General features: G+C 41.5%; 2 protein-coding genes, 1 non-coding gene and 1 pseudogene across 5 annotated transcripts; 2 read left to right on the forward strand and 2 right to left on the reverse strand.

Annotated features, from left to right (window-relative positions):
• The first annotated feature begins 107,579 nt into the window (after positions 1–107,579).
• On the forward strand, positions 107,580–228,860 carry DPYSL3 (dihydropyrimidinase like 3). 3 transcript variants are annotated; one of them, XM_055428831.2, is made up of 15 exons: positions 158,334–158,506; positions 158,861–158,966; positions 188,740–188,828; positions 194,832–195,016; positions 197,699–197,863; positions 200,172–200,233; positions 201,316–201,396; positions 207,842–207,910; positions 212,246–212,366; positions 216,198–216,354; positions 217,034–217,175; positions 219,035–219,205; positions 220,628–220,807; positions 224,101–224,263; positions 225,664–228,860. In XM_055428831.2, exons 2-15 carry the CDS (start codon positions 158,928–158,930, stop codon positions 225,750–225,752), a joined length of 1,713 nt encoding a protein of 570 aa, XP_055284806.1. In that variant the 5' UTR covers positions 158,334–158,506; positions 158,861–158,927; the 3' UTR covers positions 225,753–228,860. The 3 variants fall into 3 exon arrangements, with proteins under 3 accessions (XP_055284804.1, XP_055284806.1, XP_055284805.1); XM_055428830.2 differs by having other exon boundaries at positions 158,334–158,502; XM_055428829.2 differs by lacking the exons at positions 158,334–158,506; positions 158,861–158,966 and adding an exon at positions 107,580–108,163.
• Positions 228,861–234,646: 5,786 nt separating this feature from the next.
• Positions 234,647–380,411, reverse strand: STK32A (serine/threonine kinase 32A). The gene is made up of 13 exons (XM_055428832.2): positions 380,033–380,411; positions 375,514–375,661; positions 338,930–338,985; positions 337,741–337,892; positions 299,679–299,852; positions 270,300–270,337; positions 262,493–262,582; positions 255,168–255,265; positions 248,303–248,419; positions 245,522–245,647; positions 243,735–243,863; positions 235,261–235,325; positions 234,647–234,866 (listed from the first exon to the last, which is right to left on the reverse strand). Exons 2-13 carry the CDS (start codon positions 375,563–375,565, stop codon positions 234,773–234,775), a joined length of 1,191 nt encoding a protein of 396 aa, XP_055284807.1. The 5' UTR covers positions 375,566–375,661; positions 380,033–380,411; the 3' UTR covers positions 234,647–234,772.
• LOC148777059 (ubiquitin-conjugating enzyme E2 H pseudogene) lies at positions 309,531–309,866 on the reverse strand (annotated as a pseudogene).
• LOC129559700 (U6 spliceosomal RNA) lies at positions 358,045–358,151 on the forward strand. The gene has a single exon (XR_008686630.1). It is a non-coding gene; the product is annotated as a U6 spliceosomal RNA (small nuclear RNA).
• Positions 380,412–576,716: the final 196,305 nt, after the last annotated feature.

A 576,716-nucleotide genomic window follows, 5' to 3' on the forward strand; every position in this document is an offset into this window, starting at 1 on the left:
AGGGCACAAGGTCTTGAGTGCCAAACACTTCCATCTTGTTCAACTGCTTTGTCATTTCTATATAATATACTGTCTTAAGACTGAGCCTCAGGCATTGTGGCAGGAAGATTCAGACACAATAGAAGCTGGAATTCGTCCTCTTTGATCCCATTTCAGTACTGGGCAGAGCAGATTCACATTCCTTTACAGCCTTTAGTTCGGCAGTTTAGTTCTTTCTAAATAAGTCTTTTATTATTGAGAGTTTAAGTCCAATGTTTAGCCAAAATCACTAAAGATAAACTTCAAGGAGCAATGTGGCAAAAATAGAAGGATTATGATTAGCTATATTCAACTTAGTATATCAAACTCAGAAGTACAGGTAGTTGGTTGGGTGAAGTTCCCTATTTTTATCTTTGTAGTTTTGCACTGAGGTCTTTCTTCCCATGCTTATATTTCCATCCTTGTGATATCAAAGTTCTGTAGGGTGAGAGTGCTGTAGATGAACAACTTGGAGTCTAAATTTGCCTACAGTCAAGCCTCCATGAACTCACTGTAGTGTGGATGAAGCAGTTTCCCAAAACAAGGTCCCCAGCATCCGGTGATAATAGCAGTCACTTATATTTGATTGATAAGTCACAAAATGTGCCTATTTTCCTCCATTAACCATAACTTCCCACAATGAGGCAGATCACAATCCAAACACTTTTATAAATATGTGATGTAGATATATACACATATATATTCTGTATATAGTATGATGGTGTGAGTGCTTACAGAATGTGTACTTCTGTCCTAGGATTGAGGAACTGGGAAGGGGTTTTCTGAGGCTGCTGGGTAACTCATGTTTTTGTTCAGCGTCTGATATCTGTGTTCTTTGCCTCCTTGCTTGTCTCTCCTCCCTTTTCTCCACCTTCTGTGCATTACGACTACTCTCTGTTTCTGACTGAAGCAAAGAACTACTCACTGGTTTTCCAATTACTCAGACCTGCCAACTAGCCTTCTAATAATTCCGGTGGTCTTCTGGAAAGAGCAACAGAATCCAGCACAATCTACAGTATTAACATTAGTCCAAAGTCTCATATTTGTATCAGCTAACAATCTCATTTCAAAAAGAGTTCATGCCCACTTGAACCTTCAAGATCCAATTTTGCAGGGACTCAGTAGGACTTAAGTAGTAGGGTAAGGTAGAGCCAATGCACAGGAATACATAATTCCCCAGGTAGCTACTGTGTTAATACAGCCAGGGGAGTCAGTTTCTCAGAGCTTTCATTCAATCATCTGCTTCAGTTGGGATTCTTTCTTCCCATCTCATTAGCATGACTCCATTGATTGTTTCAGTGCTTGTTTATTAATGGAAGAAAAATATAAACTGAGTTTCACCAGAATGATCCTTTGAAGTACGCTGAACATGTACATGTACTGTATGTATTACCGTAGAGATTGGAACCAATTTATTGTATGTAAAGTTTTATGAATGGTTATTTTATAATTTATGTATTTAATATAGGAATCAATAAGCTCTGGTGTTTTAGTTTATATAAAAATAAAAAAACTGCATTTTTAAAAGCTTTATCTTCATTGTCCATATGTTTTCATTTTATGTGTGTGTGTGCACACTCAGTCATGTCTTACTCGGCGACTCCATGGACTATGACCCACCAGACTGCTCTGTCCATGGAATTTTCCAGGCAAGAATACTGAAGCGAATTGCCATTTCTTTGGGGGATCTTCCCAACCCAAAGATCCAACTTGCGTATATTGCATCTCCCACATTAGCATGTGGGTTCTTTACTTAAGCTAGTTTTGAAAAACGGGGTGAGGGAAATCAGGGTTATCCCTATAATGCCAGAGAACAAACTCTATATCAAAGATGGTAAATAGATTTCTTCTCATCTATCCACTCTGAACTTTTTATTGTACCTGCGAAGGAGCACTGTGGTGAGGAGCCCAAGGCAGAATTTACACTCACAAGGATAGGTTTATGGTCATTAGCGTGCCTGCTCTGAATACAGTTGGGGGAAGAATCTAGCCAGCTATTTGTCATTCTTATCTAGCTATTACTTCTTTTCCTTTATCAACATTTTTCTCTACCTTGTAGACCCACTAGATATAACAAGTTAACTGGAGTCTGTTATATGAGCATCCCTCATGTTTCCATCCCTGTGGTTGGGTATGAATGGTTGACACTCAAAGACCTTACAGTTTGTGTGAGAAACAACCCATGCATACATGAAACAAACAATAGTGTACAACAGTTACAGTTAAGTCGCTCAGTCATGTCCAGCTCTTTGAGATCCCATGAACCGCAGCACGCCAGGTCTCCGTGTCCATAACCAACTCCCAGAGTTTACTCAAACTCACGTCCATTGAGTCAGTGATGCCATCCAACCATCTCATTCTCTGTCGTCCCCTTCTCCACATGCCCTCAATCCCTCCCAGCATCAGGGTCTTTTCAAGTGAGTCAGCTCCTCGCATCAGGTAGCCAAAGTATTAGAGTTTCAGCTTTAGCATGAGTCCTTCCAATGAACACCCAGGATTGATCTCCTCTAGAATGGACTGGTTGGATCTCCTTGCAGTCTGAGGGACTCTCAAGAGTCTTCTCCAACACCACAGTTCAAAAGCATCAATTCTTCGGTGCTCAACTTTCTTTATAGTCCAACTCTCACATCCATCCATGACCACTGGAAAAACCATAGCCTTGACTAGACGGACCTTTGTTGATAAAGTAATGTCTACTTTTTAATATGCTGTCTAGGTTGGTCATAACTTTCCTTCCAAGGAGCAAGCGTCTTTTAATTTCATGGCTGCAATCACCATCTTCAATCATTTTGGAGACCCCCAAAATAAAGTCTTGCACTGTTTCCAGTGTTTCCCCATCTATTTCCCATGAAGTGATGGGTCCGGATCCCATGGTCTTAGTTTTCTGAATGTTGAGCTTTAAGCCAACTTTTTCACTCTCCTCTTTCACTTTCATCAGGAGAGTGAAAAGTTCTTCTTCACTTTCTGCCATAAGGGTGGTGTCATCTGCATATCTGAGATTATTGATATTTCTCCCAGCAATCTTGATTCCAACTTGTGCTTCTTCCAGACCAGCATTTCTCATGATGTACTCTGCATATAAGTAAATAAGCAGGATGACAATATATAGCCTTGACATACTCTTTTTCCGATTTGGAACCAGTCTGTTGTTCCATGTCCAGTTCTAACTGTTGCTTCCTGACCTGCATACAGGTTTCTCAAGAGACAGGTCAGGTGGTCTGGTATTCCCATCTCTTTCAGAATTTTCCACAGTTTTGTAACTCTCTTGCTTTTTCCATGATCCAGTGGATGTTGGCAATTTGGTCTCTGGTTTCTCTGCCTTTTCTAAAACCAACTTGAACATCTGGAAGTTCACAGTTGACATATTGCTGAAGCCTGGCTTGGAAAATTTTGAGCATGACTTTACTAGTGTGTGAGATGAGTGCAATTGTGCAGTAGTTTGAGCATTCTTTGGCATTGCCTTTCTTTGGGATTGGAATGAAAACTGACATTTTCTAGTCCTGTGGCCACTGCTGAGTTTTCCAAATTTGCTGACATATTGAGTGCAGCACTTTCACAGCGTCATCTTTTAGGATTTGAAATAGCTCAAATGGAATTCCGTCACAAAGTGAAGTATAATTTTATAGGTCACTATGAGAACAATTAAAATTAAGATTAATCTTTAAGGGTTGTCTTGAAAAATCCTTGCTAAGAATGGTTCTCCTTTCTGTTGCAACCTCTTATCTTTAACTGGCAAAAATTGTCACTCATCAGTTCATTACCAAGTCCTGTTACCTGTCCATAGGAACCATCCCCCGTGCCATTTCAAATCCCTAAAACAGAGAATAAGACATTACTGCCATCCTCAAGACATCACGTGTACCATCACCTGATGAAGACTTACAACTGCCTGAGTCTGTGAGAAAGGCACCAAGCATATCAACATGCCATGATTCTGTTTTGTTATGAATTCTGTCTAACGTTGTAAATGAAAACCTCTGTTTTGATTAACTCCAATATCACTCATATATACTATCATGTCAACAGCTCAGCTGACTTCTTCTAGCTCCAGAATTTGGAAGTACCCCATGTTTGAGTATTCACTCCATTATTCCTGCTTGGAAAACTCCATAGACAGAGAAGCCTGGCGGGCTGCACTTCATGGGATCACAGAGAGTCAGATACAAATGAGCAACTGAGTTTGCATGCACGCAGTGTCTTTTGGAGACATTAATAGGGGTAAGGACACTTCTTCCATTCCGTTCCGTTCAGTCGCTCAGTAGTTTCCGACTCTTTGCGACCCCATGGACTGTAGCCTATGAGGCTTCTCCGTCCATGGGATTCAATACTGGAGTGGGTTACCTAGTGCCAATTAGACAACATCCGCTCAGTTCTTACATATACCACAAAAAGAGACTTCTCTTGCAGGCTCAGTCCACACAGCTCTGCCTCTGACCTACAGGTGAGCCGCTGTCATAGGGGTGCAGATATGTGTTCAAGTGCTTACCCACCCCATGGGTAGAGACTTGTGCCCAGCGGCTGATAAAGAATGCTTCTTTTACTCAAGCTAGTTTGTAATTACATATAGAATGTGAGAGTGGATGATGAAGACTTTCTTACTCACTGAAAATGTTCCAAATAAAGATGTGTTTAACAAGTGCATTTTTGCATGCAGATACACATATAAATAGGACATCATTGGCTTTAATCAGTAGGCTGTATAACAAAGAGGTATTGGGAATCTGTACCTGTAATTACTGTAAAAATATTGAGAACAAGGGCCACTGCATCTTTATCGTCTTCATAAAGCTCCATATGACACTTATTTTGGAATTTAGAAGGAGAAGGAGGAAACATAAAAAACAGACACTTCAGGAACTGGATTCTTCTTCATTTTAATAATTTAGATCAAATTACCAAAATCCGCTGGATCATGGAAAAAGCAAGAGAGTTCCAGAAAAACATCTATTTCTGCTTTATTAACTATGCCAAAGCCTTTGACTGTGTGGATCACAATAAACTGTGGAACATTCTGAAAGAGATGGGAATCCCAGACCACCTGACCTGCCTCTTAAGAAACCTATATGCAAGTCAGGAAGCAACAGTTAGAACTGGACATGGAACAACAGACTGGTTCCAAATAGGAAAATGAGTACGTCAAGGCTGTATATTGTCACCCTGCTTATTTAACTTCTATGCAGAGTACATCATGAGAAACGCTGGGCTGGAAGAAGCACAAGCTGGAATCAAGATTGCTGGGAGATATATCAATAATCTCAGATATGCAGATGACACCACCCTTATGGCAGAAAGTGAAGAAGAACTTTTCACTCTCCTGATGAAAGTGAAAGAGGAGAGTGAAAAAGTTGGCTTAAAGCTCAACATTCAGAAAACTAAGACCATGGCATCCGGTCCCATCAATTCATGGGAAATAGATGGGGAAACACTGGAAACAGTGCAAGACTTTATTTTGGGGGTCTCCAAAATGATTGAAGATGGTGATTGCAGCCATGAAATTAAAAGACGCTTGCTCCTTGGAAGAAAAGTTATGACCAACCTAGATAGCATATTAAAAAGCAGAGATATTACTTTGACAACAAAGGTCCATCTAGTCAAGGCTATGGTTTTTCCAGTGGTCATGTATGGATGTGAGAGTTGGACTGTGAAGAAAGCTGAGCACCGAAGAATTGATGCTTTTGAACTGTGGTGTTGGAGAAGACTCTTGAGAGTCCCTTGGTCTGCAAGGAGATCCAACCAGTCCATCCTAAAGGAGATCAGTCCTGGGTGTTCATTGGAAGGACTGATGCTAAAGCTGAAACTCCAATACTTTGGTCACCTCATGTGAAAAGTTGACTCATTTGAAAAGACTCTGATGCTGGGAGGGATCGGGGGCAGGAGGAGAAGGGGACAACAAAGAATGAGGTGGCTGGATGGCATCACTGACTCGATAGACATGAGTTTGAGTGAACTCCAGGAGTTGGTGATGGACAGGGAGGCCTGGTGTGCTGAGATTCATGGGGTCACAAAGAGTCGGAAATGACTGAGCAACTGAACTGAACTGAAATTACTTTGCCCTGACTGACTAGAAATTAATAAACAAATCTAATATTCGATTATGGAATCATCAATTATTTCTATTTTCTTTATTGATTTTTACTCTTTTGCCTTTAATTTACATTACCTCAAATGTATTTTTGTACAGACACAGGATATAAATTCAATATTTCTTAAATGCACATTAAATATTCTTAGAGCCACTATAGGAAAATATGTAGAAAATATTCGAAACTTGGAAATAAAGCAAAATGTTGAGTATTTGTCTTTATAATTTCATTTCAGGATGGTTTCTGTCAGTTGAGAAAAGGTCTTTTGACTCTGGGGAAATGCATCAATTGATGACAGCCCAGGTGTTTACAGCCCTGTAAATTTAGAAGCTAACTTGCAGAAAATTGATAAGGTAAGATTTTTTCTTGTTTTTTTTTTTTCTTTTCTCTTGATAAAAAACTCAAAGATTAGGGATCTGCCTTACATGCAAACTGACCACTTTGGTTTTTAGCATTTCATTTCTCCATATTTGCCCCATTCTTCAAATCTTTTTGAATCAGGTCATTCTACTGGTTTCTTTATATAATGAAGTACATAAAACTTGGATGTGCTCATTAATTTTTATGAGAATGACATTTTTAACAACTTGAAAGGAGTGTTTTTCAAAAGCCATCCTAAGGAATATGAGACAAGATATGTTCCTTGTTCTCAGTGGCCTTCTGGTAAATAAAACAGTTAAATCCCAGAAATAATGAAATAGCAATCAGTATAGGAGGGTTACGGAGAAGGCAATGGCAAGCCACTCCAGTACTCTTGCCTAGAAAATCCCATGGATGGAGGAGCCTGGTAGGCTGCAGTCCGTGGGGTCACTAAGGGTCGTACACGACTGAGCGACTTCACTTTCACTTTTCACTTTCACACATTGGAGAAGGAAATGGCAACCCACTCCAGTGTTCTTGCCTGGAGAATCCCAGGGAAGGGGGAGCCTGGTGGGCTTCTGTCTATGGGGTCACACAGAGTCGGACACGACTGAAGTGACTTAGCAGCAGCAGCATAGGAGGGTTAAAAGCTTTAGGGGTACCACCATCCACTATGTATCCTGAATTAATCTTTCATTCCAGATCCACTCCCTCTCCTAGTTCTCCCAATCAGGGAGAGATGTTAGATGGAGTTATGATAGATTCGTGGGCTTAACTCTCTCCTGCCTTTCCCTCACCCTCCATATCCAATCCTTCACAGGTTCTATTGATTTTAGTTCTCCCACCTATCTTCTATTCTCCATCACTTCTATTAAGAGCTTCTCAGCTGAATGAACCCTTGCAGCAACTTCCTAGTTACATTAACTGCTTCTAGTTGTATCCTCTTTGTGTACACCCAGCTTGCTTCCAGCTTGATTTTATGTGGCAATCATAGCTGCTTGTTCTCATCTTTGAAATTACTCCTTGCTTTCCCTTGCCTAACCTGGGGTTAACTCTGAAATGCTTACGGAACTAAACTCATAACATAAATGTGGGACTTGGGAATTAGATGAGACCCTACAGCCAATACAAGGCTCTTATTTTGTCTAACCCAGCTGTAGGAAATAAGCATGGCCATTTATGTCCTGGATATATCTTCTAATCCTTTAAGTTTCAGCTTAGCTATTATCCTCCTCATTAGTTGGACACAATATCCTTTGTTTTCCCAAAGCATTCTGCATGTACTCATCTTGTCATTTTACCAGGTAATTATGATTATTTGTTCTGTTCATTCCCACTTATACACCCAATGAAATCTGAGTTATTTGAGAGATAATATGCATTTCCCAGTTTTCAATCTTTGGCATCTAATACATTTCCTAATACCTAGCAGAATCTCACTAAATTATCTTAATTCTATTGTTTATATATTAGGTGGTGGAGGGAGTTCTTTTTCCATTTTCTTTATTGAAGTAGAGTTGACTTACATTATGTTTCAGGCATATAAGAGACTTAATACTTCATAGATTATAGGCCTTTTAAAGTTATTAGAAATATTGAGGGGGCGGTCCTAAGATGGCGGAGGAATAGGATGGGAAGACCACTTTCTTCCTCACAAATTCATCAAAAGAACATTTGAACGCTGAGTAAATTCCACAAAACAACTTCTGAATGCTGGCAGAGGACATCAGGCACCCAGAGAAGCAGCCCACTGTCTTCGAAAGGAGGTAGGAAAAAATATAAAAGATAAAAAGAGAGACAAAAGAGGTAGGAATGGACATCTGTCCCAGGAAGGTAGGCTTAAAAAAGAAAGAAGTTTCCAAACACCAGGACACACTATCACTGGCGAGTCTGTGGCGAGCCTTGGAACCTCAGAGGGCAACATAAACGGGAGGGAAAATAAATAAATAATTAAAACCCACAGATTATGCACCCAATGGTAACTCCCAGCAGAGAAGCAGCGCAGACGCCCAGATCCGCCACTAGCAAGTGGAGGCTGGGCAGGGAGGTGCGGGGTGCATTGCTTAGAGTGAGGACCGGGCCTGAATGCCCCGAGGGCAATCTGAGGGAGCTAACTTGAGATAGCAAAGCAGAGTGTGGGATAGCTACCCCGAGAAAAGCCGAAAAGCCCTAACCTAAGACACCACCAGACCCACTCACAGAACAAAGAACTGAGCAGAGCTAGCCAGCTGTGGACAGCCTATCCCCCATCCCATGCCGGGGACAGGCAGGAGAGGGCAGCCAGAGCTGGAAGGGGGAAATTGCGGCCCCAGAGAGGCATCATCTACCAAACTGCAAGCAAGCTTGGTTGCTAACCAATACTTCTTGGGATTCTGGACGATAGACATCCACCTGAGAAGGTGCACCGGTTGTACACCCAGAAAACTGAGCAGCAGGGACCAGGGAGGCAATAAGTCGCAGTGACCACGCTTGCCAAACACCTGATCACCTGAGCTGCTCAGACCAGGGAAGGGCACAAAACGCAGGTCCAACCAAGTCTGTACCTTTGTGGAGTACCTGGCAAGAATACACAGAAGAACTGTACAAAAAAGATCTTCACGACGAAGATAATCACGATGGCATGATCACTCACCTGGAACCAGACAGTTTGGAATGTGAAGTAAAGTGGGCCTTAGAGAGCATCACTACAAACAAAGCTAGTGGAGGTGATGGAATTCCAGTTGAACTATTTCAAATCCTGAAAGATGATGCTGTGAAAGTGCTGCACTCAATATGCCAGCAAATTTGGAAAACTCAGCAATGGCCACAGGACTGGAAAACGTCAGTCTTCATTCCAATCCCAAAGAAAGTCAATGCCAAAGTATGCTCAAACTACCACACAATTGCACTCATCTCACACGCTAGTAAAATCATACTCAAAATTCTCCAAGCCAGGCTTCAGCAATATGTGAACCGTGAACTTCTAGATGTTCAAACAGGTTTTAGAAAAGGCAGAGGCACCAGAGATCAAATTGCCAACATCCGCTGGATCATGGAGAAAGCAAGAGAGTTCCAGAAAAACATCTATTTCTGCTTCCTTGACTATGCCAAAGCCTTTGACTGTGTGGATCACAATTAACTGTGGAAAATTCTGAAAGAGATGGGAATACCAGACCTCCTGACCTGCCTCTTGAGAAACCTGTATGCAGGTCAGAAGCAACAGTTAGAACTGGACATGGAACAACAGACTGGTTCCAAATAGGAACAGGAGTACGTCAAGGTTGTATATTGTCACCCTGCTTATTTAACTTATATACAGAGTACATTATGAGGAATGCTGGGCTGGAAGAAACACAAGCTGGAATCAAGATTGCCGGGAGAAATATCAATAACCTCAGATATGCAGATGACACTACCCTTATGGCAGAAAGTGAAGAGGAACTCAAAGGCCTCTTGATGAAAGTGAAAGAGGGGAGTGAAAAGTTTGGCTTGAAGCTCAACATTCAGAAAACGACGATCATGGCATCTGGTCCCATCACTTCATGGGAAATAGATGGGGAAACAGTGGAAACAGTGTCAGACTTTATTTTTTGGGGGCTCCAAAATCACTGAAGATGCTGATTGCAGCCAGGAAATTAAAAGAAGCTTACTCCTTGGAAGGAAAGTTATGACCAACCTAGATAGCATATTAAAAAGCAGAGACATTACTTTGCCAACAAAGGTCCATCTAGTCAAGGCTATGGTTTTTCCAGTGGTCATGTATGGATGTGAGAGTTGGACTGTGAAGAAAGCTGATCGCCAAAGAATTGATGCTTTTGAACTGTGGTGCTGGAGAAGATTCTTGAGAGTCCCTTGGACTGCAAGGAGATCCAACCAGTCCATTCTAAAGGAGATCAACCCTGGGTGTTCATTGGAGGGACTGATGCTAAAGCTGAAACTCCAGTACTTTGGCTACCTCATGTGATGAGTTGACTCACTGGAAAAGAGTCTGATGCTGGGAGGGATTGGGGGTAGGAGGAGACAGGGACGACAGAGAATGAGATGGCTGGATGGCATCACCGACTCGATGGACATGAGTTTGAGTGAACTCCGAGAGTTGGTGATGGACAGGGAGGCCTGGAGTGCTGTGATTCATGGGGTCGCAAAGAGTCGGACACGACTGAGTGACTGAACTGAACTGAACTGAGTACCTGAACCTGATCAGCTTTGACCTGGAAAGTGCATGCAACCCGGGGCCCACCTCAGATGGTTCCTGGCAGAGTAACCTAGAGCCTGAGCAGTATAGACAGGGAAAGCACACACTCTGTGAGTGGGGGCAAACCCAGTGTGGCCAAGACACTGCGAGCACTCCCCACAGACGCCAATGATATTTGTTTGCAGAGTTTCTCCCTCCCTTCAACACGACTGAACAAGTGAGCCTTAAAAAAGTGACCACCACTGCCCTCTTGTGTCAGGATTGAAATTAGACACTGAAGAGACCAGCAAACAGAAGAAGCTAAAACAGAAGGAACCGCATTGGAAGTGACAGATGGAGAAGTCTTGAGGCTACTGCAAGAATAAGACTGAAAACCAGAGACAGAGGCTTAAATCCAAATCCTGAGAACACCAGAGAACTGACTGCAGGGAACATTAATCGATAGGAGCTCATTAAATGCCTCCATACCTACACTGAAACCAAGCACCACCCAAGGGCCAACAAGTTCCAGAGCAAGACATATCTTGTAAATTCTCCAGCATCACAGGAACATAGCCCTGAGCTTCAATATACAGGCTGCTCAAAGTCACTCCAAACCCATTGACATCTCATAACTCATTACTGGACATTTCATTGCACTCCAAAGAAAAGAAATCCAGCTCAACCCATCAGAACACCGACACAAGCTTCTCTAACCAGGAAACCTTGACAAGCCACCTGTCCAACCCCACCCACAGCAAGGAAACTCCACAATAAAAAGAACTCCACAAACTGCCAGAAGACGGAAAGGCCACTCCAAACACAGAAATATAAGCAAGATGAAGAGGCATAGAAATACCCAGCAGGCAAAGGAACAGGATAAATGCCCACCAACCCAAACAAAAGAGGAAGAGATAGGGAATCTACCTGATAAAGAATTCCGAATAATGATAGTGAAAATAATCCAAAATCTTGAAAACAAAATGGAGTTACAGATAAATAGTCTGGAGATAAGGATTGAAAAGACACAAGAAAGGTTTAACAAAGACCTGGAAGAAATAAAAAAGAGTCAACATATAATGAATAACGCAATAAATGAGATAAAAAACACTGTGGAGGGAACCAACGTTAGAATAAAGGAGGCAGAAGATAGGATAAGTGAGATAGAAGATAGAATGGTAGAAATAAATGAAACAGAGCGGAAAAAAGAAAAACAAATTAAAAGAAATGAGGACAATCTCAGAGACCTCTGGGACAATGTTAAATGCCCCAACATTCAAGTCATAGGAGTCCCAGAAGAAGAAGACAAAAAGAAGGACCATGAGAAAATACTTGAGGAGATAATAGTTGAAAACTTCCCTAAAATGGGGAAGGAAATAGTCACCCAAGTCCAAGAAACGCAGAGAGTCCCAAACAGGATAAACCCAAGGCAAAATACTTCAAGACACATACTAATAAAATTAACAAAGATCAAACACAAAGAACAAATATTAAAAGCAGCAAGGGAAAAACAACAAATAACACACAAGGGGATTCCCATAAAGATAACAACTGATCTTTCAATAGAAACTCTTCAGGCCAGGAGGGAATGGCAGGACATACTTAAAGTGATGAAAGAAATAACCTACAGCCCAGATTACTGTACCCAGCAAGGATCTCTTTCAAATATGAAGGAGAAACCAAAAGCTTTACAGACAAGCAAAAGCTGAGAGAATTCAGCATCACCAAACCAGCTCTCCAACAAATGCTAAAGGACCTTCTCTAGACAGGAAACACAGAAAGGGTGTATAAACTCGAACCCAAAACAATAAATTAAATGGAAATGGGATCATACTTATCAATAATCACCTTAAACGTAAATGGATTGAATGCCCCAACCAAAAGACAAAGACTGGCTGAACGGATACAAAAACAAGACCCCCATATAGGTTGTCTACAAGAGACAAGGGACACATGTTGAGGTCCTTTAATGGACCGGAACCTGGTGGTCTGGAGTCAACCGACAAGTAAGTAAAGGAGAGAGAAAGAGGTTGATATTCCTTGGTTTATGCAGAAAGCCAATAAAGCCCCTGCACGGGGCTTGCTCTGTTCACGAAGGCCTCAGGCGCCCTCTCGATGGGGTGAAAGCGCAGAGCACCTTCTCGAGAGGGTCTTAGAAGCCCAGGCAGGAAAGTGAACCCAGAGGACCTCTGCGCTCCAAGAATTAGCCTAAAGAGAGAGAGAGAAAGCAAGACACTGGGACCAAAGCTCTGATGGAGCAAAGGTGTTTTATTCAACATAGTGTAGGTATTTATACTTTCTTACAAGATAGCTATTTTTAGCAGAGATAAAATCAAAACTTACAAGTTATCAAGGAAACATGAGGTCATCCATATGAAAGAGAGTTGTAAATAATCACTTTTACCATATGGTTCATAAAAAGGAAGAGGGTACTTATCACGGTATAGAAAATCTAACGAAGGAAATGCCTGGATTCGTCAGCCCCCACCCCCACCCCCGGGAGAGGCTTGCCTCTCCACTTAATTCCTGAATATTCATGAATTAATAAGGAACAGAGAATTCCTGACAGGTCCAAAACAGCACACAGGAAGCCTCCTGTTATGCTTCCTGACAGACACATACAGACTGAAAGTGAAGGGCTGGAAAAAGATATTCCATGCAGATAGAGACCAAAAGAAAGCAGGAATAGAAATATTCATGTCAGAATAAATAGACTTTAAAACAAAGACTGTGAAAAGAGACAAAGAAGGAAACTACATAATGATCAAAGGATCAATCCAAGAAGAAGACATAACAATTAAAAATATATATGCACCCAACATAGGAGCACGGCAAAATGTAAGACAATTGCTAACAAGTATGAAAGGGGAAATTAACAACAACACAATAATAGTGGGAGACTTTAATACCCCAATCACACGTATGGATAGATCAACTAAACAAAAAATTAACAAGGAAACACAAACTTTAAATGATACAATAGACCAGTTAGACCTAAGTGATATTTATAGAACACTTCACCCCAAAACAGTCAATTTCACCTTTTTCTCAAGTGCACACGGAACCTTCTCCAGGATAGATCACATCCTGGGCCATAAATCTAGCCTTGGTAAATTCAAAAAATCTGAAATCATTCCAAGCATCTTTTCTGACCACAATGCAGTAAGATTAGATCTCAATTACAGGAGAAAAACTATTAAAAATTCCAACATATGGAGGCTGAACAACACGCTGCTGAATAACCAACAAATCATAGAAGAAATCAAAATATGCATAGAAATGAATGAAAATGAAAACACAACAACCGAAAACCTGTGGGGCACTGTAAAAGCAGTGCTAAGGGGAAGGTTCATAGCAATACAGGCACACCTCAAGAAACAAGAAAAAAATCAACTAAATAACCTAACTCTACAACTAAAGCAACTAGAAAAGGAAGAAATGAAGACCCCAGGGTTAGTAGAAGGAAAGAGATCTTAAAAATTAAGGCAGAAATAAATGCTAGAGAAACAAAAGAGACCATAGCAAAAATCAACAAAGCCAAAAGCTGGTTCTTTGAGAGGATAAATAAAATTGATAAACCACTAGCCAGACTCATCAAGAAACAAAGGGAGAAAAATCAAGTCAATAAAATTAGAAATGAAAATGGAGAGATCACAACAGACAACACAGAAATACAAAGGATCATAAGAGAATACTATCAGCAATTAAATGCCAATAAAATGGACAACTTGGAAGAAATGGACAAATTCTTAGAAAAGTACAACTTTCCAAAACTGAACCAGGAAGAAATAGAAAATCTTAACAGACCCATCCCAAGCACGGAAATTGAAACTGTAATCAGAAATCTTCCAGCAAACAAAAGCCCAGGTCCAGATGGCTTCACAGCTGAATTCTACCAAAAAATTAGAGAAAAGCTAACACCTATCCTACTAAAACTCTTTCAGAAAATTGCTGAGGAAGGGAAACAGCCAAACTCATTCTATGAGGCCACCATCACCCTAATACCAAAACCTGATAAAGATGCCACAAAAAAAGAAAACTACAGGCCAATATCATTGATGAACATAGATGCAAAAATCCTTCACAAAATTCTAGCAATCAGAATCCAACAACACATTAAAAAGATCATACATCATGACCAAGTGGGCTTTATCCCAGGGATGCAAGGATTCTTCAATATCGGCAAATCAATCAATGTAATACACCACATTAACAAATTGAAAAATGAAAGCCATCTCAATAGATGCAGAGAAAGCCTTCGACAAAATTCAACATCCATTTATGATAAAAACCCTCCAGAAAGCAGGAATAGAAGGAATATACCTCAACATGATAAAAGCTATATATGACAAACCCACAGCAAACATTATCCTCAATCATGAAAAATTGAAAACGTTTCCCCTAAAGTCAAGAACAAGACAAGGGTGCCCACTCTCACCACTAATATTCAACATAGTTTTGGAAGTTTTGACCACAGCAATCAGAGCTTAAAAAGAAATAAAAGGAATCCAAACTGGAAAAGAAGAAGTAAAACTCTCACTGTTTGCAGATGACATGATCCTTTACATAGAAAACCCTAAAGACTCCACCAGAAAATTACTAGAGCTAATCAATGAATATAGTAAAGTTGCAGGATATAAAATCAGCACACAGAAATCCCTTGCATTCCTATACACTAACAATGAGAAAACAGAAAGAGAAATTAAGGAAACAATTCCATTCACCATTGCAACACAAAGAATAAAATACTTAGGAATATATCTACCTAAAGAAACAAAAGACCTATATATAGAAAAATATAAAACACTGGTGAAAGAAATCAGAGAGGACACTAATAGATGGAGAAATATACCGTGTTCATGGATCTGAAGAATCAATATAGTGAAAATGAGTATACTAAACAAAGTAATCTATAGATTCAATGCAACCCCTATCAAGCTACCAACAGTATTTTTCACAGAGCTAGAACAAATAATTTCACAATTTGTATGGAAATACAAAAAACCTTGAATAGCCAAAACAATCTTGAGAAAGAAGAATGGAACTGGAGGAATCAACATGCCTGACTTCAGGCTCTACTACAAAGCCACAGGCTCTACTACAAGCCACATCAAGACAGTATGGTACTGGCACAAAGACAGAAATATAGATCAATGGAACAAAATAGAAAGCCCAGAGATAAATCCATGCACCTATGGACACCTTATCTTTGGCAAAGGGGGCAAGAATATTCAATGGAGAAAAGATAATCTCTTTAACAAGTAGTGCTGGGAAAACTGGTCAACTACTTGTAAAAGAATGAAACTAGAACACTTTCTAACACCATACACAAAAATAAACTCAAAATGGATTAAAGATCTAAATGTAAGACCAGAAACTATAAAACTCCTAGAGAAGAACATAGGCAAAATACTCTCCAACATAAATCACAGCAGGATCCTCCATGACCCACCTCCCAGAATGTTGGAAATAAAAGAATTAAACAAATGGGACCTAGTTAAAATTAAAAGCATCTGCACAACAAAGGAAACTATAGGCAAGGTGAAAAGAGAGACATCAGAATGGGAGAAAATAATAGCAAATGAAGCAACTGACAAAGAATTAATCTCAAAAATATACAAGCAACTCCTGCAGCCCAATTCAGAAAAATAAACGACCCAATCAAAAAATGGGCCAAAGATCTAAACAGACATTTCTCCAAAGAAGACATACAGATGACTAACAAATACATGAAAAGATTCTCAATATCACTCCTTATCAGAGAAATGCAAATCAAAACCACAATGAGGTACCATTTCACGCCAGTCAGAATGACTGCTATCCAAAAGTCTACAAGCAATAAATGCTGGAGAGGATGTGGAGAAAAGGGAACCACTTACAATGTTGGTGGGAATGCAAACTAGTACAACCACTATGGAGAACAGCTTCCTTAAAAAACTGGAAATAGAACTGCTATACGACCCAGCAATCCCACTTCTGGCCATACACACCAAGGAAACCAGAATTGAAAGAGACACGTGTACCCCAATATTCATCGCAGCACTGTTTAGAATAGCCAGGACATGGAAGCAACCTAGATGTCCATCAGCAGACGAATGGATAAGAAAGCTGTGGTACATTTACACAATGGAGTATTACTCAGCCATTAAAAAGAATGCATTTGAATCAGTTCTAATGAGGTGGATGAAACTGGAGCCTATTATACAGAGTGAAGTAAATCAGAAAGGAAAACACCAATACGGTATACTAACACATATATATGGAATTTAGAAAGATGGTAATGATAACCCTGTATATGAGACAGCAAAAGAGACACAGATGTATAGAACTGTCTTTTGGACTCTGTGGGAGAGGGTGAGGGTGGGATGATTTGGGAGAATGGCATTGAAACATGCATATCATCATATGTGAAATGAATCACCAGTCCAGGTTCGATGCATGATACAGGATGCTCGGGACTGGTGCACTAGGATGACCCAGAGGGATGGGATGGGGAGAGAGGTGGGAGGGGAGGTTTAAGAAGGGGAACACATGTACACCTGGGGTGGATTCAAATCAATGTATGGCAAAACCAATACAATATTGTAAAGTAATTAGCCTCCAATTAAAATTTAAAAAAATAAAGTTATTAGGAAATATTTGCTATATTCCCTGTGCTGTACATTACATCCCTGTGTCTTATTTACTTTATACCTATTTATATTAATCTATATTATATTTATTTATTTTTTACCTCTTCCTTTATGTTGCCCCTCCCTCATCTCTTTCCCCACTTGCAACCACTAACTTGCGCTCTGTGAGACCGTTTCTGTTTTTTTATGTTCATTTGTTTTATTTTTTAGAATAGTATCACTTCCCATTTGGACAGTAAAAGAGGGCTCCATGAGCATGGAAATAGGTAAACTGGGCCATTTTTTTGAAAGTTATTTTATTGTTGTTGCTTCGTTTTTGTTGGTTCTTTTTGTTATTTCTTCTTCCTTTTGTTACCTTATTTTTTGAACAATAATTCTGGCCCATAAACCAAACACTCTTCAGAAAACAGGCAAAAAGACAAAAACATTCCCTACTCATTTCCCTTATCTTCCTGCTGAAGGTCTCTATTCCCCTGTATTCTACTCTCTGCCCACAGGAGGGAAGCATTCGTCTAGAAGTCCAGGGGAAAAGTGTCAGCGCAAAGAAAATCTGAAGTTAATTTTATGGGGCATTTTAACCCTTGGTTGTGTCTTTCTCTTCCACATGTCCATATGAAAGCAATAATCTAAATATAAATACTGTCTTGTCCACTCTTCTGACATGGTTTTTTACTATCTTGGGTTTTTTTCAGTCTTTACTTCAGAGAAGCTGAGTTGTTGTCTTTCCCTGAGGCAGCAAATTCATTTGCAAACACAAAGGCTCAGGGAAATTTGCGCCCTATTACACAGTCTCCAAATATTCCAGACTTGCTAAGACTCCAGACGAAAAGGGTCAAGGCAGTTCATCAGATTCACTTCCTAATTCTCAACTTCCAAAGCAAGTTCTTCCCAGAGCACAGACAAAAGGAAGGTATGTTATTGTGTCTAGAGTTACTCGATATGAATGCACTTGAATTTTTTTAAATAACAGTGTTATATTTAAATGTCTTTGCTAAAACATGTCTCCTAAAGAAATTTTTAAGGAAAAACATAGAGATTTATCCTTCAAAAATATTTACCACCCAAGAAGCACAAGAATGGAAAAAAGCAATAATTTCTGATTGTTTGTACAAAATATTGGCTAGATAAGTTTTTATTCCTTTGGTCTGCCATTCTTAACTATATATGGCATATTATATGTCACTATGTAATTGACAAAAGATCCCTGCTTAGTGCTGGCGTCCGTCTCCCCAGTTCTGCCGGGACTGCTGTTGGAAAGGATAGTTCGAAACAAGCCAGGTACTTCCATTTTATTTACCAAGGGAAGTAAAGCAGAATCCCAGTTATGTTGGTCTTTTCTCTTTCTGGCCTACTTTTCTTTCTACTCTGTTATGAGAGATAATATGTGTTTAGAAGACAATGGGCTTCCCTAATGGCTTAGTGGGTAAAGAATCTGCCTGCAATCCAGCAGACAGGAGACACAGGTTTGATCTCTGAGTTGAGAAGATCCCATGGAAGAGGAAATGGCTACCCACTCCAGTATTCTTGCCTGGAGAATTCCATGGACAGAGGAGTCTGGCGGGTTACAGTCCATGGGGTCACAGAGTCAGACATGACTGAGCGACTAAGCATACACGCCTGTGCTTAGAAGGCAGTCTGAGTCCCAGCCCTAGCTCTGCCAGTCAGTATGTGTCACTGAGTTACTGAAACATTTGAAGCCTTCCTTTCCTTTTTGTAAATGGGATAAATAAGATAATTTCTCTTGTTGAGCTGTTGTGAGGACTACATGTAGCAGAATTCAGTTCAGTTCAGTTCAGTTCAGTCGCTCAGTCATGTCCGACTCTTTGCGACCCCATGAATCACAGCACGCCAGCCCTTCCTGTCCATCACCAACTCCCAGAGTTCACTCAAACTCATGTCTGTCGAGTGGGTGATGCCATCCAGACATCTCACTCTCCGTCGTCCCCTTCTCCTCCCGCCCCCAATCTTTCCCAGCATCAGAGTCTTTTCCAGTGAGTCAACTCGTCGCATGAGGTGGCCACAGTATTGGAGTTTCAGCTTTAGCATCAGTCCCTCCAATGAACACCCAGGATTGATCTCCTTTAGGATGGACTGGTTGGATCTCCTTGCAGTCCAAGGGACTCTCAAGAGTCTTCTCCAACACTACAGTTCAAAAGCATCAATTCTTCGGCGATCAGCTTTCTTCACAGTCCAACTCTCACATCCATCCATGACCACTGGAAAAAACCATAGCCTTGACTAGATGGACGTTTGTTGGCAAAGTAATGTCTCTGCTTTTTAATATACTATCTAGGTTGATAGCAGGATTAGTACCAAAAGTTTCAATGTGTGGCTTGAGATAAAAGGACTGGATCAACAGCAGGCTTCATACGTGACACTTTAATTATTTGTAATGTTTTCAGTTCATTTATAAGTATAAAAGGATATAGTTCAAAAGGTCAGTATAAGACCATAAATTGTGAAAGAACAGTATACGCATCTTACACTCAGACATCACTGCCTTCAAGATCTTTCCTGACTGTTGGCACTCTAAACCCAGCAAAATGTATTCTGCCATAGCATTGCAATATTATGTGGGTAAGCAGGCATTCAGGTAGAGGACTATGCCAAAATCTTACTCCTCAGTCTAAGGTTAGTAGGCTGCAGAGGAGGAGCAAAGACAGGGCAAGGCAAATCCTGGGCATTACTAGGAAGCCTGTGCAATAACCCTTGCAGTACCCCCTAATCACCACAGTAGGTCGCTATAAGGAACCGCTGTGTTCTGGGATACCTCTGACTCGGACTACTGACAAGGAGGTTTTCTTTTGAGCATTAACGAATTTTTCAGTACAATGAGAGTCATTTTTTAAGGCCCAGAAGAGACAAACATTTGCTCTTTTATTTGTTTATTCATTCGTTTATTTCTTCATTTTTCAACAAATATTTACTGAACAGTTACCATGTCTCACTCATGCCTGGGTCGGTGAATTGTATGTGAGTGACTTGCCTTTGGCAGAGCTAACAAAGAGCAGAGCCAGACTGTGGGTCAGATCATCCAGCTCCAAGTTTAGTCAACTTTCCACTTAAAATATGTATAATCAATTCATGTAATTAATGCATTCTATAACGTATTACATAACCCTATATATTATGATACATAATTGTATTAACATAATTATCAATATAGCTGCTGCTGATGCTGCTAAGTCGCTTCAGTCGTGTCCGACTCTGTGCGACCCCATAGACAGCTGCCCACCAGGCTCCCCCATCCCTGGGATTCTCCAGTCAAGAACACTGGAGTGGGTTGCCATTTCCTACTCCAATGCATGAAAGCGAAAAGTGAAAGTGAAGTTGCTCAGTCGTGTCCGACTCTTAGCGACCCCATGGACTGCAGCCTACCAGGCTCCTCTGCCCATGGGATTTTCCAGGTAAGAGTACTGGAGTGGGTTGCCATTGCCTTCTTCATCAATATAGCTAACCTGTAATTGATTATATATTAAGTGAATAATGACATGACAATGACTGAGCTCCTACCAAGTGTCTGAATTTTTTAATACATTTTTTCATAGACTATATGGACTCCAGAGTGGTATTTGGAATCCCAGTTCTATTCCCCATTCTCTCTATGACCTTTATCAAGTTCATGAATGTCTCTAAGGCTCAATTTTCCCATCCATAAAATGGAAATGATACAACCTGCCTGGCAGGGTTATGGAAAGGATTAAATTTAAATAAAGTAAAATATAACAGTATAAAAATAGACACAAAATGCATGGTACAGGATAGGGGCCCAGTTCTTATGGTTTGTACTTTTAATAACTTTGTATTTAGTAATACTAATGAGTGAACCAACACATAAAAGTTTGGTAACTTTCCCAAGTTTATTCAGCTAGTAAGTCATCAAGCTAGGATTTGAACTCAGATCTCACTTGAAAGTATGTGCTCTTTTCATGGTCCTGGGTTGCCAGTGTGCTCTTTATCTCTAGTTAGTGGGTCCTTGAGGTGAGAGAACATTTAATACTTCCCCACAGTGCCAGTGTTAGACTATACAAGTTAACAGTCCACACAAGTCTGCTAAGTAAGCAGCATACTTAGACAAGGGGAGAAGACAGAACAGCAAAGTTTCGTTTTTGATTCTATTCTTTTTCTGTCTACAAGTAAATTTACTAAGGGCACCAGGAAACATAGCACACTTGTTGACTAATGATGAAAGGATATGGCCCTTCACTATATACATAAAAGCTTATGAAGCCACTGTGAAATCTGCAAAGAAACGTTTTGCCTTTTGACCCATTTTCAAGTGGAAAGCAAAGTTCTCTTCCCGGTTCCCATCATCTGCCTCAAGAGAAAGAATTACTGACCTCCCATCGCCTATAGAGAAAAAGATGGGACCGGAGGAGTCAAGGCAGTGCTGACCCCAAGTGTGGGTGAGTCCTCACTGCCTGCTGGGTGAGAATGGACAGGGCACTCCAGACCCTTTTTCTATCTCCACTACCCCTTCCACACTGCCTGTCTCTCTCACTCCCCTAAATACTCTCTTGGAGTTAAAAATAAATACATATTCCAGAAAGTCCCTAGGCAAAATGAAAGTGAGTTACCGAGAATGGTCATAATTAAGGTATTAGAATCCATTAACAGAAAATTCTTTTTTTTTTTTTTTTTAAGACTATCTGGCTGCCTAGTCTACAGCCCTGAGGACAAAAGCATCATCCGTGACAAGAAGTCCTGCTGGCAAGTAAGATTTTACCAAGACCCAATTGAGGAGACATATGTGGGGAACTTGGATCATCTGAGACAAGCTGTCAATGCCAGGCAAGCAGCGATGTGCAGTAAGCAGGCTCAGGGAAGAGAGAGTGAGCTTTGGCTTACACTCTTTGCAGATGTCTCTGAGGCAAATGCTTCCACCATGGCTGATTTCAAGCTACCAATGATGAAATGCTTGACTATTTAACAGTTGGCCTTCAGGGGTGGTACAAGCCAGCTCAAGCACATCCAGACCAGTCATTTTGGAAGGATGAGGTCACTTCCTGTCAATTTGTTACCATATGAGTGATGATGAGCCTTTTCAAAGTAGGTACGTGGTCATCCCTATGAAGTGCAGTATGCTCTGTACCCTAACTCCACCCCTATAATAGCAGTGCTCACTGAAGACTAAATAGAATTAAGATGAGGAGTCACCACAAATCAATGCATGTCAAAACTGGTGAAATTGGAATCGAGCGTGTAGTTCCTATCGTACCGAGTCAGTTTCCTGGCTTTGCTATTATACTATAGTCGTAAGTTGTTGCCATAGGGAGAAGTTATGTGGGGTTCCTATTTTCCCAACTTTGTGTTTATAATTATTTTATTTTAAACTATTTATATTTATTTATTGGCTATGCTAGATTTTACTTGCAGCACATGGAATCTTCAATCTTCATGGCAGCATGCTGGATCTCTAGCTGGGGTTACAAACTCTTAGTTGCAACATGTGGGATCTAGTTCCGTGACCAGGGATCACACCCAAGCCCCCTGCATTGGAAGCATGGAATCTTAGTCACTGGGCCACCAGGGAAGTCTCTATAATTATTTTAAAATAAAAAGTTTGAGGGGAATCCTCAAAAATATAGGAAAATATATAGGTGAGAGTAAAATTTCCCCCAAAATTATACCGCACAGAATTATCATCTCATTAGGTGACCATCATCTTAGACATTTTTCTTTGTAAATATTCAGGTGGAAGGAGAAGGGTTGAGGCTATTTTAAGGAAAATAGAGTCCTTTGTGTGTGTCAGTCACTCAGTCATGTCCGACTCTTTGCAACCCAGAAATACCTACTCCAATATTTTTGCCTGGAGAAGTCCATGGACAGAGGAACCTGGTGGACTATAGTAGGTAGCCATTCCCTTCTCCAGGGGATCTTTCCAAGCCAGGGATCAAACCCATGTCTCCTATGTCTCCTGCATTTCAGACAGATTCTTCACCATCTGAGCCACCAGGGAAGTCCAATAGAGTCTATGAAAGATCCTATTTTTAAACACATTTGAATAATTTAATTGTATTTGAATGTAGCAAAAGAACCTGATGTCAAACTGTAAGGATTAGTGAATTTCAAATACATTTGCTGTGACTATGCACATACGCATTGCACACACATACACACACAATGGAGTATCAGATTTCTTAAATGACCAGGCCAAAGCCCGTGGGACCATTTCTTTGGCCCTAAAATTAAGGCCCTTAAAATTATGAGTTCATCTATTTCCTGTTACTGAAGATCAAGCAACTAAGAAAGCGAGCATTGAGAAAGCCATCCCACTAAGATTTTAGAACAGAATGTAAAAACACTGAGCATTAACCTTTCAAAACATCTTAAAGCCTTGAACCACAGCTGTGCATTCTGAATTTGACTCCCTGCTTTGTTTCACACCCAGAGCTTGTGACCTTCAGTTCAGTCACTCAGTCGTGTCTGACTCCTTGTGACCCCACGGACTGCAGCATGCCAGGCTTCCCTGTCCATCACCAACTCCAGGAGTTTGCTCAAACTCATGACCATCAAGTTGGTGATGCCATCCACAGTGATGTGACCTTACTGTCCTCTTTATATCTCTTAAGAGTAGTACAGTATAAATGAAAAAAAAATTTTTTTTAATGATATTTTGTCAGAGTTCACTGCTTGTGAACTGTGGGTTGCCATTTCCTTCTCCAGGGGATCTTCCCAACCCAGGGATCGAACCTGGGTTTCCCACATTGCAGGTAGATGCTTTACCCTCTGAGCCACCAGGGAAGCCCATAAAATAATACAGGTCATCTCATATATAGCAAAGTTCACAGTTTTAAGTTCTGCACAGTCTTTACCTCCTTCCAATATCACAGCAACTCTGTACAACAGTCCGGGCTGATATATTACTCCCATTTTACAAGTGGTGACAGCGAAGCTCACAGAAGGTGAGCAGCTTGCCTAAGGTCATAGCAAGTAGATGGAAGGGCCACAGGGCTTCACAGATTCCTGGACTTTCTCCCTTTCTATCATTTGATAATAGAAGCTTAGTATTACTTTAGAACCCTTAAAACCCCCAAATATTAAATGAAATTTAATACAGCTTGTAATACACACAGGAAATTAAGGCACACAAGAAAGCTGAAATATTCACTACTCCCTCAAAGAAAAATATGTCAAACCTATGAAGAGGTGAGTAGGATTTTTTTTTCAATCATATTAGCAGATTATCCCATCTTACAGAGCAGAATTCAAGGGAATACAACACAGGACAGATAAGGTTTTATTTTGGATAGAGAAAATAATAATGGTTAATATTTTAACATACCATAGCAGTGCTATGTATTATTTGTATTACCTAATGCCTGGTAGGCTGTAGTCCGTGGAGTCGCTAAGGGTCGGACTCGACTGAGCGACTTCACTTTCACGCATTGGAGAAGGAAATGGCAACCCACTCCAGTGTTCTTGCCTGGAGAATCCCAGGTACGGGGGAGCCTGGTGGGCTTCCGTCTATGGGGTCACACAGAGTCGGACACGACTGAAGTGACTTAGCAGCAGCAATGCTCAAACAATCCATTAAGGTAGACAAAATTTTCATTCTGATTTTGCAAAAGAAGAAGCTGAGATTGAAGAGATCAAACAGGTAGGAAGCAACAAAAGATCTGGGACTGGATCCCCTGTTTATCTAATGCCAAACCCTGCATTTTTAGCCAGAGTGAAGCCATATTATACTCTGGAGAATAGAGGGAGGCCAGAAGAACAAACAAAACCCAAGACCAATTAAAGATACAACTGAAAAAATAATGATGATCTTTAGGATTGTCATGTATATATTCTTGGTCCATTTCTCCTATTCACTTCTCCCCATAGTTATCCAAAGAAGCCACTGGGTATTTCCTCTCCAGATCTAAAGTTACTCTCTAAAAAGTGCCTGGATCTCATTTAACATAAAGGACAAGTGACTCTTCATGGTTTTAAAAGTCCTTGCTCCTGAAGCTTTAGATCAAGCTTCAGTTAATCCTCTGGAAGCTTAAATTGCTTAATTTAATTTAATTAATTTAATACTGGAGTTTGGGGATAGGGAAAAACAAAAAAACAAAATTCTAAAATATATGGCATGCAGTCAGTTGATTTGATAAGAATGCCAAGACAGAATTCCCTGGTGCTCCAGTGGTTGGGACTTTGCACTTTCACTGCCAAGGGACTGGGTTCAATACCTGGTCTAAGGGAACTAAGATACCACAATCAGCACAGCCAAAAAGAAAGAAAAAAATGCCAAAACAATTAGACAGAGGGGAAATAGCCTTTTTAAAAAATGGTGCGGGAACAACTGGATATCCACATGTAAAAGAATGAATCTGGATTCCTATCTCGCACCACATACAAAAATCAACTCAAAATCTTTCATAGTCTTAAGTGTAAGAGCTGAAAGTGTCAACTCTTAAAGATGTAAATCTTCATGTTCTTGGATTAGGCAATATTTTCTTAGATACGATACCAAAAGCATAAGCAACAAAGGAAAAAAAGAGTGAAACTGGACATGATCAGAATTAAAAACCGTGCTTCAAAAAACAGTCTCAAGTGAAAAGATGATCCACAGAATAAGAGAAAACTCAGAAAATCGTGTATCTGATAAAGGACATGTATCTGAAATATATAAACATGTCTTCAAACCCAGTAGTGAACAGCATATAGCCAATTAACAAGTGACCAAAGTATCAAAATCACTCACTAAAGGACCTATGTTGTTGTTTGGTCACTAAGTTGTGTCTAGCTCTTTTTTGACCCCATGGACTGTAGCCTGCCAGGCTCTTCCATCCATGGGAATTGCCAGGCAAGAATACTGGAGTAGGTTGCCATTTCCTTCTCCAGGGGATCCTCCTGACTCAGGGAGACTATGTAAATGGCCAATGAAGCTATGAAAAGATGTTCATCATCATTAGAAATCGAGGAAATGCAAATCACAATGAGATACCAAGTAGGATGACATTCATCAAAAAGAAAGATAATAATAACTTTAGGCAAGGATGTGAGAGAAACTGGAACCGTTATAAACTGCTGCTGCTGCTAAGTCACTTCAGTTGTGTCCGACTCTGTGCGACCCCATAGACGGAAGCCCACCAGGCTCCCTTGTCCCTGGGATTTTCCAGGCAAGAACACTGGAGTGGGTTGCCATTTCCGTCTCCAATGCATGAAAATGAAAAGTGAAAGTGAAGGCGCTCAGTCGTGTCTGACTCTTAGTGATCCCATGGACTACACCCTACCCGGCTCCTCCGTCCATGGGATTTTCCAGGCAAGAGTACTGGAGTGGGGTGCCATTGCCTTCTCTGTATAAACTGCTAGTGAGAACATAAAATAGTGCAGCCATTTTGGAAAACAGTTTGCAGTTCCTCAGATGGTTAAACATACAGTTACCGTGTGACCTAGAGATTTTTCCCTTTGGTGTACACCCAAGAGAATTTATAACATATCCACACAAAAACCTGCACACAAATGTTCTTAGTAGCATTGTTAATAATATCCCCAAAGTGAAAAATCCCAAATACCTATCAACTGATTAATGGATAAACAAAACATAGTATAACCATACATTGGAGCATTAGTTGGCAATAATCAAGTGATAATGCACACTACAACTTGGATGGAGCTTGAAAACACTGTGCTAAGTGAAAGATGCAAGTCACAAAGGACCACGTATTATATTATATGATAATTATAATACACTATATTATTCCATTTATATAAAAACTTCAAAATAGATAAATCTATTGAGGGGGTAAATAGTGTCCTAGGACTGGGAAGAGGTGGAACGTCTGAAGGTAATGGCTAAGGAATAAGGAGTCTCTCTTGAGGGTAATAAAAACATTCTAAAATATCCAGTACTGTACTGGATATAATACTCTGTGAGTAAACTAAGAGCCACTGAATTGTACACTTTAAAAGTGTGAATTACATGGTATTGAATTATATTCCAATAAGGGTGTTTAAATATAGCAATGCAACTGTAGGAATACAAATCAAGACCATGATGCCACTGCTAACCTATTGGAATTGATAGAATAAAACATAGTGACAATACCAAATACTGTCATGGATGTAGAGAAACTGCATCTCTCAGCTCTTGCTGGTAGAAATGTAAAGTAGTATCATCAATCTGGAAAATAATTTGGTGCTTTCTTAAACCTATACATGCACTTACCATACAACCTAACAACAATGCTTCTGAGTGTTAACCCCAGAGCAATGAAAACTTATATCCAAATGAATCCCATACTTGATTGTTCATAGCAGTTCTGTTTGTAATTTCAAAAAACTGAAATAATCAAAATGTCCTTTCAAAAGGACAATTTACTTGAAAAGATTATGGTACAACCACACCATAGAATATTACTCAGCATAAAAAGTAATGGACTATTGATACGTGCAACTTGGGTGGATCTCAAGGGCATTGCACTGAATGAAAAGAGCCAATCTCATGAGGTTACCTATGTGATTCCATTTATACAAGATTCTCAAAATGTCAAAATTATAGAGAACAGATTACTGGTAATGTTAGAAATGCCAGGGGTTAGAAATGGTGGAGGGAAGGGAATGGATGTGGCTGTAAAGGGATAGCATGGGAAAAATCTTTGTGGTGATAGAATAGCTCTGTATCGAGTCAGGGAGTGGTTATAAATGTAACAAAATGACATAGAATTATGCATACCATGTACCAATATTAGTTTTATGGTTTTGATATCACATTATCATTAGGTAAGATATAATCACTGGAGAAAATTGGGTGAAGTGTACACAGAAACCTCCCTATACTATCTTTGAAATGTCTTCAGTTCAGTTCAGTCGCTCAATCGTGTCCGACTCTTTGCAACCCCATGGACTGCAGTATGCCAGGCTTCCCTGTCCATCACCAACTCTCAGAGCTTACTCAAATTCATGTCCATTGAGCCAGTGATGCCATCCAAACATCTCATTCTCTGTTGTCCCCTTCTCCTCCCACCACCAATCATTCCCAGCATCAGGGTCTTTTCAAATGAGTCAGTTCTTTGCATAAGGTGTCCAAAGTTTCAGCTTCCGCATCAGTCCTTCCAATAAATATTCAGGACTGATTTCCTTTAGGATGCACAGGTTCGATCTCCTTGCAGTCCAAGGAACTCTCAAGAGTCTTCTCCAACACCACAGTTCAAAAGCATCAATTCTTCAGCATTCATCTTTTTTATAGTATCACATATATACATGACTACTGGAAAAACCAAAGCTTTGACTAGATGAACCTTTGTTGGCAAAGTAATGTCTCTGCTTTTCAATATGCTGTCTAGGTTGGTCATAACTTTTCTTCCAAAGAGCAAATATCTTTTAATTTCATGGCTGCAGTCACCATCTGCAGTGATTTTGGAGCCCAGGAAAATAAAGTCTGACACTGTTTCCATTATTTCCCCATCTATTTGCCATGAAGTGGTGGGACCAGATGCCAAGATCTTCGTTTTCTGAATGTTGAGTTTTAAGCCAACTTTTTCACTCTCCTCTTTCACTTTCATCAAGAGGCTCTTTAGTTCTTCACTTTCTGCCATAAGGGTGGTGTCATCTGCATATCTGAGGTTATTGATATTTCTCCTGGCAATCTTGATTCCAGCTTGTGCTTCCTCCATCCCAGCATTTCTCATGATGTACTCTGCATATAAGTTAAATAAGCAGGGTGACAATATACAGCCTTGATGTACTCCTTTCCCAATTTGGAACCAGTCTGTTGTTCCATGCCCAGTTTTAACTGTTTCTTCTTGATCTGCATACAGTCCTGTAGATCTGTAATTATTTCAAAATAAGTTAAATACATGTATGTGTGTTTCTATCTACCTATCACAATATACATAAACACATTGCCATAAATATGTATATATTTATCTATTACAATGCAGTTGGCAGACAGTAACTATTAACTAAGCTATTTCTTGAGGATATGTGTATAAATGTACAGGAAATGGAAGAAAATTTATTAAAATTAAGTACAGTATTCCTCACTACTCTTAGACAATGCCCAAGATAAAAAGCAGGAGAAATGAGTCATCTTTTGGAGAACTTATAATACCTTATGTTCCTTGTCTACATTGAAAATGTGTGCAAATAAATGATCAACATGCCACATTCCCTAAATTTTGCCAGCTTCTAAATATACATTATAATAGTAAAGCTGTCTAAGTCATGGCTCTGTTCCCCCAATCTGGAGGAAATGCTATGCTTATAAGAGCTATGACTTCATTTCCTTCCAGAGCAAGTTCCCTGCTTTTAGGTTCTTGGACATGTGAAATTCCCTCATCTTTCACTCCATGGGGCAGCTGGTTTCCAGGCTTGGAGTAAATTCAAATGTTGTGGTTCAGAACATGGCAGCAGCTGCCAGAAGGATCCTAATTTTTTAGTTTCTCGGCCATTGTGAGAAAGGCTTGTTGGCCAAGGTAATCAGAGACTGACTCCACTTCTCAACACAAACCAGACAGCCAGGGTGGAGGGCTTCCCCTTGGGAGCCAGGCTCAGCTTCTCATCCATACACACTTCTTTCACAGAGTCTCGGCTGCATGAACCTCATCTCTCACTGGTCACGCCCCTTCCCAGCAGGAGTGGAACAAAGCTCTGTGAACTTGGTGGCCACACACAAACATGTGCTCCATCTCTTAGGCTGCCAAGGCCCACCAGGCCAGAATGGCCCCAACAAGGATGCCATCACTACACAGGAAGCCATCTCCAATTATCTTTTTATCTGTGATTACAATCCCTCAAGCCTTCTACCCAATTCTCAAACTTTCTGCTATACTCCGCGTTGTTATGTATGTTTTCTTGTCTACTACAAAGCCTGATACCACTTACATCACAGTTCAGTTATATTCTACCGTTAACATTATTACTGACAGTCACCATTTCAAAAAGTTTATTATGTTCTAGGACCTTTGGCAACCCACTCCAGTGTTCTTGCCTAGAGAATCCCAGGGACGGGGGAGCCTGATGGGCTTCCGTCTATGGGGTCGCACAGAGTCGGACACGACTGAAGTGACTTAGCAGGACCTTATATACACTATTTAATTTAGTTATTACAACGACCGTTCATGGTAGACAATTATTTTCTCAATTTTCTGAACAAACTTAAAACAACATCAGCAACAATTGAGGTCTGAATATTTCCAAAGTCTTTTCTTATCATGTTGCCACCATAGGTCTCCTTGTGATATGGAAGAACCTGTCTTTCCATGGTCCATGCTATGAAGCTCGGAATATGAGACAATTGACCTTGAATGCTGTTAGGTGACTCTTGATCAGTGACTCTCATACAGCACATAGGCTTCTGAGCCCATTTCCTCATTCATGAAAATTGAAGATGAAAATAATGCCTGCCTCACTAGACTGTTGTGTGCATTAAAATGAGATAATAGTGTTCATAAACTACTCAGTTTAGAGTAGTTATGATACCTGACAAAATATGGACCCCCGTGACTGTCTCTCAGGTGAATTAAGGAATGAGCCTATAGTAATTAGCATGAATAGGCGTGCTGTGATTCATGGGGTCGCAAAGAGTCGGACACGACTGAGCTACTGAACTGAACTGAACTGAGGGGAAAAGAGAGACGCAAAGTGCCAATGACTAACAGGACTCAAAGTCATATTTGCTTTGTGACACTGGTCAGACACATTTAGATGAGGAAGCCCATGGCTCTCTCTCAATTCTATGTCTGTTGCTGCCTGTGAAGAGTTAGTGCTAATCAGGCTGTACCAAGCCCTTGGGAGCAATTTACTTTGGCTCTGTAAGCACCAATGACATCTCTAGGGCAGCTGTTCAAAAGCACTGTTTTTTTTTTTAAGTGAAGTATATAATGACTTACAATGTCATGATGGTGTGATCACTCACCTAGAGCCAGACATCCTGGAATGTGAAGTCAAGTGGGCCTTAGGAAGCATCACTACGAACAAAGCTAGTGGAGGTGATGGAATTCCAGTTGAGCTATTTCAAATCCTGAAAGATGATGCTATGAAAGTGCTGCACTCAATATGCCAGCAAATTGGGAAAACTCAGCAGTGGCCACAGGACTGGAAAAGGTCAGTTTTCATTCCAATCCCAAAGAAAGGCAATGCCAAAGAATGTTCAAACTACAGCACAGTTGCACTCATCTCACACGCTAGTAAAGTCATGCTCAAAATTCTCCAAGCCAGGCTTCAGCAATACGTAAACCGTGAAATTCCAGATGTTCAAGCTGGTTTTAGAAAAGGTAGAGGAACCAGAGATCAAATTGCCAACATGCGCTGATCATTGAAAAAGCAAGAGAGTTACAGAAAAGCATCTATTTCTGCTTTATTGACTATGCTAATGCCTTTGACTTGTGGATCACAACAAAATGTGGAAAATTCTGAGAGATGGGACTACCAGACCACCTGACCTGCCTCTTTAGAAACCTGTATGCAGGTCAGAAGCAACAGTTAGAACTGGACATGGAATAACAGACTAGTTCCAAATAGGAAAAGGAGTGTGTCAAGGCTGTATATTGTCACCCTGCTTATTTAACTTATATGCGGAGTACATTATGAGGAACGCTGGGCTGGAAGAAGCACAAGCTGGAATCAAGATTGCCAGGAGAAATATCAATAACCTCAGATATGCAGATGACACCACCCTTATGGCAGAAAGTAAAAAAGAACTGAAGAGCCTCTTGATGAAAGTGAAAGAGGAGAGTGAAAAAGTTGGCTTAAAACTCAACATTCAGAAAACAAAGATCATGGCATCTGGTCCCATCACTTCATGGCAAATAGATGGGGAAACAGTGTCAGACTTTATTTTCCTGGGCTCCAAAATCACTGCAGATGGTGATTGCAGCCATGAAATTAAAAGACGCTTGCTCCTTGGAAGGAAAGTCATGACCAACCTAGATAGCATATTAAAAAGCAGAGATATTACTTTGACAACAAAGGTCCATCTAGTCAAGGCTATGGTTTTTCCCGTGGTCATGTATGGATGTGAGAGTTGGACTTGAAGAAATCTGCACCAAAGAATTGATGCTTTTTACTGTGGTGCTGGAGAAGACTCGAGAGTCCCTTGGACTGCAAAGAGATCCAATCAGTCCATCCTAAAGGAGATCAGTCCTGGGTGTTCACTGGTAGGACTGATGTTAAAGTTGAAACTCCAGTACTTTGGCCACCTGATGCGAAGAGCTGACTCATTGGAAAAGACCCTGATGCTGGGAAAGATTGAGGGCAGGAGGAGAAGGGGACGGCAGAGGATAAGATGGTTGGATAGCATCACCAATCGATGGACATGGGGTTGGGTGGACTCTGGGAGTTGGTGATGGACAGGGAGGCCTGGAATGCTGTGGTCATGAGGTCACAAAGAGTTGGACAAAACTGAGCGACTGAACTGAACTGAACTGAATGTTGTATTAGTTTCTGGTATATAGCAAAATGATTCAGCTATCTAGATGTAGATATTCTTTTCCTTATTCTTTTCTATTATGATTATCACAGCATATTTAATATAGTTCCCTGTTCTATACAGTAGGACCTTGTTGTTTATTCATTCTACTTAAAATTGTTTCATCTACTAATCCCCAAATGCAATCCATCTCTCTCCCCACCCTCCTTAGCAACCACTAGTCTGTTTTCTATGTCTGTGAGGAGTCTGTTTTGTGGGTAAGTTCACTTGTATCATATTTTAGACTCCATATATAAGTGATTTGTCTTTCTCTTTCTGATTTATTTCACTTAGTATAATCTCTAGGTACATCCATGTTGCTGTAAATGGCATTATTTGATTCTTTTTTATGGCTGAGTAGTATTTCATTATATGTGTACCACATCTTTTTTATCCATTCACCTGTCAATGGACATTTAGGTTGTTTCCATGTCTTGGCTATTGTGAATAGTGCTGCTATGAACATACGAGTTCATATATCTCAGAATTATAGTTTTGCTCAGGAGTGGGATTGTTGGATCATATGACAACTCTATTTTTAGCTTTTTGAGAAACTTCCATACTGTTTTCCATAGTGTCTATACCAACTTACATTCCCACCAACAGTGTAGGAGAGTTCCCTTTTCTCCACACCCTCTCCAGCATTTTTTCATTTGTAGACTTTTTATCACTGGACATTCTGACCAGTATGAGGTGGTACCTCATTGTAATTCTGATTTGCATTTCTTTAATGCTAGTGGTACAGAACCCACATACCAATGCAGGAGATATAAGAGACACAGGTTTGATCCCTGGGTGGGGAAGGTCCCCTGGAGGAGGGCATGGCAACCCATTTCAGTATTCTTGCCTGGAGAATCCCATGGACAGAGAAGCCTGGTGGGCTACAGTCCATAGGGTCACAAAGAGTTGGACATGACTGAAGTGATTTAGCATGCAGCAATGATTAGCAATGTTGAACATCTCTTTTTATGCCTGTTGGCTTGCTCTATGTCTTCTTTGGAGAAACATCTACTTAGATCTTCTGCCCATTTTTTGATTGGATTGTTTGTTTTTTTGTTGTTGAGTTATATGACTTGTTTGTATATTTTGGAAATAAAGCCCTTGTCGGTTGCATCATTTGCAAATATTTTCTCCCAGTCCGTGGGTTCTCTTTTTGTTTTGTTTATGGTTTCCTTTGCTATGCAAAACCTTATGTTTTGATTAGGTCCCATTTGTTTATTTTTGCTTTTATTTCTATTGCCTTAGGAGATGACCTAAGAAAACATTGGTACAGTTTATGTCAGAGAATGTTTTGCCTATATTCTCTTCTAGGAGTTTCATGGTGTCCTGTCTTATATTTAAGTCTTTAAGCCATTTTGAGCTTATTTTTGTGTATGACGAGAGGGTGTGTTCTAACTTCATTGATTTATATGTGGCTATCCAGCTCCAATACTTTGGCCACCTCATGCGAAGAGTTGACTCACTGGAAAAGACTCTGATGCTGGGAAGGATTGGGGGCAGGAGGAGAAGGGGACGACAGAGAATGAGATGACTGGATGGCATCACCAACTTGATGGACATGAGTTTGAGTGAACTCCAGGAGTTGGTGACGAACAGGGAGGCCTGGTGTGCTGTGATTCATGGGGTCGCAAAGAGTCGGACACGACTGAGCGACTGAACTGAACTGAACTGATCCAGCTTTTACAGTACCTCTTGCTGAAGAGACCGTCCTTTCTCTATTGTATAGACTTCCCATCTTTGTTGAAGATTTATTGACTCTAAGTGTGTAGGTTTATTTCTGAGCTTTCTATTCTGTTCAGTTGATCTATATATCTGTTTTTGTGCCAATATCATACTGTTTTGATTACTGCAGCTTGAAGTATTGTCTGAAGTCTGGGAGGGTTATACCTGTAGGTTTGTTCTTTTTCCTCAGGGTTGCTTTGGCAATTCTGGTCACTCATGCTTCCATACAAATTTTATGATTCTTTGTTCTAGTTCTGTGGACAGTGTCATGGATAATTTGATAATGACTGCATCAAATCTGTAGATTGCTTTGGGTAGTATGGCAATTTTAACAATATTAATTCTTCCAGTCCAAGAGCACCGGATATCTTTCCATTTATTTGAATCACCTTCAGTTTCCTTTATCAATATTTAATAGTTCTCAGCATATAAGTCCTTCACCTCTTTGGTCAAATTATTCCTTAGTATTTTTTCTGTGATTTTAAAACTTATTTTAAAATTATTTTTTAAACTTTCCTTTTCTGATATTTCATTGTTAGCGTAAAGAAATAAAGCCGATTTCTATATGTTACTCTTGTATCCTTCTGCCTTGCTGACTTTATCAGCTCTGGTAGTTTTTTAATTAAAATGTTTATTATTTATTTACTTGGTTGCACCAGGTCTTGGTTGCATTACGTGAATCTTTGATCTTCATTGCAGCATGCAGGATCTTTAGTTGCAGCATGCTAACCCTTAGTTCTCACATGTGAAAGTCTAGTTCCCTGACCAGAGATCAAACCCAGGCCCCCTGTTTCGGGAGCGTGGAGTCTTAACCACTGAACCACCAGGGAAGTCCCTCAAGTAATTTTTGTGTGGAGTCTCTAGAGTTTTCTATATGTAGTATCATGTCATCTGCATATACTGAAAATTTTAACTCTTCCAAATTAGATACCTTTTATTTCTATTTCTTGTGTGATTGCTGAGACTAGGACTTTTAATATTATGTTGAATGAAAGTGGTAAGAGTGGGCATCCTTGTCTTATTACAGATTTTAGTGGGAAGGCTTTCAGCTTTTTCCCATTGACAAAAACACTGTGTTTCAGAAGGACTCACCCAAAAATGTTATATCTGAAGAGCTCTCTTTCTCTCTACTGCTAGGCACAGGGATAACTTCATACAATAGCACAATTCATTTGTACACTGACTCATTGGTGTCAGTTGTAACCAGTGTTTCTATGTCGTCAGCTCACCAATCCTGGAACTTTGAGATTTTACTTACTAGTGAAATGGTGTGGGGGAGGGGGTGAGCAAGGGACTGGAGAAACCTCAAAAAGGTATTTTGTAAAATAAATAAAATTTTAAACCAAAAGTATAGAAAGACTTTATCTCCATTTTTTAAAAAATGTACAAAATTTTAATAGCACTCACCACAGTGATCTTTTTTTTCTTATTCTACTGTATACCCATGAAAATATTGTTGTTGAACCAACGTCAATATATGGAGAGGTTTTTAGGAATGACTTCAGTATATTATTAAAAATATACTTCATAAACATCCAGAAGCACTGTTACTATTTTCAGTTTACATAAGAATAAACTAAAGAATACTTAAGGTAAAGAGATTTTCCAAAGACACAGTGTATTAGACTCAGTGGGTGGACTCAGAACCAAAAAGCTCAGAATTATGATGTTCCCATGATGTAGTACCAGAAACCTATGAAATGCTAAGTAATTCACAAAATCTTAGTCACAGCAAATTTTAGGCTACAGTTATGTAGCTGTAAATACATAAAAGAAAACTGAAATTTTCATCAATTATATTTAGTTTTTCTACTCCCCCAAAAACCAAATCATATCTGATAACCTAAAAATATGGTTACCAATTCATTATAAAAAAATAATATTAATCTCTATATTGCATACATATATGCAAATTGAGAGAACACAGCTTCATCATGCTTTCTTTATGTCTTCCTATCTACCTCTCATTTTTTCCAGCATGTAACATATACTCCCCTACATTCTCAATGCTACCTAATGCCTTGACCTTTCATATACTCTGCATACTACAGTAGGAAAGTATTGGGGTAAGTAAAGTTTTTATAAGTTTGTATATGGTTTTAGAAACAATTTGATAATTAAAACATCTTGGAAACTCAGCTAATTATCAGCCACTCAAACTTTGCTACCAGGTCCCAACATTATGATAAGGTATTTCCTCCTGAGATAAGATTACCTGGTTCAACCTGCTAAGACTTCTCAGCTCAAGTCTTCAGATTTCCTGCCCTTTAGAGTCACTATTTTATTTTACTTTTCATTTTGATATATATTTTATTGATTTGACTTTTGCCAATTTAGTAAAGAGCAAAATACTTAAGTTTTAAAATTATGCAGCCTTCCTACCATAGACCTTATCATATTGTTCCCTAAAATTGCACAATTTAGTTCTCAATGCACTCAGCCTGTCTTGGCACTCTTTCTCTAAACCAGCATGCAAGCCTGTGGTTTATCTCCTAAATTATCAAATTTATAGTAAAATGCATGTAAATTCTCATCACAGTTTGTAGAGCCTTGGCTTTCTGACATGTAACAATCCATTTTTAAATTTGCTCAAAAATCTATTTAAAAGATATACATTTGCTCAATATCTAAAATAATACTTCAGCTTGATCAATTGCTGCTTCAGTTGGAAAAACATAGGAAAGGAATATGTTCAAAAGTCAGTAGGTGGGTTTCAAAAATTTTTTTTAACTTTTTATTTTATATTGGAGTTTAGCTGATTATGGGCTTCCCTGGTGGCTCAGTGGTAAAGAATTCACGTGCCAATGCAGGAAATATTATTCAATCCCTCAGTCAAGGCAATCCCCTGGAAAAAGAAATGGCAACCGACTCTACTCCCAGGTATTCTTGCCTGGGAAATCCCATGGACAGAGGAGCCTGGAGGGCTATAGTCCATGGGGTCGCAAAAGAGTCGGAGATGACTGAGTGACTAAACAACAACAGTAGCCAATTAAGAATGCTGTGATAGTCTCAGGTGGACAGTAAAGGGACTCAGCCATATGTATACATGTATCCATTCTCCCCTAAACTCCCCTCCCATCCAGGCTGTCACATAACAGTAAGCAGAGTTTCCTGTGCTATACAGTAGGACTTGTTGGTTATCCATTTTAAATGTAGTAGTGTGTACATCGGAGAAGGTAATGGCAACCCACTCCAGTGTTCTTGCCTGGAGAATCCCAGGGACGGCGGAGCTTGGTGGGCTGCCATCTATGGGGTTGCACAGAGTCGGACACGACTGAAGTAACTTAGCAGCAGCAGCAGCAGTGTGTACATGTCCATCCCAGACTCCCTAACTCTCCCTTCGCCTCATTCTCCCCTTCTAAGAGCCACTATTTTTGAACAATGCCTAGTGTCACTATCATTGTTACAAAGAACATTTTTTGATGGACTAGACACTCTGCATGCAAACACTTGAACTGACAGCACACATCTGAGTGAGACAGCTTAACATCAGTTCCACTCTTGGGAATAATCTGGAGAGCTTCCAAATCAAGTCCCATGGACCTCCACTCTCCAAGGTGTGGTTATGTGCACCCTTCTGCTCCCTCACTGCCAAGAACAACAGCAGCAGTAGAGACAGCACTGTTTCATTTTCAAATTAATTTGGCCAATGCTGAATTATGTTATTTTCATATAGGCCTGGTCAGAGACTGTATGCGAACATTCATTATGAATTTTCAAATACACTGATTTTTTTCAAATACATTTAACCAAAGTACCCATTTTTATAGGATTCAAGGAGGTAACATTAAAAAAAAAATTCCTGGACTATTATTTATGGGAAATGTGTGGGAAATAAGTTCAAGCATCAATGTGTTAAATTCGTGTAGTTTACTTGAAACTTTTCAGATTTGTAAAATATTTCACTAACTATATACCCTAGAGTGAAAAGATAAATTGCAGATGCCTTTATTCTCCAAATGTCATGACTCCCTGGACTTGGGCCTGAAACATTCTATAATTTTTCTCCTTTCCAGGACCCAAGGCCACCTCCCTCCATAAATCTATCCTCAGCTATAGTTATAAAAGTGAGAGTTTAAGAAAAGCACAAAGTGTTCCAATTAACATGCTGCATGCAGTGTTTCACTTAATTCTCTGATTAGTGCTGTGAAATACCTATAATAATTGTTCCCATTTACATATGAGGGATCTAAGTCTTGCTAGGTGAAAGCATTTTCGAGATCACTTTTATAATTTTTGGAACGGAGGTGTACTCTCTGCAGAGCCAGCATCTTTCAACACCGTTCTGTGCTGTGTTCATCCTAGTGCCTAAATTGATTCTTGGTACCTTGTAAAAAACCTGCACATGACTCTTTCCACTTCTGCGGCCCCTAGTGCCTTAACAGCATATTTAAGTGCCTTAAGTAAAAAAGTGCTGTTTTATCAAAAGGATCAAGACATCTGCGGAGGGGCAGAGGGAACTGACTGGCTGTCCCTTCTCAGACAAAGGCTGTGTCCATTTTAGTTCCTTTGTGAGCTTCTCCACACTTGAGGACCCTCAGGGAACACAAAAGACTTGGGAAAAGCAAAGAGCAGTACAGCTGACTGATAAAAAGCCTTCTCTGTGTCCTGTCTTCTGACTTGGACCCTAGTGAATACCATTTGTTTAAATAATGATGAGAACACAATAGAAACGATGAGGTTGCCAAGAGCCCATCCATTCAGCCTCTATTTGGCTAAGGGAAAAACAAAAGAAAAAGAAGAAAACCTGATGTGGTTATGACATGGTTCATTGGGCTCAGAGTTCTCCAAACTGAAGTTTGAACTGGAATCCCAGGATCCATCAGTTCTAAGGAATAAAGAAGTTGGCAGATGAACAGGACCTGCCTCCTCCCTTAAAACAAAAGTTGGAGGAGACAGCTGGTGACTACTTAGGAATAACTGTCAGAGCAGCAGACCTCAGTGATACTCCTTTCCTGTTACTGCCCCAGTTGGGTGTGGGGTGGGTAATAGGTGAAGGGTTTTGGATGGCAGAACAAGGTAAGATACTGATGTATGGTGTCTCTGGATAGAGGTTGGAGGTGTAGCTCTTTCTCGCTCAGATTATATGCTCTCTCTCTCTTTTTTTTTTTCTTTTTGGTTGTGCTGGGTCTTTGTTGCTGCACGTGGGCTTTCTCTAGTTGCGGCAAGCAGGGGTGGGGGCTTATTGTGATGGCTGCTCTTGCCATGGAGGACAGACTCTAGGCATGCAGGCTTCAGTAGTTGCAGCACGCCGGCTCAGTAGTTGCGGCTTCCAGGCTATACAGCGTGGGCTCAGCAGTTGTGGTGGACTGGCTTAGTTGCTCCGCGGTGTGTGGGATCTTCCCAGACCAGGGATCAAACCTGAATCCCCTGCACTGGCGGGTGGATTCCCATCCACTGCACCAATAGGGAAGTCCAGATTATGTGCTCTTGATCAGGTTAATAGTAGTTCTCTAAGATTTCATTTCCATCACTGGAAGAAGTAGAGAAAAAACAACCAACAAGTTTTATGAAAATGGAAAACTTTTGCTCCTCATTGAAAGAAGAATGCCCACCATTGAAACTAGGCATGATGCACTAATCTCTTCCCATTTCTCCTTTCACCCAAGAGCCCTAAACTCTCCTCCCTATTTTAGCCACATGCCACATAAAATTTTAAAAAGGAGCATGTAGTGCTTGAAATTGAGAACAGCAGATAATGAAAGAAACAGAGATGCCGGTGAAGCCATTATGTTTCGAGCTATCCATGAGGATTGGTCATCCAGGGAAGAAAGGGGGATATTGTTACAATTCATCATGCACTGAAGTTCACAGCTATCCCCATTGTACCCTGAAGCCTGACATCCTAACTTACAGAGGCATCAGCACACCTCCGTGGCCTCCAGCACAGGGAACTCAGAACTGCCCATTGAGGAAAGGCCACTGAATACTGTTCTTGCAAGTGGAGACTGTTGTGACCCAGACTTCTCTGGGCAGGAATGCTGTAGCCCAGCTAGCAAATCTTGTATTTCATAGTGTTGCCAATTTCATTTCCCTTCAGCCATTTCTCTGTGTAACCAACAGGAGGCACCAGATGGTGGTATTAAATTTTCCCATTGATTGGAATCCTACACACCTCAGAAACTACACTCACTATCTACATGGTGAGTGTTACCAAACCTCCGGCTACTGGAAAATCAATACCCAAGAAGCAGTTGGTGGAAAGGAATGTTGCTTTTAATCAGAATGCCACTAATCTGGGGAGATGGACTCAATCTCTCCCAAAAACTGTTTCCCAAGATTCTGCTTGGCCATGAAAGTTTTAAAGGGAAAAAGAGAAGTAATCCTAATTAATCATTGAGATGGGGGTCAGAATTCTCACTCTCCCCCACTGGGTGCAGGCTTGTTGACTTCTTGTGATCTTTATTTTTTTCCACTTTTATTTTTTTTTCCTGTTTTTGACTGCACCGTGCAGCATGCAGGACCTTAGTTCCCTGACCAGGGATCAAACTCACACGCCTCACAGTGGAAGCATTTATCTTAGCTGCTGAACTGCTAGGGAAGTCCCTTGTGATCTTTCTTTAGATGCCATCTTGTTCACACAGTTTGTTTGCAAGATCACTGAAGGGGAAGCTAGAGAAGAGGTCTGATCATCTGTTAATCACTCATTCTTCATTTCTACTTCTTTGATCTGTTGAAAGAACCAGTAAGTGGGGCAAGATATTGTATGGTCAAAAAATGTGAAAGGTATGCTAGGGTCAGGAATGAGTAGAATATTGCGGCCCCTGATTTAAAAGTTAGCTCCAATGTAGCTTTGCTTAAATTGACAAGAAAAGTGTTTTACTGCTGAGAGTGATTTCCTGCAAAGACTTGCTTGCAAATGTACTCAATAAATGGAACCACCTTTATAACACCAGTGGAGTGAGAAACTTCTTTCCAAAATAGGAAGAATTTATAACCATGTATAGATTATCAACTCGAGGCGAGGATACTATCCTAACAATGCCCAGAAATATCATCTAATCTCTGTCAGCTTTGTCCAGACTTTAATTTTCTTTAAACTCAGTCTCCTTAAGCTGATTCCTAATTGTTATTCTTCAAAATATCTTCTTTGTCAACTTCTTCCTCATTGTTCCCGTAGGGGAGGAAAAGTAATTTTCCCTCTACTCTTTTAGGTTCTTGGCTGAGAATTCCTGTAATTGAGGCCAATTAGCAGCAGAAAACCGAAAAAAGTTTGATAGTATGTATGGATTCCCAGGTGGTTCAGTGGTAAAGAATCTACCTGCCAATGCAGGAGACACAGGTTTGATCCCTGGGTTCGGAAGATTCCTTGGAAAAGGAAATGGCAACCTGCTCCCGTATTCTAGCTTAGAGAATCCCATGGACAAAAGAGCCTAGCAGGCTCTAGTCCTTGGGGTCACAAAGTGTCAGACACAACTGATCGCACACATATACACAAGCACGAAAGAAAGATGTTGTGTTGGGTGGGAGGAGGGCACTTATGGAAGGTTTACATGCAAAGCACAGTAAACAAAGCTATGGTTGTTATGCAGATATAAGTTGATGTCTTCTCCACTGATAAGAATTTCTGCAGATTTGACCATCCTCCTCTTCTGGTATAGAGACATCTTCAGTTCAGTTCAGTTCAGTCGCTCAGTTGTGTCCGACTCTCCGCGACCCCATGAATCACAGCACGCCAGGCCTCCCTATCCATCACCAACTCCCTGAGTTCACTCAAACTCATGTCCACAGAGTCGGTGATACCATCCAGCCATCTCATTCTCGGTCGTCCCCTTCTCCTCCCGCCCCCAACCTTTCCCAGCATCAGAGTCTTTTCCAGCGAGTCAACTCATCGCATGAGGTGGCCAAAGTATTGGAGTTTCAGCTTTAGCATCAGTCCTTCCAATAAACACCCAGGACCGATCTCCCTTAGAATGGACTGGTTGGATCTCCTTGCGGTACAAGGGACTCTCAAGAGTCTTTTCCAACACCACAGTTCAAAAGCATCAATTCTTCGGCGATCAGCTTTCTTCACAGTCCAACTATCACATCCATACATGACCACGGGAAAAACCATAGCCTTGACTAGACGGACCTTTGTTGGCAAAGTAATGTCTCTGCTTTTTAATATATTATCAAGGTTGGTCATAACTTTCCTTCCAAGGAGTAAGCGTCTTTTAATTTCATGGCTGCAATCAGCATCTGCAGTGATTTTGGAGCCCAAAAAATAAAGTCTGACACTGTTTCCACTGTTTTTCCATCCATTTCCCATGAAGTGATGGGACCAGACGCCATGATCTTTGTTTTCTGAATGTTGAGCTTCAAGCCAACCTTTTCACTCTCCTCTTTCACTTTCATCAAGAGGCTTTTGAGTTCCTCTTCACTTTCTGCCATAAGGGTAGTGTCATCTGCATATCTGAGGTGACTGATATTTCTCCCAGCAATCTTGATTCCAGCTTGTGCTTCTTCCAGCCCAGCGTTCCTCATGATGTACTCTGCATATAAGTTAAATAAGCAAGGTGACAATATACCGCCTTGACGCACTCCTTTTCCTATTCGGAACCAGTCGGTTGTTCCATGTACAGTTCTAACTGTTGCTTCCTGACCTGCATACAGGTTTCTCAAGAGGCAGGTCAGGTGGTCTGGGATTCCCATCTCTTTCAGAATGTTCCACAGTTTATTGTGATCCACACAGTCAAAGGCTTTGGCATAGTCAATAAAGCAGAAATAGATGTTTTTCTGGAACTCTCTTGCTTTCTCCATGATCCAGCGGATGTTAGCAATTTGATCTCTGGTGCCTCTGCCTTTTCTAAAACCTGCTTGAACATCTGGGAGTTCATGGTTCACATATTGCTGAAGCCTGGCTTGGAGAATTTTGAGCATGACTTTACTAGCGTGTGAGATGAGTGCAATTGTGCGGTAGTTTGAGCATTCTTTGGCATTGCCTTTCTTTGGGATTGGAATGAAGACTGACCTTTTCCAGTCCTGTGGCCCCTGCTGAGTTTTCCAAATTTGCTGGCATATTGAGTGCAGCACTTTCACAGCATCATCTTTCAGGATTTGAAATAGCTCAACTGGAATTCCATCACCACCACTAGCTTTGTTTGTAGTGATGCTTTCTAAGGCCCACTTGACCTCACATTCCAAGATGTCTGGCTCTAGGTCAGTGATCACGTTATCGTGACTATCTTGCTCGTGAAGATCTTTTTTGTACAGTTCTTCTGTGTATTCCTGCCACCTCTTCTTAATATCTTCTGCTTCTGTTAGGTCCCTACAATTTCTGTCCTTTATCAAGCCCATCTTTGCATGAAATGTTCCCTTGGAATCAGGAGAGATAAGAAAGCCTTCCTCAGTGATCAATGCAAAGAAATAGAGGAAAACAACAGAATAGGAAAAACAAGAGTCATCTTACAAATAGAGATTTCCCTTGTTAATATAAAGGCTATCCTCTGCTTGATTTGCAGAGATTCTCCTGTGTCTTCAACCTGTCAAATATAATCAACCCCAAATAATCTATATGCCAAAGAGGAGTATTTTTGTTACCAAGTCCAAGCTCACTCTGCTCACTACACGATAGGCTGATGAATCTGAGAGATGAGGTGTTGAGGCAAGGAAGAAATTTTAATCGGGGAGCTGGCAGACTGAGAAGATGGCAGACTAGCACCTCAAAATAACCATCTTATTGGGGTCTGGATGCCAGGGTCTTTTACAGATTAGAGAGAAAGAAGCAATGAGAAACTAAAGTCAAAAGGCAGAATAGAGAGGAAGATGGAGTGAGGAAGTAAAGTGAAAGGGTCTTCAGTCTTGTAAAACATCTCCAAGGGAATGTCTTCAGAAGGAGTGTGTTCAGTTCAGTTGTTCAGTCATGTCTGACTGTTTGCAACCCCATGGACTGTAGCACACCAGGCTTCCCTGTCCATCACCAACTCTTGGAGCTTGCTAAAACTCATGTCCATCGAGTTGGTGATGACATCCAACCATCTCATCTTCTGTCGTCCCCTTCTCCTCCTGCCTTCAATCTTTCGCAGCATCAGGGTCTCTTCAAATGAGTTAACTGTTCACATCAGGTGGCCAAAGTATTGGAGATCCAACTTTAGCATCAGTCCTTCCAATGAATATTCAGGACTGATTTCCTTTAGGACTGACTGGTTTGATCTCCTTGCAGTCCAAGGAACTCTCAAGAGTCTTCTCCAACACCACAGTTCAAAAGCATCAATTCTTCAGCACTCAGCTTTTTTATAGTCCAACTCTCACATCCATACATGACTACTGGAAAAACCATAGCCTTGACTAGATGGATCTTTGTTGACAAAATGATGTCTCTGCTTTTTAGTATGCTCTCCAGGTTTGTCATAGCTTTTCTTCCAGGGAAAGCTTCTATTCACAGGTGGGCAGAGACAAACTATCTCTCCATGAGCTGAACAAAGGCACTTTAGTTTACAGTCAAACAGAGGGGCAGGGTCCTCCAGGCAAGCCTTTGAGTATGATTATAATAATTAAAGCTAGTCAAAGAAACAGTTTCCAACGTGGAGTCAGACTTGGCTTCCTCCCTGCAACGTTTTGAGGCGGCATGTTTCCCTTACCTTCACTCCATTCTCTTTCCACTGTTGCATTATCCCCCTTCTATATATGTGGATTCTTTATCAAAAGTATACCCAAATTATCCTCGAAAGGACTTGAGTTATCTCATGTTATTTAAGTGAAACATGATCCCCCACCAACAGACACACAAACACATACAAAAAAAATTATTATGTAAAATCATGAGTCAGAGGTAAACAATGACCAGGTCACAACAAAGAAACCAGCCATTTCCTGCCCCTCCCCCACTGCTGTGGGTTTACAGAGAAGGATTTGCAGTTCTCACACTAAGAAACTGGAGAGCATGCTAGGCTCCATGAGAATAAACAAGAAAATCGCAACCAAGGGAATTAGACCTAAGTACCTAAATAATTCAAGTAAAGGACAGCATTTGCTCATTAAGTATCTGAACATGTAAGCACTGTAAATTTTATCTTGGCCTGATTTGATCAATTAAGCTATTTTAGTTCACTCGTTTCTGTTTGCCTAACTATCTGTCCCCAAGCTAGGCCCACCCAGGGTGGTATTTCAAGAGAATATAATTCCCCAATTTTGATCTCAGCATGAGGCCCTTCAGAATTTAATCACTGGGGTCCAGAATGAAACAGCACTTAAGAATCCGCTCTTTCAGTTTTCATACAAAAAACTTCCTGGGGCAAAAGCAGGTACCCGACTGACTCAGCCTGCCATCTTCACCCACTATCGCCCCCACCCTCAAGAAACTAGACCACCAAGCCTTCAAAGGGCTCCCAGTAAAGGCAGAACAAGTCATTTTTCCCAGGACAGTCATGACTCCCTCTACCCCTAACCTGGTAAGGGAAGCCACAATGAGTGAGTAAGGGTCTGTCCTTGTTTAAAAAGTTATTATCAAGGATTAGCTGGCAATGATATAGCTGGCAAGTTCCTCAGCTGAAAAGAGAAGCAGAGAAGTCTAATTCTATACCCTGTGTTTGTATGCCAGTTTAAAAAAATTCAAATTATAATGATTATGCAAGAAAAACACAAGGTCCTACCAGACTCCTAGAAATGAATATGAAGATACAAACTAAAGAAGCCAAGAACTTCCTAAGAAAAGGCATCTGAAGGGATCCAAAAGGAACATCTTGACGGGAAAAGAAGATAAAGCCAGCAGATTAGGTGATGCTGAAAACTCGTCCTCTGTGCTCCAGTGCCAAATCGAATCTCAGAGACAGAGTTTTGGGTGAAGTAGAAAAGAATAGCTTTATTGTTTTGCCAGCCAAACAGGGATACAGTGGGCTCATGCCCCCCACCCCAAAACTGTGTGTCCCAACTGGGAGAATTTGGTAAGGGGTTTTATAGAAATGGTTCCAGAATGGGGTTGTTGGTAAGGATCAGGGATTGTGATTGAGGGTGGGGGTTTGTAAACAATGCATATATACAACTGTGGACATACTATGTGTCCACAAAGGAACTTTGGATACACAATACATATATATATATGTGTATGTGTGTTAGTTGCTCAGTCATGTCTGACTCTTTACGACTCCATGGACTATAGCCCACCAGGCTACTCTGTCCTTGGAATTCTCCAGGCAGGAATACTGGAGTGGGTAGCCATACCCTTCTCCAGGAGATCTTCCCTACTCAGGGATGGAATCTAGGTCTCCTACACTGCAGGCAGATTCTTTGCCATCTGAGCCACCAGGGAAGCCCCATACGCTACAGTGGACAGAATATGTTTCCACAAAGGAAACATAACTATGGTTGCCACTTATTTCTCCAGGGGATCTTCCCAACCCAGGGATCAAATCTGCATCTCCTGTATCTCCTGCATTGCAGGCAGATTCTTTACCTGCTAAGCCACTGGGGAGGCCATATAACCAGACATATGTAACTATTCGACATAAGTGTAAACACATATTTCATGCTAAGTGTATTCAGATTTTTATGAACTTTTGTTTATATAAAAAAATAAAGAAGCTTAGAAATTTACCCACAATCCATAGCCAAGATCTGAAGGTGTGTTTTTGGCTCCTAGATTGAAGTTCTTTCCACCACACCTGTGTGGTTCTCAAAGTGTGGGCCTCAGACGAGTCACATCAGCATCACCACCAGGGCATGTGTTAGAAATGCAGACTCTCAAGTCCTACGTGCAGGTCTCCTAAATCTGAATCTGTATTTTAACAAGACCCCCAGATGATCTCCAAACATACTTCCATTTGAGAAGGTGGCATTCCACCATGTCACCTACTTCAACTAGAGCGCATTCATTTCTAGCTATGGCATTACTCTGGATATGAAATAGTTGAGAAAAGTTCTGTATGAAATTTGAAAAAAATCTATGCTGTTTAAGACACCATATGGGATGAAAGAGTAAGCTACAAAGCAGTGTGTATAGAATAATTGCATTTTAAAATAAACTTTATATAAATAAGCATGTATATCTATGCAGAGAATAATGACTGGAAAGATTTAGATGAAAGTATTCTCTCTGGTGATGGAATTATGGGCAATGTTTTTCTTTTTTTGTTGTTGTTTTCTTTAAGAAATACCTCTTAAGTTTTAAAAGTTAGTTTATGGTAATCTTCACTGAATCTAGACAGCTAAGGGAAGATTAAAGTAAGGCATAGAAAAACCATAAGTAGGCAAAAAAGAGCCCAATACACTGTCACTACTGAAGTATTCTGGGGTAAACCCACCAAGCACACAGCCTCTCAAGCATTCTCACCTTTTAGCCTCCTGCAACCCCTCCATTCCCTGCCAGAAGGGGCTCATTCTTCTGGCCCCCAGGGGGCAGCCCTGTGTAGGTTTCTCCAAACCCAATCCCTCTTCACCCCCCCACCCCCATCCCTCTCCAGTGTGAATAATCAGGCATCATGTTAGCCAAAACTCATCTAAAAGCAGGGTATGAAAGATTCTGGGCACATTAACAGCAACAACAAATACTATAGAGACAGCAAGATAATATTTTACACATAGAGGCAAAATCCCCAAACAAACAGAGAAGAAACAAAACAGGAACCACCCAACATTGCTCAGCCCTAGCACCAAAGAATCTCTAGCTATAATGATATCCTTTTTGTGGAAGGTAGGTAGAGATGGGAAAGGTAAATACAGCAAAGACACTAGATGTAGGTCACATTGCTTGAGGAAAGGCTGAGTTCTGCTTCCTACTGTTTAACCTTGGGCAAGTCCCTTCATTCCTGTTTCTCTATTTCATGCCATTGCCAGTTTCCCAATCCCCAGCTTTCAGAATTGAAGGAGTGCTTTGCTAACTGTCAAGTTTATAATTGTGAGAGTTTCCCTGCTGTTTTGGTCTAAAGAAAATCACATTCCTGTGTGTCTCCTCTCCCCTCAGTTGCCTTCTACAACGCTATTTCCTTTCTGATACCAGACCTGTGGCTTTTTCACACATCAAGCGATTCTGCAATGCCACTGGGTATCATACAATTTAACTCTATTCTGACACTGTCTACCTGGAGAGAGCATCAGATCCCACAGAGTAAGGGCTCAGTCATATAAGAAGTTCTCCCCCTCCTGTCAATGGAAATCTCATGTCCCAGGTTCCACCTTCTAACCTAGGGGCTTTGAATCCGTGGTTCCTACAATGCCCACCTTGCTTTCAATTTATTAATATTTGCTAGAGCAGTTCTTGGAACTCAGGAAAACATAATAACTGCCAGTTTATTATGAAAGGATATAGTCCAGGAGCAGCCAGATGGAAGGGCTAAATGCACAAGGCAAGTTGTATGGAAAGGTCTATGGAGCGTTCATGCATTTTCTAGACACACCACTCTCCCACTGCCTCCAAGTGTTCATCAACCCAGAAACTCATCAGATCTTGCTGTTCTCAAATTTTTGTACAGCTTTTACTCTCCAACACCCCTCCCCTTCCCAGAAGTCAATGGGTAGGACTAAAAGTTCCAATTACATGATCTTTTTGGTGACCAGCCCCATCCTGAGGTTTTGTTGGGACCTCACTCTAAATCACCTCATTAGCATAAACTCAGGTCTGATTGAAAGGACTTGTCATGAATAACAAAGGATAATCTTATCACTTAGGAAATTACAAGGGTTTGGGGGGCTTTGTGCCAAGAAGCTAGGACAAAGATTGGATATATTTCTTATTTACACACATTGGCCCCACTAGATCCATTCTATACCCTTCTCTGAGCTAGTCTGTGCCTTGAGATGCTGTTGTCTTTAGATTGTGTTGTCCAGACTCCCTCACTAATTGACTTCTGTTGGGTTTGGCCCATGGGAAGGAGCAATAGGACGTGATAAAGGTAGAGGTGAGGATATTTGCTCCTTCACTCCCACTCCCTTATCAGAAACCTATGTTACTGTTAAGAATCCTCAAGAGCATGTTGTTCAGTCGCTCAGTCGTGTCCGACTTTTGCGACCCCATGGACTGTAGCATGCCAGATTTCCCTGTCCTTCACCAACTCCCGGAGCATGCTTAAACTCATATCCATTGAGTCGGTGATGCCATCTAACCATCTCGTCCTTTGTCATCCCTTTCTCCTTCTGCCTTCAACCTTTCCCAGCATCAGGGTCTTTTCCAATGAGTCGGCTTTTCACATCATGTGGCCAGAAGCACAGAGGCCATTATCTACTTGCAGTACTGAAGGCTAGAAGGCATCTTCAAGATTTTGGTTGTACTAATCACTGAGTAGTAAGTCTTCTTATTTACTTGCTGCCACACACTGAACATATAAACCTCAGAACTTTAGGGAACAGTTGGCATAAGTCTAGTTCCCAGACTGTGAGTGACAGTGCTTGGTATCCAAGCAGCTATGGAAAAGAACACCAAGTGTGTGTGCTTGTCTGCAAATAGGCTAAATTACATGTCATGTGCAGAAACTCTGTTATTTTCCAAATGTGTATAAATAGAACTGAAACTAAAACCATGGAACTCATATTGGGGCTTGAACCCATGGTCCTTTAATTGAGATCACACATCTAGGTTTAGGACCTGATGAAGCTCAGTTTATTGATGTCTTATCATAGAAAGAATTCAGTGTGAGGCAAAGTGATAGATAAATGGGTTTATTTAGAGAAAAACATACTCCATAGACAGAGTGTGAGTCATCTCAGGAGTGAGAGGCCCCAAAATATGGAGTCATTAATTTTTATGGAGGGTATAATCTCATAGGCTAATGAGAATTATTATTATATTATGTTATATTATATCATAATAATAATTATTCAAATTATTTGGGGGAAGGGGTGGAAAGTCCCCAGAATTGGACCACTGCCCAGTTTTTGGCCTTTTATGGTTAGCCTGAGAACTGACTTGGTGCATGTCACTTAGATGCTAATTTATTATAATAAGCATATTACAATGAGGCTCAAGATACATTGAAAGCAGAATATTCAGCCATCTTGGACATAGTTGGTCCTGACCAGTTTTTGTCATGTCCTGTGGTCATGTCATTCTTTTAAAGGTTGTTTCTGCCCCTTTCCCTGCTGTTTTCAGAACCACAACAAAATACAAAACCTTATAAAGGTATGACTGAATTCACAGGGGCTTGGAAATCATCACACACTTTCCCAGAGTAATTAAAATTTTAGCTTCTATCTTAAATGACCATTTTTTAAATATCAAACTTAAGGAAATGATTTTATCTAGACTCACTTTCAGTGATTTTACTCTTTTTATTGTTTTGGGTTTTTTTTTTATTATTTTAGGTAAATTATCTTCCCTTCTGTCAAATCATTCAGTAAAACCTAACTGACATCTTCACATATGTTCAGCATTGAAATAAACATTTAGATTCCTTCAAAAAGTGAAAGGACAAGCATCATCTCCTGGACCTTATGTTGCAGTACAGAGATATTCATTAATGAATTTTTAACCAAATAATCGTTTAAATTACATTTGTGACAAATGCTGTGAATGAAACTTAGAGGGTGAGAGTGTGGATATTAACATATCAAGGGACAGTGCCCAGTCTGAAGTATCAGGGGTATCCTCCCTAAAGAAGAGACATTTAATTTGAAACTTCTTCATACTCTTGGAAAAAACCACTTTCCCCACCTAGCCCTTCACCAAGCCAGTGATCACCCCATGAGATATCTTCACCAAGTGTATCTGAATATGTAAACTGTGTAATAGCTCCTCAATGAGTATTTATTATTATTATTATTGAGGTATAGTTGATGTACAGTATTGTATGTTTCAGGTGTACAATATATTGATTCACAAATTTTAAAGGTTATACTCCATTTATAGTTATTATATAATATTGGCTATATTCCCTGTGTTGTACATATTTATATCCTCTTAGCTTATTTATTTTATACATAGTAGTTTGTGCCTTTAATCCTCCACGCCAATATGCCCCTGCCCCTTCCTTCTCTCCACTGGTAACCTCTAGTTTGTTCTTTGTGTCTGTGAGTCTGTCTGTGTTATATTCTTTCATTTGTTTTATATTTTAGATTCTACAGGAAATGATGTCATGGATTCATTTCTGTTTCTACTTCTCTGTCTTATTTCACCTAACATAATACCCTCTAAGTCCATTTATGTTGTTAGAGATGGCAAAATTTCATTATTATGGTTGAGTAATATTCCATTTCATATATATGCCACATCTTATTTATCCATTCCTCTGTTAATAAAACATGGGTACTTGAAAATGATCAATATATCACTTTGTACTCTTGTTACAGATGGGCATTCTACTTCTTGTCTTGCATATACTTTGAAGATGCTCATTTTAAGACCCCCTTCTGCTAGACTATAAAAGAAGATGATCATATAAAAGTTCTTATTGTTGTGCTTTACAGCATTTTTTCTTTACTACTGGAAAATTAACTGGGAGCAGATGGCAAGTGTGGACATGTTTGTTTATCTTAAAAATAGTTCTGGGTTATGTTGAATATGTTAGCCTTTGAAAATCAGGATAGTTTCATCAGATTTTAAGTGTGTATGCATCATTTTGATTCAGAATCTGGTTCTGGCACATGGATATTGTGATTCTATGAAGTCATCACAGACTGGGAGAAAGGGAGTGCTCACTCTGCTAAATACAGGTAGTCAAAGCTATGAGATTGGAACTTAGTTTTGCACTGGATCTTGAAACATTCTTGAAATCCTCCAATGTTTGAGAAAAAGAAAACTTTTGCATATAAAACTGTCTAGTCCCTGCTATTTCAGAATGGCAGTATCCTTTCTTGTTATTGCTCAAATCACATCACACGTAACAATGAGTCCCTACACCAGTGAAGCCCCAGCTTGCTAATCTATGAAATTAGGATAACACTAATACTTTCCGTGATTGCTAAGAGGTTTAAGTGAGATATAATTTAAAAATCTGTGATGTTCAGAGTTTAGAATTTGGAATGATAGAAGGTCCCTTTTCAATTTTTACTGCTCACATCCAAAAATCCAGTTAGAGAACACAACCTTACTATGATTCTGAGAAAAGGGGAAAATTCAGTGGTTTTATTGTAAACAACAACAGAAAGAATGTGTTTCTAATTAAAGGGGAAAATACCTTGACCACCAGCTTCCAAACATCAGCTTCCTGAAAGAAAGTGGAAAAATCCAAATCTAAATAAAAATCTGCAGCTTCTCCAAGACCCACGCTCAGGGCCATATCAACTAATACTCTGGGAGGGAGTCTTTTTCATCTACCAATGAAATAAGCTTCCCTTTGCAAATCCCCATTTATAGGCAGAATTCCTTTTCTATTTCCTTGTGGTTTTATTTCACTTTGTGGGCTGTTAGCAATATTCCAGTTTGAGGGAGCAAAAGGGGGAGAGGGGCAAAATGCAGGGTGAGTTCCTCCAAATGTCAGGCTGGGTAGTGCCAAACAGCTGGGCCTGAAACCCAGCACCCAAGGAGGGGCACTGTTGTGGCTGGGAAGGATGTGAGCTCAGCCTCATCTGGTTTCTTTTAATGCTCACAGCAAAGGCCCTGAGTTATTGCATTCTTTCTCGATGTCTTACATAAAATCAGATTATTAAGTGCAGAGACAGTCAACTGTTCTCTGTCCTCCTGGCTAGCCTTTTAGCATCACCATAGCAACATCAATAAACAGAGAAGTAAATTAACCTCTGAAGAAGTTCACTGGCTTTACTGTCCAAGTTGCTTTTACTTTCCCTGCTTAAGTACACACGCACACACACATACACGCACGCACACACACACGCACGCACACACACACGCACGTACACACACATACACTATTGTTGTTTTTCTGGTTAAATTTATGAGCTTTTTGACCCAATGGTGACAAGACCAAGAATTCAGCTTGGTTTCTATCACCCTTTTGTTTAAAAAAAGCTTCAGTCACTCCCCATTGCCTACAGAATTAAGTCTGATTCCTTTGCAGCAAGTGTTCACCATTTTGATCTCTTTCAAAGCCACAGCTCCATCATGTGCTTGTCAATGGCCCTCTTAAATCATTCAAGGAGAACAAAGCCTCATTTCCTTATAAGCCTCTTGCCTGACTTGGCACTTTGGTCCATGCCTCCAAGGCCGTCTTCAAGCCCACCTGCAACATTAAATCCTAAACTTTTCCTCCTTTCTATTTCTACTGCCACCAGCCTGGAGCAAGACATCCCCAAGTCCAACCTGAGTGACATCTGCAGGAGCTTCAGCACTGGCTCAGACCTCCTGCTCCCATCCTGCATGGACTATTTTTGTTACAGCAGTTGGAATGAACTTTTAACACATAAATTATATTAGTTCATTCTCTTGCTTAAAACCTTCCAGTGACTTTTCTGGTACAAAGATTAAGTCCAAAGGCCTTACTGGGTGGGAGGTCCACTGGGTCCTTTGTGACCTGGCCCGAGCCCATGCATCTGACTTCATTGCATAGCCTTCTTCCATCTCTGGCTCTTACTCTGCAGAATCACTGGCTTATTTCCATTCATTAAAAGTGCAAGCCCTTCCCCTATTTGTGGTCTTCGCATTTTCTCTTAGTCTCGGATCATTATGGGGTAGACACATTCTTATCACAGTTTGTTCTCTTTAGAGAATTTCATGATCACCCTGTCCACAGCCATAAACCTAATCCCACCTAGACACTCTATTGTTATCTTTTGTTTCCTTGGTAATGCTTACCACTCTCTTATGTTATCTTGCTTATTAATTTGATAAATTAATGTATATATCATTGTCTTTCTTTTAGCGTATAAGAAGGGCAGGGACTATTTTTGTTTGCTCACCACAGAATCCCTAGCTCCTAGAAAAGTGACTGGTGCACAAAGGGCTATCAATAAGTATTTTTTGACTGAATCAACAAATAAACCTCATTTTCAAGACCCAGCTTGCCTATGATCTTTCTTGTGAAACATCTATTACTCATTACCAGAAACCTCTTCCTTCTGTACCTATCTCCTGCATGACATTGATCACTTCCTTTCTTTTATAAAATATATAAATATATATATTCAATTTTTTTCAATTATAGTTTATTACAAAACATTGAACAAGATTCCTGTGCTATATAGGAAATGCTTGTTTCTCTATTTTATATGTAGTGGTATGTATCTGTTAATCCCATACTCCCAATTTATCCCTCCTCTACCTCTTCCCCTTTGGTAAACGTAAGTTTGTTTTCTATATTTGTGAGTCTGTTTCTGTTTTGGAAATAAGATCATTTGTACTATTTTTTAGATTCCACATATAAATGACATCATGATATTTGTGTTTGTCTGACTTACTTCACTTAGTTTGATAATCTCTAGGTCTGTCCATGCTGCTACAAAGAGCACTTTTTCATTCTTTTTATGGCTGAGTAATATTTAATATTCCATTTTATATATACACCACATGATCTTTATCCATTCATCTGTTAATGGACCCTTAGGCTGTGTCCATGTCTTGCCTACTGTAAATAGTGCTGCTATGAACCAAGCCTCTATCATTTATGCAGCAACCTCCATAATATACCTTTATCCAGGATTTTTATCCTTCCTTGCATCAATCTTCCTTTTTCCTCATGCCTGCTTCCTGAGATTGATCGTTTGAAAATAAGCTATCTATAAATAAGTTCTTGCTACAGGCTCTGCTTCAAAGGACCTAAAAAAAAAATCAGCTTTTCCTTTAAGAATTTCCTTTGCTTTCAACATTGGTGTTGAAAGAACTGGATACACACATGCAAAATATGAAGTTGGACCCTTATCTTATATTATACAGAAATTAACTCAAAATGGGTCAAAATCCTGAACATAAGAGCTAAAACTATAACACCCTTAGAAGAAAACACAGAGGGAAACTTTATGACATTGGTTCTGGTAACAATTTCTTAGATATAACACCAAAAGCAGAGGCAATGGAAGAAAAAATAGGTAAATTGGACTGCAGAAAAATTTTAAAATTTCATGACTTGTAGGGGTCTATTGTAGCAAAAAGGCAACCTATGAAATAGGAGGAAATATTTGCAAATCATATATCTGATATGGTATTAATATCCAGAATATATCAATAATTCCTACAACTCAGCAACAACAAAAACTGAACAATGTGATTTAAAAATGGGCAAAGGACTTGAATAACTATTTCTCCAAAAAAGATGTACAAATAGTCAGTAAGTGTATGAAAATATGATCAACATCACTAATCGTTGCTGCTGCTGCTAAGTCACTTCAGTCATGTCTGACTCTGTGTGACCCCATAGATGGAAGCCCACCAGGCTCCCCCATCACTAATCGTTAGGGAAATGTAAATAAAATTAAAATCATAATGACATACCCCTCTAAGACCCATTAGGATGGCTATTACCAAAAAAAATTCAAAAGAATATGACAAGTGTTATATGCTAAAGCTGAAACTCCAATACTTTGGCCACCTCATGCGAAGAGTTGACTGACTGGAAAAGACTCTGATGTTGGGAGGGATTAGGGGCAGGAAGAGAAGGGGACGACAGAGAATGAAATGGCTGGATGGCATCACCGACTCAATGGACATGAGTTTGAGTGAACTCCAGGAGTTGGTGATGGACAGGGAGGCCTGGCGTGCTGTGATTCATGGGGTCGCAAAGAGTCAGACACAACTGAGCGACTGAACTGAACTGATCAAGGATGTGGAGAAATTGGAACCTTTGTTCATTGCTGCTAGAATGAAAAATGGTGTGGCCTTTATGGAAATCAGTACAGAAGTTCCTAAAAAACTAAATGTAAAATTAACATATAATCCAGCCATTTCATTTATGAGCATATACCAGAAAGAACTGAAAGCCAAATCTCAAACAGGTATTTGTATGCCTGTGTTCATAGCACCATTATTCATAATAGCCAAAAGATGAAAACAACCCAAGTGTCTATTGGCAGATGACTGAATAAGCAAAATGTAGTGGCAAGCCACTCCAGTACTATTGCCTAGAAAATCCCATGGATGGAGGAGCCTGGTAGGCTGCAGTCCGTGGGGTCGCTAGGGGTCGGACACGACTGAGCGACTTCACTTTCACTTTTCACTTTCCACTTTCACACATTGGAGAAGGAAATGGCAACCCACTCCAGTGTTCTTGCCTGGAGAATCCCAGGGACGGGGGAGCCTGGTGGGCTTCCGTCTATGGGGTCACACAGAGTCGGACACGACTGAAGTGACTTAGCAGCAGCAGCAGCAGCAGTGTATCCATGCACATTATTAAACCTTGAAAAGGAGAGAAATTCTGGCACATACTACAACACGAATGAATTCTGAAGATGTTATGCTCAGTGAAATAAGTCAGTCACAAAAGAACAAATGCTGTCTGATTCCACTTTTAGGATGTACCTAAAGTAGTCAAATCCATAGAGACAGAAAATAGAATAGTGGTTGCCAAGGCCAAAGGCTAGAGAAGGGATGGGAGTTATTGTTTAAAAGGTATGGAGTGTTAGTTTGGGAAGATGAAAAATCCTGGAGTTGAATGGTCATGATTGAGCAACAATGTGAATGTACTTAGTGCAACTGCACTGTATACATAAACGTGGTTAAAATAATAAAATAAAATTTAAAAAACCAAATGAAACCCAAACTCCTTTGCTGCAAATTACAGAGACAGACAGTAGGTTATTGGCTGTCTAACACTGCAGAGGATTGGGGAAAATAGGAAGTAAATACTAATGAATAAAAGGCTTCTTTGGGGGGGTGATGAAAATGTTCTAAAATTAATTGGGGTGACGACTGCACAATTCTGTGAAATGCTAAAAGCTATAGGGTTATATACTTGAAATGGGTGAACTATGTAATATGTATGAATTATATAAATGAGACTGTTTATATTTTTTTAAAAAAGAAATCTCCTTTGCTGATTGACAGCCCCCTTAGGCATCTAATAATGATCCTGGCTGTCCATCACATTCCTCCTCATTATATCCAAAAAATCACATTTCTTTCTTCTTCTCCATCAAAATTAACTATACCCCATTTCCTTTTCATTGTTGTCTAAAAACTAATATGAAATATTTTTATGTTTTTTAAAAGGCCTAATGAGTTCCTGTGAATAAATACCTTTGATAAAGAGCCTCTGAGACTTAAAAGATTGAATTCATGTGGAAAGCCTGGGAAACCTGGCAGACTTAGGAGGATATATTTAGAGAGGTGTCCCAGCAAACACTTTGTAAGCTGCCCATGAGTCCTTCTCTTTTTGCTGCCAAGAGGGGTAGAAACTCTTGTCACTGCACTAAGCTTTCACTTTCCAGAAAGGACAAAGAGAGAAAAGCGAGTAGAAAGTCCCAGCAGCCTGAGTCACTGGACTCAACATGACAGTAGTGCTTTGGGTTAATGCTGGTCCCCAAAGATAACATCCTGGGGTTCATTGAAGGGCTCAGGATTAGAAAGGGCAACCTGGGTTCTAGGGCAGCTCTGTTCTTTGTCACCGATAAGCCTAACACTAGTTAAAGTGGTAAGGACAGATTTTAGTCAGTAATAGCCTACTGCAATAGGAAGACTCCACTGTGAGAAGGAAGGCATGGCAACCCATTCCGGTATTCTTGCCTGGAGAATCCCATGGACAGAGAAAAAACCTGGCAGGCTACAGTCCATGGGGTCACAAAGGGTCCGACACGACTGAGCGACTATCACACCCAAAGTGTGAACTAAATTCAGCTTTGGTTTGTACAGAGGAGACTGAGGGTTTGAAAGGGAGGATGAGGGGATAAGGAGGGTAGTGAGCAGGGGCCCAGTAGAGCCAGGGAAGTGAAACATTACAAAAACTGAGAAGGTAGGGTTGGTCCAGGTGAAACCCACGTGGTTTGTTAATGAGCTATGTATAGAAGTGCGACTCCTCCCCTCCCACAGAGGGTGGGAACAGGGACCCTATCTTCAGGTGTTGATGAAACAAACAGTAAGTTCTTTTGTCAGCCGTACGTTTTCTCACGCAGTCACTTTAAAGGGGCTAGGGTCATCCTAAGGGTGAGACCTTGAGCTTGTAGAAACAATGTTAGTGTTTTGTTCATGTCTTATTTTTAAGGTTTTTTTTTTTTTTTATGTGAGTCATTTTTAGAGTCTTTGTTGAATTTGTTACAATATTGTTTCTGGTTTATGTTTTGGTTTTTTTGGTCACAAGGCATGTGAAATCGTAGCTCCCACACCAGGGATGGAAGGAGAAGCCAATGTAGGTGCATGAACATCTTTTCATATTATTTTAATATCCATCATTAATATTTGTTCTTACCAACATATAGTTTAAAATCTTCAAACTATTCCTTTGTTTTCTATACCCGAATAAAGAGTCAACAAATTTAGTGAGGGGGAGAGAGCGTATTTGAAAGTCAGGAAAGTGTTGCTCTCCACCTGCTTCTTATCTCCCCTGCCCTCTGATAATCTGAGTGAGAGCCATGTCTATAGATAGAAAGTGAAAGTGAAGTCACTCAGTCGTGTCCTACTCTTTGTGAGCCCATGGACTACTGTAGCCTACCAGGTTCCTCCATCCATGGAATTTTCCAGGCAAGAATACTGGAGTGGGTTGCCATTTCCTTTTCCGGAAGATCTTCCTGATCCAGGGATTGAACCCGGGTCTCCCGCATTGTAAGCAGAGGTTTTACCATCTAAGCCACCAGGGAAGTCCTCTGTAAATACAGCCTTTTGAGCCAGTGAACTTGGTGTTGAAGAGTAAAAATGGGAATGCAAAAGACAAAAAACGTTTTTAACTGCTTGAAGACAAAAAGAGTAGTTTAAGTGGAATACAAAATTTGTCAGTTATTCAGCATGCTCCAAAAAGAAATAGTTTTAAAAGATGATAAGAAAATGTCAGCTCCCTTTGGGTCAAATCCCATCAACTTTCTCAGCAAAGAGCATGGAGTTAGCCATAGAAAAGAAAGAGGGACTTGGGGCTCAAGCATAACCCCTTGATGCGTGCACACACACACACACACACACGCACACACACACAGAGTATTTAGTCATACACAAAATGAACAAGGAAGCTTAGACTCTTGTCCAGAGTCCCTTATTGCATGACATCAACCTGTTTGAAAGTCGCATTTCCCTGGCTTGTGAAATCACATCCTTCCTACTTTATCTCTCACAAGCAACAATTGCAAAGTTGAGTGCTTTGAACTCAAAGGATTTATAAATAGAAGGCAAGATAAAGGCACAGTAATACCCGGGGGCCACTGATGCAGGTAGACTGCTCTTCTTTTCCCCCTTTTCCTCTTTCTGGTCCATAGGAACCTTGATCTCCTGCTTCTGCCCCTTCCCTGGTCCTATTGCATCTGAAGTCACTCAAAACCTATTTCATGGCACATTCCCTCTTGTATGTTTAATCAGAGGACAGGTTTCCTAACATCTCAAAATCACAGAAACTGCATCTGCTTCCATCATTTAAGCAACTTTTTGTTTCCCTCATTTTGATATAAGAGAGATGACCCAATTCATAGCAAAAGAGAATAGAGTTCCATCTTGCCCAGGGGCAGAGACTGCAAGTCAGTCTCCAGAATCGTATTCTCTTCTTTAGGGTCTGCAGCTAGAAAATGTTTTCCAGGCTGCCTTGTGGTTACATGTGATTAGCTTATAAAAATCTCCCAGCTCTCATCTTCTTTGCTCTTCTCCTTCTCTTGACTTAATGCTGAAAAAGGACAGCAATCTGAGAAGCCATGTGTTGAAGGTAATTCCCTGGTGGCTCAGAGGTTAAAGCGTCTGCCTCCAATGCGGGAGACCCGGGTTCGATCCCTGGGTCGGGAAGATCCCCTGGAGAAGGAAACGGTAACCCACTCCAGTATTCTTGCCTGGAGAATCCCATGGACGGAGAAGCCTGGTTAGGCTACAGTCTATGGGGTCGCAAAGAGTCGGACACGACTGAGCGACGGAACGGAAGAAGAGACACCTATTGGGGGTTTTATATGGGCAAGAAATTAACATCTTTTTTATTTGAGCCATTATGCATTTTGTGGTTTCTTTGTTAAAGCATCTCTTGTCACTTAATACATGCCTTTGTCCACTTAAAGAAAGACTGGTATGAAGAAGCAATGGCTAAGAATTTGATCAGGTTAATAGAAGACTGCGATGTTAGCAAAACACCATGATCATCCATTTGGTTTGGGAAAACAAAGACCCCAAGAGATAGACTAAAAGGCCAAGGAATCATCAAAAGAACTAAATAATTCTCCATCCAAAAGAAGAACTTTTAAAAGTTTTCTAGAGCAATCTGAAAAAGTAAAGTAATGGAGAAAAAGCTCAGAAATGCACATATGGGGTTTGACTATGTAGATTGAAGAAATGAAAAGAATATACTAAAGAGAAGATAAAATGGAGTAACGAGTGGTGGCAGTGTGAACACCTGCAGAGAAATTGGCTGGTGACCATTGCTAGTGGCCTGACCAGCAATAGGATTTTAAGAACATGAAAATCTTACATTAATTTTTAAATATTTGCTTTTTTAATTATTTGGCTGCACCGGGCCCTAGTTGTGGCACACAGGACCTTTGATCTCCATTGTGACATGGGAGACTTTTAATGGAGTCTTTAATGGAGACTTTTAATGAGGTCCTTTAATGGGCCTGATGGTCCAGAGGTGACAGTAAGAAAGTGAAAGAGAGAGCCAGAGGGAGGGAGAGAGAGAGAGAGAAAGAAGGAAAGAAAGACTCAGGGACCCAAGCTCTGATGGAGCAAATGTGTTTTAATGATTTCTCTGTGAGTATATATAGGCTGTAGTACAAGAAATTTCTTTCATCAATGATAAAGATCAGAAAACCAAATTACAGTAACCGTTACCAAGGGAACAAGGGATCATAATGGTCACAAGGTCAAAAGACAATCCATATCTCAAGAAAGGGGGTAGAGACTAAGCAGTTTTGTCATAAAGAGAATGTTTACTAACGGGGATTCAAGCCTGTCTCACACAATGACCTCAGTTCCTGGTAGTAGTGTGCTACTCCACTTGAAAAGAAACAAAGGACTTGTGAGAAATAGCACGTAGGAATCCTCCTGTTAAACACTCCCCGACAATGTATTTGGCTGCACCAGGTCCCAGTGTGGCACACAGGATCTTTGATCTTCATTGTGACATGGAAGACCTTTAGTTGTGGCATATGAGCTCTTGTTCCCCGACCAGGAATTGAACACCAGGCCCCCTGGGTTGGGAGTGCAGAGTCTTAGACACTAGACCATCAGGGAAGTCCCTATGTTCAATTTTATATCATTAGCTTTGTTATGTGACATAACTCTCTTTAGCTAATATAGTACATTTCCTCGTATCAGGATATTTTGAGACAATCAAGGAAAATATGTTGAAGGTATGTCTGGGTGATACCTAGCATACAGGAAAATAAGATAAGTAGATAAGAGTGGATTCCTTTTCTTTCTTTTTCTTCTCTGATTGCCATGGCTCAGTTCAGTTCAGTTCAGTTCAGTCGCTCAGTCGTGTCCGACTCTCCGCGACCCCATGAATCACAGCACACCAGGCCTCCCTGTCCATCACCAACTCCCGGAGTACACTCAAACTCATGTCCACAGAGTTGGTGATGTCATCCAGCCATCTCATTCTCCGTCATCCCCTTCTCCTCCCGCCCCCAACCTTTCCCAGCATCAGAGTCTTTTCCAGTGAGTCAACTCGTCGCATGAGGTGGCCAAAGTATTGCAGTTTCAGCTTCAGCATCAGTCCCTCCAATGAACATCCAGGATTGATCTCCTTTAGAATGGACTGGTTGGATCTCCTTGCAGTTTAAGGGACTCTCAAGAGTCTTCTCCAACACCACAGTTCAAAAGCACCGATTCTTTGACGATCAGCTTTTTTCACAGTCCAACTCTCACATCCATACATGACCACGGGAAAAACCATTGCCTTGACTAGATGGACCTTGGGTGGCAAAGTAATGTCTCTGCTTTTTAATATGCTATCAAGGTTGGTCATAACTTTCCTTCCAAGGAGCAAGCGTCTTTTAATTTCATGGCTGCAATCACCATCTGCAGTGATTTTGGAGCCCCAAAAAATAAAGTCTGACACTGTTTCCACTGTTTTTCCATCTATTTCCCATGAAGTGATGGGACCAGATGACATCATCTTTGTTTTCTGAATGTTGAGCTTCAAGCCAACCATTTCACTCTCCTCTTTCACTTTCATCAAGAGGCTTTTGAGTTCCTCTTCACTTTCTGCCATAAGGGTGGTGTCATCTGCATATCTGAGGTTATTGATATTTCTCCCAGCAATCTTGATTCCAGCTTGTGCTTCTTCCAGCCCAGCGTTCCTCATGATGTACTCTGCATATAAGTTAAATAAGCAGGGTGACAATATACAGCCTTGACGTACACCTTTTCCTATTTGGAACCAGTCTGTTGTTCCCTGTCCAGTTCTAACTGTTGCTTCCTGACCTGCATACAGGTTTCTCAAGAGGCAGGTCAGGTGGTCTGGGATTCCCATCTCTTTCAGAATGTTCCACAGTTTATTGTGATCCACACAGTCAAAGGCTTAGATTGTCATGGCTAGGGCTTCCAAAGCTAAGTTGAGTAAGAGTGGTGGGAGTGAGTATCCTTCTCTTGTTCCTGATCTTGGAGGAAATACTTTCAAGATTTTGCCATCGAGTTTGATGTTAACTGTAGGTTTGTCACATATGGCCTTGATCATGTGGCATCATTTCCCTTTATGCCCACTTTCTGGAGAGGTGTTTTTTTTTTAATCATTAATGGGTATTGAATTTTGTCAAAATCTTTTTATGCATCTATTAGGATGATCATACTGTTTTCATTCTTCAATCTGTTAATGTGGTATATCTCACTGATTGGTATACGTATATTGAAGAAACTTTGCATCCCTGGGATAAATCCTACTTAATCAAATACTTTGGCCACTTCATGCAAAGAGTTGACTCACTGGAAAAGACTCTGATGCTGGGAAGGATTTGGGGTGGGAGGAGAAGGGGATGATAGAGAATGAGATCGCTGGATGGCATCACCGACTCGATGCACATGAGTTTGAGTGAGCTCCAGGAGTTGGTGATGGACAGGGAGGCCTAGTGTGCTGTGATTCATGGGGTCACAAAGAGTCGGTCACGACTGAACGACTGAACTGAACTGAACTGAACCCTTTTAATGAATAGCTGAATTTGAATTGTATTTTGTTGAGGATTTTTGCATGTATGTTCATCAGTGATATTGGCCTGTGATTTTCTGTGTGTGTGTGTGTGTGTGTGTGTGTGTGTAGTATCTTTGTCTGGTTTTGGTATCAGGCTGCTGGTGGCCTCATTGAATGAGTTTGGGAATATTCTTTCCTCTGCAATTTTTGAAATAGTTTCAGAAGGACAGGAATTAACTCTTCTCTAAATGTTTGATAGAATTGGTGGTGAAATCATCTAGTCCTGAACTTTTGTTTGTTGGGAATTTTTTAATTACAAATTCAATTTCAGTGCTTGTAATTGGTCTGATCATATTTTCTATTTCTTCCTGGTCCAGCCTTGGGAGAGTGTACCTTTTTAAGAATTTGACTATTTCTTCTAGATTGTCCATATTATTGGCATATAGTTGCTTGTAGGAATCTATAGATGTAAGAGTGGACTGAAGAGGATTAAAAATTTAGGAGTCATGAGCCTGTCAAAAAGTGAAAGATCCTGCTGGGAGGTCAAATAAGATTACAACTGAAAATACAGCATTGGATTTAGCAGTATGGAGATGAATGGTGATCATGACAGTTCAGTTCAATCACTCAGTCATGTCCAACTCTTTGCAACCCCATGGACTGAAGCGTGCCAGGCCTGCCTGTCCATCACTAACTCCCGGAGTCTACTCAAACTCATGTCCATTGAGTTGGTGATGTCATCCAACCATCTCATCCTCTGTCGTCCCTTCTCCTCCCGCCTTCAATCTTTCCCAGCATCAGGGTCTTTTCCAATGAGTCAGCTCTTCTCATCAGGTGGCCAAAGTATTGGAGTTTCAGCTTTAGCATCAGTCCTTCTAATGAATATTAAGGACTGATTTTGTTTAGGATGGACTAGTTGGATCTCCTTGCAATCCAAGGGACTCTCAAAAATCTCCAACACCACAGTTCAAAAGCATCGATATTGCGGTGCTCAGCTTTCTTCATAGTCCACCTGTCACATCCATACATGACTACTGAAAAAACCATAGCTTTGACTAGATGGACCTTTGTTGGCAAAGTAATGTCTCTGCTTTTTAATAAGCTATCTAGTTTGGTCATAACTTTTCTTTCAAGGAGTAAACATCTTTTAATTTCATGGCTGCAATCACCGTCTGTAGTGATTTTGGAGCCCAAAAAAATAAAGTCTGTCACTGTTTCCCCATCTATTTCCCATGAAGTGATGGGACCAGATGCCATGATCTTAGTTTTCTGAATGTTGAGTTTTAAACCAACTTTTTCACTCTCTTCTTTCACATTCATCAAGTGGCTCTTTAGTTCTTTGCTTTCTGCCATAAGGGTTGTGTCATCAGCATATCTGAGGTTATTGATATTTCTCCCACCAATCTTGATTCCAGCTTTTGCTTGTGCTTCATCCAGCCTAGCGTTTCTCATGATGTACTCTGCATATAAGTTAAATAAGCAGGGTGACAATATACAGCCTTGACATACTCCTTTCCTAATTTGGAACTAGTCTGTTGTTCCATGTCCATTTCTAACTGTTGCTTCCTGGCCTGCATACAGATTTCTTAAGAGACAGGTCAAGTGGTCTGGTATTCCCATCTCTTTCAGAATTTTTCACAGTTTGTTGTGATCCACACAGTCAAAGGCTTTGGCATAGTCAATAACGCAGAAGTAGATGATGTTTTTCTGGAACTCTCTTGCTTTTTTGATGATCCAACAGATGTTGAAAATTTGACCTCTGGTTCTTCTGCCTTTTCTAAAGCCAACTTGAACATCTGAAAGTTCACAGTTCATGTACTGTTGCAGCCTGGCTTGGAGAATTCTGAGCATTACTTTACTAGCATGTGAGATGAGTGCAGTTGTGTGGTAGTTTGAACATTCTTTGGCATTGCCTGTCTTTGGGATTGGAATGAAAACTGACCTTTTCCAGTCCTGTGGCCACTGCTGAGTTTTCCAAATTTGCTGGCATATTGAGTGTAGCACTTTCAGAGCATCATCTTTTAGGATTTGAAATCCTTTTCTATCAGAGGGCAGGCAGACTGAAAACCACAATCACAGAAAACTAACCAATCTGATCACTTGGACCACAGCCTTGTCTAACTCAATGAAACTATGAGCCATGCCATAGTTTCCTGATTTGGAAGTTTCATGTCATCTGTAGGGCCATCCAAGATGGATGGGTGATAGTGAAGAGTTCTGACAAAATGTGGTCCACTGCAGAAGGGAATGGAAAACCACTTCAGTATTCTTGCCTTGAGAACCCTGTGAACACTGAAAAGGCAAAAATAGAGGACACTGAAAGATGAACTCCCCAGGTTGGTAGATGCCCAGTATGCTACTGGAGATCAGTGGAGAAATAACTCCAGAAAGAATGAAGAGACAGAGCCAAAGCAAAAACAACACCCAGTTCTGGATGTGACTGGTGATAGAAGCAAAGTCCAATGTTGTAAAGAGCAATATTGCATTAGAACCTGGAATCTTAAGTCCATGAATCAAGGCAAATTGGAAGTGTTCAAACAGGAGATGGCAAGAGTGAACATCGACATTTTAGGAATCAGCGAACTAAAATGGACTGGAATGGGTGAATTTAACTCAGATGACCATTATATCTGCTACTGTGGACAAGTAGTAGAAATGGATCATTTAATCCCTTAGAAGAAATGGAGTAGCCATCATAGTCAACAAAAGAGTCTGAAATGCAGTACTTGGATGCAATCTCAAAAAAGACAGAATGATCTCTGTTCGTTTCCAAGGCAAACCATTCAATATCACAGTAATTCAAGTCTATGCCCTGACCAGTAATGCTGAAGACGCTGAAGTTGAACAGTTCTATGAAGACCTACAAGACCTTCTAGAATAAACATCCCCCCACAAAATGTGCTTTTCATTATAGGGGACTGGAATGCAAAAGTAGGAAATCAAGGGATACCTGAAGTAACAGGCAAATTTGGCCTTGGAGTACAGAATGAAGCAGGACAAAGGCTAATAGAGTTTTACCAAGAGAATGCACTGGTCATTGCAAACACCCTCTTCCAACAACACAAAAGGAGACTCTACACATGGATGTCACCAGATGGTCAATACTGAAATCAGATTGATTATATTCTTTGCCGCCAAAGATGGAGAAGTTCTATACAGTCAACAAAAACAAGACTGGGAGCTGACTGTGGCTCAGATCATGAACTCCTTATTGCCAAATTCAGACTTAAATTGAAGAAAGTAGGGAAAACCACTAGACCATTCAGGTATGCCCTAAATCAAATCCCTTATGCTTATACAGTGGAAGTGGGAAATAGATTCAAGAGATTAGATCTGATAGACAGAGTGCCTTATGAACTATGGATGGAGGTTCATGACATTGTACAGGAGACAGGGATCAAAACCATCCTGAAGAAAAAGAAATGCAAAAAAGCAAAATGGCTGTCTGAGGAGGCCTTACAAATAGATGTGAAATAAGAGAAGTGAAAAGCAAAGGAGAAAAGGAAAGAGACACCCATCTGAATGCAGAGTTCCAAAGAATAGCAAGGAGAGATAAGAAAGCCTTCCTCCGTGGTCAGTGCAAAGAAATAGAGGAAAACAATAAAATGGGAAAGACTAGAGATCTCTTCAAGAAAATTAGAAATACCAAGGGAACACTTCATGCAAAGATGGGTACAATAAAGGACAGAAATGGTATGGACCTAACAGAAGCAGAAAATATTAAGAAGATGGCAAGAATACAGAGAACAATACAAAACAGAACTTCATGACCCAGGTAATCATGATGGCGTGATCACTCTCCTAGAGCCAGACATCCTGGAATGTGAAGTCAAGTGGGCCTTAGGAAGCATCACTACGAACACAACTGGTGGAGGTGATAGAATTCCAGTTGAGCTGTTTCAAATCCTGAAAGATCATGACGGGAGGAGGTTTAATGGAGTGATTTAGAGGAAAAGATGCAATAGACAGTTTACAAAGAAAGCCTCTACTCTTTCTTTCTTCCCTGTACATGAATATTGTTCCTCACATCAAGAGGGAAGTCTAATATTCCTCTCTTTGAACTTCTGTGACTTGTTTTGACCAATAGAAGTAATGTTCTGGGAAGTAACAATATACCCAGGCTCCTTCAACACTTATATTTGGAATGTTCTCACTTGGGACCCAGTGGCCACAGTGAGAGAAACCCAAGTCATGTGGAAAGGCTACGTTTAGATATTCCAGTTCATAGTCCCATTTGATAGTCAGGATCAACTGCCAGCCATGTGAGTAAGGCATTGTAGATGTCTGACCCGGCCAACCTGTTCGATGACTCCAGCCTCAAGCACCATCTGAGTGCAATCATGTTGTAGGTTGGGTTCCCCAGAAAGTAGATTCTTAGACAGAAAAGTTCCATTAGGGAGTGCCCTGGGGATATGCTGTGGAATGTATGTAAGGGAAGGGCGGGAGGCAGGCTTGACAAAGGGAGAAACCAAACTGTCAAGCAATTCCCTCAGGACCTCAACTGATGCTTTCAGGGAGCTCTGAGGATGAGATGATCCCTTGTATCTGTCCTAAGTTGGGGTGAAGGGGTTGTGCTTTATAGTCCCTATATTAATCAGTCCTTTGGTATAGACTACTCAGGAAAGCGTGTGAGACCTTGGGTGAGGTGACCCCCATAAACTGAGGCTTTCCCCGAAAAAGACTGCCCACAAGAGCTATAATAAGGTCTTCATTTCTGAAGCAGGATCTGATCGACACATCACAGGGTTCACCACATACTTCATGAGAGATCTCAAGAGAACGCTACCCAGCTGAGCCCAGTCAACCCACAGAATCACAAGAGGTGACCATATTTGTTACTCCAAACAATTTAGGATTTGGGGGTGAGTTTGTTAAGCATTCAGGGATAGGTAGAAGAGAAAGTGGAACACGGACTGAGTTTTGGAGAACCTCACTGTTAAAAGGGCAGAGAGAAGAAGAGGAGCCAGTAGAAACACAGAGAAGGAGTTGCTCAGAAAGCAGGGGATGAAGCAATCTGTGGTGGCAGCCTTGGCCCCACTGACCCTCGTTCATTTCTCCTCCCCTTCTTCTTCAATCTGTATGGTAGTGGAATTGACCGCTGCGAGCTGCTTTTCCACAGTTCTGATGTTAGTTTGTTTCCAGCAGAGATTAGTTTATGAAGAGCACTGATGGAAAATTGGAGGGAAGGAGAAACCAGGGACTTCCTCTCCTTCTCGGGGGCGGGGGTGGTGTCTCTGGTTGTGGCCATACCTGTGTCCTGGCTCCAGCTTTTTTCCAGACAAACCCTCCAGGATGCTAGCTTCTCCAGGGTCCCTCAAGCTCCTCCTCTCCTCTTTGTTTCTCCAGCCAAGTTTGGTACTGTGTTTCTTCTGTTGCCCATCTCTGGTTTTATCACTTTCTCCTTTTCAGCTCTTTGGTCACCTATGTTATGAAGGCCCTGAATTAAATTCCCTCTTGTCAAATAGTAAGAATAGTTTCTGTTTTCTTGATTAGATCCTGACTTGATTTGATCCTACAAGCCAAGTGAAGGAAGTATGTCAAAATGGAAGCAGTAATTAACTATGCTAAATGCTACTGAGAGGTCAAGCAAGATGAGGGTCAAGAATTGCTTATTAGATTTAACAAAATGGAGGTCAATGGTGACATGACCAGAGTGGTTTCAACAGCGTGGTGGACAGAAAGAAGGTCAATTATGTTCAATCAGGGACCACCTCTGCAGCTTTGGTAGCAGGTCCAGTCCCCCAAAGGATTTATACAGAAAAGACACAGAATAGTTGTGAGGAAATAATCACAGTATCCACCTTTCACCCTCACTGAGAGGAGGCAGAAGGCTAAAGCCACGAGAGAAAATTAATCATTGTGGAAAGAACCCACTATCGAAGTCAGAACTTTGCAGTGAATAAACTCCAAGACTTAAGTTCATGACAGAAATGCATGCCAAAGCAAGAAGGTAAAGTTACATGTGGAAATTTCAGAAACTGGTTAAAGCACCAGGAGAATTTAGAATTCCTTCAGGGAACAGTGGCTTTCTGCTTTCCAGACCTTATCTTTGGAATTGGACAAACCAATTAACAGTGTGTTTTTGGTGAATTTATTGCGGGAAGTTAATATAAGCTGATAAAATATGCATATCTGCAATAAACTTTAGAATACAACATTTTTGAGTAGTGATTCCATTTGAGGGAAGCTAATCGACGAGTTGACTCACTGGAAAAGACTGATGCTGGGAAGGATTGGGGGTGGGAGGAGAAGGGGACGACAGAGAATGAGATGGCTGGATGGCATCACCAACTCGATGGAGGTGAGTTTGAGTGAACTCCGGGAGTTGGTGATGGACAGGCAGGCCTGGCGTGCTGTGATTCATGGGGTCGCAAAGAGTCGGTCACGACTGAGCGACTGAACTAAACAACTGAATCCAAAGAAATAATCCTATAAAAGGAAAATGTTTAGGCATAAAGGTGAATACTGAGCTAATATTTATTAGAATTGAAAAGTTGGAAACATTGTTAGTTTAAAAATCTGGTAATATGTAGTTAAATTATAGAGCATCCACTCAGATTACTACGAAAACCATTAAAACTAACAGTTTTATACACAGACATACAATTTAATGTTCAGTTTTTAAAATGAAGAATGTGGCATTTGTATGCTGAGCATACTTATAACTAAATAGAAGTATTATCAACAGTGTGAAAGTAGTGAGACCCTGGGTAATCTTTCTACTTTTCTCTGTTTTCATTGATAATGTATAAATTTTTAATAGTAGAAAAATACATTCTTTAAAAGGAAAAAAAATTCAGGTGATAGGAGACAAGTAATTTCTTATTGGAGAAATTCTGTATTTAGAAGGAGACACAATAGAAATGATTTTTTTTTTTACTCTTAAGATAGGCTATATTTTAGCTAATTAAAGTCTTAATCTGAAACTCCAATACTTTGGCCACCTCATGCGAATAGTTGACTCACTGGAAAAGACTCTGATGCTGGGAAGGATTGGGGGCGGGAAGAGAAGGGGACGACAGAGAATGGGATAGCTGAATGGCATCACCGACTCGATGGACATGAGTTTGAGTGAACTCCAGGAGTTGGTGATGGACAGGGAGGCGGCGTGCTGTGATTCATGGGGTTGCAAAGAGTCGGTCACGACTGAGCGACTGAACTAAACTGAACTGACTGAAAGTCTTAATCTCAGTTTCAATTTCTCTGCTGCTAAGTCGCTTCAGTCGTGTCCGACTCTGTGCGACCCCATAGACGGCAGCCCACCAGGCTCCCCCGTCCCTGGGATTCTCGAGGCAAGAACACTGAGGTTCTTGCCTCAATTTCTCTAGTTGTTTGTAATTATCACAATATTTAGTTCGTGTCAACGCTACCTCCCTTGCAATCTTTCTTATTCCATTACCAATGTTTTCAATGTCATGTCATGATGCTTGAACTGACAAAATTGGTTATATGCGAATGTCACAGCCAACTGCTGCAAGTTTCTGGGATCCTAATTATATAGATGAAAGCTTGTGTTGCATACAAATGGATTGAAAACCTTCACAGAGAGGAGTAAGAAAAAAATATGCTGCAATAAAAATATCTTTAACACAGTCTTTAGGAGGAAAAATGGGGGTTTGAATCTGAAATGAATATATGCTGTTCAAATACATTACAAGTTCTCAGGCTCAGATCTGAAAGTTCTGTCTACAAATCTCCCTATCCAGAACCAACACCCTTTTCAAACCACTCTGTTATTTAAAAACCTAAATGGATAGATTACGTGTTATGCTTTCTTTGCATTGTTGGAGAGTACATGCTAACAAAAGATAAGGGAGCTCTCAGACATTAAGCTCAGAAGAATGTCAATGTCAACCAGTACAGTACTTCCAACAAACCCCAAGAACAAAGAAATAGTTGGGATTCCATTGGAAATGAGGAAAATCTGACAGTTATTTTTGTTTCTTCTTAAGGTTAACCAAGAAGCATCAATCAACATTATCTGCTTGGCTTTGATCATACCAACAAAACATTCCAGATATCTTATGCAGGCAAAATCTAGAGGTCTAACCTTCAATTCCCCTACATTTCCCTTGCATTCCTCAAATTATTCTAAAAGATGAGTAAACAATGGATATGTTGTTTAAGAGATTCTGAGCAGGTATATAAATGTTTTCTCCAAAATTTAGCATTCTTCCTTCCCTCAGGTCAGGCATTATATCTTTTCCTACTCACAGTAGTTCAGATTCCTCTGCACCCACTTATAGATTATTGACAAGCCTAATCCATTCAAGTTTTAACATCACCTTGGGTCAGAAACAGGGTATAGTACAGGTCAATGGGTATAGTGTAGTTTTAAAAGCATAGGCCTTTGGGCCAATGTTCCTCATTCAAATCCTGCCTTTACCACTTTCTAGCTGAGTGACTTCATTCCTGCAAAAGGATAACATTAGCACCTTCCTTCAAGGAGTATCGCGGGACTCAACGAATTAATACACAGGAAGTACTTATAGAGGCGCTGGGTACATTGTGTGTACTTCATAAAGCGTTAACTGTAATTATAATCAGCAACCTTTGTGTCCAGCTTCAGGAAATTCCTTGAAGATGATTATACCCACCCTTCAAGATAATGTGGTAGGACTGATAATTAATCTCTCTAGCTCATTTAAGTGAACATCTGGTAAAGTTTTCATTCCAAACAATGTCAATGGGAATGACTCAGCCAGACCATGACTAAATAAGGCAAACATTCTCTAATTCTCCTGTATTGCTGACCAAAAAGGTTTCCCCCCTCTGCTTTAAGCCAGAGACAATATTAAGGCATGGTGGTAATTCATTTCATTTTACAGACAAGGGAGTGGTTAAGTTAAATACATGGATTCCAACTACAAATATCTGGGTTAAATATTTTTTTTAAGAGCAAACTCTTACAACACCACTTTTATTCTCCAGGAATGTGACCACAAAATCTTGGTTATTTAGTGTGATAATTTCTCTCTTATGGAGAGAAAAGGTAAAGGTAATATAGCTGATTGACAAATGGCAGTCTTCACCAAAGTTGTATGTTGCTCTGTAAAATGTAACACCTTCTTAGCACAAAACCTTAATGCCCCAATGGTTCTAAAGCTAGCAAAAGACTCCTTATTCCATAAGAATAATAGAGATGAGGAGATCTTTGCTGTCTTTTGTTGAATCATCAGAGTTTAGACAGGGGCTAATTTAAGAGTGAAGCAGAAAGCTGACTTATTTAAGGCCACGTGGCAAGTTTAGGACAAGTCTGGAACTAGAATTAGGTCACTTAACTCCAAGAGCAGTTCTTTTCACATCTTTCCTGAGCTTCCCCAAAATCCACTGACCGCAATTATGTGTAAGAGGGTCTTGGCACCTTGACTTCCAGAAAGATATCAGTGTAGATTTTCTTCTTTTATTGTCTTTTTTTGCAAGTTGAAACCAAAATTCCTTTCCATCCTGGCTACCTGGGCTTCATATATAGCATTTTTTGCTTTTTTAAAAAAAACAATTTTGTTGATTTACAGTGTTGTGTTAATTTCTGCTGTACAATAAATTGACTCAATTATACATATATATTCCTTCCCATCCTATGTTTTTTAAAAAATTTTATTGAAGTTGATTTAATATTGTATTAATTTCTGCTGTGTATTTTGTCTCTTTAAGCTGTTTAGTTCACTTCAGTTTAGTCACTCAGATGTGTCTGACTCTTTGCGACCCTATGGACTGCAGCATGCCAGGCCTCCCTGTCTAAAACCAACTCCCGGAGTTTACTCAAACTCATGTCCATTGAGTCGGTGATGTTATCCAACCATCGCATCCTCTGTCGTCCCCTTCTCCTCCCACCTTCAATCTTTCCCAGCATCAGGGTCTTTTCAAATGAGTCAGTTCTTCACATCAGATGGCAAAAGTATTGGAGTTTCAGCTTCAGCATCAGTCCTTCCAATGAATATTCAGGACTGATTTTGTTTAGGATGGACTGGTTGGATCTCCTTGCTGTCCAAGCTTTCTCAAGGGTCTTCTCCAACACTACAGTTTAAACGCATCAATTCTTCGGTGCTCAGCTCTCCTTATAGTCCAACTCTCACATCCATGCATGACAGAGGATGAGCCAAAAAAATCTCACACATTGTACCTGGGAAGGTTCTAACGATTATTGAAGATGCAAAATGGACCAGGTCCTGGGTTAAATGCTTCATAGGGATGATCTGAAGGGATGGTAAGAACTCTATGATAGAGATGATATGAACCCAATAATATAGTTAATATTATTAATAGTCTTTGACAGATGAGGATAGTGAGGCTTAAGTATTAAGTCAATTGCCTAAAGTCAAACAGGAATGAACTATCAAGAGTTCAGTCAGACACTGATAATCTTACCCCCAAACCTGTAAGGGTTTTTTTTTTTCCAGTTTTGGAACTCTCACTACCATACACAGATCTCTCACTATCTGACTGTTCTATTTCTTGCTTTGAAGTTCACATGAATATCCTCTAGATTTGTTTTCCTGATGCTATTTTTTCCAGTAATTTATTTATTTCACAAGAATTTATACAATAGTTAAGTGCCTGTTATTGTTCTAAACAATATATAGATAAATAGACTGATCGATAGATGTAGATAGATATGAATATATATACCTCACATATATTTCATCTTTATCACAACCCAATGAGTTTAGTAAAATTAGTAATTAGTAGTCTCATTTTATAGGCAAGGAAACTCAGGCATGTGTGTAATTGCCCAAGGTCACACAGCTAAAAAATGAGAGTCTACCATAAAAGTTGCATCATTTAATTTTGTACTTTGTTCTCTTCCTTTATTTCTTTTTTATTAAGAGCATATTTTCAAAAGAAAACTCCAAGAGAACTGTTTTGATAGAAGGAAATTTAGATCGTCCCAGATTTCTCCCCAACTCCCATTCCATGAAATCTTTGGGGTACACCAAGGATCAGAATCCAAAAACTACTTTAGAATGTGCTTAAATAATTTTTTTCTTGCTCAGTTATTTCACGTAGTTGTTACCTGTCCTTAACCCAAAAGAATTTTGTTGCCACAAGCAGTAGCTTGCACATGATTACAAAACCATTTAAAAAGTGATCATTATAAGGTCTATGTACTAACATAGCAAGATGACTATAGTGTAATATTAAGCAGAAAAAAGAACGGAACTGCGTGCATTGTATATAAAGCTATGTAAATTCTATAAAGCTGTGTAAGAATCTATGATCCATATACCTTTGAGTGGCTGTGTTAGAGCAGTGGGATTATGGGTGATTTTTTTTCTTTTCAAAATTTCATCTGAGGCTATTCTATTACCTAAATGAAAATATCCCCAACAAAATACCAAAATAAAGAGATATTCCTGAGAAATGACATGTTTTTTAAGTTAAAGTAAAGACTTAGCTGTAGGTGAAAGATAAGGATGGTGATTCTTCTCCAGATTATGTTTTGGGGCTATCTGTCTCATAATGGTCTTCTAGCATTTGGGAGATTATGTTAAAGACATTGTTCCGGAAAATAAACCAAGAGACTGATACACTGAATTATGTCCTTCCTCTTAAATTTCATGTAGCCATTAAACATATTATTTATGGTGAATATGTTATGATGTAGGAACATGTTCAGGTTTTTTAAAAAGTGATATGATGTAGTATACATATATAGTATGACAGTTATAATACAAAGAAATAAATGCAGGAAAAGAAATACAAAGGAATATTAAGATTATTTGAATTGGAGAGAAACCAGTTGGATCATTTTTCTTCTCTTATTTTTCTGTATTGTTTCAAATATTTTATAATAACCATGAATTATAATGTAGAACTGGCAACTGCAGTTTTAAGATGAATTAAGAATGGGAAGTCAAAAGTGAAAGAAGTCAACATCTTCACCAAGGATTCTGAGAGTAGCAGAAATTGTCCAGAGTTTCATTTCCCATCTCTCTCCCTCCATGAGGGATGAGAGACCAGAGGGAAATGGAAGCTCATTCAGTCTGAATATAGCTTTCAAATTTCTGAAAACTAGATGTGTAGCTGGTGGTTTGTCCCTGGGGTCTTGGACAAAAGTCAGTCTTTAAAAGAGAACGCAACTTAGGAAATTTTAATTTAATTTAAATTGCTGTCTACCTTCTCATGGAAACTTTTTGTTTTTAAATACAACTCAACTTCAACGATATTACAAAAACTAGAAAAAGGAAATACTATATCAATTGCATTTTCCACTTGAGACTAATAGAAAAAATTCTATTTACAAGGTTGTAGGATCTCCAAAACTCCCAAACCTGGCTGGTGATCAGAGCAACCTTGGAAGCTTTTAAAAATATTAAATGACTAGGCTCATAGGAGTCTGTGACTCAGCAGACAAGTGGTGGGGGTTTGCTCTGGTTTGTCTAAGCAAAGACCTGTAACTAGGCCAAAAAAAAAAAAAAACAACACCATCTTTGTGTGACCAACCACATTCTGATTCTCTGGGGCATGTTCTGATTTTAGCACTAAACATCCTGCATCCCAGGAAACTCCTCTGTACTGGACAAACGGGGCCATTAGGTCATTCTAAATCATCTTTGCAGATTCCTAACCATGACACACACTGGAATCACTTTTAGTCAAGGTGCAGGTGGAGAGAAACGAACAGAAAGAATGAGTGAGATTTTTGAAATGAATAAGTTATCTTTCTTGGACCATGGACGTCATAAAACTGATCACATTAGAAAAAAGAAAAATCATCTAGTTTTTAATCTTCTAACTTCCTGAATATTTCTCCTTTCCAATGGGTATTTTATTTAAGAGAGTATGGCAGGGATTCTTAGCTGTTGTGCCTCCATTTTAAAATGCAACTCTTAGGAAGAGGCCAAAAGTATGACAATTTTATCCAAAATGTAGGTCCAATCCTTGGCCATCATGGGTAAACATTGACTTTATTTTTGTTTCTTTTTTCTAATGTTCCAGTGGTAAGATAATGAACTCAAACGTTAACTAAAATGGCTTCCTTTCAAAGTTTGGACTGGAATTAAAATGTTTGGGTCATTTGTTCTCTCTGTTGAAGTTGGAATGGGTAGCATAGAAATTCTTGCACTGTTACCCTCTTCAGACTTTGTTCAGTAGCAATATAATAGGAGATGTGGAATAAGAACTTGAGCATCAACAATGAGAAGAGTGCTGTGCAGTATTATTAGAGATTTATTCTATTATGAGGAACGCTGAGAAATTATACAACTTTAAGTAACCTCTTAAACATGTAATGAAGAGTTAATTTTTGCCCTTTCTGTGCCAAATCATAGTGTGGAAGAAAAAACTGACCAGTTAGTTTTCAATCATTGTCCCAAATAAAGACATAGCATTTTTCCCAGGAAAAACAAAACACTGTTATTTTTACCTTTCTTAACTCTATGTTAAGTAGAAAGAAATTAAATGGAAGTGCTAAAAAATATTTTCTAGCAAGTCCTTTTGACATTCATCCCCAATGCAGAATCTTCAAGAAAGCTGGCTTATAAAACTTTAATAGCTTTGGCTCTGCTTTCCAAGTGTCTTATTTACTTTAACAACAGGCTTCCTAACCAGGATCACAGAGCAAGGAATCTATTGCTAAATCAGTCTGTCATCTAGCTGGGGCCAAGGAAAATTCAAGGGATGGCCATGCTTGGGAGAAGCTGACATGATCTGTGTGCAATGTGTAGGGGCTTAGCCTACTTGCTCTGGAAGCCAAGTGGTTAGGTTCAGGCTTTCCCTCTTACTAGCTCTATAGCCAACAGGCAAGATATTTTAACTTTAAGACTTAGTCCCCATCTGTAAAATGGAGTAAAAAAATACTGACCCTGGGATATTTTGTGGCTTGAATGAGATAAGCAACGCATGTAGCATGGTGTGGGAAGTGAGGCATGTGCTCTGTAAGGGCTGGTGGCTGATGGAATTCTCTCTCCCTCATTCTTTCTGTTCCCACCACATCGGATAGATTCAGTTCAGTTCAGTTCAGTTCAGTCGCTCAGTCGTGTCCGACTCTTTGCGACCCCATGAATCACAGCACGCCAGGCCTCCCTGTCCAGCACCAACTCCCAGAGTTCACTCAAACTCATGTCCATCGAGTCGGTGATGCCATCCAGCCATCTCATTCTCTGTCGTCCCCTTCTCCTCCCACCCCAATCCCTCCCAGCATCAGACTCTTTTCCAGTGAGTCAACTCGTTGCATGAGGTGGCCAAAGTATTGCAGTTTCAGTTCCCACAATGAACTACACCATTCAGTTTCAACCATAGACCTTCACAGATTCCCTTGAAGCTACAGGAAGCTCTAGCCCTTCACCTTACCAGATCTCATCATCCTTCCAGGCTCAGGTATTGAGGAAGACTCACGCAACTCACCTAAACCTTAGTCTGGTCATAATATCTTCCTGAACCTTTCTTTTGTCAGGACTGGCACAAAACAAATGATAATTATTTACTAATATCGTTGTTTTTTTTTTTTTGGCTGCTCTGGGTCTTTGTAACTCTCATTGCAGTTTCTTCTGTTGCTAAGCTCGGGCTCTAGGGTGTGCAGGTTTTGGTAGTTGCAGCACATGGGCTTAGCTGTTCCATGGCCTGTGGGATCTTCCCCTGCATTGGCAGGCAGATTCTTAACCGCTGGACCACCAGCGAAATCTCTCATTCTTATTTAGAAACTTTTTGTCAAAAATCAAATAAATGGGGTAAAGACAACTTTACAAAATCATGGACTCTCCCACCTCTTGTTGCACATAATCAGTTTACAGCAAAAGGTACCATATAGCATTTGCCAAACTTCAGTAATTCTTACACTAACATTGTGGCTTTTGCCATATCTCTATAATATCTATACTATTTACCCAGAATTTCTTGGTTATACTGGTTCACTTTTCGTTCACATTAGTTTGTTTTGCGGAAATATTAAATCACAGCCCCTAATGAGAAACCAGAATTTGGGAACAACTAGTCTTTCATCTCACTCCTGTTCCAGGAGACTGAGGCCTGGGGAAGGGCAGGAACTTTCCTGCAGTCTTTTACCAAGTATGCTTATCAGTGAAGATAGCTCAGAGTTCACACTTTTAGCCTGCATCCATCCTCTAGAGTAGGGGTGGAGGTAGATTGGGAGAGGTTAGATCCCACCCTCCAGAATCTAATGCCTGATGATCTGAGGTGGAGCTGATGTAATAATAATTGAAATAAAATGCACAATAAATGTAATGTGCTTGGATCCTCCTGAAACCACTCCCCACCCCCAGTCTGTGAAAACTGTCTTCCACAAAACCGGTCCCCAGTGCCGAAAAGGTTGGGGACTGCTGTTCTAGAGTATTCCACACTGTCTCATGTGAGTTTCATTCCAGAAGGTCCTGTGTTAGTGTGGTTGACACATTTGGAGGGGACTGAGAATAACCTATGCTTATTTTTGATAACTTACAAAGCTAACCAAAGAGCATACTAGCTAACATAAAATAATGCCCTGACTCAAAGAAGTAATTTATGTTTCAGAAACCATGACTGGTGATTTCCTTTCTTATCTCTTAAGATTCACTCCAGTAGCTTCTACCTACTTTTGAAAAGAAGGAAAGAAAGTGAAGGTGCTCAGTTGTATCTGACTCTTTTGCGACCCCATAAACTGTAGCCTGCCAGGCTCCTCCATCCATGGGATTTTCCAGGCAAGAGTACTGGAGTGGGTTGCCTTACCAACAAATAAAAACAATATGATTAGAACAAATTTCATTATTGCAATGACACTATTATAATGGAAAAGCTGCTGATTCTTTATAAAAAGTTTTATTGAGATTAATTCACATTTCATATAATTAAAGTGTACTACTCAATGTTTTTCATATGATTGTGCAACTATCACCACAATATAATTATAAAGTAATTTTTCCTCCTAAAAGAAACCAGTTTCCACTACCAGAAAATCCCCATCACCCTTCCTTCCTGCTCCCAGTCCCCTCAGCACTAAGTGATCACTGATCTACCTAACCTACTTTCTGTCTCCAGGACTTTTCATATAAGTGGTCCCTGGTGCCACATCATACAATATGTGGTCTTTTGTGACTGCTTCTTTCACATAGCAGAATGTTTTCAAAGTTAATCATATTGTTGCTTCTCTCAGTACTCTTTTTTTTTTTCTGCAGAAAGCTCTATTGTTTCCATATTGTCCAAGGCTTGGGAGAGGGCTCCAGGGGAGTTAAAAAACTGCCTAGTGGTTGGAGAGAGAGTTTTCGGGCAGAAGCAATGACACCAGAGGGGCTCCTCAAAAGTCAGTTGGGGGGCTTCCCTGGTAGTCCAATAGTTAAGAACCCACCTTGCAATGCAGGGGACACTAGTTCAACCCCTGGTCCAGGAAGATACCACAGGCTGTGGAGCAACTAACCCTGTGAGCCACAACTTCTGAGCCCGTGCTCTAGAGCCCACAAGCTGCGACTACTGAACCCACGTGCTTAGAGCCTGTGCTCTGCATCAAGAGGATCCACCGCAATAAGAAGCCCGCACACCAGAACTGGAGAGTGGTCCCATGTAGCAACGAAGACCCAGCATAGCCATTAAATAAATAATAATAAATATACACATATAAAAGCTAGTGGACTTTGAAAGATCAAAATTTACTCTCAATATTTGGGCTTAAGGATGAGGTTTTAGAAGAGATACTTGCACAGCCCTGCCTGGGGACCAGCCAGCCTGTGGAGATGGGTTATGTGGTTGCCGTCTCCTTGATGAGTTTCACCTCTCCTCTAGGAAGTGGCTGTCCCAGAAGACACAGAGCTGGGGGTACCATGCGGGCAGAACCCATGGGACATAGAGACCCAAAGGGGCCTGCTTCAAGTTCTTCTCCACAAGAAGGGTGGCTTCACTAGTGTCCTGGGTTTTACCCCACTCGTCTTGAGATGACATCTGCACATCCTAGAAGAGGGCGCTGCCACCGAGCTGGGTTTGCATTTTTCAAAAGATGCTGGGTGCCCTCATGCTTCTCCTCAGCCAATTTGAGGAAAAAGTGACGTGGTCAAAATAGAAGTCCCGAGAAAGGTAGGTGTAGGAGGCCTGTTGATGTAGTTTGATCAGGTGGTTGACAGAATAATTCTGACAAATTTGGGAGTTTGTGGTTGCTCTGTAATAAGGAACATGAACGTGTTAGTCACTCAGTCATGTCTGACTCTTTGTGACCCCATGGGCTATAGCCCACCAAACTCCTCTGTCCTTGGAATTCTCCAGGCAAGAATACTGGAGTGAGTTGCCATCCCCTTCTCCAGGGGATCTTCCTGACCCAGGAATCGAACACAGGTCTCCCGCATTGTAGGCAGATTCTTTACCATGTGAACTACCAGGGAAGCTGTAGGAACTGAGCTCAAAAACCAGTGTCAGCTGGTCCTGGATGCAAGGACAGCCAAGTGGCTGATTCAAAAGGTTGCGAATGTGGGTGGTGGTTGGAGGCTTGGAACCAGGGGCAACCCTGGGTCTGTTTCATCAAAGGCTGATGAAGAAAGAAAGAGACAGACCCATGGGGACTGCATTGCGCACTGTGGTCCTTTTTGTAGCTGAAAAATATTCTGTTATATGAATACATACTCATTAGTTGGTGGACTTTTGGATTTCCCACTTTACGGTTATTACAAAGTATTACAAAGATCTAGGTAAAAGTTTTATGTGGATGTATGTTTTTATTGCTCTTGGGTATAGAATCACTGAATTATGTGGTAATTCTATGTAAAGCTATGGTTTGCCTTCCCCAAACCCTTGACTCTTCCCTTTTCTAACAGTCCTTCCCACCTTCCATTTTGCTGTATAATATCTCCCACCTTGGCTACAGTTTTGGTGGAACTGTCAAACAACTCATCAGGACTGAGCTGCCTCCGCCAGGAGGTGAGCTTGTGATCCAAGTTCTGTCAATCAGATGCCCTCTCCTTGGAATTTGATTCTCTGGCAGAGCAACAGTGAGGCTGAAGGGGGAAGGAACTCATTCATCACTGTCTTTTTACTTTCTACCGTCTCTTTCTATCACAGAGCTGTACTCGTACTTCAACTTTTTCTTCAAGTATTGAGTTATACTGAATCTTTCCAATAAATCCCTTGATTTTTCTTTTCCTTAAGCAAGTGGGTGGTAGCTTTGTTGTTTGCATCCACCTGTAGCCATATCTTGAATATCTTCTTTGGATAAATAAAAATACATTCCTATTTCTTGCCCCAAACTAGTCTTTCTTTTCATGCTACTTTAGTCAGCTCAAATCTTCTCCCAACCCCAGTCCCTCATCCAAGAGGGAAAGAAAAAACACTCCATTATTTGCTCTAATCCCCCAAATGAGGAATTCACACAAGCCCCTGAATTCACCCTGTGTCCCAAAGACAAAAATACATATGCCAACACTAACAGAAACGGTGTCTTTTCTCTTGGTCACGTTATACTCTGAGGGTTTCACAGCAGTCTGGTCCCTGTTTCTTGTATATAAGGAGATTGCAATTGAAACAAATTGAAGGTTTGTATGCCTTCATCCTGTATCAAACCACAGACCCACAGGAGGGTTCTTCAGATCCAGAGATTAGATTCTGAATGCTTCTTTCCCTCTGTGAAAGACAAAATGCACAGGACAATTAAAGAGATTATTTTATTCAAGCTGTTGCAATAGGGAAAATGTTCATTAATGAGCAGCATCTCAGAGGAAAGAGGAAAGGACAGGGACCTGTGGTTTACAGAGGGAAGCAGACAAGGAATCCGGAGGCAGAGTGGAGGTGGGTCTTAAATGAGTCATCTGGGAAGGGTGGTCCTTGTGGTTAGGTCTGCCCCGCAACAGCAAAGTGTGAAGGACAATTAGATAAGGTTCAGTGTAGCCCTTTCCTTCCATCCCTCTTTCCTTCCCTCCTTCCTTCAATCTCCCTCCCTCCCTTCCTACCCTCTTTCTTTTTCTTTCCGTATTTTTGTTCACTCAGAAAATATGTACATATGGACTATCTACTTTCATGTTGGGACTAGAGCTCTGGGCTGAAGATAGAGGATCCTGCTGTCAGGTCCTTATGAAAGAAAACAGGCGAGCAGGTGCCTTGATCTGCATGGGCTGAGGAGGCTCTGGGCTCTGAGGCACACTTCCCCGCTTACTGCCTCTTTCTTATCATTCCCCTCCCCATGGCTCCTCCCCAATCTCGGTTTCTGTGTCTTGGATCCACCCCGGGCTCTGTAACAACCTAGAGGTGTGGGATGGGGAGTGGGAGGGAGGTTCGGGGGGAAGAGGACACAGTATTTATCTATGGCTGATTCACGTTGATGTCTGGCAGAAACCAGCACAATATTGTTGAGGAATTATCCTTCAATTAAAAATAATGTTTACAAAATGTTGAGAAAACATTTGCTGTTTTGACAAAAACAACAAAATTCTGTAAAACAATAATCCTTCAATTAAAAAATAAATTAATTAAAAAACTTCAAAAATGTAAAAAAAAAAAAACCTTTTTGTCTGGTTAGCACCACTTTTGTACTTCTTCCCAGGTCAAGCTACATACCTTTTTCACCAAGGAATTTTTTTCTAGATTTCAAATGAAGTCCCTGAAATGGCTTTAATGGCTCCTACCAAACCCCGTGGAACTCTTTAACAGAAATGATGTACTTTTTTGTACTTTTATGTAAATGGTATCTAAAAGCAGCATTAGGAGAGCCTCCAGTCTCCTCTTCCAACTAGACTGCCTTTCCTAAATGCCTCACATAGAAATTCTGATAGGTTCTCGAGCTGAATGAATCTCTCCTTCCCTTATTTACATTTAACAATCTGCCTTGTTGAAAGCATTTATGAGTGTCTGCTCTGGTAGTTTGTAAGTCATTTTTTATTCATATGTCTGTCTCCCAAAATGCCTTTACACCTATCAGTTGTAAATCTTCCTGGGTTTGAGGCACAAGTGTGAAATGTACTTATTATAAGAAAAAAAAAACCACTGTACTTCAGTGGAAAACCATACATTGGCTATAGCACATCCTTCCAATGTTACTTTACTCTGATTCAATGGGAGTCAAAATTCTGTAAGCTGTAAATAACTGTTAGCAAGGTAAAATAATTCTCTCCACAGATGTATATTCCACCCAGTGGAGGAAGTCCAACTGACTTCCGGCTCCCATTGTGGAAGAGTCCTGTTTCACCCCCATTTCAGGTTCATTTCAATATTCCTGATCTATAAATGTGTCTCTTTTTTAGTGGTGTTTTTAATGCATACCTAGTTTTCTCATTAACGACTTAATAAAACCTCTGACACGTGTTAATATTTATATCTGTAGGAGAGTCATAATTTAACCTCTTTTTGAAAATTGTACTTTGTCAAGATTGAGTTGCATTAAATTGCTGTCATCAAGGTTCACCAAGCTGATGGGTTCAGGGGAAATAGAGTGCACTAGTTAAGAGTACAGGATTTGCAGTGAGACTTCCTGTGTTCAAGCTCTACCCAGATATATCGCTTTTTTCCCCTAAGACCTCTGACATCAGGCATGCTATTTAACCTCTTGGTGCCTCAGCAGAGACAATAGAACTGATTTTACAGGACTGTTGTAAGGACTACATGAACTTTTCAGACAATGTGTGGCATATAATGCGTGCTCAGTCACTTCAGTCGTGTTCGACTCTTTGCGACCCTACGGACTGTAGCCTCCCAGGCTCCTCTGTCCATGGGATCCTCCCGGCAAGAATACTGGAGTGGGTGGCCATGCCCTCTTCCAGGGGATCTTCCCAACCCAGGGATCAAACCCATGTCTCTTACATCTCCTGCATTGGCAGGTGGGTTCTTTACCATTTCATGCCACCTGGGAAGCCCATATATTAGGGGTCAATAAATCCCAGCTATTGATATTACTATTTAATTAATAAGGAGACTTATAAGTAAATTCTGGGTCCCAGTAAATCTAAGCAGGTTAAAGACAGAAAATTTTTCCAGTCACATGTCTTAAGTATTCACAGTCACAGTTCCATGTATAGGAAGACAAACTGAGGTGACAGGTGGACTCTACTTACTTGAGCTATTGTTCTGCAGTCTTATCTCACTTTGCAAATAAAGCATCGAACTGTTAGTCCTGGGAATTTCAAAACAAAACCTCTTACTTAAGACAGACAATAGGCCCTTCCTTTTTCTCTCTTTTAGACTACCTCCCACACCCTCACTCTCCCAGGATTTCTTAATAAATCTCTTTTCAGACTCAAAATAGAAAATGGGCAGAGGCTGCAGTAATCAGGGTTATTTTGGTCTCAGGAGACCCATTTTCAAGGTACCAATTTAGAAACCTTTTCTAGCCAATTCCTGCTAATGTATTTTCTGAGACATTTTTGAGTCCTCTGACCTTACATTTTACCATCTCTCTTTTTGGCCAGATAATATCAGAGCTCTTTCATGAGTATCTCTGTCTCAGGAAGACAAAGGCAAAAAGAAGATAGAGAACCCAGAAAGAGTAGGGTAGAGAGAGGAAGTGTCAGATTGAACTGGAAAGCCAGCTTGAGAGAAGCAGTCTTTATATGCACACACATGGCAATTTGTGAACTGCACTCAGGAGGAGGAAATTATATCTCAGGGAAGCAAACACAGTGCTTAGGTTGTTGTTGTTCTTTTTATTTTTAGGAGGAAAGGTTTTTGTTTGTTTTGTTTTTGAAGCACAGTTTGTCTTGAAGCTTCTGGTTTTCTACTATGTGCTTGCTCATCTGCATAGGTAAAAGATGAAAGCCACAATTATTTTTTTTCTTAAAGTCCCAAATTTCTCAATTACAAATTCACGGACCCTTAAGCGGTTAAGATAGGTGAACATTCGAAGCATATATGCTTTAATACATTCTTCTGGAAGCCTTACTTTTATTAGCTACTTAAAAGGGCTGAAGATTAACCCAAATCGAAGACTTACTGCTTTAGAGGATTTTGAAAGAATGGAATCATTTTATCATTCCTTCCAGTCAGTAGGCAATGGGGACATGCACATGAAGAAGAGATTTTAACTTGACCTTTGTTCCATCTTTGTCAAGGCCCAGCACTTTGCGTGAGTATAATTCAGGGAGGGAGAGAGGGATTACAAGAAGCTACAGAGTGTGTGATCATTGCAATTTCACAGACTAGCAAGGGACCACTTTTCAAGATTCTTGTCTCTTCCATGCCACGAAAACAAGAAAGCAAAATGGGTTCATCTTTCCTTTGCAGAACTAAGCCTTCAAGGTCAACTGGTTAAGTGCTGTGACCAAGTTCACTCCAGTAGTAAATAATGTTCTGATTATTTAGAATGTTTGAAGGGGTTTGTTCTCTAATGAGACTGAAAAATCACCACACTGAGGGTATCAGTGACTCATCACAGAGGTCAGGGGGGAAGATCTACCCCCTACCCTCAGTATGGCATAAATGGCTGAATTCATTCTCCCAGCTTTCAACCTGCTTCTGAAATATCCTTAACTGGGTAAAGCAGAGGGGCATGGGAGGAGGAAGGGAAAGTCCACTGATTGTTCAGCTTCCTTCCTCAGTAGGCAGCACATTTTTAAATATTTTAAATCATGTATTTAGCAAGACTTAACAAAAGAGGCTGCTTTTCACCAACAAGTTTCACTTTTAGGAATTGTTTACCTCTGAACAGCTCCATAACATCTCTAAAAGTAGACCCTGACCATCATTAGTTTAAAAAAGTTCTTAAAGTGATCTTAATGTGAAACGAGAACTGAGAATCATTGGTTAGAGTCATAAAACTCTGGATTTTTAAACACCATTTTACAATAAATCACTTCAAACTCAAAGTCTATTTCCTTATCTGTAAAGTGGGAATATGCAACAAATATTATATAGTAGACTTCAATGAATATGGAAAAAGGAAAAAAAGGAGAGCACACTCTTAAAATTATGTTAATCCCTTTCCACCCTACAACAGGCACTCTCCCCCACAAAGAGTTATAAAAGTGACAAATGTCTCATTACCATATTCAAATGTAATGAATCTAAAATAACTGGGTTTTTTAAGGTGATTAATTCTGACCAAGCACTTTTTCCCTCTTTGCTGGGTGCATAATAATAATTAATTTACAGTAAGCAGGTGATTCACATTCTACTCACACTCCAGAGATTTCCTGGCTAGAGCTAGTGTGGAAGATCAAGCCATCTTGGCTGTCTGCCTATTCATCCATGGGATTATTCTTTACAACAGACCTAGCCACAGCAAGATGGATTTATGCCCAGTGGACACAGTTGTCCTTATCACCATGCATCTTCTGGGAATGTTCTCCAATCACTGCCACATGTCCTTTGCCTCCTTTTGTAATAATCTGAGCAGCCACTTTGAGTGCTGTCTCTCTGTCAATTTGTGCTAATTATTTTACATATAGTATTGCATTTAATCCTCACAACAGCTTTGTGAATGAAGTATATTATCTCCATTTTGCAGATGAGGAAATAGGCTTAGAGAGGTTAAAAACCTGCCCATGGGCACAGAGCTAATATTTAACACCTGGATTGGAATTCAAGTCTGTCTGGCTATTGACCACTACACTAAATTTCTGTTTGGCCTGCCCAGATTCTGTCCTTTGTTCTAGCTCAAATCAGAGAACAAATAAGGTATCCATCTCAGAAAACAACTGCTTTGTAGTTTTATTTCTCTAATAACTGACATTTTTGAGGGCTTACCAGGCACCAGATACTTTTTATGCCTTCTTCTTTCCTTTTAGCCACCTCTGGCAAATTTTAAACTAATGAACTTTTTACACATTGACAGTTAGGTATAGGTACTTACATGCACAGATCATGTTTACTCCTGTTAGTACTCGCACGCCCTGCTCCTCCCCCTCTGCTCATAGGAAACTATTTGCAGCTCTAAGTACCAGCTGCACTGTCTCTTACTTCTGGTCTTTTGCTTATAATCTTCTTCTGCAAGATGCTCCTTTAAGTTAATTTTCCTTCTCTTTACTCATTCTTCAGAACTCGATTTCCTACACCATCTGATGGCTTTACCTGGCCCATGTCTCTCTCAGCTGATCTACTTGGTAGCACAAAATATATTTGTCTCCTCCATGTTGTTGGGAGTTCCTGCTGTTCATAGCAAAGTGCTCGCATATGGTAGACCTTTGGGGAAAAAAGTTTTCTTAATAACGGAATTCATTCCAATTTCTGTAATCCACACTAAACCACCTAGGCAGCACCACAGGCCATATTTCAAATCACTGCCTTTCTAGCTTTGAAGAAGGGAACCAAAAGTTACTTATAGCAGGAATATGTAGGACTGCTTTACTTGCTCAATCACTTTCTCTTTTCTTTTTTCACTTATTAGTTTTTCCTGGGCCATTCTCAGATTTTGCATTTTGATAAATATTAGCTGAAATCAGCCTGTTGCAGATTTAGAAAGAGGACTAAGGAACAATTAGATTAATTGAATTGATAGTCTCAGCCCAGATATTTTTGTTCGTTTGTTTTTCTTGACACCTGAAACATAATTTCAACTCTTTGGAATTAATGTTAAAATTTAAAGCAAAGTGTTTTGGCTTAAAAAAAAAAAATAAAGTGCAAAGAGGATGGTGTGGTATAGGTGCAAGATTTTTTTCCTGACTGTGAAACTGTAAGTCTTTGACTCCTGATAGAAGGTCAAAGCTCCCTTAAAAAAAAAAAAAATCTTAGGTCATTCAGTCATGTCAGACGTTTTGCAACCCCATAGACTGTAGCCCACTGGGCTCCTCTGTCCAAGGGATTCGCCATACCAGAATACTGGAGTGGGTGGCAATTCCCTTCTCCAGGGGATCTTCCCTATCCAGGGATCGAAACCCTTGTCTCCTGCATGGCAGACAGATTCTTTACCGCTGAGCCACCAGGGAAGCCCAATCAGTATGAGCTATTGCCACTTAATCTAGGGAATCCTGAGAATTCTGAGGATTTGCTCTTTGAAAGATCGATCAGTTTCAAGCTGAACTCAGGTGTGTGAAAGGCCTTTGACAGGACCGATGAGGTGTGGTGCTGAAAGAACAGTTCCTAGGGAAGCTCTTTCACCTACACCAGCACAGACAGGAAAGTGGGATCTGGCAATCTTCTCCAAGTTAGGAAGCATCAGTAATGTGAAGCAGAGAGAGTTTCAGGGACATGGTATTCAGTTAGACACAACGGAGGACACTATTTCTCAGAAAGGGCCCTGACTCATAACCACTTGCAGCAGAAATAACTGGAAGATAATGCAGATTTCTTGAATATATTGGGACTCTTGCTTAGCTATTGTCAAACTGCCTTTTAAAAGTGCTGCACCTCTTACACTGTTGGTGGGAATGCAAACTAGTACAGCCACTATGGAGAACAGTGTGGAGATTCCTTAAAAAACTAGAAATAGAACTGCCATACGACCCAGCAATCCCACTGCTGGGCATACACACCGAGGAAACCAAAATTGAAAGAGACACGTGTACCCCAATGTTCATCACAGCACTGTTTATAATAGCCAGGACATGGAAGCAACCTAGATGTCCATCAGCAGACGAATGGATAAGAAAGCTGTGGTACATATACACAATGGAGTATTACTCAGCCATTTAAAAGAATACATTTGAATCAGTTCTAATGAGGTGGATGAAATTGGAGCCTATTATACAGAGTGAAGTAAGCCAGAAAGAAAAACACCAATATGGTATACTAACACATATATATGGAATTTAGAAAGATGGTAATGATAACCCTGTATGTGAGACAGCAGAAGAGACACAGATGTATAGAACAGTCTTTTGGACTCTGTGGGAGAGGGCGAGGGTCGGATGATTTGGGAGAATGGCATTGAAACATGTATATTATCATATGTGAAATGAATCACCAGTCCAGGTTGGATGCATGATACAGGATGCTCGGGGCTGGTGCACTGGGATGACCCAGAGGGATGGGATGGGGAGGGAGGTGGGAGGGGGGTTCAGGATGGGGAACAAGTGTACACTCATGGTAGATTCATGTTGATGTATGCAAAACCAATACAATATTGTAAAGTAATTAGCCTCCAATTAAAATAAATACATTTATATTAAAAAAATAAAATAAAAGTCAACTATAAAAAAATAAATAAAATAAAAGTGCTGCACCTACAAGCATTCCCAGAAGTGATGAGAACATATCTTGCTTTACATTCACCAGCCTGAACCCACCATAAATCAAGGGTTGGCAAACTCTTACAGTGAAGGGCCAGAGAGCAAATATTTTCAGTTTTGTGAACTGTGCAGTCTCTGTTGCAATTTTTCAGTTCTGTAGTTGCAGTGCAAAAGCTATACAACACAGGCTATAGGTAAATAAATGAGTATGACTGTTTTCCAAAAAGACTTTATCTATAGACATTGAAAATTGAGTTATATAATTTTCACAGCTTAAAATGTTTTCTGATTTTTTTGCTGCTTATTTTATTTTTTATTGAGATTAAAAAATCACATAACATAAAATTCACCATTTTAATCATTTTAAAGTGTATAATTCAGTGTTTTTAGTATATTCACAATGGTGTGCCACCATTACCGTTCTTTAAAAACATTCCTTTTAAAAAAAAAAATGAGGTATAATTGACATACAACATTAGATTAGTTTCAGGTGGACAAGATGTGATATTTGTGTGCATTGCAAAATGACCATTATAATAGGTCTTGTTACTAATATCCATCATCATATATGGTTACAATTTTTTTTCCTTTTTTTCTTGTGTTGAGGACTTTTAAGATCAACTCTTTTAGTTTTTTTCATACTATTTAAAAAATGCAGAAAACACTTTTTTTGTGTGCCACAGAAAAGTAGACATTGAGCTTGGATTTGGTCTATAGACTGTAATTTGCTAACTGCCAGATACATGCCACTAAATTAGCTGTGGTGGTAATTAGAGAAATTATTTTTGGATTTGCAGTTAACTTTCACAACAAGTATAAAAGGTAAAACTCCTAAAGCTTTCCCTATGCACTTCCATCATTCCCTTTTAGAGACAGAAGAAGGGAAAAAACTTTTATTTCGACTCAATAGAAAAGGCCCCACAAGGGTAACTCCTGCAGAGGAGCTGGCTGACTTAGTCATGTGCACATAAATTAAGTCCTTAAGTATCCAACTTTAGACCACTTCTAAGCCTCCTCATGAGGCTTATAAATATCTACATTTATAAGCACTGAAGTCTTCAGTAATAGGAACAGAGGTCCTAAACATTATTTTCAGACAGCAATGTGAAGACAGGAGAAACCTGGGCAGAAGTAACTGACATCTGAAATCAGTTCCAGGAACTCACCGCTGGCTGTGTGTGTGCTCAGTCTCGTCCGACCCTATGGACTGTAGCCCGCCAGGCCCCTCTGTCCGTGGGGAGTTTTCAGTCAATACTGGAGTGGGTTGCCATTTCCTCTTCCAGGGGATCTTCCTGAACCAGGGATTTTACCTGTGTCTCCTGTGCCTCCTGCACCGGCAGACATATTCTTTTACCACCGGGCCATCTGGGAAGCCCCGTGGCTGGACTGGTCCACTTTTAAACAGCTTTCCAGAAGGAATAAGAGCATTAGTATGAAATCCTCACCTATTAAAGATTCTGGCGTTTGTCTCTTTGTGGCAAGCAGAATTCTAAAATGGCCTCCAGCAGTCCTGCTACCCTTGTTGTATGTACACTTCTCTCAGTTCTTTGCCGTGCTGTGCTTAGTCGCTCAGTCATGTCCGACTCTTTGTGACCCCATGGACTATAGCCCACCAGGCTCCTCTGTCCATGGGGATTCTCCAGGCCAGAATACTGGAGTGCTTTAATCAAATATTAATCTAAGTGCTGCTCTGAAGGGATTTTGCAGATGTAATTAAGGTCATTAATCATTTGATTTTTAAGTTAGGGGGCTTATCCTGGGTTGTTGTTGTTATTTAGTTGCTAAGTTGTGTCTGACTCTTTTGAGACCCTATGGACTGTCGCACACCAGGCTCCTCTGTCCATGGGATTTCCCAGGCAAGAATACAGCAGTGGGTTGCCATTTCCTTCTCTAAGGGATCTTCCTGACCCAGGGATTGAACCCACATATCCTGAATTGGCAGGTGGCTTCTTTACTACTGAGCCACCAGGGAAGCCTGGCCTATCCTGGGTGGACCTTACTTAATCAGGTGAGACTTGAAAAGCACTCAGAGACTGAAAGCAGCAGAGGTTCTCCTGCTGATCATGAAGCAGTTAACAGCTGTGCTGTGAACTGCCTGGGAAGGGGAATCACATGGCAAAGACATGAAGGTGGCCTCTGGGAGCTTGGACTGGTCTCTGTGTGACAGGAAGTCAAAATAGGGCTGGTGGACTTGCAACTGTAAAGAACTGAATTCTGCCACCAACCAGTGAGTTTGGAAGAGAAGCCCAAGACTGAGATGAGATCTTGGCCTTAATGGACACTCTGAGTTCAGCTTGGTGAGATCTGAGCAGAGGACCCAGCTAAACCTGTCCCCAAATTTCTGAACCTTTAAAACTCTGAGATAGCAAATGTGTGTTGTTTGTGCTGCTTAATTTGTCATATAGCAACAGAATAGTAATACAGTGTCATACAGGGAGAATTAAAACCTTTTTTCAGGTGCCCATGTGTGTTATTTACTCTTATATTTCATCCCCCACCCTGCCTCCCAGTGAGACAGAAATCTGCTCATCTCATCAGTTACAGCTCTAAGCTTTTTGCTTTGCCGTTGAATCACTCTTTATTTCCCACAACTAGTCTCATCCCTTGACAAAAATGTTTAACTCTCTTCTTAAACACACTGCAGACTCATTTAGAAACTGTCCCTTTCCATGTTGAAAATTTGCCTTTCAGTTCTAAGCCTTTCTCCAAATACTCCTGCACTTCACATTGAGATTTCATGCTGTAACATTCTCTTCACCTCCCAGACCCACTCAACGAGGGGTGGGAAATCTCTATGCTAAGAACTGGAGGAGTTATCCTTGTCACGAGGATTTCAGTACTTTTCTACAAAAGCCTTGAAGTCTTCAGTAATAGCAACAGAGGTCCTAAAAATTATTTTCAGATAGCAATGTGAAGACAGGAGAAGTCTGGGCAGAAGGTTTATGCAGAAGTAATTGACATCCAAAATCAGTTTCAGGCTGACTTGAGTGCATGTGTGCTCAGTCATGTCTGACTCTTTGGACTGTAGCCTGACAGGCTCCTCTGTCCGTGGGATTTTTCAGGCAATACTGGAGTGGGTTGCCATTTCCTCTTCCAGGGGATCTTCTGGACCCAGGGATTTAACTGGTGTCTCCTGCACCTCCTGCATTGGCAGGCAGATTCTTTTGCCTCTGAGCCACCTGGGAAGCCCATTGGCTGGCTAGGTAAGATTAATACTGCAAAGCAAGTCAGACCCAGCGCATTGCCTCTCATTCAGGGACCCCACATTCAAACCCGCTTCAGTCCTCCTGGCCTTACCCATTACCACCCTGCAAGCCCTGTGCTCTCCAGCCAAGTGGGACTGCTCACTGTTTCCCCCATCTCTCCCTCTGCCAGAAGTGACCTCACCCATCTTTCTCTGTCAAAATCCCCCTCACCCTTTGTGACTTGCGGTTTGCTTTTCAGAAGGCTTTTGCTGATCTGTAGCTCGCTTTCCCTCTTGTTGACACTTCTTATAATCTAAGCAGCGTTATATTTGAAGACTTGTCTTATCTCTTGCATTATAAACTCCTGCAATACCTTGAATATTCCTTGGCACAAAATGAGTACTCAATAAATATGTAATGAGTTGAATTGATTAAACAGACTGCTTCTCTTTTGTCACTCCAGAGAGTTCTCCCCACTTAGCTGAGGGAGAGTGGACTTGGCTCAGATATTGTCTCCTCTGCATTTGAATTATTTTAGGACAACAAACAGAACTGGTCTCTAGATTAGAAAAAAAGAAGATGAATAGGCTAATTCAAGAATTCACAGTCTTTTACAAGGACAAGTTCCAACGTGGTTTCTTAGACATTATTCAATGTCTTCAAAGGTTAAAAAAAAAAAACAAAAAACAAGCAAGCTTGATTTCTGTATCATCAGGTATTCTGGAACTTGGGAAAGAGTACTTACAGATCTACGGAAACAGTTACATTTCTAATAAAATTGAATCTGCCTTCCCCATGAGGATTTTTCATTTATGCCTTGTCCTAAATTAAAGACTTCTCAGGATCCAGATGTAAAAAACACTAGTGGTAAAAATCAAAATGGAAAAATTAATCATCATTATATGATTTAAGATTATATTCTAATTATTGACTATTAAATTTTTAAGCAAGTAGTAGGACTTGCTGGCCAATGTCAAAAATTGTTTCCATAACAAAGAATAATCCAGCTAACAATATTACATTCTTATTTTATTTTGTTACAAGGGTAATTGCCAAGTTCTACATTCACTGGAATTATCACAGTACTATAGACATTTTATAAATCCTATTCAAATCTTGAGTCAGTCATATTTTTTAAATTCTAGAATTAATTTTTATTTAAAATTAAACTATAAATAATTTATTAAAGATAAAATTCTTCACTAGGTAATTAATCTACAAATAATATAATTTTTGCATGGTATTTAACCTCAGAGTTTCTTTTGAAAACCTGCCTAAATTTTGTAGTCAATAAATGTATAGTTTTGAGAATTGTAGTTTAGTCCATCTTGATATACTCTAGTTATTCCTAGAACAAGTCAGTCAATCTTATTGCAAAAGACTGCAATGTGTATTTTTGTAGGTATAATTTTATAGCCCCCAAATTCATTCTTTCTGATATGTAATACTAATGATTTTGTAGTGTATTATTAGAGTATTATATAAAAATATTATACTCATCCTGAATACTTTTTAAAAGAAATAAATAATGCTGCAATTCCTAGTTAGTCATCATGTAGTCAATAAGAGTAAATTTTTATATAAGCTCTCCTTTAACAATGTTTAAGGAGTCCCTTGGTCTGCAAGGAGATCCAACATGTCCATCCTAAAGGAAATCAGTCCTGAATATTCATTGGAAGAAGTGATGCTGAAGCCGAAACTCCAATACTATGGCCACCTGATGGGAAGAACCGACTCATTGGAAAAGACCCTGTTGCTGGGGAAGATTGAAGGCAGGAGGAGAAGGGGACGACAGAGGATGAGTTGGTTAGATGGCATCACCGACTCAATGGACATGAGTTTGAGCAAGCTCTGGGAGTTGGTTTTGGACAGGGAGGCCTGGTGTGCTGCAGTCCATGGGGTCGCAAAGAGTCGAACCCAACTGAGCAACTGAACTGACTGACTGAAAAACTTCTATCTGTATCTTATTGTTTTTAGTGTATTTTTAAAAATTGTTTATTTATTCTTTTGACTGCACTGGGTCTTTGTTGCTGAGTGGGCTTTTCTCCAGTTGTGAGCGGGGACCACTCTAGTTGTGGCGTGTGGTCTCACTGCAGTGGCTTCTCTTGTTGCAGAGCATGGGCTCTAGGGCACTTGAGCTTCAGTAGTTGTGGCACATGGGCTCGGTATTTATGGCTCTCAGGCCCCAGAACACAGGCTTAGTAGCTGTGGCACACGGCTTAGCTGCTCCGTGGCATGTGGGATCGTCCTGGACCAGGGATAAAACCCGTGTCTCCTGCATTGGCAGAAGGACTCTTAACTGTTGAGCCACGAGGGAAGCCCAGTGTATTTTTATATAACAAGTTTTACATATACATCTGATTGTATCTTTGGTTTAGTATACCTTTGGAGACAAATATCTTAAGAGTTTTAGGGTTAGAATAGAAGGTAATATGACTTGGTTTCCCATAATATATTTTCACTTTGGTTATGACTAAGATTGATTAGTAATTATTAGTTATATACTATATACAGTTCTATCTACAATTAAAAACAAAAGTTTTAGATACCATTAATTCACCATGTGTTTATTGTGTATCTGTTGAATCACAGAAATTGGTGCCAGGCATTGAAGGAAATCAAGCAACAACATTTATAGAGAGTAGTTTTCGTATTGGAGAAGGAAATGGCAACCCACTCCAGTACTCTTGCCTGGAAAATCCCATGGACGAAGGAGCCTAGTAGGCTATAGTCCATGGGGTCGAGAAGAGTCCTACAGGACTGAGCGACTTCACTTTCACTTTTCACTTTCACATATTGGAGACGGAAATGGCAACCCACTCCAGTGTTCTTGCCTGGAGAATCCCAGGGACAGGGGAGCCTGGTGGGCTGCCGTCTATGGGGTCGCACAGAGTTGGACACGACTGAAGTGACTTAGCAGCAGCAGCAGTTTTAGTATACTACACTTCGTTGTTGTTTTTTTTTCCCCCCTAACACCACAGATTTTTATTCCCATTTCGTTGAGAAGGGAACATTAATAGTTTATGCAGTTCTCCCAAATTCAGTAAGCTAGTGGTGGACGGGTTCTGACTTCAGATCCCACGCCTTTCTCAAACATGCCACACTCCACATGAATACTCTGATATTTCTTAATCAGGGATGGAAATTGGGGCTATATAATTCATCTAATTCTCTTTCTACATTTTTCTTCATGTTTCAAAAAAAATCACTATAAAAACTCAAAATATTGAAGGGATCCTGTTTCCTATCGATTCATCTTAATTTTGAAAGAACTGGAAGAATAAAACATTCTAAGGAACTGCCTAAACAAGGAGTTATTTATTAACAGGAAAAATGAAATGAGACAAAAGCCCTGAGATGTGAAGGCATTGCCAATACACTGATGTTTTCTGAATCTAGACATAGATATAAAGTTCTCAATGAAAGAATTATTCATCACTTTTCCATTTTGTTCTCCCATATCTCTTAATATCTGTCATTCATACTCTTGACTGTCAGCTATTTAAGTTGGAGCCAGGATGTTTCCTAGTCTTGCGGAGCCAGCAAATTTCTGTCTGGAATGAAAGGAGCTTCTCTTTTTAGATTGTCATTTTTTGGACTACCTTTCTTTGTACTTTACTTCATTTAGGCTCAAGGGAAAACTGAAATAAATTCATTGTTTTACATATTAAGTCTACGTTTCATGTCTGGGGTCCTTGAACCACTCAAATTATGATAACAATATTTCCAATTAGAGTGAAATGGTTGGTTTTTGAGCCTGTCTCTAACAGAGATAGTGTTGATTGATTGAGAAACCCAGTCTTCTGAAGACACACACTTTCTGAGAGTTTGAGTTGTATATATTCTGCCTTGATACATGAATTATGATCACCTTTGTTTTAGCAAGAAATCTCTAATGTTATTCTTGCAAGTCTTGGCTTTCTAGGAGAGAGGGGCTTCTATATATTATTTCTAACTGGTGGTTATTTTTTAAAGCAAATAATTAAACTGGAACAGTAGTTCATTTAATAAGAAAAAGGTATAAAAATTTTAATTAAAAGAGCAGGTTCCAAAAGATAGCAGGCCCTAGGAGAATATGAGAGATTAATAAAGGTTAGTGGTTCATTTTCATTTGAAGAAAGAGAGTAAGAACAGGTAAGGGATACACAGGGCATTTCAACTCTTATGTTTTATTGCTTAAAATAGATGTCATTAAAATATGATGAAAAGTTCACATTTATAAAGTCTAGGTGGTGCATTCACAGGCATTTGTTAAACTACCCTCCGCTTTTCTGTAGTTTGAAGTTTTCATTGAAAAGGAAGGAAGGAAGGGAGGGAGGGAAGGAGGGTGAGAGAAACAAATAATTCATTATGGTTATATTTTTCTCTGGCAAAAAGCAAAAGAGAATTATTTTATTCTAAATAATAGGAGTAAGATTGTTAAATAATGTAAAACCAATGAGATTAAGTTGTAAATGAGCAAAAAAACAGGAAGAGTAACTGGAAAAACAATAAAATAAGTACCTTTTTTAAAACCTTGGAAATATATTATGAACATTGTGACTTCTAAAGAGGATGGACAGGTTATAAGTTTTTTTTTTTTTCTGTTTCATCCTCTAACTCGATTTATGTCTGGCCCTTACTTAGAGATTTTCATTGAGGAGATTAAGTTGCACCTGTGAATTTGCAACAAGGAAATTAGAGCATTGGAGCATTCAGCATATCTGTTTTATCATCTTAGTCAGCAACTACTTCAACATTTGTCTCCTTCCCACTTAAGGCAAGAGAAACTTCTGTAATTGGGAATGACTTTCAAATATTTGAGAATAGTAGTGTCAAAGAGAGATGATTTGTGTGTGAAATGGGGAAGGGAACCCCAACAACTCCACACTAGGAAGGTGATTATGTCTTGTCTTATTAACTAATCCTTTGGTGGAAAGGATTTGCCTCGAGGACACTTTATAAGTCCTCATTTCACACTCTGATTGTAATGATTCTTTTTCTCACTCAACTGCCCAACTGTTGAGATGTTTTCCATGAAATGACAACTTGACTCTGATGAGAAGCCTAATTCCCTTTGTTTTGTTTTTTTTTTCGTTTTCAATAAAAAATCTTCATAATATAGACGTAACAGCTTCATTCAATAATTCTCCATCAGCAATTTTCAACATGCTCAATAAATATATTTTGATCTAAGATAGCATCCATGCATTTAAAAAATCACAAACTTTATAATTATAAAAGGCTAATACACTTATAGAGATCTTGAGATAATCCCAATTGTGTACACAGAAAAAAATTCCTGCTCTTTCATGAATATCTACATGTATGGGGAAAACTATAAGAATATATATTAAAATATTAATAGAGGATGAGTTGTACCTACAACTGCCATTCATCTGCCTCTGCATGGTTGTGCACTAAAGAGGAAATGTTTACTTTTATTAATCTAAATAGCGACTAGAACAGAAAGCTTACAGCCACCTGATTTCTGAAGAGGGGTAAAGGTTGTACCTACAACTCATCCTCTATTAATATTTTAATATATATTCTTATAGTTTTCCCCATACATGTAGATATTCATGAAAGAGCAGGAATTTTTTTCTGTGTACACAATTGGGATTATTAAAATGGCTTTAGCATTGTGCATATGTTTGAAAAATAATCTGTTTTTAGGTTTCTAATGAACACTTTGGTCACCAAATATTGAGCTAAAACTGCTAGTGGCCTGCCAGGAAAATTCTTAGGGTGCGACGAAGGTATATTGAAAATATTAGTCATTTTAATATATATATATGAACCATTATTACTGTGTCGATTTTCTCCATAAACCCCTACAAAACTAAACTTGTAGGATGTGGTCAAGCTCATTATTACAAATTCTGTGTGACATAAAGTGAAAAGTGAAAGTGTTAGTTGCTCAGGCATGTCCGACTATTTGTGACCCCGCGGACTGTAGCCCTCCAGGCCCCTCTGTCCATGGGATTCTCCAGGCAAGAACACTGGAGTAGGCTGCCATTCCCTTTTCCACGGGATCTTTTTGACCCAGAGACTGAGCCCAGGTTTCCTAAATTGCAGGCAGATTTCTTACTGTCTGAGCCACTATTAATGATGTATCTAAATATACTCTGAAAAAATGGGGAGCTAATGTTTATTGAGCAAATATTGTGTGTCAGGTAGAGTGCTGAGTGTTTTGCAAAGATTGTCTCATTCATATATGACATTTATAGGGTGAAAATGAGGTATTTAATGTTTGTACACATAAAGTAGGAAAGAGATAATATAGGTTCAAATTACTGCAGCTCAAGGAAGGAAAAGTCAGAGGGGGGGTTTTGATCAGAGATATTTAAATTCTCTGTTGAGTCAAAGTAAACTGCATAAAGTTCTCTATTTTCTCCTTGTTTTGAGTATGGCGGCACAGCCTTAGTGACTATTAAAATTTTGTCTTCTGTTGGGTAGATTTTTGCTTTATAAGACTAGAATGCATGACATATATGCACTACCATGTGTAAAACAGATGGCTAGTGGGAAGCTGCTGTATAGCACACGGAGCTCAGCTTCATGCTCTGTGATGACCTAAAGGGGTGGGATGAGGTGGGGGAGGGAGGCTCAAGACAGGATGTAGGTATATTTATAGCTGGTTCAGTAGCATGTTGGGCACCTACCGACCTGGGGACTTCATCTTTCAGTGTCCTATCTTTTTGCCTTTTCATACTGTTCATGGGGTTCTCAAGGCAAGAACACTGAAGTGGTTTGCCATTCCCTTCTCCAGTGGACCACATTTTGTCAGAACTCTTCACCATGACCCGTTTGTCTTGGGTGGCCCTACATGGCATGGTTCATAGTTTCATTGAATTAGACAAGGCTGTGGTCCATGTGATTAGACTAGTTAGTTTTCTGTGATTGTGGTTTCTGTCTGTCTGGCTACTGATGCCTTCTCTCATTGCCTACCGACTTACTGGGGTTTCTCTGATTTTGGACGTGGGCTATTTCCTCATGGCCCTGCTCCTGACCTTGGATGTGGAGTATCTCCTCTTGGCCTCTTGCTGCTCCAGCGCCATACAGCCGCCACTTGCTTCCAGTATCGCGGAACAACACCCACTTGTGGATGTGACTGGTGATGGAAGCAAGGCCTGATGCTGTAAAGAGCAATATTGCATAGGAACCTGGAATGTTAGGTCCATGAATCAAGGCAAATTGGATGTGGTCAAACAGGTGATGGCAAGGGTGAACTCGACATTTTAGGAATCAGTGAACTAAAATGGACTGGAATGTGTGAATTTAACTCAGATGACCATTATATCTACTACTGTGGGCAAGAATCCCTTAGAAGAAATAGAGTAGCCATCATAGTCAACAAAGAGTCTGAAATGCAGTACTTGGATGCAATCTCAAAAATGACAGAATGATCTCTGTTCGTTTCCAAACCAAACCATTCAATATCATGGTAATCCAAGTCTATGCCCTGACCAGTAATGCTGAAGACGCTCAAGTTGAACAGTTCTATGAAGACCTATAAGACCTTCTAGAACTAACGCCCAAGAAAGATGTTCTTTTCATTACAGGGGACTGGAATGCAAAAGTAGGAAGTCAAGAAACACCTGGAGTAACAGGCAGATTTGGCCTTGGAGTACAGAATGGAGCAGGACAAAGGCTAATAAAGCTTTGCCAAGAGAACACAATGATCATAGCAAACACCCTCTTCCAACAACACAGGAGAAGACTCTACATATGGATATCACCAGATGGTCAACACCGAAATCAGATTGATTATATTCTTTGTAGCCAAAGATGGAGAAACTCTATACAGTCAGCAATAACAAGACCAGGAGCTGACTGTGGCTCAGATCATGAACTCCTTATTGCCAAATTCAGACTTTAAGAAAGTAGGGAAAACCACTAGACCATTCAGGTATGACTTAATCAAATCCCTTATGATTATACAGTGGAAGTGAGAAATAGATTCAAGGGATTAGATGTGATAGGCAGAGTGCCTGATGAACTATGGACAGAGGTTCGTGACATTGTACAGGAGACAGGGACCAAGACCATCCCCATGAAAAAGAAATGCAAAAAAGCAAAATGGCTGTCTGAGGAGGCCTTACAAATAGATGTGAAAAGAAGAGAAGCGAAAAGCAAAGGAGAAAAGGAAAGATACAAGCATCTGAATGCAGATTTCCAAAGAATAGCAAGGAGAGATAAGAAAGCCTTCCTCTGTGATCAGTGCAAAGAAATAGAGGAAAACAACAGAAAGGGAAAGACTAGAGATCTCTTTAGGAAAATTAGAGATACCAAGGGAGCATTTCATTCCATAGATGGGCTCAATAAAGGACAGAAATGGTGTGGACCTAAGAGAAGCTGAAGATATTAAGCTGGCAAGAATATACAGAAGAACTGTACAAAAAAGATTTTCATGACCCCTATGATCACGATGGTATGATCACTCACCTAGAGCCAGACATTCTGGAATGTGAAGTCAAGTGGGCCTTAGGAAGCATCACTATGAACACAGCTGGTGGAGGTGATAGAATTCCAGTTGAGCTATTTCAAATCCTGAAAGATGATGCTGTGAAAGTGCTGCACTCAATACACCAGCAAACTTGGAAAACTCAGCAGTGGCCACAGGACTGGAAAAAGTCAGTTTTCATTCTAATCCCCAAAAAAGGCAATGCCAAAGAATATTCAAACTACTCCACAATTGCACTTGTCTCACATGCTAGTAAAGTAATGCTCAAAATTCTCCAAGCCAGGCTTCAACAGTACCTGAACCATGAACTTCCAGATGTTCAAGTTGGTTTTACAAAAGGCAGAAGAACCAGAGATCAAATTGCCAACATCCCCTGGATCATCGAAAAAGCAAGTTCCAGGAAAACATCTATTTCTGCTTTATTGACTATGCCAAAGCCTTTGACTGTGTGGATCACAATAAACTGTGGAAAATTCTGAAAGTCATGGGAATACCAGACCACCTGGCCTGCCTCTTGAGAAACCTGTATGCAGATCAGGAAGCAACAGTTAGAACTGGACATGGAACAACAGACTGGTTCCAAATTATGAAAGGAGTATGTCAAGGCTGTATATTGTCACCCTGTTTATTTAACTTATATGCAGAGTACATCATGAGAAACACTGGACTGGACGAAGCAAAAGCTGCAATCAAGATGGCTAGGAGAAATATAAGTAACCTTAGATATGCAGATGACACCACCCTTATGGCAGAAAGTGAAGAAGAACTAAAGAGCTTCTTGATGAAAGTGAGAGAGAAGAGTGAAAAAGTTGGCTTAAATCTCAAAATTCAGAAAACTAAGATCATGGCATCTGGTCCCATCACTTCATGGGAAATAGATGGGGAAACAGTGGCAGACTTTATTTTTCTGGGCTCCAAAATCACTGCAAATGGTGACTGCAGCCATGAAATTAAAAGATGTTTACTCCTTGGAAGGAAAGTTATGACCAACCTAAACAGCATATTAAAAAGCAGAGACATTAGTTTGCCAGCAAAGGTCCGTCTAGTCAAGGCTATGGTTTTTCCAGTGGTCATGTATGGATGTGAGAGTTGAACTATAAAGAACGCTGAGCACCAAAGAATTGATGCTTTTGAACTGTGGTGTTGGAGAAGACTCTTGAGAGTCCCTGGGTCTGCAAGGAGATACAACAAGTCCATCCTAAAGGAGATCAGTCCTGAGTGTTCACTGGAAGGACTCATATTGAAACTGAAACTCCAATACTTTGGCCACCTCATGCGAAGAGTTGACTCATTGGAAAAGACTCATGCTGGGAGGGTTTGGGGGCAGGAGGAGAAAATGACGACAGAGAATGAGATGGTTGGATGACATCACCGACTCAATGGACATGAGTTTGGGTAAACTCCAGGAGTTGGTCATGGACAGGGAGGCCTGGCGTGCTGCAGTCCATGGGGTTGCAAAGAGTCAGACGCAACTGAGCGATTGAACTGAACTGAAACCTGGTTCATTTTGTTGTTTGGCAGGAACTACTGTAATATTGTAGAGCAATTATACTTCATTAAAAAAATTTGATAACACCATTGCAAGTTTAGCAAAAAAGAGAAACGTACTCATAACCTAAACAGAATTGTTAAAGTTTTTGTTTATCCCTTGTTAATAGTCAGCATATTTAACAGTCATAAACATGACATATGACCACTTTTACATCCTGCTTCTTCACTTAACCTGCCGTTGTTCACATTTTCCCATATTTGTTGAGAGTATATGACTTTTTAAAATTGCAGTATAGTATATTTATTGTATTATATTAGTTTCAGGTGTACAACATAGTGATTCAAAATTTTTATAGATTATATTTCATTTGTGGTTATTATAAAATATTGCCTGTATTCCCCATGCTGTCCAATATATGCTGTGCTGTGCTTAGTCACTCAGTCGTGTTTGACTCTATGACCCCATGGACTTTAGCCCACTAGGGTCCTTTGTCCATGGAATTCTCCAGGCAAGAATACTGGAGTGGGTTTCCATGCCTTCCTCCAGGGGATCTTCCCAACCCAGGGATCAAACCTAGGTTTCCTACTTTGCAGGTGGATTCTTTACCATCTGAACCACCAGAGAAGCCCAAGTATACTGGAGTGGGTAGCCTATCCCTTTTCCAGGGGAACTTCCTCATGCAGTAATCAAGCCGGGGTCCCCTGCATTGCAGGCAGATTCTTAACCAGCTGAGCCACTGGGGAAGCCGGTCCAATATATCCTCATAGTTTGTTTCATACATAGTAATTTGTGTCTCTTAACCCCTATCCCTATCTTATCCTTCCCCCATCTTTATAAAATGCTCCCTTCCCAAGACAAAACAAACAAAAAATACTGCAGCGCAGTTTATTTCACATAAAAGATGTCCTAGGCAATGCTATGTCCGGATTGCTCCGCGCATGCCATGTCCGGATTGCTCCGCGCATGCCATTGCTTACCATCCAGGAATCTCTGCCTTCTGCTGATCTGTAGGTAATAGAAGATGGTGCCAGAATACATTTCCCTGAAGTTATAATCAGATACCCTATGGGCACACTTCACAGGTCATCTCAATGTAAACTGGCAAGTCATTTACTACAGTTACAGAAAATGCAAATCTGATCAGGTAAGTGACAAGTGGAAAGCTCCATTTTGTTGCTTGGCTAGAGAAATAGCTGGCTGTTTGTATGTAGTTTTGGATAACTTTTTCACCAGGAAGTAACTTAAGGTGGCCACAGACATAATGGTTCTCTTATGTTTGTGACTGTCCTAAGTAATGTCTCCTCTACCTCTCTAGGGAGAGATGTGACAAAATCACTGTGTGTTCATGGGGCTGTGTCCTCTGTTAGCTTGACACTGGTAGGATGTTTCTTTATGTGAATGTTTGTCCTGATGAAAGTTAACCTCTGCCCCAAAACAACTGGATATTGTTTAGATATTATTAGAATAATTTTCTTTGTTAACATCTCACTTTTAGTCTTTCCTTTTATTCTCCCTTTGGATCCTTACATCAGAACTCTGTTGTGGGGTGTTATTTAAGAGCATAGGCTCTGAGTTAGCTGGTGAAGGATTTGAATTCTAGCTTGAAGTGCTAGGTGTGATACTTTGGGCAAGAAACGTAACTTGTCCAGGCCTTGTGTTCTCCACCGGTCAAATGCGAATAATCACACCAAATTTATGGGGTTGTTATGAAGGTTAAGGCCATGCATGTGGAGTTCTCAGCACAATGTCTTACTCAAGGAATGAAGTCCTTAATAATCCTGTTAAGTGGGTGAGGCAAATAAGAAGAAGAAAGACATCTAGAAGTTAAGTAAGATGCTTGGCCAGAGGCCACATAGTTGCAGAACTGGAGTCAGATCAGCCATTCCCATTTCAGTCTTCATTTCAGGACTGCTTGGCTTTCTTAATTAAACAGATATGTGTATATGCTGCTGTTGACTCTTAAAGGTGATGTTTTGTCAACAAATGTAATTATGGAGCACGCACATTGCAACAGTCACAGTGGTGAGGCAATATAACTCTAACAATGGAGCATATCTACACCCACACATGGGAAAACAGACAAGCCTGGTCTGCCTTCAGAATGAGCTCCTCTCAAAGGAAACCTTGGACTCTTGGCACATATTTTGCTTCCAGTTACCATTCTGTCATAGCTTGGGCACTTAAGAGCCTCAGCTTCTTCGCTAGTAAAATGATGGCGCTTGACTCACAGTGCCATTAAGATTAATCAAGACACAGTGGAAATCCTTAGCACTGAACTTGGCACAGAATTCCTAATAAATGTTAGCAGGTATCTTTATTGTTGCCGCTGCTGATGGTGAACGTGCCAGTGGTGTTTATAGAAAGTCAGAGAGGGAAGACTCCAAGTCTTTCCTGGCTGGTCAATTAAAACACTGGCTATCTTACTTTCTTCATAGTTCTTGTGACTATCTGACCTAATCTTTCTTACTGTCAGTTCCCTGCCACTCATCTTGTATTCCACCAGGGAAGGAACCCAGGACAATGCTGGACACATAGCAAGTGTCCTCCTAACAGTCTGAAGATGAATTAATGAAAGGAGGAGAGATGAAAGCAATGGGAAAGGAGAGGAAGGTAATCTATAGGAGCAAAAAGGGAGGGAATGGCCTGTTTTATGGATATTTCACATGAATTTCTTTTTTATATATACATTTCTTTTAAAAAATATTTATTTCTATTTGGCTGTGTTGGGTCTTCATTGCTGTGTGCAGGCTTTCTCTAGCTGCATGGGTTTCACATTGTGGTGGCTTTTCTTTTTGCAGAGCACAGCCTCTAGGGTGCACAGCCTTCAGCAGTTACGGTAGACAGGCTTAGTTGCCCCGCAGAATGTGGAATCTTCCTGGACCAGAGATCAAACCCGTGACCCCTGCACTGGCAGATAGAGTCTTAACCACTGGGCCACCAGGGAAGTCCTTCACATAAATTTCTGAGTCCAACATCAACCAGCATTTGTTAAAAAGGAGCAGCTGCCCAAAGGAAGTCAGTAATTTTGATGGAGTACAGACAGTTTTTAAGGTCCTTTCTCCTCATTGTGGGGTAAGTATAACTGGTGTCAACGTACTTGTCTTTAATTTGAGTTTATGTCAACTTCTATCCTTCAAACCACCAAGGCTGTTACAGGCCTGCCACTGAGATCCCATTTCCCACAATCCCAATTTCCCCCCAAATTGATGTTCACAGTTTCAGTTCATGAACTTCAGTGTAGATGCCTTTAAAGATCAACTGTACCAATGAATGTTCCCTACTGTTTTTAATATTATCATCATCATCCTTTCATTCAAAAGAGATTTACGGAGTACTTTAAGTGCCAACAGATGCTCTCGACTCAAGATATTCAAAGGTAGACTAAACAGATCAAATATCTGCCTTCATGGAGCTTATGATGTAGTGGAGAATTCAGAAGGTGAAGTTGGACAGGCCAGTGAATGACTGAGCTACCCAGAATGGGTGGTTGCAGTCTATACTCTCAGTGGGGACAGGCCCTCATCTGCCTTCTTTAACACTGTCTCTCCAGGACCTTCTGAAGAGCAGGGTGGGCGTGCAGTTCATGTTTGATGACTAAGTAACTGCAAGAGTGAATTTCCAAGAAGGGGTCCAGTGGAAGGTGGGCATTACAGGTTTGCAGCTTAGGCAGGGTATGCACATACAGTGTGCGCTCTGAGTCTGTGAACTCAGTGTTCATGGTGCAGTCTGGCAAAGGGTGTGTGTGGGTAGACATGGAAGAGGCTGCGGATGTGAGAGTGTGCATATGCTTGAGTAATACTGTGTGTGTGTCCGCTAATAGGAATGGCAAAGTCTTTGGTTCTCAATTTTGAGGTAAATCTGGACTTGTGTGTGGGGCCAAGTGTAGGGTTCCGACCTCGGTATGTGAGGTATCAGCCGATGAGGACAAAGTGTTAACAGTACTTTGCAAGGCTTGTCTGATCAGTAGTGTAACTGTGCGTGATGCAAATCAAGGGTGGATAGGGAGCTCCCTGGTGGGCCAGTGGTTAAGACTCTTGGCTTCCACTGAAGGAGGCATGGGATCCATCCCTAATCAGGGGAACTAAGATCCCTCATGGCTGGAGGTTCGACCAAAAACAAACAAACAATAAAACCCCTGACACCTTAAAAAAAAAGACAAATAGATGTGGTTTTCATCTTTTACCTATTTAGGTAAGCACATAGTAGAAAACCAGACAATTCAAACCAAAACTATACTAAAAAAAATCTTTTAAGTGACTTCCTTGGTGGTCCAGTGATTGAGCCTCCATTTTCCAATGCCGTGGGTGCGGGTTTGATCTGTGGTCTGGGAACTAAGATCCCACATGCCAGCAAGTCATGGCCAAAAGTAAATAAATTAAGGGTGGATAAAAAGTGAAATCTAGGGTGAAACATATGAAGTAAGAATAGGTTGAAGTGGGACTTCCCTGGTGGTCCAGTGGTTAAGACTTCCCCTTCCAATGCAGGGGGTGTCCTTGGATCCCTGGTTGGGGAGCGGTCCACATCAAAGAAAAATTAAAAGAATAAGTTGAAATGTGTGAGTCTGTTACAGGTTTCTTGTGATTGTCAGTAAGATGATGTGTCTGTAGAGGTCTGTAAGCCAATAATTCAGGAGTTCATTATGTGAGGGTGCAGGTTTGTGACGCAAATTATAGAAGCAAGAGCAATTGTGAGACAATTCTAAGATTAGGATGAAACAGAGTCTGGGATTATTGGTGAACAAAGTCTGAAATTGTGAGTCTGGTAAATCTGAGTTTGTGTGTGTGTGTTGCTGTAAATCAAGGGGAACTTAAGAGTTTATATCAACCCACCTGAGTCAACAAAGTTTCCTTACCTGAGTGGGGCAGACACTTGTGTTTGGCAGGCCAACTTGGGAGTGAGTGTGGGTAAAACAGGGTTTAGGCTCACATGTGAATGAGGCGAGCTCTTGAGTGTCAACCTGGGGGTTGTTGGGCGAGCTGGAACCGTGCCTGTGTGTGTGTGCGCGCGCCAAGTTGGGTTTCTCCTTTGGATGGGCGGCAGGGACGCGTGATCGCAGGAGGCCACGTTAGGGTCCCGGCGCGCAGGAGGTGCGGCCGGCTGGGCGGGCAAGGCTGGCGAGCGGAACACGCCGCCGCTCCGGCACAAGCGCTGCGCTCGCTGGCTCGGGGCTCGCAGGGGACTGGCAGGAACCGGAGCAGCACTGCCGCCTCTGGCGCGAAGGCTCAGGCGCCTCCTCCCGCCCCAGTCACTGTGGCTCGGCGCACGCTGCCGGCTGCTGCCCTTTCCGCCTTTGGGGAAGAGAACCCACGGGCCGCTGTCGCGATCCAACCATGGCCTCGGGCCGCAGAGGCTGGGACAGCTCCCATGAAGACGATCTGCCCGTGTACCTGGCCAGGCCGGGCACCACCGACCAGGTCCCGCGGCAGAAGTACGGCGGCATGTTCTGCAACGTGGAGGGCGCCTTCGAGAGCAAGACGCTGGATTTCGATGCCCTGAGCGTGGGGCAGCGCGGCGCGAAGACTCCCCGGAGCAGCCAGGGCAGCGTCCGAGGCTCGGGGAGCCGACCTGGCGCCGAGGGGGATACCCCGCACCGGGGCCAAGGCCGGGAGGAGAGCCGGGAGCCCGCGCCCGCGCCGCCCGCGCCCGCTGGGGTGGAGATCCGGAGCGCCACCGGCAAGGAGGTTTTGCAAAACCTCGGCCCCAAGGACAAGGTAAGGGGACCCGGGGTTCCTCTCCGCCTGGCCTCGCTCCCTTTCCAGGCCCGGGGCGCCTTGGCCCGGGAACAACTTTCTCTCGTTCACTTTGTGGGGGGAATGGAGGACTAGGGGGAGGAAACGGGCACCCTCCGCCGAGTGCATCGAGACCTTCCAGCCTGGATCTGGATTATTCACGCGTGTCCCCACTGCAGCATCTTTGTGCGCGCGGGACACGGGGTGCGTGGGTCCCCTCCCCTCCCTGCCGCATCCCCGGGCCATCGGTTCTGAGTGGGTGTGTCAGCCCGGCCAGTGCAAGAAGGCTGAGTGACTTCTAGCCCTTCTCTCGGTCTGAGTACCCACCAGCACAATTGTCTTCTTGATCTCCCTTCTGACTCAAGATTAAATCTCAACCCAGGTCACCAGGGCAGAGGGCAAACTGGTCCCAGGAAAACAGAGTTATCTCCATAGTACCGGATGAAAGTACAGGCTGGGCGGTTTCCCCTCTCACTCTTCCAACATCAGCTCTGCTTCTGAAACTTTTCAGTGTGGAGCTACCAGACTAAACACCCCAAACCCCATGCTTCTCTTCTGCCCTAGGTCGACATTTCACATCTGTGTTTGTTAAGTGTATATTTGTGTAGGTAGCTTGGCAGGAGGCTGGGGAGCCAGCTGTCTGGGGAAGAGTGGTATTGTATTTTTGAAAATAGGCAAGAGTTTTAAGGGCGCATATTAAACTAGTACAGCTGCAAGTTCCCTACTGCTCTTCCATGTGCCAAAGCCAGTTTTTTTCTGTGTGTATTTTTCAGAAACTCATGTCACACTGAGCTTAAGATATGGCACTTAAGATGTGGCACTGAAACTCAGCTTGCCCTCATTTATTTATTTCATAAAAAATCAGGACCATAGTTCAGAAAACTCAGGGCCTGGGCGGGAGGGATTGGAGTATTCAGGAGTTCAAACTGACCCTTTTTGAGTTGGGGAACAATAGTAATCAGATACCTCACCCTTGTCTAGATAATGGCTGCAAAATCCAGCCTGCATATATTATACTGGACTAATACGGTTATGAATCATAACCTGAAATGGAAATGTTTGCCTCAGAGCAATTAAAGTTAATGCTAACCCAAGTTTTAGATGTTTTTCCATTAAAATGCAGCGAGCCAGTGAAAGGAGAGAAATTCTCTGTGCTGCTTGATTTTTGGAAGTTTAAAAAAAATAAACTAAGTTTTAAGAATTGATAACAGGAAAGAAAGTACCAAAATGAGTATGGTTTTAGGGTGCCTTTGGGGAACAACGTCACTGTGTCTTGGAATCACTCGGTTTGTGATTTTCACATCATCCTTAGAGTATGGGATTCCTCTAGGTCCCACTCAAATACCCTTTTAGGAAAAGCTTCTGATCTTTTGGGAAGGATTTGGCTGATTTTGAAACTGAAGAATGGCCCTAGGGACAGATTATTGCCTCTTTTCAGGTCTGATTTTGATCAGTATTGAAATGTCCCCTTCCTGATTCGAAGGGATGGGAGAGGTGATGGAAAAGGTCGGTAACAATTGTGAGTCAGTGCTATTCCCTTTGCTGGAACACCCCTGATGTAAGCCAGATAATATGCCTGGTTTGCAGGATTTAAGAATGGTAACTAGAGAAAGGAAAAATGTTCCTCTTTTAAACCCAACATGTCTTTCTTTTTCTTTCTTTTTGCAAACCCTGTACTTTTGGCTCTTAATTGAAAAATAATAATACAACCAGGATTTGTAGTGCTACATGCATATTTCTAAGTTCGGGCTTGCTGTCAGCTTTATCCAGACCATGTTATTATCTCTAATTTAGTTGAATCACACTGATCGAAGAGACATCAGAGGTTATCTACTTCTGAACTTATTTCCTCGAGGAGGAAGATAGGGTGTCTGGATTTATCTTTGTGGCTGAAATGCCTGGTACATTGGAGGTGCTGGATAAAAGTTTGATAAAACCCCCTTAATGGAGCCATCTCTTTGGCTATGTAGGTACAAAATCATCATCTGGTCTCTGTTTATATACTGTCATTTTCAGGGAGCAACACTTCTTCACATGAAGCAATTTTGGAGGATTTTACATTAAAAAAAAGTCCAAGTCTACCTACCTTAGTTTCTACAAACTGTTCTTAGTTCTGGGAATATAAGAATAACAATGTTTCCTTATGGCGAGATATTTTAATGAGTTTAAGCATGTAGGCTTGTGTATCTGTCAGAAAAGCTGAGATAATGCCACAGTAACAAACAGTCCTCAAATCCCAGTGGCTTAATCGAACAATAATGGTTTGGCTTTTGCTCCTGCCTCTTGTCTATCATGGATCTGCAGGACAACTGTTAATCATTGACCTTCGGAGACCTAGACTGATGGAGGTTCCGTGTCCTCACATCCAAGGTAGGAAAAGCATGTGGGAAATTGCTCATAGACTCTTAAACTCCCACACTAAAGTCATGCATATGACTTATGGCCGTATTTCCTGGGCCAGAGCAAATCATCAGTTCATGTTCAGCTTCAAAAAAATTGAGAAAGTTAACAGTCTTATTAGGATTCTGTAAAATGGAGATTAGAAATATTTGGGAAACAGCTTTAATCTCTCTCCCAGATCTAGGGGTGGATTAGTGGATGAAAACTGCCTCAACCATTATAAATTATGTGGCCATAGATGTGTATTCTCCGTGCCTCAATTTTCCTCTTTTGCAAAATGCAGATAACAGTGACTACTTTGCATATGGTACTCAATACATGTTAATTATTATTACCCTTTGCTTTTACTGCCTTTTATATGTTTTAGGGCAATTATCACCTTCTCCCTAAAATTCTCCTTTTTAGTCTCATTATTCCTAGTTTCTTCAGCTCTCCCTTCTATGAGCCTTTCATCACTTGGATTTCCTTTTCAGATTATATTATTAATATACTTTATAAATATTCTTTCAAAAATATAATGTCCAAAACTGAACACAGTGTTCTACAAGGGATATGGCCATGCACAAGTGCATTAGGCTAGTTACTTTCCCTGATTTATATACAACTTATGATTCTATAGCAAAGGTTACACACAATAATTCAGTAATCCATGTCCCGCTGTTGTCTCCATAGTAAATTCTATGTCATTCAAGCCTTCAGAAACTTTTCCACATAAGCCAGGATGTTGTTTTTCAGTTGCTAAGTCGTATCCAACTCGTTGTGACCTCATGGACTACAGCATTCCAGGCTCCTCTGTCCTACTATCTCCTGGAGTTTGCTCAGATACATGTGATTGAGTCAGTGATTCTGTCTATCCATCTCATCCTCTGTCGTCCCCTGCTCCTCTTGCCTTCCATCTTTCCCAGCATGAGGGTCTTTTCCAATGAGTCAACTCTTCGCATCAGGTGACCAACCTATTGGAGCTTCAGCTTCAGCATCAGTCCTTCCAATGGATATTCAGGGTTGATTTCCTTTAGGACTGATTGGTTTGATCTCCTTGAAGTCCAGGGTACTCTCAAGAGTCTTCTCCAGCCCACAATTTTAAGGCATCATCTCTTTGGAGCTCAGTCTTCTTATGGTCCAACTCTCACATCCATACATGATTACTGGAAAAACCATAGATTTGACTATATGAACCTCTGTCAGCAAAGTGATAGCTCTTCTTTTTAATAATGCAGTCTAGGTCTGTCATAGCTTTCCTTCCAAGGAGTAAGTGTCCTTTAATTTCATGGCTGCAGTCACTGTTCACAATGATTTTGGAGCCCAAGAAAAGAAAATTTGTCATTGCTTCTACTTTCCCCCTTCTATTTGCCATGAAGTGATGGTACTGGATGCCATGATCTTAGTTTTTAAATGTTGAGTTTTAAGCCAATTTTTTCACTGTCCTCTTTCACCTTTATCCAGAGGCTCTTTAGTTCCTCTTTACTTTCTGCCATTAGAGTAGTATTATCTGCATATCTGAAGTTGTTGATATTTCTCCCAGCAATCTTGATTCCAGCTTGTGATTCATCCAGCCAGGCATTTGTCATGATGTACTCTGCATAGAAGTTAAATAAGCAGGGTGTCAATGTACAGCCTTGTACTATTTTCCCAATTTTGAATCAGTCCATTGTTCTATGTACAGTTCTAACTCTTGCTTCTTAAACCAGGATATCTGCATACTATGTTGCTACAGTTGAACTTAAAACCAAAGGGAAAGAAAAACCCTTTAACTGTAGGATTTTAATTTTTTCCCCTCTATAATATTCATCACCTTTAATAAACTTTAGCTTATTTTTCTACTATCAGGATAATTTTTGAAGCTTAATTCTGTAATAAAATATCCCTTATTCCAGATTTGGACTGTCTATAGATTTGATAATATCTCTTTTTGAACATTTTCTATGTGCTTGACATAGATAGTAGGAATATCTGCCCTTGCCCTACATTATGGTTACATGTCAAAAACAGACAGACATACACACACACCCCCGACACACACAGATCTTCCCACTACATGCACCTTAAAAACCATCTACCTCTCCCTGCTAGCCCATTATTCAGTATTCTTGGAGCTCAGTTGCTCAATCTTTGATAAGTCTTTGCTGCAAAATCCTTATTCTTGCAAGTTAATTCCGCAGCTATCAAAAGAGTTTTTTTAAAAAATCATGATAAAATTAAAATATGCTTTATCTCTAGCATATGTAGTTATTAATTCCCACCTAAAGGAAATCCGTTTGGTTAATAAATGAATACCTTATGAAAGGATTAAATAACAAAAGTGTTTTTCCAGAATAAAAATGTAAATAATGTCACTGAATTCTCCTCCAAATGCCAAGTTCCAAGTTTGAGATCTCCCTGGGTATTTCTTTTGTGGTTCTGGACCTATTTGTAAACATTTTGTTAAATTGCATATTTACATTTTTCTCATGCTAGGCATTCATATTGCCAAAATTCTCCACACAACTTTTTGTTTATAATTTCTGACAGTATATAAAAAGGCAATTCTAAGTGAAAAGAAAATATTTTTTCACCATTTGTCGAGATGGTTTCCACATATGCAGAATTTTCTCTAGCAGTGAAGAAATTACTAAAGGGAGGAGAATTATGATATATGGCCTGCCAAGAGCAAATGATTCTGCAAAGACTGTCATCTGTAAAAACAAAGTAATGACATTATGATTACATAGGTCTGTTGATTACTCCCTTTTGGAAATGGGGGGTCCTTTCTAGTTCCCAGCTTCTCACATGGGCCACTTTTGTGCAAAATGTTTCCTTTTGAATTCAGCAGGGCTTTTGGTTCTAAGAGGAGAGAATTTTGAAACAAATGAGATGTACTTCTTACCATTTACCATTTGCCTTTTTTTTTTTTTTTAATCCTGGGTGATGGTTTTCAAAGTGATTCAAAGGAATTGAAGTCTTTCTCCTTACCCTCCACAAAGGAAGACAGCTGGCAATAGAATTCTAGGTCTCTCTGGTCATCCGCATCCATACTCTGTAGTGTAAAGGCATTTTACAGGGCTGCTCTGACAAACTAAAGTATGCACTCAGGCTGGGGAAAAAAGTTCTTACCTGGCCCTCAGGCCACACTTGAATTTGAGAGTATATTTACTTAGCCAAACCTGGAAGTGTTTGAAACCATTCAAAACTTTAGCTTAGTTTGACAGTAGGCATTTGAAGAATATAAAAACTGTGCCTTCTAAGTAATGCTATGATTGGCCGAGTTCCCTCAAAGTAATGGTCCCTGGAGACAGGGTTTTGCTGACAATGCTTGTTAGTAATGTTTTAGAAGACCAGAGGACTGTCTGTGATGCTTTTCTGTTAGTGATTTCTATAGCTGATTCTCTCTGTGATTAGTTTCCACTGAGCATTATCCCTGCAAATAATGTTCCTGTGAGACAGCGGGTAAAGCTTTCGAGGAAGAAGAAATCTGGCTGAGAAGAGTGTCATCCTTGAATGCAAGTTCAGCCCTCCTTTTGCAGGATGAGGGAAAAGGTCCATTTGGATGTGTAAGCACAGTTTTAAAATTAAACTTTTAGAAAAATGTTAAAATTTATCTCATATGATATTAAAAAACAGTTCAACTCCATCAAAATCAGTAAAATGAGGCAGAAAAAAAAGACGACTGGGCAAAGCATTGCCTTCCTTTTACCATTAGTTTTCTTTAGCTATACAGTTTAGGTAAGTTGTTAAATTTGCTTCCCAGGTGGCTCAGATGGTAAAGTGTCTGCTTGCAATGCAGGAGACCTGGGTTTGAGTCCTGGGTCAGGAAGATCCCCTGGAGAAGGGCATGGCAACCCACTCCAGTATTCTTGCCTGGAGAATCCCATGGACAGAGGAGCCTGATGGGCTACAGTCCATGGGATCACAGAGTCAGACAAGACTGAGCGACTAACAGTTAGGCAAGTTACCTCACTTTTCTGAGTTTTAGTTTCATCCTTTCTTATTGTGTACCTTTATGCAGAAAATTTTAGAGCATGCTCTCTTTCTGTATATATATATATTATATATATGTATATGTGTACACAGATGTGCATATATATAAATTACATATATATATTATGTATATAAATATATTAATATCTTATGGCATTATTGAATTTAAAACTACATATAGATGTTATTGTTGTTGTTTAGTCACTAAGTCATGTCCAACTCTTTTGTGACCCCATGGATTGTAGCCCACCAGGCTTCTCTGTCCATGGGATTTCCCAGGCAAGAATACTGGAGTGGGTTGCCATTCCCTTCTTGAGGGGATCTTCCCAACCCAGGGACTGAACTCATGTTTCCTGCTTGGCAGGCCATGCATATATGTAAGTTACATAAACAAATAGTGTATTAATATCTTATGACATTATTAAATACAAAGAAAAAGTACAAACTAAAAAAGAGATATTCTCAGAGATACAAGTATATCCTGATATTTTTTTCTGGTACTCTGGTGGCTTCTTTTGCCCACCCAGTTGGGTGAGTACCTGTACGTCTGTGATCTTTGGAACAATGCTGTAGCAGTCAGTGGTTCCAATGTTATAGTCATTAGTGAATTCATTGTCAGCCTGAGTTCTTCAGGGACGTATCCTCTTTTATGGACTAGTAAGGGAGATCAATCCTGGGTGTTCATTGGAAGGACTGATGCTAAAGCTGAAACTCCAATACTTTGGCCACCTCATGCGACGAGTTGACTCACTGGAAAAGACTCTGATGCTGGGAAAGGTTGGGGACGGGAGGAGAAGGGGATGACAGAGAATGAGATGGCTAGATGGCATCACCGACTTGATGGATATGAGTTTGAGTGAACTCCGGGAGTTGGTGATGGACAGGGAGGCCTGGCGTGCTGTGATTCATGGGGTCGCAGAGAGTCAGACACGACTGAGGGACTGAACTGAACTGAACTAGAGAAAAGTTCACAGCCCTTGAAGGTTTGTGATGAGGCTGCAGGCCAGGTGCTGGTTAGTGCTCAGTATACTTTATAAATGTATGTGTGGGATTGGGCCAGTGGGATATGGATAACAAGGGTCATCATAAATATAATGAGAAGTCCCCAGATCTCCCTTTATGCACTAATTTTCTGTTTTCTCATTGATTCAAAAACATTTTCTAAGCACTAGTTATGTAGGTGCACAATCAAAAACTAGTATTGGAGGAACAAAGATGAATGAAATAGATAAACCTTAGGAAAACATAAACTGCCTTTCATCATAATCTCCCAGAAAAAACTGCCGTTAACAGGAATGTACTTTGTCCATTTCAAAATATAAGTGGGAACATGCAGCATTATCTGTTTTTAAGCAGTTTTTTTTTACCACTTTTTTAAGCATTTATTAAACTTTATTTCTGAGAGTAAGTTTAGGTTCATAGCAAAATTGGGTGTAAAGTACAGAGATTTCCCGTATTTCTCCTGCATAACCTCTTCCATTACCAACATCAGAGTTTGTTGCAATTGAGAATCTGTTGACACATTCTCATCACTTGAGGTCCATGGTTTACATTAGGGTTCACTCTTGGTGTTGTGCATCCTCTGGATTTTGACAAATGTATTGTGACATGTATCCATCATTATTGGATCATACAGAGTATTTTCACTGCCCTAAAACTCCTTCGTGCTGTATATATCCCTCTCTTTCCTCTAACCCTTGGCAACTACATTTTTAAAAAACTGTTTCCATAGTTTTGCCTTTTCCAGAATGTCATACAGTTGGAATCATATAGTATCCAATCTTTTGGGGTTGTTTTATCAGTAATATGGATTTAAATTTCCTCCGCATCTTTTCATTTTAGCACTGAATATTCCATTGTCTAAATTACTACAGTTTACTTATCCATTCACTTACTGAAGGACATCTTGGTTGTGTCCAAGTTTTGGCAGTTAGGATTAAAGCTGTTGTAAACTTTCATTTGAAGCTTTTTGTGTGGACATAAATTCTTAATTTGCTTGAGTAAGTCTAGTGTGATTGTTGGATCATATGATAAGAATATGTTCTGTTTTGTAAAATAATCTCTAAATTGTCTCTTAAAGTTTTGAATTCCCATCAGCAATGAATAAGAATCCCTGGTGCTCCACACCCTTGTCAGCATTTGTTATGATCACTGTTTTGGATTTTAGCCATTCTAATAGGTATGTAGTCATATCTCATTGTTGCCTTAGTTACAACTATGTTGCAGCTCCCTAATGACACAACATGCTGAACATGTTTGTATATGCTTACTTGTCATCTGTGTATTTTCTTCTTGTGAGGTGTCTGTTCAACTCTTTTGCTCATTTTTAAATTGAGATGTTCATTTTATTATTGTTTTAAACATTCTTTTATATTTTATACAAGGATCCTTTATCATTTGTGTATCTTGCAAGTATTTCTCTCAGTCTGTGGCTTGTCTTCTGATTGTCTTGTCATTTTGTTGTATGGAGCAGAAGTTTTAAAATTTCAATCAAGTTCACCTTATTCGTTATTTCTTTTGTGAACTGTACCTCTGTTGTATCTAAAAAGTCATTGCCATACCCAAAGTCGTTTAGATTTTCTTCTATGTTATCTTCTAGGGATTTAGAGTTTTGCATTTTACATTTAGATTTGTGATCCATTTTGAATTAAATTTTGTAAAGGGTGTAAGATCTGTGTCTAGATTCATTTTTTGCTTGTGGATGTCCAGTTGTTCCAGCACCATTTGTAGAAAGACTATCTTTGTTCCACTGTATTCCCTTCACTCCTTTGTCCAAGATCAGTTGACTATATTTATATGGATCTATTTCTAGGCTCTCTATTCTAATCTATTAAACTATTTGCTTATCCACTTGGCAATACCACACTGTCTTGATTACTGTAGCTTTATAATAAGTGAAGTTGAATAATATTGGCTCCTTAGTTTCTTATCATCAAATATTCAGATTGTCCATTTCTTCTTGTGTGAGTTTTAGTGGATTGTGTCTTTCAAGGAATGAGTCCATTTCATCTGGGTTATCAAATTTATGGGCATAGAGTTTTTCATAATACTCCTTTATTCTTTTTAATGTATATGGAATTTATGATGATAGCCCCTCTTTTTTCAGATATATGTAATTTATACATATAATTTATGTCTTCTCTTTTTTCTTTAACTATCCTGCCTAGATACTTATTAATTTTATTGATTTTTTTTGAAAAATCAAGCTTTTGGTTTTAATTTTCTCTGTTGTTTTTTTGTTTTCAATTGAATGGATTTGTATTTTGATTTTTACTTTCTTTTGGTCTGCTTAATTTGGATCTAATTTGTCTTTCTTTTCTAGTTTCCTAAGATGAAAACTTAGACTTGATTTTAGATCTCTCTGCCTTTCTAATATATGCATTCAATGTTATACATTTTCCTCTGAGCACTGCTTTAATTTCATTCCATGAATTTTGGTATGTTGTGGTTTCACTTTTATTTTCTCAAAATATTTTAAAATTTCTTTTGATATTTCTTCTTTGCCCTGTGTGTTACTTAGAAGGGTGCTATTTAATCTCTAAGTATTTGGGGGGTATTCCGGCTATCTTTCTCTTATTGAACTGTAGTTTAATTCTGTTGTGGTCTGAGAATAAATATTATGTGATTTCTATTCTCTTAAATTTAGTTAAAGTATGTTTTATAGCCCAGAATGTGGTATATCTTGGTGAATGTTTTGTGTGACCTTGAGGAGAATGTAAAGCCTGCTGTAGTTGGATGAAATAGTATGTAGATATCAGTTATATCTAGTTAATTGATAGTTCTGTTGCATTCAACTACCTCTTTATTGCTTTTCTGCCTAATGGATTTGTCCATTTTCAATAGGGGGGTATAAAATCTATAAGTGTAACAGTGGATTTATCTTTTTCTATTTGAAGTTCTATCAGATTTTGCCTCACATACTTTAATGCTCTGTTTTTAAGTACGTATACATTTAGAATTGTTATACCTTCCTGGGGAATTAATCCCTTTATCATTAAGTAATACCCCTCTTCGGAGAAGGCAATGGCACCCCACTCCAGTACTCTTGCCTGGAAAATCCCATGGATGGAGGAGCCTGGTAGGCTGCAGTCCATGGGGTCGCTAAGAGTCGGACACGACTGAGCGACTTCACTTTCACTTTTCACTTTCATGCCTTGGAGAAGGAAACGGCAGCCCACTCCAGTGTTCTTGCCTGGAGAATCCCAGGGATGGGGGAGCCTGGTGGGCTGCCGTCTATGGGGTCACACAGAATCAGACACTGAAGCGACTTAGGAGCAGCAGTAATACCCTTCTTTATACCTGATGACTCTATTTCTGATGTTCATTCAATCTCGTCAAACTGTGGAGTGTGTTTTGGTTTTTTTGCTTTTAGTATAGTTTGTTATTTTTTTTGTTGAAAGCTAGACACATTGGAGAAGGAAATGGCAACCCACTCCAGTGTTCTTGCCTGGAGAATCCCAGTGACGGGGGAGCCTGATGGGCTTCTGTCTATGGGGTCACACAGAGTCGGACACGACTGAAGTGACTTAGCAGCAGCAGCAGCAGACACAATGTACTAGGTAAAAGAAACTCCAGTAAATAGACCTTCACTAACTGTGGTGGTAAGATGTGGGCGGAGGGGAAGCATTCTGCAGTGCCATGATTAGGTCTCAAGTCTTTTGATGAGCCTGTACCTCTGAAATTCGAACACAACCAACTTCACAGTCCTTCCCTGTCACCATTAGGTCGGACAGGATGGCTGGAGGGGACTGGAGTTGTGTACTTTCCTTCTCCCACATGGAAGGCTAGAAGTTGTTAGTACTGGATATTTTCTCCCCTCCATCAGGTAGATTAGACTCTGATCTAACTCCAGCAAGTGAGGCTCTGGTGAAGTAGTTTCTTCTGAAGGCAGGCCTTATTCAGAACAGAATGCTCTGGTATATATAAAAATACTCCTCTCCCAGCAAGAAGCTACAGGGCTTTTTCTCTAATATTCACTCTAAGGACGAGATAGAACTGTTGGAGGCAACAGTCGCAGAACTTTTAGGGTTCTCTGATAACTGGATAACTGGGTCCCCTGGCATTTTTAACTCTCCAAGTTGTCCATGTTGTGCCTCCAGCAATTCATCAATCCCAGTTCAGGTTTTCTTACCTCAGCAGTGTCTCCTCTGGGAGTGTTTGCCTCTGACTTTCTGCTCAGGTAAGGTGTGATTCTGCATTCACCCCTCTGTTTTCCCCAATTTGGGAGGCAGTGGTTTTCTCCGTGTCCTCTCCTTTCTGCTGGATCTAAGAACTGGTAAATTTTTTCAGCTTTTTACTTGTTAGGATAAGTGGCAACTTCTTAGCTCCTTACATGCTGGATCTGAAATCCTAAACTATTTTTTTTTAATCTAAGTTATTATGGTACCTTCACAGAGCATCAAAGATTCTTTCAAAATATAACTTACAATAGCAATGTAGTACTCTGCTGTGAAACATTATGTATTTAATTACTTATTCCTTCTAATTGGACCATTTAAATTTATGTTTTTGTTTTCAATTTTGACTTCATTTTTACTTTCCCTTTTTTTGCTGTTGTAAATAAGGAAGTGGTAGACCTCCTTCTAGCTAAATCTTTTTGTATATCCATTTCATTACCATTTGTCTGTGGGAATTTTCTGGAAATGGACACTTGTGGTATGGTCATTTTCATGCTGCAGGATTACTGAGCATGGGGTGGTTGCTTCCGATGTGGAACTCCATGGGCAACATTCTACAGTGTATAAAGCCAGGAAAGTGTTCTGTGTAAATTCTGTAAGAAAGACAGATACAATCTAGGCCAAATTGCTCAATAGCAGATGAAATTAAGGAAACACAAAGCCAGGTAAATGCAGACAAAGTAAGACAGGAGAAGAAGAAGATTTTAAGTCTTCAGTTCCGTTCCATTCAGTTCAGTCGCTCAGTCGTGTCCGACTCTTTGCGACCCCATGAATCACAGCACGCCAGGCCTCCCTGTCCATCACCAGATAAAAACCAACAAAGAAAGAAATTTGTAAAGGGCGAGCCACCAAAATTCTCCTTGGTAGAGAATTTTTCTCTACCAAAGTAGTTCCCACCCTAATCTATAGTAGTTTTACTTTTCTTTGAGTTTAGAGTACAAATATGAGCTTCAAGGTATATTCTAATGAAAAGATCATTTATGGAATACTAATTGATGCAAGGTGCTGCTGTTTCTAATCCTCACAATAGCTCTACAAAATAGATATTAACAGCTCCATAGTCTGGAAGAGAAACTGAATCTCAGAGAGATGATTTGACTTCCTGTCGTAAAACAAAACTAAAAATGAACAAGGTAGAATTTAAGCTCTCAGGTGATCCAATTGCTTTCTATACACCACTTTGCTGTCCCCTTAATGTATGTTGGCAGTTAAGAGATAGTACTGAATAGGGCCCAGCACCTAGAACTGGCTTGGTTAAGAGGATTATCCAAAATAGACTGTCTATTGGTGAGACTTATGGGAGAATAAGAGGATTGTACTCCTAGAATCAAAAGAGTTTGCTGCTGCTGCTAAGTCACATCAGTTGTGTCCAACTCTGTGTGACCCCATAGACGGCAGCCCAACAGGCTCCTCTGTCCCTGGGATTCTCCAGGCAAGAACACTGGAGTGGGTTGCCATTTCCTTCTCCAAGGGATGAAAATGAAAAGTGAAAGTGAAGTTGCTCAGTCATGTCCGACTCTTAGCGACCCCATGGACTGTAGCCCACCAGGCTCCTCCGTCCATGGGATTCTCCCGGCAAGAGTACTGGAGTGGGTTGCCATTGCCGAAGTGAAGTGGCCCTAAAAAGAGACCAGGAGATAGAACCAGGGAAGGAATGAGTAAACAGGGACTCAGATAGATCATGAAATGCTACAAATGCCTAATAGTTATTTTTTAAATTTTATTTTATTGTAGTATAGCTTATTTATAATTTCCATTAACTTCTGCTGTATAGCAAAATGATTCAGTTATACATATACGTGAAGTGAAGTGAAGTTGTTCAGTCGTGTCCGACTCTTTGCGATCCCATGGACTGTAGCCTACCAGGCGCCTCTGTCAATGGAATTTTCCATGCAAGAATACTGGAGTGGGTTGCCATTTCCTTCTCCAATACATATATACTCTTTTTAATATTATTTTCCGTTATAGTTTATCACAGGATATTTAATGCAGTTCCCTGAGCTATATAATAGGACCTTGTTGTTTATCCATTTTATATGTGATATTGTAGTTTGCATTTGCAAATCCAAAACTCCCAATCCATACCTCCCCTACCCCATCTCCCCCTTGGCAACCACAAGTCTGTTCTTTATGTCTATGTGTCTGCTTCTGTTTCCTAGGTAAGTTCATTTGTGTCATATTTTGGATTCCACTGTAAGTGATATCATATGGTATTTGTCTTTCTGACTTACTTCACTTAGTATGAAAATCTCTTAAGTCCATCCATGTTGCTGCAATGGCATTATGTCATTCTTTTTGATGGCATATACTGGCAATAGTGAGTAGTATTTCATTGTATATATGTACAACTTTTTCTTTATCCTTTCATCTGTTGATGGACATTTTAAGTTGTTTCCATGTCTTGGCTGTGGTGAATAGTGCTGCTCTGAACATAAGAGTGCGTGCATCTTTTTGAAATACATTTTTGTCTGGGTATACATCCAGCACTCGGAGTATTGGGTCATATGGCAACATCATTTTTTTGTTTTTTGAAGAACCTGCATACTGTTTTCCACAGTGGCTGCACCAATTTACATTCCTACCAAAAATGTAGGAGGGTTCCTTTTTCTCCATACCTGCTCCAGTATTTGTTATTTATAGACATTTTAATGATGGCCTTTCTGACTGGTATGAGATGGTACCTCATTGTAGTTTTGGTTTGCATTTATCTGATAATTAACAATGTTGAGCATCTTTTCATGTGTCTGTTGACCATCTGGAAGTCTTTTTGGAGAAATGTCCATTTAGGTATAATACCCATTTTTTGATTGGATTGTCTGGGTTTTTTGGTTGAGTTGTGTGAGCGGGTTGTATATTTTGGAAATTAAGCTCTTGTCGGTCACATCTTTTACAAATATTTTCTCCCGGTCTATAAGTTGTCTTTTCATTTTGTTTATGACTTCCTTGTTGTACAGAAGCTTATAAGTTTGAATAAGTTTGAATCGGTCCCATTTGTTTGCTTTTGCTTTTGTCTTATAATTATTTTCATTGGGTGCTGTGGCTTGCTGGTTGCTTGACCTGATTTAAAGTTGCTTGCTAAGGGCAGATAGTATTTAAAGGATGGTGGCAGAGATGGAGCTCAGATCCAGGTCTGCAGACTCCAGAGCCCATGCACCACTATTAATGACCGTCTCTTCTGAGAGCAGAATCACTTGGTTTATTTATAAGAAGCTGGACTATATCCATACAGAAAAGCTGCAGTCCTTACATGGAATTGGAAGTGGGTGATGGAGGAGCTGTTTTCCTCTGACTATATCCTGTCACTTAGATAGAAATAAATAAAGTCAGTGAGGTGGAAAGTTGTGTGATAAATGGATACTGAGAATGAAAAAAATACTGTTGATGAATGGTGGTATCTCACACAATTGGTAGGCAGGGAAAACCTCTCCAGAGAAATGGTTTTCTCCTACACACCACCAAGGGAGTCAGGAAAGCCAGTGAGATTACAGGTGGGGAGCAAGGAGTGGGAAATAGGTGGAAGTGATTTAAAATGAGGACAGTTTCTGGCAATTCTTGTTTTCAGCTAAGTGTCTGAAAATAAAAGGATGAGGTGTCACTGAATTGTCTATAATAAGAGTTTGTAAACTTTATCTGTAAAGGTCCAGGTATTAATAGTAAACATTTTAGGCCTTTCAGGCTATGAGGTATCTGTCCTAGCTACTAAACTCTATACCACAAAGCCATCCATAGACAGTGTGTAAATAAATGGATGTGGCTGTGTACCAATAAATTCTTAGTTGCAAAATCAGGTGGTACGCTGGATTAGACCCAAGAGCAATAGTTGGTCAATACCTGATCTTGAGTACAATAAAAGGGACATGGGTGTGTGTGTGTGTGTATGTGTTGGAATGGCAAAATGAGTCATGGCAATTTGTCAATATGAAAAGATTTAGAAATTTGAAAGAAGTATAGGAACTATGGAAGATAATCTAAAAGTCTCAAAAACACCTGTCCACCTTTCAGGATGTCTGAGATTGAGGGAGGATTAAAAATAAATGTGTATCTGAGCATAAAGAGGAAAACAGTGCAAGCCATTTTTGAAAATATTTTATTTACTTATCTATTTACTTTTGGCGGCACTGGGTCTTCATTGTTGCATGCAGACTTTCTCTAGTTGCGGTGCGCCAGCTTCTCTTTGTGGGGGTTTTTCTTGTTGGAGAGCACAGACTCTCGCCATGCTGGCTGTAGCAGTTGTAGTGTGTGGGCTTAGCTGCCTCATGGCATGTGTGGTCTTAGTTCCTGGGTCAGGAATTGAACCTGCATTGGCAGGCGGATTCTTAACCACCGGACCACCAGGGAAGTCCCAATGCAAACTATTTCAGAGAATGAAATACAAAGTGGAGGTAAGGCTTTGTAAAGAACAGACAAGAGAAAGAGGGGAGGGTAAAGAGGATGACCTGCAAATGACAGTGAGAAGGGAAGAAAGGAAGTCTGAGCAATAGGAAGGAGGAGGAGGTCACGCTTTGCTGGGTTGCTCGAAATAGGAGAGGTGTGAGGGCAGCAAACATCCTGGAGCTGCAGAGCAGAGAGGGGCTGGGGGAAAAGACCTCTTGGCAACTGTGAACAGAACTCAGCAGTACTAAGTGAACAGGGAGGAGGCTAGACTCACTCACTCTTTTTTAAAATTTTCTTCTGCCTACTTGAACCAGTTTAAAAAGAACCACCCTCCTACGCTTAAGACATGTCAACAGATTGAAAATAAGGAGCTTTGGGAATGGACATAATGGCTCATCCAATAGTGTCTTTAGAAATTTTCAGGGAAAGTGTCCTTGGGTGAGTATTTATTACCTCTTGGAAGATGTATGCTCACCATTCAGGAAACCTGACTTTGGGGTCAGATTTGCAGCCGATTATGCAGGAGGCCTGCTGTCAATCAGTGGTTTTCCACTCATTCCTTCCTTCATTGATCCTCTCATCCATCCGTGCGTCCAACAGATATTTACTGAGAGTCCACCATGAGCCTCTTCCGGATCACCAACAGTCAGGGATCTGTCAGGTACTTGAAGGCACTGTGTGGAAGAGGTGATGGCAACTTCAAAAATGAGTGTTCTGAAGCAGGGAGCAGGTCAGAGGAGAGGAGGGCAGGAAATGGATATTAGCGAAAAGAGTTTTCCATCACTAGACAAATTCATCCAACTAGACTGTGGAATCTCAGAGCTAGAAGCAGTTTCAAAGATCATTTTGTCTCTTTCACTTTAGAAACAGGAAAATTGAGACCTCAAGAGAATAAGAGACCTCAAGAGAATAAGAGACCTCAAGAGAATTCCCTCAAGGGAATAAGGATGAAAAATAAAATTTATTGAGTATTTATTATATGCAGGCACCATTTTTTTAAACAGTGGTAAAATATGACATAAAAGTTATCATTTTTAAACATTTTCTGGACATTTGCCAGACATCTTGAAATGTGAAGGCAAGTGGGCCTTAGAAAGCATCACTACGAACAAAGCTAGTGGAGGGGATGGGATTCCAGTTGAGCTATTTCAAATCCTGAAAGATGATGCTGTGAAAGTGCTGCACTCAATATGCCAGCAAATTTGGAAAACTCAGCAGTGGCCACAGGACTGGAAAAGGTCAGTCTTCATTCCAATTCCAAAGAAAGGCAATGCCAAAGAATGCTCAAACTACCGCACAATTGCACTCATCTCACACGCTAATAAAGTCATGCTCAAAATTCTCCAAGCCAGGCTTCAGCAATATGTGAACTGTGAACTTCCAGATGTTCAAGCTTGTTTTAGAAAAGGCAGAGGAACCAGAGATCAAATTGCTAACATCCGCTGGATCATGGAGAAAGCAAGAGAGTTCCAGAAAAACATCTATTTCTGCTTCATTGACTATGCCAAAGCCTTTGACTGTGTGGATCACAATAAACTGTGGAACATTCTGAAAGAGATGGGAATCCCAGACCTCCTGACCTGCCTCTTGAGAAACATGTATGCAGGTCAGGAAGCAACAGTTAGAACTGGACATGGAACAACAGACTGGTTCCAAATAGGAAAAGGAGTATGTCAAGGCTGTATATTGTCACCCTGCTTATTTAACTTATATGCAGAGTACATCATGAGGAACGCTGGGCTGGAAGAAGCACAAGCTGGAATCAAGATTGCTGGGAGAAATATCAATAATCTCAGATATGCAGATGACACCACCCTTATGGCAGAAAGTGAAGAGGAACTCAAAAGCCTCTTGATGAAATTGAAAGAGGAGAGTGAAAAGATTGGCTTGAAGCTCAACATTCAGAAAACGAAGATCATGGCATCTGGTCCCATCTCTTCATGGGAAATAGATGGGGAAACAGTAGAAAGAGTGTCAGACTTTATTTTTTTGGGCTCCAAAATCACTGCAGATGCTGATTGCAGCCATGAAATTAAAAGACGCTTACTCCTTGGAAGGAAAGTTATGACCAACCTAGATAGTATATTAAAAAGCAGAGACATTACTTTGCCAACAAAGGTCCATCTAGTCAAGGCTATGGTTTTTCCCGTGGTCATGTATGGATGTGAGAGTTGGACTGTGAAGAAAGCTGATCACCGAAGAATTGATGCTTTTGAACTGTGGTGCTGGAGAAGACTCTTGAGAGTCCCTTGGACTGCAAGGAGATCCAACCAGTCCATTCTAAAGGAGATCAATCCTGGGTGTTCACTGGTAGGACTGATGCTAAAGCTGAAACTCCAATCCTTTGGCCACCTCATGCGACAAGTTGACTCACTGGAAAAGACTCTGATGCTGGGAGGGATTGGGGGTGGGAGGAGACAGGGACGACAGAGAATGAGATGTCTGGATGGCATCACCGACTTGATGGACATGAGTTTGAGTGAACTCCGGGAGTTGGTGATAGACAGGGAGGCCTGGTGTGCTGCGATTCATGGGGTCGCAAAGAGCGGACACAACCTCGTGACTGAACTGAATGGAACTGAACTGAAGTACATTTACAAGGTTGTACAGTTATTGCCACTCTGTAGTTTCAGAACTTTTCTATCACCCCAAAAGGAAACTCTCCACCCATTAAACAGTCACTCCCCATTCCCCCCTCTTTCCAGTCCTTGGCTATCACTATTCAGCTTTCTGTCTCTGTAGATTTATCTGTAATGGACATTTCATATAAATGGAATTGTACAATATGAGGCCCTTTGGTTCCTGACTTCGGTCACTGAGCATAATGTTTTCAGGGTTCATCCATGTGTAGCACCCATCAGTACTTCATTCCTTTTTTATTTTACTTTTTTCCAACTCTGATGTCCAAAGTGGTCTTTTTCTACCTTCTCCCTCTTGCCTCTACTCTATAATACTTAAAAATCTAGTAGCTGCATATTTTTAAAAGTAACACTCCGTGTGTAAACTTTACAAATGAACCACCCCACTTTATTCCTTTCTGTGGCAGGATAACGTTCCATTTTCAGTTCAGCTCAGTCTCTCAGTTGTGTTCAGCTCTTTGCGACCCCATGGACTGCAGCACACCAGGCCTCCCTGTCCATCACCAACTCCTGGAGTTTACTCAGACTCATGTCCATTTAGTCAGTAATGCCATCCAACCATCTCATCCTGCATTGTCCCCTTCTCCTCCCACCTTCAATCTTTCCCAGCATCAGGGTCTTTTCAGATGAGTCAGTTCTTTGCATCAGGTGGCCAAATATTGGAGTTTCAGCTTCAGCATCAGTCCTTCCAATGAACACCCAGGACTGATCTCCTTTAGAATGGACTGGTTGGATCTCCTTGCAGTCCAAGGGACTCTGAAGAGTCTTCTCCAACAGCACAGTTCAAAAGCATCAATTCTTTGGCTCTCAGCTTTCTTCACAGTCCAACTCTCACATCCATACATGACTACTGGAAAAACCATAGCTTTGACTAGACAGACCTTTGTTGGCAAATCCATTTATCATGTGTTTTTTTCCATCTACCTGTTGATGAACATTTGGGATGTTACTTCTTTTTTGGCTGTTGTGAATGGTGCTGTGCCAGGCACTTTTAAAAGCATTTCACATTTCTTAATTCTGTTCACAAAACCCTGGAGAGTATTACACAGATTTTATAAATGAGAAAAGAGAGATTAAGTCACATGTTCAGGTCACGCACTTAGAAGAAGGGAGTTGATAGGGTGGAGCCAAGACCCTAATTTCCTATTTCCCTAGGTCGTGCTCTTTCCACTCTGCTCACGAGCTCAGCTCTGTGAGGGCACGACCTGCCACTTGCTCCTGACTGCTCTTCCTTACTTCCTCCACAGTCACATGTGCTCAGTGTATTTGCTGTAAACCAGGTGGACTGAACCTCTCTAATGAGTAACATATAGGAAGCAAAGGAAGGACGGGGCTTCCCTGCTGGCTCAGTGGTAAAGAACCCCCCTGCCAGTGCAAGAGATGCAGGTTCGATCCCTGAGTTGGCAGTGTCCCCTGGAGGAGGAAATGGCAATCCACTCCAGTATTCTTTTTTTTTCCACTCCGGTATTTTTGCCAGAAGAATCCCATGGACTGAGAAGCCTGGTGGGCTACAGTCCATGGGGTCACAAAAAGGTCGGACACAACTTAGCAACTAAACAACAACAACAAAGGAATGACTGGAGATTTTTTATAGGAAGTTACTTTTTATTTCAACATTAAATGTATAGAACATCTGATTCAATAGCAGGATACTGTAAATATTTATGTCCTATTCATAGGACAGAATACTATGGAGCCATTAAGAACAATGCTATGGAAACACAGTGGGTGAGAAAGTGTTCCTGGGTTAGTTAGGCCCACCACCCTCTAAAGGAAGCCACCATCAACAACTCAAGTAGAAAAACACATTTACAGAGGTTCAAGAATCCGCATGAGCAAAGACAGCTTGCAAAGCCAGAATTCTGTCTAAATCCCCAAACCCACACTGTCAGCCACAATAAAAAAATTAAACAGAAATTTAACAAAATCTTAGCAGTGAGATAATTTGGTTTTCTTCTATTTCTTCAGAACATTTTTCACATTTTTTTTTATCTTTTGGCTAGGCCGCACGGATCTTAGCTCCCTAACCAGGGATCAAGCCCATGCTCCCTGTGGTAGAAACAGAGTCTTAACCACTAGACAGCCAGAGAAGTCCCAAGAACATTTTTCACATGTTTTTTTTACAGTGAACTTGCATTGCTTTTGAAATTGAGTAAAAGCATTGCATTTTCTCAAAGAAAAGATTCCTGCTTAAATGAACTTCAAAATGTAATTGATGAAAAAAAAGATTAAACCTCTCATGGAGGAAAATATGGGCCACAAGGAAAGTAAGGAACAGTGCTGGCAAGAAACCCTCCGTGGAGGTCTGGTTTTATGGTTGCTTTATCATCTCAACATTTGGGAACTATTAATGGGTGCTGACCACTCCTTTTCCTTAAATAAGCATTTTTATTTCCCAGTTCCTTGCAAAGCTCTTCTGATGACTTGAGAGAGTAGTTAACAAACCACACCAAATCAGATGCAGTTGTAGCCTGGCAGAAATTGGACATATTCAGTTACTCAAGCTACATGCTTCAGTTCTCTAACCTATCTAAAATTTTACCTTGCTCTCACTTCTTTTTTTTTTTTCAGAATTTTTTTCTTAATGATGAAAACTTTGAAGATCTACTGTATTAGCAATTTTCAAGCATACAATATAGGATTATTAGCTGTAGTTACCATGCTATATATTACATTCCATGACTTACTTATTTTACAACTAGAAGTTTGTACCTTTTGACCCCCTTCACCCAGTTTGCCCTCCCCTGCCTGTGGCAACAACCACATGTATCTATGAGGTTTTTTGTTTTTGTTTGTTTTGGGGGTTTTTTTGAGTCCACATATAAGTGAGACTCTCATTTCTGGTTGCCAGTAAGCACTGTCTTGGGGCAACCTGATTTTTATCTTCTCTGTGTCATCTCCACCAGGGATTTGAGAAATAAACCTTCTTCACACTATTAGTACAAGAACAATACCAGTTTGTTATTGTTTCTTTCTGTGGGTAGGAACCACATTACGAAAAACAAGTCATTGTCGCTAAGGACTTAGGTTGTTGATATTTAATTCCAGATTTCCCCTTTCAAGTCCAGTCTCCTCATTCAATCGGCAGTGATGTGGCTCCACAATAGCTGTAATATTGTCATAATTTCCATAGAAACCGTCGGTAAAGCTGCAAACACAGGATTACACCCTCGCTGCAGGCTGAGGCAGGAAGGCCAGATGGGCTCTGAAGGGGAAAAGGCCCTCAATGGGACATAAATCACTCAGTGCAGGGGTGAGAGTGGGGAGGGGATGGGGGCGGGGTGGGGAGGAGGTGGCAGTGGGGAGGGGATCCAGTGGGGAGGGGGAGGGAACCACTTCAGGAGAAAATCTGCATTGGTGCAATCTGCCACAGGGTGAAATTCCCAAATGAAGTGGCCAGCCGTGCAGGCTCCTGTCCAAGGCCAGTGTCTGGGCCTGGTTATTTGTTTGGACCCAGATGCTAAGGAAGCTGGAGACAGATTTCTTCCTGTGTCGGCTGCTGACTTCCTTGGTCTTCAGCCACAGACAGACAGACATCAGTTCCTGGTCTGCTCCTGTGTATATGAAGATAGGGATAGAAGTAACATGCCATCCCTGTGTGCCAGGCTGGACTGTTCGCATGAATATCTCTTTGGACTTTCACAGCATCTCTGAGGGGAGGATATTATTATTGTTTCCATTTTACACGTGAGGTAACTGGGTTACTCTCACTCCCTCTCTTTCAGATCTCAGCTTCATCTTGAGTGTTTCCAGGACCTTTTTCTGGGCCCTCAAAGCCAGATGAGGTGTACTTGTGTACTCACCAGTGTAACTCTATTGGATACTTATCATTCTTGTATTACAAATTCTTATTTACCTCTTTCCACTAGCCTGGAACCCACTGAGGGCAGTGCCTTTGCACAGCGGTTAACTCATAGTTACATATTTTTGAATGAATGAATAAGATCTGGTAACTTAATCAAAATTTATCTTTTTCACAGTAGTAGTCTTGGCAGTTAACATAATCCCTGGTATATAAATCACTTGGCCTTTGTGGGCCTTAGTTTTTCTGTTTTTAAATAAAATTTTAGTTGAGTTAAATCTGAGATTTTCTCAGAGTGTGAAAGTGAAAGTGAAGTCGCTCAGTTGTGTCTGACTCTTTGCGACCCTGTGGACTATAGTCCACCAGGCACCTCCGTCCATGGGATTCTCCAGGCAAGAATACTGGAGTGGGTTGCCATTTCCTTCTGCAGGGATCTTCCCGACCCAGAGATCAAACCCAGGTCTCCCGCATTGCAGGCAGATGCTTTAACCTCTGAGTCACCAGGGAAGCCCCCTCTCAGAGTGTACCTCTCCTTAAAAAAAAGGTCACAAGCAATCTTATCATCACCCCAGTAAAAGTGGAGCTGCTTGGATAGAGGCTCCTCCAACTGTCCTTTCATGCGTCCCACCTCCACTCTTGATATCCTCTGAGAAAGCTCAGTGGACACTAGGTCTCTGGTAAACACAGCCGGGGATCCACAAGAATAGCTTGTATTTAGAGCCCCTCTGCTTCTAAAGTTCAAGAATTCTAGACATATGGGCTCTGAGTCCCACAGAAACTGTATGTAGCCAGTCCTGGGCTGATGGTATGTGCCACCTGTCTTTACCAATAGGCTTTGTGCTGGTGAGGACTGGACGTGGGATTTATGGGCTCTTGATTCTGATTTTTGGACCCATAACCACCACTTCCCCAAAGGGTATTATCATTGAGTAAGTTATTTCATGTCTCTGAGCCATTTTCCTCAACTCTAAATTGGAACAAATATTCCATCATGATTGGGTTTTATGAGACACAGAGTGATAACGACCACTCAATGTGTAATTACTAAGTAAATACTTAGTATGTTTTGTTGGGAGCAGCTATCCACCATGGGTTTTGAGTATCACTGCATGTTCGTGCTGGCTCTGCCCCAAATGCAAGGCTCTGAACACTCCCGGATCATTTCTCATGGCTATGTTTTCAAGGAGCAAGCTTGAGAGATGAGGTAACCTTTTCCCCAGACAAAGAGTCGTCTTACTTCAGCTTCCTATAAAAGTAGCGAATCCCCCAAGCACAGAATTCCCCCATAACACAATCCACTGTGTGTATAGGCATCCACAATGGACTCTTGGTATCATCCCTGAGAGACCTGAGGTGTAAGCTCTCCATGAAAACTGACACAAAACTGTCTAATGCTATTGTCATGAGTAATAACACCCTTTGTCTCTGACCCAGGAATCTCCTGTCTTCTACCAGCATGCAGGAAATAGTAACAAGTTAGCTTATTAGGCTGTAAGCAGGATAAAATCTCAGACTCCACACAGTGCTTAGCACACATTAATGTCATATATGACATTAATTAAATATCACAATAGCCACAGGTGGTAGGTAGTTCAAGTAACCATATTTCACAGATAACAAAAGTTAGTTTCGGAACAAAGTTCAGAAACTTTCCAGAGATCATGCAGCTATTATATGGCAGAACCAAGATATTAAACTAATATCTATCCTACTCTAAAAGTTATACCTTTGATTATATTTTCTTCCTAAAGCATATGAAGTAATGGCTAGGAAATCCCTTCCAAACTCTAAAGCATTATGCACATATGTTATTGTTATTAATGAAAATATAATTATGATGTGAGCTCTAGGAAATTGACTCATGTCAACACATTTGTATTGATTATCTGCTATGGCCCTAGCTCCCCACGGCAGACAGAGCTGCCTATTTAAACTTCTTTGGAGAACCTGGGCTGTGTAATCTTCATTCTGCTTACTGGCTGTGTGACGTTGGACAGATAGTTGACATCTTTGTATAAGTCCAGACTCAGTTACAGAAATAGACACCATAATCGGTACTTTGGAAAGAAGGAAGTTAATCCAGAGAACTGAGGATACACATGTTGGAAGCTGCCAGAGCAAAAAGGAACATGGCAGTTACTTCAGAGATAACTAGAGGAAATACCAGCCATCCAAGGCGGAGGGAACACGGAGATGGGGCTGCCAGAATTGGCGTGGGGTGGGGGCGGTGTGCTCAGAGTGGCTGCCCTGCAGGATTGGCTCTCAGAGTTCTGAGGAGAGAGCTCCACCTGGCTGCGCCCGCTGCCCCTGAGAGGGTGTGGCAAACCAGACTACTGTGTATAAAATAGACAAGGACTAACTGCCTAGCACAGGGAACTCTATTCAGTATCTACTAATAATTTATAATGGAAAAGAATCTGAAAAAAAAAGTATGTATAACGGAATCACTTTGCTGTACACCTGAACTGTGAGTCAACTGTACTTCAGTAAAACACCTAAACGAACACACACGGGGAGTGGGAGAGTGGAGACAGGCTGGAGGCTGGAGGTGACTGCAGCTACGGGAGTCATGCTGCAGGAGCAGGGGAGCACAGAAGAAACTCCGTTTCCCTTTCTTTGGCTTTCTCTTCTCCATTGTCTGCCTTCTACTTGCTGAATGGGAAACCAGATGGTTAAGGGTCCCAGGTGATGTATCTTGCAGACTTCCGGCTGCATAGGGATTAGAGAGCATGCAAGGTGGAAGGATGGATGTGGGGCTGAGAGGCGGTAGACATGTAACAGACACAGTTGCTTCCCCTCGTCCCCTGTCTGTAAAATGGGGATAATATCTGTCTCGTTATGTTCTTTTGGAGGATTAAATGAAATAATCTGTTGCTTGAGACTGATCGCAAGTGCCCAGTAAATGTAAGCAATTATTACTCTTATGCTAAGCTTGCTTTCTGAATAATCTGCCACCTTTGTCTGTATTGGGGGAGGAGGGGGGAGCTTGGGTGTTATGCTTGCTTCAGGAATTATCAGGCCAGCTGGGAAGCTGGTTTTGCTAAGCCCCATGTGGAGAACAGGCTTCAGAACTCAGCACTCACCCTCGAGAGTCAAGATGGGAACCCTCTCCCCAGAGATCTTTAATTATCTGGTTGTCGGGATGGTGTTGATAGATGAAATGCCTGTCTGAGATGGGCTCTGTGGTTGTTCTGATGTGGGATTCTTAGTTTACTTCATTTGTCATCCTGCTTCCTCTCTTTCCCAACATAAAGGCCCCCTAGCCTTTCACTTCCCTCTCTTACAAGTCTCTCTTCACAGAAGATAAAATGTCCTTGGCAAAGTCAGCCAGATTTGCATTAACACCCAGCTCCTCAGTGCTTCCTTCTGGAGAACCCTCTCTGAGTATACAGCCAGCTTCAGTTAGCCTGATAATTCAGGATGTAGATGGTCAAGTAGAAACAACAGAATTTCACATCCCTACACCATGTTTTATCAACTCTGTGACCTTAGGCAAATCACCTCTCTGAGCCTCGATTTCCTCATCTGTAAAATGAGCATGGGAATTGTATATGTATCATAGGGTTTCTGGGAAAATCAAGGACCCTAATTCATGTAAAACCCTAAACCCAGCATGCCTCACATATATCTTATGGCTTTGTCTAACCAATACTCAACTGTCTTCTAAGACAGCCCTGACTTTGTTGAGGAAGGCGGTGTGCCCAGCTTGAAAAACTACATTTCAAGCTTCCCTTACAGAGGGAAATATGCATAGCTAAATGCCGGTCTTCACTGACACTGATATGTACAGCCTTGGGGTACGATGACCATAAAAAGTCAGAGTATGTATTAATAAGATCTGTGACCCACTTCTGAAAGATCAGTAATAACAAACACTTGAAGCTTTGAGAGATGTGTTATCTTATGCAGTGGTTAACTCAGGATCAGTTCAGTTCAGTTCAGTTCAGTCGCTCAGTCGTGTCCAACTCTTTGGAACCCCATGAATCACAGCACGCCAGGCCTCCCTGTCCATCACCAACTCTCGGAGTTCACTCAAACTCATGTCCATCAAGTCGGTGATGCCATCCAGCCATCTCATTCTCTGTCGTCCCCTTATCCTCCTGCCCCCAGTCCTTCCCAACATCAGAGTCTTTTCCAGTGAGTCAACTCGTCGCATGAGGTGGCTTTATTGAAAAACATTTTTATAAGAGCAGTAATTAAAGAGAGAGTGCAAAATGGTAGGACACAAGAGACATGAATTCTGGTCCCAGCTCTAAAAAGTCTAATTGTAATTCTGAATGAGCATTAGCTATCAAATCATACAGTTCCCTGGGAAAGTGGAAACAAAGTCTCTACTGTAGCACTATTGTGAAGATCAAATGGAATATGGTAATAGTAATGATGCTAGGTAATAGTCATTGAGTCTTGCATCTATTTCAGGCAGTGTTTTAAGCATTTTACATGTATCATTTCACTTAAAACACAAAACATTATAATAATCTATGAATGCTACCATTTTATAGATACATGAAATGAAACAGAGAGACTAAATCACTCTGATAAAGTCAGAGCTTCTACCCAGTTACAATCTCTGCCATCTGACACTGGAGCCCAAGATTACATTCTTAAGACTAATCTCATCATGTAGTAGAGATTTTGAAAAGCTGTATACTACATCCAAAGGGAAAGATTGTTGTCATTTTCACGTGTGACTTGCATGGGCCACTGAGAATCAGAGCAAATAAAATATGCTAAAACATTCACCTTGTTAATGATGCAAGGGTTCAGTCTTTCAAAATCTGATATAGTTTCAGATTTTGAGTTCTTTTGTAGTCATCTTTCTTTCTCTCTGCTTGCCTTTAGCATCTTTGACTTCGAGTTCTGCGATTTTAATAAAGATTTTTCATCTCTGAATTCCACATATTTTGGAATCTGAGGAATCATATCTTTTAAATAATTCTGGAAATGTCTTAGCCATTACCTATGGAGAATAATCTCTATTTCTATCTGAAATGCCTGCTAATTATGATGAACCACCTCACTGATGTCTTGTTTCTTAACCCCTCTGTTGTATTTTCCATTTCTTTTCATTCTTCACCACAATTAGTTATTTGATCATATTTAAATTCCAGCTCACAAACTTTCTCTACAGAAACTTTCTTAATCTACTTGATAACTGTCTATTAAGTATTTCATTTCACTATTTATTTCCAAAAGATATTTTCCCTTCCCCCCTTTTAAAATTTGCATTTTCTGTTTTGATAGTGTCTAAGAGTCGGACACGACTGAGCGACTGAATTGAACTGAACTGAATTCTGTTCCTATACTTAAATGTTATTTTAACTGGGGATTTCATCAATTTAAATATACTGATTTTATTGTATCTATTTTATTATATGAAGTTTTCAGTTTTCTACTATACTTGCTGTATCTGCTAAATCTTGCTCATGATACATTATTTTCTTACATGTTTTGCAATTTCTAATTGTGAATTCATGTTAGGTAATATTTTTCTGAAAGAGTCTAATGAACCTGGATCCAGGGTATCTCTTTTTGAGTGGTTTTGCTTTTGCCAGATACCCCAGTGCTTTCTTTGCCATGGTCATTTTTAAAGTTAATATCCCACTTTAAGAATTCCTACTGGTTTAAAGTAAAATCTAAACTGGTGTGAATATCCTCTCACCGACAAATCCTGAGGAGACTCACCCACAATACCCCATCAAGAGCATGGGCCAAGGTGAAAGAGCTCCATGTCACCATCCTTCATTAATAAGAAGATTTTCCTATTTTGTTTTTTTCATGGAAGGACCAAAATGTATGTGTGTAGGGGGGTGTCCGTTCTAATCGCTCTGTCTTTGGTGAGGACCAGATGGCCTCCTTTTTTGTCTTCCCAGAGCTTTAAAACCCAGACCCTTAGTTACCAAGATGGGCAGCTTCCCATAAAGCAGCCAGAGTGTCGGCTCTTCTTCTCCTTACTTCTGTTTTCAGTTCCCATGTCTCTGCCCCTAACTGTGCATTTATACTTTGTGTTGGAAAGGTTAGCCTATCTAATATGCCATACTGCTGTCCTCATCATTATAAACGTCAATTGTTTTGTAGTCATAGAAATTGTTCTCTGATTGGACCCTTGATAACAGAAAGTTTAGGTTAATTCTAATAAAATCAATTTGTTTCTTCCTTTGTTAGGTGATTGAAGGACTAATTAGCATTATGGAGTAATTTTCTGTGCTAGAAATTATAGACTAATTCATACCCTTTATTTAATGTTGCATGTTAAAATGGGATTTATGACCATTTGTAGCTATATCAATTTCAGTCTAGGTCCACCACTTACTTGCTAGGTGAGTTTGGTCAAGTTCCATATATTCATTGGTCCTCTGTTTTGTCATTGTAAAGAGGGCCGTGCTAATAGTATCAATCCTACCAGGTTGTTATGAGAATTATGCAGTAGATACAAAGCACTTAGGAAAGGTCTTGGGCGCATAGCATATAACAATTGTACTTCGTATCATTATTATTACTGTCTATAGACACAGTATAGTCATCATACATTCATTTCTGAGGATGTATACATTGATGCTACTTTGTGTCCATACTACTTTGTATACATGCTTTTAATCCAAATAAATTAACTTCAGATTTTTTTTTCACTATAATTTTCCTGTCTAAAACCTTTAGGAGTGTTTTCAAGAGTTTGAGTCATCTTCTTCATTATGATAACACGTTAAGACGGTCCTTGATGTAGGATTTCTTCTGTAGTTTCTAATTACTTAGATATTTCCACCCTTCCTAAGGAAGCTTTTACTTGTTTTTAAATTGAACTTATATTTATAAACTAGCTCTGAGGCTCTGCTTTCATCTCTTTGTTCCAGGTGTTCTTTCCGCTCTCTTGAATGATTTTCCATTATGAGCAATTTGGTTTGTGATTTAGATCTTTGTGTCAGGTCTTTACATCAGTAACAACGATGAACAATGTACCCATGTTAGTTTTCTGGTCTTGGCATTGTACTTCTGTTACATAAGACAGACAAAAGCTGAGTCGAGTGTTCAAAGAACTCTCTGTACCATTTTTGCAACTTCCTGTGAACCTATAATCATTTCAAAATAAAAAGTGAAAATAACCGTGTTTCAAAAGGAAAGTCAAAATGAGTTTTAAAGAAGATACCCAGGGACTTCCCTGGCGGTCCAGTTGTTAGGATTCCTCACTTCCAATGCAGGGGCTGCCGGTTCGATCCCTGGTCAGGGAATTTAGATTCCACACACTACATAGTCGTGGAATTTAGATTCCACATGCTACATAGTTGATTATGATGTGTATAATTCTATGCAGTTTTATTCTATGCATATTCATATAAGCATCATGATGCAAAATATAGAATTGTTTCATCACTACAAAGGAGCTCCCACATGCTACCATTTTATTGTCTACCTACCTCATCCCTGTCCCCTGGCAACTACTGATCTGTTTTCCATCTCTATGGTTTTGTTTTGTTGAAGGTGTTATATAAGTGGGATTGTTATAGTATGTTACCTTGTGAAATTATTTTTGTTTATTAAGTGCAATTCCCTTAAGATCCATCCTAGTTTTTCACCTTTTATCTATAATTTGACCCTTTTTATTGATGGAGTGGTACTGCATCATGTAAATATACCAGACTTTATTTTTCCACTCCCCTAGTGAAGGATACTTGGGTTGTTTCCACTTTCTGGCAATTAGAAATAGGACTACTATGAACATTGCTGTACAACTTTTCATGTGAAAGTAAGTTTTCATTTTTTTTTTTGATAAATGCCCCAAAGTACAATTGCTGAGTAGAATAGTTGATACATAGTTAGTCTTTTTTAAAAAATTGAAATGTAGCTGACATACATTTATGTTAATAAATATTTAGTCTTATAGGAAACAGCCCAATTATTTTCTAGAGTGACTGTGAATTCCTCAACCAACAATGTAAAAGAGAACTGCTATTTTTGATACAATGATATTTTCTCCTTTAAGAAATCTCTGAAAATCCAGATTTTAAAAAATAAAGGACCTGTCTGGCAATGAAAACATTCTCCACTTAGATTGTGGTGATGTTTGTATAGCTCTGAATATACTAAAAATCCCACCGAATTGGGTACTTAAATGGTGAACTTTACGGCTTGTGAGTTATAGCTCAATAAAGATGGTAAAAAAGTAAAAGGATATTATAAGAAGGTATCTAATTATATTACCAAAAAACCCTCATTCCTTCACTAAATCTCTAGTATTAAGAATTGACCATGTGGCAGGCATTACATGGAATGCTTAACAGTATACACATCAACTCCTCACTTATCTCTTGACAGCTAGCATGTCATTTAACCATTCTCAACATCTGCATCCTTTTCTGTAGTAAAATTACCTTCCTTTGTGAGGATTAAATGAAATAATGCATATAAAGTCATTTAGAATGCTGTCTGCATAGTATCATCATTCTCATATTAAATTCATGAAAAGACATTTTCATCCTAGCAGTTCATGACAGTCTGGTAACAGTATTATGAGAAGAAAGAGCCATGTGTATTAATAAAAGATGACATATTTTCCCATTGTATATACAGGAGGACAAAGGAAGCAGCTGGTGTTTACTGATCACCTACTATGCACCAGGGACAGTATTTATGAGCCACTCTTCTGTGCCTTTAATACAAACATTGCTCCAGTGTGGGAGTAGTAGTATCTCCATGGAATGGAAGAGGAAACAAACTCAAAAAGCTTAAGAAAACTTTCCAGTTTCTTAAAGCAAGTACTTGATGTAACCAAGGTAGCGAGCCAGGTCTGTGCCCCAAGTTCATGTTTTTCTACTTTTCATGGATGAAAGGAATTACTATAAATTAGACTTTTCTTCAAACACTGCTATTAACTTAGGGTATGTAGTCCTTGTAGCTTTTCTTTCCTATTTATTCAGAAACTAAAACTCAGCATAAATTGTTGGTTGTTGGGGTCTCAGATATTTTTAACATCTTTAATTTGGACAAAATTTGTATATCCTTATGGGAGTTCAGAAAAAGTACCAAGGTTTTGTTCATTTTTGGATTTCCAACTGTTTGGAGCTTGAATCCAGGGTTAAAGTGCAAAAAACAGAAGTGCTAGTGGGAAAGCCCATGGCCAGAAGTGCTCAGGAAGAAGTGAAGAGAGAGATCATGGAGACTGGAAAAAGGCAAAGCACCCCCTGCCAAACTGAATTAAAAAATGAAACAAAAACAAAAACAGAATCCCACGCTAAGAAGAAAAGAAAATTGTTTGTAATAGTATGACAGTGAAGCCATTTCTCAGGTTTATTCACCCGTGGATTAGTCTTGAGTTCTTTCTCTTTCTTCTGTAAATGCCTTTGTCTTCAGAAGCTGCCAAGTGTTGTAATGGAAGCAAAGACAGGACTCTAATGTCAGCCAATTTATTGAGGAAAGACAACAAAGAGAAGCTGTTTCTTTGTAGTGAGCCTCAAAGATTATACCACCCATTCCTCAGGTTTATGGAGGAACTTGGCTGCAGTTTTCTGCTGAAAAGAAACAAGTGCTTGGAATTCCACTTGGAAAACTTAGATCTTCCTGATTTCTGGATCAACACAGGAGCAAAAATCCCAGTGAGCACTTTCATCAATGTGAGACAGAAGATCTTTGGTTGCTGTTGCTGCTAAGTCACTTCAGTTGTGTCCGACTCTGTGTGACCCCATAGACGGAAGCCCACCAGGCTCCCCGTCCCTGGGATTCTCCAGGCAAGAACACTGGAGTGACTTGCCATTTCCTTCTCCAATGTGTGAAAGTGAAAAGTGAAAGTGAAGTCGCTCAGTCGTGTCCGACTAGCGACCCCACGGACTACAGCCTACCAGGCTCCTCCATCCATGGGATTTTCTAGGCAAGAGTACTGGAGTGGCTTGCCATTGTCTTCGGAACCCACTAATTGATTTTCAGGTCTCTAAGTGCCTGCTTTTGTGTGTTGGCATGTTATAACTTATCTTATTTTCCATTATTTTATTTACTGTGAGCAGGAGAAATGAGGTCTGGTTCTCGTGATTCAAAAAGCCAAACCAAACAGTCTTGGATTGGGTTAGGAAGTTCTCTGAACCATGAGAAATGACCTCAAAAGTGGCCGAAAAACCCAACAAGAATGAAAAATGGCATGCTGCAATTTCCAGGAGGATACTGGAGAGATCGGCTTTAGACGCATTTTATTTTGCATTGTTATTAATGGCTTGGAAAGAGGATGTAAACCTATTATGGCAATTATAGCTACAGATGAGGGTAAATAGGATGGTGTTAGAGACACTAGTGAGGAAGAGACATAATACAGAGCAACCTAGAGAGATTAGAAATATGGACAGGAAATGAACAAATGAGATCAGCCTGGAAAAGCAGAAACATGCGTCTGGAGAAATACGTAATTTGAAAAACAGAGAGGTACTTAAAGGAAGGGCCATACTTGGAAAGCAACAGTGGTAAATGAGCTTTGGAGCGGATATCAATTTGGGATATGTTTGTAACATAATGGAAAAATAATATGAAGGCCTGGTGTTCAGATAGCCTTTTGGAGTGCTTTTTTTTAAAAAAAAAATAAAACAAAAAGGGGGCATTTCCATTATCTCATTTGATCATCAGCCCAAAGAAGTTGGAAGCAAATAATTCATTCTCCATTAAAGACATAAAGAGAGGTTAAGTGAGTTGCTTAAAGTCAAGCAATTTGTTCATAAAATAGACTTGGCTAAAAGGTGGATATCTTGACTCGTCGTTGTATTTTTTCTCTTTTCATGACAACACCTTGTTATTATATCTTAGAGCTCAGAATAGTAATTGTTTCTGGCTTAGCATTTACCCATCTCTTTCTGATATTGTACATGATTTAATTTCATCTGAGACTGAGCTTAATGTTACTAAAGCTTTAGACAGGGCATGAACCCCACCCTCCCCCACACCCCTACCTGTCTTTCCAGGATGAAGTGCTGCAGTGTGGGATGGACGATGGATCTCTGGCTTAGGAGGCAGAACCCTACACTAACAGTGTAGGTTTCCAGGTGGGCAAACCGTGTGCCTTCTCTACTTGTGTGTGTTTTACCGGTAGGACTGAGTGGGTTGATTGCTTCTGTAGTCTTATGGAATTTATCTCTTTGAAGATCTGAAAAAACTGAAAAAAAGAATGAAACTAGTGCAAGTAGACAAAGACAGAGAAGCCTGAGAGGCGGCGGGGAGAGGGGGAGAGATCTTGACACAGATGCATGTGATGTGTGGACTGTGGACAGTTATTAGCATATGGCAAGCAGGCAGATTTGCATTTTCAAGGATCGTCATTGCAAAACATACCTCGGGCTCCTCTCTCGTGCTCTTGTTAGTTCTTCTCTTAAAGTTGACTGTCATTTTCTTTTCTTCAGTAATGCAGTGTGAGTTTTGGGGCACCCTCATCTGCCCCTTTTTGTGGATGGCAGGTAGCAAGCACTTACCTTTCTGGGTTCTGCCAAGGTCACGATGGTCTCTACACACATGGGTGGGCTCCTTGCAGCCAAGGAGCTGATCCCTTCATCCCATCTCCTTAGTTGATTAGACTGTAGGGTGTGGTTCAAACAGAGCCAGCTCCTTCCAGCTGGGAATTAGAATCAAGAGAAACTCCTTTGATTCTCTCAGTGTGATTAGAACAAAGAAGTATGGAGTGACTGAATGTTTAGAGAAGTGTGGCTGATGTTAACAGTGAATGTCTGTGAGGCCTCAGAAAGTAAGGAGGTGCTTGCTGACAGATCCTGATTCTAGTCTGGCTGCTTACACTGAATCTTTTTAATACAGTCTCTCCCCTCCGCCCACCACCACCACTTTAAAAAATTATTTTATTGAGGTATGCTGTAACTTTTCAACAAGATGTTTTCACTAAGAGTCAACCAAATTGACATTTGTTCATGTATGTGTGTGTGCATGGATGCATATATGTATGTATGTATGTTGGTATGTATCCATCCAAGGTGATCATTTAACAAGTTTCTCATGAGTGCCTTTATGTGCTAGGCACTGTGCTGGCACCAGGACACAGTAATGAATAAACAGAGCCCGACCCTCAAGGATCATGAGGAAGATGGCAAACAAAACAGATAATCGTAACACACCTTGTAAGCACGGAGCTGCAATCTGGCAGAGGCTCAGGGGAGCACCAGGGGTCACTGGATAGGAGTCAGGGGAACCTTTCTGGAGAAGATAGGGCCTGAGTTGATCTTAAAGGATTATTTGAAGATTCCCAGTTTAAGAAGGGGATGGTTGCTTCAGGCAGAAAATATGACATGGGCCAGCACTTGTAGACAGCCGCATGACGTGAGAGGAACTCCTGGTTCTTAGAGTGATGGGAACATAAAGGACAATCAGGACTGAAGAATGATGAAGCCCAGAGACGAGCAGAGAGCCCAAGGAAGAAGTTTGGGAAGCTCTGTCCATCATGTTTGGAATCTTAGACTTTAAGAGGAGGGGACTGGGGAATGATCGGAGGCTTCCATACAAGTAAGTGAAGAGAGGACATTTAGGTGAGACTGGAATGGTAAGAAGGACCCAAACTGGTTGAGGCTGATCAAGCAGAGGGAGCAGACAGTGCAGAAGCACCAAGGGCTAAGACTCAGGTTTCTGGTTAAAGACTTGGTGAAGTGAGGTATCACTAGCTAGGTTACAAAGCATTGGAGAAAGTGCAGAAGGTTCTGGAAGCTACTTGAGACATGAGTGTTTCAGTTTCCCTGGGAATCAGATCATAAGACAAGATTAGCATGCAGAAAGGTTTCTATGGGATGCCCTTGCGATCAACAATAGTGGATGGAAAAGATGAGGAAGGGAAGGAAGCAGAATTGAGTAGAGGGAAAACGCAGCATCAACAGAAACCAGAACTGTCCCTGCCAGGAGGTCTAGAAAGAGGATGAACCTTCAGCTCTGAGTCAAGTTGGGCTCAGAGGGCTAGGCCTCAACTTCTCATCTGTGTCCTTGGATGTGGGCCACCCCCTAGGCTATGTCATCTTGGGCAAGGTGGACTGCCTTAGGTGAAGTGACATGCAAAGGTGGCTGACGAGTGAGAACCTCTGCTGGTGGCGCCTGTGTAGCTGGAATCATAAGCCCTTTCCTGCTGAAGAGGGATCTGGGTGGTGGACCGCAGGGCCCACCGCAGGGGTGTGGAGGTTCTGGTGGCTTCTAAGGTAGAGACACCCCTTTTGCTTTTGGATGTTAGAGCTTGAAGCCAAGAGAGAAGGTCTGGCTGGAGAGAAGACTGGGAGGCAGTGTCATATCAGTGATGAGAATGCTTGCTTGACCTTTGGGGGGGTCATATGCACCCTTTTGAGAATCTGAAGAAAACCAGAGACTCACCCTCTACTGGAAAAAAATGTGCCAAAATATATACCCACAGAATTTTTTGGCTTTCTTTGAGTCTGTTTCTGTCTTGTATGTGAGTTTCATTTGTTTCATTTCTTTTTATATTCCGCATGTAAGGGATGCCGTGTGATATTTCGCCCTTCTCCGTCTGACTTACTTCACTCAGTATGACACAATCTAGGTTGTTTGGCTTTCCTTGGACTAGGTTCACTCAATAACACTCTCTACCCTGAGTAACAGCATGCAGTATTTCAATTAATCAGATTAATCAATCCCATTTCTTGGAGCATTCAGAGAATATCAGATACTGTCCCTTTAACTCACATAAAATGAAAGTGTTAATTGCTCAGTCATATTCAACTCTTAGTGACCCCATGGACTCCTCTGTCCATGAAATTCTCCAGGCAAGAATATTGGAGTGGATAGCCATTCCCTTCTCCAAGGAATCTTCCCAACCCAGGGATTAAACCCAGGTCTCCTGCATTGCAGGCAAGCTCTTAGCCATCTAAGCCACCAGGAAAACCCATTTTACATAATCCTCATACCATATAAGTTAACCATATTGACCCATTTTACAGAGGCAGAAACTGAGTTTAAATAAACTTATCTGGAGGCACCGTTGTTAGCAGACACCATAGAGCTTAGAATTGCAGTCTATGTCACTAGCATTGTTGGATTCCATTTCTGAGCTCCATAGTTGGCTTTCTGTACACCCAATGGCCATTATCGGGATAACAGTGGATTCTTGCCACAGTGGGGAGGAAACCCAGCATCACTGGGGACCAGTCATTAGGTTTATGGACAGACACTACCTTCCAGCAACTGTCAGGGTGCAGAGCTGCATTCCTGGGAAGGAGAATCTACCGCTGGCATCAGGCAGATGGCTCCAGAGTGCAGGGGAGGGCGGCACTGGCCAAGACTCCCAGGGTGATGTTAGCTTGAAGGTGGTTCAAGGTCATAGGAGTTTGGCAAGGGAGGGGGCCCAGCCATCCCCTCACTCTGTCCCTAGTGGTGGGCAATTGGCTGCCTCAGATGGTTTTCTCTTGTATGGACGTTGTGATGGAAAATAGCCCACCTTATGGTCTCAAGTTCACCGGCTAGTTACTTTCTATGTTACTTGAAAAAAAATGCCATAGAGGTGTCATTAGTTCTGCCCTTACTTCTAAGAGCCTTTACCATCTTTTTATACTAATTAATGAGAAGTCATTTAGCAAGACCATAGCAAATCAGTCATCACAAAGTGAATGTGTCAAACTGGCCTTCTGTGGCAAATGTATTCAGTTCAGTTCAGTTCAATCGCTCAGTCGTGTCCGACGCTTTGCGACCCCATGAGTCACAGCATGCCAGGCCTCCCTGTCCATCACCAACTCCTGGAATTCACTCAAACTCATGTCCATCGAGTCGGTGATGCCATCCAGACATCTCGTTCTCTGTCGTCCCCATCTCCTCCCGCCCCCAATCCCTCCCAGCATCAGAGTCTTTTCCAGTGAGTCAACTCGTCACATGAGGTGGCCAAAGTATTGGAGTTTCAGCTTCAGCATCAGTCCTTCCAATGAACACCCAGGACTGATCTCCTTTAGAATGGACTGGTTGGATTTTGGGTTGGTCAAAAAGTTCATTTAGGTTTTTGTGTTACATCAAGTGGGAAAACCTGAACCAACCTTTATCTGAGTAGGATCTTTTACAGCAAACTTTGTGATAAAGTAGTTTCCTATGAGAACCTTTCATAGTCCCAAGGTTTTAAGTGAGGAGACCTTGCATTAAAACAGTAGAAAAGCTTGAGGATTTAGAGAGAAACTCAACTTGATGCTGATAAAATAGACACTATATATTCACCTTAAATTTTATTCTAAATGTATCAAATATTCAGTAATCTTTTCCCTTAAAGCTGCCCCTATGAGTGATTTGCAGAACTCCTGCTTAGAAAAAGAAAATGGCCCTAATTTTAACTTTAATTTTAATCAAAGCTGAGTCAAGGCTATGTGGATATTTATGTACTTGTTTTCCACAATGGCATTAACTTAAAACCCTCATTACCACAGATCCATTGCCCCACTGTCCAACATCTCATTATACATTACTTTCCCTCTTGCTATAGAGAATCCCCATCAAATATATAAAGTAGCCAAGTGTCAATAACAAAATGTCTTTATCCCTCTTGTCAGCAATACTTTAGGGTTTTTGGAGGTCACTGGAAATTATTTGTGGCTATAAAATCATGAAAACAGGACTTGGTTACATTTAAAAATACGTATTAATTAAGTATGCATACCTTGGGAGATGCTCAGTAGATAGTACTGTAAGTCCAGACAGTCCTTATTGGTTTTGTTTATGATTACAGCAAAGAAGCAAGAATCGAATTTGACTGGGGCCTAGGGTAATCAGGGGTTCTCCATTTTCATCCACTCACCAATATAGGGACTCCAAAACCTGTTCTTTTAATCATTCTGTGCCACCATGATGATTTGCACCAGCAACTGGTTTTAATGAATCAATTCATCTTTTTGTTTCGTCGGACGTGTTCTTTCATGGTTGTGTCAACCTATCCGCTCAGCTCTTCTACTGATCCATTTTACAGATGAGGCAAACTTAGAAGATGTTCAGACTCATTCCAAAGTCAACTAAATGGAAATGAATTTGGAAAATCTAAGTTTTTCCTCTATTTCACTCTCTGGCTCTCACCTCTTATGTTTACTATCTCCAATAAAAAATGAGTGCCTGGACCTTAAAAAGTGTCGAGGCACTCTGCCTGGGGCCAGGTCAGCATTTGTCTGGAGTCAGAAATCCAGGATTTCACTTGGGATCAGTGCACACAGGTGACCAGTCCAAGAAAGAAATGCTCGTTCATTGACATACCAGTGAGATGCGAGAGGAGCCTCTTTTCCACTCCACTGTTCCTTTGGGGATTTGCTCAGAGAAACCTGTGACTGCACCCTTGGGGATATGTGTCTGCCATTCCTATTTCTCTGAAAAGATAGGGAGCCAGAGGTTATTGAGGCCTTAGAGCATTTGCTACAGCCAAGTACAGGAAACCGGAGGGGAAAAAAAACACACAAAAGACACGCAGCCAAAGTCCCTTCCTGGAGACGGGTGGGAAACCTGGAAAATACAAGCTGGGGTTGCAGCCTTGCACTTGGGGGATTGGCTTGCTCTTTTGAGCCTCTGTCCAAGAGTGAGTCTCACATCCCTCATCTGGGGGTGAGCTGTTGTGCTGGGCCCAGAGAGATATAAATTCAGTCACATATGTTTCCATTCAACCCAGAGGTGAAACTGATTGAATGTAACCAGGGATCTTGCAGCATCAGCCCAGGCTCTCAAACTGACTTTTAGCAGAGGGTCAGGGAGTTCCAGGACTCAAGTCTTGTGGCTTAGGGCCCCCATGGGGGTAGAGTGAGGGTGTGTGGGGAGGAGATGTTTCCCTGGAGATAACTCATTGCTCTCTCAGTCCTGAACAGGCATCAAACTCTGCTTTGGGAAAGAACAGTCCTCACCTTTGAGACCAGAGTCCCCATTCCTTAATGCCTAAATAACTCAGTTTCCAAGTGTCCTGAAATTCAAGGACTTTGAGCCAGGGAGGTGGCATAAAAATATGGAAGCCAACCCTACGTGAAGGATGAGGAAGCAGCAGACATTATAGCTGATTGGGGAAATATTCTCTCCCTACATGTGAACGGGTTCCATTCCAAGAGCACGTGCATAAGTTCGGTTTGTTCATAAGTCCAACAAAGTTAGCCTAGGTACCCAACTAACACAATCGTCTATATAGTACTGTAGTGTAATAGGTTTATAATACTTTTCACACAAATACTGCATAAAAAGTAAACACAAAAAATAAAACATTTAAAATCTTATAGTATAGTACCTTGATAATGAAAGACAGGGAAACTTGGTGCGCTGCAGTCCGTGGAGTCAGTAAGAGTCAGGTATGACTTAACAACTCAACAACAACAATAGTACCTTGACAAGTATAGTAGTACAGCATAACAGCTGATGCTTCCTAGCAGTACTGGCTACTTCAGTGCAGATCTCATGCTTGCATCCAGACGTCCTGGTCTTGAAATAAAGATACTGCCCTGCTCTGTACAGTTGTCATTGCTTAGTTGCCGAGTCGTGTCTGACTCTTTTGCAACCCCGTGGGTTGTAGCCCATCAGGCTCCTCTGTCAGTGGGGATTTTCCCAGGCAAGAATATTGGAGAGGGTTGCCATTTCCTCCTCCAGGGGATCTTCCCAACCCAGGGACCGAATCCATGGTTCCTGCATGGGCAGGTTGATTCCTTACCACTAAACCACCAGGGAAGCCTACTCTATACAGTTCTGTACAGTAAAGTATACAAAAGCAGAACCACTTACAGAGGATGCATGCACATGACAATGTACGCCAGAGACATGAACCAGCATGTGATTGGGCATGCGAACACACGTTCGTAACATTGAAAGTTCTTAGGTAGGGGACTTATTGTACATGTTTGTTCCAAAGAACAGCCTGTCTTCAGCTCTAGTTGACAGACACCAGTGTGTGTCTATGAGCTCAGAATTGCCAAATGCTCCAATTAAAAAAAAAAAAAATCTAAATTTGAATATGAAATCTATACATTTAAAAATATTGGCTAAATGAAAAAAGTCACTCCACATATTCACCTAATACCAGTCTGAGAAGAATAAAATGCGGGAAGTGTATTAGGGAGTGCACTTAGGCTCTACACCTGTGGAAGGGAAGGGAAGGGAAAGGCAGGAATGGGCAGAAGGGGAAGCTGTGATGTGGTCTTGACAAAGGCTTCAGTTGACCTGATAGACCTGAAACCAGGCCCTTAGAGTTGTTGCCCTTTTGTATCTGGGAGGCCAGGCCTTTATATGCTCACATTAGCAATCACTGGATCAGGCTGCCCTTGTGGGGGTGGGTACACTAGACAAGGACAGTTTCCAGGAAAGGGTTGGGAGCATCTTAGCTGGAGGCAAGGGCTGAGTCCTTCAGCCCTGAATTGGGGGCTGGGTTGAGATTCATATATCTATGCAGATTCCTCCTTGCCCTGCTCAGATTGACCTCTTTGTATAATCTCTGGAAGCAAAGACTCTAGGATGTGAGTGTGCCTCTCTTCTTGGCGTCTTGAGGCCTCTTTTCCCCCAGCTGGTCTTAGGGCCACACTAATACTCATTAATGTCCTCTCCTAACCACTCTAGATTCTCCGTGAGCATGTACGTGCTAAATCTCTTCAGTTGTGTCCGAATCTTTGTGACCCTATGGACTGTAGCCCGGCAGGCTCCTCTGTCCCTGGGATTCTCCAGGCAAGAAGACTGGAGTGGGTTGCCATCTCCTTCTCCAGGGGATCTTGCCAACCCAGGAGTCAAACCCTGGTCTCTTGCATTGTAAGCACATTCTTCACCATCTGAGTTACCAGGGAAGCCCCTGGGAGTGAAAGTAAAAGGGGTCACTCCTGCTTCTTTCCCTAGGTTCTTGGATCCACATGTTCTTCCTTTTGAGACGCAGCAGTGTATAAAGGGCATTGATTTACAATGCACAGGACATCCCGGAGGATGGTGCCTTATCCTTGCAAGCGGTCGTCTCTGAATTGGTGCCTCAGTTGTGCCTTCGGTAGGTCATTCCTAGATCATTCCTCCTCGCTCAGGTTGGCAGCTTCAGGGTGATGTGGTATTTGACGTAACTGGTGGATCCTGCAGTCAAGTGGCTTTTCTTGCATCTTCCGTTCCGTCGCTCAGTCGTGTCCGACTCTATGCGACCCGTGGACTGTAGCCTACCAGGCTTCTCCGTCCATGGGATTCTCCAGGCAAGAATACTAGAGTGGGTTACCATTTCCTTCTCCAGGGGATCTTCCCGACCCAGGGATCGAACCCTGGTCTCCCGCATTGGAGGCAGACGCTTTAACCTCTGAGCCACCAGGGAAGCCCTTGTCAAACAAGTCCCTTGATCTGATTGCTATGTGAATCCTTGCCAGTGTATCAAAATCTCCTTAAGTCCTCAGATAGGGTTGACTGAGGCCATGGCTGCAGAAGGTGCACATCCATGTCTAGAATATGTGTTCGTTTCTATAAAAATGAATCACCGTGCTTTCCAGTGTGAAAGGGGTCTAAGGTTATCTACATCTGTGTGTATCTTTGAGGGATGGTGCCATCTTGGGGCGGCATCTGTTCCTGGCAGGCATGACATTTGAGAGTACCAGTAGTGGGGTCAACACTGGTGTGTGGACATTCTCTGCATGGCCTCCATCCCTGTCCCCGTGTCTTATCTCCTCCATTCTTGTGCCCATTCTGTGCCAACATTGGGTGGAGGATAGCTGATGTCAGCTAACTGAGACATTCTGTCTGCCTCATTGTTTCATGCCTCTTTTGTGATGGATGCTTTCTGGAGGACATTGAGATAGAACATATATACACACCCCCATATATATCTTCACTCTTTATGCCCACTCCCATAGGTCTCCCATGTGCTTCTAGCTAAGGCTACCTTTTCCTTGATCTTTAATCCTTCCCCTTACCACCTCAGAATGCTTCAACACTATACATAATCTTGAACCAATTTTCTTTGCAAAGTGGATGGCTAAGTGTACTGTCTGAAGCTCTGGCCATTTGGGAAAAGATCTCTTCACTACTGTCTTTCAACGCCACCCCTGAGTGGGACTGTCAAGTGGCCATGGTCAGACTTCAATGTGATCTACATACCGAGCCAACCCTTCTAGAAATCAGGCTCAGGTGTTCTCCTCCTCCATCAGCTGATCCTAAGGACCATAGGTGTGTGCTAACAAAAGGTACTGGCGCAGCAGTAGTGAATAACATGGGAGATGGGGCCCACTTGCTCGGATAGTTTACTTGTGCCCTTTAGCCCTTCTCACAGTCAATTGCTGCTTGGCCAATTGCTGCTTGGCCAACTTAATCTTATGACTTGGCGGGTCTGATAGAACCCAGCTCATGGTGGACATTTCTGACTGCATGACCACTTCTTGACCCAGGTCAAGTCTTCTGTCTCTATTTTTCAAATACTGCATAATTCTCTTACCCCAGAGCTCTAAGAGTGTCACCTGTGAACTCCTGTTGGAAGTGCATGACCTTCACGGGGTGACTTTTCCCAGCACAAACACCTCCAGTGCAGTAGAATGTATTGGGGCATATGGCTAAAGGGGCAGGGCCATTTGTATTGCATCCTGGACATTCTGTAGAGCCCTTTCCTGCCCTAGGTGCCACTCAGAACTGACAGCCTTTGATGTATATGTGCTGTAAAACTGTCTCCAGGTATGAATTAAGTTGTCTTTAAAACCTAAAGAGGCCACACAGGCTTTGGAAAAAGCCAGAGGCCTGCAGAATCATCCTCCACTGAGGAAATCAACAAGGATGTCCATCTGGGAGGAAGTAGGTTTGGTGGCTCATTGGTAAAGAATACGCCTGAAATGCAGGAGAAGCAGGTTTGGTCCCTGGGTTGGGAAGATCCCCTGGAGATGGAAATGACAATCCACTGGAGATTGTGCCTGGAGAATCCCGTGGACAGGGGAGCCTGGTGGGTACAGTTCATGGGGTTGCACAGAGTTGGACATGACTGAGCGACTACAGGTTTGCACACCACCACAGGTTTGCACACCTTGCTCATGTTAATAGAAGTTTGATTTGGAATAAGCCCCTGAGAATACTTTTCTTTGGCTATCACGTTTTGTTTTTTTTTTCTTTTTTTGGCTTATGAGTTTCAAGGATAGGATTGTTTGTCAGGTTATTTCTGTGTATTTAATGTGTAAACATCTAATAATAGCGGGTGAATCACTGCTTCGATTTTCATTCTGTGATACTGAAAGTACATGACAGAGGTTTCCTTTGTTTGAAATGTAGGTAAAATTAATGGATCCAGATGACTTAATGGGCAGTTCTGAGATTAAATGTTTATTCACATTGGAATAGCCTGTATATTTCACAAAAGCCTTGTGTGTGGCTTTTGCTCCTTCACAGCTCTTCTCTGTTTTGGGACTATGTTTTTCTTCATCCTTCAAATCAGGACCAAGGGGAATATTTACCCGTTATATAGCAAAATATAAATGTATTTTTTAAAAGTAGAATTTTTCAATAGTCAAAACTGTAAATTTCCAAGTATTTATTTGACATATTTGGGGGATTAAAGGAAAGACAGAATATTCTTGACTTCCCCCCCTCATTCAATTAATTTTCCCTCATTGATTCTACTCTTCCAAGCCTTATAGCAGAGTTGGAGACTACAAAGATAAATAAGACATAGTCCCTGACACAAATGAGTTCAGCAAATAGTAACCAGAACATTAAAAAATAATGGTAGGAATGTTGTTGTGCTTAAGTCGCTCAGTTGTGTCTGACTCTGCAACCTCATGTACTGCAGCCCACCTGGCTCCTTTGTCCATGGAATTCTCCAGGCAAGAATACTGGAGTGGGTTGTCATGCCCTCCTCCAGGGAATCATCCCAACCCGGGGATCGAACCCAGGTCTCCCTCACTGCAGCCGGATTCTTTACTGTCTGAGCCATCAGGGAAGCCAGCTGCCATCTAATTAATTTAGTTTGTGCTAAGAGCTTTGCATGAATAATCTTATTGAATATTCAATATATCTTCTGTCCTTTGCCCACCCCACCCCCCATACTTGTGCCCGGCTTTCTCTCACAACCAGCTTAGATCCCATGCTTTACCCTCAATTCCCTGAGTTTCCTTCCCCTTCTCAGCACTCAGCAAAACCATGGTGAAATTCCACAGGCTGCCTGCTGCAAGACTGCATGCATACAGCTGTATATGACTAGAGGCGTACTTCCTGGTCTCTCTTGAAATTTATGACTGCTACCTGGGATGGGGGAGATCCTTAGTCCTCCCAGGGAATCATACCGTATTTCTGTTGTCCCTTTATTCTCCTAAAAACTGATTTTATCCCAGCTCCTCACCCCTCTTAACTTTCAGTACCTTTTCTCCCAGACTGTCTTGGCTGATGGCAGAGAAAACAGACACAGTTAGAAGAGAACTGCTGTAAACTCCCTCCATGAAATTTACCCAGCTGCCCTTCTCTGTGCCAGTGTACTCTAACCCTCTGGTGGAGGAACAGTCTTTGCTCTTGAGTAAGGGCACGCCCTCCATCTGAACACTAGATGTCACCTGTGCCGTCCCATTTCTCTCCTGTATCGTGAAGTGACCCCTTCTTTCTGAATCAGCCCCACTGACATTAAACCATGCTGAGCTATTTCCTTCATATGGATTCCACTTTCTCTACTAGTTACTGCTCTATATCTTTGTCCCTGTTTACAAAATACCCCTTGAAAGTGTTGCTTATATTTGGGATTTCCCAGTTACACTTTGATTTTTCTGTTGGAAATGCTCTAATCAGACTTTTTTTTTAAGAATAGTCTTCATTCATTCTTTTTTTTTTTGGCGGGGGGGGGCTACATTAGGACTTCGTTGTGACTCACAGGATCTTCACTGTGGCTAGCGGGCTATCCAGTTGTGGTGCTCACTCAGTATTTGCAGACTTAGTTGCCCTGCAACATGTGGGATCTTAGTTCCCAGACCAGGGATCAAATAGCATCCTCTGCACTGGAAGGCAGATTCTTAGCTTACTGGACCACCCGGGAAATCCTTCCAATCAGATCTCATCCCCACAGCTTCGTTAAGACTGCTCTGACACCACACACACACACTCATACATAGTGGATGCACAGTAAATATTACCTGAGTAATTTACTACTTGCTCACACACACACGTAAAACACTGTAAGATAGGTATGGAGATTCTCATTCAGTAGGTGCTCTGGACAAGGCCCTTGGTGATTTCATGCACTGATGAATTCTCAGCTCCCCATGGTGCTTGACCTTTCAACAGCACGTGAACACTTCTTCTAATTTGAAATAATTTTTATTTCTTGACCTTCACAGCACTGTACTTTTTCATGGTGTCCAGGCTGTCTCATTGACTTCTGTCCCTGCTGGTTCTTCTGTTAGCCTCAGGATGCTCACTTACCTCAGAGCTCCATTTCTGCTCATGTCCTTGGCCAGCTCATCCAGAGTCGTTACTTTAAATAACACTCAGAGGTTAACCGCTCCCAAATTTGTATCTCTGGCCTAACTCTTCCCTTCGATTTCTGATTTCGAATATCAACCTGCCTGCTCCACATCTCACTTAGGTGTTGAATAAGAATGTCCATAAACATAATCCTGACTTTCCCTCCCAATCCCATTTCTCCTAAAATTTCCCCTTCATCTTTCCAGTAGCCCAGGCCAATACGTTTAGTATAATCTTTGATTCCTCTTTTTCTCATACCCCAATCAAATCCAGCAGCAAATGTTATTGGCTTTACCTTGAACTATATCTAATACCTGACCATTTGTCACTGCTTCCACTGTTACCTTTATTCTAAGAGAACAGATCACCATCTCACCTGACTTTCTGTGACCCCTGATATGGAAAATTCCCTCAAGACACTGGAATGACTTTCACTTCCCCATCCCTATCTTATTCCCAGTGTACTTGCTACCATTTTAAACACATTTTAAAGTGTTTTTTAAAAAACACTATATAATTTTTTATTCTTGATTTATCCCTTCCCTAGGATGGAAGCTTCATTAGGGCATTTTGTCTATTTTATTCAAATATTTGTATCCCTAGTGCCTGGAACCCATAATAGGTACTCAATAAATATTAGTTGAATGAATTAATAAATCATCACAAAAATACTATGTGGTAGGTCATAAGATACTAATTTAGAGATGAGGTAGCCAAGACTCAGAAGGTTGAAATACTCTGCTGAAGATCATAGAAATAGGAACTGGATGACTTGGAATATGGACTGAGGTTCCTCTATTTCCAAGTCCAGATCTTTAAGCAGTACAACTTCCTGGGTTCTAGTCCATAGTTTTCTTATGAACTCAGTATCAATTTTTAAAAAAGAAATTCTTTAAATTAACATAAGGCTTTTGATCTTCTCTTACACTTTGATGGCAACTCATTTCAAAGTCACAGCTCTCTAATCACTGTTCAGGTACCAAATCTATTTTGTAGTCATTCCTTGGCCCATATATTGCCTTGGATTTAGCAAAATGATTCCTCACCATCTTGAATTCAGTTGCGCTGAAATCTAGAATCAGGAAACCCTAAGAAGGCTTAGAGGAACAAAAATAGATCTTCTTAAATGCCCTTTAAGGACATTTTAAGAACAGGACACTCTAAGAACTTTAAGAGCAGGAAAGTTCTTCTTCCATCTATTTACTCTTTCTTCAGACACAATTTGAAACATCTTTACATTCACTCACCTAAGAATTATTGAGCAATTTCTGTGGGCATGGCCCTATTTCACACACTCAGGACCCAGCGGTAAATAAAACACAGACATTCCTTGCCCTCAGGGAGTTTACATTCTAGTGACAAGAAGGAAGATAATAATTAATATATCATGTGATCAAAAGTACTGTGAAGATAAATAAAGCATAGAAAGGAACTAACAGGTGGCACATGGTGTTCTCTTGAATAAGGGTATAAAATAAATTCCCTGAGATCCAGGATATTATTATTATCTTTTTTAAAAAATTATTTATTTGGCTCCATCAGGTCTTAGTTATGGCACACGGGATCTCTTCATGGCGGCACCCAGACTCTCAGGTTGTGGTGTGGGCTCCAGAGAACACAGGCTAAGCAGTTGTGCATGGGCTTAGTGCTCCAAGCACATGGGACCTTAGTTTCCGGACCAGGGACTGAACTGGTGTCCCCTGCATTGCAAGGCAGACTCTTAACCCTTGGGCCACCAGGGAATACTTCTCATCATCAGTATTATTATCACTCATATCTGTAGCACTAGATCCTAGGAAAATAAGTAGTATACACAGGATAAATGCTGAGTATTGTGAGAATGAGCGAATGCATAACCATGAAGATGAGAGTCCGGTTAGAAGGTTACAGCAGCAGCTCAGGTGGTAGCTGGTGGTGCCTAAACACAGAGGGAAGCTTTGTAGATGGAGAGAAGAGGTCACAGTGTGTACGTATGTAATAAACCCAAGACTATTTCCAACCTTAAGGCTGGACGTGAACTGCAAATTGAATTGTACTGAGGAAGAGAAGTCAAGGTTTGGACAATGCCAATCAGGCTTTGGCCTGAGCAATAAGAATAAAGCAGCCTTGACTGAGGTGTGGAAATCTATGGTTGTGGTGTTTGGTGGTCAAAACTAAGTTTCTTTGGGACCATAAATTAAGTCGCTCTGTGTCTCCCTCTCATTCTCTCATAGTTTCCTGAGATACCTAAAGCCAAGTACTGCTGTGTATCCAGGGAAAACCATTCAGAGCCATTCTACTGTGGAAAAGAGCAAAAATCCATGCTGGTTCCACCCCTCACTCTCTTGGCCAGACACAGAGGCATCTTGTGTTGATCGCTGCCTTTCTTCTTACTGCTTGAATAAGAAGGGCACAGCCAACAACGGCTTTTCCTTTCAAACTCATCTCAGACACTTGATTTTGATTTAAAAAAAGAGAAAGATGATTGAAGGGGATGAAAGAGGGGGGAAAAAATAGGGCTTGTTGTACATTTCTGCTCATGGCAACAGCTTGAACCGATTAGCTGGTTATTATGCATTCTTGTGCATGGCTTTTCACAGCAGTCTGATCCAGAGAAACATCTCAAGTCCTTTTCTGCATGGCTTCTTGCAGGCAAACCTGACCTCAAAGAGATTAACCAAGCCTTGTAATTTGAAAGAACAGACGCACCCACAATCATCAAGTGATCAAAAATATGGTATAAATAAATCTATTTAGCAGAGAGTGTTCTGGATTCTAATGACGGTAACAGAGGAGATAATTAGCATGCAAGAAAGGAAAATAAAACCAGATAAACCCGCTAAATTAAAAAAAAAATGGAAGGCAGTGGCATTTCTCTAGGACTATAAATGTCCCCTACATATATATATATATTTTTTTTTTATTGTTGTTTGTCTGTTTTTCCTAAGAAGAACTTGCAAGATCCCTTTAAACAAGTTTGGGGGAATAAAATCAATGGGAAAGATTCAGACCTCTGCAGGGTTGCATAGTATGTAGTTAATTCTCTTTTTACTCCGTTCTAAATATAATCCTGCTCATTTGCATGCCAATCCCCAGAATGCTTTGTAATTTCACAACTCTTGGCTAGTGGTCTCAGCACTTATGCTTTCAGAACAAAGCAAAATGTTTAGGGCGTGTCTTTGGCTTTAGTCTTTTTCTTTTTTTCCCCGTGCTTTGCAAAGAGTACAGAGAGGTGACCTTTTCTTGGCATTCATCCTGCAAACCAAAGGATAACAGAAGTAAAGTGGAGAATGCTGTGGACTTTTCCTGTGAAGACTGCATTCAGTCTAGTTACCCATGAATAACCAGCCACTTGGATTAACTCACTCGAGTGAGTTTCAGGGGGGTTTGGCCTGCCCTTTAATTATGTGCCACAGGCTGGTTCATTTTAGGTTTACGGAAAGCCTAAACCAGAGTATTCTGTACCCTCATTCTGCGGATGCTTTATGTAGTTTCTTTATTGCAAAGGAAGCCTTTAACTTAGTGAAAAGATGTCCCAAATTGTGGTTGGTGGCCTGCCTTATAGAAATGTGAATTCAAGCTTCCTAACACAGACCTAGTCGTGCTCACTGATAATCTGCGGAATTTCTGGGGCGGGGATTAGGATTCATAAGGGGTGAAGTGATCATAAGAGACTTGAGAGGGCGGCTTTATGATTGTTGCATAGCAAGCCATTGTTGTTGTTATTCAAATGGTGTATTTGGGTGTGTCTTTTTTTTTTCCTGGAGAGTTTAGAAAGCTCCCCCATCTGACCATCCCTCAGCCCCCAGCCTGTTTCCTCCAAACATGCCTTCCTTGGCCGTTTAATTGAAGCATATAGCAAAATAAGAAATATTCCAGCAGCGACAGGTCGTGTCTTTTGCTCCTAATAGAACACTTACCTTTGTCTCTCAGCCCTGCCTAAAGTAAACTCGGGATTGTGACCAGCACACATCGGACGGCTCACAAAAGCCACGGCTGCGCAGTAACGCGCCAGAGCTTTTGCTTTCTCACTACAGGTGTTTTCTGCTCCTTTCTCCCAGGGCAGCGTTACTGCTGTTTCATCGATTCTGAGAGCCAGACAGTGGAATTCCTTTAAAGCACATTATTTCGAGAATTATGTTTACAATACAGAGAACGGCTAATGGTAGCCGACACGGGCACCCCTCGCAACCCTCCAAGAGTGAGGGTTCCTTCGCATTTTTGGATCCCCATTTTCATGGTCTCGGGATAGCAGCGGCTGGCCAGGCTGCACAAAGTGGCGCGGTTCTCGGCTTTCTAAGCGATCGCGCCGGCTGTTTATACACTCGGCGACCAGCAGAGGCGGCGCCCGGCCTCCGCGGTAACAAAGGCGGCGGCTGCGGCATTCAGCCCGCAGGGTGGCGGAGGAGAGCGGGTGCCGGAGGAGAAGCCCGGAGCCGCCGTCTTTCTGAAACGAGGGTGGGGAAGGTGGGAGAGCGGGTGAGAGTCAGGTCGGAGGCTCGGGCTTGGCCCGCGGGGACGAGAGGGCGACGCCGGCGCCCCGCTGCCGACACTGGGGACTGCAGTGTCCCCGCCCCGAACAGTCCCTCGCGCCCCCTGGTGGCGGTGGAGCAGGCTGGCTCTGCTGCACTCGCGAGTCACCAGAAGGAAAAAAAGGAAGAAAAAGAAAAAGTGGGTGAGGCAGATGCAAAGAGGAAAATCAATAGGGATAAGAGAGAAGAGGGAGGAGTCGCGGATCAGCCATTCTTGTCTTACGGGGTCCCAGCTGGTACCGCAAAAGAAAAAAAAAAAAAATAGCCCGGGCGTGAACGCGAGTGAGGAGGGTGTGTGTGTGTGTGTGTGTGTGTGTGTGTGTGTGTGTGTGGAGCGGGGGGGAGGTCGGGGGTGAAAGGGGGACCAGGGAGATTTACTATTGTCTCCGGCAGCCGCCGCGGGAGCCGGGGAGGGGGGCGGAGGCGAGAGGAGGCGGCGGCCGCGGCCGGCGCACCATTCGCTCCACCTGATCTCGGGGCGCTGTGCGCTGAGGCAGGCGCGGGCGAGCAGGAGCAGGAGGAGGAGGGAGGCAGGCAGCCGCTGCAGCCACCGCCGCCGCCACCATGTCCTACCAAGGCAAGAAGAACATCCCGCGCATCACGGTGAGTCGGGCGCCGCTCCGGCTCGCTCGCTCGCTCCCGGCCGCTCTGCAGGGGCTCGGATCCCGCCGGCTTCCCCGGGCCAGTCCCCAGGGAGGCACCGGGACCCGGGGTCCGAGGGGGTGGAGAGCGGCGGTCAGTCCAGCCGGCGCGGCGGGGCGCCACCCAGACGGAGCGACCCTGGGGTTTGGGGAAAACCAAACAAAGAGGAAACCCAAACAGGGACAGTGGCGTGGAGAACTTTGGGTTATTTATCTTCCTTTCCCACCGCTCGGTAGTTCCCGGATAACAGGCCCTCCGTCGACCCCCGGGCCACCTGGGTCGTCCGTGTGAGTTGCCCCAGGCGAGACGTGATTTTTTTGGTAGAAGGTTCCTTTTTGGCTGGGTGGAGCATGGAGAAATGACACCTTTCCCCAGAGGTCTTGGTTAGCCCGACCGCGCCCATCTCTGAGCTCCAGCCCCGTGGCTCTGATGGGCTGCCTGACCATCCGTCCTCACCTTGGCCACCGCTTGCTTGCATTAACCCTGGTTCATATCTCATTGCGTCATACTCGGGACTGGACAGCTAAAGTGGCTGTAGTGAAAATGACCAACTTTTTTTTTTTTTGGCTCTTGGTGCATTTGCATTTTTCCCTGTAATTTCTCCCCTTCACCCCAAGAAAAGGCTGAGATTTTAGAGCACATTTTAGTTTGCGGTGGCAGGCGCGTGCTGTGTGCATGCCGCGTCCAACTGCCATTGTGTCCAGAGCCGAGCCCCTGCGGCCAGCGGGTGTCAGACGCGCTGGGCGAGCCCCTAGGGCAGGGTGGAGCGGGGATGTGCCATTACCAGGTAGAGAAGCCTCATTTTCGTTGGCGTCCAGCAAGCAGCTCTCGCGGCAAAAATACCGCGCCCGGGTCTGGGATTTCTCCAGAATGCGCTGAAATGACGCCCCCCCTGGAAAGGACAGACGACAGGCTGGAATGGGCAGTTTTAAAAAAGAGCAAGACAAAAGCAACAGAAAACCCACTGACATTTGTTAGTTGAGCACGAAGCAGTGCGGTTGTGCTTTGTCTGTAGCGAGTGAGTTTTGTGTGTGTGTGTGTGTGTAGTGTGTAGTAGGGGAACGTGTGGCAACTCCATCTTTGCAAGACGAACAAAGGAAGTGATGAGCTGGCCCCTGGGACGCTCTGCAGCTGCCCTAAGGCAGTGATGTACCGGCTGCTGTAGTTCATTTGCCCCATCCACTAGGTTTTGCTGTAGGCACGAGTGTGTTTGCACTTGTTCCTATTAGGCTTGGAACAACCTCATTGCCGTCCAGGACCTTCCCCTCTGCAGGCAGGAGGAAGCTCTTCTTGTTTTTAGTGCACTTTATTGTCAGGTGGTTTCTTTCTCTTGCAGTATTCTACCTTTTCATACACCTGAGCTTCACTGGACACACATGCGCCACACCCCTACCTGCTGTCCACCTGGTCCCAGGGGAGGCACACTCTCCAAGGCGATGGAGTTGGGATGGGTAGGGATTCTTTCCCCAGGTAGAGGCACTGGGCTTAAGCCCATCCTCTTTGACCACTACCTGATAGTGTTGACTTCACATTATTATAAAAACATTGTGAGTCTTTTATAATAATTCACAGTATTTTCTCGGTGCCGCTTGGCTTTGCAAAAAACTGTGGTGATACTTTTTTTTAAACTGATTTGGACAAAAGCACCGTTTTTCTACTTATTTCTCTAACTCTGGAGAGATGAACCACCACTCTCATGCTATGACATGTGACAGCTATGCTGTAAATATGCCACTTGCTGTATATCCAGTGTGCACTTGCCGTTTCTGTTTGGGATAAGCAGAGAACAGGTTATTTTTTTCTTGACCGCAGTGGTTCTTCTTAGATTCAGCCTGTGCCCTGGTATTGAGGGCCACGCCCATTCTTCTGGGTATCACTTAAGCCACCTTTAAGGTGTTTAGCCCATAGGGTAATAGCCTTACAAGCCCCTGTAAATGTGTCTGTGCCCCCATCCCAGGGCCCGGTTTGCAGGGGCTCCCTTTTGTTCCCGCTTGGATGCTCTTCCCTGGGGCACATCCTTCATTTTCAGTGTGGCTTCCATCCTTTCTCTGCGCGTGGGGCGTGGCGCTGCATAGCAGCCTCCACCGCGAAACCCGGGCTGTGCCTACGGCAACTGAACGGCAGTAGACGGCGGTTGTGAATTTCTTTGAGCCAGCCTGCCTTGCATTCATTGTTGAGAGGGATGTGGGGTGGGGAGAGGCAAAAGGGCAAGACAGGAGGGGGCTTTTGATCTTTGGGGGAAAGAATTCATTTGTCGAGTTTTCTCATGTTTTGTGTTTGTATTTCTTAGAATACAGATTCTATTTTAGAAGAAAACGTTGTAATTCTTGTACTCATGTCCAAAGAAGAGTATGGTTATGTACATACTACCAGAGGCTAACTAGATAGATATAGGTAAAAACATAAAAATATGGACATAGGTCTATATATTCACAAAAAATATGATTAAAGATCTAAATATAACATATATCCCCTACTGTCAAGTCTAGTCCAAATTTTAAATGGTAAGATTGTGGAATTTGACTTAATTTCCTATCCTCTATATTCCTTTCTGTGCAAACTGCCCCACCCAGTAGCTAAAATGTCACTGTAATCTGAGACCGATGGGGGCAGTCTTTCTTGCCAAGCACCTCTGCTTCCACAGGCACCACCCTCTGCCACAATTTGGGGGACATAGGAAGGTTTTGTTTGTTTGCTTGTTTTCTGTTTTTCCTTCCTTCTTGCTGCCCTCCTGAGAGGAAAGCGTTGCTATTATCCTGTGTTTATCAGTTTCCTGGAAGGGGTTATTTCTCTGTCGCTGGTATAACTGGCTGGGGCTTTCCCTGGAAGTAGCTCCAGCCCCAGATCTCATTGTTCATCTCAGGTCATCCTCCTGCGTGACCTGCATGTACTTATCCCAACACTAGTCCTTGCTTCTAAATGTCAGAGACAGCGGTTTGGGTGGTCCCGCCAGTCAGCGCAGGGACCTGGGATTGTCATCCACCTCTCTGTCTCACACAGCTCCGGGCATACGGATGCCTAATGAGAATCGGTTAAATCAATACATGAATTAAAAATTGCTCCTTCCCGGAACAGCTCATACCTACTGTTTCTTTGGTTTCAGATATTGTCCCTTACATGCATTGTTTCGTTTAATCCCTCAAATCGACACTGTCTGAGAGGTACTATCGTTATCTCTGTTTTATAGATTTTTTTTTTCCTTCTGCCCAGGATCAGAGATATAACAAGTATTCTGGGCAGGACTCAAACCTCCACACCTGACTGAAATCAAAGTGCCTCACTGCCACACTGGTCTTGGTGGCTCCACCCTGACCATCATTCTGAGAAGGTGACAGTGGGGCAAATGGTTTAGATCCTGTAACATGGTCTCTCTTATTTTTTACATTGAATAAATGTCAACTTGAGGGATGGTACCTGACCGTGTCGACTCTGCAGGTAGAAAGTTTGCTAGTTACACTCTCTGTTTTCTTCTGAGAGAGGCTGCAACTTGAAGGTGGCCACAAGAGTGGGTGGAGATCTAATGCTTAAGTTCCAGTGCTTTCCAGGTATTCTCTCATCAGGGACTCTGCAAAAACCCACTTTACAGTTAAGGAGATTGAGACCTAGAGAGAGGAAGTCAGTTATCCAGAGTCACACACAGAGGATAGGAGGCAGTGCTGGAAATCAAACATAGGTCTCGTCTGACCTCACAGCCTCAACTGCCTGCCTCGCAGAGGCACCTGCAGTGGGGATTTTGAAAGGTGTGGATTAAGAGCTCCAGAATTCCCTCTAGGAGACAAATCACCGAGAAGTGCCTTTTTGCAAATACTAATTGGATTTCTGTAAATACAACCTTGCAGCTAATGCATTTCTACCACATTGGAAATTGGGGTGTGTTTCTGTGACTTTTGAGAATTGCTGGAAGGCACATACTCTGTCTGGAGCATGACCTGGAAGGTTTGACCTCTAGGGTGTGTAGTCAGGGCCCTATGATCTCATTCGAAAGGTGTCATTGTGAGTGTCATGGGAATTTTTCATTTGGGAGGGAAGTGAAGGAGCTGTGTGAACTGGAGGAATATCTAGATCTCTGCAGCGCTTGAGCTGGGGGCCTTAGGCTAGACTACAACCCGGGGAAGGGGCCAGTGAAACCCCATCCCTGGATCTGTTTCTGCCTCTTGCTTCAAGGAGTGTTACTTTGGATTGGGAGCAAATATTAGGAGATGCAGAACAAGAGTTTGCGAGACCAAAAGAAGAAATGTCACCCGAAACCAGCTTGATCTGTGTAAGGTGTAGTGGAAGGGAAGTTCCAGAGAAAAGATAGGAAAAAGATCAAAGACTTAGAAATGGGAAGCATCTTAAATATCTGATCATGATATTTAATCATGGGTTGTTCATGTGTTACTTTATTTTTTGGACAGGTTTGTGGTGACTCGCAGCCAGGATATTCTTGCTCAAACACTAGTGAAATGCCTCAGGTGGATAAAGAGAGCTCTGACTATGAGTAGCTGTGACTGAGCCAGCTGGGCACTTGGGGGAATTCTGGAGAAATAGATTTTCTGAGAGGATTCAAGTCTATGTAGTCAAACTGTCAATTTACAAATAAAAATCCTCCCTTCTTATCTCACTGGGATCTTGAAAGGCTCAGATGAAGGAGTAACTGTGGACAATGGTCCACAGATGTATTCAAGCTGGGAAACATTTATTTTAAAGTCTTAACTACTTTAGAATGGGGAAATTAATAAAGGAAGATTGACAAAGGTCTAGCTTATTAAGAGACTACTTTAGGAATCAATGTTTCAATAAAAATTTTCAAAAGCGAAAATCAGCACAATGTTTTAAACAAAGTGTGTTTTCTGGTTTAGTTATGTTATGGTGTTTCTCAGAATTATGTTTACCTTTCATTTCTGACAAGCTACTCGAGGCTATTAGACTGCCTTTGGATTTTGACATGGAGTTTCTCTGTTAACCTAAAGAAAGGGCATTGGAAATGGCAACCCACTCCAGTATTCTTGCCTGGAGAATCCCATGGACAGAGCAGCCTGGTAGGCTACAGTCCACGGGGTCGCAAAGAGTCAGGACACGAAACTGAGCGACTTCACTTCTTCTTCTTCATCTATATTGCTTTCAGTCCTAATCAGCTTCTAGCCTACACTGACACAGGTTATGGATACCCTTTCTAGCAATTTCTTCACAACTCCCAGTTGAATGGCTTTTTCTCTGTCCTTTGTCCTTAATTAGGGAAAAAATTGTAAAGTTGAGAAAGAACTGAAAAAGTCTTCATGTCTTAAAGGGCTCTCTCTTCTTTACCCATTGACATATGTCCTAGAACTGTTTGTCTGCTTATTATATTTGAAAAAAAAAAAACCACAAAATGCTTACAACAGTAGGAATGTCTCCCTAGGAGGTAAATGGGCCTCTCTGTGATTAAATCACTGCTTGTAATCATGAAAGAAGTGGGAATGTAAATATGCCATCCCCTCTAAGGACAGATGCTAATCGAAGGTCTGGCCTCTCCCTGGGCACTCCCTCCTCAAGTCAGTGCTGTTTTTCTTTTCTCCCACTTTCTGGAGCTGCTGCTGCTGCCAAGTCACCTCAGTCGTGTCCGACTCTGTGTGACCCCATAGACGGAAGCCCATCAGGCTCCCCCGTCCCTGGGATTCTCCAGGCAAGAACACTGGAGTGGGTCGCCATTTCCTTCTCCAATGTGTAAAAGTGAAAAGGGAAAGTGAAGTCACTCAGTCATGTCCGACTCATAGCGACCCCATGGACTGCAGCCTACCAGGCTCCTCCGTCCATGGGATTTTCCAGGCAAGAGTACTGGAGTGGCTTGCCATTGCCTTCTCCGTTTCTGGAGCTAGAGGGAAATAAATGAGAATGACCCTGGACAACCCAGAGAAAGAGGTTCCTCTGTTTTCAGACTCTTCTACTGTGAAATCCCCCTTTCATCAGATTCCATATGTGTCTATTTCATATATACTCATTGTGAAATAGATGAAGATGCATATGTAATGCACCAAAAGATAGTTTGGTAGAATAGGATGAGCCCTTCAATTTGGCCTCTTTGGCCCTAGTCTGTACGGGGAACATTTCTCCTGTTGACTCGATTATAGGGGACTTAGTGCTTGGACTTGGAGAAGGAAATGGCAACCCACTCAGTGTTCTTGCCTGGAAAATCCCATGGACAGAGGAGCCTCGTAGGCTGCAGTCCATGGGGTCGTGAAGAGTCGGACACGACTGAGCGACTTCCCTTTCACTTTCATGCATTGGAGAAGGAAATGGCAACCCACTCCCGTGTTCTTGCCTGGAGAATCCCAGGGACGGGGGAGCCTGGTGGGCTGCCGTCTAAGGGGTCGCACAGAGTCGGGCACGACTGAAGTGACTTAGCAGCATTAGCAGCAGTGCTTGGACTAAGCCTAGTGGAGCTATTCTATATTTATCATTACCATTTATTGAGAGCCTTAGCACAAGTGACATGGATTATCTCATTTGACTCACAACAGCTTCTATAGCTCCAATGGTTAACCATCATTCTGTGTTCTGGATTGAAGCTCTGAGAGATTAAGTAACTTGACCAAAGTCACACAGCCATAAAGGCAAGATTCTGGGATTGATCCCTCCAGGGATGAGTCAGTTCACAGGCGGGAAAGCAGTAATTCCGTATTCACAGATTACTGTCCCCACCCCCTTGCCACCAGCTAGCCACACCTGTTAGCTCACTAATGGGGGCCAGTGTTCAGAGTGGAAGGGGTGGGGATGGTCAGGCCAAGACCTCTTATATCTCAATTGGAACAACTGAGTCCACGTCCCCCTGGTAGTGATTCGTGCATTGCTCTGCCCGCTGTCTGTGTTAGCTTCTGGCTTTCCCCCAGGAGCATGTGTGAGTGTAGGGTGGAACCCATCTTGCGTAAGTACAGATCTGGGCCCAAGGTTCCTTCTCACTGTCTGTCCCTGTCCTCTTCCCAGACATAGAAGGAGCCAGGCTCTCTGTTCTCCTTCAGCAGGGCCCGGGAACATAGCACACGCCCAGCACTCTAAGCCAGATGGGGAGCTCTGCTTAGGAATGGTCCAGGAACGTAGGGGACATCTGGAATTCAAGGGCACAGTTCTCTTGGCTAAGTTAGTCTTTTTTTCTTTGGAAGGGCTGGGAAGTGAGCTTTCAACGATAAAATGAGATTTGGTTTTTTAAGAGAGGGGTTCCTCTGATGGGTAGAGCAGAGGATGACGCAGGACAAGGCAGGAAGCCCCTGATGAAGTGTTGGCACATTGTGGTTCAGGCTGCCCTTACCTCTGATTTCTCTGTGACTCTGGGAAAACCTTATTATCCCTCTCAGACTCTGCATCAGTCAGATGAGGGCATCGAACTAGATAGTCTTTGAGTCCCTGCCAGTGCAAATGACCCTGTGAACCTTTATTTTGTCTTCTGTTTTCTCCTGAGATTATGGTCAGCCGTCTGTGCTGTGTTCTAAATTGGAAGAGAGGAGTTCTGATCCCTCCCCAGAAAGGAAGAGAAAGCAGTGAGAAAGTGAATGAGGGCAGTAGTCGTTGGCTTAAATTTAGTGCGAGCAGCCAACATCTGTGTTGGATAGAAGGGTCTTTGGTTGCTTTTTCTCCTTAAAACCTTAGCCTGTTTCTCATTCAGAGAGTAAACTTGGTTAATAGACTGTGCAAGAGAGCAATGGAATGATGAAGTCCTTTCCTTAGCAGAGCTTTAGTATTCATTCCAATGAGTATTATTAAAATGATACCATGATTCATTTGCTGGCATGTATGGTGTCTCTTCTGGATAAGGCTGCCATTGATGAGGGCACAAAGGCGCCAGTTGCCCCAAAACTAGACTGGTCAGATAAACAAGCAAACCAACAGGGAACAGCTCTGAGTCTATAGATGCTCTGCAAGCTCTTTTCACTTGCTCCTGCCAGTATCTGAAATGCGGTGGCTCCCGTCCAATGGAAATAGCCTCCTGCCCAAAGGCCAAATAATGTCGTGGATGCTCCTTCAGGTAGGGGTGTGTTTTAGTTTCATTGTCACTGAATTTCTATCACTTTTCCTTTGGCTGGCACATTTTAAGCCCTCTGTAAACACTTATTGAATGAGTGGGTACATTTATTTAACATTTACTTTGCAGGAATAATGTCAAGTGAGCAGATGATCAGAACGTGTGTACATTTGTGCTTCTACATCATCTTCTCTTTCACTGACAACTTTATAGAATATTAACTTTTATTTATCTGTTGGCTGCATCGACATGTGGGATCTTTGTTGCAGCATTAGAGATCTTTTTTGTTGCAATGCACGGGCTTCTCTCTAGTTGTGGTTTGTGGGCTTAGTTGCCCTGAGGCATGTAGGATCTTAATTCTTTAACCAGGGGTTGAATTTTCAACCCTTGCATTGGAAGGTGGATTCTTAACCACTGGACCACCAGGGAAGTCCCTTTTCACTTCCTTATGTTTTTGTTATTAGCTTTTATTCTAAAATTCATTTTTGGTTTGAGGGGTGGGGATGGTTAAAACACATTTTTCCGAGCTTATCTCTGGCTGTAAGTCATACAATCGATAGTCTCAATGATCTAAGTGTAATTATAATCATTAGATCCTTTAAAGGGGAGCATCTGTAAGGGAAGGTAGAAGGGGAGAATTAAAGTATATTCATACAATCTAAAATACTGCATTTGAAGTACCATATGTATAAAGATGTGTCGTATATAGTTAATCAGGTATGATAATACCTTTTCCCTTTTTGAATGAATATTTTGCCGACGATCATCTCTTTGCTTAGCAATGTGATGCTTGTCACAGGCGCATCTGAAAATAATAAGAATTAGCATTTATTTATCCTGTATTATGGCTTCCCTGGTGGCTCAGTGGTAAAGACTCTGCCTCTTATGTAGGTGCCTCGGGTTGGATCCCTGGGTTGGGAAGATCTGGAGAATGAAAAGGCAACCCGCAACCCAAATTGGAGTTAGTTAGCGAAGGCGTGGTTAGGTCCGTCTCCACACCTCTTTCCTGAGGGGCAGGTTATGAGAGCTCGGAGGCATAGTCAGTTGGTCCCCTTCTCTGTGTGGGTTTGGACGCCGGAGCCCTGTCTGGTTCTGTAAGCTCCCCCGCCTTCCCCTTGGAGCGGCCTCGCTTCCAGGTTTGTTAGGAGGAGCCCCTCACGGTTGTGCTTAAACACAGCCAGCTTTCCAGGGAGGTGGCCGCCATGCTCAGCACTCAAGGCTGTTGTGCGTTGAATAGCAAAGGCTATTCATGGGGGTGGGGGGGCTCTTCTTCAGGAGGACTAGAATCCCTCCCTCTCATTCTGTGGCCCATGCTGCTGCCCACCCCACCGCAGCTTCTCTAATAAATCCTAAGCAAGATTCCGCCGAAATGCTGACTTAGTCGGGCTATGTGAAACTCAGAGAATCAGAAGATCCTAGGAGAATTTTTCAGTCTAGTCTCCCCTTACAGATGAGGAAACTAAAACCCAAGTCTCAATTTGAGACTGAATTAGAGCTTTTTCTACTCTCTGGTTTACTGTAGGACACTAAAATTTACAAAATGAGTAGGTTTTTCCCCCCAGTGGTGACCAAAAAACCATGATGTTTGTAGAAAAATTTACCAAAAAAAAAAAAGAGGACAATAAAAATAAGTGAAATTCTAAAGTCTGAGTATACCCATTTAAAGTGTTTTCTTCATATTGTATATACTGTTTATTAAAATAGCACAGCATCTTATTCATCCTATTTTATGTCCTGCTTTTCATTCTACAGTGTATTATGACGTGACATCTTTCCATGTTTTAAATATGCTTTCATGCCATAATTTTATTCTTTTTTAAAATTGAAGTATAGTTGTGTTATAATGTGTTAATTTCTGCTGTACAGCACAGTGATTCAGTTATACACAGATGTATGCATGTGTATATATATATCTTTTTAATATTCTTTTCCATTATAGTTTATCACTGGTTACTGAATATAGTTTCCTGTGCTGTACAGTAGGGCCTTGTTAATCCATCCTATATATAGTAGTTTGCGTCTGCTAATCCCAGACTCCTAATCTCTCCCTCCCCACACTTCTCCCCTCTGCCTTGTCAGCCACAAGTTTGTTCTCTGTTGTCTGTGAGTCTCTTACTGTTTGTAAATACGTTCATTTGTGTCATATTTTAGATTCCACATATAAACATATGGTATTTGTCTTTCTCTTTCTGACTTACTGCGCTTAATATAAGTGAAGTCGCTCAGTCGTGTCTGACTCTTTGCGACCCCATGGACTGTAGCCCACCAGGCTCCTCCATCCATGGAATTTTCTAGACAAGAATACTGGAGTGGGTTGCCATTTCCTTCTCCAAGGGATCTTCCCAACCCAGGGATCAAACCCGGGTCTTCCGCATTGTGGGCAGACGCTTTACTGTCTGAGCCACCAGGGAATCCCCCTATGATAATCTCTAAATCCATCCATGTTGCTGCAGATGGCATAATTTCATTCTTTTTATGGTTGAGTAATATTTCATCGTATGTATGTACCACATCTTCTATACCCATTCATTGTTTTCATGTCTTGGTTATTGTGATTAGTGCTGCTATGAACATTGGGGGTGCCCGTATCTTCTTGAATTACAGTTTTCTCCAAATATATGCCTGAGAATGGGATTGCTGGATCACATGGCAACTGTTTTTACATAGCATAATTTCAAATATCTACATATTGTTCCCAGTGCTTCAGCCAATTCTGTTTTGTTTGAATTTTCTATTGTTTCCGAGATCTTGTGTTCAACGTCAGAAAATGAAATGGTGGGTGTGTTTTCAGTTGCTGTTTTTTAGCTGAAGTTAAAAGTTACCCCGTGCTACGTTGAGTACCTTGCCCACAGTTGCCCAGCTTGTGTTAGAATCTGGTTTGAGTCCCAGTATCTTTGAGGTTAGTCTTATATTCTTGTCATCACTCTACTTGATCCAGCAGTTTTGCCATTTTCAGGGGGGAACCTCTACTGTCCCTCTCTATTTTCTCCTGCTCTCCCCATGAGCACGTGTTTGTCCTTCACTACCACCCGCTTACCCCCCGGTCTTGCTGAGGCTGCTGACATCTGTACAGATACGCCGTGTCTCAGGACCAAAAGCTACACAGCTGGAGAGGAAATATGCCTGTTCTCCTTTCCCCTCCTCCTCCTTAATGGCTTAACCTATAAGCTTGGAAGCTGGTTTTAATTTTACATTTTCTGTGTATATGTGTGTTTGTTTTTAAAAAAATTTCACCCTTAATTCTTTCAAGGAGAACTTATTTGAAATTATACTCTCTTTCCCTCCCAAGACAATCTGTGTCCCATATCTTGATGCGATTACTTTGTTTGGGGAGACTGATAAATTCAGAGTGGAGTTTCTGGTTTATCCAACTAAGTTGGTTTAAACTATGGCCTTAGAAAGGGCTGGCTTGAAACAACCTAAAACATTTTAGAACAGTTGAATGTAATCCTCTTCTGCTTCTGGAAAAATCCATCCTAGGTTTATTCCACAAAGAAGGTATGTTTTTGTTTTGTTGTGTTGTCATTCCAGTTATTTCTCTGCATGCTCTATCTCAGATTCTTTGCTGTGAGAAATCAACTTAGCTTTGCTTGGTTAAGGCCAGGAAGAGAAATAAGAGATGCATTATTCCAACCCTCTTATTTTAAGGATTAAGAAAATGTGGACCAAAGAGGGAAGATAACTTGCCAGAGGTCATGCAGAGAAATGGTTTTTGAAAACACGAGGCAAAGGACTCATTTCCTTTGCTCTGGTTCAGTGCTTTTCTCACAATTTTTTTTTCAGGGGTAAAATGTGAAGGGTGTGTTACAAGCAGATTTGTATCCACTTGAAATTCATATGTTAAAGTTCTAGCCCCCTAGTACCTCAAAATGTGACTGTGTTTGGAGATAGGGTCTTTAAAAGAGTAATTAAGTGAAATGAATTCGTCAGAGTGGGCTCTGATCTGGTGTGTTGGGTGTCTTACAAGAACAGATTAGGACATGGACACCCAGAGGACACAGGCAGGAGAAACTGGGCAAGCCAAGGAGGGTGGCCTCAGAAGGAGCTAACCCTGCTGACATCTTGACCTTGGACTTGTAGCCTGCAGGACGGTGAGAAGGTAAACGTGTGTTGTTTAAGACAACCAGTCTGTGGCACTTTGTTGTGACAGAGCAGACTAATATGGAGGGAAGTTAAGAACAATGACATTTAAAATTCAGAATTTCAGATTTGTAAAGCTCTTAGTGAACAGGAAAGGGAAACCCAGGTTATTAGTTTTTTAAGGAAATAATGCCATGCCAAAGCCTGTACTAACTTGAATTTCAATCATAATTTTATATATGGCATCTCGTTTCATGCTATAATATGCCTAAAGTATAGTTATTACTAGCTCCACCTTATAGATGAGGAAACTGAGGCTCAGACATTCATCTTATCTAAAGGTATGTATTTATTAACTAAGTGGTGAAGGTTCGTCCAAATTCATCTCCTTACCTGACTTGAAAACCTTCATCCATTACACTGAAGTTGACCTGAGCTATTTAGTAACCATTGTTAGGAAGTTGCTTAAAGATAGGAAGGGAAACATTTCAGTCACCTGGAGTCCACTTGATTGATTGATCAGGAAATATTTGGCCATTGATTTTAGGATAAAAATGGAGATCAGGGAAATTTTAAGATAACATATTTGAGTATCACTGCACTCTTCCCAATGGGTTCATATGTCAAAATGAAACCACATTCTCCACATAATGAAAAGTTCATGTTCACAGTGATGGACCCTAGGCCCTAAAGAACTCTGACCCATCAGAAGAGAATCAGTTACCCATGCTGGGTCACATTTGCTAAGACAGGAAACCAGACCCGTACATACAACACGAGGGGGCATGGAAACAGTCTATGCCAGAGTTTTGCCACTGCATATTTTACTTTTATTTTATTTTTATTATTTACTTACTTATTTTGGTATGGCACTTAGGGTCCCAGCTCCCCAGCCAGGAATCAAATCTGCATCCCCTGCAGTGGAAGTGTGGAGTCTTAACCACTGGTCCGCCAGGTCTTATTGCTGAAAAAAAACCTGATAAATGTGTAGTCAACCAAAAAAATCAAATGAACTTGAGCTGCTGGTAAAATCACTTGTTAGGATATGGGAAATAGAAGGTGCTTTAACTATTGAACATTGACAACTCTCCTACAGCAGTGTCATCCCTGTTTTAAGGTAGTGTGGTCTATCATTCTTAAACATATGGGTTAAACTTATTTTCATGTCCCCCTGGCAACTCACATGGGTTAAGAATCTGTCTGCAATGTGGGAGACCTGGGTTCTATCCCTGATTGAGAAGACCCCCTGGAGAAGGGAATGGCAACCCACTCTAGTATTCTTGCCTGGAGAATCCCATGGACAGAGAAGCCTGGCGGGCTACAGTCCATGGGGTCGCAGAGAGTTGGACATGATTGAGCGACTAACACTTTCAAACTTACTTGGACTTTATCAGTGAGAAGATACAAGCAAGTTGAAAGGTGGCTGGGCTTTGCTTACAGCAGATCCTGGGGATAAGGCCCAGCCCAGCTGTATACCCGCTGTGTAACTTATTGGGCTCTATCTTTCGAAGACACTGTTAATCCAGCCACTTTTCCCCATTTTTTCATCCCTGCCACCACCACCTTGCTAGAGCTTCCATCACCTTACTGCAGGAACCCTCCACTGGTCTCAGTGCCCCCGCGTTGCTAGCCATCAGGTCATTTCTTAATGCATGAGCGAAGTGATCTTTTAAATTGTAAATCAGATCAAGTCACTCCCCAGGTCAAAAATTTGTTTCGGAGACTTCCCTGGTGGTCCAGTGGTAAAGAATTTGACTTCCAGTGCAGGGGACATGGGTTCGATTCCTGGTCAGGGAATTAAGATCCCCTGTGCCTCAGGGCAACTAAGCCCACGTAATGCAGTGAAGACCCAACATAACCAAAACAAACTCTGTTGCACTTGGAATAGCACCCAGATCACGGCGCTCAAGGTTCCACGTGGCTTGGCCCCTACTATCTCCACTTCCTCTGGTGTCTTGGCATCAGCCATCCACCCTTCTCTCTCTCTCTCACCTAATAACATGTGCAGCTCAGAGCTCCTGCACTCCCTGCACCCTTGGAGAGGGGAGCAGTCTTTTCTAGGAGTCTTTATTTGTGAAGCTCAGTTCCGCAGACAACTTCTTAGATGTGCCTTTTCTTGAAAACCTAGTCAGAAGCAGTCCCAGACCATTCCAAGCCTCCACCACCCCCTCACCTTCTTTCTAAATGTCACTTATCGCTGTTGAAATTACACTACTTAGTTAGTAGCTGACTTAATCTTTGCTGTTTCAACTGCTACAGTTGTAACGTCAGGGATTTAATTTTGGTCACTCGTGTGTCCCTAGTACTGTGAATGGGAGGCACTTACGAACATTACACGAAGGAATGAATAGATAAATGAATGAGTGAGTGAAAAGGCACCTGTTCCTTTGCCTTAAACTCGTATGCTTTTCCACAGTGAGCAGTCTGGGGAGGACAGGTGTCCAGGAAACAGGGTTATCAGAAGACAGCTATGTCTGTGAATCTGTTTCTGTTTTTATATAGATGCATTTGTATTATTTTTTAGGTTCTATAAGTGATATCATCTGTTTATCCTTCTCTGACTTATTTCACTAAGCATAGTATTTTCTAGGTCCATCCATGTTGCTGCAAATGACAATATTTCATTCCTTTAAGGCTGAATAATATTCCATTGAATAAATGTACCACATCTTTTAAAAAAAATTATTGATGTATAGTTGCGTGTTACATTGTGTTGTTTTCTGCTATGTAGCAAAGTGAATCACTTATGCTATATGCCCATAACTAACTCAATATTTTGAATCAATTATAGTTCAATTAAAAATTAAAAAAAAGACAGTTAAACTATCTGTCTCATGGTCTAATCTCAAGTGAATGAAATGATCAATGAAAGATGAAAAGACTTGGGATAATGGACACAAGTAGTAACACATAGATGAAAACCTGCTGCTTCTGAGATGACTTGTAAAGACTCCCAAATAAAAATAACTTGTGTTATTTTTTAGACACAATTTAATACATGTCACAATGTATATCTTACTCTAGTATGCAGAAGATACCTGTAACTGTACACTTCAGCAGCCCAGGCACTTTTGGAAGCATTCCTGAGCAGAGACGTGTCATAAAAGAGTGGACTAGTGTGGAACTATTCCAAAGTCTGTTCTCTGGTGTTAGAATCACAGAATGTGAGCTAGTGACCAGTGGGAAGAGAAGCTTGTAACTCATGGCTTCACAGGTAGGGATGAAGTCGGCGGGCCCCCAGGCACAGAGAATCAGTTCCTGTAAGGTCAGCATGGCATTTCCAAATAGAAAGCAGTCTTGAGTATATTCCAGGAGGTACCTTTTGGGTAAGCCTTGGATCTACCTTGAAGGTGAAGAATCCTTTTCTTATAGTATTAACTGCCTACTCATCTCATATTTGAGTTCTAGTCATTTTCAAGTGGTGCCTCAGTTGTATTTATTTCAGAGTTTCATTTCACTCAAGGTCTGCCTGGTCTCTTGAAGTCTTTGTTTTCAGGAGTGTCTGCAGTTTTCTCTGTCAATAGAACTTGGAGAAATTTGGGGCTTCAAAAATAATCAAAGAGTCAAAAATAGTGCTTAACCACCTATTGATCAAATGAAAGCAGAGCTGTGGGTTTGCAGGTTCCTAGGCAGTCAGAAGGCATGACCCAGAGAGTCAGTCATCACCATTGTCATCTTCTTGTGTCAAGAAAGAGTCAGAAAAAAAGAGAAAGTGCCTCATCCCCTTTGTTTCCCATACTTCTTAGGAAGTGTGTTTGGGTTCTGATAGGAAGATAGTTAAGACATATATGTAAAAAGAGGTGGAAAGTCAGGCTACTTTTCAAAGATAGAGACAAAAGTGGGTAGTCATCCAGCTGAGAGATATTGACCTGAGATCTGAGTTCACCTTTTAAAGAAACATGCATTTCTTGAGCACCTACCATGCACTGGGATTTGGGCTAGACTCCTGACCTTAGTCCTTTGGGACAGATATTATTCCCCTCATTTTACAGCCAGTGCTGTGACTCCAAATCTCTTCTCATTTTCATCATTCCATTGAGCTGCCCTGGCACTGACTCACCACCTGGACTTCACGACAGAGCAAACTGGGAGCATCTCGGCTCTTTGAAACGGCTCCTCCCTCCCACACTCTCTCTCCAAGGGCCCTTTCCACGACAGTGTGGTGTGAGCTACAACACAGTAGCTGTACATTCTTGACACATCCGCCACGGGCCAGTTTTCGGAAGCTGCAGAAGCCAGTGGTTGTGTGCTTGCAACCGTAATCGCCAGGCAGCCCCCGCCAATTTTAGAAGTACAGGGTCAGACTTGGAGGAGAATCCCCGTAACCTCCACAAATAGATGGGGAGCAATTGCCTGTCATTTGCAGGTGCTGCTCACACATTCCCAGGCCCAAGCATGATTGCTCCTCTTGGAATTGCATTTTGTCTGGCTTTCAGCTTTACAGAAAGAGTTTTTTGTTTCTGAGAAGCAATAGGGTGGGGATTCACTAGGCTTCCCTGTCAGTCCAAAGACCCAGTCAAGCCAGCTGCCAGACCCCCGTGATCAAAGTGGAGAGAGAACTGCTTCTAAAAGAGGGAAGTGGGTCCCATTCAGCGGACAGCAGCCCCAAGAGGTGAAGTGCTTTGCTCAGTCCCAGAGCTGGGGCCAGAATCCAGGTCCTGACTCCCATTTCAGGAGCCTGGACTATCCTTCATTCCCATTCAGTTGGTATAGCCATCTTAGTGTGGAGTTAACTCAATTCCAGCCATCAGCTTCTGACCAGTCTCTTAAATCTCAGGTCCTTTTTCCTACCTATCTGGTGTGTGACTGACAGCACCTCAAAATTATTCTGCATGTTCTTGCACCCCAACTTCATGACTCTCCTTTCAGTTCTCCACTTTTATTAAAGGGTTCTTTCTGACCAACTTGTCTTGATATGTCATTCACCTTTGGCACATCATTTCCTATTTGTCTGTCTATCAAAATATAGTTAAGTTACAATGTTGTGTTAGTTGCAGGTGTCAGCAAAGTGATTCAGACATACCTGCATATATATACACACATATATATTATTTTCAGATTATTTTCCATTATAGTTTATTACAAGATATTGAGTACAGTTCCCTGTGTTGTACATTAAGACCTTGCTGTTTATCTGTTGTGTATATAGTAGTTTGTATCTGCTAATACCAAACTCCTAGTTTATCTCTCCCGCACCCCTTTCTCCTTTGGTAACAATAAGCTTGTTCTCTATGTCTCTGAGTCTGTATCTGTTTTGTAAATAAGTTCACTTATGTCATTTTTTTAGATTCCACATATGAGTGATATCATATGGTATTTGTCTTTCTCTGCCTTTACTTCGCTTAGTATGACAGTCTCTAGATCCATCCATGTTGTTGCAAATGGCATTATTTCATTCTCTTTGATAACTGAATATTGTTCCATTGTGTGTGTGTGTGTATATATATATATATGTATATATCCACCACATCTTCTTTATTCATTCATCTGTCAGTGGGCATTTAGGTTACTTCCTGGCTACTGTAAATAGTGGCACATCACTTTCTATTACCCTTCCTTGCTAAGCAGATTCCAGCTTTTCTCTGAAGTGTACCATCTGTGTTCTAATCCATGTTCTTCCTGTTACCTGGAGCACAGCAAACTCCTTGTTCTCTTTTCCTTTGTATAATTTTCTGTATTAAATCACTTTTGAAAGTTATAAAATGACATATGCATTGTGCAACTAGTGAAATAATGTATAAATAGAGGAAAAAGAGAAAAGAAAGAAAGTTTCTCTACCTTCGCCCTTTGACTCTCTTGCCATTCCTAATGTCGATGAATTGATATGCATCCCTCCAGACCTTTCTGCTGCTCACATAGAAACGTAATAAACATATTTACATGTAGTATATTTGTTTGCTTTAGTAAGAACAGTATCGTATTTTACACTTTGAAATGTACTTATGTTAGATATTTCTTCAGTTTAGGATTAAATTTAACCTGTTTAAAAGTATCTGCGTCATAATCCCCAGTGTGGCTGTGTTCAGTTTATTAAATCGTGTCCCATGGTTGACTGTTCAGGGACTGGACTGGATGTTTTCTGTCTGCCTCTCCAGCTGCCATCTCCAGGATTTTCTGTCTTGCTCCATGCCCTGGGCCTGTCTGGGCTGCATCAGTAGGTCCTTTACCCTTGGGCTCCGGGTTGGATTTCGTTCATGTGGTGCCGCTCGGTGTTGAGGGAGGGTGGACAATGAAGTTAGGGTATTTCCCCCTGATTCCATGCTTCTGGGTTACTGTGGAGTGGCGGTGTGCCCCTGCTGCAGGTCACATCTCCTGGTAGCGCCCTCTCTGTATATCTGCCCCCACTTTGACTCCGGTGATCACTCCTCTGGCCTTGTTGGGCCTGGGGATAGTGTGACTCCCTGTTGTTGGTGGGCCCTGGGGGCTGTCCATCCATTTAATCTCCCTAGAGCCTGCCCATGCTTTGTTAAATAATCCCTTTGTTAAATGCTCTTTAATAATCCACTCTGAGTCTTCCATCTGTGTCCTGGCATCCTGAGAAATAAAGATTCTTTCTTTCTCTTCCTTTTTTTTCCCCTTGTCATTTGCTGTTACTTTCTAACTAGTTTCTTCCTTTATCTCCGGCATGTTCATTCTGTCAGTTTTTCTTTCAAACTCTGGGGCTGTATTTCATTCATTTTCTCAAACTCCTTCTTCAGCTCCCCAGGACCCATGGGATAAAGGTGAAACCCTTTGTATCCCTCTTCCAGGATACAAAGTATCAGGGACCCCACCCATTTCTCCAGTTTACCCCCTGAAATGCATTTCTTGCACTTGGTGCTCACAGTGACTAGTTACGTGACACCAGACCCTGCGCCATTCCTCCCCGCGCCCCAAGATGCCATGTCTTCATCAGCTCAGTGGGGAGAACAGATAATCCATTTCATGGAGGAGTAATTGAACAAAATGTACGTAAAGCTTGTAAGAGTTTTTGGCATGTTGGAACTTTTCAGTAAATGCTGGTTACAAATTACTCTTCACCCGCTCTGATCAGAATTGCCCTTCCGTACATCTAACACAACATCTTCACAGCCAGTAGTCACACAAGTGTGCATTTCAGGAATGAATTATTAAAACTGCTTATCCCCAGAATCAGGGCCTGGTTGAAATTTCAGGCCCTCTTCCCTGATGAACGAGGCATTTGGCTCTCGTACAGGCTGTTGGGCTACGGGGACACGGTCTACTGTTTGAACGTAGCTGGACCCCGGTTTCTTAGTCTGAGTATAGATATGGAGCTTTCCTCCATAGCTCGTGGATTTGAGGCCTCAGAGAACAATGCCGCACAAACAAAACAGACAGAAAAAAACCCAAATAACAAACAAAACACAAAACTCTCATATAAATCCAGACCAAAGTTGGCCAGGAATTAAGTCTCTAAACCATTGACTTTTTGTCAATTTCTGTTCTACTTTACACTTGTCCTGAGCAACGCAATGCATTTCTCAGGTGCTTTATATCTAATAGTAGTAGCAACCTTACATTTGTACTGCAATTTAGATTTGCCTTTAATTGGACATGTCCATAATCAGAGCAATAAAATAGAGGTGGTAGCACAATAGAGAAATTAGTAGAAATATTTGTAATGCCTGCCACTCATGGAGCCTTTTCTCTAAGTGCCCAGCACTACAACATCACATTTAATTCTCGTAGTAGCCCTGGGAGGTAGACAGTTACCTGTATTTTACAAATATACAAATGGACCTTTCACTCAGCTGGAGACGCTGAGGCCCAGAGATGGATCCATTGAGTCACTTGCCTAAAATCACACAGTGAGTCAGTAGCAGAGATGCCAACACAGCTTTGGCTTCCAGACTCCCTTGGTCACTGCTGCAGTTCTGGATGGCTCTGAGAACTGCGATTAGGGCTGGTTTCCATCCAGACAGCAGCCTTTCCATTTTCCTCTCCCCTAAGCCCAGCTAAGGATGTACCACATTTTTTTCTTGTGCCCAGATTTGGCACATCCTATTTTCTGATGAGGCATGCTTGTTCTCACTCTAGATTTACTCCACCCTGCCCCTCTCCCTCCTCCTCCCTAACCTTTTGACCCACTGAGCCTCACTAATCCCCAGTACCCCCCTCCCTGTGCTCTGCTGCCCAGTATCTGGGACATCCCTGTGACCCTGCTTCGGGCGCTGCTCTTACTTCTGACAAACCAACCCGTGGTGACCCATGTAGGTCCTTGTTTCAAGAGCAGGGGTGGTGGTCCTGCAGTTACATTACGTCATTTTAGGTGATTCTGAAAGAGGGCATTCAATAACATTGAATCACATATAAAGAAATTTTGTCTCTTTTCTAATTCTTTTCCTAACCTTCTGAGATGAAGGAAAATGTCTTCAGGTAGTGCTGATTAGTCTTGAACACCCTCCCTGCCACCCCAGCTCTGGGTAATCTACCTTTTAAAATGGCAACCCACTCCAGTATTCTTGCCTGGAGAATCCCAGGGACAGAGGAGCCTAGTGGGCTGCTGTCTATGGGGTCGCACAGAGTCGGACACGACTGAAGCGACTTAGCAGCAGCAGCAAGTCTGAAGCTCATCCTTCAGAATCCTTTTGAGGACAGCAGAATGTAGCCAAAATTTCACGAGGTTTTTATTGTGTTCATTCCTAGGTTGACTGTCTATTTTTGGTAAGTGATACTATCTTAGAATTTATGGGAGTGAGACAGTGTTTACTTTTAAAATACATTTATTTCAGGATAATATTAAGTAAATAACAGTACAGTTTGTACCAGGATCTGTCCAGTGCCTTGAAAATAGCACAGTGGGGACTGAGGTTTGGGCTTCACAAGCCCAGCTGACCTTCCTGCTTGAGGGTAGGATGACTTCGTGGCTCCTTCTGTTCATCACTGGGTCATCCCTCCCCATGTCGTCCTCTGGTTCCTGGCCAGGTTTTCCACTCGTGCTTATCTGTGTCTGGGACCCTGTTCAAGATTGGGAGAGCATTATCAGGGGCTGGGATTAAGATGCCATCCACAGTTCATTCCGCCGCTGTAGTCTGACCCAGGTGGCCACATCGCTTGTCTGGCGCTTTGATAACCATGTCTTCACAATGGTGAACGTCGAGTTGTAGGGGGAGTAATGCACGCAGCTGGCTTTGATGTTCTGGTTCAGAAGACGGGGCCACCACCCTGCCTTGGTTAATCCCGCCCTTGGCTACTGCTTCCTCCACCTATGGTTGTCCCTCCAGGGCCAAATCGAACCCTTTAAAGAAAGTGAAAACAGTGCTTGCTGTTCGTTATGCATTGTGTGTAGTGGGCTATGTTCTGAAGGGAATGCCCCGTTAGCTTCCATGGTGCGCACTTGGTCATAAGTATATTTGGGTGATGAGAGAAAGGAGGTATTTCTTTTTCTTTTTTTTGGCAAAGTCACGTGGCATGTGCGATCCTAGTTCTCTGACCTGGGATTGAACCCATGTCCCCTGCATTGGAATCACAGTCTTAACCACTGGACCACCAGTGATGTCCTGGAGGAATGTTCTTGAGATTCACCTGTAGCAGTTCAGAGTTTCGGAATAGCCGGCCCTGTACAACTGCCCCCGGCTTCAATAAAGACCCAGAGCCAAGAGGCTGCCTTGGCCTCCAGGCAGTCTTCTTTTCTCCCTGACCTCAGTTTGTCTCTCTGTCCCCATGGCATGTTTGTCATTGAGGGGCCTGGAAACTGATCCATGCATTGGGCAGGGAGAGCGAGTTTGGGGGCAGGTTTCAGACCTCACCACCCACTCCGCATTCTTGAAGGAGGAGGGCATGTAGATTGTTATCTGCTCACGGAGCCTTATTTCCAAAGGAAGAATGACCTGGAGGGGCCGTGGGAACCTGCCCTTTGCGGGTGGGTGTAAACAGAAACGTTTTGGCTGACCTTGGCTGCTGGTGGCAGGAGCTGAGAACAGTTGCTGGGGGTTGGCTGGGGACTGGCGTCTCTGGAATTCCCTTTATGGAAAGGCCTGTTAGATTTTGATGAACAGAGTGTTGGTTCAGTTCTTCTAGAGTGTTTGTGAGAGGGGCACTGTACGGCAGCCATTATGATTGGAAGAAAGAATAACCATGATAGTAGCTCCCATGTACTAAGAGCCATACATTATCAAGCAGAGACTCACCATCATCCTAACCAGCACCCTCAGAGAAAGTGATCATTGTCCCCCATTTCACAGATGCGGTAACTGAAGCCTAGAGAGGTGAAGTCACTCACCCAAACACAGGTAGTGTTTCTTAGAGAAGTCAAACACCTCACCCAAGGTTGCATATTCAACAGCAGAGGTGGGTTGAGATTGCTGCTCTCCTGGGAGCCTTGTCAGTACCTTTTTCTGAATCCCACATTGAAACCAGGACTGTCTTAGAAAGCATTTTCTCTGTCCTCTTTATATGGTGCTGCTTTAGGAAAGAAAAGCAACAAGATTTCATCTGTGTAGTCTATCCATCCTGTTTATTCTTAAGAGTGGGAGTGTTTTTAGGGAGTCAAATCTAATTATCCAGATGGGATTTTATTTTAAATAACCACCTGCGCCTTCATCTGGACTTAAAAGGATCTTGAGTCCCCACTGAGGGTCGGAGTCTGTGCTTTGAGATTTGAACACAGGTAATAAAAGATTTGACTGTAGAAGATTCCATCTCCAGTTTATATCCTCTTTTTTTTTTTTTCCCTTCCTCGGATTAGAGTTTTTATTCTGAGCTGCTGGAATGTCTGCAGAGTAGAGAACAGATGTGTCCTAAGTACTGTTCCGGGGCTGACTTTATTGCCTGGGAAGAAATCCATGGAGGGCTCTGGTTTCTCTGGGGAACATATTCATATTAGCTCAGATGGAGGTGGTAATTTAAGTCCTTCAAGTTGAATACTAGGTGAGGAATACTGAAATGGGAGCCAGCATCCCCAGCCAGCTTGAGTTCAAGATTCTGTCCTTGCATTCTCTAGTCTAGCTGGAATCACAACCATTGTTAACAGCATTTGCTTGTGGGTTTTCTTTTCCCGCTTCCTCCCTCTACACCTCTGTCTTTTCTCACCCCCTTCCTTCTTTTTTCTCTCTGTCTCTCTTCTCTCCCATTTTCTCACAGACTCTTAATTTTTTATAGTTGATTTTTCTAATCATTATCATACTCTAGTGAAGGAAAAAAAAAGTTGGACTTTATCAAATGTCAAGGGCCTCTGCTATCCTGAATAGTAAAGCAGGTCTCTCTGTAAAATGCATTAATTAGGAGATTGGGATTGACATATACACACTATTGATACTGTGTATAATATAGATAATGGCTTCCCTAGTAGCTCAGCTGGTAAAGCATCTGCCTGCAATGCAGAAGCCAACCGTTCGATTCCTGGGTTGAGAAGTTCCCCTGGAGAAGAGATAGGCTACACACTTCAGTATTCTTGGGATTCCCTGGTAGCTTAGGCAGTAAAGAATCTGCCTGCAGTGCGGGAGACCTGGGTTTGATCCCTGGGTTGGGAAGATCCCCTGGAGAAGGACATGGCAACCCACTCCAGTATTCTTGCCTGGAGAATCCCATGGACAGAGGAGCTTGGTGGCCTACAGTCCATGGGATCTCAAAGAGTCGGACACGACTGAGCGACTTACCACAGCACATAATATAGGTAACTAATGAGAATCTGCTATATAGCACAGGGAACTCTGCTCAGTGCTCTGTGGTGACCTGAATGGAATAAAATCCAAAAAAGAGAGGATATATCCTGGGTGTTCACTGGAAGGACTGATGCCAAAGCTGAAACTCCAATACTTTGGCCACCTCATGCGACAAGTTGACTCACTGGAAAAGACTCTGATGCTGGGAGGGATTGGCGGCGGGAGGAGAAGGGGACGACAGAGAATGAGGTGGCTGGATGGCATCACCGACTCGATGGACATGAGTTTGAGTGTACTACGGGAGTTGGTGATGGACAGGGAGGCCTGGTGTGCTGTGATTCATGGGGTCGCGGAGAGTCGGACACGACTGAGTGACTGAACTGAACTGAATTTAACTGATGGCTGATTTACTTTGCTGTACAGCAGAAACAAATGCAACATTGTAAAGCAACTATACACCAAACATGTTTTTTAGAAACACACAGACACTATTAGGCCATAAGGAGCAGGTCTGATGCACTGATTTTATAAGTAGTGGCTTACAAGTGATTGGATTCCTGAAGCTTCCTACCACAAAGAAAGCATTCCTTCACTGGACTGGTCACATTCAGTATCAGAGGACAGCCCTGTAAGAAAGAGCCATTTGGCATAAGGTTTACGGATTATTGGTACAGTAGCCTCAGGTGGGAAGCAGTCAGGAGCCAAGAGATGGAAGACGTCGATTTGCTTCCAACTGCAGCTAATCAACTCCGTCACTTGGAGAAAGTCATCTATCTCTCTGTGTAGATCTTCTATTTAGAAAATGGGAACAATAGTCCCTCCCCCGTAAGTTTCTTAATTCAAAGCATTTTATTAAAATTTAAAGTACTGTAAATAATGAGTAGAATAAACGGAACTAGTATTTATAGGTATTTACTACGTGTTAGCCGGAGAAGGCAATGGCAAGCCACTCCAGTACTATTGCCTAGAAAATCCCATGGATGGAGGAGCCTGGTAGGCTGCAGTCCACGGGGTCGCTAAGGGTCAGACACGACTGGGTGACTTCACTTTCACTTTTCACTTTCACACATTGGAGAAGGAAATGGCAACCCACTCCGGTGTTCTTGCCTGGAGAATCCCAGGGACGGGGGAACCTGGTGGGCTTCCGTCTATGGGGTCACACAGAGTCGGACACGACTGAAGTGACTCAGCAGCAGCAGCAGCACTACGTGTTAGCATGTTAGATATTTTATATATACATGTACACACATGCACTTTTCCCCCTTCATCCCCCTTAATTGCATTCTGGCAGCCACCCTGTGAGGTGAGCCTGGTGTTATTAATATTACCAGTGTGAGCTAATAAAACTGGGGTGCTGAGAGGTTAAGTCCTAACTCACAGTCTTAACTGTGTTAAGATCACAAACCTGGCTAGGTAGTCAGCCTGATTCCCCCAGTACTGGGAGGACCCCGCAGAGCCCAAGCTTGGCAGCTGGCATACCTGGAACCTGGCTGGGCTATAAGTGGGCTGCATTGAGTCCTGGTGGCCGTGCAGCGCCTGAGGCAGCCACAGTGTTTGGTGCTTCAGTCTCTAATTAGCTTCATCTTGGACTCCAAACACCCTCCAGGTTATTCCCATGTGCTCAAGAAGTGCCATCGTTCCTGATAGGTGTTAATGCATGAGAAATGTTGGTTGGCTCCCAGCTGCCAATGCAGGAGACATAAGAGATGCAGGTTCGATCCCTAGGTCAGAAAGATCCCCTGGAGAAGGAAATGGCAACCCACTCCAGTATTCTTGCCTGGAGAATCCCATGGACAGAGGAGCCTGGTGGGCTACCGTCCATAGGGTTACATAGAGGCAGACACCTGAAGTGACTTAGCACACACGCACGCATGCATTAACCACTTTAATAAAAGTTTGGGGGACAGGCTGAGGACCCCAGGAGCAGCATTTGCTTGAGCTCTGTGAGTTGTGGTTTTGATACTTCTTCTCTCCATGATAAAAAACAAATAATAATACTGTACTAAATAGAGCAGGGGTTTTGTTATTCCCATATCTGAAACCTGTGCAAGACCTCCACTTCATCTTTGTGCTCATTTAGATTTCTGATGATTGGGTCCAAATTTATTTCAATAGCATTTGAACAGTTTTGAATGATGCCATCTCAGTGATGTTAATTCCACTTGGGTCACCTCTTCCTATCCCTCTGATGTGCAAGGTGCCTGGGATAGCTTTTGCCCCCTTGTTGAGATTTGATGCTTACTGAAAGAAGTGATGATCCCCAGTGGCTGAGGACTGGATGTCCCGAGGCAGGAGAGGATGGTCATATTTCATGACGGGGCTTAGTTCAGGCAGTAACTGGCTCCTTTCCCCCAACCAGCTTATTTCAGCTCTTTGCTAGAAAGATAAAGAATATCAGAAAAGCACTGAGCTGTGAGAGGGAACTCTTACAGTTACCAAGATTATTGTTAGTGTGAAGCTCCTGCTGGAGAAGCTTCTGTCACCTTCACAGACACGCAAACTGTGTCTGGGGTGTGACTTGGTACTGGGCTGGCTGATGGCTGCCTAAGAGCCATTTATAGAGCTTATCAACTACAGATTTGTTGGCCTAGAGCAGGACCTGGAAATCTATACTTTTCTAATGTGCACCCTAGTTTGGGAAGTACAGTCGTAGGAGTGCCTCATAATTTTGCAATTACTGTTAAAACAGTAGATTACAGTAGACTTCGATTAAAATGTTTTTCCTTAAAAGCCCAATTTTCTGACAATTTCACATAATTTTCTGACTCAGATGGCCTTTCTATTCTTCTGATATAATACACCCTCCTGTGTCCCACCCTTCATCCATTTATTTGACCAATGTTTAACAGCTGTCTAAGATGGGTCCCAGCTGTCTAAGATAGGGTCACAAAGAGTCAGAGACGACTTAGTGACTGAACAACAAGAGATGGGCCCCAGGAAATGAGCTAAAAAGATCAAAAGACACACAGTTCTAAGCCCACAGGAGCCTGTGGTGTAGCCAGGAGACCATTAAACAGTAAATCAATTCTTGTAGAATAATATCATTGTTTCAGCTACAGTGGGAACACCTAAAATTTGCTGGAAAGTCAGGTAATACATCCTGGGGTAAAAACCCTTTGAGGCTTAACAAAAGAGAGGATGGTTGTCAATGGCAGGTGAACCTAGGAGACAGCAGAGAGAATAGCTTTGCAAAGGCTTGGTGGCCAGAGAGCCATAGGTGGCAAGAACTGTACATTCTTTGATTTGCCACCACGTATGTAGAGCTACGGAGAAGGCAGTGGCACCCCACTCCAGTACTCTTGCCTGGAAAATCCCATGGACGGAAGAGCCTCGTAGGTTGCAATCCATGGGGTCGCTAAGAGTCGGACATGACTGAGCGACTTCACTTTCACTTTTCACTTTCATGCATTGGAGACGGAAATGGCAACCCACTCCAGTGTTCTTGTCCGGAGAATCCCAGGGACGGGGGAGCCTGGTGGGCTGCCGTCTATGGGGTTACACAGGGTCGGACACAACTGAAGCGACTTAGCAGCTTAGCATGTAGAGCTAGTGGTAAAGAATCTGCGTGCCAATTCTGGGGACACCAGAGATGAGGGTTTAATCCCTGGGTCAGGAAGACGCCTGGAGGAGGGCATGGCAACCCACTCCAGTATTCTTGCCTAGAGAATTCCGGAGCCTGGTGGGCTACAATTCATGGGGTCGCAAAGAACTGAGTGACTAACACGCACACACACATTGATAACACATGATAGACACGAGGGTGGATATACTGACAGAGGGTTGCTCATGAGGGGCTTGGAGACTGTGTGTGGTGGGAGTTTGTATTTGACCTCATTAGTGCATTTTCTTTGCCACATATTAAGTTTTTTCTCAACATCTCATTGATGTGTATCTTAAAAAAAAAAAAATCCTTCCCCCAACAGTACAGCATGATGAAATTGCTTCTTCTCACGCAATACCTTGGAAGCAAGAGAGACTCAGAAATAATTGGCTACATCCCAGTGGAGCGCTAGCTTCAATCCTCATCTTCTGGCCCTGTTCGTAGTCTTTGATTTTGGAAGCCAGAAGCCAGCCTGTTTGTGGGGCGTCCTTCTCCACAAAGCCTATGTCCCTTTTGAAAGCCCTGTCTCACCAGTGTCATCGCATGTCCTCATCAGGTCCCTCTTTGATCCCGGAGTTCCCGCCACACTGATCTATTTCAGGTTTTCAAAGAAACACGACTTTTCCCCCACCACAGGGCCTTTGCACACACTGTTTGCTCTGTCTGCAGTTCTCCTCCGTTCCTAGCCTCTGTTTTAAAAGGCCCTGTGCCGTGCTGTGCTCAGTCACTTCAGTTGTGTCCGACTCTGTGTGACCCTATGGACTGTGACCAGCCAGCCTCCCCTATTCATGGGATTCCCCAAGAATACTGGAGTGGGTTGCCATTTGCTTCTCCAGGGAATCTTCCCCACCCAGGGATCCAACTGGTGTCTCTTAGGTCTAACCTGCAGTGCCAGATGGGTTGTTTACCACTGGTACCACTTGGAAAGCCCAAAAAACAGGGACAGGGGTGACGGCAAAGGTGGTCAAAAAAAAGCCCCATTCCCCTTTATTTGTGATGCTTGACACAATTTTACATTGTTTTACTTATTGTGGTGACTTTATTGCCGGACTTCTGCTTTAAGTTCCATCAAGCCAGGGACCTGGTGTGGCTCATTCACTGCCACATCCTTACCACTTATTTAATAATAAAAGGTTAAATACCTATTTATTTGCCGAGTGAGTGGATGTGTGAACGATGAGTGGATGAATGGATGGATGGATGGGTGTAGTTGAACTCTGAATGTTGAATTCGTAACAAACTACAGCCCACCATTGTTTTTCAGGCCGCAGTTCCACTCAGCCAGGCTCCTAAGAATTTTCTTCTCCCACATGAACCCAGCAAAGCTATGTCCATCCTTCATGCTGTGATCTAAGCTCCATTCATTTAATGGAATCTGTGATCTCTAAAGCTGACAGTGATTTGTTTCTCTCCTGACTTAGACATAAAATATATGTTTGTGTTTTGTTAATTACCTTGGAATGTCTGTGCTTTGTTTCCAGTTGGATCACTTACCCAACTTTCATTTAGTTATGACTTTAAAAAAAGACTTTTCTCATAAGAAAAGCAATTTTTTCATAAGAAAAGCAATAAAGAAGTATATTTCAGAGAATGTGAGAAATACTGAGTATAGTGTACTCAGTATACTGAGTGTACTCAGTTCATATATGAATCCTGCATAATTTCTCCTCCTTGGGTTATACATTCCACAGTTGGTGTGCATATGTGTGCATGTATGAGCCTCCCTGGGTGTTCATTGGAAGGACTGATGCTAAGGCTGAAACTCCAATACTTTGGCCATCTCATGCGAAGAGTTGACTCACTGGAAAAGACTCTGATGCTGGGAGGGATTGGAGGCAGGAGCAGAGGGGGACGACAGAGAATGAGATGGCTGGATGGCATCACCAACTCGATGGACATGAGTTTGAGTGAACTCCGGGAGTTGGTGATGGACAGGGAGGCCTGGCGTGCTGTGATTCATGGGGTCGCAAAGAGTCAGAAACGACTGAGTGACTGAACTGAACTGAACTGATAAGCCTCCCGAATTTTAAACCTAACATGATCCCCTGTCATAAAGACTTTTCAAGGCTATTTCATTGTATGCCTGACCCTAAGTTCCGTTTTTGAGACTTACTATTGAGTGCCAATAGAACACCAGACGGGATGCTAGACACGGAGGTAAATGTTATCCTACTTAGTGTTATTTAGTGCTTTTTGGAAAGAGATAATATAAAGAGTAGCTACGTTTCTAAGTGGCTGTGTTAGGTTGCAGAAGGAAGAAGTGAAACTCAGAATAATTTGAGTTAGGGTTAAACAAGAAAGATTGGATCCTCAAGAGACACAGCCACTCAAATACTGAGTGCACTGAACTCACAGGCGTCTTAAGACAGTGGTTCCTGCTAAACCTCTGAAACAAGGACTTGGGAGAACCTTGGAAGACCACTCTTCTCTGAAATCCTAGCTGTAAGAATGACTCCTGTTTTCCTTCTTTTCTAGAGTGACCGTCTTCTGATCAAGGGAGGCAGAATCGTCAACGATGATCAATCCTTTTATGCTGATATTTACATGGAAGATGGCTTAATAAAGTATGTATATAGGACCCTTCGCTTTATCTTTTATGAACTTTCTTCACTAGAGACTCAGAAAGAAACTTGCTTCTTTTGCTTAGTAGACCAGTGCTTCTGTGTATTTCATTTCTCCTTCTCTTTAAAAATGAATCTTTCATTTAGCCCTTCAGTCTGGATAATCCCTTTAAAATTGGATTTTAAACTAGCTGTAGTTCCCTTGGATCGCATGAATGAAGTGAGAAATCTGAATTTAATCACCCAAATGATGCTCCAGGCCCCTTTGGGTAAGCTGCATTGATGGGCACTCTATGTTTTGTGGAGAAGTGGGTGATGTGACCATTGTCCTTAAGATCATTGAAAAACTCTACAAATTACAGTTCCCTGAAAAGATAAGGCCTAGTATAATAGGTCCATTCCCTTCTTTAGGGGATCTTCCTGACCTAGGGATTGAACCCAGTTCTCCTGCATGCAGGCAGATTCTTTATCTGAGCTAACAGGGAAGCTCCATAATAAGTACCAAAGGAATTCAGGTAAAAATAAGTAATTTAGAAGTGCACGAATGGAGAAATCCCTTCAGAGGAAAGTTTTGAAGTGGAGAGGGCATTTAAACTGAACGTTGACTTAGGAAGGACTTCAAAGGTTTTGAGGTGGAGAGGGCATTTAAACCGAACCTTGACTTAGGTAGGACTTGGTTGGGCAGTGCACAGATAGGGCAAACATTTCAGGCCAAGTTTCCCTGTACACACTTCAGGGATATGTAATTACTTTACAGATTGGTTTGCTATTGGATTCTTGAAAGCAGCATAGCCAGATAACCTTTATGTGCAACTTCCTTAAATAGTGATCTTTTAAAAAGGATTTGAGCTATACATAGCCTTTCATCACATAAAGCAGTCTGCTTCCCCACACTGATAAGACATAGTTTAGAACTAGTGTATCCAGCCCACCAAATGAGCCATCCATGGCCTCAAACAGTTTTATTTTTATATTATTCAGCTTCGTTGGCTATCTTTAAGATTCTGGTTATAGATTGCTTACTTATCTTTGAAAACTTGGCTTAGATAAAACTTTCTGTGGGTGGGCATTCCTTATCAGCCCCTAAATCTAAGCTAGTTTTCCCTTTGATGAGTTTTTTTTTAAGGTTGCCTTTTTTTTTTTTAATGTGGACCATTTTTAAGAGTCTGCATTGAATTTGTTATGGTATTGCTTCTGTTTTATGTTTGGTTTTTTGGCTCTGAGACATGTGGATCTTAGCTCCCCAATGAGGGATTAAACCCACACCACCTGCATTGGAAGACAGAATCTTAACCACTGGATCACCAGGGAAGTCCCTTGATAAGTTTTAAAAATACCCCATGCTTTTATCATTCATAGCAATTCTGACACTATTAGGTCCCCTTGAGAGCAAGCACCATATTGGGTTCTTCAGTGTATCTACAGCCCTTAACACAGTACTTGATACATACAGATTTTTGTAAGAGCTGCCTTTGATTGAGTATATATCATAGTGTGTGCCAGGCATTAGAGTAAATGCTTTACAGGTCTCATCTCATTTAATCTGCCAGCAATTCTATGAAGTAGGTACTCTTATTACCCTCTTTTTCAGAGGAGGATAGAGAAGAAAGAGGAACAGAGAGAGTAAATAGCTTGCTAAAGATCAACATATTAATTCATTGAATGAATGAACAAATGCAAGAATGAAGATGTTCACAGTAGCTTTGCCGATCTACATACATTTTCATAATAGAAGTAGGAAAAATGGTGTTATTAGACAAGTCAACTGATGTAAAAATTACTTTCTTCAAGATATAAGCCACAATTAATTTTGTATTTTTCTCTTACTAAAAAATTATTATGTGTCGTCTGCTCTCTTTGCAGCAAATGTGTTCCCTCATTTAGAGATTTTCAGAGTTAGAAAAAAAGTCAGTGCCTCATGCTTCTTCATTCCAGAGCTCATGGCAGGCATCATTGATTGATCATGGAACTTTTCATGGTTGACCCTTAAACACAGGCCCTGAATCCTTCTTTGTGCAGTGATTCAGGCATCTACTACCATAGTTGAATATATAGACTGAATCTTCTTTGCATTCAGGCATCTACTACCATAGTTGAATATATAGACTGAATCTTCTTTGCATTCAGGCATCTACTACCATAGTTGAATATATAGACTGAATCTTCTTTGCATTCAGGCATCTACTACCATATTTGAATATATAGACTGAATCTTCTTTGCCTTCACTATTAAAATAGACCAGAAGGCCACTTGCCAAAACATTATAGAAGGAATTTAACCATCCAACGTGTGTGTTGGTGGTGGAGAGAAGGGTGTATAAACATGATATTCATCTAATCCTATAATTCAGTATGTCTTTAGCAACTTTCTTAACCCACAGAAATAATTCCTTTCAGTTTTTACAGAGTTGTGTGCCTGTGTGGGTTGATGGAGTGCCTACTGTGTGCAAAGCAGCTGTCTCAAGCCATGGACCTATATTGTGTCACATGCCATGGTAGATGTCACTGGAAACCAAATCAATTCTCTTCCCCCAGGGACCTGACAATCTTTTAGGGGAAATGATATGTCTGTCCATACAAAGCACATGACATTACCCAATAATATCAATGTGTGTGTGTGTCCACAGTCACTCAGTCATATGCAACTCTTTATGACCTCATGGACTGTAGCCCGCCAGGCTCCTCTGTCCATGGGATTTCCCAGCAAGAATACTGGAGTGTTTTGCCCTTTCCTTCTCCAGGGAATCTTCCCAATTCAGGAATGGAACCCACATCTCCTGCATTGGCAGGCGGATTCTTTACCACTGAGCTACCAGAAAAGCCCAATAATATCAATATCAAGCATTAAATTAGTAGAATAGATGAGATCCAGAGGAATAAGAGGACTATGTGAGATTATAACATTATAACTATAATGTTATAACTTTATAACAGCTGATATTTATTGAATTTTTATGTGCTTCACAGGGTTCTATGGGCTTAATACAGATTAACATTTAATCTATACAATAGACCTATGGAGAAGGCTTTTTTTAAAAAAAATTACATCTTACAGGTGAAGGAATTGAGACATGGTGAAGGAATTGAGACATGGTGAGGTTAAATTCAGTTCAGTTCAGTCGCTTAGTCATGTCCGACTCTCCTCGACCCCATGAACCACAGCATGCCAGGCCTCCCTGTCCATCACCAACTCCCCGGAGTTCACTCAAACTCATGTCCAGTCCATCGAGTCGGTGATGCCATCCAGCCATCTCATTCTCTGTCGTCTCCGTCTCCTCCTACCCCCAATCCCTCCTAGCATCAGACTCTTTTCCAGTGAGTCAACTTGTCGCATGAGGTGGCCAAAGTATTGGAGTTTCAGCTTTAGCATAAGTCCTTCCAATGAACACCCAGGATTGATCTCCTTTAGAATGGACTGGTTGGATTTCCTTGCAGTCCAAGGGACTGTCAGGAGTCTTCTTCAGCACCACAGTTCAAAAGCATCAATTCTTCGGTGATCAGCTTTCTTCACAGTCCAACTCTCACATCCATACATGACCACGGGAAAAACCATAGCCTTGACTAGACGGACCTTGGTTGGCAAAGTAATGTCTCTGCTTTTTAATACACTATCTAGGTTGGTTAAGTTACTTGCCCTAAATCATAAAGTGAGCATTAGCAGAGCCGCAATTGTGAATCCAGGGGAACCCATATGCAGAGCAGCCACGCTCTTTAGTACTAGACCTGTCAGTAGAAACTTGACCAAGGAGGGGAGATGGAAGCTAAGCCTTCAAGGACTAATATGACCTTGATTGGCTCAGTGGAGAAAAGTGGGGGAAAGCATTCCTATTTGAGACTAGGTAAAATCCCATGCAGTCTATGGGGTCGCTAAAGGTCAGACATGACTGAGCGACTTCACTTTCACTTTTCACTTTCACACATTGGAGAAGGAAATGGCAACCCACTCCAGTGTTCTTGCCTGGAGAATCCCAGGGATGGGGAAGCCTGGTGGGCTGCCGTCTGTGGGGTCACACAGAGTTGGACACGACTAAAGTGACTTAGCAGCAGTAGCAGCAGCAGCATTATACCAGTTGTCAAAAATGGGTGGAAACATGCCTACATAGACACACCCAAAAGAGGCACCTCTTGCTGCTCTTGGTTCTCAATTCCCCAGAGGTGGGGCAGTGAGGGAGGGAAATGGGAACACATCGGCCAGTATCTGGACTAGAATGGAATTACCATCAAGGCTGCATTTTTTCCACAGTGTGTTTTGAATTGTGGTGACTCTGGAATGGCCCAGTGGTGATGTGGTAAGGGTGAAATCTTAGGGATGTTGGAAAGCTTAATTTTGGTTGTAGAACTTACATTTTGTCAAACCAGTGGAAGACTTCTTACTACCCCAAGAGAATGTCTTTCTTGGCTGGGTATAAGCAAAAGTAAAAAGTGTTCATGCCACTGGCAGTGGGTACATGTGTCTGCAAGGTAGGAGATGGTTCATAATAATGTAGATCCTCATGAGTCTTAAGTCTGCCTGGAATTAACTGGATGTTTATATCAAAGATGTGAACTGAGCAACACTGTTGGTCTATGAGGTTACATTGTGCTAAGGGTAGTTGTATTTGTCACGTGTCTGGTATAGTGTGTGCTTGGCCTACTCATTGGCTTCCTCCCCACGCCAGTTTCTCCCTCTCTGCTTCCCTGAGATGCTCTGAAGCTTCTTGGGTGAAGCTGTGTCTGGTGAAGGCTATCATAGTCCACTTCCTTGGCTTGAAGCTTCTTCTGAGCTGCTGACCACAGAAGCAGCTGGTGTAGGCATTTGCATCTTTGGCTTCCTCTTTGAGAATCTGCCATTGGTTGTGACTGATTGACGAGCTATCAGGGAAGGATGGACTTGGGAGTGAGAATGGACTTGGGAATGCCCTTGACATATTCCATTTGTCGTTAGGAGCACAGACGAACCCATTTAGATAGCAAAGTTCATGCACCTGTTATTTAAAATGATTCTTTACCACCTCCTTCAGTCTCTTCTAGCAGTTCATTATTTTACAGCTGTTCAATCCTTCTGCAAATGTTCTTCCTGACCCTTAAATAAAGAGCTAAACGAAAATAAAAACACTGGACTTCCCTGGTAGCTCAGCTAGTAAAGAATCTTCCTGCAATGCAGGAGGCCCTGGTTTGATTCCTGGGTCAGGAACATCTCCTGGAGAAGGGATAGGCTACCCACTCCAGTATTCTTGGGCTTTCTTGTGGCTCAGATGGTAAAGAATCTGCCTGCAATGTGGGAGACCTGGGTTTGATCCCTGGGTTGAGAAGATCCCCTGGAGGAGGGCATGGCAATCCACTCCAGTATTCTTGCCTGGAGAATCCCCATGGACAGAGGAGCCTGGTGTGCTGCAGCACATGGTGTTGCAAAGAGTTCGACATGACTGAGTGACTAAGCACACACAATAAAAACATTTATTAAAATATTTATTACACACCCTATATTCCAGCCACAGTCAGACCCTTGGGGTGACAGTACTAAGCCAGGACACATGGTCTCACCAAACACCATACTGGATTGTTTTATGTCTATAAAAATTGTTTTCTGGATGGAGCTAGAGATTATCATACTAAGCGAAGTAAGTCAGACAGAGAAAGACAAATACCATATGATATCACTTGTATGTGGGATCTAAAAAATGATACAAACGAACTTATTTACAGAACAGAATCTGACTCACAGACAGAAAACAAACTTATGGTTACCAAAGGGAAAGAGCGGAAGGGATAAATTAGGAATTGGGATTAACAGATACACACTACTATGTGTAAAAGAGAAAAACAACAAGGTCCTGCCAGTTAGGACATATTCATTGTCTTATAAGAAAAAACATTTTATTATTTGTTTCTAGATTGCTAAGCTGGTGAATCACTTGGAAAGATTACTTTGATAAACATAGGTTACAACATTTAAAATCCTTATAATACTATGTTTGTCTTGGAAGTCCTTCTTTTAAATTGCTGGTTGTTTCCCTGTCTCACCAGGCAAATTGGAGACAATCTGATCGTCCCTGGAGGAGTGAAGACCATCGAGGCCAATGGGAAGATGGTGATCCCTGGAGGCATCGATGTCCACACTCACTTCCAGATGCCATACAAGGGGATGACCACAGTGGATGACTTCTTCCAAGGGACCAAGGCTGCCTTAGCGGGGGGCACCACCATGATCAGTAAGTCCCGCAAATTTACACACTCGTGGAAAGCATGCCAGTGGTCCTAAGAAGTGAGAGTTGAACTAACCACAGTGCTCTCTGATGGTAACTCATATACTTCCCCTCAATTCAGCGAATAGACTTTCTGCCTGATGGGACCTGAGAAAAGCTGGTTATAGAGAGGACACTGGCAGCTTCTGTAACCGCATAAGGAGAGGCAGGAGGCTCATCACCTTGAAAGCACCATACTCTCTGTCTGCCTTAGAGAAGGGGCTGAGTATGCCATGGGTGGGGAATCAGCACTTAGCATCTCTGGGCCAGACCCTGGGGAAAGGACTTGAAAAGCTGTGGACCTTGGGCAAAAGGTGATCTCAGAACTTCCTGCTTGGGTGTGAGGCAGGAGGGTCAGAAGGTATGAGCAGAGCAGTGCAAACATGGCTGGGAAGTATCCCAGAGAGAATGACAGTGAGACAGGCAGTTCTTGAGAACTTAGGAGGCTTCAGTGTTAATGTTATTTGGTCTGTGCTGTATTGTGACCAATTCATAGCTTTAAGATTGGGCAAGCCGGGGAGTTGTTTCCCTTATTTTGTTTTTCTGGCGACTTTTGCAATTCCAAAGAAACCTAGGAAGTTGCATGCCGTTGGATTACTAAAGAGATAGCATTCCAGGGCACTCCTTCCTGTCCCAAAGAAGTTCCAGTGAACTGGCCCCCAGCCCAGCCCTGGCCCCCAGCTTGGTCAGCAAGAGCACTGTTACCACCCAAGAAATATACATCCACCCAAGAAGTCAGAATAACCTGAGTCGTAGACTTAATCACTGTCTTTTGCTTCCTTTCTATGGGAGCAGCAGTAGAGTTCGGCTTCAGCTAGGGGTGTAGGAAAATGGCATCAGGGCCATAAAAGGTGCATTTCTGGGAGCCTGAAGCCTCTGTCCAGCCAGAGGAAAGAAGCCAGCCGAGTTCTCAGCAGCTGCCTGCCTACAAAGGCTCTGGTGCTGGTCCAGACACAATAACACAGCTCCAGGCCTCTGCTTTCAGATAAGTGCACTTGGGCTGCCTCTGCTAGAAGGCTGAGGAAATGAGTGATCTTGGCCTGGCTTTCTGCCAGATATCTGGCCGAGGAGCTGGACCTGTTCAGAGTCCTAGACATATTCATTAGGCTTGGGCTTCTGCATTAGGCAGGGAGCAGGAGGAGAGTCAGAGCTTCACATGAAAAGAGAGGAAAGCATGTGAGAATCACAGAAGTGTCTGTGTCCTTTCTAGATAATTAAACACCCTAGGTATGCAAAAAAAACCCACATAAGTCTCACCTCACTGTCACAGTTTGGCTGTATTAGTTTTTCCGTTAAACAAAGATAGGATTGTAATAAACATACTGTGTTAGCCTTCTGCTCACTAGTTAATATGTCATGGGTGTCTTTCCATTCATTTATTTTTATTCTACTGAATTTTAAATGGACTGATGACATCCATTTTATGAAGGTATCACGATTTATGTATTTAACTAAACTTCACTATTGTAAAACTTTGTTTCCAGCTTTTCACTTGCATCAATATGTGAATAGTGGCAAATATCCCAAGGACCCAGGTTTTGTGTTCAGGCATATTTATTTCCTGAAGGATAATTCTTAGGCACAGGAATAATTGTTGAGTTTAAGGTATGAAAAACGTCAAGGATTTTGAGACACATTTCGAAATTGTTCTTAGGAAAGTTGTTCCACTTCATAGTTTCTCTCAACTCACGTGGGGAGCAATTAAAGTGTAACATTTGTCTTACCCTTACCAACGTTACTGGTGTAAATGTTATTCTTTTTAAAAATATTGTCCACTGTGGCAGGTACTGCAAGAGTAGGTTTGGGTCTCAGAGAAACTGTATTCTTTTTCTTTATCTGTTTATTTAGCTTAGTTAGGCACTTGGGACCTTCCTTGCGGCACAGACTCTCCTGGTGGCGTGCGGGCTCACTAGTTGCAGTGTGCAGGCTCAGTTGCTCTATGGCATGTGGGATTTTAGTTCCCCAACAAAGGATCAAACCCGTGTTCCCTGCATTGAGAGGTGGATTCTTAACCCACTGGACCACCAGGGAAGTCCCAGAAACCGTATCTTGGATGAGAAGTTTGCATGAAAATACGATCTGTGGGCTAAGCATCAGGTTCACTTACCTGACACCAGCTCTTTCCTACAGGAGTAGGCATGAAAATGTCACTGTCTTGTGACCTGACATAACTTTAAAGACCCTCCTTCTGCCCTTAGAAGGAAGGAGTCCAACTTTGATCACCACCAGTAACTCCCACAGTTACTGGTAATAATGGCACATAGTAGGAGCTCATCAGTTGATAGCTAACATTTATCGAGCACTTACTGTGTGCCAGGCATCATGTGAAGCCCTTTCCATGCTTTTTCCCATTTAATCTCTTCACAGACTTAGAGGGAAGGCAGTGGTATCCCCATCCCCCACTCCACATTGAAGGATGAGAGAACCAAAGTTTAGAGAAGCTAGTCATTTGCCCAGGATCGCATAGCTAAGTAACGGTTGAATCATCAGCAACCACCATTGAAACCACCCAGGACCCCTTTCTGAGGTTAACCCTATGCTCAAGAGATAGAGACTGTGCTGTCGTAGCTAAGCAAACAGAACAGATCTCTACAGAGGGACCCAAAGGCTGTGTTGGTGAGTCGCCCATGTGGGGCCTCTCTTGTCCAGTTGACCATGTGGTGCCCGAGCCCGAGTCCAGCCTGACGGAGGCTTATGAGAAGTGGCGGGAGTGGGCCGATGGCAAGAGCTGCTGCGACTACTCCTTACATGTGGACATCACCCACTGGAACGACAGCGTCAAGCAGGAGGTGCAGGGCCTCATCAAGGACAAAGGTGAGTGTGGACACACCCTCCTCCCTTCCCCCCTGTCTGTCCTTCTCATGCTCTCCACTCCCTAGGTTGCAGGGAACCTTGAGCATGAATGCTGGATGGAGTGGTACTTCTATGAACCAGGCACTTTATGCCATCCTACTTATTCCTTACAGGATCCCCGTGAGATAGGAATCATTATCTTTACAAATGGAGAACCTGGGGTTCAGAATAAGTAGCCCAGGATCATAGAGCTGGTAAGCAGTAGATCTCCCCAAAGTCCATTCTTTGTATCCCCATGCAATACTGCCATTGTACAGATGGAGAAACTGAGGTCAGGAGAGGTGACAACTTGTACATATGCACTCAGAAACTGAGAAATTTTTAACGTCTATCATTTTTAGTCTGAATATCCAAACATTACTCTTATACAGCAGTAGCATCCTCAGAAAAGGCTAAGACATTTCTGGGAACAAAGATGTGTTCATAGGAGCTTAAATCATGTGTATGTGTGTGTTCGTATGTGTGTGTGTGTTCATGTCCTCTCCATGAGTATGTGATGTAGCTCCCATTGTCTGTTTAGACTCTTCTTTGTTCTGCTGGTCAGCTGTTTCACACATGCACCAAACCCCGTACATGCCCACACACTTGCAATGTACTGGGCATCCTAAGCGGGGCTGGAGGACCTGCGGGAGTAGGAGGAATGGCCTCTGCTGAATAGCCAGGGCAGAAGGAAGCAGACCCGTGCAGAGTGATGGGATAAATGCCACAAGATGCAGAAGATTGTTGTAAGAGTAATGGTATAAGACCAATTATAATATGTCTTGTGCTAAGTCCTCGTACTATGATACTGGTACTAATACTAATATTATAAAAAAATGATAATTTTATAATACAGTTATCAGCGATCAGTCTGGATGCGAAGGCCAGGAGTGCAGTGGAAGGCAGTGTGCTGGGGTGAGGGGAAGGAATGACCTCTCAAGGAAGGAGCGCTCCATCCACTTCCCCTCCCACCCTTAAACTCTGCCCAGTCCTCACTGATTCAGAGGTGACGTTAGCCTCTTCCCACTCTTGTGTCTCCTTCCACACTGTGCATCTCAACTAGGGTAGAAAAGTGGATGGATTTAATACTCCCGAGGCTTGTGAGAAGGGTCGTGTTGGGAAAACTGCCCTGAGCTGTATTCCTCTGGGTGGGGAAGTTCTCAGATTATAGTCTGCTTTTGGCCTGGAGCACTGTGGGCTGAAGTGACCCTCATGGTTGGAGGCCAAAGTTACTCTCCTTTCCTCAGAGTGACTCTCTGTTCCCCAGTCCTACCTATTTCTTTAAAATAATCCAACCAGTCCATTCTAAAGGAGATCAGTCCTGGGTGTTCACTGAAAGGACTGATGCTAAAGCTGAAACTCCAATACTTTGGCCACCTCATGCGTCGAGTTGACTCACTGGAAAAGACTCTGATGCTAGGAAGGATTGGGGGCGGGAGGAGACAGGGACGACAGAGAATGAGATGGCTGGATGGCATCACCGACTCGATGGACATGAGTTTGAGTGAACTCTGGGAGTTGGTGATAGACAGGGAGGCCTGGCATGCTGTGATTCATGGGGTCGCAAAGAGTCGGACACGACTGAGCGACTGAACTGACCTGAACTGATGAACAGTGTATTTGGAGGGAGAAATTAAATGGCTCTTTCTTTTTAACCCTGATGATTTAGGTATTTAAGCCCAGGTTGAACCTTGATTTCTGCACATTAGCTCTGTTAGTTCCCTGGGGACTGGCTCTAGATCTCAGTTCTGTCTCAGACCCAACACCCTGCCCAGGCCGGGTGGAGAGCTGACATTCACAAAGAGCAAAATCAACTGATCCCAGGAGGTCAACCATATGCCAGTGCTAAGAGCTCTGCATGTTTTCAACCACCTTATGAAGCAGGATGGTGCTTCATAATAATGGAAATTATTTTTCCATTTTACAGATGAGGAAACCGAGACTCAAGAGGTTAGAACGTGGTGTCACTCCTAGTGTGTGTACACAGCTGGTGTGCTGCAGTGATTCTCAACACTGTGCTGCCCTGAGCAGTGTTCAGGCTTGTTGACCCTCTGGGCTGGGAACAGTGTAGGGGGAGGCAGAAAAGAGGTGCAGAAGAAGAGACCTATGATGTCAGAGGAATTGTCAGTTTTTCAGAGTAGAGGACATAGGGAAATGCTCTTGAAGAATGTGATGTGTCCACTTTGCACTGGGTGGGGCCTGTGGTGCACTCAGGGTGGAAAGCGCAGGATGCAACGAGATGATGACCACGTTGTCCTCCTCCTGTCTCCCCTCCCCTCCTGTCTTGCAGGGGTGAACTCCTTCATGGTTTACATGGCCTACAAGGATTGGTATCAAGTGTCCAACACGGAGGTAACAACCCACCGTGTGTGGTTTGGGGTCTCTGGATGGGTTTCCTGTGGTGGCCGGTGACCTTGGCTATTGGCACGTGAGTCACTGTGGTTCGTGTGGGAGAATGCTGGGCAAGACAGCTTCTTGAAGTCCTCACCGTCCATGCTACACTTCCAGTAAGGTAGCATGCAGGGTGCCAGGGGCAAGGCAGACTGGGAGTTAGGATTTCCCCTGGGAGCAACTTTCTCAAAAGGACAAGAGGAAGGGTGTGTCTAAATCTCCATCTACCCAACAAATTCTATGCCTCTCGGGAGTTCAGGGGAAGTGTAAGTGCTCAGCCTTGCAGGGTAAAGGAGGGCCATCTGCTCTTTGGGCCCATCACACCAGCTTGCCTTTGACTTCCTTCCTATGAAAGGCATGGGGTGTGCTTGTTTCAGACAAACCTTAACTTCTCAGAAGAAATGCAAAACATGAATTCCCATACTTCCCAGCAAGGAGATGAAGGGTGGTCTGCCTGCGAGGCTAAGAGATAGAGATGTCAGCTTTTGAGTTAGCTTCTGGCTGGCTGCAGTGCCTTTAGGTAGTGTTGAGAAGGATTTTGAAGCACTGTCTGAATTTAGTGGGAAATAATTCCATTTAAAGTGTGTGCAGGAGACAGAGTGGTGGGGTTAGTATCGCTTTGTTAGGTGTTCTCCCTGTCTGCCTAGGAGACACGACGGGTTTTCCTTCCATAGACAGATGTTTAGAGTTCCTAAGTTCCTTTGGACTAGCTCTCCTCTCTGGTCTCTTTGATGATGTATGTTTTAGTCTGTATGTCTGCCCTGGTCACTTACTTCCTTTGGTTGATCCCATTTATTTTATTATTTTAATTATTTACTTATTTTGGCTTCTCTGGGTCTCAGTTGTGGCATGTGGGATCTAGTTCCCTGACCGGGGCTGGAACTCAGGTCCACTTCATTGGGAGTGTGGAGGCTTACCTACTGGACCACCAGGGAGGTCCAGACCCCATTTCTTTTAGCTCCCACTCTAGTCATGGACCTGTGCATGCGATTACTAAAAGCGTGGTGTCCTGTGAAGGTGACAAGGCCTCATTTCTGTTTCAGCTATATGAGATCTTCACGTGTCTGGGAGAGCTGGGGGCCATCGCTCAGGTGCACGCTGAGAACGGGGACATCATTGCCCAGGTAACAAGGCGTGGCTCCCTGCAGTGCAGGGGCTTCTCGGGCGAGCATTTCTCATTTCTTCAGTGTTACCGGAGCTCTCAAGCTCTAAACCCTCCTAAGCACTGTGCTAAAAACAGAACCTGGCCTCAAGGACCTCACAGTCTAGGAGGAGGAAGTATGAGGGCAAATAGACAAGCAAGGAAGGAAATATCAATCGAAGGTGCTAATAAAGCATTCTGGGAACCAGGGCAGACATCCTGGCAGAGGAGGTTCTCACACTGGGCCTTTTGGTAGGATAGCATCACTGATTTCTGTTTTGAAAGTGAGTCTGAGCTACATGACATGCTCTGTCCTAAAGAAAAACTTAAGACAGCGTTTCTCAGAAGCCAGAAATCTGATCCAGGACTGCGTAAATCCTGGCCTTAGACAACGAAGAATTGGCGTCTTGTGGGGATCAGACATCCCACTGGTTTCCTAGAAATCATATTGAGCAACCCGAGGAAAGAGTGATGAAAGCAAGACCCCAAGGCCCAAACTGATCGTTTGTAAGGAAGCAGAAAGCACTTCTGTCTCCATCTCCTGGGGTGCTTAATGGGCTCAATGCACAGATGTGTCTTCGCCAGGGTTCTGTTTATCTCAGAAGTGTTCAGGGTTGGCTTCCGCTGGGAGGACGCAGCCAGCAAGGAGTTTCAGCTCTCTCAGTCCATTTGATAACATTAACAGTAAGAGCGCTTTATTCATTCTTCCTGAGAGTGTTCCCAAGTACTCCGTGCCAGGCACTAGGCTCTAGAGGGAGTCAGCACAGAGGCAGGCCAGCACTCTTGAGTGCTTGGGCTGTGCTGTAGATGTTGTCCAGAACGTGGCAAACGTGGTCAGGAGGGATGTGGGAGCATGTTGAGACCCACCCTGACCTCAGCTTCTGCCACAAGTCCCATTGGACAGCACTTGCTGCTGTGTGCCGGGCCCTGGCCAGGGCTCTCATGTGTTCCCATCCAGGTCTTCACCCAACCCTTTCAGGATGGCACCAGCCTCCCCCCACCTCTATAGATGAGAACACTGAGGCTCTGAAGGGTGAGGTCACCGGCCCAGGGACCACAGCGAGTAACTGGGAGAACTTAGTCTTAGCCTCTCAGCAGGTGTGCCTCCGTGGGCATCTCTACCCAGAGATGGAGAGAAGGCGCCCTCTCCACCCGTCCAGCTGCAGGCTCAGCACCCGAGCTGTGCAGGCTGCAGCTGTCAGGCCTTCAACTCCGAGTGTTGTCTCTCCAAGGGAGGAGGCGAGCTCAACGTGCAGTTTCCACTCCCTTATGACCAACGAGGCTAATTAGTTGGGCCCCTGACAGCCTGCTCCCACGCCCCACCGCACACCCAGATAATGAAGTCACTTTCCAAGGAGGCTCCAAATGCCTTGCTCCCATGGGAGGCATCGTAGAAGTATTGGAGCTGTCACTTCTCTCCTCCCCATCTTCCAAGGTTTCAGGGGAGCGGCCAGATGCCCCAGCCCTCCCTCCGGATTCCCTCTCAGCCAGACTCCCTGCTTCTTCATGCTTGACTCTGTGGAGGCAGATGGGCTCCAACTCTCAGCCCCTTTCCAGCTTTCTCTGTGGCTTCTGAGCGCAGAAGTGGCTCTGGTGTTCCCTGCCCATCCCCTTCCCCCACCTTGGGCAGATCTATTCTCCTCAGGAAGAGAATAAGGCTATTTTTCCCCCCACTGGAATGAGTTTCTCATATGTGTTTATTAAATTCAGCTCGAGCTGAGAGATTTTATCACCTTGTTTAAATGGAGGCAGCTGCTGTGCTCAGAGCTTCTTGCTGCACTTTATGCAAAGTGACTAAAGAGCGAGAAGAAATATTTCCTATGGGTACCAATAAGGGACATTTTCAAAAGTTTCAACAGCATCTTTAGCCAATCATCCATCAAATACCTACTGAATGCCTACTGTGTGCCAGGCCTTGGAGAGGGAAGGTGAAAAAGACAGGGTCCCTTTCTTCATGGAGCAACCCAAACTGTGATGTAATAATAGCAGTGATCAGTACCTCAAAGAGCCCACACATCCCCCACCCACATCAGGTGACATCCATGGGCCTTTACAGGCTATTCTTAACCATCGAGCTGTAGGGACCCCACAGCTTGGGGAATAGATCATCCCAGTGCACTAGAATCAACTGTGGAGCTTAAAGAATGATCTCTGGGATTCTCTGAGCTCAAGAGAGCCTGAGTGGGGAGGTCCAAGTAGACCTCGGTCAAGTGTATCCTGGAAAAATTGGCGGTGATGGGAGTGCTCAGAGACCATTACTCGAGCCCGTTTCATCCCGTGCCTTGTCCTAACACTTTTGGACAAGGTAGGAGTGAGAGTGTTGTGTGAGACAGAAGATCCTTAGTTGGACACCTCATCCCTGTGTGGCTTCACGAAGCAGTTCAGAGTCAAAACCCACCAGGGCTGGGAAGAAGAAGTTGTATCCAGTCCAAGCTTTGATGGGAGGGGAAGAATGAAAAGTGGAGGTGCTCTGCTGGCAGTGTCAGCCTCTGACCTTTTGTCAAATTCTATAGATCTGGAAGCAGTGACCATTTTACTTCTCGTGGCTGCTTATAGTAAATGTATCTTCCTTTCTCCAAATCCGTAAAATATTTAAGTGAGTAAAAACATAAAAAAACAAAAAGTATTCTTTTTCAGGGAGAAGGAATCCCTTCCTTTCTAAGCATCTCATAGTCTCTGGATATGATACAGCCTTGTTCAGCTCACTCCTTCCTTTATCTCCTGTGTCACCAGCACGAGGTTCCTAGGAACTGGCCTCAGTGCTTGAGTGTGAATGTCTGCAAAACTGCAGCTCTGCTGCTGAGGACTGGTGCCAGCTCCAATTAACCTAGCCACCTGCTTCTTCCAGAAAGCCAGCCAAGTCTGAGGAATTTAGCCATCAGTCACAAGGGGTAGAGAGCTCCACAACCTAGTTAAATAGAATTTAACCAAAAGGCTAAGTCAGGTAATGCTGTATTTAGAGGCATTATTTTGTCTGGTTAAATGCTGAATCTGCTTATGCTTATTGTAACCATCCATTTAAAGCATGAGAGTCTGAGGGGCTTATTAAAATGCAGAATCCTAGATTCTACCTCGTATATTCTGATTTGGGAGACCTGGGTAGAGCAGACATCTGCACTTTTACAAAAGCAACTCAGGAGATTCTGATGCAAGCGGTGGGTGGACCATCTTTCGATTAGACTAGTCCATCATCACTTTTTCAAGCCTCAGTTCAGTTCAGTTCAGTCGTTCAGTCGTGTCCGACTCTTTGCGACCCCATGGACTGCAGCTCATCAGGCTTCCCTGTCCATCACCAGCTCCCGGAGCTTACTCAAACTCATGTACATTGAGTCGGTGATGCCATCCAACCATCTTGTCCTCTGTTGTCCCCTTTAACTCCCGTCTTCAATCTTTCCCAGCATCAGGGTCTTTTTCAATGAGTCAGTTCTTCCCATCATGTGGCCAAAGTATTAGAGTTTCAACTTGAGCATCAGTCCTTCCAGTGAATATTCAGGACTGATTTCCTTTAGGATGGACTGGTTTGATTTCCTTGCAGTCCAAGAGACTCTCAAGAGTCTTCTCCAACACCACAGTTCAAAGGCATCAGTTCTTAAGCACTCAGCTTTCTTTATAGTTCAACTATCACATCCATACATGACTACTGGAAAAACTACAGCTTTGACTAGAAGGACCTTTGTTGGCAAAGTAATGTCTCTGCTTTTTAATGTGCTGTCTAGGTTGGTCGAAGCCTTTCTTCCAAGGAGTAAGCGTCTTTTAATGTCATGGCTACAGTCACCATCTGCAGTGATTTTGGAGCCCAAAGAAATAAAGTCTGTCACTGTTTCCATTGTTTCCCCATCTATTTGCCATGAAGTGATGGGACCAGATGCCATAATCTTAGTTTTCTGAATGTTGAGTTTTAAGCCAACTTTTTCACTCTCCTCTTTCACTCTCATCAAGAGGCTCTTTAGTTCTTCTTCACCTCCTGCCGTAAATGTGGTGTCATCTGCATATCTGAGGTTATTGATATTTCTCCTGGCAGTCTTGATTCCAGCTTGTGCTTCATCCAGTCCATCATTTCTCCTGATGTACTCTGCATATAAGTTAAATAAGCAGGGTGACAATATACAGCCTTGATGTACTCCTTTTCCTGTTTGGAAAGGAGTCTGTTGTTCCACGTCCAGTTCTAACTGTTGCTTCCTGACCTGCATACAGGTTTCTCAAGAGGCAGGTTAGGTGGTCTGGTATTCCCATCTCTTTCAGAATTTTTCCACAGTTTGTTGTGATCCACACAGTCAAAGGCTTTGACATAGTCAATAAAGCAGAAATAGATGTTTTTCTGGAACTCTGTTGCTTTTTCGATGATCCAGCAGATGTTGGCAATTGATCTCTGGTTCCTCTGCCTTTTCTAAAACCAGCTTGAACATCTGGAAGTTCACGGTTCACATACTGTTGAAGCCTGACTTGGAGAATTTTGAGCATTACTTTGCTATAGCATGTGAGACGAGTGCAGCTGTGTGGTAGTTTGAGCATTCTTTGGCATTGCCTTTCTTTAGGATTGGAATGAAAACTGACGTTTTCTAGTCCTGTTTTCTAATCCTGACGTTTTCTAGGCCATTGCTGAGTTTTCCAAATTTGCTGGCATATTGAGTGCAGCACTTTCACAGCATCATCTTTTAGGATTTGAAATAGCTCTACAGGAATTCCATCACCTCCACTAGCTTTGTTCGTAGTGATGCTTTTTAAGGTCCATTTGACTTCTCATTCCAGGATGTCTGGTTCTAGGTGAGTGATCACATCATCGTGGTTATCTGGGTCATGAAGATCTTTTTTATATAGTTCTTCTAAGGCAATGGCAAGCCACTCCAGTACTCTTGCCTAGAAAATCCCATGGACGGCGGAGCCTGGTAGTTCATGGGGTCACTACAAGTCAGACATGACTGAGCGATTTCACTTTTTTTTCACTCTTCTTAGTATCTTCTGCTTCTATTAGGTCCATACCATTTCTGTCCTTTATTGTGCCCATCTTTGCATGAAATGTACCCTTGGTATCTCTAATTTTCTTGAAGAGACTTCTAGTCTTTCCCATTCTAGTTTTCCTCTATTTCTTTGCATTGATCCCTGAGGAAGGCTTTCTTATCTCTCCTTGCTATTCTTTGTCACTCTGCATCCAAATGGGTATATCTTTCCTTTTCTCCTTTGCCTTTCACTTCTCTTCTTTTCACAAATGTTTGTAAGTCCTCCTCAGACAATCATTTTGCCTTTTTGCGTTTCTTTTTTCTTGGGGATGGTCTTGATCACTGCCTCCTGTACAATGTCATGAACCTCCATCCATAGTTTATCAGGCACTCTGTGTATCAGATCTAATCCCTTGAATCTATTTTTCACTTCCACTGTATAATTGTAAGGGATTTGATTTAGGTCATACCTAAGTGGTCTAGTGGTTTTCCCTGCTTTCTACAATTTAAGTCTGAATTTGGCAATAAGGAGTTCATGATCTGAGCCACAGTCAGCTCCCAGTTTTGTTTTTTCTGACTGTATAGAGCTTCTCCGTCTTTGGCTGCAAAGAATATAATCAATCTGATTTCAGTATTGACCATCTGGTGATGTCCATGTGTAGAGTCTCCTCTTGTGTTGTTGGAAGAGGGTGTATGCTATGACCAGTGTGTTCTCTTGGCAGAACTGTTAGCTTTTGCCCTGCTTCATTCTGTACTCCAAGGCCAAATTTGCCTGTTATTCCAGGTATCTCTTCATTTTCTACTTTTGCATTCCAATCCCCTATAATGAAAAGGCATCTTTTTGGGGTGTTAGTTCTAGAAGGTCTTGTGGGTCTTCATAGAACAGTTCAAGTTCAGCTTCTTCAGCATTACTGGTCAGGGTGTAGACTTGAATTACTGTGATACTGAATGGTTTGCCTTGGAAACGAACAGAGATCATTCTGTCGTTTTTGAGATTGCATCCAAGTACTGCCTTTCGGACTCTTTTGCTGACTGTTATGGCTACTCCATTTCTTCTGAGAGATTCTTGCCCACAGAAGTAGATATAATGGTCATCTGACTTAAATTCACCCATTCCAGTCCATTTTAGTTTGCTGATTCCTAAAATGTCTACATTCGCTCTTGCCATCTCCTTTTTGACCACTTCCAATTTGCCTTGATTCATGGACCTAACATTCTAGGTTCCTATGCGATATTGCTTTTCACAGCATTGGACTTTACTTCCATCACCAGTCACATCCACAACTGGGTATTGTTTTTGTTTTGGCTCCTTTTCTTTATTCTTTCTGGAGTTATTTTTCCACTGATCTCCAGTAGCATATTGGGAACCTACTGACCTGGGGAGTTCATCTTTCAATGTCCTATCTTTTTGCATTTTCATACTGTTTCATAGTGTTTCAGGCCTCAGTTGAGCTCATATAAAAATTGTTCTCTATTCTTTTCTCATTCTAGGAGCAAACCCGGATGTTGGAAATGGGGATAACTGGCCCGGAAGGCCATGTACTGAGCAGACCAGAGGAGGTAATTTTCAGGAGCATGGGATGGGGGGGTTGGGGGCGCAGGGAGAGAAGTAGGAGCAGTGGAGGCTCTTTTTTTTTTTTTCTTTTTAGCAGCATCTTCCAGGAGACTCCTGTTATTACAGCAGCCTGGTTTATGGCCTGCTGCCCATTTTATTTTAATTTTTTAAAACTTTATTTTATATGGGAGTATAGCTGATTAACAGCATTGTGATAGTATTAGGTGGACAGCAAAGGGACTCAGCCATACATATGCATGTATCCATTCTGCCCCGTGCTGCCACGTAACATTGAGTAGAGTTCCCTGTGCTGTGCAGTAGGACCTTGTTAGTCATTTTAAATGTCCTGCTGTCCATTTTATATTGTAATGTTTGCAGCCAGCTCCCCCTCCCTCAGCACATACACATAAGGTGTGTGAACAGACTCTTTTGAAAGGTGCTGGGACTCTGTGAAGGCCAGACGGAAACTGGGATGTTTTTTCCAAAGACCATGTCTGACTGACCCAACTCAGGGCCCCTGAGAAAATTAGAAAGGAATGGAAGGAAAATACTTATTTCTGACCCCTGACCTCTCTAAAGAGAATACAAATCAGAGGGCACTCCACAGTACCTCAGTAGGATTGTATTTAAATAGCGGTAAATGTTTAAATCCATTCTTAATCAGTGTGAAGCCCAGAGACATTTCCACTTCTTCTTTTACTCCATATTCTGAGTCCTGCACAATATCAGCCATATTGATAGCGGGCTGAATGGGTTTTTCATAGGCATGATGTCTGTTGATTTGTATATGGTGACAAGGACATCCAGGTACACGTTTCCCACATGTAAGATGTGTGCTGATTAGCATCACTGCTTAGAAGCTGAAGAGTGAATGAATGGTAACTAGTGGCTGATTGGACATGTCTGGGCTGTCAGCAACTTCAGTGGCTGGCACAGGCCCAGAGCTGGGCACTGGCTGCCCGTATGCCTGAGAGCACATTGGCTTTCAGAGACTAGCCTGGCACCTGGAGGGAATTCCAGGGCCTCTGTGTCAGTGAAGTGAACCTTTCCTGTTCTATCATCCTGATCCCGGCATCCTGCAACAGGTAGGAGATGGATAAAGAAACTGTGGTACATATATACAATGGAATATTACTCAGTCATAAAAAAGAAGGAATCTGAGTGAGTTCTAGTGAGGTGGATGAATCTAGAGCCTGTTGCACAGAGTGAAGTAAGTCAGAAAGAGAAAAACAAATATCATATATTAATATATGGGTTCTAGAAAAACGGTATTGATGAACCTATTTGCAGGGAAGGACTGGAGATGCAGATGTAGAGAATGGACTTGTGGACACAGCAGAGGAAGGAGAGGGTAGGACACATGGAAAAAGTAGCATCGACATACGTACACTATCATGTGTAAAACAGACAGCTGGTGAGAAGTTGCTGTTTAACACTGGGAGCCCAGCCTGGCGTTCTGTGATGACCTTGAGTGGGGGGACGGGGAGGAGAAGGCGGGGATATATACACAGTTACGGCTGATTCACGTTGTACAGCAGAAACCCATGCAACATTATAAAGCAATTTTATTTCAACTAAAAAAAATTTTTAAAGACAGATAGGAGAAGGAATCACAACCAGAAATCACAATATTCCCATTGTTCATCTCTGTTAGGATCTTTTTAAAGAAAGAAACTGTAGCACAAATAGAGAAAAGTATTCTTGTCATGAAGGTACAGTGGATTTTCCCAAACTGAACACACATAGTTATACAGCTATCACCCAGTTGGAGAAACAGAACATTATCAGCACCCTAGAAACTCCATGTTTTTAATGCTGTTTTTGTTGTTGGTTGAAATAACATGTAATTTTGTGATCAAGGCTTTGGTCAAAGTGTTCCTGAAAAGTCTGTCTCCTGCATACCAAGTCCCTTCTCTGGAATACTTGCTTGTAGCTAGTGCTACACTCATTGCATATAACAGAGATATATCCTTTCCCCGGTCTGAGTACTGGCTATTACTGTTATGTAAAGAAGCTCAAGAGAGATGAAACCACAGGCCATCATGCTTGAAGGACTGGAAAACACCCAGTGTGAGCAGGCCAGGGTGATCAGCAGTTTGTGCAACTTTTCTTAAATGCTGGTCCCTGTGAAGATGTGCTGGCAGGATAGATTCCTACAGCAGCAGCCAGGGGATTTCTGAGCAAAGTCTATTTTTGTTCCTTGGTTTGTTTTTCCAACCCCCCCATCCCACCCTTCCTCCCTGTTCCTGTCTCCTTTTTAGTAAAAATCGTCTCAGCCATAGATCTCCACAACCCTGGAAGCCCTTGTGGGTGAAGTTGGAGGGTGATGTAACCTTCCAAAGATAGTCGTGTTGTCAACGTGCTGAAAACCCTGCAGTGCTCGGGGTGGCAGATGAGATCAAAAAGGCTGGGGCCGTGGTCATGGGGGAGCTGGAATGGTCAGCATAGGCACTAAGAAGGAGGCCTAGGCACGTGAGGAACAGCCCCTCTTGAGTTCAAAGCACACCTGGAGAGCATCTTGAGTGATGCTGTTCAGAGAGCTGAAGCCAAAGCTCAGAGATAGCTCCTGTGATGTCTGGGTGCTTCAGGAAGGTGGCCGCAGTCACTTGAGCTCCGGGATCTTGATCTTGCCACGTGGAACAGAGAGCAGCCTGGAGGGTGCTAGCTGGACCAGCCAAGTGCTTAGAGTCTGTTTGCTAAGCCGCACCCACCAAGGGCAGTGACTGGTTTGCATTATAAAAACATTAGACGTCTATCTGCAAGCTATTTTGATATTTTTAAAAGTGTTGGGCTGCATGGCTAACCAGCATGTCGTATTTATCCAAAAAGAAACTGTTGCCGATTGAAAGGAAAAATGCCAGCATGTCTGCTTTGGGCTGAATTGGACTAATTCGGGTTTTCAGTAGTAATGCAGGCTCTCTCCTTCTGGTCAGAAGCTGTCATCAGCCATACAGCCAAATAGCCAGCCTTCAGGGAACACTTGCCTTGTTCCAGGATTGGGCTCATTGCCTTACAAGGATGAACTATTTTAGTCCTCTCAATAACTCTGTATGTCAGGTCCTATTATTATCCCCACTTCACAGAGGAGGAAACTGAGCCTTTGGAAGGCTGTGTAACATTCCTGAGGTTACCCAGCTTCTAAATGGCAGACTCAGGACTTGGACCCAACTCATGAGAAGAGGCCAAGCTCTGAGATCCTGCCTTGTTAATAGAACAGGGGAAGGTTCATTATCGTACTTATTACAGTCAATTGTGTTGGTTGGCACATTCAAAAACATGACTTCTACATTAGGATGGGCTGGAGAAGATCAGTAATAAAAGAAATCTTGGAGTTGAGAAGCCTGGGGATGATTGGTATAAGAAACGCCTACCATCCAAGAAAGGATTTAATACCTAGTAGCCTTCACTGGCGGAGAAGGCAATGGCAACCCACTCCAGTACTCTTGCCTGGAAAATCCCATGGACAGAGGCGCCTGGTAGGCTGCAGTCCATGGGGTCGCTAAGAGTCAGACATGACTGAGTGTCTTCACTTTCACTTTCCACTTTCATGCATTGGAGAAGGAAATGGCAACCCACTTCAGTATTCTTGCCTGGAGAATCCCAGGGACGGGGGAGCCTGGTGGACTGCTGTCTATGGGGTCGCACAGAGTCAGACACGACTGAAGCGACTTAGCAGCAGCAGCAGCCTTCACTGGGGGCTTCCCAAGTGGTGCTGGTGGTAAAGAACCCACCTGCCAATGCAGGAGATATAAGAGACACAGGTTTGATCCCTGGGTTGGGAAGATCCCCGGGAGGAGGGCATGGCAACCCACTCCAGTATTCTTGCCTGGAGAGAATTCCTTGGACAGAGGAGCTTGGCAGGCTACAATCCATAGGGTTGCAAAGAATTGGACATGACTGAAGCAACTTAACATGCACACAGGCAGCCTTCACTGGTTATATATCTTGCTGTTGGGGTTATGTTTGCCCAGGGATTCTGTCCTGGGTAGATTGGGGAGCAAAGGCTTCCATTATATGTGGCCCTTGTGATAATCACAGGAAGAGGAGAGAAGAGGCCACTGATGCAGTGCCCACTCTGGTCAGGCACTGCTCTCACCTAACAATCCCCTGCTTACACACCCTCCTGATCTCCACTTCCCAGGAGAGGAGCAGGGTCTGAGCTGCCAGTGAAGGGACAGAGTTGGAAGAAACATATCTGAGGTTTGGATCCAGGGCGTGGAGCTCCAGGTCCTCAAGGCTTGTAACCTCTGTTTGGCACTGCCTTCTTAGTCTGTGGAGGCCGGGGGTGGTGCTGGGAGACAGTCCTGTTCCCTTTGACTCCCAGGGATTGTTTCTTGCAGCTGGAAGCTGAGGCTGTGTTCCGTGCTATCACCATCGCTAGCCAAACCAACTGTCCTCTCTACGTCACGAAGGTCATGAGCAAGAGTGCGGCCGACCTCATCTCGCAAGCCAGGAAAAAAGGTGATTTGGGCTCCAGAGATCTCAGAACCCCTGAAGAGCCATGTGACTTCTTCCTCCCAGCTGTTCTGTATCAGCGGGGCCTGTTTGGCTCATTGCCCTGCTCTCTGGGAAGCCCCTCATCTTTGTTAGTCCGTTGGATCCTTTCTGCATCCTGTGTGGATGGTGGGATCTCAGGGTTTTTTCTACTTGGCAGATGAGTAAACTGAGACTCAGGAAGGGTAAGTGGTCTGCCCAAGATGATACAGCTTAAATCTTTTCTTTGGAGAGTTGGTACATCTTTTATTCTCCCTGTGATCTTTCACTGTCAGTTAATATTATCTGAACTTTATAAATGGACATATTAGTCAGGATTATATTGAGTGCAGCAGTCAGAATCCCCGCCAAACGGACTTAAACAATTATTGGCTGAAGGTGTTTTAGGCATGGCTGGATCAAGGGATTTAAACAATACTATTATGGCTCTGTCACTCTTACTCCTTTCTGGACTCTGCTTTCTTCTCTTTTGGCTTTATCTTCAGTATGAACAGTGACAAGAATTAATGCTAAAGCTGCTATTGTCCTCCACAGTTGATGGGGCATGATGAAGGAGTGGAGAATGTCTTTTCCAACAGCTCAAGCAAAAGTCCCCAGAAAGACTGCCATTTCCTTGGCTTGGGGCGTGGGTTCATCTCTGAACCAGTATCTGCTCCTGAGATGGTGTAATTGGCCAGGGTTGAGGGGATGGAGTGCAGGGGTTCCCACCCCATGAGCCATGCAGGTCAGCACATGTTATTTCAGAGCAGGTGTTGAATGGGTCTCTATACCATATCCAGCTACGGTATGGCTGTCATGACCCCAAGCTCTGTAATCAAGACCTTCTGATGTCTGCTTCCTTCCTCCGTGGCTGTTAACTTAGCTTCCTGTGCTCACCTTGTGCCAAGCTTAAGTTTATCTTCATTTCAAAGCTTGGTTTCTTGCTCTCTATTGGTGTCCTCGGTGGCACCTTAATGGCCCCACTAGTGAAGTTGAGACCTAGGGGCCGTAGGGGTTTGTGTTTAGTTGCAAGGGTGGATTTCCTAGGACCGGCTATACGATCATGCCTGCCGTGTGCCAGTCGGGAGACCCACGATGAGTGACTCATTTCCCAAACTCAGAACTGGTCTGTGAAACTCCACATGTGAGTGTCTGAGGGGAATAAAAATAGTCCCAGCTGACTGACGGCCAAGTGTGTGGCTGCCTGGCCTTCCGGCAGAGGAGACCCTTTTCTTCTGGGAGGGGAAGCTTCCTTATTGCCCCGACAGCCTTTTGAGCTGGCTGATTCTGGGGCACCGCCTGCCTTACCCTGGTCACAGGAAGCCTGCTGTTTCTCTCTCGGCTTCTAAGTGTCTCCATATGATACCGCTCGGCTGCGCTGCTGGGTATGAGTCATCGGGACAGAACCAGGAAAGCAGTCCAGTGCTCCTTACCCAGTCTTCAAGAAGGGGAAAAAAGGAAAAGGAGAAGGGATCCCTGATAGTGGGGACTACTGTGCTTCCAATGCAGGGGGAACAAGTTCTATCACTGGTCGGGGAATTAAGATCCCACCTGCCATGGAACCAAAAATAGAAAGGAAAAGTTCATGGAGGACACCCCCACACCTCTCCCCCTGGCCACCTAGCATCCTCACCCTCTTGTGACTTCTGCTGGTGGCAACATCCAACGTGGGACCCATTCTTGGTTGATCTGGGGGCTTCAAAGACAGGGTGTTTCAATTGTATGCTGAGTCTTGTTTTAAATTTCATGTAGAAAAATTCTTCACCCTTAGCCTTTTGGATCATGACTCTAGCAAGGAGAACTAGTACAGCTTGGTCTCCAAGGTAGAAGGAAGGCATCACTTTAGTGATGAAAGATTGGCTGCTGAGATTGAAGCCAATAGACGTGTCATGAACTGCCATCCTCAGGGAGAGTGAGGAGCATTCAGAGCGAGATGACAGAGTATGGCTGGCTTCATTCTTACCTCTGGACCAGAGGAGTTTAAGTCCCAGGGTGTTTAATCCCCAAGTGCTCTGTAGCTTGTCTGCCTGGCTGCTCAGAATCAACATTAGGAATTTCAGTTTAGTGAGGGCCAACACTATGCCTTGCACTGAGAGAACTACTTCAAATGTATTGTCATGTAGAACTCACGAAGGACCCTGAGAATTTGGCATTTGTTGTCACCATTTTTCCAACGAGGAAATTGAAGCCCATCTTGTCCAGAATCTCCCAGCTGGGGAGAGGTAGACTCCAAAGCCAGTTGTAGTAAATTACAATCTTTGCTTATTCTAGTCTTCTGTCTAAAGATAGTCCAAAGGGAGAGGCATCCACATTTGTTTTTATTTCTCTTAATGTTATTTGAGTGCTTGCTTTTTATTTATTCACTTCTTTGTTGCTTTAGTTGGGTAAATATTTTTGGAGAGCCCTTGAAATTCTCATTGGTCCTGTGTGGATCCTTCTCACTCCCATCCCAAGGAGCAGGACTATCTTGTGGGAATCTTTGCTGTTGCTTCCTTATTTTGCACGTGGCAGACATTGCAAGTCAGTCATGAGTGTTCTCTAGTGAGACCAGAGCATATTTAGAATTCTTCCCAATACAAGCAACCAAAACCATTTGATTGGAGCTGAACCTAGGCAAAAGCTGTAGTCTTGGCCATAGAGCCTTCTTAGATGTTCATCTTGTGGGGAACCTGAATGTGGAAGGTGGACGACCAAACTTACAGAAGCCGAGGGCAGCACCAGCATCTTTAGCCCAAGAATCTGGCACAAAGACACTTGGTACCAACCCACCCTCTCTGAGATGGCATTTGCCTTCTGTGTCACCATCCCTTCTTTAAGAAACAGCTTAGGTTAGTATGTGTCCCAATATCCTTCCTCCTGTCTTCCGGTTTGGGCATTTCAGCCCTGCATTCCAAAAACAGGGTCCTAGAAGCCAGCCTCATCTTTGCTGTGTCCCAGGTTGCTGGGTGTCCTTGAGCAAATTCCCTTGTTGCCGTAGGTTAAGGAGTAACAAACATGATGGGAAAAAGATCATGAGGCCTGTCATCCATGGGAATGGGTTTAAAGTGTGTCCATGCAGCAGCAGAATCTAGCAGTTCCCAGTGACGTGGGCACATATGGGGCTTTGGACTCTGCAGTGGAAAGGAGTATGAGGTGTAAAGAAATAATTTTTCCTTAGCATCTCCCAAGTGCCAGACACTCTGTGTATGCCAAACCCTTCATCTTCACAAGGCTGGGAAGTAGACCTTGTCTTAATGTCATCAACTCCAGGACCAATTTATTCCACATTTTCGCATTGCTGAAATGGGGATGAATCTTATAGTTAATGTATATATTTTTTCTTTTGCTTCAACTTTTAATTTACCTCAAAATTTGAGAAGAAATGCTGCATCTTGTGGGGCTTCCCAGGTGGCTCAATGGTAAAGAATCTGCCTGCCAATGCAGGAGACATGGGTTCAATCCCTGGGTCAGAAAGATTTCCCTGGAGAAGGAAATGGCAGTCCACTCCAGTTTTCTTGCTTGGAAAATCCCATTGACAGAGTGACCTGGTGGGCTACAGTCCGTGGGGTCGCAAAGAGTTGGACACGACTGAGCCATTGAGCATGAATGCATGCTGCATCTTGCAACTAGTGGCTTCTGCCAAATACAAAATTGTTCCCATTTAGAAGATAGAAAAGCAAAGGCTTAGAAAAGCTGGGAATGTGCACTTGAAAAACCCCACCTGCCTGACTTCAGAGTCACATCTTTGAGAAAGCTGAGTAGGGACCATGATTATCTAAGCCTGTCCCAGGGCAGCACATATATTATGCAAACCCATTGCCTCTCATCCACCCCTTCCAGGAAATGTGGTCTTTGGTGAGCCCATCACTGCCAGCCTGGGCACAGATGGGACCCATTACTGGAGCAAGAATTGGGCCAAGGCGGCTGCGTTTGTGACATCCCCACCTCTGAGTCCTGACCCGACCACTCCAGACTACATCAACTCCTTGCTGGCCAGGTTGGTGCAGAATGACAAGCAGTGGGTGTTGCGTGGAGACGTCTTAGGGCTAATGGAATGAGGAGCAGGGCCACCCATCCATCAGCTAGACTAGAGAAAAGCACATCAGGAATTCCCCTGCAGTGCTGAGCACAGACAATGGGCTCTCCACCGTTGTATTTTAAAAGGTACTCCAGTAATCATTTTAGTAATGGTAACAGCAGTTAATACATATTGTATGCCAAGCACTAGGGTGAGATTACACATGTGATCTCATTGTTCCTTACAACAGACATCACCCTGAGTGAGGATCATCACTATTTTACAGATTGAGCAATTGAAGGTCCAGGAGACAAAAAATCACTTTCCTAGTTTTAACAGCTGGTCATGAGGACCACCGAACCAAAATTACAGGGAGACTCGTTTGCTGCTGCCCTCTGTGGATAAGTCCCATCACTCGTCTGGGTCCCTGTTTTACTGTTACATAAGAAGTGATCTAATCCACACCCCTCATTTTCCAGATGGGGTAACTGAGTCCCAGGGAGTGGAAGAAATCACCCAAGTTCACAGTTGGCAAGAGGGAGGGGAAGGATTCCAAACTCAATGCACAGCACTCCACATCCTTACCCTAGACCCTGGTTTCTGGGCCCCTGGGGTGCCTCTAGTCTCCTTGTTCACATGGAACGTTTTCCTCGGCCAGTGGAGACCTGCAGCTCTCCGGGAGTGCCCACTGCACCTTCAGCACTGCCCAGAAAGCCATCGGGAAGGACAACTTCACCGCCATTCCCGAGGGCACCAACGGTGTGGAGGAGCGCATGTCTGTCATCTGGGACAAGGCCGTGGTAAGGATGGAGGTCATAGGAGGGCAGCTGAGGCCAGATCAGAGTGTCCCGCTCCTTGCTCCTCTTCACCCCTGGGGGCACTGAGTGTGCAGATGAGGCTTCATACCTGCCCAGGTATCTCTGGAACCAGGTGGTTTGTGAATGTCCCTTCTAGAGTGATGAGTCCCGAGGGCTGGGTTCTGAAGAAGCCTCCTAGATTGTGAAGGACTATGAATCAGGTGGTGCTAGTGGTAAAGAATCCACCTGTCAATGCAGGAGACATAAGAGATGTGGGTTCGATCCCTGGGTTGGGAAGATCCCCGGAGAAGAACATGGCAACCCACTCCAGTATTCTCACCTGGAGAATCCCATGGACAGAGGAGCCTGTTGAGCTACACTCCATAGGGTCGCAAAGAGTCAGAGATGACTGAAGCAGCTTAGCATGCATGCACATGAACCAGAAACACATCCTTCATCTGATGGTACGAATAAAGGATTGGCTATAATCCTTTGATATGATAGGCGAGGGGTCTATGACCCAGACTCAAGTCATTTGCTCACCAAGGACGCCCTGCACTGGGCTGTGTGGTCATCCAGACTGTACAGGTAATTGTCAAAGTCTTCTGCCAAAGTGGTGTGGTTTTACTTTCCTTGTTAACATCACAGAAGCTGACAAAAAACATAGCCATGCAAATGAAGTCACTTCCTAAGATTTGACTAACCTTTATAAAACTCATTATTAAGTTGATCACTTCCCTCTGTTTTATTTAAAAAATCCCAGACACTCATTTCAGAGCCAAATAAAATACACATCTATACCATGTAATCCAAGTTTCCTTTTTTTTTTTTTCTTTCCCCCTCTTGGTTCCCAGGAAGGTCAAAACTAGATTTTAAGCTAAATTCTTTCCTTACCCAAGTTTTCTGTTTTGAAAAGGGGGAAAGTATAAATATTTTTGTCTCTTCTCATATAAACAGGTTTTTTTCATCTTTTCTTACATTGTTATGTATTTATATGTGTATATATATTTATTTTGGCACTATCTGGAACTGCTAAAAGGTAATACATATCTTAAAATTACTCACATGATACCTGCTGAACAAAGAACACTTGGAAACCACAGAAAAGTTCACACATAAAAAAAATCACTCAGAATTCCATAACCCAGGGATAACCATTGTTTTCATTTGGGCAAGGTTCTTCCATATTTACTGGGTGCCTATGCAAATAGAAATATCTAAAATATGGGCTCACAGTTACATTTGCTTTTACTTTGAAATCTCTATAATCCCTTTTGGAGTTAGAAGGGATAAAAAAGTAAGTAAATGTATGTACATATCTGGAAAAAACATGCATACTTTCAGAGCAGTAAATTCCATCCTAAGCCATGCAGCCATGCGTTTGTCCATTTTGTCTGGGTGATCGTGACAGCCCAGAGCTGCAGCTGATTCTGCAGCTCACTGGGTGGGCTTCTGTGCTCACCCCTTCTGAAGCCCCTCTTTGTATTTCTGGGCCTGAGCCCACCCAGTGAGCCACAGAATCATTGGAAGGACTGACGCTGAAGCTGAAACTCCAATACTTTGGCCACCTGATGCGAAGAGCTGACTGATTTGAAAAGACCCTGATGCCGGGAAAGATTGAGGGCAGGAGGAGAAGGGGACAACAGAGGATGAGATGGTTGGATGGCATCACTGACTCAATGGACATGAGTTTGAGTAAACTTTGGGAATTGGTGATGGACAGGGAGGCCTGGCTTGCTGCAGTCCTTGGGGTCGCAAAGAGTCAGACACAACTGAGTGACTAAACTGAACTAAACTGTGGTCACCCTGCTCTGAACTCAGAAGCCTTGGAGGGACCATTTTCTGTGTGTGTATTTTTATAGGCCACAGGGAAAATGGATGAAAACCAGTTTGTGGCCGTGACAAGCACAAATGCCGCCAAGATTTTCAATCTGTATCCTCGCAAGGGAAGAATATCCGTGGGCTCTGACAGCGACCTGGTGATCTGGGATCCAGATGCTGTCAAGATCGTCTCTGCCAAGAACCACCAGTCGGTATGGCCTGAGCGGGTGGGCATGGAGCAGAGTGGGAAACATGGGTGGGGAACAGGGTCAGCAGAGATGTGAGTTTGTGGTGAGCCAGGGTGATCAGGCGAGGATGTGTTGCAATAACCAATCATCCTGAATTCCCAGGGATATAAAACCTCAGCAGTTTATTTCTCACTCCTGCTTTGCAAAATGGATGGGCAGAGAAGAGGGACTCTGCCCATCACAGTCACTCAGGGCAGGGGCCTGTATAGGCACCCTCTCTACCTGCGCTATATGACTGCTGAGCCCGGGGACCAGGACGTGGCCCTGAAAGCCTTCCCAGGACGTCACTTCCTCTCCCCCCGCACTGGCCAAAGCCAGGCCTGTGGGCATACCTCACTCTAGGAGGGCCAGCATTGCAATGATACCTGGTGCCCAGAGGGAGAAAGCACAGGAAAAAATCAGTCAGCAGCTCTGATAACTTCCTTGTGAGGAATTTCATGTGAAAGATAATAGTTAAAGCCTCATACCCTTGTGGCTCAGTGGATAAGAATCCTCTTGCAATGCAGAAGATGTGGGTTCGATCCCTGGGTCGGGAAGATTCCCCTGGAGAAGGAAATGGCAACCTACTCCAGTGTTCTTGCCTGGAGAATCCCATGGACAGAGGAACCTGGTGGACTACAGTCCATGGGGTAGCAAGAGACAGACATGACATACCACCACCACCACCTGACAGAACGGGGCATAAAATATTTGTTAGGAAAATGTATTTTCAAGCACTTATGTTTCAGGCACTGTGTTTTTAATTTGTTGAATTTTTGTAACACTCTTCTCCAGGTGGCACTGTTATTGTCCCCACTTTATAGATAAGGAAGGAGAGATGCAGAGAGGTTAAGTAATGCAGCAAGGAAATGTGAAGCTAGGATTCAAACCCAGATAACCTGACTCCAAACCGATACCCTTAACCACTTTGCAACAGTGCCTTGCACTTATTGAATAAATGAGGAAGGTAGGGGAAAAGCCCATTTTGGGTGGGAGTGGCCTTTGCTTAAACATTGTGTCAGATCACATTATTGAATTTTGAGCCAGTGGGGACCTAAGGGTTGTATAAACCATCCACCCAGTACAAAACAGCATATACACCATCACTACCAGTTACTCACCTTCTCTTTGAACACTGCCAGTGACAAAGATTTACTTCCATGTGAGGACCCTACAAAAGATTTGGTGCTTCTCTTTACCAGGAAGCCCATCGTTAGCAAGCATCTGTCTCCCGAGGTCTCTGCCCACTGAAAGGTTGCAGACAGTTTGTAAGCTGTTCCCAGCTTACCTGTTGAATCAGTTCCTAGGGATGCTAAAGGCGGGATCCCAAGCCCAGGAGAACTGTGTTTCTCTTTCTCTCCTCACTATACCCATAACCAAGGCTTTGCTCCTCACCCCTGTCTCTAGGCTGCAGAGTACAACATCTTTGAAGGCATGGAGCTGCGCGGGGCTCCTCTGGTGGTCATCTGCCAGGGCAAGATCATGCTGGAAGATGGCAACCTGCACGTGACCCAGGGGGCTGGCCGCTTCATCCCCTGCAGCCCCTTCTCGGACTACGTCTACAAGCGCATTAAAGCGCGGAGGAAGGTGAGAAGCAGGTGGAGCCCAGCGGTGGGGGGAAAGGGCTGTGTGACCCATTCAGCACAGGTGCAGGAACCGCTGGATGGGGAGGGGTCTGTGCGTTCTAGATCCTCCCAGGGATTCACAACACGGGTCTCTTCCCAAAGGACAATTGCACAGACTTAACGGACTGAAATCCAGTTTATAAAAGGGGGTTTCGAAAACTTTCTTAGCTAAAGAAAGCTTTTTTCCAACGATTTCTCATCTTTAGAGTGCTTTTTCTCAAAGTAGAATTGAAATATTTTAGTAATTCAAAATAATTCTGTATATATTTTTAAGAAATAATTTTTAAGGCTTACAACAAGAACCAGCAGACCGTGCCCACCCCTCCGTGTCCCATCTTGTGTCTGCCTGGTGTCGAACCATCCATCGGGGCAAATGTTTATAAGTCTTTTAGCAAGTTTTGTGGTTCAAATAAAATCTTACTTATGCCCCTGATTTCACAGATGAACAGGTAGGTAGATACACAATAGGTAGGCAGATACACTCACGTGAGCATGTCTGTGTATGTGTCTACCTACCCCCCTACCTCCCTACACGTTACAGACAGGGGAGCTCTGGTTGATGGAGCGGTGAGGTCCAGAACTCTGCTCGGCTCCCTCTCCTATCCCCGCACCATCCTCCCGGTCACCTTCCTGCGGGGAAGCCTTAGGGCTCCTCAAAGCAGAGTTTGAACAGCTCTGGGATTGTGAAGTTTGAGCCCTAGTCCTGACGACCTTGCCTTATGAAAGGGATAAAGTCATCTGTGCACACGGTGTTGGGGGGGATGGTGGGGGAGGAGGAGGCAGGGGTGCACTTTGTAAATCAGTGTGGCCAGGCTGGAGCCACACTCACTTCCGTGCCTGGACCCACGCAGGGGTCTGCACCCTGCCTGCAGAGCACATGGCCTGGGAAGCCGGCTCTGAGAGGGAGGTTGGGTATTGCTTTCAGGCTCACACCTTGTGACAGGGTGAACAAAGCCGGACAGGACAGAGCAATGCCAGAATGCAGCTATAAGCAAGGCCTCAGCTGGACTGGCCTTGAAAGGGGTCTGGGCCTTATAATCACTCCCTCTGCTCCCTCACCCTCCCACCCCAGCCCCAGGCAGAGGGTGAGGCTTTGGGCCAAGTGGCTCTCTTCATCTGAGGGCAGTTCTTGGGTGCGAGCCCAGTGAGACCTTCCTGTTGCCAGCACCCCCAGCAGCTGGCAGAACGTGGGGTGGGGCTTGGGGACAGGAAGTGAGTGTCCTTCGTGATATCATTAGAGAGAAGTTCCTAGAAACTCGGTGTGTCAGTGTCCCGCCTGACTCCTAGACGCCAGTGAGTACAGCAAGCAGTCATCTAGCCTTGTGTGGACGTTGGCAGCACCAGGGGCCTCCCCATCTCATGAGGCAGCTGGCCAATCTTGTCTGTGAGAACCGATTTCTTTTTTTTCCTGTTTTTGTTTTTACATGTAATGTTTTATTGGAAGGTGAACCAATAATCCAACCAGTTATAAAAGCAAAAGCAGAGGATTCTAGAATTATGATGGAGATATAAGCATATATTGAAATAAATTAATCAGAATTCTGAGAAGCTAGCTACTTTTGTGCAGATAGTCCCAGCATGATATTAGTTGTCCAGTTATTGAGCTCAGATTTGGGGAGTTCCTTCTAGTTTCAGACACAAGAGTTACTGAGGCTGACACTGAGTAGAAGCCAGAAAGAATCCATTTTGTCCAGAGCCCCACGGGTGGCAGCAGCCTTATCCGTAGCCTCCACAGGAGCCTGCTGGGCTCAAGTCTGCCTCCCTGAAGCTCATTTCTGCTCCAGGCACCTGCAGAGAATGAGCTGAACCCACCTCTGAGCATCTCTGTGTTCCCAAAGGCATCTGCCCTTCATTCTAAATATCCCTGCAGCCTTCCACTATTCATTAATGATAGTGCTCTAAGTCCCTTTCCCATCCTTCTCTATGAGTGATTGCTTTGAAGGTAGGTAACATGGAACAGAATTCCACAGTCCATTTCTGGCCTAACAGAAAAGAGAAAGACACTCAAACATCCCATATATCAGGTTTGTATTTCCATGAATGTGACTTTGCCTCTGGACCCCAAGAAATGTTGATGAAATACAGTTATTGGTCAAGGTTTTGAAGGAGTACAGATGTAGTCATCCTCTTACCTAAATCCTGAGCATCTGCAAATTTGATGAGCTTTGCCTCTGCACCTGCACCTGTGTCAGACAGGAGAGGGACGGCGCTGTGAGTCTTACAATGGGCCGTCCTGTGCTGTCCGGCTCTCTGGGGGCCTGCCCTCATTGCCTTACCCCTGGCCAGTGATAAGAAATAGGTGAAGGTTGCATGCTGGCCTTGGGTGGTCTTGCAGTGTTTGTATAATAGACTGTGAGCGCCTTTGGGGGAGGCACTCTGTTTCATGTGAAACCATGAGCCCTCGTCACACCACGCCTGGCACAGAGCCTGCAGTTGGGTGGTGTTGCTGGTGGGCTCCATAGTCCCAGGGCAGGTGCACAGCCACAGCCAGAGGCCAGTGGGTCAGACCCCCTGAGCTGCTGCTTCTGATGTGTGCTGAAAAGCATGAGAATGAAGCCCCCACGGGGACACATCCCTGCCAGCAAGGACCTCATCTCAAACTGCTACCCTTCCCACCCACTCTGCTCCGCCACGCAGGTGGTTCTATTCAGTAATGTTCGCACCGTCAGTTTCCTCTGCTGAGAACTCTGCCATCCGTGCTGCCACTCTGCCTCCCCAGCCTCCCCCCTTTAAGGTCCCACACGAGCACCTTTGAACCTTTAGCTAGAAGCGCCTCTATTTAGAAAGGCCTTCCCCCGCCACCTCCATGGTCACTCTATCACAACACCCACTTTGTTTTATACTGCTTCTCTTTTCCTTAAAATAACCTTTTAATTTTCCCCCAGTTTCATTGAGATATCATTGACATGCAGCACAAACATAAGTTTGAGGTGTCAGCATAATGATTTGACTTACATGGAATGATTCCCACAATAAGTTTAGTGAACACCATCATCTCATATAGATACAAAGGAATAGAAAAAAACATTTTCCTTGTGATGAGCACTCTTAGGATTTACATTCTGAACAACTTTGATCTTTAATGGAGCAGTGTTAAGTACCTTTATCATGTTGTGCACTGCATCCCTAGTATTGAAAAATAATATTATTTTCTAGCTCCCACTACGCACGCTTGATTCACTGCCTCATCTGTGCTGCTTGGAACAGACCCTTGGCTGTTGAGAGACTCAAGGGTGCCTTCTCTCTCTGCTGCAGATGGCAGACCTGCACGCCGTGCCAAGGGGCATGTACGATGGGCCGGTGTTCGACCTGACCACCACGCCCAAGGCGGGCACCCCTGCCGGCTCCACCCGGGGCTCTCCCACGCGGCCCAACCCGCCGGTGAGGAACCTGCATCAGTCCGGGTTTAGCCTGTCAGGTGAGTCGGGACACGTTGATGGTTTGCTGAGCCAGAGAGAAGTCCTGGCGGGAAAGGAAGCCGAGGTGCAGGCAGATAGAACATCAGGATTAAAAGAGGACCAGTTCTGCCTGGAGAGCGCATCTGCTGGGGGCGGGGCGAGGGCGGGGCTAGACCGCATGGTTTCCTAATGAACTGGGTATGATTTTCTTCTGCCTTAGATTGGGTGAGCTCTGCAGTGTATTTTGTTTCCATTGCCCAGGTTAATAGATAACTTTTATGCTCAAATTACAATAGCTGCTTCCAGCCTAGGATTTTATTTATCTTCCTCCTTTCCTTGTCATAATAATAATAATTCTAGCAATAGCTACCACTAACTGAACATTTACCATGAGCGACTTCACTTTCACACATTGGAGAAGGAAATGGCAACCCACTCCACTGTTCTTGCCTGGAGAATCCCAGGGATGGGGGAGCCTGGTGGGCTTCTGTCTATGGGGTCACACAGAGTCGGACACGACTGAAGTGACTTAGCAGCAGCAGCAGCAGCTATATCATGGATCTTTAAGAACTCTCTGATATTCTTAGAAAATGTGCAACTGCTCCATAAACAGTAGTGTAGATAACCAATGTGTAGATTTGCATCTCTCTGATGAAAACTTTCAAGTGAGGGAAGTGAGATGATAAGCGAAAGACACATGTAAAGGGACAGTAATTGTGTGGGGAAGAAGTGGGAGAAATGGGAAAACAGGGAGGAAAAGATACAAGAGGACAGAGGGGAGGAAGATGGAGGAAAAATGCCAAAACTTGAGGTGACAGTATCAGAGATCACATATGCTAGTTGCCTGAAATTTTTCAGTGTTTTTTCCATGTTTCATTGCTACCTGACTACTCTCTTGCCTGAGCTTTTTTTTTTTTTTTGGCTCCTTTCTGAACAGGAGTGCGTATCAGTGTTTCATTTTAGTTGTATCCCCAGGTCAGACCATCACCACTCCAAGTTGTGAGAGCCTCACAGGCAAGTTGCCTGATATCTCACAGCCTCAGTCACCTCTTCCGTAAAATGGGGTAATAACAGTACCCGCTTCCAGGATCGTGATGAGGACTGAATGAGGTGATCTGAGAAGCACTTCAGAGTTGCTTATCACAGTGCACATGAGCAGCTGTTTTTCATATCACTCCCGCTGTTCTTTTTACTGTCATTGTTATGGTGCAGAGGGTCCGATGAAATCCAATAAGCATCTGACTTCTCCTGCAAGGGGTTGTTTTCAGGAGAGTGGGTACGGAAAGTCTGGACTACCTGACAGACTGAAATAGGAGATGAGGGCATTTAATATCTCACGCTGTTCGAATTAATCCATTTTCTCTCTTGTCCACACCCCCACCTCCCTTTTTATTCCCTGGGAACTTACTGTCACCTGCAGGCACCCAAGTGGATGAAGGGGTCCGCTCGGCCAGCAAGCGCATCGTAGCGCCCCCTGGAGGGCGTTCTAACATCACATCCCTGAGTTAAGCGACCCCTCCCCCAAAGAGAGGGGCAGAAGCAAGAAGAGATTCTTTTGAAGCCAAAATGGTACACCAATATTTAAGAAGGAAAGCGAATCCAAACAGTTTCGATCTAAAGAATCAATAAGCCTCAAGCCTTATGTTTCTCCAATGTTAACGCTCGCTTGCCTAGCTTTACGAATATTGCTTTGATTTCTGTTGATGCATAGCCTGGATTTGTTTGACCCCCCTCCTCCATTTACATGCATGCAATCAGGCCACTAAGGCAAAGCGTCTGCTATATAGTGTTGAGAGCGTGTGTAGTGCTGCATCTTACGACAAGGGGACAGACAAGCGGGGACGGCAGGAACATGAACAAAAGGGACGCCGGTTATTTGGGGTGAGTGGGTGGTGGGAACCCAGAGCAAGGCGGAGGGGTCAGAGGTGCTGGGGTAGGGTGTGGACGGGGGAGGCGGGCGGGTGAGCATAGGGGGTCTTGTGTATTGTGTTGATGAAGTATGTTAATTTCCACGAAAGATGGCCGCTCAGGGCAGCCGGTACTCCATCACCTGCCCCTGGGGTCTACAGACAAGGAAGGCGATCTTTGGGTTCGGGACTCTGTCGTGTCCTCTCCTAGTAGATTTTATCCCTTGGAACATTTTATTAAAACACCAAAACCCAACCATTGCTTCCACCTTTTTGGTCGTGCCAGTGTTTGGTCGGGCCTCTTTCTCAGTGTTGCTTTCAAATTCTTCTCTTTCCTGGGTTGGGAATTAAGAGGAGAGAGAAGCAATGATCTTTCTCTTCCTCTTGCCCTCCCTGCCTCTTTGGTGCTCTTAAAAGGCAGCAGCTGGGAGCATAGCAGTGGCCCTCAAGGCGGCTGCACTTAAGTAACACCTCCCTCTAAACACCTGGTGATCTCCTCTCAAGCTCATTGCAAATGGAGACAAGCAGGTGGCTTCGCAAGTTAGGCCTGGAGCTGAGATGGACTTCTCTTGCCAGGAGTGAGTGATTCTCTTGCTCTCCTAAGATCCAGGCACATCTTTTATTGAATATGATTTTTTTGGTTATTGTTGGAAATTTGTTTTCTTAGGTGTTCCCTAACTTTTATTACTAACAGAATCTTGGCTCATATGGGAAGCAGCAGAGTTCTGAGAAAGGCAGTCTGAAGCAAAAGGAACAGACTCTGTTGCCGCGGTTCTGTTTGTCAGTTCTGAACCATCTCTTGCCCTTTCCCTTAGCATATCCCATGGGGGCACTTTTTGTTTCAGTACCAGAGTCTCCCAGTGAGTAGAAGTGACATGGCACGTAAAGGAAATTAGCCTAGTGTTGGCATCTGCCTTGTCGGTTAGACCTGAATGTCCAATTCCCTGTCATTCCACTTCTGAAAATTCAGTTTTGGAGCAAGTTCTGTGATCCCGCTGAGGTCCATATTGCAGGGAAAACATATTCAACCCGATATCAGACTTCTGTGCTCAGGGGATCCAGCTGGTAGGTCCTGAAACCCCATGAACTAAGTACTTTCAAGAAAAGAGCAAACACCTTTCAAGTGCTTAGGAGAAGCCATTATCTCTACAGGTTTTAGTAAGTTGAAGACCAGAGAAGAGGGGGTACATGGCTAAAAAGGAGTTTGGAAATAGCCAAGGAAGAGGATTTCCCTAGCAATGTACTTTTCTGTTCTAATCATGAAAAAGATTATTTCCTTTCATAAAAGGAGTCTTGCTGTTTTTAAGGCTTTTTTCATGGTGCCTTTATCTTAAGAGAAACTTTAGCGAAGGGGAGGTTGCAGCCCTTGATTTATATACTCAGAGATTTGGGGGCTTTTGGTAGAACTTAGAATGACAGTTTTGCAGGCAGAGGGAGCTAGTCAGATCAGAAGCTTTCATATATACCTCATTGGCTGGGCTGTGCTTTAAGGTTCGTTGCAGTACCAGCCACAACCACCAGATGGAGGAAAAGACACATAAATGACTAGTTCCCACATCCTCTTGTGTGCCGTCTGCTGCTCTTACCTAATCCCTCAGTCCAGCTCAGCCTCCCCACCACCTCTCTGTGCTTTGAAAAATAGATCTTTCATGGCCAAATTGGCTGCGTTTAGGACTTCTGAATGAAACACTGAGCCAGAATTTTATATTCTGCACAAGTTTGTTTTTTGCTGAAGGAACAACCCCTATATGCATTCATGATGGACAACTTAACTGAGGAAGTCTCCCTGTCTTCATTTACTATTAGTAACTTTCCAAGCACAGAAATTTCTGAGAATTCCAAGAAAACTCCCAGTCTGTTGTTGACGTTGAGTTCTGGTTCCTCGTTACTTAAGTTAAAATTTGTATTCAAGTGTACCCTGTTCCATGAGACTCATCAAAGAGCCCTGTCCAAAGGGTTTAGGAAGAGAACATGGCGGTGAGCCACAGCCCTCTCAGAATTCCCTGGCGTCTCATCTGAGGGTATGAGGGCATATGAGGGTCTTCCATCTCCTCCGAGCTTTCTTTGGTTATCTCATCTCTTGGCCTGGCCCCTCTCTAAGAGGGGGTGGCAATTATCTGGGCTTCTCTCTGGGATGGCCACCATCTTTGGTAATTGAGAAGGTATTAGATAAATCAGCTACCCTCCCCCCCGGAGATATTTCCTCTAAGTTTTCTAGAGAGAGCAGGGCTGTGGTTATCCCCAAAGTGCGTTTCTTCAAAGTCCAGTCATCCTCTGGCCTTTTCCTTTGTGACTCCACACAAAGAGTCATGTTCTGCCCCAAAGGCGCCCATCCCAAGCCTGGACTTGGGCTCCCCCATGAGAAATCTCAACAGCTTTTTGGCCCAAGCTTCCCAGACCTCCTCCCCTGGAACCTCCAGCTCAAGTCCCAGTGTACACGCGGGCTGTCCCAGGCAGCCAGCATCCCTTGTAAGTTCCCTCTTTGGAAATGGTGTGTGGGTGTTCAGTTCTGTGTCTGGTAACTATGAACAGACAGTGACTCTCCCTGTGACCTGTGGTAGCTGTGAAGCAGCTCTGGAACGCCGAGAGCTGTTTGCTTTGAACCGTGAAGAAAACTGTGTTTTGAGTTTAGCTGAGATTAAGGGGAAAAAAAAGTTCATCACGTGACTGTTAATGTAAACCTGGTTATTAAAATAACTCTGAAATCACAGCCATCGTTGTCCAGCCTTCTTCCTTGTGTGTCATTCCTGTCCACCTGAAGAGTGACAACTGCTTAGAGAACTGACGTGGTTCGTGAGAGGGATGTGTCTGATGTAAACTGTTACCCTGAGAAAGTCTGAAGCTTCTCTTTTCAGTTGCACCTGAGTTTTTGTTCTGGCCACAGAGTTAAGTGACTATTATTGAAATGTTGGGGAATAACTAAAATTTTTAATGGGTCATCAAATTCAGCAATAATATAAAGGCATTGCCAATTGGGATAAATCTAATTGAGTTCAGAACAGATCCTGTAAGGTTTGTTTTATTCTGTTTTTTTTTTTTTTTTGCCATTCCCTTAAAGCATTTCCTCTACTTCTAAAAGCCTGGACTTTGAGAAAAACTAAGCATGTGCCAAAGTACATTCTTTAGCAGGTTGTTCCTAAGGAATCTACTGTGTATACTATAATAATTGGAGAGATTTAAAGCATATGTTGTTAAGTTAAAGGCTCAGAAATTTTATATATTTCAAAAGTTATTAACTCATGGTTCTGAACCCTTCTGTATCACATTGTAGTCCACCAGACCTGTTAGCTAAATCCTTTTTTGGGGAACAGTCCTGGATCCAATTAGAACTTGTGTAGGACATTTTCAATAGCAAATGTTAGATGCCTATTAAGAAAACTTTTTGAAGAAGGTTTTTTAAAGTCTAGTGTAACAGAAAACTTCAGGGATAGATTTGGGTAGACTGAGGCATAGCTGCGTCTAGAACATTGTTTCTCTCCATCTCTTAGCCCTGTTTGCCTTTAGGAAGTGCGTCATTCTTAGGAAAGCTCATTCCACTTGGGAGCAAAACTGGCCATCGGCACCTCCAAGTTTGCACTTGATTAGCGATTTCTGGGTACGAGAGTGGGGTGGAGAGGCTCCTTGGATAGTTCCTGGTCAAGGAGGCTGATTTTGATTGGTCCAGCTTGGTCACATACTCCATTGTAGTTGGCACTGTGTGCGAGGTCCTGGGATTGGCCCCACCTGGTAACACACTGGCTCCGGAGCCACCCGAACCACGTGGACTCTCAATAACTGGAAGAAAATCAGTTTGTGATTCCAGAAGAGGGGGGCATGGGATCTAGGAAAAAAAGGAGGTAGCCACGGCACCATTCTCGAGCTGCAGGGCACAGCATCTGTATGTAGATTGAGCTAGGTAGGGCAGGGGATCAGGGAATGGTAGTTCCTGATGAATTTTTGTGTATGATGAACACCCCCCACCTTGGTTTGGCAGAGCAGTGTCTTCAGGACAGGAGCTCAGAGTGATGATAACTTTTAACACAGAAGCTCAGAAACCACATCAGAAGTTCCTCTGTGCATATAGGAGTTATTTCAGTGTGGCGTGCAAGGCTTCTTGATTAACAAGCTTTTGCCCACAATCCTGTTTTGTGGGTTGAACTCAAGACGGGTGAAACACCTCTCCCTGCTCTTGATCGTGGCAGAATGGATCTCTCCTTAGGATTAGCCTAGGTGTCAAGAGCAGTGTTAGTGCTTAAAATGAGCTCAGCCTGCAGGGCTCTAAAAGGGATGAAGCAGGTTTTTTTTGTTGTTGTTAGCACAGTTCACACATTGACTTTCACACCTCTGCAGGCTGGAGCTATTAGGGCTGAGTCACATCAGCCAGGTGGGGAATGAGACCACTGACTAGGAAAAACAAGGTCCCTCTGGCTTCAAAGAACTTTCTGGTATCAACTTTACTACCATCAGGCTCTCACAAGGAGGAAGGAAATGAGCAGGAAATGGAATGAAGGGGCCACAGCAGCCTGCAGAAATGAGGTCGCGTCCTTAAGACAGGCATTCCTCAGAATGGAAAGAGGTCTAGATCCTTCCCTGTGCTCAGCGGACACCGAGAAGGTGACAGGGTGCTTCCCAAGACCTGGACAACAGAGCCCACAAGACTTAACAAGATCCTGTCCCAGGAACCTGCCAGCCTGTGGCTGCTAGGCTGCTGTGAGTCAGAGAGATGACTGGAAGACCCCTTGATCCTCCCCGAGGCAGAAGTTGCTTCTAGCTGCAAGAGTTCAGAGCTGTTGGTTACCTCCCTCTCCTGGGTTCTGGGCTTGGAACATCCACCTGCTGCTTGGATATGTAGGACGGGACAAAGATATTGATGGGTAGGAAGACATAGTGCTAAAAAAATAGGTGCATGAACTGTCCACAGTCTTAAGATCATAGTGAAAGGCAAAATCCAGAGTCCTGGGCTGTGCTTCCTTAGGTAACTGCAGGAGGGGTCAGGTTCTCCGTTTCTACACATGTGGATCAGCTGCATCTCATACTTCTAGGACATCATCCCTAGCATTCCATGGTTCTGAGACATCATCTCTAATATCACTTTGTCTCTGGTGAAGGACATTCCTCACAGCAGGAAATGGAAATGAGAACAGGTGACTTTGGAAACCCACAGCCCTACCCCTCGGGGAAACGATTACACACACACACACACACAGCTGACAAAGAAAGGACAGTGGCTTCCAGTGTACAGAAGACATTTTAATACATCCAGGCACACTGACAGTATGTATGCTACAGCTCAACAGAAGCACAGATTTCCCAGCAAAGGTTACCTATTCACAACAGCAGAGTTTGTAAACTGGGTTTGCATTTTTAACAGTGTTCAATATCAGACACACTGAGATTGTAAGAAATGGTGATCACAGGCAGAATCTCTAGGAAATGTGGGATTTGTGTTGACAGAATGCAGGGACAACTGGATACTAAAACAATTCACTCTTTTTCATGCCTTTTCATTGAGCGCTTAGAGAATTATAGGCCTTAGCATTACTATGTTAGCCAAAAGCAGCAGCTCTGACCCCTGCTAGCTATGTGACCCTCTCTTTCTCCCTAGTTATTTATTCATCCATCCAGGCTAGAAAAGCTATGATGATACAAAGTCTAGTTGTTTCTGGGTAAAACTTAACTATCAGAAACAGACTAATTGCCAATTAATTAAATTACCCTCATTAACAGAGCAGTGTTCTGTGTTCTTCGACATTGATTTCTGCCCTAGCAGTGCCCTCAGGTAAGACCAGTGATGTCCTTGGGGAATGAGCCATTAGCAAAGCATTTTCTTCCATGGGGTTCAGGTCAAGGACAGGGTCACAGAGCCACCCCACCCACCCACTTGTCCCTGTGCTTGCGCTGGGGTGGGGGTGCCCAGCTGCAGTGCCAGTGTGTCAGAACAGGACTTGCAAACCTGCTCAGACTTCTCAGACGTTCCACACAGGTAAGGGAGCTGTGAGAGAAAATAAGATGCCAGAAATGCCAGACAAAAGGATTTAAGGGTCACCCTATTTTTTTTGTAATTTTTTTTAAAATTCTTAGCCCTGAGCCTTGGCTGTCATAAACCTAGATATGTTTCACCCAGTAGGGTAGTCAGTTTTAGCCCAGGTTATGGAATGAAACCCAAGGATCTGATTTCAACAAATAGCAGTATGGTGAGGATTTAGAAATCCTTTTATATTTGGGGAAACTTTTGTCCTAGCACTCAGAATATCCAGTGGAGGTTCTTGGGATCAGTTGTTCTACACTGATAGATGCAATGCTTTTTATTTTCTAACTTGAACTACCTTGTGGCTCTGTAACCTGATGAGGGCTGGAAATCTTATCTTAACCTCTCTCAGGCTGTGCCCTCTAGTCATTGGATCCATGGTTCCTGAAAGCCCACAAAGGTGCTGCAGGCACAGAAGAAGGTCACTGGAAGTAAAAACTAGATAATCACCCTCCAGAATACCTAGTTGTATTGAGTTCCTATCCCATTATTAACTGAGCAGACATGAAATGGCACAAATGATTACTCTCATCCCAACGGAGATCCTGCTAACCATTGCCCTTGGGTAAATCTTTCCCAAAGTCTCTCCATTGGGATGATAATAGACAAGATCAGAGAAAGAGGGGGAACCAGGTGACTGGAGAGATGAGTCGACGCACATCAGGGCTTGACGCCAAACAAATGAAAGGTGGAGTTTGGTAAACATGCACGTGGCCCCTGATACTCCCAGTTACCAAGGAGAAGCAGAATCTGGTCACCTCCTTACAGATTTGGTCAACCCCCTCCTTGGGAAACTGAGCCATAATTTCTATATGGGAGAAAAACTAGCACAGGCAGATCACGTGGGAGAAATGTAGAGAAAAGGAATCAAACAGAACATAGGATCTGGCTTTTAATTCTTAACAGCAATGTGGTTACTCTTGAAGCAGAGAGGCACTGTGTCCAGGTTTTCAAGGCCAGAAGTTCTGGGCCTGTTAGCTCAGTGAGGAGAAAACCATCATTGTTGAGTTTACAGTTCAGCACTGCTTTTCTTCTCATGTTGAGTTGCCCAGAGTGACCTCCCTTCTGGAAGAGTCCTATGTGGCAGTGTCTGTCACTTCTGCTTGTTTCTACCTGGCTGGTCTCCCCTATTGACAACTTACTGCTGCCTTGATGAGCCCCATATGCTCCATAAGGAAGGACAAGGTTTTGATGATCTGAATGGCTAAGAGTTACCACAGACCCCCACCAACTCTGTTTACTGTTCACCCAGCAGTATCTGGGAGTTGCCAAAAACCAGTTCTTCTGCAAAGACCTTCTGCGTATCTGAAGAGTAGAGTTACATCTTAGCTTAGGCGAGTTAAACTTTGTATTTGGTAGAAAAAGAAAATATTGTAGATAGGCAATTCGGCCTGCCATTCTTTGCAGTAAGCACAAGTAAGTATGGCTGTTCCCTTAGTCAGTTTCCCTGACCTTAGACCTCTCAGATGTGTGAGCATTCCACAGTTGGAAGTGAGTCTAGTCTACCAAGCCATGAATAATCTGTTCAATATTTTAGTGCATCTGGTATTAGCTTAAAATGAGACCAAAAAAAGTAAATAAAAGATGACTTGTTTCATTAGTGAAGGGCCTGAATGATATTGGGCTTCTCTAAGAAAAGATACTCACCATATGTTAATGTATATTAAAGGGATTTTTCAAGGGTAAATTTTACTATTTTCCAAATTCACCTCACATTCTAACTTAGACCATAACTCCTGTGTAAGATACAACTTCAGTGTACTATAAGTTGGACGTGTTTTCAATGTGACAATGTTCCTTTCTAATTCTGTCTGGACTCAGGTCTCTGATAGTCTTAAGAGGTAACAGTTCTCAAGGAATATGCTTCTAGAAGAAGGCCAGTGGTGTGCTAAATATTTCAGAACTGGCTTGCTGGGAGGGGGAAAAAAAGCCCTATTTGTAGCATCTGCCAGTTTCCATGATGGAAATATTTCCACCATCACCAATTTCAACTTCTCAATGTCACATCACCAAACAGGGCATTCGGGCATTTATGCCTAGCAGCTCTTACTTACTAGCTGATACAAGCTGGTATAATGTTCAAGCCTAGCACACCACTGGAGGGCCCTCATCAGTATATGATACTTCTTATCTGGTCCCACTCATTTCTTCCTGAATGCTTTCCTTATTCCTATTCAGTTGGGTTTGGGGATTCTGGCTTCCTTATGAAGTTTTCTAGCTCTCAAGGCTTCACTCCATCAGCCACCGATGTCCACTTGTCACTGTAACTAGGAGTGGAAAAATAAATCTACATCCAAATATTCCTTTTAAAGTAAAAATAGAGGCTATTAAGAATAACAGGATGGTGGCAGTAAAAAGGCAGCATAGAGCTCATCTAGTATTAACTTCTCGTGATAAGTGAACAAACTGAAGCAGAGAAAGGGATTAAGTGACTTGCTCAAGGTCACACAGTTATTTGTGAAACTAGTTCCCAGGAACCCAGAGGCTCTTCTCTGTGTCATGCTGCCTCCTTCCCAAGGCTTTCATTCACATTTTCTAAAGTCTGTGAGGTGTGGAGAGGTGAGAATTATTGTCAGCTCTTCCTGACGTGGAAATGTCCCAAGAAGATGAGGACTTCACAGGTTGCTGTTCTGACCATCCTCTCCTTGTGGGTCTTTGGTTTGTTCCAAGGCTTGATTTGCTTGTCTTTTATTAAAGTCCCTTTTGACTCTTAAAAGGAAAATATAAAGTAGGTTTATTCATTGAAGTGAGAAATAAAAGATTTAAACTTTTGAAATGATAGCATGAAGCCAAACAATTTATAAAGAAGCATGAATCAGGTAACCTTCTTAAAAATATCATTGATTTTAAATGTTGAAGTTCCCATTCTTCTGCCTGTCCCATCAACAGAGACCTCATGCTAAGCTAATTTACCTATTATAATTTTTGAAATCTCTTACAAGAAAAAAAGATTTATGAAATTTCTAGATTTTCTATTATGGGTATGCATCACTTTTATAATTAAAATAAAAAATGTTAAAAAATATATCAAGGCATTGCAAGTCAAATCTGACTGAAACAGCCCATCATGTGCTGAGCTGCTGTTCTTCCAGGAGTTACTTACTTTTCTCTGTTGAAAATTATGAACTCCTTTTGGACAGATTCAAGGTGCTCTTGAAGAAGGCATGTCTTCCGGGTGAACATTGGGGAAAAAAATAGAGACATAGTTAGCAGACGAACGGAGAGTCTCAAATAGCCAATAACTTACTGAGCGTCTGTTTAACTGAGTGGCCCAAATCAATTAAGACCAATGTGTCCTCAAAATAGATGCTATCTGAAAATTTGTAGCCAGAGTGAGACCACAATCAGATTAACAGAGGAGCAAACAGGAAAGAAAGAGAATAAAGTACAGCAACTCTCTGCTCCCCACAACGAGGCAACATGGAAGAGAAGACCTGGGTTACGGTTTATGAGCTTGATGTCTTTCAGCCATTTAGCACAAGAAACCATGGCTTCAAGATAGGTGGGTTCAAGTCTGTAATAAAATCCTTCCAGAAAACTTGTGATGAAAAATGTTCTTCTCAAAGGAAAAAATATTTTTGTTTTTAAATCTAAGAATTAGAGAATATTAAGTCCTCAAGTACTGGAGTTTTTTTTTCTTTCCTGAATAAATATTTAGTTGTTAGAAGAATAAACTATAAAAAGGAGAGTTACTCACATATATGCATTAATGTATGATATTTGATTTCCCCTTCTGACTTGCTTCACTGTTTGACAGCCTCTAGGTCCATCCATGTCTCTACAAATGACCCAGTTTCATTCCTTTTTATGGCTGAGTAATATTCCATCATATATATGTACAACATCTTCAATCTATCCATTCATACAGCAGAAACTAACAACATTGTAAAGCAACTATACCCTAATTAAAAATAAATATATGCTTTCAAAAAAAAAGAGAGGAAATTTCAGAGATGTGGCAAAGGAAGCAAAACAAAGGAGAGAAAGAAGACTCCATTACACCTCCCTCTTATCCTCAGACTGGGGGATTTGTGACCCTGAGGGTTTCCGGTATCAGCCATGGGGAATCCCTGTGATCTGATAGAGCTCCTTGGAGCAAGATGTGGGAAAAAATATTTTAACATTAAAATATTATATCAAAGTATATAAATAAATGTTTAACATATTTATATAATACTTTATATTTTATACACATACACATTTCTACATTTATGTATTTATATTTTACAGACAATATATGTATAATATAAACATAAGTAAATATATAAGCAAAAGTTATATAAAATTTAACATGAAGAATATTTAAAATGTTAACATTTTAAAATATTTTAACATTAAAAATCAAGATTATAATCAAATAAAATGCAGAAATTTACTCAAGTTTTTTTTCTCTGTCATATATCTCTGCTTTATTTTAAAAAAGATGTAAAATGCACACTCAGAGATGAATCTGTGATACAGCATTGCAGATGTCATGAGTCCCAACCCTGGCCCTAAGGGCTCATGTGCAACATGTTCTCTGTCCTCTGCCTTAACTGGAAAAATTTAAGAAGGGCAGCTACATGGACAAGTCAAAAGGATAAACCAGAAAGAGTGTGAGGGAAAGGAGTGGGGAGCAATCAGAATGGAGGAATGAATGGGTCTTAGGTGATTGAGAAGAAAACCACTGGTTAAAAATCTTGGGATGTGCCTCTTAGGGATGAGAGAGCAAACAATGATTAGTATAAGTACAAATGGCATCAGAAATATCTGCAGGGTTTAGAGCACGTGGAAATCTCAGGAGGCAGAAAAAGAGGAGTTAGGTCATTAGCTTCCATGGCAGACAGACTGGCGTGCATCAGTCTTTTTGCTTCTTTAAAGAGGTTGGTGAGCAGAGAGGGTCAGTGGAGAATATCCATGAAGCAAAGAAACAACAGAGCGTCTACCATGAGCATGAACAGAGGCATATACCATGAGCCATGGGAAAGAATGAAGTGAGAAGTCAGGAAGCAGAGTGGAAAAATAAAACATAACAACAGCTAACTTTTTTTTTTTTAGGGTTCAGTTCAGTCAGTTGTGTCCGACTCTTTGCTTCACTTTTAATTTTTTCTTTTTTTTTCAATTTTTATTTTATATTGGATTGGTGATGTACAGGGAGGCCTGGCGTGCTGTGATTCATGGTGTCGCGGGGAGTCGGACACGACTGAGTGACTGAACTGAACTGAACTGATACACGACTGAGCGACTGAACTGAACTGAATAGTTGATCTACAATGTGTTAGTTTCAGGTATACAACAAAGTGATTCAGTTATACATGTATACATATAGCTATTCTTTTTCAAATTCTTTTCCCATTTATTACAGAATATTGAGCAGAGTTCCCTGTGCTATACAGTAGATCCTTGTTAGTTATCTATTTTAAATACAGTAGTGTGTACATGCGGAGAAGGCAATGGCAAGCCACTCCAGTACTCTTGCCTAGAAAATCCCATGGATGGAGGAGCCTGGTGGGCTGCAGTCTGTGGGGTCGCTGGGGGTCGGACACGACTGAGCGACTTCACTTTTCACTTTCACACATTGGAGAAGGAAATGGCAACCCACTCCAGTGTTCTTGCCTGGAGAATCCCAGGGACAGGGGAGCCTGGTGGGCTTCCGTCTATGGAGTCACACAGAGTCGGACACGACTGAAGTGACTTAGCAGCAGCAGCAGCAGCAGCAGTGTGTACATGTCAGTCCTAAACTCCCAGTTTATCCCTCTCCCATGGCCTTACCTTTCCCCTTTGGTAACCATAAGTTTGTTTTCTAGGTCTGTGAGTCTATCTCTGTTTTGTAAATAAGTTCATTTGTATCATTTTTTTTTAGATTCCACATATAAGTGGTATTATTTTATATTTATTCTTCTCTAACTTACTTCACTTAGTATGATAATATCCAGGTCCATTCTTGTTGCTGTAAATGGCATTACTTCATTATTTTTAATGGCTGAGTAATATTCCATTGTATATATGTACCAAATCTTCTTTAACAGTGGCTACCATTTTGGCAGACATGTACTAATTGACTCAGAACAGTCTGTGAAGTAGGTACCAATACTAAGACTCCATTTTATAAATGGTGAGACTGAGACACAGGGAGAAAAGGAAAACAATAGTGCTTTTACACTAATCAGCCTAATTCTACAACTGTAGGTTGTAACCTTGACTATATATCTGAATCACCCAAATAACTTAAAAAAATTCCAATGCCCTGCCACACCCTGAGATTCAGATGAATGAATAAACTAGCATGATGATGATATAGTGAGCTGCTAAGATTGTCCTCATATTTTAAAATCCTTGAGTAGAAATAAAGTGCTACTTTGAGATTTATCATCTTTCTGATCTTTCTTTGGGGGAAGACTGCTCATTGTTTTGAAGCACAATCCTTTTTGTTTTCAAACTGATGCTATAACATTAGGAGAAACTAGAGCCAAATGGTGGCACAGGCAGCTCCAAACTGCCACCCCTCAGCAGAAAAAAAAAAAAAAGCAGAAACTGTCAGGGCCCACATTGTCAAAACTCTGGAAAGCAATCAAAGGTTTACAGCAACCAAATGCCAAATCAAGAAAAAAGCAACTTAAAAATGGTCCTGCTGTTTAAGGAAATCTCTATCAAAATGTTAGCCAAATACAAGCCAAAAAAAGAAAGACTGCAGTGATGATGCATGACAAGGGATAGTCTTTGCAGAAACAGTTTGTAAAAGTCACTCAGAAGTACAAGGGTAGCCTTCAACAATCAAAAACCAGCAAATCCTCGAGGAGGGAGGAGACAGTCTGATTTCTGGAGTTACCACATTATAATTTTCAAATGTCATTTTTCGACAACAAATCACAATGTATAAAAAGAAACAGGTAAGTATGACCCACTCAAAGAAACCAAATAAATTGACATAAGTCATCCCTGAGGAAACCCAAACACTGGACTTACTTGACAGACTTTAAAACAACTCTGTTAAATATGCCTGGGCTTCCCAGGTGGCGCTGGTGGTAAAGAATCTGCCTGCCAATGCAGGAGATGGAAGACACGTGGGTTTGATCCCTGGGTCGGGAAGATCCACTGGAGTAGGAAATGCAATCCACTTCAGTAGTCTTTCCCAGAAAATCCCATGGACAGAGGAACCTGGCAGGTTACAGTCCATGGGGCTGCAAAGAGCTGGACACGATTGAATGACTGAGCCCATAAATATGTTCAAATGAGTCTACGAAAAACCACATATTAGGCTACAAGACAGATCTCAATAAATTTAAAAAGATAAACATACAAAATTTTCCCTAGCCGCAATGAAGTGAAGCTAGAAATCAATAATAGAAGGAAAACTGGAAAATCCATAAATATGTGGAAATTAAAAAATACATTCTTAAGCAACCTGTGTGTCAAAAAATAAACCACAAGAAGAATTAGGAAATACTTTGAAATGAATGAAAACAAAAATACAACATGCCAAAAAGTATGGGATGTAGAAGAAATAAATCAACAGCCTAACTTTATACCTGGAGGAACTAGAAAAAGAAGAACAAACTAAACACAAAGTTAGCAGAAAAAAGGAAACCATAAAGATTAGAGCAGAGATAAATGAAACAGAATAGAAAGACAATAGAATCAATGACATCAAAAATTGGTTCTTTGAAAAGATATCAAAACTGATAAATGTTTAGTCACAATGATAAAGGAAAAAAGAAAAAAATGCACATAACTAAAATCATAAGTGAAAGTGGAGACATCACTTCCAACCTTACAGAAGTAAGAATACTGTGAATAACTGTACACCTACAAATTAGAACATCTAAATGAAATGGACAAATTCTCAGAAACACAAATTACCTAATCTGACTCAAGAAGAAATAAAATCTCAGCAGATATTTCACAAGAGTAATCTACAAGTGAGAATAATCAAAAACTTTACAACAAAGAAAAGTCCAAGACCAGATGGTTTCAAAGGTAAATTCTAAATACTTAAAAATTAACACCAATTTTTCTCAAATTCTTCCAAAAATACAAGAAGAGGAAAGGTTTTCTAACTTATTCTATGACGCCAGCATCACTCTGATACAAAAATAAAGACATTATTAGGAAAAAAATGACAAACTAATATCCCCTGTGAAGATAGATGCAAAATCTTAAACAATATACACCAAATAGTCCAGTAGCATATTAAAAAATCACACATTGTGACCAAGTATGATTTATTGCTGGAGTGCAAAAATGGTTTAACATAAAAAATGCAATGTAATACTTCACAGTAACTGAAAACACACACACACACCACACACCACACACACACACACACGATGTCTCAACTTACCCAAAAAAGGCATTTGAACAAATCAAAACCCTTCATGATAAAAACACTCAGAAAACTAGGAATAGAACCAAACTTCCTCACCAAGAGTAAAGGCATTGACAAAACCCCCACAGATATCACAATACTCAATGGTAAAAGGCTAAAGTCTTTCCTCTTAAGATCAGAAAAAGAACAAAGATACCTGCTTTCACCATTGCTATTCAACATTGCTATTCAACATTGTATTGGAACTTCTAACCAGAGCAACCAGGCAGGAAAAAACAATAAAGGAATCCAAACTGGAAAGGAAGAACTTAAGTATCTCAATATACAGATGACATAATCTTATATATTAACATAGAAAACTACAGAGAATCCATCAAGAAGCTACTAGAGCTCATAAATGAGTTCAGTTGCAGTGTACAAATTAATACAGAAAAATCATTTGTGTTTCTACACACCAGTAATTAATCATCTAGGAAGAAATTGAGAAAAAATTCTATTTCTATGTCTCCAAAAACATAAAAAACCTAGAAATAAGTTTAATCAAGGAGGTGAAAGATTTATACTCTGAGATAGATCTAAGAAGATCCTGTGGAGGAGGGTGTGGCAACCCACTCCAGTACAAACATTGATGAAACAAATTAAAGAAAGACCAGTGGTTTGGGGAGTATCGAAAAATTTTGGATAGACAGTGTTAGTGGGTACACAATATTGCAGATGCACTCAATAAATTGTACACTTAATAGTTAAAATGGAAAATTACACTATACGTGTTTTACCATAATAAAAAGGTTATAAACAAGACAAGCAAAAAAACCTGTAAAGAGAAAGTGAACTTTGATAGATAATTTAAAGGCCTCTCTTTATCATGAGCAAAGCCACCTCTTAGCAAATGATTCTGAGATTGACATGATACCTGGGAAAAAGAAGAAATTGCTTTTTCTTCTCCTTGGCATTAGGAAATGCCAGAGGTGCTGTACTGTGGATAAGTGGCTCATAGCCTTTCCTGTGGGAGATGTGGGAGTTTGCCCCTGAGACCTGGTGGCTGGCACAGGTTAGGTCTAGGACAAGAGGGGATCACAGGAAGATGTCCTGTGGATGGAGCTTGACCTTGTAATTCTAAGAACAGCAACGACCAGTCTTCACGGTTCAGTTTTAGGTTTCTCTTCTTTTGATGTGTTGATCAAACACTGGTTGAGCCTCTACTGTATTACAAGCACTCTTAGGGTACCATGAAGACAACGTGGGTAAGAGTGACACCTGGTCTTTGCACGGGAGAAGCCTTATTTTAGTGGGACAGAAAAAGACACACAAATAAGCATAAATAAAATACTTATAAACTATGGGTTCAATCCATGGGTTGGGAAGATCCCATGAAGGAGGGTGGGGCAACCCACTCCAGTATCCTTGCCTGGAGAGTCCCATGGACGGAGGAGTCTGGCAGGCTACAGTCCATGGGGTCGCAAGAGTCGGACACGAGTGAGCGACTAAGCACACAAGCACAGGTCATAAAGGAGTTAAAAATAGGGGCTGAGAAAGAGGGTACCTCACCTTTGGTTAGGAGGCATGTGGGCATAAAGAGGGGAGGAAGCTCTCTAAGTGAAGGTCCAAGAGGAGAACATTCCAGAAAACAGAAGAGCAAGGGCCAGACACTAGCAGGGCCTATGCGTCTTGAGGGTTTTGAGTGAGGTCAGAATGACATGGTACAAGGATGGGGAGGGAGGTAGACAGATCATACAGAGCTGGGAAGGCATGGCAAGAAGTTACTCACAAATTGCTGTTATCTCTAAAACTTGAAAAAACTTATAATTAAGGTGATGTCTTGTTCTTGGCTACATCTGTAGGTCTGTTAACAGAGGACCCTACACAGGCAGCTCTCTGGGGGAAGAGGAAGGAGCTAGCCAGGAGAAGCCAGTTGGTTATGATATGCAGAGCAACATCATTAGGAGGAAGATGGGTAAGGTGAAACGCAGCAAGCAAGATGGGTTTGTGGTACAGCGAAGCATTCCTTGGAGAGCCCTAGAAAACACTTACAGATGGGAATCCGCTCAGAGGGCAGTTCTGCGGACAAACAGGATGTGGACTTTGGGTAACTGACCGTTAAAAGGTACAGTATGCCCTGAGGACTAGAGAAATTAGGAACATAGAGAATAGTTGCTTGTCTGCAGAGACATTTTAACCACAAGATTATGCAATCTCTGAGAACGGGGATGTCAGTGAATGCAGGAATTATATCTTATTCATATCTCTTTCCAGTGTTTAGCACAGAATGCGGCAGATAATAGGGATTCAATAAAAACAGCCTAAGCAAATGGATACAGAGGGATGGAAGAATGGATGACCATTAGTTGAGTGTGTAGGGAGATGGATGGATGATTGAGTGGATGAATGGATCATCATTGTGTTGTTTAGTCGGTAAATTCTGTCTGACTCTTTGGCGACCCTGCAGACTATAGCCCACCAGGCTCCTCTGTCCATGGGATTTCCAGGCAGAAATACTGGAGTGGGTTGTCATTTCCTTCTACAAAGGGTCTTCCCATTGGCAGGTGGATTCTTTACCACTGAGCCACCAGGGAAGCCCATGGATGATCATTAGCGGCAAGGTGAATATTTAATGCTTCACCGTCATTATTATACACAAAACCACTGTGTAAAATCCTACTGAGCCCCTGTAAGTTACTTTTCTGAAATCTGATCTCTAAACTCTGACATAGGATAATGTAGTTAGTTACAAAATTAATTTGATTCAGCCTGAAATCCAGCAATAATGCTCAACCATATAATTCCATCTTTTCTGTGACTGGATACTCCCTCCTTCTGCTAGCCCTGACATCAGGAGATTCTGCTTCTAGCAAAGACCAGATACTCCCCTCTAGGACTGACTGCTCCCAGTGATTCCTCAAAAGAATGGGGCCCAAAACAGCTGGGACACAATTTAGTGACTAAACAACATTTCCCATCATTTTAAAGATGATAACCTGACCTAGGCTTTGCCAATTAGATTCCCTTCCAGGAGATCGCAAAATTTGAATTGAGAGTTAGGAGAACGCACTAAGGGGATCAAGTTAATTGCAGAGGCCTGGGTGGGACATTCAGACATAAACGATTGCTGCTGGGACGCCCAGGGCTTCCCTTGTAGAAGCTGGGGTGTTCAGCTCCTTCTCACAATCACGAAGCTGTCAGTTCCTGCGGGAAGCTCACCCACTGGAAGCTTTCCAACAAATGGTAGCAGCCATGAAGATTCCGACGACCCTGAACGTGAGGGGACTGCTTACCTGAGAGGAATCGCATTTCCTCATCTCCTTCTCCTTCTTGGCCAGACGCTTCTTTTTCTTGTGAAGAGGCTTGGACTCCAAAATCATTTCTTCGAGTTCAAAGGTGGGGTCACAATTCAGCCTGCCTTTCTGCAAGGAAGACAGGTGGACTGATTCCTTACATTCCTGTATCATTCTAAAAATAGACTGGACTGAATAAGGAGATTATAACTCAGTCTTGCAGGAACAGTCCAAGAATAACCTTTAGCTGGGATTTCCACTCAAAGTTTTAGGTAGTTTATCGCCAGCCTTGTTTTTCATGTTCTTTTTGTATTTTGTTTATTTTTCTAAACTCCCAAGGAGCCTTCCAGGAGTTAGAATGGAAATCCTATTATAATTATCTTTCTAAAGTTTGCCCTTTGGGGCTGTTTCTCAAAGTAGGTTCAGTGGTGGATCAGAATCACCCTAAGTTGATTCCTAGTTCCCCAACCAGACTTCCAGAATCAGTGTTTCTGAACACCAGGCCAGGAAACTGCATGTGTAACAAGCTCCCCAGATAATTCAGATTCACAATTGAATCAGAGAAGCACACACACAAGGTCTCTGGAGGCAGCGCTGATGGGGTGGCGCATGAAAGAGTAGAAACTACAGGAGAGGTGCCTAGACATCCAAGGCCTCATGTGTCAGCCAAGAGTGCAAGCTGCCCCTGCTGGACCCCGAGGAGCGGCCAGGTAGGACCCCACCTCCTGTTGCTCCAGAAGGTAGCATTCCCCCATCCCAGAACTCCCCCCCCATTGCCTTCTGGTGCCTCTTGCTTTGTAGCCCACCCACCCATCTGCTGTTTGTACATGAAGGATCACATCCCCACATGCCATAGCAAGGGTCTGGCCTGGGCTTAAGAACAGAAAACTCTGAATTGTTCCTGCAGGCTCCTTTAAGAGATGATTGTTCTGCCAATCTGCCTACAACTGAGTGTGTAGAATCAGGCTGTGGGGAGAGAGGGGTTAGAGGTCTCACTTAGCTCCTTGGTTGGAGCTCAGTAGACTGCAGGAAGCCACAGATGCTGTTTGGCTAGGTACATCTGGGGGGACTTATTTCCCTTTGCTTATTAGTCATTGAGAATGACTAGTGTAGAACTAGTTCCCAGTGTAGAACTACCAGTGAAAGTGAAGTCGCGCAGCTGTGTAAGGCTCTTTGTGACCCCATGGACTGTAGCCTACCAGGCTCCTCTGTCCATGGGATTTTTCCAGGGAAGGGTACCCGAGGGGATTGCCATTTTCTTCTCCAGGGGACTTCCCAACCCAGGGATCGAACCCAGGTCTCCCACATTGCAGGCAGATATGTTATCATCCGAGTCACCGGGGAAGTCCGAACTACCAGAGGAAGAGGAATGAGTGGTAAAAACAAATACCCAACCCAAACAGCTTTTAATCCTCTGACTCACAGATCTCCCTGGATACAGATTCCTACATCTTTGGAATCAGAGAAAATGTTTTAAATCGGCAGATTCTTGGAAAAGACTATTTGTAGGATTCGGACTTGTTTCCACTAAGAAGTAAGCCACAAAAAACTAGTTGTGAGCTAGAACTCCCAACACTGACCTAGATTGGAATTGGCCACCTGCTAGCCATGTGACCTCTGTCGGCCAACTTACCCTGTGTGTGCCTTGGTTTTCTCATCTGTAAAACAGGAACACTGACTGTCTTACAACACTGGTGTGGTTATCTGATGAGACCATGGATACATCTGGCACACAGAAGAATATGCAATGAATGAGAGTTATTAAGGGCTTATTAGGATTGACTCACGTTAGGAACAAATCCTGGAATGAGCCTCTTCTGCAGAACTGCATCCCAGTTCATATCATTCATATATGGGAAGTTTTGAATATCGGACAAATGGGAAAATCGGTGGTCCGGATTCAGTTCAAGTAGCTGTCAATGGAACACAAACACCAAGATCGTGAACACGGTCACTTGGGGGCAAAAATCAAGCAGATTCCCACAAATATTTTCAGGAACAGGACTGAGTGAGTCCAGCAGTGTTTTCCTTCCTTAGTCCCATAAACAAATAATATAGATAACAATGAATGGTCAGAATGAATGGTGAGTTGGTCATGTTGTGAGTGAAAACAGCTTATCCTCCTGAGTCAAACATGTTTGATTCCTGATTCCCTAACTGATTAATGATGGGCAAGTTTGTTCTCTAAACCTCAGTTTCACTTCAGTTCAGTTCAATTCAGTCGCTCAGTCATGTTCGACTCTTTGCGACCCCATGAATCGCAGCCCATCTGTAAAAAAGGGATAACAACCTATTTCGTTAGGTTTAGCTATGACTCAACATGGCTATGTTCAGATAAGGCCATGTTTAAAGTGACTAAGAAATCTGTTCTTCTTGAGTGGAAAAATGTATATTGGATTTAACACATGAAATTCATTTCACACTAAAAATTTTAGCAATGTTTATAACTAATCAATATATACTGGGATTGACACAGATAAGATGTCATTAAGATTACTGCAACAATTCTTGGTTTTGTGAACTGAGATTAAAGATTTTGTTTCCTCACTCGAATCACCCTAGAACCAATATCATTATAGTCCTGTGCTTTGGATGGGAAGGAGCAGTTCCACTTGAGAATGGACCTGAAGGTGGTCACTGTGGGTCATCAGGGTGCAATTCTGGGGTGAGAAGGCTGTCTTGGAACTAAGGAAAATTTGCTTATGGAAAATGAGCTCTGCCCCATTCTTTATTTTTGACATCGCCAACAGCAGTATCCCTATTGGAAAACAGAACACTTGACCCAGAGACAAGAGACATAGGTTTTGAAGTCTTAGTCCACAAAGCTCTTTTCCTTGACCAGCTACAACATGTGCAGCTTTCTTTCTTCAGAAAAAAGGCAAGTTCATCCTCTCAGGCTCCTCATTTTTCTTTTACATAATACAAATGATTGAGATTCTGCCTCAATTATCCTTAATCTTCCTGGTGAGCATGGGTACATTGAAAAATCTGATGAAAATCATTGGACCTCATTAGTTCAAATTCCAACTTTTACCACTTGTCAGGCTGTGTGTTAGGTGCTGAAGACACCCTGGTGAAGAGGTCAGATGTGGTCCTTCCCTTGTGCAGCTTGAGAGCAATGGTATTAACCCAAGAGTCACATGTGTGCAAAGTGTAATTTCAAATTGTGAAAAATATGATGAAGGAAAGTTCATGCTTGTGTGAGCTGACAATAGAGGGAGGCTCCCTGAAGAAGTGAGATTTGAGCTGAGATCTAAAGCTGTGCTTCTCAAACTATGCAGAAGGGCTAGATATTTCTCTTTGGTTTAATTTCCAACCCACTGAAACCAATATGTGGTGTTACTGTGTGTGGCTAGTACGGAACTCAACAACGTGTGCAACTGGTGATTTGAGCTTGACATCACCTCATAGGCTGGTACCCTGTTCTGTGAGAGAAGTCCACTGACCGTGTGCTTTGAGGCATCAGCAGCTCAAAAAACTGCTATGCAAGTTTTTTTTAACACTTCTCTCAATTTCTATGTTTTTTTATGGACCCGGTGGGGAGTGATTAATGTACTTGGACCACTTGGTGAATCACCTTGAGTAGTAATAATCTAAAGAAGGGAGCCAGAAGAGCTGGGGATGGGAGCAGTGTTCTAGGCAGTGAGACTAGCACACGCAAAGGCCTGTGGTTAGAGACTGGTATATGAGGGTGAGGTCGGGGAGGGGAAAGAGAAGGGAAAAGGAATCACAAAGCAGTTTGTGTGTCACCAAAGGGGGACAAAAGTCCAAAATAAGGCTCGCGGGGTAGTTAGAACCTTTACACCATACAAATTATTTTGATCTTTATCCTGAGAACAATAGGAAAACAATGACCTGTGCTTTGAATAGGTCCCTGTGGGGCAGAGCAGGGGACAGAATGGAGTGTGTTTAAAAGTGTACAGGGCAAACAAAACTTGATGGCAGTGGGACTGGGAAGAAGATAGCAGGGGAGAGAAGTGTCAGAATCAAAAGGTATTTAAAAGGTCAAATAACAGAACGTGGTGATGGACTAGATATGAGGATGATGAGTGATTTCTGGTTCTGCCTTGTATAAGTGGGTGGAGGGAGAGGCCAGTGAATGAGGGAACACTGGAGAAAGGCCAGGAAATACAGAGTTCAAAAATTCCATTTGGGGCACATGGAATTTGAAATGTCTTTTGAGACACTCAAGAGGACATGTGCATTGCCTTATTAATGAAGCCAGGTATTTGAAATCTGTTAGCTGCAAAACCCACTCCAGAAATGTATATTATTATGATGTCCTCCAGTATCATAAACATTTTTTTGTTTTGATGTGGACTATTTTTTTTTTAAGTCGTCATTGAATTTGTTACAATATTGCTTTTGTCCTTTATGTTTTGGTTTTTTGGTGGTAAGGCATGTGGGATCTTAGTTCCCTGGCCAAAGCTTGAACTCCCAACTCCTGCATTGGAATGCAAAGTCTTAACAACACTGGACCTCCCGGGAAGTCCCTGTAACTTAAATTTCAAACCAGCTCTCCTGCTTCTTTTTATCACTTCCTTTTGTCGTGTATTCATCCTTCTTACCTTTTTAAGAAGGGATACCATCTCCTGTGACCAGGCAGAAGGGTAAGTCACTAGTGCTGTCTCAAACATGTGTGCAATTTCCTTGCTGGAAGTACTGGAGCGAATATGATACGGTCTCTTAAAAGAGAGAAGTGAGAGTCTTCATTTTTATAGGGTAAAAGGAAAAACATTGCTCTGTAAATGTTTCCAAGCTAAATTTTCAACCAATAAAATATCAATAGGATTTTCTAATCCCCTCCAGCTGATTGTTTTGTTGCTATATGCAGATATAGTACACGGTTGCCACATTTCCTGCTTTTTAAAAAGATACAGAAAGACAACAGTTTCTCACAAAACCTCTGAGTTCTTAAAAGCTGGTAATCTCTCTGGGTAAAATAAACTTTTTTGTGGGCTAAATCCACCTCTGAGATGTCAATTTGGAACTGTCTTATAAGGTTGACTTAGAGAAGTATTTACCTAAAATACTGAACAGTGTGTAGTGTTAGTTGCTCAGTTATGTTAGACTCTGCAACTCCATGGACTGTCGCCCGCCAGGCTCCTCTGTTCATGGAATTCGCCAGGCAAGAATACTGGAGTGGGTTGTCATTCCCTTCTCCTAGGGATCTTCCCAACCCAGGGATCAAACCTGGGTCTTCTGCATTGCAGGAGGGTTCTTTACAATCTGAGCCACCAGAGAAGCCCAGTGCTCAGTAAATAGAAGTTTTAAAAATTATTATTTAAGTGCTGATTATAAAGAGTTCAGAGTTTTACCAGACACACACCTCTTTTTACTTGTTTGAATCGTAAGGACAAAGTTCAGGTTGGAGGTTACACAGAAGACTTCAACCCCCGCTCCAAATGCAATTAGCCGCTAGTTCTGTGGAGTTGGGTGGAGAATTTTATGATGCAGCAAAAGTATTTTTAGTTTCAAGAGAGCCAGACTCAGCTATAATTTTAACTTGGGGGAAAAAGGGAAAGAAATGAAAGGAAGTCATTTGTTAGTAATTTTCACAGATGTCCACTAGAGGGCAGCCTTTACCAATGCTGATTTCTTTGTTTCCTAAAGGATTCGCCCCGGGATTCTCTCTATGTGAAGTGAGCTACTTAAAGCTAGCTGCTGCTGCTGGTAAGCCGCTTCAGCTGTGTCCGACTCTATGCGACCCCATACAAGGCGGCACACTAGGCTCCTCTGTCCCTGGGATTCTCCAGGCAAGAATACTGGAGTGTTGCCATTTCCTTCCCCAATTCATGCATGCATGCATGGGAAGTCGCTGCAGTCGTGTCCGACTCTGTGCCACCTTATGGATAGCAGCCCACCAGGCTCCTCCATCCACAGGATTCTCTAAGCAAGAATACTGGAGCGGGTAGCCATTTCCATACCATATTCGCATTTTTTGCCCTTGGGACCTAGCACCTAGCAAGTGCTCATTATATGTTTGTTGAATGAACAAAATTTTCACATTAGATTAACCAACAATAGGACGGTGACTATGGCTATGTACACTTATCATGTGCCTGGTTCTTTCAAGGCACAGTGACCGTGGACTGATAAATTGGGAGAAATGAAAGAGTTTAATTTTTTCCTTGTTGATGTCAGTATTTGAGGTATATGAAGGTCATATAATGTAATTAAATGTTTGAGCTTTGAAGGCAAAAGGATTTGAGTGCTAAACTGAATCCGTCAATTTTAGTTTCGATTCCTTCTTCTGTAAAATGTACCACCTTAGAGGATTGTTGGGGAAATTAAATGACATGATACATGTAAAGTTCTCAATAGAGTGACTGATATATATTAGACACAATCCAGGAGAGATATTATTATTACTGAAATAAAGGTAAAAAGAATGGTGGATATATTGAGTTGGATGAAAGGTTCATTCAGGTTTTTCCAAACAATCTCATAGAAAAACCTGAGTGAACATTTTGGCCAACCCAATAAATGTATATAATGAATAGGAAGATGAGTTATCAATAAAGGTGATGTGAAGGAAGTCTTAGTTCTAAACATGTCATGTCAACACCTGTTACCCAGGGAACCAGGAAGCGCTAGGTCTGACTCCCTAAAAGGGAGCTTGGTCAAACTTTATTTTTTTATGTGAGGTTTAAAAACACCTGCCACATACTTTCTTCCCTCGGGACTGACAAATGACCATAATTAATTCATCTGTTTCAGTAATAACAGAGTGGAAATAACCCTTGTAACTCAATACCAGAAAAAGAGTGTACCTTATCAACATCATCAATGTTTATTGACTGTTTGCAAGCCAAGGGCACTGTGGGCCACTGCCTGTGATTCACTGCATGTTTACCATTAAGAGCTAGGGCAAGTTGACACACTCAAGCTTCTGGGGTTATATGTGTGTGTATATATATATTTTATTTTTAAAAATTTTCTTCTTCAGTCCACTTATATTTCTAAACCTAATTCTGAGACATCTAAATACACAAAATGATTTGATAAACTAATAAGTTAACTGACAAATGCTATAAGCAAATGGTTTAAGATTATGCTGCATTTTTTCTCTTATTTTAGAAGGCCATATATATGAATTCAATATATATATTTTTAAATCCTCATGGTCTGTCCACTTGTTCCAAATAGTCCAATTGCTCTTGTCTTATACAATAACCTATTTTTCTAGTTCTAAATTTTAAAATCCACATTAAGCCATCAACAACCAGAACTGTATATTATTCACTTATCAAATATTGATTGAATGCCTGTAATGTTCCAGCACCTCTGTTGGGCACTGGGGATACAAAGAAGACAGGACAGATGGGATTTTCATACTGGTAGAGCCTATAGTCTACTCAGTGAAGCCATGAATAATTACAGAGACTGTACAGACATACATACGCATTCACACAGAAATCAATGGGACACAGTGATATAAAGAAGAATTACAGCGTACAATGATAGGTACAGGATATAGCAGACAATTCTAGGGTAGCATATGAATTAAGAATGAGAATATAAAGAATAAACAAGATGGAAAAGGTAAAATGTTAGATGGGACAAAGTGTTGTGATTCTAGTCTTATTTCAGGAGTACAAAAGCAAAAGCGCTTCAGCCAAGGATGTACAATTAGTGCAAAACAACGTATGTCCCTATCATAAGCTAATACTATGGGTATTACAAGACTAGAGAAGATGTGGACCTTGCCTTTACAATGTGAGCTGGGAACCAGAGAGATGACAAAGCACCTTAAGGGCTAAGGGACACATTCATCAAGACCACGGTCAGGCTCTTACACTACAGGGATGTTTCAGGCACATTTCCCTTTGAAGCATATGAAAGTGAAACGCGCTCCAACGTCATGTCCAACTCTTTGCAACCCGATGGACTATACAGTCCATGGAATTCTCCAGGCCAGAATACTGGAGTGGGTAGCCTTTTACCTACTTTTCCAGGGGATTGTCCCAACACAGGGATTGAACCCGGGTCTCTCACATTGTAGGCAGATTCTTTACCATCCGAGCCACCAGGGAAGCCCTTGAAGAATGTATTTTTCTGTAAATCACAATTTGTCCATGTGGAGGGAATGATTGTTTAGTACCTTTCTTCTGTGGTTTATTTGTGTTGCTAGTTGTAATTAAATGTTGCTAGTTCATTTCTTTAAGTTGGCTATATTTTGAAACATAATTACATATAGCCTCCTTGGTGATTCTCTCCAAGAATATATCAGAATTGATTGGTATTGACGTATCCCTCCTTACATTCAACAAACATTTGTCAGGTACCTATTCACAGCTAAATACTGTGGATAATACCAAACTATATAAAACACTGGCTTCACCTTTAATAAATTTATACTCTCATAATATAGAAGAGATTGAAAACATAAACATTGATATAGCTAGAAAAATTTACAAGGGCAATACCTTTATGAAATGGCTTTAATCCTAAAACAGAAAATAGATTTAGGTGTTCTGATGGAGAGAGTTTTACATTTCATCTTAAGTGAAAAAAGTCTCAACAGAAAGGTTAAAACATACTTTTATTTTTACTGAAACAGCAATAACAATGTGTATGTATACATGTAAAAACAGACCATCCTTATAAAAACAGAAGGGGTTTGGAAGTGAATACACTCTGAAAGATGAGATTTGGAAGGTCAAAGGAGGGTTTAATTTCTTAACTGAGACTTTGCTTTAGAGGGCGTGGTTGACTTCTACCTTTATTTTTCTGCTTTTCTATATCTTTTCAATAATTTTAAATTCAGAAGGGTTATAAAAGAGTAGTGAAATTGCTCAGTCACGTCCAACTCTTTGCGTAGCCTGCCAGGCTCCTCTGTCCATGGAATTTTCCAGGCAAGAATACTGGAAAAGTATTCTTTTCTTTTCCAGTGGGTTGCCATTTCCTTCTCCAGGGAATCTTCCCAACCCAGGAATCAAACACTGCAGGGTCTCCCATACTGCAGGCAGACTCTTTACTGTTTGAGCCACCAGGGAATATCCATATATAAGAGAGAGAAAGTATATAAGTATTTGGAAGACACATAGGTCACTTTAGCTAGAGAGATCAGAGAAAGTTTCTTCAGAGAAGGAGCTGTACTGTCGAGGTCCATAAAGAATGGGTAGGATCTGAGTATGGAAAGACCTGGAGAAAGGCTTTTCCTGCATAAGAAATTTGGGACAGTCCAAGTCTGTCCTTTGTTAGAAATGAACAACCTACATGAAATATAAGGATTCTGAAAAGTTCTACAATTTAGACACCTCCTGAACTTTATTCAAACTTAATTTAGTGATTTCCAAACTTGTTCAAAGAGTTATTTTAAAACACCAGGGTTTATCTTAGGAAATATCTTTATAGGCAAAGGAATGAGAGGAAGACCTTCGAGGGATGCCTCGAGAGATGAGGAAGTTCAAAGAGGCTGAAGTGAGTTTGCGAAGAGTCTGCATCATTCATACTGAAGCAAAATCTGAAAAAACCTGGTACTAAAGAGCAAAGGATGACCAGCTAAGGTGTCTGAAGAGGTGTCGGGGAAGGGTATATGTGCATGAGGAATTAGAGACCAACATTTTTTCTTCACTAGGAAAAGTGAGATTTGTGCTTTGCAAAAGAGACTGCATTGCCATGTTCATTGCAGCATTATTCACAGCAGCCAAGACACCAAAGCAACCTAAATGTCCACTAACAGATTAATAAAGATATGTGTACATGTGGTATATATATATATTTATACACACATATATATTTATACACATATATATATTTATATGGGGCTTCTCAAGTGGTGCAAGTGGTAAAGAACCCGCCTGCCAATGCAGGAGACATGACAGACACAGGTTCAATCCTTGTGTCAGGAAGATCCCCTGGAGTAGGAAATGGCAACCTGTTTCAGTATTCTTGCCTGAAAAATCCCATGGACAGAGGAGCCTGGCAGGCTACGGTCCATGAGGCCACAAAGAGTTAGACATGACTAAGTACACATATTTACACATAATATTCATTATACGTATGTTCAGTCACTCAATCATGTCTGACTCTTTGCAGCCATTTGGACTGTAGCCTGCCGGGCTCCTCTGTCCAAGGGTCTCTCCAGGCAAGAATACCGGAGTGGGTTGCCCTTCCCTTCTCTAGGGGATCTTCCCAACCCAGGGATTGAACCCACATCTCCTGCATTTCAGGAGCTATGGATATCTTATAAAAGAATAATGGAGCATTACATATAACATATAAAATACATATTCTCATACAATATGTACGAGTAATGGAATATTATTCAGCCATAAGAAAAAAGGAAATCCTGATGTTTGTAACAACATAGATAGACCTTTGGTCCAATATGCAAAGTGAAATAAGCCAGACAGAGAAGACAAATACTGCATGATATCAGTTATATGGGATCTTTGGGGGGAAAGTCAAGCTTATAGAAACAGTGGAACAGTGTAGTTGCCAAGGGTTAAGCGTGGGGAAAATAGGGAGAGGCTGGTAAAAGCATCCACACCCTTAGTTACGAGCTGAATGAGGAGAAGGAGGCGCAGAAGATGAGATGGTTAGATGGCATCACTAACTCAATGGACGTGGATCTGAGCAAGCTCCAGGAGACAGCAGAGGACAGAGGAGGCTGGGGTGCTGCAGTCCACGGGGTCGCCAAGAGTCAGACACGACTGAGGGACTGCACAATCACCACAACAAATGTAAGTGTAACATTCACTATCGCTGATAACAAATATGTAGATACAAATTCAGCAACCTAAGAGTCACTATTTTTCACCTTTCTTAAGCAAAACAAGAAAAGAAAGATGAAACTAATGGTGTTAATACATTCTCAGTTACATCCAATCACAGGGAACTACCGGCAGGTACAAGAATACGGGAGGGAGAAAAAAAAAATCTCTTCTTAGCAAAATTAGGCACTTTCTTAGTTTAAGAAATGTTACTTTTAAAAGGAAACTACTCTAATTTGCCACTGAGCCCAGAACCCGAGAGCCAAATGAAAGACAGAAATCCAACAAGACAGGGCGTGAATGGTGTTGGATTAATAATTCACACTCGCTTTGGGGAAGTGTGTTTGAATCAAAGCCCTAGACTGTAACTGCAAAATGATTTTCTTTAAACAAACAAATATATTTATACAAGATAGGGCATGAGGTGTATTGATTTTCCCTCTCTGGGAGTTAATAATTTCCCTATAATTCATTTAATTTTATCTGCATAATTTAATGTCAACTCACATTCTTGGTCCCATATGTAGAAGAGTGAATTAATTATGGGCAGAAACCCCAAGGGGTGCAACAAGCATCACATGGCAGAGTTGATTTCATCTCTGAAACAAACTACTTGATTTTTAGCCAAAAAAAAAAAAAAAATTCAATTCTTTCACTGTAAAAATTAAACTTACTGGAAGAGTAATCAAAGATAAATGTAATTCTACTTTACCCGGCCTCTCAGCAGCTCATATGCTGTCACTCCCAGTGACCACCAGTCAACAGCAAATGAATAGCCTGCTTCTCTTCTGCAGTTGAACATCTCAGGTGCTGAAAAACACAGAAGAGTTAAGTTAGTTTTACTGATTGAATTGTGCATGTTCAGTCATGTCTGACTCTGTAACCATATGGACGGTAGCCTGCCTGAATACTCTGTCCATAGGATTCTCCAGGCAAGAATATTGGAGTGGGTTGCCATTTCCTCCTCCAGGGCATCTTCCCAACCCAGGGATCGAACCTGCATCTCGTGCATGGGCAGGTGAATTCTTTACCACTGAGCCACCTGGGAAGCCTGCTTTGCTCCCTGAGACATTAACAAATCTATCTTCAAACATGTTCCTTCAAAGGCAAATTACCAGGGAACAGGATATAAACACTTTTAAGGGTGTTTATCATCCATTGCTAGATTGCTTACTGTAGGCAAATTTTCTAATTTTCTAGTCTTTCTCATTCATCACCAACACACACAGGCATGCACAGGCCTTAACGGACAAATTCTTCTTTGACTTAGAACATGTGTCTATTAAAAACTGGATCCCATCAGGTGTCAAATGTCTGGCTGACTCTGTAAGCAAGAAGGCTGAGAAGATGTTATTTGGTTGTCTTGATTTGAAAGGGTTGTGGTCAGGACATAAATTTGTTTTACTGTGGCAAACAATGTTCAGAATTTGGCTCCAACTACAGGAGATTGGTTTTCCAGTTTGGAGTCACCTGGAAGAGGCAAAAGTAGTGTTTGCAGCCTGATACTGGGAATAAAGGAGAGGAGAAAGGGCGGGGCACTCAGAGTGATATAGTGTTACATCAGTCATGGGGCACTGACTCGTTGTTCCATAATTCTTCCTTTTTTTTTTCAAATTGAAGTATAGTTGAATTACAGTGTTGTGTTAATTACTTCTGTACAGCAAAGCAACTCAGTCATATACATACATTTTTATATTCTTTTCCATTATGGTTTATCCCATGATACTGAATATAATTCCCTGTTCTACACAGTAGGACCTTATTGTTTGTGCTGTGCTTAGTTGCTTCAGTCGTGTCCTACTCTTTGCAACCTCAGGGACTGTAGCCCGCCAAGCTACTCTGTCCATGGGGATTCTCCAGGCAAAGTTACCGGAGTGGGTTGCCATGTCCTCTTCCAGGGGATCTTCCCAGCCCAGGGATCGAACCCGGGTGTCCTGCAGTGCAGGCGGATTCTTTACTGTCTGAGCCACCAGGGAAGCTCAAGAATACTGGACTGGGTAGCCTATCCCTTTTCCAGGGTACTTCCTGTCTCAGGAATTGAACTGGGGTCTCCTGCAGTGTAGTTAGATTCTTTACCAGCAGAGCTACCAGATGTTTATCCATTCTATATTTACCAGTTTGCAACTGATAATCTCAAACTCCCAGTCCATTCCTCTCACCACATCTCCCCCTTGGCAACTATCAGTCTATTCTCTATGTCCCTGATTTTGTTTCTCTTTCATAGATAGGTGTGAAAGAGTGTCATATTTTAGATTCCACATATAAGTGATACCAAATGGTATTTGTCTTTCTGACTTACTTCACCTAGTGTGATAATCTCTGGGTCCATTCATGTTCCTGCAAATGGCATTATTTCTTTCTTTTTAATGGCTGAGTAATATTCCATTGTATAATGTACCACATCGTCCTTACCCGTTCATCTGTTTCCATGTCTTGGCTATTGTGAATAGTGCTGCTATGAACATAGGGGTGCACTTATCTTTCTGAATTAGTTTTCTCTGGATATATGCCCAGGAGTGGGATTGCTGGATCATATGATAATTCTACTGTTAGTTTTTAAAGAGATTTCCATACTGTTTTCCATAGTGGCTGCACTAATTTACATTCCCACCAACAGTGTAGGAGGGTTCCCCTTTCTCCACACCCTCTCAGAATTTGCTATTGGTAGACTTTTTAATGATGGCCATTCAGATGGGTGTGAAGTGGTACCTCATTGTAGTTTTGATTTCCATTTTTCTAATGATTCTTTCAATTGACTCTAGTGGAAGGCAGAACCTCAGTCAATCTTATTCCAGTCGATATCTCCAGGTACATGTTCTTTAACACACTGAGAACCTTCTACCCACTCTTCCAAGAATAGACCTAACTTCTGAAGGGTGGAGTGGGGAGAATGATGCAGAAAGCAAGGATCGGTCTCTTCTCTGCTTGCTTGTCCAGTACTGAACCTGCCATTTAGAGTCACTCAATAGAAACTTGCTAAATGAATGAATAATACTGAATCAATCAGTCAATCAAGCACTGTTTACAAACTTTAGCTGTGAAGGCAGGCTGTCTGGGCTCAAAATCTGCCTTCACCACTTACTGTGACCTTAATTGAGTTAGTGGGCTGAGCGTCAGAATCATTAGCAAAACCAGAATTATGAGAAGGCAGTTCTTACAGAGGTAAGAAACTAAATGTGATAATGGTTGCCAAAATCTCAGTACAGGGTCTGGTACCTGGGAAGTTCTTAAAAAATTAGATACTCTTCAAGAGGGACAAACATCTGTAATACTGGAAATTTGAGCTAGTCAAAAGCTGCACACTTGACCCAAGCTTCCGGTAGTAGGATGCAAGTTCTGGACAAAGGAAATTGGTGTGATGTGGGAAATGCACATGGGTTTGCCCTGCATGGTGCACTCAATTTCAAGTAAAATCCCATGGGCAACATCCAATTAGAGAGGAAGGATGCTGACATCCCAAGGCCAGGACTGATCTTGACTGTAAAAGCCCTTAGCAGGACTAAGTAGGCTTCATCCCCTGGTGAATTCACCTTTCATGCATCACTGCATTCTTTCTGCAAGTCACAGCTTCCCACACAAGTTGTCAGATAATGGTCCTGACCCCACAGTGCCCCCACAGACTGGATGGAGTGGACTATAACTCTGCTCTCCCTTATCATTATCTCATAGCAAGTCATCAGATGTGGTCCCACCAGGTGACAGGTGATAGATATCTCAGAGAAGCTGCAGAGAACTTTGAGACATATAACAGACCATTGTGCTAAGAAAATATCTAACAGAATAAACATCTATAAAAGCTGTGTATTCTCTTGTCTTGGACCACCCTTGAAGTTTTTATGAGTAGAATCCTCTCCTAATTATGCTGTATTCCAGCATGAAGACATTTGAAAATGCATTTACTCATTCAATAAATATTCACAGTAGGCTAGGAATTGAGGAATTTTGGGAAGAACATTAAGGAAAAAGGGCAACATACAAAAGCATGTTGTTGCTCAGTCATGTCCAACTCTTTGCAACCCCATGGACCATAGCCTGCCAGGCTCCTCCATCCATGGGATTTTCCAGGCAAGAATACTGGAGTGGGTTGCCATTTCCCTCTCCACAAAAGCATAATGGATAGGTAATTCTTTGAACCCTCAAAGTGCTGAAAAGCCAGAGCAGGGAGACGCTGAGGGCTTCTATCAAATGTTCCATCTCTGAGGTGACACAAATAGAGGTGGCGAAGGACTGTTTCCTTCAAAAAACCGTTGAATATTTTGTTTTTTTTAAAAATATTTCCATATCTCCATTGAGAAAAGTAAATAAAACATAAAAGAATAATTTAATGAGCAGTTATAACCAAATGGCCATGTAACCTTAGAACATAGAATCTTGATGCCATCACTGGGTCCTGTCCTGTTTACAAACATGGGAGTAACCACTATCCGAAATTTCTGTTGGTAATTTTCTTCTTGCCTTTCTCCATAGATTGACTCTCTGTTCATGCATTTCTAAGCAGCAACTTAGCTTTCCCTATTTCAGTAATATATATGTTATATAGATGTTATATTTGTATGTCTATATAAGAGATGTGTGTACTTCTTGTTTTCTTTGGTGTCTTGCTTTTCTTGTTCAACATTATGTGTATAAAACTTCTCCAACTTGCTGCACATAGTTTGCACATTCAAAGCTATACAAATACATTGTAATTTACCTGTTTCCTACTGTTAATAGCCATTTGGGTTGTTTTCAGTTGGGGCTATTTTGAACAAGGCTCTCATGAATATTCCTGCACATATAAGATTCTTCTAAGTCCACCTATCTTTAGGTTACATTTCTGGGAGGGGAAATGCTGGGGATGGGCTGCTCATCTTCACACATACTAAACAGCATCAAACTATTTACCACAGTGGTTGTACCAATTAACATTCTGACCAGCAATGCATGAGACTTCACTTTGCTCAACGTCCTTATCCACACTTGGCATTAACTAACCTTGTGACATTTTCCAATCTATTGAGTACATAATGGTCTTCCCTTGTGGTTTAAATTGGCATTCTCCTGATTACTAATAAGCTTGTCCACATTTTAATACATTTATTAGCTATCTGGATTTCCATTATTTGGTTTGCTTTTCAGATTTTAAAGCAACTAGACAGTAGATTTTGGGCTTCAAAATCACTTCGGATGCTGATTGCAGGCATGAAATTAAAAGACGCTTGCTCCTTGGAAGGAAAGTTATGACCAGCCTAGATAGCATATTAAAAAGCAGAGACATTACTTTGCCAACCAAGGTCCGTCTAGTCAAGGCTATGGTTTTTCCCGTGGTCATGTATGGATGTGAGAGTTGGACTGTGAAGAAAGCTGATCGCCGAAGAATTGATGCTTTTGAACTGTGGTGCTGGAGAAGACTCTTGAGAGTCCCTTGGACTGCAAGGAAATCCAACCAGTCCATTCTAAAGGAGATCAATCCTGGGTGTTCACTGGAAGGACTTATGATAAAGCTGAAACTCCAATACTTTGGCCACCTCATGCAACAAGTTGACTCACTGGAAAACAGTCTGATGCTAGGAGGGATTGGGGGTAGGAGGAGACGGGGACGACAGAGAATGAGATGGCTGGATGGCATCACCGACTCGATGGACATGAGTTTGAGTGAACTCCGGGAGTTGGTGATGACAGGGAGGCCTGGCGTGCTGTGATTCATGGGGTCGCAAAGAGTCGGACATGACTAAGCGACTGAACTGAAACTGAGACAGTAGATTCTGGTCAGGACATGAAGAAAGTGTCCAAAACTAATATATAAATTTAGTGCAACAGAAATAATTCATGGAATTTATGAAAATGATTCTAAATTTCCTCTGTAAAATATGTGAAAAATAAAGGTTTTCTGAAAAAAGGATAGAGGGACTTGCATCTGTTAATCTGTATTATAAAGCTATAATAATTAAGATTTATTGATAAAAGTCACAGAATATAAATGCTAGTACATAAAAATACTTAGTTTATGATGAGCATGAATATTTTAGTTAGTTAAACTCTAGGTGATCCTGATTATATTCACACAGACCAAGGGAGGGGAGAAGGAAGGATTGGAGTGATTGGAAAGAGCATGCAGGTAGAGGATGATGAATTCAAAAAAGCAAATCTTCCTTGTTGGGTGAAGGTACTTAAGAACTGGCAGATGGTCTATATTCTTATTGCCAGAGCTGAGGACCTGCTGTATAATATGTTTAGCATCTTACATTAGAACATGTTGTATATTCCTATAAATTTCATTCAGTATTTCATCCTAGTTTTCTTTTTTTTTTAGAATTTCTTTCTGGTTCATTGCTAATTATCAGAAACACTTTAAAAATAGTGCTAGTGAATATCTGTTAGGTAGATTTTACCAAATTATTGGGAACATAACTTTCAAAAAAAGAAAGCAGACATCCACCTCTGATAACTCTTAGAAAGATTCCCATCCAAAAATCAAAGGCAAGAACAACTTCTTGATGAAGATATAAGTGCTGACAGTCAGATATTAATTTTTAAAAATAAAACTAGAAATATTTCTAAGAGCTTAAGCTTAGCCTACCTCATTTGGCTTACAACCATTTAAGAATCATACATACATATATTTTAAAGTCTCTCTATCTCTCTTTTAGGGAGAAGCTTGATTTCCTAAAGTCAAAAAGAGCTGCTTTAAATGTAGGCTTTTTCAATTATTAGCCATGTGATCTTGAGCAAATTATTTCTTATTCTCCTCATTGTAAAATGGTGATAATTACAGTTTGCCTCACAGGGTTGTTGAGAAAAATAAAAGAGTCAATGAATGCAAAGCATTTAACACATTGTCTGATCCCTAGAAGACTTCCAATAAATATTGGTAATTGTTAATTATAAGGATGAGGGCAGCAAAACTTGACTGGATTCCAATTTCTTAGCTCTGTGTGGTGAAAAAGACTGGAAATGCCAATTTTGAGGAGAATCAAATTATACGGGCATTGTATTTAAAATCACTGGGGAGAGAAAAGAAAGATCATCTTCCTTTACTCCTCTCACCATGGAAACCAGGCCTAGAAAACCCAGATGCACATTTTCTGATTTGGCTTCAAGAAAATTGCCCTTAATATGGAAACCCAGGAAACCTGGGGGATAAACTCAGACCAGCAGGCTTGGAGATTCCTTTTTATCATTTGGGTACTGTGGATTTGGGGCAGAAAATAGACTGTATGGTATGTGTCCATTATTTTAAAAGTGACAAAAGGGACTTATTATCCCTGCAGATAATTGGAAGCCAGGAAATTTGCAGGTGTTCAAATATCACATAAAATCAGGCTTATTTTCCCACACAGATGACTTGTTTTTCCTCTCTCTTTAGTTCTGCAAGTAAGACAATGAAATATTGAAAGAAGGTGGCAATGCTCTTGCCTTTAATTTCAAATTCAAATATTTTGCCTGCAAACTGCTCATGTGATTATAGTGATGATAAACCTAAAACCAAAATTATAATGGGAAGGTACTTTGTGAACTTACATCCTTATGCAGGAGTATGTAAATCATGGTTATAGTAATACTTATATCATTTATTACCATCCCACTTATTGCTGTACCTTCTCTATTTGATTCTTTTTTTTAAAAAACTCTTCTCACTAAAAGGTAAGCCCCAAGGACTGTAGACCTTGTCTGTTTTGCTCCCAACAGGATCACCAGCACATAAAACAGTTCTAAGTACACAGACGCAATGAGTAGGTATTTATTGAATGAACTATTAATATTCTTCATCAGGAAGTAGGTAGAAACTGTCCTCAATAACTCATAAACTAACGTTCTTTACAGGTAGTCCATGGCGCCCTCCTGAATCAAGATCAGACTAGATGCTTGCTAAAAGGAGATTCCTGAGGTTCACCTCAGACCTGTGAAATCAGAAGCTCTCCAGGTAAAGTCAGAGAGAGACTTGTCATTCCTAGCTGCAAGGCCCTACAGATGACTGGGCCTTCAGTACATGGTGTCCACAGGAATGAAGAACAAAGCTCTGCTCTTAGTGGCTCCGGCAGCTCAGGGGACCCATACCCATGTAAGGCTTGGTGCCGGCCACAGTGGTGATCCGCATCTCCCCGGGCAGCATTGTGGCAATGTTGAAGTCTGTGATATGCACGTGCCCTGCGAGAGAAGAGGGTCACAGAGAACGTTAGGAGCTTACTTTGTACATTCTTTTTTTCCTCTCTCTTTAAAAAAAATATTTTTTTTATATTGGAGTATAATTGCTTTACAAAGTTACACTAGTTTCTGCTGCTGCTGCTGCTAAGTTGCTTCAGTCGTGTCTGATTCTGTGCTACCCCATAGACGGCAGCCCACCAGGCTCCCCCATCCCTGGGATTCTCCAGGCAAGAACACTGGAGTGGGTTGCCGTTTCCTTCTCCAAAGCATGAAAGTGAGAAGTGAAAGTGAAGTCGCTCAGTCGTGTCCGACTCTTAGTGACCCCATGGACTGCAGCCTAGCAGGCTCCTCCGCCCATGGGATTTTCCAGGCAAGAGTACTGGAGTGGGGTGCCACTGCCTTCTCCAACACTAGTTTCTGGTGTACAACAAAGTGATACTAACCTTTTCATATCATGATCTATCTCCTGGAGGGGGGATGCTTTAAGACCATACTTACTGGCCTTGAGGACAGAAAAATTGTGCTTTTACTGCCTGTAGCCAATCACAAATGGCATAAAAGAATTTATAAACTAATGAACATTATATTCCATTTGCAATTGGGTACAGGCAGTAAAAGCTCACCATCAACTCTTCAGGAGCCAGGTCATGCTATGAAAAGGTTAGTGCTGGTTGTAAATTTGTAGTTCAACCTCAAAATGTTTTAACCTTGGTCTTTAAGAGCTCACGCTCTAGTAAGTTCTACTTGGGCAATTTTTGTCTATTGGCATCATTTTAAGTTGGTACAGAATGTGAGTATCAAGAGAGGGACAGATAAGAACTATTCAAAATATCAAATTTCCAAGCATCTCTTATGGAATCTTTTAAAGAGACAAACATTAATACAAACAAAACATGACTGTGGATACACACATTAATCAATATTTCTTTGCCAAGAAAGAGTTCTTTCCTCTCCTTGTTTTTCTGAAATATCATTGGTAGTTTTTTATCTGATAGCTCAGATTGTCCCCCAGTGATCACCAATAAAATAATATATCAAGGGAAAGTAGGAGAGAAAAGTCAAGTTCTACTTTTAAAGAGGCGGTTTAAAGAGCCCTAAACTGGGAGCTAGGTGAGCTGGGTCCTGCCTTGAATTCTGCCCCTAAGACTTTGTAGACTTGAGGTTGCTTTCCTGTGCTGAATGTAAGTTTCCCTTTAAAAAAAAGGAACGGGCAGACTCGATGATGTCTAGGGTCTCTCCTCAGCTTTAATACTCATGGCAATAACGTGTGGGTCTAACAGTCAAGTTCAGCAGAGAGCAACCCCTACAGAGTGAATTAGTGTCCTTGTGCTCACCAGAAGTAGGAAAGCACATTATCAGCTGCTCAGGCAGACAAGCTCATTGTGTTGGTTGGAATGCATGTCGTGTGCTTTGAGAGGATCTTGGAAGTGTTGGCATTTCCATTTGCATGCTTCTTTGGTTGTGATGAGATGTGGTGGTAATCGGAGGGGGTGCTAAGGGATTGTTCTTCCACACCCCACAGACCCCACTCCCCTTTCCAACTTAACTGTCTGCTCCCCGGTAGCATCCAGCCCACTCCTAATGATAAATCTCACTGTCTTTATCACCAGGGTTTTGTTTGATGCAAAAAAAGTGTTTTGTTTTTATCTGATGACATTTTAATAAGGTAACAGTAGCTGAAAGTGAAGGCATTCTTGCATAAATGGTTCCAAAAGACGATTTCAAGAGCTTGCACGATCGTAATATAGGTTGTTTCAGTATTTTCTTTCTCTGTTTCCCCCTCATGTTCAAAGCACTGGCTCCTTGGTTCACAAGGTTTGATACAAAATAGGGGAGTCTGGAGACTTAGTGGTTAAGAGCTTATTCTCTGGAGTCTGATGCCTGACTTTAAGTCCCAGCTCTACCACTGATTAGCTGTACTACCTCAAAAAGGTAACTGATCCTGACTGTAAAGTTGGGATGATAATAGTGGTCTTCTTATGAGGCTGTTGGGAAGATCAAATGAAATAATGCTGTGGAAGACTTAACTCAGCATTTCACAGGAAGTATGTATCATCCAATTGTTGCTATTTGTCATGATCAGATGCTCTGGCGTCATTTTGCAAAACACATGTGCCTGGACTTCTCTCTCCTAAGACCCCAGTGCAGTGGGATGGGTGGGAGAGCCAGGTATCCAGGTTAAAAATAGTACCAAGAAACTCCACAGGTGATTCAGATGGGCAGCCAGGCATGGGATCCTCGACTTTAGCCTGAGTAGGTGTTCTAAGCCAACTCAATCCTGAGACTGACTATGCTCAAGTAGAAGTATTGGGATGGCCAAAGAGTTTGTTCAAGCTTTTCCATATGCGGGTATGGAAAAACAAGAATGAACTTTTTGGCCAACCCAGCAGAAGATAGAGGATGCTTTAGAACCATTTGGTTCTCAAAACGTGTGGTCCCCAGACCAGCAGCATTAGGAACATGATAGGAATGCAGACTCCTGGGCCCTGTCCCCACCTACTGAATCAGAAACTCTGAGAGTGGAACCCCAGTGTTTAAAAAAGCTCCCCAAGTGATTCTGATACCCAGTTCATTTTGAGACCATGCTTTTAAAAGAAGACCTGGCTTAATAGAAAACCTTGACCACAGTTAGTACTCATTATATTTCTTTTGAATGTGGCTGAAAGACTGTTAATTTTATCATATAAGTAGTATTTGAATTTGTATGATTAATTGCAATTTTCAAAAGGTTTTCAAATACTTTAGCCTAGTTAAGTCATCCCTATTTCAGAGAAGAGCTGCTTGTGGCTAAGTTCTCAGTGTTCAGAAGTAGCAGAGCTGAAATTAGGATCTAGCATTTGGTCCAGGATTCCTTTGGTGAGTTATGAATTGTCCAAAGACTTTTTGTACTGTATCATAAGACCAAGATCTGAAGAAACTCAAAGCACTACCTTCTGATTGGCTCAGGGTTCTCTTACCAGGATGTATAGGAAACAATTTGGAGGAATTATCTGATGGTCAACATCTACTAGAAACTGCACCCTAGTGCTCTCAAGCTGACAAGGAAAGCAGAGCCTCATGGAGCCTATGGCCACCAGTTCGATATCTCAGCTCCAGGCCCAGGATGCTGCTGTACTTCCCTTGGCTCACCTTGGGGACCTTTCTGCCAAGTTCCCCTCTGTGCTGTGGAAATGAATCTGAGTGCTGGCTCACAGAGGAAGCTCTGGTTGCCCCACTAGCAGAGGGACATAGAAATTGCTTTGGAGTGAGGGACCCCTCTGGCTTTTCCCATAAGTCCTGGCCCCGAGGGAGCCTTAGATCAGAGTTTCTCAACTTGGAACTGACTGAGAACTTGGACCTGTTCATCCTGTGTGGTGAAGGGCTGTCCTGTGCATGGTGGAATGCTTACTTGCATCCTTGGCCTCTATCCACCAGATGCCAAAAGCACTTCCCACTCCTGGATGATATTATACTATCAAAAATGTCTGCAGACATTGTCTTACCTCTGCAGGGAGAGACAGTAGAACAAAAGCATCCAGTTAGAACCACTGCTTTACTGTGAAGTTTTCAAGTACAAGGCCCAGAACTTCCTGATTGAGCACCCTAGGGAGCCATCTGCCTGTTCTTTTCAGCTCTGTACCTTGAGGCACAGAATCACATTAAAAATCGGAGCTCACAGTATTGAGTCACTGAATTTAGTCATCACTGCAGTCATTATTTATACTCTTTCTTACTGTGCATGTGTCCAGCCTGAGGATGTTTCTCAACACAGCCCTCAAGGACACCATAACCAATTGGTTGGCATGGCTCCTAGCTTTCAAAAATTTCCCTAACTCAAAAATGGTGCCACAGTTTTCTAGGATTCTTATTAAAAATTTATATCCTTAGACACTTGCTGAGATTTATAAATCTGATTATCTGGGGCTAAGGTACAGTGTCCTACTGTGTGTGTCTGTTATATATAAAAATGCTATACACTTGATTTTTAGGTACCTTTTGGGACTCTGCAAAGAAGAAACTATTAAAGTAGCAGGCTCGGTTCTTCCTCACATCCCTAAACTGAGTTTTTGCCTTTCTCTGTTTCCTGTGACAAAGGAGGGTATCAAGAAACCTAAATTATAGATAATGTGGTAATTGTCATTCTCTCAGATATACCAGGGAGACGTGATTCTTCCTTTGTAGGCAGAACTTATTTCCTGGATAATTTAGGGGAAAACACAAGAATCTTAGACACTATGGAACTGATAGAGTTGGAAGGAGTACTTAAGTTGGTAGGACATAGAGACCATATATCAGAACAGTTGGTTATGAGCCATCTAAGAGTCAGTGCCATCTCAGGCTCTGAACTAGTGAGTAAGCCATTTAAGTAGAACAGTAAACGTATGCTCTAAATTAAAAAATAATTAAATTCTGATGTATAAGGAATGTTCATTCACACTGGTAGAAGGACTCTCCATTTACAAAAGGATTTGGTTCCTTCAAATATCAGTCTTTTCTGATGAACATGAACCAGTATGACTCAGTAAGAGTAATACAAAGTTTCTGCCTGTTACTGATGGTACTGAATTTAAATATAAGCCACATGGTGTAATACACAATTCACTTGGAGAAATGGGAATAGCAGGTGTATCAGAGAGGAGCAGTTATCCTTGCAAATGCTAAATCCCCATGCAAGAGGCATATATGAGCCACCAGGAATTTCATGTCAGAGTATTGGGTTGGCCAAAAAGTTTATTTGGGTTTTTCCATTACATCTCAGGGAAAAAGCCAAAAGAACTTTTTGGCCAACCCAATAGGCAGTTGGGTTGACCAACAATGCCTGAAAGCTAGGTTTTTCGAAATTTGAAAAAAATGGACAGTCAATAAGCTCAAAAAATTATTTTTTCCAGAAGAGATCCCTATGACAATGCTTAGAAAATGACCCTCAATCTTGTTTGTTTGCATCTCTCTCTCATTCACATACCCAGTCCTTCCCAAGACAGCGTTTCTCTAATTGACTGCAATGATTCTCCAGTTGAGTTTAGGATGGGAATAAAATACAGAAAAGCTCCTCTTAGGTCACTGTTCAAACCCCAAAGTTTAAGAGTAAAAGTATCTTTGTAAATAGTACACCAGGTAACAGCTGTAGACAGGGAACCAGGCAGCATGGGTTGCTGGCTTGCAGTCCCTAAGCAGCAGAGCCACAGTCCGACCAATAATAAAATGCCCTGAAAAAGTGGGCGTTAGCTTCCTATATGCACGAGGGAAAGTCAGAACAGGCCATTGAAAGTACAGTTACCTGAGAATTAAGGGTCAGACAAAATTGTTTAAACACAAGACCTAGAAAGTATATTTGTACAATATTTGGTATATCCCTTTTGGAATCAAAATATCAATAATTCTTTAGTAAAGTCAAGTAAGGATCCAGCTTTCAGTGACTCTGCACCACCTGGGAAACCTTATCTACAATATCACTCCATTAATTTTCCTGAGGGTAGTCTCTAAGGGTGTTTACGCTTGAAGATTAATTTATTCCTGGATCTTTCTCCTAATCTACAATCACCAAGTTGATAAGAAAATGAGAAAGAGGAAGACTTTGAATGACAGCTGGATGACCTCACGGTAGAAATAAGATGAGGTCACACTGGAGATCCAACGCTGAAATGTTGTTCTCCAAATGGAAGGTGACTTTTGCAAAGGTTTTGGTTGATAGGATCAATATGTCTCCTTTCAGGATTCTGACAAATATTCAAGCAATACACTGGGCACAGAGGCAAGCAGTTGAGAAAGAAGTGGGGACAGAACCTTAAACCAGGCTCTGTGTGACCAGTGCTCACCTTCCCAAGACTGTGTTGGGCACACAAGGCACCTTTTTCTATCATGTTGTGCAGAGGTGGCCTCTAGTGGCTCGGGTTGTGAAGCTGACAGCTGTGAAGCTCACAAAGTTTATTCATACCAGCATGAGGGGGATCCTGCTTCCCACTGAAGGCAGAGATAGCTGGTGTTTTCAGGAAAGTCACCTTCATGCTGTCTTACCAGTGCCCACATTTCTGAGTTTCAGAGAATCTGTTCCCACATGTCAGAAGCAGTAAAGGGAAGGAAGAAATAAGGCGTTGGAAGAAAGTGGAAAAAATCTTTTCAGACAGTCCATAAATAAATAATGATGCTGAGCTTTGAAATTAGAGGTCATACAGAAAAGCATTTCTTGGCACTCAAAGCACATGTGGCAAACCAGGTTTAAAATGCAATTAGGTAAATAAATAATGAACCACGGATAGTCTGTGGAGTTTCAGTCCCACTTGTAAATCCCTTTTGTAAAAGTCAGATGAATACAGAGCTTTGCAGATTTAGGACTCCCTCACCCAGCAGCTCTCTGAAAATTTAACAAGGATCTTATTGCCTCTGTAACATTTATAACATGCAGGCTGTGTGTCCTACAACTCTGTACTGATGTACCGATAAATCCAAATGCCCATTAAAATAATATTAGGAGGAGATTATACACATTTAATCACTGTTGGCCAAAGCTTTTTCTACAGGACATTTTCAGTCAGTGTTTCTTGAACTTCAGGTGTTCATTTTTACCTTCATGGTCACTGCCTTATCCTTCCAGGTACCACATAGGCTCTTACCTACTCTGTATGTTTCTTTAAATGGACTGATTTTTTGTTAACTGAAAATGGTTGAACAGAAAACTCAGTATCTCTTATATAAATGTAAAAATTTGCCCTGATGAGAAGGAAAGCCTAAAAACAGACAAAATGAGAACAAAATAATGTCATGAATCTCTACGTAGATACTATTGCCTACCGAATGCTCTATACTTGAGGTCTCTTCTGTCTTTATGGGAAAAAAAAGGAAGATAATTGCTATAGAGATATTAAGGCAAACTAGCACCCTCAAACTGGAGTGGTTTTCTTGAAGAAATCAGCAGAAATGGAAAAAAAGAGAACAACTTTTTCCTTATGTAAATTCAAGGCTATTTATGGGTGTACTAGCGCAGTAGTCTCCAACCTTTTTGGCACCAGGGACCAGTTTCGTGGAAGACAGTTTTTCCACAGATCAGAGCGGGAGGTGATGAGGAGTAGGGGGGCAATAATGGTTTCAGTTCAGTTCAGTCGCTCAGTCGTGTCCAACTCTTTGCAACCCCATGAATCACAGCATGCCAGCCCTCCCTGTCCATCACCAACTCCCAGAGTTCACTCAAACTCATGTCCATTGAGTCGGTGATGCCATCCAGCCATCTCATTCTCTGTCATCCCCATCTCCCCCCACCCCCAATCCTTCCCAGCATCAGAGTCTTTTCCAGTGAGTCAACTCGTCGCATGAGGTGGCCAAAGTATTGGAGTTTCAGCTTTAGCATCAGTCCTTCTAATGAACACCCAGGATTGATCTCCTTTAGAATGGATTGGTTCGATCTCCTTGCAGTCCAAGGTTTAGATGGAATGAAACTGATGGAAATTGTTGTGGAGCAGCAGATGAAGCTTAACTAGCTGGCCAACCTCTCTCCTGCTGCTTTGCAGCCTGGTTCCTAAAAGGCTGCGGATGGCTACTGGGCACCCCATACTAGTGTACTGTGCCACTGCAAGAAATGATAAAGTTCCCCCATATGGTCCATCCCACCATTAAATATAGTTTGTACAAACAACGCAACTGAACCAAGCAAGACACTTTTTCCATGGATAGTACTCCTCTGCTGGGGCTAATCAGTTTGTTGCACATGTGTATCAAGTGGTTGATTGCAAACAAATCATTTACTTACCATGTTCATCAAGCAAAATATTGTCAGGTTTCATATCCCTAGGGGAGGAAAAAGAAAAGAGAAAGCAGCTCATAAGAAAGCAGAACTATAGAGTCAGACCAGACTGAGCAACCGAACAACAACAAAGGATACAGATCGAAATTCTCAAGAATGGTAGCTAGGGTTGAAACAATGTGCTAGCCCTTCATCACAGTCTCATTGAATCCTCACACTGAATTGAGATGATAACCAGTAATACCCCCAATTTCTAGATCAGAAAACTGAGGCTTAAAAAAGTTAAGTCACTTAATCCAAGGTCACAGAGCTGGTAAACAGAAGAACTGGGCTCTGAACCTGGGTCTCTTTCATTCCAAAGTGCTCAGACCCTTAAATTCTATAGTGGGTTATAGCCGAGCAAGTAAGTATTACTCCATAGATCATAGGGCATTTACATTGTCATAAGGCAGTAGTACTAATCATCACTGTTGTCTGTGTAACTCTAGAGCTACACAGATGAAGTGAACTTAAAGACTATGAGAAAGAAAATGGTCTATGATGTGATTATACTTTTTTTTTAAGAGAAATAATGGTTTGTTCATATTCTCTACACCTTAGGTCTTAACAAAACATAAATTAATGGGTAGTAAGTCTTGACTGAGATGAAGCAGAGAGACACACTATGAAACTTCAGATTCCTGAATATAGATTGATGAAGATGCTAATGATATAATGCCTCTGATCTCTTCTAGTTTTTCACAAACCAGGAAAGAGGGATCCTATGTAACTCAAAAAATACCCCAGGCAGAACCTTTTACATTACATTTTCAAAAGTGTGATTATACTTTCAACTTGCAGGGATTAGAATCTTTCTTAGGATGATGTTAATGCCTCTAGTGACTCAAAAAGTCTTATTCCCAGGGTTGCTAATTAAAGAATCTGGACCAGTCTTCCATGCCCTAAGAAGTTCCTTAAATCCACAGAAAGGAATTCAACCCACCCTCATCTGATGAAGGGAGTAGTTTAATGGTAGATACTCAGAGGTTTGATGGTAAATACTTAGAGGATTGGTCTGTAGAATTTCAAAAGTCCTCAAGAAACAAATATTACTGTAAGCAGTGTCCTCAGTGAGAGCTCTGCTCTGCAGCTCATAACAACCCTCACTCTTCCACACTCCTGCTTTCACTGCCCTTCCCTAACAAACCATTAAAGCCCTTCAACCCAAATTCACAGAAGTCATTAGGGCAGAAATTCTGCAACAGGTTTGGGATTACATTTGTCAGCCTAGTCAAGAGGCTTTTATGTTTTTAGAATAAGGTGACCTGAGCCTTTGACAGACGAAGATTGTCAGAGTCCTCTTTTCTTGACACTATTAATGAATAACAAGCCTCTTACCTACAGAGAGAACCATGTGCCCTACCCAACAGGCAGGTACATGGGTACTTTCATAAGGTTTAAATATCTTCTCATTTAGTTCATTAGTTTCTTAAAATTAGTTCTGGATTCATAAGTGATCATTTGTGGCTGTGGCAAATTTTTCTCTTGTTCAGGGTACAATTTATTAGAAACGCAGAGCAGGAGGTGGTTTCAAACTGGATGTTTCTCTGGCTAAAGTCTCAATATTTCAGACCCCATCCCATCCCCTCTGATGGATTTCATTTCAAAAATTATCAAGTCTAAACTCATTCATATAAAATAAAGGCCCTCTTAGTCTGACTCCTGGGCGACAGCCACATGGAGTACATGGAGTCTCCTAAATGCTCCCTCCATCCCTTCACTTTCTATTGTTCCTTTGTGTGAATCAGAGCCTTGACCTGCTACACCCAGAAAATTCAGATTCATCTCTCACCACATAGCTCAGATGCCACTTCCTGCAGGGAGCCTTTCCTGATTTTCCATTTCTGAGTCAGTGGCCCCTCCAACATGCTCTGCATGTATGCTTCTTTCATCATAACATTTATCATACTTCTATTAATTTTTTTCTCCAATTGGATCATGAACTCCTTGATGGCAGGGACAGCTTCTTGATTAATATATAAGCTAGGATATACAAGAGCACTGTAGCGCACCATCAGACACTCTGCACTTAAAGCTCAAGGTAAGCCAGGCATTAGGCTCTTGCCACCTCTTTCAGACTGGCATCAGTGAGCATCAGGTAGTGTTTACCAGATAAGGAGGAGGCTCTGAGGAACTCTACCAGGAAGGGGGAGGCAGGATGAACATAATGATTTCGTGGTCTGAATTTATGAGGGTTTGCTGGGAGGAATGAACTGCTATGGGTTTGTCACTTTATGGGCTTTCTATTAAATTTCTAGACATCGTGAAAAAAAAAATTGTTATAGCCACGCTTTGTTATATCCACTACTTTACCCAGAAACTAGCTTAAAGAACAGCACAAAGATCTGACAGGTCATATTTTAAAGGTGGTATGTCCTACTTCAATCTGATTTTCATATATTCATCAAGTATTTGTCCACTTTGATAAGTCACTGTGTTAAAATATGGGAAATAGATACATGAGATCTGGGGATCCCAGGGATGGAGTGTAAGAAAGGTTCATAAGGAACCTTGTCAAAGGGGTTCAAAGTGGTAAAGAGGTATGTTTATTACTAAATTCAGAGAAAAAATATGAGAAAACAGTGTTTCTCTGTAGAAAAGGGAAAGTAGACTCTTAACAGAAAAATAAAGTATATAATCAGAGATTCTGAGTACACAATTTTTCTCAAAAGTGATGAAGTACCCTCTAAGTCACTAAGGGTGAAGGGCAGTGTGATAAGACTGTTTGTTCTTAAACAGTAGCAGGAGAAAGGAAATGAAAATAAACCCAGGTGCTGTATTAAAATTTCTTCTAGAACAAGGTGAGATTTTCTAGTTCAGAAATGCAGCACCACCTCTTATCTTTTTCATCTTTTCCAATAATCCTGAATGGTTACCTTCATTTAAGGCAATCTATGGCAACCCAGTCCAGTATTCTTGCCTGGAGAACCCCATGGACAGAAAAGCCTGGTGGGCTACAGTCCATGGGGTCGCAAAGAGTTGGACACGACGGAGCGACTTCACTCACTTATAAGATGGTTTAGCTGGGTAATTACCAAACATCGCTATTCCTAAAGTCATCCAGGCAAGCTGAAAATATGCACCCTGATTATTTATTCATTCCCATCTCCTTAATCATTCTTCTGCCATCACTAGAGCCTACCCTCTGTGCAACATGATCTGTCTCATATACCTTTTATTGCCAACCCTGACATTGCCAACCCTGAAATTTTCTGCCTGATGTTTCCATCTGTATGTTTAGCAGCCATGATAAATATAAATATATGTCCTAAAGAGACCCTTTGATATCCATCACATCCAACAAAAACACCAAAACCCTCTTATCCCCAAGTCCCTTAGCCCAGTATACCATACCAATATTCTCCCATTATAAAAACAAAAACCTTGGGAGATCATTATTATTTCTTCTCTTTCTCTTAACTCATAATACCAGCCCCTCAGCAGCCTTGATAATTTGACCTTTAAAATACAATTATCTAAGACACTATGATGGTTCTTCAAAAAAAAAAAAAAACATGAAATTAATACTCAATCCAGTAATTCTGCTTATGGGTATATACCCCAAAGAAGTGAAAGCAGGTATTTGAACAGATATTCGTAAAAAATAAAATGCTGATATGTTCTCGAACATGGATGAACCTTGAAGACATAATGCTAAGTGAAATATGTGAGCACAAAAGAGCAATTATTATATGATTCCTCTTATAGGAGAGCCTTAGATTGAACAGTCAAATTCACAGAGAACTGAATAATGGTTCCCAAGGACTGGGGGAAAGAAGGATGGATGATTTATTGTTTAATGTTTATAGCGTTTCAGTTTGAGATGAAGAAAAAGTTCTGGAGATGGACAGTGGTGATGGTGGCATAACAGTGTAAATGTACCTAATGTACTTTTTCACTTAAATACGGTTACAATGATAAATTTTATGTGATGTATATTTTACTACAGTGAAATACCCACAGACACAAAAGAATTACCATCTCCAGAACCACCACCATAATCTTTTAGTTGAAATTTGTAATAATACCTTGTTCCTGCTTCTCCTCTTATTCCCTGACAATCCATTATCCACACAGCACCCAGGGTGGGGGTTTTCATTACACACACCTTCCCTGCCTAAAGTCCTCCACTGGCTCCTAACCCACATGGGATAAAATCTGAACCACTTACACCTGGCCTTATATGACCTGCAGATGCTCTAGTCCTGCAGAACCCTGAGCTACATCTCATCACATCCTCTCCCTGACACACACCATGCTCCAGCCACGCTGGTCTTCTTGGTCCCCTTTGAACATTGCCCCCTCTACCTGCAATCCTGTCCCCCTGCATGGCTTGTTTCTTCTTGTCATTCAGATCTCAGCTAAAATATCACATCCTCCAAGAAGTTTCCTGACCACTCATCTCCATCTTCAACTCTTCCCCTCCATCTTATCTTCAGTACAATACTATCATTATGTATTTTTTCTTATTTGTTCATTATTTGTCTCCCTCCCACCCCTCTGAATGTAATTTCTCAGAGAAAGGACATCTTTTTTTGTACTGTACTGTTCAGTGCTGTAGCTTCCAAGTTCATCAAAGTGCCCAGAATAAAGTTAGTGCTTGAATAAATATTTGTCAGAAAAATGAGTGCGTCTCCAACTTCTGGAATAATAAGCCACGTCTTTCTTTTTCTTCTAAGAAGAGAAAAACAAAAGCAAACAAAAGAACAAAAGCAAAAGAACAAGAACTACAACAGCAACAAAACACCCTCCATCTATGCCTGTCTGTCTTAGTTGCTCAGTCATGTCTGACTCTGTGTGACCCCATGGACTGTAGCCCGCCAGGCTCCTCTGCCTATGAAATTCTCCAGCAAGAATATTGGTTTCCTCTTCCATCTATGCCAGATGCACTGTATTTGCTGTTGGCAACTAAAAAAACCAATGATTTGGGGAGGACTGATGCTAAAGCTGAAACTCCAATACTTTGGCCACCTCATGCGACAAGTTGACTCACTGGAAAAGAGTCTGATGCTGGGAGGGATTGGGGGCAGGAGGAGACGGGGACGACAGAGAACGAGATGGCTGGATGGCATCACCGACTCGATGGACATGAGTTTGAGTGAACTCCGGGAGTTGGTGATGGACAGGGAGGCCTGGTGTGCTGTGATTCATGGGGTCGCAAAGAGTCGGACACGACTGAGCGACTGAACTGAACTGAACTGAAGAGCACTGAAGTGCTGAAGGAACATACACATTCTGTAGAAAGCTCTCATTGCATCTTGACTTGATGAAACAGAAAAGGCCAGGTCCTGCTGAATCAGCTGATTCCTATTGTGGGGACTATAAAGAGAAGAGTGGAAATGCAGCTCCCTATGGCAGGGTTCAAGGCGGAACTGATATGTCTGCTGTTCTCACTTGAATGACTTTAACAAGACATTAGCAGGACTTAATAGGCTAATTACATCCCTTCACTAAGCCTACCCTGGAATCAAGTTGCTCACCCTGCAATATGACATGGGGTATTGTGAGAAGACGGAACAGGAAAATCTGTGTATCCAAACCAAACTCAACTCCTTCAGTGTCCCACAGCTTTCTGACAGGTCCATGGTTTGGGTTTAAATCTTCGTTACATAATGCTCTCTTAGATCCAGTACTCTCAAAGTTCTTGAGAGAGGAAAATATTATAATATTTTATTTATACATATTTATATAATATTATCATACAATATTGTATTTGCTATACCTATAATATATTAATTATGGTGTTTCATGATGGCTATTGGTCACCTAAATAGACCCATATTAAGAAAAGAGAGGGGTGGGGGTATGAGAGTGTGATGGGAAATTGTGAGCAAAATTACATAATTTAGAGCAGGAGGCAGAAGTGAAAAGGTGCCAGGATTGGATTATTAAGACCCAAGTATCATCCTCCAACTTTCTGACCAACTGGTTGCTTCAGCTGAGAAATAATTGACATATACTTGTTTCAGGTGACTAATTCTTTTTGTTGTTCAATTCCAGCCTTTCCCACAGTTTGTTCAAGGGAGTATTAGTTACAGAAGCCATTACAAGGAAATAAAGGGACTGAAGGCTTTCAGACTGTGCTGGTAAAGGGCCTCCACACCTATGGGGAAAGATTGATTAGTAATGCCTGCTTGACTGCAGGAAAAGGTGTTTGAGGCTAGTCCATAATAATGTTTCAAACTGATGTACTTCCCATGAGTCATGAGAGTGGTTAGAGTTAATATTTATTGTCCATGCTGCAGCAGGCACATGGCAGGCACTTGAGAGACAACGTTGATCTTACTGCTTACAACAATAATATCCATAACTCAGATATTACACCCATTTTTGCAAATGAAGAAGGGGGAGCTCAGAGATGGCTCAAGATTAAAAGTAAGACAGAACTGGAATTATAATCAAAGATTGAGAGGTGCAGTCTTAGTTTATATTGCAAATATTCATATCTTACTCCGTCTCAGCAGAGAATGTCCTAACATACCCAGGGGTCTGAGGTGTGGTTAAAATTAGTCTGCATCAAGTTTAATTTTTTCATAATTTCTATTTATGAAAATCATATAGACTTTGCACCCAACTCTATAATATTAATATATCCATATCTCTTTTAATATAAAAATAAAATTCTATCTTTCTTGTTCTGGATAAATCTATTGTTTAAGGAAGATGAATCCCCAATAGTACATTAGTACAGACACTCCAGTTTGAGAAGTATGGCCATGTACCACCATCCCAGAAACTTGAGATTTTTAACCATTTTGTAGTCTTCGAAGGCAGAATATTTAGATGACAAGGCTTCCTGCCTTACACTTTTGCATTAGTCAGCTGTGCTCTTCATTACCAATGTTTTCTTTAATTTGGATTCACATAGCTAGAATCTTCAGTAACATTTATGCATTCTGCACCCAAGGAGGCAAAGACACAGAGTAGCTATCACTCAGCCACAGAGACTGGCCTGAACTCAGGTCTCCTGGGTCTTCCATTCAAACCCAGGAGATCGTAAGTAAGGAAATGTACTAGTTAAAGGAAGGAAAAGAGTCTACAAAATAAGAGGAACCAGAAAGGAAGAAGATCAGTTGTAGTCCATTGATGGTAACAAATAACGTCTGTCATCTGAATGCTGGTGGAGGCACATAAGCAGAACCTAAGAGACTCCTGTAGGGTCAGGAGTTAGCACTCTAGCTGCTGGATCAAGGGAGTTTGTGGGTGAGAGAATAGAAGACAGGACAAAGTGGGGCACGAAAGGAATTGGGTAACAGGAAAGCCCAGGCAGCAGCTCCCTACCAACCACTACACTGAAATACAAGAATTTTAGTAGTTTTACAATAGGTATGGCTGTACCAGTATACAGACTAAATATGTCATGTATATGGTATATGGTATTGTACTGTGTAATTGTGTGTGTGTGTGTGTGTGTGTGTGTGTGTAGAATAAAGTTGGTAACAGTCCCAATCACAAATTGTTCTATCCATCTATCCACCTCCAGGCATTACTAGGTTTATTTGGGAAGCAGCAGAACCTAGATGTTGAGAATGTGGGCTCTGGAGTCAGATGACCAGTTTCAAATCTCAGCTGAAAATTTTCTAGTTCTGGGACCTTGGGCAAGTTGTAACTTTGTATAATGTACATTATGATTGCCTTGGTAACATGCATTGTTCATTCTCTTAATCATTTCAGTTCATTTGTGTATTTAACCTCTCTGCCACACACACACATATACTGTAGTCCCTTTGTTTTGGGGAAATCTATCCCATGCTTGACTTCAGGAGACAGTTCTATGACTCAGGGCTAAGCTACTGAGAGTGATGCCACTTCATAGTCCTGGTTATTGGTTCAGGAGTGGGCTATAACCCTATTTAAGCCACTGAGCAGGGAGAAGAGTTATGCTATGGGCCTCTGAGGAAGAAACTTCTTTGCTGTCCTGGAGAAAGCTTCCAGAAGGTGTGTGATTCATGGAATTTAAAGGGGTTAGCATGGAGTCCAAGGCTGAGGTGTTGGATGAAGATAGCCTATGAGTCCGGCATACATCTGGACTTTCAAGTATCATAAGATAATAAATCCCCTTCATTGTTTAGTCTCAGGTGAATTAGCTTTCTATTGAGACTAGAAACATGTTGACTTCCTTGAAGCAACCCGAGAGAGTTCCTGAAGTCCCCGTCCCAACTCGAGAATTGCCCCCTGCTTCCCGGCCCCGGCGGCGCAGACGCGACGCGAGAGACGCCGGCCCCGGCGGCGCAGACGCGACGCGAGAGACGCCGGCCCCGGCGGCGCAGACGCGACGCGAGAGACGCCGGCCCCGGCGGCGCAGACGCGACGCGAGAGACGCCGGCCCCGGCGGCGCAGACGCGACGCGAGAGACGCCGGCCCCGGCGGCGCAGACGCGACGCGAGAGACGCCGGCCCCGGCGGCGCAGACGCGACGCGAGAGACGCCGGCCCCGGCGGCGCAGACGCGACGCGAGAGACGCCGGCCCCGGCGGCGCAGACGCGACGCGAGAGACGCCGGCCCCGGCGGCGCAGACGCGACGCGAGAGACGCCGGCCCCGGCGGCGCAGACGCGACGCGAGAGACGCCGGCCCCGGCGGCGCAGACGCGACGCGAGAGACGCCGGCCCCGGCGGCGCAGACGCGACGCGAGAGACGCCGGCCCCGGCGGCGCAGACGCGACGCGAGAGACGCCGGCCCCGGCGGCGCAGACGCGACGCGAGAGACGCCGGCCCGGGCGCAACGAGCCACGCAAAGAGGTGCGGCCGTGAGGAGCTACCCCACGCCTGAGGCCAGGGCCGGCGGCCGAGAGGAGCTACCCCACGTCCAACAGGCGGTGGCTGTGCGGGCGCAGGAGGGCCGAGAGGAGCTACTCCGCGTTCAGGGTCAGGAGGGGGGGCCTTGAGGAGATACCCCTCGTCCAAGGTAAGGTACAGCAGCTGCACTTTGCTGGAGCGGCTGTGAAGAGATTTTCCACGACCAAGGTAAGAGAAACCGAAATAAGACGGTAGGTATTGCTAGGGGGCACCAGAGGGCAGACAAACTGAAATCATAATCACAGGAAACTAGTTGATCTAATCACATGGACCACAGCCGAATGTGGTCCCCTGGAGAAGGGAATGGCAAACCACTTCAGTATACTTGCCTTGAGAACCCCGTGAACAGTAACAAAGGGCAAAATGATAGGATACTGAATGAGGAATTCCCCAGGTCGGTAGGTGCCCAGTATGCTACTGGAGCTCAGTGGAGAAATAACTATAGAAGGAATAAAGGGATGGAGCAAAAGCAAAACCAATACCCAGTTGTGGATGTGACCAATGATAGAAACAAGGTCCGGTGCTGTAAAGAGCAGTATTGCATAGGAACCTGGAATGTTAGGTCCATGAATCAAGGCAAATTGGAAGTGGTCAAACAGGAGCTGGCAAGAGTGAACATAGACATTCTAGGAATCAGTGAATTAAAATGGACTGGAATGGGTGAATTTAACTCGGATGACCATTATATCTACTACTGTGGGCAGGAATCCCTTAGAAGAAATGGAGTAGCCATCATGGTCAACAAAAGAGTCCGAAATGCAGTACTTGGATGCAATCTTAAAAATGACAGGATGATTTCTGTTCGTTTCCAAGGCAAACCATTCAATATTACAGTAATCCAGGCCTATGCCCCAACCAGTAATGCTGAAGAAGCCGAAGTTAATCGGTTCTATGAAGACCTACAAGACCTTTTAGAACTAACACCCAAAAAAGATGTCCTTTTCATTATAGGGGACTGGAATGCAAAAGTAGGAAGTCAAGAAACACCTGGAGTAACTGGCAAATTTGGCCTTGGAGCACGGAATGAAGCAGGGCAAAGGCTAATAGAGTTTTGTCAAGAGAATGCACTGGTCATAGCAAACACCCTCTTCCAACAACACAAGAGAAGACTCTACACATGGACATCACCAGATGGTCAACACCGAAATCAGATTGATTATATTCTTTGCAACCAAAGATGGAGAAGCTGTATACAGTTAGCGAAAACAAGACCAGGAGCTGACTGTGGCTCAGATCATGAACTCCTTATTGCGAAGTTCAGACTTAAATTGAAGAAAGTAGGGAAAACCACTAGACCATTCAGATATGACCTCAATCAAATCCCTTATGAATATGCAGTGGAAGTGAGAAATAGATTTAAGGGACTAGATCTGATTGATAGAGTGCCTGATGAACTCTGGACGGAGGTTCGTGACATTGTACAGGAGACAGGGACCAAGACCATCCCCATGGAAAAGAAATGCAAAAGAGCGAAATGGCTGTCTGAGGAGGCCTTACAAATAGCTGTAAAAAGAAGAGAGGCGAAAAGCAAAGGAGAAAAGGAAAGATATAAGCATCTGAATGCAGAGTTCCAAAGAATAGCAAGGAGAGATAAGAAAGCCTTCCTCAGTGATCAATGCAAAGAAATAGAGGAAAACAACAGAATAGGAAAAACAAGAGACCTCTTCAAGAAAATTAGAGATTCCAAGGGAACTTTTCATGCAAAGATGGGCTCGATAAAGGACAGAAATGGTATGGACCTAACAGAAGCAGAAGATATTAAGAAGAGGTGGCAGGAATACACAGAAGAACTGTACAAAAAAGATCTTCACGACCAAGATAGTCACGATAATGTGATCACTGACCTAGAGCCAGACATCTTGGAATGTGAAGTCAAGTGGGCCTTAGAAAGCATCACTACGAACAAAGCTAGTGGTGGTGATGGAATTCCAGTTGAGCTATTTCAAGTCTTGAAAGATGATGCTGTGAAAGTGTTGCACTCAATATGCCAGCAGATTTGGAAAACTCAGCAGTGGCCACAGGACTGGAAGAGGTCAGTCTTCATTCCAATCCCAAAGAAAGGCAATGCCAAAGAATGCTCAAACTACCGCACAATTGCACTCATCTCACACGCTAGTAAAGTCATGCTCAAAATTCTCCAAGCCAGGCTTCAGCAGTATGTAAACCGTGAACTCCCAGATGTTCAAGCAGGTTTTAGAAAAGGCAGAGGCACCAGAGATCAAATTGCCAACATCCGCTGGATCATGGAGAAAGCAAGAGAGTTTCAGAAAAACATCTATTTCTGCTTCATTGACTATGCCAAAGCCTTTGACTGTGTGGATCACAATAAACTGTGGAACATTCTGAAAGAGATGGGAATCCCAGACCACCTGACCTGCCTCTTGAGAAACCTGTATGCAGGTCAGGAAGCAACAGTTAGAACCGGTCATGGAACAACAGACTGGTTCCAAATAGGAAAAGGAGTGCGTCAAGGTTGTATATTGTCACCTTGTTTATTTAACTTATATGCAGAGTACATCATGAGGAACGCTGGGCTGGAAGAAGCACAAGCTGGAATCAAGATTGCTGGGAGAAATATCAATAACCTCAGATATGCAGATGACACTACCCTTATGGCAGAAAGTGAAGAGGAACTCAAAAGCCTCTTGATGAAAGTGAAAGAGGAGAGTGAAAAGGTTGGCTTGAAGCTCAACATTCAGAAAACAAAGATCATGGCATCTGGTCCCATCACTTCATGGGAAATAGATGGAAAAACAGTGGAAACAGTGTCAGACTTTGTTTTTTTGGGCTCCAAAATCACTGCAGATGCTGATTGCAGCCATGAAATTAAAAGACGCTTGCTCCTTGGAAGGAAAGTTATGACCAACCTTGATAGTATATTAAAAAGCAGAGACATTACTTTGCCGACCAAGGTCCGTCTAGTCAAGGCAATGGTTTTTCCCGTGGTCATGTATGGATGTGAGAGTTGGACTGTGAAGAAAGCTGATCGCCGAAGAATCGATGCTTTTGAACTGTGGTGTTGGAGAAGACTCTTGAGAGTCCCTTATACTGCAAGGAGATCCAACCAGTCCATTCTAAAGGAGATCAATCCTGGATGTTCATTGGAGGGACTGATGCTAAAGCTGAAACTCCAATACTTTGGCCACCTCATGCGACGAGTTGACTCATTGGAAAAGACTCTGATGCTGGGAAAGGTTGGGGGCGGGAGGAGAAGGGGACGACGGAGAATGAGATGGCTGGATGGCATCACCGACTCTGTGGACATGAGTTTGAGTGTACTCCGGGAGTTGGTGATGGACAGGGAGGCCTGGCGTGCTGTGATTCATGGGGTCGCGGAGAGTCGGACACGACTGAGCGACTGAACTAACTAACTAACTAGAAACATGTTTGCAGTAAGCTTCTGAGACTCAGTCATCCTGAATCTGTAAATTGAGGACAGTAATAGTATCTGCTTTATAGAGCCATTGTGAAGCTTTAGTGAGATAGCACATGCAAAACTTTTAGTTTAGCATCTGACACATAGTAATTGTTCCAACTAACTTTCAGAAAACATTGAGCAAATAATTGGGTAGTATTAGTGTAGCAAGGGCCAGATAGTAAGAAACTGATGTTTAACTGATGCAAAAAACTAACTCATTGGAAAAGACCCTGATGCTTTCAATGCTGAAAGATTGAAAGCAAAAGGAGAGGGGGCAGCAGAGGATGAGATGGGGCAATGGATATGAATTTGAGCAAACTCTGGGAGATAGTCAAGGACAGGGAGCCTGGAGTGCTGCAGTCCATGAGGTCACCAAGAGTCAGACGCAACTTAGTGACTGAACAACAACAAATATCTTCTTACTTTTATCATCAATGAAAATGCTATTTTTTAAAAAGTACCAGCTGAGGAGATCAAACTAGCCAGTCCTAAAGGAAATCAATCTTGATTATTCACTAGAAGGACTGATGCTGAAGCTGAAGGTCTAATACTTTGGCCACCTGATGCAAAGAGGTGACTCATTAGAAAAGGCCCTGATGCTGGGAAAGATTGAAGGCAGGAGGAGAAGGAGACGACAGAGGATGAGATGGTTGGATGGCATCACCGACTCAATGGACATGAGTTTGAGCAAGCTCTGGGAGATGGTAAATGACAGGGAAGCCTGGCGTGCTGCAGTCCATGGGGTTGCAAAGAGTTGGACACGACTGAGCCACTGAACAACAACCAGCCTAATAGCTAGAACACATGATTTCTTGTCTTAGCCTTGTCTCTGATTTGCTTTGTGACCTTCATATCACTTGTTTCTCTGGACCACAGTTTTAACATCTGTTCCAGGGTTGACAAACTATAGTCTGTGGCCGAAATGTAGCACATCATGAGTTTTTTGTATGGCTATAAGCTATAAAGGGACTTTACATTTCTAAATGATTGAAAAATCAAAGATGAATGCCATTTTATGACAGAGAATCATGTGAAATTCAGATTTCAGTATCTGTAAGGTTTTATTGCAACACAATCATGTTCTATGCTTCCATGTAATCTGTGGCTGCCTCCACTCTTCAGTGGCAGAGCTGACAAGCTGGGACAGACCGCACAGCCTAAAAAGTCTAAAACATTCTCTATCTAGCCTTTTATAGAAAAAGTATGCTGATCCCTTCCCTACAAAGGGAGCAAGTTGAACTAATAATCTCCAGGCTCTTTCCTGCCCTGATATCTAGAATAGCTAATGAGGCCCATTCTCTATCATTTGCATTTTTATTGTCTTACTACCCACTGTCAATGCCCTATCCTTATCTCCAAACTGATAACAAATTCAAGTAAGTCTCCTTTCAAAACTGGCCTTGTATTTTCAGTTCAGTTCAGTCGCTCAGTCGTGTCCGACTCTTTGCGACCCCATGAATCACAGCACGCCAGGCCTCCCTGTCCATCACCAACTCCCGGAGTTCACTCAAACTCATGTCCACAGAGTCAGGGATGCCATCCAGCCATCTCATTCTCTGTCGTCCCCTTCTCCTCCCGTATTTTCACTAAAGCACAAATAAGAAATAACCTTGAACTAGAGCATAGCAGCAGCAGCTCAGTCGGTAAAGAATCCGCCTGCAGTGCAAGAGACCTGAGTTCGATTCCTGGGTCAGGAAGTTCCCCTGGAGAAGGAAATGGCAACCCACTTCAGTATTCTTGCGTGGAGAATCCCATGGACAGAGGAGCCTGGCGGGCTACAGTCCACGGGGTCGCAAGAGTCGGACACGACTTAGCAACTAAACCACCACCACCAGAGCATTTACTTGACCATGGTAAGAGGACCTGCCCTCGGCTCAGCTCTCTGGTGGCTTTTTCAACCTCTCTCTCCCCTTTCTCACCTGTTCTGACCACAGAGGACTCTGTTCTACTACAGGATGTAACAAACTTCCGCCTCAGAGCTCAAATGGCACCTACTGGCGAGGCTTCTTCCAGCATGATGCTAAAGTCGCCCAATCTCCCCAAACCTGTATGCTTTTCCTTAGATCTTTATTTCCCATAAAACATTCAACAAACGCTGAACCTAACATGGTAATTTATATCTCTGTTCTTTGTTTATGTTTCTGTATTACATTTTTTGTCCATCTCCTCAACCAAACTATAAGCTCTGAGGGGACAGAAACCATGATTCTATGCTTCCAAAACTCTTCATATTGAGTAAAGTCAGACAGAAGAGACAAGAATCACATGATATAGGTGGAGTCTAAAATAAATGCAGATGAACTTATTGACAAAACAGAGACAGATTCACAGATGAAGTGTCTGTCTAGACTCTAAAGTGGAAGTTCGTTACATCCTGTAGCAGAACAAAGGCCTTCGTGATCAGAATATATGAGAAAAGGGAGAGAGTGGTTGAAGCAGCAGCAAGAGAGCTGAGCAGAGGCCAGGTCAGTCTTACCAAACTTATGGTTACAATAGGGAAAAGAGAGGAAGGGATAAATTGGGAGCATGGGATTAACATATACGCACAACTATATATAGAATAGATAACCAACAAGGACGTACTGCATAGCCCAGGGAACTATATTCAATATCTTCTAATAATCAATAATGGAAAAGAATCTGAGAAAGAATATATACGTATATATATCTGAATCACTTTGCTGTATGCCCAAAACTAACACAACATCATTGTAAATCAACTATACTTCAATAAAATGTCAACAGCAATACACGTGAATAAACAAATAACATAGTTAATTTGAAAAACTCCATTCAAGAGCTGTTTGCCTGGCACATGAATAAGTCATCAATACTACGTGTTAAATGACTAACCCTGAAAGAATGACGCTTCAGCTTTGGGCTAAAAGGTATGCTAGGCAAAGTAAAGTTTAATTTAGACCAAGGCATGGGTTGCATATTAACAAAACTTTTAACCTTAGAGAAACTTAAAAGCTCGGCACAGGCAAGTTAAATGTTGACCTGTAAACGACCAGTTCTTAGACTTTTTCACGTAGGTTTTCACAAATGGTGCCTTTGTATGAGAAGCACAGTTTCAAAGCTGCTTTCAGAACTGCTTGACACACAGCACAAAACAGGCAGAGTCTCCTGTTTTCACAATGTGTAACTGATGCTCATTCATTATTCGGTAGCTCGGGAGCAGGTGCTGAACAGAACACATCAACCTAATACCCTCATTAGCACACTGCCGTTTTGTTTTTGAGGCTCAAGTAGCCCTTCTGATGTGGGAGTTAGGAAGCAAAGAATTGCAGCTGCTGCTGCTGCTGCGTCACTTCAGTCGTGTCCGACTCTGTGTGACCCCATAGACAGAAGCCCACCAGGGTCCCCCGTCCCCGGGATTCTCCAGACAAGAACACTGGAGTGGGTTGCCATTTCCTTCTCCAATGTGTGAAAGTGAAAAGAGAAAGTGAAGTCGCTCAGTCGTGTCCGACCCCTAGCGACCCCACGGACTGCAGCCAACGAGGCTCCTCCATCCATGGGATTTTCTAGGCAAGAGTACTGGAGTGGCTCGCCATTGCCTTCTCCCAAAGAATTGCAGAAGGCTTGTAAACTCCTGAAAAGATTTACCAAAACAAAAAGGAAGGGCATTTTCTTAACCAGGCCACATAAAATGGCAGCTGGAAGTCAAACTATCATCCCACTGCCATGAACAAAATATTATCAATATACTGAGAGGAAGAAAGGCAACATCACACGGAGCAGGAGTAATACAGCCATCAGACAATCTGTAATTATTTTTAGACTTTTAATTTTCTCATATACTGGACATGCTGCTTTGGTAAATCAGAAAAGGTTGAACTTCATCTAGAGATATTTAAGTGCAAAACAAAACCCCGTGGGCTAGAGACACGTTATTAAAAAGCCAGAGATATCTGAAATATCTCTCACCAAATCGGAAATACGAAAGTAAGCAGAGATAGTTTCTGGGCAACGTAAAATAGGTTACCATATACGAAAGCTAATGGATTTGACTTATCGGATTTCCCTCTTAGGTTATTGCACTTTTATAAATAGTTCTAACAAGTTTTGTTATCTGGCCTCCCATCCCATATTTCGATGGAGCATATCAGGAGGGAAGCAGAAGCTGTTCTGAGTAGCATGTGCTAGAGAAGCAAAGGTTGACATTTTAGCCTCTAAGAAAACTGTAAAAACACACTGTATTAGTTTGCTAGGGCTGCTGTAACAAAGCACTGCAAAATAGGTGGCTTAAGAAAAAACAAACATATTGTCTCATGGTTCTGGAGGCTAGAAGTCTGAAATCAAGGTGTCATCAGGTCCTCCTTCTGAAACCTGTACTTGAGGCACCTTCCTCGCTTCTTCTTGCCTTGTGTTGGTTTGCTGGAAATCTTTAGGCTTCCTGAGCTTATAGACACATCATTCCAGTCCTTCATCTTCACATGGAGCTCTCCCTGTGTCTCTTCAGGTCGCCGTCCTTTTCTGTGTGTGTCTATCTCTATGTCCACATTCCCTCTTTTGATGACACAAGTTATGTTAGGATCCACCCTCATGAACTCGTTTTCACTTGATTACCTCTGTGCTTAGGTACTCAGTCATGTCTGACTCTTTGTGACTCCCTGGACTGTAGGCCACCAGGCTCCTCTGTCCATGGGATTTCCCAGGCAAGAATACAGGAGTAGGTTGCCATTTCCTCTTCCAGCGGATCTTCCTGACCAAGGGCTTCTAACCCACATCTCTTGCATCTTCTGCATTGGCAGGCAGATTCTTTACCACTGAGCTACCTGGGAAGATAAAGACCCTATGTCCTAATAAGGTCACATGCTGAGATACTGGGGATTAGGACTTCAACATACCTTTTGTGTATGTGTTGGTGGGCAGGGGGAGGGACACACAACTCAACCCATAACACATACCAACTAAAAATATGTGTCTAAACTAATGTTAGTTGCTATTGGATGTGAAATCAAAGTTGCTCAGTCCTGTCTGACTCTTTGAGACCCCATGGACTGTACAGTCCATGGAATTATCCTGGCCAGAATACTGGAGTGGGTAGCTTTTCCCTTCTCAGGTGATCTTCCTAACCCAGGGATTGAACCTAGGTTTCCACACTGCAAGCAGATTCTTTACTAGCTGAGCCACAAGAGAAGCCTAGGAATTCTTGAGTGGGTAGATTATCCCTTCTCCAGCAGATCTTCCCAACACAGGAATCGAACTGGAGTCTTCTGCATTGCAGGCAAATTCTTTACCCACTGAACTATCAGGGAAGCCCTGCTATTGGCTAAATAGCACTAAATAGCTCATCTGATTTTGAAGAGGTCTATCATGTTTATAAGAATGAAACTAAAAGAGCCTACATTAAGAGCAAGACCTTTGAATCAGATAATCCTATGTTTGAATCTGGCCTTAGTATACCAACTGCATGGTACTGGGCAAGGCACTTAACCCTGTCAGTATAATTGTGTGCAAAGTGCTTGTTAGCACAGTGCCTAGTTCTTGATATATACACAGTGAATGATAGCTCTTCTTAAGCCATTAAAAAATGAGACATGTCGTTGCAGTATAAATTAAATGGTGAGCAGAGAGTAGTAAACACCCTCAGGAATTAGCAAAGCCTCTCTCCAGATGACTCATTCCCGCAGGCTTCAGAAAGCTGGGGTGTCACTGTGCTGGCAAGTTCATTCATTAGAAGCTCATCTGTCACTCAGTGATCATTGACTAGAATAATTAGCTGCAGAAAGATCTTATTTTTTCCTACGAACGATCATCCCTAGGAATAAAATGTGACTTCCAAGGTGCTGCAGTGTGTAAAAGTCAGATAAAAAGGTGAAACCTCAGCCTTGAAGGTCTCTGCCAACGAAAACAAAGAATTCTTGTTCACAACTGAATTGCAAAAAGGTCTTATTATTTTTAATTAATTTTTTAATTGAAGGATAATTGCTTTACAGAATTGTGCTGGTTTCTGCCAAACATCAACATGAATCAGCCATAGGTATACATATGTCCCCTCCCTCTTGAACATCGCTCCCACTTCCCTCCCGATCCCACCCCTCTAGGTTGTTACAGAGCCTCAGTGTGAGTTCCCTGAGTCATACAGCAAATTCCCCTTGGCTATCTATTTTACATATGGTGATGTAAGTTTCCATGTTACTTTCTCCATACATCTCACCCTCCCCTCTCCCTGTGTCCATAAATCTGTTCTCTATGTCTGTGTCTCCATTGTTGCCCTGCAAATAATTTCATCAGTAGGTCTTGATTATTAAATGTGCTAAAAGGTGATTATCTCACTTCACTGTCATACACTCTTTGGACAGTTCATTTTGGTCATGGGGCCTTCTTGGGGAGAAGCGGGTGTGTGGTAGAGAGCTGAAAATCAAAGAAGTTATACTTTGAAGAGCATCATCCTATCAGGACTGAGAGGAAATCATCCTAGACTCTTAGATATGAAACAGCCATTCCTGTTCATTTGGTCAGACCTCCTTACCACCTCCTTGACAGAGATGTTCAAGGCTGTGTTTAAGGTTATAGCCTGGAGGAGGGCATGACAACCCATTCCTGTATTCTTGCCTGGAGAATCCATGGACAGAAGAGCCTGGTGGGCTACAGTCCATGGGGTTGCAGAGTCAGACACAACTGAACGACTTTCAATTCCACTTTAAGTTCATAGAGGGTACTGATGTTAGAGTCTGGTGTAAGACAACTTCATTAGAGGAAGTGTGGTGGACAGACTTTATGGTATCTCCCACAGTCCCCACCTCCTGATGTTCACATCTTATATCATCCTCACCCCTGAGTGTGGGCTCATTGTATGGCTTGCTTCTAACAGACATTATATGGCAAAAAGTGATGGGATCTTGCTCTTCTGATTGTGTTATGTTACATAGTTTAATTCAATAAAATGGACTCTGTCTTGCGAGCAGACTCACTCTAGAGCCTTGGTCTCCTCGCTGAATTTGAAGAAACAACTTGAGTCCTACAGCCACAAGGCAATGAATTCTGCCAACATCCTAACTGAATGTGGAAGTGGACCACTGCCCAGTCCAGCCTCCAGCAGAGAACCCAGTTCCAATCACCCCTTGATTACAGCCTTTTCAAGAACCCAACTCAGATGTTCCCTGACTCCTGACTCAAAGAAACTGTGAGATAATCAATGTGCATTATTTTAAGTTCCTATGTCTGTGGCGTTTTGTTGCACAGAATAAAAACTAACACAGCATGGAAGAAAGGCAGCACAGAGCCACACACTGTGGACACACAATAGGAATGTGTGGAATAAATTAAAACGATGCTCCAGGAATTCTATGGTGGTTCAGTGGTTAGGACTCCCAAGTTTTCACTGTTGAGGGTGCAGGTTCAATCCCTGATTGGGAAACTAAGACCCTGCAAGCCTCATGATATGTACAAAAAACAAACAAACAATGACACTGAAGACAACTTCATCTACAGAAACCTTTGCTTTCCATGTCCACCCACGGATCACATCTATATTCTGTCCTCATTGATTTGTTTAGTCACTGACTTATTCAGCAACTGCTTTGGGTTAGACTACATGCTGGAGATTAGAACAGGAGAGAGGAGCAGAGCCTCAGTTGAGCAGGGGGGGACCACTTTTTATGAAGAATATTGTGAGCCAGGGGCTACCAGTAGAAGTGTGAACAAGACCACGGTGAAGATGTGCTGAGTGTGAGTGACACGGGTGGGACTCAGGATACACATATCACTATGCTTGTTTTCTCTGCAGTGAATGCCAAAGAATTTGGTATGCAAACCAGAATGCCACCTTTCTGGTATGACTGTTGAAATGTTTACTTGACTCCCTTTCATTCTATATTATCAGCTCTGATGACAGCGAAGTCTCTGTCGTTTCTACTTTGAAGCTCAGCCCAGAGAATGTTGTCTGGCAAAAAGATAGTCAAGAAACAATTCTTGAACGAATATTTATAGTAGAAGCTTTATCCCTAAGTTTCCCTCTCCCCCCAGTCAAGATGCTGATTTCTAGAAGAATAATATAAACTTCTGGCAAGTAGCTACTTTAGTCCAGGACTGTGCGTGCAAAAACTATTTCCTTTGTGTATCTGTGGAAGTTCCAAGGTTTCTATGATTATAGCAAAGAAGATAAAGGTGATGAATAAAAATAACATCCTATTATTTTTTTATAATCATGAGTTTTCTTTTATTCCTACTTCAACATATCTGTAATCAGTTGGAGATGAACTTTTGCAACACGTTCTGTTGTACTGCAGTCATTGACATCAAGGATCTAATTAGATTTTTATTGCATTCTGATAGGAATTTAGAAATCAGTGAGTTATAACTTTATTAGAGTGAGATAATTCTTAGAAAGAAGAAAAAACAAACATCCACTCGAATGGTATTTTGACCTAACATGATTCTTACTATTTAACTGTCCCAAATGATTCATCTTATTAGCTCAAATTTGTGATTGCATTTTTAACAGCTGACAAGGGAGAGAATACAAATTTGTCTTTGCACTGTAAAAATTACTTTCTATTACTTTATTTACTGGAGAGACTGTGACAATCAACAAACTAAAGAGTACTATCCCATAGGAACGATTGTAATGAGTTTAATGTTACTTATTTTTAAAAATGAAAGCAAATAATGACTGTGTCCATGTTGTTAAAATCTTCATTCACTGATTTAATGTAAGTAAAGGGGAATATTAAAGGAAGAAATGGCTGTAATTTGGAAACTAGAGCTGATTTTCAAACTCTAGTTTTAAAATGGAAAAATGTTTGACTTCTTGACTAAAAAATATGTCTAATTGCACAATTCAAAATGAATGATGACTATGCAGTCCTGTGTCCTTCACAACAAGAGAGAAAAAAGACTCTAAAAATGAGAAAAATGAGCTAAGTATTCTACATATTTAGGAAACAACAAAAAGTCAAGTCTGTTAATTAAAAAAAAATCTTTAAGCAAGATAAAACAAAACCCCATTTATGTTTCACTTAAAATTTAGGCAGAAATAAGATTTATGGTGTTTTAAAAAATAAGCTAGACATTGCTGGCAGGAAAAATTAAAGACAGAACCCATTCTATGTTACCGCAGAGAGACAAGTGAATACTTTCATTCAGAATGCAGTTCCCTTTCCATGGATTAAACTCTCCTTCCTGGTTTTAGACCCCCTGAGCTCTCAAGAAGCTTTTATTGTTACCCCAAATCATCTTCTCTACTGAAACACTTGTCATTCTCAAACAACTCAGCTTCTAGTTTTGGGCCATTCTGTCATCCGTTGGTTGCATATGTGTCATCCTCACTTGTGCAGCCAGACAGCACGGATATCTGAAGGCAGGTGGCCATGCCTCACCCTGTACCATGCCCTCCTCAGGGCAACAACATCAGGAACATGCTGAACATCAGGAGCACGGAGAGAGGCTAGTTCAGTTCAGTTCAGTTCAGTCGCTCAGTCGCGTCCGACTCTCCGCGACCCCATGAATCACAGCACGCCAGGCCTCCCTGTCCATCACCAACTCCCGGAGTTCAAACTCATGTCCACAGAGTCGGTGATGCCATCCAGCCATCTCATTCTCTGTAATCCCCTTCTCCTCCCGCCCCCAACCTTTCCCAGCATCAGAGTCTTTTCCAGTGAGTCAACTCGTCGCATGAGGTGGCCAAAGTATTGCAGTTTCAGCTTTAGCATCAGTCCTTCCAATGAACATCCAGGACTGATCTCCTTTAGAATGGACTGGTTGGATCTCCTTGCAGTCCAAGGGACTCTCAAGAGTCTTCTCCAACACCACAGTTCAAAAGCATCAATTCTTCAGCGATCAGCTTTCTTCACAGTCCAACTCTCACATCCATACATGACCACGGGAAAAACCATAGCCTTGACTAGATGGAACTTGGTTGGCAAAGTAATGTCTCTGCTTTTTAATATACTATCTAGGTTGGTCATAACTTTCCTTCCAAGGAGTAAGCGTCTTTTAATTACATGGCTGCAATCAGCATCTGCAGTGATTTTGGAGCCCAAAAAAATAAAGTCTGACACGGTTTCCACTGTTTTTCCATCTATTTCCCATGAAGTGATGGGACCAGATGCCATGATCTTTGTTTTCTGAATGTTGAGCTTCAAGCCAACCTTTTCACTCTCCTCTTTCACTTTCATCAAGAGGCTTTTGAGTTCCTCTTCACTTTCTGCCATAAGGGTGGTGTCATCTGCATATCTGAGGTTATTGATATTTCTCCCGGCAATCTTGATTCCAGCTTGTGCTTCTTCCAGCCCAGCGTTCCTCATGATGTACTCTGCACATAAGTTAAATAAGCAAGGTGACAATATACAGCCTTGACGTACTCCTTTTCCTATTTGGAACCAGTCTGTTGTTCCATGTACAGTTCTGACTGTTGCTTCCTGACCTGCATACAGGTTTCTCAAGAGGCAGGTCAGGTGGTCTGGTATTCCCATCTCCTTCAGAATGTTCCACAGTTTATTGTGATCCACACAGTCAAAGGCTTTGGCATAGTCAATGAAGCAGAAACAGATGTTTTTCTGGAAATCTCTTGCTTTCTCCATGATCCAGCGGATGTTGGCAATTTGATCTCTGGTGCCTCTGCCCTGGCAGCGCAGACGCAAGAGACACTGGCCCCGGCGCAACCAACCACGCAAAGAGGCACCAAGGTGAGGAGCTACCCCACGCCTGCGGCCAGGGCCGGCGGCTGAGGGGAGCTACCACACGTCCAACAGGAGGTGGCTGCGTGGGTGCAGGAGGGCCGAGAGGAGCTACTCCACGTTCACGGTCAGGAGGGGCGACCTTGAGGAGATACCCCTCATCCAAGGTAAGGTGCAGCAGCTGCGCTTTCTTGGAGCAGCTGTGAAGAGATATCCCACGCCCAAGGTAAGAGAAACCCAAATAAGACGGTAGGTATTGAGAGGGGGCATCAGAGGGCAGACACGCTGAAATCATAATCACAGGAAACTAGTTGATCTGATCACATGGACCACAGCCGAATGTGGTCCACTAGAGAAGGGAATGGCAAACCACTTCAGTATACTTGCCTTGAGAACCCCATGAACAGTATCAAAGGGCAAAATGATAGGATACTGAGTGAGGAATTCCCCAGGTTGGTAGGTGCCCAGTATGCTATTGGAGATCAGTGGAGAAATAACTCTAGAAGGAATGAGGGGATGGAGCAAAAGCAAAACCAATACCCAGTTGTGGATGTGACCGGTGATAGAAGCAAGGTCCGGTACTGTAAAGAGCAATATTGCATAGGAACCTGGAATGTTAGGTCCATGAATCAAGGCAAATTGGAAGTGGTCAAACAGGAGATGGCAAGAGTGAACATAGGCATTCTATGAATCAGTGAATTAAAATGGACTGGAATGGGTGAATTTAACTCAGATGACCATTATATCCTCTACTGTGGGCAGGAATCCCTTAGAAGAAATGGAGTAGCCATCATGGTCAACAAAAGAGTCCGAAATGCAGTACTTGGATGCAATCTTTAAAATGACAGAATGATTTCTGTTCGTTTCCAAGGCAAACCATTCATTTTACAGTAATCCAGGCCTATGCCCCAACCAGTAATGCTGAAGAAGCCGAAGTTGAACGGTTCTATGAAGACCTACAAGACCTTTTAGAACTAACACCCAAAAAAGATGTCCTTTTCATTATAGGGGACTGGAATGCAAAAGTCGGAAGTCAAGAAACACCTGGAGTAACAGGCAAATTTGGCCTTGGAGCACGGAATGAAGCAGGGCAAAGGCTAATAGTTTTGTCAAGAGAACGCACTGGTCATAGCAAACACCCTCTTCCAACAACACAAGAAAAGACTCTACACATGGACATCACCAGATGGTCAACACTGAAATCAGATTGATTATATTCTTTGCAGTTAAAGATGGAGAAGCTCTATACAGTTAGCAAAAACAAGACCAGGAGCTGACTGTGGCTCAGATCATGAACTCCTTATTGCCAAATTCAGATTTAAACTGAAGAAAGTAGGGAAAACCACTAGACCATTTAGATATGACCTAAATCAAATCCCTTATGATTATACAGTGGAAGTGAGAAATAGATTTAAGGGACTAGATCTGATTGATAGAGTGCCTGATGAACTATGGACGGAGGTTTGTGACATTGTACAGGAGACAGGGACCAAGACCATCCCCATGGAAAAGAAATGCAAAAAAGCAAAAGGGCTGTCTGAGGAGGCCTTACAAACAGCTGTGAAAAGAAGAGAAGCGAAAAGCAAAGGAGAAAAGGAAAGATATAAGCATCTGAATGCAGAGTTCCAACGAACAGCAAGGAGAGATAAGAAAGCCTTCCTCAGTGATCAATGCAAAGAAATAGAGGAAAACAACAGAAGAGGAAAAACAAGAGATCTCTTCAAGAAAATTAGAGATTCCAAGGGAACATTTCATGCAAAGATGGGCTTGATAAAGGACAGAAATGGTGTGGACCTAACAGAAGCAGAAGATATTAAGAAGAGGTGGCAAGAATACACAGAAGAACTGTACAAAAAAGATCTTCACGACCAAGATAGTCACGATAATGTGATCACTGACCTAGAGCCAGATATCTTGGAATGTGAAGTCAAGTGGGCCTTAGAAAGCATCACTACGAACAAAGCTAGTGTAGGTGATGGAATTCCAGTTGAGCTATTTCAAATCCTGAAAGATGATGCTGTGAAAGTGCTGCACTCAATATGCCAGCAGATTTGGAAAACTCAGCAGTGGCCACAGAACTGAAAAAGGTCAGTCTTCATTCCAATCCCAAAGAAAGGCAATGCCAAAGAATGCTCAAACTACCGCACAATTGCACTCATCTCACATGCTAGCAAAGTCATGCTCAAAATTCTCCAAGCCTGGCTTCAGCAATATGTGAACCGTGAGAGATGCTAAGAGCCTTGCATATCCTTCAAGTGACGCCTCACCTACATATTAGCCAAGTTATTTTCTGTACTGGAGTTTCATCAGCTGTAAAATGGGGACAATCACACCATCAACCTCTTGGATTTGTGGGCAGTTGGAAGGAAATAATTCACAGGTACTTAGCAGAGCGCTTGGTACCTAGAAGCCCACAGTCATAACAGCCTATCACCACAGCTGCTCCATCCATAGTTGCTGGCCACCACAGATAATTTGGAATCTTTGACCCAGTCCAGAGACAAAATGTTGTTGTGAAATTAGGAAGTCACATGTATTTTCAAGTTCTTTATTTTATATTGGAGTATAGCCAGGTAACAATGTTATGATCATTTCAGGTGGACAGCAAAGGGACTCAGCTATATGTGTATATGTATCCATTTTCCCTCAAACTCCCCTCCATCCAGGCTGCCACATAACATTGAGCAGAGTTCCCTGTGCTGTACAATAGAACTTTGTTGGTTATCTGTTTTAAATATAGCAGTGTGTACGTGTCGATTCCAAACTCCCTAACTACCCCTCCCCCCATTTCTATTCCCCTGGCAACCATAAGTTCACTCTCTGAGTCTGTTTCTGTTTTGTAGATAAGTTCATTTAAATCATGTCTTTTTAGATTCCACATACAAGGGATATCATACAATATTTCTCCTCTGTCTGACTTATTTCACTCAGAATGACAATCTCTAGGTCCATCCATGTTGCTGAGAGTGGCATTATTTCATTTTTTAATGGCTGAGTAATATTCTATTGTGTATATGTACCATATCTTATTTATCCATTCCTTTGTCAATGGACATTTAGGTTGCTTCTATGTCTTGGCCATTGAAAACAGTGCTACAATGAACATTAGGGTGCATGCATCCTTTTGGACCATGTTTTTCTCTGGGTATATGCTCAGGAGTGGGATTGCAGGGTCATATAGCTTTATTTTTACTTTTCTAAGGACCCTCCATACTGTTCGCCATAGTGACTACACAAATTTAAACTCCTACCAACAGTGTAGGAGGGTTCCCTTCTCTCTACACCGTCTTTAGCATTTATTGTTTGTGGATTTTTTGATGATAGCCATTTAGACTGGTGTGAGGTGATATCTCATTGTAGTTTTGATTTGCATTTCTCTAATAGAGTATCTTTTCATGGGTCTTTTGACCATCTGTATGTGGAAATCACGTATTTTATATCTGCCCCTTTAGGCAGATGATCTTTTCTTGCCTGGGGAATCTACTGTATTTTCTTAATTTTTATTAATACCTTGGAACTCAAGATGTGTCTTCCAATCTAATCCTCTAAGTAGCTGAAAGATGTTTTGTTATCTTTGAGTCTATCAAATACAGCATGCGTTTTGCAGATTCTTTGGAGGCAGAGATTTAGAAATAGAATTAGAGTACTCGGAAGCCTCCATTTCTTTTTCTATGTTGCTCGTCATGCTTTTAACTCTGCCCCGGGAGTCCCAGCTTCAGAGTGCACTGTTATCCTCTGAATGCCGCAGACAAAGGGACACTGCTTATTTCACCATGTACATGATTTTTTTAACCCATTTGAAACCACTTCAAATGGAAATCAATTCACATTGATATCTAGTACTCAGAAGGCAGAAAGCTCTGGTAATTAGAGCTCTCTCACAGTTAAAACCTATTTGGTCACTACTGTCTTGAAAAGCCCTAACGAGGTTGGTATATGTCCTGGTTTTTCCAAAACATGTTTGAGTTTTGCCTGTTGTCCCAGCATAATTATTAACACCAACTCCTTTCATTCTCAGGAATACCCTGGTTGGGATGATAAATTATATGATTACCCAACATGAGGGCCAACAAATGTCTGAAATTTATGGCTTTAATTTCTTCTATTTTCATTTAGTCTTTGTTATCTGTAAACCTGGGCTTTTAGGCAATCAATCATCCGTGTGGCTCAGGCAGTGTTTATTCACTCAGAGTTTTGCTGAACACTGGTTATATAGTGAGAAGCATACCACACATGGCCTTAAGTCATTGAGTTTACAATTTAGTAGAACAAACAAACATTGGGTAATTATATGGTGAAAACATCACAATGCCTCAGAAGAGGTACAAGATGCTATGACTGCCTATAAAACATAACACTTGGGGAGGCAAGGTAGGACACATTGGCAGTTGAAATACATTTGGATTGTTTTTTAATCCCAAGAGGATGCCATCTTATTTTAACCCTGCATTCATTATGTCATTTTGTTGCCTTCCATTAATCTGCCATGGTGAGGAGACAGTTCAGTACAAAGAGGGCCTCTGAAGACAGCTTCTAAGTAATAAGGGTGAGTCTGTAAAAGGCAAGAAGCAGAAATTTAATCCTTGATTTCTTATTTAAGTGACAAATCCATGACAGCAAAAGCAAATAAGGGAGAGAAGGCCAGAACAAAGCTGCTTGGTATGGTTAAGTTTCTTGAGGGTGAAAATTGTGTCACATATTCTGTTTTGTTTGTCTCCTGAATTCTTCTCAGAACATGGTTCTAAGCACATGGCAAAAAGGCTCAGAGCATCTTGTGATGACTGAGAAAATAAAACTCAAAGAAGCAAAGAACTCAGATTCAAACAGGAGGGAGAAAGTGAAAAGGTGCCCCTCTGGGGGCTTCTCATGATCTCTGACTCCTGCCAGAGATCTGCCATGTCAGCACCCCAAACAGACTATGGGTTGGCAATCTAGGGGAGGATGAGTGAGCATGAAGACTCTGAGAGGGATTCTATAGCCTACAAATATGAAAAGTTTCTCCTAGGAAGGAACTCGATGATGGCTACCAAAAAGTCAGTATGGGAGAAAGAGCTCTTGTCAACAGGATTCCCAGTTATTGAGAAAAACACCAGGTGTGTAAATTTCACTTCAGAGATTGTACATGATTAACCGGTCTGCTTTCCATTTATCCACTGCCTGAAGAGCACATTTTCAATACAAACGGGCCCTTCCAAAGACAGAAAATTAAATAATAATTATGGTAAGTGCCAAGACCAAAAAGAAAAAAAAAAAGGATTGGTCTACAGTACTGCACAGAGAATCTATAAATTATGATGCTACATCTTTAATCAAGGATCTGTACTAGTTTTAATAAATTCTAGATGTTAACTAGTGGTGGGAAAATAGTCTATCTAGCCAAATGTTTAATACATGAGACATAAAATCTTAGCAGATTCTTCAAGGATTCGAGATGACAGTGGCAGAGTCACATGTGGTGATTGTTCATTTACTGATGTTTAATGTATTGTGGTATATATTTCATATGTGTAATAAACACAGATTAGTATAGTAGACAGAGCTCTGATGTTAGGATCAGAGAGATCTAGGTTTGAATCTGGCAACAATGTTTGTCAGGGTTTCTCCTTGATGAATCTTTGAGCCACATTTTTCTCATCTGAAGAATGGGAATACTGTAATGAAAAGTGCAGTCCTCTAAGTTTTGAGAATTGAATAGGATAATATATGAAAGTACCTTGAAGTGCCTGGTATATGGAAACCCAGGTAAATAGTAGCTGCTTTGATGGTGATTAGGTTCAAAATTCTTAAAAAAAGAACCTAGATGATAATCTAATGTCTCCAAATCACAAAATCTCAGATTTAATACTGGTCTAACTACAACTGCTCTGTTCATTTATCACTTATTATAGAGATCAAGTGAGATACTATATAGGAAATTGCCATCAAAACTACCAACTCCTTTATAAATATCAAGTATTATCCTTTTCTCTCTATTGTTTGTTTGGGTTTATAGCTACTTGTGTTATTTGTTTGTTTTTGACACAAATGCCCCAAGTGAAAGACATACCTTGTTTTGGCTGACTTGTCTGCAGCACACCCACACCAGGGACTCACTATAGAGTGGATGATAGAAGTTACGACTCAGATTTTCTCTCCAAACAATTTTCTTCCTACCCATTCTATATCTTTCCCTTCATGCACTTTCTTCATTTCTATTTCAGTTAATTCATTTAATATTTATTAAGCCCCAATATGTCATTTTTCCTTCTCTTTGTCCAGGCTTAGTTATAAACAGCAACAATACTCATTAATTCTGGTCTTGTTGTTTACTAATGGTGACCTTGGGGAAATTAAGTTCAATGTGCTCAGTATTACTTCTATTTGAAAAATGGGTACATCTACCTCCAGTATTGCTATAAGAATTAAGTAAGAGTTAGATGTCACATTCCGTGAGGACATGTTGAATGCATCGGGCTGTGCATCCCCTCCTGTGCATTCAGCCCAAGGCTGCCCCTTGGACTTGACTGACCTGTGAATGATGCGCTGGCTCTGCAGGTAGTCCAAGGCCATGGCCAGCTCACAGATGAAGAGCTTCACAGTGTCTTCCTGGAAGCGGACATTCTGCTGCAGGTGGTAACGCAGGTCCCCGCCCAGCAGAAGGTCCACCACCATGAACATGTCTTCCTCATCTTGGAAGGAATACCTGGAAAGGAATTAGAAATGCAAGTGGATTAAATCCATTTACGCACTAAAGATGCCTAGAGGCAAAGGACACCTTACAGATTTGAGTCAAGCTTTCCTGAGCTAAGAATCCAGGCTTTGGGAGTACTGGTCTATTACTTGTTCAAGGTCCAGTTTCCGCATGTGTACAATGCAAATGAAAAGATCTTCCACATTTGATTATAGTAAAGACTAAATATGATGAGTGTAACAATTTTTTTTTTTTTGGTGGTGGTGTGGCTTCCCTGGTAAAGAATCTGCCTGCAATGCTGGAGACCTGGGTTCAATCCCTGGGTTGGGAAGATCCCCTGGAGAAGGGAATGGCTACCCACTCCAGTATTCTTGCCTGGAGAATTCTGTGGACAGAGGAGCCTGGTGGGCTACAATCTATGGGGTCACAAAGAGTCAGACACAAATGGACAACTAACACTTTACTTTTAACTAAAGACTAAATATAATGAGTGTAACATTTAAAAATTTTATTTTTAACTGCAGGATAATTGCTTTACAATGTTTTGTTAGTTTCTGCAGTACAACAACACAAATCAGCCATAAACATAAATATATCCCCTCCCTCTTAAACCTTATTCCGACTCTGACCTTCTAGGTTGTCACAGAGCATTAAGCTGAGCTCCCTGTGTTATACAGCACCTTCCTACTAGCTATTTTATTAATACATACGGTAATATATATATGTTTCAATACTACAATGAGTATAATATTTAATGTTATTCCTGGCATACAATAAGCACCCATTAACCATAAGTCTACAGAGCTATAAAGCCCAGAAAATGAAGAAAACTCCTTTTATTCACCTGTTATTAACAATCATATCCTGAACACACTGCTACAGGACGTCCATAAAACACGAGTCATGAGGCCTCCTTGAACCATCTCATACTTATTTTTTCACATTAACAACTTCATTACTTAACATTACAACAAATCATAAACCATACTCATGATAAGAAAAAAGATATAAAGAGAGCCATAAAGAAGTAAGTGTACAGGAAAGGGAAGTAATTCACTCAGTCCTGGGGATGAGCAGTGACAGGAAAGCTTCTCAACACAGGAGACACCGGAGTTAAATTTTGAAGGATGATGACAATAATAAGTACAAAATAAAGCCAACATGGCTGATGTTTCCATTAGATGGCTTCTCTGGGGCAGGCTCTAAAAGCACATGGGTCATTGACTCCACAATGCTGCTCTTATACTCCCATTTTACAGAGGAGGAAATCAAGGCCCAGAGAAGTTTAAGTAATTTACATGAGATAAAACACCCAATAGGTGGTAGCAGTGAAAGGGTCTCCAGGTCCAAAAGTAAGATCTGAAAGAGGAGAACAGCCTGGAGTAAGCATAGACGTGGGAAAGAACACAGTGTGAGGAGGGAAAGGAGAAGAGCGTGGGTTTGTTGGAATGATGTGTGATGGGGAAGCTGGAGAGGAAGGCAGAGAGCAGATCCCCTGACAGGAGCTTGTTCACGCGTCTGTGCATGCTGGAGAGACACTGAAGAGGGTTAAGTAAGACACATGATCAGACTCGAAGGAGCAAGAGCTGGAGGGACGGGAAGAGGAAATGAGACACAGGTGAGCAGGATTTGCCTCTGCTTGTTTGCAAAGAACCTCCTGTAAAAATGCATTCCAACTGCTCTGATTTGTTTTGTTTTCCTCAAAGCACAGACATGATGTCTAGTCTCAAAAACCCTCTGTATCAACACTATTGTGACATGTTTCTTTTGACATCATGTCACAGAGATCACATTTTAAAGTTTTATTTGAATCACAGAATTGAGAGACGGCAAAGCAGTGCCCAGGTATGCAAACCAATGCCGAGGGACAAATTCTTTGCTTAGGAAACAAATGTAGACTATCAATGATGGAAGAAGTGTATTGAATACATTTTCTTCTTTAGAATGATCATTGTGCTACAGGAAAAGGAGACTTGCAAACAAAAGAAAAATGAGCAATTCAATGAAGCATTAATCTAAGGGAGTAACATTCTAATGAAAACTAGGTTCTCAGAGTTCACTTGTTAAACAAATAAAATTCTGTTTACCACTGAAGACTGATTCACACAGATGTCAGAAATTAAGCCTTGGGTGGGGAGGGATTAAGATAGAAACACAGGAAGTGCTTGGTAACAATGTGAGAAGTGTAGGAAGTGTTATTCTACACCTTCATGCAAGGACTGGCTGGGTATCTCTGCCACAGGTTTAATGGGCACCAGGATAGGTGCCTGGACCTGCGCGATTGGGTTCACAATCCTCCCAGCTGCACCACTACACATTATATCTATTGTGTTTGACAGGTTTTCAGGAAGTAAGCATATGCTAATAATATGTAATCCTGCCTGAGACCTACTGCACCTTAGGCTGCTGCTGCTGCGTCACTTCAGTCGTGTCCGACCCTGTGTGACCCTCTAGACGGAAGCCCACCAGGCTCCCCCATCCCCGGGATTCTCCAGGCAAGAACACTGGAGTGGGTTGCCATTTCCTTCAATGTGTGAAAGTGAAAAGTGAAAGTGAAGTCGCTCAGTCGTATCCGACCCCTAGCGTCCCCGTGGACTGCAGCCCACCAGGCTCCTCAATCCATGGGATTTTCCAGGCAAGAGTACTGGAGTGGCTTGCCATAGGCTATCCTCAGCTAATATAATAGAAACGATGATGGCTCATGGCATGTGAGCAGGGTCTTACTGGGATAGCTGGCAAATGAGGTAGGTGAGGACTGGGTACCAAAAGAAGAGAGAAGAGAGTGCTAGCCACGAGCATCACTGGATGCCCCTGGAAACAACCTAGGCAGAGTGGGTTCACATACAGACCAGTGACTGGCTGTGTTCCGCTCCCTGCTGGAGCAGGGTGGAGGTCCCCAAACTGGTCACAGACCAGAAAACTCCTCTCCCATTACTTCATTTAACTTTAAGTGGGGGACAAAGGTCTTATTAAATTCACCCTGAGTAAACAAACATTTTTTATTGTGACTTGGGCGAAGCTATATTTATCCAAAAAAAAAAAGGACTGATAAAGGTGTCGACTGTGGCAAGTTAACAACAGTGTTGGACCATGCAGGGGATGATTAATTAAAGAAAGAAGCAGCCCAGGCAAGAAGCACCACGCTTCCCTTGCTCAGCATGGTTTTAAATTTATTTAATCATGGAACCAGGTGTGGCTGTTAAAAATCCTCTTTCCCCTTTCACACATCAGATCTGAGGCCCTCTACCATAGATCCTAAACTCTCAGAGGGAGAGAAGATAAGTATTTTATTTCTAGAACTATATTCAGTAAAATATGTGAGCATAATGCAGTTTGGTAATAACTAGGATATGAAGGTTCATATCATACTCTGATTTTTTGTCAGCATAAAAGAGTAAGAGCTTCCCTATACCCTGGCCATTTATTCCATAGTCTCAGAGATGCACTTTTCATTACTTTGAAAATAATGCTATATCATGGCTTATTTATTTCTCAGTTGACAGCTCCAAAATTAGCAAGTCTGGTCCCCGTGCATGTGAAATGCATTGTAAAGTCTGCTCACTAAGAGAGGAGATGTGACAAAGGACTACCACCCTACCCCCTCCCAACCCCACCATATTGCGGCAGACTGTTCACAGCTCTCCGTATCATGCTGAAATCCTCCGGTCCGTTCTACACACCACGGTTATCTTTTTACAAGGTGAGTTTTATGTTCTCCAGCCTCAGGAATCCCCTTCACCTCTTTCCATGGTCTGCAGGACCCTATGTGGCCTGGCCCTGTTTACTTCCCCAGACTTTTCTTGAAGATCTGTTCCTTCCATTCCTCAGCTAGTAGTTCGTGCGCCTCCAGCCTTTGCAGACTGTGCTGTGGTGTGGCCTTGCCTGGCCTTGTGGTGTGGTCTCAGCCCAAGGGACACCTCTCACAGAAACATTTCTAATACTCCATGTGAAATCATGTCTCCCTGTTGTACACAATGCCATATTCTTGTGCACACAACTTTTCATAATTTGAAAGTATTTCCCTTCATTCTTTTGGATTAACTGCTTTCATTTCCACTCTGCCATCAACCAAATCAGTCACTCTCACCTGCTTAGAACTGGAGCTTTGGAAAGAACTATGGGGTTGGCCAAAAAGTTCATTCAGGTTTTCTATACACTGTCACGACGAACCTGAATGCACTTTTTGGCTAACTCAATAAAATATTTTCCCGTGGAGTGTTTTTTAAATTGTGAGTCATAATCCATTAATGGTTGTGAAGTCAGTTTGGTTGGTTTTAACAAGCACTTAAAAAAAAATAGCCTGAATAACATAAAATAAATGCTATTAACATGTAAGACTATAAGCATTGTTTGTGCATATAATGTGTGTCTCTCTGAGTATATCTCCTGGGTTGTGATGAAAAATATTTCTTCCTGTGGGTGACAGAGAAAAAAGCTTAAAAACCATAACATTAGGGGAGCTTGCTGTTTGTTCCAGAGCTATTGTGTCAAATCTGCATTGAGAATTTACCTGAGCAAGGGACAGTTCTGATGTCTCCATCTAGCAGAGCATGAAAAATGCAAGACAAATATCAGTTATTACTTTTAAAAGTTCTCCGCTTTGTAGAAAAAGATACTGATTCATCAGAGATGGAATCCATTTAGAAACACACAGTTAGAAAATGCAAACGGAAAATGCACAGGCTTTAGGCAGGCCTAGGTTTAAATATCAAATGTGAATTTAGAGCAAGTTCTTTAAAGGAAACTGAAACTCAGAGAGGATATTTGTACATAAAAAGCAAAGTAGATATAATGTTTGTAAAGTAATTAGCACAAAGTGTGGCACATAGCATGGTGGTAAGGAACTTGGCTCTGGGGTTAGACTGCTCGTGCTCAAATCCCCTTTTAAGGGGAGTTCTGCCTTTTAAGGTTTTTAAAACTGGATGCAGCAAGATATATAAGTCACCAGCATGTCCATCTATACTGGTACATACTTCACAGGGCTGTTGGCAGATAATACACATAAATTGCTTAAAACAGTACCTGGAAATACCTTGAAGATAGATATTATAATTACCTTTGTTTTTCCACCTATGAATGTAATATAGCTCTGGTATTAAGCAGATAACTGCTTAATACCATAACTTATTTTATGCGTTGTTTCCTATTATTTTACATAAAATGATTATATGAAGATATTTATTGACTGGCTTATAGCTGATTTATAATATTGTGTTAGTTTCAGGTCTACAGCAAAGATTTTCAGTTTATATATATATATATATATATATATATATATATATATATAGTGAAAGTTGCTCAGTTGTGTCTGACTCTTTGCAACCCCATGGTCTATAGCCAGCCAGGTTCCTCTGTTCATGGAATTTTCTAGGCTAGAATACTGGAGTGGGTAGGCGTTCCCTTCTCCAGGGGATCTTCCCAACCCAGGGGTTTAACCCAGGTCTCCCACATTGCAGGCAGATTTTTTACTGCCTGAGTCACCAGGGAAGCCCATATATAGGTATGTATGTATCTATATTCTCTTTTGATCCTTTCCCATTATGGTTTATTGTAAAATATTGAATATAGGTCCCTGTGCTACAAATCCTTGTTATCTATTTCATATATAGTAGTATGCATCTGTTAATTCTATACTCACAATTTATCCCTCCCCTGCCTCCCCTTTGGTAACCATAAGTTTATTTTCTATGTCTGTGAGTCTCTTTCTGTTTTGTAAATAAGTTCATTTGTACTACATTTTGGATTCCACATATAAGTGATATAATATTTGTCTTTCTGTGTCTGATTTCATTTAGTATGATAAACTCTAGGTCCATCCATGTTCCTGCAAACAGCATTACTGTATTCTTTTTTATGGCTGAGTAATATGCGATGAGTTGACTCACTGGAAAAGACTCTGATGCTGGGAAAGGTTGGGGGCGGGAGGAGAAGGGGACGACTGAGAATGAGATGGCTGGATGGCATCACCGACTCGATGGACATGAGTTTGAGTGAACTCCGGGAGTTGGTGATGGACAGGGAGGCCTGGCGTGCTGTGGTTCATGGGGTCGCAGACAGTTGGACACGACTGAGCGACTGAACTGAACTGAACTGAATATGCATTGCATGTGTATATATATACCACAACTTCTTTATCCATTCATCTGTTGATGGACACTTAGGTTGCTTCTATGTCTTGGTTATTATAAACAGTGCCACTATGAACATTGGGGTTTGTGTATCTGTTTGAATTAGAACTTTTGTCTTCTCTGGATATATGTCCAGAATTGGGATTGCTGGATCATATGGTAACTCTATTTTTAGTTTTTGAAGGAACCTCCATACTATTTCCCATGGTGGCTGCACAAATTTACATTCCCACTAACAGTGTAGGAGGGTGCCCTTTTATGAGTATCAGTTCAGTTCAGTTCAGTCGCTCAGTCGTGTCCGACTCTCCGCGACCCCATGAATCACAGCACTCCAGGCCTCCCTGTCCATCACCAACTCCCGGAGTTCACTCAAACTCATGTCCACAGAGTCGGTGATGCCATCCAGCCATCTCATTCTCTGTCGTCCCCTTCTCCTCCCGCCCCCAACCTTTCCCAGCATCAGAGTCTTTTCCAGTGAGTCAACTCGTCGCATGAGGTGGCCAAAGTATTGCAGTTTCAGCTTTAGCATCATGCATTGTCAATGGTATCAGTTCAGTTCAGTTGCTCAGTCGTGTCCGACTCTCCGCGATCCCATGAATTACAGCACGCCAGGCCTCCCTGTCCATCACCAACTCCTGGAGTTCACTCAAACTCATGTCCACAGAGTCGGTGATGCCATCCAGCCATCTCATTCTCCGTCGTCCCCTTCTCCTCCCACCCCCAACCTTTCCCAGCATCAGAGTCTTTTCCAGTGAGTCAACTCGTCGCATGAGGTGGCCAAAATATTGCAGTTTCAGCTTTAGCATCAGTCCCTCTAATGAACATCCAGGATTGATCTCCTTTAGAATGGACTGGTTGGATCTCCTTGCAGTATAAGGGACTCTCAAGAGTCTTCTCCAACACCACAGTTCAAAAGCATTGATTCTTCGGTGATCAGCCTTCTTCACAGTCCAACTCTCACATCCATATATGACCACGGGAAAAACCATGGTATAATCAACATGATTCCATTAATTGAGCTCTTACTATGTTCTGATACCATGCTAGTTACTTTATGTATTATTGTACTTAATTGTTACTATAAACATATGAGGTAAATAATATCTTTATCATCATTTTTACTGATAGTAGCAATTCAGGTTTTTTTCCCATGGAGAGTCAAGACTATGGTTTTTCAAGTGGTCATGTATGGATGTGAGAGTTGGCCTATAAAGAAAGCTAAGTGCAGAATTGATGCTTTTGAACTGTGGTGTTGGAGAAGACTCTTGAGAGTCCCTTGGACTGCAAGGGTATTCAACCAGTCCATCCTAAAGGAGATTAGTCCTGGGTGTTCGTTGGAGGGACTGATGTTGAAGATGAAACTCCAATACTTTGGCCACCTAATGTGGAAAGCTGACTCATTGGAAAAGACCCTGATGTTGGGAAAGATACAGGGCAAGAGAAGGGGATGACAGAGGATGAGATGGTTGGATGGCATTACCGACACAATGGACATGGGTTTGGGTAGACTCCAGGAGTTGATGATGGACAGGGAGGCCTGGCCGTGGTGCAGTTCATGGGATTACAAAGAGTTGGACACGACTGAGCGACTGAACTGAAGAGTCACTTTGGGTAAAAGAACCATTATTTGTTCCAATTGTTCAGTTCAGTTCAGTCATGTCCAACTCTCCGCGACCCCATGAATCACAGCACGCCAGGCCTCCCTGTCCATCATCAACTCCTGGAGTCCACCCAAACCCATGTCCATCGAGTCGGTGATGCCATCCAGCCATCTCATTCTCTGTCGTCCCCTTCTCCTCCTGCCCCCAACCTTTCCTAGCATCAGAGTCTTTTCCAATGAGTCAACTCGTCGCATGAGGTGGCCAAAGTATTGGAGTTTCAGCTTTAGCATCAGTCCTTCCAATGAACACCCAGGACTGATCTCCTCCAGAATGGACTGGTTGGATCTCCTTGCAGTCCAAGGGACTCTCAAGAGTCTTCTCCAGCACCACAGTTCAAAAGCATCAATTCTTCGGCGATCAGCTTTCTTCACAGTCCAACTCTCACATCCATACATGACCATGGGAAAAACCATAGCCTTGACTAGATGGACCTTGGTTGGCAAAGTAATGTCTCTGCTTTTTAATATACTATCAAGGTTGGTCATAACTTTCCTTCCAAAGAGTAAGCGTCTTTTAATTTCATGGCTGCAATCAGCATCTGCAGTGATTTTGAAGCCCCCAAAAATTAAGTCTGACACTGTTTCCACTGTTTTTCCATCTATTTCCCATGAAGTGATGGGACCAGATGCCATGATCTTTGTTTTCTGAATGTTGAGCTTCAAGCCAACCTTTTCACTCTCCTCTTTCAATACTTATTTTAAATTTAGAACGTGCTTTGGGTCTACGATACCCGTTTACCACTCCCACAAGAAGACGATGACAGACTGCAGCCAAGAGCAGCAGAAGGGAACACACAGTCAAAACATGAGCAACAGGACCCGGGGGCACAGCCACCAGCAGGGTCTTTTTCCTGAGTCTAACGGTCCACTGAGACACTGCCCAAGGGGGAGCAAGCTCGTGGAAGGTGAAGATTAAATGTGCAATCTCAGTATGATGCACACACACCAAAAAAATAAATAAATAAATAACAACCACCAACATCCCAAAACCTCGAAACAAAACCCCCACAACCATCCTTATTAGTCCAGGGCAATGGTCTCACAGTGGCCAACAGCACGATGAGAATGGGACTCTGCCAGATGAGAGGAAACCTCTTGCCAGTCACTTTTCTCCTGTCTTAGCCTCTCAAAAAATGGTCTGGAACACAAGTTCTATCCCCAAGAAAAAGAATCGGATTCAGAAAATATTTCCAAAAGGCTCCAAAGCAAAAAAAAGAAAAAACCACTTGTGGCTACAGGGCCTGGTAGCAAGGAGGACAGAAATCTACTTATAGAAATGTACTTAAAATCCAAGTCGAGAAAGTTGTTTTAAGTTTCAATGCTCCAGTGAACTCCTTGTTTTATACTGTTACTCCACAGAAGTGGGGCCACCTAGCATGCACAGGAAGCAGCAGCTCTGATCCTGATGTGGCTGGCTCTAAATGCTCCCACAGCAGGCCTTTTCCTCCCCAATTTTTTCCTTTCTGTTTTGAAAAAGCCCTACTCTGTCTTCACATCCAAAAGCTAGTTGGTTTTGGTTTATTTCTTTGGAACCATCGATAAAAGAAGCAACTTTTTCCTGTTATTTTGACTCATGCCTATCTGAGCAGCTATTCCTTTTGACAGTTCAGTAGCACACAGCCTGACATGGTCAAATGGACTTATGAATGCATGCATATGGACCACATATTGCTACCAAAATGGAATGTGGGCATATGCTATGCACCTCAGGTTGAGAAATGACCAAGAAATCAAGATCTAAAGGGTGATACATTATATATATATTTTTATATCTATCTCAATGCTATTATTGATCAAACCTTGTTTAGCAGTAAGAAATTGCTTTGTTTAAATATGAATATTATAGTCTGCTTCACATGGTTAGGAAATAATAGCCTTTCTGAAAAGCAGGTGCTTTTTCTACTACGGCTCCATGTCCTGGGCCTCATCTTCCAAAAAGTCAGACATAGAAGTCTCCAAAGAGCTGGCTCTGGTGCCCTCTTCCTGCTCTTTCAGTGCCTCCTCCATTGCATGTTTCTGGATGCACTCTTTAATTTTCTGCTTGTATTCTGGTAGATGGAGGTACACAGCTGCAGCATCACCATTGAGAGGATCTTTCAGGTTGCAGTAGGCCAACAACTGGGGTAGGAGGACTCAGATATATTAGTAAGATCATAAAGAGCTGTCCAAGTTGATTAATTATATCTGGACACACAGTTCCTGATGCTTCATCAATGGTGGATGGAAAATTTTATTCATGACTCCTATAGAAGGTGATTTAAAAGGGTATTTATCAGGAAGATCCACTCTAACTTTCCATACTCCGCCTTCATATGGTGTTCCTTGTGGTCCATAAAACTTCCCTACAAATTAATTGAGTCCTCCTAGGATGGTAACCTCATGCTTACCCTCAATGCTCTTGCTTTTAAATCCTGGGACTATTGTCCTCCTATCTCAGACACATATGATTTTAAAGCGGCTCTGCTTTCTTTTGTCAGAAAGGAGGAAGGTGGGGAAAGAAGGCCAGTGCATCTTTGCCTTTCTTCATCTTCTACTTGCAATTCAGGTTTAATTCTCAAAAAAACAGCGAACCAAATCCATCAACATATTCAAAAAGTTATACACTATGACCAAATGGGATTAATATATGAAAAATCAATGAATATAAGCATCATATGAACGGAATAATGGACAAAACATTATGATCATCTGAATAGACACAGGAAAAGCATGTGACAAAATACAACAGTCATTCATGATAAAAACTCTCAACAAACTTGAAACAGAAGGGAGCTTCCTCAATCTGATAAAGGGTATCTGCAATAAAACCTACAGTGAATATTATACTTAATAGGGAAAGATTGAATACTTTCCCTCTAAGATCAGAAACAAGCCAAGAACACCTCCTTTCACTTCTATTCAGTATAGTACTGAAGATTCTAGCCAGTGCAAGGAAGGAAAGATGGGAGGGACGGAAGGAAGGATAAAGGAAGCAAAGAAAGGAGGAAAGAATATTAGAAAGGAAGAAGTGAAATTTCCTTTAATTACAGAAAACATGATTCTGCATACAGAAAATCATAAGGGAATTACAAAAAAATAACTATTAGAATAAACAAGATAGCAAGGTTTTTGGATACAAGACCAATACACAAAAATCAATTGTATTTTTCTCTTAAGCAGTGAGCAAAATGGAAGTAAAATTAAGAATACAACTGCATTCAGAAAAGTTCAAAAATAATAAAATACTTAGGAATAAATTTAGCAAAGAAGAGCAAGACATACAGGGAAAATCACAAAACTTCCCTTAGGGAAATTAAAGGTCTAAATAACTAGAGAAACATTCCGTGTTCATAGATTAAAAGACTCAAATATTGTTAACATGTCAGTTATACTGAAATTTATATCTAAAGTCAGTGCAATTCCTATCGAATTCCCAGCAGGCTTTTTGTTTTTGTGTGAATGGACATGCATCTCTTAAATTTATAAAGAAATTTAAAATACTTAGAATGGCCAAAATAATTTTGAAGAAAAAATAAAATCAGAGGCCTTTTACCTCCCAATTTCTAGATGTACTATAAAGGTATAGTTATCAACACAGTTTGGTACTGGCATTAGGAAAGAGGTATAGGTCAATGGAACAGAACTAAGAGCTCAGAAATATATCTTTATAGTCAATTCATTTTTGACTGTGATGCCAGGAAAAGACCATAGGTTAATAAAATGGTGCTGAGACAATTAGATATTCACATCCAAAAATGATGAGCTTAAAGCCACACCATGCATAACAATAATGCAAATAGATCACCAATGGAAATGTAAGTGCCAACACAACAAAACTTTTAGAGTAAAACATAGGACACAATCCTTGAGACTTTGGATTAAACAAAGCTTTCCTAGATACAATACTAGAAGCAAGGTCTATAAAAAAATTGCTAAATTAGATCATCTAAATTTTTGCACTTTGCAAAAGATGCCATTAAGAAGATGACAAAGTAAGCAACAGACTAAGAGAGAATATTTGCCAAATATGTAACAGATAAAGGATTATACCCAGAATTTACAAAGGACTACTACCACTCAAAAATAATACGACCCCCAAAAAAGTGGGCAAAGATATGAACAGACATTTCACTAAAGAAGATATACATGAAAAGATGCCTAATATTATTAGGCATTAGAGAAATGGAAACTAAAACCACAAATGCCATGCTCATTTGAATGACTGCAATAAATAAGACAGACAATAACAAATGTTGGCTCTAGGATGCAGAGAAAAGGGAACACTCAAACATTGCTGGTGGAAATGTAAATGGTGCAGTCACTTTGGAGAACAGTTTGTGAATCTCTCAAAAAGGTAAACATTAAATTACCATATCATCTAGCAGTTCCACTTTTAGTTATCTATCCAAGAGAAATAAAATCACATTTCCATGCAAAGACCTGTACACAAATATTCATTGCAGCTTTATTCATAATTGCCAAAAACTAGAGAAAAACTAAATGTCCATCAACTGGTGAAGGGACAGACAAAATGTGGTACGTCCATACAGTGATATGCTATTCAGCACTAAAAAGGGACAAATTAATAGCACAGAGTACATCATGGATGAACCCCATAAACATTATGCTACATGAAAGAAGCCAGACACAAGAGATTACATATTTGTAACTCTATTTATATGAAACTGTCAGAAAAGGCAAATTTATAGATACAGAAAGTAGATTATTAGTTACCTGGGGCTCAAGGTGGGAACGGGGTTTAACTCAGTGGGAACAAGGGATCTTATTGGGGGGCTAAAAGGTTCTAAAACTGATTTATGGTGATGGTTGCACCACTCAGTAAAATTACTGAGGATCACTGAACTGCACACATGAAATGGGTGAATTTTATGATGTGTATATTACACTTCAAGAAAATTGTTGTGAAAAAAAACATCAAATAGGGGAAAAAAAGACGGTGGTGTAGAGAGGTTAAATATTTGCTCATGAACCACGTTAGGATATTGTGGAGGCAGGATTGCATCTAAACCCAAGTAGTTAACACACATGTTGTGTGCATAGCGACCAATAAACTTCATGAGATGAAAAGCATCTAAAGTTTATTAAAAAATCCTGTTGGGGAGTAGAAGACTTATTTAAACACCCTTCAGTTTAACTCTCAACATTCAATCTGCATGCCCCTTGGGTAATTTCATTCCAATGGTGGGATATTTCTGGTGTTCACCCAGAGATCTCTAGAAGTGTTTTTAAGAATCACTGTTGTGCTGTGCACTAAAACAATTAATTAATCTGTGTTTTTTACACTCTGACCAAGGAGTGCCCACAATAGGCTTTTCAGAGTTTCGTAAAAGCATTAGCCCTTGTAAGAAGAGATCCCTGAGGAATGAGCTAAGAGGAGGTAAGGGCGCATTGTCCCATCTATGAAGTACAAATTGGAAGTTTAAAACCTTTCTTTGGAGTACTGGCCATCATATTTCTCCTCTTGTGGCTCTGTAGTAATTTTCCAAAGTGTGTCTACTGTGAAACTTACGAAAAATAAAACCAAACTAGTATTGTGCTGGCCAAAATTTTGTTTGGGATTTTCCATAAGATATTTTAGACAAACTCGAATGAACTTTTTGGTCATCTCAATATTATTCATGAATTTGCCATGACAACACTGAAAACCTAATATTCATAAAAGTCAGATTTCAACAGTTTATAAATAATTATGCCCAGTTTTTTGGGGGGGTGTGTGTGTATGTGTGTTTATGTTTGAATTGAAATGCCACGGCATGCACAATAAGCTGAAAGAAAGGTTAGTCGCTAGGGTAACATGGGAACTAAATTAAGAAAAGAATCTAAATTTGCTTTGGTATCATTTAAGAGGGAGAGAATTTATACACCTAGTGTGTCAGAGTGAGAAGACTTTCATCAAGGCTTGATGCGAGCCACTGTCAGTGAGAATGTGGAGAACGGGGCACTCATGCGCTCAGGAGGGAAGGTAGTTTGGTAAGAGTGCCTTTGAGGACAATTTGAAAATACCTCTTGAAAAAACACATGGTATTTGACCCTATAATTTCACTGCTGGAAAATTTCACCATAGACACACTTGAAAAATTACACCAGGATATAAGGATACATAGGACATTACATAAAATAAAAAACAATTTGCATAACCATTAATAGGGAAGCATATGAATAAATTATAGTATATTCATGTTACTGATTATACAGCAATTTTTAAAAAATGAGGCAAATCTATATTCTGATAGGAAAAGATTTTCAAAAGATACAATGATGGGACGATGCATTGCAGGACATGGATGCTCAGTGTATAGAAAAGTATATAGTAAAAAAAAGGATATACAAACACAAAAGGAAAAGGAACACTTTACACACATATGCTGGTATACACATAAAATCTTTTCGAAAATAAGGTAACCAGGTATCTAAGTAGTAAGATTATGTCATTTTATTTTTATATTTAGAAGGCCTAATAAACTCAACAAAAATATTTCTACTTTGATATGCCTAATATATTCTGTCTCCTTGCAGTCAGAAATAAATAAGCCCCAGAAATCTAGTACACAGTATAGTGAGTATAGAAAATAGTATTGTATTATAATCAATAAACTTGCTAAGAGATTAGAACTTAATGATTTCAATCACTAAAAAAAGAGATCATTATGTGACACAACAGAAGTGCTGATTATCACAACAGCAACCATATTATAATACATAAATGTGTCAAGTTAACATGTTGTACACTTAATATTGCACAATATTAGATGTCAAATATATTTCAATTAAAAAAAGAAAAAATCATTTATGTTGTCTTGGCTCATCAGGAAAGGAACTAACACAGACCTGTCAGCTTCTAATCTATACTAACGACCTAGAAGTTTTCATCAAATACTCAGTGTTCACAAATCACTGATTATTCTATAAATGTCTGCTTTTAGAAAGAATTTTCTATAGAATATTTGGGTCCTTAACATGGATTCAGACAAGGTCCATACTTTGTCCTCGGTTTATGTGCTGTTTTTATTCTAAAGCTTTCTTATCCAAACTCTTCTTTACTTTTATTCCTAGTAATTTTTTATTGAAGAAATTAAATCATTTCTGCTGAAACAGTTGCAAAGTCTGAATTTTGCTGTATGCATTTCTGGCATGTCTTTCTCTGTTTCACAGCTCTGTATTTTGCAAAAATTGGTGATTAGATCTTAAGGTTTGCCAGATTCAGGTTTGACTGGGCAGGGTTGCTGGGTGGGGTGGGGCAAGACTACTTCACAGGTGGAGGTGTGTACTTTGATCAGAAGGTATATAATTGATAAGTCTGTCTTCTCATGGTGTTATCAATCACTAATCACTTGAATGCCCAGATCCAAAGATTCTTAGAGGTTGTAATATTCGAGTTATATCATTTCTCCTTTTTATTTTAGCTAGAGTGCTTTTATACAGAGAAATAGGCTTTCATCAAGTATTTGGTTACTTAAGGTATAGAACATATAGGAAAGGTAAAACAAATGCTGAGGTCTTTTATTTATCACTTTTCAAAATGATTTGTTGGTTTCCTAGAATCCTCCCAAAGCAATCAGTAAGTTTTTTTTAATCATAATGATATCATGGGTATGATGTTATCACTCTTACTGATGTCTGTTCTTTGGCCTTTGGAACATAGCCAAGTTGGATCATGTGTTATTTTGAAATGACCCTTGTAGGTTTTGATACAGGGAGGCCTGGCGTGCTGTGATTCATGGAGTCGTGGAGAGTCGGACACGACTGAGCGACTGAACTGAACTGAACTGAACAGAACAGCTATCATAAGACTTTCTGATATGAAAAGATATTCATAGTGATCTTGTACATTTCCTCCTCCAGACTGAGTGACAGAAGTGTTTGCTGCAATTGGGTTGTCATTGCCACTAGGTCTTTTCAATGGGCAGAGTTAGGAATAGATATAAATACTTGATATAAGTATAGGTATTTTATATATATATATATATATATATACACGTGTGTATATATATGTATATGTTTATATATATATATGCTTCTCAGGTGGCACAAGTGGTAAAAAAAAAAAAAACCTACCTACCAATACAGGAGACCTAAGAGACCTGGGTTTGATCCCTGGGTTGGGAAGATCCCCCTAGAGGAGGGCATGGCAACCCACTCCAGTATTCTTCCCTGGAGAATCCCATGGACGGAGGAGGCTGGTGGGCTACAGTCCATAGACTCGCAAAAAGAAGGACACGACTGAAGAGACTTAGTAAGCATACACACATAATATATATATGTATTTACACAAAAATAATTGAAGGTAAATGTGCCATAAATTCATAGTGACATTTTCAATTTATATTCAAGAATATAGCAACTCTTAATCTTATCAGTATTATAGCAGTAACTCCCTTCTTCCTTACTGAAAATCCAGATTCTCAAAGATTTTGAGACCTCTCAAGGTTTTAACATATTACCCACCATGCTGTTTGCTTTATCCCATAATATTTGTAAAACATTTTCAGAAAAGCAATATCAACATTCAGTTCAGTTCAGTTCAGTTCAGTTGCTCAGTTGTGACCGACTCTTTGCGACCCCATGAATCACAGCATGCCAGGCCTCCCTGTCCATCACCAACTCCCGGAGTTCACTCAAACTCATGTCCATCGAGTTGGTGATGCCATCCAGCCATCTTATTCTCTGTCGTCCCCTTCTCCCGCCCCCAATACTTCCCAGCATCAGATTACCTTCAACAATACTATTACTGAAAACACTTTAAGCAATTGCTATTCTTTTTTGCCATTACAGCATAATTACACTAAAAGTCACTGAAAGTCACTTGAAATAGTACATTTCTGTGTGGTTATACGGCAAAACCAGACAGAGGCTTGGCTTCATTTGTTGCACTATTCATTCCATTTAAGGGGATTGTTTTTAAAACTTCATTTTGTTTTATAGTTGCATAAAATATTTATGTATTTTATGAAGTCAAAGTCAAGTCTACAAAACCAGGTATATTGAGAAAAAGTCAATATACCTCTCCATTTTAATACCTCCATTCATTTATTCAGTTCAGTTCAGTTCAGTTCAGTCGCTCAGTCGTGTCCAACTCTCTGTGACCCCATGAATTACAGCACGCCAGGCCTCCCTGTCCATCACCAACTCCCGGAGTACACTCAAACTCATGTCCACAGAGTCGGTGATGCCATCCAGCCATCTCATTCTCCGTCGTCCCCTTCTCCTCCCGCCCCCAACCTTTCCCAGCATCAGAGTCTATTCCAGTGAGTCAACTCGTCGCATGAGGTGGCCAAAATATTGCAGTTTCAGCTTTAGCATCAGTCCCTCTAATGAACATCCAGGATTGATCTCCTTTAGAATGGACTGGTTGGATCTCCTTGCAGTATAAGGGACTCTCAAGAGTCTTCTCCAACACCACAGTTCAAAAGCATCGATTCTTCGGCGATCAGCTTTCTTCACAGTCCAACTCTCACATCCATACATTGCTGCTAAGTCACTTCAGTCGTGTCCGACTCTGTGTGACCCCATAGACGGAAGCCCACCAGGCTCCCCCTTCCCTGGGATTCTCCAGACAAGAACACTGGAGTGGGTTGCCATTTCCTTCTCCAATGTGTGAAACCGAAAAGTGAAAGTGAAGTCGCTCAGTCGTGTCCGACCCTTAGCGACCCACGGACTGCAGCCTACCAGGCTCCTCCATCCATGGGATTTTCTAGGCAAGAGTACTGGAGTGGCTTGCCATTGCCTTCTCCGTACATTAATAACTTCTAAAAAATATTTTTGTGGTAAAATACATATAACATAATATTTACCATATTAACCACTTCAAGTGTATAATTCAGTGACATTAAATACATTCACAATGTTGTGTAATCATCACCATGACCTATTTCCAAAACTTTCTCTTCACCCTGAACAAGAATTCTACCCATTAAAACAATACGTTGCAATACTCCCTCTCTAATCCCTGGTAACCTCTGTTTCTACCTGTATGTATTTGTCTATTTTAGGTACCTCATGTAAACGGAATTTTGTATCAGGCTTATTTCACTTAGCATAATGGTTGGGGGCGGGAGGAGAAGGGGACAACCGAGAATGAGATGGCTGGATGGCATCACCGACTCTGTGGACATGAGTTTGAGTGAAATCCAGGAGTTGGTGATGGATAGGGAGGCCTGGCGTGCTGTGATTCATGGGGTCACGGAGAGTCGGACACGACTGAGCGACTGAACTGAACTGAATGTTTTCAAGGTTTATTCACGCAGTATCTGTCAGAATTTCATCCCTTTTTAGGCTGAATAATATCCTGCTGTATGCATATAACACCGTTTGTTTTTCCATTCATCTGTTGACAAACATTTGGGTTGTTTCTACCTTTTGATGACTGTGACAAGTGCCGCTATGAATATTGGTATACAAGTATCTGAGTCCCTTTCAAATATTTTAGCATTATCTTAGGATTGGAACCACTAGATTGCATGGTAATTCTATGTTTAACTTTTTAAGAAGTGAAAGTGATAGTTGCTCAGTCGTGTCTGACTCCTTGTGACTTAATGGACTGTAGCCCGCCAGGCTCCTCTGTCCATGGAATCCTCAAGGTAAAAATACTGGAATGGGTAGCCATTCGCTTCTCCAGGGCATCTTCCTGACTCAGGGATTGAACCCTGGTCTCCTGCATTACAGGCAGATTCTTTACCATCTGAGCTAGCAGGGAAGCCCTTTTTAAGGAACTGCCAAACCACTTTTCACAGTGACTGCAACATTACATTCCCACCAGCAATGCACTCGTTCTAATTACTTCTTATCTTGCCAACACTTTTTACATTCCAATTTTTAAGTAGTAGCCATTCTAATTGGTGTGAAGTGGTATATCATGGTTCTATGAAGACCTACAAGACCTTTTAGAACTAACACCCAAAAAAGATGTCCTTTTCATTATAGGGGACTGGAATGCAAAAGTAGGAAGTCAAGAAACACCTGGAGTAACAGGCAAATTTGAACTTGGAGCATGGAATGAAGCAGGGCAGAGGCTAATAGAGTTTTGCCAGGAGAACGCACTGGTCATAGCAAACACCCTCTTCCAACAACACAAGAGAAGACTCTACACATGGATATCACCAGATGGTCAACACCGAAATCAGATTGATTATATTCTTTGCAGCCAAAGATGGAGAAGCTCTATACAGTTAGCAAAAACAAGACCAGGAGCTGACTGTGGCTCAGATCATGAACTCCTTATTGCGAAATTCAGACTTCAATTGAAGAAACTAGGGAAAACCACTAGTCCATTCAGATATGACCTAAATCAAATCCCTTATGATTATACAGTAGAAGTGAGAAATAGATTTAAGGGACTAGATCTGATAGATAGAGTGCCTGATGAACTATGGATGGAGGTTCGTGACATTGTACAGGAGACAGGGACCAAGACCATCCCCATGGAAAAGAAATGCAAGAAAGGAAAAGGGCTGTCTGAGGAGGCCTTACAAATAGCTGTGAAAAGAAGAGAAGCGAAAAGCAAAGGAGAAAAGGAAAGATATAAGCATCTGAATGCAGAGTTCCAAAAAATAGCAAGGAGAGATAAGAAAGCCTTCCTCAGTGATCAGTGCAAAGAAATAGAGGAAAACAACAGAGTAGGAAAAACAAGAGATCTCTTCAAGAAAATTAGAGATTCCAAGGGAACATTTCATGCAAAGATGGGCTCAATAAAGGACAGAAATGGTGTGGACCTAACAGAAGCAGAAGATATTAAGAAGAGATGGCAAGAATACACAGAAGAACTGTACAAAAAAGATCTTCACGACCAAGATATTCATGATGGCGTGATCACTTACATAAAGCCAGACATCTTGGAATGTAAAATCAAGTGGGCCTTAGAAAGCATCACTACGAACAAAGCTAGTGGAGGTGATGGAATTCCAATTGAGCTATTCAAATCCTGAAAGATGATGCTGTGAAAGTACTGCACTCAATTTGCCAGCAAATTTGGAAAACTCAGCAGTGGCCACAGGACTGGAAAAGGTCAGTCTTCATTCCAATCCCAAAGAAAGGCAATGCCAAAGAATGCTCAAACTACCGCACAATTGCACTCATCTCACACGCTAGTAAAGACATGCTCAAAATTCTCCAAGACAGGCTTCAGCAATATGTGAACTGTGAACTTCCAGATGTTCAAGCAGGTTTTAGAAAAGGCAGAGGCAGCAGAGATCAAATTGCCAACATCCGCTGGATCATGGAGAAAGCAAGAGAGTTCCAGAAAAACATCTATTTCTGCTTCCTTGACTATGCCAAAGCCTTTGACTGTGTGGATCACAATAAACTGTGGAACATTCTGAAAGAGATGGGAATCCCAGACCACCTGACCTGCCTCTTGAGAAACCTGTATGCAGGTCAGGAAGCAACAGTTAGAACTGGACATGGAACAACAGACTGGTTCCAAATAGGAAAAGGAGTACATCAAGGTTGTATATTGTCACCCTGCTTATTTAACTTATATGCAGAGTACATCATAAGGAACGCTGGGCTGGAAGAAGCACAAGCTGGAATCAAGATTGCCGGGAGAAATATCAATAACCTCAGATATGCAGATGACACCACCCTTATGGCAGAAAGTGAAGAGGAACTCAAAAGCCTCTTGATGAAAGTGAAAGAGGAGAGTGAAAAGGTTGGCTTGAAGCTCAACATTCAGAAAACAAAGATCATGGCATCTGGTCCCATCACTTCATGGGAAATAGATGGGGAAACAGTGGAAAGTGTCAGACTTTATTTTTTTGGGCTCCAAAATCACTGCAGATGCTGATTGCAGCCATGAAATTAAAAGACGTTTACTCCTTGGAAGGAAAGTTATGACCAACCTAGACAGCATATTAAAAAGCAGAGATATTACTTTGCCAACAAAGGTCCGTCTAGTCAAGGCTATGGTTTTTCCAGTAGTCATGTATGGATGTGAGAGTTGGACTGTGAAGAAAGCTGACCACCGAAGAATTGATGCTTTTGAACTGTGGTGCTGGAGAAGACTCTTGAGAGTCCCTTGGACTGCAAAGAGGTCCAATCAGTTCATCCTAAAGGAGATCAGTCCTGGGTGTTCATTGGAATGACTGATGCTGAGGCTGAAACTCCAATACTTTGGCCACCTCCAGCGAACAGTTGACTCATTGGAAAAGACCCTGATGCTGGGAGGGATTGGGGGCAGGAGGAGAAGGGGACGACAGAGAATGAGATGGATGGATGGCATCACCGACTTGATGGACATGAGTTTGAGTGAACTCTGGGAGTTGGTGATGGACAGGGAGGCCTGGTGTGCTGTGATTCATGGGGTCGCAAAGAGTTGGACACGACTGAGCAACTGAACTGAACTGAGTCCCAATGATGTTGAACATCTTTTCATGTGCATATCTTCTTTGTCAAAATGTCTATTCTATTCTAACCTTTTGTCCATTTTCCAATTGTTTTATCTCTTTTTATTATTGTGTTGTAAGAATGGTTTACATATTTTAGATGCAAGTCCCTTATCAGATATGTGATTTACAAATATTTTTCCCACTTTTAACTTTCTTGATGATGTCTTTGAACAACAAAAGTTTTAAATTTTGATGGTGTCCAATTTATCTGTATTTTTCTTTTATTAGTTTTGCTTTTGGTGTCATATCTAAAAAACTATTGCCTAATCCAAGATGACAAAGATCTACTCCAATTTTTTAGAATAATAATTTTTATGGTTTTAGTTCTTTAGGTCTATTACCTCTTTTGAGTTCATTTTTGTTAGTGTGAAGTAGGGGTTCTTTGCATTTGAATATTGCATTGTCCCAGCACCATTTGTTGAAAAGACTGTTTACCCATTTAATTTTCTTGGCTCCCTGATAAACGAAGCGTTTGTTTTTAGACTCTCAACTCAGTTTTATGTCTGTCATTATGCGCCTTCTACACTATCTTGATTATTGCAGCTTTGGATTAAGTTTTGAAATCATCTGTGAGCCCTCCAACTTTGTTCTTTTGAGACTGTTTTAGCCATTCCTTTGAATTTCTTGAGTTTCAGATCCCTTGAAGTTGTATATGAGTTTTAAGATCAGCTTGCCATTATTTTTTCTTTTTTCCCAAAGAATCTAGCTGAGATTTTGATAGGGATATAGATAGAATCTGTAGATCAACTTGAGGTCACACTGCTTTTTCCACTTAAAGGTATATTCTAGACAACTTTGACTCATTGTATATAGTATATATATTAATAGTATATAGAGATACTTGCATGTATTCAATCCCTATTGAGGAACTATGGTCCCACATGCTGCAGGGTATGGCCAAAAATTAGAAAAAATAACATATATCTAAAATTCATAAACATGGAAAATTTAGAATTTACATAGATCTTTTTGGAAGTGCACAGAATGAATGTGAGTACTACCATGTAATAGTTATGGTAAATGTTCATGAAAACTTCCTTTTTCACCAGAGGAAATTTTTATGCACATCTCAGGAGACAGCTTCACTCCCTGGTGGCTCAGGTGGTAAAGAATCCACCTGCAATGCGGGAGACCTGGGTTTGATCCCTTGGTTAGGAAGATCCCTTGGGGGAGGGTATAGCAACCAACTCCAATATTATTGCCTAGAGAATCCCCATGGACAGAGGAGCCTGGCAGGCTATAGTCCATAGGGTTGCAAAGAATCGGACACGACTGAGTGACTAAGCACAGCATAGCACAGGAGACATAAAGACTCAGATTTCATTTATCCTTTACTTTAGCCTTTCCTAACCTCTTCTCACCAAATACAAATAAGATGTTAATCCTCTTTGTAATTTCAGAGCACCCAGTCATTTCTCTGTTACAGAACACTCCAGAAACCTAGCTAAATATGCTCACTTTGTATTGTATTATAACCATTCTTTGTTTTTTTGACCTGAATTCCTCATTTGAACACTTTGAGGAATTTATGCTTTCCTCATTCCATCCATCAGCAACCTCAGCATCCAAATAGCTTGGTATATGATGAGCACTTGTTTATTCAATAACCATTTTACACCTAATTATTATATGTTTATTATACAAGGTACTGAGGCTAAAAGAGCAAATCAAGGATCATGGTTTCCTTCTTCTTAAATCTAATCATCTACAAAACAAATATTTGCACAAATATCTAGTTATAAAACATGATAAGGGCTGTGAAGGAAAAGTATAGGATACTGTGCTAGAAACTAACAGAAGGACCTGACTTTGATTGCAGGGCTCGTAAAAACCTCAGAGATAGTAATACACACACTTACTTGCCTGATTCAAACCATAAACTATAGCCTCCAAGAAAATGAACCAAAATCCATAATTTATACAATGACAAAGATTGTAGATGAATTTTAAACACCACACCTAAGACATTGCAGATTATTTTCCTGACATTATTTTCTTGACATGATGTAGTAGCTGATTTTCCTCCAGCTCTGACCTCTCTCTAGACAGAGCTTTAAATGCTATTCTGTGATCCATCAGCTCATCCGGACTGGCTCTGGAAATGTTATTTATGAAGTTTCTCTGGGGAAAAATATGACTATTATTATCTTCTACAGAATCTCCTGAGATAGTACCTCAGAGATTACTCTAGCCAGTAAACAAGCAAAGGGGAATAACAACATCTCACCGCCGCCCCCAACCCCTAGCCATGTAAAAGGAAAAGGCAAGACCCATGCTCAGATGATAATGAGGGACCATTAAATTATATTCTTAACCCATAAAATTTTTCAGGGGTCCAGAGAAAAAATATCAGAAGTTAACACTTTTTGTGCTTCAGGAGAATTGTAGACTGCCTGAAGAGAGACACTCTGCTAAGTCACTTCAGTCGTGTCCGACTCTGTGTGACCCCATGACGGAAGCCCACCAGACACTCTAAGTGGGATGAATTCAGGTCACTGATGGGTCACCAGTTACCACCTATGATTCAAAAAGTGGCTGGACAGGCCCTGACAGGGCTGAGAGGGTTCCAGGATATGCTGAGTCATGTATTTTGATTGACGATTTCTCCAGTGGATGAAGTGGAGAGAGAAAAAGTTCATCTGGCACCTGCTATTGTCTGTTCCTTTGCCTCTTTAGCCAGAAAAGCAATTTATGTCCTTACTGACCTAGCTGTCCCTGTCTCAACATTCCAGGGCTAAGAGAGGACATCCCAGCCCTGCTACCAAATACAGAGATCCTTACTTGTCCTCCGTGCAATTCTCATTTATAATGATTCCCATTTCCCTTCACAGTCAAACTAGACCAACATTCAGAAATGTTTTGATCTCATGAGGCTTTCCATCCATCTCCAGTTCTGATATCCAGCACTTGGAACTCTATCAGGGAAGCAGGAGCAGGCATATTGTTTTTGTTTTGTTTTGTTTTGTTTCCTTTTTTTAATGTCAAAATGGAATATATCAAGTTACAAATGCTGATTTGCTTTCATTAACACATTATAACTCATCATGTTAAAAGACTCTTGAAAAAATTTTTAATTGATTTTGTAGTTTTGTGCAATTTTTTAAACTTCAATTCCAGAGTTTTGAAAGTAATGATATATGTGTAAGTAACATTAAAATAAAATATAAGTTAACACTGAGTGTCTTAAAGAATCTGGGAGTGGGATTTAGAATTTAGACTTGGCATGACTTTCTGGTTTTGTAGTTTGGCAAGGAATCAAACCTCTCATCTTCAGTTTGCTGCTGCTGCTGCTGCTAAGTCGCTTCAGTCGTGTCCAACTCTGTGCGACCCCATAGACTGCAGCCCACCAGGCTCCGCCGTCCCTGGGATTCTCCAACAAGAACACTGGAGTGGGTTGCCATCTCCTTCTCCAATGCATGAAAGTGACAAGTAAAAGTGAAGTCGCTCAGTCATGTCTAACTCTTAGTGACCCCATGGACTTCAGCCTATCAGGCTCCTCCATCCATGGGATTTTCCAGGCGAGAGTACTGGAGTGGGGTACCATTGCCTTCTCCCATCTTCAGTTTACTCATCTTTATAAGGGGACAAATACAGTTTTTAACATATAGGAAGTAGTATTTGAAAATACATGAAGTCATACATGTAATATTTCAGCATAACACCTCAAAAATAATCTCTCAAAAATATGTACTGTCTTCAGTTCAGTTTTTCAGTTGTGTCCAACTCTTTGTGACCCCATGGACTGCAGCATGCCAGGCCTCCCTGTCTAATACCAACTCCTGTGGCTTGCTCAAACTCATGTCCATGGAGTCAGTGATGCCATCCAATTATCTCATTCTCTATTGTCCCCTTCTCCTCCTGCCTTCAATCTTTACCAGCATCAGGGTCTTTTCTAATAAGTCAGTTCTTCGCATCAAGTGGCCAAAGTATGGAGTTTCAGCTTCAGCATCAGTCCTTCCAATGAATGTTCAGGGTTGATTTCCTTTAGGATCGACTGCTTTAATGTCCATGCAGTCCAAGGGAATCTCAAGAGTCTTCTCCAACTCCACAGTTCAAAAGCATCAATTCTTCGGTGCTCAGCTTTCTTTATTCCAACTCTCACATCCATACATGACTACTGGAAAAACTATAGCTTTGATTAGACAGACCTTTGTTGACAAAGTAATGTCTCTGCTTTTTAATGTGCAGTCTAGGTTGTATGAAAAGTACGAAAAGCAAAAAGATATGAACTGTCTTAGATTTCATGTATGTATGATTTCCTCAAGTTTCCTCCAAGAGTCTATTTCTTGAGTCTACCTCCTCAAAATACATTTTTCAATTCATTAAATTCTGTCATAGTGAGGCTACCTCTCCCAACTAAACTTAAACACACCTATATGCTTTAAAACAGCAGTAAAAAAACAACAAATATCCATTAAGTGAACTCTAAGGAGAAAAACAGTGCTGATTGGATTCACTTTACATTTATAACCACAAGTCTGAAATAGATATTTAGAAAGTCCTAATTTACATCTATTTCTGCTTCACTGACTATGCCAAAGCCTTTGACTGTGTGGATCACAATAAACTGTGGAAAATTCTGAAAGAGATGGAAATACCAGACCACCTGACCTGCCTCTTGAGAAACCTGTATGCAGGTCAGGAAGCAACAGTTAGAACTGGACATGGAACAACAGACTGGTTCCAAATAGGAAAAGGAGTACGTCAAGGTTGTATATTGTCACCCTGCTTATTTAACTTATATGCAGAGTACATCATGAGGAACACTGGGCTGGAAGAAGCACAAGCTGGAATCAAGATTGCCGGGAGAAATATCAATAACCTCAGATATGCAGATGACACCACGCTTATGGCAGAAAGTGAAGAGGAACTCAAAAGCCTCTTGATGAAAGTGAAAGAGGAGAGTGAAAAGGTTGGCTTGAAGCTCAACATTCAGAAAACAAAGATCATGGCATCTGGTCCCATCACTTCATGGGAAATAGATGGGGAAACAGTGGAAACAGTGTCAGACTTTGTTTTTTTGGGCTCCAAAATCACTGTGGATGCTGACTGCAGCCATGAAATTAAAAGACGCTTACTCTTTGGAAGGAAAGTTATGACCAACCTAGATAGTATATTAAAAAGCAGAGACATTACTTTGCCAGCAAAGGTCCATCAAGTCAAGGCTATGGTTTTTCCAGTGGTCATGTATGGAAGTGAGAGTTGGACTGTAAAGAAGGCTAATCGCCGAAGAATTGATGCTTTTGAACTGTGGTGCTGGAGAAGACTCTTGAGAGTCCCTTGGACTGCAAGGAGATCCAACCAGTCCATTCTAAAGGAGATCAATCCTGGGTGTTCATTGGAAGGACTGATGCTAAAGCTGAAACTCCAATACTTTGGCCACCTCATGTGACGAGTTGACTCACTGGAAAAGAGTCTGATGCTGGGAAGGATTGGGGGCAGGAGGAGAAGGGGATGACAGAGAATGAGATGGCTGGATGGCATCACTGACTCGATGGACATGAGTTTGAGTGAACTCCGGGAGTTGGTGATGGACAGGGAGGCCTGGCGTGCTGTGATTCATGGGTTCGCAAAGAGTCGGACACAACTGAGCGACTGAACTGAACTGAACTGAATTCTCTATTAATTTCACACTTTCAGTCACTTAGCAGCTTTTCTCCTCAAAATCCTATCTTGGGCCCATTTTCCATTCTCAGTTGATAACTCATATGTCACAGAGGCAGTGGCATGAGAAATAATTAATCTACCCAAAAACAAATCCACCATATTAGAAATACCTAGTTACATACTGCTTTTCACTGTTCTTGTGCAAGGAAAGAAGAGCCCTGGTTTCTCCCTAAGGGCAGTGCACTTACCTGTTCCCTGAACCATATCTGTCTCTTCACCTTCCATAGCTCGCTCTGGCTATCTTCCCCTTTCTATCCTACGTTACCAGGTCCTTTCTCTTGATTGGCTCATATTCTGCATTTAAACTAAATGGAGAAGGAAATGGCAACCCACTCCAATATTCTTGCCTGGAAAATTCCGTGGATTGAGGAACCTGGTGGACTACAGTCCAAAGGGTCGGAAAGAGTCGGACACGACTGAGCGACTTCGCTTTCATTTTCATGAACATTTTTAAAATACATATACATAATAAAAGAAATGTTGATATATAAAAATAAACATAAACAGATATTTTAAAATTTGTACTGGTATCTAGTGATATATACAAAAGGACAATAAAATATGACCAACCAGGGTTTACTGTAATAGGACATGAACAACCAGAGTTTATTTTAATAGGACATGACCTACTAGGGTTTATTTTAGGATCAAAGTTATTTTAAGATTTGAAGATTAATTAATTTACTTCACCACATGATAGAAATGATCTTGATAAACCAAAAACACACTTGACAAAATTTAATATTCATGATAAAAAAAACACAGCAAAATAGGACTGGAAGCAGACTTTATTGTGATAATGAAAGAAAGAAAGTGAAAGTGAAAGTCACTCAGTCCTGTCCAACTCTTTGTGACCTCATGGACTATACAGTCCATGGAATTCCCTAGGCCAGAATACTGGAATGGGTAACCTTTCCCTTTGCCAGGAGATCTTCCCAATCCAGGGATTGAACCCAGGTCTCCCGCACTGCAGGTGGATTCTTTACCACTGAGCCACAAGGGAAGGCCATTGTGATAATGAATATCTACAAATCTGTGGTTATCATATGAAATCTTGAAATTCTGAAAACCTTCCCTGTGAAATCAGGACAAACACATAAGGATGTGCACTATACTCTGCATTTTTCTCAATACAAATGCAATGGGCGTGAAAGTAAAAGGTAAGAAGGTTGGAAAGGAAGAACTAAAACTTTCATTGGTAGTTAATGACATGACTATAAATTTTGAAGATCCGAAAGAATCAACAGGCCTACTGGTAGAATGAATAAGAGAATTTAACAAGGTCACTGCATACAAAGTCAATATTGAAAGTCGACGGTATTTCGGTAAACAAGCAACAAACTACTAGAAAATTTAATTTTGATAATTACTGTTTGTAGTCATGTAAAAAACATTAAATCCCTGGAGTAGGAAACAACAACCCACTCTAGTATTTTTGCCTGGAAAATTCCATGGATAGTGGAGCCTGGCTGGCTACAATCCCTGGATTCACAGAGTCGGACATGACCGAGTGACTAAGCACACATAACACATCAAATACCTAGAAATAAATCTAAAGACAAACATGCTAGAACTCTACACTAAAAACTGAAACTAAAAATAGAAATTAAGGGATATCTCAATTATAGGTATATGTGTGTGTGCATTTGATAAACTGGAAGGTTTAATAGTTTAAATACATGTTAATTCTCCCTGAACTAATCCATGAATTCAATGCAATCCAATATAAATACCAGCAGCTTTAAAATGCAAATGGAAAAGCCAACATAGAATTGGAAAGGGCCAACCATAATCAAGTTAATCAAGAATAACAATTATGTTACTGAATTCTTTTACCAGTCTGAAGCTATAGTACTTAGGGTGGTGTGAATAATGTGTCAAGGTACACAAACAGATCAATAAAACAAAGCCTAGAAACCCACACATATGTGATGACTTGACTAACAACAAATGTGTCATTATAATGCAGGAAGGAAAGTGAAAAAGCTTCAATAAATGATGTAGGGTTAATTAGATATCCATATGGGGGAAAAATGAATCTTGATCCTGGGTTACAGATGTAAATATAAAAGCTAAAACAACAAAGCTTCTAGGAAACAGGAGATATTTTCACATTGGTATGGGCAAAGATTTCCTAAACATGATACAGAAAGCACTGACTATAAAGGGAAACACTGATAAATTATGCCATATTTAAATTCAAGCTTTAATGTTTATTTACAAAACATCATTATGGAATGAAAAGATAAGTCACAGATTGGGCAAATAACTTACATCCTCAATAGGACTTACTTACAGAATATATCCAACCCTGGTGGCTCAGCAATAAAAGAACTGCCTGCATCACAGGAGACATGGGTTGGATCCCGGAGTTGGGAAGATGCCCTGGAGCAGGAAAAGGCAACCCACTCCAGTATTCTTGTCTTGGAAGTTCCATGTACCGAGGAGTCTGGTGGGCTACAGTTCTGGGGTCTCAAAGAGCTGGACACGACTTAGCGACTAAACTGCCAACCACAGAATATATAAATAACTTCTATAGATCAATGACAAAAAGAGGCAAAAAACCATAGAAAGGTGGACAAAAAACTCAAGTTCTTAAAAAAAAAAAAAAAAAGGGTTCCCAAAGGCCAATAAGCATATAAAAATGTGCCCAAACTCTAGGTCACTAGGAAAATTCAATATAAAACCAACCTGAATTCTTACATCTTGCTGATGTGAATATAAATTGGTAGTATTTTGGAAAACTGCCAGGTAAACATACATAAATCTTAGGATCCAGCGATTTAATTCCTAGGTTTATGCCCCCCAATATGAGTACTTTTGTTTACCAAAAGATACAAACAAGCATGCTAACAGCAGAACTATTTGTAAAAGTTTCAAACTGGAAACAACCCAAACATCTATCAACAATAAAATAGATAAACACTACTATATACTGGAAAAGACTCTGATGCTGGGAGGGATTGGGGGCAGGAGGAGAAGGGGATGACAGAGAATGAGATGGCTGGATGGCATCACCGACTCGATGGATATGAGTTTGAGTGAACTCTGGGAGTTGGTGATGGACAGGGAGGCCTGGCGTGCTGTAATTAATGGGTTCGCAAAGAGTCGGACAGGACTGAGAGACTGAACTGAAATGAACTGAACTGAACTATATACTATATATAAACTAGATAAACAACAAGGACCTACTGTATAACATAGGGAACTATACTCAATAATTGGTAATAACACATATACACAGGAATCACTGTGATGTACACCTGAAATTAACACACTGTATCAACTACACTTCAATTTTTAAACATTACTTTGCATAATAAAAAAATTTTTAAGATGTACAGATAAATCATGGTATATTCATACAATGGACTATAATAGAGAAATGACAATATACTTGCTACTTGTGACAACATGGGTTAATCTCAAAACACAACAAAACCAATTTGTACTCCACCCTCCAAAAAGAAAATTACACAGTGCCATGTTCTCATAAAGTTACTCCCTTCAGTCTTTTGTCTAAACTTTTGAAGTTGGCTCTTATCAAGGTCACAATATGCATGTCTTCCCAAGTCAGTGGACAGTTGTTTCCTCATTCCTGACTTCTCTGCAGCACTTGAAATGGTTTATACACCTTCTTTTCTGAAGTACTTAGTGTCCTTGACTCTGGGTTGCCACAGTCTCCTGATTTATTCCTCACTTGTTGGCTAGGTTCTTGACAATTCCTTCTTTTCTAGTTCCCTGAGTCTTTCTCCTCTATCACAACTATTAAATGTTCTAGATCTTGAATCCTCAGCCCTTTTCTTCTATCTAATTACTCTCCAGTGGTGCTTTCTTCAAATCCCTGGTTTAAGTAGCACCTATAAGCGAATGATTCCCATATTCATATTTTGTGGGACTTTTCCTTGGGGTCTGGATTTCTTTTCTGAGCTCCAGATTCATCATCTATTCAACAGCCCTATCTGGGTACCTAAGATGCAGCTCAAAACTAACACAGGGAAGAGAGAGTTCATTTTGACAATGAACCTGTCCCTCCTCAGATCTCCCTGTTCAGTGAATGACATTATTATTTATCAAGTGCTCAGGCGGACAGTCTAGGAGTCACTATTTATTTCACTCTTTCTTCTTGCCAAGGGGTAGACACGTTTTCTGAGCAAGGCCAGCTGGATTCCCTCCCAGGATTCTGAACCTTGAGTAGATGATGCAAGGTTAGAAAATTGGCTACAACAGACTCATCCCAGCTGAGACAGCCTGTCCATTAGTTCCTGCCATCTAGAGTCCCAGAGCTGCCTCTGGCCCTCACCCTCCTGAGACCTACTTCTTCAAGCTTTACTTCTGATAACTATGTAAGCTACCCCATATCCTTCCAATGAATCTCTCTTGGGCTTAGATTTTCTAATATCTCCTTGTGTTGTTTGTAATTAAGGGCTCCTTTTAATACTGAGGAGTAAATGAATAAGTGAATGTTTGCATTATAAAGACCTAGTTTCTTGGCCATTAGTCCATTAGTCAGTCAGTCAACAACTATATGGAACAATTATTATGTGTTGGCCACACAATAACACCATTTTTTGCTAAGTTCATCTTCAGGAACTACTCCATTCTTCCACACCTACCCAAGTTCATCAGGGCCAAATCTAAGGACAGTTTCTTCCTATGACAACACTAGATAATTCACAGGGCCCTTAATTTAATCATATCTCTTCCTAAGTTAACAAAGCTGACAGTAGTTAAAGTAATAAGAAGACATTTTAGTCAGTTATATCCTATTGCAATAGGAAAAGAGTCCAGTGTGAACTGAACTCAACTTTGATTTTTTTAAGAGGGAACAGGAAGGATCGTGAGCTGGGGCTCAAAAGAGTCAGGAAGGTGAAAACCTACAAAAACCGGGAAGGTGGGGTTGGTCCACATGAAAGGCATCTGGTTTGTTATGTGAGGCTACAGAGGGAAGTTGGGCTCCTCCCCACCGCGGAGGGGTGGGGGAACAAAGAGTAAGTTTTTGCAGCAGACTTGAGTTTTCTCATTAAGCATTTTAGGGGGCTGGGGTCATTCTAGGATGACGCTTTGAGCTGTTAGAAACAATGTCACTGTTTAGTTGAAGTTTTCGGAGGGCAAGGTTGAGGCCTAGCTGAGAAAAGGGCTTAGAGGAGCCTGGCAAGAGACCTTGGTCAGGAGAGGACCATCACCACCGGGTGGGCCCAGTGCAATCGCAAGCGTCCTTAGAGGACGGAAGAGGAAGGCGGAGAGTCAGAGGGTTGAAGATGCAAACAGCGGCCATGAACCAAGGCTCACAGGCAACTTTAGGATGCTGGAAAAGTAAGGAAAACAACTTTTCTGATAGGGCCTCCAGAAGGAGGCTGACAGCTTGGATTTTAGCTCAGTTAAGACTGAGTTTGCACTTCTAACCTCCAAAATTGTAAGATAATACATTTGTGTGTGTTTTAATTTATATTCTTTTAAATTTATATTTTTGTATTTATAAAATATAAAAATTCATATTCTTTTAATGAGGGGAAATTCATTTCTGGTGAATGCACAAATATTAAGTGTAAGATATAATGAACTTCGACAAATACATACTCTGGTATGAGCAACACCGCAGTAAGATAATAGAACCTCTCAGTTTTCCACATGCTTCCTTCCCTAGGTTACTCTCTACATTCCATAGGTCATTGTTCTGATTAGTTTTGTCTGTTTGTGAACTTTCAGTGCAAATAACCGTGCAGGGCGAAAGAAAAATAATCTTTCATTATACTATGAAAATAGCTTTAACCTCAACTTCTTCCATTCATGTTGTTTTAAACCACTAAGTTTGTGGTAATCTGTTAAAGCATAACTAAATATAACTATAGTTACAAAGATAACTATTACAATTACTTCTGAGAGATGACGTATGGGTATTTATTATTTTCATTAGAACTTTCTGTATTTTATACCAAATCATTTATTTTATAGTCAAAGAAACTGAGTTAAGTCTTTAGAACAAAAGACTTTGTAATGCCCAAGTCAGCTCATTGTTCAGGCACATTTGTCCACCTGGAGAAATTTTAGAATCATTTCTGGCCATGGGGGAAGGGAGTAATTTCATTTCGGGCAGGGGCCTCAGAGTTGTTTGTTTAAAGCAGTTATTAAACATTTACAGTGTCTGAGATGCTTTATATACATGTTCTTATTCATAAGTAGTACCTTCTGCTATGGAGATTGCTGTCATTCCCAATTATAGATGAAGAAACCAAGCAAAATACAAAATGTAAATTGCTTCATTTACATAGTTAGCCAGTGGTGAGACGGATTCACACTCCCGTCCCTGTGACCTCCAGGGCCAACAAAGAACCTGGAACAGGCACGACAACATGGGGCTGTTTGTGAGTGCCGGAGAGGTGGCAGAGGTGTGATGGGAAAAGAGCAGAAAAAAAACAGGAGCCAGAAGCCTAGTCCCGCTGCTAACTCACTTTGTTCACTCATTCATCTGTTGATTCAACAGAGATCTATGTGGCCCTTCCTGTGAGGCAGCCGCCATTACTGTAAGGAGCGGGAGAGCGAGCAGTGGACAAACCTGCCTTGTGGAGTTTGTGTTCTTGTGGGGTGTGGAGAATGAGAGACAAAATCAATCGAATTTCCTCACATATTTTGTAACAGTCTCCCGAGATGTACGTAGGGGAGGGGAGAGTACAGCAGGAAGAGCAGGGGCTTTGAAGGAAGGATTCCTGGGTTTGAGTCCTGTCTGTGAGACTCTGGGGAATGGCTTAACCTCTCTCAGCCTCCGTTTCTCCAGGTATAAAATGGGAAAAATAATCTTTATCCACATAGGTTGCTGGGATGAATACAAAACATCATATCAGTAAAACCCAAAGTAATAGGACTCTGAAGGCCACCCTGCGTTCTCAGGGTCTCTGATTCTGTGACAGGTGCCAGGGCTCTGAGTCACACAGGATGGAATCTGGTTCCAGGGAACCCATTCATGCGGCTGTGTTGAGCCATCTCCCAGGGCTCCCTTTTTGCACTCCCAGGACAAATGGTCCTTTTCACTTAATACAGACAATCTCCTCTCCTCATTTCCTGAAACCACACGCGGACCCTTGGGAGTTCACAGGAACAGGAGAGCCAGGCTAGGAGAGCAGAGGGAACGGCTGTGTGCAGCTGCAGGCTTAATTCCAATTAACAAAAGCCACCTGGGGATCTGCTGTGCTGGGCAGGTCTGGGGCGATTGGTTCTCGGCTATGGGTTTGCCAGGGCTTTGTTAGAGGCCCCGGGGAGGGACTCAAGGGAAGAATGTATTTGCTTTTCTTGGATACCAGCCCTGAATGGCAGCCTTCACTTTCTAACATAACCTTTATCTGATGACCATGTTCTGGGTGGGGCCAAGTCTTCGGAGGCTAGGGAGGTTGGATTTTAATTCAGTAGGTTCTTCCACTCTTAACGCTGTTGCTCCCGGATTAGTGACCTTCCTCCCCTGCGCTTAGACCCTCCATGCACTTCTCATAGTTGATATATTCATGTGCCTTCTGATAAATAGCAGCCTCTCACAGTTACTGGTAATGTGTGGGTGAGCAGGTCTCTCTGCTTGTGCTCACCACTGCATCTCCACAGTATGGATCTATGTTACAATTAGGGTCCCCAGAGTGAGCAAATACAAGATGCCCATTTAAACTACTCGTTATCTGAATTTCTATTTCAGTTTAAAATGTCCTGTATGATACTTGGGACATATACCAAAAGGTACTGGTTATTTATCTGAAATTCAAGTCTAATTGTGCATCCTGGATTGTGTCTGGCAACCCTAATTATAAATTGTGGTGCTCAGGAAATTTATACATGAAAGAAGGAATGAATGGGACTCATGCATCATCAAATACAGACATTTTACTGGAAAATACACACTGTTAGTGGTCGTTTCAGGGTAATAGGATTATTGGAGAATTTTCATTTTTCTACATGATCTTCTGTTTTTCAAGTTGCCATGAGCGGAAACATTTTCAAAGGTAATATGTGTATATGTTTATATTAGTATATTCATAAGCCAATTTCTTAACGTTAGTGCCAAGCCTCCTTGTGTTTCCCTTCATCCTGAAAACCAGAATTTTCTGAACATCCCCAGAGGACAAGGACATTTTGAGCATCCATGAGGAGATTATTATAAGTAGTATTGACAGGCCTACAGAGCATATCAGCAAACCAGAATACATAAATGGGTACAGAGGAGTGTTTTTAAAGAAAATATTGCTGTGATTTTATCATATGATGCTTCTTAAGAAAACCAGCTCCTGAAGTTTTGGGGATGTAAAGCTCAGTCTAGCTAAACCAGGACGTAAAAATCTTGATTAAATTGTGTATAACACACTGGAGATCTTTTTTTCTTTGAGTCACAGAACAAAGGTGGAAAAAAATAAGCATAAGCTTCTACAGGGAATGAGTTGACATGTGAGTGCCGCCACACAGACAACCTGCCATGATGCTGTGGGCCAAGTGCCCGTCACAGTTGTCCTTTGGGGTCCACGCTGGCCGTTGGTGATGGGCACACTCAGAATGCTATGCTTAATGGAGCGAGGAAAGAAAGAACTACCATTTGTAAGATGCTGACTACGTTCTGGGCACTGGGCATAGCTCTTTACCATACTTCATTCACAGAAACAACCAAATTGCACACAGTAACCCATTCTAACAATGGGACTTAAGAATTATAAATGAGTTACTCATAACCACGCCTCCTGAAACATTATAAGCTACTTAAGAGTTGTGGAAAAAGACACTTATATTTACTGCTGCTGCTAAGTCACATCAGTCGTGTCCGACTCTGTGCAACCCCATAGACGGCAGCCCACTAGGCTCCTCTGTCCCTGGGATTCTCCAGGCAAGAACACTGCAGTGGGTTGCCATTTCCTTATATTTACTATGCTATACTCATTAAGGCATTTATTAGAAGGAATAAAGATGCTTTCTGAAGACTTATCTCAAGGTTTGAAGGACAGAAGGGCCGCTCTATGTTTAGGAATGCCCCCTCCCAGTTTCCAGTACTGAGCGTGGTGCTAGAATCACGGGGTAAGGAGTCTCTTCTCTCTTTGATCAGTGTTTATGGCGCCCCAGGTTCTAACGCAAGATTCAGTGTCAGGGTGAGAAGAAGGGCAGAGTAGAATATATGTCTTGTTATCACATGAACGGAGACGAGAATGTCATCTAGAATGACACCAAGTAAGCAAAGAAAAATCTATAAGCTTTGGCCAGATTCAAGTCTTATGACACTCATGTTATTTAAAAAGAGGAGAACTGAGTGAAATCAACTTGGCCTACTCAGTGATGAGAGACTAGTGTGAGAGAATAAAATGCTAAGTGTATCCTTATGAAGGGTTCCTGGTCTTAAAAGAAGAAAATTAGTTGCTTGAACTTTCAAAGAAGGACAGTATGACTCTGAACAAAGGGAGGCTCATCATTGTGAAGAGAGAGGAAAAAGGGCAATTTGATGATTGTTGCGGATGGGAAAGAAAGAGCTGCATCCATTTAACTCTTTACATGGCAGCATTGTGAATAGGCCAGTCTAAAATACTGATTAAATACACTGAAGCTGTATTTAAAATTAGCTTCCCTATGTCTGAGGAGTGCAAAAACCCTAATAGACCTATTTCCAGGCACACACAACCATCTTCTTTTCAACTGCAGCACAGAGTCTTTGAGCAAATTGTGTATGAAGTGAGTTGTATTAATCAAAGATGGAGATGGGTTTTATGCACTGGTTCCTCCAGAGAATCTCCCTAAACACACAGTGACATTTCGATGATTTTTCCATTAGTATTCTCTGACTAAAAAAGGGGAAAAAGTTTGTTTTTTTTTTCCCTTCACTAGTAAGTAAGAATTGCTTGGTATGCATATTTAAATAACAGTCATACTGAATTAGCTTTAAGAACTGGCTCTTAATATAATGGATGCATTAAAATATAGAGGAAAATGAGCCAGCCACATAAAGACCTCGAAGTAATAGATAATGCAAACCTCTCTGACATTTTCTAAGCCTTGGATTATGATAATAGCTTTGAGAGCAGATCAGTCATTTAATGTCTAGCTACTGACATAAATTAGCTCCAGTTGTGTTAAAGCTGGTTTGAGGAGAAAGGCAGCACCCATCTTTTGCCAATTCATGGGTGTGTATATGGCTGCTTAAGAAGTATGCTGCAAGGAAATCCGGTTGCTTGCCCATCACTTTAAGGAGAAGGTGCCTTGTACAAGTCCTAACAATCAACTTCATGTCTGCCAGCAATGCCATACTTTGCACTCAAAGTCCCTGCCCCACAATTATGGGGAAAAAGATGTAATGAGTGAGAAGACATCTGAACTCATTCCTTGTCAGCCTATTAAATGACAGTGCTTTCAACAGTAGTCCCCAATCTGTTTGGCACCAGGGACCAGTTTGGGGTTGCTTAGTCACTTCTGGCTCTGTGCGACCCTATGGACTGTAGCCTGCCAGGCTCCTCTGTTCATGGGATTCTCCAGGCAAGAATACTGGAGTGGGTTGCCATGCCCTCCTCCAGGGGATCTTCCTGACCCAGGAATCAAACCTGGGTTACCTGCATTGCAGGCAGATTCTTTACCACTGAGCTAGCAAGGAAGCCCAGGAACTGGTTTAGTAGAAGACAATTTTTCCACAGATGGGGGTGGGGGAAAATGGTTGGGGAAGATTCACGCATAGTTTGGTTCATGCTCCTATGAGAATCTAATGCCACTGCTGATCTGTCAGGAGGAGGAGTTCCCAGTAATGTGCGCAATGGGGAGTGGCTATAAATACAGGTGAAGCTCGCTCACCTCCTGCTGTGTGGCCCTGTTCCTAACCAGGGGTTGGGGACCCCTGCTTTAAAAGAATACTGACCTCACGGACAAGGGGATACACAACAACTGAACTCAACAGTATTTATAACAATTTTGTTTCTTTCGAAAGACAAACCAAGGTGAATGAAAGTCCCAAGAAGATCCTAATGAGGGTTTTGTAAATGCACACGTAGACATCAGGGTGTGTTTATGTAACAGGGTTGGGGGTGAAGGCGGGACTGTCCCGTTAAATGTCCAGGAAAACCACTCACCACAAATTAACCAGGAAAGGGTGCTCCAGTCCCTGCATGATCTGGAGCTCCTTGAAGACATTCCTCACTTCGTTGCGCTCCACGCACTTCTGTTTGTTCATGTACTTCATCGCATACATCTTCTTGGTATCATTCTTCTGTACGATGCAGACCTAGTGGTGCCAACCAGAGTGAAAGCGTGATTAGGGAGGTGATGGACTGTGGGCATGAGACAGAACAAGACTGGTTAGCATTGCTTGGAGGCCCTGTCATGTTCAAATTCTTTGATGTTAAAGTTGCCACTTAGCTCTGATTTCTTTTTCCTTTCCCTGTACCAAATCAATTTCTAAATCTCTCCTTTCTCAGACGAGTTTGCTTGTTTTTGCTTTTGGGGATTTTTAAGACAACATATTGGGGGAAAATAACTTCCTCCATGTCAGGAATCTTCAAATAACAAATGACATTTTTATTCAGATTTTAGTGAGTAAAATGGACATGGCTCAATGTTAAGATGAACAATATTGTGCAAAGAACTTCTTTTAGCAATCACAAGTGATATAACCAAAAAGGACTTGAAGCACTGGGGAAAACACTATGATGTCCATGTTTATAAAATTCTTTAAGAGGTTCATATAATGCCAGATAAAGTCAACAGCAGGTGATTTTAAAATGCAAGTTCAATATGAAATACGAGATATTCTGTTAAGTTTGTCTCCACAAAGAAACTAATCAGGATTTGAATCTGGAAGATTCTTATAAAAAATTAGACTGAATGTGTATGTTTTATGGTAGGGTTTTTTTTTTTTTTACAGTAGGTTTTTAAAAAAGAAAAAAATATGGTACAACTGGGAAAAACAGAAATCAGCTTCTATCCTTCATGGAAAGATTTAATTCTTACACTGACAAGATAACTGTTACTGAAGGTACTGATACAATTTGAAAATGATTATGAAACCTTACTCTTCCTGTTACCATAGAGAAAGTGTGAAACTGCAGTGAGTAAACTGATTTGACTTTGAGATAATTCTGAAAGCATACATGTTTGCTATGTAGCTGCCTATCACATGCTTTGTTCAAAGTGTGGTAATACTTTTATAAAAACTCATTATAAAAATATCTCATATTTACTGTGGTTCCAGAAACTCATTTGAATATTCTTGGGCTCTCTGAGCTACATACTCTGCTAGTGGTTAATCATTTTGTTTCTTACCTTTCCAAAACTGCCTTTTCCAATGGCTCGCAAAATTTCAAAGTGGTCAAAGTTGACTGTAAAACAGAAAGAACATCATGAGTAATTCAGTTGCTCTTTAGTAACTAATGAGTAATATATAAAGATTGAATTAACTTAAGTACCTTATGTAAACAACATTCTAGACTACTTTAACATGACCATTCATTCATCTGTAGACATTTCTTGAACACTTAATCTCAGTGCTGAGTACTAGGGGCTATAGTAGTAATAGAGTAGAAATTGAGTCTCTACTTTTCAGAGACTGTGGTCCAGTGAGGGCTCCATAGAGAGACTCTGATGGATTAAATAGTCACTAAATGAATGGACAATTAAAACTCTCACTGAATGTTAAGAAGGACAGAAGCCGTGGGGATCTAAGTGTGTATAACAGGGGGATAACAGGGGGTTCACATAGGTGGCCAGAGACTTGGTCCTCTGTGCATACATTGCCACTAAGGGTCTGCACTTTAAAAATCTTCTCCTTGTCTGTTTTCTCAATACAACCACTCTTTTATGTATCAAAATGATTTCCATTTTCCCAAGTAAGAAACTATTACACATGTAAGTTTATAGAATGAGTTGATCCCCAAGGCATAAATATCTAACAGAGGAGGATAAATATGAGCATTAAAGTCTATTTTATAAAATTCATTTGAAGCTGAGATGATCTTTTACATCTGCCGTTTAAATATTCCACCCTGAGGGAATTCCTGGCAGTCCAGTGCTTAGGATTCCGCGCTTCCACTGCAGGGGACTCGAGTTTGATCCCTGATTACAGAACTAAGATCCCACATGCCACATGATGTGGCCAAAAAAAAAAAAAAAATCCCATTTCCACCCCTTAACTTTAAATGGAGTATGATCTATAAAAATATTAAATCACTATGTTGTATACTTGAAACTAATATATTTTAAATCAACTGTGTCAATTTAAAAAAAATGTTTCAGGAGTCAGAAGCAACAAATATTTAGTTTATGATAGTGTGGTCTCTTGGTTCAGTGCTCAAGAAATGCTTGGTGAAGAGAACAAAGCATAGATTCTTCCAGAAAGGTGACAAGCTTTGGCTATGTGCCTTGATGATCTTGAGAAAATGTCCACTATCTTTCCTGGTTTTTGAAATAAGGATTTAGATGAGTAAAATTCCAAATGAGGGCTTTTAAGAATTTAATCAGAAAAAATTGCAAAATACTAAAAGGTTCTATTCTTCTCTTTAAAAGACATGATTTATTGATTTCAAAATTAATAGGATTAGTTCCTTTTGAAGGAAAGAAAGATGAGTAACGGAACCACTCATCTTCCAAACTTTCTCAAGGTTGAAATATTTTTATAATGTGACTTCATGATCATTACTTAACACACAACTCACTTTATTTCAGCCAAAAAAAGCCATTTAATCATGTGAGACAACATGTCTATCACAATTCTGGATTTAACCTGAAAAGAATGGTATAACTCTGATAAATGACAAACTATGTTTTAATATTTTATTGAATTATAGTTGATTTAAAGTGTCATGTTAATTTCTTCTATACAGCAGTATCATTCAGTTGTACATCTCTTTATATTTCTCATATCTTTTCTATTATGGTTTATCACATAATATTGAATATAGTATCCTGTACTGCAGTAGGACTTTGTTGTTTATCCATTTTATATAAAATAGCTTGCATCTACTAATCCCAAACTCCCAATCCATCCCTCCCACTCCTGCTCTTCCCCGTTGGCAACCGCGAGTTTGTTGTCTCTGAGTCTGTTTCTCTTTCATAAATATGTTCGTTTATATCACTTTTTTAAGATTCTACATAAAAGTGATATCATATGATCGTCTTTGGCTGACTGACTTTACTTAGTCTGATGTATAGTCCATCCATGTTTCTGCAGATGGCATTATTTCATTCTTTTTTAAACCTGAGTAATATTCCATCACATAAGTACACCACATCTTCTTTATCCAGTCCTCTGTCAGTGGACATTTAGAGTGCTTCCATGTCTTGACTACTGTAAATAGGGCTGCTTTGAACATAAGGTGGCCTGTAACTTTTAGATAGTTTTGTCTGGATATATGCCCAGGCATGGGATTGCTGGATCATGTGGCAGATCTGTATTTTGAAACTTCTTACTGTTTTCCATAGTGGCTGCACCGATTTATATTGCCACCAGTAGTGTAAGCGAGTTCCTTTTTTCTCCACACCCGCTCTAGCATTTGTTGTTTGTAGTTGCTCAGTCACCAAGTTGTGTCCAATTCTCTACTACTCCGTGAACCACAGCATGCCAGGCTTCCCTGTTTTTCACTATTTCCCCGAGTTTGCTCAAATTCATGTCCATTGAGTCAATGATGCCATCCAAACATCTTATAGTCCGTCACCCCCTTCTTCTCTTGCCCTCAGCCTTTCCCAGCATTAGGGTCTTTTCCAGGGAATTAGCTCTTCACATAAATAAACTTTTTAATAATGGCCATTCTGACTGGTTTTTAGTCTCTCCTTATAGTTTTGATTTGCATTTGTCTAATAATTAGTGATGATGAGCACCTTCACATGTGCCTGTTGTTGGAGAAATGTCTATTAATGTCTTCTGTCCATTTTTTGATTGGGTTGTTTGGTTTTTTTGTTGTGAGTTGTACAAGCTGTTTGTGTATTTTGGAAATTAAGCCCTTGCCGGTCGCATTGTTTACAAATATTTTCTTCTAGTCTGTAGGCTGTCTTTTTGTTTTGTTTATGGTTTCCTTTGCTGTGCAAAACTTTGTAAGTTTGATTAAGTCCCATTTGCTTATTTTTGCTTTTATTTCTGCTGCCTTGGGAGACTGTCTTAAAACATTGGTACAGTTTATGTCAGAGGATGTTTTCCCTATGTTTTCTTCTAGGAGTTTTACGATGTTTTGCCTTATATTTAAGTCTTTAAGCCTGAATGACAGATTCTGAGTCTTTATTTTCTCATCTGTTAAAAAAAAAAAAAGGGACTGACCCTTCTAGACAAGAAAATACCCTTTTGTATGGAAAAATGCTAATAAAACTATTTACTTAAGTCATTCACTTCACTGTGTTATCTTCTCAAACTCCTTGGTTCTGAATTTATTTGCTACATCAGAAACTCTGTGAGGGCAGAGATTATATGTTGTTTAGTAATCTTTGTTTCGCCTTTGTTTTCCTGGCAACTCAGAAAATTCCTGACTTGAAATAGTTGAAGGCATCTCTTTGTACTTCCCATAGAGCCTGGTACAGTGATTTACACATTTATTTATTTGGCAATAAATCAAAGTAAGCTGTAAAGATAGAGAAGAAACCCCAAACAATTGCTTCTTATAAACAAGAGCCATGTGAGTTGAACATGGATCTTCTAAGGAAGTATTTTTCAAACTGAGTCAAAAGTCATTAATAAGTTAGTGGTAATAAATCAATTTAGTGGTAGTAAAAAGCATTAAAAAATCAAATGGGATAGAAAAGAAAATAACAAAAATGTCTTAAATGTAGTTACAGTGGTATTGACTCTGAAACTTTTGTTTCAGTTTTACATAATGTGTGTAGATAGATATGTACTGTATCATGAGGTAATTTTTTATCTATATTTTAATATGGCTTGTCAACATAAATTGAAAAACTCTTTTATAAGTTTCCTCTTAAGTTTCAAATTGAAATAACCAATGCAGTGATTTCCTCACACTCATTACATGAAGCTGAGTTAGACTTCATGAACTACATAAGTGTTAAAAAAAAAAATCAATTTATTTGCAAGCCCAAGATTTCACCTCTAGCAAATCTAGTAACTCACAGTGGTTCCTTCATGTGCAGCCTAGCTTAAAATGCTGTGACGATGTTTTGCAACTCCAAGTATCAATATATAGCAGATACCTAGAAGCATGAGCTTCCATTGTGATATTAATCCATTTCATGAACCACGTCTCTTTATAAGCCATTTTAAGCTTTAATGAAAATGATAAAGGATTAGATGCCAGGTTGCTGATAAATTTCTACTAGAAGAACTGTCAATTAACGTCAGGTTAAATCCCAGAAGAGTGACAATCTTAAAATTTTAGAGAAACTGCATCTTATTTATGCCTTTATTTCTAGTTAATCAAAGAACGGACTCCAGTCTAAAGTCACTTCCCTGAACAATAATACACCCAATAACTGAGAGAATGCCAATAACAGGTTGAAAGTGAGTGGAAAATAAGCCCTTATACTATCCATATAGTCCCTTCTTAAATGTCCAACAGCATTACTAATTTGAAGGAAAGCTGATGGAAAAGGCAACCAAGCCTCATAAATTCAGACAAAATGAGATGACGTCAGAACTGTGGATTATATTGTCAACAGAAATCCTATTATAGGCATGTAGGGTTTGCCTTAAAGGAGTATGGGATAGCATATCCACTGTGTGCTTAAAAGTTTGGTCAACCTGTACAGTATTATCTAACTGTACAGATTACAAATGGCCCACAAGCCACAGTGGGCCTGCAACTTGTTTTTGTACCTCCTGTGAGCTACGATTGGTTCTACATTTTTAAAGGATTTTAAAAATAATATTTACTTTACAAAAAGTTTGCCAGCCCCTGAGATTAAAAACAGTCTCTGGAGACAGAATTCAGTTCAGTTCAGTTGCTCAGTCGTGTCCGACTCTTTGCGACCCCATGAATCACAGCATGCCAGGCCTCCCTGTCCATCACCAACTCCCGGAGTTCACTCAAACTCATGTCCATCAAGTCGGTGATGCCATCCAGCCATCTCATTCTCTGTCGTCCCCTTCTCCTCCTGCCCCCAATCCTTCCCAGCATCAGACTCTTTTCCAGTGAGTCAGCTCGTTGCATGAGGTGGCCAAAGTATTGGAGTTTCAGCTTTAGCATCAGTCCTTCCAATGAACACCCAGGACAATATCTATGTTCAAATTCCAGCTCCTACAATTAATAGTTGTGCAATCCTGGCAATTTACTTATGCTCTGTTTCTTCATCAGTAAAATAGGGATGAAAATAATGTATACCTCATAGGGTTTGTAGCAAGATGAAATGAGTACATGTGTAAAGTACTTAGAATATGAACTGGAACTAATTACTTTTACTAGTACTACTACCCCATGGATATTATCAGGCAGCATGGAGGTAAATGGCAGCTGTCCGTGTTATTTCTACACATCTGGGCTTTGTAGTCTGTGGTGTGATGGTCTTGAAGCAGTGTTCTCTTCAATCTCTAAAGTAGAGCTAACTTTTGTTGTGTCTTCTTTTTGTTGCTTATCCTTGTATTGTGTTTTAAAACTATCCTTCCGGTTCATGGAGGAGCTCTGGTGCCAAGAAGATAAAAAGGCTTTCTGGAAGCCCTGTAGGGTTTTGAAGGTAGTGGTTGAGTATAGGGAGAGACAAAACCTGGTTCTCATTTATGCTGAGACTAGGCCAGGGAAAGTGGCCTAATGGGAAACCAACAGGCAACAGCAGCTCAACCTCCTATACCCTCTTCTCTGCTCCTTCTTCTTCTTGCTTTCACATTGGTCTTCTGCCCCAGTCTTAGTGACTATCATGTCACTAGAGTATCCTTAAGGCTGCCTGGAGGTGTATCTGGTTAACAGACAAAGTTGAATGCATCCTAACATTGTGATACCACATGAAGTATTTTAAAAGGACTTCCTTTAGAGTTTTTCTTTTGAATAGGTGTACATTCTCCACTAATCAACCAGACACAAAGTCTGTATGCATCAGGAACCTGTTACATACATTTCCTTTGTATGTCTCATTGTATCCTTGAAATAACGTTATGGTTTTTATAGATAGGCATGCTCAACTTAGAGATTAAATAATAATTATAACTAGTATGGGCTTCCCTGGCAGCTCAGATGGTAAAGAATCTCCTTGCAGTGCAGGAGACCTGGGTTTGATCTCTGGGTTGGGAAGATGCCCTGGAGGAGGGCATGGCAACCCACTCCAGTATTCTTGCCTGGAGAATCCCCGTGGACAGAGGAGCCTGGCCAGCTACAGTCCATGGGCCTCAAAGAGTCGGACATGACTGCATAACTAAGCATAGCATAGAATTACTAATACAGTGAATCACTTATCTTGGGATTAGTTTCACAAGTCAGAAAGTAAGCAAAACCTTGTTTAGTCAAAACTACATATGTACATTCTCTTTGAAAGTTGATTTGAAAATCAAGGCAGTCTGTTGAAAAGTCCAACCCAGTATTTTTTTCCCTTGTGTGAGCACCCAAGGAAGCTCATGAATTGCATTTAAGGAACATTGAGTAAGAAACAAAGTTTAAGCATTAAAATCATACTCAGCTCATTGGCAGGTCAAATTTATCATCACATGTCTAGTAGGACTAACTGAGGGGACAACGGTTAACTGTTGCCACAAAGTCACACCCAATCCTTGAGTGGAGGAGCGGACAGACCCAACTCACCATCATGTCCATTCATATACACCTTTCTGATCCTGGGCCCACACTCTTATCTACGTTTTTATAGTTGTCTTACAGCTATTATTACTGTGTATGCACCCATCCCAGAGGTAGAATGGGGGGAAGCAAGGTGGGACTGCTTTGTGTTTCCTTCTAGAATCACAAGTCGGGCTTTCCCAAGTCTTTTCCTAAACAGAAGTCTACTGATGGTGGCTCCAGAGCTGATACTCTTTATTTCCTTCCTTCTACCTCTTTTCATCTCAACATTCTGGTCCATAAACAGTGTTGAAGGAAAGAAAACAGGAAACACTTTTGAGACTTTGTTATACCACCCTAACATTTGGAATTTGGGAGAAAAACATTCTAGAAAGTAAAGCAGAAAACCCATTCTTTTTTCTCCTTTTGAGGTAGAAATATTTGAAAAATTTTATTTTTTTCCTTTAAAAGATGCCCATCTTCATAAGTACAAAATCATGAACACTTGTGAGATTTCTAAGAACCACCCTTCTAGATATTTCTGTGAACCTTTCTATTGATGAGAGAAAAAGGACACCAGCAGTGGGACCTTAGATAAGTTACTACATTTTTTTTTTTAAGTCACAAAGTCCCCATCTGTAAAACAGAGCTCATTAAACTTGACTCGCAGGTGGTTTTGAAGATGAGAAATAATGTCAGAAGTATAATGTCTGGCCCACTGAAAACTAAAAATTACAAATGATAAAAAAGTACAATTACTCAGAGAAAATGAAGTATTCTTCCCTTCCAAAATTTTAGTTCTATTCCTAGAAGGCAATTACTGTTAACCAATTCTTCTGTATCCGTCAAGAGAGTTTTTTCTCCTGCCTACTATATGTATTCCCTTTTGACAGCAATAGCAAGATAATAGCATTCCTATATGATTGTAGATTATAAGCACTTTCTACAGAATTGTTTCTGTCCTTTTATACAATTATATATAGCTCTATATGTAATTATTTTAAATAGCTTCTTTATATTTTCTTACATGCTGCTACTGCTAAGTCACTTCAGTCGTGTCCAACTCTGTGTGACCCCATAGACGGAAGCCCACCAGGCTCCCCTTTCCCTGGGATTCTCCAGGCAAGAACACTGGAGTGGGTTGCCATTTCCTTCTCCAATGTGTGAAAGTGAAAAGTGAAAGTGAAGTCGCTCAGTTGTGTCTGACCCTTAGCGACCCCATGGACTACAGCCTACCAGGCTCCTCCATCCATGGGATTTTCTAGGCAAGAGAACTGGAGTGGCTTGCCATTGCCTTCTCCGATTTTCTTATATAAATATACCATAAAAGATTTAGCCAATTGATGGACTTCCAAAGATGATTTGATTACCTATTATTACCTGCAATAATCTCACAAACATCCTTGATCAGCTTATGTGCATATGTTGCAGGCTGTCTTTATAAAAGTAGAACTTCTGGGACAAATACAGAATGGATTTTCCAATTTAAAAGATACTGTAAATAGCTCCTCAAAGATGTTATACCCAATCTCCTTCACTCAGTAATACCAAATCTCCTTCATTCAGTAATGTGTCCATTATTTAGCTTGTGTTAGCTTGTCCATTGCCCTGCCCACACTGTGATATCAACTGTCCTTGATCTAAAATAAAAAAATTGAATTACTGATTTACTTTTATACAGTTGATTCTTGAAGAACATGGTGGGGAGCTGGAGTGCCAACCCTGCTCTAAGCAAAACTCTACATGTAATTTATCATTCTGCTCTCCATATCTAAGTTTCCTCCATATTTGAGTTCCATAACTTTGGATTCAATCAAAGGTAGATTGTGTACTATTCTGATATGTATTTATTGAAAAAAATTCAAGTATTAGTGTACCACAAATTGTTGTTCAAAGGTCAGCTGTATTTCTCTAATGAGTAAAGTCTCATATCTTCATTTACATTTATTTTTTCAAAGGACTTCCTATTCACATATTTTTCTTCTTTTTAATGAGTTATTATTTTTATTGATTTGCAAGTGATTTTTAAAATGCTAAGTATATTAACTTTCTCTCTAGTACATCTCAGGCATATTTTTCTAGGCTGTCCATTTGGCTTTTGACTTTAAAACATTTTTAACAATGTAGAAAACTTAAGTGTTAAATTTAAATTTTATAGAGTCCAATTTTATATAGTCAAATGTATTAATCTTTCCTTTTTTGTCCTTCTGGACTTAGATTTTTTTTAAAAAGGTGTTTTTTTGGTTAAAAGTATGTACTTGTATTTTAATAGCTTTTGATATCTTCTAACCATCAGACTCTTTTCCAGTGAGTTAACTCGTCGCATGAGATGGCCAAAGTATTGGAGTTTCAGCTTTAGCATCTGTCCTTCCAATGAACACCCAGGATTGATCTCCTTTAGAATGGACTGGTTGGATCTCCTTGCAGTCCAAGGGACTCTCAAGAGTCTTCTCCAGCACCACAGTTCAAAAGCATCAATTCTTCAGCGCTCAGCTTTCTTCACAGTCCAACTCTCACATCCATACATGACTACTGGAAAAACCACTGGGGGCAGGAGGAGAAGGGGACGACAGAGAATGAGATGGCTGGATGGCATCACTGACTTGATGGACATGAGTTTGAGTGAACTCTGGGATTTGGTGATGGACAGGGAGGCCTGGGGTGCTGTGATTCATGGGGTCGCAAAGAGTCAGACACGACTGAGTGACTGAACTGAACTGAAAATATAACTTTAGAATAAATTATGTTGTATATATTCAAGATATACAGAACAAAAAAAGTTTCCAAATTCCAACAATTCTAAAAATTCCTGCTACTACTTAAATGAAAAGTTCAAACAATTGATCATTTCCTTGCATGCTGTCATGCCAATATGATTGCTAATAAGTGGATACTTTTAAGTGCTTTGGGAGAATATTCTCTTGAAGCCAGCCCTCCATATCTTGCCTATGTTGACAATTTATTTAGTAAACACTCCACTTATATTGCATGATGTTAAGTACCAATATTATTTGGTCCCAATTGATTCAGCACACACAATGGCTGCTTAAACATGACACTGGAGCAGGCTATAACTCTCTGAAGGCAAAGTCAATTCAACATGGAAACAGTAATGGCTTAGCTGGTTACATATGTTCCTTCACTCCAGTTGAGAGAGGGAGAGAGGGAAGGGAGCAGTGGGAAGAGTGTGTGTGTGTGTGTGTGTGTGTGTGTGTGTGTGTAATCCCTCCCCCTTCTGCCCAGTCCAGCAGAATAGACACTTAGGTGGAGTACAGGTGCAGACATTGCTCACTGTACTTGGTTTGTGTTCACTGACAGCAAACTTCTACTGATAGCTTACACAGCAACAACCAGGCACTGTGCTCTGCGCTGGGGAGAAAGAAAGCCAAGGCTGCCTACTTTCCTGGGGCCAACAGCCTAGTGGTACAACAGAATAATTAATATCTGTTGATGAAAGTGAAAGAGGAGAGTGAAAAGGTTGGCTTGAAGCTCAACATTCAGAAAACGAAGATCATGGCATCTGGTCCCACCACTTCATGGCAAATAGATGGGGAAACAGTGGAAACAGTGTCAGACTTTATTTTTTGGGGCTGCAAAATCACTGCAGATGCTGACTGCAGCCATGAAATTAAAAGACGCTTACTCCTTGGAAGGAAAGTTATGACCAACCTAGATAGCATATTAAAAAGCAGAGACATTACTTTGACAACCAAGGTCCGTCTAGTCAAGGCTATGGTTTTTCCTGTGGTCATGTATGGATGTGAGAGTTGGACTGTGAAGAAAGCTGAGCGCCAAAGAATTGATGCTTTTGAACTGTGGTGCTGGAGAAGACTCTTGAGAGTCCCTTGGACTGCAAGGAGATCCAACCAGTCCATTCTAAAGGAGATCAATCCTGGGTATTCATTGGAAAGACTTATGCTAAAGCTGAAAGTCCAATACTTTGGCCACCTCATGCGACGAGTTGGCTCACTGGAAAAGTCTGATGCTGGGAGGGATTGGGGGTGGGAGGAGACGGGGATGACAAAGAATGAGATGGCTGGATGGCATCACTGACTCGATGGACATGAGTTTGAGTGAACTCCGGGAGTTGGTGATGGACAGGGAGGCCTGGCGTGCTGTGATTCATGGGGTCGCAAAGAGTCAGACATGACTGAGCGACTGAACTGAACTGAACATCTAATATTATCTAACAACAAAATAATTAATATCTATTCCTATCTAGCTAATATCTAACATTTTTGTAAGGAATATCAGGCATTAGTCTAAGCCTGTTATATAGATATATTATTTCATTTTCCCATCAATCCAATGGAATAGTACTACTATTATTGCCCTTGTCTTAAAGCTGAGCAAACTGCAGCCTGAAGGAATGAATTTTTCTAAGGCCACAGTGTAAGCATGGGGCAGAATGGTGCAGTCCAGAGCTGTCCTCAAAAGCTGTTCTCCACTGAAGCCCATTACATGTAGGGAACGGGCCTGAGAAAGAAGGATCTGCAGCTCAGAGTCAGGGAAAGCCTTATCTCACCTCAGTGCCCATCTTTCTGGCTTTTCCTCTTAAGCAGTATCTCTTTTTCATGGATCCTACCTTACAACAGTGGTCCCACCAACCATGTGCATCACTGGTGTCCATCACTCATCCTGTCCCCCTCTCCTTGCCAGAAGCCTTGCTCTGGGAGTGGGACTGTGACCCGAGCCATTCCATCTACATCCTTCACGTGCAGGGTTTTCTGATCTGGAAATGCACACTTCCTCTGCTATCACAAAGCTTTCTGCACAGGAAAACATAACTGGCCAAATGGAAAAAAAAACCAAAACAGGTCAGGAGGTCCCAGGAAATGAAACCAACACATGGAATAAAGTAGACTCATACAAAAAAAAGGGAGTCCTGATATCATTAAAGTATGCAGCTTCATACCCAGATGGGTCCTATCTTGATTATTCTACAGGCATCATAATATTCTTCCAATAATTTTTAGTTTTTTAGCAAAACTCACTCAAGTTCCAAGTAACACAAGCAGCTCTGCTATAGGGAGGAAATCAGTTTTGTCCTGAGAATGCACCAAAACATCATCAGGCAGAGGATTAAGACCTGAAGAAAATGTTACAAGGGACTTCCTCTGTTTCTTCTTATTTTTATCCTTATATTGAATTGGAGTATCAGAAAGATAATCTCCCAGGAAAATGTATGAAACATACACATGAATGACTGCAGTGTAAAGGAATACATAGGTCCTGACAGCCTTGGTGGTACCACAGGGATTCCCAAATGTGTCCACCCATCAAAATAACAGAAAACAGTTAAAATGTTTTAAACACTGTTTAAAAATGAGTTTCATGGGCCTCACCTGAATCAAACTCTGGAGGCTAGACTTAAGAATCTGTATTTTAATCTACTCCCTAAGGGATTCTGATAGAACCTGCCTGGAACCAGTCTGCAGGGCTTGATTTATGAACCACTGTTTCATCCATTAAAAGCTACGGAGCTCTAAGGTGGGAGAAATTTTTTCTGATGTAGAAGATCAAAGAGCTGCAAGGAAAGGCAGCATTTCATTTGGACCTCACAGAAAGGGCAAGAGCTGAACAGGTAACCAAGCAGTAGAGGGCAGGCAGGGATGTATGGACTGAGTGACCCAAACCTAGTGTGAAGAGTCTCTCAGTCAATATTATTTATCTGATTTCCGTGGCCTTAAACCTCTCCACCTCTGCCCCCGTCCTCAATGAATTTGAAGCTAATTATTAATGGTGTTTTATAAATAATCAGTAGGCCTCTGTTGCCTGCACTGTGACACATCTTAGGTCAAAGTTTATAATTATAATCATTATGTATTATGTACATCCATGGATAGGGCTTCCCTGGTGGCACAGTGGTAAAGAATCCGCCTGCCAATGCAGGAGAAGCGGGTTCAGTCCCTGGGTGGGGAAGATCCCCTGGAGAAGAGAATGGCAACCCACTCCATTATTGTTGCCTGGAAAATCCCATGGACAAAGGAGCCTGGCGGGCTACAGTCCATGGGGTCACAAAAGTCAGACACAACTGAGCACACACACATGTATAGGTACTGATCCAGTACTTTACATATATTACCCTAGTTAGTTCTTACACTATAAGGCAATCATATTATTGCTCCTTTATGGATGAGTTATAGAGACCCCAAAATGTTAAATTTCCTAGGGGTAGGGTTTAGACTTGAAACTTTGTGTGGCTCCAGTGAGTTCTGAGGTTTTAATAGTACAGATGAGTCCTGAAAGTTTTGTAATACATTAGTGTGGTTATGAACGTGAAACTCTGGGTGTGGGTTTTGACTGCGCTGTTTACTAGCTATGAACTTTAAGGTAGTTAACGTCTCTGAGTTTAAATTTTCTTCTCTGTAAAACTGACTAGCATCCCTTCTAAGGCTATTAGGAGGACTAGATGAACTAAGCCATATCAAAGGTGCTTGTCAAGAGTTTTCTGTTTGACCTCAGTAGAGGTATCATTATTACTGTTTTTGCTGTTACTGGATGAGTTACTGTGGTATCAACCCAATTTTTTTCCCCAGAACATTAGGCAAAATGATAATGGCACATCACAGGACAGATAGTACCAAGAATATACCCTCTCTGAAGGCAGACACTGGGCTCATCCTGTTGACTATGGCATCTATATCGCCTAGAGCCATGTTGGGCAGCACATGCATAATCAATATAATTAATACTTATTAAGTGAAGGAAGTACCATCACCAAAGTTTAAAAGAATGTATATGGCTTAGGAGGAAAGTTTTTAAAGATATGTTTCTTCATATTGACTTTGTAGTGTGTCATTATTTAAAATAGGTACCTCCTCACATTATTGTAAATCAACTATGCTTCAATTAAAAAAAGTAATTAAAAAAATGGGTATCTCCTAAGAAATGTCTTACCAACAACCTATTACTAAAAAGCTTCTTCATGAGTAGGCATGAATGTGAATGTGACAACTTTAGATTTCTCTGTAGACACTGGATTTAGATCTCAAACACCTCAAGAACTGATTTACTCATTCTTTGAGCTAAGAAGTGTCAAGAACCGCCATTCTCCACCCCACCAACCTCATAACCAATAACTGCCCTAAGCAAGGACTTGGATGAACACGCACCAGGAACTGAAGGATAATTAACAGCAGGAGCCAAAGGATGTTTGCTTTGTCAGTGCTGCATGATCATCAAACAAAGGTAAATGTACCTCACTATGGCAACAGGAAGGTACTCACGTTAAGTTACAATCTTCCGGATACCTCATCATGCCTTCTTTATACCTCCCGCTGTCACTTTGCCCATTGATTTTTAAGAATGGACATTGCACATTTTGTCAAAAAGGGAATAAAAGGACTGAAAAAATGAAGCACTGGCTAAAAATAATTCTTTTGGTGGAACTTACCAGTTTTCCATTAATTAAGTGAATGTTTAGTTACCAAAAAAGCTACTTATACCCTTTTAAGACAGTCATGGCAAGGAGGAAAGAAGTTCAACTCACTCCCCTAAGAGCCACAGCCTTGCTAGCGAGACAAATCAACCAAGACTCTGAGCACCTCTGTGCCCAGGACTGTGGGAGACACTGAGGGGAAGACAAAATGAGCTTGGGACTAAGTGACAGCCTCAGGAAACTGAGCATGACTTGTTCAGTTGTATTTGTGAGAACATAAGACCTGGATAACCAAATGCCGCTGCCTCATTTTTATTTTTCTGTAGTGTGTGTATATTTGGAACCCATTCTTTAGTAATCTTTTTGGAATTAAATGAGTATAAATATATATAAGAAAATAAGTAGACAAATGAAAGCAATCAACTGTCAAGTGTTTAGTATAGAAAGAGGTTCAGTGAAGCCTCAGAATGGGGAATAAAGATTGTGGCACGACAATTTTGTGTCTTAGTTTTCAGTGAAGACAATGCTTTGATGAAAGATAAAAAATGATTTGAGTCAGAAAGACTTGCACTGGAATCCTTGCTCCACCACTTACAGTTCAGTTCAGTTCAGTCGCTCAGTCGTGTCCGACTCTCCGCGACCCCATGAATCACATCACGCCAGGCCTCCCTGTCTATCACCAACTCCCGGAGCTCACTCAAACTCATGTCCACAGAGTCGGTGATGCCATCCAGCCATCTCATTCTCCGTCGTCCCCTTCTTCTCCCGCCCCCAACCTTTCCTAGCATCAGAGTCTAATAAAATTTTATCATAAAAATACAAAAATGTAGAAGAAAAAGAAAATCATCTAAAGATAACAATGATTGATATCTTGATTAGTTTTTCTGTCTTTTAGACATTGTTATTTTTATCAAAGTTATGTATCTATGTCTTTATACATGGATAAACAGTTTTAAAAGTCAAAGAGTTCTAAATGGTTTATTATAAAACACTGATGTTAGTCCTGAGATCCACTTGTCTCAATCTCTCCTGGCCACTCTCCTCTCACTCTTACCTCTTTGAGTTAATAAATTTAGTAGTTTCTGCCATATAATCTAAACAGTATAAATTTTGTTGTCAGTTTTAGGAATTACTTAATGAATTTTCAAGATGGCAGGTAGGCATTTAGCTCAATTCCTTGGTCTTTTGACCTTACCCCAACAGGCTCCCATCTTTCTAAGATAGCTGTATCTGACATAATGATTTCAATTAGATCAGTATTCAATATTTCCATTATTATGGGTATGGAAACAGTGTGCACACCTGAGTCATGTAGTAAACCACAATTGGTTTTCCCCCACCCTTGGAGTTAATTGTCTTGGTTACACTTGCTTGCTTTTCTATATCCTCTTTACTAACTCAAACTCAAACTCTTCCCTAGTGGTCTAAGTACCCTCTAACATGTTCAAGTGCATCAACCACATGATCATCTTCCTATACCAGACCCCTCCAGTCTAGACTGTTTATTCTTTTTTGCTTCACAGCTGTCATCCTAGGGCTCCCTGTCACCCTCTTCCCTGGGGTTTTCATTCACTGGTTTTCTTTAATGACAGAATCCCCGTTTATTGCCTGCACTGTCTCCCTCTTGGATTCTCTTATTTCCATGAAGTGTATCCTATAACAGGTTTGTGAGAAGGGGAATTGCATGGGAGGTAAGTTTTTGAAGTCTTGAATATATGCAAAATAGTTTATTCTCCTCCTACTCAATTGAGAGTTTGAGTATTGAATATTAGCTTGGAAATTATTTTCCTTCAAAATTTTGAGGCCTGGCCTGGCCCTCCTTAATTTCTTTTTTTGTTACTGTTAACTCTAAAGCTATTTTGATGCCAGACCTCTGATGAACAGTTATCTTCTCTGGAGCTTGCAGGATTGTGTATTTGTGATGAGTGTTTTGAAACCTAATGATTATGTGGGCTTATTTTATTTGCTGTGCTGGGTACTTGATAAATTCATTCAATGTGGAGAAGTTCTGGGCTTTTCTTTTTCCCTTAAATTAGTAAGTGATGGTTTCCTCCCTTTATCTTCCTCTCTTTTTGTTCCTACTGTTATTTGAAACTAGAATTCTTAGACTGGCCCTTAAATTTTCTTATATTTACCCTTCTGTTTTCTATCTCTGTTTGCTCATTACTGTGGGAAATTTCCTTAAATTTGTCATCTCAGCCTTCTTTGGGATTTTCCATTCTTGTTGTAACTTTTTCCTCTTACACTAATTTTTGGTCTATGAATGTTGCTCTCTTATTATCCTACTTTTTTCATGAAAAAATTTGTCACAGTATCACATATCTCTGATAGTTTTCCTTAAATTGCTTTTTTTTCTGTTCAGGTGTTTTGTTATCTGTCAGTGCTATTAGAAGCCTTTCCCATATGTCAGAAAATCCTTGGTTATCTGTTCATTTTTAAGTGGGACAACCTAAACGTCTCTCTGAAAGTTCTGAGCACAAGGGTGGAACTTGTTCACAGTAAGTTTGACTCTAGAAAGCCAAGCTAGGATGCTGAATTAGAAAACTCTGATGTTGATTAACTTATATCTTCCATCTTGAGTTGATCAAAAGTTCCAGGAAAGACACTCTACCTGGTGTTTTGTCTGAGGAGTGAGGCCCCTGGTTTTCAGTCTTATCAGAGCCTAATGGGAAAGACGGCTGAGGGTCTGTGCACACAGCATGCATTCATTTATCTGATTCTTCCTTTCTCCACAAATCTCCGCTGACCCTCAGTGGGCCAGGTCTTTCCTCTCCAGAGGGTAAACAACAGTTTGGGGAACAGATAACTAGTTTCTCTCTTTTGACAAAGTGGTAGAAGGACCTGACCAGTGTTTGAATAGATATCCAGGCAATCCCCCTTAATTAGCACCCCCTTTCTTGTCTACTTCTAGAGACAGGTGACCCTACAGATTCCCAAGGACTGGAAAGAGATGAATGTGTTTCACTCACCATCTCTCCCTGGAAGTCTTGCTTCCATTTTTTTTTCTCATCCTTAAAATAGATACCTTTCTCCTAGGGCTTTGGTGGGAACTAAATTAGATAAAGTATATTAGGAATACACCAAGAGTATAATAGATGCTCAACAAACAAGAGTTGTTGTTTTTTTTCCTTTAGGAAATTTAACAGTAGGAATCAGAGATAGCCATCAATTTATCATATATTTGCTTTGTGACCTTGGCTAGTGTTTTTTGAAACCATTTTTAGACTCATATTTTCATCCAAGTTAGGGATGAAGTTGTACTAGAGTAAGGTAGGCTAGGCCCCTAAACCAATGACAGGTGCCCTTGTAAGAAGGCAGAAGTCTACACACAGACACAGAAGACCACGCGAAGACAGTCAGAGATCGTAGTTATGCTGCCACAAGCCAAAGAACTCCTGGGGCTACCAGAAGCTAGAAGAGGCAAGGGAGGAGGCTCCCCTAGAGGATCTACCCAGAGCAGGACCCTCCCAACACCCTGACTTCAGACTCCTCGCCTCCACAACTGTGAATATTTCCATTGTTTAAAACTATCTGGTTTGTGATACTTCCTACCAGAGCCCTAAGAAACTAATACAAGAAAACTAATTTGCAGTGTCTAACTCCAACATCTAAGTAGGCTACTACTTAACACAGTAGTGCATGCTTTCCACATATCAAAACGTACGAAAAATGGCATGTGTGAGAGGCATTTTTTAAAGAACAACATGATGAAATGTTAAAAGACACAAGAAAGATTGGCTGATTTCTAACTCTAATCGAATATTCCTAGGACTTGAAGAGCACATGAATGTGTAGTACTACTGTTCACAAAGTAGTTTGAGAAAATCGTCAAGCAGAGCAGGAGAGGAGTTTTTAAAATCCCTGAAGAGAAGGTTCTCTAATTCCTTGGTATCTCTACTATGCCTGACTCAGCAGTTGGAGGAGGAAGATGAACAGGAAGTACTTCTGCAGTGTGTTTTCTTTCTCCTTAACTGAATCTGCTGATGATTCAGTATGCTTGATGTCAGCAAATTCTGAACAAAAATAAAATGATAGATCTTGGTCTTCTAAGCACTAGCTCCAGTAAAGATAAGCAAAACTCTGGCATGTCCATCAGTGATATATGGACTGAAGATTCAGGCCCAGTCCTAAATCTAGCTATTAGCTGACTACAGGGTTCCTTCTGGAAAAATATTCTGAAAGGAATAGAAATCTTACTCTTCACCATCATGTAAGGGTAAATGCGGCTCCATGTGATAAATGCCTATAATGGTTGAACTCTGCAGGTCATCTCTGAGCAAGTCCACACCTAGGTATGCACACCAAAGAATTGACAAGAACTCAAATGGGTGTTTGGGCACCAATATTCATCCAGTATTATCCACCATAGCCCAAAGATGGAAACAACTCACGTGTCCATCAACAGATGGATAAACAGTGGTATATATGTACATTGGAATATTATACAGCTATAAAAAGGGATGAAGTTCTTACACAACATGGATGAAACTTGAAGACATTATGCTAAGTGGAATAATCCAGACTCAAAACAGGAAATACTATATGATCATACTTAAATAAGGAGCTTTGAAGCGTCGCACTCACCAAGAAATAAAGTAGAATACAGATAACCAAGGGCTAAAGGGAGGGGGAATTGAGGTGTCAATGTTTTAAGTACAGAGTTTCTCCTTGGGATGATTAAAAAGCTCTGGATATGGACAGTGGTGATAGCTGCACAGGATATACTGTGCCACTTAACCATACACTGTTTAAAATTCCAACTTTTATGTAACATTTTTCACAAAAAGTGATAAAAGAAAAAAATTTAGTTTTGAGCAAGTGGTACAAAATTCTCCACATCTCATTCAAGTGAACATTTATTTTTAAGTAATATTCATACCTAAGATTAATCTCATATAAATACACCAAACTGCTTTGAATATTATTTCACTATAGTGATGATTTACTATTCAAAAATAAGGAATAGTGTCTCTTGTCTCCTGCCATACAAATATTTTTTTAAGATTAAAAAATTATCAAACACTAAAAAAAGCAGTTGTAATCTAAAAGAACATCAGTGCATTTTGTCATTTAGGTATGTTTAAAACTGTGCAGTTAAATAAATCATAGGCTGCTCAAGTTATAGAACTGCAGAGCCACTAAATTAAACTTTCAAGAAATCAACAAATTCTAAGAAATTATAACACACTACCATGATATAAATGAAACTGCAGAAGCAGAAGCATGTAAAGCATCATCTCAAATATATAAAATGCCTTTTATACACATGCACAGATAAAAACTACTATTTAACAAGGTGGGTACTGAAGATATAAAAGTGAATAGAATGGACAAAAATCCCTGTCCTCAAGAAATTTACTTTAGTGCTCGCTTCGGCAGCACATATACTAAAATTGGAACGATACAGAGAAGATTAGCATGGCCCCTGCGCAAGGATGACACGCAAATTCGTGAAGCGTTCCATATTTTTGAGAAAAGACAGTCTCTTTAACAAGTGGTGCTGGGAAAACTGGTCAGCCACCTGTAAAAGAATGAAACTAGAACACTTTCTAACACCATACACAAAAATAAACTCAAAATGGATTAGAGAGCTAAATGTAAGACCAGAAACTATAAAACTCCTAGAGGAGAACGTAGGCAAAACACTCTCCGACATAAATCACAGCAGGATCCTCCATGACCCACCTCCCAGAATAGTGGAAATAAAAGCAAAAATAAACAAATGGGACCTAATTAAAATCAAAAGCTTCTGCACAGCAAAGGAAACTATAAGCAAGGTGAAAAGACAGCCTTCAGAATGGGAGAAAATAATAGCAAATGAAGCAACTGATAAAGGATTAATCTCCAAAATATACAAGCAGCTCCTGCAGCTCAATCCCAGAAAAATAAATGACCCAATCAAAAAATGGGCCAAAGAACTAAACAGACATTTCTCCAAAGAAGACATAAAGATGGCTAACAAACACATGAAAAAATGCTCAACATGCCTCATAATCAGAGAAATGCAAATCAAAACCACAATGAGATACCATTTCACACCTGTCAGAATGGCTGCTATCCAAAAGTCTACATGCAATAAATGCTGGAGAGGATGTGGAGAGAAGGGAACCCTCTTACACTGTTGGTGGGAATGCAAACTAGTACAGCCACTATGGAGAACAGTGTGGAGATTCCTCAAAAAACTGGAAATAGAACTGCCATATGATCCAGCAATCGCACTCCTGGGCACACACACCGAGGAAACCAGAATTGAAAGAGACACATGTACTCCAATGTTCACTGCAGCACTGTTTATAATAGCCAGGACATGGAAGCAACCTAGATGTCCATCTGCAGACGAATGGATAAGAAAGCTTTGGTACATATACACAATGGAGTATTATTCAGCCATTAAAAAGAATACATTTGAATCAGTTCTAATGAGGTGGATGAAACTGGAGCCTATTATACAGAGTGAAGTAAGCCAGAAAGAAAAACACCAATACAGCATACTAACGCATATATATGGAATTTAGAAAGATGCAAATGATAACCCTGTATACGAGACAGCAAAAGAGACACAGATGTATAGATCAGTCTTTGGGACTCTGTGGGAGAGGGTGAGGGTGGGATGATTTGGGAGAATGGCATTGAAACACGTATGTTGTCATATGTGAAATGAATCACTAGTTCAGGGTCAATGCATATTATAGGATGCTCGGGGCTGGCATGCGGGGATGACCCAGAAGGAGGATAAAGGGAAGAGGGAGGGGGGAGGGGGGTTCAGGAGGGGGAACTTATGTAAACCCGGGGCGAATTCATGTCAATGTATGGCAAAACCAACCAATATAATATTGTAAAATAATTTCCCTCCAGTAAAAAATTAATTAATTACAAAAAAAAGAAATTTACTTTATGATGAGAAAAACACAATATAACAAAGTAAATTAAGAAATTTAAAGAAAAATATAGTGAGAAAGAGGAGAGGTGCCAGAATGAAGAATGAAGATAGTTATGGAAACTCCCCAAAATATTAGCAAGAGTTATCCAGAGGCTGAGATATTGAGGGTGACTTTTTTTCTTCCTGATTTTATTTTCCAAGCTTTCTACAACTCAGATGTACTACTTTTATCATTATAACACTTGCTTTTAAATACATATTTCTTAAGAATAACTGCAATATAGTTCATCTAATCTACCTTTGTACTAGAATGTTAACCATAGGGAAAGCTGGGGCTATAGTCTTCAGTGGAAATGCACTGGGGCAAACAAACAAGCAAGCCAATTCCAGTTACCAATTAGGCACCTAAGACTTCAGTGGAAATTCTTTTCAATGTTCAATCAAGCCTTAGTTTAGAATATTTTTCCTGTTATACCCTGGACAGAAAGTGAAATTATCAAGGTGGCAATGACGTTAATATTTTATAAAGGTAAACCAAAATTATCCTACAAGGTATCATACAATGAAGTTGATCTAAAAAAAGGCTGAAGAGTGAGTCAGTTAGGATGATTATAGCCGTGAAACAAATTGTGAAAGACGTTGATGCAGGTCATTGAAACTGTCCTTGGAAATGAAATGAATAGAGGAAGACAAGTAAACTCAAGAGTAGTGATGAACTGTGTAATTTACTCAAGGGAAGAAGAGGCGTTATGTATTGAACCCGTAACACGTTAGCAATAACGCAGTCTAGGGGATACGCGTGGGCCACAGCAGATGTGAAGAAGAATGCCCCTGTGAAATGAAATGACTCAGCTCTCAGAGAGCAGGATGCACTGCGGGGCCTTTAATTAGTGTTTGACGTATAATTACTGAAAAGCAATCCCCTAGGTTTGTTTCAATTTATAAATTCATTCTGGTTGACCATCGTGGGGAGGATATCTATAACTGAAATAAATGAAACTTATTTTATATCAAGATTCAGGATCTAGCTCTGTGGGTGCATGATACCTGGTCAGTGCTTTAACCTTCTGTGCCTCAGGCCTGTCACGTTTAAACTACAGGCTGATATGATGATAAAGGATATTAAGGTAGTTGGCCCCTGTCATTACTCCTAATGAGAAAGTTACTGGGTGGTAAGTACATCTCCATATCAGTTCACTTCAGTCACTCAGCTGTGTGACTTTGCAACCCCATGGACTGCAGCATGTCAGGCTTCCCTGTCCATCACCAGCTCCCAGAGCTGACTCAAACTCATGTCCATTAAGTCAATGATGCCATCCAACCATCTCATCCTCTGTTGTCGCCTTCTCCTCCTGCCTACAATCCTTCCCAGCATCAGGGTCTTTTCAAATGAGTCAGTATTTTGCATCAGGTGGCCAAAGTATTGGAGTTTCAGTTTCAGCATCAGGCCTTACAATAAGTATTCAGAACTGATTTCCTTTAGGATGACTGGTTTGATCTCCTTACTGTCCATGGGACTCTCAAGAGTCTTCTTTAATACCATAGTTCAAAAGGATCAATTCTTCAGCATTCAGCTTCCTTTATAGTCCAGCTCTCATATCCATACATGACTACTGCAAAAACCATAGCTTTGACTAGATGGACCTTTGTTGGCCAAGTAATGTCTCTGCTTCTTAATAATGCTGTCTAGGTTGGTCATAACTTTTCTTCCAAGGAGCAACCATCTTTTAATTTCATGGCTACAGTCACCATCTGCAGTGATTTTGGAGCCCCCCCAAAATAAAATTTCTCACTGTTTACATTATTTCCCCATCTATTTGCCAAGAAGTGATGGGACCGGATGCCATGATCTTAGTTTTCTGAATGTTGAGTTTTAAGCCAACTTTTTCACTCTCCTCTTCCACTTTCATCAAGAGGCTCTTTAGTTCTTCTTCACTTTCTGCCCTAAGGGTGGTGTCACTGCATATCTGAGGTTACTGATATATCTCCCAGAAATCTTCATTCCAGCTTGTGCTTCATCCAGCCCAGTGTTTCTCATGCACTCTGCATATAAGTTAAATAAGCAGGGTGACAATATACAGCCTTCAGTTCAGATCAGTCACTCAGTTGTGTCCGACTCTCCGCGACCCCATGAATCAAAGCACGCCAGGCCTCCCTGTCCATCACCAACTCCCGGAGTTCACTCAAATTCATGTCCACTGAGTCGGTAATGCCATCCAGCCATCTCATTTTCTGTCGTCCCCTTCTCCTCCTGCCCCCAATCCCTCCCAGCATCAGAGTCTTTTCCAGTGAGTCAACTCGTCGCATGAGGTGGCCAAAGTATTGCAGTTTCAGATTTAGCATCAGTCCTTCCAATGAACACCCAGGATTGATCTCAATTAGAATGGACTGGTTGGATCGCCTTGCAGTCCAAGGGACTCTCAAGAGTCTTCTCCAACACCACAGTTCAAAAGCTTCAATTCTTCGGGGATCAGCTTTCTTCACAGTCCAGCTCTCACATCCATACATGACCAGTGGAAAAACCATAGCCTTGACTAGACAGACCTTGGTTGGCAAAGTAATGTCTCTGCTTTTCAATACGCTATCTAGGTTGGTCATAACTTTCCTTCCAAGGAGTAAGCGTCTTTTAATTTCATGGCTGCAGTCAGTATCCGCAGTGATTTTGGAGCCCAAAAAAATAAAGTCTGACACCGTTTCCACTGTTTCCCATCTATTTCCCTTGAAGTGGTGGGACCAGATGACATGATCTTTGTTTTCTGAATGCTGAGCTTCAAGCCAACCTTTTCACTCTCCTCTTCCACTTTCATCAAGAGGCATTTGAGTTCTAAGGGTGGTGTCATCTGCATATCTGAGGTTATTGATATTTCTCCCGGCAATCTTGATTTCAGCTTGTGCTTCTTCCAGCCCAGCGTTCCTCATGATGTACTCTGCATATAAGTTAAATAAGCAGGGTGACAATATACAACCTTGACGTACTCCTTTTCCTATTTGGAACCAGTATGTTGTTCCTTGGAAGGAAAGTTATGACCAGCCTAGATAGCATGTTAAAAAGCAGAGACATTACTTTGCCAACAAAGGTCCATCTAGTCAAGGCTATGGTTTTTCCCGTGGTTACGTATGGATGTGAGAGTTGGATTATGAAGAAAGCTGAGCGCCGAAGAATTGTTGCTTTTGAACTGTGGTGCTGGAGAAGACTCTTGAGAGTCCCTTGGACTGCAAGGAGATCCAACCAGTCCATTCTAAATGAGATCAATCCTGGGTGTTCATTGGAAGGACTGATGCTAAAGCTGAAACTCCAATACTTTGGCCACCTCATGCGACGAGTTGACTCACTGGAAAAGAGTCTGATGCTGGGAGGGATTTGGGGTGGGAGGAAATGGGGATGACAGAGAGTGAGATGGCTGGATGGCATCACCGACTCGATGGACATGAGTTCGAGTGAACTCCAGGAGTTGGTGATGGACAGGGAGGCTGCTGTGCTTTGATTCATGTGGTTGCAAAGAGTCGGACACGACTGAGTGACTGAACTGAACTGAACTACTTCTCCTTGGCAGAGTCTTCTCTTACATTTCAGAACATGTTTTTTATATTTCACAGGCTGTTCCTTCTCAGTTTCCTTTGCTGATTGCTTTCCTCTGCCTAACTTCTAAATACGAGGGTTCTTCTCCTTACTCTCCACTCTCCCAAGGCAGACTCATCTATCTCAGTAAAATTTAAAACCATGTCTTTTATATCTCTAACCCAGACTTTCCCATTCATCTCAGCTTCCTATTTGACATCAGTATTTTATACACAGTCATTTTATGCATCCAACTGAGAACTCTTGACTATGCCTAAACACGTCCCACCCCTCAGCACCCCTTCTCTTGCATCTCAGCAAAATGTCACAGCCATCTACTTGCCTACTGAAGCAAATCCTAGAATTCGTTCTCGATATTGTTCTTTCCTGTTAGTCCACATTCAATCTATCAGTAACTCTCAATTATTTTATATTGAAAATACATGTTGAATAAACTCTCAGCTTTCTATCTCCCACTAGGTTAGCCAAGGGACCACCAACTTTCACTTCAAATGAATATGATTGTCCCAATTAAAAAAGGCCACCTCTTTTTCTTTCCTATTTCAGCCTCTTCAGTGGTATCTACAGAGTACTGATTAAAAATAACAATTGTATTTTTGGATTTTACAGATTAGAACATCCTATCCACCTTAAAAATAGCAAACAAAAACTAGGGAAGAAAAGGAAAACTAACATTGGGCAGCATTTATTTTTTATTTGCCAAGTAAGAATATTAAAAATTATGGTGATCATGATAACAGCAATAATAACTCTTTATGAGCAATTTAGTATGTGCTAGGCAGTGTGATCAGAGAAGGCAATGGCAAGCCACTCCAGTACTCTTGCCTAGAAAATCCCATGGACGGAGGAGCCTGGTAGGCTGCAGTCTGTGGGGTCGCTACCAGTCAGCCATGACTGAGCGACTTCACTTTCACTTTTCACTTTCACACATTGGAGAAGGAAATGGCAACCCACTCCAGTGTTCTTGCCTGGAGAATCCCAGGGATGGGGGGGCCTGGTGGGCTGCTGTCTATGGGGTCACACAGAGTCAGACACGACTGAAGTCACTTTGCAGCAGCAGGCAGTGTGATCTTCGTTTTCTGAATGTTGAGCTTCAAGCCAACCTTTTCACTCTCCTCTTTCACTTTCATCAAGAGGCCTTTTAGTTCCTCTTCACTTTCTGCCATAAGGGTGGTGTCATCTGCATATCTGAGGTTATTGATATTTCTCCCGGCAATCTTGATTCCAGCTTGTGCTTCTTCCAGCCCAGTGTTCCTCATGATGTACTCTGCATATAAGTTAAATAAGCAAGGTGACAATAGACAACCTTGACATACTCCTTTTCCTATTTGGAACCAGTCTGTTGTTCCATGTCCAGTTCTAACTGTTGCTTCCTGACCTGCATACAGGTTTCTCAAGAGGCAGGTCAGGTGGTCTGGGATTCCCATCTCTTTCAGAATGTTCCACAGTTTATTGTGATCCACACAGTCAAAGACTTTGGCATAGTCAATGAAGCAGAAATAGATGTTTTTCTGGAACTCTCTTGCTTTCTCCATGATCCAGTGGATGTTGGCAATTTGATCTCTGGTTCCTCTGCCTTTTCTAAAACCTGCGTGAACATCTGGAAGTTCATGGTTCACATATTGCTGAAGCCTGGCTTGGAGAATTTTGAGCATGACTTTACTAGTGTGTGAGATGAGTGCAATTGTGCGGTAGTTTGAGCCCATCACTTCATGGGAAATAGATGGGGAAACAGTGGAAACAGTGTCAGACTTTATTTTTTTGCGCTCCAAAATCACTGCAGATGCTGATTGCAGCCAGGAAATTAAAAGACACTCCTTGGAAGGAAAGTTATGACCAACCTAGACAGCATATTAAAAAGCAGAGACATTACTTTGCCAACCAAGGTCCGTCTAGTCAAGGCTATGGTTTTTCCTGTGTTCATGTATGGATGTGAGAGTTGGACTCTGAAGAAAGCTGATTGCCTAAGAATTGATGCTTTTGAACTGTGGTGCAGGAGAAGACTCTTGAGAGTCCCTTGGACTGCAAGGAGGTCCAACCAGTCCATTCTAAAGGAGATCAATCCTGGGTGTTCATTGGAAGGACTGATGCTAAAGCTGAACTGCAATACTTTGGCCACCTCATGCAACGAGTTGACTCACTGGAAAAGAATCTGATGCTGGGAGGGATTGGAGGTGGGAGGAGATGGGGACGACAGAGAATGAGATGGCTGGATGGCATCATCGACTCGATGGACATGAGTTTGCGTGAACTCCGGGAGTTGGTGATGGACAGGAAGGCCTGGAGTGCTTTGATTCATGTGGTCGCAAAGAGTCGGACACGACTGAGCGACTGAACTGAACGGAACTGAGGCAGTGTGATAAACACTTTTTATGTATAATCTTTTTATTCCCACAAAATATATTTGAGGCAGATACTATTATTAGCACCCATTTACATGTGAGAAAACTGGAGATCTGAGAGACAAGTCACTTCTCTAAGTTCTCACTGTGGAAAAAAAAAATTGTATTTCCACAATCCTTAAATACTAGACACACACAAGAAAGAAGGTAAACTTAAAATTTTTACTAATATTACCTTGTGAGAAACTTACTACATTGCTCTTGTTTTTCTCCTTTCAGCACAGACTAAGAAAAATATTATATTTGTTCACAGAGCGTATCTAGAAGCCACTGAATTAACCTGTGGTTTAACTGACACCACAATGTTTAAGGTTGAAGGTCCACTCTAGAACATTTCACTGATGATCCACTGATAAAAAAAAAATCACTTAGCTGCTTCCTTAGTCCTTTATCATCCCAACTGGTTGGCAGCAAATGATTGCCACTAATACATGTGGAGTTTGGCAGGTCCTTTAAGGAAATATTTGAAACTTCTCCAGGAACGCAGCTTTCAAGGCCAATTGATGGCATTTGCCTGCATAGTCAGCACTTCCCTTTTATGAAACACGGTACCCCAGGGAGTAGGGGCTTTTCTGACACCAACTACTCATGCCAAGACCAAGCAATGGGCACCAACTGCTTCTTTTTCTGCTGCCTGGACCCCAACTCATGAATTGTTTCAAAAGTCAGAAATGCACTGGCTATTTCTTTAGAACAAATCGGAAAGTAGAAGTTGGGGCAGGATGGGGGATCAATACCCCCAATTGTTGGATGCCTCTCAGTTGAGTAAATGCCCTTGCCTGGAGAATTCCAGGGATGGGGGAGCCTGGTGGGATGCCGTCTATGGGATCGCAGAGTCGGACACGACTGAAGTGACTTAGCAGCAGCAGCAGCAGCAGCAATGATATTTCAAATGAATTACATTGAATTGAATCTAGGCTACCAAATAATACATATATTTACAAAAATAATATAATTTATTCTCTAAAATAGTAGATTTACTGGTCCAAGTACTTCTACTGACTCACACGGATGAAGAAAAAAGAGTCTGTGAAGACTGCCTTTGTTAAGCATCTGTAGAGAACAGATGTCAGTCTTCTTACCCAGTCTTTTCGTGACAGCTCGATGGTTATGAATGGATATCAGATGAGCCCCTGGCACACATAAATAAATGCCTTCAGGATGCTTTAGAGCAAGGGTTACTACAACATGGCATGCAGGTCAAAGTCCACCCTCTATTTTTATATGGCTCATAAGCTAAAAATGGTTTTGATATTTTTAAATGTTTGGCAAATCAAAATATTTTGTGACAAGTAAATATGATTTGAAATTCAAATTTCAGTGTCTACAAGTAAGAGTGTTATTGAAATAGAGCCATATTTGTTAGTTTCCTCACTGTTTATGGCTGCCTTCAGGAGAGTGAGTCGTTGTGATGGAGACTGAACAGCACAGCATAAAATATTTACTGTCTGGCCCACCAGAGAGAAAGCATACCAACCCCTACTTTCAACTCTTCTTAGAAATAACAAAAAACATAGGTAACTCAAGTGTAGAACAAGGTTAATATAACTTATTGTACTGTAAATATGCCTCTAGGAAGGAAAGAAGAAATAGTTCAGGAGGAAAAAAGAAAAATGCCTCTGCCAGTCTAGTGAATTCAAAATCTATAACCATAGTTTTTTCAGTCCTTTCAGCCATATAAATTGTGCTGTGTCCTATTTTAAGAGGAATATAATTCCATCATTGTGTACGTGTTTACAAACGAAATTTCCACAAACGGCCCCAGAGCAATGTATAGTTGAAATCCCTGTGTAATTCATAGAACCTGAATTGGTAAAGTCCTGGGTCTCTGTAAGTAAATTAACGCTTGTCAGGCCACGTGATGTGTGCTGAGTCTCTCCAGTCATGTCTGACTTTTTGCAACTGTATGGACTGTAGTCCACCTCTGTCCATGGGATTCTCCAGGCCAGAAAACTGGAGTGGGATGCCATTTCCTCCTCCAGGGGATCTTCACAACCCAGGGATCAAACCTGTGTCTCTTATGTCTCCTGAACTGGCAGGCAGGGTCTTCACACTAGCACCACTTGGGAAGCTCATATAGCAGAAGTCAGATTCTCTGAAGGCCTTCACTTCCATTCTCATTGAAGTAGTTGCTGAATATTTAAGCTAGCTAACCAATTTAATTTTTCAACCTAGGTTAGTTTCAAGATGAAAAAAAAAAAAACTCTGTAGCTTTGGATAGGATAAAAATTAGTACAGCATGATTGTTTAATAATGAGTAACTGCTTCAACATACTTTGTGCATAAGACACTCTAAACTAAAATATTCTTTAAAAACACAAAAGAAGTTATCTCCCAATCTAATTCCCATCTGGACTGGAAGCATCCCACCATTACACAGAGCTACCCTGTGTTTTACTCATTAACCTCTATAAACATGCATTATGTTGCCTGAAAAACTTGTAGGCAGGAAACTACAGAAGAACATCATCGCTTTTCAACTGTGGAGATTCTGCAAGCTATTAAATCAGGGAAGGAAGGAAGAAAGGGATAAATGGGAAGAAATGATGTTTCCAATAGAAAGTGTTCATGATCGTGACCTTTTGCTTCCCAAATTGAGATCCACAGAGAATTATTTGCCACAAGGTATTATTAAAAGGTTTTCCACAACCTAATTTAATTTTGAAATAAGTTTGAAAATTATCAGAGTACTGAGATTTCAATATTGTTGCACATTTCAGAGCCGTTATTATGCTAATAAGCACTGTGAATCTCCAAAGGCAGGATGTAAGTTGCCTAAATTTATTTGCGTAGATTCTCCCAAACATGTTTTTCTAACCCACTGCTCAGGAAACATGCAAATTGAAATCACCGCCTCTGTCTTTGATGTCTCTTTTCTTGGCTCTGTCTAGCCTGTTTCTCCCTGACTCTTCTGATACCTTAGGATGGGGGAGATGAAGCCCTCCCAAATTAAAAGTGTTTGTTGCCATAAACTAGTGGATCTGAGATTATTTATGACAAATCCTTTAACTAAATGTTAGAATGTCCTAGATAATGGTTTTAAGGAGCCAGTTCTCACTAGGGAAATGTTCATTTTACTTTCCCAACCATTTTAACACAAAATACTAAATAATATCAGACAACATTACTCAAGTTTGAGAGGGGGAAGTCTGAAATTCATTTGCCTACCCCACTGGGACATTAAAACAACAAGGAAGAATCTGAAAGTCCTTCAGGGCTGGAATCAATTCAGTAACCTCTCATTTCTTTTGGATTGCAAATCTGTGGACAATTTTTTTGGCCCAACATTTTGAAGGACCCATTGCCTCTGTCCCCAAAGAAGATGTAAGAAAACTGGAAGCAGTCACACACATCCTAGGAGACAAGTGATGCCAAATGAAAGCGGAACACTGAGCTTGCAGCAAGTCCAAAGAACAATGCAATAATTGAGCACTCTGCAAACTCAGCATCGATGTATTCTTTGTAGAGCCTTTTTAATGTAAGGCCAACTTTTCTCAGCTACAGTCCTCCAGAAGAAAGTTGTCTCTTGGTTTAACTAAACCAACTCCATCACCTCTACATGATTTGTATGTGCTTGGAAACACATACAATTTGCAGTGATTACAAGATCCTTTTCTGTTGCCCAGACCCTGAATTATAACCAAGTCCACTTTCTCCTGAGTTAAAGAATTCCTTTCCCTAAGTCAGCCTGAAAACCTCAACAACTGGGCTTTGAAAATGCTGATCTTTTAATAAAACAAGCAAAAAAAAAAAAAATGAGAGAGAGAGAGGAAATAAAGCAGATATAACAAACAAGTTATAAACATTAATAACAAGTACTAGCTGTATTTCTTTTCTTTTAGGAAACATAGCTTTTCTGTATTATTCCTTATTTCTCACAGTATCTACATGGTAGTTGGTTTTGGGGGAAAACTGTCACAATGTCTAGTCAAATGGGATTACTTACTCTGCTTTGAACTTACATCAGGAAAAGTTAATTTATTGATTTTTCAACCCAATGAGTTCATGATTTTGCCTTAAATGAAAATATAATCACCCCAGAGGAGATCAAAGAAAAACCAGATGAGATTATGTTTTCGTGAAGTTAATAATTTGGCTTCTTTTCAGAGGACTTACATAGGTTTACACAGAATTCATAAGCTCCGCCATCTGGCAATTCAATTCTGTTGATAGAATTGTGAATAGGTCATATTAACTATGGCATCTACACAGTTGCATGTCATCAATGCTGTGTATTTCCAAAGTAGAAATACTTAAAAGGGTTCATGCTCAGAGCCTCTGATACTGGTAAATAATGTTATAACTAGCATTAAGAGGGTGGTTACTTTATATGAAATACCTTGCTGAGTATTTTACCTGCATTAGTTTAGTCTACCCTCATAATGACCCAATGAAATATATGTCCAATTAACTTGCATTTTATATATGAAGAAACTGAGCTTACAGAGATTTAATAACTCATACAATAGAAGGATTTTTTTCCAAATTAATTCACTAGTAATTATTTAAATTTGGGGACCTTTTCTATGGTATTTCAAATCCTATTAGAATGTTTATAATTAGATTGACTGGTGTTTGATGGTTGATCAGGCTATATCTCCTTTGACTTTTCACATAAAAATATACAGATTGTTAGTTTGTGGCACAGCTGAGATTTGAATCTGTGTATGGGTTTTCACTACCAGGGCCCTGGTCTATTATGTCAAGTGGTCTCCCACTACTAAAATATAAAACATAATTAGGTAGAAGACAGTGTGGTGAGGGGTTCCTCAAAAAATTAAAGAATTACCATGTGATCCAGGAATTCTACTTCTAAAGGATGTACCAGTTGAAAACAGGCTTGAACATATACTTGTACACCCGTGCTCACAGCAGCATTATTTATAGTAGTCAAAAGGTAGAAATAACCCAATGTTCATTGATGAATGAAAAACTAAATTCAGAATGCGTTATCTGCATACAGTGTAGACTATTTTTCAGCCTTAAAAAGGAATGAAATTCTAATACATGCTACAGTATGGATGAACCTTGACAACTGAAATAAACCAGACACAAAAGGACAAATAATACATGATTCAACTTTATAAGGCATCTAGAATAGTTAAAGGGCTTCCCTGGTGGCTCACATGCTAAAGAATCTACCTGCGAATGTAGGAGACCCGGGTTCCATCCCTGAATCAGGAAGATCCCCTGGAGAAGGAAATGCCAATCCACTCCAGTATTTTTGCCTGGGGAATCCCGTGGACCAGAGGATATTGGCAGGCTATATAGTCCATGGGGTCGCACAGAGTCAGACACGACTGAGTGACTAATATACACACACAGAACAGTTAAAATCATAGACATAAAGTAGAATGGTGGTTGTCAGGGGTTACGGGGATGAGGGAATGGAGAATTAATGTTTAATGGCTACAAAACTTCAGTTTAGGAAGATTAAAAAGTTCCAGGGGCTTTCCAGGTAGCTCAATGGTAAAGAATCTGCCTGCAGTACAGGAGCCTAGGGTTAGATCCCTGGGTTGGAAAGATCCCCTGGAGGAGGGAAAGGTGACCCACTCCAGTATTCTTGCCTGGGAAAATCCGTGGACAGGGGAGCTTGGTGGGCTACAGTCAATGGGGTCCAGAGATAGATGGTGGTGAGGGCAGCCCCCAGATGTACCCCATCAATGCCATTGAACTGTACACTTAAAAGTGGTGAAAATGGTACATTTTATTATATATATTAGAGTGTTAGTCACTCAGTCACCTCCAACTCTTTGTGACCCCTTGGACTGTAGCCTGCCAGGCTCCACTGTCCATGGGATTCTCCAGGGAAAAGAAAGGTGGGTACTGGAGTGGAGAGCCATTCCTTCTCCAGGATATCTTCCTGACCCAGGGATCAAATCCAGGTCTCCTGCACTGCAGGCAGATTCTTTACCATCTGAGCCACCAGGTAAGCCCATTTATATTATACTACACACACACAAACAAAATAATCAGAACTTAGGTTTACCCTAAACCACAAAACAGCAGTATCATGTAAGATCTACTTGGTAAGAAATGACTTAACAGCAATTAACTAAGCAAACCTTCTGTTCTTCCTCAGCAGCTGTAAAGCTTATACTTTGTTTTCACTAAATAAAGATCAACATAAGTAACTAACAGAATGATTCTCTCAAAATCAGTATCAGATGGACCAGCATGAAACAGAAAGTGTCAGGATGAATTCCAGCAAGAATAGCTTATCTCAAAGGACATCCACTAACATCTTCTTCCTTAATTACCTTTGAAGTAAACCAAAACATTTTTTCCATGAGAAAGAAATCTTGAAATATTACTTGGGAAAATGGGTGCATATTTTCTTCACAAATGTATAATGGGAATAGTAAACACTTTTTCATCACATCTTGGGATTCTTTTCAGCAATATTTTAAAATAATTAAATTGGTTCATTTAAGTGCCCTAGATTCTGGCTCTATTTGATTATTTACATAAAAATACAGAGATCAAATATGATATAGGCATTAATGTTCTTGGATCAGTCAGTGCTTTTTGTCATTGTTTCTTGGTTAGAAGCCTCATAGCAATCAAATAAAAATTTTCCTTGTGCTCAGTCCAGAGCTATGAAAGGAGCCAAATCTACGTTATAGGATTTACTCATTTAAGAAATAACCAGAATGTCATAATTTTCCTCCCCTAAACTCAATGATCTTGTAAAAAAATAAATTAATATGGCAATTAAATATGGTCCCTTTTCATAACATACAAATTTATTCTCATCAGAATGTGGAGATATAGGCAACTGGTCATTTCCGACTTTGTCATTATTCGGACCTTTTCTTGTGCTTGAACTTTTCTGTTATTTCATGAGTGGCTTCCTCACATTTTTCACGCTTTACCTCAGGTGTTCCTTCCTCAGAAAGGCCAGGAGTCTGAAGTCTCCTCACCATCACCCTGTCACTCTCCATAAGGTCCTCAGATCCTTCCCCTGGTGGCACTTGAACACTGTCTGAAGTTATCTGGTTTGTGTATTCATTAACTAGTTTCTTGTTTGCCTCCCACCGTTAGAACAGGAGCTCCACAAAGGCAGGGGAAGGGGCATCTTGTGCCCTACTCTGCTCCTCACATCCAGCAGAGGGATGGGCTCGCAGGAGATGCATTTGTCTTTCTACTTGTGCTTTACAACTCAGCATGTAAACGGACTCAAAGTCTTGCCCTGGGAAGCGCAGACATACTGCTCTGCTCTTCTCTCTAAGGATGCTACTGTAGGCTCATCTGCTGGGGGCCAGGACAACAAAAAATGGTGACCTAGAGTGTATTGAAAGGAAAGCTATGATAAACCTAGACAACATATTATTAAAAACAAAGACATCATTTTGCTGACAAAGGTCCATATAGTCAAAGCTATGGTTTTTCCAGTAGTCATGTGTGGGTGTGCAAGCTGGGTCATAAAGAAGGCTGAGCTCTGAAGAACAATAATGTGTTGCTGGAGAAAACTCTTGATAGTCCCTTGGACTGCAAGGAGATCAAACCAGTCAATCCTAAAGGAAATCAACCCTGAATATTCATTGGAAGGACTGATGCTGAAGTTGAAGCTCCAATACTTTGACCACCTGATGCCAAGAGCCAACTCGTTGGAAAAGACCCTGATGCTGGGAATGATTGAAGGCAGGAGGAGAAGGGGACGGCAAGGGATGAGATGGTTGAATGGCATCACTGACTCAGTGGACATGAGTTTGAGCAAGCTCCAAGAGATGGTGAAGGACAGGGAAGCCTGGTGTGTTGCAGTCCATCGGGTTGCAAGGATTTAGACACGGCTGAACAACCACCACCACAGAGGGTGTTAAGAAAGAGCTGCTTGCTCCTTCCGCCTGATTTCACTCCAACCTAGTTTTCCCAGAGCCCCTTAAAGTTACTTGTAAAGTGGTACCTGGCTTCTCATTTGCCACAATTCCTTTGGGGATGTTGGACACTCCATGAAATCAAGGGCTGGCTAGATTAAAGAAGATTTAGACCTCTCTATTTTCTCATTATCATGCTATCCTAGTACCTTAAAATGACATATACCCCTAACAAGTAATAAGCATGAAGCTGGCCTCTCTTTCCTCCTCTGTTCTCTGAGGACCAGCATCATGTACAACCGTAGCTATGAATCTGTAGGGATCGCAGTGAACCAAACACATGAAATCCAAGTCTTTTTGTCTTCCTATTTTAGACATGGAAAAAATCAAGTAATACCCTCTAGATCCTCGACTTTACAGCTTGAAAGAGCAAAGCAAGGCTATAGCTATGAGTGGAAAGAAGTTTTCTTAAGACCATTTTCAAACCATATAATTTCAGGGCTCCTCTGCAGTATTTTGTATAGGTAGTCATGACACATCTCTGAATTGATAGTGAACAGCTGGCAACAAAGCATCTTGATCCGCCAGATATTTGTTTTTTTAAAGGGTCCAAACAAAAACTTAAAAACTAAGATCAGAGCAGACTTTTGTTTGTTCCCCAGCCATGGCAGAGAGCTAACTGTCCCCTTCTTGTATAACAAAACAGAACTCCTTATTTTTAGAAGGTTCATGGCCATGCAAGATAACTAACTAAACTTCTCAGTCTCCCTTGTAACTAGGTATGTAGGTGTGAGTCTAAGTGACAAGCAACAGGCGGATCACATCCTTAAAAGGAGTGGGCTTGACCTCCCCGCTCTCCTGCTTCCCATGGCTGGGATGTGATATGGTGGTGAGCCACCCTGAGGGTGACAGTAACACGGGCTACGAAGGGCTAGAAAGAAGCCAACTTGTCAGAGCCAGAGTCCCTAACCCTTCAGAGTCACATCTCACCTGGATTACGTATGCCTAGATTGCTAACATGAGAAAGAAAAACACAACTATCTTCTTTAAGTCACTATTACTTGTAAGTTTCTGTTTTAGCAAACTTTGCTTGATGATTCAGATGCTGTTTCATCATTTTTGCAAAGTGCCTTTAGGATCTCAAAATGATGAACTTCTGGAGTTGAAAAAGAACTTCAAGTTTACTACCCTCTCCTCTCACTTGATTGATGAAGAAGTTGAAGGTAAACTTCCTGAGCCACACAGGTAGCTGAGAAGAGGACTAGGGCTCAAATCTCCTGAATTTCCATTCATTGTTCTTTTCCTTTGTGGTCCAATTAACAGAACTCCCTGGAAATGATTCTGGGGGCTGTCTCTGGGGCACCTGGGCAACTCACTAGCTGGGGACCAGGGCCACCTTTTCCCCAGACAACCTAAGAGCGTATGCCTATAAGGCTGCTAAAAGTTTCACTTCTCTCCAATGAAACTGATTCTTTTCCCTCTGACCTAGCATTGTGGAAATTGGCAAGGACCCCTAGGAATATGTAAGTTGGAAACTCAGAAGGCACAAACTTGCCTCACTCCACTCTATAATATTATGAGTATTATCACTCACATACAATTTGATAATATAAGAAATTTTCTGTAACAGCTACCAGTAGGGGTAACTTCATCTGTCAAGGGAGCAGCACAGAGAATTAAATCATTTAGTTTCAAGGTCTTCTATTGAAACCAGGTGCCCACTCACAGCTCCCTTTGGACAAAGGGCATTGGTAGAGTCAAGATTAAGAAAGCTGTCCAAGATCCCATGGAAAGTGGAAGGTAAAATCCAGCTCTTAGCATGCAAGGTTATGCTCAGGCTTATCCTTGCATTCTACCTTTTTTTTTTTTTTTTTTGTAGTTAATTTATTTTTTATTGGAGGCAAATTATTTTACAATATTATATTGGTTGGTTTTGCCATACATTGATATGAATTTGCCCCGGGTTTACCTTTTTTAAAGGTCTTATTGGGTTGGCAAAGAAGTTCGCTCTGGGTTTTTCCTAAGATGGTATGGAAAAACCTGAAGGAATTTTGTGGCCAATCCAGTACATGGCAATTTACTTATGAAGTGAGGAGCTTATATCTGAATTCTGCAAGTTCAATATTTATATACAATTATTGAACATTTCTCACCATCATCATTTTCATCAAACACTGGTGGTTTGCTTGAAGTGTTGGCTCCCATAGTTGAGTCTACCCAGACCTGGACCTTCCACTTACATTATTCCAGCAGAAACAGTCATCTTCACTCAAAAGGGGTCTGGAAGCCTCAGCTAGGTATCTGGGAGATAAAAAGAAAAGGAATTCTTATGATATGGTGTACTCAGGTGTACCTGATTAAAGACAGTAGCTGAAATTAAGCTAATCTGAACCACTGCAGTAAAATGTTTCATTCTTGAAAATGACAGTTTCACAAACAACAGAGAACATCTAACATCTGGGAGAACCCACTACATGGCCTCATCAGAAATGGACCTGGACTTACAAAGAGGGAGGAAAGTGAAATATTTTTCTAAGTGTGAAGACAAGTTTAAAATGAGGTCAGCAATGCTTTTTTAAAAAAATTACTTTGGCCATGCTGGGTGGCTTGCAGTGTCTTAATTCCTCCACCAGGGATTGAACCTGGGCCCTTGTAGTGAAAGTGCTGAGTCTTAACCACTGGACCACCAGGGAATTCCCAGCAGTGCTCTATGTAACACATATAAAATAAAAGAAATATTGTACTGTGATTTTCTATATCTTTGAGAAGTAGGTTAATTTTAAACATTTTTCGATGGGTGATCAAGTTAATTTTCAGTCATAAAAAGACATCCCCTCTTTCCTCTGATCCTGGAAGTTACTAAATATCAAAGGCACAAGTTCTGAGTTTGGGCTTGACCATACCAGCAAGTTGCAGAGTTTCATGGAACATATTTCTTTTCTTCCCTGAACTTGAAGATCATAACTGTCCTCACCTCAAACACAAATTAAATGTGATTTCATGAGATAATACATAATGTATTTTCACAGTACAAGTGCTCAATAATTGTTGGCAGCTAGGAAGCTCAAATAACACATGAGAGCTAAAAAGCTCTGCAAAGTGTATATTTACAGCTTTGATCATTTTTAACATAATTATAAAAATACTTTACTTTCCCGGAAACTGGTATGGAAAACTGACACTGAAAATGGCTTTTAAATTGCCCATCTCTCAAGTGGGAGAAACAATGCCTTCTGCAGAAATCACAAGCTCAGATGCCTACAAGAGCCAGAGGGAAATGCAAATGAGTGAGTTGGACCAGGTGGAAGATATTACTGCCTGCTGGGACACTGGCGACCTGCGAAATCCAGCCTCCATCAAAAAAATTGTTGCTAAAGTGCAAACACAGACCCTGGGGGCCAGATCTTTAAGTCTACCCCGCAAAAGGATAAAAGCCTCAGTTCAGTTCAGTTCAGTTGCTCAGTCGTAACCACTCTTTGTGACCCCATGAATCACAGCACGCCAGACCTCCCTGTCCATCACCAACTCCCGGAGTTCACTCAAACTCATGTCTATTGAGTCAGTGATGCCATCCAGTCATCTCACTCTCTGTTGTCCCCGTCTCCTCCCACCCCCAATCCCTCCTAGCATCAGACATCCTAGATTTTAAACAATATTTAAAAGTTTGTATCAGCTATATGACTTGAGCATATCTCATGCATGGGACAAATATGGCTCATCAGTTCAGTTTAGTTGCTCAGTTGTGTCTGACTCTTTGTGACTCATGGACTGCAGCATGCCTGTCCCTGTCCATCACCAACTCCCGGAGATTGCTCAAGCTCATATCCATTGAGTTGGTGATGCCATCCAACCATCTCATCCTCTGTCATTCCCTTCTCCTCCCGCCTTCAATCTTTCCCAGCATCAGAGTCTTTTCCAACGAGTTGGCCCTCGGCATCAGGTGGCCAAAGTATTGGAGCTTCAGCTTCAGCATCAGTCCTTTCAATGAATATTCAGAACTGATTTCCTTTAGGATGGACTGGTTGGATCTCCTTGCAGTCTCAGGTACTTTCAACAGTCTTCTCCAACATGAGACAATCCGTGTGAGGCAACTAACACCATGCCTGGCACATAATTTGCAAAGAATTAATATTAGCTATGCTACTTTTAATAGTGCAATATTTCCTTATCATGTATTATTTTTAATATGACACCTGTTGATTTCCTCTTGAACTTTTTGCACGTGACAGGAATACAAGTTAGAGTCAGAATGAGTCAGAATGGAAAAAAGTGTCCCAAGTGAATCTGGACTAAGGATGAGTAATTGAAAAGGAATTTAAGTAGCCCCTATGCAAATCTAGAAGAAAAGCTCCTTTTCCTATTAGAGGAAATGTAAGTAAAGCCTTCATTTGGAAGGCAGACTCATTAAGGAAATGCTACTTTTCATAATGAAAGCCAACTGCTGGCAAAGTGCCTTCTGGACTTGAAAAGGAAGCTTTAAATGGAGAGCAAAGACACAGTCAGCAATTAGGAAGCAAGAGATTAAGTAATATGGGGGAGGGGAGGGAGGAGAAGGAGGTAACAGGTGGCTGGAGGAAGCTCAGAGGGGATGATGGAGATGAGAGAGAGAGAAAGAACTCAACTGTGTCTCTGGGCTACAAACAAAGGGTTTGTAATCCCTGAGGGAAAGAGGGTGAGGAAGAAGTGGGTGGGATACTCAGTATTTCCTTGCAGGCCAGGGAGAAGCAATGGAGTGCCCTGTGTGTTTCATTATTGCGTTTAGAGCCCAGAGTAAGTGGGGAATAGGAAAGGCTGAGCCACAGATGACATCAGAGAGGCTTAGTCCTAAAGAGAACAGCAATTTTAAGGAGCTGTGATTGTTAATATTGTGGACAGGGGCTACATTCTCTTCAATTTTGTGAGTAAAACCTCAGGACACATAGCTTTCACGCCACACCCCAGTGCTGCCACTCTTAGATTTTTCTTCACACCTCAGGCTTTTCTCAAGTAGCCCATCTTCCCACAACACAAAGTGTACTAAGCACTGACCTTGTAAGTTGTCAGGTCAGAAACAGAAAGAGGGATATGATCACAATTTACCATATTTCCGACTTCTGTTCCGATGTGCAGACAATTTTGTTTACCAAAGATCCAGTGATGTTCTTTAGTGTAGGAAGAAAATATGTAAACAGGGAACTTTTTGTTTGGGGGATGGGCAGAAGACTTGGCCTACTGGGTTATAGCTTATCCATTTTGTTCAATACACTCAATCCTGTCTAGAATCATCTTTCTCTTTTTTCTCCCTTTGAAGATAACCAAACTGGTAACTTTCCCTCATATCCAGAAAGAAATCAACCTTTTCCTAGAAGGCAAATGGAGATACATCTTTTCCATTCCACTGAACAGGGCCCAGAAGAGAGAGTTATAGGACTCTTTCCTACCAACCCCCACACCCTTTCCTGACCTGATATTTACTCTGCAGTGTTACATAAGCATCATTTTGAGATATCAAGGGGGCAGTCACCACCCATGGAAATAAACATCCTAGACAGAAAATATAAAAGAAACAGCAATGTGTCTTATTAAGGAAATCAAGGAGTTTCCAGATTCTCCCTTGACCTGGCCACATATCAGATTATTAACTGTAGACAATGTTTGACCTTTGGCCTATACTTTGGAAGGAGGTCAACAGGTGAACTGCTCCAAGCAGCTCAGGCTCCTTAGGTAAAGAGGTGTCTTCTTCAGGAAGAACCTATGCTGTGATGCAAGAAAGTTGTAACTTCTGACAGAACTGTCTAGTTTTGTTCCCACAAGATATGCACAGACATAACTATTTTGTTTGCATCTGAACAACAAAGCTGCTTAACGGGAGACAAATTTAGACACACAAGAAAGAAAGAAAATATCCTGAAAAAGATCCAAGTTAACACCACTTACAGTTAACTATTGTTTTTATTTCATCAACTTTTGCTTTATCATTTTTATATATTAAAGCCTATAGGAAAATAGGTTTTCCACCTCAATCTTCATGCCAAATTCATTCCCTTTCATGCTTCCCCCCAGCTACAATTATGAATGTGACTATATACATTTTACAGACTACTTTCTGTGATTTTACACACACAACGTGTCTTTTAAAATGTCACCTAAGTGACATCAGACAGTAGATATGCTCTGCATCTTACTGATCATTACCATTATATGTGTGCTATCTACAGGTATAATGTAGATTTTGCACTATACAGCTCTGATTTCTGCTTTTTAAGTGCTGCATAGCAGTCCACTGTGTGACTTCATGGCACTTGGTATAAAACCATTCCAGTTCTTCAGCTTTGGGGCAGTGTGTGTGTGAGGGGGGGAAATTCTGGTGGAGATGAAGCCAGCCATCAAAGGCAATGTTGACTTGTTTTGAGGCTGGATAAGAGAAACTAGCAGAAATATTGATACCTCCCACACTTACCCCAGCAAATATTTATTGAAGTCTGTCTGTGTCTCGACCTGAGCCAGAGGCTGGTGGACAAAGTGGGGTACACATTTCTAAGAAGCTAGGCATGGTCCCTATCAGCTTGTGGTGGGTCATCCCGACTGCCTGCTTTTGTCTTCTTTCTCTTTCCTTTCAACTTCCTAGTTTTCCACCAGCGCTCTTAGTATGCAGGTTTATTTAAAAGGAAAAAGATCTAGAGCATCACTCACCTAGCTCCGTTATCCCTTCACGCCTTCGGAGAAGCTCAGACTGGTGCTTCCAGCCGGGGAACAGGGGCTAAAAGAGCAACTCCGAGCAACAGGACTGAGCGGGGAATGGAGCCTGCCAGCCCGGGCGCCCCGGCGGCGGCGTGAGCGCGGGGCTGGGCGGCGGCGGGCGGGCACCTGCGGCTGCCGAGGGGTCCAAGCGCCGGCCGCGCGCAGCTCCCCTGGGCGGGGCGGCTCCAGGGAGGAGGCCAGACGCGGCCGGGCGGTCCCGGGCGCCCGGCTCCGCGGAAGCGGTCAGGCCGTCTCCCGGGCTCCGAGCTGCGCCGGGGAAGGCGAGGACGGAGGACGGCGCGGTGGGGAGCTGGCGGCGGGGTCCCGCGGCGACTTGGCACGATCTGGAGCCGCCGGCTGGCAGAGCACGCCCCGACCGAGACCCAGTTCCCCTGAAGTGACCCCCTGCCCCCGCAAGAAGCCAGGCGGTGCCGGGGAGGAAGCGGGGTGTGGGAATGGCAGATTCTTAGACTTCCTAAGGGATGTTACGAAGATCCAAGAGAAGGTCGAGAATTTTATAGATCCTGACCTGCGGGATCGTTTAACGATTCCGGTGTCACAGATTCCCTTTCACAGCTGGGGAAATTGACACACAGAGAAGGAAAATGCTTGCCCAGTGTAACAGAATTAATGGAGAGAACCTTTTCTAGACCCGGATCTCTTGGCTCCCCGAGCCCCCGTGTTTAACCTCAGTCCCACTGGAAGTTTCTTTGTTCTCTTCCATGGCAGCTCCCTCTGCTTCCCCTCTGTAATAATCAACACGATTGAAATAACTTCTTAACGTTTTCCCTCTGACTCAAGGAGTCACACACACTTAAGCCATTGGAGACCTGACACATAGGTTTCTTTTCTTTCTTTTATTTTTTTAGATTTTGAAGATCCCCTGGAGAAGGATATGGCTACCCACTCCAGTATTCTTGCCTGGAGAATCCCATGGGCAGAGGAGACTGGTGGGCTACAGTCCATGGGGTCCCGAAGAGTCAGACAGGACTGAGTGACTTACACTTTCATTTTTCATAGTTGCTTTACTGTATATAAAATACATAACTCCTGGCACATAGGTTTCTTACTGAAATGACCAGGGTGTGAGAAGGTGGTCAGTGGTGAGGCAGGAGACCAGAGGGTGTAGGTCTAGTCTAGGAGTGGGTTGGGAACAGTTTATATTCAAGTCCAGCGTTCCCCTGCAATGTGAAAATGCCAGCTCTGTGTTGCCAAATATTCAGATTTTAAAAGAGAAGCTAGAAATGAGAACTTCTGTGTGAAATCTCCTGTCATTTATAAACATTGGCAAATGTTAAAAATATTTAAAAACTATGTTGATCCAACAAAATGTGTCTGTCGCTGAAATGTATTTTTTTTTCAGACTCCACTTTTTAAATTTATCTAGATATAAAGTTGCACAGAATTCTGGAACCACCTTGAGGTTCACTTCAGTTCAGTTGCTCAGTCATGTCCAGCTCTTTGAGACCCCATGGACTGCAGCACACCAAGCTTCCCTGTCCATCACCAGCTCCCAGAGCTTACTCAAACTCATGTCCATTGAGTCAGAGATGCCATTCAACCATCTCATCCTCTGTTGTCCCCTTCTCCTCCTGCCTTCAATCTTTCCCAGCATCAGGTCTTTCCCGATGAGTCAGTTCTGAACATCAGGTTGCCAAAGTATTGGAGTTTCAGCTTCAGCATCAGTCCTTCCAATGAGTATTCAGGACTGATTTCCTGTAGGATGGACTTGTTGGATCTCCTTGCAGTTCAAGGGACTCTCAAGAGTCTTCTCCAATACCACCCAGGGGTACAGTCTATCCTAGGAATGTAAAACTTGACATAACCTTGAACTTCAACTGGCCTACTCTCCCCTTTGACAGTGGAGGTCCTGAGGAAGGAATTTTCTAAAAGCCAAACAGTGAGTTGGTGGCAGAACTCTGTAGAAATTTACTTTATATTGCCAGCTCCTTATGAAAACCTATTTGAGAGAGGATCAGATGATGTGACTGAACATTTAAAGTGGAATTCTGGTCAATTTCCCAAACAGGACAATCCAATTTAGGGAAAAAAAAAAATTTTTTTTTAAAGAATTTATTTTGGAGGAGGGCATGTTATTTTTAAGGCACAAATCAGACACCTGACTGAAAATACATTGTTTTTATATAACAACTGGTAGTTTCCAAAATACTTTTGTCTTCGTGGCATTAGAGGGGCAGTACAGACTTATTGGACCTATATTATTATCAGCCTCTCTCCACTAGGAGATAACAATATCCATTTTATCACTGAGAAAACAGGTTGCAACAAAGTGGGCTGAGACTAGAATGGAAGTTTCTGGAAGCTGCTTTTGGTGACAGTATAATGAGCTTTGGAGTTTCCAGTTTTAGTAAAGGGTGTAAAGCTCATTCCTATCAGCTATGATTGATGGAGGATTAAATGAAATAATATATATAAAGCAGCATAGTATTCTTGCCTGGGGAATCTCATGGACAGAGGAATCTGGCAGGCTACAGTCCATGGGTTGGAAAGAGTTGGACATGACTGAGCGACTAAGCACAAGGAACACAGAGTAATCACTCAGACACTGGCCACCTTAAGGCTGTCATTTTAATTAGCAGGCTGCCAGATTCTGCCCCAGTACTTTCAGATACCTTTTGGCTTCCAGTGTAATGCAGTGGTTGGGAAGATCCCTTGGAGTAGGAAATGGCAGCCCACTCCAGTATTCGTGTCTGGAAAATTTCATGGAGAGAGGAGCCTAGGGTGCTACAGTCCAAGGGTTGCAAAGAGTTGAACACGACTGAGCACACATGGTTTGTAAATATTTTTTGTCGGTACAGTAACTTTTTCTTAAAACTACTCATCGGCCCTAATGTATTTAGTCATGTAAAGGCTTGGCATACCCTGGGTTTTATAGAAACATATGGATCCTTATTCTTGTATCATATATAGTCTATCAAGTGCAGACCTGTTTCAAAGAGCTGATTGTGTTTTAACCTTTTCTTTACTCATTAACTCACATTCTCTTCTCGTTATCCCTATCTTAAAACTGTTTAAGGAGACTGCCATTAAGCAGTTACTTGAGAGGCTAACCCAGCCAGATACTTTTATGATCTTTGGAGCCCCCTAGTGGATAGGAGAATGAAGTGACCAGTAAACCAGTGAGGAAGTCTTGTCCAGACAATTCCCAGAAATTTTTGTTTAACGTTTTTTTTTTTAATTGTGGTAAAAGTCACATACTATAAAACATACTGTTTTAACCATATTTAAGTATTCATTTCACTGGCACTAAGTACATTGACATTATTGTACAACTCTCACATCCTCCTTCTTAATTTTTCCTAAACTGAAGCTCTCCCCCATTAAACAGTAAGTCCCCATTAGCCCTCCCCACCACCCTCTCACCCCAGACCCCTGGCATCTACCAGTATATCTATGACTTTCTGAATTTGACTATTCTATTCTAGGTACATTGTATAAGTTAGATGTCCAGAATTTTTTTTTTTTAATGCTTTATATGAGTCATGGCTTACAACACAAACGCTAATACTGCACCAATCCAACCTTGACATTTTTGGCTTGAAGCTGTCCACTAGGTTCCACCACATTGATAATAAAGTGACACTTTTTTTCACCAGTAGGTAAAACCTTGCACTCATCTCACACACTAGTAAAGTAATGCTCAAAATTCTCCAAGCCAGGCTTCAGCAATACGTGAACTGTAAACTTCCAGATGTTCAAGCTGGATTTAGAAAAGGCAGAGGAACCAGAGATCAACTTGCAATGTCCGCTGGATCATGGAAAAAGCAAGAGAGTTCCAGAAACACATCTATTTCTGCTTTATTGGCTATGCCAAAGCCTTTGACTGCATGGATCACCACAAACTATGGAAAATTCTTCAAGAGATGGGAATACCAGACTACGTAACCTGCCTCTTGAGAAATCTGTATGCAGGTCAGGAAGCAACAGTTAGAACTGGACATGGAACAACAGACTGGTTCCAAATAGGAACAGGAGTACGTCAAGGTTGTATATTGTCACCCTGCTTATTTAACTTATATGCAGAGTACATCATGAGAAACGCTGGACTGGATGAAGCACAAGCTGGAATCAAGATTGCCGGGAGAAATAGCAATAACCTCAGATATGCAGATGACAGCACCCTTATGGCAGAAAGTGAAAAAAAACTAAAGAACCTCTTGATGAAAGTGAAAGAGGAGAGTGGAAAAAGTTGGCTTAAAGCTCAACATTCAGAAAACTAAGATCATGGCATCCAGTCCCATCACTTCATGGCAAATAGATGGGGAAACAATGGAAACAGTGACAGACTTTATTTTTCTGGGCTCCAAAATCACTGCAGATGGTGATTGTAGCCATGAAATTAAACAATGCTTACTCCTTGAAAGGAAAGTAATGACCAAACTAGACAGCATATTAAAAAGCAGAGACATTACTTTGCCAACAAAGGTCCATCTAGTCAAGGCTATGGTTTTTCCAGTAGTCATGTATGGATGTGAGAGTTGGACTATAAAGAAAGCTGACCACCGAAGAATTTATGCTTTTGAACTGTGGTGTTGGGGAAGACTCTTGAGAGTCCCTTGGACTACAAGGAGATCCAACCAGTCCATCCTAAATGAGATCAGTCCTGGGTGTTCACTGGAAGGACTGATGTTGAAGCTGAAACTCCAATACTTTGGCCACCTGATGCGAAGACATGACTCATTTGACAAGACCCTGATGCTGGGAAAGATTGAAGGCAGGAGGAGAAGGGGACGACAAAGGATGAGGTGTTTGGATGGCATCACTGACTCAATGGATGTGAGTTTGGGTAAACTCCGGGAGTTGGTGATGGACAGGGAGGCCTGGTGTGCTGCGGTCCTTGGGGTCTCAAAGAGTCGGACACGACTGAATGACTGAACTAAACTGAAAACCTTATACTGTCCATTCCCTGCCAATTGGTCCAACTTCATCTAGGGTCAGTCACTTCAGTGATTATGGCTTTCTGTAGCACATGCTGAGATTGTCCCCACCAGGACACTTGAATGGCTCTTGTTCAGGCGTCGACATGGTTCTGAACTCCTTATCAGTCAGCTCCCAGTTCACCTTTCTCTAATTGAGAGAAACCTTCTCTCAACTTCTTACCTGAAGTTGTTTCCCTGCCACTTTCTCCATTCCCCACCACACTGATTTCTTCCATCTTATCACTTGTCATAACCTATAATTAATTTGCTTGTGTAACTTCTTTGCTATGCTTTCCCCCATTGAACCCAGGCCCTGCAAGGGAAAGAATAGTATCTGTCTTACCTACTTATCTATCATTATACATCAAATGCTGAACCAGTGTTTGATAAATAGATTGTATTTAATTATATACTTGACTTTTTCATCATTCTTTTTATTCATTTTTCTTAATAAATGCTCATTAAAAATTTTTTATGCTGTACAGTGTTGTGTTGGTTTCTACGATGCTAAGTCACTTCAGTCGTGTCCGACTCTGTGTGACCCCATAGACGGAAGCCCACCAGGCTCCCCCATCCCTGGGATTCTCCAGGCAAGAACACTGGAGTGGGTTGCCATTTCCTTCTCCAGGAAGGAAATGGCAGGTATGGTTTCTACCATACCACAATATAAATCAGCCCTAAGTATACAAACGTCCCCTTCCTCTACAGCCTTCCTCCTACCCCCACCCCATTCCAGCCCTCTAGGTTGTCAGAGAGCATCAGGTTGAGCTCCCTGTGTTAGAGAGCAACTTCTCAATAGCTATCTATTTTAGATATGGTAATATACATGGTTCAATTCATCATTCTTTTTATTTCTTAGTCCAGGAGGAAAATATAAAAAAGATAGATTACACATCAAAGCAGTAACCATTCAGGATGTAAATGGACATTTCAGTTCAGTTCAGTCACTCAGTCGTGTTCAACTCTTTGTGACCCCATGGACCGCATCACACCAGGCCTCCCTGTCCATCACCAACTCCAGGAGTTCACCCAAATCCATGTCCATCGAGTTGGTAATGCCATCCAGCCTTCTCATCCTCTGTCATCCCCTTCTGCTCCTGCCCTCAATCTTTCCCAGCATCAGGGTCTTTTCCAATGAGTCAGCTCTTCGCATGAGGTGGCCAAAGTATTGCAGTTTCAGCTTCAACATCAGTCCTTCCAATGAACACCCAGGACTGATCTCCTTTAGGATGGACTGGTTGGATCTCCTTGCAGTCCAGGGACTCTCGAGTCTTCTCCAGCACTACAGTTCAAAAGCATCAATTCTTTGGTGCTCAGCTTTCTTTATAGTCCAACTCTCACATCTATACATGACTACTGGAAAAACCATAGCCTTGACTAGATGGACCTTTTGGGCCATATTTAAAACCAACAATGACATGACAGACATGACAGCTGGACATGAGGATTTTGTGGTTTGGATGGAAGTGTAGCCACAACCTGAGATTGATAGGTGTCCAGTGGGAGCTCCTGGAGAGCACTGGGTACCTCTGCCTGAAGGTGCAGAAGTTTCTGTAACGTTTGATCAGTGTCCTAAAGGATGAATGGACACTGTTAGAGGGAGAGCAAGGCATTCCAGATCTGTAGACTGGGTGCATAAAAAGCGTAGTTTTATGGGAGGCGTAGAAAAGATTTAGTGTGACTGGTGAGTAAGGAGTAAGTAAGTACAGTCGGCGGAGAAGGCAATGGCAAGCCACTCCAGTTCTCTTGCCTAGAAAATCCCATGGATGGAGGAGCCTGGTAGGCTGCAGTCTGTGGGGTCGCTAAGGGTCAGACACGACTGAGCGACTTCACTTTCACTTTTCACTTTCACACATTGGAGAAGGAAATGGCAACCCACTCCGGTGGTCTTGCCTGGAGAATCCCAGGGACGGGGGAGCCTGGTGGGCTTCCGTCTATGGGGTCACACAGAGTCGGACACGACTGAAGTGACTCAGCAGCAGTATAGTCGGAGTAAAAGGGGACAGAAGAAAGTTCTGAAGAAGCAAATACACTGTGGGAAAGAGCTTCAAGTTCAAACATCATGGCTGTGGAAAGCCCTCAGATGCGTTAGGCAGGAAAATGGACCTCTTCAGAGTTGAATTTTAGTATGATTGCTCTACCCGCTCCACATAAGACAAAACTTGATTTTCTTTTGGTCTGATATGCAAATTATTCTGTTACTAAAAGGATAAGTTCTCTCTTGTAACAATAAGAAAATTCTCCTTAGTTTTCAAATAAATCATCAGATCCTAGCACAGTGCCTCAAATTTCGTGAGTTCTCAAATGTTTGTTGAATGCAATTTAATGTTACGTTTTTCCTGGTTTGTCCACTTCTACCAGTTTAATCACTTGTAGAAACTGTGTAGCAGCCTGAAGTTTCCTTTTAGCTGTTATCTTTGCACAGACCCTCCATCTTATTTCAGTTTCATGAAATGAGTGACATTTGTAGTTTCTAAATGGTCATTACAAATTCTGTTACCTCAAGTTCACAATGTCTTTTAGCAGCCCGTTCCTGCAGGGTTTATCATTTGTGTGCAGGGGGACCAGCATCATGCTAGCAGCTGGAGACACAGAGCTAAACAGGGCACCCCTGTTCTTGAGGAGCAAGCCCGCGAGTGAGTGAGTGCAATGCATATCACACTGCCTGTGAGCCTGGCATAGTTTAACTGGGGTAGAGGGAAACAATAGGATGTAATGGGAACATTTTATTTTTATTGTCCTAAGCAAAAAGATAGACATAGTATCAAATAGCTCCCTCATATGTGCTTCAGTTCAGTTCAGTTCAGTTCAGTCGCTCAGTCGTGTCTGACTCTTTGCGACCCCATGAATCACAGCACGCCAGGCCTCCCTGTCCATCACCAACTCCCGGAGTTCACTCAAACTCATATCCATCGAGTCGGTGATGCCATCCAGCCATCTCATTCTCTGTCGTCCCCTTCTCCTCCCGCCCTCAATCCCTCCCAGCATCAGAGTCTTTTTCAGTGAGTCAACTCGTCGCATGAGGTGGCCAAAGTATTGGAGTTTCACCTTTAGCATCAGTCCTTCCATTGAACACCCAGGACTGATCTCCTTTAGAATGAACTGGTTGGATCTCCTTGCAGTCCAAGGGACTCTCAAGAGTCTTCTCCAGCACCACAGTTCAAAAGCATCAATTCTTTGGCGATCAGCTTTCTTCACAGTCCAACTCTCGCATCCATACGTGACCACTGGAAAAACCATAGCCTTGACTAGATGGACCTTTGTTGGCAAAGTAATGTCTCAGCTTACTTGAAAATAAATAACTGAAAAAGAGAAAGAGAGGGAAAATGGGTGAGTTAAAACACATTAAGAAATGAACAGTCGTGGCGCCTGCTGTGTGTACCCATCTGTGGGCTCATTTATTCCACAGCATTCACTGAGGCGTGAATAACTTAACTGTCCTCCAGAGAACCTGCACAGGAGAGTGTTGCTCATGAGAAACAGATTTTGTCAGTGTCGGGCAGATCTGGGTTTGCATCCTGAGTTCACCATCTAAAGCTTCATGCCCTTGTGAAGCTGTTTAGACAGTCTTTGTCTCTTGATCTGTACAGTATGGATGCTCCTGGCACATATTCCCAATGAGGATGGCCATGAATACGTGAAATAATGTATGAAAGCATTTTTTGCCATGCTTAGTGCAGAGAAATACCTAATAATTACATTATTATTATTACTACACCAAATCTCTCTCTTTTGTACAAAAAGTGTGGGAGAATGCCCATCTCACTCCACTCTCCTCAGCACTGTTGGTTTGGAAAGAGCATTACAGGGAGGCCTGGTTACAAAGCTGAATGTAATAGATACGTATTCTTAGGAGCTCATCATCTACTGAAACTTCAGGCAAATGAGTTGGCAGTTTCAGTCTAGGGCAATTGGGACACAGGGGTTGGTGATGGACAGGGAGGCCTGGCGTGCTGTGATTCATGGGGTCACGGAGAGTCGGACACGACTGAGCGACTGAACTGAACTGAACTGAACTGAAGTTAGGATGCTTTGTGAGTACATATAATAAATTAAGTACAGGGTTTAATCTAGGGGTGGCAACAAAGTGGTCGCAGGAGTGTAGTGCTCAAGTTCAGTCCTGAAGGTAGAGTACACAGTGGCTGTGCAAAGGGAAGGGGAAAAGAGTGCTTCAGCCCAAGAGAACAGCCTGTGCAAAGCTGTGTGGGCGAGAGGGTGGGTTGTGTTCAAGGAAACCAAGGAGCTTCGGTGTGGCCAGGTTGTGAAGGGAGAAAATACAAGAGAAAACAACAAGTGCAATATCCTGCATGTGACAGAGGCAGTGTGCTCTTGTGTCACTTCACCTAGTCTACACGACAAACCCATAAATATGTGCTGCTGTATTCTGTCTTCTGAAAATAGAAACTCAAGCTGTTCCAATAAGCTTCCCCAACTTCCAGCTCTGGTTTACTACAAAGTCAGTATCCTTTCCACCACACCATAGGCACCATAGGCTTCTTCTCTGTATGGCGTGTGTGTGTGCTTGTGTAGAATACCTGTGTGTGACACTGTTTAAATCCCTTCTTCTATATCAGAAATATAATAATCAAAAATATAACCTCAAAGAGAGTGCATGCCCATAAAGTTGTTTTTAAGCCAGAAGATTTCAACCTGGCTTTTCTTTCTTTAAAAATAAGTTTATTTATTTTTAATTGGAGGATAATTGCTTTACAATATTGTATTGGTTTCTGCCCCACATCAACATGAATCAGCCACAGGTATACATATGTTCCTTCATTTTGAACCTCCCTCCCACCTCCCACACCATCCTACCCCTCTAGGTTGTCACAGAACACCAGGTTTGAGCTACCTGTGGCTTTTCTGATGTCAGTTAAATGATCAAATGATCTATGACTGACAGCTCATAATATACAGAGTTTTTAATTTCTTAAACAATCTCTGTATTTTATAATAAAGAAATGAGACAGTCTCAACCTGACTTTGTTCTCTGCCTCGTTAGTTTATCCCTCACTCTTATGAAAGGTTAGATAAAGCTGTGGCCATGGGGGAAGGAATTGACCTTGCTCACCTATAAACAGTTTGACTCCTTAAGCCTCTGATTCCTTCCTTAGTCGTTTTCTCTCAACACACACTCTCTCAACAGTTTTGTATTAGAATACCCAAGAGCATGTAGACTTGGTATTTACCTGTCAACAGATAACATAACAAACTAACAAGTGCTTACCTACCATCTGCTCTATCCTTCCTTTTTCTTGGTGTTTTTCTTGTTTTTCTCAGATGACTTCGCAATGAACTGACCTCCCATATGACCCATATGAGCTGGCTCTCCATATGACACAGAGTTGTGTTCTGACAATGGAAAATACATATGATGAAATTACATTTCTTCTTTTTAAAATTGCCTAGGGACTTATTTAAAAATCTATAAATTTATAAATAGATATCTTTCATGCTGAGGATGAATGTTAGGTGTCATTGGATCAGTTGCTGTGTTTGTCTTGGACTCGTCTGTGTACCTTTGTGAATTTCTGAGGATAGTGTTTTTTTTCCCCTAAAAATTACCCTCTTTAGACACAAGTGTGTCTCAGTTTCACCTATCCATGCTGGAATTAGAGATGTTTTTTCCTAGAGTTCTTTTGAATTTTTCTATTTTTGGAGGCTATTTCAATGAGAAGTTTGGAAAAGGCAAATATGAAACAATGCAGGATATAAATCAAACCAAGAAACGGTGAAATATCTTCAAGTATCTCTGAAATTAAGGATTAAATGCTATCCTTTACTTCTCTCAAAGCTGATCTCCATTCAGCACATGGTTTCTATAGGGAATAGTGCAGGACCTGGGGTTGGTGGTGAGGACTAGGTACTTTGAAAGGAAACTTTAGATGAACTACATGGAGTACTTTAGGTACTATATTGAAGGAAAATTACTAAATCAATTTCAATGTATTTGTCCTAGCCAAAGAAGTATCTTTTCCAAAAGGTCTGTAAATTGTTCAGGTCAGCATGACACAAGTTCACAGTGATGTATTTCAGGTGAATTCCAAGTATGAAATACATGAATACTTGAAGTTCATATGGTTTCAGTGAAAATCCAAGAAAGGGTCTTATTATCCTTTGTTGCATATCCCTTGTTGTAAGGAGCAAGAAATAAAGATAGTGATGATGGTAATGAAAGAAAAGAAGAGAAATAGATTAAAACTACTACTGGAAATTCCCTGGTGGTCCAGTGGTTAAGATTTCACCTTCCAGTACAGGGGGTGTGGATTCAGTTCTTGGTAGGGGAACTAAGATCCCACATGCTCAACCCCCCAAAAAAAACCAAAGCATAAAAGAGAAACAATATTGTAACAAACTCAATAAAGTCTTAGAGAAGTGGTTCACAGTAAAAATATCTCAGAAAAATAAACTAAAACTGATAATAAATATTTATTTTTCATTTTTTATGTGCCAAGCACTGAGCTCAGCACTTTATTTGCATCCTATCAATGCTTCCAAGGCCAGCTTTCAGTCACGAATACTAGGGCTTTAAAAGGTCAGAGAGTTGGCCCAAAGTCACAGGACAGAAGCCCAAGTAGTCTGACCTCAAGGTCTGTGCCTTACACCACTATAGATGTTTTCTTGTGTGTGTGTGTCTGTTTGTGTGTGTGTGTTTGTGTCTGTGTGTGTTCAGTCACTAAGCTAAGTCGTGTCCAGCTCTGTGACCCTATGGACAATAGCCCACCAGGCTCCTTTGTCCATGGAATTTGCTAGGCAAGAATACTGGAGTGGTGCCATTTCCTTCTCCAGGGAATCTTCCTGACTCAGGGACCAAGCCCAGGTCTCTTGCATCTCCTGCACTGACAGGGCGGTTCTTTGCCACTGCACAACCTGGGAATCCTTTCTTCTTCTATATGACACTCTTAAATCTGGATTTAGCGTACTGGAGCTCCCTTGTCTCCTGAAACACTGGTTGGGTTAGCTCTGTATCTGTGGAGACATCATCAGCCCTGCCTCGGATCAGACTTCCCATCTGTGAAATGAAGAAGCTGGACTGAGCTGTTTCTGTGGTCCCTTCTAGTCCTGTTTGTTATTCTTTGACTGTGGAGCACGTCCTATGACCTGGCTAGAGCATCTAAGGGACACTGCCCAGGACTGAAAGTGTTACTGAGATGTGGGAATTTCAGTCTAGGGCAAACCTGGACTGTTGACCACCTATTACAGTGCCTGCCACTTTGGCCTTGCTATCCTGGGTATAAACAGTTTTTGGAGAGTTCTCTGAACTCCCTTGAACTGGGACTTCCTGATTCTTAGATAAGCTGTTGAAGAACTGGAGAGGAGAGTACATTATTCAAAGGGACAGGGCCTACTTTCTCCCAGGCATCCTATGCTTGAGTTGTTGGGATTCGCCTTCTTTTTCTTTTACTTCAAAATTGTGGGTTAGTTTGTTTAGCAAATTTACCTTTGCACTGACACTTTAGGAGTGCACATTGACAAGATTCAGTTCAGTTCAGTCGCTCAGTCATGTCCGACTCTTTGTGATCCCATGAACCGCAGCATGCCAGGCCTCTCTGTCCATCACCAACTCCCGGAGTCCACCCAAACCCATGTCCATTGAGTCGGTGATGCCATCCAACCATCTCATCCTCTGTTGTCCCCTTTTCCTCCTACCCTCAATCTTTCCCAGCATCAGGGTCTTGTCAAATGAGTCAGCTCTTCGCATCAGGTGGCCAAAGTATTGGAGTTTCAGCTTCAACATCAGTCCTTCCAATGAACATCCAGGACTGATCCCCTTTAGGATGGACTAGTTGGATCTCCTTGCAGTCCAAGGGACTCTCAAGAATCTTCTCCAACACCACAGTTCAAAAGCATCAATTCTTTGGTGCTCAGCTTTCTTTATAGTCTCAACTCTCACATCCATACATGACTACTGGGAAAATCGATAGCCTTGACTAGACAGGCCTTTGTTGACAAAGTAATGTCTCTGCTTTTTAATATGCTGTCTAGGTTGGTTAAAACTTTCCTTCCAAGGAGTAAACGTCTTTTAATTTCATGGCTACAGTCACCATCTGTGTGATTTTGGAGCCCACTGTTTCCACTGTTTCCCTATCTGTTTGCCATGAAGTGATGGAACTGGATGCCATGATCTTAGTTTTCTGAATGTTGAGCTTTAAGCCAACTTTTTCACTCTCCTCTTTCACTTTCATCAAGAGGTTCTTTAGTTCCTCCTCACTTTCTGTCATAAGGGTGGTGTTATCTGCATATCTGAGGTTATTGATATTTCTCCTGGCAATCTTGATTCCAGCTTGTGCTTCCTCCAGTCTAGAGTTTCTCATAATGTACTCTGCATGTAAGTTAAATAAGCAGGGTGACAATATACAGCCTTGACATACTCCTTTTCCTATTTGGAACCAGTCTGTTGTTCCATGTCCAGTTCTAACTGTTGCTTCTTGACCTGCATACAGGTTTCTCAAGAAGCAGGTCAGGTGGTCTGGTATTCCCATCTCTTTCAGAAGTTTCCACAGTTTATTGTGATCCACACAGTCAAAGGCTTTGGCATAATCAATAAAGCAGAAATAGATGTTTTTTCTGGAACTCTCTTGCTTTTTCAATAATCCAACGGATGTTGGCAATTTGATCTCTGGTTCCTCTGCCTTTTCTAAATCCAGTTTGAACATCTGGAAGTTTATAGTTCACGTATTGCTGAAGACTGGCTTGGAGAATTTTAAGCATGACTTTACTAGGGTGTGAGATGAGTGCAATTGTGTGGTAGTTTGAGCATTCTTTGGCATTGCCTTTCTTTGGGATTGGAATGAAAACTGACCTTTTCCAGTCCTGTGGCTACTGCTGAGTTTTCCAAATTTGTTGGCATATTGAGTGCAACACTTTCACAGCATCATCTTTCAGGATTTGAAATAGCTCAGCTGGAATCCCATCACCACCACTAGCTTTGTTCGTAGTGATGCTTCCTAAGGCCCACTTGACTTCACATTCCAGGATGTCTGGCTCTAGGTCAGTGATCATACCATCGTGATTATCTTGGTCGGGAAGATCTTTTTTGTACAGTTCTTCTGTGTATTCTTGCCACCTCTTCTTAATATCTTCTGCTTCTGTTAGGTCCATACCATCCCTCTCCTTTATTGAGCCCATCTTTTCATGAAATGTTCCCTTGGTATCTCTAATTTTCTTGATTACGGCACTGCTATTCCATTTGAAGACAGAAATGGCAACCCACTCCAAAGTTCTTGCCTGGAGAATTCCATCGACAGAGGATCCTGGCAGGCTACCATCTATGGGGTCACAAAGAGTTGAGCACGACTGAGTGACGAAACGACAACAAACAATTCCATCTGAAATGACCTCCACGGATGAAAGGAAATGGTTATGTAAGAACACTAACTCCATTTTATTAAGCACCTGCTCTTCAAAAGGCACTTTGTGTGCACTAAATGAATTTTAACAACAGTGATTCCAGATAGCTATTATTATCCACACTTTAAGGGCAAGGAACCTGAGACTCAGAGAAGCTGAGTAACTTACTGAAATAAATAACTAAATCTAAACTAGAATTTGAACACTGGTCAGAGTCCCTGTTTTTCCCATGCAAGCAGTGACTTCTGCTGTGCAAAACAGCTACAGTTTCTAGTTTATTTGAATATAGGTGCTGCTTATGTTCTTGAAGATTCCAAGTGAACTACATTTAGACATCTGGCTTCTTGCTTTCAAACCCTGACTTTCCCCTGCAGAATAATGGGATCATTTCTTCAACAGATAAGAAGCAAGTGTCTTAGATACTGCTGTATTTTTTCCCTACTTTGTAAATCCTGTTTCATTAGAACAGAGTTGCATTTCCAGTCCTCGTAAGAGTAAGTAAAGATGTATTTTCATCATTAGAATAAACGGAGAGTATCAATAGAAAGTTAAAAAAATACTATTTCCGTGGACTTAAGTAATTCAGACAACAAGAAATAACATTTCAAGGAATCTCAGTGTTTAAAAGAATTTACTTATTAAAGTTCAGTTTTGAATAATCTAAATTCCAAAATGTGTCTGTTTAAATCCAGTATATGAAAATCCTTAACTCTATAAAAACAGATGAAAATATAATTTTGAAATCTAATCATTAATCAGCATTAGCACTCTTTTTGCAGTATCTAAACAAACAAAATCACAAAATTATGGCAGTATTGCAAACATTTATTGTATGCTTACTCTGTGAATTTAATCCTCACAAAAGCCTATGGATAAATAACTTTTCCTATTGTACTAACACAGAATCTAAAGTTCAGCCAGATTAATTTATGTGACTATGAGAGATAATATTAGAAACCATATTGGAACCTTAGTCAACCTAATATCACTAGGATGTGTTATCTCAGAATTATTCCAGAAATTTCTTTATTTTTGAATTCTTTCTCTGGGATGTTCTATAGTGTATTATATAGTAAGTCTAGATTACTCAGACAAGGTTACTTCTTATTACTACATTTAAATTATTCAATACATTTTAATGCATCCATTGTTAATCTGATCCCATAATGTATGTGTGTATCTGATTGCAAACACCCTGGCTATTCTTATGCAGCTTAGAATTTGGAAAAAATGTTGAAATATAATTCCATTTTTCTGTTTTTTGACTATAGCCTCTTTTAAATATGGTCTCTTTTTCCACATTCTACCTTTATTGAAAAGCTGTCTTTCTCCCAACCACGAAGAATTAGATAAACTTTTCAGTGTGGCGTTTTTCTTAATTGTAATTTTAACATCTCACTCTCACGAGACGCTCAGTATGTTTCCTCTGCTGTTCAGTTATTTCCTCCTTATATGTTATTTGTTCTTTTCAGGAACAGGAACAGAATGTTATCCAAATACTAATGAGAATTAAACTGCAAATTGTATTTCAGCAATTGAGATGTTTCTTTTCTCATATATGGAGAAATTAACAGCTCCAAAATCCTTTAAAAGAAGAAAAATTTCATTAGTAAAGATTATAGAAAGCAATTAGGTTCTGAACTAATAAAATGTTAACTTCCATTTATTTGTTGTCATTCAGTTGCTAAGTCATCTCTGACTCTTTGCAACCCCATGGACTGCAGTGTGCCAGGCTCCTCTGTCCTCCACTATCTCTCAGAGTTTGCTCAAATTCATGTTCATTGAGTTGGTGATGGTATCTAACCATCTTATCCTCTACCACCCTCTTCTCCTTTTGCCTTCAATCCTTCCCAGCATCAAGGTATTTTCCAGTGAGTTGGATTTTCACATCAGGTGGCCAAAGTATTAGAGCTTCAGCATCAGTCCTTCCAATGAATATTCAAGATTGATTTCTTCTAGGATTGACTGGTTTGATCTCCTTGCTGTCCAAGAGACTCTCAAGAGTCTTTTCCAGTACCACAATTCTATTCTTCAGTGCTCAGATCTTCTTTATGGTCCAACTCTCACATCTGTTTATGACTACTGAAAAACCATCACTTTGACTGTATGGACTTTGTTGGCAAAGTGATATCTCTGCTTTTGAATATGCTGTCTAAGTTTGTCATAGCTTTTCTTCTGAGGAGCAAGAGTCTTTTAATTTTGCAGTCATCGTCTGCAGTGATTTTGGAGCCCCCAAAAGTAAAATCTGTCACTGCTTCCACTTTTTTCCCTTCTATTTGTCATGAAGTGATGGGACCGGCTTCCATGATCTTAGTTTTTTGAATGTTGAGTTTAAGCCAGCTTTTTCACTGTCCTCCTTCATCCTCATCAAGAGGCTGATTAGTTCTTCTTTGCTTTCTGCCATTCGAGTTGTATAATCTGCATATCTGAGGTTGTTGACGTTTCTCCTGGCAATCTTGTGATTCATCCGCCTGGCATTACGCATGATGTACTCTGCATTGAAGTTAAATAAGCAGCATGACAACATACTGCCTTGTCTTACTCCTTTCCTAATTTTGAACCAGTTAGTTTTTCGATGTCCAGTTTTAACTATTGCTTCTTGTCCCACATACTTATATTGATAGTTAATATTAAATAGTTTTCAGTTTGCATAAACCAAAGTTTAATCAGAAGCAAAATTCTACTTAAGTTTGCATGATTTATTGCAAACTCAAACACTTGCAAGCACATCATTAATCAATTAAAAAAGATTATCATATTAACATGAAATATAAATATCACTGGGCATGCTTTCATTTAGAGTATTTTTCCCAATTCCTCTGCCATTCCTCTGAGAGAAGAAGGAACTTATTTTAGCTTCTGAAATAGAAAGTTAAATAGGTTACTTGTTTTATACAACTTAAAAATGTGACTAGTAAATAGTGAACAATTTGAAAAACAGAATGCATTCTGCCAAGACCCCCATAGTGTTCACTGAACTTATTTCTTAGCTGGATTATAAAATACAAATCTCATGTTAAATTTACATTTCAGTGGCCTCTTTCAGAGCACCTAATTTCATGTCAAATTCTTCTCTGTAGTCCCCAATAAATTCTGGGCTTTTTTATTTTTATGTTTGGCCTTCTTTTCTTATGACAAATTTTTATTGCAAAATAATAAATGTAATAAAAATTTTATAATAAAATTTGCCCTTTTAAAGTATGTCATGAGTTTTTGACAAATACTTGCAGTCATGTTATGTTGCTTGCTCTTATTTTATCACCTCTGTTGTTAATACCAATTCTTTGATTTGGCATTCAACCCCACAATTTTCTCATCATACTTTAGTTTACTTTTTTTTTTTTTACAAAGGATCAATTAGCAATTATTTTAGATTTTGTGGGATGTATGCTCTCTGATACAACTGCAACTTTGTAGTGTAAAACAGTCACAGACAAAAATGTAAACAAATAACAGTGACTGTTTTCCAATGAAACTTTATTTATGAGTACATATATTAATTACATACAATTTTACATTTCACAAAATATTATTATTATTTGATTTTTTGGTGATTTAAATGTGTAAAATCCATTTTTATCTCTCAGGCTATACAAAAACAGGTGATGAGGTAGATTTGATCAATAGGCCTTAATTGTCCAACTCCTGCTGTAATCTGTTGTTGTTAAGTCACGAAGTCATATCTGACTCTTTGTGACCCTATGGACTAGGCTCCTCTGTCCTCTACTGTCTCCTGGAGTTTACTCAAATTCATGTCCATTGAGTCAGTGATGCTATCTAACCATCTCATCCTTTATTACCCTCTTCTTTTGCCTTCAGTCTTTCCCAGTATCAGGGTCTTTTCCAATGAGTTGGCTCTTTGAGTCAGTTTTGGAGTTTCAGCACCAGTCCTTCCAATGAATATTTAGGGTTGATTTCCTTTAGGATTGACTGGTTTGATCTCCTTGCTGTCCATGGGACTGTCAAGAGCCTTCTCCAACACGTAATCAAATGGGTCATAATATCAGAATTCAGTGTAAGGTCTAGTAAGCATCTCATCTAGTGCTTTCTCTCTTAAAATCATATACAAAATGAAGCCAAAAAACATTAATGAAATCTAAGTTGTTTAAAAACATTATGTGGAATGTCAGAGAATTTGTACTGGTTACCTGTGGTGGTTGTCTGGAGTGTTGTGTTGGGAAGAACTTTGAGGTCCAGTCTTGGTAAAATGAGAGAAAAATCGTGCTGTGACTGATTGATTATGTCTGCCCTGAGTACTGCAGTAGAATCACATCAGAGGGATATTTGATGTATGCAACATTCTCCTGTTTGTGCTCTGCTGAAGAAGAGGGTGGAGAAAAGGTGGGCCAAGGAGATGGAAGGCAGGGTTGTGTGAATGAATGGTAGCTTGAGGACGAAGATGAGAACAAATAAACCAACAACTGAAATTCCACAAGCTCTTCTGATTGGCTTCCACTCAGTGAGTACGTTTCTCTTTGTTTGAGAAGATGGGTAGGAAATTCTTGTTCTCTCAGTCAGGAATATTCACCATACAGAGACACGCTAGGGTTTAAAATATTTTATTTAAAAATTGCAACTTCCCAAATGCAAGTCAGTTACATAATCTAGTGTTCAATCAGAAAAATAAAAGAAATATGGCTGTGTTGGATGTTTTGAAACATGTTTAGATCCAACATCGAACTTCCCCAAATGTAATTTTGACTTGCTGCATTTTTACCTATGTGATATACTTACAACCCAACCTTCTTGAAAGATGTGTCTCTGCTGTAGGTCACAAATTTGGCATTCTATCTTAAGCCCAAGGTAGCACTGAACATTAACAACTTGATTTTTAACTTTCTTGGTACCCTAACCCCCATGGGCATAAGTGTTTGAGGAACAGTCCAGTGCTTAAGGAAGGATGCTGCCTTGTCACACTTAGGAGAAATTGAATCAATTCATCCTACTCTTTTGAAGTTAAGAATGACTTTCTAGAATGGTGTCTTTACTCATTCTTCTCAGGCTTTTATATCTGGAGTAAATACATAGCAGGGCCAGAGACTATTCTTTACCTTTCTAATAACTTTATTGGGTGATCAATCCATGAGTTTACCTTAATCATTCACGTATCTATACTAACTGTTCACCCTTGCAGCCTCCCTACAGAACAAATGGGATCAGACAAACAGGAGTTCAAGCAGTGATAGTGAACTCCAGCAATATAAGCTCAGGCTCTTGCTCAGGGCCAACCTTGGTCTCTGCCTGATTGGTAGCCCAGGACCATATTGATACCAATTTACATAATCATGAGTCATGGCTGCCATTTTCCCATGCTCAACACTGCTCTTATTATAGAGAAGTTGGTTACAGACAGAAAAGAAACATACAAAGGGCAAACACAGGCAAGAATTCTAAATGTCATTCCTGCTTCCAATGCAAGGGGTGTGGGTTTGATCTTGGTAAGGGAACTAAGATCCCACATACTGCACAGAGTGGCAGAAAAAATCATTCCTTTGTTCTCAATTTATAGATATTTCTGTAAATCCTTTGGAAAGTATAGAAGTGGCATATTCCAAGTACAGACTGAAGTGTTAATCTGCGATTAAAGATACCCAATTTCTATGCATCCTCTGCCTTGTTTGCTGGTTCTATTCAACATTCTTATCTTTGGAATAAATGAAGTACTGTATTTCGCTCTTTTGGCACAAGGGAGCTATTGAGGATAAATGATATACTCTGCCTCAGTGTAATTCACTAGTTAATTATATTACCATGTAAAAATTATGATAATAAACATTATTGCTCCAACCAGTATGACAGATAGGCTTATTTTCCCCCAATTAGTTCTAATTTACCAGCAGATACCCTTTTTTTCTTGCACACTATAACTATCTGCTAAGTACACTCCCAAATGATTGGGTAGGCAAGAACAAAAAACCATTGCCTTTGCTGTGTATTAACTAGATAATTGGCACAAATAATCCTTGTATTATAAATAGTTCTCTTTCATCCCAGATGCAGCTAGAAAGTCAAAGAGAATAATGTGATAGATGAAGAGAAGGATTCTTTCCATTTTCTGGAAGGAACACAGTGCCGCCAGTGTTCATTTTTTTTCCCTTTCATGATTTCCACTGACACAGCCCGATTGTGTGGCCTTGATAATTTTCCAAATATGTGAAAGATCATATTTTGTGTTGATAAAGTGACATGACAGCTATTTTACAAACTTGAAAATTCAATACTTCCTAATTTTTTGGGGAAAGTTAATGCTATACAGGTCAAAGTAAATGTCTTTCTAAAATCTTAGTGTTAATGCTTTATGATTGTGGTAAAAAAATACACAATGTGTGAGACCACCCTCTTAACAAAAATTTAAGTGAGAATACAGCATTGCTCGGGAGGAACACAATGTACAGTGGCTCTCTAGAACATTACATCCCTCTTGACTGAAACTCCATACACGGTGAACAGTTACTCTCCACTTTTCCCACGCAGTACATGGCAACCAGTATTTTATTTTCTGCTTCTATGAGTCTAGCTACTTTAGATACTTTATATTAGTGAAATCATGCAATATTTGCCCTCTGTGTCCTTATTTCACTTAACATAATGTCTTTAAAGTTCACTCATTTTGTCATATATGACAACTTTTTTTAATGACTGAGCAATTTTCCAGGGTATGCACTTTTTTAAAATCCATTCTTCTGCCAGTGGACGTTAGGTTGCATTCACGTCCTGCCTATTTTGTATAATACTACAGTGTACATGAGAGGGCAAATATCTCTTCAAGATCCTGATTTCAGTTCCTCTAGATGAATACCCATAAGTTGGAATTGTTGAATCATATAGTAATTCTATTTTTAGTTTTTATGAGGAAACACTGTACTGTTTTCCATAGTGGCTACTCTATTTTATATTGCTATCAATAGTAAGGAATTCCAGTTTTTCCACATCCTTATCAACACAGTATTTTCTGGGTTCTTTTAGTCAAATAGGCCTTAGGAAGCATCTCTCTGAACAAAACTAGTGGAGGTGACAGAATTCCAGTTGAGCTATTTCAAATCCGAAAAGATGAGGCTGTTAAACAATGGAAACAGTGAGAGACTTTATATTTTCTTGTGCTCCAAAATCACTGCAGATGGTGACAGCAACCATGAAATTAAAAGACGCTTGCTTCTTGGAAGAAAAGCTTTGACCAACCTAGATAGCATATTAAAAAGCAGAAACGTTACTTTGCCAACAAAGATCCATCTAGTCAAAGCTATGGTTTTTCCAGTAGTCATGTATGGATGGGAGAGTTGGACTATAAAGAAAGCTGAGCGCCAAAGAATTGATGCTTTTCAACCGTGGTGTTGGAGAAGACTTGAGAGTCCCTTGGACCACCAGGAGATCCAACCAGTCCATCCTAAAGGAATCCAGCCTTGAATATTCATTGGAAGGACTGATGCTGAAGCTGAAACTCCATTACTTTGACCACTTGATGTGAAGAACTGGTTCATTTGAAAAGACCCTGATGCTGGGAAAGATTGAAGGCAGGAGGAGAAGGGGACGACCGAGAATGAGATGGTTGGATGGCATCACCAACTCGATGGACATGAGTCTGAGCAAGTTCTGGGAGTTGGTGATGGACAGGGAAGCTTGGTGTGCTGTAGTCCACTGGGTCGCAAAGAGTCAGACTGGACTGAGTGACTGAACTGAACTGATCCTAGTAGGTATGAAGTGCTAACTCATTGTGTTTTGTTTGTGTGCTTAGTGGTGTCTGACTCTTTGTGACCCACCAGGCTGCTCTCTCCATGGGATTATCCATGCAACCTTCTCTATTGTGGTTTGGATTTGCATTTTTCTGATGATTAGTGGTATCGGTCCTGGACTTCTCTTTGTTGGGAGATTTTAATTACTGACTCAATACCTTTTTTAGTTATAGGTGTGTTTACATTTTTTATTTCTTTGTGATTCAGTCTTGACAGATTGAGTATTTCTAGAAATTTATCCATATCTTCCAGACTATCTGGGGCTTCCCTGGTGGCTCAGAGGGTAAAGCCTCTGCTTGCAATGTGGGAGACCCAGGTTCAATCCCTGGGTTGGGAAGATCCCCTGGAGAAGGAAATGGCAACCCACTCCAGTATTCTTGCCTGGAGAATCCCATGGACAGAGCAGCCTGGTAGGCTACAGTCCATGGGGTCGCAAAGAGTCAGACACAACTGAGCGAGTTCACTTCACTTCACTTCCAGACTATCTAGTTTCTTGGAATATAATTGTTCACCGTAGTTTTTATAATTCTTTTCATTTTTATGGCATCAGTTATCATGTCTCCACTTTTCCTGACATTGTTTGAGTCTTCTCTCTTTCTGTCTTAGTCTAGCTGAGGATTTGTCCATTTTGTTGATATTAAAAAAAATTAATACAAAGGCTTGCTTACACCCAGTTTAGTGATCTCAGGTAACAAGAAAAGGGGAGAAGAAGACTTTGAAGACTGGAGAAGGGAAAAAAGGAAGGGTAGCGGAAGAGGGGATTATTAAGCTGGCCTTACTGTAGCCAACTGAGGCTAACCTTGTAGGAACCCTCTGAGGAGCCTATAGGATGTTCCTTGGAATAGTCTACCCGATGACGGATGAGAAGAGTATTCACCGCTGCATGTTTCTTTAGGACATTGTAATTCCTAGTAACTTTATCCCACTCTTGACTGCTCCTTAAGAATACAGTCCACATTCCATATCCCCAGTGTCTACTACAATACTTTATACATAGAAGGTACTTTATTCATAAATACTTACTGAATTAATCAATGAATGTGCTTGCCTCAGTAGTTATTCTGAGCCAAGAAAGGAGCTACTGAAATGCACAGTGTACATTTAAACTTTCCCTTAAGCAAAGATGATGAATGTTAACCTGTAGTCCATTTGAACTGCTAAAATATTAATAAAATGTCAGGCTGGCCTCAGAGTTCTTTTGGATTTTTCTATAGGATGTTACAGAAAAACTGGAATGAACTGTTTGGCTAACCCAATACCACAGACCAGGTGGCTTACAAACAGCACACATTTATAGGTCACGGTTCTGAATGCTGGGAAGTCCAAGATCAGGGTGTCAGGTGGAACCTTCTGGTGAGGATCTTCTTGGTGGTTCTTAGCCTGTACCTTCTCTCTGTGTCCTCATGGCAGAAGGGGCTGGAGATCTTTCTGGAACCACTTTGTCTGGTGCTAGAGATCCCTTTGGAGCCTCTTTGTCAGGTGCTAATTCCATTCATGAGGGTTATACCTACTAATAACATCACACCAGACATTAGATTTTCAATGTATCAATTTTGTGTGGGACACAAATATTCAGACCACGGCATTAACCTATATCTCTGAATGAGTGTTCAACTTATTCTCTTCCTCCTGATCAAGGCTGCTACTAGTGAGGTGGAAATTTTAATATCCTTTATATTTATGAATATATATCATTATTCTACAGTTCCTTATTTGAAACACACCTACAGATGTAAGCAGACACATAGACACACATGCTTCCCTTGCTCCAGAGTTAGACTGCCTGGGTTTGAGCCCTGTTATATCTAACTGTTGTCTAGATATAGCATACAGCTTTGGGCAAGTTGCTTAACCGCTTTGTTCCTTTGAGTCTACACTGAGAAAATGACAATGATTCTAATACCTGCCTCATGGGAGAATTATAGGTGATAAACCATGTAACCTGCTTTATAAATAGGTACAAGTCCCCCCAAATGAGGCATTTTACTGATAGTATATAGTAATAAAATCAGTTTGGGCCAGGGAAGTATATTCTGTGTATCTCTGGCATCATCAGAATACACATTATCAGGGGCAATGTTGAAAATTTTTAACAGTTGTCTGGCATGGGCATTGACCAATCAGAGTGGTCACTAGTCATTAACTATCATTATGGCCCTACTGGTATGTTGTTGTTCTTGTTCAGTTGCTAAGTCATGTCCAGTTCTCTATGACCCCATGGACTGCAGCCTGCCAGTTGCATCTGTCATTTACTATCTCCCGGAGTTTGCTCAAACTCGTATCCATTGAATCTGTGATGCTATCTAACCATCTTATTATCTGCCACCCCCTTCTTCTTTTGCTTTCAATCTTTCCCAGCCTCAGGGTCTCTTCCAATGAGTCTTCTCTTTGCATCATGTGGCCAGAATATTGGAGCCTCAGCTTCAGCATCAGTCCTTCCAATGAATATTCAGGGTCAATTTCCTTCAGGATTGACTCATTTGATCTTGTAGTCCGAGGAACTGGTATGTACATGCCAAATACAAGTGTGCACTGCTCTTAGAACTTTTCCAATGCAGAGGGCTCCTCTGATACTTCCCGAGTCCACTCACTCCCAATTTGCAGGTTTCCTGCATCCTGGGGTGGTCCAGGACTGTGCATGAGTCTGTGCAGGCAGAGTCAGATGGGAGATAGGCTTCTGAGAGGTGAGGAGCTGTTGCCTCTGGGCAAGGGTATTGATTGAGGTGAGGAAGAGCCCTCCCATGCAACTCTTAGACATTCTTGCTGCAGTTTTAGAAAATCAGGTGTGCTCTGCTGTGGGGGAGGACCTACGTGTCTGTCCATGCACAGCACCAGGGCCACCTGGGGTCTCCTTGCCCCCTCCCCTCTCTCAGCATCTAAGGGCACCAGCAAGCCCAAACTTCCATCCACCAATGGTGTAAGAGCCAAGGGTGCAGGTAGCTGTCAGACTACTGCCGTTCATCTGCCTCTGCATGGTTGTGCACTGAAGAGGAAATGTTTACTTTTATTAATCTAAATAGTGACTAGAACAGAAAGCTTACACCCACCTGATTTCTGAAGAGGGGTAAAGGTTTATCCACTGCCTCAGTTTATCAAACCAAACAGCTAAACTGTAATTAATTCCCACTCTGTCACTGTGGGAAACATGGATGCTTTTGCAAAAGAAAAGAGGCAAACTGGTTTACATGATCTTTTTGCATCACATAACCTTATAGATTGTCGTTCAACATGTAAAAGCTAGAAACATGAACTGATAAGCGTGAATCCCCAAAGACTTTTGGGATCTGTGTCGCTGGATTATTTTTAAGCTTATTGCATCAAGAGAAGGAATGAAAAGTAGTGAAAAGAACAGGCAGTTATAAAGGCTGGTTTGGTCTCTGACCTGCTATATTCTAACTGTGGGAAAATCAGAAAGTTATTGTCCCCATTCTGAGAGCATCTGGTTCTTTATCTGTATCAAGATCTTCCTCGTGGACTATATAGCCTCACCACTGTGATACTCTTGAACATAGTCACGAAGGTGTTGAATACATCGCAATGTGTTCCCATCCCCACTCCCACTCCTTATGTCCTCAGTGTCAGGTCTTGGATGGACAGAACCTCAAGACTGATTACCTCTGGCTGCCAGCTGTCTTCTTTGGGTACAACCTCTCCTTGTGACAAAGAACAAATGGGGCTGCTAGAGGAATCTGTATTCCAGTTGTCCGAAGAGCACGTCACAATGCCCAAAATGTGGTCAGTAAAGGAGGGTGACTGCAAATCTGGACAGGGGACCTGGGAGATGCAGTTGAATTAGATACCCAAATCTGTCTTCCCATGAATGCAGTATGTCTATTGTTCTGCAGCATACATGCCCTTCTGGGGCTATCCAGACTGGCTTCCCCGGTGGTGCTAGTGGTAAAGAACCTGCCTGCCAATGCAAGAGACATAAGAGATGCAGGTTTAATACCTGTGTCAGGAAGATCCCCTGGAGAAGGGCATGGCAACCCACTCCAGCATTCTTGCCTGGGGAATTCCCATGGACAGAGGAGCCTGGCAGGATACAGTCCATAGGGTTGCAAAGAGTTGGACACAACTGAAGCAATTTATCGTGTGCACACACACACACACACAAACTTGCTTCAGTTTCTCTGAACAAGTATGTGAATTCTATAAATTAAAGTTCCATCACTGTTTTGAAGCAGTAAGAAAAAGATGAGATTAAAAAGTTTGTTTTCATTATCAAGATGTTGTCAACAAAAGATAGAGGAACTATTAGTGCTTTTATACAAAATAAATGTTTTTGAATATGTGAATGCTGAAAATTATGTTTCATTGTTTCACCACGTTCTTGAGCAAATAGTTACTTTGTGGATAATGTCTAAGTTGAATTTGAAGGGCTTATCATTCAAAAGCCTAGATCAAGCTATTATTTGAAAGTTATACAAACTGAATGTTTAGAATAAACTATAATGTTTTGTACTTTATTTTTATAGTGATATAAAAGTTTCCAAGCACAGACACACTAATATCTCTCAGTTAACTCCTGCATTCTGTATCAATGTCTTGATTTTCTGTGTTCTGACTTATGGAGTGAGCTTGGAGCTCCTTAGAGAAAATTTGTAAGAATATGCTTACACACACACACTTCTTATTCAAAATACCAGGGAAACTGGAATATTTCAGAATTGAGTAAACAGAAAGCAACTTCTACCTACTGCTCCAAAAGACATGGTCTCCAATTTCCACATATCAGAGCCTGAACAAATACAACTGCTCCTTTAGTTTATGGCCCTTCTAAAACGTTTTGTGGCCAACTTGTTCATTGAATTTTTCTTTCTGTAAATGTGCTTTGTTTTAGCTCTTGAGACCCTAGAGAGCAGAAGCATGTTTCAGAACTCTAGACAAATGTATGTATTCTTTGGATGATATAAATTTTAGCACTCTGTGCCATCAGAGCCAAATAATGTACTCTCGCTCTTCTGGGCCTTAATGAAGTAGGCAAGGACAACAGGGCAATGTAATCCTTATCTCCATTTTTCAATTGAGAGCATTAAAAGACACTGAAGGAATAATACTTCACAATGGTTCTGTTCATCCTAGTTCTAGATGATGTACTGACCCCATTCACTTCCCTCTAATTCCGTTCTCTCCACCTTCTCTTGTGTAACCTCAGTCTAAGTTATTATCATCTGTTATCAGGACCACGATAATAGACTTCTAACTGGTTTCCCTCTCTTGATTCCTTACAATGTATTCCGCACACAGCAGTCCAATCCTATCACTCTCCACAGTGGAATCCTTCAATGATTTCCAATTGCATTTGGAATAGAATCCAAACTCCGTTCAGGTATGACCTAAATCAAATCCCTTACAATTATACAGTGGAAGTGACAAATAGATTCAAGGGATTAGATCTGATAGAGTACCTGAAGAACTATGGATGGAGGTTCATGACATTGTACAGGAGGCAGTGATCAAGATCATCCCCAAGGAAAAAAAAATGCAAAAAGGCAAAATGGTTGTCTGAGGAGGCCTTCCAAATAGCTAAGAAAATAAGAGATGTGAAAGGCAAAGGAGAAAAGGAAAGATATAAGCATCTGAATCAGAGTTCCAAAGAATAACAAGGAGAGATAAGAAAACCTTCCTCAGTGATCAGTACAAAGAAACAGAGGAAAATAATAGAATGGGAAAGACAAGAGATAAATTCAAGAAAATTAGAGATACCAAGGGAACATTTCATGCAAAGATGGGCACAATAAAGTACAGAAATGGTATGGACCAAACAGAAGCAGAAGATATTAAGAAGAGGTGGCAAGAATACACAGAAGAACTATACAAAAAAGATCTTTATGACCCAGATAACCATGAATGTGATCACTCACCCAGAGCCAGACATCCTGGAATGCGAAGTCAGGTGGGCCTTGGGAAGCATCATTATGAATAAGCTAGTGGAGGTGATGGAATTCCAGGTGAGCTATTTCAAATCCTAAAAGATGATGCTATTAAAGTGCTGAACTTACTATGCTAGCAAATTTGGAAAACTCAGCAGTGGCACAGGACTGGAAAAGTTCACTTTTCATTCCAATCCCAAAGAAAGGCAATGCCAAAGAATGTGCAAGCTACAGCACAATTGCACATATCAAACACACTGGCAAAGTAATGCTCAAAGGTCTCCAAGCTAGGCTTCCTCAGTACATGAACTGTGAACTTCCAGATGTTCACGGTGGATTTAGAAAAGGCAGAGGAATCAGAGATCAAATTGCCAACATCCGCTGGATCATCGAAAAAGCAAGAGAGTTCTAGAAAAGCATCTACTTCTGCTTTATTGACTATGTCAAAGCCTTTGACTGTGTGGATCACAACGAAGTATTAAAAACTCTTCAAGAGATGGGAATACCATGCCATCTGACCTGCCTCCTGAGAAATCTGTATGCAGGTCAAGAGGCAACAGTTAGAACTGGACATGGAACAACAGACTGGTTCCAAAACAGGAAAGGAGTATGTCAAGGCTGTATATTGTCACCCTGCTTATTTAACTTACATGCAGAGTACATCATGAGAAACGCTGGGCTGGAAGAAGCACAAGCTGGAATCAAGATTGCCAGGAGATATATCAATAACCTCAGATATGCAGATGACACCACCCTTATATTTTAAAGCAGAGACATTACTTTGCCAACAAAGGTCCATCTAGTCAAGGCTATGGTTTTTCCAGTAGTCATGTATGGATGTGAGAGTTGGACTATAAAGAAAGTTGAGTGCAGAATTGATGCTTTTGAACTGTGGTGTTGGAGAAGACTCTTGAGAGTCCCTTGGACTGCAGGGAGATCCAACCAGTCCATCCTAAAGATCAGTCCTGGGTGTTCATTGGAAGGACTGATGTTGAAGCTGAAACTCCAATACTTTGGCCACCTGATGTGAAGAAATGACTCATGTGAAAAGACCCTGATGCTGGGAAAGATTGAAGGCAGGAGGAGAAGGGACAACAGAGAATGAGATGGTTGGATGGCATCACTGACTCAATCGACAAGAATCTGAGCAAGCTCTGGGAGTAGGTGATGGACAGGGAAGCCTGGCATGCTGCAGTGTACGGGTGGCAAAGAGTTGGACATGACTGAGTGACTGGTCTGAACTGAACTGTAGCTTACCTGATCTGATGTGATCTGACTCACTCACATCATCTCCTCCTGAGTCACCTGACTTAATGTGCCTCAGCCACTGTATAGACTGATCCTTGATTTTGCCCAAGCTCCTTCATCACAGCTCCTACATTTGCAATTCCCTCCGTATAGGATCTCTTTGCTCAGATCTTCACACAGCCAGCAGCTTCTTATTCTTCAACTCTTGACTTCCCTAACTAGTGAGAACTTCTATGGCCATCCTGATTAAAGTAGCCTTACAGTGGAGACCACATTCTCTGTTTATGGACTAGATTTGTTAGCATCATGCTTATTAGCACCCATTCAGATCTGAATTTATCTTGCTTAACTATTTGTTTCTGTATTTATTTTCCACTTCTCCAATGAAAGACAAACTCCTTGAGAGCAGGCAACTTGTCTCCTTTTCCCACCTGTAAATTCCAGCCACTATTAGGAGTGCATGGCAAATAGCAGTTGATCAGTTATTATTTGCCAAATAAAAGAATATATGAACGAGTGAAATGTACCATGTCAAGTACTCTGAAATAGCTTCAACAGTTTACTGGATCAGAAGTTCCTTCTGAGAAGGTAGAAGGAAAAGGAGTAGAAATTGCTAAAATTTATGCCATCAAAATGGTATTTCCTTGTCAGTTAGAAATAAAGCTATCAAGAGAAAGGAGGTAAATAATTTTTTTTTCAGGTTTGTTCTACTAACGGTCAAGCTAGGATTCAAAACTAAAACTGTCTAAGTCTAAAATGCGTGGCCTTTATACTACACAGCACTGGCAATATGTGGCTAGGTTTTTTTCACTTAAGACATTGTCCACTGGCATAGTGGTTAATACTATTACATAATTTTTGAAACTGTCATCGTCTCCATCAAATATTTATGATGTTTTAGAATCATATTCTTTCTTATAAATATTATTTTTATTATTCTGAAATTATTGCAGGATGCTGATTCTCTAATGAAATAAAGTAATATTTGCAGTAAATTTCCTCTATTCTGAACCACAAAGACATGCAAAGAGAAGATGAGTTTTAAAACAGTGCATTTAGTTGGAAATAAGAAGCTAATTCTGGGAAACCAATCTAATTGCCTCACTGGAAGCAATCCCAGAGTTTTGAAAGTTACTCTTAAAATAAAAGGGAAATGTTCTAAGAAATTAAATGGCTGCCTATAAACCACAGTGACTGCACCTCTCATGTCATGAGCGACAGGCTCTGCTGTACAAGAAGTGAATTCTCTCCTACTAACGAGTAAATTCTCAACTCAGAATCACAGTCAGGCAAGCCATGCAGCCCAGTCTACAAACGAATCCATTTACTCTCTGGGCAGTTATATCTGTGTGTTCTACTTTCCACATTATCGGTTATAGTCAGTTCTGTTGTGCTAAGTACAACTACTTACTGTATCATTTTGTTCTCACAGCAATCCAATTTCTCCTATTTAATCAATTATGTAACTGAATCTTAGAGAGAAGTGACTTGTCCAAGGTCACACAGCTCATAGTTATTAGAGCTGAAACTCAGTCCCATAGGGCAACTTTAGAACCCAAACCCTAAACCATTCCATTATGTCCCATGTTCTTACAATTGAGAAAGAAGCTGACTCTTTTTTAATTAAAAAAAAAAAAACTTAGCTGGTTTACTTTATGTTTTATTATAATATTACTTACTATAAGTGAAAGCATAAATCTACATTTTTTTTTTATGCTTGAGTGCATGCATGCTTAGTTATTCAGTCCTGGCCAACTCTTTGTGACTGCATGGACTGTAGCCTGACAGGCTTTTCTGTCCATGGGATTATCCAGGCAAGAATACTAGAGAGGGTTGCCATTTCCTTCTCCAGGGGATCTTCCCAACCCAGAAATGGAACCCACATCTCCTGCGTTGGCAGGCGGATTCTTAACCACTTAGCCACCAGGGAAGCCCCCTATTTTTATGCTTAGAGTTTAGATAAAACCATAAAACCAAAATGCAGTTGGAAGTTAATTATAAAAAAGAACAGTATTCAAATTAACACAGTTTTATGGGGGAAACGAATCTTGCTTTACTGAAACAAAGGCAGGATATATGGTAGTGATTCTGAGGTAGGAATTCTTTTTGACTTGGCATGCCTCCCATACCGTGGGCCATGATGTCTGAATTCTATCACTGCTTTTCTTTTCCATTAATAATACCAACGCACCTTGGTTTTGTGATGTTGTCTGTCCTTCCCATGGCTTGAGCTCGACATTAGCGTATCGGCTCCTCTTTTATTTTCTCACTAGCCTGTGGCAATTGAAATGGTGCAACCAGGTGCCAGAGTAAGCATAAGCACAGGTGTGAATGCAGGTACAAAAACCATGCAGTAATGAAAGTAAGTTGCCCAGTCGTGTCCAACTCTTTGCAACCCCATGGACTATAGAGTCCATGGAATTCTCCAGGCCAGAATACTGGAGTGGGTAGCCTTTCCCTTCTCCAGGGGTCTCCTGCATTGCAGGTGGATTCTTTACCAACTGAGCTATCAAGGAAGACCTGAGTTATACTTGTACAGTAATCAGTTCAGTTCAGTCGCTCAGTCGTGTCTGCCTCTTTGCGATCCCATAGACTGCAGCACACCAGGTTTCCCTGTCCATCACCAATTCCCGGAGTTTACTCAAATTCATGTCCATTGAGTCGGTGATGTCATCCAACTATCTCATCCCCTGTTATCCCCTTCTCCTCCTGCCTTCAATCTTCCCCAGCATCAGGGTCTTTTCCAGTGAGTCAGGTCTTCCCATCAGGTGGCCAAAGTATTGGAGTTTCAGCTTTAGCATCAGTCCTTCCAATGAATATGCAGGACTGATTTCCTTTAGGATGGACTGGTTGGATCTCCTTGCAGTCCAAGGGACTCTCAAGAGTCTTCTCCAACACCACATTTCACAAGCATCAGTTCTTCGGCACTCAGCTTTCTTTATAGTCCAACTCTGAAATCCATACATGACTACTGGAAAAACCATAGCTTTGACAAGATGGACCTTTGTTGGCAAAGTAATATCTTTGCTTTTTAATATGCTGTCTTGGTTGGTCATAACTTTTCTTCCAAGCGTATTTCAATTTCATGACTGCAGTCACCATCTGCAGTGATTTTGGAACCCCAAAATATAAAGTCTGTCACTGTTTCCATTGTTTCCCCATCTATTTGCTACGAAGTGATGGGATAAGATGCCATGATCTTATATATAGTAATACTTGCGTGAAAGTATTATACTGTAATACTTGTGTAGAAGTATTATACAGTATTATAAAGTAATGCAGAAGTATTATACAATAAATATTACTTATACAGAACCATTACAGAAGTATTATACAGTAATGCTTGCAAAGATACGGGTCATCCAGGTAGTCAAGAAGCACTGGAAGTCAGTGTTTTAGGATAACCAAACTGAAAATGAAATTTAAAAAATTTAGAGATGAATGTGAAAACCTGAAAAGTATGTCCCTGAATACCCACAAAGCTCTGCAGATCCCAGTTTGAGTAACCATGTTTGCAGTTGATCTATCTGAGTTCAAATTATGACATTACCAATTTGCCAACTGTGGAAACTGGATACAAGTTACTCAATTGTTGAGCTCAGTTTCTCCATCTATAGAATGGAAATAGAAAGAAGGCTATTTTATATAGTTTTCATGAGTTGTCATGAGTGTTAATGCACAAAAATTGCTCAACTTATATAATAAAGGATAAAAGCTTTGTAAATATTTTCTAGTATTGTTAATATTATAGATAATCAGGGTAAAATGAGTAAAGTAAATATGCATACAATGAATGAGACCCAGAGAAAAACTGCTTTGTATCTTTACATGTAGAGTGCACTCTTATCTATGTTAGCATAGATAAGGTAACAAATTTGCATAGCAAATTTGCATAGCTGGTAAGTGACAAGGCTGGGATTTCAACCTGAACAGTCTGTCTCTGAGTTGTGCTTCTGAGTTCTTGAAAGAGATTTAAAATTAACAAGTAAAACAGAAGAACACTGGTAAGCAGCAGAGTCAGTCCATCTGATGCTCAGATCCATGCACAAATTACTGTGATCCAGGCCTCCTGTAGCAAATGCCACAAAAGACTGAATTTGAAGAGCCCCATTCAGTCTTGAGGCACTTCCCTTCACCCTCCCTGGCAAGTATAGCTGTTGCTCTGGGGTTCTTCCTACATTGTACATCATACATTTTAATTTTTTGTAAGTTGTTTTTTAATTGAATGAAAGATTCTTTAAATTTTATCATTTACAATTTTCAAAAGTTTCTCATACATGATTTCATAGTATCCCATAATAATCCTTTTCTTCTCCCTACCCATATACTGCTCCCTTTTCAGCCCTTTCCCATTGGTGACCACTAATTTGTTCTCTGTGAGTCTGCTTCTTTTTCATTTTATTCACTATTTTGTTGTATTTTTTTTGGTTCCACACAGAAGTGATATCATACAGTATTTGTCCTTCTCGAACTTATTTCACTTAGCATAAAGTGTTCGAAGTCAACCCATCCATTCTTGCAAATTAGGAGTTCGTTCCTTTTTTATGACTGAGTATTATGCCATTGTGTGTGTGTATGTGTATGTACACATACAGCTTCTTTATCCATTCTTCTGTTGGTGGACATTTAGGTTGCTTCCTTATCTTGGCAATTATAAATAATTCTGCTATGAACACTGGGGTGCATGTATCTTTTTGAATGAGTGTTTTTCAGACATATACTCAAGAGTGGAATTGCTGGGCCACATGGTAGTTCTAGTTTTTGTGTTTTGAGAAATTTGCATACTGTTTTCCATAGTTTACATTGTTCACATAGTTTACATTGCACCAGTTTACATTCCCGTCAGTGATATACAAGAGTTTCCTTTTCTCCACAGCCTTATCAAAATATGTTATTTGTGGGATGTTTTTTTATGATAGCCATCCTTTCTGACTAGTATTTAAGTATTAGGTGATATCTGGTGGTTTTGATTTGCATTTCCCTGATAATTAGCAATGTTGGGCATCTTTTCATGTGCTTGTTGGCCATCTGCATTTATTTTGAAAAATGTCTGTTTAGTTCGGCCCGTTTTTTAATCAGGCTTTTTTTTTTTTTTGATGTTGAGTTGTAAGAGCAGCTTATATATGTTGCATCAAACATTTTAAAAAGAAGAGAGTCCTCCCAAGTCCATACTGACATAAATCACTTAGTTTCAGCAGGAAAGAGTCAAGGACACCATTTGATCTTCTTCTGCACAAAGTTTAAGAAATTGAACTAGTTGTCAGCACTTAAATATCAGATTTTATATAAAAATCCAGGTTTCTTCCATCTGTGAAACAATAAGAATATCTAAAAACACTGAGCCCATGTTCCCAATGAAGGCAACTGAATGGTGTTTAGCTGCAAAATAGGGACTTGAGTCTTTTTGGTGTATGTGTGTGTTAGTCTCCTCCCTAAAATAATCTTCTCTTACCATTAGTGGTAGCCTGGTCCCACAGGCACTGATGTGGGAGATGCCTGGAAAGCACTCAGAGTACGTCTGCTACTACCATTGAGACTGTGTGGTTTTTGTGGGCTGGCTTAGATGCCCGGTACTCTCAGAGCCTGGGACTTGGGCAGTGTGGTAGCTGGCAAAAAGTGTCCACAGATTTCTCCTAGCCTGCACAGACACCCCTTTGTAGTACAGTAAGCCCCTATGTACAAACCTTCAAGTTGTGAACTTTCAAAGATGCCAACGAGCATCTGATTCCAGCAAGGAACCAGAACCTGTGCTGTCAACACCAGATGTGAGTGACGTTGCAGCTTGCCCTCCATCTGCTATTTCTGACTGTCCTTCAGCTCTGCGATCTCCCACCTCCCTGCTTCAGACAGTCAGTAACTCTTCTTGCCTGTTCACTCCACTCCAGTCCCTATATGCCAGCTGTTGTACTAGTGTGCTCTTCACGGTACTGTACCGTAAGATTGTTTGCTTTATTTTTTTGTGTTTGTTTTTTAATGTATTGTTTGTGTGAAAGGTATTATAAGCTTATTACAGTACAGTGCTATATAGCTGATTGTGTTAGTTGGGTCCCTAGGCTAACTTTGTTGGACTTATGAACGAATTGGACTTACAAACATGCTCTCAGAACAGAACTCATTCGTATGTAGGGGACTTACTGAATAACTTTGCCACTTTCCCTCTCTGCCCTGGAAACCTGGGCCTGGGCTTGGCTCTGTGACTTGCTTTGGCAAATGAGCATTGGCAGGGTGTGCTTATGTCTTGGGGTTTGCCCTCGCTTGCTGTTAGGAAACCTTTGCCACCATGTGACAAGCCCAGCGTACCTGCTGGAGGATGTGTGAACATGTGGAGAGATGGGCCTGGCCCTGGGAACAAGGTTATCTGAGGAGTGGGTCAGAACTGACCCCCAGATCAGGAGAAGTAAGAAATCACTATTGTGTTAATGTGGGTTGACTTCAGACAGCTGACTCACTAGGATGTAAAGACTTAGAACATCTCCCACATGATACATCCTACAGCATAAACTCTGATGTTAAGGGTCTTCTCAGGAAAGAGAATTTGGCATTTTTTCTCTGCACATACATTTTAAAGCAAGTGACTCATCTGCTATAGTTTTTAGTGAAAAAGGATAGCATTAAAATCACTGGTGAGAGGATATTTAAGGTGTTTTTATAATTGGGAAATGAATGTTAAGGTATACATACAGAAAACCAAGGTTAAGGTAATTTAACCAGCTTACAGATGTCAAAGAACATGCAAAGCAATGCACGTAATCAAACCATTCTAAGACAATTCCTTGATAATTTTTCTAATTGTCAAGATTCTATTCATGTGCACACAAATTTATTCTTTGAAAATATATCAAAATCATAATAAAATTAACAGTAAGAAGAATAAATTCTATATTGAGCTCTTAGGTATCCAACACTTTTCTAAGGACTCATGTAGATTTTCTCCTTTAAATACAACACCCTATATGGGAGGTCCTATTGTTACTATTATTGAAAGTATAACTGACTTAAAATATTTTGTTAGTTTCAGGGCAATAGCAAGCAGAGCTTTTTGGTTATATATATATATGTGTGTGTGTGTGTGTGTGTGTATTATTGTCTACATTAATAACCATTTTCCTTAGGACAGTAGTCATGCAATCAAAGGATTTATAGCTATACAGCTGCCCTGAGAGGACTGGAATTTTGACAGAAGTATTTTTGTTTCTAATTTCTTATATTTAATCTGGCAGTTTCAAGCTCACTTTTAATTTGTTAATAGAATAACAGGATTAACTGGAGGCATTTTTATTCTAATCCACCAGAGGACAGTATGAGGCAGAGTTTGCTTTGGAAGACAAGCAGGCTCCGCCTTCATTTCTATTGCTGGCCTTTTGCGTTGTTGGTTTTTTCATTTTAAAATATTTGGAGAAGCCCTTAATTTTTAGAACATTGTTCTTTGCCAGCTAAGCACCCTGTGGCTGTGGAAACAGTGCTGGATGAAATACCTGGGTGCTTCTTTACTTGTGGTCCTGCATTTGTGATTTTTGGAATCACATAGCTTCCCGGATCAGATTCATTTGTATCAGTCAGTCAGTGCTCTGTCGTGTCTGACTCTTCTGTGACCCCATGGACTGTAGTCTGCCAGGCTCCTCTGCCCATGGGATTTTCCAGGCAAGAATACTGAAGCAGGTTGCCATTTCCTCCTCCAGGGGATCTTCCTGACACTGGGATTGAACCTGTGTCTCCTGCATTGGCAGGTGGATTTTTCACCACACCAGTTCTTACATTCTACAATTTCTAATGTAGAAGGTTCTATGAGTCTTTTTTAGCACTGTGCAAACAAGGATATGTAAAAAGTGTCCCATTTATTGTCATTGTTATTCATAAATATAATTCAATAGAACTGAGTTTCCACCCTACCAGATTGATGAAAAATGCAATCTGTAATTATTGGGGCTCCCTACAATTCTCATCAACCCCACTTGCCTCGTGAGTGCTACAGAGTGTCCACGGGTCAGGGTGGAGCCTGCTCTTGTGTTTCCAGAGGTCAAGCAATGGCTTGGGAAACTTCAGCTCTGTCCATCTGTCTACCTGTTTAGAGCTCTTGGCCTACATCTGTTCCTGGCCCTCTGTAGAGCGCTGAGGATTCATGCTCTTCTGGACACTCTGCACTGGACCTTCCTAGGTGGTGCTAGTGGTAAAGAGCCTGCCTGCCAAAGCAGGAACATTAGAGATGTTGGTTTGACCCCTGGGTCAGGAAGATCCCCTAGGGGAGGAAATGGCAACCCACCACAGTATCTTGCCTGGAGAATTCCATGGACAGAGGAGCCTGGCGGACTATAGCCATAGGGTCGCACAGGATTCGACACGACAGAAACCACTGAGCACGCACTCTTAATTGCAGCCTTTTTCATCTCCTGTGTTGCTATTCTGTAAACAGATCTTGCTCCAGGTTCAAGACCCTAAGCCAGAACCACAGCCCCACAACCCCAGGCCCCCCAGCAATGATCCATTAAGTACAACAATGGTAAGGTCTATTGTATCAAGATAGCCCTACCGCATACCTTCTCATCAGCAGAGCACAAGGGTTAACCCCTGTCCCCTCCTCACCAGCATTCCGTCTCCACAGACTTCCATTATTTGCCTTTTTTTTTTGCTGCTTTCCATTGTTTGTTGTTAATTTTAGTAAAAATATATGACATGAAATATACCCTCTTAAACTTCTAAGCATGTAAAACATTTTCTTGTGTTTTTATCCTGTATATCCTAATGATTAAGAAAACTTAGCATTTTGAAACAGGTTGCTAGGTTGACACTTTTGTGAGTGGTCTCTTAAAACTCTTGAAAAACTTTAGCCCATGTCTCTGTTGTTTTTGTTATTGTTTTGCTCTTTTAAAAAATTAGAATTCTTTATGCTTTTGAACTGTGGTGTTGGAGAAGACTCTTGAGAGTCCCTTGGACTGCAAGGAGATTCAACCAGTCCAATCTAAAGGGGATCAATCCTGGGTGTTCATTGGAAGGACTGATGCTAAAGCTGAAACTCCAATACTTTGGCCACCTCATGCGACGAGTTGACTCACTGGAAAAGACTCTGATGCTGGGAAAGGTTGGGGGCGGGAGGAGAAGGGGGCGACAGAGGATGAGATGGTTGGATGGCATCACCGACTCTGTGGACATGAGTTTGTGTGAACTGCGGGAGTTGGTGATGGACAGGGAAGCCTGGCATGCTGTGATTCATGGGGTCGCAGAGAGTCGGACACGACTGAGTGACTGAACTGAACTGAACATACCATTTATATTATACTTTTGTTAAATATATGTGTGATGAATGTATATTTTAAGTCTAAAGATGATCTTTTCAGTTTGTTCATAGTGCCTGCTGATGAAGTTTAATGTGCTAAATCTATCAATTGTGCTGTTTGTATTTTGTTTAAGAAATCCATTCTACACTGAAAAACTGGCTGGGGTCAAACTTTAATGAACCATTGCTTGCCTAACCTCAAAAAACCTTTCTAAGATCTCTTTTAAAAATCCTCAAATTGAAAATGTCCACTTTAAGGATATTCATTGTTTAAATGCCATTGATTCAACTAGTTTGCTCATATGAAAGACAATAATGACAGATTCCTGCTTTACATGAAAATCAAGGCTAAGGACTTAAAAACCTATGAAAAGAAAAGCTTTCAGAAAAATATATAGGAAAAAGAACTTATTTTTATTAAAAAGCTTTTCTTTCAAACTTCAGCCCTACTCTGTTTTGTCAGAGACCCATTACAGTGACTGCAGTGAGCAAGCTGCAGTGCAGCAGAGATACGTCACTGGAGTGGCCAGGCACATGGCTGTTCACGCATTAGCGCCAGATCCTCAAGGGTCTTGACACCAGACCATAAAGTTGGAATTTTATCTGGATGATAAGGCAGCTGTTGAGAGGTTTCACATAGGAATTTTACATCAGATGTGCCTTTTAGAAAGATATTTCCAGCAGGAATAAGGTATAGACAGTGTAAGAGGGAGAAATAGGATGGAGTAGAAAATGGTGAGAAGGCTGTTGAGTAACCTAGGTGAGAGCGGAGGGGCTTTGAAATGGGGTAGCAGGTGTTTGATGGATAAAAGAAGGGGTGATTTAAGAGCGTTTAAGGAGACAATTTGCTAGGAGCTAGTTAATGGAAATTAGCTTTTTCCTGGTTCCAAGTAAGGTTAATAGGCCACCTAGGAAATAGAAAACTGGAAAGAGGCACAGAAGAGAAATCCGAGGACTACGTGGGGCCGGTTCTGGAGTGGGAGAGACACGCCTGTTGTATTTTCTTCATCTCAAAGCTCCTCTGTTAAGGAGATGGAAAAAATGTCTTTCCTTGGTGAGTTCAGAGTTCTTTGGCAATAACATTTTCATACTAAAAAGCACGTTATTTGATTTTGATCACGTTCTTTTATTTTACAAGGAAAAAAGTAGAGGCTTCCACAGTGGCGCTTCCCGGTGAAAGAAAGGATACTTGAAATTCACAGAGCAAGAGGAAATTTAGAACAAGTCGATGGGAGGAAATTATGCTTAATAAATGTTCAGGTGTGAAATACATGCTAGTTATTCACCTGCAGTCATGCCTTTTCTGAGTGGAAATGCAACTAGGAGCTCTTTACTTACGCTAGGAAATGCCTCCCTACCCCACCGCTGCCCACAAAAGCCATAAAATGTTAGTGCTTTAGAAAATGAGACAGTAATGGGAGTTGAAAGAAGGGAGGGAGGAGATTGCTTTTTAAAACAAATTAGTTGGATGAAATAATACTCGTGACTTCTATAGCAAGGATGAATCGGTATATATGCGAATTTGAATTGTTATATATGCTAATTTGAATGAAGTTGTCCTAAAAATATTTACCTATGAGAAGGGCATAGAAAGCTTTTTTTGCTCCCAATGGCAATTGGGTTTTTTTTGTCTTTGTATCCAGAATTTTCCCCCAACTATTCATGCACATGGTTTTTTTTTGTCTAATACAGTTTCTTTGAATTTTTTTTCTTTTTATTGTTTTTATTGAAGGATAATTGCTTCACAGAATTTTGTTGTTTTCTGCCAAACCTCAACATGAATCAGCCATCAGTATACATATGTCCCCTCCCGTTTGAACTTCCCTCCCACCTCCCTCCCCGTCCCACCCCTCTAGGTTGATACAGAGCCCCTGTTTGAGTTTCCTGAGCCATACAGCAAATTCCTATTGGCTATCTATTTTACATATGGTAATGTAAGTTTCCATGTTACTCTTTCCGTATGTCTCACCCTCTCATCCCCTCTCCCCATGTCCATAAGTCTATTCTCTTTCTCCACTGCTGCCCTTTAGCAATAAATTCTGCAGTACCATTTTTCTAGATTCCGTATATGTGCATTAGAATATGTTATTTATCTTTCTCTGACTCACTTTGCTCTGTATAATAGGTTCTAGGTTCATCCACCTCATCAGAACTGACTCAAATGTGTTCCTTTTTATGGCTGAGTAATATTCCATTGTGTATATGTACCACAATTTCTTTATCCATTCATCTGTTGATGGACAGCTAGGTTGCTTCCATGTTCTAGCTATTGTAAATAGTCCTGCAGTGAACATGGGATATGTGTGTCTTTTTAAGTTTTGGTTTCCTCAGGGTATATGCCAAGGAGTGGTATTGCTGGTCATATTATGGTTTTATTCCTAGTTTTTAAAGGAATCGCCATACCATCTTCCGTAGTGGCTGTGATACAGTTTCTTTGTATTTTGTTGCTTGAGGAGAGGTGTGTCCAGGTGCAAGCTTTGCAGAGTTGCAGGTAAGAGTCCCAGGTCCCAGGCCTGTCTCATTTCCACTTGTGATGATGTTAGTACTGTTGTGGACAAGGCTACCCTGGTTTCCCACTTCACATCTGGCTACTATATCATCAGGACACGTTCATCAGCCCATATTTATTTAAGTCCCCTAGTCAGAGGAATGAATGTGCTGCTTGCCTTAAGCCAAAGTTAACAGAAGGAATCACTATGTCCAGGGGACTGAGATATTTTGATTGGGCTTTCAGAGTCCACTCTGGAACCTGGAGATAAAGTCAGTTTAACTTCAAAGTACAGGACTCTCTTGGAAAAGGCTAGATGGTGGAATAGTCTTATGAGTTCTGCTATGAACAGAGAAGAGGGAATGTGTTATTACTTATAGCATTCTAGACACCAATGGGAGAGATATGGTATTTTCTAATAGCTTATACTTGATAAAGAAACTTAGCTGAAATATGGGTGCAAATTTGAGTCCTTATACTTTTCAAAGTTCTTTTACACTGAATCTCTTTTGATCTCTGTAAAAGCCATTAAGATTTTCAAGGTAGGCAATGGATTCCCTTTCTTCTGCAGTTGGAGAAACCAAGAAAGGAAGGACTTGGAGGAGAGACTGAATCTTGGTTTTGAATCTGTGAGAGAGAGTGTGACCTAGTGCTCAATGCTTAGGTTTTGAAGTAGGAGACCTCTGGTTGTTTGGGCAGGTTCTTAGATCTCTCAGAGACTCAGTTATTTCAGCAGTAAACAGGGATTAAAATATCCACCACTAATGACTATAGGGGGAAAATTAAAAGGGATGATGTAGGTGAAGCATGGACTCTCTGGATGGTTCCGAGGACTGGTGTTGAGAGGTTAAGGGTTCAGGTATGAGATAGCCTATCTGGTTCCAATCCCAACTCCATCATCTACTAGTTTCAGGACCTTGGCAAGTCATTTACTTCTCTCTGACCTTCAGTTTCTTGATCTACAACACGGGCTGATAAGATAGAATCTTACTAATAGAGTTTCCAGGAAGATGAATTGAAATGATGACTGTAAAGCATTTAACACAGTGTCGAGCACCAAGTGAGCAAACAATCAGATTTGGGTGTGATATTTTGATCATATGTTAGCTAGGACTTTCAATACAGGTGGTGTGGATTATCTGAGGGTCCTGGCCTTCATCTGTAATATGACCAACCACACCAACAACTGATCCTATAGCTCCAGAACCCTTTCCTTTACATGACCTTGGATATACCATCGTTTCTTTGGTAGGAGTCAGTTGGTGCATGGATGCATACAGCATTTTCACTATTTCTGCTTTATCACAGGCTGGGCTGGGTAGAAAGATATGGGAGCCCTGCATACCCACACCCAGCTTCTGCTCTGAGGAGACGAGGCATCTTCACTGAGGAGGTGAGTTAAAAACAAAGCCCCAGTGCAAATCGTACTCCAGTTATATCCATTTCCCAGATTCGAGGGAAGACTGCAGTGCTGTCTTATCCTTGTGTGAAAAAGAAGCAGAACGTTTGATGTGAAAAAGGCATGCTTTGACAGCGATTTCACACTCTGGTGAAAGGCATTAGCTCTTCCCTTAGAACGGAAAAGGCAGGGTGGAGACCAACCATGTGTGTGAAATGTCAGAGAGCACTGCAAGTAAATTGCAGTATTTTAGTGCTTCATATATAGGCCTGTTTCACTTTCTGACATCTGTTTTTAATCTAGAAGCTTACGGAGAAATAAGGTATTGTCCTGTTGAAGAGTTATTTTCTAAACTAAGTCAAAATATTTTATGGAGAAGTGTTGTTGTGAAGCATTTTTCTGATAGACATTTCAGCACAAGTGTATTGATTATCATTTATTGTAACTGTGACATTAAACATGTTTATTAATTAATTTTAATAGAGTTGTTAAGAGCCAGTTATGCTCACTAGAAAAAATGAAGTAGAAAACACAAATAAATTAAAAACAACCATAATCCAGCAAGTGCTATGGATTCTTGACATTACTTTGCATTTATGTTTTCATGCATTTTTTAAAAATCTTGGTGCATATTGTGGGTGTTTATATATATTTCACTCTGTTTCCCTGCAATATTTTCGAAACATCTCTCATGATCATGATATTTTTCTCTCTTTAAAAGTTTTTAACTCTTACGAAATATTTTGGACACACAAAAAGGTGTAGAGAATAGCAGAACAAATACTAAGTACCTCTAAACACACACAAAAAAATCACAAACAATTCAGATGAATCTCATCACACTGGCAAAGGTAACTGTGCACTGAACTTTGGTGTTTATCATTTTCATAAACTATATGTTCTTTTATGGTACATTTAGGTAGCTTTAATAATTTTTGTACTGTTTCACGTAGTTCAGATTTTCATCTAAGTGGTGTCAGATAGTAATTACAGTAATCTATATGCCTAGAAAGGTAATTGAAGGGTATGAATATCCTCAAATTAGTTAGATGTTGTCAAATATTCCCAAAGGTGTTGTATCAGTTCATACCCATCAACATGTTAAGCATCCCATTTCTTCAAATCTTCCTCAAGTCTTTAAATATTTTTGCCTATCACATAGGTATGAAATAGTTTTCCATTGTGCTTTTAATGATTGCTTTTATGATTGTGCATGAGACTGAACAGATTTCATCTGCTTTTTTAATCTGTTTGAGTTTCTTTTATAACACTGGGTTCATATTCTTTATCAGTATTTTAAATTTATTACTTATTTATAGGTATGTAGAAAATATATGTCTGTGGGAGTGAATGCATACATGCACACACACATGCTAATCTTTTATTATATTAACAAAATCTTTAGTTTCTGATGTGTGTTGCATATGATGAACAGAAGCTTTTAATATAGTTGAATTTGCTAATTTTTATTTACGCTTTTTGTGTTTTACTTAAAGAACACTTTCTGTGTCAGAAAGCTGATTTGAGTATTCTCCAGGTTTTAAGGATTTTGCTTTTCACTTTTAGATCCCTACCACACCAAAGTTGATTTTTGGTTCAGTATGCAGTAAGTTTTTATCCCCCATATATGTCCCAGCACCGTTTGTAGACAGTTTGTCAGTTCAGTTCAGTTCAATCGCTCAGTCGTGTCCGACTCTCCGCGACCCCATGAATCACAGCACGCCAGGCCTCCCTGTCCATCACCAACTCCCGGAGTACACCCAAACCCATGTCCACAGAGTCGGTGATGCCATCCAGCCATCTCATTCTCGGTCGTCCCCTTCTCCTCCCGCCCCCAACCTTTCCCAGCATCAGAGTCTTTTCCAGTGAGTCAACCCGTCGCATGAGGTGGCCAAAGTATTGCAGTTTTAGCTTTAGCATCAGTCCCTCCAATGAACATCCAGGATTGATCTCCTTTAGAATGGACTGGTTGGATCTCCTTGCAGTATAAGGGACTCTCAAGAGTCTTCTCCAACACCACAGTTCAAAAGCATCGATTCTGCGGCGATCAGCCTTCTTCACAGTCCAACTCTCACATCCATACATGACCACGGGAAAAACCATTGCTTTGACTAGACGGACCTTGGTTGGCAAAGTAATGTCTCTGCTTTTTAATATACTATCAAGGTTGGTCATAACTTTCCTTCCAAGGAACAAGCGTCTTTTAATTTCATGGCTGCAATCAGCATCTGCAGTGATTTTGGAGCCCCAAAAAATAAAGTCTGACACTGTTTCCACTGTTTTTCCATTTCCCATGAAGTGATGGGACCAGATGCCATGATCTTTGTTTTCTGAATGTTGAGCTTCAAACCAACCTTTTCACTCTCCTCTTTCACTTTCATCAAGACGCTTTTGAGTTCCTCTTCACTTTCTGCCATAAGGGTAGTGTCATCTGCATATCTGAGGTGATTGATATTTCTCCCAGCAATCTTGATTCCAGCTTGTGCTTCTTCCAGCCCAGCGTTCCTCATGATGTACTCTGCATAGAAGTTAAATAAGCAAGGTGACAATATACAACCTTGACGTACACCTTATCCTATTTGGAACCAGTCTGTTGTTCCATGTCCAGTTCTAACTGTTGCTTCCTGACCTGCATACAGGTTTCTCAAGAGGCAGGTCAGGTGTCATCTGTGCTCTAATCTTCAACATCTTCTCTGACTTAGATGGCTCCTGCATATGCATGGATCTGGTTCTAAGCTCTCTGTTTTGTTCCATTGGTTAATTTATCTAAATCTACCAATGTGATGTTACCATATTACAATAGCTTAATAATATATTTTGATATCTGGTGGTAAAGATCTTCAACTTCAATTTTCTCCAAAGTTCTCTGAGCTATTACTGGACCTCTGCATTACACATTAATTTTAAAAGTGACTTGTTACATTCCATGAAAAACATATTAGTATTTTGAGTGGCATGAATTTATAAATTTATTTTGGAAGAACTGACATCTTTATTATGTTAATTCTCAATTATTTCTTCATTATTTAAATTAATTTAAAAATGAAGTTTTCTGATTTTTCTGTAGAAACATTGCATATCTTTTAAATCTATTTCTAACATAGTACAGTGTACTGCTAAAAATTCATTTGCTAATTTTTATTTGTAGCTAAATGAGAATAAAATAATAATAAAGAATAAAAATGCAATTGAACATTCATTAGTTAACAAAATGGGTTCATGTATTATATTTATTTTTAATGTAGATAATCATATTGTATCTAAATAATAAGGGTTTTATTTCTTCCCTTTAATATGAAGTACTACGAAAGTAGATTTAGAGGCATGTCCTTAAACAAATTAAGACAGTTCCCTTCTATTTTTTTGTGCTAATTGCTTTATTGATAGTGAGTGTTGATAAGATTTTATTTAATGCCTGGTTTTGCTCCATCTTTTGAGATGAACTGTGTTGTTCTCTTTCAATCTCTTAATATTATGAAATAGGTTAATTTTCTACTATTAAACTATTTCTATATTACTGGATAAAACATAATTGGTCACAATAATACAATAATTTTACATAGTGCTGTGGTTATGTAGTGCTAATATATTCTTAGGATATTTGCATTTATATTCAGCAGCTCAGTTCAGTCGCTCAGTCGTGTCCGACTCTTTGCAACCATATGAATCACAGCACGCCAGGCCTCCCTGTCCATCACCAACTCCCGGAGTTCACTCAAACTCAGTCCATCGAGTCGGTGATGCCATCCAGCCATCTCATTCTCTGTCGTCCCCGTCTCCTCCCACCTCCAAACCCTCCCAGCATCAGAGTCTTTTCCAGTGAGTCAACTCGTCGCATGAGGTGGCCAAAGTATTGGAGTTTCAGCTTTAGCATCAGTCGTTCCAATGAACACCCAGGACTAATCTCCTTTAGAATGGACTGGTTGGACCTCCTTGCAGTCCAAGGAACTCTCAAGAGTCTTCTCCAGCACCACAGTTCAAAAGCATCAATTCTTCGGCGATCAGCTTTCTTCACAGTCCAACTCTCACATCCATACATGACCACGGGAAAAACCATAGCCTTGACTAGACGGACCTTGGTTGGCAAAGTAATGTCTCTGCTTTTTAATATGCTATCTAGGTTGGTCATAACTTTCCTTCCAAGGAGCAAGCATCTTTTAATTTCATGGCTGCAATCAGAATCTGCAGTGATTTTGGAGCGCAAAAAAATAAAGTCTGACACTGTTTCCACTGTTTCCCCATCTATTTCCCATGAAGTGATTGGACCAGATGCCATGATCTTTGTTTTCTGAATGTTGAGCTTCAAGCCAACCTTTTCACTATCCTCTTTCACTTTCATCAAGAGGCCTTTGAGTTCCTCTTCACTTTCTGCCATAAGGGTGGTGTCATCTGCATATCTGAGGTTATTGATATTTCTCCTGGCAATCTTGATTCCAGCTTGTGCTTCTTGCAGCCCAGCGTTCCTCATGATGTACTCTGCATATAAGTTAAATAAGCAGGGTGACAATATACAACCTTGACGTACACATTTTCCTATTTGGAACCAGTCTGTTGTTCCATGTCCAGTTCTAACTGTTGCTTCCTGACCTGCATACAGGTTTCTCAAGAGGCAGGTCAGGTGGTCTGGGATTCCCAACTCTTTCAGAATGTTCCACAGTTTATTGTGATTCACACAGTCAAAGGCTTTGGCACAGTCAATGAAGCAGAAATAGATGTTTTTCTGGAACTCTCTTGCTTTCTCCATGATCTAGCGGATGTTGGCAATTTCATCTTTGGTGCCTCTGCCTTTTCTAAAACCTGCGTGAACATCTGGAAGTTCATGGTTCACATATTGCTGAAGCCTGGCTTGGAGAATTTTGAGCATGACTTTACTAGCATGTGAGATGAGTGCAATTGTGCGGTAGTTTGAGCATTCTTTGGCATTGCCTTTCTTTGGGATTGGAATGAAGACTGACCTTTTCCAGTCCTGTGGCCACTGCTGAGTTTTCCAAATTTGCTGGCATATTGAGTGCAGCACTTTCACAGCATCATCTTTCAAGATTTGAAATAGCTCATCTGGAATTCTATCACCTCCACTAGCTTTGTTAGTAGTGATGCTTTCTAAGGCCCACTTGACTTCACATTCCAAGTTTCTGGCTCTAGGTCAGTGATCATGTTATCGTGACTATCTTGGTCACGAAGATCTTTTTTGTACAGTTCTTCTGCCACCTCTTCTTAATATCTTCTGCTTCTGTTAGGTCCATACCATTTCTGTCCTTTATCGAGCCCATCTTTGCATGAAATGTCCCCTTGGAATCTCTAATTTTCTTGAAGAGATCTCTTCTTTTTCCATATCTGCTGTTTTCCTCTATTTCTTTGCACTGATCGCTGAGGAAGGCTTTCTTATCTCTCCTTGCTATTCTTTGGAACTCTGCATTCAGATGCTTATATCTTTCCTTTTCTCCTTTGCTTTTTGCTTCTCTTCTTTTCACAGCTATTTGTAAGGCCTCCTCAGACAGCCATTTCGCTCTTTTGCATTTTTCCATGGGGATGGTCTTGGTCCTTGTCTCCTGTACAATGTCACGAACCTCCGTCCATAGTTCATCAGGCACTCTATCAATCAGATCTAGTCCCTTAAATCTATTTCTCACTTCCACTGTATAAGCATAAGGGATTTGATTTAGGTCATATCTGAATGGTGTAGTGGTTTTCCCTACTTTCTTCAATTTAAGTCTGAATTTCGCAATAAGGAGTTCATGATCTGAGCCACAGTCAGCTCCTGGTCTTGTTTTTTCTAACTGTATAGAGCTTCTCCATCTTTGGCTACAAAGAATATAATCAGTCTGATTTCGGTGTTGACCATCTGGTGATGTCCATGTGTAGTCTTCTCTTGTGTTGTTGGAAGAGGGTGTTTGCTATGACTAGTGCGTTCTCTTGACAAAACTCTATTAGCCTTTGCCCTGCTTCATTGCGTCCTCCAAGGCCAAATTTGACTGTTACTCCAGGTGTTTCTTGACTTCCTACTTTTGCATTCCAGTCCCCTAGAATGAAAAGGACATCTTTTTTGGGTGTTAGTTCTAAAAGGTCTTGTAGGTCTTCATAGAACCATTCAACTTCAGCTTCTTCAGCATTACTGGTTGGGGCATAGGCCTGGATTACTGTAATATTTAATGGTTTGCCTTGGAAACGAACAGAAATCATTCTGTCATTTTTAAGATTGCATCCAAGTACTGCATTTTGGACTCTTTTGTTGACCATGATGGCTACTCCATTTCTTCTAAGGGATTCCTGCCCACAGTAGTAGATATAATGGTCATCTGAGTTAAATTCACCCATTCCACTTCATTTTAATTCACTGATTCCTAGAATGTCTATGTTCACTCTTGCCATCTCCTGTTTGACCACTTCCAATTTGCCTTGATTCATGGACCTAGCAATCCATGTTCCTATGCAATATTGCTCTTTACAGCACCGGACCTTGCTTCTATCACCGGTCACATCCACAACTGGGTATTGGTTTTGCTTTTGCTCCATCCCTTCATTCCTTCTAGAGTTATTTCTCCACTGATTTCCAGTAGCATACCGGGCACCTACCGACCTGGGGAATTCCTCATTCAGTATCCTATCATTTTGCCCTTTGATACTATTCATGGGGTTCTCAAGGCAAGTATACCGAAGTGGTTTGCCATTCCCTTCTCCAGTGGACCACATTTGGCTGTGGTCCATGTGATCAGATCGACTAGTTTCCTGTGATTATATTTCACTGTGTCTGCCCTCTGATGCCCCCTCGCAATACCTACCGTCTTATTTGGGTTTCTCTTACCTTGGGCGTGGGATATCTCTTCACAGCTGCTCCAAGAAAGTGCAGCCGCTGCACCTTACCTTGGATGAGGGTATCTCCTCAAGGCCGCCCCTCCTGAATTTGAACGTGGAGTAGCTCCTCCGCCCTCCTGCGGCCACACAGCCACCGCCTATTGGACTTGGGGTAGCTCCTCTAGGCCACTGGCCCTGGCCTCAGGCGTGGGGTAACTACTCACGGCCGCGCCTCTTTGCGTGGTCGGTTGCGCCGGGGCCGGCGTCTCTCGCGTCTGCATGACTACTAAATGACTAACGGGTGGGATATCCTGGACAAAGACATAATTCATGTCCCAGGTGAGATATAGCAGGATGGTGTGAGATTTTTATCAGGCTTCTTAGAATGGTGCACAATTTAAAATTTATGAATTTTTTGTTCCTCGAATTTTCCATTTAATAATTTTAGATCTTGGTTAATTGCAGGTAACTGAAACCATGAAAAGTGGACTCGTTATTGTTGCAAGGTAAAGAAACAAAAGTAAAATTCACTTAAAAAGTTGAAATTATCAACTGCAAGATATATTGTTATTTTAAAGGCATTTGTAACCAGGTATTCTTATCATCAATTTTACCTGTCTCTCCTCTCTGCTCTGTTTTCCTCTATGGTTGTCTTTCTTAGGCATTTCTTTAATTGTTGCCCTGTAGCGTTGTTGTTTTTTTTTTTTTTAATTTGACCTATACTGACTTAACAGCTCCCCTGGAAAGAAAGCTTCTCTTTTCCACGTTTCCTGTGAATCATAGGATTTATTTGATTGAACCGGGTGGAACTACTTGCTCATCCATGAACCTAAATGGGACATGTGCTTAGTCCTGCATTGTTTAATATGGACATGGCTGAATAGTATTCTGACTGGTCAGACCAAGGTAACATGAAGTGAAGTAAGGAAGGTGAAGTAAGGAAGAAAAAAGAAGCAATGTCAGACTGATTTTAGCAATCAGTCAGTCAGTCAGTTCAGTCTCTCAGTCGTGTCCGACTCTTTGTGACCCCATAGACTGCAGCACACCAGACCTCCCTGTCCATCACCAACTCCCAGAGCTTGCTCAAACTCATGTCCACTGAGTTGGTGATGCCATCCAACCATCTCACCCTCTATTGTCCCCTTTTCCTGCCTTCAATCTTTCCCAGCATCAAGGTCTTTTCATATGAGTCAGTTCTTTGCATCAGGTGGTCAAAGTATTGGAGTTTCAGCTTCAGCATCACTATTTCCAATGAATATTCAGGACTGATTTCCTTTAGGATGGACTGGTTGGATCTCTTTGTAGTCCAAGGTACTCTCAAGAGTCTTCTGCAACACCACAGTTCAAAAGCATCAATTCTTTGGTGCTCAGCTTTTTTATAGTACAACTCTTACATCGTTACATGACTACTGGAAAAACCATAGCTTTGACTAGATGGACATTTGTTGGCAAAACAATGTCTCTGCTTTTTAATATGCTGTCTAGGTTGGTCATAACTTTTCTTCCAAGAAGCAAGCATCTTTTAATTTGATGGCTGTAGTCACCATCTACAGTGATTTTGGAGCCCACAAAAATAGTTTCTCGCTGTTTCCACTGTTTCCCCAGCTATTTGCCATGAAGTGATGGAACCACTAAGATGTCATGATCTTAGTTTTCCGAACATTGAGTTTTAACCCAGCTTTTTCATTCTCTTCTTTCATTTTCATCAAGAGGCTCTTTAGTTCTTCTTCGCTTTCTGCCATAATGGTGGTGTCATCTGCATATCTGAGGTTATTGATATTTCTCCCGGCAATCTTGATTCCAGCTTGTGCTTCATCCAGTCCAGCATTTCTCATGATGTACTCTTCATATAAGTTAAATAAGCAGGGTGGCAATAAACAGCCTTGACATACTCCTTTCCTGATTTGGAACCAGTCTTTTGTTCCATGTCCCGTTCTAACTGTTGCTTCTTGACTTCCATACAGGTGTCTCAGGAGGCAGGTCAGGTGGTCTGGTATTCCCATCTCTTGAAGAATTTTCCATAGTTTGTTGTGATCCACACAGTCAGAGTGTTTGGCATAGTCAATAAAGCAGAAGTAGATGTTTTTCTGGAACTCTCTTGCTTTTTCGATGATCCAATGGATGTTGGCAATTTGATTTCTGATTCCTCTGCCTTTTCTAAATCCAGCTTGAACATCTAAAGTTCACGGTTCACATATTATTGAAGCATGGCTTGGAGAATTTTGAGCATTACTTTGCTAGCATGTGAGATGAATGCAATTGTGCGGTAGTTTGAGCATTTTTTGGTATTGCCTTTCTTTGGGATTAACAAAGGCAAAGAAAGTTAGCTAATTAAAAGTAACCACTGTCCAGAAAAGGATCTCTGCTTATACCATCATTATGATTTTCCCAGCAGCTTTCAGAGATAGGCAGAAATATCATGTAGTTTTGAGTGATTCCATGGTCTTGAGGATCGGTGAATAAATTGTTCTCAGTCTCCCAAGTGGTAAAATGTAGAACTTGGACTAGATTTTTTGTTGTTGTTGTTTTTAGCAGTTAATTCCACTTAGCTTGGATAAATTGCTCCATAATAATTTTTAAAATTCCCCTGAGTTTGATCTTATACCGTTGTTTCCTGAACTCTTTGGTTAATTAACTAGATTCCCAGTTCGTCCAAGATTTCCGGAGACTCTAGTGCTTGAAATTCAATACAGTTTTCACAACTGTGTTAGCTAGAAACTTCAGAAATCTGCCGTTTTCTGTCTCGTAATTTATAGCCAGAATGTGAAACTACTCATTAATCTTCCACACATCTTTCCTATCTTTGTACTTTGGCCCTGGGAGTTCTCTCTCACTGGGATGTCACCTTCTTTATGAGTCTAACTATTATCCCTTTTTGTAGATGCATTGCTGTTTCCTCCTAGAGTCTTTCTTATCTACCCCAGCCAGGATTAAACACCCACCCCCATACACCTCTCTGCAGGCCTCTGGCTTAACACCCACCACTTTCTGTTGACATTTTCTTTCTCCACCAGGCACTGAGGTAGGTTCTTGTTGGAGGAATTATAACTTGTTTTTCACTGAACCCCTGGAGTCCATCATAATGCCTCATACATAGTAGGCCTTTAGGTACTTAGAAAATATATACTGAATAAATAGAAGACTACTTAAAGAAAAGAAGTACTGGGTCAGGAAAATTAGATGATATGAACGCAACATAGAGAAGGGTTGGCCTGATTAAACAGGTCCCTGGAAAGGTGACTTGTTGGTAAAATCTGGAGACCAGTGATCCAAATAATAAAGGACAAGCAACTAGATATCACTAGTACTTAAGTTGGAGAAAGAAAGAAAAAAATTTTTTTAATAATTTTTTTTTAACAGTCAAATGGGTTACCCATTTAGAATTTGTCAGGCAGAAAACTATCCCTAGAAGCTATTACATTTTCCTCAATAAAAGGTTCACTTATCTTGTAAATAATGACAACCTTTGTTTGAATAGCACTTTAACATTTGAAAAGCTCTCTGGCTCTATAATCTAATTCTCATGTCCTGAAGCCCTATGAGAGACAGTATGTGAAACATAGAGGCAAATAAGAATTTTGCCCCTGCCTTCAAGGACAGAGGTAAGGAGTTACAACACATCAGGAAAAAAGCTTTATTATAGGCGTTGTGTCCTCAGTGTATGGCCCTCTCTCAAAGGAGAGGGGGAAGTAGAAGCTTTGCAGTGAGGGTATGCCTTGGGAGAGGGGAGTTTGGTAGAAAGACAAAGATGTAAAGGATATTCTAGACAGAGAGAAATGCATCCAGAAAGGGAAAAATTGTTGAAATGATAGGAATGTGTTCATAAAACAATAGAAAATGATTGTGGCTACAAGTTATTTCATATTCCTCTTTTTAAACATTTTTTTTCTGTTCAGAATATTCTCATTTTTTTCTTTTTTTAAATTTGTTTTATTTATTTATTTTTGGCCTGCTGCATAGCAAATGGGATCTTAGTTCCCCAACCAGGGATCAAACCCACACCCCCTGCATTGGAAGCAGGGAGTCTTAACCACTGGACCACCAGTGAAGTCCCTGATACTCCTCTTATACCAAGATGTGGTCCATGTCCCTTCCTCTTGGATCTGGGAAGACTTGTAATCAATAGAACCCAGAAAAGTGACATGGCCTGGCTTCTGAGGCTAGGTCAGAAAAGGTGATGTGGCTTCCCCCTTTTTGCTGTACTGCCAGGGTACCAAACCCTGGGTTACCATGTAAGAAGCCCATCCCCTTGGGGGAGGACTTCCATGCTGAGGAAGCCATGTGTTGTAGGCACTCAGTTGACAGTCCAGCTGAGCTCCCATCAGGCATCACTATAGTCATCTTGTGAAGGAGCTATCTCGAACATCCAACCCAGGCGAGTCCTCAGATGTCTACAGCCCCAGACTACATCTCACTGCATCCATAAGGGAGACCCCAACCAGGAACTAGCCCCTTTCTGAATTCCTGACCTCCAGAAAATCATGAATAAAATAAAATAATTTTAAGCCACTAAATTTTAGAGCCTAGAGTGGAAGAGACATTCTTATAGGTGAGGACAATAAAATAGGTATTGGTTCTGCTAGACTAGCATTATTTTGGTGATAGCAGTCTGATTTCTGTGGATAACTCTACTGTTCAGTCATGTATTTCAGGCAGGATTGTGCCATCCAGGCCTTCTGGATGACCCTGTCTTGTCACCATTTCCCTCCTAGTCCCAGTGTCTATTTAAGGGTTTTGGATCCATGACCCGTCAGACTATTGTGGCTTTGCCTTGTGACTTGTTAAAATTAGTGAGAAGATGTTCTGTTTACAGGGAATTACTAAATAAGGATTAGGCAACCCTGAAACTTCTTGGGGTAAACTTGTTATTGAGTGGGAAGAACCTAAACAAGAAAAAAGTCACTATGAGAACAGTAAAGCAAAGGATGATGAGAAACAGTTTTTAATGAGACTGTTTGAGCCTTTAGACCCTATTGTACCTGATCTGCCCTACGCTTTTCGGTTTCCTAAGTGAGTAAGTTCTCCTCTGTGGGTAAGCCTATTGGAGAGGTGATTCTGTCACTTGCATCTGAAGATACCTAACTCTTAAGGTATGTAAGATCAAGGTCATGGAGGGCTTTGTATCATAGGCTGGCAAGTTTTCATTTTATTCCTAAGTGATGGAGAGTCATATAATACTTTTAGTCAGGATCAGCATGATGAGTGGAGAAGACCCCACTCCAGTACTCTTGCCTGGAAAATCCCATGGACGGAGGAGCCTGGTAGGCTGCAGTCTGTGGGGTCGCTAAGGGTCGGACACGACTGAGCGACTTCACTTTCACTTTTCACTTTCATACATTGGAGAAGGAAATGGCAACCCACTCCAGTGTTCCTGCCTGGAGAATCCCATGGACGGGGGAGCCTGGTTGGCTGCCATCTATGGAGTCACACAGAGTCGGACACGACTGAAGTGACTTAGCAGCAGCAGCAGCAGCAGATGAGATGCTCACTTTAGCACAATAACCAGCTGCTATACAAGAAAGGATTGATGATGGTGCTGAACTAGGAACAGAGGGATTGGCTAGAAGGGCCTGGTATTAGTCCAGTGAGGATATCCTAATGCCTGAACTAATGTAACTGGTGGGAATGGAGACAGGGAGATTTGGGAGGTACTTAAGATACGAAATCAATAGAATTCAGAAATAGATGGGGTCTTGGGGGAGCAGGGGAGAAGAAACAAGGATGACTTGTAGATTTATGACTTATATTCACATGGATTGTGTACCATTAAAGAAAGAATGTTAGCTTCATTTTATGTCTGAGGACATTGAGACTCAGGGAAGTTAAGTGACCTGCCCAAGGTTGTGTACCTCATAAGAGACGGAGCCAACCAGATCTTTAGGCTTTAAGCTCGCTGCTCCTTCAATTCAACAGGCCACTTCCTGTGTTCAGGCTGCCATGGGCATTGTATTCCTAGGAAACAAACAATGAATGTGGGGTTGCTTGTTTTTCATCCCATCACAAGGAAGGTGATCTTACTAATGATTTATTTGGGGCCCCTTGCAGTGTCTGTCTCATCACCAAACAAACCCTGCAGGGCATTTGTAGCATTGAGGCTTCCATGGCTGACTTAACAGTGTTCATGGAAGGTAAAGCAACTCTGGTCCCAGCCTCTCTGCATTCCAATTTCTGAAGCAGATTATAGACACAGAAGCCTCAAGGGAGAGGAAATCTATTCCCCAAGATGGACTATTGATTTGTACTAAAGACCAAAAGGGTGTGACTTTTCAATACGTACTCTGGAGGAGGAGAAAGGCAAATAGTAAGGGAGTGATTGAGTGGGAGCAAAGGCCTTGTTAAGAAGAAAAATGTTGAAGAAAAACTAGATCAATTTGGTTTTAAGGCAGTATAAAGAGGTTTTGAACTTTCTGGAAAGAGCATCAGAGGAAGAGAGGAAGCAAGCTGAGTGCCCTTGGCTCAGTCCATCTCCCTTGAGCTGGGCTTCATACCTGAAGGGGAGGCTGGGTAACATGATGGTTAAAGTTCAGGCTCTTCACTCGAACTTGACATGAATTCACATTCCAGATCTATAATTCATTATGTGTACGAACTTAGGCAAGTTGTTGCACATCTCAAAGACTCATTTTCCTCATCTATAATATGTAGATAATAATAACATAAACCTCAAGAGATCTGCCCTGTATAGTGCACTTAACCAGACAATATTATCCCCTTAGGACCCAGAATAGGGAGAAAAAGAAAAAATGTGTACAAAAAATACTTTGCATGATTCTTTGGCTAATAAATTTTAGCCATTAGTGTTGTGATCAGTTTCTTCATTCCTATGAATTACCTTTATAACTCATGGCTTCCAAGAATATAATTTTGTTTTTATTGTATGGATTATGGATTCTGGTATTAATAATAACATCAGTAATATTAACATCCTCCTCCTCAGAGGTCAGTCGCCTGGATCCTCTACGTTGGATCTTGTGTCTGCAACGTAGAGTGGCTGAAATGTTAATGACGGTGTTATCTTTCCCCTTGCTCAAGAAGATTCCATTTGATTCAGTTCATTTCTATTGGATTCAGTTCAGGCGCCACATCAGGTGCCGGGAGGAAAACAAGGTACAAACTACATTTTATGCTACAGGAGCTCCCAGTGCAGTGTGATTCCTAGATCTTTAAGTAATAGAGAGGTGATCAAATGTTGTCATTTTATGTTGAAAGCTGTTTATGCAATTCATGAGAATAGCATGATATTTTTGGTACATGTCTAGTGTAATGTTTGGTTCTTAGCTTTTGGAAGGAATTTATGATCTGAAGGAGATCTGATAGTATACCACTTCAGAAACCCATTCATGCATTCAGTTGAAATTTCTGGGTCTCATTCATCACAATGTTAAAGACATTTTAATCTATTTTGTCCATATTTAAGGAATAGCTGCTTCTTTAGTTATGTTATGTTGTCCAAGTCCTTTACTATCTTGGGGCCACAATGATCTCATCAGTAATACTTTGTACCATTAAGTTTTCTGTGAGTGTCAAAAAATAACAGCCTGAATGTGCTTAGCTATGTACTTGTTATGTGGAATCTACACACCTGATGCTTTTTGCCTATAGAATTTCCCATTCTCCTCTGTAAGCTTTTATTGATAAATGCAATTAGGATAGGGAAACTTCTGCTAAAATGATCCGTGTGTATTTCATGGATGTTAAGTAGACAGAACAGCCAACATTCATTTGTAGAAAAAATACCCAAGGCTTACAGAGGTTTGACAGCTTGTTCAGGTGTCAAAGGACCTGAGGTGGGTTTTTCTCAGAGGTGCCAGGTAAGATGCACAGGTGTGACCTGGGGGCAGTGCGGCAGCGGCCACAACAGCCTCCTTCTGGCCTTCACTTTACATGGTGGCTTTTATCAGAGGAGAAAGTTGACACCCTGGACTGGAGAGAATGCTGTAGAGGACAGGGGAATCTCAAGGAGGGAAGGAAGAAGTTCTGAATGAAGCTGGGAAGTTTCAAATATGATGGTGGGGTCATGAGTCAGGGAAAGGTCAGAAGTGGGGAGGATGCTTGTAGACTAGCCCAAGGTCTTTGAGTTTTGGATCCAGTGAATTTGTGCTCAAATATTCACTCCTTTACCTACCTCCTGTTTGATTTCATGCAAGTGCCTTAACTTCTCTAAGCCTGTTTTCTCCAACTCTAAAATGGAAGAATAAGGCCTTAGTTAGCCATCATTATTAGTATCAAATATGATATGTTTTGTAAAGCACTCGCTCAGTCTACTTACTTAGGAGATGTTCAAAAAATCTAGTGATGGTTAAGGCTAGTTATGGTTGCTGCTGCTGCTGCTAAGTCGCTCCAGTCGTGTCCAACTCTGTGCGACCCCATAGACGGCAGCCCGCCAGGCTCCCCTGTCCCTGGGATTCTCCAGGCAAGAACACTGGAGTGGGTTGCCATTTCCTTCTCCAATGCATGAAAGTGAAGTCGCTCAGTCGTGTCTGACTCTTAGCAAACGCATGGACTGCAGCCTACCAGGCTCCTCTGTCCATGGGATTTTCTAGGCAAGAGTACTGGAGTAGGTTGCCACTGCCTTCTCCAAGTTATGGTTAGTTATGGCTAATTATGGTTAGTGACTTGTTAGATATTGGTAACGACTTTTTATTTTGGAGTAAACCTCAAGTAAATATATCACCTGCGGAATAAGACTGACTGAGGTTACCCGATTCAGATGGGTTTATTACATGGCCAAAAATTAGGCAATGTGATAAAACTAGGGAGAGTTTGACAAAGTCTGAAAATCAATTCATTAAATGTTCAACTTTTTAATTTTTTAACTGAAGTATAGTTGATTTGCAATATTGTGTTATCTGGCGTTTTGAAAGCAGAAAATAATTGCACCCCGTCCTCAGTCCTATTTCAGTTTGGAGTCAAGGCCAAGGCTTGAAGTGAGAGATAGAAATAGGCTAGTTGGTCACTAACATTCAGAGATAGGATAGAGGTCAGAAATATTTGTTGCAAATTAATGGATTAAAAAGACCAATCAGTGAAGACATGTTTTACTTTTTGAAGCAACTGCTGCCTGATTTGTCTGGAAAGTTCTAAGTTAGGATTCATCATTAGAGGTAAACGGGCAACTGACTGGAGACCCATCATTCTATGCTCACTGAATTTTATGTCCACTTAGTGTGCAGTGGGTGAGGGCCATTTGCTAAATTTCATTTTTACTGGGCCCTGGATATAACAAGCTGGTTACAGGTCAATGTGTGACCTGTAGAAGTCACTGAAATTGTCTGTGCTCCCTTTTTCTCACCTGTGAAATAGGGATACCTAATAGTACCTTGTTTGTAGCCTATGTGTGAAGATTATGTGAAATCACTTTATAAAGTGTTTAGACTGATGTTTGGCTTTGAATATGTTCTTAGTAAATATTGGGTCACTTTAATAACTTACTGTCTCAGAAAGACAACCAAACTTTAGAGTAAACCTGTGTAAAAATCCCCCACTGATTGTGTTGATTATCCACTTTCTGCTTCCCTGCCAAACATTTAAAATGAAAAGATGTGAGTTGTAGAGGTGAATTGTGTTCACAGTAGCTAGGAGAGGAAAAACTATTGTCAGGGACTTTCAGGGGGCAGGACTTCACAGCAGGACAAGGAGGATGGAACCCACTGAGAAAATAGAATTAGGTCAGTGAAGTGGGCCTGTGGGCTGCTCAGGGGGAGAATGATCCCACGTTAGATCCATGTTGGATCACAGAGCTTGTGAAGTCTGCTTTCTGCCCCTTCTCCCTTCTGATGTGTGAAGAGCATTTGAAATATCCTTCGTATGCTTCATACCTGCCTCTTTTGTTTATTTATTAAATAAACTTTATCTTTAATCCAGTTTTTTTTATTTGGCAACATTTGGGTAACTTTATTTTTAAATTCTATAGTGCTTTACAATTTTCAAAAGTTTCACACATGTGATTTCACATAATCCCATAAGGACCCTTTTTTCTCCTTACCCCTATATTGCCATCCCCCTCCCTCCTCCTTCTGGTAACCACTAGTTTGTTCCCTGTATCTGTGAGCTGCTGCTTTTTTTTATTCACTAGTTTATTGTATTTTTTAGATTCCACATATAAGTGGTATCATATAGTATTTGTCTTTCTCTGTCTGATTTATCTCATTTAGCATAATGGGCTCCAAGTCCATCCATGTTGCTGCAAATAGGAAAAATATATCCTTTTTGTGACTGAATAGTATTCCATTGAGTATGAACCATATCTTCTTTATCCATTCACCTGGGGTGGACACTTAGGTTGCTTGCGTACCTTGGCAGTTGTAAATAATGCTACTATGAGCATTGAGGTGCACGTATCTTTTCAAGTTACTAGTTTTGATTTTTTTCAGATATATGTATTCAGAAGTGAAATTGCTGGGTCACATGGTAGTTCTGTTTTCAGATTTTTGAGAAACCTCTAGTTTTCATAGAGGCTGCTTCAATTTACATTCCCACCGACAGTGTACGAGGGTTCCCTTTTCTCCACATCCTCACCAACATTTGTAATTGGTCTTTTTGAGGATGGCCATTCTGACAGAAGTGAGGTGATATCTCATTGTGGTTTTGATTCGCATTTGCCTGACCATTAGCAATGCTGAGCATCTTTTCATGTGCCTGTTGGTAAATAAACTTTTTTTTAAAAGAAAAATTTTACGGAATAGTTGCCAAGATAATACAGAGAATTTCTGTACACCTTTCACTGTTTTCCCTACTGTTAACATTTTGCTTTAGTGTGGTACCTGGGCCAAAACTTACGAACCGATATTGATACACTGTTACTAACCAAACATCATACTTTATTTGGATTTCATAATTTTCCCCTCATGTCCCTAATTGTCTGCCCCAGGATCCCATTCAGGATACACATTATACGCAGTTGTCACATCTCCTTAGGCTCCTCTGGACTAATTCTTAGACTTTCCTAGTTTTTGGAGAGTTTGACAATTTTGAGGAGTACTGGTCTGGTATTTTACAGGATGGCCCTCTCTCTGAGGGGTTGTCTGATTGGTTAGACTGGAGTTATGGATATTTTGGAAGAATACCAGAGAGGTCACGGTATACTACAGAGCCATTTCATGACATCACATCAAGGGTACATATGATGAACATGACTTATCACTGTGGATGTTGACCTTGATCGCTGGGCTGGGATAATGTTTATCAAGTTCTACACTGAAAGATGATTCATTTCTCCCTTTTGCATACCAAACTCTCTAGAAGTCATTAGTGTAACTCATGCTTAAGGAATGGGAAAACTGCGTTTGAAATAAGATGGCAATAGTATCAGCAACAACAACAACAATAATATTTGTGAACAGGTTTTAAGGGCTTATCACATGCCAGTAGCTTTGTTAAAGCCTTCTTCTGTATTAACTCATTTCATCCTCATAGCAGTTATTAGAAATCAAGGCTCCGAATATGATATGTCTGATATGACCCGGCTACTCATTGAAAAGGCTTCATCTTCAAAGGCAGCCTCTTTGATCAGCTCCCTCCTGCCCACCAGTAGGATTTCTAAATGCTTTGCTGCGGTCTGTGCACTCTGATATATCCTATCTGATGAGTGAAAGGGTCTCGTATATTCTCAATACCTAGGCGTTATTCTTTTCAGGTCCCACTGTAAGTTTGGTGTACATCCTTGCCCACTCTCCAGGCCTGTGGTGCCCATGATGTAGCTTCTCAGATATTCAAGGGTGAGCCTGAGCCCTGCCACTCCCTGGGCCATCCTCATGACTCAGCATGTTGTGTGACCTTGCCCTTCAGTCATGCTGTTCACAAAGGCTCATCCTTCCTTAAGCTTCCAAATTACAATAGCATCAGCTTTCATCAGCTTTCATCTTTCTTCTCTCTCTGGTATTCTTTTGCAGTAAGGAATATTTGGCAGCTTTACATTTTGTGAAAAAAAAAAAAAAAACTGCCTGCCTTTCATCAGGAATGTTTTATTCTATGTAGTTGTGAAATCTCTGGAGAGAAAAGAGACATTTTCCTTGTGAAAATGTGACAGTGAACATCGTTGGAAACAAATCATTGTGTACAATTAATGACTTTGTGATTAACTTGTGCTTTTCTTCTCTGCTCCCCTCCATTTAATGTGGGTAATCCAGAATCAACCCAGCCTTAACTATTGCAAAGACAGTTGCTCAGTGAAGAATAATGATTCCATCTGTCCTGGGTTCAGAATCTTTCAGAGCCTTGAAGAACACATCAGCTCAAAGGACTCACAGTGTGTTTTTATCAGAAAATCAGAATGGCTGATGACCATGAGTGAGTAAATAAAGTAGCCTGGGTCCTGGGATCATGCCTCTGTTCTCAGAGCAGTGATGCACGCTGTGACTTCAGTGAAGCCACGTCTCTGTTCCCGCACCTTCAGCTGTGACACCGCATCCCTTCCTGGGAGAGGGGACCAGGATGAATGAACTAGAATCCAAGGCATCCTGTGGCCCTTTTGTGAGTTAACTCCTCAGTTGTTGCCACACTTTCAGTGTCAGTTCAGATGGTTCAGAAACAAAAAGCATGCTTTGAAGGTCCTAAGTTGCCTTACTGAGGGATCAAAGGAAGGGTGAATCAATAGCCATAGCTTCCTTCCAACAACTTCAGTCTGTTTATTACTATGATTCTGTTTTCACGTCTGACCCAGGTTATTACATTAGGGCAGGATTTATCCTGTATTTCCCAGAAAACTAAGAAGTCTTGTAAAAACTGTGGAGCAAAGGCCACAGAGCTCACAGATTCATGCCGGGAAGTCAGAGCTGGGCAGCCAAAACTGCCCTTAATTGCTACAGCTCCAAATAGTGAAAGCTGCAGTTTCTAGGGAAATTAATGTTTAATGATAAGCCAAGTTCTTAAAAGAGTTCAAGATGCAATAAATAATCCACGGAGGCAAGTTTATCCTCGTACCGCCCAATTTTTGCTTACATTTCAGAGATAGCCACTAAAGCTGGATGAACTGTTTATTTTTTACTCGAGTCTTCTTTCATTCACAAACTTTGCAATCAGTGGTTGAGAGTCTAACTTTGATACCCTCTATTGGTTATTCTACTATGATTTCAGTCTTGGTCAGATGATGTCATTCATGTGTGTGAATGTGCTCCTATAGGCGACTCATTTGTGATGACAGTTGTGTAACAGACTAATGGCTTCACACTTAGACCACTCATGTGCTTCACGTGCCTCGACGGTTATTGCATAGTGTTCCAAAAACCTGAAGAGAAAATGTATATATTCAAGAGAGCAGTGCAGTGGAAGTTAGGAGAGAAATGGGAAGAAAGAGAAAACGCTTCTTTTTAATATAGGGATCAGATTTTTGGTCAGCCCCCAAAGGGTTTTAAGACCCAGACTTTGATTTTGTTGTTCCAAAAAGCTGACTTCTTCACTATTTAGTCAGTTCAGTTCAGTTCAGTCGCTCAGTCGTGTCCGACTCTCCGTGACCCCATGAATCACAGCACGCCAGGCCTCCCTGTCCATCACCAACTCCCGGAGTACACTCAAACTCATGTCCACAGAGTCGGTGATGTCATCCAGCCATCTCATTCTCTGTCCTCCCCTTCTCCTCCCGCCCCCAACCTTTCCCAGCATCAGAGTCTTTTCCAGTGAGTCAACTCGTCGCATGAGGTGGCCAGAGTATTGCAGTTTCAGCTTTAGCATCAGTCCCTCCAATGAACATCCAGGATTGATCTCCTTTAGAATGGACTGGTTGGATCTCCTTGCAGTATAAGGGACTCTCAAGAGTCTTTTCCAACACCACAGTTCAAAAGCATCGATTCTGCGGCGATCAGCCTTCTTCACAGTCCAACTCTCACATCCATACATGACCATGGGAAAAACCATTGCCTTGACTAGACGGACCTTGGTTGGCAAAGTAATGTCTCTGCTTTTTAATATACTATCAAGGTTGGTCATAACTTTCCTTCCAAGGAGCAAGCGTCTTTTCATTTCATGGCTGCAATCAGCATCTGCAGTGATTTTGGAGCCCAAAAAAACAAAGTCTGACACTGATTCCACTGTTTTTCCATCTATTTCCCATGAAGTGATGGGACCAGATGCCATGATCTTTGTTTTCTGAATGTTGAGCTTCAAGCCAACCTTTTCACTCTCCTCCTTCACCTTCATCAAGAGGCTTTTGAGTTCCTCTTCACTTTCTGCCATAAGGGTAGTGTCATCTGCATATCTGAGGTGATTGATATTTCTCCCAGCAATCTTGATTCCAGCTTGTGCTTCTTCCAGCCCAGCGTTCCTCATGATGTACTCTGCATAGAAGTTAAATAAGCAAGGTGACAATATACAGCCTTGACGTACACCTTTTCCTATTTGGAACCAGTCTGTTGTTCCATGTCCAGTTCTAACTGTTGCTTCCTGACCTGCATACAGGTTTCTCAAGAGGCAGGTCAGGTGGTCTGGGATTCCCATCTCTTTCAGAATGTTCCACAGTTTATTGTGATCCACACAGTCAAAGGCTTTGGCATAGTCAATGAAGCAGAAATAGATGTTTTTCTGAAACTCTCTTGCTTTCTCCATGATCCAGCGGATGTTGGCAATCTGATCTCTGGTGCCTCTGCCTTTTCTAAAACCTGCTTGAACATCTGGAAGTTCACAGTTCATATATTGCTGAAGCCTGGCTTGGAGAATTTTGAGCATGACTTTACTAGCGTGTGAGATGAGTGCAATTGAGGGTAGTTTGAGCATTCTTTGGCATTGCCTTTCTTTGGGATTGGAATGAAGACTGACCTCTTCCAGTCCTGTGGCCACTGCTGAGTTTTCCCAATTTGCTGGCATATTGAGTGCAGCACTTTCACAGCATCATCTTTCAAGACTTGAAATAGCTCAACTGGAATTCCATCACCTCCACTAGCTTTGTTCGTAGCGATGCTTTCTAAGGCCCACTTGACTTCACATTCCAAGATGTCTGGCTCTGGGTCAGTGATCACGTTATTGTGACTATCTTGGTCGTGAAGATCTTTTTTGTACAGTTCTTCTGTGTATTCTTGCCACCTCTTCTTAATATCTTCTGCTTCTTTTAGGTCCATACCATTTCTGTCTTTTATCGAGCCCATCTTTGCATGAAATGTTCCCTTGGAATCTCTAATTTTCTTGAAGTGGTCTCTTGTTTTTCCTATTCTATTGTTTTCCTCTATTTCTTTGCATTGATCACTGAGGAAGGCTTTCTTATCTCTCCTTGCTATTCTTTGGAACTCTGCATTCAGATGCTTATATCTTTCCTTTTCTCCTTTGCTTTTCGCCTCTCTTCTTTTCACAGCTATTTGTAAGGCCTCCTCAGACAGCCATTTCGCTCTTTTGCATTTCTTTTCCATGGGGATGGTCTTGGTCCCTGTCTCCTGTACAATGTCACGAACCTCCGTCCAGAGTTCATCAGGCACTCTATCAATCAGATCTAGTCCCTTAAATCTATTTCTCACTTCCACTGTATAATCATAAGGGATTTGATTGAGGTCATATCTGAATGGTCTAGTGGTTTTCCCTACTTTCTTCAATTTAAGTCTGAATTTGGCAATAAGGAGTTCATGATCTGAGCCACAGTCAGCTCCTGGTCTTGGTTTCACTAACTGTATACAGCTTCTCCATCTTTGTTGCAAAGAATATAATCAATCTGATTTCGGTGTTGACCATCTGGTGATGTCCATGTGTAGAGTCTTCTCTTGTGTTGTTTGAAGAGGGTGTTTGCTATGACCAGTGCATTCTCTTGACAAAACTCTATTATCCTTTGCCCTGCTTCATTCCGTGCTCCAAGGCCAAATTTGCCAGTTACTCCAGGTGTTTCTTGACTTCCTACTTTTGCATTCCAGTCCCCTAGAATGAAAAGGACATCTTTTTTGGGTGTTAGTTCTAAAAGGTCTTGTAGGTCTTCATAGAACCGATTAACTTCGGCTTCTTCAGCATTACTGGTTGGGGCATAGGCCTGGATTACTGTAATATTGAATGGTTTGCCTTGGAAACGAACAGAAATCATCCTGTCATTTTTAAGATTGCATCCAAGTACTGCATTTTGGACTCTTTTTGTTGACCATGATGGCTACTCCATTTCTTCTAAGGGATTCCTGCCCACAGTAGTAGATATAATGGTCATCCGAGTTAAATTCACCCATTCCAGTCCATTTTAATTCACTGATTCCTAGAATGTCTATGTTCACTCTTGCCATCTCCTGTTTGACCACTTCCAATTTGCCTTGATTCATGGACCTAACATTCCAGGTTCCTATGCAATATTGCTCTTTACAGCATCGGACCTTGCTTCTATCACTGGTCACATCCACAGCTGGGTATTGGTTTTGCTTTTGCTCCATCCCTTTATTCCTTCTATAGTTATTTTTAATCTCAAATGCTTCTGCCCAGTTCACTTGTTATAAATGGAAAATGTGGAGGAAAAATGACTGGCCCAAGGTCTGACAAGTCATAAGACTCCAGACTGGAAAGCCATGGTTTCCCTGGTGGCTGGGGCCATGTGCGCATCTCTGCTCTGGAGCTCCAGGGCTGTCTCACGGAATGAAACCATGCCCTTGCCCGTCTGTGTGGGAGGCCAGCTGGTGAGGCACTTCCAGCACGCAGAGATGGGCCTGAGCGCAAGAAGGATGGGCGTTCAGATCCCAGCTTTGCCACCTTGAGAGCAGCCTGAGATGCTATCACAGATCTCTGAACTTCTGGTGGATAGTGAGGCCAGCCTTGCACGGGCGCTGTAAGTGGGCCAGAGTCAAGTGTGACTTATAAAGACAATTATATAGATTAACTTTGGGGCTTTTTACTTTGGCAAGTGGAGTATGAAATCCATTAACAAGAGGAAGATGTGAATTGCTGGGGCAAAACAAAAGGGACATTTTAGAGGCTGCAGGGAGATGGGCATGGGGAGAGATGGAGCAGCAGGGAGGGTGTGTGGAGAAAATTTGAAGGGAAGACTGACGTGCTCAGTGGTGGACTTAGTTTAAGTTTTGTTGTGTGGAATAGGGTGTCACGCTATCCTCTGATCTGTGTGATACCTTCAGTTAAGAAAAAAACCATTTATTACTAAGCTTTTTAAATCAATGTGTGTGTGCGCGTGTGCATGTATGTATTAGCAGGGAAAGCAGTGATGTTCTGAGATAGGCCAGGGCTCTAGGCAGGCAGGAGGCCGGTGTCAGGACACAGGAAGTATGCTGCAGCATGTGTAACATATGCAGTGGCCCTGACACATGCTCGTGTCACATGCATGGTCCTGAATCAAGAACTATTCTGTAACTGTAGAGATTCTCTGATTATCTTTTAATAGACTCAGATAAATAATAAATATTTATCACATTTACCATCTGCCGACGTGACTCAGTATATGCTTGCTGCTGTTGTTCTTTAGTCACTAAGTCATGTCTGACTCTGCAGCCTCATGGACTGCAGCATGTCAGGCTCCTCTGTCCTCAACTATCCCCTGGAGTTTGCTCAAATGCATGTTCACTGAGTTGGTGATGTCATCCAACCATCTCATCCTCTGTCATCTCTTTTCCCTCCTGCCCTCAATCTTTCCCAGCATCAGGGTCTTTTCCAATGATTTGGCTCTTCGCATCAGGTGGCCAAAGGATTGGTGCTTCAGCTTCAGGATTAGTCCTTCCAGTGAATATTCAAGGTTGATTTCCTTTAAGATTGACAGGTTGGATCTCCTTGCACTCCAAGGAACTCTCAAGAGTCTTGTGCAACACCACAATTCGAAAGCATCCATTTTTTGGCACTCAGCCTGTTTATAGTCCAGCTCTCCCATCTGTACATGACTACTGGAAAAACCGTAGCTTTGACTATATGGACTATACCATCTGTTTCTACAATATAGAGAAGCTTATGCTACAGAGGGGAGGCAATGAAAATCACACGAGGATGTTGAGATCCCAAGTGTCTCAGAAAGACAAGAATTTCTAGTGGCTTTTATTTTCGGTTAAGTTGGGCAACCTTCTGAAGGCTCCTCATCTCACACAGTAAAGTTAAATTCCTTTCCACTGAATACAAGGCCTATGCGACCTGGCCCTTGGTGACCTTTATGATTTCATCTCCACAGCCTCTTCACTTCCTCAGCCACCTGCTCTCTTCCTTGTTCTGTTTTCAGAAACAGAAACAGAGGAAGTTCCCTACAGTAAGTTCCCTACATACAAATGAGTTCTGTTTCAGAAGCACATTTGTTAAGTCCAGTGTGTTTGTAAGTCCAACAGTTAGCCTAGGTGCCTAATTAATACAATGGGTTATATAATACTGTAATAGGTTTATAATACTTCCACACAAATAATACATAAAAAACAAACACAAAAAAAAAGCACTTGTAATTTTACAGTATGGTCCCTTGAAAAGTACGGTAGTTCAGTCCTGGCATACTGGGGCTGGCATCCAGTGAACAGGCAAGAAGAGTTACTGGCTGGAGAAGGGTGAGGAGGTGGGAGAGCTGAAGGATAGGCAGCAATAGGGGTTGGAGGGGAAACTTCAATTTCACTCACACCTGGTACCGATGGAACGCCCATTTGCATCTTTAAGCATTCACAACTTGAAGGTTCATATGTAGGGTATTTACTGTATTACTCTGCCTCAGGACCTTTGCACTTGCTTAGAACATCTTTCCCTCCCTATCCGAATAGCTTACTCTCTCAGTTCTTTCAAGAATCTACTCATGTGCTATCTTATCAGAGACTCCTTCCTTGACCGCTAACTACATCAGCAACCCTCGGCTCCATCGCTCAACACCTTGTCCTGCAAGTTTTCTTCACAGCTCCTGGCATCACATTATCATCTAAAGCAAGGAAAGAGGAGGGAGAGGGGCAGTTATAAAATTTTTTGAAGGGCAGAGTTTACCCAGAATTCTCCAGCACATTTCCACATTTACTTAAATGGCGAGAAATCTAACTATATCCTCTGGTAAATCCTAGCAGCAAGAGGAGCTGCAAAAGTAACTGTTTAAGCTTTACACCTCACATAGGGCTTCCCAGGTGGTGCTCATGGTAAAAACCTGCCTACCAATGTGTGAGACATAAGAGATGCGGGTTTGATCCCTGGGTCGGGAAGATTCCCTGGAGGAGGGCATGGCAATCCAACTCCAGTATTCTTGCCTGGAGAATCCCATGGACAGAGGAGCCGAGTGGGCTTCAATTCGTAGGGTTACAAAGAGTCAGACATGACTAAAGGGATCTGGTGCACACACACCTCACATAGCTATGGGTGTTGATTTAAAAAATGTACAACATGAGAATTAAGTTTTATTGGGGGCAAAATGAAGATTGCAGCCTGGGAGACAGCGCCTTGGATAGCTCCGAGAAACTGTTCTAAGAAGGAGAGGGGAAGGTCAGTATATATAAGATTTTGGTGACAGGGGAGTACATGCAATCAGGCATAGATTTTTCCAGAAGGTTTCTGCTAGTCTCATGACACTTTCTGCTAGTCGCAAGGAACAGTCATGACTATGAAAGATTTTAATGTTTATTTTAGATATAAGGAGATACAAGAATTGGGCTCATAAACCAGCTCCTGAAAATATACTAACTATCTGAAGATCTATCCTGCCAGATTTCCCCTCTGACTGAGCAGAGAGTGCCTCATTCCTGATGTCCACCCTGAACTCCTTTCAGGGGGTACTGAAAATCAGCAGCTGCAGCAGCACGTAATAGAATCCTAGAGCTAGATGGCAAGTGCCCATGGCAAGTGCCAATTTGTAGTTGACATGAGCAAGGGACAAAGAAGTTTGAAATAAAAGCTGTATCAGACGACCAACTTGTCCATCATGGTCAATACTGTTTTTTTAGACTACATTTTGCAGATGGAGAAATGAAAGCCTCAGGGTGTGTTGCTTTTCCACAGGCCTGCATACAGTGGTGGCAGAGCCAACATTTGCTAGTGTGTTCTGCTCTCTGAGTCTGGAGTCTGAGGTGTTAATGCTGTAGTGCTCTATGTCATTTCACCGATGATGACCATTTATACAAGTTTGTTCAGTTGAGTTCAGTTCACTCGCTCAGTCATGCCAACTCTTTGCGACCCCATAGACTGCAGTATGCCAGTCCATCACCAACTCCCAGAGCTTACTCAAACTCATGTCTGTTGAGTCGGTGATGCCATCCAACCATCTCATTCTCTGTTGCCCCCTTCTCCTCCCGGCTTCAATCTTTCCCAGCATCAGGGTCTTTTCATGAGTTGGGTCTTTTCATGAGTCAGGTCTTTGTATCAGGTGGCCAAAGTATTGGACTTTCAGTTTCAGCATCAATCCTTCCAACAAATATTCAGGACTGATTTCCTTTAGGATGGACTTGTTGGATCTCCAGGACTCTCAAGAGTCTTCTCCAACACTACAGTTCAAAAGTATCAGGTCTTCAGCACTCAGCTTTATTTATAGTCCAGTTCTCACATCCACATAAGACTACTGGAAAAACCATAGCTTTGACTAGATGGACCTTTATTGTCAAAGTAATGTCTCTGCTTTTTAATATGCTGTCTAGGTTGGTCATAACTTTTCTTCCAAGGAGAAAGCCTCTTTTAATTCCATGGCTGAAGTAACCATCTGCAGTGATTTTTGGAGCCCCCAAAAGTAAAGTCTCTCCCTGTTTCCATTGTTTCCCAATCTATTTGCCATGAAGTGATGGGACCAGTTGCCATGATCTTACTTTTCTGAATGTTGAGTTTTAAGCCAACTTTTTCACTCTCCTCTTTCACTTTCATCAAGAGGCTCTTGAGTTCTTCACTTTCTGCCATAAGGGTGGTTTCATCTGCATATCTGAGGTTATTGATATTTCTCCTGGCAATCTTGATTCCAGCTTGTGCTTCTTCCAGCCCAGCATTCCTCATAATATACTCTGCATATAAGTTAAATAAGCAGGGTGACAACATACAGCCTTGATGTGTTCCTTTTCCTATTTGGAACCAGTCTGTTTTTCCATGTCCAGTTCTAACTGTTGCTTCTTGACCTGCATACAGGTTTCTCAAGAAGCAGGTCAGGTGGTCTGGTATTCCCATCTCTTTCAGAATTTTCCAGTTTATTGTGATCCACACAATCAAAGGCTTTGGCATAGTCAATAAAGCAGAAGTAGATTTTTTTCTGGAACTCTGTCACTTTTTCAATTATCCAACGGATGTTGGCAATTTGATCTCTGGTTCCTCAGTCAGTTCAGTTCAGTCGCTCAGTCATATCCAGCTCTTTGCGACCCCCTGGACTGCAGCATGCCAGGTCTCCCTGTCCATCACCAACTCCTGGAGTTCACTCAAACTCATGTCCATTGAGTCGGTAATGCCTTCCAACCATCTCATCCTCCTGCCTTCATCCTGTCTCCTTCTCCTCCCACCTTCAACCTTTCCCAGCATCAGGGTCTTTTTCCAGTGAGTCACATCTTTGCATCAGGTGGCCAAGTATTGGAGTTTCATCTTCAGCATCACTCCTTCCAATGAACTGATGGACTGATTTCATTTAGGATGGACTGTCTGGATCTCCTTGCGCAACAAGGCACTCTCAAGAGTCTTCTCCAACACCACAGTTCAAAAGCATCAATTCTTTAGCACTACATGACTATTGGAAAAATCGTAGCCTTGACTAGATAGACCTTTGTTGACAAAGTAATGTCTCTGCTTTTTAATATGCTGTCTATGTTGGTCATAACTTTCCTTCCAAGGAGTAAGTGTCTTTTAGTTTCATGGCTAGAGTCACCATCTGCAGTGATTTTGGAGAAGTTATCAAACCTTGATATAAGTTCACTGTGGAGTCATTTCCATATTAAAGGTAGATCCTTAAGAAAAACATTACATCCTGAGTTGCTCAGTTTTTCTCTCTCCTGTCCATCCTTCAATAATTTGCTTAAAAGCTGTGAAATATTCAAAAGAGTATAGATGATGAGAGAAACAAACCATAATCAATGATTATTGATGGAGGGAAGGAGGAGAGAGGGTGAGAAGAAGGAAAGAAGGAAGAAGGGAAAGAGAGGTGAGACCTAAGGGTGATGACTCATTTTTTAAAATTAATTTTTATTGGAGAATAGTTGCATTACAATGTGTTAGTTCTTACTGTACAGCAAGGAGAATCAGCTATATATATATATACACTCATATATGTGATATATACATATATATATGAGTGTATATATATATATATATAGTTGTGTGTATATATGTCCTCCCTTTTTTGAATTTCCTTCCCATTAGGTCACCATGAACACTGAGCAGAGTTCCTTGTGCTGTACAGTAGGCTTTCATTAGTTATCTATTTTGTATAGCATATCAATAGTGTATACATGTCAATCCCAATCTCCTAATTCCTCCCACCTCCCTATCCAGCCCACCTTTGCCCCTTGGTATCTGTAAATTTGTTTTCTGTGTCCTCACTGAATGAAAATTTCTGCTCATCCAGGATAATTTGCAAGCCAAAAAGCCAAGAACTCCAAGTCCTCCATTTTGTTAAAAAAAAAAATGTAGTGAGTCATATTTCTTTTGTCTCATGCTCTTTTTCACCCAGAGCCTGGCATGAGGCATCAGCTAAGTTGTTAGGGCATCTCAACTCCTAGCCAGTTATATCTGTGACTAGAATAGGACCAAGCTGCTGGCATTGGATGCTAACTTAGGGGCTCTTTTGATAAAACATCTTTTACTACTCATCGATTATCTGAAAGATAGGACTCTAGCCAGGGTTAGGGATAACGGGAATAATGCATAATGAAGAAAACACTGAAGCAAGGTCCATTAAGGCTTGGGTGCCATCTCTGTCACTGTGACCTAAAATATAAAGAAGAACATAGGAAAGGACTCTTTCAATCTCTGGGCATGAGTTTCTTCATCTCTAAAATAGGGGAATTAGGATAAATGATATTGAAGATGCATTCCATCAGTTAGGGTTGTTTGCTTTCAGGCAATAGAAAGCAACAGAAAACACAAACAATTGAAGAGAAAGCTCAAGAACCTGTCTTGGAAGGGTAAAAGTGACAGATGTTTTGTGACATGGGAGTAGTAACTGATATGCTTTATATTCCCAGGCTATTTTCAGGGCTATGCTTACTGTCTAGCCAGTAAGCATCAGGTTGGCCTATGCTAGGTCTTTAAGGCCTCTCTGCAGGGGAAGGACAAGGACCTGCCTGATATTCTCAAAAATAGTATCATTGGGAAGGAATCATTATTCCAAAAGTTTGTGTTGGCATTGTACATACTTTGACATGATGTGTGTATATATGAGCATGCATGCATTGAATATCAATTGTTCTTTAGTACAGCTCTAATCCATAACTTGGAAATGGCAGTGGATTTGGATAGTGGGTAAGGGTCAGTTGCGGATGTGTTCATTTATACAGTGAAATTAGCAGCAGGAGGAGGATTAGACATTGGGCAGACAAAAGCAATAGACGATCATGATCTGAGTCTGACTCCTGGTTGAGCAACTTTGGTTCATCAATAAGAACAAAATTTCGTGGAATACTCTAAGCCCATTTTTCTTTAATCTTCACAAATTAGGTGTCTGTTGTCCACATTCTTCAGAGAAGCAAAGGAGGTTAATTTACATGCACATATCTCGGAGGCATTAATCAGCAAGTCATTTCTTGGCAGCTCTGAAAAGGCTTCCCATGCCCCATTCTTCTTCCAGGAAAGTCCTCTTTTAACTGTTGAAATGTTTTTCTTTAATGTCATATGTTTAGAGCGTCAGGATAGCATTTCTTTGGGGAAATTGATGATATTATGTCTTCAAGGAATAAAGTCATTGACACAAACTCTAATGCCTCTTTGTCCTCCACCTATTTCTAAAAACCCTCAGTGGCAATATTTGTACCGACATATTACCATTCCAATTTCCATACCACGTAATTCAATAAAGATAATGATAGCAACTCTGCAAGGCAGGGGATAACTAGAAATTTTATTGTTTAGTCCTGAAGTAAATTTCTATTAACAGTGAATTCCAGTTAATTGATGTCCAATGCAACAGTGCACAGTTCAAATGCACATTGTTTAATCAATCACTGAAGTTCTCAGTTGCTTTGTTCATGAGAATAACTTAACATCTGCATCTATGCACTTGGCAATCCTTGCCCATTGCATTCTGATTTGAAATGTGAAAATGCATTTCCTCGTGCTCCTTGCCAGTGCAGTTCTGTAAAACACGTCTGTAGAATTGCAGTCTCGGCTGCCATCAGCCTCTGTGGATCTTCTCTCTGCTTGCAGGTTACAGTGGCAGTGTTCTGTGTTCTTTCCAAGGGTCTCAGAAAACAATTTATTGTTTCACCCCCAAGGCTGTCCTGTCTCCATTACTTTCCACTTTCTTATACAACAGGATGAGACTGAAAAAGAATGTAATTAAATGTTAAACTCATCAATGATTTTGGCTTGGTGGTATAGCCCTGCCAAAGAGAAGCTCCTGCCAAACTGAATGACGTATTATTTCTATATACCATCATCTCTTTTTTTCTTGGTCTTTGCTCAAACTTGTTCTCTGCCAGTCATGACTTACCTCATTTCACTGGAGACCTTGTTAAAACCCAAATTCCTGAACCTGATACAGTAGGTCTAGAATGGAACTGAAGAATTTGCATTTCTAACAAGCTGCTTGGTGATGCTGAGGATCCTGGTCCAAAATCATATATTTGAATAGCCTTGTTTTTGCATCCATTATGATAAGAATAATTAAAGTGCTTGTGGAAGTCAATTCTGTATTATGGTTTTAAGATGAGGATTTTAAAAATGAGATGTAACCATTCTCAAGGTGCAGATGAACATGTATGCACACATGCAAATGTGCACTATATCCCTTCCTCCTCTGGAGTAATTGCAAGTGAACTACAGACCGTACATCAGGAGAAACATGAAGTTAAAAATGAGTCTGCCTAGAAGGCCTCTCCAGATAAATTGGGACTCTGAGCTTCCATTATGAAGGCTGCATGAGGGGCAGGTGCTGGAGTGTACAACTCTTCCAAAGTGGGACCTTGATATGAGATCTCCATTCCTGGAATCCCTGAAGGGCCACAGCTTCAAACTAAGAGGAAACAAGAAATGAACCCAGTGCTCAGGATGGAACAACACTGAATGTTAGGAAAACTAGAATACTCGAATACTTCCTTGAGACTTCATAACTGTAAGTTCATCCTTGTGTGGTTTTGCAACCGAATCACATTGCCTATAGGATATGAAATTCTTCCAGAGGAGAATTTGATTATAGAGGTCCCAAATTGTTAGTATTCCCAGGTGGTTACAAGAAGAACTGCAGTTTTTCTCTAAGGAATGAAGCCTTGACTCAAACTCTCCAAAACTGCTCGAAGTGAATTTGCAAGGAATCTGAATTCACAAGCAGGCACACGCACATAAATGTACCCACATGCAATACACATGGAAATAGCATGGAAAAGAACGAGAAACAATAGTCAGCAAAATAGTACAAAGACCTGTATGACTTTGGAATTACCAATAAGGTAAAAAAAGTGACATCCCTGGTGGTCCAGTGTGTAAGAATCCACCTGCCAGTGCAGGGGACATAGGTTCAATCCCTGGTCTGAGAACTAAGATTCTACATGTCTCAGGATGACTAAGCCTATGCGCAACAGCTCCTGAGCCCTGGGGCTGCAACTACCAAAGCCCGCATGCCTAGAGCCTATGCTCCACAGCGAGAGAAGCCACTGCAGTGAGAAGCCTCCATGATGAACTGGAGAGTAGCCCCTGCTTGCCGCAACTAGACAGAGCCTTCACATAGCAATGAAGATGAAGCGCAGCCAAAAATAAATAAATACTTTAAAAAAATTGGAAGACATTTTTTTTAAATGAGGCAAATAAAGAAAATAATTATTTGCAGTATGTTTAAAGAAAAAGTGATTACATGAATCATCACTGTATTTCCCTATTACTTGCAAATAGTAATTTTTCAAACAATATTAGTTGACTGAATGAAGAAAACAGATAACTGCTTCTGTAATAGAGATCATCAAAAGCCAGGGTTTAAGTAGTGTTAGAAGACAGTCGTCAGTTATGTTCTCCCAGCAACAATCAGTTGGTATCCAGGAGTTACTTACCCCTAGAAGTTCCTAGGTTAGTAATCCTATACCTTCTCTGAGCCTGGTAGAGCATCTTGTCTCACTCAAAGGATTAACCTTTCACAAACTTAAATATTTAAGGGAACTTCTGAAGTGTCTAGGCTCTTTGTTGGTCCTGGGTACACATCTTTTCATTCTACAGATATTTAGAATTCTGAAATAAGTTGCTAAGTGACTTGACAGTAGAACAGAGATGGGGGGCTGCTTTGGCATATAAGAAATCTACAACTTTATGATTGTTGAAAATAGCACATTTTTACCTGAAATTGAATGTAGAGATAAATTAGACTAAAGTCTTTAAACTTGAACTCATAGACATTTGGGAGCCCATTACTGGGTGGTTGTTGTTCAGTTGCTCGGTTGTGTCTAACTCTTTGTGACCCCATGGACTGCAGCACGCCAGGCTTATCTGTCCATCAGTATCTCCTGGAGTTTGCTCAGATTCATGTCCATTGAGTCGGTGATGTCATCCAACCATTTCATCCTCTGTTGTCCCCCTCTCCTTCTGCCTTCAGTCTTTCCCAGCATCAGGGTCTTCCCTAATGAGTCAGCTTTTTGCATCAGGTGGCCAAAGTATTGGAGCCTTAGCTTCAGCATCTGTCCTTCCAATGAATATTCAGGGTTGACTTCCTTTAGGATTGACTGGTTTGATCTTCTTGCTGTCCAAGGGACTCTCAAGAGTCTTCTCCAGCACCACAATTCAAAAACATCAGTTCTTCAGTGCTCAACCTTCTTTATGGTCCAACTCTCACATCTATACATGACTCCTCGAAAAACCATAGCTTTTACTGGGTTTCAGGGAGTCTGAACTTATGGATCATAAAGTTTGCATTTTTCTGAAGAAGGGATCCATAAACATCTTTATATTCTCAAAAGGATTTGTGATCTCAACAAAGGATATAGAAAAATTTTTTCTATGTTTTTTCAAGATGACGGATCCACTGTCACAATTTCACAGGTACATCTTTATTCTGAGTGTCAATCATAGCCCAGGAGAAAAGCTTATCCATTCAAAAATTCCATCTTTAGTCAAGGCACCCAAAGAGTGGGTTATGAGTATTTCCAGTCATTATCTCTCTCTCACCAGATGAGAACATCTCTGAGGTTTCTTAAGCTTCCTCAGTAACTTGTTCTGAAATCTACTCATACTAAATATTTAAAATTTCTTCTTTGCAAGGATATTACTGTACAGATATAGATCTTCTCCACTGCACTTGGAGGGTTCTACTCCAGACATCCAAACCTGTCCCACAGAGATCCTAAGTCTCCTTTTTCACTCACAAATACACACTTCTTTTGTCAGTGTTTGCATGGGGAGCCAGAACAAGGCTTTGACAATTTTTCACAGTTAGTCAAATGACTCTGAAACACGTACTGAGGCTGTTGACAGTTGAGGGTTATCTTTCCCAAAGAGTCATAATCAGTAGGTTTTCCATTAGTATTAAAAATATCGTGAAAGATAAGCAGCTTTCCTGCAGGTCTCTTTTTAAGTGAGGTTTGTTAGAAGGAACACAGGCTGGGTCTGCCACTTGCCAGCAATGGGACCTGAGCAAATCACTTAAACTTTCAGTTTCTTATTGTTAAGTAAAATGGAATCGGTATGGTTTTGTGCAAATGTAGGCACTAGAAAAGGCCCTTATTTCATAGAATATTTGATGAAAAATTGCTTTGCTGCAAAAGATCATACACTATAAAAAATGTGTTGTTTGCCCCCTAAACCATTAGAAGTGAAATTGTAGAAACTAAATATGGATGATCCACTGTAGAAGGAAAACTGCTGCTCATCTCACATAGGCTTGTTGTAAGGGGGTGAACAAGTTATAAAGACTGAGGTTGAGGCGAAGTTTTAATTACCTATGTAGCCAAGCTCTATCAGTTTCCACTTGTGTATGTTTGACTCCGTTTTTGAACCTCTCTGGGCATCCCCTTCATGATCTGTAATGTAGGAATAGTAATAGTATCCATCTCATAGGTACTTGAGAGGATCAAATGAGATACTAAATGTGATGTGTTTAGAACAGTAGTGAGTTCTCAATGCTGAAGCTGAGACTCCAGTACTTTGGCCACCTGTTGAGAAGAACTGACTCATTTGAAAAGACCCTGATGCTGGGAAAGAGTGAAGGCAGGAGGAGAAGGGGATGACAGAGGATGAGATGGTTGGATGGCATCACCGAGCCGGTAGATATGAGTTTGAGTAAACTCCGGGAGTTGGTGAAGGACAGGGAAGCCTGGCATGCTGCAGTCCATGGGTTGCAAAGAGTCAGACACGACTGAGTGACTTAACTGAACTGAAGTTCTCAATTAGTACTATTTTTATTGTGACTGTCTACTAAAAAAAAAAAAAAGCACATCCTGAGAGTTGTGCTGCAGCTGCTGCTGCTGCTGCTAAGTCACTTCAGTCGTGTCCGACTCTGTGTGACCCCATAGACGGAAGCCCACCAGGCTCCCCTGTCCCTGGGATTCTCCAGGCAAGAACATTGGAGTGGGTTGCCATTTCCTTCTCCAATGTGTGAAAGGGGAAAGTGAAAGTGAAGTCGCTCAGTCGTGTTCGACCCTTAGCGATCTCACGGACTGCAGCCTACCAGGCTCCTCCATCCATGGGATTTTCTAGGCAAGAGTACTGGAGTGGCTTGCCATTGCCTTCTCCGCTGAGAGTTGTGAGTTAAACTTTATTGGGGGCAAAGTGAGGACACAGTCTGAGAGATGGCACCTCAGATAACTCTGAGGAACTACTTTGAAGAGGTAAGGGAAAGGTCAGTGTTACACATGATTTTAGTGAAGGAGGGCACGTGCAGTCAAACATACATTTTGGCAGAAGCTTGCTGCTAGTCACGAGAAGCAGATGTCACTAATAATGATGTTAGTGCTTTTCTAGATATGAGGAGGTGTAGGAATTGAGCTCATAAAATCGTCTCCTGAAAATATCTCATATCTAAAGACTTGTTCTTCTGCTTTTTCCCTGAGCACAGAGTGCTTCATTACTGATCTCCCTAAAATCTGGGTGTGTGAAAATCAGTGGTTAGTGACTTAATCCTGGTAGAGGCAGATGGCGAGTGCCCATATTTTTGTTGGCATGACCATTATGATTCATGCTCGTCAGGCTTATTAGAGGTTTTGAGATTTACAGATGATCAGTGGTATTTTAAAAATTAATTTATATTGAACAACCAGGTTGGCACCCAGCACAGAACAGGTGCTCAGTTCTGATTGAGTGAGTCCCCTGTTTGGTACAGGGCAGGCTCTTGAAAGCTTTGAAGTGAAGTGAAAGCTCAGTTGTGCCTGACTCTTTGCAACCTGATAGTCTGTCCATGAAATTTTGTAGGCATAAATACTGAAGTGGGTTGTCATTCCCTTCTCCAGGGTGTCTTCCCAACCCAGGGATCAAACTGGGATCTCCCGCATTACAGGTAGATTCTTTACTGTGTGAGCTACCAGCCTTAGGTGGCTTTGAATATCCTGGAGGTTCTGATGGCCCTGGCTCCTCCCCACCCACCCTTTGCCATCTAATCATCTTGCAAAGGGAGAAGGGACATAAGAGTCTTGAAAACTACCAGGGTGACTCTGTTGTCAGCCCTGCCTTCATCAGTAAGAAAGCTTTTGGCAGAAGGAAAGAGCACAGCTGCAGGAAACAGAGAAGAGGAACTTGATGCATGGTCCCAAAGGGGAAAAGGGAAACTATCCCTGAGGTGTCAGCAGCCACAAACCTGGAATGACAGATGCTGGCAGACGCGGGGCTTGTTCAGGTTTGCTGACAGCAGAAGAGGGTTAGATTGCACGTGCATGCTCAGTTGTGTCCGACTTTTTTTGGATACAGTGATCTGGTAATACGAGTGGCGATAAGTGCTGGTTGTCACTAATACCATCCTGCTCAGGACATAGGATCTTTGGGCATAGTTTGGGAACAGATGGCAATTGTACAGCTTCTCACTGCTGAATGGTTTTCATAGCTCACACCTTGGAGTGAAAAGTCCGAGGTTGTTCATTCTACTTACCAGCAAAATAACTTTGGTCAAGTGGATACTTTGTGTGAATTTCAGTGTCCCCATTCTCCATTGGCTAAGCCACCACCTCCCATCCCAACTTGGCCCTGTGAGAACTGCATCAGACAGTGGCTGACAGGCACTTTCTGCACTGTGGAGGGCTAGACCAGTGGTACTGCTGTGACCCAAGAGTTGGGCCTTCTTCAGATACCTCTGCCTCTTCATTCAGGGGAGATGCTGGCTAGTGGTTCAGAGAAGGCAGACTTACATCAGTGGTCCCTCGGTTCAGTTCAGTTCAGTCGCTCAGTCGTGTCCAGTTCTTTGTGACCCCATGGACTGCAGCACGTCAGGCTTCCCTGTCCATCATCAGCTTCTGGAGTTTACTCAAACTCATGTCCATTGAGTTGGTGATGCCGTCCAACCATCTCATCCTCTGTCGTCTCCTTCTCCTCCTGCCATCAATCTTTCCCAGCATCAGGGTCTTTTCCAATGAGTCACATTAGGTGGCCAAAGTATTGGAGTTTCAGCTTCCAATGAATATTCAGGACTGATTTCATTTAGGATGGACTGGTTAGATCTCCTTGCTGTCAAGGGGCCCTCAAGAGTCTCCTCCAACACCACAGTTCAGAAGTATCAATTTTTCGGCACTCAGCTTTCTTTATAGTCCAACTCTCACATCCATACATGACTACTGGAAAAACCATAGCCTTGACTAGACGGACCTTGGTTGACAAAGTAATGTCTCTACTTTTTAATATGCTGTCCAGGTTGGTCATAACTTTTCTTCCAAGGAGCAACTGTCTTTTAATTTCATGGCTGCAGTCATCATCTGCAGTGATTTTGGCGCCCTAAAAAAATAAAGTCTCTCACTGTTTCCCCATCTATTTGCCACGAAGTGATGGGACCAGATGCCATGATCTTAGTTTCTGGATGTTGAGCTTTAAGCCAACTTTTTCACTCTCCTCTTTTATTTTTATCAAGAGGCTCTTCAGTTTTCTTCACTTTCTGCCATAAGTGTGGTGTCACCTGAATATCTGAGGTTATTGCTATTTCTCCCAGCAATATTGATCCCAGCTGGTGCCTCATCCAACCCAGTGTTTCTCATGATGTAATCTGCACATAAGTTGAATAAGCGGGGTGAGAATATACAGGCTTGATGTACTTCTTTTCCTATTTGGAACCTGTCTGTTGTTCTGTCCAATTCTAACTGTTGCTTCCTGACTTGCATACAGGTTTCTCAAGAGGCAGGTCAGGAGGTCTGGTATTCCCATCTCTTTCAGAATGTTCCACAGTTTATTGTGATCCACACAGTCAAAGGCTTTGGCATAGTCAAGAAAGCAGAAATAGATGTTTTTCTGGAACTCTCTTGCTTTCTCCATGATCCAGCGAATGTTGGTAATTTGATCTCTGGTTCCTCTGCCTTTTCTAAAACCAGCTTGAACATCTGGAAGTTCACGGTTCACATATTGCTGAAGCCTGGCTTGGGGAATTTTGAGGATTGCTTTACTAGCATGCAAGATGAGTACCCTTGTGAGGTAGTTTGAGTGATCTTTGGCATTGCCTTTCTTGGGGATTGGAATGAAAACTGACCTTTTCCAGTCCTGTGGCCATTACTGAGTTTTCCAAATATGCTGGCATATTGAGTGCAGCACTTTCACAGCATCATCTTTTAGGATTTGAAATAGCTCAACTGGAATTCCATCACCTCCACTAGCTTTGTTCGTAGTGATGCTTCCTAAGGTCCACTTGACTTCCCATTCCAGGATGTCTGGCTCTAGGTAAGTGATAAGACCGTTGTGATTATCTGGGTCGTGAAGATCTTTTTTGTACAGTTCTTCTGTGTTTTCTTGCCACCTCTTCTTAATATCTTCTGCTTCTGTTAGGTCCGTACCATTTCTGTCCTTTATTGAGCCCATATTTGCATGAAATGTTCCCTTGGTATCTCTAATTATCTTGAAGAGATTTCTAGTCTTTCCCGTTCTATTGTTTTCCTCTATTTCTTTACACTGATCACCGAGGAACCCTTTCTTATCTCTCCTTGCCATTCTTTGGAACTCTGCACTCAAACGGGTATATCTTTCCTTTTCTCCTTTGCCTTTTGCTTCTCTTCTTTTCACAGCTATTTGTCAGTGGTCCCTCACAACCTTCTGATTCTGAGGATATACTCAGCTCTGGGCTAGATGTCTTTACCAGAGTCTTTGCAGCAGTACCAGCCTGACTTTGGGGAGGGGTCATTATTTTCTTTAAAGAATCACTTGGCTGGTCTCAGAATCATATCCTCTTGGATAGGCTTATAGAATGGATCACATTAAAGGATCCATTAAAGGCAAAGGATCACATTAAATCTTGTGCTTTAACAGCAACAGAATCTGATTTATCAACACATTCTGTGTGTCAGGCACCACTTAGGATACTAAAGATTCAGTGGTTCCTGATTTCATAGGGCTCAGCTTCTCTTTGAAACTCCTTCATCTCAAAGGGGGAGAAACTGGGGCTAGCAGCTCAGAGGTGAAAGTGATCTCGGTGGCTTCTGCCTGCAGCAGCTAGAAGCAGGATTTCAGTTCCTGGCCAGAGGTTTAGGTCGGGTCATGGTGGTAAATGAAGTGAATCCTAGCCACAAGACCAATGGTCAGTGACAAGGCTTTGGCTCTTCAGCTTTGCAGAAAAAGAATTCCCACAGAGGTGGAGATTTGTGAATAAGTGAAGTGTTTATTAGGAAGAAAAAATGAATATAGTACGTGTAGATAGACATATGGGCAGACTCAGAGAGAGTCATGCCTTTGTGGTAATTAGAATCACTTTTATGGGGCATTTCTTCTGGGTTTCCTTTGGCCAATCATCTTGCCTTGCATGGTTCTTGTCTGTATTAGGTATATCTTAGGGACCTCCCATGTGTGCACATGCATCTCTTAGCCAAGAGGGATTCTAGTGAAGAGGCCTATGGGTAGTTGACATTACTTACTATGGGGTGACTCCCCCTCCCTTTTTGACCTCCAAGGAGCCTTTCTGCACATGTGTATTCAGGGAGGTATCCTTAACTTTGAGAATGAAGAATATTTAATCTTTTATCTAGGCAAAGCCCAGCCTTGTCCATCATCCTGCTTTTATGGAGTTTCTGTCTTCAGGGAAGATAGATGGCCTGAACCCATCTATCTTGGGCCTCAAAGGGACTTGGAAGTGTCCTGTTTTGATATTATAGCCGAACTGTATCCTCAGCCCAAGGTCTCACTTCTACTCCAGGCTTATTCCCTAAGTATAATTTTACAGACTGAGCAAGTTCTTTTTTTCCTTCCCTCTGAAGTTACCTGTCAACTCCCAGCCTCAAAAGAATATGGTATGCCATGTCTGTAGACGATTACACATCTTTAGGAGGAGAATGGAATCACTATTTTACACTGGGCTTACTTCCGTCTGCATTTTGCTGACGGCATTGTTTTTGCCATACAGCTTATTAACAAGAGAAAAGATGCCAGGGGCACAGCAAATAAAATTCCTGAAAACTTGCTCAGCCTTAGGGGGTGACTCCACAGCCTCTTGGGCCTTCCCCTTTGCTATTTTCAGTTGCATCCCTTTCTCTGGCTTGATGCCATATATTAGAAAATTGCTAGACCGTCAGGGGCTCTGTGAGGTTGCCTGTGCCGATTTCCATGGAAGGGGGTGATTTGGGGCCTGGTAAATGCTCCTACCAGTGCAGGTACCAAGTCCTCTGTGTCACTCCTCCTGGGGCATCTTCAAAGTCCTTCAGCAAAACATAGAGCAAACAGAAAAAATAAATCTACGTGGGCCATTTTACTCCTTCAATTTTAACTCTTAGCTTTTAATGTTTATTTAGTAGGTGTATGTGTTTAGATATTCCAGTTGAAAGCATTCCTACATGAAGGACATTTCTCTCAGTAACAGTTAACGCCACCGGGTGCTTTCCGTGACCCAGGCATAGTGGCCAGTGGCTTACTTGCATTGACTTATTTAGTCCTCTTAGACTCCTGTGAGATAAACACTATTAGCCCCATTTTACAGATATGGAAATGGAGGCCCAAGAGCTTAAACCCTTGTCCAAGACTGTATGCTCAGTGTGTGTCAAGCCTGGGACTGGAACGCAGATCTACCAAACTCCAGAGCCCATGCTCTTTTTTCCTAAATTTTTATTGAAATGCATCATTGATTTCCAATGTTGTATTTCAGGTGTACAGCGAAGTTACTCAGATATTGTTTTTGCAGGTTCTTTTCCATAATAGGTTATTACAAGATACTGAGTTTAGTTCCCTGCATGATGCAATAGGTCCTTGTCATTTATCTATTTTGTATGTTGTAGTATATATCTGTTAATCCCAAATTCCTAATTTATCCCTCCCCCTCTCTTCCTCTTTGGTAACCATAAGTTTGTTTTCTGTGCTTCTGAGTTTATTTCTGCTTTGTATTTAAGCTCATATAAATTCGTTTTTATCATTTTTTAAATTCCACATATAAGTGATATCATATGATAGTTCTCTTTCTCTGTCTGACTTACTTCACTTAGTAAGATGCTCTCTAGGTCTATCCACATTGCTGCAAACGGCGGTATTTCATTCTTCTTTACAGCTGAGTAGTATTCCATTGTATATATGTACATCATCTTCTTTCTTAATCATTAAATGGGACTGCCACTCCACAGATTTCTCATTGGAGGCAGGCAACAAGAACAACAGAGCAGCATGACACCTTAAGTCAAGGCCTCTTCATGCTGTCTGTGCCTTGCGAGTCAGCTTATTTGCTGAGTTTCTATTCCCCTCTGTTTCTTGAGTTTAGTTTTCTAATAGAATGAATATCTAGTACAAGGAAATTGCGTTAATTCTTAAGTTATTTCATGAGAAGCCCAAGTTATATTAGTGAAATATAATCTAACTATGAGACTACTATAAGAAGAATAATGATATCTCAAAATTCTTTATTTCTTCCAGTTTATAGGAGGGTCACTACCTATATGTGTGTAATCTTCCTAAGAATCTACAGAGGTTGTAAAGGTGGAGTCTAAGGTCGCTTCACTCTGAACCAGTAGCTTAGGGTTATGTTTTGCAGGCAGGTAAAAATGAATCCAGTTTTCCTACATGTATGAATCCTGAGTGAGTTATTTAACTTACCTGAGCCTCAGTTTCTTTATCTGTAAGATGGGCATAATAGCCCCTTTTGCTTATATATCCTGTGTAATCCATTGTATTTGGTATTCAGTTCAGTTCAGTTCAGTCGCTCAGTCGTGTCCGACTCTTTGCGACCCCATGAATCATAGCACACCAGGCCTCCCTGTCCATCACCCAAATAATAAAATTATGATAGTGGTAATAGTAACAATAATAATACAAAATGACTGGTTCAGTGTCTTCAAATAACAACAATGAAAATAATCAATGTCTGGTTGAACATTTGCTAAAATCCAATCTCTGTACTAAATATATAATTCCGGCAAGGAATTGCTGACTCCAGCATGTAAGATAATCATCATAACAACTAACGTTTACTAAGCCTCTACATATTTTGGAAGCTGAAAATAATAGGTCTATTATTTGTCTCTCTCTTTTGTATACACTTTGAAGAAGCAAAGCACACGTATTCTATGCAGCAGGATAAAATCCTACCATACCTTGCCCCCCTCACTCTCTACTCATTTGGTTTTGACACTTACTTAGTAAGCTTGCTGTGGAGACTCAAAGAGCTTGCATCATAGAACTACTCATGTTTTAACTGTTATTATAATCATCATAATTTTTATTAAATCATGAAAAAATTTATATGGAGCAGAAATTCAGATTATTGAATGTTCTCACTCCTTCTTTGTCTTTATAGATATAACCTAAGAAAAAAGTAAAATGAAAACCATTAAAACTAGGCAAATGTCATTGTTTAGGTAGTTTAAAATGCCCCGAATACATCATGTTACTCCCCCTTTTCAGCAGTTAAATCCTTCTTGGCTGAAGCACTTCTGTAGTAATGTTCAGGTTCACTCAGATTAAATTTGTTTCCACTGTGAATAGAATTAAATGACGTGAAAATTCTCTCATCTCTATTTTCCTTATTAGTTATATAATAGGAAATTTTTAGAGTGAGGACTGGAATTTTTTTACATTTCATTTTGTGCATTTCAAAATTAAACAGAGTGAGTATTTGTGCCTCAACTATAAAAATTTTAATGGCTCAGAATATTTGTGAAATATTGAAAGCATGTCAGCAGCAACAGGATTTTAAGTTCCATCAAGTCAGCCCTGGAATAACCTCTCTTCCCTTTGTCTAGAGGCTGGTACAGTTTTATGTATTCAAAAGAGGCTTGATAAATGTATAAATACAGAGTTTGTAGCTGAAAAACTGAATAAATAAAAGAACTCATCTCAGTACTCAATAATGAGATCTTAGCACTAGTTGGGCAGAGCTCTAAAAATTCCAAGCTTACTATGATTATCTGTAGAAGCTGTGATTCTTTGTAGGATCATGCTGGTTTATTATTGTTATTGTTAGCAACAAACAGAGCACAAGAGCTACCATATTTGAGCCTCTCCTGCTGTGCCTGGGGCATGCTAGAAGAGTTATGTGCATTATCTCATTTCTTCCTCATGCACACTCTGTGAGGTTGTTATTAGTGTGTCCATTTGACAGCTGAGAAAACTAAGGCTTAAAAAGTGTCTTCTGTGGTAAAACAGCTGGGCAGGGGTAGGGCTGGTATTTTATACCAGGTCCCCCTGATTTTGAAACCATGTTCTTTCCAAGAATAGCACAGCTTTTCACCTGTGTTGGCTGGACCTTTTCTGTGCTGAAGTTGCATTCAGAACTGAAAATCTCCAGGAGTGTAGAAAGGCTAAAAATACCCAACTGTTCTACTCTGTGACCTGCCTTGGGACTGCCTTCAGGAATCTCAGCTAGCAATGAGTGCCAGAAAATATTACAACCCCATCCGTCCTCTGGAACACTCAAGTATGAAGACAGATTTGATCTTAGAAAAGCTCCTTATAGATCTGAATGGAAAGGCATTTAATTTGCAAGCCCAGGCCATGTTACATGAGATCAAAGAAAGAGGGGATTTTCTGGTGGGTTTGAAGATGCATTAAATACACATGGAGGCAAATTTAGCTCCCTTCCCTTTGTCTTGGTTTATGGGTCAAGGATCAGTGTTGCAGAGTCACATCGTGGAAACTCTACTGAAGGCATAGTCCCTAAATGAGATTTCTGAATTCTATGTGTGACCTCCAGTGCCTTCTGCATTTTAATTAGGAAGTTTGGAAGTTAGGACCATTATTTCTTCCTCTGAGCTCCCCTTGCTTCAAGTTAATTAAGTTTGCTGCTCTCCAGATGCTCGGCTCCCAGTGCCCTGAGGAAGGGAGACTGTCTGTGTGAAGGCCCAGAGCTGACAGGAAGTGTCTCCAGATTGTTATGCAGCCGGAGGATGGCCTGGCCTCCTAAGACCTTGCCGTCGTCCCCACAGCTTGCCACTGAGAAGCTTCTAACTGCCAAGGACACAGAGACTGTAAATCTCTACTCTGGCCTTCCGGAGAATGAGACAGATCACTGAAGGAGGTGTTCTCGCCACATTTCCCTCCAGGAACCATGCAGCTATGGCATAAGTAATATAGCTAACGTGTGCTGAGCTTTCATCCCGCGTCAGGCAGTGTTTGTTCTGTGAAATGACTCAGGAAATTAACTCATTACATCCCTTCAACATTTCTATAAAGTAGACTTCACAATCATCATCATTGATGTTGATCTCATGTCCTTGAGAAAATGAGGTTCAGAGAGGTTAGTGCCTTGCCCATGGTAACACAGCTAGTAGAACATCTTTCCATTAACCCAACCAACTGCCCATCAATATCCCAAGCTGCAGTACAAGCACACAGAAATGCAAACCAGTTCATCTCTCTCATCTCTGTTAGAGGCCTGTCCAAAGTTAATAGAGAAAATCAGCAAAAGCATCCCAGTAAAGAGGCTTTTGTAGGACTCCTTCAGATCATTTAACTGGTTTCAGAGGTTTACTTAGAACTTAGTGACAGAATCTTTGAGCACTACTATCCAAAAGAAATATATGTCACTTTAAATTATCTAGTAGTCACATTTAAAAAGTAGGAAGAAGCAGACACGAATAGTTTTAATCATGTATTTTAAACCAGTAGATCCAAAATCTTATCATTTAAAAGAATATTTTTTTATTTGGCTGCGTGGGGTATGGCATGTGAGATCATTTATGTGTTGCATTGAGCAGTCTTCTCTTATGTGGTATATGGGTTCCAGAGCACATGGATGCAGTGGTTGCACAGCACATGGACTTATTTGCCCTGTGGCATATGGAATTTTAGTTCCCTGACCAGGGATCCAACCTGTGTCCCCTGCACTGGAAGATGGATTCTTAACAATTGGACCACCAAGAAGTTCCCCCAAATCTTATCATTTTGATATGTATTTCATATTAAAAACCGTTAATGAGATATTTTACATTCTTATTATTCATCTAAGTCTTTAAAATTCAATGTATTTTACACCACATCTCAATTCTGACTAGCCACATTTCATATGATCAGCAGATAAATGTGGCCGGTGGCTGTCATAGTAGACAGCACAGCTCTGGAAAGTTGCAGGGTAGTTGTGGTGGGGGTGTGGGGGACGGGCAGGGAATAAATAAGGTGTCCATCCTCAAGGAAGCAACAGGACCAGAGGCCAGGAACACAGGGCAATGATTACAGTGCAATGTGGAAAGTAAAATCATAATGAAGGCCCATTGACAGGACATAAAAGGAGCCATAATCCAACCTGTAAAAGGGGAAAAATAGAAAAATCTTCTGGAGGACGTGTCATTTGAGCTGACTCTCAAATGACAAGTAAGAGTAAACTAAAAGAGAAAGTACAGGAATCAAAACAGCATGCTGCTGCTGCTGCTAAGTCGCTTCAGTCGTGTCCGACTCTGTGTGACCCCATAGATGGCAGCCGACCAGGCTCTGCCGTCCCTGGGATTCTCCAGGCAAGAACACTGGAGTGGCTTGCCATTGCCTTCTTCCAAAACAGCATAGTATTGCCCAAAAACAGACATAAAGGTTAACAGAATAGAATAGAGAGCCTAGAAATAAACCCACACACCCACAGTCAATCTATGACGAAAGAGGCAGAAATATGCATGGAGAAGAGATAGTCCCTTCAACAAGTGGTTTGGGGAAAACTAGTACTGTTGCCTAGAAAATCCCATGGATGGAGCAGCCTGGTAGGCTGCAGTCCATGGGGTCGCTAAGGGTTGGACACGACTGAGCAACTTCACTTTCACTTTTCACTTTCACACATTGGAGAAGGAAATGGCAACCCACTCCAGTGTTCTTGCCTGGAGAATCCCGGGGACGGGGGAGCCTGGTGGGCTTCCATCTATGGGGTCACACAGAGTCGGACACGACTGAAGTGACTTAGCAGCAGCAGCAGCAGCAGCAGCAGACAACTGCATGTAAATCAAAGAAAGTAGAGCCCTCCCTCACACCATATTAAAACTATAAATGCAAAATGGTTCAAAGACCTAAATACAAGACACAGCACCACAAAACTCCTAGAAAAGAACATAGGTAAATCATTCTCAGACATAAACCACAGCAACATTTTCTTAAATCATCTCCCAAAGCAAAAGAAATAAATGCAAAAGTAAACAAGTGGGGCCTAATCAAACTTAAAAGCTTTTGCACAGCAAAGAGAACCATCACCAAAACAGAAAAGACAACCTTCAGGATGAGAGGAAATATTTGCAAATGATTCAAGTGACAGGGGACTAATACCTAAAACAAACAAAGAAGTCATACAACTCAATATTTAAAGAACCAAACAATCCAATCAATAAATGGGCAGAAAACCTAAATAGATATTTCTCCAAAGAAGACATACAGATGGCCCATGGGCACATGGAAAGATGCTTAACACTGCTAATTATTAGAGAAATGCAGATCAAAACCGCGAGGTTTTATCTCACACCCATGAGAATGGCCATCATCAAAAAGTCTACAAACAATAAATGCTGGAGAGGTTGTTAAGAGAAGGCAGTCCTCCTACACTGTTGATGGGAATGTAAATTGTTGCAGCCACTGTGGAAAACAATATGGAGATCCCTTAAAAAACTAAAACTAGAGCTTCCATATGATCCTGCAATCCTACAATTCCACTCTTGGGTACATATCCAGAAATAATGAAGACTCTAATTTGAAAGGATTTACAAATCGCCAGTGTTCATAGTAGCACTATTTTCGATAGCCAGGACATGGAAACAACCGAAATATTCATCAACAAACAGCTAATTTAAGATGTGGTATGTATATGTGTATAAATATATGTGTACACACAATGGAATATTACTCTGCCATCAAGCAATGAAACATTGCCATTTGCAGCACCATAGATGGACGTAGAGAATATTATACTTGGTAAAGCAAGATAGAGAAAGACAAATATTATATGGTATCACTTATATGTGGACTATAAAAAATAATGCAAATGAATCTATACACAGAGCAGAAACAGCAGAAGAACTTTTGGTAAAGAGGAGAGGGAAGGGGGAGGGATAAATTAGCAGCATGGAATTAACATATACAAAGTTCAGTTCAGTTCAGTCGCTCAGTTGTGTCCAACTCTCCGCGACCCCATGAATCACAGCACGCCAGGCCTCCCTGTCCATCATCAACTCCCGGAGTTCACTCAAACTCATGTCCACAGAGTTGGTGATGCCATCCAGCCATCTCATTCTCTGTCGTCCCCTTCTCCTCCTGCCCCCAACCTTTCCTAGCATCAGAATCTTTTCCAGTGAGTCAACTCATCGCATGAGGTGGCCAAAGTATTGCAGTTTCAGCTTTAGCATCAGTCCTTCCAATGAACACCCAGGATTGATCTCCTTTAGAATGGACTGGTTGGATCTCCTTGCAGTCCAAGGGACTCTCAAGAGTCTTCTCCAACACCACAGTTCAAAAGCATCAATTCTTTGGCAATCAGCCTTCTTCACAGTCCAACAAAACCACAGGAAAAACCATAGCCTTGACTAGATGGACCTTGGGTGGCAAAGTAATGTCTCTGCTTTTTAATATACTATCAAGGTTGGTCATAACTTTCCTTCCAAGGAGTAAGCGTCTTTTAATTTCATGGCTGCAATCAGCATCTGCAGTGATTTTGGAGCCCCAAAAAATAAAGTCTGACACTGTTTCCACTGTTTTTCCATCTATTTCCCATGAAGTGATGGGACCAGATGCCATGATCTTTGTTTTCTGACTGTTGAGCTTCAAGCCAACCTTTTCACTCTCCTCTTTCACTTTCATCAAGAGGCTTTTGAGTTCCTCTTCACTTTCTGCCATAAGGGTAGTGTCATCTGCATATCTGAGGTGATTGATATTTCTCCCGGCAATCTTGATTCCAGCTTGTGCTTCTTCCAGCCCAGCATTCCTCATGATGTACTCTGCATAGAAGTTAAATAAGCAAGGTGACAATATACAGCCTTGGCGTACTCCTTTTCCTATTTGGAACTAGTCTGTTGTTCCATGTACAGTTCTGACTGTTGCTTCCTGACCTGCATACAGGTTTCTCAAGAGGCAGATCAGGTGGTCTGGGATTCCCATCTCTTTCAGAATGTTCCACAGTTTATTGTGATCCACACAGTCAAAGGCTTTGGCATAGTCAATGAAGCAGAAATAGATGTTTTTCTGGAACTCTCTTGCTTTCTCCATGATCCAGCGGATGTTGGCAATTTGATCTCTGGTTCCTCTGCCTTTTCTAAAATCTGCTTGAACATTTGGGAGTTCACAGTTCACATATTGCTGAAGCCTGGCTTGGAGAATTTTGAGCATGACTTTACTAGCGTGTGAGATGACTGCAATTGTGCGGTAGTTTGAGCATTCTTTGGCATTGCCTTTCTTTGGGATTGGAATGAAGACTGACCTCTTCCAGTCCTGTGGCCACTGCTGAGTTTTCCAAATTTGCTGGCATATTGAGTGCAGCACTTTCACAGCATCATCTTTCAGGATTTTAAATAGCTCAATTGGAATTCCATCACCTCCACTAGCTTTGTTCGTAGTGATGCTTTCTAAGGCCCACTTGACTTCACATTCCAAGATGTCTGGCTCTAGGTTAGTGATCACGTTATCGTGACTATCTTGGTTGTGAAGATCTTTTTTGTACAGTTCTTCTGTGTATTCTTGCCACCTCTTCTTAATATCTTCCACTTCTGTTAGGTCCATACCATTTCTGTCCTTTATCGAGCCCATCTTTGCATGAAATGTTCCCTTGGAATCTCTAATTTTCTTGAAGAGGTCTCTTGTGTTTCCTATTCTGTTACTATGTATAAAATAGATAAGCAACAAGGATTTACTATATAGCACAGAAACTATATTCAATAGCTTATAATCTTGTAAAGGAAAAGAATCTGAAAAAAGTTATATATAACTGAATCTCTTTGTTGTACACCTGAAACTAACACAATATTGTAAATCAACTATATTTCAATTAAAAGTCAAATGGCACGATGACTTTAGAAATGTTGCATGGCCTCTTATGTAGTTAAACGTGTTCCTCTAGGGAATGAAAACATAAGTTCATAAAAGTCTTGTGTTAGAAGTTCTACCAGCCTTTAACTTAATTGCCTAAACTGGAAACACCCTGTGGTTAGTCAGTTGGAGAAAAAATAAATTTATATAACTCATACAATGGAATACCATATAGCAGTAAAAAACCAGTGATACTTGCAACAGCACAGATGACTCTCAGATACAATATGTTGCATAGAATAAGGCTTATATAAGAGTACATACTATATAATTCTATTTATAGAAAATTCTAGACTAGACAATGCTAGTCTAAGGTGGAAAAAATCAGAATAATGGTCACTTCTGGTTGGGAGTGGCTGCTGATGGAGAAGGGCAAGGGGAAGTATTTTTGGGTGAAGGTCATGTTATCTTGATAGGAATCTGGGTTATAAAGGTGTAGGATTTTGTCAAAATTCAAGCAAATGCACAGTTAAGATCTTTGCATTTTATTGTATGTAAAATTTGCCTCAAAAGAAAAATCAGCAAACACATACTGAATTGTAGCTAAAGATATGCATACTTAAGTATTTAGGAAGAAGTGTTCTATTGTCAGCAATCTACTTTAAAATGTGTTTAAAATGAGATGGTTTGATGAATAGTTAGAGGTTAGATAAGTTAAAGCAAATGTGGTGCAGTCTTCATGTTGTACGGGTAGATGTGGGTGTTTACTGTAAAATTCTTTCAACTCTTCTGTTTGAAAATTGTTATATTATTGGGAAACGAAGCTGTGTTTGAAATCTAGTGATAGCACTGCCTGTGTTTGTCACCCTTATTGTTGACTTACTAGTCCGTGCCTTCTGTTCTGTTCTGTTCAGTCGCTCAGTCGTGTCCGACTCTTTGCGACCCCGTGGACTGTAGCCTACCAGGCTTCTCCGTCCATGGGATTCTCCAGGCAAGAATACTGGAGTGGGTTACCATTTCCTTCTCCAGGGGATCTTCCTGACCCAGGGATCGAACCCGAGTCTCCCACATTGGAGGCAGACGCTTTAACCTCTGAGCCACCAGAGTCTGTGCCTTAGCTTTTACAATATAAAACTGGAGATGTTGACTCTGAGCGAGGAGTATGGAGTACTGACTGCATGTGACCCTGCAAGCTCTGCTGTAACCTGACAGTGAATGTCTTCTGTGTTATCTCCTAAAGCCACTCAGTACATTTTTCCTTCAGGAATTATAGGTTGTAGTAGAATAATTCATATTGAATAGCTCCTTCAAGTCACCTCACCTCCTCTGTCTACTCTATCAGTTAGGGATAATAACATATACACTAACTCTATCTTAGGCTTGGTGAAAGTCAAGTATGTCTGGGTAAAAAAAAGTAAAACAGCACATTATCAGAATTATGTAAATTCTGATAAATGAGGGATTTATTTCTTTATTTCAGATTTCCTTCAGTCTCTGTCCTGGAGACCTTGGTGTATTCTTACACACCAAAAGGGCACTACCAATTCAATCCTACAAGGAATCTCTTCTGGAAGAGGAAAAAAGTGGGGCTACCTCAACTCAGAATTGTGCTAAGTATGTGGATAAAGATAGCAAAGTTCTACGTAAATCCTCTTTCCTGGATCACTGTAGAGTTGTTGAGAAAGGAATAAGGTTCCTCTCTGCATTTTCTGAGGTGAAACAGGCATTCTGATGAGTAGCCAACTCTAGCCATTCTTTGTTTGAGTTCTTGGCTATCTACTCCTGAGGTAAGGTCAGTGTGGCCATAGGCAGCCCTAATGGAGGGGAGCAAATGCAGTCTCCTCACTTAGGCTCTCCAAGGAAAGCATTTGCTTATGCAAATTAGCATCCAGTCCTTCAAGTACATCCATTATTCAACAATCATATCTATGGAGATTTTTCCTGGTAGAAGATCTTTCAGGAGGAACACTTCTTTGCAAGCTGTTAATCAGTTCATTCAGTTCAGTTCAGTTCAGTCGCTCAGTCGTGTCCGATTCTTTGCGACCCCATGGCAGCCGGTACCTCAGTCCCATGGATTTTTCAAGTGGAGAATTCCAAAGCTTTCTAAGGCTGTGAATTTTAAAATTCCCATTTCTTAGCAGAGTGCTTAGTACACTAAGCAGTCATTAAATGTTTTCAAAATGAATAAATGGATGGATGAACGCAAGAATTTGTAAGCATCCCAATGAGTAAGAGCATATATTAAAATGAGATTTCATTTGAGGATGGCCAATTTGACCAGTGAAGAAGAATTCATTACTGTATAAAGAAGCTAAATAATTCTTCTCCTTTAAACGATATTGCCTTAAGGTATCAATTGTACTGAATTAACTTTGCAAGTGCTTATTTAATCCATCTATCCATTTTAATTTCACTTGCTACGCTAAGTCACTTCAGTTGTGTCCGACTCTGTGCGACCCCATAGACGGAAGCCCACCAGGCTCCCCCGTCCCTGGGATTCTCCAGGCAAGAACACTGGAGTGGGTTGCCATTTCCTTCTCCAATGTGTGAAAGTGAAAAGTGAAAGTGAAGTCGCTCAGTCGTGTCCGACCCTTAGCGACCCCACGGACTGCAGCCCACCAGGCTCCTCCATCCATGGGATTTTCCAGGCAAGAGTACTGGAGTGGCTTGCCATAAAGAAATAATATTACTCTTGATTGTAACATTAAAAAAACAGTTAACATTTTATTTTATTTCTACTTCAAAGTCTGCAAATTATAATTTTTTATTATACATGGCTTTTGGAAAAAGCAGTCATTTTTAGTTAAAAAATAAGGCCAACATTGGTACCTAATGTATACTCTCAGAACAGAAGTTGATTGGTGGCTAGATATAGGTTGGACTCACTTGAGACACCAAGTCTTTTCCTATCCTAGGGATTCTGAAATTCCTGGGGTAAATAATACTTCACTCACAAATATCTTTTCAAAATTTATTGATTGACTTCTTGATAATAAACCACACTTTAATATCTGTTCTTATTCATTGGAATGTTTACAAATTCTTGCATTCATCCATACATTTAGTTATTCATTTTGCAAACATTTATTGCTTGCTTGGTATACTAAGCTGTGTACCATGAAATGGGTTTTTAAAAATGTGTAAGACATCGCTTCTATCCCCAAGGAGTTCCATTGGGTAGATGACTCACAAATAGTTAACAACAGTAAAACATGAGATTTATAAATTAAATGTGGCCATTTTTTAAGATGTTATAAGGCAACCAAGGAAGCAATTTCTAGTCCCACTTTATAAATGGATAACAGACAGAGGCCCAGATGTGTGATTTCCCCATAGTCACACAGCTAGTTAAGCTAAAACCGGATGCAGAACTCAGGCCTTTTCTTTGCTAACCCAGGCCTTTTTCTATCAAAGCCTACTTTCTATATTTAGTGATTATGCTTGTTGCTTTAGTTAACTTTGCATATCTACTTGGTACTTAAAAAAGAAACCAAATCACTTTTTCTTCAAAAAAAAAAAAGCTGACTTCCCTAATTGCAAGCTTAACCAAGTACTAGGGTATGTATGTGTGGTGCATAGATCATTACCGATTAAAATTTGTAGAAAGAAGCAGCTGATGTAGCTAATCTTGCAGGAAGTAATATAGCAAAATAGAAGCTCCCCTGCCCTTGGTGTTCACACACATGCCTAGAAAAGTAGCCAGTGTGTGTTGATAGAGAAGGGCCCACAGAGTTTCTTGACACATTTGTGAGTTTGTCAACACTTTTATGATTACATTCCCAGGGTAAAAACCTGGTTTCATTCTCTAGGAAAGAGCTTGGCAAGCACCATCCTTCAGACTGCATCCAGCCCACCTCAGTTTTTATAAATAAAGCTTTATTGCAAACAACCATGTCCATTTATTTATAAATCGTCTGTGGCTGCTTTCACATTTAAACAGCAGAGTTCAGTAGTTATAACAGAATCACATAGCCCACAAAGCCTGAATAGTTACTGTCTGGCTCAGTACAGGAAAAGTTTGTCAAATCTTGCTCTTGAATAAAAAGTTTTTTCAACTTTCACACCCTACAGATGACTGTAAACTGGTGCATACTTTCTGGAAAGCAGTTTAATCATCTTTATTAAGAAAGTAAAAATGTACATGTTCTTTAATGCAGTAATTCCTCTTCTGTGCCAGAGCCTGGGTTGAAGTAAAAGGGTGAAGTAATTATTGCTTAGCACTTACAGCCTGCTAGGCATTGGACTAAGCACTTTACATACATAATCTCATTTAACTCTTCCAACTCAATAAAGTATACCAATAAGAAAACTCAGTTTTCAAGAGTTTAATGTCCCCAGGTCACATCATTAGTAACTTACAGAGAGTTTTGGTACCCCGATTTTAAAGCCAAGTGATTTTAAATACCATGCATCACTGTCCATAAGTTAAAAAAATAAACAGAAAGATATAGTGGTTAGCTATTGCTGTGTAACTAACAAGCCTATATTTAGTGATATAAATAAGCATTTTATTGGGCTAATGATGTTATGATTTGGGAATTTGGGCAGAGTACAGAGGGAATGGCTTATTTTTGCTTTACAGTGGCTTTAGCTAGGTTTCTCGGATTCTTGAATTGTCTCAGAAGGCTTCAGTGGTAGCATATATCCAGACTCTTGACTCTGACTGTTGACTTGTTTCCTTGGTTTTACTCTACTTGCATCTGTTGGGGTTAAAATTTCCAAGATGGCATTGTTCTCATATCTAATGCATGAGTTGGGCTTACAGGAAGAGCTGGGGCTGGCTAAGCAACTCCCTCTTTTCACACAGTCTCTCCTTTGGCTAGCTTGGGCTCCAGGGCAGTTACGGGGTATGCAGACCTCTTACACTGCTGCTGGGTTCTCCTAAATGGAGTCTTCTGAGAGAAAGAAAGTGGAATGTGCTGATTTCTTAAAAGTTTGTGCTCAGAAACTGGTATAGCATTTCCACTGAATTCTACTAATCAAAGCAGTCGTAGAGCCCACACAGTGAGGGGTATAAAGTCAAACAATTGGCAGTCATATATTTAATCTATTACATATTTTTGCAAACATATGATTTGGGGATCATATTGATGCCCTTGGGTGATTCTCAATGTACTTTTGTCTATTAAAAGACTGTGAGAATACCAAGAATGAACAAAGCTGCTTCCCAAATATATTTAACCAAAGAACATTATTTTTGTATTACAACTGTTAATGTCCTACAGCACTCACTTTATGAAATATTTTTCTAAGGAAATACCTAGAAATGGGATAGTTTCATGTACAATGATCGTTTTTGCATTCTTATTTGTAATAAGTTCATGCTTATACTGTTCTATGTTAAATATCTGATACTATTCAAGAACTGGTAAGACAAATAATGTTTCTATAACAGGATATTATAAAGGCATTAAAATTATGTTTACAGAGAGGTTTCCTATCTAAAATTATATTTACATGGTAAAATGCTTATGCCAGATTTGCTTTATTTGTTCATTTTAAGATAACTGTAGACTCATGTGCAGTTATAAGAAATAATACAGCAAGATCCTGTATATCCTTCACTCAGTTCCCCCAAGGGCCATATCTTGCACACCTGCAGTCCAATATCACAACCGAGAAATTGATATTGATGCAATCCACTGATCTTATTCAGGTTTTATATGCATGTGTGTGTATTTAGTTCTGTGCAGTTTCATCACATTTACTTTCATGTAACCACCACCCCAGTCAAGGTTCTGAGCAGTTCCATCACAAAAACCCCTCATGCCACCCTTTTGCAGGCAGACACCTCTTTGCCCCACTTCCCCTGGCAATCTCTGGTGTGTTTTCCATCTCTATATAATCTTATCATTTCAAGAATGTTCTGTAAATATATACAATACGTAGTCTTTTAAGATTGGTTTTTATTACTCAGCATAATTTTCTTGTGGTTCATATATATCTTGCACATATAAATAGTTCTTCCTTTTTGGTGCTAAGTAGTATTTCATGAAAGCCTTCCTCAGTGATCATTGTGAAGAAATAGAGGAAAACAACAGAATGGGAAAGACTAGAGATCTGTTGAAGAAAATTAGAGATGCCAAGGGAATATTTCATGCAAAGATGGGCTCAATAAAGGACAGAAATGGTACGGACCTAACAGAAGCAGAAGATATTAAGAAGAGGTGGTGAGAATACACAGGAGAACTATACAAAAAAGATCTTCATGACGCAGATAATCACGATGGTGTGATTGCTCACCTAGAGCCAGACATCCTGAAATGTGAAGTCAAGTGGGCCTTAGGAAGCATCACTATGAACAAAGCTAGTGGAGGTGATGGAATTCCAGTTGAGCTACTTCAAATCCTAAAAGATGATGCTGTGAAAGTGCTGCACTCAATATGCCAGCATATTTGGAAAACTCAGCAATGGCCGCAGGACTGGAAAAGGTCAGTTTTCATTCCAATCCCAAAGAAAGGCAATGCAAAAGATTGCTCAAACTACTGCACAATTGCACTCATCTCACACACTAGTAAGTAATGCTCAAAATTCTCCAAGCCAGGCTTCAGCAATATGTGAACCGTGAACTTCCAGATGTTCAAGCTGGTTTTAGAAAAGGCAGAGGCACCAGAGATCAAATTGCCAACATCTGCTGGATCATGGAAAAAGCAAGAGAGTTCCCCAAAAACATCTATTTCTGCTTTATTGACTATGCCAAAGCCTTTGACTGTGTGGATCACTACAAACTGTGGAAAGTTCTGAAAGAGATGGGAATACCAGACCACCTGACCTGCCTCTTGGTAAATCTGTATGCAAGTCAGGAAGCAACGGTTAGAACTGGACATGGAACAACAGACTAGTTCCAAATAGGAAAAGGAGTACGTCAAGGCTGTATATTGTCACCCTGCTTATTTAACTTATATGCAGAGTACATCATGAGAAACGCTGGGCTGGGTGAAGCACAAGCTGGAATCAAGATTGCTGGGAGAAATATCAATAACCTTAGATATGCAGATGACACCACCCTTATGGCAGAAAGTGAAGAGGAACTAAAAAGCAATTTATCTTTGTCTGTATTGCTTCACTTGGTATGATAATCTCTAGGTCCATCCAGAGTTGCTGCAAATGGCATTTTGCTTCTTTTTCATGGCTGAGTTGTATTCCATTGTATATATGTGCCACATTTCATCCATTCATTTGTCGATGGACATTTAGGTTGCTTCCATGTCATCACTACTGTAAATAATGCTTCAATGAACATTAGAGTACAGGTATCTTTTCAAATTAGGTTTTTCTCCGTATATATACCCAGGAGTGACACTGCAGGATCACATGGTAGCTCTATTTTTAGTTTTTTAAGGAAATTCCATACTGTTTTCTGTAGTGGCTGCACCAGTTTACATTTCCACCAACAGTGTAGGAGGGTTCCCTTTTCTCCACACCCTCTCCAGCATTTATTGTTTATAGACTTTTTGATGATGTACATTCTGTTTTGAGGTGATTCCTCATTGTGGTTTTTGCATGAATATAAGTTTTCATTTCTCTAGTATAAATGTTCAGGAATGAAGTTGTTAAGTTGTATGGTTATAATTTTAAGTGCAAAAATCCCCAGCAGAATTGTATTGAAAACTATGTAAAGATATATAGTAAAAAATAGAAATTAATATCTCTAAAATATTAATGGTGGTTACTGCTTGCTGACAGATTTATCAATTTTAAAAACCATTTTATATTTCTCTAATTTTTAATTTTTCCTAACAAATATAAATTATTTTTAAATTTAGAAAAAAAAGTTTTTTGAAAGATGAGAAATGTAAGCATGGGAGGGAAAGGGCTAAAATACTTAAAGTAACTATTTCTAAATAATGAGACTAGATAATTTTAATCTTCTTTAAAATATCAAGAATTTTCTAAAATTTGAGCATTTATTACTCTTAAAATTGGGATAATATGGTACGCTTTAAATGATGAAATTATTCTTGTTACTGTCTTTAGATCTTAGTCTCTATTTTTCTATAGATCTGTATTTTTAAAGCAATTTTCACAACCTGAGACTTTTAAAAATACTTATCTTGTTTCCTACTGCATCTTGAAACTTCTCTTTTGATGGACATCTCATGGTACACATTTACCTTTCCTAAATTCTCTACATCAAGCCAGAAATAAACTTCAGATCTCTTGAAAATTAGCTCCAGTTGTTTGGGCCAAGTTTCTGCCCCTTAATATTGATTACAAAGTTTGAATCTTGCCAAAAACTGTATTGGCATACAGTATCTTAGCAGCGGCTACACTTTGCTGGAGCGGCTGTGAAGAGATTTTCCACGACCAAGGTAAGAGAAACCCAAATAAGACAGTAGGTATTGCTAGGGGGCATCAGAGGGCAGACAAACTGAAATCATAATCACAGGAAACTAGCCGATCTGATCACATGGACCACAGCCGAATGTGGTCGACTGGAGAAGGGAATGGCAAACCACTTCAGTATACTTGACTTGAGAACCCCATGAACAGTAACAAAGGGCAAAATGACAGGATACTGAATGAGGAATTCCCCAGGTCGGTAGGTGCCCAGTATGCTACTGGAGATCAGTGGAGAAATAACTATAGAAGGAATAAAGGGATGGAGAAAAAAAAAACCAATACCCAGTGGTGGATGTGACCAGTGATAGAAGCAAGGTCTGGTGCTGTAAAGAGCAATATTGCATAGGAACCTGGAATGTTAGGTCAATGAATCAAGGCAAATTGGAAGTGGTCAAACAGGAGATGGCAAGAGTGAACATAGACATTCTAGGAATCAGTGAATTAAAATGGACTGGAATGGGTGAATTTAACTCAGATGACCATTATATCTACTACTGTGGGCAGGAATCCCTTAGAAGAAATGGAGTAGCCATCATGGTCAACAAAAGAGTCCGAAATGCAGTACTTGGATGCAATCTTAAAAATGACAGAATGATTTCTGTTCGTTTCCAAGGCAAACCATTAAATATTACAGTAATCCAGGCCTATGCCCCAACGAGTAATGCTGAAGAAGCTGAAGTTGAATGGTTCTATGAAGACATACAAGACCTTTTAGAACTAACACCCAAAAAAGATGTCCTTTTCATTATAGGGGACTGGAATGCAAGAGTAGGAAGTCAAGAAACACCTGGAGTAACTGGCAAATTTGGCCTTGGAGCACGGAATGAAGCAGGGCAAAGGATAATAGAGTTTTGTCAAGAGAATGCACTGGTCATAGCAAACACCCTCTTCAAACAACACAAGAGAAGACTCTACACATGGACATTACCAGATGGTCAACACCGAAATCAGATTGATTATATTCTTTGCAACCAAAGATGGAGAAGCTGTATACAGTTAGCGAAAACAAGACCAGGAGCTGACTGTGGCTCAGATCATGAACTCCTTATTGCGAAATTCAGAATTCAATTGAAGAAAGTAGGGAAAACCACTAGACCATTCAGATATGACCTCAATCAAATCCCTTATGATTATACAGTGGAAGTGAGAAATAGATTTAAAGGACTAGATCTGATTGATAGAGTGCCTGATGAACTCTGGACGGAGGTTCGTGACATTGTACAGGAGACAGGGACCAAGACCATCCCCATGGAAAAGAAAAGCAAAAAAGCAAAATGGCTGTCTGAGGAGGCCTTACAAATAGCTGTGAAAAGAAGAGAGGCGAAAAGCAAAGGAGAAAAGGAAAGATATAAGCATCTGAATGCAGAGTTCCAAAGAATAGCAAGGAGAGATAAGAAAGACTTCCTCAGTGATCAATGCAAAGAAATAGAGGAAAACAACAGAATAGGAAAAACAAGAGAACTCTTCAAGAAAATTAGAGATTCCAAGGGAACATTTCATGCAAAGATGGGCTCGATAAAGGACAGAAATGGTATGGACCTAACAGAAGCAGAAGATATTAAGAAGAGGTGGCAGAAGAACTGTACAAAAAAGATCTTCGTGACCAAGATAGTCACGATAACATGATCACTGACCTAGAGCCAGAAACTTGGAATGTGAAGTCAAGTGGGCCTTAGAAAGCATCACTACTAACAAAGCTAGTGGAGGTGATAGAATTCCAGATGAGCTATTTCAAATCTTGAAAGATGATGCTGTGAAAGTGCTGCACTCAGTATGCCAGCAAATTTGGAAAACTCAGCAGTGGCCACAGGACTGGAAAAGGTCAGTCTTCATTCCAATCCCAAAGAAAGGCAATGCCAAAGAATGCTCCAACTACCGCACAATTGCACTCATCTCACACGCTAGTAAAGTCATGCTCAAAATTCTCCAAGCCAGGCTTCAGCAATATGTGAACCATGAACTTCCAGATGTTCAAGCAGGTTTTAGAAAAGGCAGAGGCACCAGAGATGAAATTGCCAACATCCGCTAGATCATGGAAAAAGCAAGAGAGTTCCAGAAAAACATCTATTTCTGCTTCATTGACTCCTTGGAAGAAAAGCCATGACCAACCTAAACAGCATATTAAAAAACAGAGACATTACTTTGCTGACGGAGGTTTGTCTAGTCACAGCTATGGTTTTTCCAGTAGTCATGTATGGATGTGAGAGTTGGAGTATAAAGGAAGCTGAGCACTGAAGAATTGATGCTTTTGAACTGTGGTGTTGGAAAAGACTCTTGAGAATCCCTGGGTCTGCATGAAGATACAACAAGCCCATCCTAAAGGAGATCAGTCCTGAGTGTTCATTGGAAGGACTGATGTTGAAGCTGAAACTCCAATACTTTAGCCATCTGATATGAAGAACTGACTCATTTGAAAAGACCTTGATGCTGGGAAAGATTGAATTTGGGAGGAGAATGAATGACAGAGGATGAGATGGTTGGATGGCATCACCGACTCAATGGATATGAATTTGAGTAAGCTCCAGGAGTTGGTGATGGACAGGGAAGCCTGGCCTGTTGCAATCCATGGGGTTGGATATGACTGAGTGACTGAATTGAACTGAACTGAAACTCATCTCTCCTTTTTAGCTAATGGAAGAGATGAGTAGTGGGGGTGGGGCCAAGAGAATTAAGTGGCTTCAACAGGGGCACAGGAAAATCAATGATTCTGAGTTTGTAGTTTCCAATTTCCATGTTCATGCTCAGAGAGGCTGGTCATTGAGGGAAGGTAAAAAAGGACATGGCCCCATCTTGTACCAATGGAATCTACTTTGAGGACGCAACACTGAAACTGCTTTAGTTTCTGTTTTCATTCTGTATTGACCCCTTTGCAAAGAAATCATTATTATTGAACCCTCACTGGGCCAAAAGTGAAGAGTTGCTCAAAAAGTGAGGTAAACTACTTCATCAAAGCAGATTCTGCTGAATCAGTTTTCCAACCAATTTTGTAAGTGGCAGTAGTTCCGTCCTATGACTCCAGAGCACAATAGGAAGTTTCAGGAACGAAAGGTAAGAATTCAGCGTCATTAAGACATGAATTATTTTCTTCTCTAGTGTTTTTACCAAGAAATACGCTTCCCTTGTGGGTTAGCTGGTAAAGAATCCGCCTGCAATGTGAGAGACTTTGGTTTGATCCCTGGGTTGGGAAGCTCCCCTGGAGAAGGGAAAGGCTACCCACTTAAGTATTCTGGCCTGGAGAATTCCATGGACTATACTGTCCATGGGGTTGCAAAGAGTTGGACACGACTAAGCAACTTTCACTTCATTACCAAGAAATATTTCAAATAAGGCAGTAAACAGCAAATGCTTATGGAAAACTTTTAGTTGGCACAAGCTGGCGCTAATCAAACTGATGAATAACTTTGTATTCCCACATTTCAAGCCCCATGTCAAACATGCGTTCCCAAGAAAGACAGTATTGTCCAAAACACTGTGAATATGTTACAAATGTCTAATCAGTGGTTTATCCCATCTTTTCTTCCTCCCTCCCTCTAGTAAATATTTGTTATTCACCCTGTCACTCACTGTACTGGGCATTACGGTCAAGAGAATGAATAAACACATAATCTAAAGGAAAATCCAGGTGTCACATGGCTCCTGTAAACAGTTTCCTTCTGATTACAAATTGAATATTGCTTTGAGAATGATTCCTTCCCCCTTGTTAGACTTGGTTTCTACTTAGTACCGAGCCAAGGCATGGAACATATGACCTAGATCTAAACCAGTTTGCTTTAGGTAGTGATTGATTCAGTAATAGGCATAAGCCCCATTTAATGCCTGTGAGAAGCAATGGTATTATCATGGGATGGGATGGAAGCAGATCTGAGAGGTCCAGAGCGACTGGACTGGAGGTATCTTTTGAGCCCCTGGATCCAGCTGTACTTGACCTGACTCTGGACTCTGGGCTACATGAAAAATTAAATACCTTTAATACAGAATCTTGGTTTATTCAATATCATTTTCATATATTAGTATTTTGGGAATGTCTACCATGCTTATGGTACTAAACACTGACTTCAGAGAGCTTATTAAGTGAGGAGATAAGTCTTACAATGATGAAAGAATTTGAGAATACAATGACGACTGTTTCAGAGAAAGGAGACATCAATGTGAGTGATAGGCTTTTGGAAGGAGGTGAGACTTGAGCCGAAATGTGAATTTATGTATAACCCATACTTCATCTTGTCATGAAGTATGTTAGCAGAACATACTGGGACCTTTTCTTCAGAGCAACATTGACACACATATGTTCAAATAAATTAATGTTCCAATTCTCAAGCTACTCTTGGCAGGAAAAATGGTTTCATTCCCATTATAAATAGAAGGAGTTAAAGAACACAAGAAAGAGGAAGGGTTAACAGTAAAAACATTCTTAAAATTTATTGAAATACTGTAGTTGTAGTAATAGAATAGTTTTGATAGCAGTAGTAGAAGTATGGTAGTTGGTAGAGGAGGAAGAGTAATGGTAATTATTGTTCAGTCGCTCAGTCATGTCCAACTCTTTGTGACCCCATGGACTGCAGCTCATTAGGCTTCCCTGTCCATCACCATCTCCTGGAGCTTGCTCAAACTCATGTCCATCAAGTCAATGATGCCATCCAACCATCTCATCCTCTGTTATTCCCTTCTCCTCCTGCCTTCTATCTTTCCCAGCATCAGGGTCTTTGCAAATGAGTCAGTTCATTTCAGGTGGCAAAAGTATTGTAGTTTCAGCTTCAGCATCAGTCCTTCCAATGAATATTCAGGACTGATCGCCTTCAGAATGGACTGGTTGGATCTCCTTGCAGTCCAAGGGACTCTCAAGAGTCTTCTCCAACACCACAGTTCAAAAGCGTCATTTCTTTGGTGCTCAACCTTCTTTATGGTCCAGCTCTCACATCCGTACATGACTACTGAAAAAACCATAGCTTTAACTATATGGATCTTTGTTGGCAAAGTAATGGTAATAGTACTAATAATGGTAGTAATAATATGGTGATAGTGGTGGTAGAAATAATAGTACTAGTTCTTATTCAGTTTTTCACTATCTCGTTGCTTTGCTACATGATATATATGTGTGTGTGTTTCCTTTCATAATCCTCACAACAAACCTGAGTGACTGAGTGAAAGTCGCTCAGTCGTATCCGACTCTTTGCGACCCATGGATTGTGGCCTGCCAGGCTTCTCTGTCCATGGAATTCTCCAGGCCAGAATACTGGAGTGGGTTGCCATTCCCTTCTCCAGGGGATCTTCCCAACCCAGGGATTGAACCCAGGTCTCCTGCATTGCAGGCAGATTCTTTACCATCTGAGCCACCAGGGAAGCCCCTCAACAAACCTAGGATGAGCCTATCACCATTATCTTTATTCTATATGGAACCAAGTCTTACAGTCAAGGTCACAGAGCCCAAATTTAAGTCCACATCTATCTAATCTCAGAACTTGTGTATTTAACCGCTAGTTATTCATTCCCATTTCTAATCCTAAAGAGTGAATGTCTGGCATTGGTATTGATATTGATAAAGATGAATAGAATATTTCAGGCCTCAACTTCAAACCAGCTGAAATGGCTTCTAAATGCACATCTGAAACAGCTACTAGACCAGCCACCAGTCACAGGCCTGGGGCCACTGGCAGTAGGTCTTGCAGATGGAAATATGCTAGTGACAAGCAGGGCCATCCTCTTTGGGAAATGGGTTTATTTTTTCAGCCTTAATTCCTTCATCTTACTATATGCATTTAATACTACATGAGAATTTTTTCTGTAAATGAAGTTTGGGTACAAATGCCAGAGAAACAGTTCATTTTTTTCCTCCTCTAGATCTGAAGGCTTACTTGAGTACAGTTTATGCTTTTAACTTGGTAGGTAGACATTGAGCAGGGAAGTGGTGTTTAGAAAAATCTCTTGCTAAACCATGTTTATATAATATATTGACTTCCATCTTTTGGACTTTATTTTAGATCTCTTGCTTATTGAGCTTTTCTAATTTCAATGTGTTTTTAAAGTTCTGAGTTCAGTCAATTCTAGCATGTGACAAGGAAAATCAGAGAGAGTTTATTATTAATAAGTTGAATTTGTGATTGCCCAGCCTTCTCAGTGGTTGTCTCTTGAAATCAGTCTTAATCCTGTCAGTAATGAGATCTTGCCTGGAGGAGAAAATGGCAGTATTCTTGCCTGGAGAATCCCATGGACAGAGGAACCTGGTAGTCTACAGACCCTGGGGTTGCAAAGAGTTGGACAAAATTGGTGACTTAGCACAGCACAGCACTGAGACCTTGATCTGGGGATCTGTTTCCCTGTAGACTGAGGATGGTGGGGTTTTCATATTGACTGACATACCCTGTTTACCTATTGTATATCCGCACCACCTCCAGGATGGGGAAAACTTAGCCAATGAGACACCCTGTTTCACAGACAAGGTGTTAGAGGAATTCAACAGAAAATAACATTTCAGGAGATCCAAATACTCTGAGCAGAAGCTGAGGTAGGAAAGTGCATGACTGTTTGGCTCCCCAATTTATGGGCCTGGGATGACCTTAAGCAACATACTCAGCTTCCCTAAGCCTCGGTTTCCATTTCTTCAGAATGGGGGATACCAGTACCTATTGCTTAGGGTTGCCATGAGGACTAAATGAAATCATGCTTAGCACATAGTAAATCATTAATGAAAATTAGTTGCTATTATCATCATTATGTTTTTAATTGCAAGAACATGGAGATGTGAAACTTTCAGCTCATCACTTAAGACAAAAATTCTGCCTTTTTTCTTCTGCTTAAGTGCCTGAAGGCCAGAGCCAACTGATGACTCAGTCGTGTCCCCAGCAACAAAATCTGGGATGGCGGGGAAGAGAGAGAGAGACTGAGGAATCAAAGCTAGAACCACGGGGACAGGTACCACAGTTGTGTGAACAGTTATAACAACTGGGGCAGTGAAAGTGCTGCACTCAATATGCCAGCAAATTTGGAAAACTCAGCAGTGGCCACAGGACTGGAAAAGGTCAGTTTTCATCCCAATCCCAAAGAAAGGCAATGTCAAAGAATGCTCAAACTACCGCACAATTGCACTCATTTCACACGCTAGTAAAGTCATGCTCAAAATTCTTCAAGCCAGGCTTCAGTAATAGGTGAACCGTGAACTTCCAGATGTTCAAGCAGGTTTCAGAAAAGGCAGAGGCACCGGAGATCAAATTGCCAACATCCGCTGGATCATGGAGAAAGCAAGAGAGTTCCAGAAAAACATCTATTTCTGGTTCATTGACTATGCCAAAGCCTTTGACTGTGTGGATCACAACAAACTGTGGAAAATTCTGAAAGAGATGGGAATCCCAGACCACCTGACCTGCCTCTTGAGAAACCTGTATGCAGGTCAGGAAGCTATAGTTAGAACTGGACATGGAAAAGCAGACTGGTTCCAAATAGGAAAATGAGTACGTCAAGCGTGTATATTGTCACCATGCTTGTTTAACTTTATGCAGAGTACATCATGAGGAACACTGGGCTGGAAGAAGCTGGAATCAAGATTGCCGGGAGAAATATCAATAACCTCAGATATGCAGATGACACCACCCTTATGGCAGAAAGTGAAGAGGAACTCAAAAGCCTCTTGATGAAAGTGAAAGAGGAGAGTGAAAAAGCTGTCTTAACACTCAACATTCAGAAAACTAAGATCATGGCATCTGGTCCCATCACTTCATGGGAAATAGATGGGGAAACAGTGGAAACAGTGTCAGACTTTGTCTTTTTAGGCTCCAAAATCACTGTGGATGCTGATTGCAGTCATGAAATTAAAAGACGCTTACTCCTTGGAAGGAAAGTTATGATCAACCTAGATAATATATTAAAAAGAAGAGACATTACTTTGCTAAAAATGGTCCGTCTAGTCAAGGCTATGGTTTTTCCCGTGGTCATGTATGGATGAGAGAGTTGGACTCTGAAGAAAGCTGATGGCCGAAGAATTGATGCTTTTGAACTGTGGTGCTGGAGAAGACTCTTGAGAGTCCCTTGGACTGCAAGGAGATCCAACCAGTCCATTCTAAAGGAGATCGGTCCTGGGTGTTCAATGGAAGGACTGATGCTAAAGCTGAAACTCCAATACTTTGGCCACCTAATGTGAAGAGTTGACTCACCGGAAAAGACTCTGAGGCTGGGAAGGATTGGGGCCGGAGGAGAAGGGGACGACGGAGAATGAGATGGCTGGATGGCATCACCGACTCTGTGGACATGAGTTTGAGTGAACTCAGGGAGTTGTTGATGGACAGGGAGGCCTGGCGTGCCGTGATTCATGGGGTCACAAAGAGTCGGTCACGACTGAGCGACTGAACTGAACTGAACTGAACTGGGGCAGCATGAGCAATCATTGGGAAGATGGCCCTGTTTTTTGTAGCCTGTGGAGCAATGTGTCTTTTCAGTGTTTCCTGTGACAGTCTTAAACTTCCAGAAGGCATCATTTTTTTTTTGAAAGCAGACCAAGTATAAATAATGAATAAATAAATAAATAGTCCATTGGGTACAGTGCCCAGCAAACAAGTGCTCAGCCAATATCTTTTAATTCTTTTAAAAGTCTGTTGCTGATGAAGTAGAATAGAAAGGGCCAATATCTTAAACTTAATCAGGAAGGTGCTGTAGACTGAATGATGGTTCCCTGCCCTCCCATCCAATTTCATCTGTTGAAGCCTAACCCCCAGTGTGATGTATTTGGAGATGGGGCCTTTGAAAGGTACTTAGGTTTTGAGAAGGTCATAAAGGTGAAGCCCTTGTGATTGGATTAGTGCCCTTGTAAGAAGAAATACCACAGAGCTTGCACATTCTCCCCATCACATGAAGACACAACCAGAAAGTGGCCATCTACAAGCCAGGAAAAGGGCTCTCACCAGAATCCAGCCATGCTGGCCTCTTGATCTTGGACTTCTAGCCTTCAGAATTATGAAGTGTACATTCCTGTAGCTTAAGCTGTTCAGTCTATGGTATTTTGTTATGGCAGCCCAGCTTAACTAAGATAGGAGGGTTCTTTGCAGTCACTGAGGATAGATGTGTTCCCTCCCACGGGAGGGGGGGGAGGGGACCTGGGGAATGAGGCAATGCATGAGCTGGAGCAGTGGCTGCCAATCTGGCCCTGTGACAGCCCAGTTTGGGGGTGGGGACAAAGACCCTAGAGTGTAAACAAGTTACCCAGTTGCTTCTGATATGTGACCAGTTATGACAGTCACTGGTCAGGTGGAAAGCATTATCAGGCTTTGGAGGGAAGCTGACCCAGAGTACAGACTCTGCCAGGCTTATGGCCTCAGGCGGTTCATCCATTTCTCTGTAAGTCGTAGTTTCTTCATCTTGTAGAAATGGAACAAAAGGCTAATACATATTGGGGCCTGCCACCTTCTGAGTACTGTGTAAATGTTCACTGTACATTATTTTTCACAGAAAATTTCATTTTTAAAGTGAGGAAAATTAGGGAGAGAGAGGGAGAGACTAAATGCCTTATTGAAAATCCTACAGCTGGTAAATGCAAAGTTAGACGCCAGAGCTGTGGTTTCTATGAGAGATTGTTATGTTAATTTTCAAGAACTTCTAGAGACTCATAGCTGACATATAGTATTTGTCGACTAAATTATAGTGGCTGTTATTATCTCTGTTGAATCGGTATCAGTTATCTTTGTCACTGTTATTTAAGACAGACCTGGGATTCAAGTCTGGGTTTCATTATAAGCTGTCATGTAGAGCTGTCATCAATACCATAGTATTTTGCAGGAAAACGGGTACTTCTGCTTTTTCCCAGATTGAAATGAACTCTTGCAGAAGGTAACAGAGCAGTCCATTAAGGTCTCTGGTTTTGATATCAGAAGACTATCAGCTAGTAGTTGTGTAATCTGGTCAAGTTACTTAACCTCTCTGTGCCTGCTTCCTCATCTGCAAAGTGGGCTTACATGACAATTTTATGAGTCAACTTGGCTGGGCTAAGGGGTTGCCTGGATTGCTGGTATACTAAAAAGTCTCTTGATGAAAGTGAAAGAGGAGAGTGAAAAGGTTGGCTTGAAGCTCAACATTCAGAAAACAAAGATCATGGCATCTGGTCCCATCAATTCATGGGAAATAGATGGAAAAACAGTGGAAACAGTGTCAGACTTTATTTTTTGGGCTCCAAAATCGCTGCAGATGCTAATTGCAGCCAGGAAATTAAAAGACGCTTACTCCTTGGAAGGAAAGTTATGACCAACCTTGATAGTATATTAAAAAGCAGAGACATTACTTTGCCAACCAAGGTCCGTCTAGTCAAGGCTATGGTTTTTCCTGTGGTCATGTAAGGATGTGAGAGTTGGACTGTGAAGAAAGCTGATTGCCGAAGAATTGATGCTTTTGAACTGTGGTGTTGGAGAAGACTCTTGGGAGTCCCTTCTACTGCAAGGAGATCCAACCAGTCCATTCTAAAGGAGATCAATCCTAGGTGTTCATTGGAAGGACTGATGCTAAAGCTGAAACTCCAATACTTTGGCCACCTCATGTGACGAGTTGACTCACTGGAAAAGACTCTGATGCTGGGAGGGATTGGGGGTAGGAGGAGACGGGGACGACAGAGAATGAGATGGCTGGATGGCATCACCGACTCGATGGACATGAGTTTGAGTGAACTCTGGGAGTTGGTGATGGACAAGAAGGCCTGGCATGCTGTGATTCATGGGGTCACGGAGAGTCAGACACGACTGAGCAACTGAACTGAACTGAACTGATGAGGGTGGCTCTGAAAGAGAGTCCATTTGAACCAGTGGACTGTGTGAGGAAGATCACTCTTTCCAATGTGGTGGGCTATTGCGGTCCTTTAATGGACCGGAACCTGGTGGTCCAGAGTCAACGATAAGAAAGTGAAAGAGAGAAAGAAGCTAGTATTAACTGGTTTATGCAGACAACCAATAAAACCCTAGAACAGGGCTTGCACCGCTCACAAAGGCACAGGGCGTCCTCTGGAGGAGGTCTTGAAAGCCAGGGCAGGAGAGTGAGCTCGGCAGGTTTCCATGCTCCAGAGAATTAGCTGGAGGGGGAGAGAGATAGAGAGACATGGGGACCCAAGTCTCTGGTGGAGCAAGGGTGCTTTAATGATCTTTCTGTGAGTATATGTAGACTGTTATACAAGGAATTTCTTTTGACAATGATAAAGATCAGAAAATCAGACGTACAGCAACCATTATCAAGGAAACAAGGAATTAGCAATGGTCATAAAGTCAGAAGACAATCCATATCTCAAGAAAGAGGGTAGTAACTAAGCAGTTTTGTCATAAAGGGAATGTTTACTGAAGGAAATCCACTCATGGGTTTTATCTCATGACCTCAGTCCTGGGAGCAGCATGCCGCTCCACTTGTTACCAGGAACTGATAAGGAACAGAGGATTTATGAGAGACAAAAAACAGCACACAGGAATCCTCCTGTTAAACGTTCCCTGACAATTCCCCCTTATTTATTATATTTGTAAAAATGGTCCTGACCATTTGAGTTTGTTCAGTTTTAAGAATTTTTGTATGAAGGCAATGGTAAACAACAAATATTATTGTCAAGACAATCACCAAAGTCATAGTTCCAGACCCGATGTTATGAGTAATATTCTGAAACCAACTGTGTGGGTCTAGCCCAGATAATTGATCAGGTAGTTGTTTAGCTAAAGTTTCCAAATTAGTGGAAGAGGGCAAACTTTTAGAAAAGGTTTCAAAGATTTCTTTTTGTAGTAATTGTACATTCAGAGAGGCTATTATCATATATGTTTTGTAAATGAAATTTGATTTGTTCCCAGTTGTAAGCACCACGATTGAATTGAACAGGAGTAACTAAAAATTGAGTAGAATTCCAATCACATTTTAGTATCACTTGTTTTTGTACATCTATTAATTGATCTCCAGTTAGATGGCTGTTTTTAGTTCCTGTATTTCATCTTGAATATTCTCATCTATCTGAACTTGAGTGGCCCACATAGTATAAGCATCTTTAGTCCAATTTTGGATAAAATTATGTGTTTGAATTGAGGTTTGTAAAGCAATGCCAGTGACGGCAGTAGTGGTGCAAATAGCTATTAATCCCAAAATGTCAAGAATCAGCCATCCAATGAATCATTTAGATCACTGGAGCAGTTTAGTAAGTAACTGGGAAGCAAGTCCAGCCATGGGACCTTCTTCTCAGGGCTGCTGGAGATTTATAGGTAACCACAGAGTATGTCAAGATCGAAGAATCAAAAGGGATTCATTTCTTAAGGAAACAGAAGAGTTAAGACAAGTATGTAATTTACAATTTATACAAGTTACAGAACGTAAAGTCTTATTGAACTATAAACTCCCTATAGCTATAACAAAAGGAAGGGGAACACAAGCTTGTATGAAATATGATTGATTATAACAAAAGAAATAGTTATTATGACTACGATTGGTCCCTGTGAAATGTCAAGTTCAAGTTCCAAGTTCTTCGGTGCTTGCAGCAAGTTTTCAGATGTCCCACTGTTCAGGCCCAGTTCATTTATTGAGGATGATTTGAGGGCGAGAAGGTGTCATTTCCCTGTCAAGCCAGCCAAGAAGTCTTTTTCATGGAAGTGTTTCATTGAACTGTTGGTAATATTCTTGAGTAACAAAGTCACATATAGTACTATTAATATCATCTGAGCAGTTAGATAACCAGATACCATGAGGTCCCCAATCGACAAAGGTGTGATTAGCCATAAACATTAAAATTTATGATTTAGCTTGACATTTATCTCAATAAATAGGAGTATATTTAAAGTCTTTATAAGTAAACCCCTTACATTTTAACTTTTGTCCTTTTCCTAGAGTTTTGGTAGTATTTATATGGTTTTCATAAAAGGACAGGGCAGTAAACAGTTTAAGCAATGTGTGGAAGTTCTTTTTTGGAGGCAGGACGAAAGCCCCTGTTTGTTGACTAATATTAATACATAATTTTGTTGGGCCCATGCATAAAGGAAGGATTTCATAGCCTAGAGAAATGTTAATTAGTTTTCCTTCTTCCTCAGGATGAGAGAGCCCCTCCAAGCTCCAAGGAGGGGGAATATGTGTTGAATCATTGGTGGATACGATTGGTCTTATATCTGTCCATTCTACAACCTACAATAAAAGGGGGGTTAGGTATATAAGCCCAATAAGTGTGATCTATCAAGTCAGCCTGAACAGGGGAAGCAAAAGCAAGCAAAGAAAGCATAGTGACAAAAATATTTTCAGGATTCCGAGGTATTCCCTGTTGAGAAACCAGATTTTCAGTTTGATCAGTAAGGGTTTTTATCTGTCTCCAAGTAGGGAGATCATAAGGTTGATGACGTCGAGTGTGGCGTTTCTTGGAAACTTTTAAAGCCGCCATGGCTTGTACTGGAAATTTCTCTTCCTGGGGAAGAATGAAAAGGCAGAGGAGGCGCCAGTTTGCTTTATCTGCTTGAACTGAGACATCCAACTTCACCTACCCTCAGACATCAATGCCTCCAGTCCTTAGGCCTTCAGATGCATACTGTTAATTACACAATGGGCCCCTTGATTCTCAAACCTTCTGATTGAATTACACCACCAGCTTTCCTGAGTTTCACCCTTGCAAACAGCAGATTGTGGGACTTCTCGGCCTCCATAACCACGTGAACCAATTCCTATAATAAATCTCCTGTTATCTACATCTCTACACATCCTTTTGGTTCAATTTCTCTGGAGAACCCTGACAGCTTAATAATGATTCCCCTCTGAGAGGATGACTGTAGGAATTAAATAAGATAATTCCTATAAAACGTCCAGCATTGTACCTGATGTATTCAGCACTCAGTATGTGGAAGCTATTGATATTTTTTACTATCATTCAGGAAAGATCTTTGACCTCTTTGACTGACCCCATCACACAGATGAGAAAATCTTAGACTATGTGCTTTCCAAATTTGCTTTGACTTCTGTTCTAGAAGAGCAGAAAATCTGAAGCACAACTGGCATGACCTTGGGTTGTACATTATGTCCCCCTGAACTCAGGTAGGATGACATCCAGGAAAGAAAGGGCAGAGTGGGCTCCCTGCTCTCCCGCCCAGACAGCTGTCTGTTTCCACTGTAGAGTTCTGATGGGGGTGTGTGGCCTCCCCAGCTACCTACATATCCTGTTGGCAGGAATGTAACAGGTCCCAAACACCATGTGACATTCTCCTGTATGTAGCTGTATTTAAAGGTGTAGAGGTATACCTCTCAGTGAGCACAAATATGCACCAGAGATTTTGAAATTAAAGAAATCTGTGGATTGAGCCAGAAAAATAAAAGGTTAAAACCCACAGAACGAGAGGCCCTGAGCTGCCATCATCTGGAGTTTGAGACTTTCCATCTTTAGCTTTTATAACCAGAAACAGGTCAATTTGTTAAATAATTCATTAATTACATTCATTCATTATATACCTTTATGATAACATAATAAATCATCTTTTATTGGGAATTTACTATGTGGCAGGCACCAGGCTAAGTCCTATATATACATCACCTTTTTTTTTTAATTGAAGTATAATTGCCTTAAATATTTCAGGTGTATAGCAAAGTGATTCAGTTGTTTTAAATATATATATATATATATACACATATATGTATGTATATAAAATAAGTATGATGAGATGGTTGGATGGCATCACCAACTCGATGGACATGAGTTTGAACAAGCTCTAGGAGTTGGTGATGTACAAGGAAGCCTGGTGTGCTACAGTCCATGAGGTCGCAAAGAGTCAGACACGACTAAGCAGCTGAACTGAACTGAACTGATACATATATATATGTGTATATATATATATATATATTCTTTTTTAGATTCTTTTATAGGTCATTATGCAATATTGAGTATAGTTCCTTTTGCTATGTAGTAGGACTTGTTGTTTATTTTATATATAGTAGTGTACATATGTTAATCCCCAATTCCCAATGTATCCACACTCACCCCTACCCTTTTCCTTTTGGTAACCATAAATTTGTTTTCTATGCCCAGTCTATTTCTGTTTGTGCATAAATTCATTTGTATCATTTTTTCAGACTCCATGTGTATAAGTGATCACATATCATATTTGTTTTTCTCTGTCTAACTTACTTCCCTTAGTATGATAACCTCTTTGTACACGACTCTTTGATCCTCATCACTTTATGAGTGAGCTGTCATTCTCAGCAGGGAGACCAGGAAACTGAGACTCAGAGGCAAGGTAATTTATACTAAGTCACACATGTATGGCAGAGACTGGAATTCAACACAGGTAGTTTACTAGGCTCAATATCTGTAAAACATGAATTAGTGTTTTTTCAGAAATTTTTCAAATATGTGATTTTAAAAGTATGCTTCATTTTAAAGTGTTATTTCTTATCACATCCAGAGACCCTTTTCCCCCCACTCCTGCAACACCTCTTGATTATCATGGAAACCAGTGAACTGATTGGAGTCAGCTAACGAAAATTTGTTGTATAGAGGCTCTTGGCCCAGACACATCTCTTCCTGCTGGGGAAGGCTACCTGTAGTGCCAGTATCTAAGAAGGTATCATTTCTCTGCGTGGGCAAACTAATGGGAGCACTGAGCAATTATCTGGAAAATGCAATAGCTGCCAGCAGGCAATAAGAATAATTTAAACCAATAAAATCTTTTCCCTCAACCGCAAGGCTCAGTGTAGGGTTTTCTTCGCTTGTCTTTTTGTTTTGTTTTCCATTGGCTGAGCTTTCCAAATAATTGTTCCATCTGTCCACTTCACTTTGTCTGAGTAATCGCAGCCTGAGGGGAGTTAGAAGTCAAACGTCAGACATGCAGGGAAAGCTAATGTGTGGGAGGCTGTGGGAAGAGAAATCATTGTCTGTTCTCCTTCCCTTCAGCTTGGCCAGGGATTTGGAAGCAAATTATAAGCACCAGTTGCCCCAGGGAGGAAGCTAGATTTTGGGAAGGGGGGTGGGGTACTATTTGGAAGATCCCATTGTCAGGAATGTCAACTACCAGGAAGGAGCGCTCTTAGCAATGGGATTAAGGAAAGAGATCATAGTTAAGCCAGAGATGAAAAGTGCAGAGACAGGAAATATCAACCAGAACCCTTGTAACAGCTATTTACTGTGCCCTTTACTCTGAGCTGGGCCTTTGGCTGGACACTCTATGTAGAGTGTAAACTATATTATTTTGATCCTTCTAACAGCTCTGTTTCACAAATAAGATGAGGCCCAGAGAGGTCAAGTAACTTGCACAAGAACAGACAGCTAGTCAATAGCAGAGTCAGGATCTGAACTGAGTTTTAATCCAGAACCCTTGCTCTTACCCACTGCTCCTGGCTGCTGTAACCCAGAGGTGCTAACCAGAGGTGGAAGTAGAGTTCTGTAGAGGACAAAAATAAGATTATAAAAGCCTGGGTACTCTTTATTTTGCATCAAGATATTTTACATGCATTAGAAATAAAATGCCTAGATATTCTGTAATAACCAATATAGGAAGGGAATCCTGAAAAAAAAAGAATATATGTACATGTACAACTGCATCACTATGTCGTACACCTGAAACTAACATTGTAAATCAATAGTCTCTAATAAAAAATTTTAAGATAAATTAAAAAATAAAAAGAAAATGCTTAGAAGTAAAAATAGATTAGATTTTCAATTTACAAAGTCACAGAGAGGTTAAGTAACTCAACTGAGGCCACAAAGTCAATAAATAGGTTAGTGGAGGATTTAAATCAGTCTCTGAACCCAGTCAAAGACTGTGATTTTCAGTATATTAGACAGCCTCCCTTCTTTCTTACAATCAACTTCCAGGTAAAGCAAATGAGCTCTTTCTCTTATAAACAGAATATGCTATTTCTCAAGACATTGAGCAACAAATTAACATATGCTTGCAACAATGCTATATTAAAGAAGGTTAAAAAGATTTATAAAATTTAACACTTCTTCCAACATCTGACTTGATAATGCCCACTGTAAATATCTAAGACTGGGAAATGATAAGCAGAATATCTCTAATCTGTTTGACTGAGGAACCATTTTTCAAGATAAAGCTTGGACAATGGTTGACCAATGTGTCCACCATAGATATGGCTTTGCTCCTGTGCTTTTGCCTCTGTCTAGCAGAATGGAGGCTTTTTAAAACACCAGCACTCACACTCTTTGCTGCCTAATACCTGAATCTTATATTGGCTGAGCGGCCAATTGTAGATATGATAAGGTCTCTCCAAATTTCTATCTTAAATGCTGTTATGTGACCCATCCCCTGTGGGGTGCAGTGAATCACACAGAGATCATTCTACTCTGATAAAATATTAATAAAAAATAATGACTTCATTTCTTGATATATCTTATTGAAGGATTCCTGAAAGGAAATCTCAGTGCAGAGAAATGCTTCTTAGTAGTGAGATTTTAAGCACAAAGATCTGCTTATGCCTTGAGGAGTGGATTGTAGGGTCTTTCTGATACTAAAGTGTAGGCTATGGCATTCTTTCTGAAGATAAAGGTAAAATGAGGATAAGAGTTTCAGAGTGATGTTGGAGGTACAGATTGTATGAGTAGGATGTTCTGGTGGGTTGAGTAAGACCACAGAGGAATCTTAGAATAAAATTTCCAATTACCATGGATGGAAAACTTAAAATTAGGCAGCCATATTGCCATTTATAATCAAGAAAATAGATCTACAATATTTATTTTGTGAATACATATGTATATTTATGTCTTTTTAAACAATTTTTATTCTTGGAGGATAATTGTTTAACAATGTTGCGGTGGTCTCTGCCATACATCAATGCAAGTAATAATTATATATATATATATATATATATATAAATGTCCTTTCCTTCTCGAGCCTCCCTTCCCCACCCCATTCTACCCATCGAGGTTGTCACACAGCACCAGGCTGGGCTCCCGGTGTTACATATCAGCCTCCCGCTAGTTATCTATTTTACACAAGATAGTGTATATATGTCAGTGCTACTTTCTCAATTTGTGCTACTCTTCCTTCCCCAGCTGTGACGACCAGTCTATTCTCTCCATCTGCATCTCCATTTCTTTTCTATAAATAGGTTCATCGGTACTATTTTTCTAGGTTCCATATATATGCATTAACACACAGTATTAGTTTTTCTCTTTCTGACTTATTTCACTCTGTATAACAAGCTCTAGGTTCACCATTTCACTACAACTGTTTCAAATTTTTTCCTTTTTATGACTAAGTAATATTCTATTGTGGGCTTCCCTGTTGACTCATTGGTAAAGCATCTGCCTTCCAATTCAGGAGATGCGGGTTCAATCCCTGGTTCAGGAAGATTGTCTGAAGGAGAAAATGGTGACCCACTGTAGTATTCTTGCCTGGGAAATCACATGGACAGAGGAGCCTGATGGGTTACAGTCCATGGGGTTGCAAAGAGTCGTATACAACTTAGCAACTAAACAACAACAACAATATTCCATTGTGTATACGTACCAGAACTTCTTTATCCGTTCTTCTGTTGATGTACATCTAGGTTGCTTCCATGTCCTGGCTATTATAAATAGTGCTGCAGTGAACATTGGGGTACATGTGTCTTTTTGAATTGTGGTTTTCTCAGGGTATATACCCAGTGGTGGGATTGCTGGTGATGGTGGTGTTGTTCAGTTGCTAAATCATGTCCTACTCTTTGCTGGGTCACATAGTTTTATTTCTAGTTTGTTAAGGAATCTCCACACTGTTCTCTATAGTGGCTAAAACATATTACATTCCTACCAGCAGTGCAATAGGGTTCCCTTTTCTCCACATCCTCTCCTGCATTTACTCTTTGTAGTTTTTTTCATGACAGCCATTCTTTATTGAAAGATAGTTGATTTACAGTGTTGTTAGTTTTAGGTGTATAGCAATGTGATTCAGTTATATATATATATGTATATGTGGTGGTGGTGGTATAGTCGCTAAGTCATATCCGACTCTTGTGACTCCATGGACTGTAACCTGCCAGGCTCCTCTGTCCATGGGATTCTTCAGTCAAGAATACTGGAGTGGGTTGCCATTTCCTTCACCAGGGGATCTTCCCAACCCAGGGATCAAACACAGGTCTCCTGCATTGCAGGCAGATTCTTTATGACTGAGCTACAAGGGAAGCCCTTTATATGTGTGTGTATGTGTGTGTATAAATATATGGGCTTCCCCGGTAGCTCAATGGTAAAGCGTCCTCCTGCCAATACAGGAGATGCAGGTTCAACCCCTGGGTTGGGGAGATACTCTGGAGAAAGAAATGGTAACCCACTCTGTCATTCTTGCCTGGAGAATTATTGCATGGAAATTCCATGGACAGAGAAGCCTGGTGGGCAATATACACTCCACGGGAGTTGCAAAGAGTCAGACATGACTTACCGACCAAATAGTCCCCTGTGCTATACAGTGAGGCCTAGTTCTTTATCTGTTTCATATATACTAGTTCAGTTCAGTTCAGTTCAGTCGCTCAGTCATGTCCGACTCTATGTGACCCCATGAATCACAGCATGCCAGGCCTCCCTGTCCATCACCAACTCCCGGAGTTCACTCAAACTCATGTCCACAGAGTTGGTGATGCCATCCAGCCATCTAATTCTCTGTTGTCCCCTTCTCCTCCTGCCCCCAATCCCTCCCAGCATCAGAGTCTTTTCCAGCGAGTCAACTCGTCACATGAGATGGCCAAAGTATTGGAGTTTCAGCTTTAGCACCAATCCTTCCAATGAATATTCAGGGATAATTTCTTTTAGGATTGACTGGTTGGATTTCCTTGTAGTCCAAGGGACTCTCAAGAGTCTTCTCCAGCACCACAGTTCAAAAGCATCAATTCTATGGAGCTCAGCTTTTTTTTATAGTCCAACTCTCACACCCATACTTGACAACTGGGAAAACCAAGCTTTGACTAGACAGACCTTTGTTGGCAAGGTAATGTCTCTTCTTTTTAATATGCTGTATAGGTTGGTCATGACTTTTCTTCCAAGGAGCAAGCGTCTTTTAATTTCATGCCTGCAATAATCATCTGCAGTGATTTTGGAGCCCCCCAAAATAAAGTCTCTCACTGTTTCCATTGTTGCTCCATCTATTTGCCATAAAGTAATGGGACCAGCATGTGAGATGAATGCAATTGTAAAGTAGTTTGAGCATTCCTTGGCAATGCCTTTCTTTGGGGTTGGAATGAAAACTGACCTTTTCCAGTCCTGTGGCCACTGCTGAGTTTCCCACATTTGCTGGCATATTGAGTGGAGTCCTTTCACAGCATCATCTTTCAGGATTTGAAATAGCTCAACTGGAATTCTATCACCTCCACTAGCTTTGTTTGCAGTGATGCTTTCTAAGGCCGAATGACTTAACATTCCAAGATGTCTGGCTCTAGGTGAGTGATCACACCATCGTGATTATCTGGGTTGTGAAGATCTTTTTTGTACAATTTTTCTGTGTATTCTTGCCACCTCATCTTAATATTTTCTGCTTCTGTTAGGTACATAGAATTTCTGTCCTTTATCGAGCCCATCTTTGCATGAAATATTCCCTTGGAATCTCTAATTTTCTTGAAGAGATCTCTTGTCTTTCCTCTTCTGTTGTTTTCCTCTATTTCTTTGCATTGATCACTGAGGAAGGTTTTCTTATCTCTCCTTGCTATTCTTTGGAACTCTGCATTCAGATGCTTATATCTTTCCTTTTCTCCTTTGCCTTTCGCGTCTCTTCTTTTCATAGCTATTTGTAAGGCCTCCCCAGACAGCCATTTTGCTTTTTTGCATTTCATTTCCATGGGGATGGTCTTGGTCCCTGTCTCCTGTACAATGTCACGAACCTCCGTCCATAGTTCATCAGGCACTCTATCAGATCTAATCCCTTAAATCTATTTCTCACTTCCACTGTATAAATATAGGGGATTTGATTTAGGTCATATCTGAATGGTCTAGTGGTTTTCCCTACTTTCTTCAATTTAAGTCTGAATTTGGCAATAAGGAGTTCATGATCTGAGCCACAGTCAGCTCCTGGTCTTGTTTTTGCTAACCGTATAGAGCTTCTCCATCTTTGGCTGCAAAGAATATAAGCCAGGCTTCAGCAATACATGAACCGTGAACTTCCAGATGTTCAAGCTGGTTTTGGAAAAGGCAGAAGAACCAGAGATCAAATTGCCAAAATTTGCTGGATCATGGAGAAAGCAAGAGAGTTCCAGAAAAATATCTATTTCTGCTTCATTACTATGCCAAAGCCTTTGACTGTGTGGATCACAATAAACTGTGGAAAATTCTGAAAGAGATGGGAATACCAGACCACCTGACCTGCCTCTTGAGAAACCTGTATGCAGGTCAGGAAGCAAAAGTTAGAACTGGACATGGAACAACAGATTGGTTCCAAATAGGAAAAGGAGTACGTCAAGGTTGTATATTGTCACTTTGCTTATTTAACTTCTATGCAGAGTACATCATGAGGAACACTGGGCTGCAGGAAGCACAAGCTGGAATCAAGACTGCCGGGAGAAATATCAATAACCTCAGATATGCAGATGACACTACCCTTATGGCAGAAAGTGAAGAGGAACTCAAAAGCTTCTTGATGAAAGTGAAAGAAGAGAGTGAAAAGGTTGGCTTGAAGCTCAACATTCAGAAAACAAAGATCATGGCATCTGGTCCCATCACTTCATGGGAAATAGATGGGGAAACAGTGCAAACAGTGTCAGACTTTATTTTTTGGGGCTCCAAAATCACTGCAGATGCTGATTGCAGCCATGAAATTAAAAGATGCTTACTCCTTGGAAGGAAATTTATGACCAATCTAGATAGCATATTAAAAAGCAGAGACATTACTTTGCCAACAAAGGTCCGTCTAGTCAAGGCTATGGTTTTTCCAGAGGTCATGTTTGGATGTGAGAGTTGGACTGTGAAGGAAGCTGATCCCCGAAGAATTGATGCTTTTGAACTGTGGTGCTGGAGAAGACTCTTGAGAGTCCCTTGCACTGCAAGGAGATCCAACCAGTCCATTCTAAAGGAGATCAATCCTGGGTGTTCATTGGAAGGACTGATGCTAAAGCTGAAACTCCAATACTTTGGTCAACTCATGCGAAGAGTTGACTCACTGGAAAAGACTCTGATGCTGAGAGGGATTGGGGGCGGGAAGAGATGGGGACGATAGAGAATGAGATGGCTGGATGGTATCACCAACTTGATGGACATGAGTTTGAGTCAACTCCAAGAGTTGGTGATGGACAGGGAGGCCTGGTATGCTGTGATTCATGGGGTCGCAAAGAGTCGGTCACTACTGAGCGACTGAACTGAACTCAGCTGAACTGAATCTGACCAGATGTCAGGATCTTAGTTTTCTGAATGTTGAGTTTTAAGCCAACTTTTTCTCTCCCCTTTTTCACTTTTATCAAGAGGCTCTTTACTTCCTCTTCTCTTTCTACCATAATGGTGGTATCATCTGCATATCTGATCTTATTGATATTTCTCCCAGCAGTCTTGATTCCAGCTTGTGCTTCATCCAGCCCAGCATTTCACAAGATGTACTCTGCATATAAGTCAAATAAGCAGGGTGACAATATACAGCCCTGATGTACTCCTTTCCCAATTTGGAACCAGTCCGTTTTTCCATGTCAGGTTCTAACTGTTGCCTCTTGACCTGCATACACATTTCTTAGGAGGCAGGTAAATTTTGTAATTCTAAATTAACATCAGCATTCAATATCCTTGAACTAAATTGGAGGTATGACCTGAATTAAAGGGAAAGAAAAGATGCCAACTCCAGTGGCCTCTGTGCGGGACATTCCACTGATGTAGCTCTGCTCTCTGCCCTGATCCAGGCAGACTATGGAGGCAGATTTCAGTTGGCCCAGTTCCTACCACCGGAGTCATTAGGAGTAATCACTCCTTTGCGTTTTTTCATTCACTCATTCACTAGTAACTAAGTGGCGACTACAAGTCAGGAACTGTGTTAGGTGTCCAGTGGAGAGTGTTAGACCTAGTCACTGCTTTCAGGGGACTGCACTCCATGGAAGATGATGGATGTCAGTCCACTTCATGTGTGTGTGCATGTTAAATTGCTTCAGTTGTATCTGAGTCTTTGTAACCCCATGGACTGTACCCCATCAGGCTCCTCTTTCCATGGGATTCTCCAGGCAAGAATACTGGAGTGGGTTTCCATTCCCTTCTCCAGGGAATCTTCCCTACCCAGCAACTGAACCCAGGTCTCATGCATTGTCGGTATATTCTTTACTGCCTGAGCTACCAGGGAAGCCTGGAGTGGGTAGCCATTCCCTTCTCCAGGGGACCTTACCGACCCAGGGATGGAACCTACTTCACTGATGTCTCCTGTATTGGCAGGCAGGTTGTTTACCACTAGCATCACCTGGGAAGTCCAGTCCAATTCACACATCATATTAAATAAGGTAGCTTTGGCACAGAGTAAGGAGACATAGTGAAGGAAAGTGATGGTATGTAACACCTACTTAATATGTAGAGGGCATCTGAGGATAAAATAGACACAGCACCTCCCAGCCTGCTCCCCTCATCTCAGCTCACGATGACTCCATTTTCCCAGTCATCTGGGCCAAGTTCGTCTTGGCATCACCCTTCACATCTGTCTGTCTTGCATATCCAACATTTGACACTCCTCAATACCTGCACTGCTACCATTCTAGTCTGTTTCTTGCTTGGTCATTCCATTAGCCTCCTAACAGAATTCTTCTTTTTTTTTTTATTTGTTTTTACTCCTGTTTCTTTCTGTACCACAGCCAGGTGCTCCAGTAACTTTTTTGTTTTAGTAAAAGTCCTTGTAACATCCTAAGTGTTCGGCACTAATGATCTGCCTGCTGCCACACTCTTTGTCCCTGTTACCTTCTGCACCCCTCATTCCCCTTCAGCAGCCACACTAGTTTCCATAGTGTTCCCAGAACACAAAACACTTACTAACTCTAGGGATTTTGCAAAGGCTGTTCTCTCTCCCTGGAATGACTTCTCCATGCTATCTGGTTCACTTACTCATTTTGGTCTTCATTTTGAACAAATGTCACTTTGTTCAAGGGACTTACCTGACCTTCCTCTGTAAACTAATGCCCTGTGTAGATTTTTATGCCCTTTAACCAGCTTCTTTGTGCTTCATAGAACTTGTTGTTGCTGTTGTTCAGTTGCTAAGTCACATTTGACTCTTTGTGACCCCATGGACTGCAGCATGCCAGGCCTCCCTGTCCTTCACTATCTCCTGGAGTTTGCCCAAATTCTTATCCATTGAACTGGTGATGCCATCCACACATCTCATCCTCTGCTGCCCTCTTCTTTTGCCTTCAATCTTTCCCAGCATCAGGGTCTTTTCCAATGAGCTGGCTATTCGCATCAGGTGGCCAAAGCACTGAAGCTTCAGCATTGGCATCAGTCCTTCCAATGAGTATTCAGGGTTGAGTCCCTTTAGGATTGATTGCTTTTTTTTTTTTTATTGTCTGTCTTCCCATCTCTTAAGTTTTATTGTCTGTCTTCCCATCTCTTCCCATCTCTATAAGTTTCATGAGAACAGCAGCCTTATTTTCCATATCCCACAACCCTGGACATAGATGACCTTCAATAAATATTTGTTGAACAGTTTTTTGGATGAATAAATGATGTAATGAGAAACAGTAACCCACTAGCCATAAAACTTGGGAAAGTGGCCCAGTTCCAGTAACATTCAGCTCACTTCGTCTTTCCTGCCATTCTGTGTCCTTCCTAATGTTTATTAATCAGACATCATTTTTTCTCACACAACGACAAGAGGTTGATTATCTCATGCCCCTCAGAGCTGCATTTCCCTCAATAGTTCTCTCCCTAATGATGATAGTCCTGAGTATAGTCCAGTGGGGTTAGTTCAGCAGGTGAGCCACATGTGTCTAGTCATCTGGGGACTTTAGGCACCTGATTATTTCAGGAGATCCTCTGTCTCACATCCTGGGCTCCAGCCAATGAGTTCTACCCATGTGAGAGAACTGTGTGGCCTAAAAGAGTCATGAGAGGGAGAAAATTTAGATTATCCAAAAGCAAACCACAGCATTTCCTCTTTTATGCCCTTCTTGACTATCACCTTTTGTACTTAGCATGCATGTAGAGTTTTAAGAAAAGTCTGAATTTACTAATTGGCCATTACTAATGGATGCTTCATTTACCAAAAGTACCTTGAGGTTCCTCTTTGAGGTTCCTTTTAACCAGCAAGCTTTTCATACCTGTAGGCAAGAATTTAGGTCACAGAAATTCCATTTGCCTTTTACAGCAGAGACACCTGATGGAGATGTGATGAGCAGGGAGGCCTGACTTCTGAATCCAGGTTTGTCTTTCTTAGCCACATACACTTGGGCAAACTCCTTCACCTCTCTGTGCTTTCATGTCTTTGCTTGTAGTCATTTAATTTATGGGGCTGTTGTGAGGACTCTGAGTCCTGCTTCTCCTGGTACCCAGCACACAACAAAACCTCAGTATATAATACTTAGAGACAGCATGTAATTTGTAAGAGGTTTTCAGTATCTAATTCATGTATTTCCACACGCATGTTCTATTATGCTAGGTTTATGGCTGTTGTTGTATACATCAGTGATGGTTTGTAGCTTCAGTTTACAAGAAGCCCATGTTGACATGCTTGTCTACTATGAGTGGCTGTCAGGGGCTGCTCTGTGATCCTGGAACACATTTTATTATATATTTTTTTAATATTTCATGGTGGTGGTGGTGGTTTAGTTGCTAAGTCGTGTCCAGCTCTTGCAACCCAATGGACTACAGCCTGTCAGGTTCCTCTGTCCTTGGGATTCTCCAGACAAGAATACTGGAGTGGTTTGCCATTTCCTTCTCCAGGGGATCTTGCTGCCTCAGGAATCAAACCTGGGTCTCCTGCATTGCAGGCAGATTCTTTACTGACTGAGCTACGAGTCTTAGAATAGAATAAGAGAATTCAGAATTTGAGTCCTGTGGAAACTCAGAAAATTAAACATTTAGATATTTTTTTTTATATGATAGAAAGTAAAACCTCGTGGAGGAGGCATTAATGAACTTGACTTAGGGCAGTGTTCTCAGTCATGCCTCTCTAAATGGCCTGGAACACATTTTGAATGACCATCCCTTGCAGTATTTTTCAAGCCTGCAGATTCTGAGATTTGCTTTCTGTTTCTGTTTGCTATCAGTGAATTATTTTAGCTTCTAACTTTGCAGATCCTAATTGCTTATACTTTTTTTTTTTTCCATAGCACAAAAAGCCTGTGGATAAAGGGAGTGAAGGACAAGGGTACCAAATCCGGCTGTACCTGCTCAGCTGGCTGGATTTCCTTCCTTCCTATTTTGATGTGGCATTGTTTGATTTCTCTGTTTGCAAATGTGCTCATTGTTTCCCATCTTGCCAGACTCTTGATCAGATCATTTTCTTCCTTCAGGAGGGAAAAAAACAGCTGCCACCAAAACTTCATTTGCCGTACAGTTTAATTGAATTTATGGCAGCTGTCACAAAATAAAACAAAAACCTCACAAATACGAACAGGGTGACTGCTAGGATTAGGTAACCTCTGAAGTTTTAAAAGAATTCTTCAAGGCATTTATTTGCAAATTGGACTCCATTTGCATATTTCATAAGCACAATGCAAATGTATTATTTATCAGGTGGTCTAGGCATGCCTGTTCAAATGAATGGTTGCAAATTCAACCTTCATTTAAAAAATCCTTGTTATAAATTTATTCCCCCAACTTGCAGGACAAATGGGCTTTTCAACCCTGCCTTTCCTATTTTATTCAAAATACTCCAGACTCCACACTAAGAATGACCTTTCTCGGGATTATAGGCCTGTGGATTTGAAAGAATGGCCTCCAGTATATAAAATTACAAGGTAATTTACAATGTCAAAATTGCCTAGTCCCATTGAGTTGCATCTATCACAACACTACCCATTCCAAAAATGATCTTGCAAGGCTTTAGGCAGAAGTACAACCTCCTCACACTTAGGCAACTTCGGTTGTGAATGACTCAGAAGTTGGGTGTTTCATACCTTAATAACTTATCTAACCTTCATGGTCAGGTCTGAGAAGAAACTGATTTTGAGCTGGTGCTGGTTCCTGTTGGTCTCAGACCCCATGGGCCAGAGAAAACCACACTTCTCAGTTCCAGGGAAACTAATGAGTGAATAATCTACACAGGAGAAAATAAGATTCAATAAGCAGGTCGTTGTTTGGCTTTTTGCCACTTGTGCTTTATAAAGTCACCATCCATTTTAAGTGAAGCAAGTAGGAGAGCTATTTTTTTTTTTTTAATATGATTGCTGTCTTTGGTGAAAAGTAATTACAGGCAGAAAATGCTGAACATGGAGGAGTATTTGCTAAAGCATCTATCAGGGCTTCATCTTTTGCACGTTCCGCACCCCCCACCCCTGGATGCTGAAGGCATTTTCATCCTTGTAGAGAGGCACACTGTTCTCTGTATGAAAAGACTGAGACACTGGTTTAGTGACAGAGAGCTGGCCCTGTATCCTGACTCCCTTCTGCTTGCCTGTCATATCATGTATCTGAGCACTGGTTTTTATCCTGTAGCAACAGCTTCCACCCTAGGATTAAAGAGCTTCTTCTCCTGCTAGTCTAAATAAATTAAACACTCATTTCCTGACCTTTTAATAGGTGCCAAGAGATGTTTTAGGTTCTAAAGGTGAAAGGATAAATAAGACATAGGTCCTGCCCTTAAATAATTTAGAGTCTATAAATAGATGTAAATAAAGAATTATAATGTAATACTATTTGTACTTTGATACTTGACATTTTGGCTAAAGGTTGAACGCAGTGAGCCAGAAGATGAGTAAAATGTATTGTTCTGAAATGATGTACCTCTTAAAATCTAAAAATGGCTGGTTTTTCTTATGGAAGAATTAAAAATGATTGTATAATTATGCAAAGATAACATCCTCTTTCTCCATTTGTATATGGGGGACTGGTTCAGCTGTAACTGAATGAAGAGTGGCTTCAACATATTAAGTTGGACATTTTTTCTCCCCTGAAAAGCCAGAGGTAGGCCACTGTTGTGTTGGTTCAGTGGCTTAAATATATCAGGGTCAAGGTCTTGTGGTTCTTTTTCTTTGGAATACCAGGAGACTGTGATAGCTCCTGTCACCACATATTATTTCAGAAAGCACGGAGGGGAACAATGGTATATGGAGGAAAAGTGGCATCTGTATCACAAGACAAAAGATGCTTCCAGATACTCCCAGGAGGAGCAGATATCAGCCACATGACCATTCCTAGCTGCAATAGAGTCTGTGATTCCAAGATTTTTAGTTGTTTAAACAAGACAATGGGTAGTAATGAACAAAATCAAGAATCTGTTAGTAAGATATAAAGAAAGGATGGATAATGCATTAGGCAGCCAGGAGTTTCTGACACATCATTTGCCAAAAAGTACAAAGTAAAGGGACAATATGGAAGACAGAATAACCATATGAGGACATACAGTCTGCTGCAGGAGCTGGAGTTTGATATGGAAACAATAACCTTATTAGAAGGCAGAACTATATCATAAAATTGTTTTGATTATGTATAAAATTTCAAAGTTAATTTCACATGAGCAAAGATTCTGATCATCTATATGATATGACAAGAAAAAAAAATTCATTGTGTCTAGAAATGGTCTTCTATGGTGACTTATATTTCTACTCTCAGGAATCTTGTAAGAACTTTTCAAAGAATCTCTTATAGTGCTATTACCGTACCGTTCGTCGCTTAGTCGTGTCCGACTCTTTGCGACCCCGTGGACTGTAGCCTACCATGCTTCTCCGTCCATGGGATTCTCCAGGCAAGAATACTGGAGTGGGTTACCGTTTCCTTCTCCAGGGGATCTTCCCGACCCAGGGATCGAACCCAGGTCTCCCGCATTGGAGGCAGACGCTTTAACCTCTGAGCCACCAGGGAAGCCCATAGTACTATTAGTTATAGATAATAAAATAGTAACTCAAGGCTTGGAATAATTGGTTTCTCTGGTTAACACTACCTTTTGCAGGAAACATGGTCTGAGGGAGCGGTATGGATAAACACACTTGAGGCCACAGGGATGATGGGATGCCATGGTGGGAAGCTAGGAACTTCTTAAGGCAAATGAATGTTTTCATTAGATGGAAACATAAACAAACAAAAAATTCTGAAGATATTTGAGGGCAAAGAGTTATGGAATATAAACATAGCCTAGTAGATTTCTACCTTCCTTTTTCTTTCCTTTCTTCCAGGCCAGATGACCTAACTGGTGAATGCTGCTGCTGCTGCTAAGTCACTTCAGTTGTGTCCGACTCTGTGTGACCCCATAGACGGAAGCCCACCAGGCTCCCCCGTCCCTGGGATTCTCCAGGCAAGAACACTGGAGTGGGTTGCCATTTCCTTCTCCAATGTGTGAAAGTGCTACCACACATTTAAGGAAGAAATAGTACCAATTACACACAAACTATTCCAGAAAATTGAAGAGGGATGAGTAAGTCCCAGCTTATTTTGTGAGGTTAGCAGTCTTTGATACCAATTTCTCTCATGTGTATAATTGCAAAAACTGTAAACAAAATTTTAGTGATTTTAACAATACACAGAGATATATTGCACCATGACCAAATGCAAGCTTCAGTTCAGTTCAGTTCAGTTCAGTTCAGTCGTTCAGTCATGTCCGACTCTCCACGACCCCATGAACCACAGCACACCAGGCCTCCCTGTCCATCACCAACTCCCAGAGTTCACTCAAACCCATGTCCACAGACTCGGTGATGCCTACTGTAACATTAAAAATGGTGTAATTCACCAGATAATAAAATATCAAAAGCAAAAGAATATCACCACAATAGATGAAGAAAAAACGTTTCACAAAATCTAACATCCCCGATAAAAGTTTTCAGCAAACTAGAAATAGAATGGAACTTCCTTAACCTGGTAAACAGGTAAATCAATCTGTGAAAAAACTACAATTAATATTATAGTTAATGGTGAAAAACTTAAAGGCTTCCCCTTTCAGTTTAGGAATAAGACAAGCATACCTAATTTCACTGCTTCTGTTAAAGTTTTTATAGGAGGTTTTAGCCAATGGAGCAAGGCAAGAAAAATAAGACATATACATAGCACATAAGCACCAGAAAAGATACTTATTTAGGAAAGTGCACATTTAATACACAATAAGCTGCTGGAGTCCCAGTAGAATGGCTAAAATATCTGCCTATACAGTGGGCTGGTGTGGATGTGGGTTAACTGAAATTCTCAGATCTGTTAGTGATAACAATCACTTCAGGAAAAAAAAAACAATTTAGATTGGCATTTATTATTAGAAACGATGACACATATCATAATACTCAACTATTCCTAGGTATTTACCCAAGAGAAATAAAAGCATATGCAAATACCTATACATAAATGTTTCTAGCACCTTTACTTGTAATAACAAAAAATTGGAAACAAATCAAAATCAGGCAGGGGTCAGCAAACTGTCCTCTATCCGTAGAACGCAATGCTAGTCAGCAATACAAAGGTATGAACTCTTAACACAAAGATGTGGATTAATCTTAAAATAATTTCCTGAGTGAAGGAAATCAAAAGGAGAAAAGTATATATAATAGACTTTCATTTATATAAAATTATAGAGGATACAAATGAATGAATAGTAAGAGTGAACTGATCAGAGGTGCCTGAGATGGGAGGTTGAGGAAGGTGTGGGGTGGTGAGCAAGAGCCGGAAAGAATAATTATAAAGGAGCAGGAGAAATATTCTGAGGGTGTTGGCTGTATGTATTATGTTGATTTGAGTGATGTTTGAAAGTGGTTCAGTTCAGTTCAGTCACTCAGTCGTGTCTGACTCTTTGTGACCCCATGTATCGCAGCACGCCAGGCCTCCCTGTCCATCACCAACTCCTGAAGTTTACCCAAACTCATGTCCATCGAGTCGGTGATGCCATCCAGCCATCTCATCCTCTGTCTTCCCCTTCTCCTCCTGCCCCCAATCCCTCCCAGCATCAGGGTCTTTTCCAATGAGTCAACTCTTCGCATGAGGTGGCCAAAATATTGGAGTTTCAGCTTTAGCATCAGTCCTTCCAATGAACACCCAGGATTGATCTCCTTTAGGATGGTCTGGTTGGATCTCCTTGCAGTCCAAGTGACTTTCAAGAGTCTTCTCCAGCACCACAGTTCAAAAGCATCAATTCTTCAGTGCTCAACTTTCTTCACAGTCCAACTCTCACATCCATAGATGACCAGTGGAAAAACCATAGCCTTGACTAGACGGACCTTTGTTGGCAAAGTAATGTCTCTGCTTTTTAATATGCTATCTAGGTTGAAAGTGATAGTATATCTCAATACATGTCAAAACTTATCAAATTGTATACTCTACATATGTCCAGTTGAATAAATGTCAAGTTTACCTACAAAAGCTTTTTTAAAGAGTATAAAGGACTACAATAACCATCTATTAAGGCCTTATGATAAATAATAGAAAATTATTACAATATAATCGTTGTGTATAGGGAAAACTTTGAGAAAAATAATGCTTTGATATATGCTACTTTTTAATCCTATTCCCAAATGACATGCTAGTATGCACTGGGGGAAGAATAGCTGTCTTCTCATTTTCTCAATATCTAACACACAAAAATTTACATCCATCTTTTTAAAGTTCTTCGGCACCTCCATTTCCTTTGATTAGTAAACGAGTGAGAGTTCCAGTCAGGCACGTTGCTGTGTTAGTACTTCTCTGAGAGTATAAAAACTTTTTCCTTTATTCAGCAAATAAATTCTTAGGATGTAGAATCAAAAGAAAAATAAAAATGAATGGCTCCACCGTCTTACCCATAGCCCCAGATTTTGTCCCCCCATCCCTTCCTCGCTCATACATCCAGTCATCTTGAGTTCATCTGGATTCTTCTTTCTTAATAATCAGTCAATATAGCCACTATTTCTCATCCTCTTGTCCTTCCTTCCATCAGATGGTTTGAAAGTCAGTTTATCCAATTAATAATTTGCTTGTTGATTAAAATCTTGCAGTGAATAGTTGCTGTTCAATCTCTCAGTCATGTCCGACTCTCTGAGACCCCACAGATTGCAGCAAACCAGACTTCCCTGTCTTCACTATCTCCCGGAGATTGTTCAAACTCATGTCCATTGAGTCGGTGATGCCATCCAACCATCTTGTTCTTGGCTTTCCCCTTCTCCTCCTGCCTTCATCTTTCCCAGCATCAGGGTCTTTTCCAATGAGTCAGCTGTTTGCATCAGGTGGCTAAAGTATTGGAGCTTCAGCCTCAGCAGCAGTCCCACCAATGAATATTCAGGGTTGATTTCCTTTAGGATGGACTGGTTTGATCTCCTTGCAGTCCAAGGGACTCTCAAGAGTCTTTTCCAACACCACGGTTCAAAAGCATCAGTTCTTTGGCACCTAGCCTTCTTTATGGTCCAACTCTCACATCCATACATGACAACTTGAAAAACTATAGCTTTGACTATACAGACTTTTATCAGCAAAGTAATGTCTCTGCTTTAAAGTATGCTGTCTAGGTTTATCATAGGTTTTCTTACCAAGAAGCAAGCATCTTTTAATTTCATGGCTGCAGTCACCATCCAGAATGATTTTGGAGCCCAAGAAAATAAAGTCTCTCACTATTTCCATTGTTTCCCCATCTGTTTGCCATGATGTGATGGGATCAGATGCCATGATCTTCATTTCTTGAATGTTAAGTTTTAAGCCAGCTTTTTCACTCTTGTCTTTCACCTTCATCAAGAGGCTCTTTAGTTTCTTCTTTGCTTTCTGCCATAGGGTGGTGTCATCTGCATATCTGAGGTTTTTGATATTTTTTTCCGGCAATCTTGATTCCAGCTTGTGCTTCATCCAGCCTGGCACTTCACATGATGTATTCTACATAAAAGTTAAGTAAACAGGGTGACAATATACAGACTTCCCAATTTTGAACCAGTTCATTATTCCATGTCTCATTCTAACTGTTGCTTCTTGACCTGCATACAGGTTTCTCAGGAGGCAGGTAAGATGGTTTGGTATTTCTGTCTCTTTAAGAATTTTCCACATTTTGTTGTGATCCACATCAGTTCAGTTCAGTCGATCAGTCATTTCTGACTCTTTGTGACCACATGGACTGCAGCATGCCAGGATTCCCTGTCCATCACCATCTCTCAGAGCTTGCTCAAACTCATGTCCATCAAGTTGGTGATGCCATCCAATGATCTCACCCTCTGTCGTCCCCTTCTCCTCCTGCTTTCAATCTTTCCCAGCATCAGGGTCTTTTCTTCGGAGTCAGTTCTTCGCATCAGGTGGCGAAAGCATTTGAGCGTCCACTTCAGTATCAGTCCTTCAGAAGCTCTCGGTTCATGTACTGTTGAAGCCTGGCTTGGAGAATTTTGAGCATTACTTTGCTAGCATGTGAGATGAGTGCAGTTGTTTGGTAGTTTGAACATTCTTTGGTGTTGCCCTTCTTTGGGACTGGAATGAAAACTGACCTTTTCCAGTCCTGTGGCCACTGCTGAGTTTTCCAAATTTGCTGGCACATTGAGTGCAGCACTTTCACAGCATTATCTTTTAGGATTTGAAATAGCTCAACTGGAATTCCATCACCTCCACTAGCTTTGTTTGTAGTGATACTTCCTAAGGCCCACTTGACTTCACACTCCAAGATGTCTGGCTCTAGGTGAGGGATCACACCATCATAGTTATCTGTATCATTAAGCTCTTTTTTGTATAGTTCTTCTGTGTATTCTTGCCACCTCTTCTTAATATCTTCTGCTTCTGTTAGGTCTATACTGTTTCTGTCCTTTATTGTGCCCATCTTTGGATGAAATGGTCCCTTGGTATCTCTAATTTTCTTGAAGAGATCTCTAGTCTTTCCCAATCTATTTTCTTCCTATATTTCTCTGCATTGATCCCTGAGGAAGGCTTTCTCATCTCTCCTTGCTATTCTTTGGAACTCTACATTCAGATGGGTATATCTTTCCTTTTCTCCTTTGCTTTTACTTCTCTTCTTTTCTCAGCTTTTGTAAGGCCTCCTCAGACAACCATTTTGCCTTTTTGCATTTCTTTTTCTTGCAGATGATTTTGATCACTGCCTTCTATACAGCGTTACAAACCGCCATCCATAATTCTTCAGGCACTGTGTCAGATCTAATCCCCAGAATCTACTTGTTACTTCCACTGTATAATCGTATGGGATTTGATTTAGGTCATACCTCAATGGCCTAGTGATTTTCCCTACTTTCTTCAATTTAAATCTGAATTTGGCATAAGAAGTTCATGATCTGAGCCACAGTCAGATCCTGGTCTTGCTTTTGCTGACTGTACAGAGCTTCTCCATCTTCGGCTTCTGAGAATATAATCAATCTGATTTCAGTATTGACCATTGGTGTCCATGTGTAGAGTCTTCTCTTGTGTTGTTGGAAGAGGGTGTTTGCTATGACCAGTGCATTCTCTTGGAAAAACTCTATTAGCCTTTGCCCTGCTTCATTCTGTACTCCAAGGCCAAATTTGCCTGTTACTCCAGCTATCTCTTGACTTCCTTCTTTTGCATTCCAGTCCCCTATGATAAAAGGACATCTTTTGGTGTTAGTTCTAGAAAGTCTTATAAGTCTTCATAGAACTGTTCAACTTCAGCGTCTTTGGCATTAGTGATTGGGGCATAGACTTGGATTGCTGTGGTATTGAATGGTTTGCCTAGGAAACAAGCAAAGATCATTCTGTCATTTTTGAGATTGCACCCAAGTACTGTATTTCAGACTCTTGTTGACTATGAGGGCTACTCCATTTCTTCTAATGGATTCTTGCCCATGACAGTAGATATAATGCTTATTTGAATTAAATTCACCCATTCTGGTCCATTTTAGTTCTTTGATTCCTAAAATGTTGATGTTCACTCTTGCCATCTCCTGTTTGACCACTTCCAATTTACCTTGATTCATGGATCTAACATTTCAGGTTCCTATGCAGTATTGTTCTTTACAACATCAGACTTTAGTTTCACCACCAGACACATCCACAGCTGGGCGTTCTTTCCACTTTGGCTCAGCCTCTTCATTCCTTCTAGAGCTATTTCTCTGCTCTTCTCCAGTAGCATATTGGGCACCCACTGATCTGGGGAGTTTATCTTTCAGTGCCATATCTTTTTGCCTTTGCAGTGTATTAAACCCAACAAAATCAATCCAATAATGATTTCAGTGTGATATCACTAATGGTTGCTTCAATTCCATGCAAAGGAAAAGTTTGACTTAAAAAATCTAACATATTGAGACTTCCCTGGTGGTCCTGTGGCTAAGACTCTGCACTCCCAATGCAGGGGGCCTTGTTTGATCCCTGTTCTTGGAATTAAGGGCTTCCCAGGTGGTGCAGTGGTAAAGAATCCTCCTGCTAATGCAGGAGACTTGGGTTTGATTCCTGAGTCAGGAAGATCCCCTGGAGGAGGAAATGACAATCCATTACAGTATTCCTGCCTGAAAAAACACTTTGCATGGAGGAGCCTGGAGGGCTACAGTCCATGGGGTTTCAAAGAGTCAGACATGACTGAGCATGCACACATGCATGCAGGGAATTAGATCCCACATGCTGCAATTATGACTCACTGCAGCCAAATAAATATAAATAAGTAAAAATTTTTAAATTAAAAAATAAAAATACGATAATATTTGTTAATACCTTTGCTGTTCTTGTTCATATGTTCCTGTTCTTCATGAGCTTGCTGGCAAGTTGGGTATGTAGAAATGACCTATTTTACTAAACACAGAGGCAATTGCTAAAATGGAGCAGTGTGTAAGATGTTAAGGTAGCAAGTTTTAAATAAAAATAAAAGCCTGTCTTCTATTAGTCTAAGTCTAGAGGCTTCTTTTTAAAATTATAGTATAAATATAAAAATATAATATACTTATTTAAAATTTAAAATACAGATGATTTACAATGTTAATTTCTGCTGTACAGCAAATGACTCAGTAATACACAAATATACATTCTTCTTTATCTTTCACTCTCTCTGATGTGGAGATCCAGCATCCTAGATAGAAAAGTTTTTATACTCAGTTGTGGCTGTTGTGTTAGTGAGACACACGTTCACACTGAGAGCCTTGTTGAAGTCATCGTGGTCTCCTCATGACAACACACTCAGAAGCGCACAATTGTAGGCTCTTTCTATGTAGTTGAATATACATCTACAGCTGTCTCATGGCCAACTGCAAAATAGATTCTTCTCAAAGAAAAATCTTCTGGGCCAGGATCAAGTCCTTCTCTTGTCTCTGTCTCTTTCTACAGAAAGAGGCATGCTGCTTACGCCAAGCCCCTGAAAATAACTCTTTACAGCCGTCTCCCAATCAACAAGGAGCTTTATTGGCTGCATGTCACACCCTCTGTTCATTGTATTCCCACAGCCAAGTTAGCACAGAAGAGGCAGCACAAAGGCTCACCCCCAACTCCGAAAGGGCCCCACTGGGGCAGCACAAGAAGAGAGCCAGTGCTGGGCATAGGAGTGCTGGCATCTAACTCCAACTCTGCTGTGAACTCACTCTGTGTCCCCTCTGGACCCCAGGGTCCTCTGATTTTAATGAGGCAATTGGACCACATGCTCTCCAAGGGCTGATCAAATTCAGAAATCAGTTCTTACATGAACCTAGAAGGAAAACAGGTGCATACCATCTGTGGGCTCTCCTCCTAGCCTTCCAGTAAGTGACACTCAGACCTTCCTGAGCCATAGTTGTGAGAAAAGAGGAATAAGCATCTTCTGGGATGTGCAGCTACGTGATCTGGTAGAGAATGGCTTATTGACAACATTACCATAGCAACCGGAGTGACTTTTGGTACCACGGTTCAGGGAAAGGCTCAAGGTAGGCAATTTAAGAGAAACACATTTTCCTTTCTCACCTATGTCAACTTGTTTCTCCCAGCCCATCCACTTTAGAAATTAATATATTTCCTTAAAGCACATTCACTCAACCAGACAGGTATCTTACTAAATCATCACCATGAGAGGGAGCCTGGTGGTAAAAGAAAAATCTGGTATCAGAAATGAAACTGTCATCTTAGAGTACTAGGTCTGCAACAGTACATTTACAGTATTGTGAGTCCTCTCCCCTCTTGGGGTCTAGCTTCCTAATCTGTCAAATGGAAAGAGTCGGACTAGGTACTATCTAAGGTGTCATTCGGTTCAGATATTCTAGCCCAAGGTTTGCAAATTGGTGACACAGAGATCATACTGAATGCACAGATGTGGTGTGTTTGCCCTGTGTTGGGTCAGACACATAGTGTTCAAATTTGAATTGATTGACCACATTTAAAAATTTTGAGTTTATGCATAATAATCCAGATTTCCTGCTTCTTCTGAAAATTAAACAAAATCCAGGCTCTCCAGTAACACTGGACTGAAATCCTCCATGGCAGTGATTAGCTGGTACTGAGTAGCTGCTGCCCGCTTTGTACAGGACCCACCATCCCTGCCATTTCTGAGGTGATCACTGACACAGGTCATGTATCAGCTCTGCTGAGCATCTGACAGCTAGCCAGCCTTTCCCATCCTAATTGATCGAGGCATTTGTGTTTTTAGCTGCTGTCTAGCTCTTTTAGGATAGAGAGGGCATGATCCAAACTCTCTTTACGTCACTAATGCCATCACTCAGCAATGATCTTGGTGGAAGACAGAAACTGGGTCTGAAGACTTCCTTGGATGAGAAAACTGGCAGTAACACTGGCTGCTTTGACCTCTCATACTAATCAACAGAGCTCATGGGCCTAGGCAACCATAGTTGTGGGTGATGGTTGAAAATGTCATTGACATTGGTCACATGATCCCTTGCTCTGTAACTCTCAGCAAATTAGGAATTCTCTATGACTTGGTCTTTTCACGTGTGAAAGAAGTTGATTGACGATAAGCAAGCATCTATCTAAAGCTAAAATTTCATGAAGAAAAATAAATACTCTTACAAAGGCCCATATTTTTTTTAAATTGTTGAAGTATAGATTTATAATATGTCGATTTCAGCTGTATAGCAAAGTGATTCAGTTACATATATATGTACATATATGTACATTCGTTTTCTTATTTTTTCCATTATGGTTTAACAGGTTATTAAATATAGTTCTCAGTGCTACAGAGTAGAACCTTGTTATTTGGTTCTGTTAATAGTGGTTCTGTTATAGTGGTTTGTTTCTGTTAATCCCAAACTCCCAATCCATCCCTCCCCTACCGCCTCCCCCTTGGCAACTGCCAGTCTGTTCTCTAAATCTGTGTGTCTGATTATGTTTTATAGACATGTTCATTTGTGTCATATTTTAGATTATACATAGAAGTGATGTTTAATATTTATCTTTCTCTTCTGACTTACTTCACTTAGTATGGTAATCTCTAGGTTCATGCATGTTGCTGTAAATGAAAAGGCCTATATTTAAAACTGCCTCTGTATGTGTGTGTTTCAGAGTTATATATGTCTGCTTATTTTAAAGCACTCTTTTTGTGTGATAATAGATGCTGAGTCTACACTTAGAGTCAGAACTCTTAAGTATGGAGTTAGACTCACTGGTATAGGACTTGCACTAGGGCAAACATCAGGAAGAACTTTATCTGTAACTGGTGTTCCCTAAGAGATAGAAGCAGTCCAGACCCATCAGTAGAAGTGGCAGTTTAGACAGAACTACCATGACTCACAAAGGAAGACTAGAAACTTATCAAAGAAAGCCTAACATTGAAATCCAAGGCCAGAGCTAGAAATACAAGCTAGAAATCCACGTTGCAGGTGGATTCTTAACCAGCTGAGCTACCAGGGAAGCCTCAGAAATATAAAAAAGGATCAGCAATAGGCCTGTGGGTTGTGGCCTCGCTATACACTAATAAATGCTGTGAAATGCCTTCCCAGAAGCTAATTTTATAGAGAAATTGTAGCCCTGTGTAGTCTTAGAGGAGAGACAGGTATTTTCATTACTGACATCTGAAACTGTATTCTAGCTCAGCTTTCCAAATGAGACTTTAGTTCAAGCTGTGTAGCCTCTCTGGGCCTCAGGACTCTGACTATTAGATGGGCAGGCTGACCTGGGCACACTGGGAATATTGGGATTTCATGGGTAGGATGACTTTGGCAAAGAGGGAATACTGGAATTCAGACAGCCAGAGTGGAAACCCCAGCTCAGCCATGTCCTAGGTATGGTCTCAGATGAGTTCTGAAAACTTCCTGGGTCCCAGGTTCTTCACCTGAAAGTGAGGTTCTAGTAGTGCCTTCCTTGTAGCGAGAGATGTGAGGATGGGCTGATGCATAGCTACTAACTGAAATTTGCTCAGCTTAAGTTCTCCTTCTTTTTATTAACTGGTGAACATTTTAGGTCCTTTACCAACTATAATATTCTTTATTAAGTTGCTTGACTGTGCTTAGTGCCTTCAAAATGGACAACTCTAAGAGACGGGTACTGTATTATTACTGTCATTTTTAAAATGGAAAACACAGACTCATCATGTTTGGGGACTTGTGTCAGGTCAGAGCCAAACTACAAACCCCAACTGATTGCAGAGTATATCCTCTGTGTGATGACCCTGTGCGGCTTCCATCCAGCGTGCCATCAGCACCAGTGAGAAAAGCAGATGGGCAACAATGCCGCTCTCAGCAATAACGTGGGTGAGGTTTTCCGTGTAGGAGTCCAGGAAGTCTGTCATGGGTGATGAGGGTGGCTGCTTAGCTCTCTGTGTGTTTTCAAATGGTCAATTTGGTTTCAATATTTGATTTTTTTTTCTGCTAATGTAATCATTCTTAAATTGATAGACTCTCCCAAAATGTGATGATGCAATATTCCCCTTAATTGTAAAACCTAGTGGAATTGAAAGGAACATCGTGTTGTTGATAAGTAGACTGCCACCGCTGCCATCCAAAAATGTTCTGAAAAGGGCCATTTTGACTCGAATATATATATGTGTGTGTGTGTGTGTGTGTGCGCGCGCGCATGTGTGCGTGTACAAATATATATATAAGTATATGCATTAGTATTGGATACATATATTTTAGGGAATTGGAAGTCATAGTAAGTCAGAAAATCTAACCCTACCAAAGGTCCAATTCTTTGAAACAGAAATCCTCACCGACCAAAACAGGCACCACATTCGTCAGAACTGAATCCCCAGCCCTGTGTTAGCCACCCCCCACCCCCATCACCAATCCTGTTTTACTTTTCTCTACTCTCCAGTCAGCTCCGACTTTGGCAAGCAGTCAAGAAGGGAACAAGAGAGATGGGAGTTCTCTGAGTATCTGACCCCTTACTGGCCACTCAGCCATGCAAACTGTGAGACCAGTTTAAAAAAAAGAAAAGTTGCCTTTCTTTTCCTCTCTCCCCTCTGACAAACTGCCTCTTTCTCCCTCCACCATCAGGGAGGGAAAACAATGGCCAGCCTTAGTGTTCCCATGAAAAGGGGCAGTCACACAGGGTGTGACCACAGGCCGGCTGTAACTGCTCCAGGACACTGCCAGGGGCCGAGAAGGGACAGCTCGGGTTGCTCCAGCTCAGACTGGTCCTGGCACGGTCAGATGGAGGAGCCAGAGCTGTGATTTGCTGCAGGACACCATACTTGCAGACCGGGCATCCTTCTAGGAACCACGAGGTTCTCCTCTCCCCAAGATGATACCTGGTGTGCAAGTCTTCTTTTAGAAGTGCATAGATTACACTATGTGTTTCTTTCCTTGCTGGTCTTTTCAGGACAACTGGGGGCCCTCATCTAACCCCAAGTGTCTCCTTGTGTTGCTTTCAGGACTTGGGGCACTCACCCAGGACACACTATGGTGCTTCAGCCAGGTGAAAGGCACTGTGGAGGTTGGAGCCACAGAAGGTAGGAGAAAGCTCCTGCTCCCCCTTTTCCTTGCCTCCTTGGGGTTTGAGTTGGTTCCAGATCTGAAATGTTAATCTCTGTGTCCATGAATGTAAGTCCCCACACATCCCAGAATAGCATTCTGAGCTAGAAATGGATTTAATCATCTCTTTCTACCCTACCTCCTTTTTTTTTCTGTTGAAGCTTATTTTTTTTTCTGTTGAAGCTTATTTTATTCCCACTAATGAGGCAGTGCTGAAACAAACTTTCAGTGAAACTGGTTGGCAGAGAGAGAGGCTAAATCAGGCAAGTCTTGTTTCAGGATGGGCTGTTAGTTCTATAGGATTCTCAAAGCAAACATTTCAGGGTGGTCAGACGTTCATCTCATCCTTCCATTCCATATTAAAAATTACTTGCCACTGTACCTAAAACATATGGGAAGAAAGAGGAATTCAAATCTGACTTGAAACAAACTGTGGGTACATTGATTCCCAATATCGGTGTATAATTTCCTTTCTGGCTCTCAGGAGATTATCCTATTCCAGGTTCTTTACCTGGGATAATGCATTCCTTTTCCTCCTCCTGAATAACTTGCATTTAATTCTCTTCACTTTCCTCCCTTATAAGCCTGGACTTGGAGACCTTTAAGACTTTCCCATAAGATGTCTGTGTTTCAAAACAGCTTAGTGATAGGCAATTGGAAGGAACTAGAATGGCACTTCTGGGTGTTTTAAATCAAGGTTTACCTGTCATGGCAGAATGCAGTAAGGGTTGCCTGAAGCAGATTATACTGCATGGATGGTAGGTATAGATACCAGGTGTGGTATAAGACAGGTTTAAAACTAGTATCAGTGAGGGAGGATGTGAATAGTTGCCAGAGTTGAACCTGAATATGGAAAATAACATGCATAAATTCATGGAAACTTTTGGGTCAGAACTGAACTGAACTGATAGCATTTTAATTCTGAGTACAAAATTGGTTAAATAAAAATGATTTTGAGTAATTTGGAGGACGTATTTTATCTGCAATCTTGCTGTAATTCATTTCTAGAAGCACAATATAATTAATGGTAGATATCTTAAAACCAAGCAATTTATGAGTAAAGAGTGAGAGAAAGCACTCTAAGATAAATTAATGACTAAATCTATAGAATTATAGTTTTCTATAGCATTTGCTATTTTTTCAATGCACAATCAAATGAAGCTTTACAAACAATTCTTTCAAAGCCCCTATGAAGTAGACAGAGCAGGTTTTAGCAGGCCAATTTATGTTCATCTAATCAGAAATATTTGTGTCTTCTATATAGCAGCATTGACCTAAGTACTAGGAAAAAAGGGAAGGGAAAAAATGCCTTACTCCCTAACCTTATGAATCTTAAGAATACGTGAGCTCAAGTTATTCAGTTGTTTTAAATCTTGGTTTTGATTCCAAATCACTTGTGCTTTTTAAATAAGAGAAACAGAGCAGGTTTTAGTAGGCTGATTTATGTTCATCTAATCAAAAATATTTGTGTCTTCTATATAGCAGCACTGACCTAAGCGCTAGGAAAAAAGGGAAGGGAAAAAATGCCTTACTCCCTAAACTTATGAATCTTAAGAATACTGAAGCTCAAGTTAATCAGTTGTTTTAAATCTTGGTTTTGATTCCAAATCACTTGTGCTTTTTAAATAAGAGAAACTTCCAGGTCTTGGAGATATTGACTTAGGTGTTAGATGACCAGGGTGATACAATGTATTTTAATGAGCTCATCAGATAATTCTGATGATGTGGACTGGCTTCCAGGATCACCAGGCTAGATGACTTGTTCCAGATTATCCATTACTCTCAGACTCTGGACTTAAACCTCATCTGTGTGACTGGCCCCCACCTATTATAAGGACTTCGAGTGTCTACTCAATGTACAATCAGTGGAGGACTTACTATGTAGTGTTACTCTAATAAGTGCTTAAAACAAATAAATAAAAATGTAAGTATAGCATTTGCACAGTGCTTTGCACTTTGTGAGTACTCAATACTTGTAAGCAATTATTACAAATATTATAATTAGATCTTCATTCTAATTTTAACTCTCACCAAAACCTTATAAGTGGTTCAGTTCAGTTCAGTTCAGTCGTTCAGTCATGTCCGACCCTTTGCGACCCCATGAATCGCAGCACGCCAGGCCTCCCTGTCCATCACCAACTCCTGGAGTTCACTCAAACTCATGTCCATCAAGTCGGTGATGCCATCCAGCCATTATGAGTGGTAGGTGGTTTTATTCCCATTTAACTTATAAAGATATTAAAGCTAAACAAATAAATAATGAATAAGGTGTTTGCCAAAGGCTCCCTAGCTAATCAACAGGTGAGTTGGATTTCAATGCAGTCTACAGGACCCCAAGCCCAGCTCTTTAAACACTGTTGTGAACACAGAGATTGTCACATAGTAGGTTGGAATAAGGCACAGGAATTGGCATTTTTCACAGATGCCCTTATAATCATCATGGCAGGTGAATAGAAGATGTGTTTAAATACCTGCTGCTCATAAGGAAGTACTGTAGCTCACTTGAACTAACCATTAATTGAGTCACAGAGTCAGAGTCCGAATGACAATCACTCTTAACTTTTCTCTTAAAATAAAAAATCACTCTAAAGTGGTGGGAAAATGGAGAACCACTCTTTAAGAGGAGAATCAGATTGGACCCTAACATGTCCAACTAATACTACCTCAATGGCAGTTGAATATTTGTTGAGTGAATTAATGAGTGACCTTCAATTAATAAAAATCAAGGTTCTTAAAAATTAGGTTTTTTACAATTGGACTGCTCTATCCAAGTTGGTTTTCTGCACTGTTCAAAGTCAATCAAAATTATTCAGCTTTTTTCTTTTTGCTAAATGAATTTCCTTTTTAAAAAACTGAGGTATCATTGACTTAGAATATTATGTGAGTTTAAGATGTACTTAAACTAATCACAGAAAGTGATTCAGTGTTATACATTTTTCTTCAAACTATGTTTCCATTATAGGTTGTTAAAAGATATTGAATATAATGTACTGTGCAGTAAATCCTTGTTTATCTATTTTATGAATGCTAGTTTGTATCTATTCTGTACATAGATTCATTTGTATTATTTTTAGATTCCACATATAAATAATATCATATAATATTTCCCTCCCACTTTACTTATTCTCTGAATGACTTTTCTGTTCCATTTTTACTGCTTTTTAGCTGGTAACCTTGGCCAAGTCACTTAATGTCCCTGTGCTTAAGTTACCTTGTCTGCAAAATGAAGATAATAATATAGGTATCAATTAGGATGGTGTGAGGGCTAGGCGACTGTGAAATCTAGGTTGTTATAAGATGCTCAGATCACATTACCTGCTATTACTGTATTATAAAGGCAGGGCTGAGACTAGGTGAAGTGACAAAAATACAGATAAATATTTTAATTCAATATTTTTTAAAAACCGAAATTACTGAGAAGAATCCATGATGAACAAAATATCAAAATGTTTAATAAAGAAAGGATCAGTGTTACTAATTTATTTTTCCAAGATCAACATGGCTCAGTTTGGCACTGTTACTGCTGATTTAATTAAATGTATATCATGAGTATCAACTAGTAGGCTAGTTTTTTTCACATTCCAAATTATTTAGTAGGATATTAGATGACTGATACTTTGGCCACCTGATTCGAAGAATCGACTCATTGGAAAAGACCCTGATGCTGTGAAAGATTGAAGGTGGGAGGAGAAGGGGACGACAGAGGATGAGATGGTTGGATGGCATCACCAACTCAATGGGCAGAAGTTTGAGTAGGCTCTGGGAGTTGGTGATGGACAGGGAAGCCTGGCATGCTGCAGTCCATGGGGTCACAAAGAGTTGGACATGACTGAGGGACTGAACTAAACAATAAATTTAGTGAGCACTCATTAGACCTAAGGCATTACCCCAGAAAGTGAAAGTGTTATAAAGATAAATATAGTCCAAGCTTTCAATGAATGCACCATTTAAGGGGAAACAGGCTTTGGTACAGGAGAATCAGGCGTTACGTCAACAAATATGATAAGGGCAAGGTGAGCTAAAGACAAAGTGCTTTGAATACAAGAGACTGAAGTCTCATGTATTTGAGGTTACTATTGAAATAGTTCTTATCAGAATTCTGATGAGAGGCAATGTGGCTTTATTAGTGAGGAGAAACTGCAGATGATGAGAAAGGAAGAGACTCAGTATGTATTCTGGGGGTAAGAAAATGGACTTTAAGGGAGAGGTAATGTAGGGAATTAAGAGAGCTCCTGGGTTTTGGCCTTGAGCAATTGGATGGTTTGTGGGCACAAGTTATTGAGACTGTGAGAAATGTGGAAATGAAGCATGTTTGGGGATTCCCACCCTTCTCTAATGTTCATGCATCTGTGAAATAAACTAGCAACAGGCAGATCAACAAAAGAAAACATACAGATGCATGAACTTTGACTATATGCATGGAGGCAACCCAGGTTAAAAAGTGAATACTAAAAAGGCAGTGAGATTTGAGAGTTTACCTACCATCTTATTGCCTTATCATACTGTTCATGGGGTTCTCGTGGCAAGAATACTGGAGTGGTTTGCCATTCCTTCCTCCAGTGGACCACTTTTTGTCAAAACTCTCCACTATGACCCGTCTTTGGTAGCCCTGTACGGCATGGCTTATAGCTTCATTGAGTTATGCAAGCCCCTTCGCCACATCCGATCTATGAAGGATCATGGTTTATATACCATCTTAATAGTGAAGGACAGAGGAGCCTGGCATACTGCAGTCCACAGGGTCGCAAAGAGTCAGACACAGCTTAGCGACTGAACAACAAATACCATCTTAACAGGGGAAGGGGAAAGGATGTAGGCCTCTTAGAGGAGAATGAATAATTTTTAGGAAAGATGAATGACTTCTTGGAAGAAAAGATGGACGAGATGAGAGTTTGTGACAAAGTTTCTGTACAGTGGTGTCCCCTAATCTTCTTTCCTGTAATAAGTCCATCTGTGACAAGTCAATCTTCCCTGGTTGACAAGATTCCCAGGGAGGGGACTTATAACATGACCATGAGTTCCTTTTGGAAAATCTGTCTTAAGGTAGATAAAGAGAATTCAGAGAAAGCCTCTTCCTGCATGTGCTGTTTTTCAAATGACTTCAGCTCAAAATAATCAGTAATCAATATATCAAAGTAGCATGCTTTGAGGTTACATGTCCTAAACTCCTTTCTGGAGAGATATCAAGAGCTTTCTTTTGAGCATAAGTGTGAAATGATTGTAAGACACTTGGGGGTAAATGCTAAGAAGGAAATTGTATGTGAATGTAGCTCTTTGGAGAGAGAATGGGTGATGGAGCTGGGAGGTAGGGTGGCATCAGCAACTAGATGGTATTTGGAACCACTGAGCTGGAGGAGACCACATATGTCATACAGATCATTTGACTTGCAGTCACCCAACAACTTGTCTGTGGCCTGAAGCTTTCCCTCTCGCTGATGGTTGCTGTCTAAGTGTTGTTCACTTACTTTAGTTCTTGGAAGATTCAGTTTCTGATTCCCCATATGCAAGTCTTGTGTTTGACTTCCCTAGGATGCACATTTCATATGTTAATAACACCTGATTTCATCTCATGCAGTTTTATACATCATCCTAGGAACACTTTACATGCTGGAAATTGGCTACACTGGACATGAGACAATTTCTTGAGATTTTGTGTATGAGTCTGTGTGTGAGAAGTCAGAAATATCTGGTGGGATTTCTTGGGTTTTTTTCTTAGCTTTCATATATAACCATTTTCTTTCTGCCACTACAATTCTAGAATTTTTTTTATCTGTTCCTCATTCTACAGTTATTTAACACCTGTCAGTACAGGTCATTTCATCTTATTCACAAGAAATAAATGTGGTGCTCTGATTTTCTGCATGGCAATGACCTCCTTTCCTGCCCCTTCCAAAAAAGACAAGTTGTAGAGGGAAAGATGAGGCAGTCTATTGATTCAGTTGCCTTCAGTTCAGTTCAGTTCAGTCGTTCAGTCATGTCTGACTCTTTGCGACCCCATGAACCGTAGCACACCAGGCCTCCCTGTCCATCACCAACTCCTGGAGTCCACCCAAACTCAAGTCCATTGAGTTGGTGACACCATCCAACCATCTCATCCTCTGTCATCCCCTTCTCCTCCTTCCCTCAGTCTTTCCCAGCATCAGGGTCTTTTCAAATGAGTCAGTTCTTCGCATCAGGTGGCCAAAGTTTTGGAGTTTCAGCTCCAGCATCAGTCCTTCCAATGAACACCCATGACTGACCTCCTTTAGAATGGACTGGTTGGATCTCCTTGCAGTCCAAGGGACTCTCAAGAGTCTTCTCCCACACCACAGTTCAAAAGCATCAATTCTTCGGCGCTCAGCTTTCTTTATAGTCCAACTCTCACGTTCATACATGACTACTGGAAAAACCATAGCCTTGACTAGAAGGACCTTTGTTGACAAAGTAATGTCTCTGCTTTTTAATATGCTGTCTAGGCTGGTCATAACTTTCCTTCCAAGGAGTAAGCGTCTTTTAATTTCATGACTGCAATCAGCATCTGCAGTGATTTTGGAGCCCCCAAAAATAAAGCCTGACACTGTTTTCTACTGTTTGCCCATCTATTTCCCATGAAGAGATGGGACCAGATGCCATGATCTTAGTTTTCTGAATGTTGAGCTTCAAGCCAACTTTTTTACTCTCTTCTTTCACTTTCATCAAGAGGCTTTTGAGTTCCTCTTCACTTTCTGCCATAAGGGTGGTGTCATCTGCATATCTGAGGTTATTGATATTTCTCCCAATCTTGATTCTAGCTTGTGCTTCCTGCAGCCCAGCGTTCCTCATGATGTACTCTGCATAGAAGTTAAATAAGCAGAGTGACAATATACAACCTTGATGTACTCCTTTTCCTATTTGGAACCAGTCTGTTGTTCCATGTCCAGTTCTAACTGTTGCTCCCTGACCTGCATACAGGTTTCTCAAGAGGCAGGTCAGGAGGTCTGGTAGTCCCATCTCTTTCAGAATGTTCCACAGTTTATTGTGATCCACACAGTCAAGGCTTTGGCATAATCAATGAAGCAGAAATAGTTGTTTTTCTGGAACTCTTCCTTTTTTGATGATCCAGCAGATTTTGGCAATTTGATCTCTGGTTCCTCTGCCTTTCCTAAAACCACCTTGAACATCTGAAAGTTCATGGTTCACATATTGCTGAAGCCTGGCTTGGAGAATTTTGAGCATGACTTTACTAGCGTCTTAGTTGCCTAATGAGAGAAAAATATCAATTTGGCTACCTATGTATGTGATATACCCTAAACTAAAAATTGATGATAGCGAGGACTTTTCTAGCAAACAGGACTCCTCTACCTAGAACATTTGCAAGAATGTCAGATCTTTGCTTTGATGTTTGAGAAATGTGGGGATCATAGGAATGATATTTCAGGTTCCCTTCAGTCATCGTGACTCTCTGCTGTCACCCAGAAATAAAAAGACTGATTGGGTTATCTCAAAGCAGTGTAAAGACTGCGACCATCTTGTTTTATGGAAAGAAGTCCGTGATTGACAGATAACCTTTCTTAAATGTTTATGCCACATAAACGGCACAGGGTGATTGTAATGTTACCTCACAGATCTTAGCCTAAATGATATAAAATAGAGCCTTCCTGGCCTCGCTCCTCCCACTTCTGGATGTAGGGTGCAGTGGTAGCTGTGATAAACAAAAAACCCTGCTTTGGGGAAGGAGAACTCTTGTTTTTGTACAGACACTTTCTGCTTCAACAACCTCAAGCCACGAATATAGGGTTATGAATCAAGCTGTAATTTGAAGTCAGTTATCTTTAACTTTAGGCTGGGTGAAGCTACCCAGTTAGTGACCTTAGGTTACTGAATGTTTTTCAAACATTATTGTGCCTATGAATCACCTGACGTGCATGCGTGCTTGCATGCTCAGTCATGTCTGACTCTGCGAGCCCACAGACTGTAGCCCACCAGGCTCATCTGTCCATGGGCTTCTTCAGGCAAGAATTCTGGAGTGGATTGCCATTTCCTCCTCCTGAGGATCTTCTTGACCCAGGGATCGAACTCGCATCTCCTGCATCGGCAGGCAGATTCTTTACCACTGAGTCACATGGGAAGCCCGTATAAATCACCTGAGGACGGTGTTAAAATGCATATTTCAAGGTCCCACCCTTACCGATTCAGGTTCAGAATGTCTGAGATGACATTAAAAACCTTGCAGATTTCACAGGCATCCCAAATAACTTTACCATAGTTATAGCCACATAGTGGCTTTACCATAGCCACATAGTGGCTTAGATGGTAAAGAATCCGCTTGCAATGCAGGAGACCAAGGTTCAATCCCTGCATCAAGGAAGACCCCCTGGAGAAGGGAATGGCTACCCACTCCAGTATTCTTGACTGAGAAATCCCATAGACATAGGAGCCTGGCGGGCTACAGTCCATGGGTTCGCATGGGGTCACAGCGTCAGACACAACTGAGTGACTAACACTAACTTATACAAGAGACACACTGAAAAGTTCTATTTGTTCTTTCCTGACATCAGGGGGCTATTGTAAGAGCAGAGCAGATAGCATATGTGAGCGTATTTTGAACGCTTTTTAAAGGAAGTCAGAGTGCCAATAAATACAAGGTTACTGTGTAGCCCAGTTCTCTGCCCCAGGCACTGAAGGAAGTAAGAACCTCTCCTCTGTGAGTCAAAAGGAAGCCCGGAATCTCCTCTCTGCATCCAGTCATCTACAAAGGGATTTCCTACACAACTGTACTTTGTACTTGGCTCCAATCCGCTGGAAGCAAAATTGGTCTGATTGTGAACAAGTTGACACGAGATGAAAGCATTTTTCTCCACTCTGATGGAGGATGTCTTGTTGCAAGAGAGCTGCAGGTTTGTCATGCTCTGTGGGTGCTTTGGTGAGAAGTGGTCTCGCAGGAAGCTTGCAAGGCTTTGTGGGGGAAGCGAAGCAGATCCTGTGCACAGCACTGAGGTCAGATATCGTGTTGTCTCTGTAAGCATTAGGTAACAAAACCTTTCTGAGCCAAGAAAGAGAAAAAGCTCCATGGCTGTCCATTTGACCCCTGCCAAGATGTCAGTCACTTTGAATGTGTTTCCTCAGCAAGGATTTATGGAGAACCCACTACATGTCTTTTCCAGCACCACAGTTCAAAAGCATTAATTCTTCGGCGCTCAGCTTTCTTCACAGTCCAACTCTCACATCCATACAGGACTACTGGAAAAACCATAACTTTGACTAGATGGACCTTTGTTGGCAAAGTAATGTCTCTGCTTTTTAACATACTGCCTAGGTTGGTCATAACTTGCCTTCCAAGGAGCAAGCATCTTTTAATTTCATGGCTGCAGTCACCACCTGCAGTGATTTTGGAGCCCAGAAAAATAAAGTCTGTCACTGTTTCCACAGTTTCCCCATCTATTTGCCATGAAGTGATGTGATCAGATGCCATGATCTCAGTTTTCTGAATGTTGAGTTTTAAGCCAACTTTTTCACTCTCCTCTTTCACTTTCATCAAGAGGCTCTTTAGTTCTTCTTCTCTTTCTGCCATAAGGGTGATGTTGAAGAAGACTCTTGAGAGTCCCTTGGACTGCAGGGAGATCCAGTCCATCCTAAAGGAAATCAGTCCTGAATATTCATTGGAAGGACTGATGTTGAAGCTGAAACTCCAATACTTTGGCCACCTGATGCGAAGAACTGACTCATTGGAAAAGATCCTGATGCTGGGAAAGATTGAAGACGGGAGGAGAAGGGCATGACAGAGGATGAGGTGGTTGGATGGCATCACCGACTCAATGGACATGAGTTTGAGTGAACTCCGGGAGTTGGTGATGGACAGGGAGGCCTGGCATGCTGTGATTCATGGGGTCGCAAAGAGTCGGACACGACTGAGCGACTGAACTGAACTGAACTGAACTGAGGGATAGCAACAAGTGGTTGTCAGTTGCAATCTGGGTGAGTGTGAAATGGACTAGAGAAATAGTAAGCCGCCTAGCTCAACCCACAGTGGAGTGGCAGAGGATGGCAGAGGAGGGTTGCTATGGTAACTTCCAGCCAATCTTAGATCAAAGAAAGGAATGAGAATTAGCCAGGCTTTTTAAACACATAGACCCATTTTATTTAGGTTTTAACTAAGGGGCTTTCCTAGTGGCTCAGACCGTAAAAGGATCTGCCTGCAATGCAGGAGACCCAGGTTCAATCCCTGGGTCAGGAAGATCACCTGGAGAAGTGAATGGCTACCCATTCCAGTATTCTTTCCTGGAGAATTCCATTGTCAGAGGAGATTGGAGGGCTACAATCCATGGAGTCTCAGCCCATTCCTTACCCCCAGCCCCTGAAGCTTTGTTAACAAGATCTTGAATAGTATTGCACAATACTTGGCCACAAGAGTAATAATAATGATAGTTCTATTTAATCAGACTTCACTGGGCCAGGTTCTATAATAACTTTAAATATACTATCTCATTTAATTTTTGCCACAACAGTAAGATACAGGGCAATGTAATCTCATTTTAGAGTGAAGGAAATTGAGACCCTGAAAATTTAATGATCTGGAGCTTCCCTGGTGGCTAAGTGGTAAAGAATCCACTTGCCAAAGTTGGACATGCAGATTCGATCCCTGGGTCAGGAAGATCCCCTGGAGAAGGAAATGGCAACCCACTCCAGTATTCTTGCCTGGGAAATCGCATGGACAGAGGAGCCTGGTGGGCTACAGTCCATAGGGTTGCAAAGAGTTCGAGTTGGGCACAACTTAGCAACTAAACAACAACAACAAGTTTAATAACCTACTCCAGTAACACATCTTTCTGACCTCAGAGTTTGTGTTCTTAACCATGGTGATATTGCATCCCTGGAAAATAGTCTGGTACCAAGAAAGGGCTCAGTGACTACCTAATGAATAGGGCCTTCAGCAAGTAATAAATTTCAACAAAGCAAAAAGAGAAAAATCATGGTTACCATTAATACAACACTAATGAATATTTACAGGAGAATGAAATAGCTCATTTGAAACAACTCATCATTTATATACATAGCACTTTTCTGCTTTTAACATGTATGAGTTATTTATTTCTTAAAACCTCCATGGGAGATAACTAGAGTAGGTTTTATAATCTCACATTACAGAGATAAAAGAGATAGTATAGATATTACTGATAGTAGATAGATTATTCCTCATAGAGATGAAAAGATTAAGACAGATAGAAATAAATTTTAAATTGCTCATGGTCTCATAGAGATAAGACAGCAAATATTTGAATCCCATACCAGCGATTTTTCCTCTGCTCAATATAGATTGAGCAATATAGATTGCCTAGTATACTCAAGATAGATTTATAGTGGCTTTGGGGTTGGGAGCACTGTGTTCTAGAAGTGCTGCTGCTGCTGCTGCTGCTAAGTCACTTCAAACGTGTCCAACTCTGTGTGACCCCATAGACGGCAGCCCACTAGGCTGCCCTGTCCCTGGGATTCTCCAGGCAAGAACACTGGAGTGGGTTGCCATTTCCTTCTCCAATGTGTGAAAGCGAAAAGTGAAAGTGAGGTCACTCAGTCGTGTCTGACCCTTAGCGACCCCACGGACTGCAGCCTACCAGGCCTCCATCCATGGGATTTTCTAGGCAAGAGTACTGGAGTGGCTTGCCATTGCCTTCTTCATCTAGAAGTGCTAACTGAATTTAAAACATGGTTGACAGTCTTGAGAATTCAGGGCACTGGTCACATGGCAACTCAAGGGAAATTCTTCCCTCAAGATGCTTTTCCCTGCAACAGGAAAATTCATCTCAAAACTTATAGAACAGTGAAAGAGTTATTACCTCCTCTTATTTCCAATATACCTACTCAGTACCTTCTGAGTTGTAGGCATTCTAGGCCTTGGAGATTCAGTAGCAGAAGGGATAGACAATAGATGAAGTAAGTGTAGTATAAGCTATAAAGTTATAAGTGCAATTGTGGAAAGTAAAACAATGGAGGGTCTAGGGGTGTGGGTGTTCACTTTTAAATAGGATGATCAAGAAGTCATGCAAAAGGTAACATTTGGCAATGAGATGAAGAAGATGAGAGAGCAAGTCATGTGGATGTCTGCAGAAGCAAGCTCCAGACAGAGGTAATGGTCAGTACAAATGCCCTGAGTCAAAAACTTGTCTGATATGTTCAAGGATTAGACATGAGGCTTTGTTGTTGTTCAGTCATTCAGTCATATCCAACTCTTTGTGACCCCATGGACAGTAGCACACCAGGCTTCCCTGTCCTTCACCATCTCCCGGAGTTTCCTCAAACTAATGTCCACTGAGTATCCACTGATGCTATCCAACCATCTCATCCTCTGTCGCCCTCTTGTCCTGCTTTCACTCTTTTCCAGCATCAGGGTCTTTTCCAATGAATCAGTTTTTCGCATCAGGTGGCCAAAGTATTGGAGTTTCAGCTTCAGCCTCAGTCCTTTCAATGAATATTCAGGGTTGATTTCCCTTAAGATGGACTTGTTGGATCTCCTTGCAGTTCAAGGGACTCTCAAGAGTCTTCTCCAGCCACCGCAAGTCAAAGCATCAATTCTTCAGAGTTCAGACTTTACGGTTCAGCTCTCACATTCGTACATGACTACTGGAAAAACCATAGCTTTGACTACATGGATTTTTGTCAACAAAGTGATATCTCTGCTTTTTAAATATGCTGTCTAGGTTGGTCATAACTTTTCTTCCAAGGAACAAGCCTCTTTTAATTTCATGGCTACAGTCACCATCGGCAGTGATTTTGGAGTCCAAGAAAATAAAGCCTGACCCTGTTTCCATTTTTTTCCCCCATCTATTTGCATTAAGTGATGGGACCAGATGCCATAATCTTAGTTTTCTGAATGTTGAGTGTTAAGACAGCTTTTTCACTCTCCTCTTTCACTTTCATCAAGAGACTCTTTAGTACCTCTTCACTTTCTGCCATAAAGGTGGTGTCATCTGCATATCTGAGGTTATTGATATTTCTCCTGGCAATCTTGTTTCCAGCTTGTGCTTTATCCAGCCTAAGAATTTCACATGATGTATTCTGCATATAAGTTAAATAAGCAGAGTGACGATATACAGCCTTGATGTACTGCTTTCCCAATTTGGAACCAGTGTGTTGTTCCATATCCAGTTCTAACTGTTGCTTCTTGACCTGCATACAGATTTCTCAAGAGACTGGAGTTGAATGACCAAAGGGAGAAGTTGTGGGAGGTGGAGACAGAGATAAGGAAAAGCAGGTGCAAGTAGGGGCCTTAGAGACCATTTTACAGACCTGAACTCTGCTTGAATGAGGTAGAGAACTACTAGTCAGAAAATGCTCATTTAAATAGCAGGTCAGTAATAAATGGTAAGGTGCCAAGTTCAGAAGCAAAGAGTACAGTTGAGCTTAGGTCAGTGTCATAAGTCAATTTTTCACAAAATAAGCCCTGAGGCAGGTGTTCCCCAGAGTTGATTAATTCCCTGGCTGGAGTACAGCATGCAGGACTCAGATTCTCTCCATCTCCCTGCTTTGTTGCCCTTGGAATGTCAGCTTTGTCCCAAGACAACTGTAGTCATTCAGGGCGTCACACTCAGACACAACAAACTCTGGTGTAAAGACATTGTTGTGGGTTTGTTTTTTTTTTTTTTTTACAATTCTTTTGCAGTGTCCCTAACAATTTCTTGTGATGCCCTTTGGCCTCAGTCTGAGTCATATACCCACTTCTCAACCAACATTAACAAGGAGAATGGGATTAGCCTAGCTGCCCTACACAGATCAGGCTTACACAGGAACTTGAAACAGCATGATCATCTCCAAGTAGAATATACTATGATAAAATCTGGGCTTTGCAATGAACATTGGAGTACATGTGTCTCTTTCAATTCTGGTTTCCTTGGTGTGTATGCCCAGGAGTGCAATTGCTGAATCATATGGCAGTTCTATTTCTGGTTTTTTGAGGAATCTCTACACTGTACTCCATAGTGGCTGTACTAGTTTGCATTCCCACCAACAGTGTAAGAGGGTTCCCTTTTCTCCACACCCTCTCCAGCATTTATTGCATGTAGACTTTTGGATAGCAGCCATTCTGACTGGTGTGAAATGGTATCTCATTGTGGTTTTGATTTGCATTTCTCTGATTATGAGGCATGTTGAGCATTTTTTCATGTGTTTGTTAGCCCTCTTTATGTCTTCTTTGGAGAAATGTCTGTTTAGTTCTCTGGCCAAGTTTTTGATTGGGTCACTTATTTTTCTGGAATTGAGCTGCAGGAGCTGCTTGTATATTTTGGAGATTAATCCTTTATGAGTTGCTTCATTTGCTATTATTTTCTCCCATTCTGAAAGCTGTCTTTTCACCTTGCTTATAGTTTCCTTTGCTGTGCAGAAGCTTTTGATTTTAATTAGGTCCCATTTGTTTATTTTTGCTTTTATTTCCAATATTCTGGGAGGTGGGTCTTGGAGGATCCTGCTGTGATTTATGTCAGAGAGTGTTTTGCCTACGTTCTCCTCTAGGAGTTTTATATTGTAGCACTGTTTATAATAGCCAGGACATGGAAGCAACCTAGATGTCCATCTGCAGATGAATGGATAAGAAAGCTTTGGTACATATACACAATGGAGTATTTCTCAGCCATCAAAAAGAATGCATTTGAATCAGTTCTAATGAGGTGGATGAAATTGGAGCCTATTATACAGAGTGAAGTAAGCCAGAAAGAAAAACATCAATACAGCATACTAACGCATATATATGGAATTTAGAAAGATGGTAACCTTAACCCTGTATACGACACTGCAAAAGAGACATAGCTATATAGAACAGTCTTTGGGACTCTGTGGGAGAGGGTGAAGGTGGGATGATTGGGGAGAACGGCATTGTAGCATGTATATTATTATATGTGAAATGAATCACCAGTCCAGGATTGACGCATGATACAGGATGCTTGGGGCTGGTGCATGGGGATGACCTGGAGGGAGGATATGGGGAAGAGGGAGGTGGGAGGGGGATTCAAGAAAGGGAACAAATGTACACCCGGGGCGGATTCGTGTCAATGTATGGCAAAACCAACCAATATATTAATGTAAGGTAATTTGCCTCCAATAAAATAAATTTTTAAAAAAATCTGGGCTTTGCAGCAGGAACCATGTCAACTACAGGAAGCAAAGGCAGATGAATTGCTGAATGCATGCTAAGTCACTTCAGTCATGTCTGACTCTTTGCAACGCCATGGACTATAGCCGGCAAGAATCCTCTGTCCATGGGATTCTCCAGGCAAGAATACTTGAGTGGGTTGCCATGCCCTCCTCCAAGGATCTTCCTGACCCAGGGATCAAACCTATGTCTCTTATGGCTCCTGCATTGACAGGCGGGTTCTTTACTACCAGCATCACCACTGAGCAAACGGTAGAAGTTCATTGGCTAGTTCTTTGTAGAACATTCAGTTCAGTTCAGTCGCTCAGTTGTGTCCCACTCTTTGCGACCCCATGGATTGCAGCACACCAGGCCTCCCTGTCCATCACCAACTCCCGGAGTTTAGACACTTTGGGCTCCAGTAAATTCAAAGGCCAAGCTTCCGTGGGCTGACTTCCTTAAAGGTGGTATCTGGATGTATGAGACAATAACTTGCCTCTTGTTTTCTTACTGTGTTACTAATTAAGCAGGCTCAGCATCATTCCAGTTTATTCCCTGTGTTATTTGTCAATGGAATTTAAAAGCTGAGAATAAATAATTAAGCACATGGACACTGTGGAGTGGTACCTGGTTTTGTGCTCAAAATTTCAAGGAAGCATTATGGCTTTTTCTTCAGTGTTTATTTTTAATTTATTAGGTAGAGCTTCCTTTTTTTTAAAAAAAAAGAAGAGTGTAGGTACCTGTATGATTACGGGTAAGAATATTGAATTTCACTCAGCTACTTGTTTGGTAAATATTGGATACTAGCTGTTGAAAATACAGCAGTACTTGAAATAACCAAGGTCTTTTGTATTATGGAGCTTTCATTGTAGTGAGTGAGAAAGACCACGAATAAAGCAAGCGTTTGGAAGCACAAGGTAATTTCAGATTGTGACAAGCTATAAATAATATAAAATGTGATACTGGGGTTGTGGTTGCATGAGGTGAAGGGGAACACTACCTCACATGGTTGTTCTGTGAGGCTGTTTTTAAAGAGGTGAGACCCAAATAATGAGCAGAAGCCAGGTTCAAAAGATGTGTTAGACTACTGTTTTGACCCAGGGAACAGTAAGTGCAAGGGTCCTGAGGCAGAAGCAAACTTAGCATGACCAGAAGGAAGACCAGAATGATAGGAGTGGTGAGTGGGGGAAGGATGAGGTCATAAGGGAAGCAGCAGCAGGTTCAGGCGAGGCCTTGAAATCCATGGCAACTACTTGGTGTCCTTTTCTGGATATTACAGCCATTAGAGGTTTTTAAGTATGGGAGTACCCTGATGTTTTCAGAACTAGTAATAAAATGGAGAATTGGTCATTTGACCTTCCAACAAAGCCTAGGGCATTTCACCCCAATGGAGAACTTCAGTAATGTAACTTTCCCTAAAGTTGTATTGATAAAGTTAAATCTCATCTCTAAACTCAGACTTTTTTTGTCACATGCTTGTTTTGTTTTGCATTCAACCCAGAGGTCTTCATACTCACCTCTCAGAGTTCAATGTTACCCATGGTTTGGAGCTCACTGTGGTCTCCTTTTCACAGTTCACGTATTGCTGAAGCCTGGCTTGGAGAATTTTGAACATGACTTTAATAGCATGTGAGATGAGTGCAGTTGTGCGGTAGTTTGAGCATTCTTTGGCATTGCCTTTCTTTGGGATTGGAATGAAGACTGACCTCTTCCAGTCCTGTGGCCACTGCTGAGTTTTCCAAATATGCTGGCATATTGAGTGCAGCACTTTCACAGCATCATCTTTCAGGATTTGAAATAGCTCAACTGGAATTCCATCACCTCCACTAGCTTTGTTCATAGTGATGCTTTCTAAGGCCCACTTGACTTCACATTCCAAGATGTCTGGCTCTAGGTCAGTGATCACACCATCGTGATTATCTTGGTCGTGAAGATCATTACTTTGCCAACAAAGGTCCGTCTAGTCAAGGCTATGGTTTTTCCAATAGTCATGTATGGATGTGAGAGTTGGACTGTGAAGAAAGCTGATCGCTGCAGAACTGATGCTTTTGAACTGTGATGCTGGAGAAGACTCTTGATAGTCCCTTGGACTGCAAGAAGATCCAACCAGTCCACTCTAAAGGAGATCAATCCTGGGTATTCATTGGAAGGACTGATGCTAAAGCTGAAGCTCCAGTACTGTGGCTACCTCATGTGAAGAGTTGACTCACTGGAAAAGACTCTGATGCTGGGAGGGATTGGGGGCAGGAGGAGAAGGGGACGACAGAGAATGAGATGGCTGGATGGCATCACCAACTCGATGGAGGTGAGTTTGAGTGAACTCTGGGAGTTGGTGATGGACAGGGAGGCCTGGCGTGCTGTGATTCATGGGGTCACAAAGAGTCGGTCACAACTGAGGGACTGAACTGAACTGAACTGAACTGTGGTCTCCTTGCTAAGGACCACAATAGGAACTAGTAAAATTTAATTTTAGTCAGTGCCTAGAATTTGACTTTCAAGGCATTGTTGAGTTCACTTTAACTGGGGAGTCCACAGAACTGAGGCATCCCTTGTTTATATATAGTTCATGGAATGGAGGGATCTTTTTTTTTTTAATTTTACTCTTTACCATGCTGAGCATTTCTGAACTTTTGTCAGCTCTTTCTTTAAGAATCATGATTAATTGTTTTTCAGGGGTGATTCTTCTGATCACGGTTTAAAACAACCTTTCCCCACATTATGGCAGAAGTCAGTTCTTGGTGTGAGCCTACTCTACATCATTCATCAAATACATCAGGCAATTTCAGTGCTGACACTTCTATGCAAACAGTATTCAAGCAGTAATGATTTCCAAATATTGATACCAAGTGCCTATTTTCTAAGGAAAATGGATGATAATTTTCTACAACTTACCATTCACACATACGTGAGACTTTACATTCTTCTTTTTTATTAGTCTATGATTGACGTAAAATGCAGCTTCTCATGAGATGTATCTGAGAGAGAATGTATTTCAATAAGTAATTTACAACTTGCTAAAGATAAGCTGTCTTTACAAAATATTGTTATTTAATAGCACCTTAAACCAATTCATGAAGCTAAAACTGAAAAAGTAAGTCACAAACTTTATCTTCCCCATGCAAATAAAGAAAAAACAAACAGCAACAGCAAAATACCAATCAGCTTTAACTTTTTAAATATTCAGTTCAGTCGCTCAGTCATGTCTGACTCTTTGTGACCCCATGGACTAACTGCAGCTCACCAGCTCAGACTCATGTCCATCGAGTCAGTGATGCCATCCAACCATCTCATCCTCTGTCATCCCCTTTTCCTCAGGCCTCAATTTTTCCCAGCATCAGGGTCTTTTGCAATGAGTCAGTTCTTTACATCAGGTGACCAAAGTATTGGAGTTTAAGCTTTAGCATCAGTCTTTCCGATGAATATTCAGGGCTGATTACCTTTAGGATTGACTGATTTGATCTTGCAGTCCAAGGGACTCTCAGGAGTCTTCTCCAACACCACAGTTCAAAAGCATCAATTCTTCGGCGCTCAGCTTTCTTTATAGTCCAACTCTCACATCCATACATGACTACTGGAAAAACCACAACTTTGACTAGATGGACCTTTGTTGACAAAGTAATGTCTCTGCTTTTTAATGCTGCCTAGGTTGGTCAGAACTTTTCTTCCAAGGAGGAAGCACCTTTTAATTTCATGGCTGCAGTCACTATCGGCAGTGATTTTGGAGCCTCAAAAAAATAAAGTCTCTCACTGTTTCCATTGTTTCCCTATCTATTTGCCATGAAGTGATGATACTGGGTGCCATAATCTTAGTTTTCTGAGTGTTGAGTTTTAAGCCAACTTTTTCACTCTTCTCTTTCACTTTCATCAAGAGGCTCTCTAGTTCTTCGCTTTCTGCCATAAGGGTGATGTCATCTGCATATCTGAAGTTATTGATATTTCTCCTGGCAATCTTCATTCCAGCTTATGCTTCATCCAGCCTGGCATTTCGTATGATGTACTTTGCATATAAGTTAAATAAGCAGGGTGACAATATACAGCCTTAATGTACTGCTTTCCCGATTTGGAACCAGTGTGTTGTTCCATGTCCAGTTCTAACTGTTGCTTCTTGACCTGCATACAGATTTCTCAAGAGGCAGATCAGGTGGTCTGTTATTCCCATATCTTGAAAATTTTTCCACAGTTTGTTGTGATCCACACAGTCAAAGACTTTGGTGTAGTCAATAAAGCAGAAATAGGTGTTTTTCTGGAATTCTCTTGCTTTTTTGATGACCCAGCGGATGTTGGCAATTTGATCTCTGGTTCCTCTGCCTTTTCTAAATCCACCTTGAACAACTGGAAGTTCACAGTTCACGTACTGTTGGGATTTTAAATATTGGGTTGGCCAAAAAGTTCATTTGGGTTTTCCCACTAGATCTCACAGACAAACTCAAACAAACTTTTTGGCCAACTCAATAGTTGCATTTCTTTTCAAATAAAATGATACTCAGCTTCCCTAATACAGACGTGAGAAATCATGAAGAATGATTTACCAGAGTTAAAAGCATGAACTCTAAACAGCCTGGATTTGAATCCCAGTGACACCACATTCTATGTCCCTTTAAATAAGTTACATAAGCTTTTTTGACTGAACTTTACTTTTCTCCTCTGTGAAATGATGGGGGTGAGAGGGCGGGTAAGTAGTTTTCTCCTTTATTGACTTGTCATGAGCAGTAAATCAACCACGTATAGCACAGAACCTGACACCAAGTAATCACTAAGTAAATGTTAGCTATTATGCTAATAAGAGAGCACAGATTATATGAAAATAAAAATAACCCGTCATCCCATCATCCAGATAATTATTTCTTTAATATTTAGTATTTGGTAAATTTGATACTTTTTTTCAACTTAAATTTAAAATGTTCATCAGTCTCATGTGTTTACTAAAAGGATTACTTACACATAGGTGCAAACACAGGCCTTATCTTTGGGAAGAGCAATAAAAGTCTATAGAAGATTCTGGACTCAGTTACTACCTACATAATGCCATAACAGTGGGAAGGCAATTGTAGATAGCCAATTACCTCTATATTATCAACAAACATGAGCAATTCGTTCATACTCATTGTGCTGTTCTGTGCTTAGTCACTCAGTGGTGGCCAACTTTTCACCACCCCATGGATTGTAGCCTGCCAGGCTCCTCCATCCATGGGGATTCTCCAGACAAGAATACTGAAGTGGGTTGCCATGCCTTCCTCCAGCGGATCTTTCCAACCCAGGGATCAAACCCAGGTCTCCCACATTGCAGGTGGATTATTTACCATCTGAGCCACCAGGGAAGCTGTAATACTCATTCAGTTCAGTTCAGTTCATTTCAGTCGCTCAGTTGTGTCCGACTCTTTGCGACCCCATGAATCACAGCACGCCAGGCCTCCCTGTCCATCACCAGCTCCCAGAGTTCACTCAAACTCATGTCCATCGAGTCAGTGATGCCATCCAGCCACCTCATTCTCTGTCGTCTCCTTCTCCTCCTGCCCCCAATCCTTCCCAGCATCAGAGTCTTTTCCAGTGAGTCAACTCGTCGCATGAGGTGGCTAAAGTATTGGAGTTTCAGCTTTAGCATCAGTCCTTCCAATGAACACCCAGGATTGATCTCCTTTAGAATGGACTGGTTGGATCTCCTTGCAGTCCAATTACTCCTAATCAAAGTATTATTTGTCCATATTTTGTCCGTGAGCAGATATATAGCTGTGATTTGAACACTTCGATTCATACCATACTGTAGTATGAAGGGAGATTGACAGTCACGTCTTATCTCCACATTGTATAGATGGGGGAGCCAGGGTGCAGAAAGAAAACAGAACGTAAACAAAGCTACATGTTTCCATCTCCAAGTTACCCCTGAATGTGTGCACCACTCAGGTTCCCCTGTCACACTGTGGGGTTAGATTAGCCCTCTAATCTCCTTTCCAGTTAAAACATGCCATGAATCTGTGGTCCCTGACATCTGGGCACCAAATGTCTGTGAGATAAATGTTTCTGACTCCTCTGTGAGCCAGTTGTTTTCTTTCACCAGACACTGAAATACTGGTTCCTTGCCTCACAAATGTGCATAAAGATGGGAAGAAGGAAGTTAGCAGCCCCTCCAAAGGTCTATGTGGGGTCTTTGGGGTGACAGGCAGATTCATCACATCAGAAGTTTGGCTCAGCACTCTGGATTTAGCTTCTGATGAAGCCCGGGTCCCTCAGCCTCCTCTGAACCTTCCACATAAAACACTGACATGTCCCAACTTCATCTGGACAGCAGTGGCCTGACAATAGAAAAACAGCTAGACTAGAAATGACTTTCCAGAAACCTAACAAAGGCCTTAAGACAGGTTCCATATCTATTTTGTCTACCTAAAATAGTGCCTGGCACTTATCAGAAATGTGATAAATTTTAAGTTGATTAGAAATTGTATCCAGCACCAAGCAAGTACAGTTTCCCAGATACTAGGCTCTTGGCCTGTCAAGTACTTTCTAAGATCTGACTTTTTAGTAGAAGCAGCTTGACACCGCAGTGTCACAGGCTTCAGAAATGCAAGAGAGTGTTTGCATCCCAGTTACTTAGCTTGGAGTACGCATTTAATCTATCTGTGCCTCTGTTTCCTCATCTATAATAAGAGACAAAGAAGCTGCTTCAAGGGATCTTGTGAAGATGAAACTAGATAATACATTTAAGTTTCATAATACAGCATGGAATATAGTCAGCATCAATAAATGCTTGCTCTCTCATTATTATTAGGGCTAATTTAATCGGGAGTTGGTGATGGACAGGGAGGCCTGGCGTGCTGTGATTCATGGGGTCGCAGAGTCGGACGTGACTGAGCGACTGAACTGAACTGAACTGAATCATACCTGGAGAAAGACATGGCAATCCACTCCAGTATTCTTGTCTGGAGAATCCCATTGACAAAGGAGCCTGATGGGCTACAAGACCATAGGGTCACAAAGAGTCGGAATGACTGAAGCAACTTAGCATGCATGCATGCATGCAATCATTATACCAACTCTGTGAAGAAGGTATTTCTAATACCCAGATACCCAGATTTTGGCTGAAGAAACTGAGATACAAAGAGTTTAAGTGAGGCAATGATTCCTCTAGAACTTGTTAGTGACCAGAAGACCTATGATTTAAACCTAGAAGTGAACAACTCAAGTGAATTAATAATGCTGAAATGTGTTGGTTCAGACACATTTCAGGTGAACAACATTTTTGGCAAAGAGGACAGCATATGAGTCCGGACTGAAGTCCGGAAGCTGAGTCTGAATCTTGGCTTCATCATTTTCAGTTATGTGTCCTTGAGAACTTACTAAGAATAATACATCCTGTATCCCAGGAATGTTGCCAGACTTAAATGAGATAATGCTTATTATTCATTAGCTCAGGGACTGGCACTCAGCAAGAGCCCCATAAATGTTCTTTCATTCTTTTTGTTATGATCAGCAGTGGCCTTAGTCAACTCCGCTAACTCCAAAAGCCCACCCACACTTTAGAGTCCTCTATGACTCTGTCTTCCTGATCTCCCTGAAAACACACTTGCTTGTGTAGTCTAGGTCCTGTGGCATCCTTCCTTCAAAATATCTCAGCTACGGTCTCTGAAATCTCTTGATCTCTCCCACCCCATTGCCATAATCCCAGTTTGGGTAGCATCTTTCCTCCTCTGGATACTGAAGCACCCTCCTTGGTTTTCTCCATCCTCCTTGCCTTGACCACCTCCAACCTGTTCTTCACCCTGTACCTGCAGTAGTATTGAATATTTCTTGTGTGCACGCATGTCACTTGACTCCCTAAGTCCTTCAGTGGGCTCCACTGTTCTCAGGATATTTCCAGCCTCACTCACTGTTTTTCTTCACTTTCCGCATGCTTCATATCCCCTCACCTCCAGCATGCCTCATATGCTGTCCTCTTTGCCAAAAATGTTGTTCACCTTCTTTTTCCCTGGTGCATCCTTATTTATCATTCAGATCTCCCCCTGATTTTACTTTTCCCAGTAAGCCTTTCCTAACCCTGAACTCTCAGCTTGATGGCCCTTCTAGGAGGTCCTGAATGTGTGTGTGTGCTCAGTCATTCAGTTGTGTCAGACTCTTTGAGACCCCATGGGTTGTAGCCCACCAGGCTCCTCTGTCCATGGGATTCTCCAGGCAAGAATATTGGAATGGGTTACCATTTCCTCCTGCAGGGATTCTTCCCGGCTCAGGGATGGAACTCACATCTCCTGTGTCTCTTGCATTGGCAGGCAGATTCTTTACCACTGAGCCAGTGGGGAAGCCTGTTTTATTTCATAGCACTTCCCAAATGCTTTATAATTTCCTTGCTCCTTGCATGTTTCCTCTACTAGATCATAGCCTCTGTGGAGACAGGGCCGTGTATACTACGTCTACTACCTTTACAAGTTATATAAACAGCCCTAATGTCCAGCACAGGGCCTGGCACATAGTGGTACTGAACAAATATTACTGAATAAATGCATGCATGAAATTTGCAAAGTCCAATAAGACAGAGGAGGCTAAGAAAATTCATCCTAGTGGCAAGAGTGAGGTTTCTTATTACTAGTTCAATGTCCTGTCAGTCAAATTGGTAGATGGGATTCCTCCAAACTTAAATAATTTATTGCAGAATAGAGGTGCCATTTTTCAAGGTGCCAGTATCAGTGGCTGCCTAAAGACCCAGATTAGACCGAATGGCATCAGCAGTTATATTTTGAAACTGTGAAAAAAATGCGTGAATATTGTTTAATAGGATTTATACACCAGATCCATGTGAAAATGAGGTGAGGACTGAGACATGAAGTATAGTCAGAGCGCAGTTCTCCGTACTTGTAATCAATGTATTACTTACCCACATTATGCTGCCTGATGTACAGTTAATGAGACCATTACCCCAGACCTGGTCTCTGAAACCATGTTGCTATAAAGCAGTGATTCTCATTGTGGGGGTGGGTTTGGGGGGGTGTTGCCCTTCATGGGGATATTCAGCAGTATCTGAAAACAATTTTTTTATTGTCACAACAGTCAAAAAGGTGGGGAAGGCTGAACACTGGCATCTAGTAGGTAGGGGGTGCTACTAAACCTACAACACACAGCATAGACCTCCTCCCCCGTCCTTCAGGCCCTGCACCCCCAACCTCTCTGCCACCACCAACAAAGAATTATCTAGCCCCCAATGACAACAGTGCTGAAGCTGAGCATCCCTGCTGGAAAGCAAAGCTTATAGACAGGAACAGAGAAGAACAGAAAAGTGTAAATCTCCGCAGATGCAGAGAGACTTGTGGGTGAACAGCCCATTTAAAGGCATGAAGTTTGAATTAAAATATAAAACACTCCGCAGGCCAAACAGAGCTCCTCGCAGGCTGTGTGTGCAGTGAGGACTCTCTGGGGACGTCTTGGCTGAATGAACAAGTCTTAGTCCATGCCTCGAGAGCAACAAGTGGAACATTCTCTCCCCTGCTACCTCTTGAAAGATTTACTATTATGGCCTCTCAGAATCAAGGGAAAACTTGAATTAAAAGTGTTTTCCAGAGAAGGCATTAAGCCTGATCACTCAAATGCCTTTTCTTGTAAAGGGTGGCCTAAAGGTCAGAAAACTGCCTCACCACCAGGGTCATGTGCCGGTGGCCTTAAACTCCTCTAACGTTCTCATCTGACCAAAGGGAAGTAGGGCTGCTGAGTACTGGGGCATGCAGCCAGAATGGACATTGTCATCAGAGAAATCCTTATGAAATATGTTGTTGTTATCTTAGCGTATTATTGCTTTTCCTACTGTCCATGGTTTAATTAAAACCCAGAGCTGCACAGGAGAAAAGCAGACAAGGCAATTCCTTTTGAGGAACTGGAAACGCATCCTGGATTTACATTGGAATGCTTTCTTCTTACAAAGGCTCTAAGACACTGCACAGACTGAATAACTGGGTTGCTCTTTATCCAGCTTGGATAACGGAGGTTGAAGTCCACTGTTTCCGAATGCAAGCCAGGGAGTGCACAGACCCTGCTTAGAAGCTGGAATCTTTATAAATTTAAAGCACATTTTATAATTCCATTGATTTACAGTAAATAGGGAAAAGAGTGAATTTGAGTTGTGAGTATACAATAAAATTTTTACTGTGATATTATTATTTTCATGTTCATAAAGCAGCATTAAGAAATGTCTTACAATAGAATGGCTAATAGACAGAAGCACTCATCATTACCCTATATAATTCTTGAGGTTCCTTGTCTTCAAACTATTGCTCTAATTATTGCTGCCTAACAGAATGTTCTTACCACTCACGTCTCTACAGATTCAGGTTCTCCCCTTCCTTTAAAGGCTATCTCAGATGCCACCACCTCCAGGAAGTCTTCTTGGAATCTGACTCCATGTCCCAATTAGGTATGAGAGTTTCCTGCTTTGCACTTTATTTGTTACTGTATTGTGGCCTTTCTGTAATTTTTAATATATTTGTATTTTTCATATCTTTATGCTCTGTTCCTTATTCATCCCCCCACTTTGCCTGTCAGTGCAGGAGACATAAGAGACTTGGGTTCTATCCCTGGATCAGGAAGATTCCCTGGAGAAGGAAATGGCTACCCACTCCGGTATTCTTACCTAGAGAATCCCACAGACAGCCTGGCGGGCACAGTCCATGGGGTCGCAGAGTCTAACATGACTGATGCAGCTTAGCACACACACACTCCTATAGTCTTTGGCACTGTGTCTTAGAAATAGTAAACCTTCAATGCATATTAGCTCTTTGGGGTCAGTGATGGGTAGGTGCACAGATTTGGTTAGATTCCCCAACATGCTAGTCATTAGCAAACCCTTTCTTTTAAATAGTCAGAAGTAAACTTGACTAGCCCTGATCAAATGTTCACAAGTTCCAAATAAGTAGACACAGAAGTTTAGTCTGATTCTAAGTGTTCTGTCCTACATCAGACCATACAGGAGAGAATGTCAAGATCATAGAGTCCAGGTAGCAGCATGGCACCTACACAGCATGGGGGTAGGAGTGAAAAGTCCGCACTGGAATCTTAACTCTTCTACCTCCTTGCGCTTGGCTAGTTACTTAGCATCTCTGTGCAAATTTCATCATGTGTAAACAGATAAAGACATTTACTTTATTATAATTTTTAAGATTAAATGAGATCTTCTAGGTATAGTGGTTAGCAGAGTGGCTGAACCTAGTAAGAACTCAGATTTGGTGGTGTTGTAATTACGATTCTTATCCTCAACTATTAAAATCAAGTCATGCTTCTATGGTTCAGAATTTATATATGGGCTTCCCTGGTGACTTAGTGGTACAGAATCCTCCTGCAAGGTAGGAGATGTGGGTTGGATCCCTGGGTCAGAAAGATCCCCTAGAGGAGGAGATGACAGTCATGGCAATCCTCTCCAGTATTCTTGCCTGGGAAATTGGGCTACAGTCCATGAAATCACAAAAGAATCAGACACAACTGAGTGGCTGAACACACATGCATATGTGCATATATATATATGTAGAGAGAGAGAGAGAGAGAGAGAGAGAGAGAGAGAGAGAGAGCATATCTTTATATATCTTTATTGCATGCACCTATCCATCAATGACCCCAGAAACAGTGCCAAGGACTACGGTGGTGGGAGGGGGGATGGATAAGGCACAGAGTGTAAAGTTGAGTAGGGAGGTAAGAAATAAACAAGCTGGCTACTTGCTCCAACGTCGCTTGATAAATTGGGAGAAGTTACTTGTCTATTTTTGTAGGTACTGTAAGAATTAAAATAAAAAATTTAGTGGGAAATGTGCTTGGTTTTATTATGCTTTTCATTCTACAGTCTTTTCAATGAGAGCCAAAATCTTCTGTTCTAAGTGACTACATTTTGTCTCTTTCTTTGCTGCATGCTAGCAGCTGCTCTAAATTGAGCCCGTCCTCCATCTCCGGAATCCTCTTTAGTCTTATCTGTGGTTGCCCACCTCTCACTTGCTTTAGTCATTTGCCAAGACAGCTGGCTCAGCAAACGATCCAGACTGCCAATCAGAAAAGTGAATCAGGTCTCCATTGACTTCTCGGCTAGGTCGGTGGGGGATGTCACATGATGGAGAGAGCGCACACTGTGTCCCCACCAAACTTACAGTAATTCAGTGAGTCAAACACTATATAATTTATTACTTTATTTTTGGAGCATATATTGTATTTTTATTTATTTTTTAAATTGTCATATAGTTGATTTTATTTCTTTAATCAAATACTTCAGCCATTAAATTAGAAGAACAAATTGCTCTGAAGGTAAATCGGAGGCTTCAGAGGGGAAAAGAGGACCAAAACCCTTCTTGGCCAACACCTTGCCTTTCAGTCTCAGCTGAAAATGTCACCTCCTCAGAGAAGCCTTTCATGACCATTGAACCAAATCAGCCACTCTACTGCATCCCCCAATTTATTTTACACACTACATTTTTTAAAATGAAGTATAATTGACAAATAACATTAGTTATAGGTGTAGGTATTAAGTGTTGTGTTCAGTTCAGTCGCTCAGTTGTATCCAGCTCTTTGCAACCCCATTGACTGCAGCACGCCAGGATTCCCTGTCCGTCACCAACTCCCGCAGTCTGCTCAAACTCATGTCCATCGAGTTGGTGATGCCATTCAACCATCTCATCCTGTTGTCCCCTTCTCCTCCCACCCTCAATCTTTCCCAGCATCAGGGACTTTTCAGATGAGTCAACTCTTCGCATCAGGTTGCCAAAGTACTGGAGTCTCAGTTTCAGCCTCAGTCCTTTCAATGAATATTCAGGACTGATTTCCTTTAGGATGGACTGGTTGGATCTCCATGCAGTCCAAGAGACTCTCAAGAGTTTTCTCCAATACTACAGTTCAAAAGCATCAATTCTTCGGTGCGCAGCTTTCTTTATAATCCAACTCTTCACATCTGTACATGACTTCTGGAAAAACCATAGCTTTGACCAGACAGACCTTTGTTAGCAAAGTAATGTCTCTGCTTTTTAATATGCTGTCTAGGTTGGTCATAACTTTTATTTAAAGCAGTAAACGTCTTTTAATTTCATGGTTGCAATCACCATCTGCAGTGATTTTGAAGCCCCCCAAAATGAAGTCAGCCACTGTTTCCACTGTTTCCCCATCTATTTGCCATGAAGTGATGGAACCAGATGCCATGATCTTTGTTTTTAGAATGTTGCGCTTTAAGCCAACTTTTTCACTGTCCTCTTTCACTTTCATCAAGAGGCTTTTTAGTTCCTCTACACTTTCTGCCATAAGGGTGGTGTCATCTGCATATCTGAGGTGTTTGATATTTCTCCCGGCAATCTTGATTCCAGCTTGTGCTTCTTCCAGCCCAGCGTTTCTCATGATATCCTCTGCGTATAAGTTAAATAAGCAGGGTGACAATATACAGCCTTGACATACTCCTTTTCCTATTTGGAACCAGTCTGTTGTTCCATGTCCAGTTCTAACTGTTGTTTCCTGACCTGCACACAGGTTTCTCAAGAGGCAGGTCGAGTGGTCTGGTATTCCCATCTCTTTCAGAATTTTCCACAATGTATTGTGATCCACACAGTCAAAGGCTTTGGCATAGTCAATGAAGCAGAAATAGATGTTTTTCTGGAACTCTCTTGCTTTCTCCATGATCCAGCAGACATTGGCAATTTGATCTCTGGTTCCTCTGCCTTTTCTAAAACCAGCTTGAACATCTGGAAGTTTACGGTTCACGTATTGCTGAAGCCTGGCTTGGAGAATTTTAAGCATTACTTTACTAGCATGTGAGATTGTACTAACTGTGTGGTAGTTTGATCATTCTTTGGCATTGCCTTTTTTTTGGATTCTAATGAAAACTGACATTTTCCAGTCCTGTGGCCATTGCTGAGTTTTCCAAATTTGCTGGCATATTGAATGCAGCAATTTCACAGCATCATCTTTTAGGATTTGAAATAGCTCACCTGGAATTCCATCACCTCCACTAGCTTTGTTCATAGTGATGCTTCCTAAGGCTCACTTGACTTCACATTCCAGGATGTCTGGCTCTAGGTGAGTGATCACACCATCGTGATTATCTTTGTCATGAAGAGCTTTTTTGTACAGTTCTGTGTATTCTTGCCACGCTTCTTAATATCTTCTGCTTCTGTTAGGTTCATACCATTTCTGTCCTGTATCAAGCCCATCTTTGCATGAAATGTTCCCTTGGTATCTCTAATTTTCTTGAAGAGATCTCTAGTCTTTCCTATTCTGTTGTTTTCCTCTGTTTCTTTGCATTGATCGCTGAGGAAGGCTTTCTTATCTCTCCTTGCTATTCTGTGGAACTCTGCTTTCAGATCCTTATATCTTTCCTTTTCTCCTTTGTTTTGCACTTCTCTTCTTTTCACAGCTATTTGTAAGGCCTCCTCAGACAGCCATTTTGCTATTTTGCATTTCTTTTCCATGGGGAAGGTCTTGATCCCTGTCTCCTGTACAATGTCACAAACCTCTGTCCATAGTTCATCAGGCACTCTGTCTATCAGATCTAGTCCCTTAGATATTTCTCACTTCCACTCTATAATCATAAGGGATTTAATTTAGGTCATAACTGAATGATCTAGTGGTTTTCCCTACTTTTTTCAATTTAAGTCTGAATTTGGCAATAAGGAGTTCATGATCTGAGCCACAGTCAGCTCCCAATATTGTTTTTGCTGACTATATAGAGCTTCTCCATCTTTGGCTGCAAAGAATATAATCAATCTGATTTCGGTGTTGACCATCTGGTGATGTCCATGTGTAGAGTCTTCTCTTGTGTTGTTGGAAGAGGGTGTTTGCTATGACCAGTACGTTCTCTTGGCAAGACTCTATTAACCTTTTCCCTACCTCATTCCGTACTCCAAGGCCAAATTTGCCTGTTCAGTACAGTTCAGTTCAGTTCAGTCGCTCAGTCATGTCCAACTCTTTGCGACCCCATGAATCACAGCATGCCAGGCCTCCCTGTCCATCACCAACTCCCGGAGTTCACTCAAACTCATGTCCATCGAGTCGGTGATGCCATCCAGCCATCTCATTCTCTGTCATCCCCGTCTCCTCCCACCCCTAATCCCTCCTAGCATCAGACTCTTTTCCAGTGAGTCAACTCGTCGCATGAGGTGGCCAAAGTATTGGTTACTTTCAAATATGCAATAGTTTTATTAACTTTAGTCACCATACTTTGCTTCTTTACGACTTATTTTTAACTAGAATTTTGTGCTTTTGATCTCTTTCAACTCATTTTGCCTCCCCCGCCCTCACACCCCTGCCTCTAACAACCACCAATCTGTTCTCTGTATCTATGAGCTTGGGGTGAAGAATTTTTGCTGGTGTTTTTTAGATTCCACATATAAGTGAGACCATGGTCTTTATCTTTTTCTGTCTGACTTAGTTCACTTAGCATAATGCTCTCAGGTTCCATGCAAGTAGTCACAAATGATACGATATCCTTTTTAGGGATGAATAATATTCCATACTTTGGCCACCTCATGCGACGAGTTGACTCACTGGAAAAGACTCTGGTGCTGGGAAAGGTTGGGGGCGGGAGGAGAAGGGGACGACGGAGAATGAGATGGCTGGATGGCATCACCGACTCTGTGGACATGAGTTTGAGTGAACTCCAGGAGTTGGTGATGGACAGGGAGGCCTGGCGTGCTGTGATTCATGGGGTCGCGGAGAGTCGGACACGACTGAGCGACTGAACTGAACTGAATATTCCATTGAGTGTGTGTATGTGTGTATATGTGTGTGAGTGTGTGTGTTTACAAAACATATCTTCTTTGTCCACTCATCTACCAGTGGACACAGGTTGTTTCCACATCTGGCTATTGTAAATAGTGCTGCAGTGAACATGGGGTGCATGTGTCTTTTTGAGTTAGTGATTTCATTTTCTTTGGATAAATACCTAGAAGTGGAATTGCTGGATCACTATTCTTCTTTTTGCCATCTGAAATAACCTTGTTGATCTAATGTTTACTTTATTGTCTCTCCTTCTTCTAAAATATAAACTCAATGAGCTAAACCTTAATACATTATTCACTGCTGCATCTCCAACATTTAAAGGCGTGCCTAGAATTTAATAGCTGCTAAAGATATTACCTTGTATCAGTGGATGAATGAACTAACCAAAAAGAGGTTCCTCTTCCTTGCAGATCAGAATGTACCAGGTTATAAAATTCAGGCACCAAGTGGAGAGAGCGGGGAGGATGATGGCAGCTATGTCAGAATTCCCCGTGTTTGGTTCAGCTCAATTCAGTCCCGCACATAGTTATTGAATTCCTATTATGGGCCAGGCAGTGAACTTCACACTCAGGATTCAGCAAAGAAAAGTCAAAGTCCTACCCTCCTCTCACTTAGAGCCTGGCAAGGGAGATAGACACTTCATAGCAATTACAGAAGTAATTGAACAGCTTTTACTTTGGACCAGGTAGAATTCTAAGCACTTTCATGAGTTACCTCATTTAATCCTTACCATAGCCCTTTATGTTAGGAGCAATAAAGACACCCAAAGAAGAGAGCAGGTATTTTTATCTGTCTACTGGCTTCTTAGCACCATGTACAATGCCTGGCAAATATAGATGCTGGACAAATAGGATCAGTAATACATGCGTGTTTTAGAGGGTGAAGGTGGGATGATTGGGGAGAACGGCATTGTAGCATGTATATTATCATAAGTGACCAGTCCAGGTTCGACACATGATGCAGGATGCCTGGGGCTGGTGCACGGGAATGACATGGAGGGAGGATATGGGGAGGAGGGAGGTGGGAGGGGGGTTCGGGAGGGAGAGCACATGTACACCCGGGGCGGATTCATGTCAATGTATGGCAAAACCAACCAATATATTAATGTAAGGTAATTTGCCTCCAATAAAATAAATTAAAAAAATAATAAAGGGGAGGATGGTATTTGAGAGCCAGCAGCAGATGGATTTGACCCTGTCTCAGGCATTAAGAAACCTCTCTCTGATGTGATATTTAAGGACTTGATGAATGAATAGGAATTTGCTCTGCTTTGACTCGAGAGTAAAAACCTGGGCAAACTTAGCCTGACTGATCTTAAATAAGCTAATTTCCTCTCTTACCTCCCCCTGCCCAGAATTTAATTTTCTTAGCAAAATGAAAGACCATGATGATGCAACTTTCCCAAAGGAGGTTGTAAAAGCATGCTAAAAGAGACTGATCAGGGTAGTTCTCCCATAGGAGTTGGGCTTCAGTGAGAGAAGGCAACAGAACTGGCACTGATGGGAATACATTGCTTAGAGACCCCCAGGTCCACTGACCCCAAGGCAAGAGTTCCAGTTGGGACTTTATAGGACAAAGTTGCTTGTTGAGCTCCCATGAGTTCAGTTTAAGAAAGCTTGGAACAGCCTGATTCGTAGTGCAGCACTCAACAGTCTCCCAGTTAATTTTTTTTTTTTTTTTTTTGGCCATTTGATGTCAGAACCTGGCATTTGGAAGTCATTTGGGGCATTTGTTGTCCCTGGGCCAGACTCCAGGCCCTTCTCGCATGGCACCTAAAATGGGTCACCTTTATCTTTCCCTCCTCCTAGGCTTCTCATCTCCCTTTCTGTCTGCTCGTGGGCCCTCCCTTCAGGCACCTTTGCCACTGCCTTGGAGCCTCCCTTCGCCATAGAAAGAGTCCATCCTCTCCTGGCAGCTGTGCTCTGATCTGTGATGACATGAGGCACATCAGAGTCTAGTTGAACTTATGGAATAAATGACTGCTAACTCTTTATTTTATGGGTTTCCAGTAAGATCATTTCCTTTTAATGGGAACCTTTCATAAATAATACCTAATGCAAATTCTAGATCTCTTTATTATATGAGCAAATACCATATTATCATCATTCCTCATACTGGGTTGCTGACCACACTTGGACAAAATATCAGAGATGAAAGCCAGCCTGTCCTTTGCCAATGGTCTAGACACTCAGAATGTAAAGATGAATATGGTAGGTTGACCAAAACTGCCTGGCACTGGATGGCCTTAGAGGACCCTGAATAACCCTGTGTGGCTCTCCGTGACTCTGGGTGGCACTGGGTGATCTTGAGTGATGTGAGGTGACCCTGAGAGATTCTGGATGAACTTGAGTGGCCTGGGTGATCCTGAATGACCCTGAAGAAAAGCATGGATCTTTAACTTGACCTTTGGGGCTCCATAATCCTAAAGAAACTTTTCAGAATCTCTACCTGCTGTCACCTCTATAATGCTGTATATGATAGTTTATTAGTTCTTTTTTCTGGAAAACATACTCCATTAGAGCAAGGATGATATCCTATATCCTGTATCCCCATCACTCAGTCTGATGACTGATGTAAAGTCAAGTAGAACTAATTGTTGGGCAAAAGTGATATGACAAATAATTTATGAGAACGGTGTTTGAAAAACTTGCGCTGTTATCCTGACCCTTCAAGTCAAAGCATGAAATGAAATACATTACTCCAGATGTTCTCAAATTTTAAGATTCACATGGACTGCTAAATACTCAGATTCCTTGTCTATCCACAGAGAGTCTGAATCAATAGGCTTGAGAGCTGTTGCAATCTTCACAAGATCATCAAGTGATTGTGATGCAGAAACACTGGACCTCCTGGTTTGGGGGGGCATGGGAAGCAGGGTCTGTTTGTCTTTCGATAAATTATTATATCCTCTCAGTCTGTTTTTTCTTCCATAAAATGGAGTTGTGCAGAGAATCAAAGAGAGAAAGACACAAAAGCACATTGAGTTTTTCAAATAGTGCAGTACAGACCACCCACCTGGGAATCACCTATGCGAGGAGATTTCAAATCTGGTTTTCCTATTCCTTGCCCATCCTGTAGATGGGTAGGTAGGGTCCATAGGCCTGGCACTAAATCAGTCATTTTAAACTGGAACTGGAAAAGACACTTATAATTGAGGTTATGAGGTACTGACTGGTTGCGAGCACCTTGTGTCCAGTTAGTGTTCATTTCTTTATTTAGTTCTTTAAGGATAATTACGGGCAGCACTGTCAGTGAGTATTTCTTCACCCAGGAAGTACTTATTGAAGGCCTACCAGTGACTCCGAAGGTATTTACTAACTGCCTACTGTGTATATCTAAGACTGAAATATGCAAAGTTGAAGCATGTCTCTTCATGCATGCCATAATCTCTTTGCTTAAATAATATACTCCAGCTTTATGATGGACGCAAATTCACTTCATTTGTGGATGGAACTCCCCCAAAATTGTAAAATATCTTCCAGAAGCTTTCTCCCATATATGTGGATTCGTTCACTGATTCATTAGCTTATTCATTCAACTAATAGTGATCCATTCAGGCAGTGGGTGAGGCACTATGGTACAAACATGAATTAGACGTTGATATCTCCCCTGAGAAGTTTACAGTTTCACTGTTTAGACAAGATAGGTAAGTAAATGCCGTAAGATACCGTGATTAGGGGCTGACATTGCTGTTATAGACAATAGCAATTAAACTTATGAAGCACTTACAAAATTCTAGGCACTGTGTTTAACCCTTCATATAAGCCACCCTATTTAGCCCTCGTGCTATCATGTAACATTCTATTATTATTCTATTACTCTCCTTATTAGCTCTGTAATGAGAGTTGCCGTTGTTGTTGTTGTTCAGTTGCTTAGTCATGTCTGACTCCTTGTGACCCCATGAATTACAGCACACCAGGCTTCCCTGTCCCTCACTATCTCCCACAGTTTGCTCAGACTCATGTCCATTGAGTCAATGATGTCATCCAACCATCTCATCCTCTGTCACCCCCTTCTCCTCCTGCCCTTAATCTTTCCCAGCATCAGGGTCCATTCCAATGAGTCAGCTCTTCACGTCGGGTGGCCAAAGTATTGGAGCTTCAGCTTCAGCATCAGTCCTTCCAATGAATATTCAGGGTTAATTCCCATCAGGATTGACTGGTTGGATCTCCTTGCTATCTAAGAGACTCTCAAGAGTCTTAGAGATGTTAAGTATGTTGCCCAAGATCACATAGTAAGTCAATATAAAAGACTGGCTTAAACCCAAGTGGTGTAATGGCAGCACCACTCTCTTAACCACACCCACTCTTTCATTACTCTGAAGGTGTTTGTGGCCATAGGAGCTCAGAGAAAGCTGACGAGAACAGTAAGAACAGCCTTGGCAGTGACAGTTTGGCAAGTGTCTATAATGAACAGGGTGCATCACATGCTTATTATTTCCTTTCATTCAAGAAAGTGGGAGGAAAACCTTGTTGTTCCCATTTTATATACACAGAAACTAAGGCTAACAATTATTAAAGCTGTGTTTAAAGCTTCCCAGCCAATAAGTGAATGCACTGGGATTCAAACTCAGGTCAGGCTGGTCCCAAAGCCTCCTTCCCTTTGACTCATTACTCTGATCAGGGATTAGATGTTCTGTATCTCTCAGGAAGATGCCTTCGGATTTGCTCACCTGTTGTGGGTTTGAGATTATCCGCACAATTAATCCAGACCATTTAGGCATGTCTAAACAGCACCTGGTGCTCAGAGGTTAAAGCGTCTGCCTCCAATGCGGGAGACCCGGGTTCGATCCCTGGGTCGGGAAGATCCCCTGGAGAAGGAAACGGTAACCCACTCCAGTACTCTTGCCTGGAGAATCCCATGGACGGAGAAGCCTGGTAGGCTACAGTCCACGGGGTCGCAAAGAGTCAGACATGACTGAGCGACGGAACAGAACGGAAGGGAACGGAAACAGCACCTTATTTGGGATCGCCCAACCTTGCCAGGTCTCTAGGTCTAAGGAAGTGATCGATAACACGATTATCAAAGAGTTAATGTTCCGTCCCCAGCAGTAGTTTGTCATCATGTTGCACTAGTCCAGAAATCAGGGGGAGAGCATGTTGGTGGAAGAGTGAACTTAAATCCTGGCCTGCACTGACTCTATAATTACTTACAACTCTAAGTCTTTGCTCTCGTGAGCGGATCAGCCCATTTCTCCAATGCTAAATTAAGTATTTTCATACAGAGGAGAGCCCATAAGGCTCAAAAATTATCCTATCAGATTTCAAGGCAAACTTTTATATTAAATCTTATTTTTAAAATTTTCACTCAGGGGAATACTGGTTTTCCTTTATGGGCCATTTAAATCATTTCCTGGGCCCCTGAATTCAGTGCAGAAAATATTCACCTGTTTCTCTTTATCATACTCAATAGTGTATTTGACGGAACTTATAAATCCCAAACTGATGATGTCTTGTGTTTACCTTCCAGCAGTAAGATTTCCAAAATTATTACTATTTCCTGGGTCATAACCAAACCAACTCCCAAATCTAAATCATTTGTATTTGGCAATTGGTCCTTTCCTTTAATATTCTCTAGCTCTCTCTCTCTGCAATCTCAGTGAGAGTTTTGGTAAAGTTGTGTAATCCTTGCATCAGCTTCCTTGTTCCAGATTTTCATATGCCATCAGGGCACACGAGTTGGTGGAAGGCCATTTCCCTTGGGTTTAGCCTCTATTGTTGTGTTATGGCTTTAAATTTGTACAGCAAATAACTCAGAACCAAGTTATTGCCTTGGTGTAAGCGCTGGCAGGAAAAAACAGCCGTAGTGGAGCACAGAATCTGTCTGTGTTAGCCCTCTGTCACCAACTACTCAACCCAGCTTTTGGCTTCACCTAAATGATAAATGGTCCTATTGTCTGGGTTTCGTATTAAAAAACTAGAACTCAATCTAGATTAAGCAAGGACAGAGACCCATTTCATTGCACTGTACTTTAATATTCCTGAGACCCATGGCTTTACGGGTGGCTCCTTTTAACAGTCGTCTCTCTCCAGGGCGGAACACTATGCTGTCTTTGTTTCATCTGATCTTTCAGCTAAATAAGAGATGGTCACTTATCCTCACGCCTCCCATATCCTGCTGGATTTCTCTTGCTAAAAGAGAAACTGACCACACGGGAAAAGAGAGAGGTTTCAGGCAGGGCATTTCAGCGTGTGTTTACAGGCAAGACTGACTTACTCAGCAAATCCTGCTCGGAGGAGCTGCAGCCAATGAAGAGGCTATATCGCGGCTTGCTTAGGGGCTTCTGAGTTTGAGCTGCATGCAGAAATGTAAGGCAGTGCTCCCTGGCGCTGATGGCAACATGGGACCCAGCTTCAGTTATTCCTCAGACTCCCCAGCTCTGCAACACGGGGAGAGAGCCTCCATAAACATGTGGGTGATGTAGCCAGCTTTAAAGGCCGAGAGAATCCTGATGGATTCAGGAGACTGTTATTTTATTTAGATTTTTTTCTGTTGCCTTCTTTTTTGGAAGATGAAATGCTTCTCTCGTTACCTGCCTTACATCTTCAGACCTCCGAACACCATCCTCTCTTCCAGCTGCCACACGGAAGGTACAGACCAGAGAGGGAGAGTGTCTGGGTGGGTGGGAAAAAGTGGGCTGGTGTCTGACTTCCCACAGGCTCTGCCGAGACTGCCTTCTGCAGCTCCTAGAAGACTCTTGCGCCTGGCAAAAGCGTCTATCTCACAGACTCAGATCTGCTTCTGAAATCAGTCTGTTTTCTATGAGGAAAGTCTTTTCTGAAGAGCAGGATAACAATTGCAAAGGTGGTCTCAGCACTGATGCAGCTGAGTAGAAAATAATTTAGAAATGTTTTGCCAATTCTTCTTGTTCTCTTTCACATGCAAACAAGTAACTGGAACTAACGTTAAGGGGAAAGCAAATTGCTGTAGGTGCCGCCGCATACATTTATCCAAGCTCTCTTGTTTTGTCACTGTCCTTTTAATAACTTGGTGTATGCCCAAGAAAGTAATTAGCAAGATAGAATGGGCTTATTACTGTATGACGGTGGCGCGTCGGTTGGTTGTTGGGTTGATTTGCTCAGAGTCTGTACTTGGGGTGCAGGGCAGGAAGATCGCAGCTGAGTTTCAGTGCTTGCTGGCAATGTGTGCTGTGGGGTCCTAAGTTGATGCCTTAAGGCAAGGGTGAGCCGAGTCTTGACAAACCGTTCCTGGTCCTTTGGGGGACCTTCTCTGCACCCTCTAGCGTTCTATGCCTACGTGAGGGGGGACTTTCTATGTGCATATGTGCAGCGCCTTGTAAACATACTGGCAATTCCCCGTCAACTAAGCACTGCAGCTTCAACATTTCTAAAGTCAGTAGCTGGTCTTGCATCTTCTCTGTGTGATTTGCCTGTTTCTTTTGATCTGACACATCTTAGGAAAAGAGCAATTTCAAGAAAAGTCAGTGACTGGCTGTTTTTCAGCTGTAGGGGTTGTCCTACAAGTAGTAGTAACCCTCCTTGATAGAGGGTTAAGGTTGGTGAGGAACAACTCTGCCTCAGGTCCAGACATACTCTTCTGGAAGTGAGCCGGTGAGCAGCCAGTTCTGAAAACCCATCCTCGTTTCTCATCCTCACAGGAAGAGCCTTGGACTAGGGGCTGTGTATTTAAATTAAGAGAAGTATGTATTATACCATAAAGATGCTTTTTAATCAGTATCCTCAGGAAATGGGAGTAGAAGTTTGGAACTGAAATTGAGGGTGGTATTTTCCATAGGCATTTATAATTCACAGATTTTTGTTTTTAATTTGGATATTTACTTTAAAATGTTATTGGTGGCTAAAGGAGATGGCCCACTGAGAAGTCTTTCTTCCCTCATAGAGACTTAGACCTATATATACTGGGGAGAGACAACGGGTAGCATGGATAGACATCTCCATGAGGGGAACTTTCCAAATACAGAAGACTGAAACTCATATAGGAAGCTGCCTCAGTGATTTCTGATTGGTCCCCTGCCTCTCCACCCAGCTTAAACTTGGAGAACTCAGACACTTGGTCTATTCAGTTGCTGTTCTGTATATGAATCAGACTAAAGACGTATCTTGGGCAGACAGACCACCACCACCATAAGAAACTTTCTTGAACTGCTTTTTATATCAAATTTAACTGATTAATTCCAACAAAATGGAAACCTCATTTTATTCATGTCAAAGCAAACAATTTCTGAATCACCAGCTATCATCAGCTTTAAACATGGTGGGGGAGAAAGACTAAATTTCTTGTAAACCTATTAAAGACGATGGTCAAGGGGAATAGCCTCTGCCAAACATTAAAATCGTGGAAAAAGCTCTGGGGCAGAGTAGAAAAGGCAGGAGTTAAATATCAAGAGGCCAAGGCCAAGTCCCTTAATTGCTTAATGCCCAGTTTCATCTCTAAAATGGAAATAAAGAGACCTACTTCCAGGATATTGGACTTGCCAGGTAGATCAGTGGTAAAGAATCCGCCTGCTAATTCAGGAGACATGGGTTCAATCCCTGGATTGGGAATATCCCCTGGAGAAAGAAATGGCAACCCTCTCCAATATTCTTATCTTAGCAATCCCATGGACAGAGGAGCCTGGCAGGCTATAGTCCCCGGGGTTGGAAAAGAGTTGGACACAACTTAGCAACTACACAACAACAGCTACCAGGATGTTAAAAATTGTGTGATAATTAAAGTTCTTCATAAAACTTACTACATGGTAGATGCCCTCCATTTTTCAGTCCTAACCCTATGTGCTTTCTTAGCTATTCAAGTCCCTGTTGTCATACTCTCTTAAGCAGTAAAGTGGTTTCCCACGACATATCACAGTGTCACTAGAAACTTGTTACACTTATTTAGAGTTTGAGGAGAAAAAGATGTCAGAATGAATCTGAGTTTATTTCTACATTGTTAGCAATCATGTTACTCTATAGTCTGTTCTGGAAAATTTATGACTGGGAACATTTATTTAATTGAAAAAGACCCTGTGAAAGTCAAATAAATCCACATGGCCCGGACAATCCCCTTAAGAGTAATTCTAGAACAACTTTAAGAGTGTTAACAATTCCTGAGCTGCTTCAGGGATGGAACCAGCCTACTAGATGACTAGCATTATCCTCCCAGCTTTGCCTTGACTTTGTTCTCTTAACATAGGAAGATCCTGGGCACTGAGTCCTAGCTCCACCACTTGCCAACTGGGTGATGTTGGGTAGTTCCTTTACCTCTCTTAGCCTGTTGTTTAGTTGCTAAGACATGTCTGGCTCTTTTGCAACCCCATGGACTGCAGCCCACCAGGCTTCTCTGTCCATGGGATTTCCCAGGCAACAATACTGGAGTGGGATGCCATTTCCTTCTCCAGGGGATCTTCCCGACCCAGGGATCAAGCCTGCATCTCCTGCGTTGGCAGGCAGGTTCTTTACCACTGAGCCCCTGGGAAGTGCTTTCTCTCATCCTAAGTTCCCTCATTTGTAAAACATGCAAAGAAATACATCCAGAATGCCATACACAGTGTGATGATAACGGTAACCAGCCTGTACTTCTATTTACTGCATCCAAGGCATTACCTAAACACACTATATACAGCAACACATTGTACATAGGGTAAATCTATAATATGCAGTCAATAAATATTAGTTCCTTTTTCCTTCACTTTCTCATTCTCAGCCCTCAAGCCTGTTTCTTCATCCATCATATAGAAAGTTGGTCCATATATTGCAGTATGATTCTACCCTACCACCTCAAACACAGACACATTTGCATTTAACCTGTCGATGACCTCCCCAGGCCTGCTGCTGCTGCGTCACTTCAGTCGTGTCCGACTCTGTGTGACCCCATAGACAGAAGCCCACCAGGGTCCCCCGTCCCCGGGATTCTCCAGGCAAGAACACTGGAGTGGGTTGCCATTTCCTTCTCCAATGTGTGAAAGTGAAAAGAGAAAGTGAAGTCGCTCAGTCGTGTCCGACCCCTAGCGACCCCACGGACTGCAGCCAACAAGGCTCCTCCATCCATGGGATTTTCTAGGCAAGAGTACTGGAGTGGCTCGCCATTGCCTTCTCCCCCAGGCCTGCTAGGTCCTGCATATTCTGACTGCTGCCTGACTTTCCTGAGTGACCCCAAACAGGCCTTCTTGTCGGCTCTCCAGCCGTAAGCTGTCTGTCTCCATGTTCTCTCTCTGACCACAGATTTGGGGGATGGTTTTCTCTCCCCTCTGCCTAATTCTTTAACTCAAGCTGTTGATTCTCAACTGAAGCTGAGAAGCTATCCTTGACTCTCAGCTGATGTTAGCTCTTTTTAAAAAAATGTATTTACTTATTTGGCTCTGCTGGGTGTTAGTGGCAGCATGTGGAATCCTCAAGCATCATTGAAGCACATGGGATCTTTCTTGTGGTATGCAAACTCTTAGTTGCAGCATGTGGGATCTAGTTCCCTGGCCAGGGATTGTACCCAGGCCCCCTGCATTGGGAGTGTGGAGTCTCAGCCACTGGGCCACCAGAGAAGTCTCTGATCATAGCTCTTAAAGAACTGGGTTTCTTTACTTCAGAGCACCTATCTTAGCTTGCCATTATGAATAGACTGATACAACTGATTTGTTAGTATCTGTTTCCTTACTGCATTGAAAGCTTCAAGAGCAAGATTCTTATGTAATTCTGCTCTCTGTTTTAACCTCATCACTAGAACAATACCAAGTACATAATAGGCATTCAATTTTTATTGAAGAAGATTACAAATACCAATATTGTTGTATAGGTAAATCTTAAAAACACGTGGACAATATTCTGCAAAGCATTACCTTTTATGTGAATGCTGGTTGTTTTAAACATTATGGATTGGGGAGCTTTTGGTGGCCATATTTGAGGGATCTGCTTTTATAACCATATTCTAGTAATACTGTAATTTGAAATAAGAAGACACATCCAGAAAAAAAGGACAACTAAATAGTGCTGATGCAAGAGTACAGGTAGGGTTTTGAGAAGACAGCTGGATGGTATTACCTTCTCTGTGAATCCATCAAGTGAGCACATAACTCCCTCCTCCTGATAGGGAAGGATTCATACAGCAAAATGGCTTCAGGAGCAGAGGAACAAAATTCCAATCGCAATCAAAAGGAAATCATTCCAGACAGGACAGAGGGCCCTAGGAGACCCACAGGAATGAGAGAGCCAGGAAGGTATGAGGGAACTTGCCTAATATTCTCCAATGGACCTGATTTGGTACCTGACGTGAAGAGCTTCTATTTGGATTATCTTACAAATTGGTGCAGGCGCTTTCTTTATCCAAAGGGTGATGTGCTGAGCCAAAGACAGTATCCTCTCCCTGAGTTGCCTGGTCATCATTTCATGCTGCAAACCCCATCCATCCTTTAAATCTCAGTTTGAGTCACATCTTTCTAGGAAGGCTTCCTCAATGAGTCCGAAGACAGAAGTGTTTTTATGAGTCACATAAATCACAATAACAATGAGAAGACGAAATGAGAGAGAAGCAGCCATAGCACCACAAAGCCTGTGGATCTTTGGCTGTGTGCTGGGGCCATGGCTGTATAATTGCGTTGGCCCCTCACACAACCTCTTGTGGCAGACGCCATCATCTCCATTTTACAGATGAGGACACTGATGCTCACCACCTTGCCCAGAGCCTTAGTTAGGAAAGTGGCAGAGCCAAGACTCAGGTCCAAACAATCTGAATCACAGCTCGGTGCTCTTCAGGGAGCTCTGCTCAATGTTATGCGGCAGCCTGAATGGGAGGGGAGTTTGTGGGGAGCAGGGGAATGGATACAGGTATGTGTATGGGTGAGTCACTCTGCTGAGTACCTGAAACTGTCACAACATTGTTCATCGGTTGTGAAAGTATCAGTTGCTCAGTTGTGTCCGATTCTTTGTGACCCCAGGAACTGTAGCCCAGCAGGCTCCTCATTCCATGGAATTCTCCAGGCAAGAATACTGGAGTGGGTTGCCATTCCCTTCTCCAGGGGATCTTCCTGACCCAAGGATTGAACCCGGTTGTCCTGCATTGGCAGGCGAATTCTTTACAGTCTGAGCCACCAGGCAAGCTAATTGGCTATATGTCAATACAAGATAAAAAAGCTTAAATAATAGTAATAAACCCTAGTAGCCATATATCACATGGAATTGTGTGGGTCTGGTGACTTTTTGGTCTCTTTCTCTAGGCTGTTTGATCCTTGAAGGCTGGTAGTTACTAAATTACTGTTGAACAAGACAAAACAAAAACTCAGCGCTCTTGCCCCTTACATTGTATATTTCCTCCTGAAGATCTGTATGAGAATAGCCTTCAGGCGATATTGAAACAGACTAAGTCTGCTCCTATCTCCTGGTGGCCAGGAGCAGCTTGGGCACAGGAACCCTGCCCTAGTTGTCCTCGGTCTCTACAACCTGGTTAGTACAGAGCTGGACTGAGTAGATGCTCAAGAAATCCTTCTAGAATGAAGGACTGAATGACAGTGAGTGAACAAACTTATCTGTCTTCTTTCAATAATGCTCCTTCAAGACGAGGAAGGCTCTTTTCTCTTTTTGACTTTTTAAAAATTGGAGTATAGTTGCCTTACAGTGTTATGTTAGTTTCTGCTGTACAGTGAAGTGAAGCAGCTGTATGTATACACATCTCCCCTCCATCATGGACTTCCCACCCACCCCACCCCTCTAGGTCATCACGGAGCACCGAGCTGAGTGCCCTGTTCTGTAAAGTTCTTGCAGCAGAATATCTTCCAATGATATCCCAAAGCAGGACTGCTGGAAGTACACACACACACAGGAAAAATACACATTTGTTTTTCAAACTCTTTACTTTTAGAAGTAAGCCAAGCAGTGTTCCCTACTTTCCAGGCACAGCTCCACTATCTGTGCATATGGATGTAGGTGCAGTTACCTGTGTGTATTCCTCACAACAATCCTGTGAAGTAGGCACAGTTACTATCCTTGTGTGTTAAACACGGGGAAACCAGAGCGCCGAGAAGTTAGGTATCTTGTCCAAGGTCACACAGCTATTAAGTGCAGGAGCTAGGATTAGAATCCACACAGTTCAGTTCCAAAGTACCTGCCAAGAAAGGATTTTGCTCTATTTTGTGCCTTTTTACATATTTATAGAACCCTTATACGTATTTGGCATTCTTGTCTCAGCCCCTTTCACGTATTTAGAACCAACCCACTCTTTGGGTCCAAGTCAAGCACACTTCCACCTACAGCGTTCCCTGACTACTCATTTTCCCATTGTTACAAATACACAACTTCATTGAAAGTCTTTCCCAAGTGCACATTGTGATTCTCTGTAACCCAGAAATAATATTCCACCACACGAAGGGTTATTATAAGGATTGAGTGAGACAAAACCGTACATTGTTTGACCCTGCTTTGCATTGCAAGCTTGTTTTCCATGTTGACGTGCAGTAGATGCACAGTCCCTGCTTTCATCTGCAGCCAGTCCTCTAACCCTGACCCCCACCCAAGCCCCTCACTCCCGCACTCAGCCCCTCTCTGTCTATTCTCATCAAGTCTTTCCTCTCTACAGGATCCTAAGGAGAAGTCCACAGACATGCTGTAAATCATCTCACCTAAAGTAATCATCGCCTGATCCTGTATCCCCCTCAATTGCTGCCTCATTCCCCACTCCCCTTTCCAGAAAAAAAAAAATAAAGCCTCGAAAGGGTCCTCTACACTGTCACCGTGTCTTTTCCTCCAATTTGCTCTTTCCATCCCTTCACCGAAACTGCTCTTGTGAGAGTCACCAGCGACCCTCTCATTCATGAATCCTGTCATCCTCTGCTGCAGCCCTCACCAGTTTTGGCCCACACAATCGCTGCTTCCTTCTTGAGAGTTTCTTGTCTTGGCCTCAAGGCCACACTTTCTCTCTGTTTCCCTCTCCCTCACTGGCTAGTCCTTCTCTGACTCCCCAGCTGGTTCCTCATCATCTTCCCAACCTATAAATATTGGGGCCTAGGGCTCAGTTTTCTTCTTAATCTATACTTGCTGCTAGGTGATCTCATGGTCTGAAATCTGTTCTATTCAGTTTATATTTCTAGCTCCAGCTTCTCCCTAAAATACAAACTTGTATATCTATCTGCCTACCTAGTATTTCCACTCAGATGCACAACAGAGATCTCAAAACAGAACTCCTGATTTCCTCTCAAAAAAAATCTCTTTGTCCAACATTTTTCTCCAGCTCACTGAGAATTTCGTTCTCCTAGTTACTCAAGTCAAGCACTTTGAAATTGTCTTTTATTTCCTTCTATCTCATATCCTTCTAATTCTACAATAAATCCTCGGGCTTAAACTCCTAAAACTTACCCAGAATCCAAACACATCTTATTATGTCCATCACTCAAATGTTTCCTTATCAGAAGCATTTCTTGGCCTTCCTGTCTAAAATAGGGACTTCCTGGGTAGCTCAAAAGGTAAAGAATCTGCCTGCAACGTGAAAGATCTGGGTTCAGTCCCTAGGTTGGGAAGATCCCTGGGAGAAGGAAATGGCAATCCATTCCACTATTCTTGCCTGGAAAATTCCATGGACAGAAGAGCCTGATTGGCTCCCGTCCATGGAGTCACAAAGAGTCGGACACGACTGAATCTCACTCCAATGTTAATAGCAGCATTATTTACAGTTGTCAAGATATAGAAGAAATCTAAGCATCCATCAACAGATCAGTGGATAAAGATGTTGCACGTATATACACAACTGAATACTACTCAGCCATAAAAAGGAGTGAAATCTTGTTATTTGCAACAACATGAATGAACTTGGAGGGTATTATGCTAAGTGAAATAAGTCAGATAAGATAAGTATTGTATGATATCAGGACATATGTAGAATCAAAAAAAAAATACAACGAAGTAGTGAAAATATAAAAGAAACAGACTCACAGATGTAGAGAACAAACTAGTGATTATCAGTGGGGAGAGGAAAGAGGGCAGGGGCAAGGTAGGGGTATAAGGTTAAGAGGTGCAAACTATCATGCATAAAATAAGCTACAAGGATATATTGTACAATACACCATGCTGTGCTTAGTCGCTCAGTTGTGTCCAACTCTTTGCAACCCCATAGACATAGTCCACCATGCTCTTCTGTCCATGGGAATTTTCCAGGCAAGAATATTGGAGTGGGTTGCTCCTCCAGGGGATCTTCCCAACCTGGGGAACGAACCCACGTCTTCCACATTGCAGGCAGATTCTTTACCGTCTGAACCACTAGGGAAGCCCAATATTTTATAATAGTTACAAATGTAGTATAATCTTTAAAAGTTTTGAATCACTATATTGTATCCCTGTAACTTTTGTGCATCAACTGTACTTCAATTTAAAAAAAAAGAAAAAGAAGATTACAATATAGCCAAATGGAAAAAAAATTCTCACACACACACCTGTACACAAATACATACTCCCTCAGTTACTTCTACCCTGCTTTATTTTTCTCCATAGCACTTACCTTGACCTGACATGTTATATATCCATTTACTTCTTTGTCACCAGTCTTTTTGTGCTCTAGAATATAAGCTACATGAAAGCAGAGACATTCTCTGTTTTGTTCATTTCTATGTCTCCAGTACTTAGAACAGTTTCTAGCACATAGCAAGCATGGAGAAGATGCTTATTGATTGAATGAATATGAATCAACATTTATATGAAATTTTAGTGATAAAGTAGAAAGAGTGAGATCTGAAGCCAGATGAACCTGAGTCCCAATCTCAGACTGCTAATAACTTGCTGGGTGACCTTCAGTTACTTACCTGGTATATTTCCTTTTCTAATAATATGTCAAAGTATTATCATGAAGGTGAAAAAAATTATTGATAAACCCCCTAGCATACTAGCATAAGGCCTGTGAACATTCAGGGACTTGGACTGATTATTATTTTGTATCCCCACTGCGTTTACCACAGCTGTTGCATAGAGGCATTAAGGTTCCATGTTGATTGAATTTTTTGCCGATCTGCATAGCTAGCATTGATTGTGGGTTTGTTATGTGCCAGACCTTGCATTAAATACTTTATAGTTACTTCCTCCCATAAATCTCACAAAAACATCACAGGTATTGATGAATGTTATCACTTTACAGACAAGGGAACGAGGCATTGAATTGTGTAGTAGTACTTACTCAAAACCACACAGCTAATATGTGGTAGATGAGGGTTCATATCCAAACTGCCTGACTCCAGCATCCAGACTCTTAGCTGCCCCCTACTACTGCCTACAATATTCAGGCATTGTTCTCAGCACATGGACACTGAAAAAGTAGAAATGATTCATTCCTCTTTTAAGAAACTATGGCCTACCAGGAGAGAGAAAGGCATGGGCACTCAGCTCTAACAGTATGTTTTAACCCTGGCCGTGTATGAGAATCAGCTGTGGAAAGGCACAGGGCTCTCTCCGCCCCATTCTCCATGGAAATTGGCCCCAGGAATCCTAGTTTTTAAGTTCCCTCAGGTGAATCTTAGGAGTAATCAGAGGCTAGAAGCTGAGTCTGTGATAAGCAGCAGCCATGACTGACGAATGTCTTCAGAGCTCCAGGGAAGAGCTCTGGGAGAAAGCAGTTGATCAGTTGTGGATCCCTTTGAAATGACAGACTAAAATCCTGCTGCTGACAAGAGGTTGCTTTGGGTCAAGATGTCTGGCAGAGAAGTGCCTGTCCTAAAAAGATTCAAAGTTAGTGCTGTCCTCTTAAACATTCAGTGAACCTCTATTGTGCATTTGTCTGCTTCACAGTAGCTATGAATTTGCTTCCTGATGTTTTATTCAAGTACTGGCTAAACTATCTACCTAATATAGAGAAAATCACTCAAGTTTTGTTATCTATCAAAAGGGGGATAAAAATGATTCACATACCAAATGTGCATTTGTTCAGCAGATGTGATCATTCATACAAAGCGAGTAGTGTGGTTCCAGGTGCAACTGAAGAGTTAGCTGTTGTTTTTACTAATGTGATTCATATTAGGGAAGCCCCTGGAAATCAACTCCTGCCCTGTGCATTTGACATGATGTGGTGGTGGAAAATATTTCGGCCCAGCAGTCTGGACTGGGTTCAAGTTCTCTTCTGACATTGGTGTCTCTCGGGAAAGTGGCTAATCCTGCTGTGCCTCATCAAACAATGATAGAGCGTCAGTAAAACTTAGTGGTATTGTTGTGAAGTTGAGAGGTGCTTTATGAAGTACTTGTCTTGAATCTTTGAATATGAAATCATCTTTCTGGGAGTGGTAACCCTATTTTAGGAATTTCTAATAAAAATCCATAAGGAATTCAACAGTGGGTAAGAAATAGAAAGGACAGAAAGTAATGTTTAAGTAGAAGCCAATAAGGCTCCAGGTACTCTGCATGTATTACTATCACCTGGAGATAATCCTGCCTGGGCATATCCACACTTTGCAGGTGAAGATACTGATGGAGGACTGATGAGATGAAATACTGGGTTGACCAAAAAGTTTGTGTTCAGGTTTTTCCATGACAGCTTACAGAAAAATTCAAACTGACTTTCTGGCCAACCCAATATTTAGTTGGAAAGACTTTGGCTTTGAAATCTGATAAACCAGAGTTCCAAACATGACTTCAAGTTATGTATCCTCTGAGTGTCTGTTTTTTCTACTGTGAAATGTAAGTAAATGATGCCTCCTTTTCATGTTTATTATAAGGATTAAAGACACTGAACACCATGTGCCTGGTCTCCGCTTAATATACTGTCTCTGCACTTACTGTGATGGAGTGTTTGTCCAGGTCTCACCAGAGACTGGTTGCAGATCCTGAATTCCTTACATTTCATCCCACTCCCATCAAAAACGCTTCCTTTTTTTTTTTTTCTTTCTTTGATTCTTTCGACCTCCAGCACCTTTCCTGGTGCTTGCCTGTAATATACATTGGTCAGTGTTGTTCTGAATTGTTTCTGAATTCATTATTTGTCTCTGGTAGTTGTGCCCCAAGGCAGTGCCTATATTTTGACTCAATTTTAGAAATCTAATAGAGAAATCAACAGTGGTGAAATCATCATTGTTATTAGAGAGTCTGGCCCATTAGTTTTCTGAGTCATTGTTTCTTCACTGGCAGACTAAGCGGGGAGGAGAGATAGGCTGAGATGGCCAAGGGCTTTGCCTTTGCAGGTGTCTATTACAGCCCAGTCAGTAAGAAAAGCAAAGAGGAGGCAAATTAATTCAAAGATGTGCACGAAAGCCCTATCTGAATCCTATACATGGGAATGTCACTTACCTGAATATGTCTGGAGCAAATTTATTAGTCAGGGAACCTCCTTGCAAGATAAGTTATTAATGTATTTATTCACTTATTTTAAAAACACAAAGAACATCTCCATTCTTAATGTCAAATATTGGCTAGGCGTGGGTTCCCTGGTGGTAAAAATACATATGGTTCAAACCCTTTTGGAAGAAAACCTAATCAAATGAACATGCTGCTGCTGCTAAGTCACTTCAGTCATGTCCGACTCTGTACAACCCCATAGCAGCCCACCAGACTCCTCTGTCCCTGGGATTCTCCAGGCAAGAACACTGGAGTGGGTTGCCATTTCTTTCTCCAATGCAGGAGAGTGAAAAGTGAAAGTGAAGTCGCTCAGTCCTGTCCGATTCTTGGAGACCCCATGAACTATATGTAGCCACCAGGCTTCTCTATCCGTGGGATTCTCCAGGCAAGAGTACTGGACAAATGAACATAAATTGTGGCAAATGCTGCAATGGAGAGGACATGGAATTAGGACAAGGCCTCAGAGGGGTTTGTAATGCCCAGGGAGATCAGGATACTTTCCTTGGAGAAGTGTCAGAACTGAGATCTGACAAATGAGTAAAACTTAAGGAGGCAGGATAAGAAAGAGAATCTTCCATGAAAGATCTTGTCACCAGGGGTCATGGTGAATGTGAGGTCCTGAAGGAAGGCCAGTGAGGCTGGAGCACAGAGGCCAAGAAGGAGTTTGGAGGACACTGATAGCATATGAATGCTATGACCCTATGTGTCTCTGTGGTGTGGCTGATGGAACTGGACTTGATTCGAAGACCAACTGGAAATTATGAAAGTGTGTGAACTTGGGGAAAGAATCCTGACCGTATCTGTAGTATGAAAGACTCTTCTGACTGCTGTGACAATAGAGTAGAGAGGCTAAGAGGGACAAGATGTATTTTAAAAAGTTGGCCGCTCAGATGTGTGGTTACTTTCCTGGAAGCAGTCCTTATTATTGCAGTGCAGTAGACTTGTATTAATAGACAGTTCTTTGTACTCCCCAAATTCCTCAAGGTGTATTTGTGTATTATTAAAACAGTCTTACAAACACACAAACCTGGCCATTGTCTTGTCATTCAGACAAGGAAATTGTTATTCTAGGTGAACAATGGCAGGAACACACCAGGCTGTGTATGTTTTGAAGAGGCAATAAACACTATGAGCATTGAAAAACAGAGTGTGTTCACTCTTTCAGATACAGCACTTGCAAAGCACAATATTTAGAAAGAGGAGAAAGGCCATCTTAGGATAAAACCATGAAAAATGTCATCATTTCATGTTTGTTCGACAAGAAATAGCTGCTACATCCAAGCCTCTGGAGAGAATGGTACATATGCTCCGCTGTGTATCTTTATTTATAAACAGCAAGGTGACCCTCTCAGGGGACTGCTGGCCAAAGGTTAGGAAGCCACGTACTACCTTAATTACAAACTCATCCTCTCATAGACCTGTAACCCAGATAGCATGTCTAAGCATGCAATGGGAGCCCCAAACATCCTGCCGGAGCCAAGCAGGTAGCAATTACCAGAAAGACATGATACTGGCATCATGTGGTGTGTCCAGTATGTTCCAGCCCTGACTAAAGGCAACAGAAGTTAGATAGACCACCCCCCCCCCAAATAAAAGAACTACTGAGAAAGGAAAGCAAATCCAACCCATGAGCCCAGGCCTTTAGGCCACCTGTTTCCATCCCACAGAAAAACGTTATAGAATTTTCATTTGGGAGATCACCTCTGATTCAGGGACCTTTGCATGGTCTGTGAACCACCTCACAAAATTCTTGGTAAGATAGTGAAGAGCTAACTTTCTGCCCAAGTAGGCCATTCAACTTCAGGACTGTGCTGACCATGCCTCTGTCTTTAAGTCGCGCTGAAATCTGTTTCTTAGAACCACCAAGACAATTCTACATGTGCACAAAAATGCTTTGCATTCCCCTCTACAAGTTAATGGAGAAGGCACCCCACTCCAGTACTCTTGTCTGGAAAATCCCATGGATGGATGAGCCTGGTAGGCTGCAGTCCATGGGGTCACTAAGAGTCAGACACGACTGAGTGACTTCACTTTCACTTTTCACTTTCATGCATTGGAGAAGGAAATGGCAACCCACTCCAGTGTTCTTGCCTGGAGAATCCCAGGGACAGGGGAGCCTGGTGGGCTGCCACCTATGGGATCACACAGAGTCGGACACGACTGAAGTGGCTTAGCAGCAGCAGCAGCTACAAGTTAAAGATTGTCATTCCCTGTTACTGGAATGTTCTGCCAACCCTACAATCCTTTCTCTCATTTCTTTTAAGGTTTTGTACAGATGTCATCCTTCACATAGGCCTTCCTGCCTACCTTCTCTGAAAGGACACACCTCCCTAGCACTTAACCTTGGTTTTCCATCATATATTTTCTCACTGCTTCACATGTTAGATGTTTGAATTTGTTTATCCTTGTTTCCCCTCACTAGGCCATAAACTCTCTGAGAGAGCGGGTACTTTGAGCCTTTGCTCCCTACTCTACCTGGTGCATAGAACGTGCGTGTGTGCTCAGTCACTCAGTCAGGTCCAGCTCTTTGCGACCCCATGGACTGTAGCCCACCAGGCTCCTCTGTCCATGGAATTCTCCAGCCAAGAATACTGAAGTGGGTTGCCGTTTCCTTCTCCAGGGGATCTTCCCAACCCAGTCTCCTGCACTGGCAGGTGGATTCTTTACCACTAAGTCACTTGAGAAGCCCATACTTGGCACATAGTAGGTGAGATAAATGATGGTGGAAAAACAGATGATGAATCTTCATGGTTGGCAGCAAGAGTAGGCAAGTGGAGTGACCCGTGTTATGTTTACCTTTCTTCTTCTAGGACAGTGGTCCCCAAAGGCTAGCCCACATAAGATTAACTAGATTGCTTAGTTTAAAATGCAGATTTGGGGGCTTCCATACTCTCTGCTGAAATTCTGAGTGAAGCCAGAGTGGAGCCCAAGAACTTCCATTTTTAAGCTGCACTCCAGCATCTGGAAGGAACCTCAAGTGAAATAATTCAAGAGGCACTGTCCTAGGTTAACAGAAAGTAAAGAAAATAAAAGCGATACAGCTAAATGTTGCATGGTTTCCTTCCTCCCTCCATATCTAGCCCAAGATGCAGAAAGCAATGTTACTCAAGGGAAGGGGGTTAGGTGAACCCATTTGTAAACACCCTGATTCTAAACCTCAGTTGGGAGATGGCATGATTGCAGACCTGCCAAAGATAGGTGAACTTAGAAGCAAAGGTTTAACAATCATTTCTTCCCCTACCTGAACACAGAGTATTTTTCTGAATGGCTGCTGCAGCCTGTGAGTGGGGCAGGGCATCACCTTGGTCCTGACAATTTGCATCAAACCAGATGCATAGTCAGAGCTGGAAGAGACAAGGCAACCATGTTCAGAGCCCCGCCCTCCACCATGCAGAGAGATGAAGTGAACTGTCCAAAAGCACACAGCTAATTAGTGTCCAGGGCTTCCCGGGTGGCTCAGCAGTAAAGAATCCACCTGCCAATGCAGGAGATGTGGGTTCAGTCCCTGGGTTGAGAAGATCCCTTGGAGTAGTAACCAGCAACCCATTCCAGTATCCTGGCCTGGGAGATCCCATGGACAGAGGAGCCTGGCAGGCTATAGTCCATGAGGTTGCAAAGAGTTGGACATGACTTAGCAACTAAACAGCAACAATTAGTATCACAGAGAGAAGAGAAAAAGTCGCTCAGTCGTGTCCAACTCTTTGTGACCCCTTGGACTCCAGGCCAGACTACTGGAGTGAGTAGCCTTTCCCTTCTTCAGGAGATCTTCCAAACCCAGGGATCGAACCCAGGTTTCCTGCATTGCAGGCAGATTCCCACAGCTGGGGCTGAAAGCCAGCCCGTGGTTTCACTGCAGTGTTTCGGCCTCAGTACTCCTTTGTTATTGGTTTGACAGTTCCTGACGATCCTGTGGATACATTAGGATGATAAGCTGGCCTGAGTAGAGACTCTATGTGGAAGAGAGGCAGGGAAGGCCCTCCAGGATACCCTGTAAAGACTTTCCTTCCTTTCCCACGGCAGGCTTGGGTCCTGATAAGCCCTCAAGAGAGAACCAATTTTGAGGTAATTTTAAATAACTGAGTGAGGTATGTGTAGTGGTATTATTATTTTACAGTATTTTTATAAAAGGAAGCTTATTTTTCGTTGAAATTGGCCCTGTATACACACAGAATCAGCTGAAAAGACTATTATCTGGTATTAAACTTTCAGGAATTTTCTTATAAGTGCTATCTTCCCCGTTTTGTGTACCTAATAATGTAGCTTGGACCAGGGTATGGAACATGGGTTTCTCCATAACCACACCTCCCCAGTGCCACTAAGCAATGGGCTGAACTTGACGGTGTAGAGCTCAGGGCTGGGGCTATGGGGCAGACAGATATTGCCCGAACAAATTCTCCTCCAACATCTACTCCAATCTCAGACATGCCACTGCGCCAACTTGCATTTTTCTCTTCCCTGTCTAACTGCATGATGTGAAGCTTGCTGTGCGTGCTGGGAACAGCCTCCTTCAAATTCACTTCATTTGCACTCATTTCCAGTCTTCTGTTTGGAAATTGTATTTTTGGCTCGAATTCAGATCAAGTCAAAGTGAGATGATAAATGGAAACGATCCTCTGGGAGAAGCACTGGCCAAGACTTTAGTTATAATTTTCTGTTGATCCTCAGACATGCTCTGGGCATTGCACAAAATTATTACTATCTTTTTAGATACAGCACTACTGGTTACAAATAGGAAAAGGAGTACGTCAAGGTTGTATATTGTCACCCTGCTTATTTAATTTATATGCAGAGTACATCATGAGGAACGCTCAGCTAGAAGAAGCACAAGCTGGAATCAAGATTGCTGGGAGAAATATCGATAACCTCAGATATGCAGATAACACCACCCTTATGGCAGAAAGTGAAGAGGAACTCAAAGGCCTCTTGATGAAAGTGAAAGAGGAGAGTGAAAAGTTTGGCTTGAAGCTCAACATTCAGAAAACGAAGATCATGGCATCTGGTCCCATCACTTCATGGGAGATAGATGGGGAAACAGTGGAAACAGTGTCAGACTTTATTTTTGGGGGGCTCCAAAATCACTGCGGATGCTGATTGCAGCCATGAAATTAAAAGACGCTTACTCCTTGGAAGGAAAGTTATGACCAACCTAGATAGCATATTAAAAAGCAGAGACATTACTTTGCCAACCAAGGTCTGTCTAGTCAAGGCTATGGTTTTTCCAGTGGTCATGTATGGATGTGAGAGTTGGACTGTGAAGAAAGCTGATTGCCGAAGAATTGATGCTTTTGAACTGTGGTGCTGGAGAAGACTCTTGAGAGTCCCTTGGACTGCAAGGAGATCCAACCAGTCCATTCTAAAGGAGCTCAATCCTGGGTGTTCTTTGGAAGGACTGATGCTAAAGCTGAAACTCCAATACTTTGGCCACCTCATGTGACGAGTTGACTCTCTGGAAAAGAGTCTGATGCTGGGAGGGATTGGGGGTGGGAGGAGACGGGGACAACAGAGAATGAGATGGCTGGATGGCATCACCGACTCAATGGACGTGAGTTTGAGTGAACTCTGGGAGTTAGTGATGGACAGGAAAGCCTGGTATGCTGCAGTCCACGAGGTTGCAAAGAGTCAGACACAACTGAGTGACTGAACTGAACTGAAAAGGTGGGCTCTCAAAGCTTCTAACATAACAGGTAAATAACTGAAGTAAGATACATTCCAGGAACAGTGCCTGGGACTTAGCAGGGACTCAGTAAACATTGGCTCCATCGTGGTATTCCACCTGCCTATCTCTACAGACACAACCAAGTGTTGGCTCATTTATTGTTCCTTTTATTAAATGTTTCTTGTGCACCTACAATATGTCATGGTTCTAAACACTGAATATGTGTGTTTTTAGTCACTCAGTCATGTCTGATTCTTTGTGACTCCATGGACACCAGACTCCTCTGACAATGGGATTTCCCAGGCAAGAGTACTGGAGTGGGTTATCTTTTCCTCCTCCAGGGGATCTTCCCAACCCAGGGATTGAACCCAAATCTCCTGTGGCTCCTGCATTGGCAGGCAGATCCTTGACCACTGAGCCATGGAGAAGCCCTAGACATTGAACATCTAGGAGTATAAAGACAGTTAGATCCCTGCTCTCCTGGCCTTAAGTTCTGTAGAGGACACAGGTGATAAACCATCACAACCATTTGATCTCAAGTAAGAAGGGAGCCAAAACAAAACAAGACCAAAATAAGGAGATTCAGGTAACATTTAAAGTGATGACCTTGCATATTATCTACTATAGAAATACCCTCCAAATTGGTCTTCTGGCAAATAAGTTTCATAGATGGTGGCCTTGTCAGCCTTCAGAGCATTCACAGCTCCTTTTGGGTGCTTATCGGACAGTATTTCTCAGGCCTCTGAAAACACCTCTCCTTTCCCACCTGGTACACAGAATTGTGGGCAGGTGTTGTCAGTAGCATGCTCTTCCGTAAAAGTAATGCCCTCTGGGAGCTGAGGCTGCAGATCCCAGGGAGAGCGTAAATTCATTCATCTGTTTTTAAAGCCTCCGTGAGGGACCAGGCAGGGTTCCGTCTCTAAGGAAATTTCAGGAAGGAAGCAAAGCAGCTGCTACCCTTAACCTTGTGGTGCTTACATTCTGATTGGGGAAAAAGATGACCACAAGTAGACATCAATATCCAGGAACTTTCAAATAGTCATCAGGGCTGGGAAGAAATTAAAAACAGGATAAATAGAATAGCGAGTGACTGAAGAATGGTGGCCTGCTAGGCAGAGGGTGGACAGGAAGAAATATGTTTGAGCTGAGGCTTGTCTGATAAGAAGGAGCCAGCCAGGCAAAGAGCCCAGGGAAGAGCTTTCGAGGTAGAGGTACCTACAAATACAAAGACCGGAAGGCTGAAATAAACTGGCAGTCTTGCTGGAATACTGTATTCTTTTGTAGTGGACTTGATAGCTTTGTTTAAAAATAATCTTCTCATGTATTCATTATATACTTCAAAGAAGCAGAGTTTAGTAGTACTTTAAA

The sequence above is a fragment of the Moschus berezovskii genome, chromosome 8 (assembly GCF_049115385.1).
Source record: "Moschus berezovskii isolate FMDL1 chromosome 8, NW_MosBer_1.0, whole genome shotgun sequence".
In the NCBI taxonomy this organism is placed as follows: Eukaryota; Metazoa; Chordata; class Mammalia; order Artiodactyla; family Moschidae; genus Moschus; species Moschus berezovskii.

What these genes read in the sequence shown, in the direction of transcription:
- STK32A (XM_055428832.2), bottom strand. Translation starts at nt 375,565, where the DNA reads ATGGGAGCCAACACTTCAAGCAAACCACCAGTGTTTGATGAAAATGAT. An exon ending in AGCCAGCGCATCATTCACAG is followed by an intron (nt 270,338 to 299,678) that starts GTCAGTCAAGTC and finishes TTCCTCCCCTAG; the next exon opens with GGATATGAAACCTGACAATA. An exon ending in CGGCACCAAGCCTTACATGG is followed by an intron (nt 255,266 to 262,492) that starts GTATGGGTCCCC and finishes TGTGTTTTTCAG; the next exon opens with CACCTGAGATGTTCAACTGC.
- DPYSL3 (XM_055428829.2), top strand. Translation starts at nt 107,783, where the DNA reads ATGGCCTCGGGCCGCAGAGGCTGGGACAGCTCCCATGAAGACGATCTG. An exon ending in ACCTCGGCCCCAAGGACAAG is followed by an intron (nt 108,164 to 188,739) that starts GTAAGGGGACCC and finishes CTTCTTTTCTAG; the next exon opens with AGTGACCGTCTTCTGATCAA. An exon ending in ACGGGGACATCATTGCCCAG is followed by an intron (nt 201,397 to 207,841) that starts GTAACAAGGCGT and finishes TTCTCATTCTAG; the next exon opens with GAGCAAACCCGGATGTTGGA.